General features: G+C 40.8%; 7 protein-coding genes, 5 long non-coding RNA genes and 1 pseudogene across 50 annotated transcripts in view; 8 read left to right on the plus strand and 5 right to left on the minus strand.

The window, feature by feature from the left end:
* The first annotated feature begins 35,848 nt into the window (after positions 1-35,848).
* CCDC90B (coiled-coil domain containing 90B) lies at positions 35,849-67,251 on the plus strand. Of its 13 annotated transcripts, none has more exons than XR_003109568.3 (13): positions 36,156-36,374; positions 51,307-51,426; positions 53,468-53,571; positions 56,506-56,607; positions 57,591-57,632; positions 57,726-57,797; positions 57,899-57,952; positions 60,066-60,180; positions 63,296-63,529; positions 64,553-65,898; positions 66,049-66,253; positions 66,370-66,488; positions 66,588-67,251. XR_003109568.3 is itself a non-coding variant. In XM_025286247.3 (9 exons), exons 1-9 carry the CDS (start codon positions 36,293-36,295, stop codon positions 63,349-63,351), a joined length of 747 nt encoding a protein of 248 aa, XP_025142032.1. In that variant the 5' UTR covers positions 36,156-36,292; the 3' UTR covers positions 63,352-63,780. The 13 variants fall into 13 exon arrangements, 1 of the variants encoding a protein (XP_025142032.1); XR_003109569.3 differs by having other exon boundaries at positions 64,553-65,251; positions 65,803-65,898; positions 66,370-67,251; XR_003109570.3 differs by having other exon boundaries at positions 64,553-64,658; positions 65,803-65,898; positions 66,370-67,251.
* Positions 67,252-68,673: 1,422 nt separating this feature from the next.
* ANKRD42 (ankyrin repeat domain 42) lies at positions 68,674-121,591 on the minus strand. 8 transcript variants are annotated; one of them, XM_044943426.2, is made up of 14 exons: positions 120,563-121,589; positions 117,221-117,244; positions 116,350-116,513; positions 106,044-106,151; positions 102,280-102,399; positions 101,329-101,464; positions 96,227-96,427; positions 92,538-92,663; positions 90,611-90,716; positions 87,050-87,121; positions 85,571-85,746; positions 81,378-81,504; positions 73,786-73,930; positions 68,674-69,060 (listed from the first exon to the last, which is right to left on the minus strand). In XM_044943426.2, exons 1-14 carry the CDS (start codon positions 120,618-120,620, stop codon positions 68,971-68,973), a joined length of 1,653 nt encoding a protein of 550 aa, XP_044799361.1. In that variant the 5' UTR covers positions 120,621-121,589; the 3' UTR covers positions 68,674-68,970. The 8 variants fall into 8 exon arrangements, 7 of the variants coding, with proteins under 7 accessions (XP_044799361.1, XP_044799360.1, XP_044799365.1 ...); XM_044943425.2 differs by having other exon boundaries at positions 116,350-116,516; XM_044943430.1 differs by lacking the exons at positions 117,221-117,244; positions 120,563-121,589 and adding exons at positions 113,736-113,875; positions 117,069-117,204.
* A 3,522-nt stretch (positions 121,592-125,113) lies between these two features.
* Positions 125,114-129,804, plus strand: LOC112585146. The gene is made up of 2 exons (XR_006641123.1): positions 125,114-125,414; positions 126,895-129,804. It is a non-coding gene; the product is annotated as an uncharacterized LOC112585146 (long non-coding RNA).
* On the minus strand, positions 129,114-153,481 carry PCF11 (PCF11 cleavage and polyadenylation factor subunit). Of its 2 annotated transcripts, none has more exons than XM_025286243.3 (16): positions 152,985-153,481; positions 149,159-149,284; positions 147,200-147,388; positions 146,640-146,834; positions 144,435-145,549; positions 143,855-144,035; positions 143,265-143,748; positions 141,189-142,753; positions 139,231-139,330; positions 134,624-134,743; positions 134,013-134,118; positions 132,543-132,726; positions 131,881-132,036; positions 131,416-131,508; positions 130,799-130,834; positions 129,114-129,646 (listed from the first exon to the last, which is right to left on the minus strand). In XM_025286243.3, the coding sequence occupies exons 1-16, from the start codon at positions 153,174-153,176 to the stop codon at positions 129,431-129,433; spliced, it is 5,058 nt and encodes a 1,685-aa protein (XP_025142028.3). In that variant the 5' UTR covers positions 153,177-153,481; the 3' UTR covers positions 129,114-129,430. The 2 variants fall into 2 exon arrangements, with proteins under 2 accessions (XP_025142028.3, XP_006055699.4); XM_006055637.4 differs by having other exon boundaries at positions 143,658-143,748; positions 152,985-153,480.
* Positions 153,482-153,619: 138 nt separating this feature from the next.
* Positions 153,620-180,861, plus strand: LOC123465808. Of its 3 annotated transcripts, none has more exons than XR_006641121.1 (6): positions 153,620-153,978; positions 154,391-154,477; positions 158,819-158,869; positions 159,354-159,526; positions 161,122-161,197; positions 180,626-180,861. It is a non-coding gene; the product is annotated as an uncharacterized LOC123465808 (long non-coding RNA). The 3 variants fall into 3 exon arrangements; XR_006641120.1 differs by lacking the exon at positions 180,626-180,861 and adding an exon at positions 162,019-163,390; XR_006641122.1 differs by lacking the exon at positions 180,626-180,861 and adding an exon at positions 161,429-162,012.
* A 1,991-nt stretch (positions 180,862-182,852) lies between these two features.
* Positions 182,853-224,336, plus strand: LOC112585148. 3 transcript variants are annotated; one of them, XR_006551308.1, is made up of 3 exons: positions 182,853-183,779; positions 202,754-202,861; positions 224,276-224,336. It is a non-coding gene; the product is annotated as an uncharacterized LOC112585148 (long non-coding RNA). The 3 variants fall into 3 exon arrangements; XR_006551307.1 differs by lacking the exon at positions 224,276-224,336 and adding an exon at positions 203,588-203,636; XR_003109577.2 differs by lacking the exon at positions 224,276-224,336 and adding an exon at positions 224,035-224,096 and having other exon boundaries at positions 182,854-183,779.
* LOC123333765 lies at positions 224,097-233,040 on the minus strand. Of its 5 annotated transcripts, none has more exons than XR_006551305.1 (3): positions 232,702-233,040; positions 225,406-226,011; positions 224,097-224,156 (listed from the first exon to the last, which is right to left on the minus strand). It is a non-coding gene; the product is annotated as an uncharacterized LOC123333765 (long non-coding RNA). The 5 variants fall into 5 exon arrangements; XR_006551306.1 differs by lacking the exon at positions 224,097-224,156 and adding an exon at positions 224,567-224,623; XR_006551302.2 differs by lacking the exon at positions 224,097-224,156 and having other exon boundaries at positions 225,109-225,611; positions 225,723-226,011.
* LOC123333766 lies at positions 228,111-233,530 on the plus strand. Its single transcript, XR_006551309.1, has 2 exons — positions 228,111-230,614; positions 233,039-233,530. It is a non-coding gene; the product is annotated as an uncharacterized LOC123333766 (long non-coding RNA).
* Positions 233,531-234,371: 841 nt separating this feature from the next.
* Positions 234,372-334,523, plus strand: RAB30 (RAB30, member RAS oncogene family). 2 transcript variants are annotated; one of them, XM_006055635.4, is made up of 5 exons: positions 234,372-234,585; positions 309,117-309,217; positions 313,663-313,746; positions 321,345-321,528; positions 326,479-334,523. In XM_006055635.4, the coding sequence occupies exons 2-5, from the start codon at positions 309,125-309,127 to the stop codon at positions 326,727-326,729; spliced, it is 612 nt and encodes a 203-aa protein (XP_006055697.1). In that variant the 5' UTR covers positions 234,372-234,585; positions 309,117-309,124; the 3' UTR covers positions 326,730-334,523. The 2 variants fall into 2 exon arrangements, with proteins under 2 accessions (XP_006055697.1, XP_006055698.1); XM_006055636.4 differs by lacking the exon at positions 234,372-234,585 and adding an exon at positions 308,705-308,876.
* LOC112585147 lies at positions 287,580-288,706 on the minus strand (annotated as a pseudogene).
* Positions 334,524-355,880: 21,357 nt separating the features above from the next.
* Positions 355,881-392,728, minus strand: DDIAS (DNA damage induced apoptosis suppressor). Of its 5 annotated transcripts, XR_006551301.2 has the most exons (8): positions 392,518-392,651; positions 382,927-383,027; positions 382,466-382,594; positions 374,310-374,471; positions 373,372-373,489; positions 369,645-372,271; positions 365,896-366,133; positions 355,881-356,696 (listed from the first exon to the last, which is right to left on the minus strand). XR_006551301.2 is itself a non-coding variant. In XM_044943435.2 (7 exons), coding segments are annotated over exons 2-6 (3,015 nt in total). In that variant the 5' UTR covers positions 382,929-383,027; positions 392,518-392,651; the 3' UTR covers positions 364,755-366,133; positions 369,645-369,667. The 5 variants fall into 5 exon arrangements, 4 of the variants coding, with proteins under 4 accessions (XP_044799370.1, XP_006055692.3, XP_044799369.1 ...); XM_044943435.2 differs by lacking the exon at positions 355,881-356,696 and having other exon boundaries at positions 364,755-366,133; XM_006055630.4 differs by lacking the exons at positions 355,881-356,696; positions 365,896-366,133 and having other exon boundaries at positions 369,369-372,271; positions 392,594-392,728.
* On the plus strand, positions 392,667-480,424 carry LOC102405156 (prolylcarboxypeptidase). 6 transcript variants are annotated; one of them, XM_025286250.2, is made up of 10 exons: positions 392,667-392,793; positions 394,436-394,618; positions 440,521-440,661; positions 447,075-447,176; positions 450,804-450,985; positions 451,240-451,397; positions 452,150-452,322; positions 471,164-471,328; positions 472,266-472,453; positions 479,681-480,424. In XM_025286250.2, exons 2-10 carry the CDS (start codon positions 394,451-394,453, stop codon positions 479,895-479,897), a joined length of 1,494 nt encoding a protein of 497 aa, XP_025142035.1. In that variant the 5' UTR covers positions 392,667-392,793; positions 394,436-394,450; the 3' UTR covers positions 479,898-480,424. The 6 variants fall into 6 exon arrangements, with proteins under 6 accessions (XP_025142035.1, XP_025142036.1, XP_006055696.1 ...); XM_025286251.2 differs by having other exon boundaries at positions 392,751-392,834; XM_006055634.3 differs by lacking the exon at positions 392,667-392,793 and adding an exon at positions 392,867-393,278.
* A 95,324-nt stretch (positions 480,425-575,748) lies between these two features.
* The window catches only part of FAM181B (family with sequence similarity 181 member B), a 1,897-nt gene continuing 929 nt past the window's right edge, over positions 575,749-576,716 (plus strand). Inside the window, exon 1 of the mRNA XM_006055629.4 lies at positions 575,749-576,716. This exon is cut by the window's right edge and continues 929 nt beyond it. Coding sequence (XP_006055691.4) covers positions 575,945-576,716 — 772 coding nt within the window. The 5' untranslated portion in view covers positions 575,749-575,944.

The raw sequence follows: 576,716 nt of genomic DNA on the forward strand, positions 1-576,716 counted from the left end.
AAAGCTGCTGAAAGAAGACTGGTACCTAGGGATTAAGGTGAAGCCAGAGCTGACTAGAGTTAGTTAAGTCATGGGAAGTTGTGGCTCCATCTAGAACCCAAAATCACCAAGCTCACCCTGAGCCAAGCAACTCAGCTGTACCTCTTGGACAAACAGCATCTGGAAGGTGATAAGCCTTTTATACACCACCCTTTGATCAGAGTTCTTTGCATCCTCCCAACCATATTCACAGATAAAGCCCTGGACTCCCACATCTCATTCCAACCTTGGCTCCTCACTTCTTGTCTATTCCTTCTGACTGTGTCTTCTGTTTCTAGGCCCAAGATCAAACCTCCAGGACCTAAAAACAAATGTGAGTTCCCAGTATGACCCTCTTGAACATGGTTTTACTGGGTAAGCAGTGTATCAGTATCTGAAGAGCAGGATCTTTGGACTTAACAGACCTAGATTAGAATTCCACTCACAAGCTGAGATACCTTAGGCCCCTGAGCCTATATTTCTTAATGGGTTAAAGCAGATTTAAAAATACCTACCCCATAGAGAATGTCTTAGTCCACTTGGTCTGCTACAAAATAAAACACCATATACTGAGTGGCTTACAAACAACACATGTTTATTGTTTCTCATAATCCTAGAGGCTGGAAAATCCAAGATCAAGGCCAGGCAGATTGTTTCTGATGAGGGCCCAGCCCACTTCCTGGTTCACAGACAGCACCTCCTATTTGTGTCCTCTCATGGTGGAAGGGTCAGAGAACTCTCTAAGGTCCTTGTAAGTCACCAGGCCTCCACCCTCATGACTTACGCACTTCCAAAGGTCTCACCTCCAAATACCATCACACTGGGCATTAGATTTCAAAATAGGAATTTGGAAGCCGGGGGCAAACATTCAGACCACAGCAGGGTTTTATATATTAAATGAGATAAACAAGAGTAGCTATTATCACTGTCATTCACCCCCTTTCTCTATCTGCATCTGCTGGTCCCCACCCTAGGGGCAGATTGGCATATACCCAGACCCAGCCAATTGTTCCATCCTTTCTTCCTGGCCACTGTAATTAGTTGACAAATGGGCATGTGGCCCCAGCATAAAAAACAAGTTCAATGTCAATATGGTTTGCAAATGGAGGATGAAAGATGAGATCTCACTTTTCTTTAGAATTATAAGCTTTAAGAATTACATAAGACTCTTGTTCAGTCGCTCAGTCATGTCTGACTCTTTGTGACCCCACGGACTGCAGCACACTAGGCTTCCCTGTCCTTCACCACCTCCCAGAGCTTGCTCAAACCCATGTCCATTGAGTCAGTGATGCTCTCTAACCATCCCATCCTCTGTCATCCCCTTCTCCTCCTGCCTTCAATCTTTCCCAGCATCAGAGTCTTTTCTAATGAGTCAGCTCTTCACTTCAGGTGACCAAAGTATTGGAGCTTCAGCTTCAGCATCAGTCCTTCCAATGAATATCCAGGGAGAATGATAAGCTCTAAGGATAACATAAGACTCTAATAACAAAGTATATAGCCGTCTTTACCACCACATAGAAGGACTCTGCCTGAACATATATCCAGAGAAAGCTCTAATTTGCAAAGACAGATGCACTGTTTACAAAAGCCAAGACATGGAAGAAACCTATGTTTCCATTCATCAACAGATGAATGGACAAAGACTATATGATACAGATATACAGATATACAATGGAATGTTATTCATCCATAAAAAAGAAAGAAATAATGCCATTAGAGATTATCACACTAAGTGAAGTAAGTCAGAAAGAGAAAGACAAATGCCATATGGTATCATTTACACATGAAACCTAAAATATGATACAAATGGACTTATTCACAAAACAAAAACAGACTCATGGACATAGAAAACAAATGTATGGTTACTAAAGGAGAAAGGGGTAGGGGAGGGATAAATTTGGGACTAACAGGTAGAAATACTATATATAAAATAGTGTATATAAATATAAAATAGTATATTTCCATAAGTCATAATGGAAAATATGTAAAAACTAAATTACTTTGCATATACCAGCAACTAACACAACATTGTAAATCATCTATATTTCAAAAAAAAAAGACCCTGCCTGAAAATTAAGCCAATAGAGGAACCCTAACCCAGACATGCAAAGACTATATCTTCTTAATATGTCTGAACTCCACAACACAGAAGGAATCAGTTCAGTTCAGTTCAGTCACTCAGTCATGTCCGACTCTTTGCAACCCCATGAACCGCAGCACGCCAGGCCTCCCTGTCCATCACCAACTCCCGGAGTTTACCCAAAACCATCTCCATCGAGTTGGTGATGCCATCCAGCCATCTCATCCTCTGTTGTCCCCTTCTCCTCCTGCCCTCAATCTTTCCCAGCATCAGGGCCTTTTCCAATGAGTCAGCTCTTCGCATCAGGTGCCCAAGTATTGTCAGATTCAGTGGCCAGACTCCAAAAGTAAACAGTCAAGGAAAGCGGTTGCAATCCCTCCTTATTACTGTTTTGTTTTGTTTTTCCCAGACCAGGTACCATCTGGCCTTTCTGAAAAACTATATATTCTAGCATTTACTAACTCATGTGTTATAGGTCAGAAGTGGGAGAAGGATAAGAAGTTTCACCCAGAAGTATTACACAGTGCTTCTCAGCTGTCTGATAAGAAAACCAGATTATGTCTACAGATCTGTTTTCATTTCAGTCTGTGTATCTGTCAGGAAAACAGAAACCAGTCTAAGCATTTCAACAGAGGGAACTTAATTCAAGGAACTGGTTAGACAGATGTTAGGGGGCTAAAAGAGTCAAAAAGGGAACGTGTGAGGTACCCAGAGATTGTAATAACTGCAGCTGGAAGCTGCCACCCCTAAGTGAGGGAACCAAGAGAGAGACAAAGGGAGATGCTTCCTGGAGCTACAGTCAGAACTCCAGGAGAGGCAAGCCTGGCTCCTGCTGATACCGCAAGATGAAGCCAGGGCTGGGTGTCCCAAAAGAAGCTGGAGGCTAGAAACAACCGTCCCCACTGAGGCAAAGAGCTGTGGCTGGGATGACAATGACCAGAACCACAAGCAAACAGGAAGTCACGTCTTCCCTCCTCCTGCCTTCCGGCTTCCCGCTAGCGCCCCCTCGTGGCAGAACCTAAAAAGATGCCAGCCTACAAAAGAGAAGTGTTATGCAGAGATCCAGCCCCAGACACAGGAGAACCAGGTTCAGTCCCTGGGTCAGAAAGATCCCCTGGTGGAGGACGTGGCAACCCACGCCAGTATTCTTGCCTAGAGAATCCCCCTGGAGAGAGGAACCTGGTGGTCTGCAGTCCATGGGGTCACACAGAGTCGGACCCAACCGAGGGACTAAGCACACCCATCCCCAGCATCAGGAGCAGAATACAGAAAGTGGAATTTGGAGCTGAGTGACAATAATTGAATAACCAACTCAGCCTACACTCGTAGATCATATTCCTACTTGATTTATCTCCCTCCTCAACAGGTTACCAGATAATTCTTTTATCAAGGAAATCAGCCCAGCTTCATTTGCCTTGACTGTCAAAGTCAGAGCTCAAACAACCCCTAAAAGTTTTTGTGCGCTTGTTTGTTTGTTAATCATGAACTACATCTTTGCATATCATTTCTCAAGTAGAATTCCAAACAGAGAGCCTGGGCTTTTTTAGCCTGACAGAATCTTGTAAAGATAGTTATAAGAGTCCCAGGATCTCCTCTTCAGAGAGTAACCACCGAAAACAGAGAATAGGAGAATAAAAGTCAATTCAAGGAAAACTGCCATGGCCTCTTTGCTCTGTACAGGACAAGGAAGCAGGGTGTATTATCGAATACTACTCACTCCTGAAGGCTTTACGCATCATTATAAACCTTTTCAATGATGTATGCAGATGTCATGGTCCTCATTACAGTCCATATGTCCCTTCAAGCCAGTGCACTATCGTGAGAATGAATATTTTAATATCTTCATTCTTTTCCATTTATCCCACACAACACATGACCATGGCCTGAAGACAAAGCCCCGACTACTCTGCGTAACTTGGCCAATTGCCAAGGTACAGTGATCCAGAGTACAGTGGAATAGAAAATAAATGGGCCCCAACAACTGACCTCTTACAACTGGAGCTCAGGAATTTCATGATTATATGCCTAGAGTAGGGTTTTTAATTCATTTTTCTGAGCGCTCAGTGCATTATTTATATCTGCAAACTCATCCTTCAATTCTAGAATTTTTGCTTTATCTTTTGAATAATTTCTTCTCTCTCCTCATTTCCTGTGGAAACAGCAATTAATCAGCTAGTAGAATTCTGGTTTGATCCTCTAATTTCATCTCTCTTCTCCTCTATCCTTGTCTGACAGTCTGCTTCCTGAGAGCCCAGTAGAAAGAAGATGGTTTGTGCCTCACCGTCCAACACGTAGACTTTCACCTAATTCTACTGCTTTCAGAAAAATGCCTGTCCTCTACTGCCTCTGTTTGTCCTGAGTGCAGAGACAGTCTGATTCAGTTTCTCCAAAGAATAAACTGCTTCCCCTTGCCTGCTGAGATGTGAGAGGTGGTTGTCCAATTGATTAGGGTGCAGAAGAGAACCCTCTTGTGTTTAGCCTCACCCCTCACCTCTTCCTTGTGAGGTCTCTGCTGCTGCTGCTGCTGCTGGTAAGTCGCTTCAGTCGTGTCCGACTCTGTGCGACCCCATAGACGGCAGCCCACCAGGCTCCCCTGTCCCTGGGATTCTCCAGGCAAGAATACTGGAGTGGGTTGCCATTTCCTTCTCCAATGCATGAAAGTGAAAAGTGAAAGTGAAGTTGCTCAGTTGTGTCTGACTCCTAGCAACCCCATGGACTGCAGCCTACCAGGCTCCTCCATCCACGGAATTTTCCAGGCAGGAGTACTGTAGTGGGGTGCCATTGCCTTCTCCATGTGAGGTCTCTGGTACTTCCAATTCCTGAGCCCTTCTGGAGGTATTGAAAGCTTTGCTTATTGTCATCTCCCTCTGCAGGTTTCCAAAAGTTGTCTAAATAATATAATAAAGCATTCAAGAGCATAGGACCTGTGTCCAGATTGCCAAGATTTGAATCCTAGCCCCTCCACCTACTAGCCACCTGACCGTTGTTGCTCAGTTGCTCAGTCATGTCCAACTCTTTGTGACCCCATGGACTACAGCCTGCCAGACTTCCCTGTCCTTCACTGTCTCCCAGAGTTTGTTCAGACTCTTGTCCATGGAGTCAGTGATGCCATCCAACAACCTCATCCTCTGTCTCGCCCCCTTCTCCTCCTGCCCTCAGTCTTTCCCAGCATCAGGGACTTTTCCAATGAGTCAGCTCTTCGCATCAGGTGACCAAAGTATTGAAGCTTCAGCATCAGTCCTTCTAATCAATATTCAGGGTTGATTTCCTTTAGGATGGACTGGCTTAGTATTCTCATTTATAAATGAAGAGTATATTAGCACCTACCTCTTTAGGTTGTTATAAAGATTAAACAATATCTTTAAAATATTTAGAGTTTTACATTTAAAACAATAAAACATTGCTAAACTATAAATTAAAGGCACAAATGAATGGAAAGACATCTTGTATTCATGGATTGGAAGACTTAATATTGTTAAGATGTGAATGCTATCCAAAGCAGTCTACAGATTTAATGTAATCCCTATCAAAATACCAATTGCATTTTTTTTAAGAAAGAGAAAACTCCACCATAAATTCATTTGGTATATCAAGGGACTCCAAATAGCCAAAACAATCTGGAAAAAGAACAAGGTTGGAGATCTCATACTTCCTGATATTGAAATTTATTACAAAGTTGCTGCTGCTGCTGCTAAGTCGCTTCAGTCATGTCCGACTCTGTGCGACACCATAGACGGCAGCCCACCAGGCTCCCCCATCCCTGGGATTCTCCAGGCAAGAACACTGGAGTGGGTTGCCATTTCCTTCTCCAATGCATGAGAGTGAAAAGTGAAAGTGAAGTCGCTCAGTCATGTCCGACTCTTTGAGACCTTATGGACTGCAGCCTACCAGGCTCCTCCATCCACGGGATTCTCCAGGCAAGAACACTGGAGTGGGGTGCCATTTCCTTCTCCAATGCATGAGAGTGAAAAGTGAAAGGGAAGTTGCTCAGTTGTGTCTGACTCTTAGTGACCCCATGGACTGCAGCCTACCAGGCTCCTCTGTCCATGGAATTTTCCAGGCAAGAGTACTGGAGTGGGGTGCCATTGCCTTCTCCGATTACAAAGTTACAATAATCAAAAAACTGTGGTACTGGAGAGAGGCTCAAGAGGGAGGGGACATATGTATACTTATGGCTGATTCACGTTTTGTATGGAAGAAAACAAAACAGTACTGTAAGGCAATTATCCTCCTGCTGCTGCTACTGCTGCTAAGTGGGGTGCCATTGCCTTCTCCACCAAATAAAACTAAATAAATAAAATATTTTTTTAAGAAAGAAAGTGAAGTCACTCAGTCATGTCCGAGTCTTTGCAACCCCATGGACTGTAGCCTGCCAGGCTCCTCTCTCCATGGGATTCTCCAGGCAAGAATACTGGAATGGGTTGCCATTTCCTTCTCCAGTGGATCGTCCCAACCCAGGTGTTAAACCTGGGTCTCCCACATTGGAGGCAGACTCTTAAAGAGAGAAACACAGACCAATTGAACAGAATAGAGTCCAGAAATTTTTGACAAGGGTGCCAAGACCATTCAATGAAGAAAAGAAATGACTTTTCAACAATGGTATCAGGTTGACTTTTCAACTAATGGTGTTGGGATAACTGATATTAACAACAAAATGCAAAACAATGGCATTAACTCAAAATGGATCAAAGTCTAAAACTATAAAACTCTTAGAAGAAAACAGGAAAAACCTTATGATATCAGATTTGGCAATGATTTTTAGGATATGATGCCAAAAAGTATAGGCAACAAAAGCAAAAAGAGGTAAACTGGAAAAAATTTAAAACCTCTGTGCATCAAAGGACACAATCAATAGAGTAAAAAAGGAAACCATGAAATGGGAGAAAATATTTACAAATCATATATCTGAAGAGTGGTTAATATCCAGAATATGTAAAGAACTCCTACAACTCAAAATAACCCAACTAGCACTCCCCTGGTGTCACAGGGGATAGTAATCCACCTGCCAACGCAGAGGACACGGGCTCAATCCCTGGTCCAGGAAGATTCCACACGCCATGGAGTAACTAAGCCCCTTGGTCATAGCTACGGAGCCTGAGCTCTGGAGTCCTCGAGCCGCAACCATGGAGCCTTTGTATCACAGCTACCGAAGCCTGCACGCCCAGAGCCTGTGCTCAGCAGCAAGAGAAGCCACTGCCGTGAGAAGCCCTCACATTTGACAAAGAGTAGCCCTCACTCCCCACAACTAGGGAGAAAGCCAGTTAGCAGCAACGAAGACCCAGGGCAGCCACAAAAAAATTAATTATTAAAAAAAAAAACAAAAACTAAAAAATGAGAAAACCACTTAGCCATTTCTCTAAAGAAGATAAACAAATGGCCTTCCCCATCTGGCTCCTGTCTCAGAGAATCAAGCCTACCTTCCCAGGTATCCCCCAGGTTGACAGAGATCCAGCAGCTGCTCCCTCCCTATTGTCTAAAATGATGGCCTGGGGAGTCAGACCTTCCAGCCCCCCAGGTTTGCGAGGCTCAATCATACTCCCTTAGAAAATCAGCACACTGAGAAACATTAATCATTCTCCTCTCTCACAGATGAAATAGTTTTCCTACTGATCCTGGGCAGGAAGTTCTCTCAGAAATGATGTGTGTTCTAAGGTGATTCCTTTCAATCTTTCCGTTTCAGGGAAAGATCTTTCCATCCAGGGTTCCAGCCTGCATCCCAGGCACTTCTCCTCATGATATGCCTGGTACTCAGACAACTTGGAAGTCATGTAATTCACCCTTAACACTGTGCAGAGAGAGAAACTGAGGCTCAGAGGGGAGATAAGCATGACCCAGAGGCACAAGCGGTCAAAGCCAGATTCAGGTCTAGAAGTCTGTGCAGCTGCCTGTCCCGCCAGATAAAGGGCAACCATGTCTTTTTAATACGACCAACACCGCACCTCCGAAGCCACCCGATAGTGCTACAAGACTAGGCTTTCAGGGTTTTCTTCTTCTGTGCTATGTCATCCGAGCAGGTTACCTATCTTGCTCCCTGATGAGCAACCTCTGTAATACCTTGTTGGAAATGCAGAATCTCAAGCTGCAAGCTACTGAATCAGAATCTGACTTTAACAAGATCCCCATTGGGTTTATATATACATTAAAATTTGAGGAAAAAGGATTTAAATTGTCTAAACCTTAATTTCTTTATTTGTTAAATGGGATAGTAGTACCTACCTTGTGACATTATTCCAAAAATTTATTTTTCCAAAATGTAAGGTATCTTGCAAGCAATAAGATGCCTTAGTTTGAAAGGTCAGAGATTCTCTTCAAGGAGGTTTAAAACTCAGCCATCTGGCAGCATTAAAAGAAAAGAAATCTCCATACACTACTTCAATTTAATTCAAATATTTTATAACTTACGGTCCTGATTACAGCAGAAGCTAGAATATAATTCAGATTAGGAAACAGTATGTTAGTAGTAGCAACAGTTGTTGCTCTTGGGTGAGATTGCCTGGGTTTTTTCCACTTCCTAGAAAGGCAACCTTGAGTAATGTATTTACCTTCACTAACCTCCGTTTCTGCATCTATAAAGTGAGGCTAAGAAGACATGGTGTGGTGATGAGAATTCAGTGAGGTCATCCATACAAAACACTTGGCACAGAACCTGACACATTGTGCGTTTCCAGAGAAGGCCCGCTCCCGGCATCACCACCATCTTCATCACCATTAATCACAACCATGCTCCCTGGGACGCCACTCAACGACCGTGACTTGGGAAGGTCTCAGCACCAGTGCTCCTAATGAGAGACAGAACAGGAGCCTCTCCACCCCTGATGTGATTAATCAATCAAAAACTCATTCCCCTTCTATGTGCACTCAGTCTCTCGGTCGTGTCTGATTCTTTATGGCCCCATGGACTGTAGCCCACCAGGCTCCCCTCTCCATGGAATTGTTCAAGCAAGAATTCTGGAGTAGGGTGCCATTCCCTCCTCCAGGGGATTGTCCCAACCCAGGGATTGATTGCAAATATCGTGCATCTCCTGCATTGGCAGGCAGATTCTTTGTCACTACCGCCACCTGGGAATCAGAACCATAGTCCCTCAGTCGTGTCTGACTCTGTGACCACACGGACTGTAGCCCACCAACCTCCTCTGTCCATGGGATTCTCCAGGTAAGAATACTGGAGAGGGTTGCCATTTCCTTCTCCAGGGGATCTTCCCAACCCGGGATTGAACCCATGTCTTCTGCATTGCAGGTAGATTCATTACCATATGAGCTAAAGCCCTCCCCTTCTATAAAGATATGCTTATCAGTGGCAATAGACATGCCTTCTCATATTTAAGTGTACGTCTCCTTCTCATATTTAAGCGTAAGTCTCAAACTCCTTACTAGTTCTCTTTGTCCTGAACAGTTAGGTAAAATTTTCTTTTTACCAAACACTTTGTAGGGAAAAACTCAAGGTGGTGATATGCAGCCTGCTAAAAGTCTTTTTCATCTCTTCCAACTGAGCCAAAGAGCATTTCAGCAGTTCAACAGTTACATTCTGTTCAGAATCACTAGCTAGTTTTTTGCAAAGTTTTTTTCTAACTATCTTCAAAGTGAATTCTCCATAGGGGCTTTGCAGGATACTAGGATTCTAGTTGTCTAACTTATCTCCTACCCAGCAAATTAAACAAGAAGAGCTGCCTCCGTCTTTCTTATCAGAACAAGTTTCCAAAAAGAAGATTCAGTTCAGCCCACATTTTGGCATATACAGCATATTACCTCTGCACAACACTTAGGAAGCAATGGAGGCCCCGAGACCCCTGGTAATTTAGTAAATGGTAAATTTAGTAAATTTGCCCGAAGTCACACAACATGTCAGAAGGGGAAATACCTAGGTCTTAGAAAGTTCCAAGGTTGCACAGTCTAGTGACTCCCAACCCTTAACCCAGTATATTCTTCCCAATGTTTGACCTAATCTCTCCTGCTATAGCTCAAGTGTAATGACTCTTATCCTGCCGTCTACAGAGAAATCTTCAGGGATTCCTTTTTAGGTCTCACTCATCTTGGCCTTCACACAGGTATCTCCTTGGGAGAAATTAGTTCAACCCCATTAGAGCCTCAGATCCCACCATCTTTGATTGGCAGGAGGTGAACCAAACTGTGTGTGATGTGTCCAGTCCCTCAAGAGCTGGGTACAGAGCAGGGTGGCCTGCAAATTGGGAGCCCCCTGCAGGAACAATCTCGGTCTCTGAGCAACAGAGAGCACCGGGAGCCGTTACAGGCTCTGGCTTTCGTATTGCTCTCGACAATTTTCAAAGCACATCTACCATGTCCTACTGAGCCTGCCAACCATCCCATAAGAAGAGCAGGACAGGAATTATGGAGCTTCCTACTTTCAGGTGAATAAAACGAGCCTCAGAAAAGTTAAACAATTTTTCCAAAATTACAAGACTAATGAGCAGTGAGGCTAGGATCAGTCAGAACCAAGACCAGATATATTTTTTTTAATCTAAATTTATTTATTTTAATTGGAGGCTAATTACTTTACAATTTTGTATTGGTTTTGCCAAGACCAGATATTTTTCCCAGGCTTTCTGTCTCACACCTTGGAAATCAGAATGGATCCTGCCTTAAACTATTATTAGAAATGCTCTGATCATCTGTTGACACTTTAATGAGGAGGAGCTGGCTGAGAACAGAAATGACATAAACCTACTATTATGGAAACAATGACAGATTGTACTTTCTTGGGCTCCAAAATTACTGCAGATGGTGACTGCAGTCATGAAATTAAAAGATGCTTGCTCCTTGGAAGAAAAACTATGACAGACCTAGACAGCAAATTAAAAAGCAGAGACATCACTTTGCTGACAAAGATGCATATAGTCAAAGCTATGGTTTTTCCAGTAGTCATGTATGCATGAGAGAGTTGGACCATAAAAAAGGTTGAACACCAAAGAATTGATGCTTTTGAATTGTGGTGTTGGAGAAGACTCTTGAGAGTCCCTTGGACTGCAGGGAGATCAAACCAGTCAATCCTAAAGGAAATCAACCCTGAATATTCATTGGAAGGACTGATGCTGAAGCTGAAACTCCAGTACTTTGGCCACCTGATGCAAAGAACTGACTCATGATGCTGGGAAAGATTGAAGGCAGGAGGAGAAGAGGGGGCAGAAGATGAAGATGGTTGGATGGCATCACTGACTCAGTGGACATGAGTTCGAGCAAACTTTGAGAAATAGTGAAGGACAGGGAACCCTGGTGTGCTGCAGTCCACGGGGTCCCAAAGAGTTGGCCATGACTTAGCCACTGAACTACGACACTGTCGGGGGGAAGCCTGAGGTGGGGTTGGATGAAGAAAAGGAGAGAAGAGAAGGGTTCCCAGAACAAACATCTTGAGCTCCATTGTTTTATTGGAGACGAGATCTGACCAGGCCAAACAAACCCATCCATAAGCTTTATGGCTTTGGTCCTAGACCAGGTCCCGGGGGGACAAACACTTTGTATCTCTAATGGCCCACAATCTTCTGGGCACAGAATAAATTCTCATACAGCTTCAGTGAATGAATGAATGACAGTAACTCCTGGCTTTGTCTTTCACAAGGTTATTGCCCTCCCCTTTAATTTTCTCTCCCTGCAACCTCTCCAATCTCTCTAGCCCAGGTCAGGGTCAGACTTCCTAATCAAGACAGGAATTATAGCCCAATAAAGGCCTCACCTTGGCCCATCACAGAGTGCAAGCAGCTCTGAGCCTGAGACAGCAATTTTCAGGTGAACCAAGCTAGCAGTCTTATTGCTCATTCCACTTGGACACATCAGATTTGACATTGTTCCCAGAAGAGGGATTGCTTGTTACAAAACAAAATGAAATCAATATCGTTTTATTAGCCATCCAGTGTAATAAATTTGCCCCAGATGACAGCCTCTACAGCTGATTCTTACCAAGCCAGGCTGCGTCTGAGATCTCAGAGCAACGTGTGCAAATGTTCTCCGTTCCTCCTGCTCTCTCCTCTCTGTCCTGGGGACAGTCACCCTGACCCCATCCTTAATCACTCTCAGTCTCTTAATCACACTTTCTGAATCCAGGCTCTTGCCCTCTGGCCTTTCTCCACCTGATCGGGACACTCTCTCCTTCCTGGGGCCTTCAGAGGCCTTTACAGCTTCTCTCTCTCAATTGATTTCTTCTCCCCACTGCTCCCGGTCAGCCCACAGGCCATGGAACCATTCTGCAGTCCGCACATGAGCACCCCAGCTTTGCACATGCTAGTCCCTCTGCCCAGAGTGCCCTTCCTCACTTCTTTACCAGAACTCCTACTCATACGTCAAGAACCACTTCCTCTGAGACGTCTTCCCCAAAGGCCCCCAGAGAGAGGCATTTGCTCACTTCTCCATGCCCTCTCAGTATTAACTCGCATCCTGACACCTGGCCTGTTATCTTTTAATTTTCATTTACTTGTCTCTTCTCCTATTTGTAAATTCCTCTGAGTATGAAGTATTATTCAACTTCCCATCCTTGCATCCATAGCAGGCACACAAAAAAAGCGTGTTGATGTGCAGGGAAAGAGTTACTGAGAATTGTCCAAATCTCTGGAGAACCCAGGAGCTATTGCTTGAGGAAATTCACAGGTTGCATGATGATAAGAAAGTTTCCTTGGTGGCTCAGTGGTAAAGAATCCGCCTGCCAATGCAGGAATTGCCGGTTTGATCCCTGCATCAGGAAGATCCCCTGGAGAAGGAAATGACAACCCACTCCAGTATTCTTGCCTGGGAAATCCCATGGACAGAGGAGCTGATTACAGTCTGTGATTACAGATTACAGTCTGTGGGGTCTCAAAAGAGTTGGACATGACTTAGTGACATAACAACAACAATGCTAGGAAGAGGTATTGAACATTAACACTCTCCTAAAAGTATGCAAATTTTTGAAACTAATCACAGAGTGATTAGTGAAGAGCTGACTCATTGGAAAAGACCCAGATGCTGGAAAAGATAGAAGGCAGGAGGAGAAGGCGGCAACAGAAGACAAAACAGTTGTATGGCATCACCAACACCATGGACATGAGTTTGAGCAAACTCCGGGAGTTGTTGATGGACAGGGAAGCCTGGCGTGCTGCAGTGCATGGAGTTGCAAAGAGTCAGACATGACTGAGTGACTGAACAACAAATAGCCAATCTATTTCAACATTTTAAATGTGCAAACTCTTTGGCACAGCCATTACACGTCTAGGAGTTCTTCCTACAAACATTCTCACATATGCACTAGGATATATCTACAGGAATCTTTAGTGCAGCTTTATTTAAAATAGAAAAAAAAAATACAACTTAAATGTCCATTAAAGGAACACCAGTTACAAGGAGGCTGTTTTGGGACTTCCCTGGCAGTCCAGTGGTCAAGTCTCTGAGCTTCCTCTTAACAGGACACAGGTTCGATCCCTGGTCAGGGAACTAAGATCCTGCATAGCAAGTAGTTTGGCCAAAAGAAAAAATAAATAAAAGGAGAATGTCTTACCTAAGTCATTTAATATTACTTAGTAAGAAGAATGAAATAGAGCCATATGTACTGATTTGGAAAGATGTCTCAAGTATAACTGAAAAGTATTGCATCACAATAGAAAAGAAATACACTAAATGGTTAACAGTGGTTATCTTTAGGACATGGTATTAGAGAATAATTTCATTCTGAACTCTATAGATTTCCCTACTTTTTTTTATTTCCAAACAAACTTTTATAATAAAATGAATGTGTTTTTTTTTTTTTAAAAGCAGAAGTCTCCCTTCGCCTTCTCTCTAGAGTCCCAACTGAATGCTCCAGAGAATAAGCCCAGGACTATTCACAGGCTAGAAAAACTAGAACCTTCTCTGTGGGTGCTCCATGAGGGAGACACAGCTCCCAGCCCTGCTTTCTCCCAGCTGTCAATCACAGTCCCTCTTTTTCTGCTTCTCTGGGGACGTGGGGAGGGCTGAGCAGACTGGGTGCAGGTAAGCAGGAGAACTCTGACACCAAAAGCTGCCTCTGCCTCTCTCTCATCCCTCCAAGCTGCCTTGTTGAGACCAAGAGAACAGAAATATACTGCAGCTACACCATTTAGCAGCAGAAAGAGCCCTCTACCTTGACTTCCAGTGGCATCCTAGGCCCTGGGCAGGGTCTCCCACAGCAGGGAATTCTGCAGACAGGGAGGCTGGCCTGCCCAGGGCATGGCCTGCAGAAGGTAGGTGGGGACATAGCTCTTCGGAAAGGGAAAGGACAGGATAGTTGATGAATTCCATGAGTCAGTAAATTGCCTAATCTAATCTTCCTCTTTGGGTGCGTGTCCTTTGTCTCTGTTTTAAACGATGGAAAAGGTCACGGGGTGAGACTGCTGTCAGCTTTGTTTCTACTAAATGACAGGATCCAGGTCTGGCATCACCAATATTCCAGAAGCCTAGGAAAGGACATTAAGCCAAAGCAGCCCCTCCTACTCTCCTGCTGTGTAAGCTCTAGGATCTGACCTGGGCTGAGAGGGCCTGAAAGATGCATATGTAGGAAATAAAAATAATTCTGGTTATGCTATATTATTAGTTCTAGTAATGCTATTACATAATAGCTCAATAAATATTTTTTTACATGGTGTCAAGCACTGTGCAAATGCTTTAAATGCATTTATCCCTCTTTAAAACAATCCTACAGAAAACACTATTATTATGCCAATTACACAAATAAGAACACTGATACTATATTAAATAACCTTCACAGCCTGTGATACTAGGACTGGTGTAGCCCCATCCTCAACCACTATACTCTAGTGGTTTATACAGAAGAATCTGAGCTTCCATGAGAGAAGCACAAAGATGAGCCCAAAATTTAAGAGTAAGCACACGTATTTACCTCCCCCTTAAAATTATATAAAACTGCAGGCGGTGGGGGTGGGGGGGTGAATAATAAATCAATTAACATAAGAAGCAGTTCAGTATATTGGTTAGGCACACAAGTACTGGAGTCAGACTATCTAGGCTCATATCTCAGCTCTACCATCTATCAGCTGTGTGGTCTTGGGCAAATCGCTTAACCTCTCTCTGATCCTACTTAGTATAAACCTTACCCTCTGTGTGAATGTGCAAAGTATATATTATCTCATGTAATTCACTAAATCCTGTATGAGACATCTTCCGTTATACAAGTTCCATTGATTTATGTACCTGACTTCACTTTCACTTTTCGCTTCCATGCATTGGAGAAAGAAATGGCAACCCACTCCAGTGTTCTTGCCTGGAGAATCCCAGGGAGGGCACAGCCTGGTGGGCTGCCGTCTACAGGGTCGCACAGAGTCGGACACGACTGAAGCGACTTAGCAGCAGCAGCAAGAAAGAAAAGTTCCCACCATTTTAATCCATGCATCCCAGTTTCACAGCCAATAAAATTAAAAAGAAAATGTGCCTTAGCATCAATGAAGAATGGTATTTTCATGGTAGAGATAAGAAAACGGAAGCTCACTCAGATGTAAACAACTTCTCAATTTCTTCTGCACTCTGTGTGGGTGGTTTCTCCTCTCATCTCCATCCCACGCCTAGAGCTGGTTTTGTTAGTTCATTTGCTTTTAATTAAGTTTGGGCATTAAAAAAAAAAAAAAAAAAAACCACACCACACTTTTCCTACTAGAAGCATCCAATTTATTTTATTTATTTTTTTTTAATTTTATTTTATTTTTAAACTTTACATAAATGTATTAGTTTTGCCAAATATCAAAATGAATCCGCCACAGGTATACATGTGTTCCCCATCCTGAACCCTCCTCCCTCCTCCCTCCCCATTCCATCCCTCTGGGGCGTCCCAGTGCACCAGCCCCAAGCATCCAGTATCGTGCATCGAACCTGGACCAGCAACTCGTTTCATACATGATATTTTACATGTTTCAATGCCATTCTCCCAAATCTTCCCACCCTCTCCCTCTCTCACAGAGTCCATAAGACTGTTCTATACATCAGTGTCTCTTTTGCTGTCTCGTACACAGGGTTATTGTTACCATCTTTCTAAATTCCATATATATGCGTTAGTATACTGTATTGGTGTTTTTCTTTCTGGCTTACTTCACTCTGTATAATAGGCTCCAGTTTCATCCACCTCATTAGAACTGATTCAAATGTATTCTTTTTAATGGCTGAGTAATACTCCATTGTGTATATGTACCACTGCTTTCTTATCCATTCATCTGCTGATGGACATCTAGGTTGCTTCCATGTCCTGGCTATTATAAACAGTGCTGCGATGAACATTGGGGTACATGTGTCTCTTTTCCTTCTGGTTTCCTCAGTGTGTATTCTCCATAGTGGCTGTACTAGTTTGCATTCCCACCAACAGTGTAAGAGGGTTCCCTTTTCTCCACACCCTCTCCAACATTTATTACTTGTAGACTTTTGGATCGCAGCCATTCTGACTGGTGTGAAATGGTACCTCATAGTGGTTTTGATTTGCATTTCTCTGATAATGAGTGATGTTGAGCATCTTTTCATGTGTTTGTTAGCCATCTGTATGTCTTCTTTGGAGAAACGTCTATTTAGTTCTTTGGCCCATTTTTTGATTGGGTCAAGAAGCATCCAATTTACTCGAACAGCTCCAGGAAGGCCATGACTGTTTGGAAGATTAAGTTCTCTGTCTTTAAAGGCAACTCTAACGTTTCACATGACCTTAAGACAGGACCCCTCATGCAGACTATTTCGTGTGCACAGTAGGGCTTTCCCTTGTTCCCTTTCATGGCAAAAGTCTCAGGGTCTGGAGAAAACTGAACGGGCACAGTTGAAAAGCAAAGCAGCATATCTTGGTAGGAAGCGTGTTTAATAGAAAGCCGCGTGCCTTGTTTTCTTAGGAGAGAGATCCGGAGACTTCCTTCCAGTTCTGACCTCCTCCTCGGTCCGCTAGGACTGGGGGAGCTCGTGGGGGAGCAGCTACTGCCCTCCAGCACCTTCCTTCCCCCTCAAGTTGGACCGAGTCCTAGAGGACATCTGCTCTACTTCTCAAGCTCTAATGAGGAAACTGAGGCCCTGCCGGTGGAAGGGACCCGCCGCCATCGCACAGTCCGCGGGATGATCACGGGATCTGGGCTCCGTCCCAGACCCGGGCTGGAGCCTGCCTCTGCCCCTGGTGCCACATGACCTAAGGCAGATCCTCTAAGCTCCCTGGAAAAGAGCTGTAAGAGTTTCTCCTTGAACGCAGTGAGGATTAATGGATGCCTGACACACAGTCTGGCGTGCAGAACACAATCAGTATCATGTTTTATTTGCTACCTACAACTTCCTGTCATTTACTCGGGTTATGCCGCTTCACTTGTGCGGAGGAGGTTTGATGCCTCTTTAATACCGCAGCTCTTCACATAAAGGAAGAATGCAGTCCTGTTCCCCGGGTCTTTTCCAAGTTATGCTACACAGTCTCTTCAATCCTGTTTTCTGTGACATGATTTTTTGATACCTCATGGACCCAGCAATCCTCATTGAAAAATTCCATTTGAAGCTTTAAAAAAAATAATAATACATACTTCTAAAGAGTCATGGGACTTCCTTGATGGTCCAGTGAGGAAGACTCCACCTTCCAACGCAGGGGGCAAGGGTGCAATCCCTGGGATCTCAGATCCCATATGCTTTGGGGCAGCTAAGTCCACATACCACAACTACTGAGCCCACACGCGGCGAGTAGAGAAAGCTCGTAAGCCGCAAGGAAGACCCATCACAGATAAAACTATTTTCAAAAATTAACATAGAAAAAATGACAGGTCATGAAAATATATTCACAGCATGTATTAGAGGAAGGATTACTATCTCTCTAGTAGATTAGTGAAAAATCCTATACCATATACGACATACAGAATTTTTTTTTAATTTGAGCCCAATTAATAACTGGATAAAGAGTATGAACATGAAGTTCATACAAAAGGACTTACAACTAGTAAAAAAGTATCTAGAAAAATAATCAACCTCATTAATAACCAAAGAAATAAAGACTAAAATGATTGTGAGGTGCTATTTTAAATGTAAAATTAGAAAAGAAAAAAATGGGTTTTGTCATGATAAGATCTAGTGTTTATTAGGCTACAGGGAAACTGGTACTTTCAATAGTGCAACTGCCAGAATAAATTTATACAACTTATTTATAAAACAATTTGGCAATATATCTAAGGAGCAATAATAAATGTATACACTCTGATCCAAAAATGTCAATTCTGGTAATCTGTCTTAAAAAATGTAAACATTTTATATTGTTTATAAAAGAAGGCTCAAAGTTTCTGTACCCACATGAGAAAATGGTGACCATGAAGAATTTATATTAAGCAGTTAATAAACAGATAATATTACATTTTTTTAAGTAGGCTATAATTGTATATACACTGTTGTTAATGGCAATTATGCTTTAAAGAAAAGAATTCCTAGGAAAAAATATTGCAAATAAATAATGTAGATAATTGTTTTCTTGAGATAGTGGAATTCTTTTGACTCTTTTTTTTTTTCACCTCAGCTGGGAGAACATGATAACTATACTCTGAGAGGCTGCAACTGCCGTAATATCTAACACCTCTGCAGGAAAATTCAGTTAAGTAAATCTCTGCTTTGACTAAGGAGCTTTATCAAAGGGATTTTAAAAATAACAATAATGCATTTATTTCAAAAGCAAATGCTGCCAAAAACAATTTCCCTAAAACCACTTCACTCCAGTATCTGGAGGCTGGTAAAAACATATCAGTTCAGGAAGGATGCATATATATTTGTATAAAAAGATGTCATGGCTATTTTCATTTGGGAACAGATCTTGCAGCAGTTGAAATTATAAATCTGTGCTGTTTTTACCCAAAGAAGATAAAAATATTAAAAGGACAGCCAGGGTAAGATCCTGTTAGGAATAACTTCCCAACCAGCTCCTTGAAAACATTTTGCTTTACTTATTTCATTTGCTGACTGTGGTGGAGCGTGTCTGAAAAACCAGTGGGAACTCTCATTCTAATTATGACCATAGTTAATTATAAAACTATGAGCAAGCTATTTAACTTCACTAAACCTCAGTTCTCTCATCTGTAAAATGGGGATGAGAATACTTAGTTATAGAAGTATCACAAGAAAGAAATGAAAAAGGATATGTATTTTCTTTTTTAATTCTTATTTTTTGTTTATTTTTAAGTCTTTGGTTAATCTTGTTACCATACTGCTTCTGTTTTTATGTTTTGGGGGGGTAGGGGGTTGGCCAAGAGGCATGAAAGATGCTAGCTTCCCTACCAGGGGTTGAACCCACACCCTCTGAACTGGAAGGCAAAGTCTTAACCATTGGACCACCAGGGAATCCCAGAGGGTGTGTATTTTCAACAACCTATCAAAGCAGGTGGTTGGACATAGTATCCCATCCTCCTACCAACACACAAGACTCCTGAGGGAAATAAGTGTGCGGCAAAGTCTAGCTGAAGAACATGCTTTGCTGCTGCTGCTGCTGCTGCTGCTAAGTCGCTTCAGTCGTGTCCAACTCTGTGCGACCCCATAGATGAGACTGCAAACATGAATGCAGACTGGGCCATACTTTGTCTACACAGCCTGGATCATGGGTTCAAAGTGAAAACAAGCAGGACCTTATGGAGGTTTCCCAGGGACCAAGCTTTGTAGAAAAGTTTGTTTATAGAAAACCTTTAGCCTCCTAAGCCTTCCTCAATTTCCAAAGAGCAAATTTAATCAGAGAAGTGAGAAAAAGGCAGAAATGAAGGAAAATAGTCAAGCAAGAGAAAATAGAGTTTTAGCCATAAAGCAAAGTCAAGGACCTTTAGTCCCTCCTCAAGGGCTAAAGATAATATCCTAAGCCATGCCCTTGAGTTGTTTGCAGATACTCAAACCCCCACAAGGAGGAGAAAGTGAACTACATGCTGGGACTCCCCAGGTGGCACAGTGGTAAAGAATCTGTCTGCCACTGCAGGAGACATGGGTTCCATCCTTGGTCAGGAAGTTCCCCCTGGAGAGGAAATGGCAACTCACTCCAGTATTCTTGCCTGGAAAATCCCATGGACAGAGGAGTCTGGTGGGCTACTAGTCCATGGGGTCACAAAGAGTTGGACATGACTGAGTGCACACACACACACACACACACACAACCACCAGCACACAGACCCCAAACCCATTGGAACCAGAAGGTGGATGATGTTGACATCAGAAATACTACCCAGTTACCTCACCACCAAGCAACCAGAAGAATGTCCACCAGCTGATCAGGCACCCTGAAACCCTCTCCCTCAACTTTCTTTTAAAGTCCTTCCCTGAAAACCATTGGGCAGTTGGGGTCTTCTGAGCCTGAGCTGCCTGTTCTCTTTGCTTGGACCCTTGTTGAGTCAAAGTCTTAGCCGCTTAGACAAGTGACAAGTTGGCCCTGTTATGCTCTGCTGCTCACCAGCTCTGAGACCTTCAAGGAATTCATTAACGATTCTGTTTTTGCTTCCTCTTTGTAAAATTAAAAGAACAGAGTCCCTGTCTCACCAGGATTTTGTAAGGAGTAAATGACCTAATGCACGTACAGTTCTTAGAACGAAGCCTGGTTTGTGGGACACACTCAAGATGCTGAGCTGCTGTTACTCTCATCTCCATCACTGTCTCTTGTTTGTATCCCTGTTCATGTCCTCCCCCCTGCCGAGAATACCCTGCCTGACCTTTGACACCTGCCGGCTCCTGCACATCCCTCAAGATTCAGCCCATCGTTGCCTTCCCCCGCGAGTCTTCTCTCATCCCAGGCTTTTCTGAGGTCGAGTTCCCTGTGCGTAGCTCCGTCACAGCACTCAGCCACTCTGCTTGTCTGTGCCCTGACCCTCTGTGGACTGGGACCTCCTCCAGCACTGGGACCAGGTGGAGAGATTCTGTTCTTTCTGACTCTGAACCCTGCCTGAGCCCTGCACATCCTCTCAGACTGCCCCTGGACTTCCACTTTCCAAACTTACTCCCCAAATTCCAGCTCCCACACGTATCATCACAGCTCCTGCCAGAGACAGGGAATCCAAGAAGGCTTGTGAAGGGAGGTCCTTCTGGCTGGGAAGCTCCCTTACAGGGAGCTTATCTTCCTCCCACAAATGTTCACCGAGCACCACTCAGAGCATCTTATGAAGAGTGAAATGAGAACAAGGAAACGTTTCGTGAGGTGAAGGATTTTTCAGGCTACTGTGACCCACCACACTCCACGCCACAGTCAGCTTGACTCCCACCAGGACAGCACAAACACGTCCCACCAACTCTACCCTATTTCTTCATAACAAAGACTCTTACTCATTGCTGACCGCCATGCAAGGGATACCTGGAATCTTAACCCTATGCAGCTGTGGGGGACAAGAACACTACTGTTTTAAAGATTCTGAGGACTTGCGGCCATTCCAACTTTGTCTCCTACTAATCTCTTCATTTACCCTGAGGCTCAGACGCATCTAACCCTTACTAGCTCCAAAACGTGGTCTGCCCTCTCCCCATGCACCCTCCCCATTCTGACCATCCACACTGCTTTCCGGCCACATCAAAATCAACCGAATGCAGCACCAACAACAAAAAAAACTTCAGTCGATGCGTAGAGATGGGATGGACTTCTCCACATTCGTGTTATGGACACTTTTGTCATTGACAGATTTTAATGCTCTCCATTTCAAACAGTTTCAAACTACCCTGAGGTCCAAGACAGGGTAAACTTGGAGTTTTTCTGAGGATAGAATTTGAATCACAGTTGCTGTGAGTCTGGAGTACAGGAAAGGATCATAGAATCAAGAGGCTGGTGAGAGGGTTTAGTGTGAACAAGATCCCGGAGGAGGAAGGGGACAGACCGTGGTGGTGACCCCTGTCCACTCTCGCCTTTATCTCACTCTCTTAGAGAAGGGGTGGGTAAAGGATTAGAGTCTAGTCCCTGAACCCCAGAAAAGGAGTCTGGAGGCATCAGGAGAGGTAGGCCAGGTCCTCTAAAACGGGAAAGAGGAGGGCCGAGTAGGGAGGATGGCCAAAGACCCAGGGGCAGGGCTGGTCACCGATGACTGGAGACCAGGGCTCAGGCACAGCTGTCAAGCGGGAGCTCGAGACCTCGGGAGCCAAGCATGCTCTTTGTCACGTCTACCAACTGAGCCTGATGTTTCGGTTGTATTAATATTTTTTCTGAATTCTGTGGGGGAGTATGAAGCTATAGAGGAGTTCTCAAGTTCAGAGGTCCCAAAGGCCTTGGCACTATCCTGTGAAATGAGAGAATCTTAGTGGATTCGGTGAACACCTCCATCACACTAGCCATCACCTGGGGGTGTTGGGGATTCTGCTTTTTCCTCTACTAGAGGGGCCAGGGGCTTGGTCCTGGTGGTCCTTGTAGCTATCTTTGGAACCACAGGTCAAAGTGGAGCAATGATGGCTTTTGACTTTTGGGCCAGGCCGATTTGCTCATGAGTAAAATCAAATTAAAAGATGTGTGCTCCATGGAAGGAAAGCTATGACAAACCTAGACAGCATATTAAAATGCAGGGATGTCATTTTGCTGACAAAGGTGCGTATAGTCAAAGCTATGATTTTTCCAGTAGTCATGTATGAATGTGAGAGCTGGACCATAAGGAAGGCTGAGCACTGAAGAACTGATGCTTTTGAACTGTGGTGTTGGAGAAGACTCTTGAGAATCCCTTGGACTGCAAGGAGATCAAATCAGTCAATCTTAAAGGAAATTAATCCTGAATATTCATTGTGAGCAACTTCACTTTCACTTTTCACTTTCATGCATTGGAGAAGGAAATGGCAACCCACTCCAGTATTCTAGCCTGGAGGATCCCAGGGACGGTGGAGACTGGTGGGCTGCCGTCTATGGGGTCGCACAGAGTCGGACACGACTGAAGCGACTTAGCAGCAGCAGCATTCACTGGAAGGACTGAAGCTGAAGCTCCAATACTTTGTCCACCTCATGTGCAGAGCTGACTCATTGGAAAAGACTCTGATGCTGGCAAAGATTGAGGGCAGGAGGAGAAGGAGGTGACAGGGGATGCAATGGTTGGATGGCATTACTGACTCGATGGACATGAGTTTGAGCAAACTCTGGGAGATAGTGAAGGACAGGGAAGCCTGGTGTGCTGCTGTCCCTGGGGTTGCAAAGAGTCGTCTATGACTCAGTGACCAAACAACAACAACAAAAAACAAATTCGAGCTGGCTTGTGGATCTTTTCTCATCAGCGTTTGGACTTGCAGAGAAAGTCCAGAGAAAATTCAATCAGTTTCTGGTAGCCAAAGCCAGATGCAAAACTTCAGAGCTGTCAGAGGCTGTTTTCCTCCCATTAAAAAGAAAAAAAAAAAAAAGCCAGATGGCTACTAAATAATCATAATAACAACTAATACTTTTTAAGTACCTTCTATGTACCAGGCACTATACCAAGTCCTTTATGTGCATGTAGTCCATTTAGTCCATAATCTATTTAGCCCTTACAACAACCCCAGGAGGAAACAACGTGATTATCTTTTTGTTTACAAAGAAGGAAACTGAGACAAAGCAGGGTTAAGTAACTTGCTCAATATCACATAGCTATTAAGGAACAAAGCTTAAGGTCGTTTGGCTCCAGAATCCATTATCATAGCCTCTATTCCATGGGTCCCCGCCTCCGGGCCACAAACCTGTACTGGCTCCTTAGGAACTGGGCCGCACAGCAGGAGGTGGGCGGTGGGTGAGGGAGAGAAGCTTCCTCTGTATTTACAGCTGCCCTCCATCGCTCACAGCACCACCCCCAACCATGGAGAAATTGTCCTCCACAAAATTTTGTCCCAGGTGCCAAGAAGGTTGGGGACTACTGCCCCGAGTCTGTTAGAGAAGGATGCATGACACGGCTGGTACTCAAGGGGAATTTCTACCACTAGCAACAAAAAAATGTCTAGCAAAGATAGTATAAGCCCAGCATGGAGTCTGGTGTCCACCAGCAACCTTTGTACTCTGCCTCTTCCTCTTCCTGTCTCGACAGGGCAGCCAACGTGAGATCCCACTTCCAAATGAAATCACACCCTTGTGCTCCGGTGCTCAGTCAGGTCCCACTCTTTGCAACCCCATGAACTGTACCCTCCAGGCTCCTCTGTCCATGGGATTCTCCGGGCAAGAAGACTGGAGTGGGTTGCCATGCCCTCCAGGGGATTTTCCTGACCCAGGGATCGAACCCGAGTCTCTTGAGTCTCCTGCATTGGCGGGCACATTCTTTCCTACTAGCTTTGAAGCCCTTCAGTCTCCTCCCGGAGCCCTAGGAGAAAGTCGAGACCTCTCTGTGCAACATACAGGATCCTTCGGGGTCTTGCTCCTGCTTCATTTCTCACCATTCCCTTGCCTGCTTCCCATGACAATCTACAACTAAGGGGAGAAAAATTTCTGGGCTCCCACACAGTGTCTCAATCCCACAACCATTTAATTTATTTTTTATTGAAGGATAATTGCTTTACAGAATTTTGCTGTTTTATGTCAAACATCATGAATCAGCCACAGGTATACATATATCCCCTCCCTTTTGAACCTCCCTCTCATCTCCCTCCCCATCCCTCCCCTCCAGGTTGATATAGAGCCCCTGTTTGAGTTTCCTGAGCCACATGGCAAATTCCCTGTTGGCTGTCTATTTTACATACGGTAATGTAAGTTTCCATGTTACTCTTTCCACACATCTCACCCTCTCCTCCCCTCTCCCCAGGTCCATAAGTCTATTCTCTATGTCTGTCTCTCCACTGCTGCCCTGTACATAAATTCTTCAGTACCATTTTTCTAGATTCTGTTTGTATGTGTTAGAATACTCTGTCCCACAACTATTTTAGCTAAATTCACCCAAACTGCTTGGGGCTTCCCCAGTGGCACTAATAGTAAAGAACATGTTTGCCAATCCGGGAGACATAAAAGATGCAGGTCCAATCCCTGGGTTGGGAAGATACCTTGGAGGAGGGCATGGCAACCCACTACAGTATCCTTGCCTGGAGAATCCCATGGACAGAGGAGCCTGGTGGCTGCAGTCCATGGGATCCCAAATAGTCGGACACGACTCTTAACAAGTGACTTAACAAGCACGCACCCCAACTGCTCACGAGTCATTCTCAGGATTGGTGTCCACCTTGGGTCCTGCTCTCTTGGCTGGTTTTTGCGGCTTCCCTGGTGGCTCAGAGGTTAAAAGCATCTGCCTGCAATGCAGAAGACCCGGGTTCGATCCCTGGGTCGGGAAGATCCCCTGGAGAAGGAAATGGTAACCCACTCCAGTATCCTTGCCTGGAGAATCCCATGGACGGAGAAGCCTGGTAGGCTACAGCCCACGGGGTCGCAAAGAGTCAGACACGACTGAGCAACTCACTTTCTTTTTTTCTCCAGATACAGTGAGCCTGACAACAGAGCTCACGACCTTAGCACTGCCAGATGAGGACTGCTCACCTAGAAGACTCCCAGACACTGTATCCACGTCATTTCTGCCCACTGTACCTCCCCTACCTGGGATTCCGCTGCCTAACCAAGGTGACTATGAGCCAGGGCCCTGCACAGTGCCTGGAGCACAGCAGTTGCTCAGCGTGTGATATCTTCCTTCCTTCCCCTCGTCCCCACGGGGAGCCCTATAACTGCGGTGCGCCCTCATCCTGCCCCTGTGAAAGCATCTCAGGATAGATTGTCCACTTCATCTGCCTTGCAGCTTATCTGAGAACCATCAGGCTTCCTGTCCAGGTCCTAGGATCAGACAAGAAAGGTCCAAGTCCTCATGCCTTAGGTCAGCGTGGGCGCTCCTTTGGGGGCTGGGTCTGTGGCTGCAGGGGCCGATCTAAGGGCTCAGCTATGAGGAGGAAAGAGCTTTTAGAAGCTGACACCCCAGCAGACCGGAGGGGGCCAGCCCACACAGCACCTTTCCCTGACCCGAGTTTCACTATAAAAAGAACCAGCTCAAAGCAAGCTGTGCTGGGAGCACCATTCCATCCTCAGAGCAATTCTACCGTGTCGGCGGAAGAAAGAGGGCTGGAGCATCCCACTCTAGTACAATTGAACAATTACCCCTTAAAGGTGATAATTGCTGTTTGATCATTTGTAAGCAAAGGCAAGATGGGTTTCAGGGTTTTCTCCTCCTTGTTGGAACTTTCTGTGAAGAAACTACTTATTTTCCAAAGACACAGACTTTGTGCTTCAGACCCAGATGTGAATGCCTTCAGTACCTACCCTTCCAAGAGGATATAAATTACAAGAGGACATGTTTCTCTTTTGTGCTGTGCTGCTAAATTTAGGGGTGACCATGACAACTATCTGGATAACTTAAACTGGAAGAGGACTAGACAGAGGATGAGATGGTTGGATGGCATCACCAACTCAATAGATATGAATTTGAGCAAACTGCTGAAGGTAGTGAAGGACAGGGAGGCCTGGCTTGCTGCAGTCCATGGGGTCTCAGACAGTTGGACACGACTGAGCAACCGGACAACAGCAACAAGGACTTTAGCATGTGCCCATGAGAGGGCTTCCTGTAGGGCTCAAGGGGTAAAGAATTCACATGCAATGCAGGAGCACAGGAGATGTGGGTTTGATCCCCAGGTGGGGAAGATCCCCCTGGAGGAGGAAATGGCAACCCATTCCAGTATTCTTGCCTGGAAAATCCCACAGGCAGAGGAGGCTGGTGGACTACAGTCCAAAGGGTGACAAAGAGTGGGACATGACTGAGCCAATAAGCACACACACACACTTGTACTTAAGAGGCAGCTATCTTGTCAAATGCCATACTGACATCTCAGCAACCATTTGACCAAGATGACAACATAAATAGTGTTTCTTGCAAGGCCTATATAGAAAAAAACCTATATCCAGATTGCATTTTTGTATCCATAAGCTGCGTAATTAATCTGCCCATTCTGGACATCAGAATCTTATCTTCATGATTCAAAGTTTGGAACCTTATCATGGCTGGAAAAAAGTCAAGAATAAATGAGACTAACCTATGAAATTATTATGCAAATTATTTAAGCATAAACGTACAACTCTGTGGGATGGGAAGGTAACTTCAGGAATGGTGGAACCCTTTGATGCTTAGCCAGGTATGTCCAAAGAACATTTCTGCCCTCTTTCTATCTGGAAGGTCTTCATTTGTCATCCTGATTCTTCATTATAATCCTTTTCTGAGCCCACAGGACACATGTCCCACATATATCTCTAATGGCCACCTGCTAGTCTTGAAATTTTGAGAATCTCAGCCTCTTTCTCTTTTTAAAGATGTTTTCAATTTTTTAAATTGAAGTATAGTTGATGTACAATATTATATGTTACAGGTATACAATATGGTGATTCACAATTTTTAAAGGTCATACTCCATTTATATTTATTACAAAATATTGACTATTATCCATGTGTTGTACAATATATCCTGGTAACATTTTTTTTTTTAAGAATTTCCAATGTGGACCATTTTTAAAGTCTATTGAATTTGTTACAATACTGTTTCTGTTTTATGCTTTTGTTTTTTGGCTGCAAGGCCTGTGGGATCCTAGCTCCCTGACCAGTGACTGAACCTGCACCCCCTGCCTGGGGAGGCAAGGCCTTAACCCCCGAACAGCCAGGAAGATCCCCCTTGTGGCTTGCTTTATAGATGTCTCCCTTTCCGACCTAGTTCCAAGTTCAGGCCATAAGTGCTGACAGAATCACAAAGTCATTATTTTTATGGTTCTAGTGGCCATGATTCCGAATACATCAATGCAAATATCTACAAACTGCTGCACCTTAAAGAGGTGTGTGGTTCTGCTTGCCTTTCGACAGCCCCTGAGCAGGAGGACACGTGTCATGACACGTGTCGCTCGGCCTTTCAAGGGAGGAGCTCCACCTCCGGATGCAGTGCCGTCTTCAGAGTCTCCGGCCCCGCGGAGGTCCTCTACCCCAGGCTGCCTCCCATGTCTCCTGCCCACAGCCGTCTGGAGAGGTGCCAGTTCTCCATTCCACATTCTCTCATACCCAACCTGTACATATTCTGTTAATCTGCAGAGGATGCCTTTATCCTCAGGGAAACGTCCACCCTTTTCATACACGCCACCCATCTCTTTCATTCATATATACATGCTGTGTGTGCTATGCTCAGTCACTGCAGTTGGGTCTGACTCTTTGGGACCTAAGGACTGTAGCCCGCCGGGCTCCTCTGTCCATGGGATTCTCCAGGTTGGAATACTAGAGTGGGTTACCATGCTTTCCCCTATGGGATCTTCCCGACCCAGGGATCGAACCCACGTCTCCTGCATTGCAGGTAAATTCTTTACCACTGCGCTACTAGGTAAGCCCACACACACATATATATATATAAATTTATATAAATAAATTGTGGTATATATGTATGTGTATATATATATGTGTGTGTATAAATATATATAAATATGTATATATATATTTATACACAATATATATACACAATATATATATAAATATGTATATATATATATTTATACACACACACATATATATATACACATACATGTGTATATATGTATGTGTATATATATGTGTGTGTGTATAAATATATATATACATATGTGTATATATTTATACACTATATATATATACACAATATATATATAAATATGTATATATATATTTATACACACACACATATATATATACACATACATATATACCACAATTTATTTATCCATTCATTCTTTGATAGACACATTTGGACTGTTCTTTTGGCTAATATGACTAGTTCTGCTATGAATATGTGTATACGTGTATTTGTTTGAGTATCTGCTTTAATTCTTTGACTAGACATGTAGGAATGGGATTGCAGGGTCATACAGTAATTCTGTGTTTAACCTTTTGAGGGAAGACCCACTTCTTTTTGAAGTGGATGGGGAATTCTTTGTGAAAGGGGGTGGACATTTTCCCATAGAAGACCCAGAGGTGATTGGATATCCTCTACAGAGGGCAGGACTGTGTCTTATTTCTGCATTCTCATGGCTTAGCACAGTGCCTGGCACCATAAACACAGCTTAATAAGGATTAGTTGAAGGAATCAATGAAAAATCAATGAGAGACACTATCAAATATGATGTAACATAGCAAGGGACATAACGTTTTAGCAGTTCTTTTTTTCTTTTCTTTCCATTATTCTTTCCTTAATTCGTTGTAATCAGCAAACCTGTAACGGGGTGACATTGCCAGGCCCCTAGTACAATCAGGAAAAGATTTCTCCCCAGATGTGTGGGGGACAAGGATTGGTGGTCACTTTCAAGCCATGAAAAAAGGTGATATTAACATGACACAAAGCTTTTGTGACAATGGGCTCCTCTGACTCAAGGATTACACAAAAACTGTAAAATGCGTTGCAGAAATAGGACAGAGGATTTTCTTCTATTCAGTCCACATCCGCCCTCTAGTGTCAAGAGCTCCAAGTAAGCTAAGGAAGGAAATGGAGCCCACTGGGGCCCACCAGTCTCTCAGCGCCTCATCCCCCTGCCTTAAAAATTACACTGGGGTTCCTTTACAATACCTATTCAAAGAGAGAAGCACTGACCGATGTCAGTGGCCCAGGCTGAATCCCCTCTTCTTAAATTCACAAGCGCTGCACCTCTGGCCATCTCATGCACTTAACGTCCAAGCTGGGTGCCCAGACCTCTGGGCATCAGAGGAAAGGGTACTGTAGTCAAGTGTCCAGGAAGTTCAGAATGCCTAAAGCTGGAGTTCAGAATGCCTAAATGTCCAGGGAGTTCAGAATGCCTAAATGCTCAAGCTATCGCTGGAGATGAAACGGGAACCCGCCAAAGAAACTGGCAAATACTTTTACCTTCAGCTGGAATGTATTGACGCGGGGTTAGATTGTCACTGCTTGTCTCCCATTTGCCAAACGGTAGCTACCTATGTCTGGAATTAATTGAAAATGGGAAAATAAGTAATGATTTTATACATGTGGTGGGTAAAGAGTGCAAGGTACGTTTTAAAGTGTTTAACATAATAAAAGTGGCCCTTCACAGTGAAAAAATCAGGACCCTCTTCCTTGATACCCTGTTGGCCTTGGAGATACGGATTAACTAGGTTGCTTTCAAGATGGAGCATTTTCACCGCCAGACCCCCTCATCAGACATTGGGAGCAGCAGTGATTCTTTAGCCTACACTAGTGAATGGCTCATGGTGCTTTCTAGAAAGTGCTCTAACTTTTATCCCTTTGGGCTCAGAAGCTTTTGAAATCTCCTGAGGGTCTACTGTGTAAAATCCGAATTCCTTGGTCCTTTTTTCTTTTTTTCCTCAGTTTTATCTGCCCCAGTTCCTCTCCGTCTTTCAAATGACTCCAGTGCCCTGATCTATCAAGTCTTCTCACCAAACTATGACTATATTTTGAAGGTTTATTCATTCATTAAACACTTATTTATCAAAGGCTCGTTATGGGCCAGGCATTATGGTAGGTGTTGGTGAAAATGATGACAGATGTGTCTCTGCTATCACGGAGGCTACGTAGAAGAAGTGCCGTGATGTGGGAAGGTTGGAAAGTCGCTCAGTCGTGTCCAACTCTTTGCGACCCCATGGACTGTACAGTCCATGGAATTCTCCAGGCCAGAATACTGGAGTGGGTAGCCTTTCCCTTCTCCAGGGGATCTTTCCAACCCAGGGATCGAACCCAGATCTCCCGCATTGTGGGAAGATTCTTTACCAGCTGAGCCACAAGGGAAACCCTAGAATACTGCAGTGGGTAGCTATCCCTTCTCCAGTGGATCTTCCCAACCCAGGAATCAAGCCGGGGTCTCCTGCATTGCAGGTGGATTCTTTACCAACTGAGCTATCAAGGAAGCCCGGCAGGGGGCGGTATATCGGAGTCCATAACCAATACACGAGGTCTATGTGTAGAGAGAGCAGGCAACCGCCCCCCACACACACAAATAGGTGGGATTTAAACAAAGATCTGAAGGATAGGAAGGAATGAACCAGGTAAAGAGGAGGAGAAAGGGGTCCAACTTGAGAGAACACCATGGACAGATGCTCCAAAGTGGGAAGAAGCGCGGAGATTAATTAAATGTCCTTGCTTATTCCCGCACTCTCTCCCAGACCTTGTCCCGACAATCTCTACCTACTAATACCTTTAAAAGCAGGGCTCAAATCTTCTCTTCTCTTGCTAACCATGACCAAAAAGTATCATCCTCAACTGAACTAAAGTATTCTTTTTTCTGTACCATTTAAATGGCTCTACTTCCCTTAGTGGTTCAGGCGGTAAAGAATCTGCTGCAATGCAAGAGACAGAGGTGGGTTTGATCCCTGGGTCGGGAAGATCCCCTGGAGAAGAGTATGGCAACCCACTCCAATATTCTTGCCTGGAGAATTCCATGGACAGAGGAGCCTGTCGGGTTACACACATTCCATGGGGTTGCAAAGAGTGGGACACGACTGAGGGACTAACACTTTCACTTTTTCATAATCCATGACTGCCTTGTGTGCAAGGGATTAGAATGTTGGTTATGTTCTCCTGGTTATAAGTTCTGGAAGAGCAGAAATCTTTGCATATAGTAGGAACTCAAATAGTTGTTAAACTGAGTTATGTTTCTTTACATTCCTCACAACAGCTAAACTTAAAGTGGGCAGATATTTTTGTGAGCAAAATTAAAAGAATGAAAAGTGTTTTATTGTTCAGTGAAGGGCAGGGATCATCAGGAACTATAAAGGGTCTGAGATCTTACCTATCTTTAAGATAATAAGTTAGCCTGCCACAGTTGCCTGGATGCTGGCAGAAGACCTGAGGCTAACAAACCACTTGAGCATCTGCGTATTTGCCTCAGTTCCCCTTCCCCTGAGTCTCATGGTGTGATGCAGATGGCCCTGGCATGTGCCTGAGTGTGCAGTGGATTGCATTACAGAGACGAACCTTGAGCTAGAAAAACCCAAATCTTTTATAATAGGCAGTAGACTTGAAGCCTTTCACTCCAGAGGGAGACACTGTACTTCCCAAGACTGTTCATTATACTGTCTTGCAAAGTTCTCTCGTCCTTAAAAAGAGAGCCCATCAGTGGTAACAATAACCCTGTATACGAGACAGCAAAAGAGACACTGATGTATAGAACAGTCTTTTGGACTCTGTGGGAGAGGAAGAGGGTGGGATGATTTGGGAGAATGGCATTGAAATATGTATAATATCATATATGAAACGAGTCGCCAGTCCAGGTTCGATGCACAATACTGGATGCTTGGGGCTGGTGCACTGGGACGACCCAGAGGGATGGTACGGGGAGGGAGGAGGGAGGAGGGTTCAGGATGGGGAACACATGTATACCTGTGGCAGATTCATTTTGATATATGGCAAAACCAATACAATATTGTAAAGTTAAATAAAATAAAATTAAAAAAAGAAAAAAAAAAGAGAAAGCCCATAACCAAAGGCAGACAGGCCTCTGTGCACGAGCCATGCAGAGTCTTGACAGACCTGTAGAGAGCGGCCTCCCAACGTTGAGCAAAGTCAACAGGCTTTAGTACTAAAAATAGCTGCAACTCATTGAGTATTTATATGTACCATATACTGTGCTAAGTATTTTATCTGCATTAGCTCCTTTATTCCTCTTAACACACGAGAAAATATTAACACGTTTACGGAAAAATATTTTTTATCAAATAAAACTTTCAGCAGACAAATAATAGGAGCAGTGGAGAGTTTGGGAACACAAGAGCGTTAGGCAGGTCTCACATGCATGCTCAGTCACTTCAGTTGTGTCCAGCTCTTTGCGACCCCATGCACTGTGGCCCACCAGGCTCCTCTGTCTATGGGAATCTCCAGGCAAGAACAGAGGAGTGAGTTGCCATGCCCCCCTCCAGGGGATCTTCCCAACCCAGGGATCAAACCATGGCTCTTACATCTCCTGCGTTGGCAGGTGAGTTCTTTACCATTAGCGCCACCTGGGCTGCCCGGTCTCAGTTCAGGTCAGTCGCTCAGTTGTGTCCGACTCTTTGAGACCCGACGGACTGCAGCATGCCAGAGGCCTCCCTGTCCATCACCAAATCACAGAGTTTACTCAAATTCATGTCCATCGAGTCGGTGATGCCATCCAGCCATCTCATCCTCTGTCGTCCCCTTCTCCTCCTGCCCCTAATCTTTCCCAGCATCAGGGTCTTTTCAAATGAGTCAGTTCTTCACATCAGGTGGTCAAAGTATTGGAGTTTCAGCTTCAGCATCAGTCCTTCCACTGAATATTCAGCACTGATTTCCTTTAGGATAGACTGGTTGGATCTCCTTGCTGTCCAAGGGACTCAGGAAGTGGCTAAATCTATTAGCTGAATACCACCTGGACTCATTCCATCTGCTATCCCTGCTCCTGCCTCTGTACTTCTTTGGCAAAATGAGGCTGTGTGGGCTCCCAAATTCACTTGCTGTAGTTCCAGCAAACTTCAGAAGATGATTAAGAATCCCTGAATTCAATTGCTAATTCCACAAAAAGGAATATGATTGGCCCCAACATCAACACTGTGTATGTACGTTGGGGAGAGAATTTTATAGTAATACAAATAATAATATGTATTAATATTAAAGAGGTACACTTTTTCATAACCATTATTGAATTTAAGGTAAATAAAAATTTTGTGTTCTCACTGGTCTGTATCTTCCAGTATACTGAGAGCTCCTAAAGAGCAGCTGGAGTTATTTTTATTAATAATACCTGTTGACTTTACTTATATCATTTAAGAGACTTAAAATCATATTGGGACTATATTTATATATGTACATAAATTAAACATTTTCTTGTCACTAAGTTTTTTTAACACTTAATAATTGCATAATATTCCAATTAGGATTATTTCTGCAGGTTACTGAATCATTTTGAATATTTTGATTATTTCTGTGCTGTGCTTAGTCACTCAGTCGTGTCCAACTCTTTGCCACCCCACGGATTGTAGCCCACCAAGCTCCCCTGTCCATGGGGATTCTCCAGGCAAGATTACTGGAGTGGATTGCCATGCCCTCCTCCAGGGGATCTTCCCAACCCAGGGATCAAACCCAGGTCTCCAGCATTGCAGGCAGATTCTTTACCATCTGAGCCACCAGATTATTTCTAATATGTCATTATTATAAATAACACTGCAAGAGCTAAAATTTAAAAAAAATTTTAGCGTCAAGGACTTCCCTGGTGGCCCAGGGGCTAAGACGCTGCGTTCCCAATGGAGGGCCCCCAGGTTCAATCCCTGGTCTGGGAACTAGATCCCGCATGCTGCAATTAAAATATCCCTTGTGCAGCCAAATAAATAAATAATACTAAAAACTTAAAAAAAAAATCTTAGCTACAAGGTAATTTAGAGTAAATTCTTAGAAGTGAAACTTGCTATTCAATTTTTAGAGTTTATATATTATTACATTGTTTTCCAAATACGTTGTACTAACATAAACTCCTGCCAGTAGCTTGAGCGACCGTATCTGATGGTTTATTTGGTAGAACTGATCATTATTTTTTAGAAAATCTTTAACAGGTAATAATGGTATAGCCTTCTGTTTTACTTTTTTTTTTTTTTAACTGTGAGATTAAACTCTTTTTGAGGAGGGGTTGTTCTTCGTTTTTCAATTTTTAAATAATCACTTAAATTTCCTCTCCATACACTGTTAAAGCCCTGTCAGGAGTTGTGTTCTTTTCTGTTTTCCCCCTACTTTAAACTTTTCATTTTGCATTGGGTAGATGTTTTTGAACTGTGGTGTTGGAGAAGACTCTTGAGAGTCCCTTGGACTCAAGGAGATCCAACCAGTCCATTCTAAAGGAGATCAGCCCTGGGTGTTCTTTGGAAGGAATGATGCTAAAGCTGAAACTCCAGTACTTTGGCCACCTCATGCGAAGGGTTGACTCATTGGAAAAGACTCTGATGCTGGGAGGGATGGGGGACAGGAGGAGAAGGGGACGACAGAGGATGAGATGCCTGGATGGCATCACCAACTCGATGGACGTGTTTGAGCGAACCCCGGGAGTTGGTGATGGACAGGGAGGCCTGGCGTGCTGCGATTCATGGGGTCACAAAGAGTCGGACACGGCTGAGCGCCTGAACTGAACTGAACTGATAGCCGGTTAACAATGTTGTGGTAGTTTCAGTTGTACAGCGAAGGGACTCCTGTTCTTTTAATGTGTCTCAGTGCTTAGAACTGTGCTTGTCATGCGGCTGACACAAAGCTCTGAAAACAAATCCGTGGATTGAGTGGTAACTTTACATTCTTTTAAGCATAATTAAGCCACTAAAACCTGACGATTGTTTACCACTTTGTTGTTTTGTTAGTTGCTCAGTGTGTCCAACTCTTAGCGACCCCATGGGCTGTAGCCCACCAGGCTCTTCTGTCCGTGGGATTCTCCAGGCAAGAGTACTGGAGTGGGTTGCCATGCCCTCCTCCAGGGGATCTTCCCCACCCAGGGACTGAACCCAGGTTTCCCGCATTGCGGGCAGATTCTTTACCGTTTAAGCTAAGAGAGAAGAATTTAAAAGAATACATCCCCGCATCTGAACTCCACAACTACTGTGGGCTGCTGTTTTCAACACTTTACCATGTGGGGAAAACTGGAGTAACTGAGGTCTGAGCGAGATAAAATGGTGATATATAAATCAGGTCGTCCCAAGAAACGAGAGAATTCAATAGTGTTCTTGCCTGAAGAATCCCTGGACAGAGGAGCCTGGTTGGAGGCCCTCTATAGGGTCGCACAGAGTCGGACACGACTGAAGCGACTTAGCAGCAGCCGCAGCGGCAGCAGCAGCAGCAAGACAGCAACTAAACCAAATAAATATGGTCCTCCCGTACACTAGAGGGCGAAGCGGCAAGATTTGCTGCAGCAAGAAATGAGAAACGAGAGCCTCCGGGGAACTACACTTCTCAGAAGTGCTCTGCGCAACTCCCGGCATGCTCAGCGCCCAAGCCCTGCACGTCCCAGGTTGCCGCGGGGTTGGACGTTACGCTGTCGTCCACTAACCCAAACTGCTGATGCCTCTGGCTCTCCGGCGGGAGTCGGCCGTTTAGCTGTACGCCTCACTGCCAGGGTACAGGCGCCGGGAGTTTCTCAAACAAGATTCCGCTTCTTAGGGCGGTAACGGCGTGCATGGGGTGGGGTGGGGCGGTGAGAGAAGCGGAGCCGCTGTAAACCATGCTAGTGAGCTGCGAGTCCGTCTATGGAGAGGGCCAACTTCGCGAGACCGCGAGCAGTTCGAGCCTGTGCCGGGAAGCTCCCAAGCGACGCCACGGGCCGAAAACTACATTTCCCGGCATCCTCTTGGCGCCAGAACTACGTTGCCCGAAAGGCTGAGCGCGATTCGCTCCGTTTTCTCACCCGGCTGCCTCCGGCTGGAAAACCCGTGAAATGTGGGGCCGCTGGGTTCGTCCGCTCCTGCGTTCTGAGGTTTCGAGCCCCTGTGGGCGTTTTTCTTCGGCCCTGCGAAGAGGTGAGAAAGGCACCGTGTCGGCCGAAGCCTGTGTTCGCTGTGGGGAGGTGGGGCCGGTGCCGGCTTGGGCGAGAGGAAGGCGAGGGTGCTGCCGCCTCCCTCCAGCCCGCTCCGGGTCCTGGCGACCCTGCTGCCGAGCCTCGCCCCGAGGAGTTGAGGCGGGAGGCTCGAGGGCCGAGAACGCGAGCGCGAGCGTTCGAAGGCCTGTCTTCCCGCCTGGCTCCGAAGGCCTGTCTTCCCGCCTGGCTCTTTCGCTCGAGCCCCGCCAGGTGTCTCTCTGAACCCTTCTCTGTCAAGGGTCGTCCCCGCCCCCTCGCAGGTGTGTAGTTTGTGCCCGGAGAGGGCCGTCACCTTTCGCGGTTTGTTCAAACTTAGACTGTGTTACTCGGGTGCCTACCTCGAGCCCAGGTCATTTGGTAATCTACAGCGCACGTTTCACTTCAGTTCAGTTCAGTTCAGTCGCTCAGTCGTGTCCAACTCTTGGCGACCCCATGAATCGCAGCACGCCAGGCCTCCCTGTCCATCACCAACTCCCGGAGTTCACTCAGACGCACGTCCTTCGAGTCGGTGATGCCATCCAGCCATCTCATCCTCTGTCGTCCCCTTCTCCTCCTGCCCCCAATCCCTCCCAGCATCAGGGTCTTTTCCAATGAGTCAACTCTTCGCATGAGGTGGCCAAAGTACTGGAGTTTCAGCTTTAGCATCATTCCTTCCAAAGAACACCCAGGGCTGATCTGCTTTAGAATGGACTGGTTGGATCTCCTTGCAGTCCAAGGGACTCTCAAGAGCCTTCTCCAACACCACAGTTCAAAAGCATCAATTCTTCGGCGCTCACCTTGCTTCACAGTCCAACTCTCACATCCATACATGACCACAGGAAAAACCATAGCCTTGACTAGACGGACCTTTGTTGGCAAGGTACTGTCTCTGCTTTTGAATATGCTATCTAGGTTGGTCATAACTTTCCTTCCAAGGAGTAAGCGTCTTTTAATTTCATGGCTGCAGTCACCATCTGCAGTGATTTTGGAGCCCAAAAAAATAAAGTCTGACACTGTTTCCACTGTTTCCCCATCTATTTCCCATGAAGTGATGGGACCGGATGCCATTATCTTTGTTTTCTGAATGTTGAGCTTTAAGCCAACTTTTTCACTCTCCTCTTTCACCTTCACCAAGACGCTTTTTAATTCAGGTCCACTTTATTTTCGCTGTAGTTTTCCGTACTCGGGAGCAAACTCCGAGAGAATGACAGGGAAGCCTGGCGTGCTGCAGCCCGTGGGGTCTCAACGAGACGGACTCGACTGAGCGACTGAACAACAAACGCTTTATTTACACTGTGGTTTTCAATACTTGGCAATCGCCTTTCAAGAAAAAGGAACGTGATCACGGGAAGCTACTGTGGTTGACGGGCAGGTGTGCCTGTCACCAGTGTGTGCTGGACAACCGAATTTATTGAGAGTCGTTTCCAGAATCTTTTCCCCACAATTTTTAAACCCTTTGGGGTTGTCTGCAGAGTAGGCACTTAGTACTAACCTCAGCGTTCTCTATTCACCTTAAATCTTAAGTGCTGGGGGAACCGGGATGCCAGCACCACAACTTTGTGCTGTTTTGCTCGTTTCATTTTAGTCACACAGCAAGACTGCAGTTATTGACACCACCACCCCCCACCACCCCCCATCTCTAAGACTGCTGTTTAGTGCCCAGGGTCCTTGGCACGGTATATGTTCTTACTTAGGACGAGCTGGTTGGATGCATCACAGACACAATGGACATGAGTGAGCAAGCTGCGGGGATGGTGAAGGACAGGGAAATCTGGCATGCCGCAGTCCATTGGGTTGCAAAAAGTTGGACACAACTGAGCGACTGAACAACAATAAAGGTATTTAGTTTGTGTGTGTGTTTAGTCGCTCAGTCGTGTCCAACTCTTTTGAGACCCCATGGAGTTTAGCATACATACACATTATGATGGACTGTACAAAACGGACATTTTTTGAACCCTGGGAAATTGCCCCAGTCTCAATTTTTTGTAAACGTTCAGAGCTAATATAATTTGGGTCCCTCATCACTAAACAAATATTTATTGAATGTTTACTGTGTTCAAGCAGTTTAAGCTTGCCTCAAGTCAGTAATCAAGGAATTTGAAGACCTTGACCTCTGACTCAGGGAAGGATCTTAGTTTTCATCTAGTTAAATTACCGTTTTAAAGATAAAATAAGGCACAGGAAGATGTTGTGTAAGTTTTGTGACCACTGGTGCTGGTTTCCTCAGTTCAGTTCAGTTGCTCAGTCGTGTCCGACTCTTGGCGACCCCATGAATCGCAGCACACCAGGCCTCCCTGTCCATCACCAACTCCCGGAGTTCACCCAGACTCACGTCCATTGAGTCAGTGATGCCATCCAGCCATCTCATCTTCTGTCGTCCCCTTCTCCTCTTGCCCCCAATCCCTCCCAGCATCAGAGTCTTTTCCAGTGAGTCAACTCTTCGCATGAGGTGGCCAAAGTACTGGAGTTTCAGCTTTAGCATCATTCCTTCCAAAGAAATCCCAGGGCTGATCTCCTTCAGAATGGACTGGTTGGACCTCCTTGCAGTCCAAGGGACTCTCAAGAGTCTTCTCCAACACCACGGTTCAAAAGCATCAATTCTTCGGCGCTCAGCCTTCTTCACAGTCCAACTCTCACATCCATACGTGACCACAGGAAAAACCATAGCCTTGACTAGACGGACCTTTGTTGGCAAAGTAATGTCTCTGCTTTTGAATATGCTATCTAGGTTGGTCATAACTTTCCTTCCAAGGAGTAAGCGTCTTTTAATTTCATGGCTGCAGTCACCATCTGCAGTGATTTTGGAGCCCAAAAAAATAAAGTCTGACACTGTTTCCACTGTTTCCCCATCTATTTCCCATGAAGTGATGGGACCGGATGCCATTATCTTTGTTTTCTGAATGTTGAGCTTTAAGCCAACTTTTTCACTCTCCTCTTTCACCTTCACCAAGACGCTTTTTAATTCAGGTCCACTTTATTTTCGCTGTAGTTTTCCGTACTCGGGAGCAAACTCCGAGAGAATGACAGGGAAGCCTGGCGTGCTGCAGCCCGTGGGGTCTCAACGAGACGGACTCGACTGAGCGACTGAACAACAAACGCTTTATTTACACTGTGGTTTTCAATACTTGGCAATCGCCTTTCAAGAAAAAGGAACGTGATCACGGGAAGCTACTGTGGTTGACGGGCAGGTGTGCCTGTCACCAGTGTGTGCTGGACAACCGAATTTATTGAGAGTCGTTTCCAGAATCTTTTCCCCACAATTTTTAAACCCTTTGGGGTTGTCTGCAGAGTAGGCACTTAGTACTAACCTCAGCGTTCTCTATTCACCTTAAATCTTAAGTGCTGGGGGAACCGGGATGCCAGCACCACAACTTTGTGCTGTTTTGCTCGTTTCATTTAGTCACACAGCAAGACTGCAGTTATTGACACCACCACCCCCCACCACCCCCCATCTCTAAGACTGCTGTTTAGTGCCCAGGGTCCTTGGCACGGTATATGTTCTTACTTAGGACGAGCTGGTTGGATGCATCACAGACACAATGGACATGAGTGAGCAAGCTGCGGGGATGGTGAAGGACAGGGAAATCTGGCATGCCGCAGTCCATTGGGTTGCAAAAAGTCGGACACAACTGAGCGACTGAACAACAATAAAGGTATTTAGTTTGTGTGTGTGTTTAGTCGCTCAGTCGTGTCCAACTCTTTTGAGACCCCATGGAGTTTAGCATACATACACATTATGATGGACTGTACAAAACGGACATTTTTTGAACCCTGGGAAATTGCCCCAGTCTCAATTTTTTGTAAACGTTCAGAGCTAATATAATTTGGGTCCCTCATCACTAAACAAATATTTATTGAATGTTTACTGTGTTCAAGCAGTTTAAGCTTGCCTCAAGTCAGTAATCAAGGAATTTGAAGACCTTGACCTCTGACTCAGGGAAGGATCTTAGTTTTCATCTAGTTAAATTACCGTTTTAAAGATAAAATAAGGCACAGGAAGATGTTGTGTAAGTTTTGTGACCACTGGTGCTGGTTTCCTCAGTTCAGTTCAGTTGCTCAGTCGTGTCCGACTCTTGGCGACCCCATGAATCGCAGCACACCAGGCCTCCCTGTCCATCACCAACTCCCGGAGTTCACCCAGACTCACGTCCATTGAGTCAGTGATGCCATCCAGCCATCTCATCTTCTGTCGTCCCCTTCTCCTCTTGCCCCCAATCCCTCCCAGCATCAGAGTCTTTTCCAGTGAGTCAACTCTTCACATGAGGTGGCCAAAGTACTGGAGTTTCAGCTTTAGCATCATTCCTTCCAAAGAAATCCCAGGGCTGATCTCCTTCAGAATGGACTGGTTGGACCTCCTTGCAGTCCAAGGGACTCTCAAGAGTCTTCTCCAACACCACGGTTCAAAAGCATCAATTCTTCGGTGCTCAGCCTTCTTCACAGTCCAACTCTCACATCCATACGTGACCACAGGAAAAACCATAGCCTTGACTAGACGGACCTTTGTTGGCAAAGTAATGTCTCTGGTTTTGAATATGCTATCTAGGTTGGTCATAACTTTCCTTCCAAGGAGTAAGCGTCTTTTAATTTCATGGCTGCAGTCACCATCTGCAGTGATTTTGGAGCCCAAAAAAATAAAGTCTGACACTGTTTCCACTGTTTCCCCATCTATTTCCCATGAAGTGATGGGACCGGATGCCATGATCTTCGTTTTCTGAATGTTAAGCTTTAAGCCAACTTTTTCACTCTCCACTTTCACTTTCATCAAGAGGCTTTTGAGTTCCTCTTCACTTTCTGCCAGGAGGGTGGTGTCATCTGCATATCTAAGGTGATTGACATTTCTCCCGGCAGTCTTGATTCCAGCTTGTGCTTCTTCCAGTCCAGCGTTTCTCATGATGTACTCTGCATAGAAGTTAAATAAGCGGGGTGATAATATACAGCCTTGACGTACTCCTTTTCCTATTTGGAACCAGTCTGTTGTTCCATGTCCAGTTCTAACTGTTGCTTCCTGACCTGCATACAGATTTCTCAAGAGGCAGATCAGGTGGTCTGGTATTCCCATCTCTTTCAGAATTTTCCACAGTTTATTGTGATCCACACAGTCAAAGGCTTTGGCATAGTCAGTAAAGCAGAAATAGATGTTTTTCTGGAACTCTCTTGCTTTTTCCATGATCCAGCGGTTTCCTAGTTAATTACTATTTCTCTTACTTAGCAGAACATCAAAAACACTGAGCTTCTAAAAACAGATTTTTCTGGCTGTCCCTGAGAAGTCAGTCACTGGATGTGGAGTCCATAGATCTTGTGTTAGTTTATTATTTAATACATTAATCCTGATCATCTTGATGGAACTAGCAAAGCATATGTCAACAGACCAGCATGTAAAAATATATATTAATAATCAGCTATGTCACTGAAGTGTTGCAACTCTAAAGTTAGTAATATTTTTTAATTTTTAAATTTAATTCAAGTATAGTTGATTTACAAGGTTGTGTTAGTTTCGGCAATGGTGTTATATATATACACATCTATACTATATGTTCTTTTTCAGATTCTTTTCCATTATACTTTATTTCTGTTTTGAAAATTTTTATTGAAACACAGTTGATTTGATTTTATACATAGCAATTTGTATCTGCTAATGCCAAACCCTTAATTTATCCCTTCTCACACTCATTCCCCGTAAGTTTCTTTTCTATGTCTGTGAGCCTGCTTCTGTTTTGTAAGTAAGTTTGTTTGTATCATTTATTAGATGCTACATGTAAGTGATACCATATGATAGTTATCATTCTCTGGTTTACTTCATTTAGTATGATAGTCTCTAGGTCCATCCATGTTGCTGCAGATGGCATTATTCCATACTTTTTTATAGCTGAGTAATATTCCATTTTGTATATAATCTCTTTTTTTGTTTAAAAATTCCTTTTACATTTTTATTAGAATATAGTTGATTTACAGTGTTGCGTTAGTTTCCGCTGTATAGCACAGTGAATTATTCACACGTGTGTGTGCTGTCTCTTTAGTTGTGTCTGACCCTTTGTGATCCTATGAACTGTAGCCCCACTGGGCTCCTGTGTCCATTGGATTCTCTAGGCAAGAATACTGGAGTGAGTTGCCATGCACTCTTCCAGGGGATCTTCCTAACCCAGGGGTCAAACCTGAGTCTCTCAAGTTTCCTGCATTGGCAGGTGGATTCTTTACCATTAGCACCACCTGGGGAGCCCCTATAGCTATACATATATCCACTCTTTTCTAGATTCTATAGGTCAGTGTGGAGTATTGAGTTCCCTGTGCTATACAGTAGGCTCTTATTAGTATCTGTTTTATATATAGTAGTATATATATGTCAATCCTAATCTCCCGATTTATCCTTCCCCTCTCCCCACTGGTAACCACAAGTTTGTTTTCTGCACCTTTTTCTGTTCTATAAATAAGTTCATTTGCTCCATTTTCTTAAATTCCACATATAAGCAATATCATACAATATTTGTCTTTGTGTCACTTAGTATGACATTTTCTAGGTACATGCATGTTGTTGCAAATGGCATTATTTCCCTTTTTTATGACTGAGTAGTATTCTGAAACCATTTTGAGTATTTTCTTGTGTAGGGAGTGTTCTAATTTCATTGATTTACTAGGTTTCCCAACACCACTTGCTGAAGAGACTCTCTTTTTCCCGTTGTGTATTCTTGCATCAGTTGTCAAAGATAATTCATCATAGGGCTGTGGGTTTGTTTCCGGGCTCCGTGTCCTGCTCCGGTGACCCGTGTGTCTGTTGCTGTGCCAGTGCCACACTGTTGGGATTTCTGTAGCTTCAGAGTATTGTTTGAGGTCTCAGAGGGTTATGCCTCCAGCTTTGTTGTTTTTCTTCAGGATTAATTTGGCAATTCTGAGGGGTTTGTGTGCATGTGTGTGTGTGGTTCTATATAAATTTTAAAATTTATATAGAAATTGTTCTAGTTCTGTGAAAAATGTCATGGGTAATTTGGTAGGGATCGTATTAAATCTGTATATTGCTTTGGATAGTATGGTCATTTTAATGATATTCTTTTAATCCAAGAGCATGGGATTTCTTTCCATTTCTTTGAATCACCTTCAGTTTTATTAGTGTTTTATAATTCTCAGCATATAACTCTTTCACCTCCTTGGTCAAGTTTATCCCTAAGTTTTGTTTTGTTTTTATTTTTTTGATGCGGCTTTTAAAAGGACTGTTTTCTGACTTTCCTTTTCTGATATTTCATTGTTAGTGTAAAGAAATGCACATTGATTGGTGTGTGTTGAACCATCTTTGTGTTCCTGCTGCTAAGTCACTTCAGTGTGTCCGACTCTGTGCGACCCCAGAGGGCAGCCCACCTGGCTCCGCCGTCCCCGGGACTCTCCAGGCAAGAACACTGGAGTGGGTTGCCATTTCCTTCTCCAATGCATGAAAGCGAAAAGTGAAAGTGAAGTCACTCAGTCGTGTCCGACTCCTAGCGACCCCATGGACCGCAGCCCACCAGGCTCCCCTGTCCATTGGATTTTCCAGGCAAGAGTACTGGAGTGGGGTGCCATTGCCTTCTCCGTGTGTTCCTGAGTGAAACCAATTTGATCATGATATATGATCCTTTTATGTGTTGTTGGATCCAGTTTGCTAATATTTTGTTTTGAGAATTTCTGCATCTATATTCATCAGAAATACTGGCCTGTAATTTTCCTTTTTGGTAATGTCTTTGTCTGGTTTTGGTATCAGGGTGATAGTGACTTCATAGGATGACCTTTGGAGTGTTCCCTCTTCTTCAGTCTTTTGGAAGAGTTTGAGAAGGATCAGTATAAGTTCTTCTTTGTATATTTGGTAGAATTCTCCAGTGTAACCATCCCATCCTGAACTTTTGTTTGCAGGGAGTGTTTTTAATTATACATTCTGATTCACATATAAGCAGTTGTTTTGTTCATATTATCTCTTGATTCAGTTTTGGGGGCTCCGTGTTTCTAGAAACTTGTTCACTTCTAGGTTGTCCAGTTTATTGGCATATAATTATTCAAAGTATTCTCTTACAGTTTTTTGTATTTCTGCAGTTTCAGTTGTTATTTCTCCTCTTTCATTTTTTTTTTCTGTTTATCTGGATCCTCTCCCTTTTCTTCTTGGTGAGTCTGGCCAGATTTGTTGATATTGTTTATCCTTTCAAAAAACCAACTTTTGGGGGTTTTTTTGTTTGTTTTAGATTATTCTTATCTTATTTTGTTTTGACCACACCACATGACTTGTGGGAATTCTAACCAGTGGACCACCAGAGAATTCCGCATTTTCTTTGATCTTTATTATTTACTTCCTCCTACTGACTTTAGGTTTTGTTTGCTCTTCTTTTTCTAATTCTTTTAGGTGGTGGCTTAGGTTGTTTGAAATTTCTCGTTTTCTTGTCTGTCTTCTTTTTTTTTTTTTTTTTTTTTGAGGAAGGCCTGTTTCTCTGTGAACTTCTCTCTTAGAGCTGCTTTTGCTGTATCCATAGATTTTGCTTGGTTGTGTTTTCATTATCATTTGTCTCAAGGTATTTTTATATTTCCCTTTTGATTTCATTGTTGACCTTTTTTTTTAGTAGCATATTATTTATTCTCCATGTAATCTTTTCCTTCTCTTCCCCCCCTACCCCAGGGTTGATTGCTAATTTCTTAGCATAATTGGTCAAAAAAGATGCTTGAAATAATTTCTATCCTCTTAAATTTATTGAGGTTTGTTTTGTATCCTAATACATGGTCTGTCCTAGAGAATATTCCATGTGTGCTTGAAACTCATGTGTGTGGGGGGATGTAATATCCCAAAGATATCAGTTGCTTCTAACTGTTCTGTTGTGTTCTTGAGGACCTCTGTTGCGTTACTGATTTTCTGTGTGGAAGGTCTGCCCACTGATGTCAGTGCGTGTTAAAGTCTTCTGCTGTTACTGTACTCCTGCCAGTTTCTCAATTGTGACAGTATTTGTTTTATGTATTAGGTGCTCCTATATTGGGTGTACATATGTTAGCTAGTGTAATATCATTTTATTGACCCTTTTATCATCATATATAGTGTCCTTTATCCTTCGTTACAGCCTTTGTTTTAAAGTCATTTCTGTCTGATAGTTTTGCTGCTCCTGCCTTCTTGTCATTTCCATTTGCATGAAGTGTCTTTTTCCATCCCCACCCTTTCAGTCTGTGTGTGTCTTTGCCCTAAAGTAGGTTTCTTGTAGACAACATAATGTTGGTTGTTGTTTTATTATCCATTCTGCCACTCTTAAGTCTTTTAATTGGAGCATTTAGTCCATTGCCATTTAAGGTAATTATTGATAGATATGTATGTATTGCCATTTTAAACCTTGTTTTCCAGTTGACTTTGTATTTGTTTCTTTCTTGCTTTTTGTGTTTCCTTTTGTGGCTTGATGGTTTTCTTTTGTATTATGCTTGACTACCTTTCTTCTTGGTGTTTGTGAATCTATTGTATGGTTTTGATTTGTGGTTACCTGGTTTCCAAGTTTGTTAATCCATTACGGTATCTTCTTTCTTTAGACTGGTAGTCATATAAGCTCAAACACGGTCTAAAAGATCAACATTTTCATATTCCCTTTGCCCGCATTTTGTGATTTTGATGTCCTATTTTTATGTCTTCATGGTTATCCTTTTCTGTTCATTGTAGTTATAGTTACTTTTGAAAGGTTGTTGCTGAGCAGTGAAAGACACGGGGATTCTTGGCCTATGGAGGAGAAGAATTAAACCTGGGGCCAGGGACGAGGCTTGATAGCTCAGAGCTTTTGTGTGATAAAGTTTTATTAAAGTATAAAAGAGATAGACAAAGCTTCTGACATAGACATCAGAAGGGAGCAGAAAGAGTGCCCCCCTGCTAGTCTTTAGCCAGATGTTTTACAGCTACCAGCAGACTGCTAATTAGAGAAAGGAAATGTCTCAAAACTCAGAAACTGGCACCAGGCCCCTCACCCACAGCATACATTTTGAGATAACATTGGCACAAGGTGAGTTGTCCCAGGCCATAAAATGATTGACATGAATCTTGAAGAAAGGCAGGTTTCCAAGCAAATACAGTCCCACTAACATAGCTTAAGAGAACAATTGCATGAGTAAGACGTACTGGTTTGTCATGTTGGTTCTGAGTCTTAGTTGAATAGTTTAAGACAAACATTTTGGAAGAAAAATGCATTGGTTAGCTCAAGGTTTGAGAAAAGTTTAGGTGTAACTAAATATTGTTATGGCAATATAGAATTTTAAAAGAAACCTCTTTTTAAATTTGTGTAAAGAAAGGGGGGGAAATCTAGCACTTGTTTGTTTCCTCCTGCCGCTTGAGAGAGAGAGAGAAAATGTCTGACACTTGCAGCCTGTTTCCTCTGTTTGAAGACCCCTGGCCTTCCTGCCTGTTACCGTCTCACTTTATTAAATTTTTCTTCTTAATCTGTGTACTGGTTTATTTAAGTGATTTACTTTCCTAGTGTTGAGCTTCTCTTTTCTCTAGATTCCTGCTTCTCTATTTAGGAACTTTTTTTTTTTTTTTTTTTTTTTTAGGATAGGTCTAGTGTTGCTGTATTCCTTTAGTTTTTGCTTGTCTGAGGAATTCTTTCTCTCTCCTTCTATTCTGAATGGTAATACTGCTAGGTAGAGTATCCTAGGTTGCACGGTTTTCCCTCACTTTGAATATATCTTGCCACCAGAGAAATAAGCCAGTAGCCTTAAGGGGGTTCCCTTATACCTAATTCTTTTTCTTTTGCTGCCCTTAAAGTCCTCTTTTTACCTTTTGCCATTTTAATTATAAAGTATCTTGGTGCAGGTCTCTTTATCTTGGTTGGGATCCTCTGTGCTTCCAGTATTTGGATATCTGTTTCCTTCTTTAGGTTTGGGAGGTTTTGGGCCATAATTTTTTCAATTTTTCAAATACATTTTCAGTCCCCTTTTCTCTTTCTCCTCCTCCTAGGATCCTTATAATGCACAGATTGCCATACTTTATATTATCCATAGGTCTTTAGTTGCTTTCATCTTTCTTCATTTGTCTTTTTGTCTGCTGTTTTGATTGGGTGAGTCCCAGTATTCCATCTTCCAGATCCCTTCTTTGTTCTGCATTATTTAGTTTATTCCTTTAGTTTGGTTTTCATCTCAGCAAATGAGTTTTCTAATCTAATTGCTCCTGAGCTTGCAAAGACACCAGTATCATAAGTCTGCCAGTCACGCATCTGTGGAGACGTGCTCAGATTTCAGCCCTGCCTCTGGGTGTGGGCAGCTTGCTGGCACTTGTGTGTTCCCCACGCTAGTCGAGTCAGAGCCACACCTGCTGTGAGCATGCCGAAACCGAGGCTGCCCCTCCCCTCGCTCTTGGATTTACCGTGGGGCTTCTGTGGCAGACCAGGCTTCATCCAGTGCACACTTGCAGTTGCGACCCAGACCACACTCCAGCCCCTCTGGACTGACAGGGCAGTCCTCTCCAGAATCTGTCCGCCCCCAGGCGCACCGGCAGATGCGTGTCTCAGGCTGGGGGCGAGTGAGGTGGCCAGGACCAGCTCTACCTGCCTTCTGCAGGCCTCTGCTGCTCTCTTCTCTGAGCCTCTGCAGCACCTTCTCTGTCCCAGCTGATTGCCTAGCCAGTGAAGGGGGTTCCCAGAGTGAGGGAACTTTTTTTCTTGCACCGGTTCCATCCCAGTTCTTTTCTTTCTCTCTCTCTTCCCCTTTAATCCCACCACAGTACATGATGACCTTTCTTGAAACTTTGACTGTATGAGATAATGCTAGTGTTCAGTGAGTGTTTTGTGAGAATTGTGTGTTCTGTGAGCTCTACCCTCTTCTATTTTGCATCTTGATGTCTCCCCTAAGATAAAATATTCTTCATTTGGGCCATCTAAGAAATGATTCTGTTTCTTTGCATGTGATTTACACATAACTCGCATGTCCACACAAAATATTACAAGCCAGCTGCCTCTGCAGGTTTACTACTTAGGAAAGAAAGCAGACCACTGTCAGAGTGAGGGAGGAAGAAGAGCAGCAGCTATGTTTGGGCTCCACAGTTTGCTTCAGTTTTATGTTTTTTATTCTACTTTCTTTGAAGAGCTAGAAAACGCACACAATACAAATGTTGAAGAGCATATTCATTTTGTTACTGTTTTCATAGAACTTGGACCAATAGTGGCTGCTTTGACTTAGAAATCTGACTGCATTAGTCCTGCCTGTTAAGATTTTAAAGCATTATAGGCTTGGACTATACCTCAAAACTACTACACAAGTAGCTCTAAAACTTATATTTAGGTATATTTATTTTTCAAAATCTTCATGGCCGAATCTGATACACAAATAAGGTTGAGAACCACTGGTCTATAGGAGAAACTCTAAATACCGTTGCACTGCAAGCCATGATCCTCACAGTCTGGTCAGTCTAGTTTTCTCCTCCATTCGCCCTATTCCCTGTATCTACTCTCCTACCTTTGTAGCAGCATTATAGAACCTACCATTCTCCAGATTTTTTTTTTCAATCTTCCTGGATGTTTCATATATTTATATACACATAAACACACACATATATATGTGTGTATATATGTGTGTGTATACACACACACACATATATTTGTATGTATATAAGGAGAAAAGTCAAACCAATTCTAAGTAATTTCAATGCATTCCTGAATGAAGTTCAAGAATATTCATAATACAGATATATCCACCACCAAACAAGGTAACAATCTTTTTAGCATCCAATCAGAAATCACCAAGCATGAAAAAATCATAACCCCGTATTGAAGATGAAAGATCAACCATTTGAAACCAAGCTAGAACTGACAGATGGAAGAATTAGCAGATATGAACATGTTTAAAAATTTAGCAGATAAGGAAAAGGTAAGACGGTCAAGCGCAGAAGTGGTGAATCATGGACAGGCCGCGCACGGAGTAGAATACTGGATTCTGACTGAAAGCTTGCCACCAGATGCAGCTGAATTGCCAGGTGCCATTCCCTGATACGGTTTTCATATGAGTCTGCAAGCAGTTGACTTATGGTCTCTGTGCAGTCAAGCCGCTGTTAATGGTAACTGGTATTTGCAGCCGCTCCCCAGCACTGGCATCACCACCTCACTTGTCCACCAGATCGTCCGGTGTTAGTTTCTCACAAGGAACCTAGACACCTCACACGCGCATTCACAGTAGGGTCTGCACTCCCACGAGGATAGAGCCTACTGCCACCCGATACGACAGGGGACAGAGCTCGGGTGGTAACGCGGGCAGGGGAGAGGCTGCAAACACAGATGATGCCTCGCTTGCCCACCTGCCTCCCCCTCCTGCCGTACGGCCTGGCACCCAGTCCGTGGCCTAGGGGTTGGGGCCCCTGTTCCAGATGGCACTCAAAGCCAGGGAGATTGCTGACCTCTGTGCTAATGTGTGTCTCTGTGTGTGTGCACACGTGCAAAATTGATCCACCTTTACATCTGCTTCCTTTTATATCTGGTTACCAGAACTCATCTGAGTACTTGAATGAATTAGTCTAAAGGACTGGACATTACTCTTTCATTATTTGAATTTAGAGTTTATGTTTAGATTAAAAAACAAAAAATCTGTTTCCTGCCTTCCAGTCTATAAAGTCAATGAAGACATCTGTTATGTCTGGTTTTGCTTATCATCCCCTGTGCCCAACACATGCCTAGCACTCAGATATTTTTTGACTGGCAAGATACATGGGAAGGAATCACATTTGCCATATACTATACTAGCAGAATAAGTGATACTTGAGGTTGCAGCTTTGTCTTTTAAGTGCCTAGATGTCTTAAGTGACTTAGGATAAAAAGGACAGCATGAGGAAACAGGGCGTTTCCAGTCTGAATCCCAATTCTGCCAGAGACTCTATGACCTTAGGCAAAACCTTAGGCTTTACTTTTCCTAGGCTTGATATTCTTATCTAAAAAGATGGATAATACCACCTGGCCTTGGTAGAATATAAAGTATCTAGTATAGTACCTTGTGTTTAACTGGTGTTTATGCTAATTAGCAGTTATTTTACTTAATACATAATAATAGCAATAAAGTTTTGTGTGGTCAGAGTTCACTTTTTAATAAAATCATCAGCAGTAGATAAAACAGGACCATTTTGTGTCTAGGTTAAAAATTGAGAGTTTATTGAAATAGGACATTTATTTCAAAACTAAGAAAAACTTCTTAGGTCTTTTATGTTGATACCACTAAATACTCCAGGATTTTAAATCCAGTTCACTGATTGGTTCAACAATAAAATATCATGACCCAACTAACTGCCAAGCACTGTTTTAGGTACTGTGCTCAGCTGCTAAGTCGTGTCTGACTCTTTGCAACCCCATGGACTGTCGCCCAGCAGGCTCAGGCTTTGTGCATGGGATTCTCTAGGCAGGAATACTGGAGTGGGTTGCCATTTCCTTCCCCAGTTTTAGGTGCTAGAGATACAGTAATGAAAACAGTCGAGGCCTCATGGAGCTGACATTCTGGTTCAGAGAGACGAACAGTAAATAAGGTAATTTCCAATTAGAACTAAGAACTGTGTAGGAAATAAAATGTGGATGTTTAAGAGTGGGAGGATAGAAAACTACTTTAGATGGGGGCATATGTATAAACAATTATTATAGCTCTATGAAAGACTTCTGAGGAGAGTTGGGCAGTTTTGTGGCAGTAATATCCAAAGTCCTTGATATATATTATATTATTTAAACTGACTCTTAAAATTTCAGAATACTAAAAGAAAACATATATTGATTGTTTTCTAGGTACAGAATAATGTTGGAGACTTTTTTCAGATAAAAGAACAATGGACTCAGGAGTTATCTTGCTTGAAATTACAGAATTCCTGAGCAGAAGAGCTGGAACTATATTATAGGTTTATGGGGGAAATGCTTTAGAAGCTAGAGTGTGATGCTTCTGTTACTACAGAAAAATAATTCTCTTTTCAGACTTCTTCACCACCAAAACCAAGGAAGGATATGATATGAGGCGAGTGGACATAACTCCTTTAGAACAAAGGAAATTAACTTTTGATACACATGCATTGGTTCTGGACTTGGAAGCTCATGGTGAGAAATGTGGATCCCTCTTGAAAGGAGAATGTTAACACTCATAATAGATTACCTAGTCAAGACAATATCACTGTTATCAACCATTACAAGTCATTATTTAAATATAAAACCTGTCCATAAGTACAGTATTTTAGTCATGAAAATGGTATAACTTAAAATATTTACTGAAAAGAGAAATGCTCAAGATATGTTCAGTGAAAACAGCATTGTATAAGATTACATGTACAGAATGATTCCAATTATGTACAAAAAACAACCATTGTTTCTAGGCTGATATTAAGTTCATGTGGAAGTACAAGCACAACAGAAAAAAAGAAAAACAAATTTTTATTTTCTATTAAAAATTAAAAAAATCAAAGAACAGTCACAAAAAATTATCAGATATCAAAACAGTTACTTAAAGTATGTGATACTATAGAAATAGAAGAGTTGACTTAAAGGAATAAAGTGGCACTCAGAAACGAGTGTGTGTGCATATATGAATATATATATCATTGTAAGGTGTGTGTGTGTGTGTGTGTGTGTGTATATATATATCTTAGAAAGCATTACAAATTAGGGAAAGGAAGGACTTTAATAAATGAGTTATGATAAATGACTGGCTATTGGAATGAATTTCTTTACTGAAAATAAATTCTAGATTGATTAAAAGCTAAATGTAAAAGAAAAAAGAAAACCGTAAAAAATATTATAGAAATATTTTTAGACTTTTATAGAGTAAGGAAGCAAGACATAAGACTGAAAGGCAATGAAAGTAAAGACATGTGACCACAGAAATATTTAAATCTGTGTATCAAAGGATATCTATAAGGTTAAAAATGTTAGCAACATAGGTGACAATGAGCCTGTTGCTTTAATATACAAAGAATTCATATGAATCAATAAGAAAAGTTAAGCAGTTTTATAGAAAAATGGACAGAGGCCATAAATAGCTCACAGAAAAATAAATATATGTAAAGATGTGCTGTGGTGCTTAGACGCTCAGTCGTGTTTGACTCTGCAGCCCTATGAACTGTAGCCCACCAGGCTCCTCTCTCCATGGGGATTCTCCAGGCAAGAATACTGGAGTGTTGCCATGCCTTCCTCCAGGGAATCTTCCCCACCCAGGGATCGAACCCAGGTCTCCTTCATTGCAGGCAAATTCTTTACTGTCTGAGCCTCCCAGGAAACTCAGAAGAATACTGGAGTGGGTAGCCTATCCCTTCTCCAGGGGATCTTCTGTACCCAGGGATCGAACCCAGGTCTCTTACATTACAGGTGGATTCTTCAACTACCAGGGAAGCCCATGTGTAAAGATATTTAAATGCAAGTTTTAAGTATAAAAAATAACAATGCAATGCCATTTTTATACCAATTATATACTTAAAAAAAAAAAAAAAAAAAAGACCAGTAATACCAATGTTGATGTAGATATGGGGAAATGGATCAGTGGAATTAAAATTGGAGAGTGCTTTTAGAGAGTAACTTAGTATAATCTGTTGTTTTTTAATTATAACCTTTTTGTTTTTTCAAAAGGCTTCAGTTGACCCTTGAACAACACAGAGGTTAGGGACACCGACTGCCTGCGCAGTTGAAAATCTGCCTGTAACTTTATAGTGGCCCTCTGTCCACAATTCCTCATCCATGGGTTCAACCAACCACCGATTGCATGGTATATTCATATTTACTATTGTGAAAAATCTGCATCTACATGGACCTGAGTGAGTGAGTGAAGTCGCTCAGTCGTGTCTGACTCTTTGCGACCCCATGGACTGTAGCCCACCAGGCTCCTCCATCCATGGGATTCTCCAGGCAAGAATACTGGAGTGGGGTGCTATTTCCTTCTCCAGGGAATCTTCCTGACCCAGAGATCGAACCCACGTCTCCTGTATTGCAGGCAGACGCTTTAACTCTGAGCCACCAGGGAAGTCTTAAGTGGACCTAGTCAGTTCAAATCCATGTTGTTCAGGAGTCAACTTTATGAAAATTTAAATGATGGAAGTCTTTGAGATGGATGTGCACTTTTTAAAAAATATAAATAACTATTTGCTGTTTATAGGATTTGACAAAGCACAAGCAGAAACAATTGTATCAGCATTAACCACTTTATCAAATGTCAGCCTCGATACTATCTATAAGGAGATGGTCACTCAAGCTCAGCAGGTAATATTTTCATTTTTATCACTTCTGATAGTCTCATTAAGATAATCTTTTTCATAACCCACCTTCCATACACACCTGCATCTTCCTTATTGTTCTCTCTAAAGGGACCAGAATCCTGTAGTAAAGTCAGTATCCAGAGAGATTGAGGAGTTAGAATGGTCATCACAGAATTACGGTAACACACAGAATGAAATTGTCAGATCTTTCATTGTGTAAGATAATTATTTTATTTGAGTCATGAGATGGTGGTAGACGGTTAGTGAAACAAGTTTTTCCCCATAGAAAGCCCACCACAGTACAGGAGCTGACCTCTTTACTGCAGTCATGTGTGTGTGCCGGCTAATTTTCACAAACTTGGAAAGCTACTTACAAGGCTGGGAAGTGTGAGTCACTTAGTCGTGTCCGACTCTTTGCGACCCCATGGGCTGTACCGTCCAGGCTCCTCTGTCCATGGAATTCTCCAGGCAAGACTACTGAAGTGGGTAGCCATACCACTTCTCCAGGGTATCTTCCCGGCCCAGAGATGGGACCCAGGTCTCCTGCATTGCAGGAGAAGCCCTGCATGGCTGGGAAGGACTTCATGTATCACCTGGCTAAGATGCTTTCCCACTCTGTTGTTTTCCTCTATTTCTTTGCATTTATCACTTAGGAAGTGATCTTTTTTCTCTCTCCTTACTATTCTTTATTATATTAATACAGAATAAGTATATTTATTCTGTAATAAAATGTTTATTAAAGATTAAAACAAAAATAATAATATAGTTAATGCCTTAGAAGTCCTTCATAGTCATACTTTTGGGGAACAAGACTGACAGCCCCTTGAAGCCACTTCTGTATGACTTCTGAGGTAATTCTCCTTAATATTTCTTTTTTTTTGAAGTATTTATTTATTTAGCTGTGTCAAGTCTTAGTTGCAGTGCACTGGCTCGGCAGTTGTGGCACACGGGCTCAGCTGCCCTAAGGCATGTGAGAGCTTCGTTCCCTGACCAGGGATCGAACCCACGTCCCCCCACACTGCAGGGCAGATTCTCAACCACTGGACCACCAGGGAGGTGCCCCTCATTCATATTTCAAGCATAACTGCATAAAAGATGATGGCTACGGATGCTATTACAGTCAGGGATGTCAACTGTACATAATAAAAAATACTTTTAATTTTATATAGGAATAATATTTAAAGCAAAACTTCTTGCACATTAGAACATTCATTAGAGTCACACTGTCCTGCTTCAGCCATTAGGTCCCTGTCTTATTACATTTATTGAGTGCTGCTGCTGCTAAGTCGCTTCAGTCATATCCGACTCTTTGCGACCCCATGGACTGCAGCCTACCAGGCTCCTCTGTCCATGGATTTTCCAGGCAAGAGTACTGGAGGGGGGTGCCATTGCCTTCTCCATTATTGAGTGCTAGCTGTGCTCCAAATATTACTGTGAACGTTTTATGTGCATTGTCTCATTTAATCCTGAGAACAGTGCTATAAGGTATAAGTAGTTATTTCCATTACACCAAAGAGGAGTTCAAAGTCATTAATAAATAACTTGCCCAGAGTCTCAGAGTAAATGACAGTATTTGGATTCAAACCCAGGCAATCTGACTCCAGAACTCACATTTTTAACTTCCACTCTATGTGACTGCCATCTGAGGGTTGCTTTTGGAGAAGATGTGTGCATTCCAGACCCTTGGAAGTCATTTCTTAGTTATGTGTCTGGAACTGTTATAGCCCATTTTCTAAAAGTCAAGTCAGTTTTGAAATAGCCTTTCTCCCTGAATTGGTCAGCAGAGGACTGTAACCCCAACAGTGCACCCCGGCCACAGACTATGACAGAGGGGGAGTTCCACGAGTGATCTTGTTTGGGTTTTTTTGTTTTGTTTATGAACCATGTTATAGAGATTCTTCAAGGTTATACTCTTAACTGCTTTTTGATAAAGAGGGATAAAAGATGAATCAGCAAACTACATGATTTTGAGAAGTTTAGTGGTAAAAGTTGTATTTTCTTTATAAGCCTGCTTTAAATCATTTATACAGGGACTTCCCTGGTGGTTCAATGGTTAGGACTCTCTGCTTCCACTGAAGGGGGCACAGGTTCGATCCCTGGTTGGGGAACTAAGATCTCACATGTTGCACAGCCGAAAAATAATCATTTGTACAAAAATATCCCTCGCTAGCAGGCCCACTTTTCCTTTCACAAATTCTTTGTATTGCCAAATATAGGAAAGATACTCGGGAATTTAAACAAAACTATGTTATGCTGACAAGGGCTAATTATTTAAACCATACTTCTATTTTATTACCTGACTTCTAAGTCTTATCTAGTATCCTAGAAATTTCCAATGGTAGAAAACCCTTCAGAGTTAAAGTAATGAAAGATAAAAACTTTCCCATGTAGATATTTTTTAAATAAACAAGATTATTTGTTGAAGAACTCTTAGAGGTTAAGTAAGCAATTTATTGGGATTCTTTCATGGGAAAGACCTAGACATTAGTTTCTCTTCACTGGGAAATCCTCCTCCTTGAATCTCCTGTTTTTCATTTTGATATCTCAGATATATAGGTTTCATATGCTTAAATTTTTTTTTACTTAGCCAAGCAACATTATACCTTGTAAAAAGATAATTTTGTGTGTGTTTGTGTGTGGCAGAGTTTTATTAAAGTATAAAAAGAGACAGAAAAATTCTGACACAGACATTAGAAGGGGGACAGAGAGCACCCCACTACAGTTTTTTAAGTTTCATGAAGTTCCATGTAAGGGGATGGTATTATATAGATCACTAGATGACTTTACGGAGAAGGCAGTGGCACCCTACTCCAGTACTCTTGCCTGGAAAATCCCATGGATGGAGGAGCCTGGTGGGCTGCCGTCTATGGGGTCGCACAGAGTCGAACACGACTGAAGTGACTTAGCAGCAGCAGATGACTTTAATTTTGCATTTCAGGAAGTAACAGTACAACAGCTAATGGCTCATTTGGACTCCATCAGGAAAGACATGGTCATCCTAGAGAAAAGTGAATTTGCAAATCTGCGAGCAGAGAACCAGGTGATACAAGTCTCAATTAATTAATAATAAAATACTGATTTCACAAGTATTCTGCTTGGTGAATAGGACCCAAAAACAGTTTCATGTGGTTATTAAATAAGTTTTAGGTAAAAGTCTACTACGTGTTCAACCATACCTAATCTTCCTATGTATAAGTCAGTGTTTTGCATACTTAAAGAATTGTTTAAAAAAAAAAAAAAAAGAGTTGTATTTTATATGGGTCACATAAAGGAGGAAATCTTTGAGGTACATATTTTATAAATTTCTAGTGTGGTTTAGAATAGTGTTTTCAGAGCTGAGAGTAACATGGCTTGGGGGAGAAGGGTTCTGTAATTGTTTTTGTCACTTAAAAGAAAAATGTTTGTGTAATTCAGTCAGAACTTTGTTATCCACTAGCCTAAAATATTAGAGTAACAACCTACTTTTTTTTAAAGCAGACTACAGTAGGTCCCTCTTTATCTGCATTTTTGCTTTCCACAGTTGTAGTTATGTGTAGTCACACAATCTGAAAACATTAGGTAGAAAATTCCAGAAATAAACAGTTCGTATGTTTTAAATTGCACACTGTTCCGAATAGGAGAATATCTTTTACCGTCCTGCTCCAGCCCCACAGGACATGAATCATCTCTTTGTCCAGAGTATTCACACTGTGTATGCTACCCACCAGTTAATATAAGAAAAAAACATAGTACGCACATAGCTTTCAGTACTAGTCAGGGTTTCAGGCTTCCACTGGGGGTCTTGGGACATATTCCCACATGGACTGGGGGGACTTCTATATTAAAACAAAAAACATTTTCTAATGTTCATATTATTTTCTGAGTAAGATGAACTATGTTTTTTTTCTTTATTTATAATCAAATTTCATATTAGAAATCCATAGACTGTCCAATTTTTGCTTTTGCAGGGTTTAGATTTTTTTTGATAAATCATATGGACTTTTGGTTTAACACCAATTGTGTGTGATCTTTCTTTATACTTAGAAAATGAAAATTGAATTAGAACAAGTTAAACAACAACTGATAGTAAGTGAAACTTTTTTTCCCCACTTCAGAATATGTAAATTTCAGATATTCATGACAAGATCACTTTTTAAATATTTTTATTTTCTTTTAAAGAATGAAACTAGTCGAATCAGAGCAGATAACAAACTGGATATCAACCTAGAAAGGAGCAGAGTAACAGATATGGTAATGTGCTTTTAAATGTACTTTTTTGGTCACTTATTCCTTTTAAATTCATTTTTAGTTTTTTTTTTTTTTCTAACCTCCTGATAAGTCATATCCTTTAGTTTACAGATCAAGAAAAGAAACTTATGGAAGCAACCACAGAATTTACCAGAAATGTAAGCTACTGGGTAACAGTTCCTCTGTTTTCCTACCGCTGTCATGCTGTCCTCACGCGTGTCACTCTGTAGCTGTCCTCACGCGTGTCACTCTGTAAGTCAGGACTTGAACAAGCTGGCCCTATACAGCCCGTCATTTCCTCATAGCTGCTACTATAGGTAACCAGTACTTTGGGGGAAGCTGCCGCTAGGTGGGTGGTAGTACTGGAGCTGTGACTTCTGAGTCAGAATCAAGCTTTCCAGGTAGCACTTTTTTTTTCAACTATTTTTATATGGAAGAGAACTATTTTTCAAAAAGACCAGGGAGTCATAGTATTTAAGTTAAGTACTAGATTCAAGTAGTTCTCTTACATTATTTTTTAAGTAAATATTTATTGAGTGCTTATTATATGTTAGATCCTACTTTACTTACTTTCTATTTATTTAGTTATTGTATCAGCCTCTGGTTGAGGCAGGCACTCTTACTCCCATTTTACCAGTTCAGAAAGTGAAGCCTTGGGAGGTAAAGGTCACAGAGCTAGTAAGTGGTAGAGCCAGGACGTGAACATGGATTCTAAACTCCATACTCATAAATACTGTTTATCTCCAGTAATCCTAAACTGTAATCATTACTTAATCTCTATGGCTGAATAAAACCTAGCTTTCTGACTCAGCCTAGTCCTTTCCTTTTTTAAAAGTTATAAGCCACTTGGTCTACATTCTAACATGAGAGACATCATTCTTGATTATAATTCAGTAGAAGTACAGGTACCATTTGCCTTTCCAAGTAGCCTGTTCCCTACTCTAACTTCTTGGCCAGGTAAAGGAGATGAAATCAAATTCTCTCACAGCTAATTTCTGAGCTCTAAGTATCACCTTCTCTTCCTAACGCTTTATTAGCCCCTGTGCATGAAACATTCTGTGTTAACTCAACAAGCATATCTGCCATGGTCTTTAATATTGGTGTCGGTTTATCATAAATCTGGTTGGTTTTTCCTTTCGTAAAAGATACTTAAAGTTTTAACTATGATATCTTAAGGACTTTATACCCATAAAGTGATAGTTCTGTGACTAACATTTTTGCTTCTAAGTTTATCCTTGTATATTTAGGTCTCAAATTCAGGCATACCTTAGATACACTCCAAGTCCAGTTCCAGACACAGCAATAAAGCAAATATTGTAATAAAGTGAGTCACAGCAATTTTTCAGTTTCCCAGTTCTTATAAATTTACATTTACACTATACTGTATTTATTAAGTATGCAGTAATAGCATTATGTCTCAATAAACAATAGCCATACCTTAATTAAAAAATAATAATCACTAAAAAGATGTTAACCGGTTATCTTCTGAGCCATTACCGAGTAGTAATCTTTTTGCCATAATAACATCAAAAGTCACTGATCACAAATCATAATATAGTAATAACTAAAATGTTTGAAGTATTGTGAAAATTACCAAAATGTTACACAGAGACATGAAGTGAGCAAATGCTTAGGAAAAATAGTGCTGACTCACAGTTGCCACAAACCTTCAATTTGTTTTTTTTTAAAAATGCAGAATTTGCAAAATGCAGTAAAATGAGGTATGCCTGTAACTTCCTGTGAGGTTTTTAGTGGAATGTGCCCAGAATGTGATAATCCTGCTGCTGCTAAGTCGCTTCAGTTGTGTCCGACTCTGTGCAACCCCAGAGACGGCAGCCCACCAGGCTCCGCCATCCCTGGGATTCTCCAGGCAGGAACACTGGAGTGGGTGGCCATTTCCTCCTCCAATGCATGAAAGTGAAAAGTGAAAGTGAAGTCGCTCAGTCGTGTCCGACTCTTTGCAACCCCATGGACTGCAGCCTACCAGGCTCCTCTGTCCATGAATTTTCCAGGCAAGAGTACTGGAGTGGGGTGCCATCGCCTTCTCCAATGTGATAATCCTAGTAGTCTCCAAATATCAAAGTAGAAGGAATAGTTTTTGTCAGTTTATAATGTTCATGTAGTTTTTATATCACCATGCTTTTACGCTGTTTCCCCACTTAAAACTTTTGTAACACAAAATTAGCCCCTACATGAGGGTTTCTAAAGTCAACATTTCTGTCCATGATACAGAGAGACAAAATCTAATTATCTTATTCTTAATTACTACAGGATACCAAAACCAGAGGTATTATTTCAGAGACTGGTAACAAAATTGACACTGAAATTGCTTCTTTAAAAACCCTGATGGAATCCAACAAGCTTGAGACAATTCGTTATCTTGCAGGTAAGACTGTGTTGTCAGAGAAAGGAATTACTATCATTTGATTTTCAGACCTATTAGCTCCTAACTCCCAAGGTAGCCATGTGACACAAAAGGAGGAGCTGTAACAGATTTATTGTTTGGTCCCCTGCAGTACTTGGAAAATGTAAGTTTAATAGGCAGCTCCACATCCTCTGAATAGGAAAAAGTGTACAGAAATCAAAGACACACATAAACACCCATACAAAATGATACAAAGATTAAACTAGGTATTCCACAATGAAAAAAAAAGAATATTTTTTAGGTACGAATCACCAAAATAGATACAGGCTATTAAACACCACGGATAAGGCAGTGGCACCCCACTCCAGTACTCTTGCCTGGAAAATCCCATGGATGGAAGAGCCTGGTGGGCTGCAGTCCATGGGGTCGCTAAGAGTCGGGCACGACTGAGCAACTTCACTTTCACTTTCATGCATTGGAGAAGGAAATGGCAATCCACTCCAGTGTTCGTCTCTGGAGAATCCCAGGGACGGGGCAGCCTGGTGGGCTGCCGTCTCTGGGGTCGCACAGAGTCGGACACAACTGAGGCGACTTAGCAGCAGCAGCATTAAACACCACAGCAAACAAAGGGGTACAAATTACCTCCATTCTTGAATCCAACTGAGGAAGCAGGGATACTGCCCAGAATTAGTCTGTCACATACTGAGTCTGTCACATACTGAGTCACAACCTTGTGACCTGACCAGTTTATAGAGCCCCAAGGAGTTAGGAAGAATGCCCTCGAATAGTATTTTTCTTTTTTATAAAAAAGTAATATATTTTCATCCTAAATTGGTCATAGAATTCAAAAGCAATATAGTAAAAATGAAAGCCTTCTCCTCCCCATATGTATTTACTATTAGTAGTATATATCTTTCCTAGGTTTTTCCTTCTGTATGTGAACAGTATAGATTTTAAAAATAGTAATTAGATGATACTCTACAGGCTACAACTTTTAAAAATTTAACCAAATGTCTTGAACATCTTTCCATATGAATATATATCTTTTTACTAGAAATCATAATATTGTATAATGAAAATACCATAATTTACCTAAATATCTATTTACAGACATTCTGCTCTGAAGTTTTCATTATTAAAAATAATATTGCACCAAATAGCCATATACATGTGTGAATAGATACACATACACACATTTACATCCTGTGCCTTCATGCTAGAATTTCTATATAAATTAATTGCTTATGCACATCTAAAAATTGGGATCAAAAAGATATACACATTTAAGATTTTATGTTATTGTCCAAAATAAAACAGCTGCTTTATAGCATCAGTGATTTTTCTGGGCGGACACTCATTATGTTGGAGCAACAGCAGGAGTAAAGATGAAGCCCCCAGCCCCCTATTGACGCTCACCTCCACACCCCCTTCCTCTCAACTTGAATGACTTAGTTTCTGCCTTTTTCAAATATTGGGCTTCTGCTGAAGATCCATTTGAAGAAATGGATTCTAAGGCTAAAATGAGTTTTAAAAACCGTAGCAAAAGTCTCTGGAACCAGAGATCTGTTCAGTAGTAATGCTCAGGGGAAATTCCAGATCAGCCCAGTTTGGAGTGATCATTCCCACTTTGAAAATAGATCTCAAAGCACCCCATTAGGAAGAGCTTCTGTTCCACTCGGCTTCTTCTGGTGTATCTACCTACAGATCAGTGTTGTGGTTAGTCTGAGCACGGTGATGGTCTCTAGAAAGCTTTTTATTCTGTAGTGGACATACACGAGGCAGACTAACAGACTTAGTGGCAGTGGGAAAAGAAATTAGCAAGTCTGTTTAGAAAGTTAGAAGATTTCCTATGTTACTTTCCTTTTTTCACTGAGGATTTACAAGTACTTGTTCTGAGGGCACTGCTCTTCTTTTTAAGCAACAGCGACTACTTTAGAGTCAGGTACACACAGCCTTGAGTCCTGCTTCCACGGCTTGCTCACAGTATAGCTCTGAGCTTGTTGCCTCGTCTATACGATGGGAATACTATCACCAACTTCATAGGGTTTTAATTATGGCTAAATAAGGTAATATATGGAATTCTTCAGCACACTACCTGGAACATGGTAAACAGCAGCAGGATCAAATGAGAGAATGTGTAATTGACCAGTGACAACAAGGCAAGAAATTCTTTAAGTGTTACTCTTTCTCCTCAAATGTCCAGCTTCCCACTGTGACTTAGACCTAATCCCATTTCTTAAAATTAGGGAACTCTTGTCATGGTTTAACCAAGTTTTAGTAGTGTGATCAAATGGGATAATATATAATTAATTTACACATTAAAAATAGGATAGCTTTACTAAGAATGGCTGTTTCTTATGTCTTTAATATTGAAGTTTGCTTTTCATCTCAGAGTCTCTAAAATCATGGCTGTTTAAATAAAACTAAAAAACTAGGGAGTCCAAAAGCCTCACCCAGATTCACCACCTTGAGGAAAACAGAAAGGTTTTCTCTTTAGAGTGATGTAACACAGACAACAGGTGGTATATAAACTATTTTAAAAGTCTGATGCTTTTTCTGCTTTTTCTTCTACCTCACTGAGTTGTTTTTGAAGGGTTTTCATTAAAAATTCATTTTTTATTTTTAATTATGAAATCACTTTTAATGTACTTTTAAGACAGTTAAATTTGTCTTATGGATATGTAGATGTCTGTTCTTCTATCTTAATGACAATTTTTTAATGTTGGCAAGAAAAGTTTTTCACTTAAAAATTATATCTAAAATTAATTTGTAATTATTTAAAGTAGTATTGTTAAAAAAAAAATAAAGTAGTATTGTTAATGTAATATTAATAATGACTTGAAACACTGTTTATAGCTTCTAATGGATGTACCATCCATACTTTTAAATTACTGTCATCCTTATGTAAAATATAGGAAGCTTCTAAGAATTGGTATTAATCATGCCCTAATGGATATCCTTTATCGTTAGCTTAATTTTCTAGGGGATGAAAAACCCTAAGGTAGAAAGCTGGCTGGATTTCCTGATTTTTTTTTTTTTTTTTTTGCTTTCAACTTAAATTGAAAATGACATTCTGTTTATCTCTGCAGGATAATCTCAAATGCATGACCTATAACATAGCTTCTTCTTTTCACAGCCTCAGTGTTTACTTGCCTGGCAATAGCATTGGGATTTTATCGACTCTGGAAATAACAGTGGAACTGCTGTAGCTATGCATGCTCCTACTCCTGCTGCTTTGACTCTTGAAACACTGCCTGGATGGATTTACTCTGGATGGATTTACTCTGAACATTTAAAGTTACAGTAGGAACTGAATACACGATTATTTAAAGTACATATGGACTAAAAGGAAATATTTTAGAACGGAAAGGTATATTTTGTCTTTGTTTTTCATGTATGTCTTTATTATGTTGAAAGAGGCCATTCCAAACTTGATTGCTTTGAAATAGGGCTTTTGTCTTTATGCTTTTGATAGCTCATAGAAACTGAACTAGTTTTTTTGTATGTTTACTCGAACTGTAAATCATACAGGATTTCTTTCGTATCTGTTGCAAATCTGAAAACTATTCCCAAGCCCACATGCTTATTACTGTATTCATATAAAATATATACAATAACAAAGTTGTTTGGATTTTAAAAGCAACTTATCATATGGCTAGAGTTAGGTTTTTGGTAATGAACTAAAACAGTAAATTTTAAAACAATATGTGCCCTAGTTCAAGTATATGACACTCAGTATGAAATCCATAGAGTTGTTAATTTCTAATTCACAAAAACCGGTTTATCCTTGCTTCTTGGGAACCCATCTTAAATTTACTACATAAAACAAAGCTTTTTAAAATCCAGCACATGTCTACTGGCATGTAATCCCCACTCTCAAGAAAATCATGGGGAATTTTATATTTTTGTTTTGCCATTACTGGGTCTGTTTTCTTTGATAATGGCGTCTATTAATAGGATATGTATTTCAAGAAAGTACAAAATACCATTTCACCTCAGACCGTCAGTTTTAGCCAGATCAAGAAGCCAAGGCCAAGAAGTGCTAAATATTTCAAGGTTTCATAATGCCTTGGCAAAACTTTAAAGTTTGAAGATCCATTAGTTACTCAAAATGACCTCCATCATTTGTTTAGTTATAAATAGGGAATCTAAATCATAGAGCAGTCAAAAGACCAGCCCATATATATGGTCTAGTGAGTGAGAATCAGACACTTTCCAACTAAATTTGTTTCAAAGATCTAGCAGCTGCCTTATTTGCAAAACAAAACTTTCTGTACACATTATCTTGTATTCTGATTTAAAATATCTCAGAATTCACTTGACTAAGAAAATTCTTAGCATATTATAAATTGTATGTAAATAAGTAAAGATCATATTGTAATAAATTCTACAGTACATTTACTCACTCAAATAAGAATGCCTGCTATGGACATGCTGGTCCCCACATGCAGCGCTTCCCATGGAACTGAGGATCTCAGTTGAAGATAGACAGTAAAAAGGTAAGTTATTCATTTGCACAATTTAAAAGACGCTAAAATTTTAAGAGGGACCATGTCTTCCCTCCATGTGAAGGAAGTTCCAATAGCATAACACTGGAACCACTCAGCTGCCCTGCCACAGGTGGTTCAGTGAGATTAAAGAAGCAGGCCCTGGTAGCCCAGCCACTTCTCCCCACTCCTGTCTGGGACCAGCCTTTCTACACACAGTGCTTATTCCATTCTGCTCCTGTGGGATCAAGCCCTGGTGACTAGTTCAGAGCACAGGTACTCGGCAAGCCACCAGCGTGCAAGCCACTGGAGCTGCAGCCCTGGGGCCCACGAGTGGCCCAGAGGCCCTCAGGCACACACACACATGCGGTTCTAGTTGAAAAGTCCACCAGAGCAGGAGCCTGCCAGAGTGCATCCCAGCACCGCAGCGGGACAGCCAGCCGTCAGCACAGCCTGCAGCCCCACCTGCACATGCACACAAGCAGTCGTGGCCTGGACCCTGCTCCAGACCCGCTGGGCTTTTCCTGCGCGGCCAGACTGAGTCCCCTCCTCAGGTCTCGGCTGAAGCCCAGGTTTCCGCACCCAGATGCTACGCACGCCAGCAGGTATGAGTCTTGGGCTGGAAGTGTGGGGACATGGCCAGGACCTTCCATGTTGGTCCCTCTGTGCCCTTCAGCTCCGTGGGCCAACTCCACCCTGCCCTCCAGCCCCTGAGGTGCCCTACCTGTCCCTGCCAGCCCGCCAGCCCCGCAGGAGGCTCCTGCCTCGCGGGCATTCTTCCACAGTACATGCCCAGGCGTGCAGGTCCCGTCCCAATTCCTCTTCTCCCTTTCCCTTCATCCTCCCAGTTATGTGGGGATTGGAGCTTTGGTTCTATGAGATCTGCAAGCATTTGTAGGTATTCTGTGAGAACTGTTCCACATGTTGATGCATTTTTTGATGTATTTGTGGGAGGAAGTGAGCTCCATGATCCTGTCCTTCAAGCCATTCTGAACTGGAGTCCCAGTATTTTCTCAATATAAAGGAAAAAATGAGGCAGTGGAAACGGCTATGCACAAACATTGAGATTAGTGACTGTCATTCTGTAAAACAGCCACACTGACTATACAACATGAATATGCTAAATAATATATATCAACTCACCTGTTCGTCACAGCAGTCCTCTTAGGTGGTTATCCTCAGTTTACAGCTAAAGAAACAAGCTAAGTGAAATTAAGGTCACACCGGTGAAGCTGCCAAGGTCACACACTGGGTAAGTCACACAGACTTTAACTCCAGATTTTATACTCTTAATCACAAGAATAATCTCCAAGTTGAGTTCTTTGATAACTCACTCTAGTTTTGATTTGCATTTCTCTAGTACTTAGCAGCTCTATCCAGGCTCTTATTTTCATGTGTCCAGGTTCACTCCTGGCGGTGTCCAGTGACTCACTGACGTACCGCATTGCAGAAGAAAGGGGCAAGATGTGGGCAAACCCCTTCCCTTCAGGGACATGGCCACAAGGTTATACATGGCATTTCTGCTCACGCTCTTATCGGCCACAACTGGGCATCTTAGCTGCAAAGGAAACTAAGTCAGCCCTTAGCCTGAGTTGCCACAAGCCCAGGTAAATCCTAATTTGGGAAAAGAAGAGAAATTGGGAGACAACCAGGGAACCTCTGCCACAAGGGTACGTGCCTTTGTTAAAACGCTCTCCTGGTATTTCCTGCCTCACCGGTACAGATGGAGATATGGCCCTGAGGAAACTGGAACAAGTACAACAAAGTGTGAGAAAACTGAGTGAATAGAAGAAACTGTTCCAGGGCGGGATTGCCTTACAGTTACCAGGCTTGAAGGAAAAAGTAAGGCTGTGTGAAGTCCCCGAAGGGGAGGGAAATGTTGGACTTGGGAATTCCAGTTGTGATAAAGAAGAATGCAGACTCTGAAATTTCGCTCCTCAGGTTAGAATCCTAGCTCCACGTTGCTGTGTGACTCTGGGCGAATTCCTTAACCTCCATGTATCAAGTACTACACCTCCATCATGTAAGCTGTGGTGGGAATTAAGCAGTAATGTGAAGAACTTACACAGATCACACACAAAGTGCCCAATAAATGCTGACAACCGTTTTTACTACAGATTGAAAGCCTGTTGCATGATAATGACTATAAGGGTTATAGAAAGGATAGGTAAGCCACTTTTTAACACTTGCTTATAGCCCTTGACAAGCCTAAACAAGTCTTAGCAACCAGATGCACTCATGTCAGAGCATTCAAGTCCTGGTGATACTGGGCCAAAATGGCCTTCAGCACCATGTAAAGTATCTGCCAGGGCCTAGAGGCTGGACAGTCTGGGGTGTGGTGAGAAGGCTGCTGCCAGTGAAGCAAAGGCTTTGGGCTTGATTATCATTGGATATGATTATCATCCTGTCCAATCAACCTTGTCTATTAGTCCTTTCTTATAAAGCTTGCAAGACAGAACAATGGCTGAATTCTAAAGCAGATTATTTAGATGTGTATTTTTAGCAAACACATGTATTTTTTCTTTTTACAAGAGCTGATTTTCATTTTATGTAAACTTCCCTGGAGATATTTGGTTGTTATTATAAAGTGCTTTTCTAAAACTTACTAGTCTTGTAACTTCCCTGGTGGTCCAGTGCTAAGACTCTGAGCTCCCAATGCAGGAGGCCCAGGTTCAACCCCTGGTCAGGGAACTAGATCCCAAGTGCTGCAGCTAAGACCCGGCACAGTCCAATAAGCAAACATTTAAAAAAACAAATAACACTTACTAGTCTTTTTCTCCCAAGTTCAGATGTTCTTTAACAGTCAAGTCATTTGACATACATAGGACTAAAGCAAGCACACTGAAAGATGCTCAACGTCACTAATTATTACAGAAATTAAAATCAAAACTACTATGAAGTACCACCACTCACTGGCCAGAGTGACAATCATTGAGAAAATCTATAGGACTTCCCTGGTGGTCCAGTGATTAAGAATCTGCCTGTCAATTCAGGAGACATGGGTTCAATCCCCGGCCTGGGAAGATCCTGCAAGTCGCAGGGCAGCTAAGCCCATGAGGCACAACTACTGAAGCCCGAGCGCCCTAGAGCCCATGCTCCACAACAGGAAGCCTGTGTGCCACGACGACGGGTAGCCCCTGCTCACTGCAACTAGACAAACCCCCACACACATAGAAGGCCCAGAGCAGCCAAAAGTAAATACATGTTTCTAAAATTTACAAATAAATGCTGGATAAAGTCTGGAGAAAAGGGAACTGTCCTATACTCTTGGAGGGAATGTAAATTGGTGCAGCCACTATGGAAAACAGTATGGAGGTTCCTCAAAAAACTAGTTGCCATATGATCCAGCAACCCCACTCCTGGGCATACAGGCAGACAAAACTATAATTCAAAAAGGTACATACACCTCTCTGTTCACAGCAGTACTATTCACAATAACCAAGATGTGGAAACAAGTGTCTATCAGCAAATGAACGGCTACACTACTCAACTATAAAAAAGAATGAAATAGTGCCATTTGCAGCAACATGGATGAACCTAGAAATTATACTAAATGAAGCATGTTAGAGACATATCACTTATATGTGGAATCCAAAAATATGACACAAATGAACTTAACTATGAAGCAGATACAGACTCACCAATAGAATAAACTTGTGTTGCCAAGGAAAGGACGGGTGGGAGGGGAGGGGGATGGAGTGGGAGTTTGGGACTCGCAGATGCAAACTATTCTATATATTGACAGAAGGGGTAGACGACAATGTACTACTGTGTGCCATAGGAAACTCTATTCAATAGCCTATAATAAACCATAATGGGAAAAAATATGAAAAAGAATGTGTGTATATTTATGTAACTGGACCACTTTGTTGTACAGAAGAAATTAACGTGTATCAACTGTATCTCAGTAAAATAAATTATTTTTAAAAAGTCATTTGAAAAGTTGGGGGGAAAAAAGCTATGCCTACACTGGTAAAATAGTACTCTAGAAAATAGGAGAAATATAATTTATTATGAAGCCATAACAGAACTTTTAATAATCTTTAATATCTATTATAAAGTTTATGTAAATACTTGCAAAATTAATTCACAAATACAGAGTTTTGACTTGCCTACATAAATATATAAAAAGTATATTGGGAGGGGAAATACAACTGAGTCCATGTAATTTTAATCCCTTTGACACTATGTAACATATTTCTGCCTTCAGAATTGGAATAACTGCACATCAGAGTAATTCTGAGATGAATTTATATAGATTTACATTTATATCTATTTAAAAATAGAAAAAGTCAAGCAAGTTTATTTAAAGCTATCTCACTGATTAGTACCTTTTCACAAAAACTCCCCCAGAAGACACCTTCTTCTTCACTCGCCTCTTCTCTTTGCTTAACTCACAGGAAATGTCATCTTCCTACAAAGGAAAAGATGGCCAAATTAGATGTCTTAGGATTTCTATGCTAGATACATTTTCATCTTTCTACATTATCTGTTTCAAAAAAAAAAAAACATGCTCATAATTTTCAACTCTAGTTTACATCTCTTTTAGAATTTTGTGTCAATAAGTTCTTACATCTGAAGCACCAGAGCATCATAATGCGCTGACTCATCAGCCTGGGAGGCACCTTGAGAAATCAGCCAGCCCTGCCTTCCCCTCACACCCCCAGTATAGAACACCTTGTCATTCCGCTTCTTAGACCAACATTTCACAGCATGTTACTAAAGGAAATAACACAAAGTGTTAATATGCCACCCGCTGGACTCTTAGCAAGCCCCATTCTGCTAGGAGTCACATTCCAGGGTCCTGCACATCCTCTGTTCACACAACATCCCCTAACTGCTCTCGTCCCATGTCCTGCTTTGCCCTGTCGCATACTGTTTCTGAGTATTTCTCATCCATCATGGTATTCTCGGTATCTAGCACAGAAGACTCACTTCATAAAAGCTCTGGGCAGGAGGAAGAGAAGACTAGAAACACTGGATACTCATATATGTCAGTCATCTTTGAATAATTCTTCTAGTCAAAAATGCTCTGTTCAGTTGAGCAGGACAGATCTGAATGCAGCAGGAGTTTCAGGAACATCACAAGGCGCGTGTCTATCAGGAGAGCCCGTGACTAGAGGGGGCAGTCCCCAAGGTGTTCCCACCTACACCTTTTTGCTAATGAGGTCAGTCACATGAGCGTGTGAACACAGAAGGAAACTGCTGTTATTGCAACACCACCCTGGAAAAAAAAATCACACCATCTGTCCCTTCCCTCAGCTGCAAACTTGAGCGAGGAATAGATGGAGAACCTGCTAACCATCCCTTATAGTGGCCACGCACTGGTGAGCATAGAGTAATACAACCCCTTCTCTTGAAAAAGCTTGCCAACTAACCAGTCTGAAGACCAAGATCAACAAACCTTTCAGTGGGGTTTAGCAGATGGTGCCACTGTACTTCATACTTTGCACATAAAACAAGGTGAAGCAGGTTGTATTACCAACATTTTAGAGATACAGAGACAGAAGTCCGAGACGTTAAACAACTTTCCCCAAGGTCACAACACTAAGTCAATGGCAGGATTTTAATCCAAATTTTGTCTGACACCTAAGATCATGTTATAACCATTCTTCAATTCTGTCTTCCAGCAAAAAATTTGCTCATTCAGGTCCTACAACTGTACTGTGTACTGTATATGCTATGCTATAGGTATACAAATAGGCATGAGAGCTGGTTCCCACTCAGGAGTCTGGTGGAATAGCAGATGGAAAATAGATGCTCAGTTGACCCCCAGGTTTCAGGAGGACCTCAAGATCATCAGGGAATGAATGCAGAGATGTACATGAAAGAAAAACACTGAGGTAGGGCAGGAGTTTAACCTCACCTAACTAAGAATCAGAGAAAGAAAACAATGCAGGGAAAGACAGGAAGCTACTTGTCAGAGACAACCAATTTTCTAGTGCTTAATAGCATTACCAGACTTTTGCTAACAGTTAACATTTATTTTCCTTCATTTTTCATATATGCTAACTCATAAAGGTTTTTAACAATCCCAAATACTCTAGAAAGTGATTAAATACCAAAGCCTCAACTAACATCAAATAGGTAACTTGTTCTATCAAACCAAGCCTTACCATAAGCTAGTTCAAAAGAAAATAGGTGCTTGGCACCCAACAGGCCTCCAGTAAGTGTTCACTGGAAGTTCCAAATTCCAAATGTTTTTGCATTTGGGGAACATTCTTCACCAAGATTACTCATTTCCTCATCATAAATTATAGCCAGAAACATTTTTCTCCCTAATATGTGTTTTCTCCCAAACTTGGGAAAAAAGAACTGCAATACTAAGAGATGTATAAATCATGATGCTTAGGCACCAAAAGCAATTCTAAGTGTACATTAGCCAACAACCCCTCTATGAAAATGTATTCTAAATATTAACCAGTTTCCATCTGAAAGAATATACAAGTTTGTTAAAGAGACCAACAACACTGCACATGAAACTGGTGACAAAGGTACATGGGATTCTTGTTTTTACAAAGTTCATGCAACCTAAGAAGTTCTGGGAAGCATACACAACTAAAATGAAATAAATCCCACCTTCCTGATTATGAGAAAAGTCTTAATAGAGTGTCAAAACAGTATAATCAATACAAAGACAAATCACAAACGTCCAGAACTTCCTTACAGTAATAGCTCAGCATGGATAAACTCACTTAAGCTCTCAGATTGTTCCAAGGATCATTAACAGGCTCACAGGCTAGGATGTCAGGACAGAAAAGCCCAGCAGAGAACATATCAAAGTCCAACCATGTTCCACAGCCTTGTAGGTAGAAAACGAGAGAAAATTAAACCCGGAAGTAATCATGGAACGTTACCAGTTCCACAGTGGCCATTCTAGATTAGAAAGCATGGCCCAAAGCTTTACACCAACGACCTCCCAAACGACACTGGCTTTATATGGAAGCATGAGGAGTTCAGTGCTGCCTCAATCTGTGGACAGACATCTCTACCGAAGCTATTAGAGTTCCCATTTAGTTTAAGTTTTTTAAGTAAACATTTTTATTTAAGTACAATACACATATTAAAAGTGTTAGTTGCTCAGTCATGTCCAACCGTTTGCAACCCCATGGACTGTAGCCTCCCAGGTTCCTTTGTCCAAAGAATTTTCCAGGCAACACTGGAGTGGGTTGCCATGCCCTTCTCCAGGGGATGTTCCCAACCCAGGGATCGAATCCAAGTCTCCTGCATTGCAGGCAGATTCTTTACCATCTGAGCCATCAGGGAAGCCACATATCAAAGAGCACCCCAAAGAGTGTGCAGTGTGATGAACTTTACAAATGAAAACAAAATGAACAAAGGCTTGGGGGTGGGAAAGTGTTGAGCAAGTTCAGGAAAAGGTAGGCTACATGTAAGAGAATGGAAAACAATAGCTTGTGAAGTGGGTTAATATAAGCTGAGATAGCATATGAGAAAGCACTATAGAAAGTTATCAAAACCAGTTATAAAGAAATGATTTAAGTGCATTACATCCAACTAGCCTAAGAAATTTTTTTGGCTAAAAATTATACTATTGCAGATTCTTTTATAGATTATTTTACAAAATCTTAAGATGGAGACCCAATCATGGGTCTCTTTATCAGTAGGTGGCAGGAGAAAGATTTAGTGAGAGCTTCTTGAAGCCTCTATAAAAGTAAGTACAGAATCCAAAGTTCATTTTACTTATACTTTATGTGTTTAGACTCCAAAATAAAGTAATTCCTTCTACTCTCAGATGCATAGGGCTCTACACATTTATCCACTATGTTTACACAACTCAAACGTAGAAAATGGAAAGAAAGAAAGGAAAAAAAGAGGAAAGGATATGAGGAAGGGAGAATGTAATACTATGAATACTGGAGACAGAAGATACCTCAGGATTTTCACACAGTATTTCATCTAACATCAATACCCCATGGGGTAGGTGTTATCCCCATTTTACAGATGAGGAAATTGAGACCCAGAAACTTTTGCAGAACAGAAAATAAGCAGCTTCCATGAGAGGTCAGTGACATTTGCTCATTTATAAAAACTGGTGGAACCTACAGGACCACAAAAGCCAATGGGCCCAGAGCACAGGACCACAAGTCAGTACTCCTGAGAGCTACACATTGCTGGTAGAGAGCAAGGTCTTAGGGAGCAGGTGCTCTAGAGCGTGATGTCAAACTCACCCTGGGAACACACTTTTGTGGGCGAGAAAAGAGTAATCACAAACAGCTAAAGCCCCAAAAATGTCCTATGCAGACCATCAATTTGGATTGACTCAAAAGGTGTGCAGCAAAAGATACAGGCAGCTAGTAAAGAACAGTGTACGTCCCTGCTTGGAGGAGACCGGAGCTGGTAGATTTCCCACCACAAGGCAGACAGGAGGCGGATCTGGAGTGTGGTAGTTTATAAAAGGTGTGTCCAGAAGAGAACGCCACAGGACTGCCCCAGCCAGCCTCTCATACTAAAGTGTCCCCAGGGGCTAAACATGAGATCAGATGATCATGGCAAAAGAAGAGAATAGGTTGATTATGATTATTAATTATATCCCCTGGAAAATTATGTCTGTGCTCTCACTAAGCACAGATGAGATACCAAAACCCAGAGAAAATGTTTGAATTTGCATATAGAAATACACACATGTGCTTGTAGGTGAATAGAATGTTGTCTAATACGAGACCAAACCACAGCAGCTTCTGGAGAATGGAACTCAGAATGGGAAGGAGCATCTGCCCTGCTTTTAACATTTAACAACAAGGACATATATTATTTTAGTATTTTTAAAATGGTTATTAAAGTCCTCGTGTGTGAGTTAATTTTGTTCCAGATCTATACCACCTCAAATATGATTTATAATAAAAACTTCCTGGCTTCTTTTTATTTTGTACAAATTAATAATTAATCTCTTACATATGTATACACACACACATATATACTCCTTTCATTCTTAGAACACTCTAGAAATTATAAATTATCTCCAATTTACACCTAAGGCACAGAAAGGTTAAATGACTTGTCCAAACCAAAAAATGTAGTTGGAATTCAAACCCAAATAGCACTATCCAAAGCTTGTACTCTTAGCTACTCTTATATACTATCTCTTGAGAAACATAAATGTGTTGAGAAGGATACCAACCACAGCCACAAAGTTGGGGACCTGAGTTTTTTCCAGCATCTCCTTGAGTTGATCCACCTCCACTCGATACTCATCCAGCTGACATTCTAACTTCTCTCTGCGTAATCGTTCATACTCCAGCTGGCCCTGCAGCTCTTTGATAGTCCTGTCAAAAAATTTTGTTTTCAATCAATAACCAATATCAACTAGCAATTATTTCTGGTAATAGTGAAAAGTATCCATACATTATATTTAAGGCAAATAAATCATTTATTCAACAAATATGTATTAAAAGTCTATTATGAGCTCGCACTGATCTAGATCCTGGGAATAAAGTAGTGAACAAAGTAGGCCGTTTCTGCCCTCATGGGGCTTTCTTAGGCAGAGGAGAAAGACAGTAAAGAAAATATATGTACTTAAATATAAGTATGTTGGAAGGTAATAAATGCTAGGGAGGGAAAAAATAGAGCAAGATAGTCACAGAAGATGTTGTAGAGGAAGGGGTTAATATTTCGTACAGTGACCAGGGAACGCCTTACCGAGAAGGGGGCTTGTGAGCAAAATTCCAAAGGAAAGAGATAATTAAGTGGACACCCAGGGAAAGAGCATCCCAGACAGAACAGCAAGTGCAAAGGTCCTGAGGCAGAGAAATGCCTGGGGAACTAGAAGAAAACTGGAAGCCAGTGTGACTGGAGTAGAGTCTGAGAGGTAAAAGAAGCCAGAACAAGCAGGGTTGTACAGGTCACAGGGAGGACCAGGCTTCACTCAGTGAAACGGGAAGCCATTGGAGGGTCTCAACAGAGAGAGCAGGACTATAATAACAGATTTCTTTTGCTTTGTTCAGCTTTCTTTCTAATGATGTAAAATTCACTTTGTGTGATTACACAAATATCAAGTAAACAATCCAATGGGTTTTATTTCTTTTCTTTTTTCGTGGCCAGGCCATGCAGCATGTACCCCCTCCAGTGGAAGCACAGACTCTTTAGGCACTGGACCACCAGGGAATTCCCTTCAATGAGTTTCCACTAATGTGTACACCTTTGCATCCACCATGACTACCAAGATAACAAAATACTTGTGTCATCTCAGAAAGTTCCTCACATTCTCCCCAGGCAATCCTCACTTTGCAAAAGCACCCAAAATTCTGAACACTGATCATGTTAGATTAGTTTTGTCTCTGCTCATAAATGAAGTTGTACATTATATACATTTGTGGGCCTGGCTTCTTTCAGTGAACAATAGGTGAGATTTATCTGCTTGGGTTTTAACATGATTAACAAACCACAGGGTATGAGGGTGGGAGAGGAAGGAGCAGGGACAAGGAGTTGGGAGACATATCAGGACAGTGTGAAAATAAATGAAAATAAACCCAGACGAGTGATGCTAGGATTTGAACCAGAGTTATTTTCTGCCTTATTGGGATGATGAGGGGACCAGAACTCCCAAGGCATGCTGAGTTGGATGTCAGGTCTCAAAGAGGGCAATCTAAGAATAAACAATAGTAGCTCTAGTATGGAAGTGAGTGGGGTTGAGGCTGGGGATAGGAAAGAACAACATAACCATGGAAACCTAGAATTCAGAAAACAGGAAAAGAAAATCAGCCCCATGACTGATTCGTTTCATCTAACTAATAACAAAATCAAAAGGACATCCCTCGACCAATTCTTAGCCAGGTTTTCTTTACATTTACATCTAGTATCAGGAGTTTGTATCCAAAGAATAAATGTCTTAGGATGTACTCAACACAAAGCGGGGAACAAACAAGTGGATGGATCATGGAAAAAGCAAGGGAATTCCAGAAAAACATCTACTTCTGCTTCATTGGCTAATACCTTTGACTGTGTGGATCACAACAAGCTGTGGAAAATTCTTAAAGAGATGGGAGTATCAGACCACCTTATCTGTCTCCTGAGAAACCTGTATGTGGGTCAAGAAGCAACAGTTAGAATCAGACATGGAACAACTGACTGGTTCAAAACTGGGAAAGGAGGACATCAAAGCTGTATATTGTCACCCTATTCCCTGGTGGCTCAGATGGTAAAGCATCTGCCTGCAATGCAGGAGACCAGGGTTCAATCCCTGGGTCAGGAAGATCCCCTGGAAAAGCAAATGGCAACCCACTCCAGTATTCTTGCCTAGAAAATTCCATGGATGGAGGAGCCTGGTGGGCTACAGTCCATGGGGTCACAAAGAGTCAGACACGACTGAGCGACTTCACTTACTTAATTTATATGCAGAATACATCATCTGGCCTGGATGAAGCACAAGTTGGAATCAAGATCACTAGGAGAAATATCAACAACCTTAGATATGCAGATGATACCACTCTAATGGCAGAAAGTGAAGAGGAACTAAAGAGTCTCTTGATGAGGGTGAAAGGGGAGTGTGAAAAAGCTGGTTTAAAACTCAACATTATGGAAGAAATGGACAAATTCTTAGAAAAGTATAACCTTCCAAAACTGAACCAGGAAGAAATAGAAAATCTGAACAGATCAGTCACAAGCACTGAAATCGAAACTGTAATCAAAAATCTTCCAACAAACAAATCCCAGGACCAGATGGCTTCACAGGTGAATTCTACCAAAAATTTAGAGAAGAGCTAACACCTATCCTACTCAAACTCTTCCAGGAAATTGCAGAGGAAAGCAAACTCCCAAACTCGTTTCTATGAGGCCACCATCACCCTAATACCAAAGCCAGACAAAGATGCCACAAAAAAAGAAAACTACAGGCCAATATCACTGATGAACATAGATGCAAAAATCCTCAACAAAATTCTAGAAAACAGAAACCAACAACATATTAAAAAGATCATACATCATGATCAAGTGAGCTTTTTCCCAGGGATGCAAGGATTCTTCAATATCCACAATCAATGTAATATACCACATTAACAAATTGAAAAATAAAAGCCATATGATTATCTCAATAAATGCAGAGAAAGCCTTTGACAAAACTCAACACCCATTTATGATAAAAATTCTCCAGAAAGCAGACACAGAAGGAATACACCTCAACATAAGAAAAGCCATATATGACAAACCCCAGCAAACAGTATCCTCAATGGTGAAAAACTGAAAACATTTCCTCTAAAATCAGGAACAAGACACAGTTGCCCACTGTCACCACTACTATTCAACATAGTTTTGGAAGTCCTAGCCACAGCAATCAGAGAAGAAAAAGAAATAAAAGGAATCCAGACTGGAAAAGAAGAAGTAAAACTTGCAGTGTTTGCAGATGACATGATCCTCTACATAGAAAACCCTAAAGATGCCACCAGAAAATTACTAGAGCTAATCAATGAATACAGTAAAGTTGCAGGATATAAAATTAATACACAGAAATTCCTTGCAATCCTATACACTATCAATGAAAAAATATAAAGAGAAATTAAGGAAACAATCCCATTCACCATTGCAACAAAAAGAATAAAATACTCAGGAATAAATTTACCTAAAGAAACAAAAGACCAATATATAGAAAACTATAAAACACTGGTGAAAGAAATCAAAGATGACACAAATAGATGGAGAAATATACCATGTTTGTGGATTGGAAGAATCAATATAGTGAAAATAAGTATACTACCCAAAACAATCTATAGATTCAATGTAATCCCTATCAAGCTACCAACAGTATTTTTCACAGAACTAGAACATATAATTTCACAATTTGTATGGAAACACAAAAAACCTTGAATAACCAAAGCAATCTTGAGAAAGAAAAATGGAACTAGAGGAATCAACCTTCCTGACTTCAGATGACACTACAAAGGTACAGTCATCAAGACAGTATGGTACTGGCACAAGACAGAAATAGAGATCAATGGAACAAAATAGAAAGCCCAGAGGTAAACCCAAGCACCTGTGGACACCTTATCTTTGACAAAGGATGCAAAAATATACAATGGAGAAAAGACAATCTCTTTAACAAACAGTGCTGGGAAAACTGGTCAACCACATATAAAAGAATGAAATTAGAACACTTTCTAACACCATGCACGAAAATAAACTCAAAATGGGTTAAAGATCCAAATGTAAGACCATAAACTATAAAACTCTTAAAAGAAAACAGGCAGAACACTTGATGACATAAATCACAGCAAGATCCTCTATGACCCACCTCCCAGAGTAATGGAGACAAAACAAAAATAAACAAGTGGGACCTAATTAACTTAAAAGCTTATGAGCAATGAAGGAAACTATAAGCAAGGGGAAAACACAGCCTTCAGAATGGAAGAAAATAATAGCAAATGAAGCAACTGACAAAGAATTAATCTCCAAAATATACAAGCAGCTCATCAGCTCAAAACCAGAAAAACAAACAACCCAATGAAAAAGTGGCAAAAAGACCTAAACAAACATTTCTCCAAAGAAGACATACAGATGGCTAACAAACACATGAAAAGATGGTCAACATCACTCATTACTAGAGAAATGCAAATCAAAACTACAATGAGATATCATCTCACGCCAGTCAGAATGGCTGTTATCAAAAGGTCTACAAACAATAAATGCTGGAGACGGTGTGGAGAAAAGGGAACTCTCTTATACTATCGGTGGGAATGCAAACTAGTACAGCCACTATGGAGAACAGTGTGGAGATTCCTTAAAAAACTGGGAACAGAACTGCCATACAACCCAGCAATCCCACTGCTGGGCATTCACAACAAGGAAACTGGAATTGAAAGAGACACATGTACCCCAATGTTCATTGCAGCACTGTTTACAATAGCTAGGACATGGATGTCCATCGGCAGACGAATGGATAAGGAAGTTGTGGTACATATACACGATGGAATATTACTCTGCTATAAAAAGGAACACATTTGAGTCAGTTCCAATGAGGTGGATGAAACTGGAACCTATTATACAGAGTGAAGTAAGTCAGAAAGAGAAACACCAATACTATATATTAACACATTTGTGGAATTTAGAAAGATGGTAACAACAATCCTATATGCAAGGCAGCAAAAGAGACACAGATGCAAAGAACAGACTTTTGGACTCTGTGGGAGAAGGCAAGGGTGCGGTGATTGGAGAGAATAGCCCTGAAACATGTATATTACCATATGTGAAATAGAGACCACTGCAAGTTCAATGCATGAAGTAGGGCACTCAAAGCTGGTGCTCTGGGACAAACCATAGGGATGGGGTGGGGAGGAAGGTTAGTGGGGTGGTTCAGGATGGGGGGACCGATGCACCCATGGCTGATTCATGTCAACGTATGGGAAAAACCATCACAATGTTGTAAAGTAATTATTCTCCAATTATTCTCGCACAGTCGTGTCCAACTCTATGCAACCCTATGGACTGTAGCCTTCCAGACTCCCCTGTCCATGGGATTCTTCAGGCAAGAATACTGGAGTGGGTTGCCATGCCCTCCCCCAGGGGATCTTCTGGACCCAGGGATCGAACCTGTGTCTTTTACATCTCATTCATTGACAGGCAGGTTCTTTACCCTAGCGCCACATGGACAGTCCCACTGTATGGGGAAAACCATCATGATATTGTAATTATTCTCCAATTAAACTAATTTAAAAAATCAACTTTAAAAAAAGGAAGATCATGGGATCTGGTCCCATCACTTCATGGCAAATAGAAGGGGAGAAAAGTAGAAGCAGTGACAGATTTTCTTTGGGGGGGCTTGAAAATCACTGTGGACGGTGACTGCAGCCATGAAATTAAAAGGCGCTTGCTCCTTAGAAGGAAAATTATGACAAACCTAGGCAGTGTATTAAAAAGCAGCGATCACTTTGCCAACAAAGGTCCATATCATCAAAGCTATGGTTTCTCCAGTAGTCATGTATGGATGTGAAAGTTGGACCATAAAGAAAGCTGAGCACCAAAGAATTGATGCTTTCAAATTGTGGTGCTGGAGAAGACTCTCAAGAATCCCCTGGACTGCAAGAAGATCAAACTAGTTAATCCTAAAGGAAACCAACCCTGACTATTCATTGGTAGGACTGCTGCTGAAGCTTCAATACTTTGGCCACCTGATACAAAGAGCCAACTCATTGAAAAAGACCCTGAAGCTGGGAAAGGTTGAAGGAAAAACAATAAGGAGGCAACAGAGGATGAAATGGTTAGATAGTATCACCAACTCAATGGACATAAATCTGAGCAAACTCTTGGAGTTAATGGAGGACAGAGGAATCTGGCGTGCTGCAGTCCATGGGGTCACAAAGAGTCAGGCACAACTTAGTGACTGAACAACAATAACAAGAAGACTATTAAAATTGTAATGACCTTGGCTAATACATTTGGAGTCAATAGATTCAGGCCAAATCTTGGCTCCACCCCTCGCCCTTAGTCCTCTGTTTGTGACTTCATGCAAGTCTCTTCACCGGTAAGTTAAATCTTGGTTTCCTAATCCACACAGTGAGAGAACAGCTCATGGAAATATGAAGATTGCATCAAAAAATATATATGAGAGGCTTACCTAGTGCCTAGCATACAGCAGAGCTCAGAAGTATCAACAGTACAAGTAATATAGTAATCTGTCTCAGAAGTAAAGGGAACAAAATTTAAAGCTCATTATCTAGGAAATAACTGCTCCACTGTGAAGTACTTTTCTAGACTACAAGGGATCTAAGAAATTTTAGCTAGGCTCTTAGGCAGAGGCCAATACTAAAAACATTCTACATCTCAAAGACTTTACAGAGGCAGTGGATAGCTACTTGTATGATGTGATTTATGAAATACAAAGACACTCTGATTAAAATAAAAATTTTGTTTGGTCTACCACAACTTTCAAATATCCATGGAAAGATAGCTTATCAAAGACTTAGATGTTACTCTGAATAAATTACCAGATCTCTTACTGAGACTAGATGCAGAAGAGGATGAATGAAAGGGAAACAGGAGGTTCTAACAAGGAGGGAGAGAATCCAATGAAAGGAAAGGGCAGGGAAAGCAAAGAACCCATGTGCTCCGCTCTTTAAAGACCCACGTTTGCTAAAAGCAGAAGTCTCCCTGCTGCCTGCCTGTGTTCTCTGTGCACTGTGGAAAGGAGACAGACTAGCAGAGCAGCAGTGGGAGGAATAAGCACTTGACACCCTCTGTCTCAGCAGCTGTTCATCAACTACAGAGGGGCCAGATGTGCCAAGAGTCGACCTTAGGTGCAGGAAGTGAAAGGCGAGGGGGCCCTCACTGCCTCCAGGCTTGCGAGCATTCTGGGGGGCATCACCATCCATAAACACAGGACTGGGTCACACACTTGTGAGCAGAAAGTCCAATATGACAGGGATGGCTAGAGACTGTGTTGGCTGAAAATCTCGAAGTAGCTGTCTCAAAAACAACAAGTCCTCCTTATAATGTTTTAGTTTTGCAAGATAGAAAGTTCTGGAGAACGGTTGTGTGAAAATGTCAATGTACGTAACATGACTGAATTCTACCTTAAAAACAGTTAAGATGACACATTTTATGTTACGCATATTTTACCACAATTTTTAAAAAATTTTAACACCCTCTCCATCTGAGAGTTTAAGAGGAAAACAGGTTGGAAACTCAAACCCTTTGGTGGGATGAAAAAACAAGTTCTTCAGCAACAAACCCTCACGTGCCATGTAGAAAGGTAAGTAAAAACAAATCACTAGAGTTTGAGGACATTACTTTGCAGACTCGAGCTGTTCTTTCTTCTGCTTTATATCTTCTTCTGTTATTCCTCCCAAATGTTTATAGTTGCTCTCAGCAATTTCAAGGAGGTGTCTCAATTCTACGATTTTCTTATAAGCTCTCACTGCAAGACAGAGTTGAATAGCAACCTAGTTTAGACAGGTAACAGCCCATGTGCTCACAGGAGGCCGGCCCTGAAGCATATTCTTCCTCTAGAGCCGTGTCTGTAGGTCAGAGGAAGGGGAGGGAGGGAGGGTGGCGTCCACACAGAAGGATAAACACCAGCAGCAGAGTGTTAGGGTGGACAAACAGTGAAATGCCTGACTGGGCGATGCTGCTGCCAGAGGAGGTCACTGTTACTGCTGTTATTAAAACCATGAACAGGGAGGGAGGGAGGCTGGCCAGCCGCGTTTTAGGACTACCCATCACGCATAATCTAATTATGTCAGACAGTTAGAAAAACTGAAACATGCTTGATTTCTTTAAGATAAACCAGACTAATACAATCCCCAAATTTTGTCATTAGTCACTTGTAGTACCTTCAAAAGATGATACTGAAAAGGAAGTTTGCTGATAGCTGCTTTGAGCTATTCTCCAACTATTAAAACTAACATTTTTCTATCCTTTCTGGTACTAGTTCTCAACCTGGGTTGATTTTTCTCCTAGAAGGAGTATGCGACAATATCTGGAAAACTTTTAACTTGCTGGAGGATGAAGGGAAACAGGCTCTTGGCATGTAGAGGCTCAGGATGCTACTAAAGATCTTAAAATACACACGAGAACCCCCTCAACAAAGAAGGATCTGGCCCAAAATGTCAATAGTACAGAAGCTGAGAAACTCTGCCATACAACTAGGTTAACAAATAACTTCCTCTGATTTATCTCTCTGTTGGTTAGAGTTGCAGGTTCCAAACTGTACACATCAGAATCAACTTGGGCACTTTTTAAAATGCATGTTTGAGCCCCATATCAGTCCTACAAATTCAGGTCTTCATACTCCTCAGGAGCTCCTCTGACAATGCAGATGCGCAGACAGATTTGGGATCCACCGTAACCACCAGCAAGCAAATAAGGGGATTTTTTTTTTTAATGTTACATAAGATTGAAAGAATTGTGACTGTTTATCTAATCTTTAGTATTTGAAGGCTATGTTTTGAAAAAGCTGTTCTATGGGATTGTTAAGAGCTAGGACTGATCAGGATTAGCTCCAGGAAGAGAGATCTTAACAGAGGTGAAACTTGAAATAAAAGTGCTAAGAGTTACCATGCATTTGTGGAGTGCCTATGATGGGCAGGACACTACGCTAAGTGCCTTGTACATTTTAATCCTCACAAGAACCCTGTCAGAAGGTAGAAATGGGCCCCTGGGCAGCAGTGAGTGTCTTCACTGAAAGCATCTGGATGCTGGATGACGTGAAAGGAGTGTTAAGCCAGGAGCCAAACGTCAAATGGTTCCAGGGTTCTATGATGCCATGACCCTAAACCTAACTCACTAAAGAATGCTCTGAACTGAAACTCAGTTCCAAGAATTCTGGGATGACAAGAAATCCAACCAGTTCCCTGCAGGGGGTCTTGCAAAACTTAGTGTTCCAAGAAGAGACTGGCTAGTCCTTTGGATTTTGTTGTGGCATAAAATTAAATAAGGATAAGGAAATAGCACATACAAAACCCTCACTAGCTGCCAACACCACAGCCAGGCGCCAGCAGTCTCACTGTATGACAAGGGTGTAAGAGCACGTTTACATCAAACACACCACGGCAGGAACCTGTTCTAGTTTCATTCATGGTCTTTCCCAAAGCATCTTTTAAAAATTTTGTGATTCACTGACAATGATACTTCACAAATATCTCCTGCTCAAATCATTTCAGAAGACACTGAAATTCTACAAATCCCCGGTTCATTTTCGGCAATTCTAGTAAGTCCTTGCTAATTCTCAGTACAATCAACAAAAAGAAATCTAAGCACAAACAAAATAAAAAATAGATAAAGTGGATTTCATCAAAAGGAAAAGCATGTGCACTGCAAAGGACATCATCAAGAAAAAAGACAACCCATGGAACAGGAGAACATATCTGCAAATCATGTGTGTGACACGGGACTTAAATCTGGAAGTTCTCTTACAACTCAATAATAAAAAGATAAATAACTCAGTTGAAAAATAGGCAAAGGACTTGGGTAGACATTTCTTCAAAGAAGATACACAAGTGATCAATGGGCACATGAAAAGATACTGAACATGCCACTAATCATTAGGGAAATGCCAATCAAATCTACCAAATGAAATACCACTACACACTCTAACCAACTATTAATATAATCAATTAGACAACAACAAGCTCTGGTAAGATGTGGAGAAACTGGAACGCTCACATATGGTTGGTGGGAATGTAAAATGGTGCGGCCACTTTGGAAAACAGTTTGAAGTTCTTCAAAATGCCAGACATACTTTTACCAGATGATGCAGCAATTCCAACTCCTAGATGTATCCAAGGAAGTGAAAATACATATCCACACAAAAACATGTATACGAATGTTCACAGCAGCATTATCCTTAATAACCAAAATATGGAAACAACTCAAAAGATCAACAACTGATAAATGGATATATAAAGTGTATTTAGCAGTAAAAAAGAATAAATATGAAATAATGATCCATGTTACAAAGTACATGAAGCTTGAAAACGTGCTAAGTGACAGAAGCTAGTCACAAAAGACCACAGATGGTATCATATCATTCATATGAAATGCCCAGAATAGACAAACCTACGGAGACAGAGAGTAGGTTAGCAGATGCCTAATCTGAGGGATGGTCTGGGGGTAAGGAAAAGAAGGTAGGGGTAATGGGTGTGAGGTTTCTTTTGGGGGGTGAAAGAAATACTACAAATTTTATTGTAATAATGGTTGCACAAATCTGAATACACTAAAATCTTAATTAAATTGTACACTTTAAATAAGTAGATTAAATGGTATGTAAATTACATCTGAATAAAGCTATTTAAAATAAAGCTGTCAGGAAATTCTGAAGAGATCATTGACTCTGAGCCTTGCTGTGAGGTGATCCAGGTGGGCTGCTTGTTGGGAGCCCCTGGCATCAGCATCTTCACGCTGCATTCACCAGGAAAGAGGTTTCTACCATCCCTGGAGAATAAGGTTCTATTTAACAGTGTTCTGGGAGTTCTTTAAAAAATTTTTCTTTTATTTAGACACGAATTAGAAATTTTTCTCAAAGAATACAGGTTTGGTACAACTAGTTCTTCCTGTTACAATAACTGAAAATACTTCCCAGAGATCGGGAAGAAGGGAACTGGGCTTCCCTGGTGGCTCAGTGGTGAAGAAGCAGCCTATCAATGCAGGAGACACAGGTTCAATCCCTGGTCCAGGAGGATCCCACATGTTGAGGGGAAACTAAGCCCATGCAGCACAACTACTGAGCCTGTGCTCTAGAGCCTGGGAGCCGCAATTACTGAACCCACTGCTGCTACTACTGACGCCCAGACGCTGTAGAGCCCGTGCTCCACAGCAAGAGAAGCCACCACAACGAGAAGCCCATGCACTGCAACTAGAGAAAAGCCCAAACAGCAACACAGACTCAGCGCGGCCAAATAAACAAATAAATAATCATTAAAAAATAAAAGAGGAAGGGAACTGACATTTACTAAGCTTCTTCAGTGAGCTAGGCACATCCCATTCGTTAGTGCCCTCTGTGAGGGTGATGTTAATATTCTCATTTTTACAGGTGAGGAAACCAAGGTTCAGAGTAACACAGCTAGAAAGAGGTGAAGCCCTGATGTCTGAATCCACTGCCCAAGCACTGCTCACTTTACTACACCTGCCTCTGCTTTGGTTAGCCTCCATTCAAACAGATCCTTCTTCTCTTTCTCCTCATTATGAAAGAGTGCCATTGAAACAGTTGTTCTCATCCACTCATATGAGCCATGGTTCTCTGACAGACACCATGAGAAGTGAAATTAGGGTTATGTGGCATGAAAATATCACTCTCCTCATGGAGGGACTGAGATCATGTTCAACAACCCCTAGTACAAAACTTTGTACTACTTCTCCCCAAAATACCAAAGTATTTTACTTTGTAGATAGTAATTATCTTTAGAATAATTCTCCAAATTTGTGGTAAAAACTGGCTACAGTATTTTTTTATAAAGGGAAAATCATGAAAGAGTTGGCACACTTACCTCTGGCATCTGTTTTATCCGACTCACTGAGACCTAAATCATCTTTGGCATCAGTGCTTCCCTCAACACCATGTCTTATAAAAAACCTAATATCATTTTCATTAATTTCATTCTCTTCATCTATATCATATTTCTGTAGTCCTTCTAGTAGCTTTACTGCTCCTAAATGGGCAAACCTGTAGAAAAGAATTAGTAATTAACAGGATCCATAATCTTTTTCAATTTTAAATCACAGTTTGTACTTAATTTAGAGAATTACGCTCTACATCATCTCACCAGCTCACCCACCACTAAAGAAACAAAACTATATCTGAAGGTTGGTGACAATGTGACACATATCCAGCTATGCAGGAAACTCAAATAGTTAGTGGAAACGAAGGACAAGCAGTCATATTAAAGGCTGATTCCATATTCTTGGGAGAGGCCAATTTACATGGCATGTGGAATCTTACTTCCCCAACCAGGGATTGAACCCAGGCCCTGAGCAGTGAGAGTACAGAGTCCTAACCACTGGGCTGCTAGGGAATTCCCAGATTCCGTAATTTTTAGTGGCAAAAATCCAAATGAAAGAGGTGATCTACTATCAAAAGAATATTTGGTGTGGCCCCAGACAGAGCTGCTCAACTGAGCAGAAAGCCCAGAACCACCCTACTTGATCTACCTGTGTTCACTACGTTTTCCTGATGGCCTAATTTGGACTGTAGAATTAGTTCTGGTTCCAGTTTTAGGGAAAACTACAGCTCTAGCCCCCTTAATCTTCATCCTTCCTCAACCCTCAAACACGCAGCATGGCTTTGAAATTTAATGGAAAAATAATGACTTTTCTGTCCACATTTCCTATTTTCTTTGATCTCTTCACACCTCTATGAAGCTAGTAATATACTCTTGGTTTTCAAGTTGTTGCTGTGACTGTATGTAATCTGCATTTTTTTCCCCAAAGTTTTGCTAATTAAAATGTTTAATTGCTTTCTTAGGAGATGAAGAATTACTCACTAAACACAAAAACCTAAAATCCCTATTTTTTACCCCACACACATAACCACATGCACACATATCCTCACCTTTCACCAGGTATTGCAAATCATTAATGATATAGTAATTAACACAGGAAGTTGTAAGGTTAAAAAAATTCATTATATCTATTATTAGACTGTAACTTAACAGCTAGCACTTACTGAGTACTTGTGTTACAACACATTCAAGGGTACATCTGTAACACCACACTCACACTTAGCATTTTAGTGGATGAATGACAAAAACATGTGGGCCAGACATTACAATCCCTCGTGATACTGACATAGACAAACAGATCCGTGGATAAAATACAGGGTACAGAAATAAGCCCATGTATACATGGACACCTAACTTGGACAAAGACACAAAGGCAATTCAGGAAAAAAGACAGCTTTTTCAACAAATGGTGCTAGAACAATTAGATACCCATATGCAAAAAAAAAAAAAAAAAACTTAGATGCATACCTCATACCATATACAAAAATTAACTCAACATGGATCACAGACATCAGTGTAAAACCTAAAACTGCACAATGTCTAAAAGAAAACAAAAGAAGAAATTTCTGTGACTTGGTGTTAAATCAAAGATTTCTTAGATATGATACCAAAAGCATAACCCATAAAAGAGCAAATTGATAAAAAAAAAAAAAAATGTTTGTTCTTGGGACTTCTGTGGTGGTCAGTGGCTAAGACTCCACACTCCCAATGCAGGGGCCCAGGTTCCATCCCTGGTCAGAGAACTAGATCCCACATGTCGCAACCAAGAGTCCACATGCCATAACTAAAGATTCTGCGTGCCTGCAACTAAAAGATCCCATATGCTGCAACTACTTTTTTAAAAAAATCCTACATGCTACAACAAAGGCTGAAGATCCTGCAAGCCGCAACTAAGACCCAGCACAGTCATATAAATTAGTAAATATTTTTTTTTATTATTTTTGCTCTTCATTATTAAGAGGATGAAAAAACAAACCACAACTGAGAGAAAATCTTCACAAAACAAAAATCTGAGAAAGAATTAGTATCCAGAATATAGAAAGAGCTCTTAAAACTCAACAATAAAAAAAATACACTACCCAAGTTTTGAGAGTCCCTTGGACTGCAAGGAGATCCAACCAGTCCATTCTGAAGGAGATCAGCCCTGGGATTTCTTTGGAAGGAATGATGGTAAAGCTGAAACTCCAGTACTTTGGCCACCTCATGCGAAGAGTTGACTCATTGGAAAAGACTCTGATGCTGGGAGGGATTGGGGGCAAGAGGAGAAGGGGACGACAGAGGATGAGATGGCTGGATGGCATCACTGACTTGATGGACGTGAGTCTGAGTGAACTCCGGGAGTTAGTGATGGACAGGGAGGCCTGGTGTGCTGCGATTCACGGGGTCGCAAAGAGTCGGACATGACTGAGCGACTGATCTGATCTGATCTGATCTGACCCAAGTTTTAACACTAGACAAAAGATCTGAACAGTCACTTTGCCAAAGGAAAACAAATGACAAATATGAATATGAAAAGATACAACAAATCATTTTTCATTAGGAAAAAGCAAATTAAAAGCCACAATAAGATACCAGTACACACCTACTATAATTGCAAAAATCAAAACATCTGGCCATATTAAATGCTGGCAAGACAAGGGGTAACAGAAACTGCTTGTGAAATGCAAATTGGTGTGGTCACTTTGGAAGGCACTGTGACAGTTCCTTAAAAAGATAAACACACCCTTAGCATCTGACTTCCCTGGTGGCTCAGGCAGTAAAGTGTCTTGCTGACAATGCGGGAGACCCTGGGTCAAGAAGATACTCTGGAGAAGGCAACGGCAACCTACTCCAGTACTCTTGCCTGGAAAATCCCATGGACGGAAGAGCCTGGTAGGCTACCGTCCATGGGGTCGCAAAGAGTCAGACACGACTGAGCGACTTCACTTTCACTTTAGCATCTGACTCAGCAGTCCTACTCCTAAGTATTACCCAAGTGAATCGAATACTTGTGTTCACACAAAAATCTGTATGTAAATACATATAGCAGCTGTATTCATAATCACCAAAAAGTAGATACAAATAAGACATCCTTCAACAGGTTAGGGGATAATCAAACTCTGGACTACTATGGAATTCCACAGCCAATGGAATACTACACTGCAACAAGAAAGAGATGAACCACTACACATGAACGAACTTCAAAATAATTATGCTCAGTGAAAAAAGCCACATACATAAGAGTATGAGTATATACTGTATGTTTCCATTTATATAAAATTCTAGCAAATGCAAACTATCACTAGTGACAGAAAGCAAATTCACGTTTGCTTGGGGATGCAGCAGTGGAAAGCAGTGGAAGGGAGAGAGAGATTACAAAGGTGCACAAGATTTTGTGGGGGGTGAAGGATAAGTTCACTATCTTGATTGTGATTATGACTTCACAGGTATATACATGTATCAGAATTCATCAGTTTGTACTGTACAAATAGGTGTGCTTTACTGATAAATCTATTTTTAAAAATAAAGACAAAAGTTAGCCTGAGTTGATAATGATGCTGCTACTGCTGCTGCTAAGTCGCTTCAGTCATGTCCGACTCTGTGTGACCCCATAGACGGCAGCCCACCAGGCTCCCCCGTCCCTGGGATTCTCCAGGCAAGAACACTGGAGTGGGGTGCCATTTCCTTCTTCAATGCGTGAAAGTAAAAAAATAAAGTGAAGTCGCTCAGTCGTGTCCAACTCCTAGCGACCCCATGGACTGCAGCCCAGCAGGCCCCTCCATCCATGGGATTTTCCAGGCAAGAGTACTGGAGTGGGGTGCCATTACCGTCTCCGGATAATGATGCTAGTATGTAGTAAAACAAAACCACATTCCAAGGCTTCAAAAAGATCCTACAGCGACAAAAATTTTATGGAACACAACCTCACAAACAAAAACTGCATGGCAACTTAATGAATAATTAGGCGCTTGCATCCTGTCAAGCCTCATGTGCAGCTTTAGCCCACACTCCTGTTTTAGACTCAAGTTGTTCTGAGCCACATGCGTTCCTCGAACACACAAGGCATTATCTTTCAACTCTTTCTCCTTCAAGTGTCAGCATACATGTTGCTTTCAGCAAGAAAAAAAATTTCCCAGACTTCTATTTAAATTCTGACACCCTGCAGTTTCCTTCATAACTCTTACCACCATCTGTATTAACATTTTTCCCCCACAACTTTCAAACAGAAATACTTGGGCACTTTTTCTTCTATGTCCTTTACTGCACTTTATATAGGACTCCTCTGGTGGCTCGGACGGATCTGCCTACAACGCAGGAGACCCAGGTTTGATCCCTGGGTCGGGAAGATCCTATATATAACATGTACTGATAATGTAACTATAATCAATAAAAGTTACATTTGCACATTTCTCTCTCCACAAGACCATAAGGTTGTTGAGAGCAAAGACTAAGTTTTTTCATCTTAGTAATTCTAATGCTAACCACAGCACTTGGAACATGGTTAAGCTGAATGAAAAACAATCAAATGAACAAATGGATGAACTAAATATTCCTTGAGGACCTGATCTGAAATGAGCTCCACGTGAGCAATAATGGGTGTAACATTTAATTCAAATACAAATATTAAAATGTTTCAAAATCCATGCAGTTCCTTTTGATTCTTCCTATCACACAGCATTTCTCAACAGGTACCAGCATTTGGGTGGGACAATTCTTCGTTGTATACCACTGTTCTAAGCACTGAAGAATGTCTGGCATTCTGGACTGACCTCATGAAACATCAGTGATGGTCTCCATCATTGTGACAACACCCCTCCGCACACATTTCCAAATTCACCACCCCAAATTCACTATCTCCCAGCTGAAAATTACTGCTTTAGAGAGAAGAGCTGATATGTTGTCAAACATCAGTTCAGCTTGAAAATTATCATGCCTCAGCATTTGACTGAGTCCTATAATTTCAGAAATCTTCAGAGATAGAATTCTGAGTATAGGAGAATAAATGCAAAATTTTGAAAACAAAGACAGAAGCAAAACAGATAGAGATACCTCTTAGCCACGTCACTGGGTTTCTCCCTCGCTTTGTTGGTAATGTTATTGTCTGCTCCCATTTTAATCAGCCATTGCAAACACTCTATATGGCCTTGCCCAGCAGCTGTAAAAAACAAACAAAACAAAATGCACACACACACAGAAAAGTTATTGTTATCAGTAAACAATTTTCTAAAATTTTGGACAGTACCACTAGAGAATACTTTTGTAAATACTAATCCTTACAATAATCAACAAAAGTAGGTGGCCAGATGTTATCTTCTCTATTTCACTTATTCATTCCTTTGACACATATTTAATCAAATGTTTGCTATGCTCAGCCCTTATGTAGGAACTTTACATACAGATACAAAAAAGCTCACATTCACAGAGGATATTTATTTAACATCACACAGCCAATAAGTAATGGATTTGAAACTATAATCTATGCTTTGTGCTAACCCTTATCCAGTGCTCATGGACTGTACTCACAGCTCCTGACCAATCCTGTATCAGGCCAAATGTGAGTATAATCTGTGTGAATGTGAAAGACTGAAAAATCTTTTGTCATCTTGTATAAACAGTTTATGCCTCTGACCTTCACAACTCAGAATTTACAGGCTCCTTGATGATTACCTAAACTGTTCATTACCTTTCCTTAAAACACATGCACTCAATATTAATTTTCACCTCACAACTCAGCTTGTATGTTTTCGCACCTGGTGCCCATCACCCAATTATATGCTCATCTAACTTCTCCCCTCCTCGTCAGTCCATCTCAAGACTCAGGCAAACTGTGGGGTGGGGGCGGAGGGGGGAGAGTTCAATAATCTAAAAAGATTTGAGTCCAGATTCACTAAACAACAGACTGGAGGACAGGACAGAACTTAGAAAGTGGCTGGCATACAGAAATAACAGACGTCTACAGAGTTGATGAATAAATGATGAAGAAAATGAATGAAATCTCAGCTCTGCTCTTACTAGTTGTGCAACCTCAGTCAAGAAACCTGAGGGGGGTGGTATAAATTGGAAATTTGGAATTATCAAACAGACTACTATATATAAAACAAATAAATAATAAGGACCTACTGTATGGCATAGGGAACTATATCTTGTAATAATCTACAAAGGAAAAGAATCTGAAAAAATATATATACATATATGTAAATATAATCACTTTGTTATATATCTGAAACATTGTAAATCAACTAAACTTTAATTTTTTTAATGAACATTAAAAAAAAAAAATCTGATCCCTCTGGACCTCAATTTCCTTGATGTCATATTTATAAAAATAATACACTACTGCTTCATAAAACTACAATAAGGATTAAATATGATGACAGTTTTACACCTTGCTTAGTGTTTGCTGCTGCTGCTAAGTCACATCAGTCGTGTCCGACTCTGTGCGACCCCATGGACTGCAGCCCACCAGGCTCCGCCGTCCCTGGGATTCTCCAGGCAAGAACACTGGAGTGGGTTGCCATTTCCTTCCCCAATACATGAAGGTGAAAAGTGAAAGTGAAGTCGCTCAGTCATGTCCGACTCTTAGCGACCCCATGGACTGCAGCCTACCAGGCTCCTCTGTCCATGGGACTCTCCAGGCAAGAGTACTGGCTGCTACTGCTGCTGCTAAGTCGCTTCAGTCGTGTCCGACTCTGTGCGACCCCACAGACGGCAGCCCACCAGGCTCCCCCTCCCTGGGATTCTCCAGGCAAGAACACTGGAGTGGGTTGCCATTTCCTTCTCCAGTGCATGAAAGCGCAAAGTGAAAGTGAAGTCGCTCAGTCGTGTCTAACTCTTAGTGGCCCCATGGACTGCAGCCCACCAGGCTCCTCTGTCCATGGGACTCTCCAGGCAAGAGTACTGGAGTGGGGTACCATTGCCTTCTCTGAAGTAACTCAACAGAAATTGTGTCAAAACTGAAGCAGGAATCATAACTTACCTTTATGCATAAGAGTTGATCCATTATTATCACGTTCATTAATATTAATTACTCCATCTTCTATTAATTTCTTAATCATTTCCAAATCACCCTTAAAGGCAGCCACATGACCTGGAAATGCTAAAGCTATGAATAAAAAAATTTAGTATTTCAGTAAACACAGGAATTCATTCTTTTTCCCTGCCTTAATCAGTCACACATTTCAGGTTTCAATATTATGAGAATGTTATATTAGAATTAGTTTAGTTGATGCAATGAAAAGTAATAAGATTATTATTATGTGCCTTTCCACCCCTTGGGATATCAAAAGGACTAAACTGTACCAGAACTATTCCTGTCGTCTTCCCTGTTTCTCTCAGGCCACCACAAAATACAAGGAGATGGTCATCTTCAACCCTTTGCATAAAGATATACTTGGTCTCAAGTTCTACATTTGCACAGACCACTCCCTCTGTTTATAAGGAAGTGATGAAAACAAAAGAAACTGGAAGCAGATAAAGTATACATGTGTGTGTATACATCTACAGGTGTGCATGCACCTGACCTGGTGCCTAGCACACAGCAAATACTTAATAAAATGTTTTTAATGATAACTATTGCACACACTCTGGACCCTTACTGAATGTCAAGCTTGGCAGTAAGCACTTATAAGGACTGCCTCATTTTGCCCTGTTAACAACTTGCAACAGCTATTCTCAATTTTATATATGGAAAGAAAACAACCTAGAATACTCAAAGACTATTTTTAAAAGTACAAAGTTGCAAATATAGTAGCTGATTACCAGTCTTACTATAAAGCTATAGTAATCAAAACTTTGTAGTATTGGCAAATAAACAGAATATCAATAAGACAGAATGCACAAACAAAATATGGGCCATCCACACAATGGAATACTACTAAGCAATAAAAAGTAATGAGCTACTAATATACATAATACAAATGAATCTCAAAAGAGTTCCATTAGAAAACCCAAACTAATCTATAGTGACAGAAAACAAATCAGTGGTTGTGCAGGCCAGGGTGAAAGAAGGGATGAGGGTATGAAAAAATATTTGAGGTAATGAAAGTGCTTTGCATCTTGATTGTGATAGTGGTTTCATGATATATAGTAAAACTCAAACTGCATACTTTAAATATAGTTTATTGTACATAAATCATATTTTAATAAAGTTGTTTTTAAAAAAAGGACATCATTTGTGAAAAAACAAGTCACAGTGTGAGAAAAAATATATCAGATAAAATTAATAAAAGATAGGTATCAGAACTATATAAAAGAACTCAAGTAATTTAGAAAAGGACAAACAACAATTCTACAGGCAATTCATAGAAAAGTAAACTAGAATAGCCAGTAACTTTATGAAACAATGTTCAACCTTATTAGTAATCAAAAAATGCAAATTAAAACACAAGTTAAACCTCTTCATACCCAACTAAGTTGCAAAAATTTTTAAGTCTGACAATACTGAATATTGTTCGCCTAAATTCTCACACAAACATTGCTGATAAGAGTGTAAATTACTACAACCACTTTGATGAAGAATGCAGCATTTATACCTATTTATACTGAAGATGGGTGTATCCCACCAAAAAGCCTAAAGTAGAATTTCCCAAGTGTTTACCAAGGCAGAGCTCTCAACTCTCAGTCTTCAGAGTAGACAGGCGGTACACCTCAAGAAGTCTCACCCACTGGCACCAGTGTGCCACACAAGTATCATTTTTAGTGTAGGCTGTGTGTGCAAAAGGTAGGGAGGCACTTCCGTAAAGAATATCTTGCACATGCACACAAGGACACTTTTAAGAATATTCATCACCACATGGATTGTAACACTGAAAACTGTAAACAATCTAAATATCAAACTGGAGAATGGAATAATTATGTTTTTATTAAATGCCATACTACACAAAAACTTAAAAGAATAAACTAGAATACATCTATCTGTCTAATAAGCCTCAAAAAATCATTAGATCAGATCAGATCAGTCGCTCAGTCGTGTCCCACTCTTTGCGATCCCATGAATCACAGCACACCAGGCCTCCCTGTCCATCACCAACTCCCAGAGTTCACTCAGACTCACGTCCATCGAGTCAGTGATGCCATCCAGCCATCTCATCCTCTGTCGTCTCCTTCTCCTCTTGCCCCCAATCCCTCCCAGCATCAGGGTCTTTTCCAATGAGTCAACTCTTCGCATGAGGTGGCCAAAGTACTGGAGTCTCAGCTTTAGCATCATTCCTTCCAAAGAAATCCCTTCAGAATGGACTGGTTGGATCTCCTTGCAGTCCAAGGACTGCAAGAGTCCCTCAAGGGACTCTCAAGAGTCTTCTCCATCCAACACCACAGTTCAAAAGCATCAATTCTTCGGTGCTCAGCTTTCTTCACAGTCCAACTCTCACATCCATACATGACCACTGGAAAAACCATAGCCTTGACTAGACGAACCTTTGTTGGCAAAGTAATGTCTCTGCTTTTGAATATGCTATCTAGGTTGGTCATAACCTTCCTTCCAAAAATCATAACATTTGTCAAAAAAAAGTCAGAGAAGAATACATACTGTTTTATGCCATTTTTATAAAGTTTTAAAAGAAGTTTCAGGGACTTCCCTAGTGGTGGTTAAGAATCCACCTGCCAATCCCGGGGACATGGGTTCATCCCTGGTCCAGGAAGATCGCACATGCTGTGGAGCAAGCCCGTGCATCACAACTGCTGAGGCTGTGCTCTAGAGCCTTTGCACCGCAACTACCGAGCCTGCATGCTGCAACTACACAGGCCCGTGCACCCAGAGCCCAGTGCCCTGCAACAAAAGAAGCCCTTGCACTGCAGTGAAGAGTGGCCCCAGCTCGTCACAATTAGAAAAGCCTGCGCACAGCAACAAAGATCCAGAGTGGCCAAAATCAATCAATCAATCTTAAAAAAAAAAGTTTCAAAGACTACTAGTTGTCCACTAAAACCTCCTTCCTTTCATAGCAACAAGAGTTGTAGCAGAGCTGAGGGTTCTCAGCTGGTTACTGAATTCTCAAGGCTTCCCCACAGCTGAGTGTGGCCATGTGACTGACTAACCTCTTGCCAACGGGATGTTAAAAAAAAGTGATGACTGCAAATTAGACTTTGAAAATCCTAGCTTATACTTTGTTCTTTCCCCACCTCCTGCTGGATTAGCAACACCTAGAGAGAGAGCTGGTTAGGATGACAACAGGTCTCTGACTGACTACACAGAACAAGATTCACTCTCCAACTGAAGCTATCCCCTAGAAGAAATAAACTTCTATATCATTTAAGCTGTTGAATTTTAGGATTTCTCATTAGTTACAACAGTTTAGTTCCCTACTCTAAAAATTCACAAAATGATACTGCATATTTTTGTGAGTACATATATACTAAATATAAAACCATAGAATGGAATTATAAATCTAAAATAATGGTTACCTCTGAGGATGGAAAGAGAAACAGGAAACTTCAAGTATATCTAACCTAATATTTTATTCTTAAATCTAGTGGTATAAAGGATGTTCATTATGTTACATTAATCTCTATATATATCTGCTTAAAATATTCCATACAAAGAGAATCTGGATGAATTGTGTGAACAATAATATGCAACACATTTTAATATAACATTTGCCTTATAACTCCTTTCCTTTTCTTCTCTATTCTGCTTTTTAAATGCTAAAACACTTCAGATTTATTACTTACTTTCTTGATCTGTTGGATCATTTCCTTCATACTCAGACCCTCGAATAAACTGTAAAATGTTCTGCTTGAAGAACCTCTGGGCCAGGTCCAATACATTTTCTCCATTATCATTGAAGGCTTTCAAACCTTGGGAGGCACTGCTCATTCTACTGAGTAGGAATTTAAAACAGTGAAGGTGGCCTTCCATGGCTGCTAAGTGAACTAGAGGTGAGAGGGAAAATAACAATTTAATTTTAGATTGGCAATAAAATAACTTGAAAAAAGAAATAACACATTAATTCTAGTTCTCCTAGGGAGATGACTATCCTTACTCTAAATAATGGGGCTTCCCAGGTGGCACATTGATAAAGTATCCACCTACCACCTTCCCTGGGTTGGGAAGATCCCCCAAAGAAGGGCATGGCAACCCATTCCAGTATTCTTGCCTCAAAAATTTCATGGACAGAGGAGCCTGGTGGGCTACAGTCCATGGGGTTGCAAAGAGTCAGACACCTGAGCACGCACACGCACACACTCTTATATAACAGAGATGTACTCTGGATGCAAGGATCACAGACCGTTTTTTCAGCATACATAGCTTTAGCTAGCCTCCAAGTCAGGCCACAGCAGTAGGCCAAATGGTTGAATAGCTATACTTACTGTGAACTAGCTAAATGAAGGTCACCAAAGTGCAGATCTCAAAAAATTTTCATGGAAAGTGAAATCCAAATTGTGCAGCTTATATGAAAAAAAAAAAAACAAAACGCTTTCTATATACTATCAGTCGTGTCCAACTCTTTGCGACCCCATGGACTGCAGCACACCAGGCCTCCTTGTCCATCAACAGCTCCCGGAGTTTACTCAAACTCACGTCCATTTGAGTCAGTGATGCTATCCAACTATCTCATCCTCTGTCATCCCCTTCTCCCGCCACCAGGGAAGCCCTCTATGTAATATAGGTGATAGGTGAGTTATCTCAATATTTTGGGAAAAAGTGGAAGAAATAAACCAAAATAGTCATTATGCAAATAGGGGTAATGTTATTTTTATCACTATGCATTTTGTCACTTTCCTACAAATATTATTTTTATTATAAATAAGAAAACTGGATCAAAACTGCAGTCTATTCACACAAACTATCTCACCCATTCCTTCTCTTAAATTCTTGAAAATAATAGGAAAGATATTTCTTAAAGCCGTAATGACAAGAAAAACAGACAAGAATACTGTGAACAGACAAGAAATGTTAAGGGGGCAGGGGGTGCTTCCCTGGTGGTCCAGTGGTTAAGAACCTGCCTTGCAATGCAGGGGACACAAGTTTTGATCCCTGGTCTAGAAAGATCCCACATGTCTCCAGGCAACGAAACCCATCCACCCTACAGCCCCTGCTCTACAACAGTAAGAAGCCCACGCACTGCAATGAAGACTCAGCACCACGAAAATAAACTGAAACTAAATAAATTTTTAAAAATGTTTTTAACGTTAAGGAATCCCTGAAAGAAAATACAATGAATTAGACTGGAGAGCCATACCCCAAAATCTGCAAAAAATAAGGAGTGGTTCTGGAGTACTACAAGCTTAGAGGTAATAATTACAAAGAACAGGAGAGGCTTTACACCTCTTGAGAAGTAACCATTGGGAAAGAGTCCAATTCATGTATAAAGCTTGGCTCTGGACAAATAGAGCAGTGCCCAAGTGACCAGCAAAAGTCAGGACAATCAATTAAGTAACAATATCCGAAAGACACTTTGTTGGCACATGCCACTGTACACTTTCTCAGCTGAACCTTCCATTAGAAAACTCCCCCTGAAAGTTTAGATTCCTCTAACTACTTACTCACTGTATACACTGAAATGTATTATAGGAATTTCTAACTTTACAGGTCAAAAACTGAACTCCTTACCCATTTTTACATACATACACAACTCTCCCCATCTCAGTTACTAGAAATGTTGTCCTTTCTGTGAAGATCAGGCCAAAACCCTGAGTCCTATTTCTGTTGTTCCCCACATCTAATCAATCAGCAAATCTTACCGGCTCTATCTTTAAAAGATACACAAACCCCAATCACTTCTCACTATCTTTGCTGCCTCTACTATCTTTGCTGCCTCTACTCTGGCTAAGAAATTGTAGCCTAAATTATAGCATCAAGCTCCTAAATGCTCATCCCCAGACCCTCATTACAATCTAGTATTATGAACATAATAGCCAAAAATGATGCTCTTAAACAAATCATCTTTATGTAAAAATCCTTCAATGGCTCCTGTTACCTCTCAACCTCGTCATCTATTACTAACCTCCTCACTTCTGTTTGAACTACATTGACTTGGTGTTACTACTCACTGTTACACAAATACACCCAGGCACAACGCTGCCTCAAGAGCTTTACACTTGCTGAAGTTCTTCCTGAACTGTTTCTCCTCCAGGATATCAAGACCTGTTCTCTCAACTCCAAGTCTTCACTCAACTGTCAACTCTTCATGAAGGCTTCTCTCAACACCCTATTTTAACTTCATCCCCTGTAACACTGTACTTCCCTTCGCAATTTAACCTAAACACATATCCTTATTTAATATATGTTTTGTTCATTCAGTTCAGTTCAGTCACTCAATCATGTCCGACTCTTTGAGATCCCATGAATCGCAGCATGCCAGGCCTCCCTGTCCATCACCAACTCCCGGAGATCACCCAAACCCATGTCCATTGAGTCGGTGATGCCATCCAACCATCTTATCCTCTGTCGTCCCCTTCTCCTCCTGCCCTCAATCTTGCCCAGCATCAGGGTCTTTTCAAATGAGTCAGCTCTTTCCATCAGGAGTTTCAGCTTTAGCATCAGTCCTTCCAATGAACACCCAGGACTGATCTCCTTTAGAATGGACTGGTTGGATCTCCTTGCAGTCCAAGGGACTCGCAAGAGTCTTCTCCAACACCACAGTTCAAAAGCATCAATTCTTCGGCGCTTAGCCTTCTTCACAGTCCAACTCTCACAGTCAACATCCATACATGACCACTGGAAAAACCATAGCCTTGACTAGATGGACCTTTGTTGGCAAAGTAATGTCTCTGTTTTTTAATAAGCTGCCTAGGTTGGTCATAACTTTACTTCAAAGGAGTAAGTGTCTTTTAATTTCAGGGCTGCAATCACCATCTGCAGTGATTTTGGAGCCCAGAAAAATAAAATCAGCCACTGTTTCCACTGTTTCCCCATCTATTTGTCATGAAGTGATGGGACCGGAGGCCATGATCTTCGTTTTCTGAATGTTGAGCCTTAAGCCAACTCTTTCACTCTCCTCTTTCACTTTCATCAAGAGGCTCTTTAGTTCTTCTTCACTTTCTGCCATAAGGGTGGTGTCATCTGCATATCTGAGGTTATTGATATTTCTCCCAGCAATCTTGATTCCAGCTTGTGCTTCATCCAGCCCAGCATTTCTCATGGTGTACTCTGCATAGAAGTTAAATAAGCAGGGTGGCAATATACAGCCTTGATGTACTCCTTTTCCTATTTGGAACCAGTCTGTTGTTCCATGTCCAGTTCTAACTGTTGCTTCCTGATCTGCATATAGGTTTCTCAGGAGGCAGGTCAGGTGGTCTGGTATTCCCATCTCTTTCAGAATTTTCCACAGTTGTGATCCATACAGTCAAAGGCTTTGGCATAGTCAATAAAGCAGAAATAGATGTTTTTCTGGAACTCTCTTGCTTTTTCCATGATCCAGCAGATGTTCCCAATTTGATCTCTGGTTCCTCTGCCTTTTCTAAAACCAGCTTGAACATCTGAAGTTCACAGTTCACATATTGCTGAAGCCTGGCTTGGAGAATTTTAAGCATCACTTTACTAGCATGTGAGATGAGTGCAATTGTGCAGTAGTCTGAATATTCTTTGGCATTGCCTTTCTTTATTCATTTTTATTATTATTATTAGGGTCTGTCTCCCCCCTTACCACCACACAAAGGCAGACACTTTTGTCTGTTTTATTTGCAGTGATATCCCCAGCACCTAGGGACTGACAGACAGATGCTTTAAAAATAAATTTTGAATTAATAATTTTTAAGAGAGAGATCTGAACATAAGCAGTATAGTCCTGAGGCCACATTCTTAACCTCTACATTATACTATTAAAAATATACTATAAATGGTTATAAAATAATTATACATTTTTTAGAATGTACAGTTTTAAAGAAATAAAAGCTGAATGTTTTTTCAACGAGCAGTGAACAATAGACTAACGAAGTGATCAGGCAAATTCAATAAAGTACTAAATAAAAATGAAACCGCCCCTTACCTTGCATTACAGAAAGGTCGGTGATAGGTGGGCTGGAGATTTAAATGTAAAATGAAATAATAAAATTCCTAGAAGATAATATAAGAGTATCCTTGGGAATTCCCTGATGACCCAGAGGTTAGGACTCCACGTTTTCACTGCCAAGTCCAGATTTAATCCCTGGTCAGGGAACTGAGATACCTCAAGCCGCACGGTGTTGCCAAGGGAGGAAAATTTATATACACACACACACACACGCACACACATGCACACACACACATAAAAGAGTGTCCTCACATAGTAGGAAAATACTTTTTAATAAGATTCAGAAAACGCTAACCATAAAGGAAGAGCTTATTAAACATTAAAGTTAAAACTTTTAATCATCGAAAGATACCTTAAAAGAATGAAAAGGCAAGACATAGAAAAGATAGTTAAATGGGAAAGATAGTTGCAACGCCTGTGACAAAGAGCTTGTATCTAGCATATATAAAGACCCCTATAATTCAATTAGAAAAAAGACAGTTTAATAAAAAAAAAAAATGCAGAAGTTTCACACTGGTATTTCACAGAAGAAAATAACTAAACAGTCATTAAACATATGAAAAGATGTTCTACATCCCTAGTCATCAGGGAAAATACAAATCAAAACCACAAAGATATATTACTATATACTCAAAAGAATGACTAAAACCAAATAAATAAATACATTTTTTTAAAAAAATGTTCATGTCAAATATATTTTACTACTTCAGTTTTGTTAGGAACTATTAGAATGATGACAGCTTAAACTTCTTAAACATGATTCAAACATTTGAAAAGTTTATATTAATGAAAAGTCAAAATGTTTGCTTTTGCAAATACCTGGAAGGTTTCCATTGTAGTCCACGTCCTCTACACTACATCCCCATTTCACGAGAAGCTGCAAACAGCCAAGACGCCCATGAAAAGCTGCATAGTGCACAGGTTTCCACTCTCTCTTATCAGTCACGCTGGGATCCTAGAGATAACATTCACAAGAACTCAGATTCTTCCCATTTTGCAGCAAAAACACTAAGTCTAGCAGCTTAATTCTACAAATGAGAACCAGAAGCTGTTATTAAAACAGTAAGGCAAACACTAAATATAACAGAAATGTTTACTGCAACCACTGATTTGAACATATGAGCTAAAATAAAATACTAATATTTTAAAATCTTTTTAAAAAGATTATAACTTGCCACGTAGAAACTGTTTCTAAAAAGGTACTTAACTAGTCATTTTACAGGTCACAAGTTCCTGACCAACAAAATGAAAGATGGATTCAAATGATCAAATCATATCTTGGGAACGTAATCCAAGAGTTAATGAAAAATATTTAATTCTTATAAGAAGTTATTTTTTATAACCACTGCAATTTTAAAAATAAATATTACAATAAATGAAATTTTTGGAGATATAAATCACTTCGTAAATTAGTTCACGAACTAAGAGTTACAAAAGAAACACGGGTAAACACATATCAATTCAAAAAGGTTACAATTGCTGGTTAAGATGTGTTTGAGAGCCTCAAAATCTTCCCTGGTAAACTTTGAACTCATATGAAGGACGTATGGCCTCTGAAATATTTTGTACCACTAAGCTGTTTTTTTTGTTGCTGAAGATTTAATTAAATTATTGCTCCCATGTTTAAGGATGGGAAAGTTAAAGAGAGAGATCAAATTATGTCCAGAGTCTTATGAAGGATATAAAAAGTCAGGAAGAGATAACCAGACTACAGAATGTTAGTCCATCTATATGATTATACAGTCTCACATATTAACAGGAACACCTCACCACTCCACTTCGGAGCATTATTTGTAAAGTGAAAGAATGTCCATGTGTTGCAGCAAGGTGTAAAGGAGTGCATCCACGATCATCCTGAGCTGCCAGGTTGGCTCCATTGATTATAAGAGCCTGAAGGCAGAGAAATAAGAAGGAATGTATGTGAACACAGATGCTAAATCATGCAGATGCAGATTATTTAAAGGCAAGCAATTTATTAATATATAGCTAAGCTATTATATAACTTTTTTTCATGTGTGCTACACGCAAAGTCTAAGAAATTCTTAGCCAGTCCTAAGAAGAAGCTTGAAATCCTTTTTATGATTACCTAGGAGACACTCATAACCGATTTCACATTTTGATTTGAGTATGTACATATACTCATATACGGAGAAGGCAATGGCACCCCACTCTAGGACTCTTGCCTGGAAAACCCCATGGATGGAGGAGCCTGGAAGGCTGCAGTCCATGGGGTCGCTGAGGGTCAGACATGACTGAGCGACTTCACTTTCACTTTTCACTTTCATGCACTGGAGAAGGAAATGGCAACCCACTCCAGTGTTCTTGCCTGGAGAATCCCAGGGACGGGGCATCCTGGTGGGCTGCCGTTTCTGGGGTCGCACAGAGTCGGACACGACTGAAGTGACTCAGCAGCAGGTACATATAATTCATAAAACAAACCTTTCATAAGCACAGATTAAAATTAACTTAAATAATTTAATGCTAAGCTAATAAAACTGAAATTTAAACTTCCTCTATTCCAAAAGCAGGATCTTTTATTAACTGGGTTTTTAATATAATAAAAGGACTTCACTATTAAAGTGACCAGTTCTAAGCTCCAAATCAAACTTCTAACTGCATCTGAGGAGATTTCATATGAATTTACACTTGGCTCAGTTTCTATATATGGGTTATGGAATATACACAACATGTCCCTCTATATAATATACAGAGTAATTAGTTTAAAAAATTATTAGCTAACATTTTTCAATTTTATCTCCCTCAGACCTTTTTCTTTTCTAACCAGCCTATATTTACCAGTATCTCAGCTAAAGTTTACTTAGTCATAATTCCTACCAAGAGTTTTAGGAAGAACAGTTTCCATGATTTTGGCTGACTCTCATTAACAGACCAGTCAATAATCATCACAAACCACATACCGAGGGCTTACTACATCACTACAAAGAATATGAAGATGTACTAACTTAGGGAATTAGGATATATGTAGAGACAAAGATAATCAACTATACAAAGCAGTCCTTGGTAAGTAAATGCACAGCACAGTACCCAAAAGCATCACAAAAGCTCTAAGAATAAAGAGATCACTTTGAGGAAGAAAAGGACAATCAAGGCAGAGAGAATGGCTTAAACTAGTGCTTAGGGGAAGGCAAGCATCAAGTAAAACTTCATTTGACCCTGATACCCCCTTAAGTTACTACTGTATTTGTACCTTCCTTCCATTGCCTACTTTTCAAATTAACACCTCAATGCCTGACTGTAAAGTCCACCTACAAACTGGATGCTATCTCTATCATTCCAGAAATATAGCCAACCTCCCACTATAGAGTTCTCACATTCAGTGGCATTTCCTTAAGTGTTGTACCTTTTAGTTTTATTCTGTAACTGATACACTACCTGACTTCTTCAGCTTCTTCCTTCATTTGCAGTCAATGCATCCTGGCTCTCTATCTCTCTTTCTCCTCTGAATTCTTTACTCATTTCACTACTTGCTTCCACCCCACTAGTAACATGCTTCAAAACTCAATTCTCCAGACACTCTTCTCTAAGCTTTATTTCTCCTGAAATCTTGCTCCCCAGTGCCCTTTTCAACCACCTAGACCATCTGTACCTGAATGACCAACTGGCACCTTAAACTCAACATGGGCCAAATTGAACTCAACATCCTTCCTCCCGAATCTCCTCTGCCTCTCAGATGTCCCTATCTATAGTGCCATAATTATCCGTCATTCTGACTCAAAACCTGACAGTCTCACTATACTTTGTCAGTGCTTGCTTTGTAAGATGTTTTAAATAATTTTATTTGTTTTTCATTGCAACCAACTAATCTTATCCTCTACGGTTAGTGATTATACCAAAGTCTCCTGATTTTCTTGCTTCCAAACTCTATTCATTCTAGATAATCCTGGATGCATCTTGCTAAAATAACTTCCTAAAATACTCTTTTCATTACCACATTTCCCTGTTAACATCCATGTGCATGTGTGTATATGTGCATATATATATATATGCACACATATATACACACATATAAAAGTCTCTTTCCTATACAAATGAATCTTTATTCTATTACTAAGACATTTTACAAATCTGGCTTATCTAAACTTAGTTCAGAACAGTTCACATAACAAACCATCTACACTCAGTCAAACTCATACAACAGTATATTCCTTGAACACACCACACTTTTCCAATTCAAAGATTTCACACAGAATTATAGCACAGATGTTAATAGGACAAAGTCTGAATTCAAACTTCGGCTTTTTCACTAACATAGGCAACATACTTAGCTCTGAATCTGTTTCCTAATTTACATGAAAGGAAACTCAAAACACCACTGTATTAAATTAAGTGATGCACGGGAGACTGTGATTGACAAAAAGTGTTTGATAAATTTAATCACTATTTTTCTTTTCACATTCCCTACCTATAATGCTTCCTCACAAATTATCTTCTTAAAATCAACTCATCCTTTTAGGATTAGCTGAAGTTTCATTTGGAAGTTTCATTCCCTCCATTTATGACTCCTCTATCTCAAGTTCTACAGTTCTTCTCATCTATACTTTCATGAGAATCTTACTCAAAGACTATGATGTGTACTGTTTTGTAACTCACTGAGTAAAGGTCCTGTCATTGCAAATAGAATCTCAGGCTTCTTACAGTTAGGGACTGTTTGCTTATACGATTTTGTATTCCTCCAAATTTCAATCCTTTCACTACATTTTTTCAACCTACTTACTCCAATAAACTAGATCCTGACACATATTAATGTGTAACTCTAGCTAAGGAAATACATTAAATGAGAAATTTTAGGCATGGTAATCTGGACATGACTGTAACAGCCCTTAAAACAACCCAAACAGATAGCCAACTACTTTAGAGAGAAAATAATTTCGGATCTTACACAATCTGTTTGAGTGATTTGTTTTGTTGTTGTTTAATCGCTCAGTTCTGTCAGACTCTTTGAGACCCCATGAACTATAGTCCGCCAGGCTCCTCTGTCCATGGAATTTCCCAGGTAAGAACACTGGTGTGGGCTGCGATTTCCTTCTCCAGAGGACCGTCTTAACCCAGGGACTGAACCTGCATATCCTGCATTAGCTGGTGGATTCTTTACCACTGAGCCACTAGGGAAGGAATTTCTAAAGCAATTAAATGTATTGACTTTTTAAAAAAGTAATCAAAGGTTTCCCTGGTGGCTCAGTGGTAAAGAATCTGCCTGCCAATGCAGGAGACATGGGTTCGAGCCCTGATCCAGGAAGATCCCACGTGTCATGGAGCAACTAAGCCCATGAGCCACAACTGCTAAGCCTGTGCTCTAGAGCCCGGGAGCCCCAACTGTCGAAGCCTGGGCACCCTAGAGCCTGTGCTCCCCAACAAGAGAGGCCACATCAATGAGAAGTCTGCATGCCGCAACCAGAGAGTAGTCCCCACTCGCCATGAGAGAAAAGCACATACAGCAATGAAGACCCAGGACAGCCATAAATAAATAAATAAAATTATAAGAAAAACAGAAAAAGTAACCAAGTTATTATTACCTGCATGCAAGCATCCTGTCCCCTGATAGCAGATATGTGAGCTGCCGTCCAGCCTCTTGCGGTTACTTGGGAGATATCAGCTCCATGCCAGAGGAGCCAATGAAGACACTACATTAAGAAAACAACCATGTTAACCATGTTAGCAGGATGTAACATTTTTATATCTTTCAAGTTAGTCTATCATCATAAAATACTACAGCCTGAGAAGCATCACAAGTGAATGAGGGTGCAGGTATAAGAAAAACAAAAGCACAATCACAGTGATATGGTAGCCCACATCTGGCCTTATTGTTGGGTAAACAATACGGAGTGGTAGGAGATGAGGAAAACTGGAGACCACCTTCCTTGTCCATAAGGTGAAATGCTACTCTATCCCAGTCGGTTTTTGCACTGAATGAAACGCTGGTCCAAATCTTATGTTTGACCAATGCTTTACAAGCCAAACAAAACATATCTGTGGTTAAATTCATTCAACAGCCGCCAATTTACAACCTCTGCCATAGGTTTTGAAATGGGTCCAGAAAATTCTGTATCAGAGCAAACACTGTTATTCTGAGAAGGCAATGGCAAAAAACCATCCAAAAGAAAGAGAAATGCAAGAAGGCAAAGTGACTGTCTACAAAGGGTTTACAAAGAGCTGAAAAAAGCAGAGTAAGTGACAGGCAAGGGAGAAAGGGAAAGATATACCCAACTGAATGCAGAGTTGCAGAGAATAGTAAGGAGAGATAAGAAGGCCTTCTTATATGAACAATGCAAAGAAAGAGAGGAAAACAATAAAATAGAGAAGATTAGAGATCTCTTCAAGAAAATTGGAACCATCAAGGAAACATTTCATGCAAGGATAGGCACAATAAAGGACAGAAATGATAAGGACCTAACAGAAGTAGAAAATATTAAGAAGAGGTGGCAAGAATACACAGAACTACAAAAAAGGCCTTAAACCCAGAAAACCACAATAGTGTAGTCACTCACCTAGACCCAGATATCCTGGAATGCGAAGTCAAGTGGGTCTTAGGAAGCAATATTACAAACAAAGCTAGTGGAAGTGATGGAATTTCAGCTGAGCTATTCCACATTCTAAAAGATGATGCTGTTGAGGTGCTGCACTCAATACATCAGCATATTTAGAAAACTCAGCAGTGGCCATAGGACTGGAAAAGGTTCGTTGTCATTCCAATCCCAAAGAAGGACAATGCCAAAGAATGTTCAAACTACTGTACAAAAATTCAGCTCCTTCCATGTGCTAGTAGCTTAAAATCCTTCACGATAGGCTTCAGCAGTAGGGAACTGAAAACTCCAGATGTACAAGCTAGATTTAGAAAAGGCAGAAGAACCAGAGATCAAATTGCCAACATCCATTGGATCATCAAAAAAGCAAGAAAGTTCCAGAAGAACATCTACTTCTACTTTATTAACTATGCCAAAGCCTTTGACTGTGTGGATCACAACAAACTGGAAAATTCTGAAAGAGATGCAAATACCAGACCACCTGACCTGCCTTCTGAGAAATCTGTATGCAGGTCAGAAAGCAACAGTTAGAAATGGACATGGAACAATAGACTGGTTCCAAATCGGGAAAGGACTACATCAAGGCTGTATATTGTCACCCTGCTTATTTAACTTATATACAGAGTACATCTTGAGAAATGCTGGGCTGGAGGAAGCACAAGCTGGAATCAAGATTGCTGGGAGAAATATCAATAACCTCAGATATGCAGATGACACCTTATGGCAGAAGAAGAACTAAAGAGCCTCTTGATGAAAGTGAAAGAGGAGAGTGAAAGAGTTGGCTTAAGGCTCAACATTCAGAAAACGAAGATCATGGCATCTGGTTCCATCACTTCATGGCAAACAGATGGGGAAACAGTGGCTGACTTTATTTTCTTGGGCTCCAAAATCACTGTGAATGAGGACTGCAGACACAAAATTAAAAGACGCTTGTTCCTTGGAAGAAAAGTTATGACCAACCTAGGCAGCTTATTAAAAAGCAGAGATATTACTTTGCCAACAAAGGCCCGTCTAGTCAAAGCTATGGTTTTTCCATTAGTCATATATGGATGTTAGAGTTGGACTATAAAGCTGAGTGCCAAAGAACTGATGCTTTCAAACTGTGGAGTTGGAGAAGACTCCTCAGAGTCCCTTGGGCTGTAAGGAGATCTAATCAGTCCATCCTAAAGGAAATCAGTCCTGAATATTCATTGGAAGGACTGATGCTGAAGCTGAAACTCCAATACTTTGGACACGTGATGTGGAGAACTATCTCATTTGAAAACACCCTGATGCTGGGAAAGATTGAAGGCAGGAGAAGGGGACAACAGAGGATGAGATGGTTAGACAGCATCACCAATTCAATGGACATGAATGTGAGCAAACTCTAGGAGACAGTGAAGGACAGGGAAGCCTGGCTTGCTGCAGTCGATGAGATCAGAAAGAGTTAAACATGAGTTAGTGACTGAATAACAAAAGAAAATAAGTAGCATATTTAAAAAAGGGAGGGAGCCAAATAAACTTAAGATCTTTTAAAATTAACTTAAGTCTCAACAAATACAGTACTAGAGGTCTGTGCCACATATGGTGTCACTGTCTTTATATTTTCAACTTTGTCGTCTACCTTCAAGAAGTTTCTTTCTTGTGTCATTCAGATACACTGTCACATCAGTCATTATGATAAATCATTTTTTGGAAAGGGTAGTAACTTAGGTATCATCTGTCTATCACAGAGATTAATGACTGATAAAATATAAGGGGGGTGGTGCTCAACCTCACTAATAATCACAGTAAGTCATTTGTTTTTACTCAACAAATACTTATGGAGTGTATACTAACACTGCATAGGTAGTGCGGAATAAAACCACTGTAAACATTCATGTACAAGGCTTCTATCCTGGGTAAATATGTACAAGTGAGATTGCTAGGACACAGATAAGTATAAGTTTCACTTTACAAGAAACTGCCAAACTGTTCTCCAAAGTGGCTGTATCAGTTTACACTTCTACCAGCAGTGTATGAGACTTGTCGTTGCTCCATATCCTTGTCCATATTTGCTATTATTATTTTTCTGGGTTATGTTTTTCTTTTTGTTTTGCCATTCTAATAGGTGTGTAGTGGCATCTAATTGTGGTTTTAATTAGCATTTAATGATGTTGAACACTTTTTTCATGTGCTCATTACCAGTCATATATACTCTTTGAGAAAGTGTCTACTGAAACTATTTGCCCATTTTTAATTGGGTTTTTTATTTTACTACTGAATTGTGAGAGTCATACATTCTGGCTACAAGTTCTTAGTCATATTTATGATTTGCAAAAATTCCGTATGTTTTCATCTAGAAGTTTTATTAAGGTTAAGTTTCACATGTGTTTATGATCCGTTTTCAGTACATTTTCACATACAGTACCAAGTATGAATTAAGGTTCACTTTCTTACACACGACTGTCCAGTTGTGCCAACACCATTTAATAAAATAGTGTTCTCCATTGGACTATATTTGCATCTCTGTCAATAATCAACTGACCAATCAGCAGGACTTCAGAAATGACTAAGTGAGGAGCTTAGTAAATCCTCCCCAAGAAGCAAATGACAAAGCTCGACAAAACTGTCAAAAACAACCATTTGGCCGTCCAGTGGTTAGGACTCTGCACTTCCACTGCAGTAGACATGGGTTTGATCCCTGGTAGGGGAACTAAGATTCTGCATGCCAAGCAGCCATGGCCAAAAAAAAAAAAAAAATTTAAAGACTCTGCAAGGCATATAACAAAATGAGAAGCATGTATCAAGAAATATCTGCTGATTCTAAGAACAGGAGAAGCCTGTGGCATATTAGCCTGAGACTACAAGCATCCTTAGCCCCAGCTTCATGACACAGAAGTTCTACCCAGGTGGACAGCTCCACTGCCCTGCTGAATAGACTGAGAAGTCCCTGCCCAGGCACATTTTAAAAACAAATCTACTTCTCAGTGGCAACAATCTAGGAAAGCCAACTTCAGAACCAGTCATGATACTGGTTGGGGCAAACACAAAACTAAAATCCTCCTAGAAAATTAACAGAAAAATTCAAGAAATGAGAGAACCTAAGTTGCTAAGATTTTGAATATTGACGAAAGTGAAAGCCTCTTGATGAAAGTGAAAGAGGAGACTGAAAAAGCTGGCTTAAAACTCAACATTCAAAGGCCTTGCTAAGATTCCACTTATCCTTTCTGGTCTAAAAAGTTGGGTACGTGTACAACGTCGTTCACAGCCAGGAAAGAATGAAGAATTCCCAAGCTGGCTGGACATTCCTGGCTAAGGCCTGAAAACACACGGAAAAAAAAAAGGTAAGCTGACTTGTAAAGTGCTTGGACTTTGAAGACATTCCCCAAGCCATACACAGAATCATTAGCAAGGTGGTTGCCTTAGTGGCTCAAGGTATTTAAGCGCAGCCTCTGATTAATCACTGCCTGACCACTAAGCTATGCTGTCCCAGGGGTGACCCCTGTGAAGCCAGACTTAAAACTAAAAATAAGAGGGAAATTCCTGGTTAGGATTCAGCTCTTTCACTGAAGGGGGCACAATTCAATCTCCAGTTGGAAAACTACTTATTAAGATCTCTCAAGCCACGCATCCAAACTAAATAAAAAAATATTTAAAAATAAAATAATTAAAGAAAAAAAAAAGAACAGTGGACACACACTATGAGGGAAACAGATTCCATAAAATTAGTCCAAACAAACCAACATACAAACACAGAACAAGCACCCCAGGGAAGAGGGGTAGAGGAAGTAGAATCTGAACCCAGAGGTGTTACGATATACAATGTTAAACATCTACCAGAATGTGCAATGAGGAAAAGGCAATCTCTTCAACAAGTGATGTTGAAAGTTTGACAGCCTCATTAAATCAACGAAGTTAGAACACGCTCTCACACCATATACAAAAATAAACTCAAAATGGCTTAAAGACTTAAAAAAATAAGATCAGATCAGATCAGTCGCTCAGTCGTGTCCTACTCTGCGACACCATGAATCACAGCACGCCAGGCCTGCCTGTCCAGCACCAACTCCCAGAGTTCACTCAGACTCACGTCCATCGAGTCAGTGACACCATCCAGCCATCTCATCCTCTGTCGTCCCCTTTTCCTCCTGCCCCTAATCCCTCCCAGCATCAGAGTCTTTTCCAATGAGTCAACTCTTCGCATGAGGTGGCCAAAGTACTGGAGTTTCAGCTTTAGCATCATTCCTTCCAAAGAAATCCCAGGGCTGATTTCCTTCAGAATGGACTGGTTGGATCTCCTTGCAGTCAGGGACTCTCAGGAGTCTTCTCCAACACCACAGTTCAAAAGCATCAATTCTTCAGCGCTCAGCCTTCTTCACAGTCCAACTCTCACATCCATACATGACCACAGGAAAAACCATAGCCTTGACTAGACAGACCTTTGTTGGCAAAGTAATGTCTCTGCTTTTGAATATGCTATCACATAGGCAAAACAATCTATGACATCAATCGTACCAACATTTTATCTTAGGTCAGTCTCCCAAGGGAATAGAAATAAAAGCAAAAATAAACAAATGGGACCTAATTAAAAAACAAGAATGTGTAATATATACACAGGAAAATGAAGTAAATAGAAACTTTCTCTGAGAGGATACAGATGCTCAAATTAGTCTTCAAAGCTGTAATAAATAGCTTCAGTGAATGAAAAGAAATTATTTTTTAAAGAATTTATGTTTAATGAATTAAAGTATGATGACAACAATGATTCATCAAATAGAAAAAAAGAGAACTTTTTTTTAAAAAGAAAATTCTGAAGGTGCAAAATATATCTGAACTAAAAGTTTACTTTATGGCAGAAAGTGAAAAGGAAGTAAAGAGCCTCTTGATGAAAGTGAAAGAAGAGAGTGAAAAAGCTGGCTTAAAACTCAACATTCAAAAAACTAAGATCATGGCATCCAGTCCCCTCACTTCATGGCAAATAGATGGGGAAACAGTGGAACCAGTGATAGGCTTTATTTTCTTGGGCTCCAAAATCACTGCAGATGGTGATTGCAGCCATGAAATTAAAAGATGCCTGCTCTTTGGAAGAAAAGCTATGACCAACCTAGACAGCATATTAAAAAGCAAAGACATTACTTTGCCTACAAAGGTCCATCTAGTCAAGGCCATGGTTTTTCCAGTAGTCATGTACAGATGTGAAAGTTGGACCTTTTAAAGAAAGGTGAGTGCTAAAGAATTGGTGCTTTTGAACCGTGGTGTTGGAGAAGACTCTTGAGAGTCCCTTGGACTGCAAGGAGATCCAACCAGTCCATCCTAAAGGAAATCAGTCCTGAATATTCATTGGAAGGACTGATGCTGCAGCTGAAACTCCAATACTTTTGGCCACCTGATGCAAAGAGCTGACTCATTTGAAAAGACCCTGATGCTAGGAAAGACTGAAGGCAGGAGAAGGGGACGACAGAGGATGAGATGGTTGGATGGCAACTCGATGGACGTGAGTTTGAGCAAGCTCCGAGAGTTGGTGATGCACAGGGAAGCCTGGTGGGCTACAGTACATGGGGTCACAAAGAGTCGGACACAACTGAGTGGCTGAACTGAACTACAGGGGCTCAAAAGCTGATTTCATCTGATAGAAGGAAAAAAATGAAGTCCAATAAAGCACAGTTTTCAGCAGTTATTAATTTAGTTGTCATTTTATACTACCAACATAAGTCCTACAAGTCTTAAGAAATCTCCAAAAAGGATAACAGAATGTAAAGGTATTAGTGCAACACCGAAGTAGAGAAGTAGGAGATGATCCTTAAATGGCAACAAAGAAATGCACCAAAACTTTTTTATTTAGATTTAATTTTGTTAAAATTCAACAAACATTTCTTGAACAGTTTCTATACACTGTGCTAGACACTAAAAATATAAATTTAATTCAACAAACTCAGCAATACGACAAACATTTATTGGGAATCCACAATGTGACTCCAATATTCCAGACACTATACTAGATATTGAGGAAAAAAAGATAAAACTCAAATGAAATGGTACCTTCAAAGAGCTCAAAATCTAACAGAGGATACAATTTCATGTGATAAATAGAATTTTTCAAATGTGTATAAAATTGAGGGAAAAGTTGCTAGTTGGATGATACTGAGGGGGGAAACACAGAAGGCTCTGCTACTTGAGTAAGTGCTACTTGAGCTGGATTTCAACTGGGAATAGGTGAGATCAGGCAAATGATATGGCTCATACGCAGTCTACAATAATATGAAACGGTAGACTTGCTTGGGAAATGACAGTCACCGGCACTGGAGCATAAAACAAGTCTGACAGGAGTGAAGGTTGAAGAGGCAGTCTACCATATTAAACAGCTCAAACTTTATCCTACAGAGTAGAGAGTCACTACAGGGACTTAAGGAAGGTTTTCTGGAGAAGGAAATGGCAACCCACTTCAGTATTCTTGTCTGGAGAATTCCATGGACAGAAGAGCCTGGTGGGCTACAGTCCACGGGGTCACAAAGAGTCGGACACAACTGAGTGACTAACATTTTCACACTTTCACTTTTTTTCAGGAAGGTTTACTGCTTCTGTTTTAGAGCAGTAATCTTGTGTGTCAGTTATAACTAGAGGTAGACGATCCAATAAAGAAGGAAATCAAGTAGCTCTAAAGCAGTGGCTATGAACGTGGACAGGATAATTCTGAGAGTCAAAGATGGAAGAGAATCAACAAACCTCGTCATCAGTTCTCACCACATCCATATGCACCGTGAGCACTTCGTCCAGACAAATGCTTATACTGAGTTTTGCTTCTGTAAAACCTTGAGACAACTCAATAATGATTCAAAGGACATTTGAATCATTAGCCTGGAAAGCTAAGAAAGGAGTGAAAAGAATAATGGTTTAGTTTCAGACCAACTGAATGAGATGCCAGTCAGGTATGCATGAGCTGCTGATAAGCACTGTATGCAGAAACCACAATTCAGATTCTGGAGAGAAAACAATTCTGTGAATTATTATACAGAAGAGATCAGACAAGGAAGTCTAAAAATGGCCTGGAGGTAACATAGAAGAGAGAAGTCCACTGGCAGGGCATAAAGAAAACCACTAATTTGGCAGACTAAAATCAGTATTTCCTCTTCTCTTCAAAATCATTTTTAACAAAAAGGCAAGAAAATCCCATCGTTGATGAAGCTAAGAGACATCTGAAACCATAAAATAGATGGGAAAGCTGCCAAAGTGTAGATCCATCAGGGATGTGGGAGCAAACAGCAGAGAAAATCCCCACTCAGGGCTGCAGGCACAGACAGACCCATCAGGCACATTCCTCCCAGGTGAGAGGGAGCCACTAAAAGGGCAAAGGAGAAATCTCCACAGCTCAAGTGGGGCACACAAACTGGTGGAGAGAGATTCTTTGGACCAGATTTGGTTCCAAGAAGCAGAAAAGCCCAAACAAACAGGAAGTCACACAGAGACTCCATATTCATAGAAAGCAGACTGTGTGGCTGGGGAAAAAAGAGAGATGCATAGTACAGCCTACAGGCAACAGGGAAATGTAATAGCTAAAATAAGCTCCCCACACATAATAGTGTGAATCATGAGGAAAAATTCCAGTTGGCTTTGTACACAGTCCAAGAATAAAAAGTTGTGCATACAAATAAACTTATCTACGAAATAGAATTCGCCTGCAATGCAGGAGACCTGGGTTCCATCCCTGGGCTGGGGAGATTCCCTGGAGGAGGGCATGGCAACCCACTCCAGTATTCTTGCCTGGAGAACCCCCTGGACAGAGGAGCCTAGTGGGCTACAGTCCATGGGGCTGCAAAGAGTCGAATACGACTGAGCGACTAAGCACACAGCACATGAAACAGAAATAGACTCACAGACACAGAGAACAGACTTACCATTGCCAAGAGCGGGCGGGGCGGAGGGAAGGATTGGGAGTTAGGGACTAACAGACGCAAACTATCACACTTAGAATGGATAAACAACGAGGTCCTACTGTATAGCACAGGGAACTATATTCAATATCCGGTGATAAACCATAATGGAAAAGAAATGAAAAAGAATGTATATACAAGCATAACTAAATCACTGCTATACAGCAGAAATGAATACATTGCAAATCACCTATACTTCGATAAGATATATCAATAAAAAAAAGAATTTATGCATTATTCACTAAGCACTGTTTATACTAGTGAAAGACTAAAGCCAATGAAATATCCATCAATCAAAAAATGAATATATTCTGATATTTACCTAAGAATAGACTACTACAACATGGCTGAAAGAAATGAACTAGAGTACATATAGGGAGAAGGACATGGCAATCCACTCCAGTGTTCTTGCCTGGAGAATCCCAGAGACAGGGGAGCCTGGTGGGCTGCGTCTATGGGGTTGCACAGAGTCGGACACGACTGAAGCGTCTTAGCAGCAGCAGCAGAGTACATATATGTAACCACCTCGTTAAGTCAAAAATACATTGTTGAACAAAAAAAAGCAAGCTGCAGAATGATCCAAATTATATGACATTCATATAAAACATGTCATTTAAAACCATGATCTAATCATATGTAATAACAGCATAAAACATAGATGGTAATAATAAACACCAACTTCAGAGCAACAGTTACCTCTGGAGTTGGAAGAAGAGAAATGACACCTGGGAGGGGCGCTCAGGAGCTTAAAATGCATCTGTGAGATTCCATCTCTGTCCAAAATCTGAAGCAACTACAGCAAGAATATCAGGATCTGATAGAGCTACGCATGCATTGTTATCCTCTACAAGCCACCCTCTCTGGTGCTTCTGGAATCCAGCCACCACACTGAGAGGAATCACACACTAGCCCACATGTGGGAGCCTCACAGAGAGGCCTGCGTGGAGAGGAATCAAGATGGCCAGGGCCTACAGCCAGCCTCTACTACCAGATGTCTGTGTGATCAAGCCTTTGGAAGATTCCAGCCCTAGCTTTTAAATCCTCTCGCTGGAGCCCCAACATCATAGAGCAGAGCAAAGGTGTCTCTGACATCCAAATTCCTGCTTCACTCCTAAGCATAAATAGTTATTTTATGCCACCAAGTTTTAGGATACAATTTATTACAAAGCTAACCAGAACACCCAAATGTTACAGTGAATTGAAAAGAAAAATATTTGTGTATATATGTGTAACTGAATCACTCTGCTAAGCAGCAGAAATTAACATTGTAAATCAACTATGCTTCAATAAAATTTAAAAAAAGAAAAACATTTGCGGTGCTCAGCATAAGGCCTCAGTCCTGTTTGCTAAATTTACAAAGCTGCCAACAGCTCCAAACTTACCCAGTTTAATAATTTATAGTTTCTTACCTCCAAACTGCCAGAATGTGCTGCCCAGTGTAAAGGGGTAAATTTATGGAGAATATCAACTTCGTTAATGCTGGCACCACGCTGCACGATTTCTGAAAGCTGCTTTACGTCTCCAGCACGTACTGCATCATGTATGCTACCAAAATGCACTTTCTTCCTGGCACCTACTGAAAAACCAAATTGCTTAAAATATACTGCAAAACTAAAAAAAGCCTAAGCATTGACATATATAATCTATAACGTGTAAAGTAGGTAACTAGTGGAAAGCTGCTCTATAACACAGGGAACCCAGCTCGCGTTTTGTGCCGACCTGGAGCCGGGAGGGAGGTTTAAGAGGTAGCGGTATATACATAAATAGAAGTATGACTCATTCACATTGTTGTACAGCAGAAACCAGCGCAACATTGTAAAGCAATTACCCTCCAATTAAAAAATAAATTTAAGATAAAAAAAGACTAAAACAACAATTGAACCGAAAGTACAAAGTCACTTTGGCTTTCCAAATAATTTACTAACAAAGATACTCATGAATAACATCTTAATCAGACTTCATTTTCAGCTCTAATATGTAAAGAGCACAGAAGTCATCACGTACATTCATATAGGAAAAAAGCTGAACAAACTGAAAATCAACAACTTTCCTTAGACTCATCAGAATTCAGGTCTCAGGGCAAATTTGGAGAGACAGGTCAAGAGAAACATGGTCAAGTTCAGCTCACCTGGAGCAGAAGCCACTGGAACCACAAACTTCCAGAAGCACTCAAGTGGTAATTTTGACAAACTGTTGGGGGCTGGGTATGTACTAGCCTAAGAGTGAGAAACTCCTCAGGGCAATAGTCTTATGAGGCCTCCTCATTTTCATAGATTTTACCTTCAAAACTCCACCAGGTTATCACTGTGAAAAACCAAAAAAAAAAAAAAAAAATTGCTTCATGTCTTTGGTAGAGGGAGGAGAGAGGTGACCATTTGGAAACCTGCCCAGCTATTCTCTGTAACAAAGGCCTACTCTCCAATGGAAAAGACTTAACCAGAACCTTATCTCACAGGGGCAGATACATCTCATCAATGTTTTTCATATCTTTCTCATATATCCTACACTAAGAAAGGGATGGCAAGTCACAACTTTTACTTCATACATGAAGTGTCATATTTTATAATTTCATGTTCCAAACATCAAGACTGCACCATCAGCCTTACTGTCCCGTGAAATATCTTAACGTGCATTGTAAACCAGAAGCACCGAAAGTATCTAAGCATGAACAGACAGTAATTGGGGAAGAAGTAAATAGTTCAAATCAGTGGACAGCTGAAATAATTTCTTATACCAACTGTTAGCAAAATGCTATGCATTTTACTCAAAAATCCTTTCTGAGCATCTACCATATGCCAGGCACTATGATAATACAATGAAAAGACATGGATTTTAGACATTTTCTTTCCACAGATGCTTTTAAAACTATTGGGATAAATTCGACACAATAAAAAGCCTCACAGCAACATCCTAAGAGTACAGGCAAAATAAAGGAGGAAGAGGAGGAAACAGTGGAGCAAGTCTCTGAAGAACAACTGAGATATATGTATCCGGGCAAGGGAATAAGGAAGCACCCCACAAAAAACCAAACTACCTGGTAAATGTTTAATGATGTTAATCCCCCTAGGTCAGATCTTCATTATTCTCCTTTATTTCTTTTAAACTTTGGCATAAGGGTTTGTATTTGGTTCTCCAGATGAGCAGTGGGGCCTTAGTTCCCGGACCAGGGACTGAATTCATGCCCCCTGCAGTGAGAGTGCAGAGCCTTAACCACTGGATCACCCCGAAATCTCCATTATTCTCCTTTAAACAAGTACTGCAAGATCTACAAATGACATTCTACCCATTTTCATCCATTTTATACAGGAACACTCTAATCCACCGTATGCAAGGACACTATCCTGATCACTTCATGCCTCCACACTCCAAACCGCTTCGGGTTATCCAGTGCTCATCTAGAGGCTCTCAGTATGACGGTCTATGCCTTCCCATAACTTGCTGCATGCTAAGTCGCTTCAGTCGTGTCTGACTTTGTGGCTCTATGGCTGTAGCCCTCCAGGCTCCTCTGTCCATGGGATTATCCAGGCAAGAATACTGCAGCAGGTTTTCATGCCCTCCTGCAGGGGATCTTCCTGTGTCTCAGGGATCCAACCCGCATCTCATTATGTCTCCTGCATTGGCAGGTAGGTTCTTTACCACTAGCACCACCTGCGAAGCCCTCCCATAACTTGCCTCCATCTAATTTCACAATCTTTTTTCTCACCACATGCCATTCCAGTTTATTCATTCATCCACTCATCCACCCACTCCACATTAACCTGGCATCTATAATAAGTATAGAAAGATTAAAAAGACATGGTCTCTATCCTCAAGGAACTCACAGAGATATACAAATACAAATTACAAAACAATGTAATAAGAGCAACGACAGAAACATTCCTAAGAACTTACGGAAGCAGAAGACTTCTAACTCAGCTAGGATAGGAGGGAAGGAGAGCAGAAAAGGGTTTCTAGGAAAGGTAACACCTGAGATGATTCTTCAAGGGTTAGCAGGATTTTGCCAGGTGAAATGCATGCAGGGAAAGGCATCCTGGACAGTTCAAGAAACTATAAAAATACCCACCCTACTGTGGAAGCATAAGGTTGAAAGGAAAAGAAGCCAGAATTAGACAAGAGGCAGGATGTGCTGGAACTTGTGAGAGTTGAACAGATAGCGGGGAGTCATTAAATGATTTTAAGTAGAGAACTAAGAATGATCAGATGTGTAACGCTGGCTGCAGTGAGGGGAATTAATGGACGGGGAGCAAAACAGCAAGAGAAGGGACTCAAGGAGACCATGTAGGAAGATATCTACAGGAGTCTCCACCAGAGAGGTTGAGACCCTCAACTAAGAGAACAGCAGTAGGAACAGAAAAGGAAACAGATTCAACATATATTAGGCAAACAGGATGAAATGAACTCGGAGGGATTTGGTGTGTGAAATAAGGGAAGAATAACAGGACAACTCCAAGGTGTGTGACTAAGTCACACAAGTGGTATAGTGCCACTGAAACAACCAACACTAAAGGACAGAGAGGACATAATGATACAAAATCATATTTTGAATGTGATGATCTTGAGGTGCCCAAGGAAGAGTTCCACAAGGGAGCTGTACATGCAAGTCTGCAGCTCCAAGGAGAGGTCTGGAGCCAAGCTCTCACGGTTACCTGTGTCTCAGTAGTAGGCAGCTTTCTCTGATCCCCAACCTCACCCCACACTGGAGCCAGGGGCCCTCTGCTCTTCCTTATAATATTCATCACACTAGTAATTACTTGCTCAGTATTTATCTTCCCCACTAGGAGGAAGGAATGTGTGTGTCTTCTTTGCTCACATATCCTTAAGAAAAAGCACACAGTAGACACTCAATATTGACTGGATGACTGAATGAATAATAGGGTTATTATTATTATTCAGTAGGGCTGAAGTCGTAGTACATAACAAGGAAAAAAGCATCAGTGATGGCACTATCCGAGGGAAAAAAAAAAGCAACATTATGGAAAGGATAGAAGAAATTCAGGATGGATGGATGGATGGGTGGATAGCTAGCTAGCTAGACAGACAGGGAGAGTCGGGAAAGTGGAAGGAAGAAAATTAGGTGAGTCTAATATTTCCAGGGCTTCCATGGTGGCTCAGAGATAAAGAACCAATGCAGGAGACGGGAGTTCAATAACCTGCTTCGGGAAGATCCCCTGGAGAAGGAAATGGCTACCAACTCCAGAGTTCTTAGCTGGGAAATCCCATGGGCAGAGGAGCCTGGCAGGCTACAGTCCATGGCGTCGCGAAGAGTCGGACACGACTTAGCGACTAAACAACAAACAAATACTATTTACACAGAATCAAATGCCGCAGAGACGCCAAGAACTTAAAAGGGTCCATAAACTTTAACAAGAGTTGCTATCACCTAGGAACGAAGTCTCAGGAATGGGCGCAGATGGGCGCCAAAAAAAAAAAAAAAGGTACGGAGAGCTGAAACGAGGAAGGATGGGGGCCAGATGACCAGATGAACTTTGGGACCCACTGTAAACAGGTCAATTAAGGGGAAAGAAATGAGTGACAGGTGAGAAAGGGAAATGCCAAGAAGAGGCTCGACTGAGAAAAGTGGAGTGTGGCAGAGACAAGGGCCAGCGAAGCGGTCCGACTCACACGGGGTCGCAGTCTCCGTGGAGGAAGTGGACGGTCCCGAATCGGACACCCCGGGCATGGTGCGGCGACTCGGACTCCGAGGGGGCGTCGAGTCCAGGCCCCCGCTGCTGCGGCGGTCTTCGCTCGCTGTCACCCACGAGCCACTGCAGCAGCGGCTGTCTCCCTCGTCGTCGCTAGGCCCGGGGCCGCCGTCCTCCGTCGTCCTCCCCCAGGAGGCCCGGCAGCGGGAACCTTCGTCCTCACTTTCCCTCTCCCAGAAGCGGCGGCGGCTGGCGTCTTCGCTGACGCTCACCGCGGAGGAGTCGCTGGCCAAGTAGCCGCGGTCTTCACTCACCCCCTCCCAGGAACTGCTGAGGCTGCGGCCGCCATCCACACTCGCGCCCTCCCAAGAGCCACTGAGGCGGCTGTGGCGGTCGTCGCTGGCTCGGGGGCCCCGGACCTCCCGGACTTCCTCCCAAGTCCCGCAGAGGCGGAGGCCGCGGTAGTCTCTGACGGATCCCGAGGAGTCACTAGTTGGGTGACTTCCGACTTCACTGAAGCTCGCGTCGCTGCTGAGGCCTCCCCTCAGTCTCTCCCAAGAGTTGCCGGGAAGGTGGCCGCCGTCTCCCCTGACTCTCCCCTCAGAGACGCTGCGGCCGTGGTCCAGGTCTTCGCTGACCCTTCTCGAGTCATCGCGGGAGAAGCCGACGTCTTCACTTCCTTTTCCCGTCGGTACCCGGCAGCGGCGGTCGCTCTCCTCGCGGATTCTTTCTCTGTCTTCGCTAAGACGAGAGCCTTGGCCCTCGCTCACTCTTTCCCTGGACGGATCACCGCGACGGCCGTGCTGGCCGTTTATCCTCCACACGCGCTGGCTGGTGCGGCGGCCGCCGTCTTCGGTTGCTACTCCGCGCGACGCGCTGTGGCGGCGGCCGCCGTCGGCGAGCACCCGCTCCACCGAGTCGCTTTCCAGCGTCCCGACACCAGCTACCTGGTTGGAGCGTGGGGGGGCGGGGGTCGCGGGACGCTGAGCCGGCGCCCTGGAAACGGGTAAACTTCCGGCGTGTTGCGGTCATTTCCGGTTCCTCGCCGCTGTGCGTCACTTCCGGCTTCCTTGCCCTTTCTTTTTTTTTTTTTTAAGTACTCTTTATTTTTTTCGAGGCGTCCCCTCTAGACATGGTGGTGTGGAACGGGTTTCGGTGAAATGGCGCTCGGCCTCACGTCCAGCCTGTCTCGGCCCCGTCTCTATAACGGCTTGGTATCGGTTGCGCCCTCCAGGGCTCGGCTACGCAGGTGGAGAGGCTCCGGGACTGCAGTCGGCGTCCGTGACCCGAGTGTGTGCCGCGAACCGGGCGGGGCCTTGCATCCTCGGGAAACCTGGTGTACTTTTTCGGTGCCGGTTGGACCGTTGGAGAAAATATATTCTTACCCTGTCATAAATACGGACAAAAGACCTAATGGAGAAGTTAAGCGGCTGCAGCGCTGTGCTATTATTGAGTGTGCCCACCGCCAGCCTCTTTGATAATCGCTTGGTACAATTTCTCACACTAATTTTGTAAGGTAGGTGTTATCCCCGTTTTACAGATGAGGAGATTCGAGGTATAAGTAATTTGTTAAGGCCATACAGCAGGTAAGTTGCAAAGCCAGTGTGAAAAGAGAGGTCTTTAGTCAAAAGACTGCTCCAGATCTCCTGACTCCCAAGATTTCGTTTCACTGTAAAATGGTTTCTTTGAACAGTTTGGCCCAGATCTTTCTCTGCAGCCCAGTTGCTTGACGTGTGTTCTTCCATTCGTGTTTATAGCAAACACGGTCAGGTGTTGTGCTAGCATCTGAAAATACAGAAATTAGAATTCTCTGCCCTCCAAGGGCAAGGGCATCACACACTTTGATTCTCCTCTTAACCTGTTTCCCACCCCCCACCCCTCACCATCCTTAACTGCCTTGCCACAGGTTTTGTTTTGTGAACACAATTGGGAAATTCCCCTCACCCTGCTTTTCCTCTCTTGAAATATAGTAAATGCCTTTCTTTACCTTTCATCGCCTCTTGTAATAATAATAACAACCTCCATTCATTGAGTCCAAATGATGTGTTGTTTAATATAACCTACCAGGTTGGTATTACTGTTCCTTTCTACAGATAGAGAAGTTTAACGCCAAAGTTAATTTTTGAGGGTACATTTGGAGAAGGCAACGGCATCCCACTCCAGTACTCTTGCCTGGAAAATCCCATGGATGGAGGAGCCTGGAAGGCTACAGTCCATGGGGTCGCTGAGGGTCGGACACAACTGAGCGACTTCACTTTCACTTTTCACTTTCATGCATTGGAGAAGGAAATGGCAACCCATTCCAGTGTTCTTGCCTGGAGAATCCCAGGGATGGGGAGCCTGGTGGGCTGCCGTCTGTGGGGTCGCACAGAGTCGGACACCACTGAAGTGACTTAGCAGCAGGCTCTGACGGTAAAGAATCCGCCTGCAGTGCGGGAGACCTGGGTTTGATCCCTTGGTTGAGAAGATCCCTTGGAGGAGGGCATGGCAACCCACTCCTGTATGCTTGCCTGGAGAATCCCATGCACAGAGGAGCCTGGTGGGCTACAGTCCATGGGGTCGCAAAGAGTCGGACCCAACTGAGCGACTAAGCACAGCACAGCACACACAGCTAATAAGTAGTGAGTCCCTGCATGAGGTATCCAACCTAAGTCTTGATTTTGCCGTGCATACTCCTCAAAGTCTCTGAATTCCCACAGTCTTTATTAGACCAAGTATCACCTTGTATTGTTGTTGTTGCTAAGTCACTTCAGTCGTGTCCGACTCTGTGTGACCCCATAGACGGCAGCCCACCAGGTTCCCCCGTCCCTGGGATTCTCCAGGCAAGAACACTGGAGTGGGTTGCCATTTTCTTCTCCAATGCGTGAAAGTGAAAAGTGAAAGGGAAGTTGCTCAGTCGTGTCCGACTCTTAGCGACCCCATGGACTGCAGCCTACCAGGCTCCTCCGTCCATGGGATTTTCCAGGCAAGAGTACTGGAGTGGGGTGCCATCACTTTCTCCTATCACCTTGTATTAGTTACCTTTTAACAGTTGGTGCCCACTCCTACCCCCTAGGGACTCTGACCTGGAAGGTAGGAACTATATGGTTAGTCCATCGTGGCATTCCTAACATCTAGAATACCTAGTTCAAGGGAAGTGCTTTCTAACTGTTTGGGTGAATGAGTGGGTTGATGTTTGGTTGATTGTCCGGTAAATGAACTAGTAGATTGAACATAAATTTTTTCAGGGACTTCCCTAACAGTATTCTGCGCTTCCCCTGCAGAGGGTACCGGTCTGAACCCTGCTTGGGAGACTAAGATCCTACTTGCTGCTCAGCAAAGCCAAAAAAAAAGCAAAATTTTTCAGTTGGTAGAGAATTTGAGATTAGTCAGCCTAGTCCTCTCATTTTTGTAAATGGGGTAACTGAGGCCTTTTGTCTTATCAGACATCTATTGAGTTAATTAATATGGGCCAGTTCTTATGCTAAATGATTTGTAAATAGTCTTAAACTTAATCTGTATTATTATTTCTATTTTTACAGGTGAAGAAACCAAGATTTGGCCAAGATCACATAGCTAGGTGATAGGGAGTTAGAACCCACTATAACTGACTCCAAATTAATCCAGTGTTTGTAGCCACATTATAATAATGGTAAAGACTTTCCCTTTTGCTCTGTTGTATGGATAAACACACTGAAGGAATAAGGCAGTGCACTTTTGATATACATTTGGTGGAAAGAATCAGGAAAGAAAACAGAGAAGCAGAAAAAGGAAAATCTCCCAAAATAAACTTGAATTAAAGATAAAAGCAGAAATTAATGAAACAAATAAAATTGATCATAATAGTAGCTGGTGTTTGAAAAGAACAAATAGCAAATCTGAGGAAGAAAAAGAAAGAAAACGGGAACAAGGGGAACATATTACAGATATGAGGGCCTTTGAAAACAGAAGTGAATTATTTGTGTGTGCTCAGTCACTCAGTGTTGTCCAACTCTTTAGGACCCAGTGGACTATAGCCTGCCAGGCCCCTCTGCCCATGGAATTTTCCAGGCAAGAATACTGGAGTAGGGAACCATTTCCTTCTCCATGCGATCTTCCTGACCCAGATATTGAGTAATCATTGTAGTACTTTGTAAATTAGAAACTTGAATATACATTAGGGAAAGAATGGCTGGATAAATTATGTTATATTCATATAATGAAATATTACATGAGGAGAAATGCAGCTCTCCATGCATTAATCAAAATGAAAATAGTTGTAAGACAGTAAATGAAAAAGGAGGCAAAATAATACATATGTGATCTCATCTAATTTCTAAAAATTACTTTGTAGAATTTCCCAAAGTTTGGTGAAGATCTAAATTGTTAACTCAGTGGCTACTTTACAGAATAAGATATGAAAAGAAACTATTTTTGTCTGGTATCAATTTTTTATTTTTTAGATATTCCTAAGTAAAATTAGGGCTTCCCTGGTGGCTCAGAGGTTAAAGTGTCTGCCTGGAATGCAGGAGACCCGAGTTCGATCCCTGGGTTGGGAAGATCCCCTGGAGAAGGAAATGGCAACCCACTCCAGTACTCTTGCCTGGAGAATCCCATGGAGGGAGGAGCCTGGTAGGCTACAGTCCATGGGGTCGCAGAGTCCAACAGGACTGAGTGACTTCACTTTCACTTTCAAGTAAAATTAGGAAGCACAGGAAAACATGCACTCTTACATAAAGCAAACTTTTAAGTATATGAGCCAAGAATGATTAAGAGGCTAAGAGGACGCTGTTTTTAGCAAGGAGTCATTGATAATACTCAGGAGAGCAATTTTAATGAAATAGGCCAGCTGTATAAAACCACAGGATTTCAAGGTAAGTGAGGGACTAACTGAAGGAAGTTTCTCAAGTGAAACATTTCAGAACACTGAAGTGGGTATCGGCATTCCAGAGAATCAGAACCCTTTGTAAGTAGGAAATTTGTGGTTACAAGTAAAATTGGCTATCTCATTTTTTGCAAAGTGAGGTGATAAGGCAGGTTGTTCCTCTAATCCTCTGTAAACGAACTCTTTCCATCTAGTTCTACAGGAGGGAGTAGGGCCAACCCCAGGACAAGAATTAAGTGGGTTTTGGAAACCATCTCTGCTTTCTGCCTTTACACCCTCTTGGCTTCCCTTTGGTGCTCCCCTCTAAACCCTCACTGGGCTGCCCCATGGGTGCTTTTTTGCTCTTATTCTGTAACTTGTCCTTCCCCACCTGCCCAGCAGTGCCCATTATTTCAGAGAGCTGACCCCATATAGGATTGAGGAAAATTCCTACTCCAACAGTAGAAGTTCAGGCTGTTCTTGACAGTTACCTGATTTTCCATCTCCACCTCCAGACTGCCTCCTCTTGAGTCAGCTAGATCTTTCCATTTGCAGACAATGCCTAGAGACCTTATTCTATCTTTCTGAATATTCTGAATAAACCCATCAAAGCATTCAATGAGTGCTAACTAGGCATAAAGAAAGCCATCCAGGAAAATACAATGAAAATCTAAAATTGTCTATTTTAGGTTGAACTATTCTGAGAACCTTTAGTTGTTTTTTTTTTAATTGAGGTATATTTGACATTTGGTGTTAGATGTATAACAGTGATGTACAGTTTTTGTGGTAAGGGTTATATTTCATTTATAGTTACTGTCAATGTTGGTTGGCCATATTCCTTGTGCTGTGCAGTATTTGCTTGTAGTTGACTGTATACATAGGTTTTGTACCTCTGAATCCCTTACTCTTACCTTGCTTCTTCCCCTTCCCACTTCCCCACTGGTAACTACTAGTCCTATATTTGTAAATTGTTTTTGTTGTTTACTAGTTTTATCTTTTAGATTCAACACACTTGATATCATTATTTTGTTATGTTTTTAATATATAATGAGGTCCTTATTTTTCTCCCCAAAGCTTATTGTTAGCTGAATAACAAATTACTTTGTAGTATTTTACAGAACATGAAAGTTGGAAGTTAAAAGTAGGTAAATTATGTTAAAATCAGAGGATATTGTAAAGAGGGTATAAACAATGAAGTATTCCTTTTATTTCTTCAAACAAACTTCCAACTCTATTTCAAGACAGTACTCCAGGAACTTCCCTGGCAGTCCAGTGGTTAAGACTCTGTACTTCCACTGCAAGGGGCACAAGTTCGATCCCTGATCTGGAAACTAACATCCTGCATGCTGTGAGGCAGGACCAAAAAAAAAAAAAGATAACATTCCATCTTCCCTGGGGCCTCCTTTAGCTTTCCTTGCTATACTCTGTTGTGTAGAGTAATGGTTCTAGTTCCTAATGGTATGTGTAACTCTTTTCCATTTTCTTAACAGGCAAAAAAGTAGGCGCTGCTGATTGCTAGATCAGTTGTCAGATCTGGCTGTTTACTAGAATTAACTATACAGCTTTTTAATGGGGATGTAATCGACATAGAACATTGGTTTTGGTGTAACTGGAGCTGTTTACGTATTAGAGGTGTCTCTGAGAATCTACTAAGTAAGACTGGAGGTAAGCAGTCTCTTCTTAGCATTCACCATGATTCTAATGCACAGCCAAGTTGAAGGGCCATCCTTCTAAGTCACTACCTGACATCTGCATCAAAAACTAGGAACTGAATTTTCAACTTCACTTGCAGATACCTGTGAGTATCTAGGAGAAATACTGTCCTTCCTCCATTCTAAGTCCTCTTGTGCTATTCTGCCACATCTCTTTCCAGCTGAGACTGGTCTCTCCATCATTTCCGTCTTCAGTCTCTCTCTCCAGTGAGTTCCGTTAGTAAACTAAGTGCTAACATCTGTTTATATAACTACAGTCAAATCTCTAGTTAAATTTCATAGAATAGCAACTTTTTGTCACCTCTCACCCATACTCAACTGTTATTCAGTCAGTAGGGGATACCTCTTAATTTTTCTGTATTTGACCTTTTGGACTACCTATCTGAAAAAAAAATTTCCCAGTTGCTGGTTTTTATTTCTTCAGTTGTGGTTATTTCTCACCTTCCCACCTATGAGTCTTTAATGTTCCCTGAATATTCTTGATACATATGTAGGTTTGAATGTCCCCTTCCTCGACTGTGACATACTTATAAGCATTTGATAAAAGCTATGGATGGTCGTCCCCCAAAAAGGCACATGAAGTCTTGGCCTACATTTTTAGATTCAGACTGCAGCATTTCTTCCATGACATTGTTCATACAACATATTAATATGTTTTATCTCTCGCAAATCATAAATGTTTGTCTCAAATGTAGTGGAGACGAGTTTTCTCACTGGACCCCCCCCCACTGCATTTACTACAAATCTCTTTCAATTTTTATTCACTTTATTCTTTAAAAATGAAGACCAGCCTAGGATGTAGATAGGATATCGCCTCTGCTTAAAATTTCTAGTGGCTCCTGTGGTCATCAGTGTAATACAAACATGAAGCGTTTTCAAGCCTTCACATCTGCTGCTCATTCTTCATAGATACCCTTGCCTCCTACCCACTGTGGACTGTAGTTTGCCCTCAGATTCTACCACCTCAGCATACAAAGTCTTCCTTAACCAACCTTCAGATAGTTTGGTGTGCCTGTTGTCTTAGGGTATTTTTGTAAATTGCAGAAATAGTATGAAATGAAGTGAAACAAAGCTAGGTTTACTCTACAACTTCATAAATGAAGGATTTAATTTCATCTGTAAAGTGAAAATACCATCTACCATTTAGAATTATTTGTAACCATCAGAGTATATGTAATATACCTACCATATAAGTGCCTACCATATAATAAGTGCTAAACACGGACCTTTGTTGTTTTATAATAGTCTGTCTCCTCCAGTAGATGGCAGAAAAGATTAATCTTGCATCTCAGAGTGCCCAGCTCATAGCAAGTGCCTTCTTCATGTTTTAAAGAACAGAGTGATGAAAGACAAAGGAAAAGGAAATCACTTTCTGAAGGCACTCAAGAAATAAAGAGATACAAACTGGAGTTTCTTCATCATTCTATTTATTACATGTATGAATATTAACATGTCATGGCATCCATCTAATTCAGTCAAAACCAACAAAGGAAAAAAGGTTAACCATGTTTCAAATTAACATTCTTACAGATTCCCCTGTAACTTAAAATAGAAATACGTTCATCTGCATTAAATTGACAAATCTGAAAAATGTCATTTAAAAAAAAAATCACCTTTAGTACTTAAATATATTTGTTAATCTTTTGAGGGCATCAGTGTCCAAGAATAAAAGTTGCTTCATTAGGTACTTTTCAAAAATGGACATCTGGATGGTTCTCTCTAGCTGGAGATACATACATAGATAGATATGCAAATATGTCCTATTTCGTTTAAAAATTTTTTTTCAAATCTGCCTTTTCAATTTGAGAAAAGTCCTGCAGTGCTCGCGTCACAACCCCCTTTTGAAGAATAAAAGTTATTCAGACTTTGCTTTAATCATGGGAAGCTGCTGGAAAAACATCTTATGTTGAGGTTGCTGTTTAATTCCATTTTCGCCCAATAAAAAGTACAGAAACACTGTCTTTATTTGATGGTGTGCATAAATATTACACTCCATGGATAGCAAAAATATTTTTTTATTTATAATTTACAGTTTCACAAGTGAAAATCGTACATTTTTACACATACAATTTCATTTTGTTAAATTTGCACACATCTACAGAACTTTCACACAACAAGCACCTGAAACTGTGCAGGCAGTAGGAAATGCAAATACTAAAATGTATTTATTAACCAAATGATAGCTGAAGGCCCTGCCCCAGCTAGACAATTTATATAGATATGTCTATATATACATAAAAATTTCTTCACCTTCTAGATTTCAACAGCAGCTTTTTTTTTTTTAAAAAAGAAAAACATACCTTTCTCATTTTATTTAAACTGACTCGACTGTATCATTTTCTGTTTTAATTTCAGTGGCTGTTGCTATGCTTTCCTCTGTGCAAGCTGGTGGAGTATCAGTTCGTTCTTCCTTAACTTTGGGACTTTCACAGGGTTCCTGCAATTCGTTTTTGACAATGTTCAACATAATATTCAAGGGATTTTCAACTGGTGTCTTGCTGGGAGATGGTGTACAATCAAATGAAGATGTCTACAAAATGAAAAACCCTTTAAGTACCGATAAATATCACATTAAATGACATTTAGTTTTATAAGACCCTTTTATGGGCAATGAAACATACATATACCAAATGTAATTTGAAAACCCTGCTGTCCTGCAAAACATGCCATAAAGGCAGCCAATTAGAATGTATACTGAGCACTTGATATCTACTCAAGTAATGAGATAAGGTAAGAAAAGCAGTCATGAGGCCAAAAGAAGTTGATTAAATGATTAGACATGTTTCTATATTTTAACCCTCGATGGCACCCCACTCCAGAACTTTTGCCTGGAAAATCCCATGGACGGAGGAGCCCGGTGGGCTGCAGTCCATGGGGTTGCTAAGAGTCAGACGACTGAACTTCACTTTCACTTTTCACTTCCATGCATTGGAAAAGGAAATGGCAACCCACTCCAGTGTTCTTGCCTGGAGAATCCCAGGGACGGGGGAGCCTGGTGGGCTGCCGTCTCTGGGGTCGCACAGAGTCGGACACGACTGAAGCGACTTAGCAGCAGCAGCATAACCCCCTACATATATCCTGCAATTTGTGACTCCTAGTTTCAAATACTCTGAGGATTTTTAAAAAATCCTCCCAAACCATCAAAACATCCTGTGAAGTTTAATCTTTTGGTGACCTAAGTATATCTTCCAAACTGCCCCTTGAACCTGTGAAACATATTCACTGAGAATATGTTTCACTGTTTAGTTTTTTTAAAAAAATGGTCACTCTACAAATATGAAAATTTGAACTTCTAAAGTCAATATACTGATGTCTTTTCATAATTCATATATGATAATTTAAAAATTATTCCTACATTACGTGGCTGAGTAGGGTATATAAAAGAAGTAAATGTGACCTATAACTTGTTCAATATTATTACCATCATGAACCTCATTTTTAGTCTTCCTCACATTTCTCTAGGCCTAATGCTGTAGTAAGATCAAGATTCAAACGAAAAGAATGCAAGGAAAATGACACACAATCTCAACAGACCATATCAATCTATCACCAATATTTAGTGAACAACCTAAATGCTCCATCAAATCTAACAGCTCAACATATCAAAATTAACAATGTTGAGATGCAAAAAATAAAATTTGTCAGTGTAAATGAGAACAAAGAGTAACCAAAAAGAACTTACATTTTGATAATCTTCATAACATGATGGATGATAAATCTGAAGCAAAAACAAAAAGTTATTAATTCTATTGTTAACAAAAAGAATTAAGTATTCACATGCATGCATACTCATTTCTAATGGACTATTCTGACAAAATTTTCTTTTTAAATTTAAACCAGAAGGTAAACTATCTTTGGAAAGGCAAAGAAAATCATTTGGTCAGAAAAACAGATAAAATTTTCATTCTGATTTTTCTTAAAGCTTCCTTTGTATATTTAGTTAACATGGTATAGTAAACTAGTTAATATATGAGTTTTGATGATGAAATATAATTTCATATCAAAATAGTGTGATTAAGCAGAAGACTAGCTAGACTCAGAAGACCTAGTGCTGGATTTATCATTAACTAGTTAGGCAACCTCTTTTATAAAATGAGTACAAGACCAGACGATTGGTAAAATGCCTTCCATCTCAAATACTGTGACTCCCTAAAGTCTAATACTTAAGAAATACTGCTTTTATTAAAAACCATAAAACAAAAACAATTTTCTTTCAGAGTAGAACTATCCCTACAAAATTAAAAATTTTTAAATCTTAACACTTCCTTATAAAGTACATCATAAAGAGCTGAAAATTACCTTTCCATCTACTCTAATAGCATTTTTTAAATGCCATTCCTCCTCCTCTTCATCCCAGTACTGTTCAAATTGCTCTTGACAGATTTCACAACTCTAAAAATAGAATCATATAAAAATGAAGTTTATATAACAACACATTTAATCCCATTAAGTAAAAATAAGCAAACATTTTGTTACGTGGAGAAAATGAGTTTTCTGCAAATTTAAACAACGTTCAAATATATAATACAAAATAAGACCTAAGAATTTTGCATTCTTCCATGAAAAATAGTTAACATTTCACTGCTCTCACTTTTGTATAAAATACAAAACCAAACTCAAGAAAAACACAGAAGAGTAAAGCTTACAAGAAATCTTAAATTCATTAAAAGAAGGATGTAAATAAAGTTATATGTTTATGGTTATTTACTTAAAGGAAGTGAAAGGCAATGACCAGAGATAGAAAATTTAATGTTTCCCTTTTACCTCGACTGCTCCTGCTGGTCCAGCCGGTACACTTTGGAACTCCTTTTCTTTAGCAGCCTCCTGAGTTTTGAGTACAACTTCTTCGTGTACCTTTTCAAAAAACTGGCTCTTTGCACGTTCTTCCAGATCAGCTATTTCCTCAAATTCTATCCAGTCCTTAAAAAGAATTAAAGAGTATATTCATCTGTTTCTAAATTCTTAACACCTTCAATATAATGCCGTTTCAATATAAAAAGTTCATTCTTCTACAATATACTTTAATATTGGTTATTTAAAATTTTGTCATCTCTATGAGCCCCATAACTAATAGACAACATAAAGCAACTAATGAACAATTACTATCTTAGTATCAACATTCCACTACCTCTACAGTTACAACTATTTATGCAAGTAAAATAAATTTCATTTACAATGTACCAAAAAAAAAAAAAAAAAAAATCAGTCATGGAACCTTGAAATTTTAGAGCTGGAACAAACCTGTGTTCTACTCTAATACAAGCAAATACATACTCTTCAAAAAAATTTTTTTTAATTAAAAAGATTTTATATTCTAGGGGTCAAATTTTATTCAAAAAATTCACTAGTACTCATCAATTACTTAATTTACTTTTAGAATGATAGAATTTAAAGGCTAGAAGTTCAGAGGCACATGAATTACTTACTGTTAAACTGTAGTACCAACGTCTGTGAGTGACTTTTCTGCTTACATCTTTTTCAGTTCTATTTTGTCGATAATGCCAGTCCAAGTGATCTGCGTATACATCTGTCTGTGATGTTGTAAACCTCATTCCACAGGAATAACACTGAATACCAGTGTACAGTCGATTTATAACACTATCATAACGTCTATTTTGAAAAATACAGAAATAATTTTTAGTTTTTATAACATGGCTTAATGGCCTTTAAAAAAAAAAGGCAGTTATAAGTACTTCAATTTTCCACATTTTAATAATGGTGAAGCCATTATTATGTGACAAAATAACGTTTCAGCCAAGAGCTGGTTGAGACTTACTATCCAAAGATCAATAATATTCTCTAGTATTGTATCACTGACTGTCTTTACCTTACTGGTGGTTAAATTTTGGAACATGGAGTCTACCCTCTTAATAGACCTGGCTCAGTTACTTATTTCCCTCTAGCAAATAATGGAATGATCACTGGCCCACTAATAAGGCAAGACTTGGCCTATTCTTCAATTAATGTCAGTATCAAGGTGGATATAGCAGAACAATTCAGGTTCACCTTTCTAGAACTTCACAGTTTTGAATAACTCAACTGTCCCACCCTGGTCTAAAGAATAGGGAAGGAGAAACTGAGGTCAGCAATAATCAGTTTTTGTTAAATTCTGGGCTCCCTATTTGGAAAGAAATAGGAATGCAGAACAAGTGAACAAACAGGCCATTAAAAACTCCAAAAACGTTTTAAAATAATAGAATAAAGCAAAGCATAGTACACTAGTATTCTATATACCAGAAAACAAAATATTTAGAGGCATAATATTACTACTGAATAAAAATGTAATGAGAAATGGTTTAATAACTATATAGGGGAGAGCTGGTAGGACAGCAGAAGACCTAACTAAGTCTTCACTTTCAGGAAGTCAAGAAATTGTCTAAATGGGATAAATCAAGAAATGTACTAAATCAGTTCTATTTTTTTTTTAAGAAGTTGCTCTTAATCTAATAAAGCTGTAATCTAAATCTAATCTAATAAATCTAAATCTAATAAATCTGTAAATGATTTTATGTAAGTAATATAGGCAGTAAAAAAATGAAAATATATGCACCAAATGTTAACACTGGTTATCAGTAAAGTGGGAATTGTAGGTAACTTTATTTTCTTGATTTTATTTCTGTAAAATGAAAAGTTTTAATTTTTTAAATATCAGCCTATAAAAATCTCATTTTCTTAACTTCAAAAGCAAGAATAGCAGTAAAGAAAAAAAGTTATGATTAGGAGAAAATAAAGGTAAAGGAAGACATGAGTGACTTACTAATACCTAATACTCAATCTCCTTATACTTGCTATAAAACAGTAAGAGGGGTAAGATGAATGGCACTAATGACAATAACCACTGTTGCAAAGTCACCGTCCCTTTTACCTGAGAAAAATCAGAAAACTAAATTACATACTGTTTTAATTCTTCAATTGTAAAATTGGTAAGATCTGGAACATCTTGATCTTCATTTTGATCTTCCTCCTCCTCAGCAGGGGGCTGAGCAGCAACTTCATTTACTTCTTCAATTGAAAAAAAAAAAACAAATTTCTAAATACCAGTTTCCATGTATTCTTTATAGGGGAACATTAGGGTGTTAAAAGCATATGGAGAACCCCATCCTGTCTACTCAGGGCTTCTGATCTTAGGTTTACTGGCCAAGGAACCTAATACAATTATTTATTTTGATAAGTGATATTATGTTTGATCTGTTGAAAGTCAATCTTTATGAAACTCATTAATAGTCTATTTTTATAGGCTAAAATAATATAGAACAACTAGAAAAAAGTCTGCACATGGTATTTGCAGGAATATTTGTTAACTGATACAATGTCCACTATAAAGGTAACAGTTCCATGTTAGAAAATTTTTAAGTTTCATTATAAACCAGTTATATTTAATTTTCAAAAAACAAAGTATACCTAAGAATTCAATTATTGTAAGAACTCTATCATAGAACATATCATTTTATATCATATGTCTTTGTAACTTAAGCTTTGTGTAGATGAATTACAGATCCATACTTACGTGTTGTAGCTGAATCAGGCTGGGACAATTTGAGAATTCCTGTTTTTAGCAGTTTTGAAAATAATTCATTTACATCCACCTGACTGAGATGATTATCAGGATAAGCCTTAGGCAGGGCTCCTTTAAAAAAATAACACTCTTAAAAGTAGAACAGAGGCAAACTATACTAAACATTTTTAAAGTTTTTTTTAAGATATCCTATCAATATTAACTTTGAAAAAATGTTAAGATCAGTGTAATTATCAAAACTCCTAAAAATGTACTTTGCAATTTACGTCAGCAAATCATCACCTCTTAAAAATCTATTTAGGACAAATACTGAAACCACAAATATTTAAAAGGACATTCCCTGGTGGCTCAGACAGAACCTGCCTACAGTGCAGGAGACCAGGTTCAGTTCCTAAGTCAGGAAGATCCCCTGGAGGACGGCATGGCAACCCACTCCAGTATTCTTGCCTAGAGAATCCCAAGGACAGAGGAGCCTGGCAGGCTACAGTCCATGGGGCTGCAAAGAGTCAGGCACAACTGACCGACTAACACTTTCACTTTCGTGTATTAAACCAGTATTACCCACTGTTGCCCAATTAATCCATGCCAAAGAAAGACCGAGTACAGAAAGCTTAATGCTTTCTTCTATGCAATGTAGCACCACACCTCTAGATCCAACTTTTCACCCTTTCAATTCTCTGTTCTTCACCTAACTATATTGGGAAAGGTCATCTTATACAGATGAAGTAGGCTACCATCTCTTAGTAGAGATTTCCAAGAGGAAAAAAAAATAACCAGAGCCTAAACAGAAGTACTCCTGCCCAGCTCCCCAACTCCCCCGCCTCCCCATAACTACCCAGGGGAACTAATGCAGGGAGATGAGCCATAGGGCTCAGAATATACCTACCCCTCTGACCTGTACTTAATCACTGCCCTGGGAAAGCAGTTCAAACTACTGCTGAAGAGGTAAATTACTGAAGCTCCAATAATTTGAATAAATGAAACAAGAATAATAATATTCTCCTTAAGCTCACTGGCAAGCAATGAATCAAATTCCATATTTGGCTAAGTTCTAATTTCCTTAACTCAATTATAAAAGACAGTATTTTAATATGTTTGTATACCATTACTATCCATCTTATTTACCACACCTTTACACAACAGTTCTGAACCACTAAAAATTCCTCTTAATGGGAGAAATTCAATTTGCATCCACAATACAATAAATGTGAGCAAACTCGGGGAGACCGTGAAGGACGAAGCCTGGCATGTTGCAGTCCACGGGTCACAGAGTCGGACACGACTTAGCAACTGAACCACCACCACAATACCATACATCATCTCTGCCCTTAACCGCTGCGTACTCTTTACCAGGTGGTGCTAGTGGTAAACAGCCTGGCTGCCAACGCAGGATATCTAAGAGATGTGGGTTCGATCCCAGGAAGATCCCCTGGAGAAGGAAATGGCAACCCGCTCCAGTATTTTTGCCTGGGAAATCCCATGGACAGAGGAGCTTGGCAGGCTATAATCCATAGGGTCACACAGAATTGGACACGACTGAAGCAACTTACCATGCACACACTCTTTACATGTAGCACAGTGCCGTGTGTACAGTAGGCTAATTAATGTCTGTTGAAACGTCTGACTGCATGAACAAGTCAATTACAACAGCCATTTCACACACTAGTTTAACATTTACATTTCATTAGAATTAGTTATTTATGTCTAGGAATCCTAACTAGCTGATCACATGTCTGCCAGCAGCCAAGTTTAGTGATCAAGAACATGAACTGTAGGAAAAAGAGCCAGGAATCAGACTCCTGGGATTCTACCTAGAAATTCCACTTTCTGGTTGTGTTACATGCTAAGTTGCTTATCTGTGCCTCAGTTTACTTTACTTATAAAAGTGTAATGATAATTGTTCCTACCGGAGGTTGTTATAAGGATTAAATGAATTAATATTATTAAGGCACTGAGGTATTTGGCAGTATATATAATATTTGTTTAAAGAAAAACAGTCCAAATGAAATAAGTCAGTGAAAGACAAATACTGTATCACTTACATGTGGAATCTAAAAAATACAACTAGTGAATATAACAAAAAAAGAAGAGAACACAAGAGAACAAATTAGTGGTGACTAGTTGGGAGAGGGAAGAAGGAAAGGGCAATATAAATATAGAGGGTAAAGGGTTAGGAAGTACAAACTATCAGGTATAAAATAAACTCAGCAATATATTTGTACAATGCAGGGAATATAGTAAATATTTTACAATAACTATAAATGGAGCAAAACTTTTTAAAATTATGAATCACTCTATTGTACACCTCTAAAATATAATTTTTTAAAAAAACACAGAAAACAAAAAGAAGCTTTGACAGTCTCAGATTTACTTTTCTGTGCATTTAGAAACAGGAATAAGAGGTGATTCTCAGAACAGACCTGGAATTTCAAACTTGGGTACCCAATGATGATGTCCAGTTTATCAACCGATAGATGTAACTGAACGACTATTTAAATAAAAAAAACAATCTACAGATCCTGCTACACTATAAAGCTCTTAGAAGGATAAACCTTATTAAAATTATCCTAGCACAACGCCTGCTGCTGCTACTGCTGCTAAGTCGCTTCAGTCATGTCCAACTCCGTGCGACCCCATAGACGGCAGCCCACCAGGCTCCCCCGTCCCTGGGATTCTCCAGGCAAGAACACTGGAGTGGGTTGCCATTTCCTTCTCCAATGCATGAAAGTGATAAGTCAAAGTGAAGTCGCTCAGTCAGGTCCGACTCTTAGCGACCCCATGGACTGCAGCCCACCAGGCTCCTCCGTCCATGGGATTTTCCAGGCAAGAGTAGAGTGGGGTGCCATTGCCTACTCCCAGCACAATGCCTAGCATACAGCAAATGATCAATATTTGTTTGAATGACTAAATGAACATGAGTATGTTTACTACAAGGAAAAAAAGGTTTTAAATCTTGAGAAAAAGACCTTGAGAGAAGCCAAACACTGAATACTTTTCCTATCTCTTTAAGTAAAATGAAGAAGGCAGGCATATCTAACATATTCAATAACCTCCAACCCAGGATATAAGATGTGATTTCCTCTGTGACATTGCCATGCCCTGTATATATCAGCACCCTAAGGCTGTTAAAGCAAAAGAACACTGACAGGTTCTGTATATTATCTCCTACAAAAAAGAGCAAAATTTACAGTTGTTGCACACTATCTCATGCTACCAACTCCAATATAACAAACCCTCCACTCAACAAGAAAAACTGAGTTCTCAAGGAAAATACACTAATATAGCACTTTACAAGTCACAAAGTACTTTTGCATATGCTATCTCATTTGATTCTCTGAAAAAAATAAGATTCCCAGGCAAATCCTGATGTTTATCACATCCTATCTACAGAGGAAAAATCTGAATGAAGCCCAGAGAGGCTATTTGCTTATATGAACTCTGCCTACATACATGTATAGCAGCAGAGTAGAGAGGTTCTATCCCTGCTCTTTTGACTCTAGAATCCTAATTTTTTCCTTCCCTTTTCATTATGTGAAAATAAGAAAATACTAATCCTGTCAGTCTAGCAATTAAAAGCAAAATGTTTTCAAATTAATTTAGTTTCTTGTGATGATACAGTTTAATAATTAATCCATAAACTAGAGCTTGGCTAGGACTTTACTCATTACTTCAGAACTTTTTGAAAACTCTAAATTTGTACCCTTAATAGAAGCACGCTAGACCATGTTTCTGAAAATGGCTGTTTTAATGATTCAGAAATAAAGCAAGTACCACTACAATTTGGTTAAGTTAGCTCTCAGTACATTGACTTCACGGCAATTCTTATTTACATATTTCCATTTTCACCTATTAAAACTAAAACTTTTTCTTTTTTCTTTGCCTGCATCATGTGGCTTGCAGGATCTTGGTTTCCTTACGAGGAATTGAACCCAAGGCCTTCAGCAGTGCAAGTGCACAGTCCTAACCACCGGACCACCAGGGAATTCCCTAAAATTAATTTTTAAAGCCTCAGTATCTACTATTGTTATTGTATTCATAACACTGTTATGCTTCACCCCATAGATGCTTATCATGGACATCTAGGAAATCACAGAAGTGTTTTTCTACTTCTCTTTCAGCATGTTGTGTACAGTTATTACTTGAGCATTCATAAAGACATATAAATGAATCAACTTATAACGTGATGTCCCCAGTATTCACTTAATGTTTACTGGATCATCACATACACACAAAACAAAAATTCAAAGTATCAAATAACTAAGACTTCTGAGATTTGTCACTGATTTCATTTTATCTCAACACAACTGTCACATTCCTATCCCAACCTCTAGCTGCCACCTAACAGAACTCCTTCCCTCTTTTTTGTGGTCTATCAATCCTGGCTAACCATCTATAGTTGTAAAGGGGATTAATGTGAAAACACATCAACAATGCAAACAAGCAAAGAAAGGAAGCAAAACATTCCAGTCACATTAAATTTCTCTAAATTGCACATGCCCTCTCAAAATTGTCATCTTCTAAAACTGACAAGGTAGCTATTCAATCAAACAATAATTATTTGTCTTTTGAGAAACACAAAGCTCAGAAAGTTAACATACCTGAAGGATTCTGAACAAATGCTCCAGGATTTTGTGGATGAACTGGCAAAAATTGCTGTCCTTGGCCAAATGCTACTGGCTGAGAAACACCAGTCAGAACCTTTAAGAAAAATCTTGGTTTTAAGAATGTTTTTTCTCTATTTTAACTAAAATCTTAACATTCAAATTACCAATACATTAAAATAGTCACAGATATCATAAGGCCAGGTTTTTATGATAATGAAGATGTGAAAGTATGACCTGACTAGTTCATTCACTTCTAAGGCTTTCTATAAAAAGCAGTAATACCTTCCCTTAGATTTTTCATAGAATTGTAAGAAACTGAGAATGGATGTGAAAGTTCTTTGAAGTTTAAGATACCCTGCAAACTTAAGGTGGCCAGCAACCAGCGAACTGTGTGACCTTACAATCAGTTTACCTTGCCAGCGCATTCTCTTATTTTACAAACAGAAAAGCTGACATGCAGATATGTGACCTATATAGAATCATAATGGCCAGTAAATATCAGAGCTGAGGCCAGAACTCCTGACCTGACTTCCTTACAGATTTCAGGAGCCTGCTTTAATTAGCAATCTGAACTGCTTTATGATCACGTTGTTAGCCATCAAACTTTGAGTTACAAAGTAGTCTGTAAAAATTTTAGGGGACTGTTAAAAAATAAAACAGCCATGAAACAAGAACTGTATATGCATACAAATACTGTATTGTACTCAAGAGTGAGGTAGGACATCTGCATACTGCTACTATATAAACAAATATTCATTTATAAGCCTTGTTCAGGATTCCTCTGAACCCTTAGTGGTATGTATTTTTTCTTATGTATGAAACCCCCATCAATTCTGTATAATGTAGGAACAAGACTAAGTCAAGTCCCATTCTAGAGTATCTTATTGATTACAGTATCATTTAAGAACAGGTAATAGCGTAAATCTAAGGAGGCCAATTGTTTTCTCAAGCCACTGGATATGGACAGAAGGCTGCTTTCTAACAATGATGCTTATAACATGCTTTAAAAGCTTTCTTGTTTTAGACTTTCTTCCATGCAATGTTACTAGTATAAATAAATTCATCCTAGTAAGAAAGTGTCAGTACCTGGAAAAAAGTAATTCTAGCCCTGGAGAATTTGAACAGGCAAACAATAATAGTCATTAACATCAACCTAATTAACCACAAATTATAAGCATATGCTTTAACATTATTTCAATGTGCATTTTAAAATATATGCAGAACAAGTTAACATCAAACAACTCTATTTGACTGGAATGACAGAAAGGTGGTAAAAAGTAAAAATAGAGGAAGAAAAAGAACTACAGACCATAAAAACATGGACAATTGGATTTTCTTATTTATCTAACTCAGGCTAAGGAAGTTCTCAAAGAACAGTCTATAAGATCAGCTTTATGGTTATTTAAAAGCTTATGAAGGCTTAACAGTTGTATAATGTAGCAGAGGTCTATGAAACACACACAACTGTATCATACTTTAATCATACCTTTGAAGCCAAAAAAATAAAAATCAACCCATAAAATGAAAAGCCATAACAGGGAGGCTATGCATATGTAAGGGCAAGGGGTATATGGGAAATTCCTATACTTCATAGCTCAATTTTGCTGTGAGCCTAAAACGACTCTTAAAAAAACAAGTCTTTTTTAAAAAAAAAAAAAACACAAGATTTTGTGGGGTAAGGGGAGGGAGATTGGGAGGGTTCTCTAGATCCTGAAAGAACTAAGATCAATTTTGGATTTAAATCACAAATTTCAGTTCCTAAAGACTGTCATCCCATTCTCCTAGCAGTTGGGGTTTTGAAGTACACTAAAAACTTCCTCCAAAAACAAAAATTTACTAAAAAAAATTAAATCTTTAAAAGCCCTTTAACCCATAAACTATATCCTAAAAACCTTTCTCAAACACTAGACACATTAAAAATGGTTCGTGTAACTTTAGAATAACAGACTTACCTGTTGAGATGCCTGAATATTTCCTACTGTTATTGGAGCAGGTAAATTGCCAAAGTTTCCAAATTGAGAACTCTGAAGATTCTTCTCATCAAAATAGTGTCCAGAAGCTCTGTTAAGGGGATTGGAAAAACTCTGGTTTCCAGGGCCATGTGGTCCATTGAAATTTGGTCCTTGAGGTGAGTCAAACATTTGTTCATGTCTTTGGAACTGTAGTCCTTGGGATGGGGCATTAAAAGCATTGCCAGGTGGATCATTATATGGGCCAGTCTGATTGAAAGATACTGATTCAAGCCTCTGTGAAGGATGATTGTCAAATCGTGTGCCTTGAAGACCAAGAGGAATATCAAACCTTGATGCTTGCTGGTGTTGTGGTCCTTCAAATCTCTGAGGCACACCATCGAATCTTGGTTGAACCTGCTGTCCAGGAGGTCCATCAAACCTCTGTGGGCCTGGCTGACCAGTTCTTTCAAATCTAGGACCTGGCTGACCGTGTAATCCATCAAATCTAGGCAGGAGTGATGACTGACCTGGCTGCCCTTCAAACCTTAAAGGATGACAACCTTCAAACCTCGGACCACCTTGACCCAGAGGTCCTTCGATTCTCAGGCCACCTCCTGGGACCGAAGGACCCTCAAACCTCATTCCACCTCCTTGTTGGACTAAAGGTCCTTCAAACCTGATCCCAACCCCTGGCTGACCATGTGGACCCTCAAACCTAAGGTTCCCACCAAGCTGATTATGTTGTCCTTCAAACCTCATACCAGCTACTGACTGACCATGGGGGCCCTCAAACCTCATCCCAACTCCCTGCTGTAACAATGGGCCCTCAAATCTGATCCCACCTGATGGCTGACCATGAGGTCCATCAAACCTCATTGCAGCCCCTGATGGACCATGACCTCCCTCAAATCTAAGTCCACCTACTGGCTGACCTCGAGGATTCTCAAATCGAAGTCCACCCACAGGCTGACCATGAGGTCCCTCAAACCTCAGACCACCCACAGGTTGACCCCGATGTCCTTCAAACCTGAGACCGCCCACAGGCTGGCCCCCTGGTCCTTCAAATCGCAAACCACCTGCAGATCCCTCAAACCTTAGACCAGGGGAACCTTCAAATCGGAAGCCACCTCCTCCTGCTTGACCAATCGGCCCCTCAAATCGCAGAGGTGTCCCGACTGGTCCTGGAGGACCTTCAAATCTCAAAGGACACCCACCTCCTAACTGGCCTTGTGGTCCTTCAAATCTCAAAGGGCCACCTCCCCCCATCTGTCCTGGTGACCCATCAAACCGAAGAGAACCCGGTGTAGGAGGTCCATCAATTCTAGGGCTTAATTTATTAGGTCCTTCAAAAATCATCTTGGCTGGGCCATCTCTCGCTACTGATGGCCTGCTAGGTCCATCGTATAATGGTCTATCTTCTGCTAAAGCCGTAAGTCGCTGATTTGTATCAAGGCCGGCGAATCTTGATGCAGGGCTATCTACAAATGGTTTATCTGAATCTTCATATCTAGGCCGTTTAAGTGGAAAACGATCATTGAATGGTGATCTCTGCTCTTCTCGTACACCTTTTAAAAGGAAAAAAAAATTATTTCCCCGAATCTGATAATGTATATCAAATTATCTTAAAATCTTCTTCCTATATTCTTGTAAATGTTTATTCAAAAACACCCATAACTATCTCACTATCAGAGGGGAGGGAAAAGACAGCAACAAGCAGCGGCTAAGAGAATGCCCTCTAGAACCAAACACACCGGGGTAAAAAAAATCCCCAGACAATTTACTAATTATTTGACTTTGAGAGCAAGTTATTTAACCTCTCTGGTCTTGTTTCCTATCTGTAAAATGGGGATAATACATACTGCATTGGGTCACCGTGAGGAATGCATCAGATTACTAGATTAAGTACCTAACACACAGTTGACCCTTTTAGTATTAGCTCCCTCCCCTTTGAGGGAAAAAACCGCAACAAAACAACAAAGCAGTAGTCTGAACAAAAATCCATCCCCACTTAGCTTGTTCATTTTCCCTTCACTGCTGTGTGATTCAATAGGTATAATCTGATTTAACTTTTTCTACCTTTAGAAGAGACTTGCTCGTCATGTCTTCTCCGGCCCTCATGGGGTGAAAGATTCTCAGCATAAGTACGACTCCCAGATATAGGAGAAAGACGTCTTGCTCTTTCACTAAATTGTTCTTTTCTGTCAAACTGTGCTCCACTATTCCTACTTGCATGTTTACTTTTGGTTGGCTCACATTCTATTCCAGACAACAAGGCATCAGTCAAAGGGTAGTCAAAAATATCAGGATCTAAGAGATCAAGTCTTGGAAATGAATGCTGAACCTGTGTCCTTTTCAGTTTTGCTTTATGTTCATAGTAGGTTAATTCAGCATCAGATAAGAGAGGTTTCTTTTTTAATCCACCTTTATTTTCTTCTGTAGGACTATCCCGTACACTGCATCTATGTTTACCTTCTTGATACTGAAATAGCTGTCGTATTTGATGCACAACAACAAGGAACTCATCCTGTGTAATTTCACCAGATGCTAAACGTTCACTCGTCTGCATAGGGATGATAAAAGGAAATCAAATATTTTAAATATAAAAAGTACTTACAAAAGCTACAGACAAAAGGAGAATCATGACTACATGGGAGTGTGGTAGCTACCTTTTGAAGTAATTCTCTTTTGCTTGCAACAGTTAACTCTTTAGGAATCTGAAGATTGGCATCTACACTTAATCGATGCTGCGGCTTTGGGGCTCGAGGTGACAAGATTCCTTTAGTGCTTGACCAGCTCTCCCTATGCCTTAGATGAGGAGCTTTACTATGTTCATCACCCTGTTGTAAACTGAAACCATAAAAGGAATATGTTACTTTATAAAAAATACTTAAATACTCAGGACCATATTCAAAGATCCTTTATAGGATCTGGTTAAAATGAACACATCATACAAGTTAATTCAATGATTAAGAGCACAAGATCTGAAGTCAGGAAAATCAGATATAAATACTGATTCTTGTGTATCCTGGATGTGCCACCTTAGGTAGATTAGTTAACCTTCCTAAACTTCAGTTTATCTGTAAGGTAGCAATAATAATGGTACTTAACTTGACAAGGTTTTAAGAATTAAAGGGGAGGGGGGAGTACTAATTATACCACCCAGTAAACATTATCCAGTTTTTAAAGTAACACTATGTTTTTAAAGGTACACATTATTCTACTTGATTAAAAATGTTAACATCCTACCTTTTATTTTCTTCCCAACCGGATTTCCATCTTTTGGTAGACTTGGAAGTTGGCCAATTTTCTACATTCTCCTTTGGTTCAGTGCTTGACTTGGTAGAATGTTGACCTGCAGCCTCTTGTGGTCGTTCCTCTTCAGTCTTTTTTATCCGCCTTGGATCTCGAACATCCTGTTTAGTACTTCTCTTTGCACTTCTTTCTTCCCTGGAAGGTGTAAACTCTTCCATGTGTGACTGTTTAACTCCTGACTGGCGAATCTTCCCAGCTTTGGGGGTTGAGGTTGGAGACATACTCCTTTGCCTTCGTTTGGGTGACCGCCTGTCTCTTCTCTTGGGAGAATGTATAATCGGTGACCGAGACTTGGGTGATCGTGATCTTGATCGCTTTCTAGTACTCGATCTCCCTGGTTTTGTCCCCAGTTTTTCCGATTCTTCCGTCATTGTATCCTGTTTTTGTACAATGCCATTTATGATTTTATTTCTACTTCCCACCAGTCTGTGTTCAGATGATTTCATGTGCTCATCTTTATCCTTTTTTTCTGCAGTTTTTCTCTTGTCCTTTATATCATCATCTTTGCTATCAGTCTTATCCTGAAGATGTTTTTTTAATCTTGGATCTCTCTTGCTCATATCAGACACCCTTGTATTTTCAGCTTCTTGATTTTTCAAGTCTTTTGTGTGGGATAATTTATTTTTCAAAGGTGACGGTGATTTAGATTTAGATTTGGATTTAGAATCCAATTGGTCAAGTTCTTTCTTGGTTATTTTTTCACCTGATTTACTTTTTTCTTGCTTGGATGAATTTAGTTTTTCAGAGGGTACAGTTTTACTTGTCTTAATATCAGATTGGTTCAGTGTGTTCATTAGGAATTCTTTCCTGTGACTTTGATCTTTTCCATGAGAAGAATGTTGACTCATCCTATTAAGACGGGGATCCCGGTTAGTTCCTTTCATATCTGGAATTTGTAAGGATGGACCTGGACGACTTTTCTCAGGCTGCACAGGAACCTGATGGGGAGCTTTAACTGCCATAGGGGGAATCTGTGAAACATGTAATTTGGATGGTGCAGATCCAGGACCTAAGTTGGATGTCTCCTGCTGAACACTAAGGGAAACTGCCTGAAATACAAAATAAATGTTCATGTTAGAGCTGTGAAAACATTCCAACATAATTTTCAGTGCATCCTTTTGGTATTTTAAGTGGAGATAAAAATAAGAGGAGAAAGATCATATTTATTTATGTGGCCTGTTATTTCTTCCTGGTTCTCTACTTTGAGGTTTTATAACTTTTAGGTAGAATAGGGGAAAAAAAATCTTCTAATTATTCAGAATTCTGGGCCAGACTGATATTGAGAAACTACTAAATAAATCACTACACTCTAGTTGCACAGGCATCAAAGTCATTCCAGCTAAATTTCAAGTCATAAAATTTAGTTCCTCTGACAGTGGCATTGATAATGAACTCTTAAAATTTTGCAGTGCTGTACTCCCTCACTCTGAAATAAGGCCAAGCACTAAGTAAAATAATATAAGGTTATTCATGAACAGAAATACACAATCTTCCTGGCCTCCTTAATTTTGTGATGGCTTTTTTTTTTTTTTGGTAGCCTTCTAAGGAACTTGCTAAAGATTTCTGCTCATGAAACCTAAGTTCACAATAGAGACTAGGCAAAAACATTTGCCACAATACACCATATGGGGAGTGATATTAAGAAATTCACATTTTTAACAAAACTAAGATGCTATCTCATAAGACAGCAATCTAATAAAAAAGTTTTTGAAAGAAAATAGTGCAGTGTATATTCAAGTGAGTTTTACAATAAAGTGAAAGTCGCTCAGTCGTGTCCAACTCTTGCAGCCCCATGGACTGTAGCCTGCCAGGCTCCTCTGTTCATGGAATTCTCCAGGTCAGAATACTGGAGTGGGTCGCCATTCCCTTCTCCTGGGGATCTTCCCCACCCAGAGATGGAACCCAGGTCTCCTGCATTGCAGGCAGATTCTTTACCAGCTGAGCTAACAGGGATTCCTGCGTTTTACAATAAGGATTTTATAAAAATTTGGCCTAATAAATATACCTTAATTTGCAAAATAAAGGCAAAACAAATACACTGTTAACAAACGTAACATGTTAATACAAATACTAAATAATTCCACCTCCATCAGAAGGCAAATTTAAAAATACTCAGAATACCAAATCTCCTTTACTTACCAGTTGTGCCTTAGCTTGCTCAAGTTCAAGCTCCAGCTTTTTCTGCTGAAGTTCTAACAGCTGCTTTTGTTTTGCCAGTAATTGCTGCCTGATTAGTTGCTCTTGAGTAAGATTCTTCTGTATATCCGGGACAATAGGAGGAGTGGAGATGCTAGGGGAACTGACCACTGTGCCAGGTGTTGAAGACTCTTCAGGCTACAAGAAAAAATAATTTGTTAAAAAAAAAAAAAAAAAAATCACAGCTAAAAAGAAGTAGCTAAGGGGGAACTAAAAGCTATCCGTTTCTCTTTTAATAAACACTATCCATAATTTTAAATGGCTAATCATGTTTAAAAGCATAGAAAATTTTCAGGAATTTAAAAACCAAAATAAATATATTATGCACTAAACAAGGACAATACTTATCTTAAAGGCACTGTGAACCTGAGGGGGGGGATCTTTTTAATTAAACTGATCCAGCACAGCATATTCTTGATACTTTTTTCTGGCAAGAAATTTTAGAGAAGTCAAAACTTGACAGTTGAAAATATTAGTTATGTATCATTTATGTTAAAACTTACCGATTTATTTAAAAACTTAGGATTCACATGGATGCTAGATGTATTCACATTGGGGGGCAGAGGTTTAATAGGCCAAGCAGGATCTAACGAATTGACTCTGACATCCAGGGCATAAAGTTTCTTCAAAGGAAATATTTCATCCCATGTGGAACGTAATTTAAATAAACTTTTTCTAGTATTTTCATCCACCTAGAACAACAGAACAATTCTATGGCTTGTTAAGTTACTATAGGATATTTTATATATCAAGTATAATGCTACATCAATCTCAGTTCTACTTCACATATAGCACACATACTTCTCATTCATAATTATATATAACAGTAATAATCAAGTTGTATTTGCACAAAGTTAATTAAAAAAACTTTTTGTCAAAAAAAAGACAAAGTATTCCTAATGTAACTTTTACTCCAAAAATATAAAACTAGAAAATAGTTTATCTGATGACTTAAATTTTAAGTTATTTACATTTAGTACAAAGTAAGACAAAACTATTTAACTGATTTCACGCAATACAATATGGTTAGTACCTATGAATAAGCTATTTGTAGTGTGGTAGACACCTGAATAATTTAAATTCACAAAATTTTACTCACTGGTAAGCTTTAGTTTTATATAACATATCTGCTCATGCTTTAGTTTTATATAACTTAACTGCTCATGCTTGTGATGAGCACAATAATACTTTTTAAATTACCATCAGAGAAATCTAGCACTTTGGAAAACTGAATTAATTTTTAACTATATTTGAATCTTCAGATATTTACTACAAAGTCATTTTCATCATCTTCAGTGTTAAGGCCTAGTTAAGAGTCAGTAAAAGTATTCTACCAAACACCCAAATGAATTTGAACATCTCGAAACTGAAACCAAGAAACTGGTTTAGCATCCCTATTTCTACAATGCAAAGTTGGTTTCTCCTTAGACTAAAGTCCCAGGCAAGCAGTATTTAGTAAAGGTCTACAGTACTATTAACAAGTTCTATTAATACAATTTGAAATATGGCTTTCCAAATTTCTTCTGCATATACTTACTTAGCATTTATTTTCTCTAGGAACTTAAAGGGAAAAGTTCCTCAAGTAGCAACTACACATTTTCTAACAAACAAGTAAAATCTGATAACCAGTAGTTCTAAATAATCCCAATTCTCCAAACCTGACAACTATAAGATTTCTCAAGATATCTACTAAAATGTAAGAACCACCCATTTTTTGGTGAGAAACAGTATTTAAACCCAAGTATCTTATAAATGTCCTTTTGCTCAGTGTGAAAGATGAAGCCTGACAGGAAAAAGAATTACTTCAGCAAATCCTTTGTCTTCCTCAACATAATAACTAAATTAACCAAACTATCAGATACACTGTTATAGAAGGAATTTACAATTTCTAGGTAAGAGAAACTAACAATCCTTTCTTCTAAACACTAAGAAGATTCAGAATTGGTGGTGCGCAGGAGGGGGGTGGGTGTGAGTGTACTTCCAAAATAACCTAAAGCATTTCACTGATCCACCATTCACATCTCATAAAATATACTTGAACAAAGTAACAAGAGTTAACACTTCCAAAAGAAAAAAAAAAAAAAAAATCAACAGTTTCAGGAATCACAGGTTGACACACACTAGCATTATGCTTTTTAAGAAATAGTTAACATCCTAACACCAGAAACCTAAACAATGACATTTGAAGTACTCTTGACAGCTTCAGATCTTTTTGCCTACATGCTAGTGATGAAACAGATCTTCTAATAAACAAACACACATAAAAAATTCTAAAAGCAAACTCATCTGTTTTTGAATGGATAATATTAAAAAACCTAGCACCCACTTTAGGTATATAACACTAACTTTAGCCCAAAAAGAATAAACATTTAACCACCCAAGAAAACCCAACACAAAGGCAAGAATTTATTTAATCAGGAACATTTTTTTTAAAATTCAAATGTTTCTAAATGTATATATACCTTTTCAAACACACAAATAAATGTTGCAACTAGATTTTTAGTAAAGGCAGTGAGATACTCTCTTCCAACATTTTTCACGATAGAATCCATAAGGTACATAACAGGAAGCTTCTCTGAGGAGGGAGCCTGAGTAATAAAAAGAAACTGAGAAGTTTAGTATAATGAATTGCAACCAAAGAATTACTTTTAAAAATGAGTTTTTAAGCTACAATACAGACCTCTATTTTGTTGGTATTAAATACTTTTGAATCAATATTAACCTTTATGAAATTTAAGTGTTCAAGTTCTCACCTCTTACAATGGTCTTTAGTTGAGCATACAAATTTCAGAATTAATCGGAAAGAAAAGTCTCTAGTACACTCATTTAACAATCAATGGAATTTCAAGTTTGTATAGTAAAAAAAATAAATGTGTTTAAAAGTGACCAAAAAAAGGGGTGGATATTTTCTGCAATCCAAGTGTAAGCTTTGTGACCCACATTAACTTTGATGTACCCAGACTCAATGAAACAGTTTTCAGACCTCTGACCCTAGTCTTTTATATGTTAAAGTCTATGAACCCTTGTTACCTGTAAAATCATTAGGATTATTTCTCTATAATCCAATGAACAAAAGAAATTAAGTACACTTCACATATGAAGTTAATGACAAAAAAAAATTTTTTTTAAACTTGCACATTAACATGCATAAAAGTGCAAGTTGTTACTGATACAAGAAAAACTGGATGGATCAGCCGCTGAGTCATGAAAGTCAGGTTGAACTTGACTCTGGAAACCAGGATTTGTCCTGAAGATTTTCTTCACCGCATGGATTCTCCGTCGAAATAGTTTTCCTCTGACCAGCACAAACCAAGGTTCTAAATTTGTGCAGGGCCTGTATGATGACGCCGATACAGGTGGCCTTTTCCAAAGCAAAGAAACGTTGCCCCCGCTCAACTGTAAAGCCTACCCATCACTGGCTTTTAGAAGGCACAGCAAGTTTCCAGAAAGCATCAGCAGGTTCACAGACTTGTTGAGGAGCATTAAAACACACCACATAAACCAAGTGTTAACTCCCACTCCACAGGAGCACCCACGATTTAAAAACAAAATTAACCCCATTTTACCCTTCCCATGTGTATAGGAATTAACCCTGAACACTTACCCACAGCTACCTGTAGCTAGGGTAAGCTCACAGTTCTGCAGTACACAACGCCACCATTATTTCACAAAACCAATTGCCCATACAAGTGTGTGGAAGTGCTCCTGCTTCTGATAACAACCAAAGTTGACTAAGGAAACCTTTGAATAACTCTGTATGAAAGAAGTTTTTTACAGTACTAATACAAGGGTTTCACAAGGCCATTGCATGTGGGTAAACTATTACCAACATGTCAACTGCTTTACTGCTGTGTCTTTATCTTACCATGTCATGTTTTATACCATTTTAGTCATTGTTGTACTTATGAAGAAACAGGCTCTTTAAAACCAGAATCTGTTCAGTAGGCTAACTTTTTATTGTACAAGTAAATGAATCCTTGTATGTAATATTTTTTCGCTACTACTGCCTCATGGGAGGAGTCAAAGAAGTGTGAATCCTTAAGTTTAGTAATGCTGAGACACTAGAGGATAAGGACACAAACATTCACCTCCAGAAGCACAAAACCAAGCCAGTTTGCTACCAAATGACAGAAAATCCCTCCCCTCACCCTTGCCCCCATCCCTCATTAAGATATTTCCCCAAAGTGACTGTTACATCTTTCCCTCCATCTGGCTTTACAAAAATAACCAGGAAATGTGTGCCAAAAAAAAAGATTCAGCTGTCTTTCATCAGCAAATAGTCCATCTATTTTCACCACTCTGTGTAGCCATACACAAATACAAATTTTAATGTGGTCACTATATTCAGCATTTAGCTTTCACTTCTCGGAGGTCTTCTGGATCCTTTTAAAAACCAGCAAGGAAACGGTTGAGTGACAACCTAAGCTGCTAAATATTAGGCTCTGTGGAATATTAGTAACCCCAAAAATACGAGGTAGGATTTTAAAAACCAATGATATTTTCTTAAAAAACCCAAGTGCACTTTTGTTTTTTTTAGAAAAGGCATTTAATGTTAAGCCTTCAACAAGGCAAAAACTTAAGTTTTCATGTCCAACATGTTTGTGGTATCAATAAAAAGGATGTTGAATATGAGGAATGCTTCCTTTTAAAATCTCATACTTTCAAAAAAGAACAAAAGCTGTTTCACAGACATTCACAGGAAAAGGTGAATAAGGACTCATATTTTAGCTGTCAGACTGAGCATGACAAACTTGTTGGGGCTTAAAAAAAAAACCCTTATTTTTGTCCTCTTTAAAGTATGAAAGGACCGCCTGAAACCGTGTATCTTGTGAACACATTTACCCAAAAGAGTGGACAGAACCTATGAGAATGAACCCAAGTCACTTAAAGACTTTTGTTTAAAACACACAACCACGTAGATAAAAATAAGTCTTGGAAACAAATTCTACACCTTACAAAGGTAAATAAAAAAGACAAATACATATTTCATATGTTTTATTCACAAATTTTATAATACCAGTCACACATTTCAAAACCATTTATTAAAGTCAGACCACTCAGTTTTACACTAGACAGAAACCGCCTCTAAACAATATATTGGTGGTTGTTGTAAAAGTGGCCTTTTAAAAGGGGTTCACTCTGCTAAAAGGAGGCTGATCCTGATCATTTCAATCACTAACTAGAAAAAAAACTAAACCGTAAGTACAAGCTTCAAAAATAACTTAAAACGTATTACTGGGAAGCTTTTAAAACTCATTACGATAACTAAGTTTAACAGTAAGTTGACTTAAATGACACATCGCTCCCCCATGAACCCACAGAAGAGGAGAACTATAGGGAAATATAGGGTGACAGAGGACCACTACTGTCAAGGGGTGAAGCAAAGAACGTCTTCACTCTCAGGGAAGGAAGGGAGGGGGGAAAGGAGAAAAGGAAGAGGAGGGACTGAACTTTTCAAAAAACAAGAAAGAACTACAAGTACTTGTTACCCACTGGGCCAGTTCTCCACCTACAGGTTGGATAAGATCTCCTCCCCACCCTCTCCAACCCCACCCTCGACCCCAATTTTCCCGGATTTGGGGACAAATGAGACCCTCCGACAGGAGAATGTACACAAGTTCTATCTAGCCGCCCCCACCCCAAAATGGGGATGACGGGTGTGAGCAGCTGCCTGGCTGGCAGAGAATGGATTCTCCTCTCTTCCCTTTCGCATCATGTGCTTTCCAGGCGCCATGTTGGGCTCCTAACAGGCGGCTGCTCCACTCGGGGCCAAGGCCCTATTCCCACCCCCCAACAGCTCGCTCCCAGGTCCCCCTTCACCTCCTTCCAACCCACAGAGCACAATTACCCAAAAGGGCTCGGGGAGGGGGGGGCGGGAACGGGGAAAGAATCACTCCCCACCTTCCCAGGGCGGGGGGCGCGGGGGGGGGGGGGACGGGGACTTCAAAGGGCTTTAACTCTTACTTCCCCACACCACGAAGTGCCTTCCAGTCTCCCCCTCCCCAAAGGAGCGCGTGTGTCGGGATACACGAGGCAGTGGCCTAAATAGGGAGCTGGGGAGCGGAAGTGGGACTCCACCCTTGATCCTCCCCACTCCCTCCCCCCGAGAGAGGCCCATGCTCGAAGCCTGGGCCAAAGACCGAGAGCCTGAGTTGGGGGGGGGGGGGGGGGGGAGGGTTGGAGAGGAGGAACACCGTCCCCCTTCGGATGGAAGCGAGACCTGGGATGAGGCTGACACTAAAATCAGGGAGTATTAGAAGAATAGGAGGCTGCGGGGTGTATAAAAACCTTGGCGGTTTGGGCCTCGATGAGAGAGACGATCTCCTTGGCGAAGGGCAGGTTCTCCTCGGCTAGAATGGTCAGCATATTGATGTGCGGTTTGCTATTGAAGGTCAGGTCTTCGAGTGATGACTGATAATCCCGACAGGCGTCCTCCCGGGCCCCCGCAGTACCGGCCTCGGCCGGCGTCTGCTCTGACATTGCGCCGCGGCCCCCCTCCGAGGTCCGCCGCAGCTGAAGCTGAAGCCGCTCTGGATACCCCGCCTCCCTTCCGACTCCTCTCTTCCTCTCCCCGGGTCTCTCGCGGCTCCGGCTTCACCACATGCTGACCGCGGAGGGGGGTTGGGGGACGACACAGGGGGAACCTCGCGTATGAAACGCGGCCGTCTCACGGGTGATCTCCGTCCACTTCCAGCCGCCACAGAATCTTCTTTCTCCACAGACACAAAATGGCGGCGGCAGTGGCGGCTCCAGCTCCGAAAATGTCTGTGTTCCCAACCGCTGCGTCGTGCGAAATGAGCTAGGGGAGGGGAAATGTGCGGTAAAGGGGCGGGGCCGTTGATAACACAAGACGCGATTGGCTCGCCCTGCAACGTCATAAGCCCCGCCCCCGGCCCTTCCGCTGAACGTCCTGGCACCACCTTCTTCTCGGGATCCTACCCGGGCTTTCGCAACACCTATTTCTCAGAAGTGGGGTGGAAAAGACGGCCTCTCTCATTGGCCGATTCGTAAGGGACTGTTCGGTCATTTGTTGCCATAACAACCCATTCAGGGAGGCCAGTGGGCCCGGGGGAGGCTATTCCCGAGGCCCAACCCAACCGATTTAAGGCTAGCTCTCAGCGGCCGGCTCTTCTACCCTCCCTCCGCATCGCTCCGGCTGCTGAGGCGCTCTGTCAATCACCAGCCCTTCCGGCAGCCAGGCGGCCGCGGCGGAAAGCCAGGGCTGAACCGAGAGGGGGCGCTTGGTGCGCCCCGCCTACCCCCGGCGAGTCCTGCGACTCAGGTACTCCCGAGAGCCTGGGCGGGCCCCGCTGTCGCGGCCCACCGTCCCCTCCCAGAGCCGAGGGCCGGAGGGAAGCGCCGGCTTCACCCGGAAGCTCGGGAAGAGCCCCTAGACTCGGCCCCGGCGCGCTGCTTTCCACTGCCACAGACAAAAAACACCTCGGTTGGCTGTCTAGAGTTGAAGCCCTTGATTTAGAAGGTGTATGTGTGAGAGACAGAGAGGAAAAGAGGAAGGCTTTTCTATGAGGCATGTGGAGGAGATATTTGGGAACCCAGTCCTGAGTTCTAGGAAAGCTTTCTCACTACAGCCTCACCCAGCCCCGAGCCGATAGCCCCTTCGAAACACCCCTAGGGTTCGCAGTTTGGGTCACCTAAGAAATACTACATAAATACTTGAAAGGATCTTTTCCCAGGTTTCTAAAGTCCTATTTGGAGGCTGGAAATGACGCAAAACACAGAGCATTCAAGTGCGGAGGAGCTGCCACAGAACACAATAAATGGTGGGTTTTGTTTTCGTTGAGTCGAGATAGTAATCTAAATGTAGGCTGGAAAAAAAAATAGGTATTAATTACATAAAATGTGCATTGCCCTCAGGCTACTAGGCTCTGCAGAGGTACTTGTTCCCCAGAAGAAAACTGCTCTTAAAATGAAGTAATTCCTTTATTTGTCCTATGTAAAGTTAACATTTTCGTTTCTTTTTGTTTCTTTTTGGGGTTTTTCAGCAGCGTGATTGAGGCTTATTGATTCATAATAGCACATATTTAAAGTGTACAAGATTGTTTTGACATGTGTTTTTCATACCGCAAATGAATGAAAGCCTAGGGAGGAGAACTTATTTTTTGTTATTTGAAGCTACTAAATATTGTTGAATAAGTATTTATGAATCTCAATACCATTGTTAGTGATGATTCTTAGTTATAATAGAGTTAAAATTGAGAAACTGTCAAAGTTCCTCTTTTCTCAAGGCACATGTCCGCAGTAAAACAGCCCTTCTAATAGTTTTCCTTGTAATTTTAAAGCTGAACTTAGTTACTAAACTTTTAGTTACAGAAAATACCTTGTCTTTCCTTATTTTTTAAATCATCTTAACAACCAAGTGAACGTTTAAAAAATAAGTTTTCATAGCTCTGATTTGGCTTCTATTGTGTCCCTCCGAAGCTACACAGAGAGTAAACAGTATATGCTTAGCATATAAATCAGCAAATCTATGTACCCACAAAAGACGAGGAAAACTCAAGCGTGTTGTACAATCGTATTTAAATTACCTCCTTTACAAGAATACACTTTTACTTTATGTACTCCACGAACGAGATCATCAGTATTTCTAAATACACAAATGAATGCATGAAACTTCTCCCGTGACAGGTTCAACGCCAGTTCTTTTAATGCGCTCTGCACCTACATTAAGCCCATCTCTATGCTAGGTTCATCGGTGACCATGATAGGCGCTGGGCCTGGCCCTTATCATACTTACAGCCCAATTATAATCTCATGGAATAAAATGGAAAAAGTACTACACCTGACCAGGAAACAGTGGGTTTCCCAGAGCTATTGTAAAAAATCAAACCAACTGGTTATTGTTTCTTTCCTTTTCTTTCTTTCTTTTTTTTTTTTTTGAGGAAAATAAACTCCTCCCTTGGTTCACAGTGTTTACAAGAGGACTTAACTCTTCCCCAAAAAAACCTCTGTCTTAGGAAATCAGGTACCTTTTTGATGTAAATGATGTCATCAGACTAAAATGCATATACTGAACATAGAACGGAGAAGGCAATGGCACCCCACTCCAGTACTCTAGCCTGGAAAATCCCATGGACGGAGGAGCCTGCTAGGTTGCAGTCCATGGGGTTGCTAAGAGTCGGACACGGCTGAGCGACTTCCCTTTCGCTTTTCACTTTCATGCATTGGAGAAGGAAATGGCAACCCACTCCAGTGTTCTTGGCTGGAGAATCCCAGGGATGGAGGAGCCTGGTGGGCTGCCGTCTATGGGGTTGCACAGAGTTGGACACGACTGAAGCGACTTAGCAGTGGCAGTAAACATAAAAAGTCAAAAGGAAATACGGGAATAAGAATTAAAAAGCAACCCCTTTATAAACAGATAATTAGCACTTCCAGCAGGTGAAATATTATCTTTAACATGTGAATCCAGTTTGTATAAATAATATGCAGGGATAATATTTACAGTATATATATATATATATATACATGAGTATATGTATGTGTGTGTGTGTGTGTGTGTATGTTAGTTGCTCAGTCATGTCCAACTCTTTGCAACCCCGTGGACTGCAGTCTACCAGGCTCCTCTGTCCATAGGATTCTACAGACAAGAATACTGGAGTAGGTAGCCATTCCCTTCTCTAGGGAATCTTCCCAACCCAGGGATCGAACCCAGGTCTCCTACATTGCAGGCAGATTTCTTTACTGTCTGAGCACCGGGGAAAGCCCCATGTGTATGTATATATGTAAAATATTTGCATATTTTAAATATATATATGTATATGATTGCTCAAGGGCTTCCCCATTGGCTCAGTAGTAAAGAATCCACCTGCAGTGCAGGAGATACAGGAGATGCGGGTTTGATCCTTGGATCAGAAGATCCCCTGGAAAAGGGCATGGCAACTTACTCCAGTATTCTTGCTTGGAGAATCCCATGGACAGAGGAGCCTGGGCAGGCTATAGTCCATAGGGTCGCAAAACGTCAGAGGTGACTGAAGCAACTTATCACATGACTGCTCAAAACATGAAGAAAATTTGTATCCACTTAAACATTCTTTGTTATTTAGACATTTTACAATCACAAAAGTAATGCATGCTTATTCTTAAGAATTCAAGTACAAATATATAAATAAAAAATGAGGGACTTCCTTGGTAGTCTAATGGCTAAGACTCCACACTCCCAAGGCAGGAAGCTGGGGTGCGATCCCTGGTCAGAAAACTAGATTCCCACATGCCACAGCTAAGACTCTGAATGCTACAACGAAAGATCTTGAATGATGCAACTAAGATGGAAGATCCTGAGTGGTGCAACTGAGACCCAGTGTGGCCAAATAATTAAATATTAAAAAATGAAAGAAAGTTCCACTTTCTGCCCTTGGCCACAAGATAATTACTGTTCAGTATATAATGTATTTTCCATGCCTTTTTCAATGAACGTATGCATAAATATGATATGTACAGCATATTATATTTGATCTTGACAAAAATGGGTCCATTACTTTTCAAACTCAAAATATAATGGACATCCTTTCATGAGCAGACCTAAAACTATGTAACTCAAAGTATTTGTTTTTAAAGTTTATGGCTTAGAAATATAGCTCTCAAGAATAAAGCAATTCTGGTATTTCTAAACGAGGTTCTAAAACTGGCGTATAGTAAATATTCAAAGAACACTTGTTGACAGACCCAAACTTTCTGAATTCAGTTTCGCCTTGTTTGTCCACTGTTGTATTCCACTAGCTGAAATAGGCAAATACAAGGTCAGCTGAGAACCTAGGCTGAGGCTGGACTTGATGTTATGGAGTTGAGAGATAATCAGGGGGAAGAGGCTGACAATTCAAATGATGTGATCACCATGTTCCAAAAATCAGTTCATAGTTTGGGGCCTTAGAAATTTTGCCAACACCCCTACTTTTAGCAATCTTTTCACTTGTTTGCAGAAAAATATGATGATATAATTTCTCAATTTAAGTTTTACTCCCATATATTTATTTTTAACCATTCAGCATTTCTTTCCAATTGTGCTTGAAAAAAGCAAAAGAATATGCAGCAAATATATACTAACAGAAAACCTCCAAAATGTTATTTCATAACAGATTATAGGTAGCTAGATTTTCTTGCTAAAAAGTTGATTTTTTTCATTAGTCCATTCAACATGGCCCCTGCTTTCATGGAGATAGTTACATTGTATATGTGCTCAAATGCTCAGTTGCGCCCACTGGTTGGAACCATATGGACTGTAGCCCACCAGGCTCCTCTGTCCATGGGATTCTCCAGGCAAGAGTACTGGAGTGGAGTGCCATTTCCCTCCAGAGGATCTTCCTCACCCAGGGATGGAAGCCTCATCTCTTATGTCTCCTGCATTGGCAGGCAGATTCTTTACCACTAGCGCCACCTGGGAAGCCACATTGTGTATATGTAGTCTATATTTTTTATATATAGAGAGAGGAAACAGAGAAAGAGTCATAGTCTGCTGAGTGAGATAAGCAATTAAACCAGCGTGACAAGAGTCTTACCATACAGTGTGACAAGATAGCAACATAAACTGTGAGTGTGAAAGAAGCATGTAAATCAGACTGGAGTGGTCAGGTAAGCCCTCCCTGATTTGTTAACAGTTGACAGTTTTCAAAGGCATGGCATTTGGAAAAAGGCATTCCTAGCAAAAAGACAGGTAGATCCAGGTTTCGTGGGTCCCAAAACATACACAGTTTGGAGACCTTCTCAGAGAAAAAGAGTGCAATATTACACATATAAAGTTTTATGGCCTATGTTAAGTGAGGTTTTGCTGGTTTCACTGTATGTACAACCTATTTGAAGTAACCTGTTCAAACAAGGAAATAAATCTCTGAGATCTGCAACTATTTTAAAACAGATCAAAAATATATGTGTAGGAGAATTTATGAGCTAAGAGCAGTTGCAAATGGCCTTTAATGCGCTTTGAAGTATAAGAAATGGGAGTCCACTGAAGGATTTTTATTGGGGAGTGGCCAGATTTTTTGTATCAAAAGATAATTCTGTGAGTGCCAGGTCTGATTAAAAAAAAATTATTATATTTCTTTTAAATGTATTTATTTGTATTTTCAAATATATTTATAAATAATCGAAATTATTTCTTTCAAAACTCTTAGGGTTGCCTTTTTTGTGTATTTAAGAAAAAAAGTGATGCTGCTTAAACAAAGGTAACTACAGTGTAAGTTTCATGGGGTGGAAAGTAGATATACATAATGTAATTTTGACATATAGTTTTGGTTATAAAGTTTACTCTGAGAATTATGTGAATTAGGACTTCCTTGGTTGTCCAGTGGTTAAGAATCTGCCCGCCCATTCAGGAGACATGGATTCAGTCCTATCTCAGAAGACCCCACATGCCAAGGAGCAACTAAGCCCATGGGCCACAAGTACTGAACCTGCAATTTAGAGCCCTCGAGCTGCAATTTCAGTATCCCACACACCTAGAGCCCTTGCTTCCCAGCAAGAGAAGCTACTGCAAAGAGAAGCCCGCACACTGCAACTAGAGAGTAGCCCCTGCTCTGCCCGTAACTAGAGAAAGCCTTCGCACATCAATGAAGACCCAGCACAGCCAAAAATAAATAAATATAGATTTTAAAAAGGAATTACGTGCTTTAGTTTTAACTGCATCACATTCTAAAATTCATTTCCCAGATTACCTGGTGGCGGAAATTCTTGTGAGTCAAAATAAAAAGCCCTGTTCTTCTTAGCACTTAAATCATTTTCTGGTGGTGATTTCTGCTCTGAGAAGCCAGTTCATCTAATTTCAGGACTGTTCTGTGCCAAGAAATAACTTGGGTTAAGGCAAGAACAGAGCCCGTTATCAGGTAAGTGAATTAAACTGAAGGAGTGTGTACTGCATAGAGAAACCATAACTCAGAATAGTGGTTCAAAGCATGGAGGCTGATAAAATAGTTTTACTCCTTTCCCTGTAGCAGATTCTTAACCCAATGACTCTAAAAAAAATTATCTAACATCTTTGAACTTCTGATTTCTCATATGTAAGAGGGAATTATTGACAAGTCTTACCTTATAAGGTAATTACAAGGATGGAATGAGATGATAGATATTATTGTGGACTTTGTCCTGGTACATTGACCTAGCAATCTCACTTCTAATTCCACACAAAACCAATTTACTCACATTTGGGAAATAAAGTGTGTAGAAGACTATTCGAGCTTCCCAGGTGGTTCAGTGGGTAAAGAATCCGCTTGCAATGCAAGAGAGGCAGGAGACTCAGATTCGATACCTATGTGGGGAAGATGCCCTGAAAGAGGGCATGGCAACCCCTTCTAGTATTCTTGCCTGGAGAATCCCGTGGACAGAAGAGGCTGGTGGCTGCAAAGAGTCGGACACGACTGAAGCAACTGAGCACACGTGCAGCAGGAGGTTATTCATTCCAGCATGGCTTGAAGTAGCAACATACTGAAAACAATTGAAATGTCCATTGTCGTGGGACAGACTAAAATATGGTGAAGTGACAGTTGCTCTGCTGCTGCTGCTGCTAAGTTGCTTCAGTCGTGTCCGACTCTGTGCGACCCCATGGAATATACAGTCCATGGAATTCTCCAGGCCAGAATACTGGCGTGGGTAGACTTTCCCTTCTCCAGGGGATCTTCTCAACCCAGGGATCAAATCCTGGTCTCCCACATTGCAGGCAGATTCTTTACCAGCTGAGCCACAAAGAAAGCCCATACATCTGTGCAATAGAAGGGCAGTTCTCAAACTTTTCAATCTCAAGACCATATTACACTCTTGAAATTTTTTGAGGACCCCCAAATATCTTTAGTTTATATGGATTACATATAGTAACATTTATCATTTTAGAAATTAGAACTTAGACATAAAAAATATTTATTCATTTAATATACAATAATAAACCCTTTACATATTAATCTAAAAATATATTTTTTAAAAATTTAAATTCTTTTTGGCCATACTACAAGCACAGCTTGTGGGATTTCAGTTTCCCAACCAGGGATGGAACCTGGGTCCCTCCTCAGTGGAGGCATGGAGTTTCAACCTCTAGACCACCAGGAAATTCCCTAAACACATTTTTTTTCTTTTCTTAAAAATTTATTATTGAAGTATATTTGATTTATAATGATGTGTTAGTTTCAGGTGTACAGCAAAGTGATTCAGCTATATATGTATGAATATATATTCTTTCTCAGATTATTTTCCATTATAGATTAATATAATATTATTCTTTTTATTTTATATTGGAGTATAATTGATAAACAATGTGATAGTCTCCAGTTTACAACATAGTGATTCAATTATACATATATCCACTTCTTTTCAAATTCTTTTCCCATTTAGGTTGTCACATTATATTAACCAATGTTAATACTACATTGGTTTTTAAAAATCAGGGAAACACAATATACACACATAATGATGTACATGTTTATATGTGCAGATAATATCACTGGAAGAATATACCAGAGAAACGGGTGACAGTAATTGCCCTTGGACAGGGCAACATGGGAAACAGGGTAAGAAGAAATCTTTTCACTTCATTCTCTTTTTTGCCTTTGGAACTTTCCACCTTATGAAAGTATTAATGAAAAAAATTAAATTTCTTTTTAAAGAAAACGATGATATGTATACATACTTTCCACAAGTCCTGAAAGATGCTTAATGAATTACATATAATGTCTTTTTATTCTGAGATAAAGCCATTATTCTAAAAGTTTTTTTTTCTTCTATGTTTTTTTTGATGGGAGGGCTACATCATGTGGGATATTAATTCCTCCACCAAGGACTGAACCCACACCCTCTCCAGTGCAAGTATGGAGTCTTAACTGCCGGACCACCATCAGTTCAGTTCAGTCGCTCAGTCATGTCCAACTCTTTGCGACCTGGAAGCCCCTAAAAACTCTTTGTTTTTTTAACAATAGGAAAAACATAAAACAATTAAAAATCTTTTATTCAAATACACAGTTTTATTAAGCTGCTTCAGAATTAAATACATGAAATCTAAACATCCTGATAACTGCAGTTACTTTACGTCTGTTATCAGCATCAGTTACTTTGCATCTGTTATTAGAATGATCATAACAATCATGGACATAGACAAAGATCTGAAAATAATGTCAATTCAATCACACAGCAAATAAATGAGCTACCTGATCACTCAAACGAAGAAACCTAAGACAAATCAGAAAATTTCACAGAGCCAAATCATCATAAACTTTAAAAAAATTGTTTAACACTAATCATTGGCTTGAAAATGTTTTTGCTGCATATCAGTCAACATTAAACTTTTAGAGGCTTTTAACTGCAAATATTTATTTCCTCTCTCACTGATCTGTAGGTTGGATGTGGCTCTGCCAGGCTTGACAGGAATCAGTTAGGCTTGATTCCAGGCTGCTGGTTGGATTCAAGCCTATGCCACATATTTCCTCATTCTCCTTGGACCAGGGGCTACCTGGGACATGTTCTTCTCATGAAGGGTCACCGGAGTCCAGGAGAGTAAACTGAAACATAAGATGCCTCTTGAGATCTCGGCCTGCAACTGGCATACTTGTCATTTTGGCCCACATCTCATTGACCAAACCAAGTTACAAGGCAAATACATCATAGGTTGGGGTGAGGGGAGATGTCCTCTGCCTCCTCTAGTAGGAGACACTGAAAAATTATATAAGTATGTGGATGTAGAACTGTAATACAGGAAGTTCATGAAGCATGGGGAGCAGTGATTCGATCTATCATATCATTTTCAAAGAGTTCAATGTGCTCCTTAATGGCTTAAGAATAATGACTCTGGGTAGATGCAGTCCAAGATACAACACAAAATCTCTGGTCCATAAACAATCTCATCCTGCTGAACTGGTAGCCCCAGTTTCCTTGGGTTGGTAAACATAGATACAATGAAGTAAATTAAACCCATATTGGAATAATCTGTATACTTGTTGTTTTTCAGTTACTAAGTCATGTCCAACTCTTTGCAACTCCATGGACTGTAGCACACCAGGCTCCTCTGTTTTCCACTATCTCCCAGAGTTTGCTCAAATTAATGTCCACTGAGTCAGTGATGCTCACTGGCAATACTATCTGTACATATCTGGTATTTATTTGAGAGAGAAGGGAGCAAGATAGTGCAGTAGTATGAGTTTGCAGCCAATACAAGCCACCACCTTCCTCTGGCCCCAGGTTGCCTTCCTCAGCTTTCACCCTTACTGGGTATAGCAGCTCAAAGGTGCCTTTGCCAATACACACTGAATCATGAAAGACAAGAAGACCCAGCAGCAGGATTTTTGCTGAGTGTGTGGCAAGGCATGAAACCTAAGGCTGGACTAGATGACAAAGACAAGATCTTGTGGTACATAGGTCAAAACATACTACTTGAATCTTCTAATTTGCATACAATTCATCTTTCCCTCAAGACGTTTGAAACAAGAAATGAAACAAAACTAATTAAAGATGTAAACTATCCTGGACCGCCTCAACTATTGTTTGGACCAAAGTGATCAGGTCCTTGTCCTTCATGCCTAACAGAAGAAAGGGCGTGTCTTCTAGGGGAGAGGAGGTAATATTTACTCCAGTATCTATGGTCTTTTAAAACATTGTCTGGATAACGTCAATTAAAATTAAAAGACTTGAGAAGAAACAGGGCTGCTGCTGCTGCTAAGTCGCTTCAGTCGTGTCCGACTCTGTGCAACCCCATAGACGGCAGCCCACCAAGCTCCCCCATCCCTGGGATTCTCCAGGCAAGAACACTGGAGTGGGTTGCCATTTCCTTCTCCAATGCATGGAAGTGAAAAGTGAAAGTGAAGTCGCTCAGTCATCTCCGACTCTTAGTGACCCCATGGACCGCAGCCTACCAGGCTCCTCCATCCATGGGATTTTCCAGGCAAGAGTACTGGAGTGGGGTGCCATCGCCTTCTAAAATCAAGAGGAAAAAAAATCAATAGAAAATAGAAGCAGATCTATAGACAACCCAGATGTTGAATTAAGATGGAAGAACTTTAATATAACTACTGTAAATACATTAAAATTATTTGATGAACAGAATGAATGAAAGATAAATATTTTAAAGAAATGAATCTCTAAAAAGAACAAACAAAATGGAACTACAGACATAAAAGAAAACATGAATATTTAAATATAGCTCAGTAAATTTATAGCCATTATTTCCCAATCACCTTGATTCAATATGTGAAACATTTTGGTATAGCTGATAAGAAACACCTTGATCTGGTTAGCAACATAACACTCTAGCTCTAAAGTGTATCATTTTCTCAGCAGATTTGTTTCATTTTCTTTCTGTTGAAAAATGTTTAACCTTTTGCAAAAATTCTGTGAATGCACTCTATTTTGGACTCCTGATCGCCTATATACTGTCACCATCTAGAAAATTTCAGAGAAAGTTCTATTATAAACACAAGTAACTGTTCATTTTTAAAATTGTTTTGACATTTACAGATTAATACAGAAAAATCAACTGCCCTATGATCTTGGAGGAGCCAGGGTTTTCATATGCTTCTGTTTACTCCTTTCCTTTTAAATCAAAGGAAAATTCTGATTGTAAAACATTTTACATGGTCTTACTTTCACCATCCTTGATATATCTTTACTCTCCCTGCTACAATTCTAAGGCCTTAACAATTTCAACCTTCTCTAAGAATATCTGCCTCTGAACCAGAATTGTAACACAATGCCTCAGATAATTCATTCTATACCTTTTATGATATGCTTAAATAATTCTCATTGTTTTAAAATGAGTGGTTTTATTTAAATAAATTGAATATTATATCAATTTAAGTAATTCATTTTTAAAAACTACTGTTTGCAATTTTAGAAAATTTAGCATTCTACAGAATCTGAGACATAACCATACCGTTTTCAAACAAAAATTTGTGGTTGATTTTTAACTTATAAAATAATCTTACTATTCATAAATGCTATGCTAAGTCACTTCAGTCGTGTCCGACTCTGTGCAACCCCATAGACGGCAGCCCACCAGGCTCCCCCGTCCCTGGGATTCTCCAGGCAAGAACACTGGAGTGGGTTGCCATTTCCTTCTCCAATGCATGAAAGTGAAAAGTGAAAGTGAAGTCACTCAGTCGTGTCCGACTCTTATCGACCCCATGGACTGCAGCCTACCAGGCTCCTCCATCCATGGGATTTTCCAGGCAAGAGTACTGGAGTGGGGTGCCATTGCCTTCTCTGACTATTCATAAATATTGTTGCAATATTTAAGAGAACTGAGAGCGTGGAAAAGTTTTGCTTATAAGGTCAAACATTTAAAGTGTTTAAAATGGAATGTATTAAATTTACAAATGCAGTTTAAAGGTTTAAAGAAATGCAATTAAGTAACTGTTTGATGAAGATTTGTTTACTCAAGTGAAGTTGATTGCATATTCATTAGGCAATTTTTGACATTTTCTTGATATATAAATAAAATAATAGAAATTATTATGAGTTCAAAGACAATTTTTGAAAATTAAGTTTTTTCAGTTGTCATCTTAATATATTGAATATTAGTTTTTAAAAACTCCCATACTGATGAAGTCTTTTCTGTGTGCAAAGCTCTTGGTTAAAAATTTACATTAACAAAGTCCTTTTTAGGTAATAAAAATGGAAAGTATCTCTGATAATCTGAAATGAATATGTCATTTTCTTGTTTAAATACAATAATCAGCCTGTCACAGACCTTGGAATATACCCTTGACAGCCTCACTCACATTCTTCATTTAGCAAAGAACTCAGAAGCTGAGCAGCATAGTGTGGGTTCCCACTCTCTGTTCTTGCAGGTGGAGCCATCTTGCCAAACATCTACTGCAGAAACTTAAACCCTTCCCTGGCTGCCCATTGACCCAGCATCAAGTCCTTGATCCTGAGGTCCCACCATCTCTGGCCTTTGCCTCCCACTGAGCTTCAGGAAGCCAGTTGACCCTGGCTCTCTAATCCGCTCCCATGTAAATAGAGCTCCAAGCATTTTCTTTCCTCAGGGCTTTGGCAATGCCATTTCCTCAGCTTGAATTGCTTCCCAGAGCATTTCCTCCCTACAACACACAAGTAGCTACTGTCACTTAACTAAGGAGGCCTTCTCTGACCCTCCAGACCAGGTTAAGGACTCCTGGTTTTATGTCTCAGAAAAAGCATGACAGAAATTATATAATATAAGGTTATTCAGAAAATATCCTGAGCCAATCCCCTCTAAAGTATATTTAGGTTGTTTATAGTGTTTGTGGCTTCTCAGGGAACACGAGTGGTAAAGAATCCACCTGATAATTCGGGAGATATAGGTTCGATTCCTGGGTCAGAAAGATTCCCTGGAGGAGGAAATGGCACCCTACTCCAGTCTTTTTGCCTGGAGAATCTGACTGATAGAGGAGCCTGGCAGGCTACAATCCGTAGGAGCACACACAGGTTTAGCCATTATGCACAATGACCTGAATAAAACTCTGTAGACTATTAATATACTACAACAGAGCTGTTGGTGGCCCACAGATATTCCCTTGGCCTTCAATGTTTTTTACACTAAAGGATCTCTTTCTACTTCAGGCACCTGTGACTTGGCCTTAGACTTCCTAGCGGGAGGAGAGAGTCTGGATCATGCCTGGGTAGGGCATCAACACCCAGTGCTCACCATCCGATGACGGATGGGGATTTGTGGATCAGTTCAGTTCAGTTGCTTAGGTTTGTCCAACTCTTTGCCACCCCATGGACTGCAGCACGCCAGGCTTCCCTGTCCATCACCAACTTCCAGAGTTTGCTCAAACTCATGTCCGTTGAGTTGGTGATGCCATCCAACCATCTCATCCTCTGTCGTTCCCTTCTCCTCCCGCCTTCAGTCTTTCCCGGCATCAGGGTCTTTTCCAATGTGAAGAGTCAGCTCTTCACATCGGGTGGCCAAATATTGGAGTTTCAGTTTTAGCATCTGTCTTTCCAATCAACACTAAGGACTGATTTCCTTGAGGATGGACAGGTTGGATCTCCTTGCAGTCCAAGGGACTCTCAAGAGTCTTCTCCAACACCACAGTTCAAAAGCATCAGTTCTTTGGTATTCAGCTTTCTTTATGGATCAACTCTCATATCCATACATGACTACTGGAAAAACCATAGCTATGACTAGACAGACCTTTGTTGGCAAAGTACTGTCTCTGCTTTTTAACAGGCTGTCTAGCTTGGTTATAGCTTTTCTTCCAAGGAGCAAGAGTCTTTTAATTTCATGGCTGCAGTCACCATCTGCAGTGATTTTTGAGCCCAAGAAAAATAAAGTCTCTCACTGTTTCCATTGTTTTCCCATCTATTTGCCATGAAGTGGCACTGGATGCCATGAAGTGGAACTGGATGCCATGATCTTAGTTTTTTGAATGTTGAGTTTTAAGCCAACTTTTTCACTCTCCTCTTTCATTTTCATCAAGAGGCTCTTTAGTTCCTCTTCGCTTTCTTCCATAAGGATGGTGTCATCTGCATATCTGAGAATATTGATATTTCTCCCGGCACTCTTGATTCCAGCTTGTGCTTCATCCAGACTGGCATTTCACATGATGTATTCTGCATAGAAGTTAAATAAGCAGGGTGACAATATACAGCCTTGACATCCTCCTTTCCCAATTTGGAACCAGTCCATTGTTCCATGTCCGGTTCTAACTGTTGCTGCTTGACCTGCATACAGATTTCCCAGGAGGCAGGTAAGGTGGTGTGGTATTCCCATCTATTGGAGAATTTTCCACAGTTTATTGTGATCCACACAGTCAAAAGCTTTGGCGTAGTCAATAAAGCAGAAGTAGATGTTTTTCCGGAACTCTCTTGCTTTTTCTATGATCCAGTGGATGTTGGCAATTTGATCTCTGGTTCCTCTGCCTTTTCTAAATCCAGCTTGAACATCTGGAAGTTCATGGTTCATGTACTGTTGAAGCCTGGCTTGGAGAATTTTGAGCATTACTTTGCTAGCATGTGAGATGAGTGCAATTGTGAGGTAGTTTGAGCATTCTTTGGCATTGCCTTTCTTTGGGATTGGAATGAAAACTGACCTTTTCCAGTCCTGTGGCCACTGCTGAGTTTTCCAACTTTGCTGGCATATTGAGTGCAGCACTTTCACAGCATCATCTTTCAGGATTTGAAATAGCTCAACTGGAATTCCATCACCTCCACTAGCTTTGTTCGTAGCGATGCTTCCTAAGGCCCACTTGACTTTGCATTCCAGGAAGTCTGGCTCTAGGTGAGTGATCACACCATCATGGTTATTTGGATCATGAAGATTTTTTTTTGTACAGTTCTGTGTATTCTTGCCACCTCTTCTTAATATTGTCTGCTTCTGTTAGGTCCACACCATTTCTGTCCTTTTTGTGCCCATTTTGCATGAAATGTTCCCTTGGAATCTCTAATTTTTTTGAAGAGATCTCTAGTCTTTGCCATTGTATTGTTTTCCTCTATTTCTTTGCATTGATCACTGAGGAAGGCTTTCTTGTCTCTCCATGCTATTCTTTGGAACTCTGCATTCAAATGGGTATATCTTTCCTTTTTCTCTTGCCTTTAGCTTCTCTTCTTTTCTCAGCTATTTGTAAGACCTCCTCAGACAACCATTTTGCCTTTTTGCATTTCTTTTTCTTGGGGATGATCTTGATCCCTGCATCCTGTACAATGTCATGAACCCCCGTCTGTAGTTCTTCAGGCACTCTGTCTATCAGATCTAATCCGTTGAATCTATTTGCCACTTTCACTGTATAATTGTAAGGGATTTGATTTAGGTCATACCTGAATGGTCTAGTGGTTTTCCCTACTTTCCTCAATTTAAGTCTGAATTTTGCAGTAAGGAGTTCATGATCTGAGCCACAGTCAGCTCCTGGTCTTGTTTTTGCTGACTATATAGAGCTTCTCCATCTTTGGCTGCAAAGAATTTGTGGATAACTACCTCAGCTTTCTTGGGTGAGACACCTCTGAGGCAAATTCTGCATAGTTCCCCTGAGCAGGACTGAGCCCCAGTTACCCATGGTAGTGATCTGTTAATTAATCTTGCACCTATCCTTCCCTTTGGTCCCTCACAAGTGATTCTGGGTTCACTATCCAAATAAACTGCTTACACTCAAATCCTTGTCCCAAAAACTGTTTCAGGAGGAACTTAGCCTAAAATGTTATCATATATTTGCTTACTTGGATTCAGTCAATAATTAAAGTAGAATTATTAAAGTAGAATTATTCCTGGTGCAAGGATTAAGCATTTCAAGCTTTGATCAATAGTCTCCAAAAAAGTTGGTGTAAGGAATGCCTATTTAACTAGGACCACTTATTATAACATTTAGCAATTTTAAATTAATATATCTTGGGACTTCCCTGGTGATCCAGTGATTAAGAATCCACTTTCCAATGCAGGGGATGAGAGTTGGATCACTGGCCAGGGAACTAAGATCTCACATGCTGCAGAGCAACTAAGCCTGCCTGCCCCAACTAGAGAAGCCTGCTACTGCAACAAAGAACCAGTGCAGCCAAAATAAAATATGTAAATAAAATAATTAATGTATCCTTTATTATTTCACATTGGAATTGAGACACTTTGAGGAGTGAGAAACTATCAGCCAAATTATTTACTAGGAATTTTTTGTAACTTGTTAAGAGAACAGAGCCTTTGGAATCAAGTAAACCCAGGTTAGAATCCCATATCTACTTATTAATTTACTTGTTAATCTTACTTGTTAATTATGTGAACTTGACAAGTTATTAATATCTCAGCATCATTTTCTTTACATCTAAAATAAGCAAATAATAATGCCAATTTCATAGGTTAAGGATTAAAATGATGATATATTTCAAAAAAATAACAAGATAGTGTCTGACAAGTAGAAAAAGCCCAATAAATGGTAATTATTATTATTACTGGAAAGAAAAGACAGTAACTTAGCCAAATGTAATGCCCTAAGGTACTAAGCATAGTACTTGGAACCTAGAAAACACTCAAATATTTACTGAACTACTTAATCCACAAAGTTGTTATAGAGATCAAATGACAAGATGTGTATAAAACTGTTTTGAAAACTAGAACATATCATAGACACACGGTACTGTGCCCCTTAACCAGTCAAAAGCTTTACCTTTTCTCAGACAAAAGTTGGCTAGATAGTGTTATTCTTCCTATTCTCAAAATTGATATTTTGGGGCATGTTTTAGATCTCACTGTGTAGTAAACGGCCCTTTCTCTCACTGTGTAGTAAACGGCCCTTTCTGGGCTTATTCTGCCTTCAGCTATAGAGCTGTCAGGAACAACTTCTTCACTCTGGAGTCCTACTGCCAACTGTCCTGAATCAAACTCCATTAGACCCATGGGTTTGTGCCACAGGCAGTCATATTGAGGTCAGAAGTATAAAGATTGGATCTAGGTTTTTGAGACAATCCAAATTTAAAATATCCAAATATTGTAAACTGATTTTTTGGGAAACTTCCCTGGTGGTCTAGTGGGTAAGACTCCACCTTTCTACTGCAAGGGGAATGTGTTTGATCCCTGATAGGGAAACTAAAATCCCACATGCCACATGGCACAGTCAATAAGTAAATAAATTCAAACTGATTCTTGTGAGCTGTTTTATTTTTATATAAATGTGTTATTATCAATTTATTCATTCCTTCCTTTTATTTTTATTGAACACCTAGTGTGAGAAGGCGGAGAAGGCCATGGCACCCCACTCCAGTACTCTTGCCTGGAAAATCCCATGGATGCAGGAGCCTGGTAGGCTGCCGTCCATGGGATCGCTAAGAGTCGGACACAACTGAGTGACTTCACTTTCACTTTGCACTTTCATGCATTGGAGAAGGAAATGGCAACCCACTCCAGTGTTCTTGCCTGGAGAATCCCAGGGATGGGGGAGCCTGGTGGGCTGCCGTCTATAGGGTCGCACAGAGTCAGACATGACTGAAAGCGACTTAGCAGCAGCAGCAGCAGCAGTGTGAGAAGGACTTTCCAGATGGCGCTAGTGGTAAAGAACCAGCCTGCCAGTGCAGAAGCCGCAGGAGACGTGGGTTTGATCCTTGGGTAAGGAAGATACCCTGGAGGAGGGCATGACAATCCACTCCAGTATCCTTGCCTGGAAAATCCCATGGGCAGTGGAGGCTGGTGGGTTAAAGTCCATGGGGTCGCAAAGAGCTGGACACGACTGCACCTACTTAGCATGCACGCACACAGTGTGAGATAAAGAAGTGACAGTATTGAACAAAATAAACATGATCCTTGCCCTTGTGAAGCTTACGATCTTATATGAGTCGCTAGATGTGGTTTAATTTCTATGCTTTGCAAGATTTAAAGCCCGTGTCCGTATTTTTTCATTTTAAAAAATAATGTCACATTGTCTGTGAAAAGGTGCAAAGGACTATCCCCTTTCCAATAGTCCTACCAGAAAAAAGAGGAAGAATAAAGAGAATTCTACTTTAAAACCAAACACTTCACTTATCAAATAAAAATCATAACAACTTGAGAGGAAGATGTTCTTGTCTCCATTTTAAGAAGAAGAAGTGAGACTCAGAGAGGCTAAATGTCTTGCCAAAGTCTACCACTAACAAATGCCGCTGCTAAAATTAGAACCTAGCACTGCCGGATTGCCCAGTCCAAGCTCTCTCTTCAACTCCATTCTTCTGCACATCAAGCAACCAGCTATTAAGGCAAATGAGTATCGTTGAGTGTTATGTGCCACGTTGTTTGTTTGTTGTTTAGTCGCTAAGTCATGTCCAACTGTTTTGCGGCTCCATGGACTATAGCCCAAAGGTATCCTTCCTCTGTCTGTGGGATTTCTCAGGCAAGAACACTGGAGTAGGTTGCCATTTTCTTTTCCATATGTGCCATGGGTGGGATACAAAAAAATATATATGGTTCTTAAACTCAAGGGCCTTAAATCCAATTGTGACATACCAAAAAAAAAAAAAAAAAAAAAAAAAAACTGATGCTTACTATAATGAGTTTTAAGAAAATATACATAAATGTGCATTTGAATACTTCAAAATAGTTTCATGGATGATATATGAGTTGCCCTAAACCCTTTCAGGCATATGTGTTTCCTATGGGGCTAAAAGTAATGTCTCTGATCACATTGTATTCAAGGAGTTTTCCTGCCTTCCTTCCCTCCAAGAACGTGAGTTCCCTGAGGTCAGAAACCACCATAACCTTTGTGCTCCCATAGTCTAACACAGAACTTACTACCCAATAGATAGTAGTTTGAATAAGGTTGAATTGAATTGAGATGGCTTTTGAGAACTGGGTATCATTGGTTAATGTTTTTTTTTTTTTTTCTTTTGGCCAGGCGGCAAGCAGGGATCTTAATTCCCCCTTCCAGGGATCAAACTCAGGCCCAAACGAAATGAGAGTGCGAAGTTTTAACCACTGGACTGCCAAGTCCCTAGAATGATTTAAGACTAATAAGAGATTAACCCCCACAAGCATTCTGGGTGGGGGGTGATAGTGAGGGCGAAGGTGAGGAAGTATATGGGAGACTGAGTATGGCAAATGTGGTAGAAATCCTCTGAATGGAGCAGGTTTGAAAACCTGAACCTCACAGCTGTTCCTGTGTTTGTCCAGGCACATATGGCCTGGAAAGGAAATCTTTAAAGTCCAAAAAACTAATCTGAGATTAGAAGCACCATAAAAGAAAAAGGTCCGTTTTTGTTCATTTGTTTTGTTTCCCCCATAAAGAGGGAAAGGTAGTTAAAACTATCACGAAAACAGAAGCGGTAGGAACACTGGAGAAATTCACAAAATGCTCACCACTTCTAACAACACAAACCCTTTGTGAGCAGCCAGCCCAGAGGAATGGAGAGGTCTAGTCTCTAGCAGCCAGTCTAGCAGCATCTTATCAGTGCTGCTAGACTGCATTCCAGGGCTGAGTTAATGATCCCATCTTTCCATTTGATCCTAACTATAGCCCTAGGTGAGGCCCATGGAAACACCTCTAAAGGTAACCAATTAGAAGGCACTTCTTTCATCTGTCATCTCCTCATGCCCCCCTCTTCCTTTCCCAAAAGTCTTTAAATCATAACAATTCCCTCTTATTAACTGAGTGGCTGGATTCTTTAGCCTGCTAAAGCAAATCAAGGTGAGACCAAAAGAACCAGAGAAACACAAAAATGAGTGTTACGTTTCTTAGGATACTCAGAGGCCCAGTTTTCAGAGGCTGAGGGGAGGGGTCTTCCAGGTGCTGGAACTCCTGTTTGGCCCAGGTTTCAAGCACACGAGACCTCAGCTTTTGGCTACTTCTTAGTGTTGAATCTTCAGGGAGCAAGGAAAGGCTTTCTTATAAATGTTCATTCTAGATGAAATTTAAATATCCCTGTGCTGTGCTATGCTAAGTCGCTTCAGTCGTGTCCGACTCTGTGCGACCCCATAGACGGCAGCCCACCAGGGCCCCCCGTCCCTGGGATTCTCCAGGCAAGAACACTGGAGTGGGTTGCCATTTCCTTCTCCAATGCATGAAAGTGAAAAGTGAAAGTGAAGTCGCTCAGTTGTATCCGACTCTTAGTGATCCCATGGATTGCAGCCTAACAGGCTCCTCCGTCCATGGGATTTTCCAAGCAAGAGTACTGGAGTGGGGTGCCATTGCCTTCTCCGTAAGTATCCCTAATACTAGCTATATCTGAGGGAGAAGACTGATTCAAGATGAGGGGCCTCAAAATTTGAAAGTTGCTTCAGCTTGTGGAGGCTCTAGAAATAAGGAGAAGAGACCTAAGATAGTTATCTATCATAGCATAGTATAGTATAGTTATCTTTGTACCCAGAGGACAGGGAGGAGAGTTTTCTGGGGATTATTGTTACTTTAAAAAGGACAAACTCTGAACTTGAGCACTTTAAAAAAAAAATTTTTTTTTTTTGGCCAAGCCCAATAGCATGTGGGATTTTAGTTCCCCAGCAGAACAGACCCTGCACCCACTACATTGGAAGGATGGAGTCTTAATCACTGGACCTCCAAGGAAGTCCCATGAACTTGAGCAGTTTTAAATTTGTTCTTGCATGAAGCTTACTAGTTCATTTACAAAAAGCTTTTACCCACAGTTGCTGGCTTGATCCTCATTATAGCCCTGTGAGATCATCACATCCCGATTTATCAACGAAGGTGTAGATGTTCAAAGAGGTGAAACACACTCAAAGAGGTCATTAGGTAGGAAGTTCTGGGGTTGGGACTAGAATCCAGACTGTCCTTCAGCTGATCCAATACAGTTAATTTTTCCCCCATAAATCAAGTAATACAAAAGTATTTTTAAGGTTTTATTGCAATTAGCAGAAGCAAATCACAGCCTCAGACCTGTCATCTTGCTAACAACTCAGCAAACATGTACTGCACCCAAGCATGAACCAGGAATTAGACTAAGCACTGGGAAAAACAGACATAAATAAGTCATAGACTTTACCCTCAAGGTCCAGAGTCTAGTTGGGGAGGCAGAGATGTAAAAAATTAATTGTAGTGTGGGGTGATAAGTGCTATAATTCAATTGAGAATTGGAAATACAGTTGAATAAAGGAAGATCAACTCTTCTTGTGGTGATTGAAGGATAGTGTCCCAGAGGCAGTGGTGATTAAGTTAAAACTTGAGATATAAGTAGGAGCATGACTGGTGGACAAGGGAAAAGACATTCTTATCAGAACGAGCAGCTGGAGCAAAGGCAAGGAAGTGTGAAACAGTATGACTAAATTGTTATCATTCAATGGTGGCTCAGACAGTAAAGAATCTGCCTGCAATGTGGGAGACTTGGGTTTGATCCCTGGGTTGGGAAGATCCCCTGGAGAAGGGAATGGCAATCTACTCCAGTATTCTTGTCTGGAGAATTCATGGACAGAGGAACCTGGTGAGCTACAGTCCATGAAGTCGCAAAGAGTCCGACAGGACTGAACAATTAACGCTTTCACTTTCTTTCACGTAAGTTAATGAATACAAGCATTATACTTCCTGCTGTCACTCCTTCAACCAGCAGTTCCCACATCTGCAGTTTGCACCAGACACCATTTAACAAATATTTATTGAGCCCCTATATGGTGAACTCTGCTTTAGGGGCTGGGATACAACAAAATAAGCCGAGTCCCTGCCTTTAAAGGCTTTCCTAATGGTTCAAGTGGTAAACAATCTGCCTGCCAATACAGGAGATGCAGGTTCCATCCCTGGGTCAGGAATATCCCCTAGAGGACGAAATGGCAACCTATTCCTTTAGTTTTGCTTGGAGAATCCCACGGACAGAGGAGCCTGGCTGGCTATAGTCCACAGGATCGCAAAGAGTTGGACACAACTGAGCACACACACACACACACACACACACACACACACACACATGCCCTGCCCTTAAGAAGCCTACGTTGTAGTGGAAGGAAACAGGCAATAAAAAAAAAATACATTAGTGAGTGATAAGGGTTATGTAAACAGGTAGCTGCTGCTGCTGCAGCTAAGTTGCTTCAGTCGTGTCCGACTCTGTGTGACCCCATAGACAGAAGCCCACCAGGCTCCCCTCTCCCTTGGATTCTCCAGGCAAGAACACTGGACTGGGCTGCCATTTCCTTCTCCAATGCATGAAAGTGAAAAGTGAAAGTGACGTCACTCAGTCGAGTCCGACTCTTAGTGACTCCATGGACTGCAGCCTACCAGGCTCCTCCATCCATTGGATTTTCCAGGCAAGAGTATTGGACTGGGTTGCCATTGCCTTCTCTGAAACAGGTAGCTACCACAATATAAAATTTTAGTTCCAGAAATACATTATTTAGAATTTGTTCGGCTGTACGTAACAGAAAAACTTCATACAACAGAGTTTATTTCTCATGTGAAAGAGGCAGTTCAAGGCTGTTATGGCCAGTTATCAACTTATCAGAGACCCTGGTCAGTTCTAACATTCTATTCTTCCAAGTCTAGTGTGTGACTCTAACCCTCATGTTCCAAAATATATGCTAGAGCTCCAGGAATCATATTATCATTTAGAGAGCAGGGTGGAAGACTAGAGAAGGATGAGCCTTTTAGAAAGATACTGGCGTGCTGCGATTCATGGGGTCGCAAAGAATCGGACACGACTAAGAGACTGAACTGAACTGAAGAATAATTTATAGCTTTTTATGTGCTATTTAATAGTAGTTCTTTTGCACATTTAGTTTTTTAGCATTGGGAGGTCAAGAAGTTTGGTTTTTGAATCTGTTATAAACTAAATTCTGTAAATGGAGATCTCAAGCCTCAAAAATAATATACATACCAGGAAAAAAATGTAAGAAGTATCTATACCATTTCTACTTGTTGTGACTCTGCCTAGCTACAAGGGAAACTTGAAATATAGTTTTTCAGCTGTGTAACAATAAAAATGAAGTTGCTCAGTCATGTCCGACTCTTTGCGACCCCATGGACTGTAGCCTGCCAGGCTTCTCTGTGTAACAATGAACTCAGGTAAAAATGAGCATTCTGCTTCCAAAGAAGGGGAAAACGAACATTAAGAAGCATAATAGTGAAGATCCCAACAGGAAACAGTTGGTGCTTTCAAAATTAGAGAAGGTGTATTTACAAACAGATTGTGTGTATGTGCCTGCTAAGTCGCTTCAGTCGTGAACAACTCTGTGACCCTATGGACCCTGCCAGGCTCTTTGTCCATGGGATTCTCCAGACAAGAATATTGGAGTGGATTACCATTCCCTTCTCCAGGGGATCTTCCTGACCTAGGGATCAAACCTGTGTCTCCTGCAGCTACCTGTACTGCAAGCAGATTCTTTGCCACTGCAGAAGCCACTCGCTTTTAGATTTCTCCCAGTGAATTCATAGGTTTGACGTTATTTTCTGGATGTTGCAAGCTGGTATCAAGACTCAGACCCCCAAGAGGTCATTCACCATTAACTGAAAAGCATTAAATGAGAAAGCAGCTCTGAACTGGAAGAAATAGAGGGAAAGTTAGTGGTGATAAGGACCTTATTAAATTAAACATATAAGAATAATACAGAAAGACAAATATCATATGATATCACTTATATGTGGAATCTAAAAAATGATACAAATGAAATTATTTACAAAACAGATATGGCAAACTTATGGTTACCAAAGGGGAAAAGGAGGAATAAATTAGGGGTTTGGGATTAACAGATACATACTGCTATATATAAAATAAATAACCAACAAGGACCTACCATATAACACAGGGAACCTTACTCAATATCCTGTAAAAACCTTTATGGGAAAAGAATCTGAAATGGAATATATATATGTATGTGTAATTGAATCATTTTGCTATACACCTGAAACTAATACAGCACTGTAAATTAACTACATTCCAATATAAAATAAAAAAATTTTTAAAGAACAATGAATAAATGTGTATAGATTAGTATTCTTTAAAATACTTGCTTAGAAATCATGATCTAATTTTTAAACTACAAAACTTGTATGTAGTTACAATTAAAAGTTAATGCATTCTCATTAAATACATTAATGAGTATTTACATTAAATCTGAAAAATACAGAAAAGAAGAAAATGATTAATTGCCTACAGACTATAAACCCAAAAGAAACACTGTTATATTTCAGTTATTCCCATTCAGTTTTTTGAGTTGGATTTCCCTGGCGGTCCACTGGCTAAGACTTCCAAGTTTCCAATGCAGGGGGCTGGAGTTTGATCCCTGGTCAGGGAACTGGATCCCACCTTGCAACTAGGAGTTCGCATGTGGCAGCTAAAGCGCCCTCATGCAACAACTAAGACTTGGTGCAGCCAGATAAATTAATAATAAATTAAAAGATAAATATTTTTAAAAATAATTATAAAACCCAAACCCATCGCTTAAAAAATTGGGGGGTAGACAGCATCTTAACTGAACATCAAGAGACTTTGCCATTGTTATTTAGTAGGTAAGTTGTGTTGGACTCTTTTGTGATTCCATGGACTGCAGCCTGCCAGGCTCCTCCATCCATGGAATTTTCCAGGCAAGAATACTGGAGTGGGTTGCCATGATTTCCTCCAGGAGATCTTCCCGACCGAGATTTCAAACGATCAAACCCGCATCACTTTACGTCTCCAGCATTGGCAGGTGAGTTCTTTGCCACGAGAGCCACCTTGGAATCCCCTACTGTATAGTACAGTATATTCAATATCCTATGATTTAAAAAAAAAAAATCCTATGATTAACTCTAATGGAAAAGAATATTAAAAAACAATGTGTGTGTGTACAATGGCATCAGTTTGTTGTACAGTAGAATTTAACACAACACTGTAAATCAACTGTACTTCAACACAGTAAATGACATTGTTTTGGAATTTCTTTTTGAACAGACTTGAGGTTCTGTTTAAAAACATAAATTTGTGGGGATTTCCCTGGTAGTCAGGGGTTAAGAATCAGCCTTCCAATGCAGGGTATGAGTTTGATCCCTGGCTGGGGAACTAAGATCCCACATGCCAAGGGGCAACTAAGCCTGCCCCACGTGCCACAACTAGAGAAGCCTATACCAGAAAGAAGAGACCGTGCACCACAAGCAAGAACCAGCGCAGCCAAAAAACAAAATGTAAATTTGTGGAACTTCTAATGGTTACATTGTTTACTTCAAGGAAAGGCAGTGTCAACAGATGAATGGATTACAAAAATGTGATAGATACATACATGGACATGAACTGGGGCAAACTCCAGGAGATAGTGAGGAACAGGGAGGCCTGGTGTGCTGCAGTCCATGGGGTTGCAAAGAGTCAGACATAACTTGGCAACCGAACAACAACAACAACAACAGATATATACAATGAAATACTATTCAGTCGTAAAAAAAGATGGCAACCCACTCCAGTACTCTTGCTTGGAAAATCCCATGGACAGAGGAGCCTGGAAGGCTGCAGTCCATGGGGTCACTGAGGGTCGGACACGACTGAGTGACTTCACTTTCACTTTGCACTTTCATGCATTGGAGAAGGAAATGGCAACCCACTCCAGTGTTCTTGCCTGGAGAATCCCAGGGATGGGGGAGCCTGGTGGGCTGCCGTCTATGGGGTCGCAGAGAGTCGGACACAACTGAAGTGACTTAGCATAGCATAAAAAAAAAAGAATGAAATAATGCCATTTGCAGCAACATGGATGGACTTGGAGGTAATTATGCTAAGTGAAATAAGTCAGACCGAGGAAGACAAATACTGTATGATAGCACTTATATGTGAAATCTAAAAAATAAAACTAGTGAATATAACAAAAAAGAAACACACTCACAGATATAAAGAACAGACTAGTGTTTACCAGCAGGGAGAGGAAAGCAGGGAGGGGCAAATTAAGGGTAGGGTTTTAGGAGGTACAGACTACTATGCAGAAAACAAATGAGCTATGAGGACATACTGTAAAACACAGGCAATATAGCCAATATTTTATAATAACTATAGATGGAGCATGCCTTAAAAATCATGAATCACTAGGTCATACACCTGAAACATATAATATTATACATCAACCATACCTCAATAAAAAAATTTTTAAGTCACTGTCTCTAATGATTTCAATAAGAAATATCAACACTATGGTTATAAAGTATATTCCTAGCCACATCCTCAAATGTCTAAAAGAGTCACTCACAACAAAAGTTTCCCCAGCAAGATGAGCTGTTAATATTATTGAATCAGGGTTAAATACAACTGAAGCCCAGGGCTTCTACAGTTAGTCTTTCTTTAGCTGTCTGAACCTTTGAAGTATTTTGGTATCGTTAAGTTGATGGATAGAGTCACAGACTGGGTAGAACAAAATATTTTCTGTCCCTTATCATGACTAAACCAGAGCTGCTGCTACCTTGGTGTCCTGGAGATTTAAAATGATCTGAATTAAGAGGAAATGTTATTGCCAGAGTTACTCCTTCATTGATTGGGAACAGAGAGTGCTTTTAAATGAGCACACCTGGATTCACACAAGTACTCAGAACTCTTGAATCCACAGGTGCTAAGGGCAGTCGTATAGATATTTCCAAGAGGAGAACAATGGAAGCATCAGTGGCTTCAGACAATTCAAAGTTCAAATCCTAAATACTTCCTGGCTAGGGTGACCTTGGGAATTGAACATTTATGAGCTCCAATTTCTCCGTCAGTATAAATTAGGTCTATAAAAGATACTTTGTAAGGTAATTGTGAGAATTAAATAAGAAAGCAAATATAAAAGGGTCTTACCAAATGATACCTCTCTGAGAGAATCTGTGGAGTCTAAAGGGACCTTCAAAAAAAGGCAACCTCTTCACATTCTAAGATATTTATTATTATAGAGTCACTGGAACTAGCCTCTTGACAGTAAAAAAAATAAAAAATACACTAGTTTTGTTCCTTTGCACCAGGCTGGGTTGGACTTTTAGCCTGTCTGCAAAGGAGTCAATTGTTTTGATCAAAGAATAGGTAAAAGGTGCTTTTCTGGGAATGTGTGATCACTACTCTCTGATTTGGTCAGAAAAGTTAGGGTAGACTTGAAGATATTTCTTTGGTTCCTACCATGTGCAAGGCATAAGTAAGAAAATTACGACACGGTGATTATAAGCATGGACACTGGTACCAGACAGCTCGGGCTTCGCCTCTTCCTAACTGTGGGGATAGCGGGATGTTAGTTTCCTCATCTTAAAACAGTTACAAAAGTACCTGTGAAAGTTAAAGGTACTTTCACACTATTGTGAAAATTAAATTAGGTAATGTTCGTAAGGGCTTCCCTGGTGGCTCAACTGGTAAAGAATCTACTTGCAATGTGGGAGACCTGGGTTTGATCCCTGGGTTTGTAAACTGCTTTTAATAGAGCGCTTGGCTCATGGTATGTGCTGTGTGTTTGATAAATTCATTTTGACTATGTTTAGTGTCTACTTCATCTATTGAGGTCTTGGCTTTTTCTACTGGATTATAAATCCCCATGGAAAGAACAAATTTAGAAAGGAAATTCACATTTCCCTTTGTGTCAGAGAATGTCCCTACACCTACCCTATGTTAGAGTGTCTGTTACATGCTTTACATACATTTAATTCCCACCTTTTGAGATAAACATTATCATTTTCTTTTTATAGATGAGGAAGCCAAAGCTGAGAGGATGGTGAATTGCCTGTGGTTGTACAGTATTGAAGACAGAATTCCAATCTAGTCTAAAGACACACCCCATAATTGCACACACACTTTAATAATTATGAGGCTATGGGGGTGGGAGGGAATCCAGAGCTTATTGCGGGATTACATCCCACTGTGATCAGTTGCTCTCTAAAGTGTTTAGTATGTTTCTGAAATAATACAAGGATGTATTGTCACTATTGGGCTTCCTTGGTGGCTCGGCAGTAAAGAATCCACCTGCAGTGCAGGAGATGTGGGTTTGATCCCTGAGTCAGGAAGATCCCCTGGAGGAGGGCATGGCAACCCACTCCAGTATTCTTGCCTGGAGAATCCCATGGACAGAGGAGCCTGGTGGGCTACAGTTCAGGGGCCACAGAGTTGGACACGACTCGAAGCGACTGAACACGCAGGTACGCACACTGTCAATATTGTGCCTATGGGTCATAGGCACAAAAACATTCATCCTACTCTCCCAAAGAAAACACAAATTTCTGTCAGAGCAAAACAAACAATAATTAATGGTTATATTTTCAGAAGGGGAGGGTGAAGGAGTGGAAGGGATGAAAGGGGGAAGACAGGCAAGGGGATCGTTTGCTGACTAACAAATGCTATAAACAATTTTACGAGAATGATGAACACGAACATGCAGGAAGCATCATAAGAAACAGAATTAGCTTCAGCCTTGAGGAAAGAAAAGGCTAGCAGACAAACTTGTCACAAACCACCGGGAAGCACCATGTGAACAGACCGAGGCACAATCAAGCACAGGGGGCATCCTGAGTCCAGGTGTTTGCGGCCAGGCATTTACTAAACAAGGAGCAAGAGTGAAGAGGAGACTGGGAACCACTGTCACTGCTGCTGACCTTCAGGTAAGGCTGCCAAGGCAGTGGCTTTTGGAGTTGGATTTTGAAAAATGTTGTTCAGAGCACTTGAGAAAGATTGTTGCATAAGACGTGGAGTGTAATGAGAAGGAGAAAGGAGATGGAAAGACAAATGTGAAAGAGGCAGGAGGAAAGGAAAAGAGGAAAGAGAGTCCAGGGTCAGTAGAAAAAAATATTAAAAGTCCAGATAAAATCACACGATCAGTCAGATATTTTAACTTAGCACCTACTATGTGCAGAACACTGAAACTCTATGCTGAGGATACAACAGAATAACAGCAGATGCTACCATTCTTTGAATATTTTTAGAAGGCGAGGTACTGTGGCAACAGGTAACATACTATTTTTTGTTTCCATCTTAACAACAGCTCTCTGAGGCGAGGATTCTAGACTTGAGAGGTTAGTCACCGCTGGTTAGTGACCACCAGGGATTCCCAAACCAGGTCTAGCAGAGTTATGCCAGTGTCCTTTCCTTTTTCTCTCTCCTCTGCTAAGTCACTTCAGTCGTGTCCGACTCTGTGCGACCCCATGGACGGCAGCCCACCGTCCCTGGGATTCTCCAGGCAAGAACACTGGAGTGGGTTGCCATTTCCTCCTCCAGTGCATGAAAGTGAAAAGTGAAAGTGAAGTCGCTCAGTCGTGTCCGACTCTTCGAGACCCCATGGACTGCAGCCCACCAGGCTCCTCTGTCCATGGGACTCTCCAGGCAAGAGTTCTGGAGAGGGGTGCCATTGCCTTCTCCGTCTCTCTCCTCACCTTCCCTTTAATTTTCATATGATTTTAAGCAATGTATTTGTGTATAATGTTAACTATAAAAGATACATATTTATTGTAGGAAAACTGGAAAGCACTCTTAATAAGACAAAAAAGAAATGTAGTTTTTTTTTTAATCTATGCAATTTTAAAGTAGTACAAGAAAGAACATCCTGAAATTGATTGCTAAAGTGTGTATGGAAGTTTCTGTTCTTGCAATTGTATCAACGCTGAGTGGCATTCTTTTAAAAGATGCCCATTAGATAAAGGGAAAGAGAAGCTCATTGTTATTTTAATCTGCATTTCTCCATTACTACTGAAGCTTTATGGTTTTTCATGTTTTTGGCCTTGGTCTCTTTTTACTTTGAGTGTCATACACTAGTTTTTTTTCTTCATTTTCTTTGGGAAAAGAAAGTGAAAGTGAAAGTGAAGTCGCTCAGTCGTGTCCGACTCTTTGTGACCCCGTGGACTGTAGCCCATCAGGATCCTCCATCCATGGGATTCTCCAGGCAAGAATACTGGAGTGGGTTGCCATTTCCTTCACAAGGGGATCTTCCCGACCCAGGGATCGAACCCAGGTCTCCTGCATCGCAGGCAGACGCTTTAACCTCTGAGCCACCAGGGAAGCCCTTTCTTTGGGAAAGTCTGCTCTAATTGATTTGTAATATTATATCAAGAATATTAACTTTGTTGTACTTGGCAAACATTTTCCCTAGTTTTTCTTGTTTTGATTATGTTTCGACATAAAGATTTTTTCATTCTTGTGTAATCAAACATTGCACAATTCCTTTATTTTTTTTTATGTTCTTTTGCTTTCTTTCCTTTTAAGCTCTTTATATGTTTCCTTTTATGTTCTTTTGCTTTCTTTTGTTTGGAAAGACCTTCCTTATCTTAAGATTGGCTTTTTTATCTTCTAGTGGGCTGGGTTTTGAAGGAGGCAAGGGATGTGGATTGACCCAGAGGAAGACAAGGAAGGGATTTAGGGACTCAAAGCAAATGCAGTGATGGAGTTGGTGCTGCCAGAAGCAGGCACTGGCAAATAGAAATTGGATTGCATCAGTCTAAAGACAAGCAGACATGGAGGAAAAAACTATAAGTTTGGGACCTTGAAGCCTGGGCTATGAAGCTTGATATTGATTTGTTAAACAGGAAAGAGACTCACGCCAACTTGTCTCAAAAGGGAATCCCACATGGGAAAAGGGCACTATCTAATGTAAATTTACTAGAAGTTGCACAGATGCAGGGACCCAGAAGAGCTAGGGTGCTGTTGCTGAAATCCCGGCCCTAGGTGATGACACAGTAAATGGGCACGACTGGCTCAGCAGGCGGGATAGAGGAGGCAGGTCCAGGAAATGCATCCACGGGGGAAATAAAACGAAAACAGCGACAAGAAGAAACCCGGGAGTTTGCAACTTAATAAGTACAAGAGGAGGAGACATGCAAAAGACAGAGTTTAAACCGTCTCCTGTGTCTGGAGAAAGAGGTAAGGTTTCTGTTTCAATAACAGTAGCAGGGAGATTTGGAAGGATAAACTGATTTTGGGAGCAGCACAAAAGGAAAAACCTAAGCTTAGTGTTGGCATGCTCTAATTTTTGGGTGCTGATGGAATATTTCTACGATCCCATGAATCAGAAGAAAGAGCGAGAGCAGCTCACTGGCCAAAGGAAGGAAGTTTGAGATTAGAAAGAGAACCGAAAGACTTGATTCTGTCTTCCCCAACATACAACTCGGAGCAGGGCTTGGGCTCGAAGGAAAATAAACCAGCTTGCTCTCTCCTTAGGCATATTTGGGGACTGACTAATTAATGATCAGCCTAAATGGTGTAATTTTGAGAAATGACAGCTTTTATGTTGGTGTTGATGGTTGGGGTGAGACCCTCTAAGTAGGGTTGCCAGATGAAATAATAGATCTCAGCTACATTTGAATTTAAGATGAACAGTTAAAAAAAAAAAAAAGGGTAAATATGACTCAAATGTTGTATGGGATCCCTTGACACTAAAAAAATTATTCACTGTTTATCTGAAATTCATTTTTAACTTAGTGTCATGTATTTTTTTTTGCTGGTGGCTCAGTCAGTAAAGAATCTGCCTGCAATGCAGGAGACCGCCTGCATATACACACTACTTTATATAAAATATATAAGCAATAAGGACCTATTTATAGCACAGGGAACTACTGATTAGTTATTCAATATCTTATAATAACCTATAAAGGAAAAGAATCTGAAAAAGTATATATATATTCCTTTTCAGGTGTATTTAGGCTTCCCAGATGGCTCAGTGGTAAAGAATCCTCCTGCCAAGCAGGAGACTCTAGTTGAAATGCAGTTTCAATTCCTGGGTTGGGAAGATCCCCTGAAGGAAATGGCAACCCACTCCAGTGTTCTTACCTGGAAAATCCTATGGACAGAGGAGCCTGGCGGGCTACAGTTCATGAGGTCAATAAAGAGTCGGACATGACTTAGCAACTAAACAACAGCTACATGTATTTTTCTTTGTTTAACCTGGAAACCCTACCTATAGTGGGAGATTTTCCAAGAAGATGGCAGTTCGTACTAACAGTTGGTGACAGTTGAGAAACAGTAAATATAGCAGGAAATTTCATCTTCCTAAAGTTGAAAAGATGCAAATGAAGCAGGAGGAAGAGATAATAAATGCAGAGTGAATGAATTAATCAATTTGTGTTTCCTGAGCAACTACTCTGCACCGTGCTGGGTACTTTCTGGGCTTCACTCAAGGAGATTATAATGAGTGTTAAGTTGATTCCATTCAGTTTAGTTCAGTTCCGTCATTCAGTCATGTTTGACTCTTTGCAAACCCATGAACTGCAGCACGCCAGGCCTCCCTGTCCATCAACATCTCCCGGAGTTCACCCAAACTCTTGTCCATCGAGTCGGTGATGCCATCCAGCCATCTCATCCTCTGGCGTCCCCTTCTCCTCCTGCCCCCAATCCCTCTCAGCATCAGAGTCTTTTCCAATGAGTCAACTCTAAGCATGAGGTGGCCAAAGTATTGGAGTTTCAGCTTTAGCATCATTCCTTCCAAAGAACACCCAGGACTGATCTCCTTTAGGATGGACTGGTTGGATCTCCTTGCAGTCCAAGGGACTCTCAAGAGTCTTCTCCAACACCACAGTTCAAAAGCATCAATTCTTCGGTGCTCAGCTTTCTTCACAGTCCAACTTTCACATCCATATGTGACCAATGGAAAAACCATAGCCTTGACTAGATGGACCTTTGTTGGCAAAGTAATGTCTCTGCTTTTGAAAATGCTATCTAGGTTGGTCATAACTTTCCTTCCAAGGAGTAAGCGTCTTTTAATTTCATGGCTGCAGTCACCATCTGCAGTGATTTTGGAGCCCAAAAAAATAAAGTCTGACACTGTTTCCACTGTTTCCCCATCTATTTCCCATGAAATGATAGGACCAGATGCCATGATCTTCGTTTTCTGAATGTTGAGCTTTAAGCCAAATTTTTCACTCTCCTCTTTCACTTTCATCAAGAGGCTTTTGAGTTCCTCTTCACTTTCTGCCATAAGGGTGGTGTCATCTGCATATCTGAGGTTGTTGATATTTTTCCCAGCAATCTTGATTCCAGCTTGTGCTTCTTCCAGCCCAGCGTTTCTCATGATGTACTCTGCATATAAGTTAAATAAGCAGGGTGACAATATACAGCCTTGATGTACTCCTTTTCCTATTTGCAACCAGTCTGTTGTTCCATGTCTAGTTCTAACTGTTGCTTCCTGACCTGCATATAGGTTTCTCAAGAGGCAGGTCAGGTGGTCTGGTATTCCCATCTCTTTCAGAATTTTCCACAGTTTATTGTGATCCACACAGTCAAAGGCTTTGGCATAGTCAATAAAGCAGAAGTAGATGTTTTTCTGGAACTCTCTTGCTTTTTCCATGATCCAGCGGATGTTGGCAATTTGATCTCTGGTTCCTCTGCCTTTTCTTTTTTTTTTTTTTCCTCTGCCTTTTCTAAAACCAGCTTGAACATCAGGAAGTTCACGGTTCACGTATTGCTGAAGCCTGGCTTGGAGAATTTTGAGCATTACTTTACTAGCGTGTGAGATGAGTGCAATTGTGCGGTAGTTTGAGCATTCTTTGGCATTGCCTTTCTTTGGGATTGGAATGAAAACCTACCTTTTCCAGTCCTGTGGTCACTGCTGAGTTTTCCAAATTTGCTGGCATATTGAGTGCAGCACTTTCATATAGTCGGTCATTTAAGAAGCATGTACTGAGAACCTATTGTGTGCTGGGTTCAGGCCTTGGCACTAAGTTCTCAGATGAAGAAGATCTTGTTGGAGGTTACAACCGTAGGGGAGACTAGAATAACTCAAGAAATATCCTTTGGAGACCGGTTCGAGAGGAAATCTAATTGGGAACTAAAACTGTGGCTAATGAGAGCAAAAATGTGAGCTAAGAAGTGATATTTCTTCTATCTTCATAGCTTTGCTTAGTTTCGAGAAGCAGCCATAGTTCAAAGGAATCAGTGACCTGCTGAAGCTGGTATTAATGAAAGGATAGGGCCCTGAAGCCAAGCCTTGAGTCACTCTACAGCTCTGTGTGTGACACCTCACCATAAGAAAGAGCTCATGAAACATGCCAACTGTTTCTCACATTCTAACATGAAGATGAAAAAAGTCTCAAGGTGAAAAGTCACCGTAGGAATATTCTGAAGACAAAATGCTGAGCAATAATATTCTTTCTCCAAGTTTCTGGATCCTTTGTAAGAGGTATTTCTTCTGTGACAAAGTTGAGAGTGCAGATGAGTTTTTCTGATGCGGGTGAACTATGGTGAAGAGTTCTTTGCTAAACAGATCTGGGGAGGCTGACCTGGAACCTCCTATGTCCCGGCTCCTCTTCGTGTCCCCTTCTACCCTGTCCATGGCTCAGCATCCAATCCAGGAGTGGCTGTGAAGTCATGAGACCTCTGCAGCCCTTGTGATGGGCACCTTACACACAGTGCCATGTTCCCCTTTTTAGGGCACCTCTGGTACAGGGCCACAGACAAAAGCACTTGTTAGTGTTTTTAAGAGTACTTCACAGTTTATAAAGGGCTATAATCCACATATTTCTCTCATTACTCAGAAAAATCCTGGGAATTACTTTCAGATGGGGAACCTAAATCTCAGAGATGACAGGTTATTAGTCCAAGTTCACCCTGCCTAAAAAGGTTGGTGTTGGGATTTGGGATCTAAATTCTTCTAACCCTAAATCTCACAATTAATCACATTGCGGTTGCCTGTCTTCTAGGCAATTCTTTGTAAACGTAACGAGTAAAATCCTGTTTCTGAGGACCATCTTCTGAGTACTTGAGCTTTTGGATATGAGAACTCATTATTAAGGGATTTGGCCTCAACTCTTGCCCTTCTTTCTCTGATAACAGAAACTACCATTTACTGAGCACATTCTGTGATCTATGCATCAGTGAAGCAAGTAAGTTCTTTAAAATTTAACAATTGATTACTCAGGCTTTAACCATGCTCCTTTCCAAAACATCATGAGTCCTGTTCATCCCCCAAAATGTTACAATTTTTCAAGTACCTACTTCTAAAAAATATTTATTTATTTGGCTGAGCCAGCTCTTAGTTGCAGCACATGGGATCTTTGTTTGTGGCATGTGAACTCTTAGTTGCAGCAGGCTAATGTAGGATCAAATTCTCTGACCAGGGATCAAACCCAGGCTCCCTGAATTGGGAGTGTGTGGTCTTAGCCACTGGGCCACCAGGTAAGTCCCATCAAGTGAAGTGAAAGTCGCTCAGTTGTGTCCGACTCTTTGAGACCCCCATGGACTATACAGTCTGTGGAATTCTCCAGGCCAGAATACTGGAGTGGGTAGCCTTTCCCTTCTCCAAGGGATCTTCCCAACCCAGGGATCGAACCCAGGTCTCCTACATTGCAGGCAGATTCTTTACCAACTGAGCTATGAGGGAAGCCCAGTCCCATCAAGAGTCTACTTTTAATAAAGACTCTCCTGTTTCCATATGTTCAGTCATACAGTCCTGTCTAACTCTTTGTGACCCCATGGACTGTAGCCCCCCTGGTTCCTCTGTCCATGGAATCGTCCAGGCAAGAGTACTGGAGTGAGCTGCCCTTTCCTATTGCAGGGGGTTTTCCCGAGCCAGGGATCGAACCCACGTCTCTTGCGTCTTTTGCATTGGAAGGTGGATTCTTGACCATCATACCACTTGAGAAGCCCTTAAAGGCTCTACTACAGTTTCTCAATGAGATGTAGTTGGCCCAGTTCTTGGACTTTGTGTGACATTTGGAGGATTGACATCTCCAGGAATGCTCAAGTGTTTTATTGAAGGCATGCATCCCCTTATCTTTCAGTGAGGAGGGTCCTGTGTTGATTTTCCTGAAGCTTTAATATGAGGAAGTCACAATGAAGAGAGGGGGTGGGTGGATCAGGAATGGGAGCTGCATGCCAGCCCCTGATGGGAAAAATTCAGAACAGGGCCTCTGTGTGCTCACTGCTTCACTTAGTTGATCCGCAAATATTTGCTAAGCACAGACAACACCCACATGCTAGCTGTTTGGGGATCTGGCCATATCCTCCTAGCACATGAGTAGACAGACAAGTTAATAGGTCATTTTGGTTTCCACACAAAATGCCTGCAGAGTATAAAAGATCAGGGCTTGACTTTAAGTTCTAATCACAGATCTTGATCTACAGGTTGGGGTACATGGCTTTTATTTTTTTAAGCTTTTATTATTTGCCTGGTGATATGCTATATATTTTGATATTTACCATCCAAGATTCTGTTTCCTTGACTGTAAAATAGATAGAGTAATGGTCAAGCTGACTTGTAGGGCTATATTAAGTGAGATGATGAAAATAATAGCTACAATGTGTTGAGACTGAGCCTTATGCCAGGCACCACTGTAAGCAGAGTGGTGCTTACAGAGGAGCCAGGGCGGCTACAGTCCATGGGGTCACAAAGAGTCAGACAGGACTGTGTGACTGAGGACAGGAAACAGGAGAGTCTGTATTAAAAGTGGACTCTTGATGAGACTGGGCTTCCCTCATAGCTCAGTTGGTAAAGAATCCACCTGCAATGCAGGAGATTCTGTTTTGATTCCTGGGTCGGGAAGATCCACTGGAAAAGGGATAGGCTACCCACTATTACAAATAATTACAATAATTATTTAACTCGATCCTTACAAACCTCAAGAGGTGGATACCTTTTTTGAAAAACTGAAGTATAGTTGATTTATGTTGTGTTAGTTTCAGGTGTACAACGAAATGATTCAGATATATACACAAATATATATATTGCTAAGTTCCCTAGCAACTTCAGTTTAGTTGCTAAGTCATGTCCGACTCTCTGTGACACCATGAACTATAGCCTGCCAAGCTCCTCTGTCCATGGAATTCTCCAGGCAAGAATATTGGAGTGGATTGCCATTTCCTTCTTCAGGGAATCTTTCTGTCCCAGGGATCGAACCTGCATCTCCTGTAGTGACAGGCAAATTCCTTACCACTGAGCCACCAGGGAAGCCCATATATATATATATATATGAGAACTATAGGTTATTATAAGATATTGAATACCTTAGATCCCTATGCTATAAATAGGTCCTTGTTGTTTATATATATTTATATAAAGTAGTATGTATATGTTAATCACAAACTCCTAATTTATTCTTATTCCCTCCCACCTCCAACCCATCTATCCCGTTTGATTACCATAAGTTTGTTTTCTATGTTTGTGAGTCTATTTGTTTTGTAAATAAGTTCATTTTTTTTTAGATTGCATATATAAGTGATATCATACAATATCTGTCTTTCTCTGTCTGACTTACTTGACTTAGTATGACAATCTCTAGGTCCATTCATGTTGCTGCAAATGGCATTATTTCATTCTTTTTTGGGGCTGAGTGATATTCCATTGTACGTATATACCATATCTTCTTTACCCACTCATCTGTCAACGGACATTTAGGTTGCTTCTATGTCTTGGGAATTGAAAATAGTGTTGCTATGAGGTGGATGCTCTTATTAACCACATTTCACAGATAAGCACATTAGGGCTCAGACTGATGAAGTAAGTTGCCCAAGCTCACAAGGAAAATAAATGACAGTGTTTGGACTCTAACCTATGTTGGTCAGGGATTAAATATATGTGCTCAGCTAGTGATCCACGGTGCCTTCATAATAAAAGTGTAAGAAGATTCTAATTCATGGTTTGGCAATGGCTGTTCTCTGTTGATTGTTTCTAATCCGTTTTGCAACACTAGAAACAGTTTTAAAACCAAAATTAAAAATTTCCTCTGCTCAACAGCATTGGGCCAGTTTAGTCTTGATCAAACAAACAGAAAACAAGACCATACCTTTGGAGCTTGGAAGATAAAGTGAATACGTTTCCTTTTTGCCTTAATTAATTCTTTTATCTTGTTAAAAATAGTCTTTGGTGACCTTTGGGAGCAACCTTGAAGGAGAAAAATTCACCAAAGGGCAACATACAGCCTGAACTGAAAGTGAGAAAGGTGGAGAGTAGGGAGGGAATTGTTTTTTATTAAACTCCTCCATATGCCAGTCATCTTAAGTATGTTATTCAACTCATTTTGCTCTATAAGCCTGGAAAGTTTCGAAGTGTTAGTCTCTCAGTCATGTCTGTCTCTTTGCGACCCCATGGACAGTAGCCCACCAGGCTCCTCTGTTTGTGGAATTTTCCAGGAAATGCTGGAGTGGGCTGCCATTCCCTTCTCCAGAGTATCTTCCTGACCCAAGGATCAAACCCATGTCTCTTGCTCCTCCTGCATTGCAAGAGGATTCTTTGCCATCTGAGACACCAGGGAAACCCAGTAAGACTCACTGAGCATTTAAAGTACACCTGGAAGTGTGCTGATGATGATTTATCAAATTCTTGCCACAACATTGCAAAATGAGGACACAGAACCTCAAAGAACTTAAGCAATTTGCCCAAGGTCACATGTCTGGTTGTTGACAGAAACTAGTTTCAAACTCTGGTTTGCCTGCTTTCAGTCTGCTTTTTTAATACGTTTCTGCTTTGCCCAGATGATGCTGGAAAAGGAATTCTCTGAGATTCTAAGTTGATAAGCCTAAGTTTTAAGTTCTAATTGATAAACCCAAACCACATCCCACCCTCTGAATCTTGTTCACCACTGGTGACCACACTTTCAGACAAGATGGGAAATGAGGAGAGACCAATAAAAAATTTCTATAAAATTTTTTTTATAGATTCAATAAACTAAGCATTGCTTTAAGCACTATTTTGGAAAATGTCTAGTAACTTTCAGTTTGGCTTTAAACAAATGCCTTTTAGGAGTTGCTGATTGCTCTGGAAAGACTAAATATCAGTTTCCAGAGTCTGGGAGCTTTGCAGTGAGTGTAGTGCTGGTACATCTGAGAGGCAGGTCACTTGAGCTGTAGGGTCAGAAATCCTCTGACATGGGACAGAACTCTTGGGGCACAAATAGGCTTGGGGCCAACTACTTCTGCTCTGAGTGGTCCAAATGGAGCTAGGAACGAGAGGCATCCAGTGAAATGTTTCACAGGACAATCCAACAGGCTGGTCTCACACTGCCCTCGGTCAGCCATGTGGAGAGGCACATGTTTTTAGAATGTTTTGAACTATTCTCTTATGCACTAGAAAACCAAACAGCAAAGAAAACAGCTTGCTGCTGAGTTATGTGGCTACAGTGTTTACCATCACAATTCCATTTTTCTTCCTTTTTAAATTGCTTTGTACAATGAAGACAGAAATTAAAATAGACGACCTTGGGAGTTTTCTGGTGGTTCAGTGGTTAGGACTTGGTATTTTCATTGCTGTGGCCCAGGTTCAATCCCTGGTCAGGAACCAAGATCCTGCAGACTATGTGGTGATCCCATAAGCTGTGCGGTGCAGCCCCAATAAATTAAAAAATAAAATAGTCTACTTTTTAGAAAAGACAGCAGTTTCTAGCATTTACATCTCATAAACATCTAACTATTGATGTCACCAAATTTTATTGAGCACTCACCACATATCGGCCATTGTGACAGAAGCTGATGATAAACTGATGAACGGCTCCTGCCTTTCAGGAAGCTTTCTATCCAGTGGAAAAACAGCACAGGCATGTGGAGTCACACTCAGAATAAAATGAGGTATTTTTCACAATTGAGTTACTTCCAAGGCAGGCTGCAGTGACCGTGCCAGGGAGGGCCTGGTTCATATCCCTTCTGCTTCTTAATGACACAGACACCTTGTCCAGACATTCCATCTCATCCATCACTAGTTTAACCCTCTGTTAGAGATCAAGAGTGCCATCTCATAGGACTGTTTTGAAATGCAGCACAGTACTAGACTCGCATATCATCAAGGAGATCTGCCAGATCTGCTCTGTTTTGTTTTTTCTTTAAAGATTTATTTATTTAGTGTTTTGACTGTGGTGGGTCTTTGTTGCTACATATGGGCTTTCTCTAGTTGCAGTGAGCCGGGGTTACTCTTTATTGTGGTGCGTGAACTTTTCATGGTGGTGGCTTCTCTTGTTGCAAAGCACAGGCCCTAGGAGCAGGGGCTTCAGTTGTTGAAGCACTTAGGCTCAGTAGTTGTGGCTCCTGGGCTCTAGAGCCCGGGCTCAGTAGTTGTGGTGCTCTGGCTCAGTTGCTGTGCAGCATATGGGATCCTCCTGAACCAGGGATCAAACTGTTGTCCCTTGCATTGCAAGGCAAATTCTTAACTACTGGACCACTAGAGAAGACCTGTTTGTGTTTTGTTTTTGAAAGATAATATATGCGCCTGGTGAAAAAATCAAACAGTACTGAGGAGTATAAAGTGTAACTCTCTCCTAGTTCATTTCCTTGGAGGCTACTACTCTTTTCAATCCTTTTAATGTTACTCCAGAGATGTTTTAATACTTAATATACATGTATATCTTTAAATTTTTATACAAATGATAGCATCCTATGTATACTGCTCTGAATTTTGTTTTTTTAACGTATTTTAGGGATTTAAAAATATCATTGCACAGAGATTGCATCTTTTTGGCTCTAAAGAATTACATTTTGTGGATATGCTGCAATTTACATAATCATCACCCTGTTGATAGACATTTTGGTTATTCTCCATCTTTTGCTGTTCCGATGCTGCAATGAATATTCTTTATATATATCCTTGTATGTACATTTCTGTAGGGTAAATGGGATGCTAGGTCAAAGTTATGGTCATTTTTGACAGACATTGTCAAATTATTCTCCAAAAAAATTGCACCAACTTACACACTCATCAACAATGTATGAAAGGGACCTCCCTGGTCCAAGACTCCATGCCCCCAAAGCAGGGGGCCAAGGTTCCATCCCTGTTCAGAGAACTAGATCCCACATGCTGCATCAAAGATGAAAAGGTCTCACATGCCACAACGAAGACCCGGTGCAGCCAAATAAATAAATAAGCATTAAAAAAAAAAGTTAAAAGGAGATTCCAGGTGGCATTAAAAAAAATGTATGAGGACTTCCCTGGCGGTCCAGTGGTTAAGAACCCACCTGCCAACGCAGGGGACATGAGTTCGATCCTTGGTCTGAGAAGCTCCCACATGTCGCAGGGCAACTAAGCCTGTGTGCCACAACTATTGAGCCGCACGCTCTAGAGCCCACACTCTGCAACAAGAGAAGGCTTCACGGTGAAAAGCCCTCGCCCTGCAACTAGAGAGTATCCCCAACCTCCACAACTAGAGACAGCCTGTGCATGGCTACGAAGAACCGGCTCAGTCAAAAGTAAATAAATAAATAAGAAACATTTTAAACGTATGAGAATAGTTCTCCATACCCTAGCCAAAATCATGTATTATCAAGCTTTTAAATGTTTGCCAAGCTGATGAAAAAATCTTACTTAGTTTTTTCAATGTCTCGTTTTAAGTGAAACTGAACATCTATATATATATGTGCAAAAGCCACTTTTTGTTCAGAAAGTTTGCCATAACCTAATGCAAAAACAGGAAGTTGAAGAAGCTAATGGAAGAGAGTGGATAACAGAGAACACCCTGTTTGATTATCGAAGATGAAAGATCTTGCACAGACAAGATCTGTGCAAGAAGCAGAAGCAGAATAAAAAAAAAAAAAAACCTAGGTGACCCAGTAAGTGTCAGATATGAAAGAAGAGAGAAGTAATTTAGGCAAATGAATAGATTGCAGAGAAAGGGAACACATGGTGGGAAATTTGGCCTCTAACATTACTAAATTGCTACCAAATTAGGGTTTTTGTTAGTTGGTTATATATATATACACACACACACACACACACACACACATATATATGAACATCGAACAATGACAGTAATACACACATTGCATTGATTTAATTTTATAGTGATATTATTAGGGAAATACTATAATCCATCTAAATATTTGAAAAGCAAATTAGAAAAGTAACATGTGCAAAATAAAAAATTATTGAATTGTCCTGATTCATATCGGAATTCAAAGTCTGACATATCTGACTGCAAAACCAATGCTCTTTACACCATTCCGAGTTACATGAGCTTAAAGAAAAGATTTATGAAGAAAAAAATTATCTTACATCATTCAGGGAAGCAAACTGCCTACAATATTTGCAAAGCACGAGGAATTATTCCCTGAGCTGCCACATCATCAGTTTAGTTTAAACATGACAATTCTCTGAGGAACCCATTATAATTCACAGCTGTCTCCATTCTGAACTGAGCAAGGTCATCCTCTTTATAGAAAAACACCCTCTTCCCTTCCCTCTTGTCACTTCTCTGCAACTCATTTGGGAAAACATGTTGAATTGCATTAAGACTTTAGATACTATATGCTGCTGCTGTTACTGCTGCTGCTAAGTCGCTTCAGTCGTGTCTGACTCTGTGCGACCCATGGACAGCAGCCCACCAGGCTCCTCTGTCCAGGGGGTTCTCCAGACAAGAACACTGGAGTGGGTTGCCATTTCCTTCTCCAAAGATATTGTATGAAATTGAAAGTGAAGTCGCTCAGTTGTGTCCAACTCTTTGTGGCCCCATGGACTGTAGCCTACCAGGCTCCTCTGTCCATGGGATTTTCCAGGCAATAGTACTGGAGTGGATTGCCATTTCCTTCTCTAGGGGATCTTCCTGACCCAGGGATCGAACCCAGGTCTCCCACATTGTAGACAGATGCTTTACTGCCTGAGCCACCAGGGAAGCACTGTATCAGCAGTACTTGCATTTAAATCTTTGATACATACTTGTAAAAATTTGCACTCTCTCTAGGATTTATCAGAGACCCCCAATTTCCTGGTACCCTTGCCAGCCAGTGTCCTTCCCAAACTCTTCTTTCTGGCCCATTTGGGAGGTGACACATGTCCCTCCTAATTTTACCTTGTACATTATTTATAATCAATAAAGTTAAACATGTTTATTCTCTTGGTATATTTTTGCCCATTTAAAAATGTGTTGGTTGTTTTTTCTTCATTGATTTATAAGGGCTCATTATAACTTAAAGAATTAATCTCTAAGACTTTATTATAGACTGCGAATGTTCTTCCTCTTTACTGTATAGTCATATTCAAATGTTACACAAAAATGCCTGGCCAAGAAGATAACATCTTCATTAAATATATTGACTGTTAAATTGGATGGGGATTGTGAACACATAATTAACATAACTACTTTGGAACAGTAATGGGCTATTGGAGAAAGAAATTCTTATTATTTTGGACTGGATGGTATATATAGTATCCATAAAAGTAGATTCTATATCATTGCTTATCTTGAAGAAATCATGTATTTATATTTCACTTAACACTAATCAACTTGCTAGCTTCCTTACATATGCATTATTATTTTATTTTGTCTTTTCATTGGGTAAATGCTTTCATCACTCAGTGTTTGCTGAGCCTGGCAAGGTAATTGACCACATGGCTCTTTAGTCTGTTGTTCCCAAAGCTAACTGTACACTTCATATACTAAGTCCTTAATAAAGACAGTCAAAACAAAAGTAAACATTAAGTCAAAACAAAAATATATAAATATATAGTGAACATTAACTCCCCAGCTATTGAATTATGGAGTAAAGGTAAAGAAATGACATAATAACTTCAGAAAAATAACACAAAAGTACAAGTCCCAAGTTTCTCAAATTTGGACCAGGATAAAGAGAGAACTTGGAGTCAGATTAGGTTAAAAAAAAAAAAAGAAAAGAAAAAGAATCAAAGAAAGAGGGGATAAGAAACCCCAAGAGGTTATAATTAGCTTACAAACATCTGAGGAGTGAGCAGCATAGGAAAAAAGACCAGCCTTGTTCTAGAAAAGAATTTAGACAGGAAAGTGAAAGTGAAAGTGAAGTAGCTCAGTCGTGTCCGACTCTTTGCGACCGCCATGGACTGTAGCCTATCAGGCTCATCAGTCCATGGAATTTTCCAGGCAAGAGTACTGGAGTGGGTTGCCATTTCCTTCTCCAGGGATCTTCCCGATAGGAAACTAGATGGCAAAGTCTGCCGGGAAAGAGACTGTCTAAAAAGAGTGTTGTTCCTTTCTCTGAGAGACAGCTCTCCAGAGAGGAGATGAATTTTGATTATTCAGGTTTCTAAGGACCCTACCCAGTACCTGACAAAGAGGAGGGTTGTTGAGTAAATCAACTAAATGGAATGGGCTCCATGGGAGGCAGTGAGTTCTCTATCTCTGGAAGTGGCTAGGAAGTTGGAGTGAATCCAAGAAAAGATAGGATTAGAGTACACTCTTGATTATATTTGTGGTCCTTTCTACCCAACTATGATTCTTATATTCTAAGATTGCCAAGATGTTTGCAAATCTTTAACATAATACAGTCAGCTTGTTCTCTGTCACATACTTGCCACATAGCTTCAAAATATATTTCCAGTCTATTGACTTCCATCCATCTCTGCTGCCTCTCTTTTAGCCAAACCACAATCTTTTCGTGTCTGAACTACTGCATTGGACTCTGAAAAGGTTTCCTTGGTTCTACATTTGCAGACAATGTACTCTTTAATACTATAATCAGAGGGACTTCCCTGGTGGTCCAGTGGTTAAGAATCCACCTTCTAAGACTGAGGACTTAGGCTCAATCCCTGGTCAGGGAACTAAGATCCCACATGCCTCAGGGCAACTAAGCCCTTGAGCTCTAGAGCCTGTGCTCCACAACTAGAGAAGCCCGGGCATGCTGCAACTAGGGAAAGCCTGTGTTCCACAACGAAGACCCAGTGCAGCCAATAAATAAATAAGTAAAATATATCATTAAAAATTGTAATTAGATAAGACAGCCCTGCTGCTTGTAATCCCTTAGTGGAAAAATATAAGAAACAGTAGAAAGAAAAAAATAAATTGTATGTTGTTTAGAGGTGATATAATTGCTTCAGATCAGTTCAGTGAAGTTGCTCAGTTCTGTCTGACTCTTTTCAACCCCATGAATTGCAGCACGCCAGGCCTCCCTGTCCATCACCAACTCCCGGAGTTCACCCAAACTCTTGTCCATCAAGTCTGTGATGCCATCCAGCCATCTCGTCCTGTGACGTCCCCTTATCCTCCCGCCCCCAATCCCTCCCAGCATCAGAGTCTTTTCCAATGAGTCAACTCTAAGCATGAGGTGGCCAAAGTATTGAAGTTTCAGCTTTAGCATCAGTCCTTCCAAAGAACACCCAGGGCTGATCTCCTTTAGAATGGACTGGTTGGATCTCCTTGCAGTCCAAGGGACTCTCAAGAGTCTTCTCCACCACAACAGTTCAAAAGCATCAATTCTTCGGCACTCAGCCTTCTTCACAGTCCAACTCTCACATCCATACATGACCACAGGAAAACCATAGCCTTGACTAGACGGACCTTTGTTGACAAAGTAATGTCTGTGCTTTTGAATATGCTATCTAGGTTGGTCATAACTTTCCTTCCAAGGAGTAAGCGTCTTTTAATTTCATGGCTGCAGTCACCATCTGCAGTCATTTTGGAGCCCAAAAAAATAAAGTCTGACACTGTTTCCCCATCTAATTCCCATGAAGTGATAGGACCAGATGCTATGATCTTTGTTTTTTGAATGTTGAGCTTTAAGCCAACTTTTTCACTCTCCACTTTCACTTTCATCAAGAGGCTTTTTAGTTCCTCTTTACTTTCTGCCATAAGGGTGGTGTCATCTGCATATCTGAGGTTCTTGATACTTCTCCAGGCAATCTTGATTCCAGCTTGTGCTTCTTCCAGCCCAGCGTTTCTCATGATGTACTCTGCATATAAGTTAAATAAGCAGGGTGACAATATACAGCCTTGATGTACTCCTTTTCCTATTTGGAACCAGTCTGTTGTTCCATGTCCAGTTCTAACTGTTGCTCCCTGACCTGCATACAGATTTCTCAAGAGGCAGGTCAGGTGGTCTGGTATTCCCATCTCTTTCAGAATTTTCCACAGTTTATTGTGATCCACACAGTCAAAGGCTTTGGCATAGTCAATAAAGCAGAAATAGATGTTTTTCTGGAACTCTCTTGCTTTTTCCATGATCCAGTGGATGTTGGCAATTTGATCTCTGGTTCCTCTGCCTTTTCTAAAACCAGCTTGAACATCTGGAAGTTCACAGTTTACGTATTGCTGAAGCCTGGATTGGAGAATTTTGAGCATTACTTTACTAGCGTGTGAGATGACAGCAATTGTGTGGTAGTTCGAGCATTCTTTGGCATTGCCTTTCTTTGGGATTGGAATGAAAACTGACCTTTTCCAGTCCTGTGACCACTGCTGAGTTTTCCAGATTTGCTGGCCTGGGGAAAAACAAGAGCATCTTGAAGATGTATAAAATATAAGGAAAATCTCTTCCTTATAGACAGGAAGAGAATTTAGTTCAGAGAAAAACCAATATGCAAACTTCAAGCAAACAATGACCAGTTGAAAATATAATGTAGTAATATCTTCATTAGTAATATAAAAAAAGACAAATGTCTAGGAATAAATTATGAGAAATGCACAAGCTCTGTATTATAATACTAAGGAACACAAAAGATTTGAACAATTAGAAAGGCAGGTCCTGTCTGTAGCCTGCCAGACTCCTTCTGTCCATGGTATTTCCCAGACAAGAATACTGGAGTGGGTTGCCATTTCCTTCTCCAGGGGATCTTCCTGACCCAGGAACTGAACTTTTTGTCTCCTGCATTGGCAGGTGGACTCTACTACTGAGACACCAGGGAAGCCCATTCATGAGCGTGAAGATTCAATAATAGGAAGAGAATCTATCATTAAAACTCTCCTAATAAAAATCCCAATGGATTCTATTTTTTGGAAATAGATAAGCTGATTCTCAAATTCATATAATTAAAAAAAACAGTAATAAATACTCTAAAAATAAAAGTCCCACCAGATATTAAAGCATTTTAAAGTCACAATAACTAAGACAGAAAGAGATCAGTGAACAGAGAAAAAAACATTAAAAAATACAATCAAGTACACATAGAAATTTAATATATCTATCATACAAGTCTCATTTCAAATTATTAGGGAAAAATTGTTTACTCAATAACTGCTAAATAAAAATCAGGATATCCATCTGGGGAAAGAATTAGCTTGGCGCCATATCTCTTACCATATACCAAAAATAAATTCCAGATAAGTCAAAGATTTAATTATTATTTTAAAATTACAAATAGAAGTATTGAGGTATTTTGTAAGTTTCAGAGTAAATTTCAGAGTAAAGAAAAGGAATAAACTGTCATTATTCACACACCACATGGTTATATACATAGAAAATTCAAAAGAACTCACAGATAAATTACTAGAATTAAAAAGCAACTTTAAGAAGGTTGCTGGAAAAAGAAGGTTGCTGAATATACAAATCAGCTGTACTTTTCTGTATTGGCAACGAACAGGAATTAAAATTTCTAAAGTTTCAAGTACTTAGAAATAAATTCATACCAAAAAATGAGCAAGATCTTTATGTAGAAAAATGTAAACTTTACTGAGAAAAATTAAAGGAGAACTAAAAAAAAAAAAAAAAAGAGGGATATACTATATTCATCGGTTGGAAGATTCAGTTATATAGATGTGAATTCTGTTATCTATAGATGCAATGCAATTCCAACCCAGGTCCCAAGATGACTTTTATTTTGTTTTGTTTATGAAACTCCATGAGCTAATCTAAAATTTATAGGGACATGGAATATCCAATCATAGCCAAGACACTTTCGAAAAAGAACAACGTAGGAGTAATTGCTTCATAAGATATCAAGATTTATTACAAAGCTATAGTAATTAAGTCAGTGTGGTAATGGTGCAAGAGAAGAAAATGGATGAATGGAATTGACCGTGAAGCACAGGAATGATGAACTAGCTCACTAACACCTGATTTATTGTAGAGGTGGAACTTCAAAACACTGAGGAAAGCGTGCATGCATGCTAAGTTGCTTCAGTTGTGTCTGACTCTGCAACCCCATAGACTGCGGCCCCGCCAGGCTCCTCTGTCCATCAAATTATTTAGGCAAGAATACTGGAGTGGGTTGACATTTTCTCCTCCAGGGGATCTTCCCGACAGTTAGGAAAGGATGGTCTTTTAATAAATAGTACTGGGTCATTAGATATCCATATACTAAAAAAAGGAAAGACAATACACAAAACTCAACACCAGGTAAAGCATCACCCTAAATGTGGAAAGTGGAACAATACAACTTCTAGGATATTTCTCTGGGGCATAGCTACCTTAAGATAGATAAAAAGTACCTAAACAGAATCTTAAAAAGTATAATAACAGAAAGATCAGTTTACTACATTAAATGAAGAACTTCTATTCAGCTAGAGACAGCATTAAGAAAATGAAAAGGCAAAGCACAGACTGAGAGAAGATGTATAAAACATATAATCTACAAGGACTTACATCTAGCATACAGGAAAAACACCTACAAATCAATAGAAGTCAAACAATTCAAATGTATAGATGGGCAAAAGTCTTCAAAGACTTGTCACAAAAGACAATATCCAAATGGCCAAAGAACATCAGTACTCAAGGAAATGTTAATTACACAATGATAGACCACAACATACCCACTAAGATGGCAAGCGTTGAAAAAGAAGGAAAAGGATGTGGAGCAACACCTTTTCATGCATTGCAGATGAGAATGTAAATTGGTTCAACCAACGGGGAAACTCTTTGGTATTAGCTATGGAAGTTGTATATATATATATACCTATGACCCCACAAGTCTACTCCTGGGAATATACACAACAGAAATACATTTATGTGTGCACTGAGAGACATATACAAGCACATTCCTAGCAGCACACAGCATTCATTATTTGTAAGAGTTAAAAACTGTAAACAACATAATCATAAACAATATAATGAATAATAAATGGTATAATGAACAATAAACGGTGGCATGCTTTTTTAACAGAATACTATCCAATGAAGAAATAAAACCCACAACATATGAGTTAAAGATGTTAGAATTAAAAAATATTGCTATATGTATTATCCCATTCTTAAAGCTCAAAAACAAGAAAAAATGAAACTATGGTGTTTAGGAATTCACTATTAAGCAGTAAAGGGTTTCCCTGGTGGCTCAGTGGTAAAGAATCCACCTGCCAATGCAAGAGAGTGCTGGTTCGATCCTTGGGAAAAGAAAGATCCCCTGGAGAAGAAAATGGCAACTCCAGTATTCTTGCCTGGGAAAACCCATGAACAGAGGAGCACAGCAGGTCCATGGAGTTGCAAAAGAATCAGACTTGATTTAGCAACTAAACAACAACATTATGCAGTAAAACTATAAAGAAAAGCAAGAAGTTATTAGTATGAAAATTCAGGAAGGTGGTTACCTTTTGATGGGAGGGAGGGAGCCCAAGGGGGCTGTGGGGATTCAGGCAGTGCGCCAGTTCTTGATGGTGGTGGTGGTTACATAACTGTTGGCTTTGTGATCATTCACTGAAGTTACGTGTTTTGTGGACTTTTCTATAGTGCATTGTATTTCACAGTTTGAAAAAATAGGTTTAAAGAAACCCCTGTCTCTAGAGAGAAAGCAAATATGTCAAAATGTCAACAATTGTTACAACTGGGTGAAGAATATTGTTTAATTCTTTCAACTTTTGTGTAAATGAACACTTTTTAAAAGTTGGAGGAAAAATTCTCTTTTGACCTAACTTCTCCTGCGGCTCCTACCTAATTTCATCCCTTTCCTTAAGGCAAAACTCCTTGAAAGTGTTGTCTGTTTTAAGGGCCTCCAGTTTCCTTCTTCTAATGCTCTCTGAGTATACTCCTATCAGTGGTTTACTTCCAGTTTCCTTCTTCTAATGCTCTCTGAGCATACTCCTGTCAGTGGTTTGCCTCCAGTTTCCTTCTTCTAACGCTCTCTGAACATACTCCTATCAGTGGTTTGCTTCCACTATAGCAGTGAAACGGTTCTTTCAAGGTCACCAATGAGCTCCAGTGTTTGTGTCTCAGTTCTTATCTTTATTTACTATCGGAAGTATTTTACATTGTTGATCTCTCTCCATCCTGAAATACTTTCCAGCTTCCAAGACAATTGCCTGATTTTTCTCTTACCATTCCAGATGCTTCTTGATATTCTCCTTTCCTGACGTTCTTCATCTTCCCTGACTTCTAAATACTGGGCTTTGTCCCTGGACAAGCACATGGACATTTCAAGTCTTTACTTAAATGTAAGTTTTTAAATGTGACCTTATCTGTTCACTGTTATCTAAAATTGCACCCCTATACATAACTCCTTTTCTTAGTTTCTTAAAATATTCTCCTTAGCACTATCTAAAAATGCTATCTATTTTACTTATTTATTTTGTTTACTCCTTGTCTCCACCACTAAAATGTAACTTTCAGGAGTTACTTTCAATGTTGCACATCCAGAACCTAAAAGAGTGCGTGGCACATGTTCAGTTCAGTTCAGATCAGTCGCTCAGTCGTGTCCGACTCTTTTCGACCCCATGAATTGCAGCACGCCAGGCCTCCCTGTCCATCAACATCTCCCGGAGTTCACTGAGACGTCCATTGAGTCGGTGATGCCATCCAGCCATCTCATCCTCTGTCGTCCCCTTCTCCTCCTGCCCCCAATCCCTCCCAGCATCAGAGTCTTTTCCAATGAGTCAGCTCTTCGCATGAGGTGGCCAAAGTACTGGAGTTTCAGCTTTAGCATCAGTCCTTCCAAAGAACACCCAGGACTGATCTCCTTTAGGATGGACTGGTTGGATCTCCTTGCAGTCCAAGGGACTCTCAAGAGTCTTCTCCAACACCACAGTTCAAAAGCATCAATTCTTTGGTGCTCAGCTTGCTTCACAGTCCAACTCTTTAGGCACTATTTAATCTAACAATATATTAAAAAGAAGAAACATTACTGACAAAGGTCTGTACAGTCAAAGATATGTTTTTTCCAGTGGTCACGTACGGATGTGAGAGTTGGAACATAAAACTGAGCACTGAAGAATTGATGTTTTTGAACTGCGGTGTTGGAGAAGACACTTGAGAGTCCCCTGGACAGCAAGGAGATCAAACCAGTCAATCCTCAAGGAAATCAATCCTGAATATTTATTGGAAGGACTGATGCTGAAGCTCCAATACTATGGCCACCTGATGTGAAGCGCCGATTCATTGGAAAAGACCTTGATGCTGGGAAAGATTGAAGGCAGGAGGACAAGGGGACAACAGAGGGCGAGCTGGATGGATGGCATCACTCAATGGACATGAGTTTGAGCAAGCTCCTGGAGATGGTGGTGGACAGGGAAGCCCGGTATGCTGCAGTCCAGGGGGTCACAAAGAGTCAGACACAACTGAGCGGCTGAACAACACATTAGGCACTCAGCGATTGTTGACTAGTTACTGAAGTACACTTAAAGTAAAATCCATAGTTCTAGCTTATAAAGCCCAGGTTAATTTGTATTCATTTCATACCCCTTTAACTTCTCTAAATATATCAAGCCCTTCCCCCTCTCTGAGACCTTTACACTTACTGTTCCCTCTGCTAAGAAAACTTCTTCCTAGATTTTCTCATATTGGCAGCTCGGGGCTCAGTGAAATATTTCCTCCACAGAAAAGCCCAGGCTTCCCAGGTGGCACTAGTGGTAAAGAACCTGCCTGCTACTGCAGGAGACGTAAGAGATGTGGGTTCTATCCCTGGGTTGGGAAGATCCCCTGGAGAAGGGCACGTCAACCCACTCCAGTATTCTTGCCTGGAGAATCCCATGGACGGAAGAGCCTGGTGGGCTACAGTCCATAGGGTTGCAAAGAGTTGGACACGACTGAAGCAACTCAGCATGCATGCGGAAAAGCCCACTTTCACTGCTCTGTTTGCCCCTTCTACTTATTTACACTTTTATATATTCCTTGTTTAGTTCTTTTGCAGTGCTTATTTACCAGAGTTTTCTTATTAATTTATTTGATGACATGATTTTTTTTTTTTTTTGGTCTGTCTACCCTGGTAGAATATAAGCTTCATGAGGGTCAGGGTCTAGTTTGTCCACCTTTCTCATTGATATAACCCCAAGATCTAGCATAGGCCTGGTGCAGAGTTGGTGGTCAATAATGTCTAGTGAGTGAATGAATGAATAAACAATGAAGTAAATAAGCAAAAACAACTTATTCAGTGTTTAGAGCAGGGTTTAAATAGAGGCCATCCCATCACTATCCAGGAGAGGACAAAAGATATTTGTTTGGATGCAGCAAGAGCCCAAGATGACATCCTTAGCATTCCTTTAGAGTCAACAACTTTTCAAGATCCTTTCCTCTCTGAATAGTCTGACCAGTTACTGAGGGATAAGGAGCAAATGTGGAAATAGTCCACCTGCACCAAATGGGCTCCTTTTAATGTATTAATCAGAAATAGCCTGAAATGCTTGGTTATGGACGATTAAGGATGGCTAGCCTTTGAGACCCAGAAGTTCGTGCTTCAAACAACCATGCTTGTGTGGGAAGACAAGTGGGGAGTGTGGCTTTCTGGTCGGGGGCAAAGTACACTGTGTGTCCTACCCACTTCTCCATTTATTTTATTATTATAATATGTTGCAGAGCAGTTTCACACCACATTAAAGTCAAGGGGAAAAGAAATCACAACAGAGAAAATTACAATTTGGAGTGAAGTTGGTGGGGCAGAGGGGGATCAATTTCAAGAGGAGGAGGAGCCATGAAAGGCTGAGCATGTCATTTACATGACACCATTGAATCTTCATAATAACTTTTCTTTTTTTAATATATTTATTTTTAATTGGAGGATAATTGCTTTACAATATTGTGTTGGTTTCTGCCATACATCAACTATAATAACCTTTCATGGTTATGTATACAGTTCCCATTTAACAGATGAAGAAACAGGGGGTTTAGAGATATGATGAATTTGTTCCAGTTCACATGGAAAGTAAACAGCATATTGATTGAAACCTTGATCCCTCTGATGTCAAACTCATACATTTGCCACCTAACTGGCAGTGTGCCACGTCTTCCTCCAATGAACAGTCTGGGACCCCCAGAGATTTGTATTTGAGATAGTCGGCCTAGAATTCCCTCTACGATGCTATTTCATGATCTATTTCTCTCCATTCTCACTGACTAGCATAGTGCCTAGTTCATGGCTGGCTGTTCAATAAACATACATTGAGTAAAAAATGAATGAACAAATGGACAAAGGAGATGTCTTAAACAATATAGCTTCCCTTTGAATCACATGTTGAGGATCCTCCTCCCCTGTGCAGCTCTTTAGGGAAAGGATGTCTCTTTAAGAACAGCACAAAGGACCTGACAAAAAGAGGCTGCAGTTAATCTGGTGTTGTGCTTCCTCTGCCTTGATCTGGGCAATATTCTAGTTGTAAAGCCTGTAGGATTACCTTCTGGTGGTGGGGGGTAGGGTGCATGTGCGCCTCCCACTCAGTCACATCCAACTCCTTGTGACTTCATGGACTGTAGCCCTCCAGGCTCCTCTGTCCTTGGAGTTTTCCAGGCAAGAATACTGGAGTGGGTTGGCATTTCCTATTCCAGAAGATCTTCTGAACCCAGGGATCTCTTGCATCTCCTGCATTGGCAGGTGGATCCTTTACCACCTGCTACCTGGGAAGTAGTTGCCAATAACAATAAATACCAACAACATTTATGGAGCATATACTATGTGCTAGGCACTGTGCTAAGCCCTTTCCATGTTTTGCCTTATTTAATCCTAATAAGTCTGAGAAAGAGAGGTAAGTATATTATCTCATGTTACAGGTAAGAGAAAGAAGATTCTGGCTTGATTATGAAAGTAAACTACCAGAGGGGAAGGGATAAATTAGGAGGTTGGGTTTAACATATACACTACTGCTACTGCTGCTAAGTCTCTTCAGTCGTGTCCGACTCTGTGCGACCCCATAGACAGCAGCCCGCCAGTCTCCCCCGTCCCTGGGATTCTCCAGGCAAGAACACTGGAGTCGGTTGTCATTTCCTTCTCCAGTGCATGAACGTGAAGCACTCAGTTGTGTCCGACTCTCAGTGACCCCATGGACTGTAGCCCACCAGGCTCCTCCATCCATGGGATTTTCCAGGCAAGAGTTCTGGAGTGGGGTGCCATCGCCTTCTCTGAACATATACACAGTACTATACATAAAATAGACAAGCAGCAAGGACCTATTGTATAGTACAAGGAACTAATTCAATATTTTGTAATAACCTATAACAGAAAAGAATCCAAAAACAGGAGATATATACATATACATACACACACACACACACACACACACACACACACACACACACACATGAATCACTATGCTGCACAAAGTTGTAAAAATCAACTACATTTAAATTGAAAAAAACAATCAATGGCCAATTTGTGAAACAAGACTTATAAAGTCCCTACTTTTTTGTGTTCTTCTTTCTTTCCCTTTCCTTCTAAGATATAAAAATATAATGCCTTCAGAAACTCAACTGTTTGAGAATAGAAGGATCAGGAAAAGATTTGCCCAATCAAAAAACTCAACAATCTGTAAGACATTGTATTTGCCTTGACCAAAATGGTAGGACAGGTTTGCTCTCAAAAGATATACTGTTTTTATAGAAAATGTATTAAATTTGATGTCAAAAGCCCTGGATTTGAGTCCCAGCTTTATGGTTGACTGTGGGTTTTTGGTTGTCATTAATCTCGAGGATCCTCAGCTTTCTCACATGTGAAATAGGGATCATAAAAAACTCTCCGCAATGGCTTATACTAAGGATCAAAAGAAAGAATGTGATTTGGGTAAGGTGAACCCACCTATAAAATGCTGACTGTTCAGAGATGTGCTGGGCTTCCCCAGAACTCGCAAAGGTCAGAGTGTGGCATGTAGTCCTGGTAGAGTGTCTCTTGTCATCAGAGCTGGTGACAGTAAGTTTGTGTCTTGGATTGGACATATAGTGCTAAGACTATTAAGACTATTAGGAGATATTTCTGTGTAGAGTTTTAGTTATTCCTTCTTATACAGACATTTGTTACAGCAGCAAGGAACTGGAGGCAGGACGGTTTCTGATGCACCAGGACTTGGGTTTCAGAGAGGATATTACATTCAAATCATTAAGACATAGGGTGAAAGATGGTCTGAATACAGTATATTTTCTTCATTTATTTGTGCCTTCTTTAAGGTCTCTGAATAAAGTTTTGGTCTTCTCTCTAAAGACAGACATATCTTTTGTTAGATTATACCTAGATACTTGACATTTTTAATGGTATTGTAAGTTGTCTATTTCAGACACTTAAAAACTATTTGTGGCTGGTATATAAAAATACAATTGACTTTTGTAATTAGTCTTGTATAAAAATAACTGTCCAAGCTCTTATTAAGTCTAATAATTTAAATATAGTTGAATTTTCTTTCTTCCTTTCCAATCATTAATACCTCTATTTATATATTTTTCTTGCTTTACAGAGCTGGATAGGCCCTACAGGACAAGGATAAAATAAGTCTTTTTTTTTTTTTCTTTCTTTTTTTGCTTAAGTCTTTTATTATAGACCTCAAAGAGAAATTTTTCATCTTTTAACCAATAATTATTATATACTTTAAAAAGTTATCCTTTATCAATTTCACAGCTTCTGCTTCCTTAAGCATAACTTTTTAAAAACTAGATACCCTTTATCAATTTAAGAGGTTCTCTTTCTAGTCCCAGTTTGGCAAGAGTTTTGTTTTTATGAATGGACACTGAATTTCATTGAAATTTTTCTGCATCTATTAAAATGACAAATATGTTTATCCTAGCAATCAGTTAAAGTATCAATTACATTTTGATTTTTTAAAGTATTAATCCAAACTTGGGCTTTCCAGGTGGTGCTAGTGGTAAAGAACCTGCCTGCCAATGCAGGAGACGTAAGAGGTGCAGGTACCATCCCTGGGTCAGGAGATCCTCTGGAGGAGGGCATGGCAACCCTCTTCCAGTATTCTTGCCTGGAGAATCCCATGGACAGAGGAGCCTGGTGGGCTACAGTCCAAGGGGTTGCAAAAGAGTTTACTGTATAAGTCTCGATAACAGCGCTTTAAATACAGATACTTATTCATGTGTCTGCCTGCCTGAAGAATAACATCCTCTGCGGGGCACAAAGCCTATCTTATTCACAAGCTTGGAGTTAGTGCTAACTATAAAACATCTTAGCTATGCCTCTTGACTTAGAGTCTCTAAAGTGGGAAAATATCTCATAAGGCTGCTGTGACCATTAAGTGAGACAGCACATTTTAAAAATATATTTGACTCATCTTAGGTGTTCAAAGACAGTTATTATTTTCTCTAACCTTCCCATTGAACACAATAATAAATGCCTTTTGGATGTATGTTAAATGAAAGAAAGTGAGATTAATTTTTTAAGTCTTGAGATTCTCTTATATGACTTTTCTTTAAATGACTAATGGATCAAGACTGCTTACGTCTTAGGCACTATGATATATGCTTTATAGTCATTTAATCTTCACAATAATTATTTAACATAGGTACTACCTTAATTCCCATTTCACAAATGAGAATATTGAGGCTTAGTAATTTATCCACAGTTGAGTAGGGGAGTCAAGACTGGAATCCAAGTCGATCTAACTCTAGGGCCCATGTTCTTAACTGCTTATTTACGGCAGAGGAATACTTCAGGTTTAATATCCAATTTTCAACCATGCTTAGGGCTGGCCCTGTGGTTTTTATTGCCAAACCCAGAATAAGCTCTATATATTAATATTTGGACTTAGAGCAAATACTGCCTAGTCCTTTTGCAAACACTTCATGGAGATTAGCCTGTTCTCTTCCCCACAAGGCTGTGTTCTCTGAAAAGCAATGGGCATCTCAGTGCCAGGAATTAGATCCTTTGAAGTATACAGCCTGTGATATAAACATGCCTGGGTTTTGTTCAGCCCCTCAGCTCTGAGTCAGCTGACAGGCAAAGGGCCAGAGGCTCAGATGTAATCAGTTCCTGGATAGGCTCAACCATGCCACCTCCACCCTGCTCAACCTTTCTTATCCTCCCAACTTTATTTCACCACAAGAAACTTGTATGAAATGCTCCACTTCTTTCAGAAATTGCCCAATGGACACACACTTAGTCTTTTTCTGACTCCCTGCCATGGACAGTTATACTTACTTGGTAAATGACAAGAGCGATTAGTGGTAATTAACACTGGAAGCTTTGGTAGTGGATTGGAATGGAGTACAGTTTGGTGTCAATCAGCCAGGGTTCAAAGTCTCAACTATGAAATATTGCTGAGCAAATTGTCTAACCTCTTTAAACATCAGTTTTCTTATGGCTAATTTAATGACAATACCCAGCAGTATTTTACTGAGTTGTTATAAAGACTGAGAAATGTGAAAGGAATGAATGTAATGCCCCTGGAGCAGTGCCTTTGTTTACAGTAAGCATTCAAATGTTAGCTATCCACTGCACCACTAGGGAAGTGCCCCAGGGAAGTGCCTTGATTACTCTTCATTCAGAAAGTTCTTATGGAATTTAAAAAGCCCCGGGCACATAGTAAGTGCTCAAAATATTAATCCATTTGATCAACAAACTTCCTGTTTTCCAGTTTTCAGTTCAGTTTAGTTGTTTAGTCGTGTCTGACTCTGCGACTCCATGGACTGCAGCACGCCAGGCCTCCTTGTCCATCACCAACTCCTGGAGTTTACTCAAACTTATGTCCATTGAGTTGGTGATGCCATCCAACCATCTCATCTTCTATTGTCCCCTTCTCCTCTTGCCTTCAACCTTTTCCAGCATCAGGGTCTTTTCAAATGAGTCAGCTCTTGGCATCAGGTGGCCAAAGTATTGGAGTTTCAGCTTCAACATCAATCCTTTCAATGTATATTTAGGACTGATTTCCTTTAGGATGGACTGGTTGGATCTCCTTGCGGTCCAAGGGACCCTTAAGAGTCTTCAACACCACAGTTCAAAAGCATCAATTATTCGGCTCTCAGCTTTCTTTATAGTCCAAGTCTCACATCCAAACATGACTACAGGAAAATCCATAGCCTTGACTAAATAGACCTTTGTTGGCAAAGTAATGTCTCTGCTTTTTAATATGCTTTCTAGGTTGGTCATAACTTTTCTTCCAAGGAGTAAGCGCCTTTTTATTTCATGGCTGCAGTCACCATCTGCAGTGATTTTGGAGCCCCCCCAAAAAGTCTGTCACTGTTTCCACTCTTTCCCCATCTATTAGCCATAAAGTGATGGGACCAATTGCCATGATCTTCGTTTTCTCAATGTTGAGTTTTAAGCCAACTTTTTCACTCTCCTCTTTCACTTTCATCCAGAGGCTCTTCAGTTCTTCTTCACTTTCTGCCATAAGGGTGGTGTCATCTGTATATCTGAGGTTATTGATATTTCTCCTGGCAATCTTGATTCCAGCTTGTGCTTCCTCCAGCCCAGCATCTCTCATGATGTACTCTGCTGCTGCTGCTGCTAAGTTACTTCAGTCGTGTCCGACTCTGTGTGACCCCATAGATGGCAGCCCACCAGGCTCCCCCGTCCCTGGGATTCTCCAGGCAGGAACACTGGAGTGGGGTGTCATTGCCTACTCCACATGATGTACTCTATACATAAATTAAATAAGCAGGGTGGCAATATATAACTTTGACGTACTCCTTTTCCTATTTGGAACCAGTCTGTTGTTCCATGTCCAGTTCTAACTGTTGCTTCCTGATCTGCATACAGATTTCTCAAGAGGCAGGTCAGGTGGTCTGGTATTTCCATCTCTTTCACAATTTTCCACAGTTTACTGTGATCCACACAGTCAAAGGCTTTGGCATAGTCAATAAAGCAGAAATAGATGTTTTTCTGGAACTCTCTTGCTTTTTCCATGATCCAGTTGATGTTGGCAGTTTGATCTCTGGTTCCTCTGCCTTTTCTAAAACCAGCTTGAACATCTGGAAGTTCACGGTTCACGTATTGCTGAAGCCTGGCTTGGAGAATTTTGAGCATTACTTTACTAGCGTGTGAGATGAGTGCAATTGTGCGGTAGTTTGAGCATTCTTTGGCATTGCTTTTCTTTGGGACTGGAATGAAAACTGACCTTTTCCAGTCCTGTGGCCACTGCTGAGTTTTCCAAATTTGCTGGCATATTGAGTGCAGCACTTTCACAGCATCATTTTATAGGATTTGAAATAGCTCAAATGGAATTCCTTCACCTATACTAGCTTTGTTCATAGCGATGCTTCCTAAGGCTCACTTGACTTCACACTCCAGGATGTCTGGCTCTATGTGAGTGATCACACCATCGTGATTATCTAGGTGGTGAAGATCTTTTTTGTACAGTTCTTCTGTGTATTCTTGCCAACTCTTCTTAATATCTTCTGCTTCTGTTAGGTCCATACCATTTCTGTCCTTTATTGTGCCCTTCTTTGCCAGCAAATTTGGAAAACTCAGCAGTGGCCACAGGACTGGAAAAGATTAGTTTTCATTCCAATCCCAAAGAAAGGCAATGCCAAAGAATGCTCAAACTACTGCACAATTGCACTCATCTCACACGCTAGTAAAGTAATGCTCAAAATTCTCCAAGCCAGGCTTCAGCAATATGTGAACCGTGAACTTCCTGATGTTCAAGCTGGCTTTAGAAAAGGCAGAGGAACCAGAGATCAAATTGCCAACATCTGCTGGATCATGGAAAAAGCAAGAGAGTTCCAGAAAAACGTCTATTTCTGCTTTATTGACTATGCCAAAGCCTTTGACTGTGTGGATCACAATAAACTGTGGAAAACTCTGAAAGAGATGGGAATACCAGACCACCTGATCTGCCTCTTGAGAAATTTGTATGCAGGTCAGGAAGCAACAGTTAGAACTGGACATGGAACAACAGACTGGTTCCAAATAGGAAAAGGAGTTCGTCAAGGCTGTATATGGTCACCCTGTTTATTTAACTTATATGCAGAGTACATCATGAGAAACGCTGGACTGGAAGAAGCACAAGCTGGAATCAAGATTGCTGGGAGAAATATCAATAACCTCAGATATGCAGATGACACCACCCTTATGGCAGAAAGTGAAGAGGAACTGAAAAGCCTCTTGATGAAAGTGAAAGTGGAGAGTGAAAAAGTTGGCTTATAGCTCAACATTCAGAAAACGAAGATCATGGCATCCGGTCCCACCACTTCGTGGGAAATAGATGGGGAAACAGTGGAAACTGTCAGACTTTATTTTTCTGGGGTCCAAAATCACTACAGATGGTGATTGCAGCCATGAAATTAAAAGATGCTTACTCCTTGGAAGGAAAGTTATGACCAACCTAGATAGCATATTCAAAAGCAGAGACATTACTTTGCCAATAAAGATTCATCTAGTCAAGGCTATGGTTTTTCCTGTGGTCATGTATGGATGTGAGAGTTGGACTGTGAAGAAGGCTGAGCGCCAAAGAATTGATGCTTTTGAACTGTGGTGTTGGAGAAGACTCTTGAGAGTCCCTTGGACTGCAAGGAGATCCAACCAGTCCATTCTGAAGGAGATCAGCCCTGGGATTTCTTTGGAAGGAATGATGCTAAAGCTGAAACTCCAGTACTTTGGTCACCTTATGCGAAGAGTTGACTCGTTGGAAAAGACTCTGATGCTGGGAGGGATTGAGGGCAGGAGGAGAAGGGGACGCCAGAGGATGAGATGGCTGGATGGCATCACTGACTCGATGGACGTGAGTCTGGGTGGACTCCGGGAGTTGGTGATGCACAGGGAGGCCTGGCGTGCTGCGATTCATGGTGTCGCAAAGAGTCGGACTGATCTGATCTGATCTGATCTTGCATGAAATGTTCCCTTGGTATCTCTAATTTTCTTGAAGAGATCTCTAGTCTTTCCCATTCTATTGTTTTCCTCTATTTCTTTGCACTGATCACCGAGGAAGGCTTTCTCTCTCCTTGCTATTCTTTGGAACTCTGGATTCAAATGGGTATATCTTTCCTTTTCTCCTTTGCTTTTGGCTTCTCTTCTTTTCACAGATATTTGTAAGTCCTCCTTAGATAGTCATTTTGCTTTTTAGCATATCTTTTTTCTTGGGGATGGTCTTGATCTCTGTTTCCTGTACAGTGTCAGGAACCTCCATCCATAGTTCATCAGGCACTCTGTCTATCAGATCTAGCCCCTTAAATCCATTTCTCACTTCCACTGTATAATTGTTAGGGATTTGATTTAGGTCATACCTGAATGGTCTAATGGTTTTCCCTACTTTCTTCAATTTAAGTCTGAATTTGGCAATAAGGAGTTTATGATCTGAGCCACAGTCAGCTCCCAGTCTTGTTTTTGCTGACTGTATAGAGCTTCTCCATCTTTGGTGGCAAATAATATAATCAATCTGATTTTGGTATTGACCATCTGGTGATGTCCATGTGTAGAGTCTTCTCTTGTGTTGTTGGAAGAGCATGTTTGCTATGACCAGTGCATTCTCCTGGCAGAACTCTATTAGCCTTTGCCCTGATTCATTTTTTACTCCAAGGCCAAATTTGCCTGTTGCTGCTGCTGCTGCTGCTAAGTCGCTTCAGTCATGTTCAACTCTGTGTGACCCCATAGATGGCAGCCCACCAGGCTCCACTGTCCCTGGGATTCTCCAGGCAAGAACACTGGAGTGGGTTGCCATTTCCTTCTCCAAAGATACTGTATGAAATTGAAAGTGAAGTCGCTCAGTCGTATCCGACTCTTAGCGACCCCATGGACTGCAGCCTACCAGACTCCTCCATCCATGGGATTGTCCAGGCAAGCATACTGGAGTGGGTTGCCATTGTCTTCTCTGAAATTTGCCTGTTACTCTAGGTGTTTCTTGACTTTCTACTTTTGCATTCCAGTCCCCTATAATGAAAAGGGCATCTTCTTGGGGTGTTAATTCTAGAAGGTCTTGTAGGTCTTCATAGAATTGTTCAACTTCAGCTTCTTCAGCATTCCTGGTTGGGGCATAGACTTGGATTACCGTGATATTGAATGGTTTGCCTTGGAAACAAACAGAGATCATACTGTCATTTTTGAGACTTCATCCAAGTACTGCATTTTGGACTCTTTTGTTGATTATGATGGCTACTCCATTTCTTTTAAGGGATTCCTGCCCACAGTAGTAGATATAATGGTCATCTGAGTTAAATCCACCCATTCCAGTCCATTTTAATTAGCTGGTTCCTAGAATGTTGATGTTCCCTCTTGCCATCTCCTGTTTGACCACTTCCAATTTGCCCTGATTCATGGACCTAACACTCCAGGTTCCTATGCAGTATTGCTCTTTACAGCATCGGAGTTTGCTTCCATCACCAGTCACATTCACAACTGGGTGTTGCTTTTGCTTTGGCTCCATCTGTTCATTCTTTCTGGAATTATTTCTCCACTGATCTCCAGTAGCATACTGGGCACCTACCGACCTGGGGAGTTCATCTTTCAGTGTCCTATCTTTTTGCCTTTTCATACTGTTCATGGGGATCTCAAGGCAGGAATACTAAAGTGGTTTGCCATTCCCTTCTCTAGTGGACAACATTTTGTCAGAACTCTCCACAATAACCTGTGAGTTTTGGGGGGCCCTACATGGCATGGCTCATAGTTTTGTTAGACAAGGCTGTGGTCCATGTGATTAAATTGGTTAGTTTTCTGTGATGGTGGTTTTCAGTCTGTCTGCCTTCTGATAGAGAAGGATAAGAGGCTTATAAAAGTCTAACCTGATGGGATAGACTGACTGAGGGGGATACTGGGTCTTGTTCTGATGGGCGGGGCCATGCTCAGTAAATCTTTAATCCAATTTTCTGTTGATGGGTGGAAGTGTGTTCCCTCCCTGCTGTTTACATTATCTTCATTACCTCCACCACAGTTTGGCCCCAGGTTTCCAGTTTTACTAGTAAACAATTCAAGTTTCTTCTTTGACAAGCCTGGGTGCAGTCCTACTCTCATTTGTAAAAGGGAGGACACTATTGGAGATTAGGTAAGCATCCAAATAGTTTCTCTAGTTAGACTGTGAGAGGCCCTGAGGACTTTATATAAAGGTAGGGGCAAATGTGTTTAGAAAACTTTATAGTTTACAAGGCATCCCATTTTCCTTTAACCAATTTGATCCTCACAACTTTATGAGGGTAGTTATCATTCCATATGTGGAATTTTTACACATCATTCTTCTCCACTATGAGACAAGGAAATTTTTTTCATCATCTTTCTCTATCCAGATGAAAACACTGGCCTAAGTGTTTTAAGTGGGTTTCTGAACGGGTATGTGTGTGTGGCATGCACGCTCTCTCATGTCCGAGTCTTTGAGACCCCATGGACTGAGGCCTCCAAACTCTTCTATCCATGAAATTCTCCAGACAAGAATACTAGAGTGCATTACTATTTCCTCCTCCAGGTGATCTTCCTGACCCAGGACTCAAACCCGTGTCTCTTGCATTGGCAGGTGAATTCTTTACCACTGAGCCACCTGGGAAACTCTGATCTAAAGATAGACATGTACAAAATGCCTAACACATCAGTTCAGTTCAGTCGCTCAGTCATGTCTGACTCTTTGCGATCCCATGGACTGCAGCATGCCGGTCCACCCTGTCCATCACCAACTCCCGAAGCTTGCTCAAACTCATGTCCATTGAGTCGGTGATGTCATCCAACCATCTCATTCTCTGTTGTCCCCTTCTCCTCCTGCCTTCAAGTTTTCCCAGCATCAGGGTCTTTTGTAATGAGTCAGTTTTTCACATCAGGTGGCCAAAATATCAGAGCTTCAGCTTCAGCATGTCCTTCCAGTGAATATTCAGGATTAATTTCCTTGAGGATTGACTGGTTTGATCTCCTTGCAGTGCAAGGAACTCTCAAGAGTTTTTTCCAACACCACAGTTCAAAAGCATCAATTCTTCAGCGCTCAGCTTTCTTTATGGCTCAAGTCTCATATCCATACATGATTACTGGAAAAACCATAGCTTTGACTAGAGAGACCTTTGTTTGCAAAGTAATGTCTCTGCTTTTTAATATGTTGTCTAGGTTTGTCATAGCTTTTAAGGAGCAAATGTCTTTTAATTTCATGGCTGCAGTCACCATCTGTGGTGATTTTGGAGCCCAAGAAAAGAGTCTGTCACTGTTTCTATTGTTTCCCCATCTATTTGCCATGAAACGATGGGACTAGATGCCATGATCTTAGTTTTCTGAATGCTGAGTTTTGAGCCAGCTTTTTCACTCCCCTCTTTCACTTTTATCAAGAGGCTTTTTAGTTCTTCGCTTTCTGCCATAAGGGTGGTGTCATCTGCATATCTGAGGTTATTGATATTTCTCTCAGCAATCTTGATTCCAGATTGTGCTTCATCCAGCCTGGCATTTCGCATGATGTAGTCTACATATAAGTTAAATAAGTAGGGTGACAATATACCACTTTGACGTACACAACTGTTGGCCCTCAACTGTTAGTTCCTTTCTCTTCATATATCATGTTAAAGCAATATACATCTTCCCCACCCTTTCCCCCTGTCTAGCACTACTTCTAATATTCATTGAAATGAGATCTTGCATATCTCGGAATATGTTATCCGTGATGAGAGGGGGAGGCATGGTGTGATTTTCCCATACCTGTAAAGGTATAAAGGTCAGCAGCACTATAAAAATCCTTGAAGAGAGTAGGAAAATACCCTACATTAAAATCATGGCACATAGAAGGTACTGAGTGAACAGTGGCTCACTAAAATTACAAAAATCATTGTCAGAACAGGTGCAAACCCAGAGGCAGTGAGAACAAAAGTAACACTGGTAAGTTTTAAGATTTCATGGTCATAAAATGTGAGAACTACAGGAAACCTTAGTATATACAGTCATTCTATAAATGAGAAGACTGAGGCTCAGAGCTGTGTCAATAAAGCCCAATTCAGATCAACCTTAATTTTGCTCTGCAGCCTATGACACCAAACTGCATGAAACTTTAGAGGACTCTAAGGCTGGCTAGTTTGGTTATTGTTATCTACAGATGTGTTCTTCAGTTGTAATTGGAGGACAGAAAATTGGAACACACACACAAACATGAGAGTTTGTTTCTAGTTGAAGAAAACTGAAATGGACTTTTGAATATATTTATTTTTTATAAATGATGAAACTGAGGCCCAGAAAGGGGATGTGACTTTTTGGGAATCAATTCTAGAATCAGTTCTAGAATCCCACTTCTGTAGCTCCAGATAGACACTCAATCCTCACATGAAGGGCTCCTCTTCAGGGCTCCTCTCTTTACTTGGTGTTTCCTATTTTTGATAACCCAGGGCCCTTATACTAACATGAACACAGTACCCGTATCTACCCTTTCATGTACACTGTTTTATTCAGGCCCTAATCTCCAATTCTACCCGCTGACCCCTATCCTCTTTCTAGCCTAAGACACACTCTACATACACCATACACCCTTTACCTTTTCTTAGTTCTAAATCCTTTCAACAGCTCCAACACAGTGATGACTAACAATGGTGTAATGATTCAGCCCCTCCCTGGATATCTATATTTCTAAACTTGCTTAAGATAAAAGGAACTGTCTGAAAAGGCACACTTTGTTGGAATAGAAATAAGTATACGTAGAAAATGCAAGCATTAATTTTTGAAGGATAAAATTATTTTTTATCACAAACTATAAAAAGGGCAGTGTATTAAAAAGCAGAGACATTACTTTGCCCACAAAGGTTCATCTAGTCCAAGCTATGGTTTTTCCAGTAGTCATGTATGAGTGTGAGAGCTGGACTATAAAGAAAGCTGAACACTGAAGAATTGATGCTTTTGAACTGTGGTGTTGAAGACTCTTAAGAGTCCCTTGGACGGCAAAGAGATGAAACCAGTCAATCCTAAAGGAAATCAATCCTGAATATACATTAGAAGGATTAATGCTGAAGCTGAAGCTCCAATACTTTGGCCTGATGTGAAAAGCTGACTCATTAGAAAAGACTCTGATGCTGGGAAAGACTGAAGGCAGAAGGAGAAGGGGACGACAGAGGACAAGATGGTTGGATGGCATCACTAACTCAATGGACATGAGTTTGAGCAAAGTCCTGGAGATGGCGAAGGACAGGGAAGCCTGGCATGCTGCAGTTCACTGGGGTAGCAAAAGAGTCGGACATGGCTGAGCGGCTGAACAACAACAAATAAAAAGGGCAGCACAAGAGAATTTTGGGGGTGATGGAACTGTTTTGTATCTTGATTGTGATTACATGACTATGCATTTGCCAAAATCTGTAGAATTTTACATCAAAAGGAGTGAATCGTACCACGTAAAATTTTTTTAAAAAATTTAAAAAGAGGAATGGAAAAATGATTTCATATCCATCAACATTCTTTAATCTTTCTGCCCAGAGGCAACCACAGTGCAGTGCTGGTCTTATGACATTCCAGTGGTGGAAATTTAGAGTCAGACTTGTTGAGATATTTTGGGGAATGATTTTTTTTTTAGAATTTTTAAACTAGGAAATCATCTATTCCACTGTATTATATTGCAGTTTTTTTGACTTACAGATCTCTTTTTCCACCTCTCCTACACAAAACTGTTAGAACTCCGGATGAAATGTCCCTGTTCAGTTACCCTGGTGTCTCCAGAATCTACCTAGTATATCTGACACCTAGTGGTTACTCAGTGAATATCTGCTGAAAAAAACAGAAGTCTTGTTTTAAGTACAAAGGAAATGTGAAAATAAATATGGTATAGTTCCTGCTCTGAAAGAACTTTAAAACCCAATGGTCATGTACCCTCAATATAGTTAGCAATACAAAGACATAAGTGGGAAATAAAAGACGATAGAAGGCGGGGAAAGATTTTCATACAGACTGATAATGGAAACTCATTCTAATGTTCTATAATGAGCATTAGTGTATAGTGTGTAACAGGCGACACTTCAATGTATTTTCATGGAGCTGTGGTTGGTGAAAAACCTGGGTGACAGAAAGAGACCAGATGGAGATAGTCTATCTAAAAATGTTTTACCTAATTGCAGTTTTTTAAAGTGAAACTGAGGATGCAGCATCCTTTGACAAAATCGCATCACCATGGAATCTATTAAAAATCAGGTCCTGAAGGAAAACAATAATGTCAATAAAAAGTAAGTCATTCTGGATATCTCACAGGCTTCCTCTAGAAGATAAACGTAAGTGTTACAGTAATGGCTGTATGATCATGACATTAAACACATGATATAAAGTTCAGCTATTAATATTTTATTCTTAAATGTCAAGGCCCTCTTTGCTCTGGGAATTAAGGATTCCAATTCAGTCTCCTGTCCAGGTCATCTAGGGTTTCGTAAACAATGTTCTGTTTCCTTCACTGTAACAGTTTACTTCAGGAGCCAAAATCTATTCATAAGCTAGAATCAGGTTACAAGAAGTGATTTGTCAATTATTATGTAAAAGATTAAGCAATCCATCAGTGTTATAGTTTAAGAACTTATTTATCTATTAAATAACTGCTGCATGCCTATCTGGGTATGTGCCAGGCAGAAGAAAAGAGCATATTACCTACAGGTAACAATAACATCTGGCTGCCAAAGACAGTTTACTGGTTTATGACCCAGTTAAGTTGCAACCGGAGAAGGCAATGGCACCCCACTCCAGTACTCTTGCCTGGAAAATCCCATGGATGGAGGAGCCTGGTAGGCTGCAGTCCATGGGGTCTCGAAGAGTCAGACACGACTGAGCGACTTCACTTTCACTTTCATGAATTGGAGAAGGAAATGGCAGTTCACTCCAGTGTTCTTGCCTGGAGAACCCCAGGTACAGGGGAGCCTGGTGGGCTGCCGTCTATGGGGTCACACAGAGTCGGACACGACTGAAGTGACAGCAGCAGCAAGTTGCAACTTTGTACCAAAAAATGGAGTTAGAAGGTAGAATATTGTCACTATATTTATGCTATGTGTGTTAGTCGCTCAGTTGTGTCCAACTCTTTGCGACTCCATGGACTGTAGCCCACTCGGCTCCTCTGTCCATGGAACTCTCTAGGCAAGGTAGTGGACTGCCACTCCCTTATCCAGGGGTTCTTCCCAACTCAGGGATTAGAACTCAGGTCTCCTGCATTGCAGGGGGATTCTTTACCATCTGAGCCACTGGGGAAGACCTCGTATTTATGCTTCTAAGTATCAAATCATCTTGATGACTGTTCTGCAAAGAAAATAACTACAGGTCAACAATTCCTTCTTATAAACCCTTGGGACCAGGTGTGATTCAGAAATCCTTAGTTTACAATGGCAGTAAGGTCCACATACCACGTTATGTATGGAATGTCTCCAGGAGGGTCTTGGACAGCACACTGTGATCAAACCACATTTCTACAGTGAAGTGAATGTATGCTTACACTAAATAGCATGGGTAAAACCTATAATGGTCTCATATCAGTACAAGCCAAGCCAAGTTTTACTTACCAGGTACCCAATTTCTTCATATGTAAAACAAAGTTCTATTTAACTTCTCCAAGTTATGGATTGACTAAAATGAGTATTGAATCAAAACTGAAATATTTGTATCATGTATTAATTTAAGCATTGATTTAGTGCTCCCCACATGGATCAAAAGGGCTTGAATATCACTTCATTTTTATAAACATTTTCTTAGTGTAAACAATTTTTTTTCTCTAAGCTGCTTTACTGCCTTCAAAACAAGCTGTATGAAAATATACCCACTGATATTAATGGGTATGGGTAGGAGAACGGGCATTAAAAAAAATCCTCTTAGTTGTAAATTACGAACACAAATCCCAGCAACCTTGAAATGTTTTTCTTGGAGGGGAGAAAAGATGAAATGATATCAAGTACATAGTGAAAACAAAGTCAAGTTTACTACAGCATAAACCATAGATTACCTATAAAGTTTTAAAAATGCTTTCAATGAGTTTTTAAAAATGTGATTTAAAGAGTTATGGAACTTCTGTTTTGTCATCAAAAGGGCTTGGTGTCACATGGTTGTTCTACCTCTTCGGGAAATGTAGGTAAACAATGCATTTGTAGTCTTGGCCAAATGGGAGATACTGAGGTCTGCAACATTTACTGTTTCACCTAAAAGCAAGATATTAATAGCAGTTCTCGTATGTATTTCAAATGCCAAACAAACCTGGGTTTTATTTTCAATTTCTACTTATTAATGGGTAACCCTGGACAGATTTATCTCTTAATTATAAGATGAGGTGATTTCTACCCTAAGTACTATTGAATAAAAATGGTGTTAGTTGTTCAGTCGTGTCTCTTTGCGACTCCACGGACTGTAGCCCACCAGGCTCCTCTGTGCATGGAATTCTCTAGGCAAGATTACTGGAGTGGGTTGCCATTCCCTTCTCCAGGGGTTCTTCCTGACCCAGGAATTGAACCCAGGTCTCCTGCATTGCAGGTGGATTCTTTACTGTCTGCACCACCAGGGAAGGGAAAAATGGGAGCTAAAGGTATAATTTATGACAGTACTAGCTCACTGTTGGGAAGGGAAAAAAAAATCCCTCGATTCACCTATTGAATATATAAGGAAAGGGGGTATTAATTTCCTTAGTTGGAGGTAGGTTAATATTGAAATGTTTGATTAGTGTCTAGACTTATACAAAGTAAGATGTCATAAGTTTTCCAGAGCTCGGGTCTCTAAAAAGATCTTAATCAGCTCTTGAATACAACAGTGAAAAAGAGTAAGTTCCTATCTAAAAAGTTTAGCCACGGTTCTTAATCACAGGTTAATAGAATTCAGGGTTCCATAAACTTGGATGGGAAAATATTACATTCCTATTTTCAATAACTTCTAATAAAACTTGAATGCAGGTAACAGATTACAGTAGTATTAGGAGTAAATATGACTGTCATAGCTGAAGTCTGATTATTTTCCTATTACAATTGTTACAGACAACTTGCTTGAGCTTTAAAAAAGATATTTGGCTGTGCCAGGTCTTAGTTGCGGCATGTGGGATCTAGCTTCCAGACCATGGGTTGAACCTGAGCCCCCTGCATTGGGAGCTTAAATTTTTAGCCACTGGATCAGCAGGAAAGTCCCTAGAGCTTGTTAGTTTATATATATTTATATATGTTGCTATGTCCAAAATTTAAAAAATTTGTGTTCACTTCAGTATTATTGTATCCTTTTATTTTGCTATACCTTGCATATACTTTTTAAAAACTTTTTGGAAAAGTGATCCATAGATTTCACTAGATTGACTAAGGGGTTCAGTTCAGTCTCTCAGTCACGTCAGACTCATTGAGACACCATGGATTGCAGCACACCAGGCTGCCATGACCAAGGGGTACATGACAGTAAAAAGTTGAGTCTGGTGGCTTAGATGGTGAAGAGTCTGCCTGCAATGCAGGAGACCTGGGTTCTAGGAGTCCCTAGATCGTGAAGATCCTCTGGAGAAGGGAATGGAAACCCAGTCCAGTATTCTTGCCTGGAGAATTTCATGGGCAGAGGAGTCTAGCAGAGTCTATGGGATCCCAAAGATTTGGAACCAACAGTGACTAACACTTTCACTTCAATGGTCTCCAAGTTTCAGTTATTTTTGTACCTCCACAGTCTTTTTTACTTAGTAACTAATCAATATATATAGAACAAAATAAATTGATTTAAATTGTCTGAAATAATACCCCCATTCCCCAATACTGATATTCTAGATGTCTAGAATACCCTACTATAAGGTTTCTTCTTTAAGAATTTTCCAGTTTGTTGTGATTCACACAGTCAAAAGCTTTGGCATAGTCAATGAAGCAGATGTTTCTCTGTTACTCTTCTTGCTTTTTCTATGATCCAACGGATGTTGGCAATTTGATCTCTGGTTCCTCTGCCTTTAAATCCAGCTTGAACATCTGGAAGTTCACGTACTATTGAAGCCTGGCTTGGAGAATTTTGAGCATTACTTTACTAGCATGTGAGATGAGTGCAATTGTGCAGTAGTTTGAACATTCTTTGGCATTGACTTTCTTTGGGATTGGAATGAAAACTGACCTTTTCCAGTCCTGTGGCCACTGCTGAGTTTTCCAAATTTGCTGGCATATTGAGTGCAGCACTTTCACAGCATCATCTTTTAGGATTTGAAATAGCTCAACTGGAATTCCATCACTTCTAGCTTTGTTCGTAGTGATGCTTTCTAAGGTCTACTTGACTTCGCATTCCAGGAAGTCTGGCTCTAGGTGAGTGATCACACCATCGTGGTTACCTGGGTTGCGATCTTTTTGTACAGTTCTTCTGTGTATTCTTGCCATCTCTTCTTTAATTTTTTTTCCCTTCTCTTAATATCTTCTGCTTCTGTTAGGTCCATACCATTTCTGTCCTTTATTGTGCCCATCTTTGCATGAAATGTTCACTTGGTATCTCTAATTTCCTTGAAAATATCTCTAGTCTTTTTCATTCTATTGCTTTCCTCTATTTCTTTGCACTGATCACTGAGGAAGGCTTTCTTATCTCTCCATGCTATTCTTTGTAACTTTGCATTCAAATGGGTATATCTTTCCTTTTCTCCTTTGCCTTTAGCCTCTCTTCTTTTCACAGGTATTTGTAAGGCCTCATCAGACAACCATTTTGCCTTTTTCTTGGGGATGATTGTCGCCTCCTGTACAATGTCACGAAACTCCGTCCATAGTTCTTCAGGCACAGATCTCCTCCTGAGAAATCTATATGCAGGTCAAGAAGCAAGTTAGAACTCGACACGGAACAATGGACTTGACCCAAAGTGGGAAAGCAGTAGGTCAAGGCTGTATTTTGTCACCCTTGTTATTTAATTTCTATGCAGAGTACCTCATGTGAAATGCCAGGATGGATGAAGTGCAAGCTGGAATCAAGACTGCTGGGAGAAATTTCAATAACCTCAGATATGCAGATGACACCACCCTTATGGCAGAAAGCAAAGAGGAAGTAAAGAACCTCTTGATGAAAGTGAGACAGTGAAAAAGTTGGCTTAGAACTCAACATTCAAAAAATGAAGATCATGGCATCTGGTCTCATCACTTCAAGGCAAACAGATAGGGAAACAACGGAAACAGTGAGACTTTATTTTCTTGGGCTCCACATCACTGCAGATGGTGACTGCGGCCATCAAATTAAAAGATGCTTGCTCCTTGCAAGAAAAAGTATGACCAACCTAGACAACATATTAAAAAGCAGAGACATTACTTTGTCAACAAAGGTCTGTCTAGTCAAAGCTATGGTTTTTCCAGTAGTCATGTATGGATGTGAGAGTTGGAGTATAATGAAAGCTGAGTGCTTAAGAATTGATGCTTTTAAACTGTGGTGTTGGAGAAGACTCTTGGGAGTCCCTTGGACTGCAAGGAGGCCAAACCAGGCAATCCTCAAGGAAATCAGTCCTGAATATTCATTGCAAGGACTGATAGTAAGCTGAAACTCCAATACTTTGGCCACCTGATGCAAAGAACTGACTCATTTGAACAGATCCTGATGCTGGGAAAGACTGAAGACAGGAAGAGAAGGGGACAACAGAGGATGACATAGTTGGATGGCATCACCGACTCAAGGGACATGAGTTTGAGCAAACTCTGGAGTTGGTGATCGACAGGGAAGCCTGGTGTGCTGCAGCCTGTGGGCTTGCAGAGTCAGACACGACTGAGCTACTGAACTACTTTTTATTCAAAATCTTTTAATCAAATGCTTTAGATACGAGCATGGATCATATAATTCATGCCTTTCCCTAAAATAAACTATTATACACCCGATTTAAGCAATACGTGCCGTGGTTGAATTATAGTCTTTATTGAATACAACTACAAAGAGAAGATTTTGAAAGTTTTTGCTCTGTGTCTTGGAACTGCAGCAAGAAGTATTGAGCACAATGGAAAGAAGAGTTAGTACACAAAATTGAGGAAGGCGGAGAATGTATTGAGGTGTGATTTTGGCAAGCTGTTTTACCTTTGTGCTTTCAAGTAGAACTAGGTGAAGAGGTGAGTTCATTAAAAATCAGATTCCTAGGGACTTCCCTGGTGGTCTAGCGGTTAAGACTCCGTGCTTCCACTGCAGGGGTGTGGGTTTGATCCCTGGTTGGGGGACAAAAAGGGCTTCCCTGGTGGCTCAGTGGTTATCCTAGGAGAGTCTGTTGCTGAAGCCTCTAGATTACACTGCAGAATACATACAACAGAAAACAATTTGGTTTTCCAGGTTAGCCTATTTTTAAAGATAAGGCAACAGATTTAACAGTTAATTTGCCTAAGCTGAGATACCTTACTCACTAGTCTATTAGTTTGGGAATCCAGAAGCCACTCCTGACGTGAAGGCAATTCTTTCAAGCGATGTGTTTGGAACTTGTTGCTGCTGCTGCTGCTAAGTCGCTTCAGTCGTGTCCGACTCTGCAACCCCATAGACAGCAGCCCACCAGGCTCCCCGTTCCCTGGGATTCTCCGGGCAAGAGTACTGGAGTGGGTTGCCATTGCCTTCTCTGTTGGAACTTCTTACAGACCTAATATTCTTAAAAGTGGACCATAAAGCTTGAACTCACTTCAGGTATTTGCAGACCAAACCCTGAAAATTTAAATTTATTTTAGACAATACTTTTCTTACTTGATCTTTAAACTGTCAGTGGCAGAGTCCCTAAGTTAATTGTAAATTATGGTATAAATATCACATTTATGTTATACATATTTACATAAAGCTTCAGTTACTAAACTAGGTATTTGGTAAAGTTAAAACTGATGGGACATTAACTTATAACATCTAAAGCAGAGAATCATACTCATGCTTAAAAATGGTTTAATTTTTGAAGGACAGTACTTTCAGTGAATCCTTAGTGAGATTTGCAAAAAACCATGTTTTTGTGTTACAGCTGATAGTGATCTCCATATACATTCAATTCTCATAGCAGCCAAATGAGAGAAGTACTATACCCACTGTACAGATGAATCTGAGGCATAGGGTTAAACAACTTGCTCAGTCAAACCAATGGGAAGAAGTGTGACTTCAAACCAGGCTGACTGGCTCTGAGACTATGCTCCAAGCCACCACACTACACTGCCTTTTGAGTGCTTATAATGTAAAATAGTATAAACAAATAGTGTGACAGACCTCAACCAGCAGAAAAATATTTTAACAGCATATCCTGCTTATCAGAGGAACTGCTTTCTAGTTATCTGAACTGTTAAATGCACTTTAAGTAAACTTTGCAGACTGAGCAAATATTAAAAAGTAATAACTAATCGCCTTAAATAATTAACTCAGCAGTAAAGAGGGGTGCAAGTAACTTTTCTGAATCTGACTATAACTCTGGGCCCACAACCAACAATTATTCTGTTTCTGTTAACACTGTTTATCTTTCCCTCTCTCCAGATGGTTGAAGAGGTGGGTGAGAGTCTTAAATTTGCTAAAAATAGGTTATTAGCTCAAACAGTCAAGTTTTAGCCTAAAACGGGGCATCTTGCTGGGTGTACAGAGGCTAGTAACTCACAGCAGACAGCAATTCACGGGTAGCCACAGGCTTGTCTTTTCATGGAAACAGCTCAGGTCATTTCTTCTGGTGCATCTCATGAAAAGCAGTGAGATAACATTTGGACATACTGTGTTCCTGTGCCAAAATCTAGAAGTAACCAACTTCCTATATTTTCTGATTATGCAAAATCTCATCTGGCTTAGTTGTTTTCCTCTTTCAGTGACATCTTTCCATTTATTCTGCCAGTTAAACTCCCAGAGGCAAACAGTAGCTCATTTACATTATTGGGTAACTGAATGAGAGTTCAGGTTATTGAAAATTTAGTTCCTATCAGTTAGAATTGGGTTTACCACCTCTTGTGTAGGGACTGGTTGCCCTCAAGTATTAGTTGCTTTTCCCTCCATATATGTTTTCCTGGATTTTTACAATCATACCCTCCTCACTTAATGACACTAAAGAATGTAACTATCTCAGATTTCTCCTCCTCTAGGTAATGTATAATGAAAAATCATAGCTGGGCAAGAAACAGACACGTCCTGTTCAAGTCTAACCTCCTGGTTCAAGTGAGCACCATTTTTTTCTAAAAGAGGTTGTGAGGATCCCAGGCAGTAGGGATAGGAAGAATTAATGATACAGGAATAAAGGGCAGGCTTCCCAGGTGGCTCAATGGTAAAAAACCCACCTGCAATGCCAGAGACACAGATTTAATCCCTGGGTTGGGGAGATTCCCTGGAGAAGGAAATGGCAACCCACTCCAGTATTGCCTGGAAAATCTCATGGACAGAGAAGCCTAGTGGGCTACAGTCCACTAGGAGTAGCAAAGAGTTAGACACAATGGAGCATGCATGTGAATATAAAGGGCAGATATCACCTATAAGAACATGTCATTTTTCAAAAGAAGCTGAGGCTCACGGTCATTGCTATGCTTTTTCTGGAACTGTCATATAAATCGCTATCCTGGAGTATATGGGTGCGAGCTCAGTCACTTCAGTTGTGTCTAACTCTACAACCCTATGGACTGTAGCCCACTAGGCTCCTCTGTCTGTGAGGATTCTCCAGGCAAGAATACTGGAGTGGGTTGCCATGCCCTTCTCCAGTCCTGGAGTACAAGTTTGGTTAAATGAAACAACTGAAAACTGGGAATGAAAAATAATTAAATCAAATGAAAAGCATCAAGTAACACGTAGGAAAAAAAAATAAAAAATCAAAAAAGTACTTCAGAGCTCTTCCCCCTTTCCTCCTGGCCTGATTTCAATGCAAGGCAGAATTTTAAGTCTTGATTCCTTTGGGAAATAATCAGACTGCTATGAAATATAGAAAGTGATTCTGATCTCTAAGTAGGACGATTTAAATACAAACCCTCTTTTAATCCCACATTCCCTCTGTAAACAACTATTTCTTACCTCTTTTGGAGCCAAACTTCTTAAAGAAGCTGTCTACATATGGTACCTACTTCTTTCCCCCTTCCCTTCACTTAACCTTCAAACTCCTGAAATCTGGCTTCCTCTCAGTACTCCATAAACCTTAGAATTTCCATACAAGAACCCAAAACAGCAACAAATTCAAAACAGGTTCCAAGAATTAGGAAGATAAGTGAGCAGAGTTTATCTGGAAAACAAGAAAATCCAGGACACATCTTTGGCAAATACATTGCCAGATGAGATGCAACAAAAACTGTTCATCTCAGAACTATCAAGAAACAAACAATTTTAGAAAGACACAAACATGAATACTGAAAACAGAACAGCCATGGGACTGAAATTCAAAAGGCATAATGCCTAATATTAAAGATACAAACAGTAAGCAAGACAAGAGTTGAAATGGAATTCTTCCATTGAGACTGTCAAATGTAAAATAAATAAATGTAAAGTTCATCACCAAAAACAGCACTTAATTTTCAATACATTATCAATTTTTGCATCCCATTACTAGGAAAGTATTCCATTGAAATAGCACAGGACTGATGGGGGTCTTTTACATCACACTTATGTAAGATGCTGCTTAGTTGCAGTTAAGCAATTACAATAAAGTGCTCTATTATATTATATTAGTTACTTGCAATATACTTTTATACATTACCACTTAGGCAACTGCTTTATTTCAGCATGTTTAACATTTAAATGAACGTTTTCTGTAATTTTTCTGTCTTAATATAAAAGACTATGAAACATTCACTAGGAAATGCCTCTACATATGCTAACATTGAGTCAATAGCATAAATGCTCTCCAGTTCAATGTGGACAACTGCCAAGAAACTATGAAAGATTCTGCTTAATACTATATTAATGACTAAAAGTCTGATGGTACAGAATAAGGAAGGAGGAAAGCTGAGTTTTATTTTGGCTCAAAGGTAGAAAAAAAAGATCATTTAGATTATGTCAAGGGTTATGGTTACTGAACTTTACCTTATGGAGGTGGAGTAACTCAAACAAATCCCCAGGCTATTCCATTTATAAGCACCTATGTGCCAAATTCACCAAGTCATGGCTTAGGAGTAAATAGATGATTTTGATGAACATTTTCTAAAACATTTTCTAAAATGTCTTAAGACAGAACTCACTGAGGATTAACCTTTACAGCAAGTTCAAAAACAGTACTATAAAGTCCATAATCGAATTACGAATTATACGGACCTACTTACATAATTGCTTAAAACTGTACATCTCTGCAGTTTCCTTAAGTGGCTATATTCATGAACATATTTATATTGGATTAAGTTCAGCTTTATATACTTATTCTTGCAAAGAAATGTTCTAGTGCCACTTTAATTATCCAAACCTACTAAAAACTGAGAAATAAAAATCATGAAAGGCTCATTTTTCTGGTTAATTAAACACAGCAGCTACAATTATACCAACCTGTTACAAAAACAACAGTGGGTCAACTAAACAAGACTAGAAAACATATGCTTAAGTTTTCTGAATGCTGTTAAAGTAAAATGTGTAAATATGAAATATTTGTTTCCAGAATAAGTTAAAAATCTGAGTTTCCTGAGAAACTCCAAATGCTGAACCCTGTATAACATGCTCATCTGTGTCCACTTTAAAAATAAATGGTGTAGAAAACATTTAACTCAATATAAGGCTATCCAATATGATAATTTTGGTAAAATGCTTTTCATTTTCCCCCTTAAGTTTCCATGTCTTAATTCTGTGACCAACTTAAAATAACTCTTACTGTAACTGCTGGGGTTTACATCACCTTTGGATTGCTGGCATTTCATTTCTGAGAATGGTTAAGAAAATTGATTTTATTTTGGAAGCGATAAAGAAAGGCAGACAATATAACTGATAGTTGCTCTCTCAAATTTCATAGCTTGAAATATAAAAGCATTATTTTAGATCTCTGCAGGCATGAAACAATTCTAACATTTTTTATAATTTGGGACATCACCTTTTAGAGAATTAACTAACTACACTGATTCTCAATGAAGACAGGGCCTAATTTTCATAACCAATTGAGGGTTTTTCAAACTATACAAGTACACAAGCAAAATTTTATTGTAATTTTTTTCAATTTCAGCTACCCCAGGCACTACCATGAAAACAGTAACAGGAATTTTACATTCCTTACGTGGTACGGGCTGAAAAAAAATGTCTTATATCATAATTCTATCAAAGGAGAAACTGGAACTATACTTTGTTAAGAATTTGGTCATACAAGTTTGACTTACCAACAAACTGTGAGAAGAGTTCATCTAAGGTAATCCCTGTCCTTGGGTCCTAAGTACTTTGAGACTACTTTTTAAAAACTTAAAAAAAAACCACAACAAATTTACATGTTCAAAGTCCTCTACTAAATGCTTTACATAACTTTGTTTAATCTTCCCCATCATCCCTGAGACTTAGGTTACAAATTTCCTATAAAAAATTAGCAAGCCATTCAAAACAGATCTGACACTGAAGCAGCAGGAACCCAGATAGGCCATTAATACTATCCAAAACACTAAAGTCAGTCTTCACATACCATCTCTAAGAGGATCTCCTTTTATAAAAGTACTCACGGAGAGTTTGACTCTTGGCGTTGCTTTAAAATTTTCATATATTTATTCTGTCTTTATTCTTTAGTAGATATGGATAAAAATGTTACATGATTTTGAATGTAAAGATCACAAATTTAGTAATGTCAAAGAATTTGCAGCTAAAAAAGATATTCTCTTTATATATGTCATGTACTCAAATACCAAGAATACTACAGATCATCAATAATTTTTAAAAGTTAGGATTGAGAGCAAGGAGTTAAAGAAAAATTATTTTCAGAAATTCAAATATCTTGTTGATTCCATCTAGATACTTCAGTTTAACTATCTGAATAACTTTACCGTAAGTTTGTCATAGCTCTGAGCTTATTGCTAAGTGTCTTTTGCGATCAGAGTTTCTTAGATTAAATTTCACTCAAAGAAATATTCAAGAAGTCAGGATATTATGGTATTCTTAAGGTAAAATTGATGCCCCTCCTCTACATAAATTAATCTTTAGGTCATCTACACGTCTTGAAAATTCATTTATGAATATATTAATGAACCTAAAATCTTGGCCAAAACTTTATTACTCATGTCACACACCACAAAAAGCTACAAATCTGGGATGTAGAAGGCTGCTCTACCCTACCGCTGTAAACTCACCTATAGTGTTTTAAAGATATACAACAGCTGGTGACAACCCTGAACAAAAATTATTCAGCTGGGTGAATGGGTAGGAAATAGCTTCACGTATCTAGAGTTCCACAGGTGATCCAGACACTTGACCCTATTGAGAAAACCCTTGACCTAACAACTCAATACTCTTTAATGAGCTATGTACAATACAAATCAATGTCCTAATTCTGTTTTGAGATAAAAAGAAAGGAGGTTTACCTACGTAAGGCATTCCTAACTGCACTTCGCAGTTTCCTTCACTTCGGCCACACCCCACAGCATGTGGGATCTTAGTTCCCTGCTGCTGCTGCTCAGCTGTATCTGACTCTTTAAGACCCCATGGATTAGAGCCCCCCAGGCTCCGCTGTCCGTGGGATTTTCCAGGCAAGAATACTGGAATGGGCTGCCATTTCCTTCTCCAGGGATCTTGCAGACACAGGGATCAAACCCACATCTCCTGTATTGGCAGGTGGCCCCCTTACCACCGAGCCACCTGGTCCACCTGCACCTGCCGCACTGGCAGGTGGAGTCCTAACTACAGCATCACCAGGGACGCCCCCTACAGTGTTCATTCTGGAACACTGAGGTTATTCTTTCACAAGTTGGCATCATCAACTCCTGTAATACTAATTTTTTAAACAAAATATCCACATAGAGTACATAATTTTTTTCCTAAAACTTAAGGGTCAGGGAGTTGTTTTTTGAGACAGTAACTAGATTTCATTTCTTTATGGCTTGATGCCCATTAGATAAAAGGCTGAAAAGAATTTCTAACTACCCAAACACACGACAAATTACAGAAATCACTATATTATACAGGTCTCATTTCTCTCATACAATGTTTCTGAGAAATCTGCTGGGTTCCTCCGCCCCCAACAAATTTTTTTTTTTTATAGTAACTCAAATTGAGGAGGTTATTGCTTATATAAAGGAGTCTCTTACAAAATGAACAAGATAAGTTCATATGAGACACAACAACACCCATGAATCACCAACCCCTAAAAATAATTTGTATGAGTTTGAAAGGAAGCCTAAATGTAAATCTGTTCAGTCTATTTTGTCTCTCTTAAGGTTAAAACATGTCTATAGTTATACAAAGAAACATAGATCACAAAGAAAACAGTACACATTTTGTTCCTTTTCCTATACTTACCAACATTACTTGTAAAGAAGGTATTTCTGAATAACAAATAATTCCATAAGCTCCATGCATAACTGAGACCAACACATACTACCTCTGTTTAAAAATGAAAGCCATTCATCTGTCTTGTTCCTAGAAACATGACAATATGTAAGATCATTCTTTATAAAACTGTTTCTGTAATTATCATCTGCATACATCTGAGAAATGTTTTGACCATGTTTTTGTCATTTATAATCACTCTGACTAGTCTTTCCTTGATACAGTAATCCACTTATCAGCTATAATTTTAACTCCTAAGAAGTGAAGTGCATACCCCTACTGACCCAAAGTGATGTTATGTTTTCAGGATAATATGCAAAAGGAAAGGAGAAAAACAGCACTAATATATCAGCCTTTTAAGACCTTCCGACACCCTCAAGAAGAAAGAAAATTTCTCATCTTTTCATAGTGAAGACAGATTCTGAAAAAGAACACACAGCATTGTTTAATAACACAACTGGAGAAAAAACACAGTTCATTCGAGATACTGGGCAAAACAACTTGAAAGACCAATGACTTTAGTCTCAGCTACTTAGTTTGAAAGAAAATTAGTTGCTAACGTAGTGGTATATATGGAGTTCTACAAATTAAACACTAATTGTATTTTTAAAGTAAGTTGGTGGTCCATGGTCCTGAAGATCCCGTCTGGGCAGTAATTTTAGTATCCACTCTATGTTTATTCAAGAACCCTCTTACTCAGTAACCAATCTCCAGCCGTCCACAGGTCGATCATCAGTATTCCCTTTTAACGTCTCCCTGCCTTCGCTGGCAAGTATGAAGATGTCATTTTAAACAGGGACTTTGTGTTTTTCTTTACTGCGGGGCCAAAGCGCCGTTCCCTTCCAGTTTAGCTACCTTTCAACATCGATGTCTTTCGAACCTTTTGCAAACCCTTTCTGCATGAAAGACCAATGAGGGTCCGACACCTTGGGAAAGGAGTAAGGAAGGTTGGAGAATGACAAAACAATTAAAAAAAAAAAAAAATCTGGGAGGGACAGCCCAGTTCCGTAGGTAGAAGGTTCTGCGACTAAAGGTTAGAGGGTCGCCACCCGGGATCCCCGCAGCGCACCCCACTCCCCGAGGAAAAACACAACCGCCCCTTACTAGCTTGTCAGCGGATCAATTTGATGCTCTGAATCCAAAAGTAAACTGACTCCCTCAATCCCTTTGTCACAACATGGGGCAAGAGGCGTAGGCGACCTCCGCAACTCCTGCAGGACCGTTAAGGCCGAGGCCCACTCGGCCTCTCATGCCACCACCAGCCGGACACGTCCTACTCGGCCCCAGACGCCGCCTCCATCCCCCGATGCCCAGGTTAGGAACCCAGGCTCACCAACCGACTTATCCTCCTCCTCACTGTCCCCTCTGCACCACCACTCGGCTCCCGAGTTCCCTAAAACCTCAGCCGGCTCCGCGGAATCTTTCCAGCACCCCTAACATGGCGGCCTTGTCCACTTCGCTCTCTTCGCCCGCTCCGGGCGCGTCCGACCATGGCGCATTTTGGGCATTGTAGTTCCGGGGGATAGGCCGGCTGTTCTGCCGGGCCTTGAGGAAACTACAATTCCCAGAACGCACCGCTCCTGAGCATGGCTATTGGGGCCTTTTGGACAGTGGGATGATGTCATTGCAAAAACCCCACTGCATTCATTGTGCTACGATCTATCCACCCCCCTGCTGCTGCTAGGCTTGCGATTGCCGCTCGCTCCAGCTGAGCTAAGCGTAGCAGCAGCACCAGGGCAAGGACTGACTTCAGCCCTTGGACTTAGGACATCGCAACACCCTCCATTGCTTGCGTGACTCATTCGCACATCCTTTCTGTTTATGCCTGGGGTGGGGAGAAAAATCCCAAACCAGGTGAGTTGAAGTGATTTATTCAAATGATTCTACCAAGTTATTCCTCCCGCTTAGTTCTCAAGGCTTTCTTTTGGGAAGATGGGGGCGGGAGGATTGGGAAGGTTGCTCGCAAGCGCTGCTAAGCGAAAAGCTCTCTGCAATTTGGGTCACTGCAAAGAACAACTCCAGCAGCCTTCCCCCGCCGGAGGACGGATGCTTGCCAATTCCCTAGTCGCAACTCCCCTCAACCTTTTTGAAGGCTGGGAGAGGGAGCTGGGTTGGGGAGGATGTTGGGAAGTGCTCTTGGAAAATAATCAGAGGAAGGCAGTGGTGGGAGACTGCAGTCCTGTCACATACGGCCCGAGTGCTGAGATTTGAGTGGGAAGGGGTGATGCGTGGGGAGAAATGGAGACAGTGATTTCATGTGGTCGCACTACTTTGGAACATTTAGTGTCACTTGGGCGAGCACACACTATTCATTTTTAAGATGAGCGTGCTTCTGAGTAGGTTAAGTTTTGTGGGTCTTTATTCTGTGTGTGTGTGTGTACGTCGTTTGTCTCGCCTTTTCTGCCGATTTGAGGTGACAGTGTCCTTTAATGGTGCACTCCGTGCCAGTCAGAAACATTTCACGTGTCTGGGCAAGGTTCTCTGAGGCTGCTGGAAGCAACATTTTCGTTGAGTGTTTTTCCTCTCCCAACTGCAAGGTTTCAGGATTGTTTGGAAGTGGAGCCGACAGATTTGTACTTGTGCGAAGGTTTTAAATTACATTCCAATAGGCTTCTTGCCACTGACAGTGGTACCGTAATGAGCTGTCCTTTCCTGAGGCAGTCACCAGTCACAAATAACGGTTTGGAGAATGGATCATTAGGGTTCATTTTTAACGCATTAGGGAAAGGAAAAGTTAGAAGCGCTGTTAACCTTCATTTGCCATTACTGAAAGGTACGGCATGGAAGAGTGATCATGGACTTGGAAACCGAAAAGCACGTAGAGCTTTTTTGGATTTTTGGTTTTGTTTTTTTAAGCAAACTGACACGTCTAACAGGACAGAGAGCATTTTGACTCATGTGCTATTGGCTCTGTTCTTGTAAGAGTTACTAGGATGATTAGTAAAATAAATATGTCATTTTGGAATAAACAGCTGGCTGACTCCAGAACAGATGGGGCCAATCTTAGCTGAGAGATCTACAACCTTGGAAATGAATGGACCTGGGGTCAACCACACCCCCTCTTGGAATGTCAAAAGGAGAAATGCCAGAGTGTTTTATGCTTAACTCCAAAATGCCAAACCTTTTCGGAGCCAAGTCAGCCACTGGGGGAAAGTCATTACTGGTTATCTTCTGCTGCTGAACCTATTTTTTGTTCATTTTTAATTCAGACCCTTAGGTCTCCAAAGTTGCAGCTGGGCGATGCTTCGTTACATGCCGCTTGTTACTGAATGCAAAGGGCAGTCCATTGTATGGGCTTTGTAGTAGAGTGATTTATTGGAATGCAATGAGCAGCTTTGGGATTTGGGGAAAGATGGTCTGCCTGGCTTTGCCTCTCTCTGTGTCCCTCTGTTGCTTATTGTCTGCTTTCCCGAGCACCCCTTCCACGCTGTCTTCCTTTCCACACCCCTCTGTGTCTCTTGAAGTTCTTCCAGTTTCTCTCCCTGTCTCTCAATTTGCAATTCTCATTTTTCCCTCTGTGTTTCAAAATCTCCCTATCACCAGTATATCACATCTCTCTCTCTAAGAGTCCTTCCCGGCTCTGGATACCCTTCCATCCCTTCTCTGCCTCACCCAGAACATCCAGGGTAGGGTAGTTGAGACTTCAAATATTTATTCTACTGAGTCCTCATTGAAGAGGCTTTGCCTTTTCTTCTTGCAGTTGGTGCTTGGTAGGATGAATGGCAATGAACCTAACCCCTTGGCCTGGTTTGTGGCTTCTGTCATGGATATAATTTGACCCCCGCAGCCCGAGGACAGTGAACTGTTACAGTTGAGCTCATGATACTTTTCCTTTCATGGGTACGTGTTTTAAGAGCTGCCGGTGCATTAGCAAGTTTTTTTTTTTTTTTAATATAATTTTATTTCTTTCTTTATTTTTGGCTGTGCTGGGTCTTCGTTGCTGCGAAGGCTTTTACCTAGTTGTAGCCAGCGTGGGCTACTCTTGGTGGCGGTGCCCGGGCCTCTCGTTGCAGCGGCTTCGCATGTTGCAGAGCGCGGGCTTCAGTAGGTGTGGCTCTCGGGCTCTAGAGCACAGGCGCAGTATGCGGGACACGGGCTTAGTTGTTCCACGGCACGTGGTATCTTTCCGGACTGGGGATTGAACCCGTGTCTCCTGCATTGGCAGGAGGATTATTTACCCCTGAGCTACCAGTGAAGCCCCTGGCAAGGTTTTTAAATGCTCTACACAAAATGTTCTCCTAATTCTCAAAGAATCAGTAGACTTTGAGTGGCTTCTAATTTATTCCTCCCTTGCCCTTCCCTGCTGCAGTTAAGTCTTTTCTACTCCCTTCCTGTTGATTGCTGAGGAGCTGGTCCAGGTGACCACACTGCCCGTTTGGGTTTTTTTTTTTGAAGATGCTTGGAGCAATAACAGCTTTTCTTCCTGTCATTTCTTCTCTTCTTTGGATGAAAGAAGTTTGTTGTTTTATACCCACTGCCCCGTTAAGGAGGTGGTAGTGGTTATGTTTGTTTGTGTAGTAAGATGCTCCTCTAGGCAGGAAAAGTCTAACTGCTGCCCATCCAGAAGCAGCTAGTGTGACAGGCAGATTCAGAAGCTCTCACCACCTGAGACCTCTCACTCACCATCTTTTCATTCCTAATTTTCTTCTTCTGAGTTGCTCCCTCTTCTACCCAGGCTTTTTAGTGTTTTAGGGAGGAGAAATGAGCTGAATGGGAGGTTCGTTTTGGCCCTATTTCGGCTATCTCTGTGACCTTGAATAACTCTGCATTTCTTTCTCCCTTTGTTTAAATCCTTTGCAAAGGGAGAAGGATCCTTGCCCCTTTGTTTAAGGATCCTTGCCCCTTGGCCTGGTGATATGGCCCCAGCCTGTCCTTCTGACAACAGATATTGAGAGCAGCTAGATCTTCCCTGTAGCTCAGTCGGTAAAGAATCTGCCTTCAATGCAGGAGGCCTGGGTTTGATTCTTGGGTCGGGAAGATCCCCTGTAGAAGGAAATGGCAACCCACTCCAATATTCTTGCCTGGGGAATCCCATAGGCAGAGGAGCCTGGCAGGCTATAGTCTACGGGGGTCGCAAGAGTTGCACACGACTTAGTGACTAAACCACCACCACCACCACTGTGGTCTAAGGACTGGGTGTGTGTGTGTGTGTGTGTGTGCACGTGCGTGCACATGTGCGTGCTCAGTCGCCCAGCCCTGTCTGCCTCTTTGCAGCCCCACTGACTGCAGCCCGCCAGGCTCCTTAAAAAGAGATGCTTCCACCACCATTAGATAATTTATGTTCTGATAGGGGAGATAATCATTGGAGAAGCAATTGCAACTGTGATGAATTCTCCTGCCAAAGTGGGATGTACAACAAGGTAGGAGAGGAGTGGTTAACTTGGTGTGCTTCCCTTGCCTGGAGGAATCAGGGAGGGCTTCCTGTAGGAAGTGACATTTCAAGAGACTTGGAGAGTGAGAGGAAGTAATTTAGGATGGCAATAGGAGGTGCTGAGATGAGGACAAGGGGTTTCTAACACGGGAACTACATGTTCAAAGTACAAAGGAAATAGATGATTATACGGATTTAAAAGTTAGTTAGTTATGGGGGTTAGACAGTTTATGGGCACGAAGCAAGGAGAAAGAGACCAGAATGAGGAAGAATGAAGCTGGATAGGTGGACAGAGTCTAGAGAGTGGGCAGTTTTCTGAGTCACTGGTGAATTTGGTCTTTATCCTAAGTGAAGGATTTTAATTAGCTAGATGAATTCCATATGCAGGTAGGATGATATTAAAAACATCACCTTGGCTGTTAAGTTGGGGAAGAGACTGGAGAGAATTAGCTAAAGTGAACACAAGATGAGGTGGAAAGTCATTTTTGTAGTCTACCTATGGGATGGTGGTGGCCTTGGATCTAGGGTGGTGGCTGGGGGCTTGGAGAGAAGGGAAGTGATTGGGAAACACTAAATTTGAAGACTATACTTGATACGGTTGTTGCTAGATTGGGTGTGGAGATAGAGAAAAGATGGAGTTAAGATGACTTCGGTTTTCCTTAAGCTACTGGATATATCACTTAAAAGAGAAAGAGGACATTGGATGGGGACCAGATTTTTATTTGTTTTTTCAAGGAGGAGGGACTTTTGGACATACTGAGTTTGAGGTTCCATGAAGACATCTAAGATCTCTAGCTCACTTTGTCTGTGTGTAGAATGCATCATGGTGGAACAGAAGAGACCTCTGGTGAGGCTTTTTACGACTAGCGACTTCTTTTTTATGATTTTAGACACATCATATTCTTTTTGCGAGCTTTATTTTCCTCATATGTAAAATATATTTATTCCACTAATTTATACTGATCCCTGGCAGCTGTATGTGCACTGTGTTAGGAATACAGCATTGAATAAGACAGTGTTTGCTTTGGAAAAATTCATGTAGGTGAGGGAGAGGAATATAAACAAATAACCACACACAAGGAGGTTTGATGGCAGTGCTGGGAGAGGACAGTCCCAAGGGAAGTTTTCATACGCCTTTGAAAGCTGAGTCGTGGGGAGAAGGGGGTGACCTGTGGTAGGTTACCTGTGACCTGAGACTTGGAGGCAAGAAACAACTCTCCAGAGTGAGTTCCTATGCATCTAATAGACTGCCTTGCACAAACTGGGGACTCACTGAATGTTTGTCGATTGAGTATATTAACCTAAGTCATAAGCACGCATTCAAAGGCAGGAAATATCAACACATCGGAAGAGGGCAATTAGTAATGCAAATATAAAATGTAAAATGCTTTTAACAAATGCGTTGACATGAGGAGACCTGAGGCTGAGGAGACCTTTGAGATGTTTTGTGGATGATTTTCAGGGAAAATTCAGAATGATTTCAGACCTGGTTTCTTTTTTTTTTTTTGATTTAATTTTTTTTTAATTTTATTTTTAAACTTTACATAATTGTATTAGTTTTGCCAAATATCAAAATGAATCCGCCACAGGTATACATGTGTTCCCCATCCTGAACCCTCCTCCCTCCTCCCTCCCCATTCCATCACCACTTGTAGAAGCATGAAACTAGAACACTTTCTAACACCATACACAAAAATAAACTCAAAATGGATTAAAGATCTAAACGTAAGACCAGAAACTATAAAACTCCTAGAGGAGAACATAGGCAAAACACTCTCTGACATACATCACAGCAGGATCCTCTATGACCCACCTCCCAGAATATTGGAAATAAAAGCAGACCTGGTTTCTTTGGGGGCTGAATTTCCTTTATTCCAGTTAGTTTCTCTGAAATAATGTTGATTGTATAGAATGCCATAAATAATGGGTTTCAGACTTTTATAGGTAAGTGAAAATACAAAAAATTAAGATAAAATTGGGTGAGATTTTTCCAGCAGTTATTCTTCTATAGGTAAAGTTGTTTTAAAAAACATGTCCTCCTTTACTTTATCTCATGAGATAAAGCGTATTTAATACCAAAGCTTGTGGAAAGACCATCATTTTAAAATTAGAAATATATTTAGAAATTATATTTTATATAGAAATCTAATTAAAATTAGAAATATATTGTGAAAAATTCTCTACATTGTCTTTATTTTTTTTTCAGTTTGTTGCAGAATAGCAAAAAAACAAGCCAAATACCAGAATGTTATAATAATTTATGGAGCCATTGCCCTATTTTCTTGGCTATGGTGGAAAGGTGGCCCATCTCCAAATAAGAAGATTTCCAAGTGTGGAAGAATTTTATGTGGACCACAGATAATTTATTTTCAATTTCTTCTCCATAGGAATTCAACTCTTGAAAGCTAGCTAGGCCTCCTCAAGATTAGTCTAAGGTAGGGCTTCTTAACTTGTCCCTGGAAGATCCTCAGGGAGACCATGAACCCCAGAGATCATATGTTGACGTGTGTGGGGGGGTTTGTGTGTGAGAATGAGTCCGCATGTGAAAGTGTACATTTTTTTTAATCACTATATATGTGTCACTGGACAAGCGACTTAACCTCTTTGAACTGCTGCTTCTTTACAAGATTGTTGTGAGGTTTAAATGAGATAATATATTTTTTTTAAATGTCTGGTACTATGCCTGGAATAGCTGGTGTTCGTTGAGGCTGTTTTTGGTATTATTTACTATTTTGAACATCTTATTTATTGACTGATGGCTTTCCTGGTACCCCCAGTGACATAATGAAGAGGAAGATATCTCAGTGTAACTAGACAACCGAATGCAATGGCAAGCACACACCCATTGCCAAGGTAGAATTCTTGCCAGGAATATTTAACCTCAATCTAATCATGAGGAAATAATCAGGCAAATTCAGATTGTGGGACGTACTGTAGAACAGCTGGACTGTGATCTTCAAAAGTGTCAATGTCGTGACAGAGAAAGCAAAAGAATACAAAATGTCAGGGGACTAATCTAGATTAAAAAAGACTAAAGAGCCACGGCAGGCTTCCCTGGTGGCTTAGAGATAAAGAATCTGCCTACTAGTGTAGGAGACATGGGTTCGATCCCTGGTTCGGGAAGATCCCGTGGACAAGGAAATGGCAGCCCACTCCAGTATTCTTGCCTGGAAAATCCCATGGACAGAGGAACCTGGTGGGCTACAAGGCCATGGGGTCACAAAGAGTTGGACACAACTTAGCGACTGAGCAAGCATGAGCAAAGAGCTATGACAACCAAATGCTGCATGCAACCCTTGGTTGAATACTGGACTTAAAAAAGCAAAAGCTATAAAGGACACTGAGAGGACAGTTGGGGAAATTTGAATGGGAGCTGCATGGGAAATAATCAGAAACAAGGTTAGTTTTCTTGGATATGGTAATGATTCTGTCTGCTTAGCCTGTCATGTGGTGAATATTATTGTTCAAGTCAGTTGCCCATTCCTGAATGTCATCTTTAGGAATATCACAGCAAATCTAGATGACATCAAGGCCTGCTTCAGAAGATAGTGATTGTTTTGGTCACTGCCTGTATTTAATCAGCCTATGGGCTGGAATACTGTTTGTTGGCAGATATTGTAGGTGATCTTTTCTGTCCTTTCTGACCACGATTCTGTCATTCCCTAAAGAGTGCAGACCTCTGCAGCTGGCGCTGTTTATTTCTAGAGGTAATGATGCAGGTGGCTGTTTCCTGAGTAAAAAAGAGAGATAAGCGGGGGAATAACTCAGGAGTAGAGCATTTGACTGCAAAGAGGAAAGGACATGAAAGAGGACATAAACATATATTTTAAATTAGTTTTTTGATTTTAGACATAAGAGAAATCAAAATCCATTACAGAAATGTCCGATGAACTACAAAGGGAAAATTCCCTTAATTCCGCCTCACGTAGTCAACTGTTGCGATTTTGGTGTATATTGCTGTCATTTTTCTGGCCTCCCTGGTAGCTCTGATGGTAAAGAATCCATCTGCAATGAAAGAGACTCAGGTTTGACCCCTGGGTCGGGAAGATCCTGCGGAGAAGGGAAGGCAACCCACTCCAGTATTCTTGCCTGGAGAATCCCATGGAGAGAGGAGCCTGGTGGGCTGCAGTCCATGGGGTCGCAAAGAGTTGGACACAGCTGAGCGACTAAGCACACACACACGCTGTCATTTTCCCTCACGTGTATGCTAAAGATGTTATTTTAATACGTATTCTGCTTGCTCTCTGGCACGTAATATATTTTGGGCATCTGCCCCAAGTATTTGCATGTTCCTCTAACATACCCTTTTCAGTGGCTGTCAGACACTGCTGCAGTGAGCATTTGAGCATGCATCCGTTTGTAATAAACTTGTGGGAGTATTTCTGTAGGATTCATTTCTAAGGTAGAAATGCTGGGGCAAAGGGCATAGATATTTTTCATTTAAACCGCCCCCCAATTTAAATTCCTATCACGATCTTTGAAGTGTTATTTTTATATACTTTTGCCAAGTCCATTTAGCCACCTAGACTACCCTCTTTTACTAAGGGAAGGGAGTTGTAGTGGTTTTTGTGATCGCTGTAGTAAAGGTTGGTACATCCATAACATGGAAACCTCTGGAAGAGAGAAATAAAATATATTATCCCAGACTGCAACACGGCATGATGTTTAAAAAGTGAATAGGAACAGTAACGCAGTCACGAGTCTTCCCCCAGAACATTTTGCAGGGAAATTTTATTTTTGAGTTAAGGTTAACTTCACTAAAATGCAGACACCGTTAACCTTGAATTGAAAATCATCTCTTCTGCTCACTTCCTCTCCATCTCCGTTACGCAGCCACACAAGAAAGGGGAATTTAAGCTCTGCTGTTTTAATATCTGAAGCTGGTGGCTAAAAGGCCTGATTTTTCATCTTTCTGGATAGCCAGAGAAGCAATCCCAAGGCAGATTTTTGGCATTTTTTTTGTAGAAAAGGCCTGACTTTAGGAGTGGCCATCAGTGACTCACTGTTCTATAGAGACCATGGGATCACTGAGCTGTGAGGTATTTCCATTCTTTTAACCAGTTATTTTCATTCTTCTGTGGCTGGGTTGGGCAAACAGAAATTTGAGTTGTGTGCTCAGTGGGTAATTTATTTTTTGAAACCTCAGTTTATTCATCTCTAAAATATGGATTACTTTGAGGCTCAGATGAGATAATCTGTATAGTAGGACTTTTGCTAATTTTGTTGTTCAGTCACTGAGTCGTGTCAGACTCTTTACAAACCTATGGACTGCAGTATGCCAGGCTTCCCTGTCCTTCACTATCCCCCAGAGTTTGCTCAAACTCATGTCACATAAATTTGCCAATTTATGTGCACATAAATATGTGCTTTTGTTAAGGTGCTGCAGTCTCTGGCTGGGCCAGCTCATATATTAATCGTTCCTCTAATTCCAGTGGCATTTGTAGCCACAAAGACTTTCTTTAGGTATTCTATCTCGTAATGTCTTACTATTACTTCTTCATCCAATGTTTGGAGCATAAGCTAAATGCAAATTCCTGTGCTGGGTGTTCTGATAGGGAAACAAAGGTGGAACCCTCCTGGAGCTTTCCTTCTCTGCTTTTAGTCTAGGAGATTAATCTTTTGCTAAGCCTTCAATAACATATGCTTTACAGAGGTGTACTATGTACGCTATCTTATTCTCTCAACTTAGCTTGTAGATTCCAGCTCCATTTTTCCATGTAAATGAGGAAATAATTCTTAGTGAGGTTAAGTAGTGGTTCTGTTCTGTTTTTTAAAAGGTTACCAATCTTTAAAAAATTCACAGATGTAGGCCCCAGGTAGTTTTTCTGGAACCAAAACCTTTCTGAATCTCTAGGTGTTTCCTGTTTTTGTCTTGTCATCTGATCAGAGGTGTAAGCTTTCCGAAGGCAGCACTGTCTGCTGCCCTCTAACCATGCTATGTGCTGGGCTAAGTCACTTCAGTCGTGTCTGACTCGTTGTGACGTTATGGACTGTAGCCCAACAGGCTCCTCTGACCATGGGATTCTCTTGGCAAGAATACTGGAGTGGGTTGCCGTGTTCTCCTCCAGCAGATTTTCCTGACCCAGGGATTGAACCCAAGTCTCAATGGGTTCAATCCCTTGGTCGGGAAAATCTGCTGGAGTTCAATCCCTGGGTTCAATTCCTGGGTCAGAAAAATCTGCTTGGGTTCAATCCCTGGGTCGGGAAAATCTGCTGGAGGAGAACACGGCAACCCACTCCAGTATTCTTGCCAAGAGAATCCCATGGTCAGAGGAGCCTGTTGGCTCAGAGGAGTCCAATCCTCAGAGGAGTCCATAGAGTCACAGAGTCAGACACGACTGAAGTGACTTAGCCCCAGCACATAGCATGGTTAGAGGGCAGGAGCTTTCTGTAGATCTGTTGAGTTGGTTGAAGCCATGATGGGAACTCTTATAGGACCTAATGGATGTCAGTTGATTTACATGATTTGTTTGATTCCCACCCCCCGCCCCCACCGCAACTTATTTTGAACAATTTCAAACATAGAAAAACTGCAAAAATATTACAGCAAAAACTCCTATACCCTTCATCTAGATTTATTTGCCTTCCCATCCTGATTGTGTGCATGCACACACACACACACACACTGACACACACATTGATTTTTATTTTTCAAAATCATTTGAAAGTAAGTTGCAGACACCACAACACTTTATCTCTAAGCACTGAAGTGTGTATGTCTAAAGAACAAGGACATTCTCCCCTGTAACCACAATACCATTACACTGGAACAATAATATTTTTCAGATTCCCCCAGTTGTTCTAATGATATTTATAACCTTTTAGGGGAAGAGGGATGCAGAATTTAATCAAAGATTGCTTATACAGTGTAGTTGTGTCTCTTGAGTTTAGTTTAATGTGGCTAAGTTCCCTGCCTTTTTTTTTTTTTGTCTTTCATAACATTGACAGTTTGAAGATTCTAAGCTGCTTTGTAGACGGTAGGTTGGATTTGTCTGCTGGTTTTGTTATTCTTATACTCAGGGTGAACATTCGCGATAAGAATAACCCACAGGCGATGCTGTGTCCTTCCCCTCGCATCACATCAGGGTGACACACGTTGGTTTGTCCCCACACTGGTGATGAGAAGTTTGTATTTTGAATGTGGTGGCCTTGCCAGATCTCTACATTGTAAAGGAATCCTCTTCTCTTTCTAATTAATAACGTTGCCTTTGGGGTGATACTTTGAGATTGTTTCAAACTCCTGTTCCTCAGCAACTTTTATCTCTCTGGTTTAAACATCTATTGATAATCCTGGCCTAGATCAATTAATATCTATAAAAGGATGATTTTCTATTTCTTTTTTTAAACTTTTTATTATGTATTGGAGTATAGCTGATTAACAATGTGATAGTTTCAGGTGAATGGCGAAGGGACTCAGCCACACATATACGTGTATCCATTCTCCCCCAAACTCCCCTCCCATCTAGACTGCCACATAAGACTGAGCAGAGTTCCCTGTGCTATGCAATAAGTAAAAGGATGATTTTCTAATTTTCTCTTTTGTTCTATATTTGTTTTCCAGCATTTTTCTGATAGATTAGCTTTCAACTCCCCTACTGTTTATTTATTTTTAGTATCACCTGGATTCCTGGATTCTTCCCTATGTTATAATCCATTTCCAACCTTCTGCCTCCCCTGCTCCTATATTTATGCTTTTTTGATACAAAAATTGTCCAAATTTGGCCAGTGGGAGCCTATTGAGCCCTAGAAGCAACCTGATAAAGTAGGTGGGATTTTTGCCTACTTTATGAAGTGAGGAAATTAAAGCTCAGAAGATAAAAGAAACCTTCCCAGTCATGGAGCTAATAGCTAGTCAGCAGAAGAGACTGTGCCTTCTCTAGTAGCTCAGATGGTAAAGCATCCGCCTGCAACGCAGGAGACCTGGCTTCAGTCCCTGGGTGGGGAAGATCCCCTGGAGAAGGAAATGGCAACCCACTCCAGTGTTCTTGCCTGGGAAATCCTATGGAGAGAGGAGCCTGGTGGGCTACAGTCCATGGGGTCACAAAGAGTCGGACAAGACTGAATGACTAACATGCACATGGACAGAAGAGGCTGTATGCAGATCCAGTTCCAACTAACTGTGAAGAGGTTCCTGCTGTTGAGGCTGTCTCCCTTCAGTCCAGAAGCAGAATGTTACCTGATGAAACCAAGTTAAGAAGAAAGCACAAGCATTGCATCACCATTGCTAATAGCAAATGATTGGAGACCACCTAAGTGTGCATCAGTGGGAAGCTGGTTAAATAAATGGGTATGTTCACAAAAGGGAAAGCTATTAAACTACCAACAAGAATTTGGTTTCTCTAAGTGTTGATATGCAAAGATCTCCAAGGATATTTTAAGTGAAAGAAAGATGGTTCCTCCACATCCCTCAAAAAGAAGGCTGATGCAGAAGAGTGCATGTTTTGTAAAAGAAGTAGGGGGTTAAGCAAATACATTTGAATTTGCAGAAAGGAATCTGGGAAGGATATAAAATAACAAAATGGTTACTGATACCAGCGCAGTAGGAGGGTATGTGTGCATGTGTGTACGTAGTGAGATTTCTTAAAATATACTCTTTTATATGATGCTGGCTTTTAAATGACTTTGTTGAGATAAAATTCACATGAACTGTATGTATTCAGTCATTTGATTTAGGATGTTCACAGAGTCATGCAGTCATCACCCAAAATTAATACTTAGAGCATAGTGGAGGCTCTGTTTCAAATCTCAGTCTGGTGCCCTTCACCCGGTAGGCCTCGAAGTCATTTGGGTGTCCTGGTTGAGGAAGGCATTCAGTAGCCCTTAGCTGTTATTTGGGGGGCAAATTAAAATTGACCTGTGGCATATGGGGGGCTTCCCAGGTGGCACTAGTGGTAAAGAATGTGCCTTCTAATGTAGGAAACACGAGACTCGGATTCGATCCCTGGGTTGGGAAGATCCCCTGGAGGAGGGCATGGCAACCCACTCCAGTATTTTTGCCTGGAGAATCCTACAGAAGGAGGAGCCTGGTGGGCTACAGTCCAGAGAGACGCAAAGAGTCCGACACAACTGAGCGACTGACACTAGCATTTGAACAACTTTCTCTTACCTTCTCTTTTTCTTCCCTTCCCTTCCCTCCACCACACAACCAAGTTTCTGATTTTTGTCTCAGAGAGTCATTTAAATTAGCCATGAGGAATGTTAATTGTTTCAGCAGACAAAAAGAAACTCCAATAAGTTTTCCTTCTAAGACTTAAGAACTCTACTTTCTAAGAGCTAACTTTGGAAGGAATGTTTCTGGTCTGGAAAATTTGGAGAGCAACCGCAAAAGGAATTCATGTCCAGGAGGAACTAGGAGTAGGGCGGGGAGCTCAGTTTCCTTTGAGACAGATTGAAATAAATATGTCTGTCTGAAATAGTCATAAAGATCTATTTCTTTCTTTCATCATTTTGCTAAAAAGTTCAAACTTGAGTGATCAAATTCAAGACAGACTCAGCCCAGGCACCAAAAAAAAAAAAAAAACCCTCAAGTCATCCTGATTAAAAAATGTGAGATCTTTGACAGGCTGCTTTGCTCAGGGAGGTGCTCCTCAGTACGTTTAAGTCTGTCCCTTTGAAGTGGCAAAATTTCCAACATCCAGACCTGTAGCAGAATAGCTCAAGATTTCAGTAGAGTGATACCAATCCGAGTTCATTGTTAGTGCTATGTAGTGTCTTTCTGTTTTGACTGTTACCTGTAATGAATTGTTTGCTCTCAGAATTCTGCGTACTCTGCCTTTAAAATTATCATGGCCAGAAAACCAAATGGCCTGTTTGTATGTGCAGTAAGTTACTTTTATTATATAACTTTATAATCATAATACTGGCATACATTTTTTTAAGTTTATGGTGTGCCAAGTGCTGTGCCAACTGCTTTACATAAGTTATAATATTTAATTGTGGCAAAAACCACATAAGGAACTGAAACTCTGAGAGCTTAAGCAACACGCCTAAGATCATATGAGTAGGAAGAGGCAGATCCAGGACCAGAAATCAAGACTGTCTTATTGCAAAGCCTGTGTTTTTCTGCTGTGTGATACTGCCATTTGCAAATTCTTGCCTGGGAAATCCCACGGAAAGAGGAGCCTGCAGGGCTACGGTGCATGGGGTCGCAGAGTTGGACACGACTTAGCCACTAAACAACAACTGTCTTATTTACTTGATAGGTATTTATTAAGTGCCATCACGTGTCAGGCACCTTGAGAACTATAGAGATGACTGAGACTCATCCATTGTCTTTGGGAAGTTCACATTTAAGTAGAGGAGATGAGACAGATAAACCCTGTACACTGATGTTCACATCAGCATTATTCACGATAGCTAGGAAGTGGAAGCAGCTCAAGCGCCCATCAACAGATGAATGGATAAGCAAAATGTAGTATGTGCATGCAATGGAACATTGAATAATTATTCCGTGTATTCAGCCTTGAATGTATTTCAAAGCTGAATAGCCTTTGAAGGAAATTCTGAACACATGCTACAACATGGATGAACCTCGAGGACACTTTGCTAAGCGATATAAATCAGACAGAAATGGACAAATATTGTATAATTCCATTTAAATGAGGTACCTAGAGTAATCAGACTCAGAGAGACAGAAAGTAGAATGCTCGCCAGGGGCTGGAGGAGGAAGCAATTGGGGGAGTTGTTGTTTAATGAGTGTAGAATTTTGGTTTCACAAGATAAAGAAGTTCTGGCAATTGGCCGCACAACAATGTGAATGTACTCAACAGTGCTGAGTTGTACACTTAAAAATGGTTAAGGTGGGGGCTTCCTTGGCGGTTCAGCTGTTAAGACTCTCAGCTTCCACCGCGAGGGGCACAGGTTCGATCCCTTGTTGCAGAGCTAATATCCCACATGCTGTGTGGCACAGCCGAAAAAAAAATGGGTAAGGTGGTAAATTTCACATTGTGTATATTTTGCCACAATTTAAAAAGCCAAACGGATACACCCTTCTGCTCTGTTAATTAGTGAGAGAGGAAGGACTAAGGACATCGTAGGAATCAGAGACAGCTTTTTAGACAAGGTGTAACTAGCTGGGTGATAGAAGATGGGTAATTTGTGGGGCAGATTTGTGAAGCAAGGGCAACCAAGGTGAAAGGAACGGTGAACAGCGTTATAGAGGCTACTTGGCTTTAAGGTCTAATTCCAGCAAGAAACAAATTCCAAGTACATAGCTGTGTAATTATGGGTGATCCAGCCACCTTCCATGCAGGCAGAGATTTAAATACAAAGTCTAAACCAGGTTCTTGTGGTATGCTGGACAGGGACTCATTCATAATTCATTCAGTAAACATTTGTTCTATGCATGGCACTTCATGTGTGTTGGCAGGCTTTATACCCCCAATAACTCTGGAGTTATTCGTAGCCCCAGTTAACAGATGTAGCCATTGTGACTCAGAGAGATAAAGTAATTTATCCAAAATCACATGACAGGTAGGTAGCCGAAGACTTCACCTGGGAAGCCACCAGGCTACATGGCCTCCCCTTGGGAGCGAGTGTGAAGTGATGTCTGTCTTTGAACTCACAGTCAAAATGGCATGTGACTGCAGCCACTTGTCATCTTCTTGCTGATTCTGAGGCCGCCTGGGCTGAATCTTCTTACAGCTCTGAGCCTCAGGATCCTTGTCTGTAAGATGAAGGCCTTGTATTAGACCAGATGATTTCTAAAGTTTCTCCCAGATCTTTGTTGTTGTTGCTTAGTCACTCGGTCGTGTCCGACTATTTGCAACTATTGGACTGCAGCACTCCAGGCTTCCCTGTCCTTCACCATCTCCCAGAGTTTGCTCAAACTCATGTCCATTGAGTTGGTGATGCCATTCAACCATCTAGAAACCCTATTTATTTATTTATCCATCTTATACACCTCCAGTATTAATTCAATGTCTATTACACACCAGGTACTGTGTTGGTAGGTACTGGTAATTGAGATATGGCAGAACACTGTTCTTGCCTGAAAGGAGATTGTAGGGTAGTGAAGAGAGCATAAAAATAGACAGTTATTGTGTAGTATAGTCAAAGCACTGGTAGTGATGTATATGAAAGACTGGAGTATAGAGGATGGGTGTGACCCTGACTTGGATAATAGCATGTCAAGAGGAAATGATCCCAGAGACCCGGAAGATAATGAAGAACTCCACAAGAAACTCCTCCTTGCTGTTGTTCCTATGTTCATAGGCACACTACATATTGATTGAACTCTGTAAAGCTTTGGTGAACTCAGAACTCTTCATTTTAAGCCTTGTGGAACGTTAGTTGAACTTGACTATTGTTAAGTTGTTAGGTGCAGCTATGTGCCAAATATCCATAAGGTTTGGATTCTCTTTCAAGTTGGAGAAAGACGATAAGGTTGCAGGGTTTTTTGTTTGTTTGTTAAGGGAATTTAGGAAGCATTAAGTAGACTAGTAAGAGACCCAAGGGTCTAGACTTATTTGAGATGTTCACAGCCAAAATCACAGATGGTTATATTTCAAAGAGACTAGTGAAACAGCCAAGATATACATGATTCTCTCAAGACTACTGACTAGTGAATTCCTAAGAATTAAAATGACCAAGTATTAAAATTGCAATAATAAGGAATTGAAGTGAGGATTGCAAGGGCTCACAAAGAGCTCACATTTGTTGAGTAGCTCCTGTGTATCAGATGGTGTGCTATGCCCTTTACATTTCTAATTTTTCTTCATCCCCCTCCAAATCCTGAAAGGTCAGTGTTGTATCCTCTACAGATATTGAAACTGAGGCTCAAAGAGGTTGTGAGTTGTTTAAGGTCACAGCTAACAAGACACTGAGCCGTGGTTCAAGCCCAAGTTTGTTCAGATCAAGGCCATTGCCCCTTCCCTATTCCATATTCATCAGGATCTTGGATTTTCTATCTCTTGGGAAGTGCACCAGGATGAAGGCCCTTCCTCTCATCTGTGTTGCCTGGGAAGTAGTGATATTCAGGAGAGGCCCACTCTTCAAGTTTTCCAACACCCCAAAGGGCATGTCCTCCAATTTCCCATGTCTTCTTTCCAAGGTGGTGGACTGCCAACTGCCAGGGATAAATGGCTCTTGTGTGTGTGCTCAGTCGCTAAGTCATGTCCACCTCTTTGCAAGCCTATGGACTGTAGCCCGCTAGGTGCCTCTTTCCATGGGATTCTCTGGGCAAGAATACTGGAGTGGGTTGCCATTCCCTTCTCCAGGGTATCTTCCTGAGCCAGGAATTGAACCTGCATCTCTTGTATCTCCTGCATTGGTAGGCAGATTCTTTACCACTAGGCCACCTGATTTTTTTTTTTTTTTTTTTCTCTTTTCATCTTTCCCAGGTAATATGTGAGTGTTTGATCTTGGCAATTTGCCTCTCAGAGGTAGCTCATGAACTGTCTAAGGCCAGCTGAGTTTATATATTTGATCTTCTCTCCCATCCCAGCAAAGGGTAAATTCAGTTCCTTTGCCCCAGATTCTATCTTTAGTATCCTGAGAGAGCTTGTGGCCTGGTTCTCAGAGGCTTCCGACTCTGAGGTTCTGCCAGGATCACACGAAGGCCTTAGCTCTCTTGACCCCGTGCCTCAGGCTCCTTCCTCTCTCAGGGCCTGCTTGTGGGCACAAGCTACGGTGTCTTATCAGAGAGTATTTTCCCAGCTGAGTTTGGAGGCAGACCAGGCATTTATCCCAGGCCCTTTAACCCCACTCTCCCCACCCCCCAAAAGTTCCCACATATGGCTGCATGAAGCAAAGAAAACCACCCTCCAAGTGGGTTGATGGATCTTATGGCATTGGGAAAAGTCTCCTCCAGCTGGGCCCTCTCTGCCCCGGCTTTCCATCGTTTGGGGGACAACGAAATGGACAGCAGATATGGGGTCAGGAAATGGGAGCTCAAGTCTTGGCTCAAACCGCAAATCCTGGGGCTCTGAGCACTTGACCTGTCTGAGCCTGTGTTCTTAGCTGTAAATAAAGAACTGATGACAATCCCAGCTTCCTACTGTCCTTGTGAGAGTCAGATTACTCTATGTGTAGTGCAAAAGTGCTCTGCAACTAGCCCCTAGAATGCATTATAGACGTCAGTGCTTGTTATAAATCTTGGCTCATTGAGAGACATTTCTCAAAACTGAGCAGGATGCATGCTCTGTCATCGCTGGCTCCCAGTTCAGGCAGACCTTTTCCCTGCTGATGTAGGCATTCATGGCATCACTCTTCTGTTTATTTCTGTAATCTTTTCATTTATAGTCTTATAAATGCTCCCTCAAGCTTTGTTGAGTCTTGAATATTTGTTTTTAAAAACCCTGGTCAGCCTTGTACTCTCATACCCAGAGCTCTGAGGTGCAGGGTAGTTATCTGACTTCTCAGGGTTGCTTGTGGACCCATTTCCCAATAAATCTGGGGACTGCAGGGCTGACTCTGTGTGATAAGTGACGTTTATCTTGCTTGCTAGGATTCTAGGTGGGTGTGAACTCATGAGTGTGTATACCCTAAAGCATGGCTATTACAACTTGATACATGCTTCTGGTAGTAGAAGGAGATTGGAGAGAGGATCTCACTCTAAGTGGCTTATGAGTTTACAGCTGGAAGCTCTTGGACACTGGAAAGAGTCTTGTGATTTGCCATTAGTTTGTTGGACTTATTACTCTGTTCTGAGAAATTTTCTAGTGTTCCCTAGACACTTAGGGACTGTTGCTTCCCAGTCTATCTTCTTGCCATTTCAAATGATTGTAGTTCATTTCCCAGAACTCTTCAAGTTGTAAAGGAAAGACATCCAGCTCCAACTAGTTTGGGTGAAGAGGGAATTTATGGGAAGAATAGTGGGGTGTTTCGTGTACCCAGGGGAGGGATGGGTATACCTGGAACCAAGGAAGACTGAAGCAGGTAATTGCCCTAATAATCCCCCCGAATATTGGTGCTTAACACAAATGAAGTTTATTTCTTGTTTATTCACCAGTGCAGCATAGTTTGTCCTAGTTAGGCCACTTTCTATAACCCGCCAGGCACCTGCCATCTTGTAGTCCCCTTCTCCTCTAGGGATCTCAGAGTGCTCTCCTTTCAATCTGCAGATGGAGAAGAAGCTTGGAGCATCTCATGTGGCAGGTTTTCAGGAGCCAGGTCTCAAAGTAGTTTATATGACTTCTGGCCTCATTCTATCAGTTATTACTCAATACATGACCCCACCTAATGGTAAAGGAGGCTGAGAAATAAGGCCTAAGAAGAAAAAGAAATGGGTTTGGTGAGCATGTGGCTAATATGAGCCACACAGGGACTCAAATGATGTCAAGGCTCCGTCTCTTGCCTTTGATTCTCTCCTCCATGGCAGGGAGCATGGCCAGGGATTGCTCCTGAACTCTAACTCTGTGGCTAACACCAGAGACAAACTGACCTGCACTCTCATTGGGTGCCTGCGTGTATGCTCAGTTGCTAAGTTGTGTCCAATTCTTTGTGACACAGTGGACTATAGCCCACCAGGCTTCTCTGTGCATGGGATTTCCCAGGCAAGAATACCAGAGTGGGTTGCCATTTCCTCCTCCCCCAGGGGATCTTCCCAACTCAGGGATTGAACCCGGGTCTCCTGAATTGGCAGGCAGATTCTTTACCACTGAGCCACCAGGGAAGCCTCTACACTCTCATTGGCTCCAAGTAAAAAAATCTTAGAGTAATGATTGACTCACTTTGGATCATGTGACCACCCCTGGACCAATCGGTGGTGGGCAGAAGGACATTTATTTAGCATAAACTGGCCTGTGGGCTACTTTTAGAGAAGGGGCAACCACTGTGAGAGAAATAGCCACTCCACTTGTACTGTGCTGTTGCTCAGTCGTGTCTGACTCTTTGCTACCCCATGGACTATAGCCCACCAAGCTCCTCTGTCCATGGGGATTCTCCAGGCAAGAATACTGGAGTGGATTGCCATGCCCTCCTCCAGAGGATCTTCCCAACTAAGGGATCAAACCCAGGTCTCCCACATTGCAGGTGGATTCTTTACTGTCTGAGCCACCAGGGAAGCCCAAGAATACTGGAGTTGGTAGCCTATCCCTTCTCCAGTGGATCATCCAGACCCAGGAATCGAACCGGGGTCTCCTGCATTGCAGGTGAATTCTTTACCAGCTGAGCTACCAGGGAAGTCCCTAAAAAGCCCAGCCTCTCTTATTGTTTCTACTCTTGTGGAAAATTCAGTACAATTTTACAGTTGTCTTTCCAACTCTGTTACTACAGCCATATCAAATGGTTATATTTCACTAAATCTATGACACCATTATTTTTAAAAAATATTTTTTGGTTTTTTAAATTTTGGCTGTGCTGGGTCTTTGTTGCCATGCATGGGCCTTTCCTAGTTGCAGCACATGGGCTTCTCTAGCTCTGGTGCACAGATTTCGTTGCCCTGCAGCCTGTGGGATCCTAGTTCCCCTATCCGGGATCAAACCCAAGTCCTCTGCATTGCAAAGCAGATTCTCAACCATTGGATCTCCAGGGATGTCCCAATGCCATTATTTTTAGCATGTAAGACTTTTCTGTGTACCACTGAGGAAGGAAGGAAGAGCAAGTTCCAAATAAACTCTAACACAATGCCAAGTTGCCATCCATTGCAAAATGCATCCTGATTTACAAGCTGCCAGAAGGTAAGAAAACATGTTTTAGAACTGAAGAAAGATGATACTTATTATGCCACAACCAAACTCTGTATTTTCATGCTCTAGTACCACTGTTCTTTTATTTCTTTCATCCATTCATTCGAAAAATATTTATAGGCCAGGCAACAATGAATAAGACAGATTCAGCTTCTGCTCTCTTAATACCTGCTGCGTCTCTTGCTTTTCCATTCGGGTGTTATGAGACACCTGCTAGATGCTAGGCAGTCTCTTGGGTACTGAGGACTCAAGAAGGAATATGATGGGGTCCTTGTCTTCAAGGGACTTATGGTCTAGGGTAGTGAAGTGTGAGGAGAGTAAACATATGAGTAAATGAGAGGTCATAGGTCCTGTTATTAACATCCTTATGGGGTCCAGTGGGTCCACAAAGTAGAGGAAATAATTATTTCTGCTTTAAGGAGTAAGAATGGTTGTACCATGTTTATAAGATGATTTGTTGTTGTTGTTCAGTCATTAAGTCATGTCCGACTCTTAGCGACGCCATGAACTGTAGCACACCAGCTTTTCCTGTCCTTTACTTTCTCCCTGAATTTCCTCAAACTCATGTCTATTGAGTCAGTGATGCCATCCAACCATCTCATTCTCTGTCGACCCCTTCTCCTCTTGCCCTCAATCTTTCCCAACATTAGGTTCTTTTCTAATGAGTTGGCTCTTTGCATCAGGTGGCCAAAGTATTGGAGCTTCAGCTTTAGCATCAGTCCTTCCAGTGAATGTCAGGGTTGATTTCCTATAGAATTGACTGGTTTGATCTCCTTGCAGTCCAATGGACTCTCAAGAGTCTTCTCCAAAACCACAGTTCAAAAGCATCAATTCTTCAGTGCTCAGCTTTCTTTATGGTCCAAGTTTCATGTCCGTACGTGACTACTAGAAAGACCATAGCTTTGACTATACAGACCTTTGTTGGCAAAGTGATGTCTCTACTTTTTAATATGCTGTCTAGGTTTGTCATGGCTTTTCTTCTAAGGAATAAACATCTTTTCATTTTGTGGTTGCAGTCACCATCCACAGTGATATTGGAGCCCAAGGAAATAGTCTGTCACTGTTTCCATTGTTAACCCATCTATTTGCCATGAAGTGATGGGACCGGATGCCATGATCTTCATTTTCTGAATGTTGAGTTTTAAGACAGCATTATCACTGTCCTCTTGCATCTTCATCAAAAGGCTCTTTAGTTCTCCTTTCTGCCATTAGAGTGGTATCATCTGCATATCTGAGGTTGCTGATATTTCTCCCAGCAATCTTGATTCCAGTTGTGATTCATCCAGCCTGGATGATGTAAGATGATTGTGCACTGTTAAAAGAATAGGCCATAGTGTATTTTGAGCATTAATATGCATTTTTCCATATACACTTTTTTCCATATATACTTGATAATAATATCTGAGTAGTCCATTGTGTTTTCTAACACCTACTTGAATCACCTTAAACCTTCCTATGAAATGTCACATTCACAAGGCACAGGTAGGGGACTTCCCTGGTGGTCTAGTGGTGAAGACTCTATGCTTCCAATACAGGGGCCCAGGTTCAAGAACTAAGATCCTTCATGCTGCAGTTAAGACCTGGCACAGTCAAATAGACAAGTATGTTTTTAAAAAGGCACATGTGGGTCTCTTTTCTTTATGCAAATATTAATGAATAGCCTGCAAAATCTTTTATAGAGACAAAATCAGTAGATATTAGATTTATCTTATGTTGGAGGGAGTCTGCATTTCTGTACATTAATTATCTAGGTGCTTTCCAGGGATTTTTTTTTTTTTTTTTAACCAAGTGATGATTTTCTTCTGGTGCTACGGATGGTCTGGATCTAGTCTGGATCCCATACTCAACAGGGAGAAGAGCCAGAAATAGGTACTCAGGTCTGCTCTGGGTCCCCCAGCAGGGGTTACAGGGATGGCATTTGCAGAAAATATAGGTGTGGCTGTTTGCTCCTGGAATCAGAGAACAGTTGTTGCAGGGTTCTTCCCTAGGGGCGGGGAGAACTCAGAGCTCCAATAATATAATCCTAGGTGTTGGATTCTTAACCTTTCAAGCAAAGATGCCAGCTGAGATTAAACCCATTTTTAATGGTTGAGAAACCCATGAGAATAACAAGACTCTGAGAAGGAATGGGATTTTTTTTTTTTTGAAGTTCATGCAGAGGTTGGCAGTGGGTCAGTGTCTGTCCATCTGTCTTGGCTATTGGAAAAAGCTTACCTAATAAGTCAGGAAAAGAATCCAAATTTAAACTGTTCTTCTGTTCTTTGGTTTCTGGAAGTAAGCTTTGAGATATACAGGTTTTTGTTATTGTTGTTTTTAGGCTTCCAGCTCAGTATATTGGGAGCATGGTGCCGGGGGCTGGGGGTGGGAGTGAGATGTATGAGTCCACCGCGTCATTGGGTGTGGGGGACCTTTAGACTTCTCGGCCAGCTGGGAGAAGGGAGAGCTCCAACCGGCTTCTTTAGAGGAGAATGGAGAGGGCAGAAACCCCATATTAATTTGGTGATTCCTAAGGTTCAGTCTGATGAAGGAGGTGGTGGTTGGCGTGTGCTGCACGTGTACTGAGGATGCTTAACTGAGGGATCATAGAAAAGCACCCCAGGCCCATTCAGGAAGGTCCTCTATAAGCATCCAGAAACAGGAAGAGTGAAGGCAAGGTAGGAAAAAAAGAAAAACCAGAAGCCTGTACTTTGAAATCAGCAAGAGGTATATGCCCAGGAGTGATTTATGGATGTTCAGAGAAGGAACATTAAAAGAATAATTGCTGGCTGTTTATTTTGGAAATGTACGTGTAGTGAGAGCGGGGGCAGGCTTTATTGTCTCTGTTAGCTTGCTTCAACTTCCATTAGTGTTAATAGGATCATATATTCTAGGCTTTCCTTGGCTTGCTGCCCTGACATAAATGTTTGAATTCCTTGTTTTGGTATTCTGTATCCTTAACAACAGAGGGCAAGAGAAACAGAATGTGGTGAGCTAAATTCTTCTATGTGCCTTATTTTGGGTGGGATTTCCTCTCTTGGGTCCATGGCTATTAAGATAATCTGTTGAGATGATCTGTGTTTTGAGAGCTGCTTCTCGATAGCTTTATAATTTATCCAAGGGGTTTGCGCAGGGGATGGCTAAATGTATTTTTTATTTGGTGAAGCAAGGTGAGTCTTAATCCTGGTTATCTGAGCTCTGGGTCAGTTTTGGTGTCATCGTCATCCAAAGAGCCAGCGGAGCTGCTGCTCCGTCCCCTTGTTGTGGCAAGCGGATGCTGGGGACATCTCTTAGGGCTTCATTTGATGCACATTGACCCAATTTACCCTCTTGGTGGGGGATTTAGTTCTTAGGGTTACTGATGCAGAATCCATTTATTCAGTTAGACAAATGACAATTGAGCTCCCGCTGTGTGTACTGGTTGAGACTTGGGAATGCTTGGTGCACGGAGCCAGAATGGGGCTGATCATGCAGAATGAGAATGCAAAAATGTCCAGGTTTAAAGGGACCGCGCGTGTGTGTGTGTGTGTGAGTCACATCTAATCCAGAGTCCGCAAGCTTTTTTCTGTAAAGGGCCAGAATGTAAACATATTAGGTATAGAGAACCACATAGGCTTAGGGGTTCTCTGATGCATGTTATTCTTTATTTGCTTTTATAACCTTTAAAAAATGTAAAAATAGCCCTAAACTGGAGGGGACCATAAGCTGAGCTGGGTTTGGCCCAGGAGCCATAGTTTGCCAACCTGTGATCTAATCCTCATTTTATCAGAGAGGAAACTGATGAACTTCCATGGTGGTCCAATGGTTAAGAATTCACCTTGCAATGCAGAGGATTTGAGTTTGGTCCCTGGTTGGGGAACTAAGATCCCAAGTGCCTCGGGGCAGTTAAAGCCCTTGTGCCACAACTAGAGAGCCTGAGACGAAAACCCTGTATGTCGCAATTAACACCCAATGCAAAGAAATAATAATAATAAATATTTTTTTAAAAAGAGGAAACTGAAATGATCCTCCCCCCGCCACCCCCACCCCAGGTCCCACAGTTATTTCTTGACACTACTGGATCAGTGACCCTCTGTGAAGGATCCTGAGAGGTTTAGGCCCGCACCTCAAAATGCCTAGTCACTTTGCAAATGTATGGTTTCGTTTCTGAGGGCAGTATGAATTTTAGTTAATTATTAAGTCATTAGGCCTCTGCCACATTGCAGGCACTGGGTTGGGATTGAGGATGCAAAGTTAGCATGACAAAGTCTCAGCACGCAGTCAGCTTAGTTGCTGATGCAGGCAGATAAGATGGCAGGGTGGGGAGTGGCATACGGGACAAATCGAGCTGCCCTGGGAGCACAGGAAGGCCATCTTCCTTCAGTATTGTGCGAACGAATGAATGAATCTGCTCATTCATTGCAGCTCTGCCAATTGTATTTTGAAAGCCAAATCTGCCTGCAATGCAGGAGACTGAGTTACCATCCCTCCCTCAGGAAGATTCCCCTGGAGGAGGGCATGGTAACCCATTCCAGTATTCTTGCCTGGAGAATCCCATGGACAGAGGAGCCTGGCAGGCTACAGTTCATGAGGTCGCAAAAGAGTCTGACATGACTGAGAGACTAACACTTTCCCTTTCACCCAGCCTAAAGGAAGAGGGCAGCGACCTGGCTTTCCCTGGACCTGTCTGTTTTTCCTCTCTGGAGACTCATTCCTGTACACATTCCATATGTGCATAGGTAGGCTAAGAGATTAAAGGAACAGAAGGGAAAAAAGATTCAGTCACCAGAGAAAGGTGGTTTATGACCGTTGTTTTGTTGTGCCAGTTTATCTAAGTGGTGATACTGAGGCACATACGAAATCATATAAGATCAATCATAGAGTCTTTAAAATTTTTTAATATACCTTAAAATTTATTTGTTATTTATTTGGCTGGGTCAGGTCATAGTGGCGGCACGCAGAATCTTTGTTGTGCTATGCAGCACACGGGGTCTCTAATTGTCGCTCTTGGGCTTAGTTGCTCCAAGGCGTGTGGAATGTTAGTTCCCTGACTAGGAATCAAACCTGCATCCCCTGTATTGAAAGGCTGATTCTTAACCACTGAAGAAGTAGTGGTTAAGACTTCAGGGAAGTCCCATAGAGCCATTTAATATTTTAGAGCTGGAAGGAATTTTAGAGATCCCTTAGCTATACCCTTTCATTTAACAGATAAAGACCCAGAGATGTTAAATTTCTTACTCCAGGTCAAAGCTAATTATAATCTCAAGGTCATAAAGGACCCAAAAAGATGTGTAATGCAACTACCCAGATAATAATAAAGAATAGTAATCATAGCCAACATTTATCAAAAGTTTATTGGCATGTGTAGTAATTTATTATATATTGGGTTTCCCTGTGGCTCAGACAGTAAAAAATCTGCCTGCAATACAGGAGACCCAGGTTCAGTCCCCGGATCGGGAAGATCCCCTGGAGAAGGAAATGGCAACCCACTCTAGTATTCTTGCCTAGAGAATTCCATGGACAGAGGAGCATGGTGGGCTACGGTCCATGGGGTTGCAAAGAGTTGGACACAACTGAGCGACTAACACACGTTGTAGTATGTATTATCCCATTTGATTCTGACAATAACTCAATGTAAGAGGTGTGGTTACCATTCCTACTTTATAGCTAAGGAAACTAAGCTTGGAGAGATTAAATAAAATTTGCCCAAAGTCACCCAGCCAAGTGGAAGAGCCTGGATTCATGTACAGACTCAAGTGATTAACCTATTCAGAGCTCTCTGCTCCTGCCTAAGTGTTTGCACTGTGCATCTCTGTTAGTTTATGAGCTTCTTGTGGGAAGGGACTAGGCACCATATCCCCTTCATCTGTGTTTCCCCATTCTAGGTTTGGCATGCAAAATTTCCTCAATAGATGTTTTCTCAATGAATGAATCAATGACCGTATCAATCAGTCTATGCTTTAAGCAGTTAACACTTTCAGTAACCAGTGAGTGGGGACTCAGGGGCTGAACCAGACCCGCACCCAGGTCGGCTGCTGCCTAGTCCTTCTACCAGACAGATATGCTTACATGCAGATGTGGGCCAGGAAAGCCTGCCATTCAGCAGCTGTCTTCACAGTGTCAATGAACAATTTTGAGAATTAATGTGCGCAGAATTCTCTTTGAACATAAACGTTCCCTTGAAAACATGACAGCCTGGTGTTTTTCTCTGGATCAAGTTTGTGGAACCATTGGAAGATTCTCCCTGTATGTGATCCCTTCTTCCTTTTGCACAACCATTTGAACCTAAAGTGCTAGGTTCAAACTGTAGTCTGAGACATCCTGGGGTTTGTGGGCTAGAGAACTCAGGGATTGTATAAGAAAAAGTGGGCATGGATTTGGCTTTGAGTCAAATGCTGCCTTAACAAATATTTCTGCTGCATTGAACATTTGGTTTTGATGGATGAGAACACCCAGCTCATTAAAGGTATAGTACCTTGAGACATTTTCTTTCCTCTCTTATATAAGTTGAATGTTTTTCTCACCTGACAATAGAAGTCCTGGGAATACTTGATTGGAGCTTTTTGAAGTCAAATAAATTTTAATAGATTTGTAGAGATTGTTCTAAAAAATTAATCACTCCACCTAGATTACTTTTTTTATATGAGGAACAGTGCAGGCTTTGTTTGCTGTTCATTGTTAAGCAGACTTAAGGCACAGGAAAGCCAAGGTCCTTGAATTTCAGCTCAGAAAACCATATTCTTTGAACCTAGGCCCTTGGGTTGGTTCATATAAGTCAATACACAGCGTTAATAATTGCTGCATATCACTTGGAGGAAAATTCAAATTAAATAATGGAGGCTTTCATCCAATTGTGAAAAAATGGATTTCCGCTCTATTGGTAAGAATCTTGAGGGATTTTCAGGGAGAAGAGATGTAATACAAGATACTCTTCTCATTTGTAGGCGTTGGAGAAATCCCTTAAAATAGAGAAACACATGAATATTTGTTTTCTAACACAAAATAATTCAAAGACCTGCCCGTGTTTCTTGCCAAAGCTTTTTCTCTTTTCATGCTCTAGCCAGCTTGCCACAGTTTTTTTTTTTTTTTTTTCTGATTATATCAGGGAGAAAACCTCAGTGATTGCTTGCTACTTTTAAACATTTCTTATCTATGAATGAGTCTTTCTTTTAACTCTACCAGAGTATACCTCTGGTTTACTGTATTTTCTGTTCTGCCTCCCTTTTCAGCAACAATTGTGCTTAGTCGCTTGGTCATGTCTGACTCTTTTTGACTCTATGGACTGCAGCCCACCAGGGCTACAGTCCACTGGGTGGCAAAGAGTCAGACACAACTGAAGCGACTTAGCATGCCTGCAGACACGCACGCATGGACTGCAGCCCGCCACGCTCCTCTGTCCTTGGGATTTTTCAGGCAAGAATACTGGAGTGGTTGCCATTTCCTTCTCCAGGGGATCTTCCTCACTCAGGGACTGAACCCGTATCTCCTGTGTCTCCTGCGTTGCAGGCAGATTCTTTACCTGTTGTCATTGGGGAAGCCTCAGAAACAGTAGTCATTATCAGTACAAAGGGGTGGGTGGGGGGAGGATGGAAAAAGAGGCTTGAGAAGGATCTGTTCACTGCTAGGCAGTGTGCTGGGCTCCCAGATAAATACTCAGCATCACCATGTTCTGGAGATAGGTGGGTTATTTTTCTTTCTAACTGTATATTTTGAAAAATCTCAAATGGACAGATTAGTGCAAAGAACATTAAAGAAAACTCTTAGGTTTACTATTAACATTTTGCCACATTTGCTTTCTCTGTATACACAAATTTATGTTTGGGGGGGCAGACATCATCATACTTGGTTTCTAAATATGTCAGTATTTATCACCTACGTGTAAGGACAACCTTCTGTGTAACCACAATACCAGTGTCATGCCCTGGAAACTTACATTGATTGCATATTGTCTAATATACAGTCTATATGTAAATCTTACTTTTGATCAGTTAGCTTTCACTGCATAATTAATCCTACCAAAACTTTGTGGCTTCACACAACCCCTATTTATTAATGCTCATAATTCTGCAGGTCAGCTGTGTGCTTCTTCTAATGTGGATCAAGCTCAGCTGACCTTGATGGCCTCCTCAACACTTGCAGTCCATGCTGGATCCACTAGGTGCTGGCTGGGTCTCTAATCCAGAGGGTCTCTCAGCTTCCAGGAGTACAGCCCAGACTTACCCACTGCACACAGGCAGAGGCTGAGAGAGAGTGGAAGTGTGCAAAGCCTTCTGAGGCTTACTCTTGGAGCTGGCACAGCACAACTTCTGTTGCAGTCTTTTTGCCAAAGCAAGTCACAAGCTCCTTTTGAAGGGAGATGCTGCAAAGTCATTTTGCTCAAGGGCATGAGCAAGTGCAGGCATTTTTGCAAACAATCTAGCATACCCCTATTGGCCAGATAACATGAATAATGTTAGTTTTATAATGTTCATGACAGTCATTATTTTTAATTCAAGGAGCTAATCAAGGACTGTACATTAAATTTAAGTATGTGTCTTTAGTCTTTCTCTCTCTCTAAGTCTCTTTTAATCTACAAGTCTCTTTCTCTTTTATTGTGTTTTATGACATTGATATTTTTAAGATAACAGGCCTGTTTTCTTAAGACTATCTCACAAGTTGAGTTTATCTAATTATTTCTCTATGATTATATTTAAGTTAGCCATTTTGGGCAAGAATTCTAAATAGCTGATGTTGTGTACTTCCCATTGCTTCACAAGAGGACACAAGTAATGTTAGATTATCCCATTACTGGTGATGTTTAGTGTAATCATTTGGCTCAGGTAGGATCTGCAAGATTTTACAATCCTAAAGGTGCATTTCCTGTAGGTAGATTTGTATTAAGTCTGAACATCTGGACTAAAGTTCTTCCAGTGACATCAACATATATTTATTAGATACCATATGGCAGATCTAAAAGAATGGTAAGGAATGTTACCTGTCAGAAGGAATGTATAGTTTGAGGCTGAGTTACTCTTTTAAAAACTGAACAAAAAGTACAGGAGTGGTAATTCTAAGTTAATGATTGGTTTATAAAAACTTTTTATTGATGTATAATATACATACAGAAAAAGTGAAAGTTGCTCAGTTGTGTCCAACTCTTTGCAACCCCATGAACTGTAGCCTGCCAGGCTCCTCTGTGTGTGGGATTTTATAAGCAAGAATACTGGCATGGGTTGCTATTCCCTTCTCCAGGGGATCTTCCTGACCCAGGGATTGAACCTGTGTCTCCTGCATTGCAGGCAGATTCTTTACCATCTGAGCCACCAGGGAAGCCCACATACAGAAAAGGGCATGTATAAGCATATAGCTTGATGAAGTTTTCAAAGTGAACACATCAGAGTAACAGTACCCAGATTAAGAAACTGAATATAATCACGTCTCAATAAGCCTGGTTTTTAACCATATAGAACTGGTATCTAAATGATGTTTGTCTTTTTCAATACCAATTTTTGAGTGGCTCAGGAAAATCGGTATCATTTTGCTATTGATTTCAAAATGGTGTTAGAGAACTTGATCACTCTGTATTTGTCCAGCTTGATGAGAGTCTCTTTCATAATGTCCATACAGCAGGCTCTCCTCCTTGACTCCTGTCCCAGAGCAGAAGGTGACTTCTCCTTTCCCAAGGGTGGCCTTTCTCTGTGCATTCTGTCCCTCCTCTTTGTCTTCCTTGGGTCTAGTCCTCTTGCCGTTTCTTACTTCCATCTCCTCCATCTACCTTTTGTCTTCAGTTTCTCCTTTCCTTTGGCTCCTGCTCCTTAACCTTCTATACTTATCAGTGGTCCTTCTGATTCTCCTCATCAGGCTGCTATTCTCTCCCTTTCCTTTTTTTTCTCCCCCAATATTTGTTTGTTTATTTGGCTGCTGTGGGACTTAATTGTGGCACATGGGGGGATCTTTGATCTTAGTTGCAGTATGTGGAATCTAGTTCTCTGACCAGTGATCGAAGCTGGACCCCCCTGCATTGGGAGTGGGGAGTCTTAGTCACTGGACCACCAGGGAAGTCACTTTCTCTCTCTTTTTAATCCCCAAACTTATTAAAAGATTGGGCTTCTCTGGTGTCTCAGATGGTAAAGAATCCACCTGCAATGCAGGAGACCCCAGTTTGATTCCTGGGTCAGGAAGATCCTCTGGAGAAGGGATAGGCTACCCACTCCAGTATTCTTGGGCTTCCCTGCTGGCTCAGACAACAAAGAATCCGCCTGCAAAGTGGGAGACCTGGGTTTGATCACTGGGTTGGGAAGATCCTCTGGAGGAGGGCATGGCAACCCACTCCAGTATTCTTGCCTAGAGAATCCCCATGGACAGAGAAGCCTGGTGGGCTGCAGTCCATGGGGTTGCAAAGAGTCGGACATGACTGAGCGCGTAAGCACAGAAGCACATTAAAAGATTGCCTCCCCTTCCTCTTTAACCCATTCTTCCAAATGCCTTATGCAATTTGGTTTCTCTCCCCACAGTTCTGGTGAAGTTCATGAACACCCCAAGTTCCTAAGTCAACCTCTGTTCTCTTAGATTTCTGCTTCCTTTGGTGGTGTTACTCTTCTTTTGCTTGAGACTCCCTCTTTACTTGGCTTCCATGTATTATGTGCTTCTGCCTACTGCTCTGTCTCTTTAACAGTTTTGACTTCCCAAAGAACAACAGTAATCCTAGCTTCCTTTGGTCTGTATGAGGATATTTTTTAGAACTTTTTTTCATGGAATATGGGTCATTATGTTGGCAGTTTATCTGAAGTTTGAAGATTGTGGTTTTAATAGCAAACTCTCAAGTGAAGTGAAGTGAGGTTGCTCAGTTGTGTCTGACTCTTTGCGACCCCATGGACTGTAGCCTACCAGGCTCCTCTGTCTATGGGATTTTCCAGGCAAGAGTACTGGAGTGGGTTGCCATTTCCTTCTCCATTAAATTAATGTAAGTTCTCTGTAACCTTAGTTTCTTGATGCTTTGCCTGTTGTTGTTCAGTCGCTCAGGCATGTCCACCTCTTTGAGACCCCATAGACTGCAGCACACCAGGTCCTCTGTCCTTCACTCTGTCCTGGAGTTTGGTCAGATTCATGTTCATTGAGTCTATGAGGCTGTCTAACCATCTCTTTCTCTGCCACCCCCTTCTCTGTCTGCTGTGCCTGGTAGGAACTCAATAAATGTTTGTTGGAATCACTTATTCATTCAATTATGCACTTACAATTTCAACAAATATTTACTAAATTAATTGAATTATTTGTGAAATGTAACAGTAGCTTGCATGTGCTCAGTGGCTCAGTCGTGGCTGACTCTTTCTGACTCTATGGACTATAGCCCACCAGACTTCTCTGTCCATGGGGTTTCCCAGGCAAGAATCCTGGAGTGGGTTGCCATCTCCTTCTCCAGGGGATCTTCTCGAACCAAGGATCAAACCCACACTCCTGCATTGCAGATGGATTCTTTACTACTGAGCCATTGGGGAAGTCTGCAACAGTACGTTACATTTTTTCAAATGATGGAAATATGATTTTCTTTGTCTTTTTCTTTCAACCTTTGTTGAAGTCTTTATTTAGTTGGTTCAGCCCCCCACCCCTCAATTTGAGTATTACTAGCTGTATGACTCTTGGATAGGTTGTACTCAGTTGCTTCAGTTGTGTCCAACTCTTTGCGGCCCCATGGACTGCAGCCCACCAGGCTCCCCTGTCCGTGGGATTCTCCAGGCAAGAGTACTGGAGTGGGTTGCCATTACCTTCTCCAGAGCTGGATAAGTTATGTAACCTCTTATGTCTGTTTTCTAATGTTTAATACAGGGATAATAAGTGCCTACGTTCTGGGTTGTTATAAGGATTAGATGGAAAAAATGTACTTAGAACACATAGCACATGCTAGTGTATAGTAATGGTTCAATAAATGTTAGTTATTGTTATTAATCTTACTATCACCTGTGAGATGCTGGACTTGGGTCTGCACAACAAACATCCTAAATCAGGCATAGTTTTTCCTATTTTTCAAAGAGAAAAACCAAGACTTACAGGATTTAAATACATTACCTGATGTCACAGAGCTAATAAATTACAAATCTAGGATATCTGATTCTGTAGCTTCTGCCTTTTGCTTATACAGAAAGCCTTTCATCATCTTGTATGACACTTAAAAGTAAACTGGGACTCACTTTATAGTGAATGACATAAGCCAATATTGTTTTTATTTATCTTCTAGAAGGTAGAACATACCAGAGAAGCTCTGCCCTATTGGGCAAACTCCAAGTCTGAAGATCAGATTAATAAATATTTTATCTTAAAACCACAGAATTCTGAAAAGATTTTAGATTTAGAAGGATTTGCCTACCCAGTTATTGAATTCACTAACCATCTAACCAGGGGGTCATTTATTCTTTAACCCCTTCCAGTGAGAGGGAAGTCATTATATCTCTGGGCACCTCATTCCACTTTCCACACTTCTGACCACAAGACAGCCCTTCCTTACCTATAACTGAATTCTGTTCCTGAGTCTCCCATCCATTGACCCTGGTGTGGCAGTGATGAATGGCCCAGAAAGTAAGTGGAACCCCTGTTTCCTAAGTCAGCCTTTCAGAAATTCTAGCTATTTATTTTCCACTTTCACACCCAACACCTTCTCTTTACCAGGTTAAGTAGCTTCAAGCCTTTAATTCACAGCTTTCCCTGAACAAACACAATTGGGTCTACTTGTCTACTTTTTTTTTTTCCTTCTTAATGTGATAAGAATAAAAAGCATGGCTATCTCATGAGCATTTTGCTTTTTCCTCTTATCTTTCTCATAATACATGGTACCATCATCTACCCAGTTGTTGAAGCTAGAAACCCAGGAGTTTGTTTCCTTCCGCATTCACTACAGTCCATCAGCGAGTCTGTTAAGTCCTATCTCCAAATATAAAATCCATCTCTACTACCATCATCTTGGTCCAAGCTACGATTCCTAACTCTTGCCCCCTCCCTGTTCTCTGTCCTCCACGCAGTAGCCAGAATCATCTCTTTAAAGCACAGATCAGATCACGGCACTCATTTAATTAAAACTCTTCTTTAATTTCCCAGGGACCTCCTGACAAAATCCAAACTCCCTTCTGTGCTTAACAAGGCCCTGCCTTATCTCAAACGTTTGATCACGCAGCCTTGGTCCTCGGCGTGCTTTGTTTTACAGACACGCCAAGCCTCTACCTACAAATGGTGCTGGCCCTTTTAGTTCCTTCTGCCTGCGCTCTTGTCCGAGTTTTGCAAATGCCCAGCTCCTCCTCATCTTTCAGGTCTCCGCTAAAATGCCACTTCTTCAGGGCAGCCCGCCCTGATTGCTCATCTGAGGTCCTGATCTTATCGTCTGCACCTCTCTTTCGGATCACCTCGTCTTGTCTCCTCATGGGATGTAAGTTCTTTGGTGACTGGACCTACGTGACACGTTAAGAGTCGGATCTTCTACAGGTGGCACAATAGCTGTCCAGAGAAGGGGCTCAGTACGTGTCTGAGGAATAAATGCTTGGCCTCACGACTGAACGTTGAGAGTCTTATTGAAAATGCATTCGAATCTGAGCTTTGCCACTTTCTGTGTGGCTTGGGACACAGCACGGCACCTCTCTGAGCTTCAGGTGCCTTATCTGTGTGATAGCCATCTTATCTACCTCATCTACCTATTAATCTGCGAAGATTAATGAAGACAGTGACTGCGACGGTACCTGCCCCAGCGCTTGGCAGTATCAGCCGTTCAGTCCTCCTCCCAGCCCGGTGCTTAGCTGTGACCATGTGAGAAAGAGCCGTATCAAGCTTCAGCCCGATTGATGGAACTGCCTGTGAGTGTGTGCCCCGTCGTCTGGGTATAAGACCCCTGTGACTGCCCTCAGGTAACACTTGCCAGGCTGGGAAGACAGTTCCAACCCTGCCCGTTGGCTGTGGTACAGAGTGATGCTTGGTCTGATAACCCAGAGACGTCAAGCCCAGGGCCTTCCCTGGGCTGCTGAACACAGACTCCCCCCAAAAACTAAATGAGCAAAGCTGACATCGTGTGGCCCTTCTCTCGTCAAGATGGATTGGGATGCTTTGTCTAGACAGTAGTCTCCCTTGGGAAATCACAGTTGCTCTAAGAGAAGGCACATGGTCTCCTGTTAGGAATATAAAACAGGCCTGTGAGCTGTTGATGGGGGAAGGAGGGGGGCTGCCGTGAGGTACGTGGGCCTGTGGAACAGAGCCTGAAGAAGGGAGCTGTCGGCTTCTACAGGCACCCGTGTCACAGGTACACCGTCGTGGTGGTGGCCTTCTCCTTCATACGCAGTGTCAACACAGCCCACAGTCCGTGGGAAGCAACCCTGTTAGCCTTCTCAGAGTCACGATTCTGAGGAGCGCTTGGGAGAACTGAAAGGTAATCCTTGAATGTAAATTACCTGTTAAGAAGTGGGCAGTGGTCTCTTTGCAGCTCGTTGCTTAGTGTGATGGTGTCTGTGGTTCCCCTCTGTAGGCTTTGTGTGTGTGTGTGTGTGTGTGTATGTGTATTAGTCATTCAGTCATGTCCAACTCTTTGGGACCCCATGGACTGTAGCACTCCAGGTTCCTCTGTCCATGGAATTCTCCAGGCAAGACTACTGAAGTGGGTTGCCATTTCCTCCTCTAGGGGATCTTCCCAACCCAGGGATTGAACCCTGCATCGCAGGCAGATTCTTTACCATCTGAGCCACCAGGGAAGCCTGCAGACTGTTAAGGTGAGTGTTTTATTAATACATGGAAGAGTGAGGTGGCTCCAGAAATAGACAGATTTGGGTTCAAATCCTGGTAGTGTCATGACTTTGGCCAAGTTACTTAGCATCTAGTGTTAGTTTCCTCATCAAAAATGGAGATAATAAAGACTTTTATCTGGTTGCTGTGAGGATTCGATGTTATTGTGTGTATAAAAATCTTAGCTTACTTCCAGGCACAAAGCTGATGTTCAGTAAATGATCCTTCTTTTTATCAAACAGGACAAATCAGGATGCTGAGTTTATTTCTGATGAACCTCACCCATATTGATCTTTGAGTCTTAGTTCCCCCACTTGCCAGCTGTGTGCCTTGGACAAGCTATCTAACCTCTCCCAGTCAGTATTTTTATGTGTTAAATGCAGTTTATAATTCCCACCTTTTAGTCAAGGTGGAATCATAGTCAAATAGAATTCATAGTTAAATTCATAGTCAAATGAAATCAGAGCACCTGACATGTAGTAAGTGATCAAAATCCCTTTCTTCCCCTTTGGTTCTCCAGTATCTGAAATACGGTCCCTTTAAGCTTGTTAAGATTCCTCGCTAGCCTTGTATGCAGCTGTGTTCAGACAGCTTTGGCAGAAGGAAAGAGGCTTTTATTTATTTATTTTTTTCAAATGACTGTTTCATAATCTCTTGGCTCAGACTGGCTGCTGCCACACCCTGTGCTTCTCAGGGTCCCTTGGTCCTGCTGCAATTAGCCTGTGCCTTGCCTCTCACCTAAATGACCCTGGAAAGTGGCTGCCATGGAAGGCATTGCTGAATACGAAATGAATCTTCTTCCCTGCTCTTGGGGATGAAGCTTGCTCAGGGATTCTCAGCCGCAGGGGGAGGGGCTGGCAGGCCTGGACTGTAGTTGGACTCAGCGGCCAGGAGTTTTCTGGTTTTCATTAAAATTCTCTGGCTGTCTTTCGGGACTGCTCCGTTGGCTATGACTCCACACTAGGGCTGGTTGTGCTGTTCTCTCAGCTACACACACCCATCAAATCTCAGCGGCCCCAAGGATGAGAGAAAATTGCAGGTGGGGAATAGGCTGGCTAAGGGGTCTTGCTCGGCAGTCTTTGTGATAAGGGATCCCCATCTACAATGTCAGAACTTGACCTTTGCAAAGTCTTTAAGTCCTGATGGGGAGGTAGACAAAGGTAAGCTGGGAATGAGTGGCCGAGAGAATCCTCTTGGAGCTTACTCCTGAAGACAAACTTGCCCTTGAGAGCAGATAAATGTTTCTTGGCAGCTGTCAGAGGATCCCCAAGTGCTTAATGAATGAAATCAACCTGGTCAAATCCTTTTTCTAAGGTGCCGATACCCTCATATGCCCCAGGGATTGGGGTTGAATGGCACTTCTCTGAGGGTAAGAGATGGCGTGAGAGTAAAGAAGATTCTGGTTTTGAATGTTAATTTCTGGCAGTTGAAGAAATCTTATTTGAGGTTGAAACTTAAATCTGAAAACCTAGGTTCAGCCTAGCAAACTAGGTTGCTAATTGAGTTGCTTTGTGACCTTGAATAAGTGACTTCCCTGGGTCTCAGCTTCCCAGTGAGGTTGTGAGGATTAAATGAGATAAACTCTGTTAAGCTCCTGGCATATCGTATGTTCTCAGTAGATGGTAGATGCTGAGATAAATTTGGCTAGTTTTGACCTGTCACTCGGCTCACCAAGATATATCCCAGGTCTGTCATCTAAAATCTTTGTTCTGCATCTGTCTCAGCTCTGTGTCTTTTAAGAATTTGAGGTAAATGTGTTTCCTAGGGCAAGCTGGATTTCCTTTCGTTGGAAAAATACTTCAAAACCATATTATATGTCTCTCTGTGAGAAGCTTACAATGTTGGATATTTCATCTTCAGGTAACTTAGTAGGGAAAAAAAAAATTTTTTTCCTGTCCTTCTTCATGGATAGATTGCAAGAAAGCCATTTTAATGGACCTTGGGTATAAATATCCTTGATGATCCTCCCAAGAGAGCATCACTGAGACTCCCATTGGCCTTCAGAGTTAGTTCCATTTCCAGTCTTTTCTCCTTTCACTGGAATCATTTTTTTTAAAATTTTATATTGGAGTATAGCTTATTAGGAGAAGGCAATGGCACCCCACTCCAGTACTCTTGCCTAGAAAATCCCATGGATGGAAGAGCCTGGTAGGCTGCAGACCATGGGTTCGCTAGGAGTCGGACGCGACTGAGCGAATTCACTTTCACTTTTCACTTTCATACATTGGAGAAGGAAATGGCAACCCACTCCAGTGTTCTTGCCTGGAGAATCCAAGGGACGGGGGAGCCTGGTGGGCTGCCGTCTGTGGGGTCGCACAGAGTCGGACACGACTGACTCGACTTAGCAGCAGCAGCAGCAGCATAGCTGATTAACTGGAGAAGGAAATGGCAACCCACTCCAGTATGTTTGCCTGGGGAGTCATGTGGACAGAAGAACTTCATGGGCTACAGTCAATGTCCATGGGGTCACAAAGAGTCGGGCACAACTGAGCAACTGATAGTACTCCTGCTGTAGCCGATTAACAATGTTGTCATGGTTTCAGGTGCTCGGTGAAGGGACTCAGCCATCCATAGACATGTATCCATTCTCTCCCAAACTCCCCTCCCATCCAGGCTGCCATATAACGTTGAGCAGAGTTCCCTGTGCTATATAGTAGGACCTTGTTGGTTATCCATTTTAAATATAGAAGCATGTACATGTTGATCCCAAATTCCATAACTATTCCTTCTCCCTGTCTTCCCCCCTGGTAACCATAAGTTCGTTCTCAAAACCTGCCTTTCACTGTACTCTTCAAACTCACTATTCTAGCCACGGTGGACTACTCACAAAAAAGAATTCATACAAAACTCTGTCATAAATACCAAAGAATGCTTTAAATATATATTAACAGGTAAAGAACAATCAAGTGAAAATTGTGTATCCACCATCCAGTTTATCGAATTGAACATTAATGATCCCTGAGAAGCTACTTGTGTACCCTCTGTCCCAAAATCATGTCTGTATTTCTAAAACTATACACTGTTTAGTTTTTTAAAATAAAGGAGCAAGCACAGATCTAGCAAACTTTGTTTAAAAAGGGCAACACCACTGTTAGATCTAAAAATAAACTGAATGAACTCAGGTTCATAGTCTGGCATTAGCTTCCCTGAGGGTTATACAAGGTCTTGATGGGAAAGTCAGTGGGCAGGGTTGTGAGTGACTCCTAGGAGATATAAGGCTGACCACTACTGGGGCATCTAATGGGGCATCTCGTGGGTCAGACATCACACATTTGGTAAGATATGGTCACAGAGAATGGTCTGCCGTGTCTTTTCTACTTCTGATTTCTCTGTGGCCTACCTCCGTTCTCAGCAAGTAGATCAAAGCAAAACTGTTCTGTGGGAAGCAGTGAATGCCCTCAGCTAACTCAGATGGACAGAGTGGAAGGGATGAGCAGGTACTTCACTAGCTCATGGTGAAGGCCAGTATTGCCAGAAAAAGTCAGGATCAAGTTTACCGAATCATTCTTTGTCAGGTTAAAGAGAGGATGCAGTACCACCTATGGAATAGTCTTACCTTAAAGTTGACCTCTAAATCAATCAGGCCTCTAGAGCTAACTTTTCAAATTTACTAATGTACTTTAAAATAATAATAACAAATTGAATCATTTCTTAACATGAGTAAAAATGATATTTTCCCAAACAAAAAGGAATTAGCAAGAATACTTTGTTTACATTTTTGCAAATTTCCTTTTTTCTTCCAGTATTATTAAGATATAACTGACATCCAACCCTGTATAGGTTCAATGGATACGGTGTAATGATTTGATTTACATTCACCATGAAGTGGTTATCATCATAAGTTTCATGAATATCCATCATCACATATAAATATAACATTAAAGAAATAGAAAAAGAATTTTTCTCTTGTGATGAGAACTCTTAAGATTTACTCTCTTCTAGCTAACTTTGGTTTATTAGAAAGAGAGGGGAAAGGATGACAAATTATACTCTAAGGAAGCAAACATGAATTCAGAGTGTTGGACGACTGACTTGGCTTCTGTAACAAGTCAAGAGCATGAAAAAATAATATGAGTGAAGAATCAGAACCAAATGTAATGTATGAACCCTATTTTGATTCAGAGAGTCTGTGGATTAGTTGGCTACGACTGTCATAACAAAATATCATAGACTGGCTAGCTTAAACAACAGAAATTTATTTTCTCACAGTTCTGGCAGTTGGAGGCCCAAGATCAAGGTACCAGTGGTTAATTTCCTCTGCAACCTCTCTCCGTGGCTGGCCATGCCTACCCTGTTCCTGCGTCTTCACATGGTGGTCCCTCGGCATGCACGTGGCTCTGGTTTCTCTCCATATGTTCTAATCTCCTTTCCTCTTCTTCTTCTCCTTATCTTCCTCCTCCTTCTTCTAATTTATTTTATTGATACATGGTGGTTTTACAGTGCAGTGTTAATTTCTGCCATACAGCAAAGTGATTCAGTTATACATATACATGTTCTTTTCCATATCCTTTTCCATCAATCTCCTTTCTTCTTTTAAGGACTTCAGTCAGGTTGAAATAGGGCCCACCCTAAAGGCCTTATTTTAACTTAGTTACCTCTTTAAAACCCCTATCCCCAATTACCGTCACATTCTGAGGTATACCAGAGCATAAGGATTCAACATATACAATTTTTTTTTGAGGGGAATACAATTGAGCTTGTAACAGCCTAATTTAAAAAAGGCATTTTTGAGATGCGGGGGATGTTTTGTTGTGGACCAATATCAAGGGAGTATCGTTATTTTTTCTAGGTGCCTTAATAGTAATGTGGTGTTAAAAAATGGGTAGTGTAGAGATGGATTCTGAAGTATACAGAGGTGGAATGATATGATGTGGAATCGGTTTTAGAATACTTCAAGAAAAAACAGAAAGCAAGGAGATCAATTGACTAATAGGCCAAAGTGTTGGTAATTATTGAATCTGGGTGATTGGGTGTCAGGAGCTTATTTTTGTGTATGTTTGAAAATTGTATAATCAGAATTTTAAGTATTTGGGTCAACAGAAGCAAAGAGAGTTTAATGGCCGTGGGGCTGTTGGTTACGACTGTCTTCAACGTGTCTACCGCTTGGGTTGTACTTCGCTAGTCTGGTTGGCTTCTTCATGTGGTCTCTTGGGGTGCTCTGTTGCCTGTCTCTACTAGATCCTCTGTTTCTTGAATACAGCTTGGTGAAGGACATCCTACAGGAGCTTCTTAAGAAAAGATTCATTGGAATGTGGATTTCTGAGATCTTAAATACCTGAAAAGTCTTTGTTCTGTTCTCATACTTGATCAATAGTTTGGGTTCTTAGATTTCATTCTAAGTTGGAAATAATTTGCCTTCAGAATTTTTAAGTCATTGTTCCATCTTGTTTTTATTGATGCTGTTGAGAATTACTGTACTGATTTCATTGTTCTGTCTTTTTTTCTGTTTTTCTCTTTCTTGGAAATTTCTCTTGTTCAGACTTTGAACCCCTGTATTGATTCTCTGGAATATTGGTTCTCTGGAATATTGTTACAAATATTTTCCTTCCTTTTTTCCATATTTTTGTCTTTCGATTTTGCTCTCAAGGAGATCTCCTTAATTTTATCTTTCAGTCCTTTTGTTGAATTTTTAAAATTTCTGCTATTAAATTGTCAATTTCTGAGAGCTTTTTTTGGTTGTTGTTCTCTTAGGGTTTCTTTTTTTAATAGTATCCTATTTTTGTTTCATAGGCACAGTTTTATTTCATTTTTTGTGAAAATACTAATGGTATTCTCCACCCCACCTCCCCGTCCCCCTCCAAATAGTAGCTGTTTCCTTCAGCTTGTTTTTGTGTGTTTGCTGTGGTCTGTATCTTCATTAGAGGCTTTCCCAATATGTCACTGTGAATGTGATCTTTGGCTGTGTTGCTTCTGATTGAGGGCAGGGCAGGGGAATTAAAAAAGAGCTCTCAAGACCTTGACATTGTGGTAAATGAAAGAAGCCACCCACAAAGTACCACATGGTGTATGATTTCATTTTAACGAAATGTCCAGAATAAGCAAATTCACAGAGACAGAAAACAGATCAGTAGTTGCCTGGGGCTGGAGAATGGGGTGACTGTTAATGGGCATAGCGTTTTCTTTGGGGTGATGAAAATATTATGAAATTGATTGTGGTGACGGTTGTACAACTCTGTGTATATACTAAACACCGCCGAATTGTACACTTTAAAAAACTGAATTGATCAGGATGGGGGGACACGTGTGCACCCGTGGCTGATTCATGTCGATGTATGGCAAAGACCACTGCATTATTATAAAGTAATTAGCTTCCAATTAAAATAAATAAATTAATTTTAAAAATGGAATTGAGTTATATCTTAATAAAGCTTAATATTATAGCTTAATAAACCACCCCAGTGATGATGGTTATACTACTAAACACCATTTAATTGTACACTTTTTAAAAGGGTGAACTGAGTTGTGAGTTATATCTTAATAACTTAAAAAAAAAAAAAAGCTGTCAGGAAACCAAATATGGGATGGAGATCATTAACTCTGAGCCTCCCTGTAGCTTGATCTGGGAGGGCTGTCTCCTGGGAGCCTCTGGAGCAGCGTCTTCTGGTTTTCCTTCTGCTCTCTTCACCTGGAGGAGTCTTTCATCCTCTTGCAGAGTGTGGGCCACCTGACAACATTATGGCAGTCAACAGGAGAGAGCGTATGAGAGCCGCTCCTCTGACATTTCGCCTTCAGTAGACACAGTGCCCTGACTTTTTCTGTTCGCCTTCAGTCGTGCTGGGTACTCTTGCGCCAGAGACACTCTTGCTTTTTCCTATGGAGAATTTCAAAGATTGACAAAAGTGGAGAGAATAGTGCAATAAACCTCCATGTTCCCACTATCCAGGTTCACAAATGATCCCTTCATGAACATTTTCCTTTCATCTATATCTCCCACCCCGTTCCTTAGACTATTTTACAGCAAATACTAGACATTTCTCTTTCATGCTGTCTAGACACTCTGCTGTGCTGTGCCTAGTTGCTCAGTTGTATCCAACTCTTTGCAGCCCCATGGACGGTAGCCTGCCAGGCTCTTCTGTCCATGGGGATTCTCCTGTCAAGAATACTGGAGTGGGTGACTGGGCCCTGCTCCTGGGATCTTCTCAACCCAGGGATCAAATGCAGGTCTGCTGCATTGCAGGTGGATTCTTTACCATCTGAGCCATCAGGGAAGCCCTCTGTTCAGTTCAGTTCAGTCGCTCAGTTGTGTCCGACTCTTTGTGACTCCATAGACTGCAGCCTGCCAGGCTTCCCTGTCCATCACCTCCCTGGAGCTTGCTCAAACTCATGTCCATCTGTCAGTGATGCTATCCAACCATCTCATCCTCTGTCATCCCATTCTTCTCCCACCATCAATCTTTCCCAGCATTAGGGTCTTTTCCAGTGGGCCAGCTCTTCGTATCAGGTGGCCAAAGTATTGGAGTTTCAGCTTCAGCATCAGTCCTTTCAATTAATATTCAGGACTGATTTCCTTTAGGATGGACTGGTTGGTTCTCCTTGCAGTTCAAGGGACTCTCAAGAGTCTTCTCCAACATCACAGTTCAAAAGCATCAATTCTTTGGCACTCAGCCTTCTTTATGGTCCAACTCTCACATCCATACATGACTACTGGGAAAACCCATCATTTTGACTAGATGGACCTTTGTTGGCAAAGTAATGTCTCTGCTTTTTAATATGCTGTCTAGGTTGGTCATAGCTTTTCGTCCAAGGAGCAAGCGTCTTTTAATTTCACAGCTGCAGTCACCATCTGCAGTGATTTTGGAGCTCCAAAAAATAGTCTCTCACTGTTTTCACTGTTTTCCCATCTATTTGCCATGAAGTGATGGGACCGGATGCCATGATCTTAGTTTTCTGAATGTTGAGTTTTAAGCCAACTTTTTCACTCTCCTCTTTCACTTTCATCAAGAGGCTCTTTAGTTCTTCTTTGCTTTCTGCCGTAAGAGTGGTATCATCTGCATATCTGAGGTTATTGATATTTCTCCCAGCAATCTTGATTCCAGCTTGTGCTTCATCCAGCCCGGCATTTCTCATGATATGCTGTGCATATAAGTTAAATAAGCAGAGTGACGATATGCAGCCTTGACATACTCCTTTCCCAATTTGGAACCAGTCTGTTGTTCCATGTCCAGTTCTAACTGTTGCTTCTTGACCTGCATACAGGTTTCACAGGAGGCAGGTCAGATGGTCTGGTATTCCCATCTCTTTAAGAATTTTCCACAGTTTGTTGTGATCCACACAGTCAAAGGCTTTGGCATAGTCAATAAAGCAGAAATAGATGTGTTTCTGGAATTCTCTTGCTTTTTCTATGATCCAGTGGATGTTGGCAATTTGAATTCTGGTTCCTCTGCCTTTTCTAAAACCAGCTTGAGCATCTGGAAGTTCATGGTTCATGTACTGTTGAAGTCTGGCTTGGAGAATTTTGAGCATTACTTTACTAGTGTGTGAGATGAGTGCAATTGTGCGGTAGTTTGAGCATTCTTTGGCATTGCGTTTCTTTGGGATTGGAATGAAACCTGACCTTTTCCAGTCCTGTGGCCACTGCTGAGTTTTCCAAATTTGCTGGCATATTGAGTGGAACACTTTCACAGCATCATCTTTTAGGATTTGAAATAGCTCAACTGGAATTCCATCACCTCCACTAGCTTTGTTCGTAGTGATACTTCCTAAGGCCCTCTTGACTTTGCATTCCAGGATGTCTGACTCTAGGTGAGTGATCACACCATTGTGGTTATCTGGGTCATGAAGATCTTTTTTGTATAGTTCTGTGTATTCTTGCCACCTCTTCTTAATATCTTCTGCTTCTGTTAGGTCCATACCATTTCTGTCCTTTATTGTGCCCATCTTTGCATGAAATGTTCCCTTGGTATCTCTAATTTTCTTGAAGAGAGCTCTAGTCTTTCTCATTCTATTGTTTTCCTCTGTTTCTTTGCATTGATCAATGAGGAAGGCCTTCTTATCTCTTCTTGCTATTCTTTGGAAGTCTGCATTCAAATGGGTATATCTTTCCTTTTCTCCTTTGTCTTTCCCTTCTCTTCTTTTCTCAGCAATTTGTAAGGCCTCGTTAGACAGCCATTTTGCCTTTTGCAGTTCTTTTTCTTGGAGAGAAAGAGGATACAAAGCATCCTGAATTCTGTCAGTAAGGGGGTTGTCAAGGGCTCCAACCTCTTTTCAAACTGCTTTCACTGTGGTCCTTACTTTAGCATCCTGTTCCCCTGCTCTAGGTCCCCTGGAGAAGGGCATGGCAACCCACTCCAGTATTCTTGCCTGGAAAATTCCATGGACAGAGGAGCCTGACAGGCGTTAGTCCATGGGGTCGCAGGGTCAGACACGACTGAGCGACTAAATACTTTCTTTTCCGGAGCACCCAGTATGGCTAGTCTTGGGCCCGGTAAGGATTCTGTGGTTTAAATTAGTCGAATTCTCAGCTTTCCTTGCATCTGATTTAAGATTCCGATTTCTTGAGTCTGCTAAGTCTGTTACTACTTACTCATTGTATCCCAAGCTTCCCAGATTTGATGTCAGCATCGTCTCTCCACATGCCCTGTCCTGAACTCTGTTTGGCTGTGGTAGGTCTCATCGCTGTGGCACGCTTCCTCTAGTTGTGGCATGGGGGCTTCTCTAGTTGTAGCTTAGTTGCCACACAGCGTATGGGATCTTCATTCCCCAACCAGGTATCAAACCACATCCCCTGCAATGGAAGGTGGATTCTTAACCACTGGGCCACCAGACAAGTCTCCTGAATGGTTTTGTTATTAAGAAAAAAGCAGGAGTGGGTGAAAGTAGAGGCATCTGTTCACTATGCCAGCCTGTCAGAAAGATCAACTGCTTTTTCATTTTTTTCCCCTTTATTATTCATTTATTTATTTTTGCTCTGTCCAACCGTCTTCTACTCAAACTGGAACCCTTTTATTTATTTATAGATGATTGATCTATTTGCCTGGAAAACCCCTTTCCAATCTTCAAGACCTAAGAGGAATGTCCTTGTTTTAACACGCCTCTGTTCCAACCTTGAAGTGAAGTGAAGTGAAGTCGCTCAGAGGTGTCTGACTCTTTGCGACCCCATGGACTGTAGCCTCCCAGGCTCCATCCATGAGATTTTCCAGGCAAGAATACTGGAGTGGGTTGCCATTTCTTCTCCACAGGATCTTCCCGACCCAGGATCGAACCTGGCTGTCCCGCATTGCGGGCAGATGCGTTACCGTCTGAGCCACCAGGAAGCCCTAAGCCCAGGCAAAGTTACGGAGCCCCTGCATTATGCCTTGCAGGCATTTTTGTCCTCGCCTCTTTTTCTGGCGTTGTTTGCCTGAGCTCCGAGTGCTGCACTGCTATTTGTTTTCATCTTCCTTGCTGGCCGGGGAAGTAGGACCTGAGACTAGGAACTAGATCTTGTTTTTCTCTGTACCATGAGCAGTGTCTGGTTCCCAGTAAACACGTGTTAACCCCCAGACTGGCTCATGGAGCACCGTGCTTCTAGGGTGGGGGCAGGAAGTGGACAATGACCCTTTCCTTCTTGCCTCTTACAGGCGTGACTGTTTGCTAAATATTAAGGAGCAGAACATGTTGTCGGCTTGTTGTTATGCAACGTTGCTCCCTTTGCTTTCAAGTCTGGTGTTTTTTTAGCCAGTCAGTGGGTCAGAGAGGGTGGGAGGGCCGCTGTAAGGTCATAAACATCCTACCAAAGAAGGAAGGGACTCACTCACAGATGCTGAGTTTCCCTCCCTTGAGAGAAAGGCTTGTAGTCTCCACCCCCGCAATGCCCTGCTCCAACTAGGGAAGGGAGGCAGTTCATCCTGTCTTGACAGCTATTCTCTCAGCTCTCCAGGGTCTTCCATTGTGTTTTCCTTTGGACGTGATGCCAGGAGGATTTTTTAAATTGATGATTATGTTATTAAAAAAAAATCTGATGTTAAGATATCATTTGAGAGGTCCTGTTAAAAATGCAAATATATAACTTTGAAAGGATTTAACGTGTTGTTTTGTTATATATGTATATATATATACATTTGGCTGTGCCAGGCCTTAGTTGCTGCACATGGGATCTTCCGTCTTCATTGCAACATCCAGGGTCTTTAGTTATGGCATGTAAACCCTTAGTTGCAGCTTGAGGGATCTAGTTCCCTGACCAGGGATAGAACCTATGCCCCCTGCCTTGGGAGCTCAGAGTCTTAGCTACTGCACCACCAGGGAAATCCCTGATTTCGTGTTTCTTGAAGTGGGATCCTCAAGAAGCTATAAATATCCTCACGGGGCGGGGGAAGGAAATCAAGAACTAGTGGCCAAACAAATGTGGGATGCTAGATTAAACAAAGTTAAATAGGGTCCCTTCAAGACCTGTCAGCACCTCGCTGCTGTGCCTTGTGACTCCGAGAGGGATGTGTAGTAGCAACGTTTCCTGAGTTTATTTTACGTTTCATCTGAGAAGCAAGAGGACTTCAGTAATGTGTTTTGTGAAACACGAGTAATTCTGGAAACAGCCCCTCAGCTTAAGTTCATCCTTTGAGGTCCCCCGGACGTGCCACTTCATCTAAGCTGCCCCTGGAGATATGTAAACTTTTCTTTCGTGAATTGCCTGACTTTCCTTTGTCTCGTTGTCTCTCTACCTCTTCCCTACCCAATGTGGTGGTGGTCGTTTAGTCGCCAAGTCGTGTCTGACTCTTAAGTCGTGTTGCGACCCCATGGACTGTAGCCCTCCAGGCTCCTCTGTCCATGAGGTTCTCCAGGCAAGAATACTGGAATGTGTTGCCATTCCCTTCTCCAGGGGAGCTTCCTGACCTAGGAATAGAATCCGGGACTCCTGCATTGAAGGCAGATTCTTTACCGACTGAGCTACAAGTGAAGCCCTGTCTACCCACTACCTCCTTGTCCATATTGTATCAGTCTCACTGCATCCGGGACATCCTTGTCTTACACAGAGGTACTCAGGAGATACTTGCAGTACTCTATTGGTGCCTTAGCTGAGTCAGCCTTAGACTTCAAAAGGCACTGGCCGGAGTGGGAGCCCAAGAGAGGTCCCGGGCTTGGGACCCTCACTGCTCAGGGATAGGGATCAGGGAGAGGACTCAGGGAAGACACGGGACCAGTGTAAGAGCCTGGACACAGAGGACAGAAAAAGAGAGCAAAATCTGGACATGCTGAGAATATAAATCAAATGTACCGAAGGCCAGCTCTATGTCTGACACCCTGTGGTAGACTCTGGTTTTTGTTGTTGTTTGTTTCTGTTTTGTTTTTTTTTTTTAAACATTTCTTTCTTTATATGGCTGCATCAGGTCTTAGTTGTAGCACGCGGGCTGTTGCGTTATGCGTGATCTTTCACACATGCAGACTCTTCAGCTATGGTGTGGCTTAGTTTCTCCTAGGCAGGAGGGATCTTAGTTCCCTGACCAGGAATCGAACCCATGTCCTCTGCCTTGGAAGGTGGATTCTTAAACCCTGGATCACCAGGGAAGTCCCCTAACCATTGAATATTTAAACTTAATCCTGACCTTTCAAATAGGTGATATTCTTCCCATTTGCTCGATGAAGAAATGGCATCAGCAAGGTGAAGCAGACATCAGTGTTTGTGCTGAGGATACAGAGATGAATAAAGCCCAGGCCTTTCCCCCAACGAACCCTTGTTTTATGGAATAGGTGGTCCTGTAAATAAATAATTATAAGCAGTGGGGTGACTACAGTGATCAGGCTGCAGTCAGGGTCACAAGCGAGAACCCAGTGTGTGTATGTGGGGAAGGGGTGGGAGCTGACAAATCCAGAAAGGCTTCCAGGAGTGAGGCTGGAGCCAGGGGGGCTGAGAGTGTGAGGACAGCAGGGACCGAAAAAGCAAAAGCTTGGGGGTGAGGAATATCCCAAGAAATTCATTGCCACTGGAGTATGGCATGTCAGGTAGGTTTCGAGAAGTGAGGCTGAGGAAGTTGTACACAGGTTGAAGAGTTTTGGATTTGATTTTTTAAAACCATAGGAAGCCGCTGCAGGGTTTTTAGCAGAAGGGCAAGCCTGTTGTGGATACATGGTGGTAGGTAGTGTTATTCCCATTGTCTGTGAGGGAAGCCAGGCTCAGAAAGAGACTTGCCCAAGCTCACTCAGCTTATCAGAGGTGAAGCAGAGCTACAATTTCAACTCAAATCCATCTGGATCTTTCCATGACTAAGCAGCCTCTCAAAGTAACAATGGACAGTCATCACACTGAATTTTCTACTGAAAAGTACTCTCACTCTGATATTGGAATCAGACAATAGTTTTAAGACTTAATATGATAAAAAAAAGGTTGTTCTTTTTTTTTTCTCCCTATGTATTTATTTTCAGAGTAAAGAAACACTGGACAAAGTTAGGAGATAAAATATGCTTTATAATAAAACCCATTTGCTTCCAATAAAAGTTCTTATTTTCCAGAAGTTTTAGCTTCTAATACATTTAAAGTTTTAGCTTTAATACATTTAAAGATAGTCTAATGATGGATGAAGATAGTGAAAATTTATCAATGTAAAGTGGCATTCTTTATTCATTTTTCCTATTTATTTTTTATTTGTTATTTTATTTTTTTATTTAAACTTTTTATTTTATATTGGAGTATAGTGGATTAATAATGTTGTGATAATTGCAGGTGCACAGCAGAGTGACCCAGTCAGTTCAGTTCAGTTCAGTTGCTCAGTCATGTCTGACTTTTTGTGACCCCATGGACTGCAGCATGCCAGGCCTCCCTGTCCATCATCAACTCCCGGAGCTTGCTCAAACTCATGTACATTGAGCCAGTGATGCCATCCAACCATCTCATCCTCTGTCGTCCCCTTCTCCTCCTGCCTTCAATCTTTCCCAGCATCAGGGTCTTTTCCAATGAGTCAGTTCTTGGCATCAGGTGGCCAAAGTATTGGAGTTTCAACTACAGCATCAGTCCTTCAAATGAATATTCAGGACTGATTTCCTTTAGGGTGGACTGCTTGGATCTCCTTGCTGTCCTAGGGACTCTCAAGAGTCTTCTCCAACAACATAGTTCAAAAGCATCAGTTCTTCAGTGTTCAGCTTTCTTTATAGTCCAACTCTCACATCCATATATGACTACTGGAAAAACCATAGCTTTGACTAGATGGACCTTTGTTGGCAAAGTAATGTCTCATACATATATATGTATGACTTTTTTTTTGAGCATAAGCCCATCTGTTCTCCTTGGTTGGCCCTTGTAATAAACCTTTTTTCTGATCAAAAAAAAAAAAAAAAAGCTTAATGTGATCAAGAGCTAAAGTTACATGGTACTAGTACTTAGTGCTGTAAAGGTTCAGAGAAGGAGGAATCAGGGAGGACATCATGGGAGAGATGGCATCTGTGTTGCCCTGAAGGAAGAAGTAAACTAGAACAGATAATGCGAAACCAGGTGAGAGAACGATGGGGCTGAGGGGGTGGGGTTGTGCATCCACATGGTAGAGCAGGAGTGGGCGTGGGAAACAGATGACAAGAGGCCACTCACTTCCTGGCACAGCCATAGCCACTCCCTTCCAAAGATCACTGTGAAAGAGGAGAGAAAAAACGATCATATAACTTGATTTCCATCTTCACTTTTGCTAAATATAAATACACAACTGACATTCTTAAAATATTTTTAACTGCCTGATTGCAGTTACTAGAGAGTTTATTTCCTGCCCTGTTCCCCCTTACTCTGCACAGTGATGTATCTCAATGTCCCCATCCCCTCCTCAAAGCCACTCTGTACATAAAAGGACAACAATAAAGATTCTACAGCTGGTAGGGCCATAGCCACATGTACACACATAAATGACATTTGAGTGAAAATGCAATCATAGGATTCTGTATGATGAACAGGGCTTGCTTACGTAGAAGGGGGTGTGTGTTTGTGTTAATTCTCCCAAGTTAAGATTCCTTCTAACTGTTCTTATGATATTCAAAGCCTGGAGTTGGAATCTTTTGCAAATGCTACTCTATTATATTACTGTCGATGGTGTGGGAAAAAAAGGATGTATATATGAATCAAACAGACCCAGGAAAGTATTCCAGCTCCCTTCCTACCAATTCTTTTACCTTGAGCGCATTATGAACTGTCTTAAGACCAAGTCTTATGGATCTCTGATCTTATAATTATGCCACTTCTTTCTGCCATTGTGAAATTTACACATCACTGGATAATTTTCAGTAGCAAATAAATATGCTCTAAGGGGACAACAGAGGATGAGATGGCTGGATGGCATCACTGACTCAATGGACATGAGTTTGAGTAAACTCCGGGAGTTGGTGATGGACAGGGAGGCCTAGCATGCTGCAGTCCATGGTGTCCCAAAGAGTTGGACACGACTGAGCAACTGAACTGAAATGAATATTTATTACCTGAAAACAGCCCCCCCCAAAATTAAAAATGTTTTCTAATTTTGTTTCTCAAATGTTACAAGGTAAATTCATTAATTTAAAACTCTGTTGATCGTATTCACCTCTTGAGCTGTCATCTAGTTTCTGCATTCCCTTTCTCAGTAAAACTTAAAAATTGTCTCTTGTTTTGGCTTTGACTACTTCCCCTCACTCTGATCTCTTCTCATCATTCCACAGGGACTATTCTTGTCTGTGTCATCCAGTGACCTTCATGTTGCCAAGCTGAAGGCCACTGCTTTGTTTTGGTCTTACTTATTCTCTCAGCAGCATGTGATGAGGCTGATCTCTCTTTGACACTCTGCTTTCCTGGGTCTCTTCATACCTCCCTTGACTCTCTTCAAGTCTCCTTCTCTCGGGACTTCCCTGTGGTCCAGGGGCTAGGACTCTGCTCCCAGTGCAGGGGCTCTGGGTTCGATCCCTGGTCAGGGAACTAGATCCCACGTGCTGCAATTAAGAGTTCCCATGCCTCTACGGAGATCTAAGATCCCATGTGCCACAACTGAGACCCAGTGCAGCCAAATAAGTAAATATTTTTAAAAACCAAACTCTTGAAAAGAAAATCTCTGTCTGTCTTCAACCTCTAAATGATAATGTGCCTCATGTTCTGAAATGGCCTCTTCTCTATTTATTCACCCTCTGTAGATGTCCTGTTTTAATCTGATGGCTTGCCATAACATCCATTGGTTAATGACCCTCAAATCTGTAGCTTCATCCTCAGACTTTCTCTGGAACTCTAGATTCCTATCTAGAGAGATGTCTAGGCAATGTTGCAAATTTAATGTGACTGAAAGAGAACTCTGGGTGTAGTCTAAACCTGTTCTTTCAGTCTTCCCCACCTCAGTAAGTGCTGCTAGTATTCCTTCTAAGTACTCACGCCAAAATATCTAGGCCTTACTTTTTTTTAATTGAGAAAATAATTTATTTAATTGTAAATCAGGAATTTTAGTTTTTAACATTATTAATAAGATTTTTGAGTTTGTCCATTTGGATTTTGAATTTAAGTGAACTTAAAGATACCTTCAAAAGGAAACATCATTCCTTTTCTCTGATTCTTGAAGGTATGTCATTTCTTTGCTTTCAGACTTAAATTATGAACTTTCCCTACTCCAGTATGGATCCCAAAAAACTTGAATTATAGAGAGACAAGAGTCCTAACCGACCTTTGATTGCCTTTTTTTTTTTTTTAACAAGCCCACTGCTTCATGATTTTTGTTGGTTTTCTTTTGTTCTACTGGGTTGTGAAAAATTTTGGCAAGAACCGAAGAGTAGGAGGTACAGTGAAACAGCAGAGAAAATGGAGGTTTCATTTTATCAACGAAGCTGACAGTGCTGAGCATCAAGCCAATGCAGTGGCTCTTCAAGTCAACTGCTTGAAAATGGAAAGCAGTATCGCAAACTGGAACACAAGCAAAATATAAACGTGCCTGCATATGTAAATGTTGCCTCCTAACCTCCTTTACATCGACTCGCTTGGCTTTAAAGAATATATAAGATTTCATAGCTTCTTTTAGAGAAAGGAACTGAATGATAAGATGTTTAGTTACAAGGGCTGGATCTCCCATTGCCATCCCCTCTACTTTTGATATAAAATCAATTACCCATTTTATTAAACACGTCTGGTTGTTATATGTCAGTAGTGCAAGGGAAAATGAGAGGTTCCTTGATGTTAGCCCTCCAACTTGGGGCTTGATGGGCTGCAGGTTGGAGCCGTGGTAGCAGAACTCACTGATGACTGACTGTTACGAAGTCCAGGTCCAGGAAATGTAACCCCTTGCAAGCCTCCTCAGTCCCCTGCAGGTTTTGGTCTCCTGTGACACCATCCACTTCTTCTGGCCTAGGATCTGAAGACTTAAGTTCCAGAGTCTGGCATACTGAATATGACTTGGCCAAAACAAGAAGCCTCTTCTAAGACAACACTGCTCTGGCTGTCATAATGGATGAGGAGACTGGAGACCACCCACACTGCCTCCCATTCAGCGCCTGGATCCATGCCATATTTATATGCCAACCGCATGCCCTGTGCCCCTCAGAGGAGGCACTGACAGTGATCAGCTCCCTGTCTTTCTACCCTCTCTTTGCTTATTTCATGCCAACTTACAACAACTCATCACCAACTTACTTTGAGGCTTTGTTCTCACTTCATACGGAGCACCCACTGGCTCATTCAGATTGCCTGTGACTCCCAACATCTCCACCACATCCACTGGGAATCCTGACTAGTCTTGGCACAGAAGCCAAACAATGTCCTGATAAGGAAAGGGCGTTGACTAAACCATTTGAGGATCACCAAGGTAGACTGGGGCCTACTAAGAGTTCTGCTGCAAAAGCAACTCTGTTGCTTCAGACCCAGCAGAGATAGGAAGACACTGAAATCAAGAGGACAGCCCGTCACAATCGTATCTTGTTGCCAAACACTTCCCTTCACATACTTCTCTCCAGTACGTCAGCTGGCACTCATAGAGTGTTTCTGGTTTTTTCTTTGTCTATGGCAATTTTTTTTTTTTTTTTTTTGGTTCAACTGATAGTGTATCCTCTCCCTGCATTGAGTGTATCCTCTTCCCTGCCTCCCCAACCGAGAATAGATAAGAAATAACTGGGAATTTACATCTGATTACCACAGGTTCATTCTCTCATATTATAAGGCTCAGAGTTACAAGGAGAAATAATATGTACTTGCTGTGTTGGTCTTTTGTTAATATTTTTTTTTAAGTTAAAATTAAGTGTTACTTTTCTGAGGAAGTAGCCAGAATAATACTCTCTCAAATTCAGAAATGTCCTGGCACAAAGTCAAAGTTATTTCTAACCACATGATAGTCTTTTGTCTGCCAAGATAGCTTGACAAGCTTAATATGGGAAGGCAGGCCTATATGATAATCCCAGCAGTATGCCGGAGATAAGATTTTAGTGAGTTTGTTGAGAAGGAAATACTTGTTTAGATGGCTTTCATCATGCCTTTGGGTTTCTACGTCATTTTTCTTGTCCTTGTGGACTCCCCTGAAGCACTCCTGGGTGATGTTCAGGACCTGAGTGGGTGCTCCCCCCGAAATGGCCTCGTGGTAATAAAAATCCCCTCTGCGGAAGCGAATGTATGCTGCAGACTCCTTCCACCTCTCGTAGGTGAACTTACGGGGATCTGCCTTGTACCACCAGGCCTGAAGCTTTGCTCACCAACTCACCCAGGGTCTCCACTCCAAACTTGTCGTGGAAGACCTGGTCCACGTCCATAGAGAAGAGGAAGTCAGCCTCATGCCAGATGTGGGCTACAACGTGCTCCGCAATGGTCTTCACGCGCATCGTGAGGATGCCCAGCCAACTCCTCTCAGGCTTGATCTCAGACACTTTGATGGAGCGCGGAGGACCCAGGTCTATCAAAAGCATCCTGGAGACATCATCCACCATGATGTAAAATATGCCTCTGTGGCCAACCATGAAGTGCTTATTAGCAGACGTTAAGAACTCCTCCAAGTAACGCTCAATGTAACTTCCGACAGCAAAAACTGTCAGGCTGATGGTAATTTTCTATTTGGCATTAATAATCATCCCAGATGGCTCTGTTGTAAGTGCCTTCCCACACTACAGGCGCCTTCCATTCCGTCATGGTCACAACCTCGGGTCGTCTAAGTGGGTTCAGTCAGTCCGAGAGATGAAGCTTTCTTTTGTCTTCCTTTCTCTGTTCCTTTTCTTCTGTGTCTTCGTCTTCTTCGTGGTAACCATTGTTAAGCCATCTCGGAAACCACCAACCCTTCTGAATGCTGCTGCCACCAACTTCGGGGTTTTTTGACGGGTTTATCCAGAACAGAGAGCCTTCTGGGCTGTGGCTGTATTCCCCACACACAACATTGACAGCTGAGACAACCAGCATTGACAGAATCACTTTTCCTTTGACATTCATTCTTTACTCTGCATCATCTGCTCCTCTCCTCCCAGAGTAAAAGGCAAAACCCACCAAGCTCTATTGAGCTCTGCTCTGCAGAAGGAGGCAGGGCTGGGAGGCAGGGAAGGTCCGGCGCTCCGACTCTGGATGCGCAGAAGCTGGGCGCGCTGGGGGCTGGCGGGCGCCTCCGAGGCTGCCTTGCCCGGGCCCCGCGGGGCGTGCCGGCAGTGCCGGGGCGGGGCCGCCGGGCGCTCCTCCCTCCCGGGCTGCAGGCAGCGGGCACTGGGCAGCTGGTAGCATGCTCCCCACTCTGCCCGGCCCGCGGCCCTAGGTCTTACTTTTGATTTCTTTCTTCTTCTACCATCATCATCCAATCCTTAAGCAATTTCAGTCTTCTAGTTCTATCTTCAACTACATTGCCTGGAAACGTACTCTTGCCTGGAAAATCCCATGGATGGAGGAGCATGGTAGGCTGCAGTCCATGGGGTCGCTAAGAGTCGGACACGACTGAGTGACTTCACTTTGACTTCTCACTTTCATGCATTGGAGAAGGAAATGGCAACCCACTCCAGTGTTCTTGCCTTGAGAATCCCTGGGACGGGGGAGCCTGGTGGGCTGCCGTCTATGGGGTCGCACAGAGTTGGACAAGACTGAAGCGACTTAGCAGCAGCAGCAGCAGCTCTATCTTCAAAAACATTCCCAAATCTTATCACCTTCCTGCCATCTTCATTCAGTTTCAGTTCAGTTCAGTCGCTCAGTCGTGTCCGACTCTGCGACCCCATAAATTGCAGCACGCCAGGCCTCCCGGTCCATCACCAACTCCCGGAGTTTACTCAAAGCCCTGTTCATCGAGTTGGTGATGCCATCCAGCCATCTCATCCTCTGTCGTCCCCTTTTCCTCCTGCCCCCAATCCCTCCCAGCATCAGAGTCTTTTCCAATGAGTCAACTCTTCGAATGAGGTGGCCAAAGTATTGGAGTTTCCATCTTCATTACTAACACCCTAGACTGAAGCGACTTAGCAGCAGCAGCAGCAGCAGCAGTCCAAGCCACATCATCTCTTACCTAGGCTTCCTGCAGTAATCTAACTAGTAGCCCTGCTTCAACCTGTATCTCTGCCACAAGACCCTACAGTACAAGGACCAGAGAAATCTTTGGAAAAGGTTAAGTGGTTTATGTTACATTCCCAACCATCCCTCCCCCTCCAGGTGGCCTCCTGTTGCACTCAGAATGAAATCCTGCTCCTGGCGGTGACTGACTGAGCTGTGTGTGACCTGCCCTGTGGTCTGTTTCTTAGCCTTTACTCCTTGACCATGCACCCAGCCTCATTGTTCTATTTTTGGCTCCTTGAACATGCCAAGTCCATTCTTGCTTTTTAGGCCTCTTTGTACTACTTATTCCTTCAGCCCAAAACGCTCTTCCAGTTTTGTTTTTGTTTTTTTTTTTGGCTGAACTGGGTCTTCATTAGGGCATGTGGGCTTAGTTGCCTCATGACATGTAGGATCCTAGGACCCCAACCAGGGACTGAACATGTGTACCCTGCATTGGAAGGCAAATTCTTAACCACTGGACCACCAGGGAAGTCCCTGTTCTTCCTATCTTCATGTGCTTGGTTTTTTCTTATTCTAATCTTATTTTAAATAGAGCCAGCCCAGAGAGGCCTTCTCTGACAACTCACTCTAAAATTGCTGTCTGGGGATTTCCTTTGTGGTCCAGTGGTTAAGATTCTGCGATTTCAATGCAGGGGGGCACAATTTCAGTATCTGGTCAGTGAATGAAGATCCCATATGTCACATGCTGCAGCCAAATAAAATAAAATTGCTGTCTGTATACACTCTGTCCTTTCCTTTTATTTTTGTTCTCTACTGGCAGTTGCCACTATTTGATATTTTTCTTGTTTATCTGTGTATATGTTCCTTTCCCCATTCATTCCTTGCTCTCTTTTCTGTTCAGCTAGGATGCGAAGGGTGTGGAGAACTTTGTCTGCCTGTTCATTACTGTAGCCTGGGCTCCTGGGTCAGTGACTTACACAGAGAATATGCTCACTAAAAATGTATGGAATGATGAATATGTTTTTCTCATCTCTAGAATACAGAGGGGAATACTTAGTTCTCAGAGTTGTTGAGGACTTGCATTATCAAATCTGATGATGCATCTGAAGTGAATGGTTCTGTGTCTAGCACCTTCTGCTTAGTAAATAGAAATGATGTTATTTTTAAAGTAGCTGGCTCACTATAGACATTCAGCAAAAATTACATCTCTGTTCTTGCATTCTGGGTCCTGTGTAGTATTTTATATTGAAATAACCTGTACTCTGAACAAGGTAAAAAAATACTTCGCAATCAGCTTTTTTTTTTCCCCTAAAGAAAACATTTAAAACCTGCTGTTCAGTGATTAGTCAACATCAGTTAGTTTAGAACCATTATTAATGTCACTTCTCCTCCCCCTCCTCCAACACACACAGAGACACTGCATTATAATAAGGTTTGGCTTTCCCCTGGGAAATTATCATTTTCTTTCTTCTCTTTGGTAATATGATCTTTGCCAATTAACTCTCTTCAGGATCAAAGTGTTTTGGGGTTTGGTTTCCTCATCCTGGTGTTGTGGTTCTCTGAAAACGATTCCTAGCTTTTGCATGTTCTGATCAATATTTCTTTTGCATTTATTTAACAACTATTTACTCAGGATCTCCTGAGTGCCAGGCAGTGGGGGTACAGACAGAAATTCATAGGCGCCTCTGTCCTTAAGGTCTAGTAGGGGAAGCAGGATCCCTGAACCAGTGAGGATAATGAAGTCTCGATGAAGGGAGTCTCATGGCACACAGTGGAAGTGTAAAGGAGAGACGGGCTAATTCCCACAGGGGCGGGTGGAGGGGTCCAGAGCTGTGTGATTGCTCACAGCAACAAGGAGAGAATGGCCTCTCCTTGTGAGTAGAGCCGTGGAGAGATGAACCTACCTCAGGGGCCGCTTTCTGGGAGCTTGGCATGGCTGTGTGATCATCGTGGTGGTGGTGGTAACTCAAAGGTCATGAGAAACGAAGCCAAAGAGATGAGCGGGGACTGGGTTATGGGTGGTTCTGTGTGCCCTGCTAGGGAATTTGAACTTTCCAACAATGACTTAATAAGATTTATAAGTACTTAAAAAAAATTTTTTTTTAACTTTTTATTTTGTATTGGGGTAGAGCCAATTAACAATGTTGTGACAGTTTCGGGCTGACAATGAAGGGACTCAGACATACACATACACGTATCCATTCCCCCCCAAATTCCCCTCCCTTTGAGGCTGCCACATAGCATTACACAGAGTTCCATGTATAAGCACCTGAGATTTACCGGGTGCCAGGCTCTCTTCTTCGTGCTTTGTTGTATTAAATCTTTTCATCTGTAAAATAACCCCATGAAGTAGGTGCTGTTATTATCCCTATTTACAAATAAAGAAATGTGGGCACCGAGAGGAAAGGGAACTTGCCCACAGTCGCCCAACTCTTCCGGGCAGAGACAGACTCCGACTCGGGCAGTTTGGCTCCTAGGTTTACCTCCTTCACCAGGCCCTGTTCTTCCTCTCACAGTGAGCTTGTGTGGGCAGCCAGGATCTCCGGGGAGTTTGAAGTCTAGGAATGGCATGGTCAGATTAGTTCTTTGGAAATTAATATTGTAGTGGAGTCGTCACATTGCATCTTGTCCACGAGTTCGTTTCCAAAAACTTCTAAGGCAACGAATGCAATGTGACTTTTTGCCTTGATGTAGGCAGTATCTGAATGAGGTTGGCCGTGTTCACAGTGGCATCTTATATCTTCATCAGCCCAGCCCAGCCGCTTTCCCCCAGCCTTGTGACAGAGGACAGAGGCTTTGCTAGACACACATGGAGAAGATGAATAGTCAGTTTGTCTCAAGGGGCCCTATTGTTTGAAAAGCCCCAAAATGTCACACTCCTGCAGAAACTGAGCCCGTCCATGAGGAAAGCAGACTTAGTCTCGCCTCCCTGTCTGCAGGGCCCACATTCAATGGGCAGCGGAGCCCAGGCCTTGCTTGCATAGTGATCCCTGTTTCTCTTTCTGGAGGGATCCTTGCTGGTGAGGTTGTCAGTTCGGTGTTAAGGAGGTTAAATATGCTGGATCAAGCAATCAGTTGGATTGGATCCCTTCAAGCTTTTCCTGATTTGAAAACTTAATCCATTGTTATATCTATTATCTTTTCTTTTTTTAATTTAAAACATTTTTATTTAGGCTGTGCTGGGTCTTTGTTGTGGCTCATGGGAGCTTCTGTAGGTAGTTGCAGTGTGAGGGGCTTCTCTCTAATAGCAGAGCACGGGCTCTCGAGTGCATGGGCTCAGTAGTTGTTGTTCACGGGCTTCGTTGTTCAGTAGCGTATGGGATCTTAGTTCCCCGACCAGGGATCGAACCCATGTCCCTTCACTGGAAACCGGATTCTTAACCACTGGGCCACCAGGGAAGCCCCCCATTATCTTTTCCAAACCTGAGAAAATTCCTTCTAATTTACAACAATGTCAGCTTTAGTAGCACAGCACTCTCCACGCTCCTGGCTTATGGCTATTGATACAGGCCTAAGAAGACTGAGCGCTGAAGAATTGATGCTTTTGAACCATGGTGCTGGAGAAGACTCTTCAGAGCCCCTTGGACAGCCAGGAGATCCAACCAGTCCATCCTAAAGGAAATCAGTCCTGGGTGTTCATTGGAAGGACTGATGTGGAAGCTCCAATACTTTGGCCATCTGATTCGAAGAGATGACATACTGGAAAAAACCGTGATGCTGTGAAAGACTGAGGGCTGGAGGGAAAGGGGGAGACAGAGGATGAGATGGTTGGGTGGTATCACTGACTTGATGGATGTGAGTTTGAGTAAACTCCGGAAGACAGTGAAGGACAGGGAAGCCTGGCGTGCTGCAGTCCCATGGGTTTGCAGAGTCAGACACAATTTAGTGAATGAACAACAACAACACAGGCCTAAGAGTCTTCCGCAGGTGTTAGGGACTTTGATCATTCCAGCTGTTCTGCCACCAAGGTGTGAAATTGCTGTTTTCTTTACAGTCAGACATTGTATGAGGTCAGTTCTCTTGACAGCACTTGAAAAAACCATTGGTATATGTTCCTATAGGTCTTTGTTATGTTCTCTGGTTTTAAAAGTTGAAGTGATTTTTTAAACTACTTTGAAGGAAATCTTGCCATGATTACAGTGATCAAAACCAAACTAAAGCATGTAGCGCTTAGGAAAAAGAGACAGGGCGGAACACATCAACATGCTGTTTGTGTTGCTTTTGGTAATTCCTTTTTCTATGTCTTCTGTGTTTTTAAAAAATGTGTCTATGGTACATGCAAAATGTTAAAACTTGTTTAAAAGGTGGGGAGGATGAAACTTAAAAAACAAAAAGCTCCCTGTGATCTCATAAACTAAACGCAATATATGTTCTTGCTTTGGAAATGCCCTTGTTCAAATCCATGCTTATTTTTTTATAGCTACAGTCCTGATAAATGCAGCTTTGTGTATTCTTTTAGTTTTGTAGCCTATGTTCAACATTATTGCATATTTCTACATAGTTTTCATAACTGGCATTTCTAATGGCTGCCCTGCATTCCATGGTGTTGATGTTCCATACAACACTGCCCGAGTGGGACAACTGGATTGTTTCCAGTTCTTTTAGGTAAGACGTAATGAGCATTTCTGTTTATATTGCATTTTGAGTTTGTTCCTTAGAGTGAATTTCCAGAAGTGAGTTCCCAGCATGGAAAGTGTGAATGCAGTTATGGCTTTTGATTTGTACCTGTAGAAGATTCTGCTTTCAGAAGAGCTAATTAAATGTGGATGGTCACTAGCTGATTATGTGTCTACCTGTTCCATGTTTCCCTTAACCAGTATTGAGTCCCTATATTTTAATAAAGCATATTATTTCTCAATAAGTCATGTTTATTGAAGACAGTTTAGAAAATATATAAATAGATCAAGAAGAAAATAATCTATAACCCCACCGCTTAGAGGAAGCATTTTTAAAATGTATTTTCTTCCACGTATATGTTTCATAATGTTACATCATGTGGTTCCATGTAACCATTTCTCCACTGTTGGATAGAGGCTTTACCCTCTCTGTTTTCGGGGACTATATTAAATAATACTGGAATGAACTTCCGTTGTGCTCTACTGTGAATAAATCTGTGTGTATGTCTTGGAATCATTCCTTAGGGAAAACTCCCAGAAGCAAAATTGCTAGATCAAAGAGCGTGGATGTTGTTAAGGCTCTTGATAAATATTGAAGGCCTGCTAGTGAGGACAGTCGTTGCTTGTTAGGCTTAACCTGGTTAGACATCGCTGGCTGGGTGAGAGGTGACAAGGGCTGGAGCCAGGCTGGTGCAGTAGAGACAAAGGTGCGGTGGAGGGGGGTAGTCAGGCTGCATTTCTTTCTTCTCTTTCTTTTTCAATTTTATTTATTCATTTTTGGCTGCACTGCATTGCTTTTGTGGCGAGCAGGAGGCCACTCTCTTGCTATGGTGTTCGGGCTTCTCATGGCGTGGCGTCTGTCATGGAGCACAGGCTCTGGGCGCACGGACTTCAGTTGCAGCATGAGAGCTCAGTAGTTGTGGCACAGGCCTGACTTGCTCTGAGGCATGTGGGATCTTCCCAGCTTGGGAACCCATGTCCCCTGCATTGGCAGATAGATTCTTACCTACTGCACCACCAGGGAAGCCCCAGGCTACATTTCTGACAGCACATCAGCAGGCCTTGGCGACAAATGGCTTGTGGCCTTCTGTGTGTGTGTGTGTGTGTGTGCGTGTGGTGTTCGAGGTAGACTGGAGAATTTTTACCCCATATTCCATGTAGGAATTTGCGAGGATACAGATAAGGGTCTTCCCTGGTGGCGCAGATGATAAAGAATCTGCCTGCATTGCAGAAAACCTACGTTCCATCCCTGGGTCGGGAAGATCCCCTGGAGAAGGGAATGGCAACCCACTGCAGTTTTCTTGCCTGGAGAATTCCATGACAGGGCCTGGCAGGCTACAGCCTATGGGATCACAAAGAGTCAGACACAACTGAGCAACTGACACACATACAGATAAGATAATTTTTAGGACAGCAAACCTGAGGCCTTCTATAGATGTAAAAGGTTATTGATAGTAATAGTCACCAAGAAATCTCACCCCTAGGCTGATGTGTATAAAGCATCTACGCTCTAGATGAATAGGCATTCTTCTGTGTTGACAGCGGACCTGGCAAGGTCTTGGGAGATAAAACTTGGGAGAATTGCTACATTTTATCCTCCTCCATTTGAGTCACAGAGCATGTGGACACCTGCTTCCCTTTTTCCTTTTCTCCTGCTTCCAGTGAGGAGGGAATCTGTTTAACAGTTGAGGGTAGGGTCCAGCCTGGAGAGACAGGGAAGGAGATACCCCCATCCTTGGTCTGCCTTGGAGGGAAGTGCTTGGGGCTGAAGCTCTGACCTTTGGCTGCCTGGCCCCTCGCTGCCCTGAATCTCGGCCCGGGGGAGGAGCCTAAGGATGCTGATAACGAGGTCCTTCCGGTCCAGCCAAACAGGCACAGGAAAGCTTCTGCGGCGGAAAGATTAGACACACTGCCTGATTTACACAACGTGGAGAACGGACCTTCCCCGCCTCTCCAGAGCTCTTGGCGGGTGGTATTGTTTATTGTTGGAGGAGGACAACAGAGGGAGCCTGGCAGGCTTGTGCAGAAGCCGGAAACAGCGAGTTGGGTCTGGGAAGGCGTTTTCTTCGATCAGTGCAACAAACATGTTTTGCAGACAGAAGCTCCCCATCTTGGAAAGGGATTAATGAGTGGAAGAGTATCTTCCGTCTCCCCGGTAGACAAGGGGCCTGGACCACCCAGTGTACCCTGTGCCCAGGTGCTGTGGTGCAAAACAAATTGGCCCTGCCTGCTGGGGGAGTGCGCGGAACGGGGCCCAAGTGGGTGGGGGGCAGCCCGCCCCCTCGTCTCCCTTCTCTGTGGGAAGACACATCTGGGCCCAGGGCAGTGATGCCTTCTCCCACCGAAAGTGAAAGAGCGTTGTTTACTTAAGTAGGATCGTTCCGATATGGCCTTTGGTGAACTGTTCTCTTGAAATGCCATTCCTTGGATTACTTTTCACTCTCCTTATTCCTCTGGATTCCCAAATCCATTTTGTATTTAGAGCAAAGAGGCAAATATGGAAGATAATGTGTACGAAGAATAAGATAAAATATCTTACTGTCTTGCCTTTGAAAATAATACTGTGGAGATCTCAGGCCTACTTTGTTCTTTATCTTTATTTTTTTCATGTGTCTCAAAAAATATTCTTGGGACTTCCTTGGCGGTACAGTGACGGGAGACTCTGCTTCCAAAGCAGGTGGCCCAGATTCGATCCCTGGTCAAGGAACTAAATTACGCATGTTGCAAGGAAGACCTGGAGCAGGCCCATCCCCCACCTCCAAAAAAAAATCTCAGAGGCTGCTTTTTTTTTTCTTCCCATTTATTGGATTCATAATACACCTCCCAAGTTGGAAATGCAGGCAAACCCAGGGCTGCTTTTGACCTCCCTCCCATCCATGGGTCCCTGCCAACCTCCCTGGTGGTTAGGCCCCAGCCTTGCCCAGTGGGGATTTATATTTGCAGACTTTATTTGTCCTGGCAGCAGCTCTGATTTAGAGTCTGGGAACGCAGGTGTCTCTTCTGACTCTGTGGGTTGCATGCTGTGCAGCTGGAGGCAAGTCACTCTTTGTCCTTTCAAAGGCCATTTCTGTAAAATGGGGAGAAGGAGACAGGTTCCTCCTGCCTTCTCAGGAGGGTTCTGTGTCAGAGCCCAGTGAGAGCAGTTTCTGAGCGGCAGTACATGATCCTCATGGGCGAGAGTTTTGTTTTTATTAGGGACACAAATAGCCTATCATTCTACCCGTTGGATTTTGCTGTCATACACACGATGGATACTTGGTTTTAAGGGAATATGGCGTGAAAGAATGAGCCTACCATGTAGAGAGACATGGTTTAATATACACCACGAACTGGAAAAGGCAACTCCAGAACCTGGGTGGGACATTCCTTAAAGGGTCTCTTGTCACAGTAAGGGGTGTAGCAGGGCAAAGAGAAAACAGAGACAGACAGAGCACCTCAAATAGATATTTTTAAAAGGGCCCCTTTCACTGTATCAGGATAGCTACCTTGCCTTTTAAGCACTATTGTAAGACTGAATGAAAGGGCAGAGTATAATTTTCTTTTTTGTTTTAAATGTTTATTTGTCTGCACTGGGTCTTAGTTACGGCATGTGGGATCGAGTTCCCTGACCGGGAATCACACCTGGGCCCCCTGCCTTGGGAGTGTGGAGTCTTAGCTACTGGACCATCAGGGAAGTCCCTATAATTTATTAAGAGTTGGAGGTTATCTTCTTTCCCGAAAAGAGCTAGATACTACAGTCTCTCCAAAAGCAAACACTGTACTAGTTTTCTTTTGTAGTTTTTCTGGAGATATTTTATGCAGATGTGCTGGGCTATGCTAAGTTGCTTCAGTCATGTCCGACTCTTTGCGACCCTGTGGACTGTAGCCTGCCAGGCTCCCCTGTACCTGGGATTCTCCAGGCAAGAATACTGGAGTGGGTTGCTATGCCCTCTTGCAGTGGGTCTTCAGGGATTGAACCCACAGTCTCTTATGTCTCCTACATTACAGGTGGATTCTTTTCCACTAGTGCCACCTGGGAACCCCATGCAGGAGCAGTTAATTAATTATATGCCCTCTTTTCATACTATGGACTTCCCCAGTGGCTCAGTGGTAAAGAATCTGCCTGCAATGCAGGAGACTCTGCAGGAAGATCCCCTGGAGGAGGATATGGAGACTCACTCCAGTATTCTTGCTGGGAAAATCCCATGGACAGAGGAGCCTGGCGGGCTACAGTTCATGGGGTCGCAAAGAATCAGACACAACTGAGCAACTGAGCACAGCAGCAGCTTTTCATACTATGCACACTGTTCTCCACCTTGCTTTTTTCACTTAATGTATTCTGCAGATGTCCATACTGGGCTGCATGGAATATTGATGTATAGTTTTCACAGTCTGTACAACCATTTTCCTGCTGATGGAGTTAGGCTGATTTCATATTTGCTATTATAAACATGGTTGAATATATCCCACTCCATGTGTCTTTGCACATATGTGTCAGTATCAGTGCAGGATAAATTCCTCGAAGTAGAATTGTTGAGTCAGAGGAATTATAATAGTCTTTTTAGTTTTCAGTTGATATAGCTTTGCATAGAAATTGCATTGGTTTGCCTCCCACCAGCAGTATACAGGTGCCCTATTTCTCTATACTCTGTCCAATACAGAGTGAATGTTAACAATGTGATGTGAAAAATGGCCTCTGATAACAAATTCATTGTAGTTTTCATCATAAATTATAATTTATAAATTCATTACCATTTGAATTTACTCGTGAGCGAGGCTGATTTTTTTTAATGTAAGTACCATTTTAATTTCATCTGATAAACTGTCTGCTCATGTCTTTTACCCTTTTTTTTTTCTATTGGGTTATTCACCTTTTCTTATTGATTTATAGGAAATTAGCCCGTAGTTCGGAGAAGGCAATGGCACCCCACTCCAGTACTCTTGCCTGGAAAATCCCATGGATGGAGGAGGCTGGTAGGCTGCAGTCCATGGGGTCGCTAAGAGTCAGACACGACTGAGTGACTTCACTTTCACTTTTCACTTTCATGCATTGGAAAAAGAAATGGCAACCCACTCCAGTGTTCTTGCCTGGAGAATCCCAGGGACAGGAGAGCCTGGTGGGCTGCCGTCTATGGGGTCGCACAGAGTTGGACACGACTGACGTGACTTAGCAGCAGCAGTAGCAGCAGCCCTCAGTTACAGAGAAGGCAATGGCACCCCACTCCAATACTCTTGCCTGGAAAAATCCCATGGACGGAGGAGCCTGGTAGGCTGCAGACCATGGGTTCGCTAGGAGTCGGACATGACTGAGCAACTTCACTTTCACTTTTCACTTTCATGCATTGGAGAAGGAAATGGCAACCTGCTCCAGTGTTCTTGCCTGGAGAATCCCAGGGACGGGAGAGCCTGGTGGGCTGCCGTCTATGGGGTCGCACAGAGTCGGATATGACTGACGTGACTTAGCAGCAGCAGCCCTTAGTTATATGGATTTCAGATATTTTAGTTCATCTTTGTTTTATGATGCAGAATTTTAAAAAATTAGTCAAATGGGTCAATATCTTTATTTAATGGCTTTGATTTTGTGCAGTTCTTAGAAAGCCTTCCTCACTTTAAGATTCTGTATTTATGTATATCATGCTTTCTTCTAGCACTTGCATATTTTCATTTTTAAAAATCCAAATCTCTAATCCATCTGGAATTTATTTCAGTAAGAGGAGTGAGACAGGATTCCAGCTTAATTTTTTTTCACAGAAAAACATGGGTTTTGAATCCTGGCACTTTAGCTCATTAGCTGTGTAATTTTAAACAAATAAGTTAACCCCTCTGAACCTCAATTTCTTTATCTGTGGAATAGGAATAATAATGCCTACCTAGTGAGGCTGTTGAAAAGGTTAAATAAGATTATATATGGAAACAGAATAGTTCCTGCATATAGTTAAGTGTTCAAATCATGGTCCAAATACCCAGGAACCTGGGAAAACAGGGCGTTTCCACAAGGGGAGAAGTTTGAGGTACGTGGGATACAGAGGTTACCTTGCAACTCGCCAGCGTGTGACTTCGGGTGAATCACTTAAACCCTTGGTTTCCTCACCTGCGTAATGAATGATAAGAACCAGTACTTGTGGAGAGGTCTGGATTAGATCATGTCTGTGAAAGCATTTGGTCAACTGTAAAGGGCCATAACAGAAAAGCTGGAGATTACAGCCTGATGAATGAGAAGCAGCCACGACACAGGTGGGTGTTTGCCATCCCTGGCCGGGGAGAATAATTAACTTGCAATAACCTGAAATTAGCAGCTGATGTAAAGCAAGTGAGCTTGCAGTACTTGATTATAGTAATGTTTAGTAATTGCCTTCTAGTAATTAAGCAATAATGAGCTTCCTGAGACAGAACCTTGTTAGAGCAAAAGACAGATCAAGCCCTTCCAGTTCAACGTAGGCTTCTTAAACACAGCCAGGGGAGTATGCAGACACGAGTACCTTGGGGAAGTGTGGTCCTTGTCTTTAAGAACAGACGGGAGGAGCCATAGACGTGTAGCACACAGCCCCCTGCAGCAGACAGAGCACATGTGGAGATAAACTGGGAGGAAGGGCCACAGCGCCCTGTGATTGTCCGGGAGGGAGAGAACCACTTGCTCAGCCCTGTGTGTCCGTCTGCACCCGGTCCCTGCAGCCCGGCCCAGACTGAAGAGCCCCGGCTCAGTAATGCTTTCTTCAGATGTTACTTGTCGCCCTTTTCTGTTCCTCATTTGGTTGTTTTGGATTCATCAGTCTCATATCTTGTTTCTCGGGCCCTACCCATCTTTCTCCACAGCTGGGAGGAACATACTCATGTTTCATGGAGTCCAAGTAGCAAGGGGTAGTAAAAGGTATTAATCTTAGAAAAGATTTTTCAGCTAAAATCATGTTTGGTAAATCCTAGATTAAACAGTTAACCAGTTTTCTTCATTGTGGAAAAACTTCCAGAACTTTTAAAGTCTCCAACCCTGGATTATAGTATTTAGTGTTTCTTGAAGTTATATCACTGTCCTCCCCCTCCCACTTCCTGCGTTTTTAGGGTCTTAGGAGCAAATGTTGAATGAATGCTGATGGGCCTTCTGGGTGTCTGTCCTATTTGCAGACCATGAGTTCTGATTTGGGGTTTTGGAAAAATAGCCCTCAGTGTGTAGTCACTCAGTCGTGTCCGACTCTTTGCAATCCTATGGAGTGTACGTAGCCCGCCAGGCTCCTCCATCCATGGGATTTTGCAGGCAAGAATATTGGAGTGGGTTGCCATTTCCTTCTCTAAGCCCTCTGTAGAAAATAAAAAAAGAGTTTGTACAATATTATGATTCTGTTTTTGTTTTAAAAATCTGTAAATTAAAAAAAAACACATTGATGTGAGAATATATATATTAAAAAAGCTAGAAGATTGTAGAACAAATTATTAACTGTACTGTCCCCGGGGCGGGTGTGGGTAGGGAAAGAGATTTTCCCTAGCGGACTTGCTTTCCTTCTTGTTTGACTATATGCTCTGCAATCAGTATATATGACTCTTGACTGAGGGTTAGGGATTTAAATTGATTATTATACTTTTGAAAACATTTGATTATTGTATATTTATTTACACACTGCTTTTCTGTTTATTTCCTGATTTGCAACTCAGTGACATAGGTTCTAATGTTGTTGTTATTTAATCACTAAGTTGTGTTCGATTCTTTGCGACCCCATGGACTGTAGCCCTCCAGGCTCCTCTGTCCATGGAGTTCTTCAGGCAGAAATACTGGAGTGGGTTGCCATTTCCTTCTCCAGAGAAATCTTCTGGACCCAGGGATTGAACCCACATCTCCTGCTTGGCAGGCAGATTCTTTACCACTGAGCCGCCAGGGAAGCCTCATAAATCCCCGCTTTATGGATGAGGAAACTGCTCTTTGGCTGACCCAGGTCTCTCGCTTTCCTGAAACACTCATGCTGCCTTTTTGGGTTAGCGAAGGGGCGGCACGTGCAGTGTTGGGGAGGGACCATGGCTTCTGTTCACTGACTCTCTCAGTTTGTAGAGCAAGGTTGAGACCTTGAACAGGAGAAGGACCTGCATGAGACATACAGCCTTTGAACAAGGACAAACCCCCAAATATCATTTTCTTTGGCAGGGGCTGGGGGACAGAAGGTAGGGCAGGGATCTGGCCCTGTGTTCACCAGAAGCCTTGACTTTAATAGGTTGTGCTGAGCCCAAAAGAGCAAGGGGAGAATGTTCTGATGTACAGCAGTGAATACAGTTTGTTTCGTTTTTTGAAAAGGTCACTTTGATAAGTGCTTCTATATTGCCAAAATCACATTGCTTAGAATGGTTTTTTTTTCCTTTTAAGCTTTTCACAGTACATCTTGTTTCCTTATCTTTTTAAAAATATATATTTAAACATGATCTATTTATTTATTTTTGATTGTGCTGGCTCTTAATTGCTGCGTGGGCTTTTTCTAGTTGCGGAGAGTGGGGGCTACTCTCCGGTTGCAGCACGCGGGCTTCTCATTGCGGTGGCTTCTCTTGTTGTGGAGCACGGGCTCTAGGGCATGCCAGCTTCAGAAGTTGCGGCAGACGGGCTCAGTAGTTGTGGCTCCCAGGCTCTTGAGCACAGGCTCAATAGTTGTGGTGCAAAGGTTTACTTGCTCTAAGGCATGGGAGATCTTCCCCAACCAGGGATCGAACTCATGTCTCCTGCACTGGCAGGGGAATTCTTTCCCATGGAGCCATCAGGGAAGCCCCTCTTTATCTTTTTTAAACTCATTTTTTTCTTTTCCTCTGTTTTTCCTTTTTTGAATTGTATGTACATATCCACTTACTTAGAGCTATTGCGGTATTTACGGTATTTGAGGCTTGGCTTGTTTATCTGAGCAGTGTTCCTGTTTATATCCCTTGTGCCGATACTTGGTTACAGGACAAACTGAACGGTGGATGTGGTTTGCTGGGGAAAGTCTGGATCCAGCTCTGAAAAGAGACCTGGGCACAGAGGGTGGAGCTGTGCTTGTATGACTGGCATCAGTGTGCGGCCCTTTCAGTGTGGTGTGCTGCTCCCAGAGCAGGGAGGTTCCAGAACACTGCAGTTCAGAGAGGCCTGGGGGTCCGTTCAGCTTAGCCTCCAGTCCTCCTGACAGTTGCAGCAGTGCGCTCTACCACCAGGCAGAGGGCAGCAGCATTCTACTTCAGAAGGAGCTGGAATTAGGAGTTAGATGCATCTGGCTTCAAATCCTGGTCTTAAGACTAACTAGCTGCGTGACTTTAGAATAAGCCCTCTGTGCCTCAGTTAGAAAAGGCAGAGGAACCAGAGATCAAATTGCTAACATCTGTTGACTCATAGAAAAAGCAAGAGAGTTCCAGAAAAACATCTGCTTCATTGACTCTGCTAAAGCCTTTGACTGTGTGTTTCACAGCAAACGGTGGAAAATTCTTAAAGAGACGGGAATACCAGACCACCTTACTTGCCTCCTGTGAAACTTGTATGCAGGTCAAGAAGCAACAGTTAGAACTGCACATGAAGTAACAGACTGGTTCCAAATTGGGAAAGGAGTACGACAAGGCTGTATATTGTCACCCTGCTTGTTTAACTAATATACAGAGTGCATAATGAGAAATGCTGGACTGGATGAAGCACAAGCTGGAATCAAGATGGCTAGGAGAAATATCAATAACCTCAGACACACAGATGACACCACCCTTATGGCAGAAAGCAAAGAAGAACTAAAGAGCCTCTTGATGAAGGTGAAAGAGAAGGGTGAAAAAGCTGTCTTAAAACTCAACATTCAAAAAATGAAGATCATGGCATCTGGTCCTATATCACTTCATGGCAAATAGATGGGGAAACAATAAAAACAGTGACAGACTTTATTTTCTTGGGCTGCAAACTTACTGCAGATGGTGACTGCAGCCATGAAATTAAAAGACACTTGCTCCTCGCAAGAAAAACTTTGACCAACCTAGACAACATATTAAAAAGAAGAGATACTACTTTGCCCGACAAAGGTCCGTCTAGTCAAAGCTATGGTTTTTCTAGTAGTCATGTATGGATGTGAGAATTGGACCATCAAGAAGGCTGAGCACTGAAGAATTGATGCTTTTGAACTGTGGTGTTGGAGAAGACTCTTGAGAGTCTCTTGGACTGCAAGGAGATCCAACCAGTCAATCCTAAAGGAAATAAACCCTTCACATTCACTAGAAGGACTGATGCTGAAGCTGAAGCTCCTATACTTTGGCCATGTGATTTGAAGAGCTGACTTACTGAAAAAGACCCTGATGCTGGGAAAGACTGAAGGTGGGAGGAGAAGGGGACAACAGAGGATAAGATGGTTGAATGGCATCACTGACTCAATGGACATGAATTTGAGCAAACTCCAGGGGACAGTGAAGGACAGGGAAGCCTGGTGTGCTGCAGTCCATGGGGTTACAAAGAGTCGGACATGACTGAGTGACTGAACAACAACAGCAAGTTAGGAATGGTCATAATAGTACCTACCTCATACGTTGTGGGACTTCCCAGCTAGTAGTAAAGAATCTGCCTGCAATGCAGGAGAACCAGGTTTGATCCCTGGTTTGGGATCCGCAGGAGGAGGGCATGGCAACCCACTCCAGTATTCTTGCCTGGAGAATCCCATGGACAGAGGAGCCTGGAGAGCTACAGTCCATGGGGGTCACACAGAGTGAAGCGACTTAGTATGCACATACGTTGTGAGGAGTAAATGAGCAAATACATGTAGATGAATATCTTGCATGTAAGAAACATTGAAGAGAAGAACATGGCACCCCACTCCAGTATTCTCGCCTGGGAAATCACATGGACAGAGAAGCCTGGCGGGCTACAGTCCACGGGGTCACCAAGAGTCGAACACGACTGAGCGACTGGTCAGCAGTTGCCAGAAACGCTGAATTACAAGAGAAGCCACTGCAATGAGCAACCTGCGCACTGCAGCTGGAGAGGAGCCCCCGCTCGCCGCAGCTGGAGAGGAGCCCCCGCTCGCCGCAGCTGGAGAGGAGCCCCCGCTCGCCGCAGCTGGAGAGGAGCCCCCGCTCGCCGCAGCTGGAGAGGAGCCCCCGCTCGCCGCAGCTGGAGAGGAGCCCCCGCTCGCCGCAGCTGGAGAGGAGCCCCTGCTCGCCGCAACTGGAGAAAGCCTGCCTGCAGCAACAAAGACCCAGCCCCGCCAAAAACAGATTTTAAAAAATTTTAATGAGAAACATGGAATAAGTGTCAGCTATTATTAACAATAATAGAACATACAGTTCCTAGAATTGTGCTTGGCCAGTAGCATATCTTGCGACGTGTTTGCTCCAGAGAAGGTGTGACTTTTGTTGTCAGTTTTGGGAGAGGGTGTAACTGACAGCTCCTGAGTGGATCCCCCCTCCCGGAATGCTGTGTCAGGGCGGTTGGTGATGCCTGGGCTCTTCCGTTACTTCCCAAACAGAAAGACTTCCTCAGAGCGCAGTTTCCAGACAGTCTTGTGAGCTTTTCACCCAGCAGTGTGTCTTCTATTAAAAACGAAACTGTAACCACGGCCAATCCCCAGGAGTTTACAGTGTAGCATTCACCACGGGCAGTCTGCGTTTTTAAAGGGACCAAACACTTTCCCTCTCAGAGGTTTATTAAAAAAAAAAAAAAAAGAGAACCACTCAATGGAGCACTGAAGTAATTTCTTACAGAAAGGGGCGGGACCTTTGCTCTTAGTCTGTGGCTCGCTCCAGGTGGTCACTGCCTGCAGCTTGAGCGTGACTCTGGGCAGGTGACTTCATCTTCTTTCCCCGAGGGCGCATAATTTGGGCTCTGCTGACCTTCTCTTAGGAGCCCTGTATCTCAGCCCTTTATTTTTGGACGTTCTCCTCTCGATCCTCCGCTTTGTTTCTTTGACCTCTGCCCAAGATGGAGACATCCATGTGTCGCAAATGATCTGAGCACAGAAAAAGCACATGACACAGGGCTGCGTTCTCTTTCGTTGACTTAGGAAGTGTGAGTTGTGGTCTGTGTGTGAGTCACACGGCCGCACATCTTCCCGCTCTCCTTGCACCTAACCATGAGATTTCTTTTCTTTTTGCTTTTAACAACTTTACTGAGTTTTAACCTTTGCGTTTTTAGCTGAACCCTGATCTTGATTCTTATCTAAACTGCTCCAGTGTGGTAGAAAGAATTTTGGATTTGGACCCAGAGGGGAAAAGAAAAGGGAAATCATGTTTACTGAGTCTTGCCCTCGTCGTTCGATTTGTCGGGTTTTTCTGAAGTTGCTAGTATGAGCCGGGCTTTGTGAAAGGCACTCTAGGGTGGTGCTTCGGGCCATGTGGGTGGTGGACCCAGGCTATCTGGGTTTGAATTTCAGCTCCATCAGCTTTTTAAGTGGGACCTTAATGACTTCTTAGCCCGTGCGTCAGTGTCCCCATCTGTCAAGTTAGGATGCTAATAGTGTCTACCTTATAGGAGTGTTGTGAGGATTAAATGAGTTAATAATATAGAATGAGGTGATGATGGTGGTGGTGGTAGTGGCGAAGACGATATTGACAGCAATGACGATGATACGGAGGGACTAGGATCAGGGCTCAACCAGAGAGCCCTTCACTGCTTTCCTGCTGCTCACAGAGCGTATGCACGTGCACGTGTGTGCTGAGGGACGCACTTGGAACGTGAGGCAGATATAAATAAATACAGTAAAACTTGGTGAGGGGAGGGGATAGGGGAGGCTCCTTTTGATGGCATGTATATCTTCTGGACTTGAAGTCTGGCAGTTGTCTTTATATTTGGACTACCCTCAGTTTACCCACCTGTAAACTGGGTCACATGAAACATCCGCCTCATAGACTTATAAAAAGAAATGGAAATAGACATAAAGTGCCAAGTATGGTGCCTGACATATGGTGAGTTGAGTGACCATTTATGGACCCAGATTCTTGACAGAGAGATACTTTTCCTCCGCTGTCCCAGGGAACAGAGACCTGCATGTTGGCTTGGCTGTCAGTCGTCTTTCCGAGGATCGTTGGAATCCACATAGAAATCACCCTTGTTCACATGGAACTGCCCTGGCTCCTTCGCAGGTCGCTTTGCAGTGGCCTCTCCCACCATCCCTGCGCCCTGCAGCCCTCAGCCCTTGGAGCTCTGGCGGCAGGTGGGCATCACCCTGGATGGCCCCCCCACCCAAGGCTCCCTCGCCCCCATGTGCTCACTGACCCCCCTTTACCTCCTTTACATTGACCCTCCTTTACTCCAGAGTCCACCAGGCTTGTTCCGCCTTCACCTTATGAAATGAGCTGTGCTCCTGGTGTTTTGAATTGTGACTAACTTCATCATTGTTCTTTAGCTTTTCTTATGTTGATCTCAAGGGCAGAGACTGTTTCATCTCTCTGTTTCCTGGGATGACTGTTTTTATTGTTTAGTCGCTAAGTCTTGTCTGACTCTTTTGCAGCCCCATGGACTGGAGCCTGCCAGGCTCCTCTGTCCATGGGATTTCCCAGGCATTCCCTTCTCTATGGGAGTGGGCTGCCATTCCCTTCTCCAGGGGATCTTCCCAAACCAGGGATCAAACTCACGTCTTCTTCTTGGCAGGCAGATTCCCTACCTCTGAGTCACCAGGGAAGTCCAAGAGACTAGCACAGTGCTATAGTAGGTACTGAATTGTTTTTACCAGGATGGGGTTTATGGGTACCAAGGCTCTTTTACACGGTCTTCTTTTTTCCTTTAAGTCTTCATAACAGTTCTCTGAAGGAGACAAAGCAGGTAGTCTTCTTTTTAGCACAGTCGAGAAACTAAGGCCTTTACTTCAGCTGTAGGCTCATTTGTTAATTATTTAATTCTGCAGAGTAGATGTTGACTAAGTGTAACTGTGTCCCATGGGCTAGGAAAATAGAGCTGAAAGACATCATCCTTTCCCTCAAAGATGAGGCAGACATTAGAACAAAGAATTGTATGACGTTTTAGGACAGAGGAATGGTGAACATGTTTATTTGGGGAAGATGAGCAGAAAACTCAGAGAGAAAGAGGTGCTTCCATCAGTCCCTAAAGGACTAACTTCCAAACATAGAAAGGTTAAGGATTGTTTTTTTATATACATTTGATTCCCTACAGTTACAAGTACTCAATAAACATTTGTAATAAACACACACACACACAGAAAGTGATCGAGAGGGTTTCCTGAGCAGAGGAAATACTGGAACATAGCCCAGGGGGATGAGAAGAAGGGTACTTTGAGAGGTGCTGCAGCATCCACACGGCTGGCAGGAGGTGAACAGCAACAGGGAGGTGGTTGAGGGGAAGATGGCAGCATCTCCCCCCGGTAGGACCCCAGGTCCCCCAGGACTTGCAAGAGACTGAAAGCTTCCTCCCTTCATTCACACTCCCAGTCTCGAGCCCTTCCTCCCAGAGGCACTCACAGCATCTACGTAAACCACCTGTCAGCTTTGCATGGGCTCCGCTTCGCTCCGCTTCCTTGCACCCCCAGCTTGTTTGCTCAGAGATTCATAATCTCCTTTTTGTGGCTAAAAGAAAACAGCTGACCACAGGAGCGACCTGCGACCTGACTGCTTGGAAGAGTAAAGGTTACCAGGTGAAAGGCCATCTGTGTCATTTGCTCTCCATAGCGTGAGGGGACCGGGAAGGGATAAAGGCCATCTGTGACCACACACCTGTGTTCCTCTCTCGCTGGCAGGATCACGGGAGGGGAGCGTTACATTGCTCCTCCTATGAGTCAGCCCCGTGGTTCCCGGGGAGACGGGCTGGCGCAGCTTGAGCTCTGTGGGCAAGTCTGACCAGGCCCATCTCACTCGTGCCTGTGTTTGCCTTGCAGCTGTGTAAATGAGTATGGAAGATTATGATTTCCTGTTTAAAATTGTTTTAATCGGCAATGCTGGTGTGGGGAAGACGTGCCTAGTCCGACGGTTCACTCAGGTAAGAACTCTGGAGTCTGGGGTGGGTTTCTCTGTGTGGCCTGTGGAGATGCTGGTGGTTTACTTCCTGAGTCGTGTCTTGACTCTTGCAACTGCATGGGCTGTAGCCCGCCAGGCTCCTCTGTCCGTGGGATTCTCCAGGCAAGAAAACTGGAGTGAGTTGCCATTCCCTTCTCCAGGGGATCTTCCTGACCCAGGGATCGAACTCGAGTCTCCTGCTTGGCAGGCGGATTCTTTGCTGCTGAGCCACCAGGGCCTTTAAGCCCTTTACAGGGTTAGGGGATCTTAATAGGATGGGTGAGTGGTACCCGCCCCAGCCTCTTGGCTGCCAGTCCTTTCCAAGCCCTTTCCAAGTGTACCAGCTCTGTAGCCTAAACTAGAAGGTTGGTTTTTAACATTTAAAATTTTCCATCTTATTTGAAATCTCAGCAGTGGTGAACACGACCACTCCTTCCTCTGTGAGATAACCTTTGCTCTTTTCTTTCCTTTTGTTTTGATTTTTTTAAATTGAAGTATAGTTGGTGAGCAGTATTATATGTTACAGGTGTGATTCACCATTTTTAAAAGGTTATATTCCATTGAGAGTTTAAAATATTGGCTGTATTCCCTGTGTTGTGTAAAAGATCCACACAGCTTATTTATTTTATACATAATAGTATGTATAGACTAGAGATTTTAAACCATCCCCAGGGAGCACGGCTCAGTGAGTTACCACCAACCCTCCCAAGCCTCCCGTGGCTTCCTCTAGTGAAAGGGGTGAGTGGTTTTGCTTTCAGTCTTCAGGATCAAAAATACCTTTGTTGTTGTTTAATCATTAAGTCGTGTCCAACTCTTTGTGACCCCATGGACTGTAGCCCTCCACGCTCTGTCCATGGGATTTTCCAGGCAAGAATATTGGAGTTGGTTGCCATCTACTTCTCCAGGGAGTCTTCACAATCCAGGAATCGAACCCGTGTCTCCTGCTTGGCAGGCGAATTCTTTTACCACTGAGCCACCTGGGAAACCCATCAAAAATACCTTATTGGATTAAAAAAAAACCCCGCAGATTACTCATTAATAATAATACAAATGAAAACCAATAATAATTAAGTGGAAACGAATTTGTACATCAAGTTAAACAAACATGTTCACTTTTTAAAAACTCAGATTCAAATTAAACCCCTCAAGCTCCCTGCTGATGCCCTCTCAGTTCCTCCCAGAAAACTGACTGAATCATTTTGGTTTAGAATCAGATATGCTGATTTTTCTAACCTACTCCATGAGAATGAAATGAGAACAATGAAGGACCATTTGAACCAAATTAGATGTTCCCTCTGAGTTGAGTCCTTTGTTCTAAGTATAAGTTCCCTTTGAGGGGCTGCCCTTTTGAGAATTACTGCCAGAGATTATATACCTGATTTTACCCAGAAATGGGTGGGAAATCGTTCTGAGATTGATCTTCTTTTGTGTTTTCCCGGAAGATGATGAATGGCATCCTTTTCAGGATTTATCATGCACGCATCTTGCATTTTCATCAAGTGCTAGTGAGGAAGTTGAGAAGAGCTCTTCTGTCTAAGGCAGAGGGCAGTTTGATGCTGGGGAAAGTGCACTGGCTTGAGAAGACCTGGACCTTCATCCCAACTCTGCCCAGGCTCGCCTGGGAGCCTTGCCCAGCCTCCCTGCTTTCCTTTGATCTCCAAGGCCCCTTCCAGCTCTGAGAGTCTGTGGTTCTATGGAAAACCAGAGAGGCCGATTGAATAACACAAACAGCTGGGGGGCACAGAGCAGTCTATGGAAATGTCAAGGATTTTCCCAGGATAATGAACACAGAATAGAACTTGTTACTGAGCTGGTGTGCATGTGTGCTTAAGTTGCTTCAGTTGTGTCCGACTCTTTGCAGCCCTGTGGACTGTAGGCCACCAGGCTCCTCTGTTTATGGGATTCTCCACCAAGAATACTGGACTGGGTTGCCATTCCCTTCTCCAGAGGATCTTCCCCACCCAGGGATCAAACCCACATTTCCTGCTTCTCCTGTGTTGCAGGCAGATTCTTTACCACAGAGCCACTGGGAAAGTCTACTTAACCATGGTCTGGTGAAAGAAAAAATGACAAGCTTACTGGCTTCTGGGTTCAGTCAGCCACCATGGCATAATATTTGAAACTCCAGCTGGTTTTACTTCCATCTAACGTTAGTAATCTTTTCTGCTTTTGGCAAGCGGATGAGATGAGACTGCAGAGATGTAAAGAAGTTTGCAGCCCCTTTATTGAAAATTCCCTTGACCTTGTCTTATTACTGAAAGTTCCCTTAGAAATTTTTCAGCTCACTCTTCTCATTTAATAGGTTAAAAACCCCCTGAGGTCTAGAGGAATGAAATGACTTATTAGCAATCTGGTACCATGTTAGTGGCAAGGCTGGGATGAGAAGCTAGATCTTCTAGCTCACAGCTTGATCATTTTTATCTTCTTCATGTTCTTTCCTTGGAGATCATAGGAATCTGGCCTTTCTTATTTAAAAGCCTAATTCTTATCATTAGGGGTAAAAATGCCTCCCCACCCCTTTTTTGGTCACACCACTAGGCATGTGGGATCTTTGTTCCCTTACCAGGGATCGAACCCGTGCCCCTGCAGTGGAAGCTTGGAGTCTAAACTACTGGACCACCAGGGAAGTCCAGAAATGTTTCCATTTTTAAACAGTTATATTTAGCAGACTCTTTGTGACCCTATGGACTATACAGTCTGTGGAATTCTTCAGGCCAGAATACTGGAATGGATAGCCTTTCCCTTCTTCCGGGGATCTTTTCCAACCCAGGGATCGAACCCAGGTCTCCTGCACTGCAGGTGGATTCTTTACCAGCTGAGCCACAAGGGAAGCCCAAGAATACTGGAGTGGGCAGCCTATCCCTTCTCTAGCAGATCTTTCCCAACCCAAGAATCGAACCAGGGTCTTCTTCATTGCAGGCAGATTCTTTACCAACTGAGCTATGAGGGAAGCCCAACCAATAAGCACACCACCCCTTAGTTTTTCTTTTCTGTTTACTTTATATCCGTCTTGACTCCTCAACTCCACCCCCCTTAGAGTTCATATTTCATAGACAGGAGTATGTTTGGTTTTGTTATTTAGTTGACAGTTAAAAATGGATTGGATTCAGCTGTTTTTGAGGCACGAGGAATTGGGGACTGAAATGATGAGCGAGACATTGGGAAGGGTTTGTTTTATTTTTTGGCATTTGTTCCACTGCAAAACAGCTGGAGCTATAAACTTGAAGCTTGGCAGCCTTGTGTTTGAGCCAAACCAAAATAGAAGAGAATTGATTCAATATTTGTAAGTAAAGTTATGAATGTTTATATTTACATGGTTTGCAGACGTGCAGTGAAACATTTGCTGTCAGTTTGATGCTCAGTCTTTCAAGTTCAAACTTTAATTAAAGACCTCTCTTATTAGGGAATAGACTTAATTAATGATGCCCCCAATCTTAGCTCCCAGAGCTAATAAAGTCCATTTTATTTTAATTTCTGGAAATTCTGGAGTGTGAATGTGAAGAGGGAAGAGAAGCTAGGTGGAGGGTTTTTTCTTGATAGAGTTCTTTCCCTCCAACTTCCTCTCTAAGCTTATGGGAAGTATTATGTAACAGTAAATTACAGTATATATATGATTTTACTAAAATCATACCTTTTTAGTTCAGCTTCCAATTTGATGTAAAGCTTTGTTTTGAAGTACTTACGTTAGACCAGAGAGGGACTGGTTTTTCTGAGGTCACCCGGAGCTCCTTAGGCTGCTTACTGCCTCTTGGGTTGGTGCTATTCTACTATTCTGTCCCCCGGATGAATTTATCTTTTTCAGTTATTGTCCCAGGGTCGTTGGCCCTGATCTCATGTAGTTGTATCTGTATAGAGGAAATAGTTATCACTGTCAGGGGAGAGGGAAATTCAGAGCATCACTGTCTCCTTCATGTTTCTTGTGTTGATTTCTTGTTTGTTTCTTCAGCCTGGTGGTTCACACCCATGGCTCTTCATGCCCTAGACTAATAGCCAGTTGTAATCTTCCTTGACCTTATCTTTTAGAGCACCTATCCACTTTGCCCGCACCCTAACCATCCCAGTTTCATCCCTACGGCTCCATGTTCCTGAGTCTTATCCTTGTGTCTGAGTTTTGTTTCATTCTTTGGAGTTAATTCCCCCGTCCTTTCCCAGTTCTCTTCCTTTTACCCTCTCTGTCTGCTTCCTTCTTTCTTTGTCCCTCTTTCCCCTTCCTTCTTCTTTCAACATTTCTTTCTCCCCCATTCATTCCCCTTTCTCCTCTCTCAAACACACAAAGCTAAATTAAATAGGGTTCCCATGACACTAACCAGAGTTCTCTCTTCTGTCAGTTAACTCAGCCAAAGCAAGGGGCTGGCAATGGGGGTAGGGGAGGATTTCATTTAATTGAAAGGTTTGCTTATTGTTATTTTTCTATTATTTCTGCTTTAGGGTCTTTTCCCCCCAGGACAAGGAGCCACAATTGGAGTTGATTTTATGATTAAGACAGTGGAGATTAATGGTGAAAAAGTAAAGGTAAGATGCTAAATGTCCAATAAGGCTTTCATTGTGCTATGTGAGAAGAAGCAGTTGTTTTCATAACATTTATTAAATCACCGAGTGGAAACCCACATTGAAAATGACGTACTCAGCCGTGACAGCTTATTTCCAGACAGAGTGCCTCTGTTCCCTTCACAGGGGCAGGAGGGGGTTGAGGATAATGTGTTTACAGATCAGAAGACACTGAGAGAAGAGCTAAGGCCAGTTTGTCTTGCTCTGGTCATGTTGGATGAGATGTAAAAACAAGGAAGAAATTTCCTCTGGAAATGTCTTGAGTTGGGCTCTTAAGACCTAGGTACTTCTTTTTTTTCTTTCTTTCTTTTTCTCTGTCTCTCCCTCCTTCCCTCCTTTCTTTCCACACTGCACACTTTGCAGGCTCTTAGTTCCCCAACCACGGATCGAATCTGGGCCCTCGGCAGTGAAAGCACCCAGTCCTAACCACTGGCCTACCAGGGAATTCCCTACCTCTTTCTTAATCACAGCCTCGTTAGAGAGCCTGCTGATTTCTACATTCCTCATTCTGTCATGTGAATCATTTATTCAAATTATTCCGTCTCCCACCCTACCCCAACCCCTGATAAGTGAGAAATACTAAATTAAGGGTCCAGGAAGGGTCCATGATCTGCCCCCCACCCCTGCTTTGTGGCCTCTGGGTACTTTGATACCTGAAAGAGCTACATTGGGTTCAGTAACAAGAAAAGGGAGGGAGTGGTTTTCAAGTGCCTAATATGTGTCAATCCCTCCGCTGCCTTCTTTTACATTTAACTCAATCCTTATTGTAAACCCTGTGAGGTAAATGCTAAATTATCTTCATTTTGTATTTTTTAGAGAGGTCGAGTTATTTATTTATCCATGATTACACAGTTAGCAAGGGAGGTAGGTGGGATATGAATTGGTTTTATATGAGCCAGTGAACCCCATCGCCTCCCTGGGGTCTCCCCTGCTATGGAGCAGGGGAGAAGGCAGGCATAATGAGCCATTACCTTGGAGCAAGGAAAGAGGGAGATGATGGAAAGAAATGTGCGGTAAGACTAAGTTACTTGGAAGGCGGGTAGAGATACTGATCTTTGGCACTATGCCCGTCAGACTGAGTGAGATTCCACAGTCAGACCTTTCAGAGCTGAGGGCTATGGAAAGAAGGGGTGATCCTTGGATCAACATGTGGCATCAGCGTTCTAGCCATACCCCAACTTCAGCACTTCAACCTCAGTATCCCATCCTCGGCACCTCAACCTCAGCACCCCAACCTCATACCCCACCTCAGCATCCCAACCTCATACCCCAACCTCAGCACCCCAACCTCATACCCCAGCCTCAGCATCCCAACCTCAGCACCCCAACCTCAGCATCCCAACCTCATACCCCAGCCTCAGCATCCCAACCTCATACCCCAGCCTCAGCATCCCAACCTAAGCACCCCAACCTCAGCACCCCAACCTCAGTACCCCAACCTCATACCCCAACCTCAGCATCCTAAGTGTGAGTCCATGCCACTTGCATCCTTCTCCCACAGGTACCTGCAGTCCTGCCTTCGGATGCCTCAGAAAGGACAGAGAAGCTCCAGGGTGCTCTTACAGCATGCCACAGGCACACAAAACTGTGTTTAGGATGAGGCTCCTGAGTGGGGGACAGAAACTTTCCCAGTGTCGCTTCCAGCCCTGACTCCTCAGAGGGGTTCGTTACTGCAGACATCTACACCAGATACAATAGTGATGGAGAGCTGGGCCTTCTGGAAAACAGCATGTGGACTCCATGTGAGCGTCCACTGGAAAGGTCAGAAAACCAGTGCGCTGAGGTGGAGAGAAGGCGCTGGGCTGTGGGGAGAGGAGGAAGCCAGGAGTGTGCACTCACGAGGCAGTGGCAGGAAGAGCCATGAGTAGTTCTCTCTTGTTCCAGCAGAGGGAGCTGGTTGCCATCCCAAGGAGCTGGGTTAAGATCACCAGGCATTTTATTTCCAGAGATTTGGTTTTCTCATTTATATCCATATATATGTACGAGTTCATTCCTTTGACCGAAAGGTTCGCGCCTGCCGTGTGCCAGGTTCTGGGAATAGAAAGCAGCGAATAAAGAAATGGTCCCCATTGTTAAAGAACAGGCTTATTTTTCTTTCCTCAATTCCCAAGTTTAGTTATTACATTTATTCCACTTTCTGTGAACCATAACCTCATTTTTAAGTACTTATTATACTCAGCTAAAAATCCATCTTTTTATAGCATCTGAATCTACCTCAGACTCCCTGAGAAGGTTTGTGTCTTACTCATCTTTGGATCACAGCACAGTTCCCGTTTCTATCGTCATTTCAGGCCTCTGTGAGAAGTGAGAGCTGGCTCATCTCCCAAATCCAGCTTTAATGACTCTTTGCCTGTGAATCTTTCTAGCCATATTTGTAGAATCAAGACAGAAGATGACCCTCTTCAACCACAGTAATCCAAGGGTCTCATGAACACGGACACAGGAGGAGAGCAGCCGCGTCTCACTGAGGAAACAGTTATTTTCTCACTATTGTCAGTGTTCATTAACAGGAACCGAGTACCTCTTCTTAATGAGAGTTTAGTGAGCTTTTGCTGGGAGTCTGCAGGCTTTCCCAGTGCCCTGGAGAGCCCGTGGAAAGAGAATTCACTGCTGGTTTGCGCATAATCACCCACCTGGTGAGAGGCAGGGCAAGACCTGAATGCTAATTTTTCTCCCGACTGCTCACCATCCTCTCTCAGCTTTCCCTACAAGTCCCTTTCTTTCTAGGATGGCTCCCAGGATCACAGGCAGCTAATCAACGGTATTAGAAGGATTCCCATAGCAATTAAGTGAAGAAAGTGGAAGTGTTAGTCACTCATTTGTGTCCAACTCTTTCCGAGCTACCCCATGGACTGTAGCTCACCAGGCTCCTCTCTGTCCTTGGAATTATCCAGGCAAGAATACTGGAGTGGGTTGCCGTTCCTTTCTCTAGGGGATCTTCCCAACTCTGGAATTGAACCCAGATCTCCTGCATTGCAGGCAGATTCTTTACTGTCTGAGCCACCAGGGAAGCCCATAGCTATTGAGGTTTAGAGTCAAATCAGTGGAGGCAAAGTTAAAGAAGGGGCCCTTCTCTTAAAGTGGTCTGCATTATGAAGGTGACCTTGGGTAGAAAATATAATTAAAACCTATATAGAATTTTCTCTTATCCATTGATTTCTCTTAGCCTGTCATAAATTAATGTGTATTAAGTAAAACTTGAAGCTCAGTCTATGACATTTTAACCTTAGGAGATTCGTTATAATAGAAATAGAAGATTTGCTGGATTTTTCTCTCATCAGGTATGCATTGTGTAGATAGGAAAGTCTTGAGAGTATGCACACGTGTTTGCTTTTACAACCATCTGTCCATCCTTTTGTTCATCCAGCCATCCTGTGTCAGAGTGAATGCTTTGTACCAAGCACTGTGGTATGCTAAAGCGTCTTTCTTCCCTAGTAACTTCCTGTCATCTTTCACAAACATTTCATCTGTGAAACCTTCTTTACTCCCTATTCATCACTTAAGCAGGATGAGCCCATCCTTCCTTTGTGATTCCACCATCCTCAGGTCATTCAGTTAGCCATCACTTCAGTGTGTCCAGCATGAACCACGGACTGTTTTAGGCGGGGCCCTGGGGTATATGGTTAAATAAGAGACAGCCTTTGCCCTCAGAGAACTCAGTCTTACAAGGGGACACAGTAGATTGCAATACTTTTTTTTTTTTGGCTGTGCCACATGGCATGTGGGATCTTAGTTCCCTGACCAGGGTTCGAACCTGCACTCCCTGCACTGGAAGTGCAGAATCTTAACCTTTGGACCACTTGGGAAGTCCCTGTAGTACATTTTTGTAGCAGTGAGGCAGTAGAGGTGTGAGTGGTAGTGCAAAGAAGAGAGTGGACGATAGCATAGCCTCATGCTGGAAGTGAGAGTGGTTAGAAAGCCCCAGGCAGGGTTATTGAGAACATATCAATGGGCAGAAGACCCATACCAGGAGACACTCTCCTGCTGGCCCCTCTTTAATAGAACATCTCATATCTTACCACGGGCTTCCCAAGTGATGCTAGTGGTGAAGACGCTGCCTGCCAGTGCAGGAGATGTACGAGACATGGGTTCAGTCCCTGGGTGGGGAAGATTCCCTGGAGGAGGGCATGGCAACCCACGCCAGGATTCTGGCCTGGAGAATTCCATGAACAGAGGAGCCTGGTGGGCTACAGTTCCTAGGGCTGCAAAGAGGCAGACATGACCGGACGACTTCGCATGCACACCTATCTTATCATAGTTAGTCAACTGTGTATTCATCCTCCTTTACTATGAGCATTTTGATATCAGGGATTGTATTTTATTTATCTTTGAATCTTCCGTCAGCACAGTGCTCTGCATCTATTTATGATCTGTAAATGCTGAAAAAGAGCAAGCAAATTGCAGAGAGAACAGTGAAACCAAGTTGAGTAATAAAGGCAGTGGAATATGGATCTCCTCAGAAATTAACCATAAGGCTAGAAAGAGGAAGCTCCCTTTGGGAAAGCAGCCTGCATCTCCGCCAAGACATTTAATTGCTTTTCTGGAAAATATTTTGGTGGTTTTAATTCTCAGAGCTGTTCTCAAGATATGCCTGTCACGAGAACATACTGATGTCTAAGGATCAGCAGTATTAAATCCAATCACAAGTGTTTTTCAAGGTTCACTGTGGCATTAAGATAATAGTCTTTTGTTCTAAGACACAGCCTGGAGAGGGGAACCATGTCCCTAGGTTTGAGACAGAGAAGAGAAGTAGCTTTTGTCCTGGCAAAAGCTGTAACATCTGTATGGCTGCCCTCAGCACACACAGGCTTTCATGTACATCATCAAAGGGCAGCTGTGACTTCAAATCAAAGGAGAGCCTGTGTGCCTCTCTTTGGTGGCAGGGACCACTGGTCAGTCTCAGTCTTCTCGGCTAAGCTGATCTGAGCAGAGGGTGACACCGACTGCCTCGTCCTCTCTGGATGCAGTTGGATGTCTAAATCAGCCTCTGGCAGCAGAGCAGCACGGTGTATGGACTGAGTCCTCTCTTGGGGGGTCAGAGTCTGGAGTCTGAGTCCCAGCCTTGTGAGTTACCTGCTAATGAAAGGGAGGCGTAAACTCGCCTACCTCACTGGGATTTGTAAGGATGAGATGAGACCATGAATAACTATTTGAACATTTACTATTTTCCAGACACTGTAGGGGATAACTGAGAGGAAAATGGACCCCAAACTCCCCCCGTCATGAAACTTTCCATCTAATGAGAAAGATGGTTATGGAACACGTTATTACAAATACATAAGTGATTCAAGTGTTTCAGGTGGGACTTCCCTGCTGGTCCAGTGGTGAAGAATCTGCCTGCCGATGCAGGGGACACGGGTTTGATCCCTGGTCTGGGAAGATCCCACATGCTGTGGGGCCAGCTAAGCCCGTGTGCCCAGCTACTGAGCCTGTACTCAGGAGCTCATGGGCCACAGGGAGAGAAACCACTGCACTGAGCAGCTCATGCAGTGCAGCTAGAGAGTAGTCCCTGCTCATTGCAACTCGAGGAAGCCTGCAAGTAGCAACCAAGGCCCCGTGCAGCCCCAGAGAAAAAGTGTGTTTGGTGCTGTGATAGGAAATTATAGGCTTGGTTAGAGTTGAGATGATTTGGGGGTAGAGATGGGGAACCTGGCCTAATCTGAAGGTTCCAGAAGTCTTCCCTGAGGAAATGATGTCCGTTAATGGGGTGGATGCACCCTGTGACACATGACATCAATGCAGTGAGAAGGGAAGATTACTCTCAGTGTGATTTCTCAAGGCCTCGGCTTTGTTCCGCTCTCAGCAGTCTCTCTGGGGAACAGTTTCTCTCGCAGAAGTCTGCTCTGTGCAGGGAAATTCAGGTTGAAGTGAGAGGTGTTTCGCCTTCTTTGTTTTTAGAACCATCAGTTATGAGGTCTTCAAACTAGTAAATGACTTCAGCAGGTTTGCATGTTATTAACCTCTTTTAATAAAGAAGCCGCCAAAGCCAAAGGAGATTAAGTGACTTGCCGAAGGTCAGAGGGCTTACAGATGGTGGAGGGAAATTATTTTCCTTGTCTGCCATGGCATTGCTCCTGTTTTCATGATCAAAGATCATACCTTAATATATTCATGTGAATGGATTTTTTTCCCCCTCTCCAGTTGTTGGCTGAAATGCCAACAGTCACAGAGTGATACCTTGCCCTGGATCCCGACTTTTGTACTAGGGCATTGTGATGAAGGGCAGAGACTCTGGGACTTCCTGGTGGTCCAGGGGTTGAGACTCTATGCTTCCAGTGCAGAAGGTGTGAGTTTAGTTCCTGGTCAGGGAACTAGGATCCCACAGGCCACTTGGCATGGCCAATTCAAAAAAAAGAGCAAGGACTCGGACCACAATGCATGGTTGAATCAGCTTTAGGACATATTGGCTGTGAGACACTGGGCAAGTTAATTAATCTCTCTGTGCCTCAGTTTCCTCACATGAGAAATGATACAGGAATAGTATTTACCTACCTCATAGAGTTCTTGTGAGGAGTAAATGAGTTATTATGTGTAGAGTACTTAGAATAGAGCTTGGCACATAAATGCTTGACAGTTTGATTGTCTAGTTTTTTTTTTTTTAATAAAGAATAGAGGGAATTTTCAAAATAAAAAGGAGAGCATTTAAAATATGTTCTAAGAGTGTAAATCTTTAACAAGACCTAGGAATATACTTTCTGATTTAGAAAACCAACAAAAAGAAAAATTAAAGATATGAACAATGAAGAATCTATGGATAAAAATAGCAGTTCTTATATGGTAGAAACCAACACAGTATTGTAATTATCCTTCAATTAAAAATAAATAAATTTAAAAAATAGCACTTCTTAGGGGAAACAGGCTTATAATAAAAGTTAAGTAATTGTAAATACCCTAATTTTACGTTTTAAATGAAATTGTATGAAAATAATCTGAATGCCTTTTAAAAAAAGAATAACGGGGAAACTAAAAAAAATTTAGCAAAGAAAACGCAAAGCAAGTCCCTCTCTTTCACCAGAAGGAATTTTTAAAAAATTAGAGGTGCCTTTCTTTTACAGCAAAAAACAGCCATGAACTTATTTGGGTGAAGGTGTTTCTATTTCTACACACTGGAAGCGTACTGGAGTGGGTTGCCATTTCCTTCTTCAGTGAACCACGTTTTGTCAGAACTCCATCTTGGGCGGGCCTGCACAGCATGACTTATAGCTGAGTTACACAAGCCCCTTCACCATGACAAGGCTGTGATCCATGAAGGGGGTTCATTGGAAGGACTGATGCTGAAGCTGAAACTCCAGTACTTTGGCCACCTGATGCAAAGAGCTGACTAATTGGGAAAGACCCTGATGAGGGAGAGGTGGTGGCAGATGATGAGATAGTTAGATGGCATCAGTGACTCAATGGACATGAGTTTGAGCAAACTCCAGGAGACACTGAAGGACAGGTGTGCTGCAGTCCATGTGGTTGCAAAGAGTCGGACATGACTGAGTGACCAACCAACAACAAGAAGGCAAGGCTTTCTTTCTTCTTTGCTTCGCCAACCTGATCCTTCTTTTATGCCTTTACAGCTTCAGATCTGGGACACAGCAGGTCAAGAGAGATTTCGGTCCATCACCCAGAGTTATTACCGAAGCGCCAATGCCTTGATCCTTACCTATGACATAACCTGTGAGGAATCCTTCCGTTGCCTTCCTGAGTGGCTGCGGGAGATAGAACAATATGCTAGCAACAAGGTCATCACTGTGCTAGTGGGTAAGTAAGGACTGATGAGGAGGGAAATTGATTTGTGAGCATCAGAGAATTTATAATCACATAAGGCTTGTGCCTTGGCACCTTGCAAGAATAGTCTTCACCAGGGGTCCCCAACCTCTGGGCCATGGACCAGTGCCTCATGTGAGATCAGCAGCAGCATTAGAGGAGAACTGAAGTGCGCAATGAATGTGATGAGCTTGAATCGTCCTGAAACCATGCCCCTACTCTGCCCATGGGAAAATTGTCTTCCACAAAACTGGTCCCTGGTGCCAAAAAGGTTGGGGACCACTGGTCTACAGCTCTGTAATTCATGCAGTCAGCGTTCAGTTCTTCTGATTGCAGTTGAAGAGAAAATGAAATAGAGTCTAACCCACGGTGATGATTTAGAAAAGTAGAGAACACTGCTGATTGATTTTCCTATCAGCATAGTCTCTAGAAGAAGGTGGATTGCCATGAAAGTTATATGGGCTGCTGAGCATTAAAAAAGGAACTTCCCTGCAGCTCATATGGTAAGGAATCTGCCTGCAATGCAGGAGACCCAGGTTTGATTTCTGGGTTGGGGAGATGCTCTGGAGAAGGGTATGGCAACCCACTCCAGTATTCTTGCCTGGAGAATCCCATGGACAAAGGAGCCTGGCAGGGTACAGTCCATGGAGTTGCAAAAAGTCAGGCATGACTGAGCAACTAACAGCACTAATACTAAGCATTTAAAAAAAAAATCTAGGCCATGGAAACTGCTGATCTAGAAGATATATCTAAGTTGATAAGGAATTCACTATTGAAGCAATTGTGTTTTGCTTAAAAAATGGATCTTGGTTAACTTTTTTCCCCTTCTTATGTTTATACTGATCTGAGAAATTCTAATTTTCAGAAAGAATCCCTTAAGGGAAATTCTGCAGTGTATTTCATCTTATAGGAGGGTAGAACCTCTAGTATGAGGGGAAAACAGAAAACAACCCATGGTTTTTTTGTGGTAATAAATGCACCCGTTATAAATGGAATTGCAGTGAAATGGACCAGATTATTAAAAATCCTCTACTGGTGATGGAAAAATGTTAATAATATATGGTTGTTAAAAAGTTTCCTTCCTGGGAATTCCATGGTGGTCCAGTTGGGACACCACACGCTTCCACTGCAGGGGGCACAGGTTTGATCTCTCGTTTATGTCTTGTCGGGAAACTAAGACCCTGCACACCGTGTGATGTGGCCAGAAGAAGATTTTTTTCTTCCTAAGAAGTAACATTGTTGTATGTTCTAGAAAGACACAAATTTTGGAAATCTGATAGAGATTCTCAGAAACATTAAGTTAAAAATCATGGTTAACAGTAAGTTAAACAAACACATTAGAATAAAGCATTATAGCTGGTGTGTGTGTGCGAGGAATCATATTAAGGACATTGTGTGTCACGATCTCAAATTTACAGATGAGGAAAGCAAGGCTCAGAGAAGTCAAGTTCTTTGTTCAAGGTCACACAGCATGTTAGATCGACTCCAGAGGCTGTGTTTATCCAGCTGTGATGTGCTGCCTTGTAACAAATTGCTGGACTTTTCCTTCAGGCTGCTGGGTTAAGTATTTGCCTCTCTATGAGTACCAGTGCCCCCTACTCAGATCTGAAAACCCACCTGCACATTGGAGAATCTTTGCTGGGAAGAGCTTGAAAGCCCTCTGCTCTGGACAGAAAGCCCTGAGAACTTGAGTCAAAGCATTACTACTTGGGATTCTGTTTAAGGAAGTTAAATGCACAGATGAGGGAACATAATTAGTCAGCTCGATATGAAAGAGGCACTGGCTTTTTTTAAAAAACTTTTATTATGGGAAATTTTAAACATAAGCAAAATAGAGCAAACCGTATAATGAACACCCATCTGCACGTCTCTCAGAGTTGACAGTGAACAGCTCACAGCCGGTCTTGTTTTATCTGTTCCCCACCTCTTCTGTCTGCCCTCCCCTTCAGGTTATTTTGAAGCCAATCCAAGATGTCGTATTAATTCAGTTTGTATTATGTCAGTGTGCATCTCTATAAAAGATATGTCTTTTAATTCTCCTTTTAGCTGGAGGTTATCCTTCCATATTTGCTTCCTGGGGATTTGCTTGTTAAAGCATTTGTTTGTGCGGTGGCGTTTTCAAGTCTGCATTTTACTATTTCAGCTTGGCGGTGTCATTTGATGCATTCTTCTGTCACTTAAATCTCTGGCAGATTTGCAGGGGAATCTAGAGCCTGCTCAGATTCATGGTTTTTGTTTTTTGTTGTAGCAAATATATTGTGTAGTTGGTGTTCTGAGGTGCTGTTCTCAGGGCAGTCGAGAAAAATGCTTGATTCTTTGTTTTTATTTTTTAAGCTTAGTCACAGAAGTTTTGTAAAAAGTCTTTTTATTGTGTTAGTTAGTTTGGGCCGTTCTGGGCCTTCACTGTCGCGTGCAGGCTTTCTCTAGTTGCAGAGATCAGGGACTACTCTTCACTGTGGTGCGGGCTTCTCCTTGTGGTGGCTTCTCTTGTTTCGGAACACAGGCTCCAGGTGCGTGGGCTTCAGTAGCTGTGGTGCAAGGGCTTAGTTGCCCCGTGGCACGTTGGGATCTTCCCAGACCAGGGATTGAACCGGTGTCCCCTGCATTGCAAGGTGGACTCTTAACCACCGGATCACCAGGAAAGCACTCTTTTTCATTTATTACTTTTCAAAATAATGAGTTGGTTCCCAAGTCTTCCAAAAGTAACTATTAAAGTTTGTTTTTGTTTTAAATATTGTTATAGATTTAAATATATTTGATGTATTCTAGTCCTTTGCAGTTATTATTATTGATGCTTCTATTGTTCCAACTTTGACAGGGGGAGCCTCTTCACTCTTGAGTCCTTTTGACATGACCTGGGAATCCTTGATGATTTTCTTGCTTTCTGGGATGACATGTTCCAGGTGCATCTAATGCATTTCCTATCCCTGACCTGGAATTAGCAATTTCTTTAAGAAATTCTATTGATTTTCAATGGGAAGTTGTATTTAGAAGCTAAGCCAAGGTGATAGGAATCATCTTTACCGTAGAGTTGGGGCGGGGGGTGTGACGGCTTTTAGGCTTTCCAGTGGACAGAGCTCGTGTACGTGTGTTTGTGTGGTGGATTCTGTAGCTTCTACAGGGGAGTGTCTCATTAGGCTCTGCGGAACACTTTGACCCACAAGACTACCATCGGCCACATGGCATCACAGACATTTAGGGGGATACAGGACAGCAAACACAGCTTAACAGCAGGTCAGTGCCAAGCGTTCCCCTTCAGTGGAAGCAGCCCTCATAGAGTGAGTCCACAGAGCTGCCCAGGACCTCCCGGGACAGTTCAGGCGTGAGGCAGCAAGGCTCACTCAGGCAAGTGCAGGGTCCGCTCTGGCTGCAGCCTCAGTGCCCCCATAGGAGCCAGTCTCTCTTGTAGTAGCCCAACAGCCCTAACTTCCAGGGTCTTTCCAAATGAAGAATTGCCACACTTAGGGAAGCCCAAAGTTAAGGCTTTCCATTAGGTATTTATAATTCATACACAGAATTCCCAGGCCGGATGGAGTGTATCAATCAAGGGTCACTTTTACCATGAGCAATGTTGCCAGCCACCACAGTCGATGTATCACCTTTGTCAGATTTCCAAAACAGAAGTACAACAGTTTTTAAAGATAAAGTAACACCATGAATTATTCACACCGATACTTCCATTTGTAATTCAGGACTACAGGAATTTTCCTTTACCTCATTAAGCTTATATCCGTGTTTCCATTCTCCCATGTCCCAAATCCCTGACTCCATGTCACCAGCTTAATTACTTATTCGCTTTATCCCCTAAAACCTGTACAGCAGCCACAGAGTAATGCTGCTAACATGACCACTAACAAGATGATTTCTGCAGCACTTTAAGATTTTTTCCTTCAGTTCTGTTTGTCCTTATACGCCGCTGGGCATGCGTAGTTCCATTACTGGTTAAATTCCCTTCAACTTACCTGAAATAGTTCCTTTTTGTGTGGTCATGCCACTTTGTGATAACCAGCTTCATTTGTTTAATTTTGTTTTCAATGTTAGGAATTGCTTTTTAAATTCAATTTCATATTGTATAGTCATATAAAACATTGATAAGGTTCTGAAGTCAAATCTATGACACAAAGTATATTTAGAGAGGTCTGATTTTCACCCCTCACCCTTGTTCCTTTCACAGGTAATAATTATCTTTAAAATTAAAATTTTGTTTCAGTCTCTCATTAATAAAATAAGACACTGTATGTATGTATTTTTTCATCCCCTTTCCTTAGATCGAGAGCTGGGTCTTATATATACTTTTTTCCTGCTTTATTTGCTTAATGACCAGTCCTAATGTCTCATTCCATGATAGCCTGTAGAGATAGTCCTCATTGCTTTTTTAAAGTAATATTGTTTACTTTTATTCATTTATTCATATTTGGCTGCACTGTGTCTTCGTTGCTGAGCGCAAGCTTTCTCTAGTTGTGGTGTGCAGGCTTCTCTTGTTGTGGAGCACGGTCTCTAGGGTGTGTGGGTTCTGTTAAGTGTGATGTGAGGGCTCAGTAATTGTGGTACATGAGCTTAGATGCCCCACAGCTGTGGGATCTTCCAGACCAGGGACCAAACTCATGTCCCCTGTGTTGGCAGGCAGATTCTTAACCACCAGACCACCAGGGAAGTCCTTCCTTATTGCTTTTTCCTGTGGCACATAACTCCAGATAGCTATGGTTATAACACTTTATTCAGCCAGTACCCAGCTGGTGGGCTTTTGGGTTAGTTCCAGTTCTTTGCCATTACAAATGGAACTGATATTTTAAAATAAACAACCCAGGAATCATAGTCCCATTTGTTTTGCTTTACTTTCCATCTGTCTGGTTTGACTTCAGATACGGAGCTGAATTGGATGTTTCTGAATCTGCAAAAAAGTCAAATGACGACCCTCTCTCTCTAATTTTACTGCTGTTTTAGGCAACAAGATTGATCTGGCTGAAAGGAGAGAGGTCTCCCAGCAGAGAGCCGAAGAATTCTCAGAAGCTCAGGACATGTATTATCTGGAGACCTCAGCCAAGGAATCCGATAACGTGGAGAAACTCTTCCTTGACTTGGCTTGCCGCCTCATCAGTGAAGCCAGGCAGAACACCCTGGTGAACAATGTATCCTCACCCTTACCTGGAGAAGGGAAAAGTATCAGCTATTTGACTTGTTGTAATTTCAACTAAAGGCTGAGGCAAGGCGAGGCGAGAGGAATCCGCAGCTGCCCTGATGGGCCACCAGTTGCTGGGGAGACCTGGCGATGACTGTGGCTCCCGCTCTGGGACCTTCTGACTCCTGCGGGCTCCCGAGCTTACAAAGCACGGCGGGCCAGGGCCTCGTCCGCAGGCCAGCATTCGCGGAACATATAATGGTTTCACCCTTTTGCAGTCTGGAGTCGGGTCAAGGAGAAGATTGCACTAGGCGCTCCATGATCTGCAGAGCATGTTGCTTTTGTTTTTTTAAACAAGCAAGTAAAACACATTCCTGAACATGGTCCAGGGGGAAACGTACTGTAGGGACCCCTCCTGCACGTCAGTGGCTGCATGTGGGGGCTGCTCTTTAGGGCTTCTGGGGGCCCTGGTTTTCTTGTCTACCAGATAAACCAAAACCAGGAAGGCCAAGTCCTGTCTCTATGGTGCGTTTGGATGACTCCATGGAGATTTTGACAAGTGTTATTTCTCTTTTTTCCACGGGCACTTTCAAGAACTTTGGGATGTAATAGTGAGATGAAACCTTTACCCATGACAACAGTAACAATCATTGTTTTAATACTGTACACAACAAGCTCCATGACTCCTTCTGGTGCTAATGATTCTGCTCTTTCACAGACCAAACATTTTAGTACATCGATGTCCTTACATACCTTACATAGAAATAAAACAAAAATTAAGGGAAGTCCATGAATCAGCTCTCTTTCTCGAAGTTTCATTACGACCTGTCCTAGGATAGATTTATTGGAAAAGAGAATACTTTTCCTTTCCTCTTCCCCTCTAAGTCTCTACCATTTTCTTCTTCCATTCTCCCATCTTTCCTGCCCCTCAAGTAAATGAAAAAGTTTGAAAAAGGAAAAAAAAAAAAGAGAGAGAATGGTTGACACCCCCATATAAGAGATTAGCTCTAAGACATTATGAGTAGTATGAAAAACCAGACCTGATCTGACCAAAATACTGTGGATTAATGGACTGCAGTGCGGAGTTCCAAGCAGAGCACAGTCCTTGATAGCAAGTCTTGTCTTTTGCTTCCTGGTACTATCCATCTTGGACAGACCAACACTTAGGATTTTGTAGATGTTTTTAGTATGGTAAGTGAGAGTTGCAGTGGATGAAAAGTCTCACGAACCATTTTTGTATCTGCAGTGATAACCTTAGAAAAAAATCTGCTTGTGGAAGCAGATGGAGTAGTCATTTGTCATCTCCTTGTAGTAATGTTACTCTCAGACTCATGACCAGTCATCCTTTCCGATATCTTTTTCTTTTCCTCGCTTTCTTTCCCGATTTTCCCCTTTTTACCTTATCCCTCTCCTCCCCACCCTCCCTTGTATGCATATGTTCCTGCAAATCTCCAATTCAGATGGAGGTGTGCATGCCTTTACTTAGCCAATTTAAAAAACAGAACTCAAATGGGAGCCGTGATGCTGAATGTGTGTTCCTGTTTCTTCAGTGCCATGCTTCCAATTTGTTCACGGATATAAATGCAAATTGGGAAAATGATTAAAGCTGTTTGCTGCTGATGCTGTCAGATGTTTCAGTAGCTTGCTACTTAGCATAACTGAGGGATGAGTCATGGGATTAGGATATGATAGGTAATTCCACTGTTGTTGTAGATGGTGGCAGTCTTGGTCCTGATATACTGATGTGTGAAAGCTATTGAATTTTAAAGCAACGAGTCATGTACAGACACAATATTGGTGAAGCCTTTCTAGCATTTCTAGGGCAGGTTTCAGAGTGACCTGTCACTTGCACATGGGAACTGTACATATTGTTTAAGGGACTGATGCTATGGTTGGCTTCACCATGGTTGTCCTGATACTGTGGGTAAGAGAAAGGGATCCTAGAAGTTGGAGTTGCTTTTATTTCAGAATCTGTCTCTATAGGAAAGAAAATCATTTTCATAAACACCAACCAAAATAACTTATCATGGTTGCCTTTCCCTCCCCATCTTCCTCATCAAGCCAGCAAATAAAAGGTATTCAGAAAAGTTGATCAAGGTGAGCAGAAGAGCTCTTTTTACATGGTGAGGAAATGCCCTTAAGTTTAGGTCTCATTTAGAGCAAAATCCAAAGTCCCCAATACATCATGACCCAACTTTGTTTCATAGCAGCAAGTATGTTGAAAATAAAGTTGCTTTATGAAATAGAGGCTAGAATACTGTTAGATTGGACACAATAGTTGTAAAATAGCAGGCTGTAGGGCCACTCTTGCATTCTGAGATTATTTCCTAGGGAACAGTCTCCTTTATCTACTCTTGGCTGAACTTTAAGGGGATTAGAAGGCTCTGCTCTTGGCCCCTTTCCTCCTTTATTCCTTGCAGCCTTTCTGTACTTAACAGTCACCCATCTACACCACATCAGCAGGGACATATGAGAATGTAGGGCTTTGTTTCTTTTTTTTCTCTCTTAGCTGTATGAATTCTAGATTAGGCCTTATGGACACTTGTTCCCTAATGTATCTAAGTTTGAGAACAAGCCCTGACAATATTGTAGGTGCTCAGTAAATATTAGTTGAATAAACAACTTAGTGCCAAGAGGAGCTTTTCTGGTTAAACAGAAATTTCTCAAATAGAACTTGAGAAAGGACACCATTTAAATATGGTCATCTTAACCCAGGCCAGGACCCAAACGTGTTGATTTGTCTATTAGTTGCTATTGCCTTGGTCATATTTGCTAAGATGAGCCTTCTTAAATGAAAACAAATTCTCATTTAATGATGGATGAAAAAGAGGGTTGTGTTCTCATAGTTGAGTTTGGCCTGATCTGATTCGTGAGACCACCAGAGTCCATGTCTGCCTCCGTTTTGGTGTGATTTTTTTTTTTAATTTAAATAAAGTTACTAAATATACGGCAAACTTTTTTCTGTTTACAATGCATCATAATCATGTCATAGAGCCAGATCTGGAGAATCTGTGAAATCATATAGTTTACTCATGTTAATGATATTATGGCTTTGTATAGGCTGTATCCTCAAAGGATTTTATGCTTTGTCCTTTACCTATGCAAGGCTTTTTAGTCCTCCATGTGTTTTGTTAGAGCTATTGAATTATAGTCACATTTAAGTTTGATTATATATAGCCAGTTATCCTTCTGTGGATTACTTAGAGTAGGCCATTAGCTTTCCCTGGCCTTTTCTTCTTCTTCTTCTTCTTTTTTTTTTTGTTTCATATTAGCACCTCTGAGTAAAGAGGCAAGAAAATAACTAAAAGTGAAAATGAAATGGATTGACAGTGTGTTAGTTTCTGAGTTACAGTTTGGTAAGAGAGGCAAAAGCCATTGGCCAAAATAAGATACTTGGATTAGGGCTATTTAAGCAATTTAGACTTGTTGGAGAGAAGAGGCAGTATTTAACCAAGGACTGGATTCTTCTTTCCTCTTCTGTTGATGAATATATGTCTTTGGAGGACACTGGTGACTTCCAGTGTTAGATAATGATTTGCCTCATTTACCATAATTCTTCCAGATCCATTATCAAGGTTCAGTCAACGAATCTTTCTGAGTAAATACCAGTTGCAAATGATTTTGAATTGGTACTCTGACTAAAATGAAAACTTCTTCTTCCTTTTTAAATAATCTACATGAATGGGATCATATTATAGTCAGAAAAAAAGCTAGTTTTTTCCATGTATCAAACCAACAGCTTTAAAGATAGACATTTTCTGTTTCTCAATCCTGCAAAACCCTGTGTATTTCATAATCATAAGTACTTTAAGGATCACTGCCCTGTTAGCTTCTGAAAGAGCTCTTCTAGAGTTTACCCTTTGTTTTTTTCTAGAAGTTTTTAGTTTTGTTTTTTTTTTTCAACTTCAACTGGTTACTTATTCTCTTCAACCATGGCCCTGATAGATGTGTTTTAGTGCAACTAATACTCTTGAGACTTAACTAGAAAATGAAAAACAGGGAAAAAACATGTTACCCTTCTGACAAAATGTACTCTACATAAGCAGTATGGTTAAACACTAATTTGGGGCTAAGAAAGGGATGTGCTTTGTGGTTTTTTTTTTTTTTTAATCTTCTTCTTCCTGGGTTTCATATCTGTGACCTGAGCCTATTTGCGTTTGGAGGGAAAAATGATTTTCCTTAGATTCTTCAGACTGGGGAGAGAGCATACTGAACTGAGAAATTATCATCACTTCCAATAGCTCATTAATTATAGTAATGTTAGAGCAGGGGAGATAACACTTCATCTCCTTTCCTAAGCCCATGGGAACTTTGCAGTCATTTTGGGGAGCCATTGTTTAAAAACAAATTGGGATCAGCTATAGCCCAATACAAAATGTTTTTGGTGATTAAAAAAAGAAACCAAATTGAGGCAAAGCAAAGGTGGTGAAGGAGTTTTAGATTTAAAATGTTTGAACAATATTTGAAGGATTTGGGGACGTTTAGCTTGGGAAAGAGGAATACAGTGGGTATATTAGAATAAGACTCTGGTTTGAAGGGGTGGAATAAGACCCACTGAATAGAGGTCACAGGGCCATGGATTTGAACTTCACATTAGAAAGAACAAGTTGGTTCCCCATGGAAGGGGCGGCCTCTGTCAAGCAAAGGCTCAATGAGAACTTGGCAAAGATGGTGTGGAGAGGATCCCAGCACTTCTTGGGGTGGACAAGATGACCTATTAAAATTCTGTTTCTAGCACTTTGCTCCTCATAACATGTTCAATTAAATATCTGTTGACCCACAGCCAATAATTTTTTAAAGGTTTTTCTCTTCTGCCCAAAGTGCATGCCCCTCACCAGGAAGGAGGTTGCTTACATGTCATTAGGTCAAGACTGGCTATTATACCCTTAGGCTGGAATTGCTTTTTTTGGTCCATTCATTGATGTCTTGTTGAAATCACAAACTGGGTCTTGAGTTAAAGATTAAAAACGTATTGTTTTAGTAGAAGTTGCATGAACCGTTCCCTTCTCTAGGGGATTTTCCCAACCCAGGGATCAAACCCAGATCTCCCAAATTGCGGACGGACTCTTTACCATCTGAACCCCCAGGGAAGCCCACGTGAAATCATGGAAATTATGTATCTGTCTCTTGCCAAACATAGGCCATGCTCAGTTTTAGTGAATAGTTGCTATCTCTTCAGGATAAACCTTTTTAGCAGAGCAGAATCTTCAGTAAAACATCCCATAAATACACAAACATGAAGTTTTACAGCTCCCATCACAGATGGGCTGGTGGTCACTGGCATAGAACAGTCCCCAAGATCGATCTTGGAAAAATCTCAAATGAAGTTTGGTTAGTTTGTTTGATCCTTTGAAAAAACATGATCTGAAAATGGTTTTAAAAGAATGGAGACCAAGTTGCTTCATGTAGAAAGTAACAACATATAGATCTTTGATTTGAAAATCAGAGGTAATTATAAGCAACATTTACTAATTAAGCCCACTCTAATGATTCCACCTGCAAAATAACTTGCATCCTTGCAAGGCTGGTAGATGGCTCTTTATTGGTCTTCTTAAACAAAAGTCATTGGTCTTGCATCACTATGGTGAGAAACATTGAGTCTGGGTGAGACTTTCTTTGATTCCTTTGGATGAGAAATCAGAGCACAAAAGCTAGCCTCCTCTTTAATTGACTGCATGATGTGCATGAGTAAAAATTTTACTTTTCCACTGATTTAAAGCAAAATTTTTAGAGGTGTTGTGTTCTAGTTCCTGATGGAATCCTTGGTGGGTTGTGACTTTGACACATCAGGGAGTGATGTAGGGAGGTGATTAGAATATGGAACATTAGGGTAGAGGTGAGGAGTCCTAGAATTCCCTTGAATTAGCTGTAACATTATGCAAAGCACAATCTCTTGAGCATCCATTTCCTCATCTACCAGATAGACTAATAGTACTATACCTGTCAGGATTATTGTGAAGATTAGATAAATTGAAAGTACTGAACTTGGTAAACAGTAAGCACCCAAATATTTGTTCTTTTCTCCTTGATGAAGAGCAGACTTTGGATGGTTTGATACAAGTATAGATCCTTTGAACAAAACAAGGAGCCCTCCTGACTTCAGAAAAACAAAAACGAAAACTCTGTTTCTGAAAGAGCCTTAAAAGAAAGTCATGTATTTAATCCACTTTTCTGCCTTAGTGCATAACTGTTACCCAAGAGACTCCACTTCTTTACCTACTTCAAGAAAGGTATTCTTTCTCTTCCAATGGGCAATTCCAGGGTTGTAAACGCATTATCAGGAAACTTAACCTTATTACTGAAATACCTCACAGTGCAATTTGAACCTCTTTCTTCTTGATCCCATCCTCCATGAGAAGAAAAATTGGTTGATCCTGTCTTCTTTTTAAAGGGCCATGTTTGCCATTTATTATTACCCTTTTGCCTCATTTTAAAAAAGCTGATAGAAAAAGTTCATTAAGGTGATAATTATTATCCCCTTGGGGAATGTCAGGATTCTTATTGATAGTGATCAGATTTAGATCACAAACACTGTTGTAACTCTTCAGTTAGTCAGTATTTTCTTCTTTAGTTAACATATTATTGATAACCAAGTGTGCTTCTGAAGACTTATTCTGGTTGTGTGGCTCTCGTTTTCTCCTCTTGGTAAAAGTGGAGTCACGAATCCCAGCTTTGTCAACTACTTTTAGAATGTAATTTCATATATGACATAATTTGATGGACATAATTACCAACACCTAATATTAGCAGGGTTTCTTGCCTTTTCTACATTCTGAAATAAAAATCAGAATACCAAATGCCTAATAAAGCAAAAATTCTTTGCACAGAATAGCAAAAGGTAAGAATCTGGTCTGCTAGAATAATTTGTCACTAGTTGGTTGAATGGTGCAGAGCTTTTGTTTAAAGTTACACAGTTATGCCTGGATTAAATAACAATAGCAAAACTTGAGAAGCCCTCTGAAAAACAGCTGCTAAACATACTGCTTTCTGGAAAGTAATCATTAAGAATAAATATTCTCTTGTTCTATACAATTGCCGAATGTTAGTGGAAATTTCTTGTAGGCTACTTGAATGTCAACTGATTTATTAAAAAAAAAATTGTGTGTGAATCCTTTTATTCCTTTAAGGCATTTTGGGGCTTTCATGTTCCTGTTGTAGAAAATTTCAAATGACTGGAATGCTGGCTTCTAATTTCTGCTCACTGAAGTGGCCTCTAGACATACCAGATGGTTGGGGCCTCTTTGATGATCTGAAAGGAGCTACTTAAATACACTTACATAAAGTGTGTGAATAAAATTGCTGTTTTCAGCAAAAAAAAAAAAAAAAAAAAACACAACAAAAAAAAAACCCAACCACTTTTGATCAAACTTTCAGATAATAAAGGGTTAAGAAGAGATTTTTTTTCATAACCTAAAGGGAAAAAGTATGCCCCATATATATTGTTGCATACATTTTAATGCATGACTTTTAGTATAGGGATGAAATAAAATACAAAATATATAATTCTGGAGGTCTTCTCAGCAGCTAGTTAAAATATTTAGATAAGCTGTTTTATGAAGACTTAGAAAATCCCTAGTTTCCCTTTACATATCTCTTTCCATCGAAGTGGATCTTTAACAAACATAGGTGTAACCAACAAACATAAACAAACTTGTTCATCATGGAATCTTATGAACTCAGCTCTTTATTGGTTTTAAGCATAGGCTCTCAATAATATCTAAATACATCAATATATAAAATCTAACTATTAGCTTCAACACAAGCAAAATACTTGATTTTAAATGTTAATATGCAGATATTAACGGTATGCTGTATCATGTCTTCTGTGTTCATGTATTCCTTTTTAATAAAATGCCTGTTAGAAATATAAGCCGATGATGATGTGAGTGCAATTATCTGAAAACATTTTGTAGAAAGGTGATTGTCTGAACACTTTAATCCACATTAAAAAGTGGTAGAGGGAGCAGGAATCTGACAAGATATTTTAAAATGAAGTTGCATTTCTCTTTTCAAAATGCAGACATAATTCGAACATCATGTAATTTACCCCTGTAAAGTGTACAATTCAATGTTTTTTGGTGTTTTCACAAAGTTGTGCAACCATCACCATTCTTTGACTCCAGAACATTTTCATCATCTCCCAAAAAAATTCTGTACCCATTAGCAATCACTCTTCCTGATTCCCATCAACCTCTCACAACCACTAATCTATTTTGTTGCTACAGATTTGCCTATCCTGGGCATTCCATATAAATAGAATCATACAATATGTCCTCTTTTGTGTCTGGCTTCTTTCACTTAGCATAATGTTTTTAAGTTTCATGTTGTACCAAGTGTCATGTTGTAGCATGAATTAATACATTTTTTATGGCTAAATAATATTCCATTGTATGTATACACATACCACATTTTACTTGTCCAGCAGTTGATGGACATTTGGGTTGTTTTCACTTTTTGGCTATTATAAATAATGCTGCTATATATATGTGTGTGTATATATATATATATATATTTGTGTACAAGTTTTCTGTGTGGGGATATGTTTACATGTCTCTTAAAATTTAAGCAAGTAGTCTAGCAAATCAAGTCACTTGTGTTCATTTAAGCAGAACTTCTTAAAATCCTTAGAGAATGCAACTTATAATCTTAGATCAGTTGGTCAATTAGGAGACTCTTGAACAATGGCTGACACACTACTGTGTCTGTAAGAATTTTTCTGTGAGGCCATCATTTAGATATGATAGCCAATGTCATGAAGACTGCTTCAGTCTTGTGCAGATTGGGTTTTCATCACATGGAGAATTTCGTGGGAAAGGACGGCTACAAATCATACTGGAGAGCAGCACTCAATCTTCAAGGATGCAATGAAAGAGCACTTTTAATATACAATTCCTTTATGAATATCGACTGTCTTTCAAAGTGTGGATTTTCCATCTTGAAAAAACATTGTCAAATTGCCAAGCCACTTGACTGTCCATTGTAGCTTTGGTTTTTATTATTAAGAAATAATTCATACTGAGAGTAAAAAGAATGTATTTTGTGTGCAAAGGATGAATGTATTAATAACTTTTTATTTGTAACAGAATTTTTTAAAAAAGATGAATGGAAATTGCTTTCCCATGTACTTGTAAATAAATAAACATTTCTTGTTGCCCACATTTGGACGATCATATGCCATCAAACAATGGAAAAGCAAACCAGTTTTAAGTACACTAATGTCTTCCAGCATGACACAGAATGTGCTATGGATCCGGGATCTGAAGACTTGAGTTTGAATGTCAATTTTCTAATGAGTTCACTTTAGACAAATTTTTTGCACTATGGATTTCTTCCCTGTAAAATAAGAGGCTGTAGTGAATAATCTTTAAGGCCTTCTCCAAATATAATATTAAATAAGTTTCCTATGCTGTATTAAGGATGGGAAAATTATAAGCTAATTATAGCTAATGATAGAGAAGGCAATGACAACCCACTCCAGTACTCTTGCCTGGAAAATCCCATGGACGGAGGAGCATGGTGGGCTGCAGTCCATGGGGTCGCGAAGAGTCAGACACAACTGAACGACTTCACTTTCACTTTTCACTTTCATGCATTGGAGAAGGAAATGGCAACCCACTCCAGTGTTCTTGCCTGGAGAATCCCAGGGATGGGGGAGCCTGGCAGGCTGTGGTCTTTGGGGTTGCACAGAGTCAGACATGACTGAAGCAACTCAGCAGCAGCAGCAACATTGCTAATAATGAGAAAGATGCTTTCAGTTGAGTTCATTTCAGTTGCTCAGTCGTGTCCAACTCTTTGCGACCCCATGGACTGCAGCACGCCAGGCTTCCCTGTCCATCACCAACTCCCACAACTTACTCAAACTCATGTCCATCGAGTCGGTGATGTCATCCAACCATCTCATCCTCTGTCGTCCCCTTCTCCCACCTTCAGTCTTTCCCAGCATTAGAACTGCCAGTGAGTTAGTTCTTGGCATCAGGTGGCCAAAGTATTGGTTTCAGCTTCAGCATTAGTCCTTCCAATGAGTATTCAGGATTGATTTCCTTTAGCATGTACTGGTTGGATCTCCTTGCTGTCCAAGGGACTCTTCAACAGTTTTTTCCAACACCACAGTTCAAAAGCATCAATTCTTTGGTGCTCAGCTTTTTTTCATAGTCCAGCTCACATCCATACATGACTACTAGAAAAACCATAGCTTTGACTAGATGGATCCTTGTTGGCAAAGTAATGTCTCTGCTTTTTAATATGCTGTCTAGGTTGATCATAGCTTTTCTTCCAAGGTGCAAGCATCTTTTAATTTCATGGCTGCAATCACCATCTGCACTGATTTTGGAGCCCAGGAAAATAAAGTCTCTCACTGTTTCCATTGTTTCCCTATCTGTTTGCCATAAAGTGATGTGACTGGATGCCATGATCTTAGTTTTCTGAATGTTGAATTTTAAGCCAACTTTTTCAATCTCCTCTTTCTCTTTCATTAAGAGGATCTTCAGTTCTTCACTTTCTGCCATAAGGGTGGTGTCATATCTGAGGTCGTATCTGAGGTTATTGGTATTTCTCCCCGCAATCTTGATTCCAGCTTGTGCCTCTTCCAGTCCAGTGTTTCTCATGATGTACTCTGCACATAAGTTAAATAAGAAGGGTGACAAAATACAGCCTTGATGTATTCCTTTCCCAGTTTGGAACCAGTCTGTTGTTCCATGTCCAGTTCTAACTGTTGCTTCTTGACCTGCATACAGATTTCTCAGGAGGCAGGTCAGGTGGTCTGGGATTCCCATCTCTTTCAGAATTTTCCACAGTTTGTTGTGATCCACACAGTCAAAGGCTTTGGCATAGTCAATAAAGCAGAAGTAGATGTTTTTCTGGAACTCTCTTGCTTTTTCCATGATCCAGCGGATGTTGGCAATTTGATCTCTGGTTCCTCTGCCTTTTCTAAATCCAGTTTGAACATCTGAAAGTTCATGGTTCACATACTGTTGAAGCCTGGATTGGAGAATTTTGAGCATTACTTTACTAGCGTGTGAGATGAGTGCAATTGTGTGGTAGTTTGAGCATTCTTTGGCATTGCCTTTCTTTTGGATTGGAATGAAAACTGACCTTTTCCAGTCCTGTGGCCATTGCTGAGTTTTCCAAATTTGCTGGCATATTGAGTGCAGCACTTTCACAGCATCATCTTTTAGGATTTGAAATAGCTCAACTGGAATTCCATCACCTCCACTAGCTTTGTTCATAGTGTTGCTTCCTAAGGCCCACTTAACTTCACATTCCAGGATGTCTGGCTCTAGATGAGTGATCACATCATCGTGATTATCTGGGTCATGAAGATCTTTTTTGTATAGTTCTTCTGTGTATTCTTGCCACTTCTTAATATCTTCTTCTGTTAGGTCCATACCATTTCTGTCCTTTATTGTGCCCATCTTTGCATGAAATGTTCCCTTGGTATCTCTAGTTTTCTTAAAGAGATCTCTAGTCTTTCCCATTCTATTCTATTCCTCTATTTCTTTGCATTGATCACTGAGGAAGGCTTTCTTATTTCTCCTTGCTATTCTTTGGAACTCAGTATTCAAATGGGTATATCCTTCCTTTTCTCCTTTGCCTTTCACTTCTCTTCTTTTCACAGCTATTTGTAAGGCCTCCTCAGACCACCATTTTCCCTTTTTGCATTTCTTTTTCTTGGGGATGGTCTTGATCCCTGCATCCTGTACAATGTCATGAACCTCCATCCATAGTTCTTCAGGCACTCTGTCTATCAGATCTAATACCTCGAATCTATTTGTCACTTCCACTGTATAATCGTAAGGGATTTCATTTAGGTCATACCCGAATGGTCTAGTGGTTTTCCCTACTTTCTTCAATTTAAGTCTGAATTTGGCAATAAGGAGTTCATGATCTGAGCCACAGTCAGCTCCCAGTCTTGTTTTTGCTGACTGTATAGAGCTTCTCCATCTTTGGCTGCAAAGGATATAATCAATCTGATTTCGGTGTTGACCATCTGGTGATGTCCACGTGTAGAGTCTTCTCTTGTGTTGTTGGAAGAGGGTGATTGTTATGACCAGTGCGTTCTCTTGGCAAAACTCTATTAGCCTTTGCCCTGCTTCATTCCGTAGTCCAAGGCCAAATTTGCCTGTTACTCCAGGTGCTCTTGACTTCCTACTTTTGCATTCCAGTCCCCTATAATGAAAAGGACATCTTTTGTGGGTGTTAGTTCTAAAAGGTCTTGTAGGTCTTCATAGAACCCGTTCAACTTCAGCTTCTTCAGCATTACTGGTTGGGGCAGAGACTTGGATTACCATGATGTTGAATGGTTTGCCTTGGAAACGAACAGACATCATTCTGTCGTTTTTGAGATCGCATCCAAGTACTGGATTTCAGACTCTTTTGTTGACTATAATGGCTACTTCATTTCTTCCAAGGAATTCTTGCCCACAGTAGTAGATATAATGGTCATCTGAGTTAAATCGCCCATTCCAGTCCATTTTAGTTCACTGATTCCTAGAATGTCGATGTTTACTTGCCATCTCCTGTTTGACCACTTCCAATTTGCCTTGATTCATTGGCCTAACATTCCAGGTTCCTATGCAATATTGCTCTTTACAGCATTGGACTTTACTTCCCATCACCAGTCACATACACACCTGGGTGTTGTTTTTGCCTTGGCTCTGTCTCTTCATTTTTACTGGAGTTATTTCTCCACTGATCTCCATAGCATATTTGGCACCTATGGACCTGGGGAGGTCATCTTTCAGTGTCCCATCTTTTTACATTTTCATACTGTTCATGGGGTTCTCAAGGCAAGAAAACTGAAGTGGTTTGCCATTCTCTTCTCCAGTGGACCACATTTTGTCAGAACTTTCCATCATGACCTGTCCATCTTGGGTGGCCCTACTTGGCATGGCTCACAGTTTCATTGAGTTAGGCAAGGCTATGGTCCATGTGATCAAATTGGTTAGTTTTCTGTGATTGTGGTTTTCATTCTCTCTATCCTCTGATGGAGAAGGATACGAGGCTTTGGAAGCTTCCTGATGGGAGAGACTGACTGAGGGGGAAACTGGGTCTTGTTCTGATAGGTGGGGCCATGCTCAGTAAATCTTTAATCTAATTTTCTGTTGATGGGCAGGGCTGTGTTTCCTCCCTGTTATTTGACCTGAGGCCAAACTATGGTGGAGGTAATGAAGATAATGGTGATCTCCTTCAAAAGGTCCCATGCACACACTGCTGCATGCAGTGCTTCCAACCCTGCAGCAGGCCACCGCCAACCCACACCTCTGCCAGAGACTTCTGGACATTTACAGGCAAGTCTGGGTCAGTCTCTTGTGGGGTCACTGGTGCACACAACATTTTGTTTGTGCTCTCCAAGAGTCTGTTTCCCCAGTCCAGTGTAAATTCTGGAGGCCCTATGGTGGGGCTAATGGAAACCTCCTCCAAGAGGGCTTATGCCATATCCAGGTCTGCTGCACCCAGAGCCCCTGCCCCTGAAGCAGTCCACTGCTGACCTGTACCTCCACAGGAGACACTCATACACAGTTCTGGCTCAGTCTCTGTGGGGTATCTGGGTCCTGGTGCACACAGGGTTTGTTTCAGCCCTCTGAGCATCTCTGGCAGGTCCATACCTAAATGTGATTTCACCCCTCCTACCATCTTGCTGATGCTTCTCTGCCCTTGGACCTGGGGTATCTCCTCAAAGATGCTTTATCCTATCATATATTGGAAAGAGTATTACACTGAGAATTAGGAGTCAAATTCTAGTCCCAGCTGTTACTGAGAAACCATATGGCTTTCAAGTCTTAATTTTCCCAACTACAAAATATGGACATGACATTAGATATTTTTAAGATCCCTTCCAGCTAAAACACATCATATGGTTCTATTTTTTAGATAGAATTTAAAATACTATCCTTCATAATTAGGAATGAGACTACTTACACATTACTAATGAGGCACTCATTCATTCACCCATTCATTCATTCAGCATTTATTGAGCAGGAAATCAACCCTAAATATTCACTGGAAGCACTGATGCTGAAGCTGAAGCTCCAATACTTTGGCCTCCTGATGCGAAGAGCCAAATCATTGCAAAAGACCCTGATGCTGGGAAAGATTGAGGTCAGGAGGAGAAGGGGGTGATAGAGGATGAGATGGTTGGGTGGCATCATTGACTCAATGGACATGAGTCTGAGCAAACTCCAGGAGATAGTGAAGAACAGGGAAGCCTGGCGTGCTAGAGTTCATGGAGTCGCAAAGAGTTGGACACGACTTAGCGACTGAACACCACCACCAACATAGGGCAGATGCAAGAATCTGCTTTTAGATGTCTCCCTCCCACCTCCACTGTAGGAGCCATCTACAGAATGAATTTGCACCTTTTCTTAAAACTCATCCTCACTTCAACACTTGCCTCTCACTGTCTGCCTTCGGATATGCATCTGCGGGATAAATGTCCTGGATTAAGACTGAGTACAGTAGGTCATAGAGCATGGTCAAGTTAACAGGATAACAAAGGAGTAACACTATGACTTTGGGCTGTCTGGCATTCTAGTTGCAGCAAGTCAGGATTACTTTCTAGTTGTAGTGCATGCACTTCTCACTGCAGTGGCTTCCCTTGTTGTGAAGCATGGGCTTCAGTAGTTGTGGGACTTGGGCTCAGTAGCTTTAGCTTGTGAGCTCTTAGAGAAGGGGCTCAGTAGTTGTGGTACATGGGCTTAGTTGCTCTGTGACAGGTGGAATCTTCTCAGGCCAGGGATTGAACCCATGTGCCCTGCATTGGCAGGCAGAGTCTTAACCACTGGACCACCAGGGAAGTCCTAAGTGTTCTATTATTATTTTGGTAGTTTCACATGATTCTAATGTAACCTATTCAGTTGTAAAAAGCAGAGACTGGGAGGCAAATACCACTAGCTGGAGGAGAAACTGACTCTTTTAAGTTTTTTGACTCTTTCTGCTTTTGGCCACTAAGGGAATTTTGACAAGTTTATTTCAACTTGCACATTGTTTTTTTCCATTAGTTAAATGGAACAAATTGCAAACTTGAATAGAATTTTTTAAATTGTCTGGCTTTTATTATTTTTAAAATTTATTTTTTATTGAACGATAATTGCTTTATGGAATTTTGTTGTTTTCTGTCAAACCCCAACATGCATCAGCCATAGGTATACATATATCGCCTCCCCTTTGAACCTCCCTCCCATCTCCTGCCCATCCCACCCCTCTAGAATTGATACAGAGACCCTGTTTGAGTTACCTGAGCCAAACAGCAAATTCTCGTTGGCTATCTATTTTACATGTAGTAATGTAAATTTCCACATTACTCTTTCCATACATCTCACCCTCTCCTCCTCTCTCGCCATTTCCATAAGTCTATTTTCTATGTTTGTTTCTCCATTGCTGTTCTATAAATAAATTCTTCAGTACCATTTTTCTACATTCCATGTATATGTGTTCAGTTCAACCAGTTCAGTCTCTCAATTGTGTCCAACTCTTTGTGACTCCATGGACTGCACCATGCCAGGCTTCCCTGTCCATCACCAACTCCCGGGGTTTACTCAAACTCAAGTCCATTGAGTCGGTGATGCCATCCAACCATCTCATCCTTTGTTGTCCCCTCTCCTCCCCTCTTCAATCTTTCCCAGCATCAGGATCTTTTCAAATGAGTCAGTTCTTGGCATCAGGTGGCCGAAGTATTGGAGTTTCATCTTCAGCATCAGTCCTTCCAATGAATATTCAGGATTGATTTCCTTTAGGATGGAATGGTTGGAATTGATGCTTTGGAACTGTGGTGTCAAAGTATATGTGTTAGAATATGATATTTATCTTTCTTTTTCTGACTTACTTCACTCTAATAGGTTCTAGGTTCATCCACCTCATCAGAACTGACTCAAATGTGTTCCTTTTTATGGCCTAGTAATATTCCATTGTGTATATGTACCACAACTTCTTTATCCATTCCTCTGTCAATGAACATCTAGGTTGCTTCCATGTTCTAGCTATCATAAATTGTGCTGCAATGAAAAATGGGATACATGAGTCATTTTCAATTTTGGTTTCCTTGGAGTGTATGCCTAGGAGTGGGATTGCTGGGTCATATGGTGGCTTTACTCCTAGTTTTTTAAGGAATCTCCATATCATCTTCCAAAATGGCTGTATCAATTTACAGTCCCACCAACAGTGTAAAAGTGTTCCTGTTTCTCCACATCCTCTCCAGCACCTGTTGTTTCCTGACTTTTTAATGATTGCCATTCTAACTGGTGTGAGATGGTATCTCATTGTAGTTTTCATTTGCATTTCTCTAATAATGAGTGATGTTGAGCATCTTTTGATGTGTTTGTTAGCAATCTGTATGTCTTCTTTGGAGATATGTCTGTTTAAGTCTTTTTCCCACTTTTTGATTGGGTTGTTTGTTTTTCTGGCATTGAGTTGTATGAGCTGCTTGTGTATTTTGGAAATTGATCCTTTGTCAGTTGTTTCGTTTGCTATTATTTTCTCCCTTTCTGAGAGCTGTCTTTTCACCTTGCTAATAGTTTCCTTTGCTGTGCAAAAGCTTTTAAGTTTAATCAGGTCCCATTTGTTTACTTTTGTTTTTATTTCTGTTACTCCAGGAGGTGGGTCATAGAGAATCTTTCTTTGATTTATGTTGTAAGTGTTCTGCCTATGTTTTCCTCTAAGAGTTTTATAGCTTCTGGTCTTACATTAAGGTCTTTAATCCATTTTGAGTTTATCTTTGTGTATGGTGTTAGGAAGTGTTCTAGTTTCATTCTTTTACATGTAGCTGTCCAGTTTTCCCAGCACCATTTATTGAAGAGGCTGTCTTTGCCCCATTGTATATTCTTGCCTCCTTTGTAAAAAATAAGGTACCCATAGGCACATGGATTTATTTCTGGACTTTCTATTTTGTTCCATTGGTCTATATCTCTGCTTTTGGGCCAGTACCATACTGTTTTGATGACTGTAGTTTTGTAGTATAATCTGAAGTCAGGAAGGTTGATTCCTCCAGCTCCATTCTTCTTTCTCAGGATTGCTTTGGCTATTTGGGGTCTTTTGTGTTTCCATATGAATTCTTAATTTTTCTGTTCTAGGTCTGTGAAAAATACCGTTGGTAATTTGATAGGGATCACACTGCATCTGTAGATTGCATTTGGTAGTATAGTCATTTTCACAATACTGATTCTTCCTACCCAGAAACATGGAATATCTCTCCTCTGTTTATGTTGTCTTTGATTTCTTTCATTCAGTTCAGTTCAGTTCAGTCGCTCAGTTGTGTCCGACTCTTTGTGACCCCATGAACCGCAGCACACTACGCTTCCCTATCCATCACCAACTGCCAGAGTCTACCCAAACCCATGTCCATTGACTTGATGAAGCCATCCAACCATCTCATCCCCTGTCATCCCCTTATCCTCCTGACTTCAATCTTTCCCAGCATCAGGTTCTTTTCAAATGAGTCAGCTTTTCACATCAGGTGGCCAAAGTACTGGAGCTTCAGCTTCAACATCAGTCCTTCCAATGAACACCCAGGACTGATCTCCTTTAGGATGGACTGGTTAGATCTCCTTGCAGTCCAAGGGACTCTCAAGTCTTCTATAACAGCACAGTTCAAAAGCATCAATTCTTCTGCACTCAGCTTTCTTTACAGTCCAATTCTCACATCCATACATGACCACAGGAAAAACCATAGCCTTGACTAGACGGACCTTTGTTGGCAAAGTAATGTCTCTGCTTTTGAATATGCTATCTAGGTTGGTCATAACTTTCCGTCCAAGGAGTAAGCGTCTTTTAATTTCATGGCTGCAATCACCATCTGCAGTGCTTTTGGAGCCCAGAAAAATAAAGTCAGCCACTGTTTCCCCATCTATTTGCCATGAGGTGATGGGACCAGATGCGATGATCTTCGTTTTCTGAATGTTGAGCTTTAAGTCAACTTTTTCACTCTCCTCTTTCACTTTCATGAAGAGGTTCTTTAATTCTTTGCTTTCTGCCATATGGGTGGTGTCATCTGCGTATCTGAGGTTTTTGATATTTCTCCCAGCTATCTTGATTCCAGCTTGTGCTTCATCCAGTCCAGCGTTTCTCATGATGTATTCTGCATATAAGTTAAATAAGCAGGGTGACAATATACAGCCTTGATGTACTCCTTTTCTTATTTGGAACCAGTCTGTTGTTCCATGTCTAGTTCTAACTGTTGGTTCCTGACCATTAGTGCCTTGTAATTTTCTGTGTACAGTTCTTTGGTCTCCTTAGGTAAGCCTATTCCTAGATATTTAATTCTTTTTGTTGAAATGGTGAGTGGGATTGATTCCTTAATTTCTCTTTCTGATTTTTCATTGTTAGTATATAGAAACGCAAGTGATTTCTGTGTATCAATTTTGTATCCTGCAACTTTGCTAAATTCACTGATTAGCTCTAGTAATTTTCTGATACTATCTTTGGGGTTTTCTATGTGCAGTATCATGTCATCTGCAAACAGTGAGAGTTTTACTTCTTCTTTTCTGATTTGGATTCCTTTTATTTCTTTTTCTTCTCTGATTCCTGTAGCTAGGACTTCCAGAATTATGTTGAATAATAGTGGTGAATGTGGACACCCTTGTCTTGTTCCTGATCTTAGGGGGAATGCTTTCAGTTTTTCACCATTGAGAATAATGTTTGCTGTAGGCTTATCACATATGGCCTTTACTATGTTGAGGTGGATTCCTTCTATGCCCATTTTTTGAAGAGTTTTAATCATAAATGGGTGCTGAATTTTGTCGAAGGCTTTTTTGGCATCTATTGAGATGATCATATGGTTTTTATCTTTCAGTTTGTTAATATAGTGTATCACATTGATTGATTTGTGTATGTCGAAGTATCCTTGCATTCCTGGAATAAACCCAACTTAATCATGGTGTATGAGATTTTTGATGTGTTGCTGAATACTGTTTGCAGAATTCTGTTTGCGAAATTCTGAAATTTTGTTGAGGATTTTTGCATCTATGTTCGTCAGTGATATTGTCCTGTAGTTTTCTTTTTTTGTGTTGTCTTTGGTTTTGGTATCAGGGTGATGGTGGCCTCATAGAATGAGTTTGGAAGTGTTCCTTCCTCTGAAATTTTTTGAGAGTTTTAGAAGGATAGGCATTGCCTCTTCTCTAAATGTTTGATAGAATTCTCCTGTGAAGCCATTTGGTCCTGGGCTTTTGTTTTTGAGGAGATTTTTTATCACAATGTCAATTTCAGTGCGTGTAATTGGGTTGTTCATAATTTCTATTTCTTCCTGGTTCAGTCTTGGAAGATTGAAATTTTCTAAAAATCTGTCCATTTCTTCCAGGTTATCCATTTTATTGCTGTATAGTTGTTCATAATAGTTTCTAATAATCCTTTGTATTTCTACATTGTCTGCTGTAACTTCTCCTTTTTCATTTCTAATTTTGTTGATTTGATTCTTCTCTCTATTTTTCTTGATGAGTCTGGCTAAAGGCATGTCAATTTTGTTTATCTTCTCAAAGAACCAGCTTTTAGTTTTATTAATCTTTATTGTTTCCTTCACTTCTTTTTCATTTATTTCTGCTCAGATATTTATGATTTCTTTCCTTCTACTAAGTTTAGTTTTTTTTTTTGTTGTTCTTCTTTTTCCAGTTGTTTTAGGTGTAAAGTTAGGTTGTCTATTTGATGTTTTTCTTGTTTCTTGAGGTAGGATTGTATTGCTATAAACTTCCCTCTTAGAACTGCTTTTGCTGCATCCCATAGGTTTTGAGTTGTCATGTTTTCATTGATATTTTTTTCTAAAAATTTTTTAATTTCCTTTTTGATTTCTTCAATAACCTGTTGGTTATTTATAAATGTGTTGTTTAATCTCCATGTATTTGTTTTTTACAATTTTTTAAAAAAATAATTGATATCTAGTCTCATAGCATTGTGATTGGAGAAGATGCTTGATAGAATTTCAACTTTCTTAAATTTACTGAGGTTCGATTTGTGACCCAAGATTGGTCTATCCTGGAGAATGTTCCATGTACACTTGAGAAGAAGATGTATTCTGCATTTGGATGGAATGTCCTGAAGATATCAATGAGATCCATCTCATCTAATGTATCATTTAAGACTTGTGTTTCATTATTAATTTTCAGTTTTGATGATCTGTCCATCACATGATCTGTGTGAGTTGGGTGTTAAAGTCTCCTACTATTATTGTGTTATTGTCAGTTTCTCCTTTTATGTCTGTTAGTGTTTGTCTTATGTTTTGAGGTGCTCCCATGTTGGGCGCATAGATATTTACAATTGTGATATCTTCCTCTTGGATTGATCCCTTGATCATTATGCTGTGTCCTTCTTATCTCTTGTAATCTTCTTTAAGGTCTATTTTGTCTGATATGAGGGTTGCTACTCCAGCTTTATTTTGCTTCCCATTTGCATGGAATATATTTTTCCATTCTCTCATTTTTAGTTTAAATGTGTCTTTAAGTATAAAGTGAGTTTCTTGTAGACAGCATATACATGAGTCTTGTTTTTGTATCCATTCAGTCAGTCTGTGTCTTTTGGCTGGGGCATTTAATCCGTTTACATTTAAAGTAATTATTGATATATATGTTCCTATTGCCATTTTCTTAATTGTTTGGGGTTGATTTTGTAGACTTTTTTCTTCTTTTGTATTTCTTGATTATGTAAGTCCCTTTACCATTTGTTGTAAAGGTAGTTTGGTGGTACTTAATTCTCTTAACTTTTGCTTGTCTGAAAAGCTTTTGATTTCTCCATCAATTTTGAATGAGATCCTTGCTGGGTACAGTAATCTTGGTTGTAGATTTTCCCCTTTCAATACTTTAAATATATCCTGCAATTCCCTTCTGGCCTGCAGAGTTTCTGCTGAGACATCAGCTGCTAAGCGCACAGGGTTTCCCTTGTATGTTACTTGTTGCTTCTCCCTTGCTGCTTTTAATATTCTTTCTTTGTGTTTAGCCTTTGATTAGTATGTGTCTTGGTGTGTTTCTCCTTGGGTTTATCCTGTATGGGACTCTTTTAGCCTCTTGAACTTGATTGACTATTTCCTTTTCCATGTTGGGGAAATTTTCAACTATACTCTCTTCAAAAATTTTCTCATACCCTTTCTTTTTTCTCTTCTTCTTCTGGGACCCTTATAATTTGAAAGTTGGTGCATTTGATGTTGTCCCAGAAGTCTCTGAGACTATCCTCAGTTCTTTTCATTCTTTTTACTTTTTTCTGCTCTTCCGAAGTTATTTCCATGACTTTATCTTCCAGCTTACTGATTTGTTCTTCTGCTTCAGATGTTCTGCTATTGATTTCTTCTAGAAAATTTTTAATTTCAGTAATTGTGTTGCTTGTCTCTGTATGTTTATTCTTTAGTTCTTCTAGGTCTTTGTTAATTGATTCTTGCATTTTCTCCATTTTAAGGTTTTTGATCATCTTTACTATCATTATTCTGATTTTTTTTTCCAGATAGCTTGCCTATTTCCTCTTCGTTTATTTGGATTTCTGTGTTTCTAGTATGTTCCTTAATTTGTATAGTATTTCTCTGCCTTTTCATTATTTTTTTTTAACTTATTGTGTTTGAGATCTCATTTGCCCAGGCTTCAATGTTGAATTCTTTCTTCCTTTTGGTTTCTGCTCTCCTAAGGTTGGTCCAGTGGTTTGTGTAAGCTTTGTAGAGGGTGAGATTTGTACGGAGTTTTTGTTTTTCCTCTGATGGGCAAGGCTGAGTGAGGTAGTAATCTTATCTGTTGATTACTGGGTTTGAATTTTTGTTTTGTTTGTTGTTTAGATGAGGCATCCTGCACAGGGTGCTACTGGTGGTTGGGTGATGCTGGGTCATATATTCAAGTGGTTTCCTTTGTGTGAGTTCTCACTATTTGGTACTCCCTAGGGTCAGCTCTCTGGTAGTCTAGGGTCTTGGAGTCACTGTTCCCACTCCAAAGACTCAGGGCTTGATCTGAAGATTATTTATGGGGGTTCTGGTATTCCATGTTCTCATAATGCTGGACGTGGACCATAATGTTGAGATCTCCCCGTGTGGTCAGTGTTGCAGTCACCCTGTGCCCTCATGACATCTTCAAGGGCCCTCTCCAGCTTTCCAAGTACATGGGAGAGAGTGGAACAACACTTGTGGAATGAAGGGAGGGCAGGAGGGTGAATAGAATTTTTGAATGCTTATCTGTGTACAAATTAGCACAGATCACTAGAAGGAAATTATAAATGTGGTTTATTCCCCAAATATCTAAATGTTTAGATCATTGTGCTTCTCATTTGGGCAATGTAATGCTTTAGACACACAATTCTTTAGCAAATTGTAAATCAATGTTTTGAAAAAACTTGATGATCACTATCATTAATTTACTCAATTATTTCACAATAGTTAGTCTGATTGGCAGACTATACCTGCTGTATGGTATCTATATACTTGCAAATACATCTGCAGCTGAGAGATGAAACCTGGAGCTGTTTTTAAACTACAATCATGTGACTGTCATTTTTAGCCAGGTGCTCGCCTCTGAATATTTCAAGAACGAAAATACCTCATTTCCATTTCTTGCAGGAAACCACACATTAGTAACATAAGACAGCCTATCCAAATTTTAACACTTGGAATTTATTCGGGGTTCCCAGAGAATAGTTGTATTTTCATATCTAGATAAAAATAAGCTTGAAGAAATGGGCTACTCTTTCTTTGATCTTAAAAATAAAACTACAAGAACTGTAACTTGTATATGGCCTAAAATTCTATGAAGTTAATTGATGTTCATATTTACATTTAATCCTCATTGTAACCTTGTGAAATACTTTCAGCATTTTGGAATAGAAAGTGCACAGGTATAGAAGACAAAGATTAAGACCCTGCTTTGAACATAGAAACATTGTAGGTGAAAGGAATGAAGAGTACAAAGGCTTTAGGCCAAAAGTATATGTATTATTTTGGGCAAGTTACTAAACCTCTTTTTAACCTAAATTTCCTCATTATAAAGAGGAGTGAGGCTCTCAATACTAGTATTTATTTATTTATCAAGCACTTACTATGTCCCAAGCCCTAAGTAGTGTTCTAGTCACTGCAACTATAGCAGTGACTAGCAAAAAGTGTAAGGAAGAAACCAAACCAGAGCAAAAACAACTTACTTTCATGGAAATGATTTAGCATGGGAGGGGTAGAAAATAAAGAAATACATAATAATGTCAGGTGGCTGATAAATAGTGTGGAGAAAATAAGCCAGGACAAGGGAGAGAAATAGTGAAGGAGAGAAATAGGGATGGTAGAGTGTTGTTATATTACAGATGGTGGTTAAGGGAAGGCTTCATTGACAACATGTCATTTAATAGTAGACTTGAAAGAATGAATGGTGTATGTATCTTGGTGAAAAGTGTTCCAGGCAGAAAGAATGGAATATACAAAGGCCTCAAGGCAAAGGGATGCCAACATGGCAAAAACAAGATGAAAAAGTGAGGGGCAAAGATTTGAGGGGAGTGGTGGTATACATCATTGCACCTTGGAGTCCATCACAAAGACTTTGGTTTTTACTTAGTGTGATTTGGCAGCCCTTGGAGGGTTTTGAATAGAAGTGTGACTTGCCTTATATTTTAACAGGGTCACCCTGATGCCCTGTTGAGGGCATAAATGGACAAAGGTAGAACAAGAAAGACTATTTAAGGAGATTACTGCTATAATCCAGGTAAAAGAAGGTGACTTGGGACATGAGAGTGGGTCTGGATTTGTGGGAAGTGTTTGTATTCTGACTGTATTTTAACTGTAAAAGCAATTTTGAGATATAATTGACATATAACATTGTACTAATTTCAGGTGTATAACATAATGATCTGATATATATATATATATATATATATATATATTGCAGTGATTGCCACCATAATGCTAGTTAACATCCACTGCCACACATAAAAATTATTTTTTTGATGTGTGATGACAGCTAATTAACTTTTTGTTAAAGACAATATCAAATATAGGTAAAACATAGCAGACTAGTATAACAAATCTCTATCTATAACATTGTTCACCATCAACTCACAATCAACCTTATTTCTTCTATATTTCAATTTTCTCCATTAAAATTATCTTACAGCAAGGCCCACATATCATGTAACTTCATCTAAAAGTACTTTTGAATGTATCACTAACAGTTTTTAAAACAACCACAATATTATAATCCTATCTAAAAAGTTCTGAGTAATTTTTAATACTCTCAAACATGCATTCTGTATATATTTTAAAGATAAAGCCTAGAAGTCTTGCTCATGGTTTATTTATTTATTATTTTAAATTTATTTATTATTTATTATATTTAAAACAAGTAGCCACTCCATTCATCTACTTGTGGGATCCTAGCTCCTTGACCAGGGATTGAACCTGGGCCCTTGGCAGTGAAAGAACTGAGTCCTAACCACCAGACCGCCAGGGAATCCTTTTGTTCACGGTTCAGATGTAGAGAAAGAAGAGTCAAGAAAGACAATGAAGTTTTTGCTGTAAGCAGCTGGTAGTGTTGTATTGACATTTATAAGGAAAATACTGTTGGAGTAGTTTTGGCAGGCAGGGTGAGCTAGGAGTTGGTTTAGGACCTGTCCAGTTTGAAATGTCTATTTGTATCCAAATAGGAATATTGAGTTGGCGGTTATATATATACATATTTCTGAAATTTTGGAAGAGATTAGGCTGGAGGGAGAAACTAGATGCTGATACCACAGTGATAGTATTGAAAATCATAAAGCTGTTTGACATCACCAAAGAAGTGAATTTAAGTGGAAAAGAGGCCTGAGGACTGAACCCCTGGGGCCCTCCAGCATTTAGCCAGGGATAAGAAAGAACACCTGGAGAAGGAAATGGAAATCCACTCCAGTATTCTTGCCTGGAGAATTCCATGGACAGAGGAGCCTGGCCGGCTACAGTCCATGAGGTTGCAAAGAGTCGGACATGACTGAATGACTAACACACAAGAAAGAACCAGCAAGGGACAGAGCACATGACCAGTGACACAGGAAGAAAACAGAGTGGTATTCTGAAAGCCTAGGGAAGAAAGTATTTCAAGGAAGATGTGATCAACTGTGTCAAATGCTGCAAATATATCAAGAAAGACAAGGACTAAGAGATGACCATTGTATTAGCAACATGAACGTCATGGGTGATTCCAAAAGGGTTATTTTATCAGAGTGATGGGGATGGGAGGATGTCTTGCTTGGGTTCAGGAGAATCAGAAGAGAGGGGATGAACAGCAGCTATAATATAAAACTTTTAAATAGTTTTTGCTGATAAGGTGTGTTGAGAGGAATATGAAGCCAAAAGAGAGTTTTGTTTCTAAAAGATAGGATGTATTAGGATAGGATATATCCTATATTAGATAGGATATATATAAAAGCAGGATATATTAGAGATGATGGGAATGATCATGGAATGAGATAGAATGTGAAATAATCTGAGATAATATATATTGGTAACTAAACCATATAAGGCATACAAATGTTAGTTCTCTTCCCTTTGGACCTCTTTAATAAAAAGTTAAACAACCTGGAGCCACAGACAATGTTTTACTAATTAGTGGGTCATTGAGAGCAAAATTATTTGGCTTTAGGTAATGGTGCAGGCAAAATGTGGGTGGAATACTGATATACGTGGTATATTTTAGTTAGGATAATTTGGTTACATATAATAATAAACCCTAGTCTTCCTTGGTGGCTCAGATGGTAAAGAATCTGCCTGCAATGCAGGAAACCCAGGTTCGATCCCTGGGTTGGGAAGATCCCCTGGAGAAGGGAATGGCAACCCATTCCAGTATTCTTGCCTGGACAATTCCATGGACAGAGGATCCTGGTGGGCTACAGTCCATGGAGTCGCAGAGTCAGACATGCCTGAGTGACTAACACACACAATAATAAACCCAAGAAAACAAGGCAGAGATTTCTTTTTCTCATGTGGCAGGAGTTTCTTTTTCTCGTGTGAAAGAAGTCTAGAGGTTAGCAGCTTGAAAAGGCTAGTCCTGTGGTTTCATGGTGTTGTCAGTGACCTGGGCTCTCTCTCAGACAGGCCTCTATTTTCAAGGTCACCTTCCTGTACAAGATGGCTGCTAGAGGCATAGCCATCACACCCCAGTCTCAGCCGCAGGAAAGAAGAGAAAAGGAAGGAGGAAGAACGGCCTGATCCCTTCATCCTAAGGAGACTTTTTGGAAGTTCCACACAACATTTCCATTTATATTAATATCTTTCTGGCCAGAACTTGACCTGCAAGGGAAGTTGAGAAATATAATCTTTCAATAGAGCATATTTCTTTCCTGAATGAAATAGGAGATGTATTTCAAAAGAAGAAGCAGAAAATGGACATTAGGGTAGGCTATTATAAATTTTTGCCTTAAGTGTTGTGGAAAGAGCATAGTTTTATGACAAAAGACTTATGCTTGAACCCTAGCTCTACCATATACTGGCTGTGACCTTTAACAAGTTATTTTATCCATGTTTCAATTTTCTCTCCTTTAAAATTGAGCTAGGGACTTCTCTGGTGGTCCAGTGGCTACAATTCTTCACTCCCAATGCCGGGGTGGGGGGTGGGGGGGTGGGGGTGGGGCTTGGGTTTAATCCCTGGCTGGGGAACTAGATCCTACATACTTCAACTAAAGATACCACATGATGCAACAAAGATCAAAGATACCAAATGCCACAACTAAGACCCAGCCAGCCAGATAAATAAATATATAAATAAATAAAAATTTAAAAAAATTGAGCTAGTGTTCAAAATACTAGTTCTACTCTGAGGATTAAATGAGGTAATACAAGCAAAGTGCCATTGTGTCTGGCATATAATAGGCACATAATAAATAAAACTATATATATATATATATATATATACATATACATATATATATATGAAATGAAAATTAGTTATCTAGTAAGCCATTGAGAGATGGTGTCAGTCTTTTCAGGCTGCTATACCAAAATTCTGTAGACTGTATGGCTTATAAATACCAGAAATTTATTTCTCACAGTTTTTGAGGCTAGGAAATCCAAGATCAAAGTCTTGTACATCTGATATCTGGTGAGGGTGTGTTTTCTGGTTCATAGATGGCCATCTTTTCACTGTGTTCTCACATGGAAGAAGGGGTGAGGGAGCTCTCTGTGATCTCTTTAATAAGGGCTCTGCCCTCAGATATTTAGTTCTGTTCAGTCGCTCAGTCATGTCTGACTCTTTGTGACCTCGTGGACTGCAGCATGCCAGGCTTCCTTGTCCATCACCAATTCCCAGAGCTTACTCTAATGCATGTCCACTGAGTCGGTGATGCCATCCAACCATCTCATCCTCTGTCATCCCCTTCTCCTCCTGCCTTCAATCTTTCCCAGCATCAGGGTCTTTTCAAATTAGTCAGTTCTTCCCAACAGGTGGCCAAAGAATTGGGAGTTTCAGCTTCAGCATCAGTCCTTCCAATGAATATTCAGGCCTCATTCCCTTTAGGATTGACTGGTTGGCTCTCTTTACAAAAGTCTTCTCCAACACCACAGTTCAAAAGCATCAATTCTTCAGTGCTCAGCTTTCTTTATAGTCCAACTCTCACATCCATACATGACTACTGGAAAAACCATAGCTTTGACTAGACAGACCTTTGTCAGTGAAGTAATGTCTCTGCTTTTTAATATGCTGTCTAGGGTTGTCATAGCTTTTCTTTCAAGGAGCAAGCATTTTAATTTCATGGCTACAGTCACCATCTGCAGTGATTTTAGAGCCCAAGAAAAGAAAGTCTGTCACTGTTTCCATTGTTTCCCCATCTATTGCCATAAAGTGATAGGACCAGTTGCCATGATTTTAATTTTCTGAATGTTGAGTTTTAAGCCAACTCTCCTCTTTCACTTTCATCAAGAGGTTCTTTAATACTGTTTGCTTTCTGCCATAAGGGTGGTGTCATCTGCATATCTAAGGTTATTGGTATTTCTCCTGGCAATCTTGATTCCAGCTTGCGCTTCATCCAGCCCGGCATTTCACATGATGTATTCTGTATATAAGTTAAATAAGCAGGGTGACAATATTCAGCCTTGATGTACTCCTTTCCCAATTTGGAATCAGAGCTTACTCTGATAGCCGCTCAGTTGTGTCTGACTCTTTGAGACCCCATGAACTGTAGCCTGACAGGCTCCTCCCTCCATGGGGATTCTCCAGGCAAGAATACTGGACTGGGTTGCCATGCCCTCCTCCAGGGGATCTTCACAACCCAGGGGTTGGACCCAGGTCTCCCTCATTGCAGGTAGATTCTTTACTGTCTGAGCCACCAGGGAAGCCCCAAAACCCTACCTCCAAATAGTATCGCTTTGGGGATTAGGTTTCAATATATGAATTTTGCTGCTGCTAAGTCACTTCAGTCGTGTCTGACTCTGTGTGACCCCATAGACGGCAGCCCACCAGGCTCCCCCGTCCCTAGGATTCTCCAGGCAAGAACACTGGAGTGGGTTGCCATTTCCTTCTCCAGGGCATGAAAGTGAGAAGTGAAAGTGAAGTCACTCAGTTGTGTCTATTTAGTCTATAGCACATAGTATTATAGATGGGGAAACAGTGTAAACAGTGACGGACTTTATTTTTTTGGGCTCCAAAATCACTGCAGATGGTGACTGCAGCCATGAAATTAAAAGATGTTTGCTCCTTTGAAGAAAAGTTATGACCAACCTAGATAGCATATTAAAAAGCAGAGCTGTTACTTTGCCTACAAAGGTCCATCTAGTCAAAGCTATGATTTTTCCGGTAGTCATGTTTGGATGTGAAATTTGGAGTATAAAGAAAGCTGAGCACCAAAGAATTGGTGCTTTTGAACTGTGGTGTTGGAGAAGACTCTTGAGATTCCCTTGCACTGCAAGGAGATCAAACCAGTCAATCCTAAAGGAAATCAGGCCTGATTATTCACTGGAAGGACTGATGCTAAAGCTGAAGCTCCAATTCTTTGGCCACCTGATGGGAAGAACTGACTCATTTGAAAAGACCCTGATGCTGGGAAAGATTGAAGGCGGGAGGAGAAGGGGACAGCAGAGGATGAGATGATTGGATGGCATCACCGACTCAATGGACGTGAGTCTGAGTAAACTGCAGGAGTTGGTGATGGACAGGGAGGACTGGTGTGCTGCAGTCCATTGGGTCGCAAAGAGTTGGACATGACTGAGCAACTGAACTGAACTGACATATTGTTAATTGGGCTGATAGGCTACTTTAGTTACAGGTTCAATATGAGAGTTACCATCTTCACTTCCCCTTTGTTACTTAAGAAATACCACAAGAGCTAGGAGAGTTACAACATATTGTCAGCAGCATTTATTGGCTCTGGTTAACTTGATTACGTCCATTAAACTTGTTCAAATTATTTGTACAAATGCTTTCAATGAATCCCTTCATCTGATACCAACCAAACTACAAATCCTGAGAAAAGTAATCTGGTTAAGGCCTGATAAAAAATGCCTATTTTAATGAGCACATATATCTTAAGTTTAGATCTTCAGAGTGTGGGAAAACTACTTCTCTGGCTCCTGCTGATTTTTAGGTCTGTTTTAGCCATCTTGGATAAAATCTGTTTTCAAGATGCTTTTGGTTGGTTGACTTTATAATTATTGGAGTCATAATCAATGTGCTGTGGTGTGCTCAGTCGTGTCTTTGAGATCCTATGGACCGTAGCCCACCAGGCTTCTCTGACCATAGAATTCTCCAGGCAAGAATACTGGAGCAGATTGTCATGTCCTACTCTAAGGGATCTTCCCCACCCAGGGATTGAACCCATGTCTCTTGTGTTTCCTGCATTGACAGGCGGATTCTTTACCATTGTGCCACCAATTGCTGGTATATGTGGCTCTTTTAGGTCCTACTGTGTCTACCAACCCACACTCCAAGCCCTCATGGTTTCTGTACACAAGATGAAAACACCACTGGTTAGCTCGGGGTTCTGTAATGCCATGAGTTATCATTTCCTACTCAAGGCAGGCAAGAGGTGGACAAACACTTGTTTATGGCAGAGCTGGTACCTCTAGTTAGTCAGCAGAAAATTCTTCAGCCAATGAAGGATATGTGACAAAGGGATATATAGGCCAAGTGGTCATCCACTTCAGCTTGGCACCTAAAGGGAACTGCAGGAAACACATTGAATCCTATTAGGGAAAAGGCAAGATTTTTATAGACGGGTTAATTTCTTTCCTATGGAGACAATTTTCTCTTATCATATCACAAACTACTTTAGGCTGAAAGTGCAAGTTATAGACCAGGTAAAAATACTGCAGAATACTTCATCTACCTTCAACCCTAAATTATTCAAGTGGCTGCAGCCATTGGTCAACAGGAAGGCAGAAAGTGTCTTAGAGAGAAACGCCTGGCCTAAGAGATGAGGACTCATGCAGCGTTCCCTCTAAGCCCCCACAGGCAGCACAGTGCACTGGAAAAGTCAGAGCTTTGGCTCTGCCACTAGTAATGTGGCCTTGGCCTTGAGTGAATTATTTGACTTCTGTAAATGACACAATATGTAAAATGCCCAAGAGGACAGGCCCAGAGAGAAGCTCTACGTTGTCAGTGCCTTTTGTTTCCCTCATTACAATGCACCTATTTACAATTTTTTTCAGTTAGTTTAAAAACGTTTAAAAATATAAACTAAAACATGAATGAAGGAATATACATGCATCATTTAATAAACTGTTAAAGGTAAACACCTTTGTATTTGAGCCAAGAATAGAACTTTGCCAACCATTCCAGAGTCTCCTCTCCTCCTCAGAGAAGCTGCTATCTTGATTTTCCTAGTAATCAAGTGATGCAGGTAAGTGTGCATCTCAAGGCCCTGGAGTTTGGTCTTGCCCATTAAAGAAAAAATTTTCATGAGCTTTTAAAATGATTTACAGGCTCCTCCTCTATCTCCAGTTCCTTAAAATCATCTGTTGAAGAACATGCATTATTTGCTGTGCAGTTTCCTAGTCTGGATTTTGCTGATTTCATTTTTACTGATGTAGGTCCACACAGTCTTTTGTCAATTGTATATTTCACAAACTGATTGGTAGATACAGAAGCAAGATTCGACTCAGGTTCAATCCCTCTGGCAAGATGAAAGGAAATCATATATTCTTTCATTAGGAAGCATATACTATCTTGTCTTTTTTTTGGAAGACCTAATTGGCTTTATGGAATGAGTCATGAATCAAGCAACAACTCATCTAGTAAACAGACAGGTACTCCTGTTTCTTTTTGGAATATTAGCAGTCACTGCAGAGAAGGCAATGGCACCCCACTCCAGTGTTCTTGCCTGGAGAATCCCAGGGACGGGGGAGCCTGGTGGGCTGCCGTCTGTGGGGTTGCACAGAGTCAGACACGACTGAAGTGATTTAGCAGCAGCAGCAGTCATTGATGCTCAATGAGTACATCCATTATTCATCAGTGGTTGCAAAATGGTGACATTCCACTTCTATCATTTATGAAATGTAATAGTTGGAGTCTTTATAAGGAGAACTTCCCCACATCTCTTTGGTTCTCCAACGCTAGAGCTCATATAAGAAAATTAAGATAAATGTCTAATTCTTTCTCTTTGTTTTTATCAGTTTTAAAGATAATGAATTGGTTCTCTATCATTATTTGAAGGCATCTGAGGTTTAAAGTATTACTATACTCATGAAATACACACACACAAATATAGATATATATACATATATCTACATGTGTATACATGTGTGTATATAGACATATAATACCATATTCTGATCTTTAAAACTTTTAAAAATTACTTATTTTTTTACATATATATGCATTTTGGTATTTAAAAATATATATTTAAATATTTTAGTTTTGGCTACATTGGGTCTTAGTTGTGACATGCAGGATTTTCTGATGCAGCCTGTGGGCTCCAGATCACATGGGCTCTGTGAGGTGCAGATTGAGGGCTTAGCTGCCCTGAGGCAGGTGGGGTCTTAGCTCCCTAAGCTGGGATGGAACCCTGTCCTGTGCAGTGAAGGCTGATTCTTAACCACTGGACCACCATGGAAGTCCCTAAAACTGTTTTTCTTCAGTTTTTTTTGTATCCTTCCAGTAATATTCTACACATACAAAACCACTTATAAATGTTGATAGTTATTTGTTTCACTATTTTACTATTAAAAACAATGTTATATGGAATATCTTTAATAGTTCCTTATATATGAATATATTTGTGAGATAACTTTCTAGAAGTGGAAATGCTGCCTCTAAAATTTTCATAGATAATGCCAAATCATCTTCCACAGAATTCATACCAATTACATTGCCATCAGCAATGTATCCGTGATAAGGCATCTTTTCAAAAAATACTTTGGGTTGCAAGGCCAAAGCAAGGGTCAGAAAAGGATTGGATTTTAACAGAGAGAGAAAGATGGGAAAAAGCCACGGTGGAGGTGAGAAATTGAAGTTGGGTAAAGGAATTATAGCCACAGAAGAGCAGATACTAATTCGAAATGGTATCCAAAGAATAAAGGGGTCAGTTCAGTTCAGTCACTCAGTCGTGTCTGACTCTTTGCGACCCCATGAATTGCAGCACGCCAGGCCTCCCTGTCCATCACCAACTTCCAGAGTTCACTTAGACTCACGTCCATTGAGTCAGTGATGCCATCCAGCCATCTCATCGTCTGTCGTCCCCTTCTCCTCTTGCCCCCAATCTCTCCCAGCATCAGAGTCTTTTCAATGAGTCAACTCTTCACATAAGTTGGCCAAAGTACTGGAGTTTCAGTTTTAGCATCATTCCTTCCAAAGAAATCCCAGGGCTGATCTCTTTCAAAATAGACTGGTTGTATCTCCTTGCAGTCCAAGGGACTCGCAAGAGTCTTCTCCAACACCACAGTTCAAAAGCATCAATTCTTGGGCGCTCAGCCTTCTTCACAGTCCAACTCTCACATCCACACATGATCACAGGAAAAACCATAGCCTTGACTAGACGGACCTTTGTTGGCAAAGTAATGTCTCTGCTTTTGAATATGCTATCTACGTTGGTCATAACTTTCCTTCCAAGGAGTAAGTGTCTTTTAATTTCATGGCTGCAGTCACCATCTGCAGTGATTTTGGAGCCACCCAAAATAAAGTTTGACACTGTTTCCACTGTTTCCCTATCTATTTCCCATGAAGTGATGGGACTGGATGCCATGATCTTTGTTTTCTGAATGTTGAACTTTAAGCCAACTTTTTCACTCTCCACTTTCATCAAGAGGCTTTTTAGTTTCTCTTCACTTTCTGCCATAAGGGTGGTGTCATCTGCATATCTGAGGTTATTGATAGTTCTCCCGGCAATCTTGATTCCAGCTTGTGTTTCTTCCAGTCCAACGTTTCTCATGATGTACTCTGCATATAAGTTAAATAAGCAGGGTGACAATATACAGCCTTGACGTACTCCTTTTCCTATTTGGAACCAGTCTGTTGTTTCATGTCCAGTTCTAACTATTGCTTCCTGACCTGCATATAGATTTCTCAAGAGGCAGGTCAGGTGGTTTGGTATTCCCATCCCCACCTCTTTCAGAATTTTCCACAGTTTATCGTGATCCACACAGTCAAAGGCTTAGGCACAGTCAATAAAGCAGAAATACATGTTTTTCTGGAACTCTCTTGCTTTTTCCATGATCCAGCGGATGTTGGCAATTTGATCTCTGGTTCCTCTGCCTTTTCGAAAACCAGCATGAACATCAGGAAGTTCACGGTTCACATATTGCTGAAGCCTGGCTTGGAGAATTTTGAGCATGACTTTACTAGCGTGTGAGATAAGTGCAGTTGTGTGGTAGTTTGAGCATTCTTTGGCATTGCCTTTCTTTGGGATTGGAATGAAAACTGACCTTTTCCAGTCCTGTGGCCACTGCTGAGTTTTCCAAATTTGCTGGCATATTGAGTGCAGCACTTTCACAGCATCATCTTTCAGGATTTGAAATAGCTCCACTGGAATTCCATCACCTCCACTAGCTTTGTTCGTAGTGATGCTTTCTAAGGCCCACTTGACTTCACATTCCAGGATGTCTGGCTCTAGGTCAGTGATCACACCATCGTGATTATCTGAGTCATGAAGATCTTTTTTGTACAGTTCTTCTGTGTATTCTTGCCATCTCTTCTTAATATCTTCTGCTTCTGTTAGGTCCATACCATTTCTGTCCTTTATCGAGCCCATCTTTGCATGAAATGTTCCCTTGGTATCTCTAATTTTCTTGAAGAGATCTCTAGTCTTTACCATTCTGTTGTTTTCTTCTATTTCTTTGCATTGATCGCTGAAGAAGGCTTTCTTATCTCTTCTTGCTATTCTTTGGAACTCTGCATTCAGATGCTTATATCTTTCCTGTTCGCTTCTCTTCTTTTCACAGCTATTTGTAAGGCCTCCCCAGACAGCCATTTTGCTTTTTTGCATTTCTTTTCCATGGGGATGGTCTTGATCCCTGTCTCCTGTACAATGTCACGAACCTCATTCCATAGTTCATCAGGCACTCTATCTATCAGAACTAGGCCCTTAAATCTATTTCTCACTTCCACTGTATAATTATAAGGGATTTGATTTAGGTCATACCTGAATGGTCTAGTGGTTTCCCCCACTTTCTTCAATTTAAATATGAATTTGGCAATAAGGAGTTCATGATCTGAGCCATAGTCAGCGCCTTGTCTTGTTTTTGTTGACTGTATGGAGCTTCTCCATCTTTGGCTACAAAGAATATAATCAATCTGATTTCAGTGTTGACCATCTGGTGATGTCCATGTATAGAGTCTTCTCTTGTGTAGTTGGAAGAGGGTGTTTGTTATGACCAGTGCATTTTCTTGGCAAAACTCTATTAGTCTTTGCCCTGCTTCATTCTGTATTCCAAGGCCAAATTTGCCTGTTACTCCAGGTGTTTCTTGACTTCCTACTTTCGAGGCAAACAGAAAAGTCTAGTACTGGCAGGTGTGGTGGTGTGGAAAGAACACTGAATTTGAAGGCAGGAACTATGTTCCACAGTTATTATCACAGTAGCTTTAAGAGGTATTATTTCAGTTTTACAAATAAGAAAGAAAAGGCTATGCAGATAACAATACCTATTTCACAGGGTTGAAAGAAGGTTAAATGGTGTAATGTATGTGACATCATCTATTAGAGTGTGAGCTTCTGGATGGCAGTTTTCTCAAACCCAGTGCAGTGCTAGGTACCTTTTAGAACTCAACACACAATTTGCTGAATACTTTTAATGAATGATAGTGAAAGCAAAAGTCACTCAGTTGTGTCCGACTCTTCGCGATCCCATGGACTGTATAGTCCACGATTCCATGAGTATCTTCCCAACCCAGGGATTGAACCCAGGTCTCCTGCATTGTGGGTGGATTCTTTACCAGCGGAGCCACAAGGGAAAACCAAGAATACTGGAGTGGATAGCCTATCCCTTCTCCAGTGGATCTTTTGACCCAGGAATCAAACCAGGGTCTTTCTGCATTGCAGGTGGATTCTTTATCAACTGAGCTTCCTTAATGAATGATAGGACCTAACAAATAAGTTATGATTATCAAGAAATGGATATTGACTCTTTAAAGATCAGCAGCCAAAAGAAAAGTCTGGTTGGCTACAACACCACATTAGATTCTGGTACCTGTGCATAAGGGCTTGCCTGATGGCTCAGTGGTAAAGAATCCACCTACCAAGCAGAAGTGGGTTTGATCCCTGGCCCAGGATGATTCCCTGGAGAAGGAACTGGCAACCTGTGACTTTCGTATTTGATAATTATCAAAAAAGTTGAGAAAATGAATAATCCTGATTGAAAAAACCACATATCTAAATTTCTCCTTTAGATAAATTTAGGGGCCTATATTTTATGTTTTACTTGGTAAAACACTTTAGGGGGGAAAAAACAGCACTTTACACATATTTTATTCATTAAATGGTAGCAATCTCAATGAGTTGAAATTGAAATAGGTTTTTAAATTTGTATAAAAATTTACCTTACTTCCTTTCAAACTAATATAAGGCATTTTTATAATAAACAACACTATGCTGTAAAGTTATTAAAAATAGAAATAAAATTCAGATTACTTAAAAGGAGGGAGAAAAGGCCATAAGGCACTGCACATAAGGCCCAGTGCAGTGCCTAAAACTGAGCGTCATGTTTGGTTTGGGATTCCTTACAAGAAAAAGCAAAAACAGTCAATGATATAGTTCTCATTATTAGAAAATAATTAAGTATATCAGTTTTAATAGGAGACAGTCTCTCCCCCACCCTCATATGAAATTATAAACAAAAAATTTTGTTGCACCTTGGGTAGAGGATCCAGAATAGGCAGTGAGTTTAAAGGACTAATGCTAACTAGATAATCCTTAAAGTTTTCCATCAGCTTTCTCTCCAACCTTAAGTTTCCAGAGTGTTTTTCTATTGAATCATTCTATCATCAGTGGAGAGTAAACAGAAAACAATTAATGTTTGGTGTATGAATTCTTGAATTAAAAGAAATGTTATTGCCAGTCTTTATTTAACATTCAATAATAAAGGAGGCATAATGGGGTAATAGAGTCTGGGAGTTAAGAGTTAGGGTCCCTCACATACTAACCTCAACTTTTTGTAAATGTGCATTTGGGGCAGACTTTTAGCATCTTTGGATCTGAGGCTTAGATCAGTGCTTTTTAACCTTGGCTTCACATTAGAATCACCTAGAGAGTTTGAGAAAACTACTGATATGTGAGATTTACCCTCACCAATTCTGATAAATCTGGTCTGGGATGGGATCTAGGCATCGGTATAATTTTAAAAGGTCCCAAGTGATTTTGTTTTTTCTTTTTTGGTCCCAAGTAATTTAAAGGGGCAGCCCGTGGATGAGAACCACTAATTCAGGTTTTCTGTGGTCCCTTCCAGGTCGAAAATACTAAGAACTGATGAAACCCACTATTTAGAAATGAAATAACTGTCTTAACAGACTAATAAAGGTAGTTGCAACTATAAGTGTGGTTTTTAAAAAATCATCTAAAAAAGAGTAAAAATCCTGGGACTTTTATTACTAAATGATAACTCATGGAAGGTCACATGTTGTAATATGTTCACAAATAATTTATCCATAAAACAATATGCTTAGGGGATGATCTTAACTCAATTTTGTTATGTGGGACATGGGTGACAGAAGATAACTTGCATATGGTAAGGAATATAATAGGATTAGGAATTGTCCATTAAAGCAGGACCTCAGAAGGTCTTCATGTGAGGGGAATTAGATATAAACTCTCAGCAGTGGAGGAAGGAAACACGTCTCAAAGAAGGTATAATCATAATCTGACTCCTGTATGATTTAGTAACCCAAATTCAGCTCATTTGGTGGATCTAAAATACGCTCACAGTAGAAATTAACACAACATTATAAGTCAACTATACTTTAACACAACAAATTAAAAAAATAAAGACCCTTCAACTATGAACTTAAAGTTGTTTTACTGTTGTTGTTATTCAATTGCTAAGTTGTGTCTGACTCTTTGAGACCCCACGGACTGCAGCATGTCAGACTTCCCTGTCCTTCACTATCTCCCAGAGTTTGCTCAAACTCATGTCCTTTGAGTAAGTGATGTTATCTAACCGTCTCATCCTCTGCTGCCCTCTTCTCCTCTTGCCATTAGTCTTTCCTAGCATCAGGTGGTCCAAGCATCGGAGCTTTAGCTTCAGTACCAGTCCTTACGATGAATATTCAGGGTTGATTTCCTTTCGGATTGATTGATTTGATCTCCTTGCTGTCCAAGTTGTTTTATACTGGTAATGATTCCAGGCATTGTCAGAATCAAATGGAAAACCTTTCCCAGAAAATACTTTTTTAGGCCTCAAAAGTCACATAAATAATTTCCCAAAGAAAACAGGTAACTCCAGCTAAACTAGGCCTCAAGGAAACATGGCATTATGAGTGAGAACCAGCAGAAAACAAGTTTGACAGTGGGGATCTGCTGCTGTTGCTGTTGCATACTTCAGTCGTGTCCGACTCTGTGCGACCCCACAGACGGCAGCCCACCAGGCTCCCCCATCCCTGGGATTCTCCAGGCAAGAACACTGGAGTGAGTTGCCATTTCCTTCTCCAATGCATGAAAGTGAAGTCGCTCAGTAGTGTTCAACTCTTCGTGACCACATGGACTGCAGCCCACCAGGCTCCTCCATCCATGGGATTTTCCAGACAAGAGTACTGGAGTGGGTTGCCATTGCCTTCTCCAAGTGGGTATCTATCAAGACTTTATTCAGACTGTCAAAACCAGAATATAAATCAACTATGCTTACTGTGTTTAAAGCAGTAGCAGGCAAAGTTAAAAATGTCTAGAGAAAAAGTAAGATGTGATACAGTAAATTTGAAAATCCAGCTTTTATAAAATACATAATTTTTGAAAGAAAAACTCAACAGATAGGTAGAAAAGTAGATTAGACACAGATAAAGAAGTCAGTTGGAAATAAACACTATTTGTAAAAAAACAAAAAAACAAAACAAAAAAAAACAAACACCCCATGGGGTCAATGAACTCATGGAAATCATAAAACATTTTGAATTGAATGATAAAAAAACTAACATACAAGTTTGGCCTCAGGAGAAAGTCTAGATAAAAGGTAAGACTTTGAATTCAACAGCTTGTGAGTGGTAACTGTACATGAGTGGAAAGAGTCAACCAAAGAGTAGAAGGGCCAATAATAGAATACTAAGAGCCATCATCTCTTAAAAGGTAGGCAGATACGGAAGGAGTCAAGCATGATATAAGGGGATGATCAGACAGTACCTCTAAGACCTGAGTAAGAAGGGACCCTACCCTAGTCCCTTGGGTCTGGAGTGGAACATTTCTACTGGCTGAAGCAGTATTTCTTTCACACAATAGTATGAGACTGAGCTGCCAGAATAGTGCTTTTAGGTGACTCTCATATTGGACACAGGATGAATTCAGGGCTTTGGGCTACCAAACCATTGAAAAAGAAAGGAAATATTCCAGGTAGAGGACAAAGATTGTCAAACTGGACAATAAAAGAAAACCCAACTCATTTCTAAAACATAAAGATACAGAAAGATTTAAAACAAAACAAAAAAACCACCTCTCACAAATATGAACAAAGACAAAGTTAATGTAGTACCTTAATAATTAGATTTCAGGGAAAAAAGCTTTAATAGCAATGAAACAGGACTTTAACCTTGAAATTGAGTTATGTGGCCTGTGCTTTGGCTCCCATTGGTCTGTGTTTTCCAACTCCTGTACTGTCTCTGGTCTACAGACCCCAGATTTGTGAGGTTGGGGACATTGTTCTTAACTCTGTCCACCTCCCATCACTAGCACCAAGGAGATCACTCTACCCTCTCTGCAGGTTCTGCGCTGTGTGTCAGGACAGGCCATCTTACCTGAAGCCTTTCAAGACTGTCGCTCTGCTATGCCAACTGGCTCTTCCAGTCTGTGTCCTCTCATTTCTAACTGACAGTGACATTTTGCTCTCTAGGCTTGGGCTTAAGCCTTGCTGGTGGAGAAATGGACATTCCTTGCACAAATGAAACTACTCTTCTTGCTTCACCCATGTACCTCTGGATTATTCTTCCTGGGTGTGGCTAAGAGATCACAGTTTAGGAATGCAGTAACTGTAGCCTAAAAAGTTCAAGAGAAGACATGGTTAGAATACATATTCTATGTTTATGTTAGAAAAATCCAACGGCTAAATATAACTAGGAAATGACTTATTATTCACATTTTCCTGTATTCTCTGGGTAAGACTTGCATTTTTGCTAATTATCGATGAAACAGAGTAATAATCTTTGTTACTGGAAGCTAGTACTCATAATCGGAGAAGGCAATGGCATCCCACTCCAGTACTCTTGCCTGGAAAATCCATGGACAGAGGAGCCTGGTAGGCTGCAGTCCATGGGGTCCCTAAGAGTCGGGAACGACTGAGCGACTTCACTTTCACTTTTCACTTTCATGCATTGGAGAAGGAAATGGCAACCCACTCCAGTGTTCTTGCCTGGAGAATCCCAGGGACGGGGGAGCCTGGTGGGCTGCCGTCTCTGGGGTCGCACAGAGTCGGACACGACTGAAGCGACTTAGCAGCAGCAGCAGTACTCATAATGGCACAATGGATGCACCATCATGAGTAAAGATGTAACCAGCATTAAATAAATGATATTAGGGAACTGTAGAGTTAAGATCTACATAGTTCAGTACAATAGTAACTGCATTACTATTCTAATCACAGTGGGAGATATGAAATTAGCCAGGAACGGCACATTTGATAATAAAGAACATAAAGAGACTATATCCTTGGCCTATATACTAGGAAGACCCTTCACATCACTGATTGGGCAATAAACATACTCCTTTTCCTTATCCATTATTCTAAATATTCACTGACAAACCACTCTACCTTATATGGGACCATGGATTTTATAGTACATTTAAAAATCAAATTGTTTATAAAAGCCCTGTAAAAACAAAACAAAAATCCCTGCAGGCATGCCTGATTAGTCTAGGAGAAACCAGAAACCACAAAAATATTATCTTGGAAATAGAGTGCAAAGAGATCAAATAGAATATGGAATGACAAATCCACTGGATTTGAGGGTTATAAAACTACCAACACCATAGCCACTGGAGGTGGGGAGAGAGAACAAATTTCAGTAGGTTGAACAGTAAGTGACGTGAAATATGACAGTGACTATTTTTTTTGGTCAAGACTAGCTGTAAACAATAGTAGACAGAAATGTGGGAGCAACTATTACATGGAGCATCAAAAATAATAATGAGTGAAATTGACTGCATTTGAGAAAATAAAAATTCTTGAGTAAATACTGGAGAGTGGGAAAAACAGATTCACTTAACACCACTAGTAGACAACTGTAACTTTTTTTGGCCATGCTGCATGACTTGTGGGATCTTAGTTCCCCAACCAGGGACTGAACAGCAGGTCCTCAAAGTGAAAGTGCAGAATCCTAACCAATGGACTTCCAGGGAATTCTCTAATACTGACTCTATTCTTTTTCTTTTGGCTGTGCTGAGTCTTCACAGCGTGCCTGGGCTTAGTTGCCCCATGGCATGTGGGAGTTTAGTTCCCTGACCAGGGGTCAAACTTGCGCTCCCTCCACTGGAAGGCAGATTCTTAACCACTGGACCACCAAGGAAGTCCCCTCTTTACTCTTAAAAAAGAAGTACCTGAATAATAGAGATCTGGTAGGCAACATCGTAAGCAAGCAATCTTATTATCTGACATCACTAACAGTGGGGCCACTTGACATTGTGTCTCCTAATGTAATACAATATGAAAGGCACAACATAAACCTATGAGATATCTCTGTTAAAACCCTAAATCTAATTATGTTCTAGAAAATGAGACGAGACATAACCGAAAACCATGGAGTCACTTTAATGAAATCCTGCTTAAACGTCAACAATTACAAGACGATGTAGGGACAAGTTAAAAATCTTAAATATGGGCTAAACATTAGATCGGAGAAGGCAATGGCCCCCCACTCCAGTACTCTTGCCTGGAAAATCCCATGGATGGAGCCTGGTAGGCTGCAGTCCATGGGGTCGCTAAGAGTCGGACATGACTGAGCGACTTCTTTCACTTTTCACTTTCACACATTGGAGAAGGAAATGGCAACCCACTCCAGTGTTCTTGCCTGGAGAATCCCAGGGACAGGGGAGCCTGGCTGCCGTCTATGGGGTCGCACAGAGTCGGACATGGCTGAAGGACTTAGCAGCAGCAAATATTAGATAATATTGAAGATGGGTATAATGGCAACAGCCCAAACAGAAAGACAGGAGGTGGTGTTCATTATTTTCAGAGATTACAGAAGTTGTGGGTGACGAGATACAGACAAGTTGCAAAGCATGGGTGTGAGAAGGCAAGGCAATACCAGGTGATCTCCATGAAGTATGAGGCAAGGAGAGTAGGTTGGTTGGTGCCATGAAGAGTGAAGATTTGGAGTAGCTACTGTGGGGAATGGCAAAGGCAGCTGACTGGAGACACATAAAATTTTTTTTATGGGGTGCATGGACTTCCCTGGTGATACAGGGGATAAGAATTTGCCTGCCAGTGCAGAGGACGAAGTTTTGATCCCTGGTCTGGGAAGACTTCAAATACCACGGAGCAACTAAGCTCACGTGCCACAACTACTGAACGTGAGTGCTGCAACTACTGTGGCCTGTGCTCTGCAATGAGAAGCCTGTGCAACGCAATGAGGAGCAGCCCCTGCTCAGCCACTAGGGAAAACTTGTGCACAGCAGCAGATCTTTACGGGGCACAGGTGACGTGATGCTAAGGACCTGAATGTAAATTTCCCCATTTTTGCTCATTATTAGCCCTTTGGGATTATCTTCCTATCATAGAACTCATTGATACTAATTGCTTGTTTATTTGTCTAGAACATGAGTTTCTTGAGGTAAAGGGCCTTGACTTTGATTTTTGAGTTCCCAGCACCTAGCACAGTGCCTAGCATGTAGTAAAGTGAAGTTGCTCAGTTGTGTAATCCCATGGGCAGTATAGCCTAGCAGGCTCCTCCAAAGGATTAAAAAAATACAGACTAAACAAAATAGTGACAGTTTCACATTTAATTCAGTCTTTATTGACCCTTCTTCTGAGTCAAAGCCCACAGATGCTGCTGGGTTAACTGATTATCTACCATGCTCCCAGAGCAACATAAATATAATATCCATTAAAAGTTCCATCATTGTGTTAATTGTATTGTATTGAAATTGTCTATTATATTTGTCTTACCTAGTAGACTAAAATCTTTTGAGATCAGTGATCTTGTAGCTTTGTATCATAAACCCAACAGTAGTTGGCAGGCATTTTCTGATCTAAGTTGAACAACTAAGAAAGACTAAGTTTTGGTCTGCAAAAGCTTTATTTCTGCATGTATGTGTGATTTAACAAATACTTTTAACAAGCAAAATTAACAATATTACTTAAGTACAATCAACAATACAAGATAAAGTGCCAAATTATCTGAAATCAGAGCATTCTGGATAAAACACTGGGAAAAACAATGGCTTTCCCTTGTTTATAGGCATTAATAGCACCTCTTTTCTATTTGCTTCAAGTCTTCAAAATGGTAAGTCTGCTTTCCATGACACTGGAGGCAGAGTTTCCAAAGAGACGTACCTGTAAAAGCTCAGAAATTGGGTTTAGATGACATTTTGTGAGAACAGTTCAGGAGACCATGCACTTTTAGTTTCAGGTGCTGAAGGTGACCAATTTTCTGAAAATGGAAGGCAACATATGACTTCCGCACAAGAACCACGTCCCAAAACTGACTCTTTAGAAATCCAGCCTGACCTTATATTGTTACAGTCAGGAGTTTTCTGTTTTATAACTGCTGCTGTAAGCATAGTCTTTAAATTTAACTCCTTCTTAATTAAGCATTTACCAGTTCTTTGCTTGCCATATTTCAGTTTTTTTCTTGGTAACTCATTTTGATCAGGAGAATTATAAGCAGCATGGCATTTCTTTAGACCCGTGGCCCGGAATCCAAGCATATCTGAAGGAAACACTTTTTGTGTGGTAGGAGGGACCCACTCGTCAGCGTCAGTTTCAAGGCACTCAGTGACAGGATGGTTGTTGGAGACCTCTGGTGGTGTAATACCAGATATAGTAGGGCTTCTGGATTTCTGGCCAGGTGTCTTTATATTTTTTGGACAGACAGGGGTGGCCTGCTGTGCGTCCTTTGCAGAGGAAATCCTTGTTTTTTTATAGTTGGCATCAAGGTCCAAATAAAAGGCAGGTAATTTTTGGAAAGCTCCTTTCAGCCCATGAATCCTACTTTGATGGAATCTAGTAACTGGAGTTGACTGTGAACATGGAACAAAGTCTTGGCTATATTCAAAATCATATTCTGAATCTGAGTGAAAATGAGGTGGAGAGGGACAGGTTCTTGGATAGAGAGAGGCAGATGTGTTTTGCAAGGATAATTTTTGTGATGACTGGCTGGAGTTTTCAGAAAGTGATCTCCGTGAAAAATCAGATTCTGTATGATGACTTTCTGCCAAAGACTTTCCCCACTGTAAGAAAATATCCTGTGACCTTTGGGTCATTTCTGTTACAATGTCCATCTCTTTAGGACTATCATCAAAGAGATCCACAGAAGCATTGTAACTGCCTTCATGACCAGTAGAACAGTTCTGTGTTAGGTTATTACCAGTGTGTTCATAAAGCATTTCTCTCAATATATTCATACTTCTATTTGGAGTACTGTGAAAAGCTTCTAAAGGATATGTGAGTTTCCTGCAAATTGTCAAACTGTTGCCCTGATTCTTTGGCTGCCTACAGTATTGTTTATTTTCTAAGCTGGGAAAGTTGGAAACAACATTATACCTCCTAGAATGCAAAGTTGTCAACTTTTCACTCATTTCTGAAAGTGATTTTTCTCCACATCCATTATTATATTTGCTGCTGAGACAAGAATGGTCAGCCTCTGAAGTATTGTGCTTACATGAAATTTCAGTCTCACATGGTAGAATTCTCGTAGACTTAAGAGCAACTGTTGTGCCTGAGCCTTTTGAAGATGGAAACAGAGCTGACAGATGAACATTTGGTAGAGAATGTTCAGAAATATCTCTTTTATTACCACTAAAAGAGAGAGCCTCTGCTCTGTTCTCTGGCTGTGATTCCTTATGAATGCTAGGACTTGGATTTGCTTCATGGTTGGAAAGGAAGTTCTCTCTGCTGGAGTTTGCTCTGACTGTTCCTGGTGGTGACCGTAAGGCTATACGTGGTGTATGCAAGGCTCCAGGGGTTCTTTGTGGAGTCAATGATAAGCTGCTGTGGTCCACATGCAGTTTACTGATGTCATTATCTAGACGACATTTCCTGCGGCTGGCATCTGTCTGGTTTACAGCGATTTCACTTTCGATAGCTGCCAGAAATTTGTTTAGGCTTTCAGAGAGTGGCAGGTCATCCCAGATCTCAAGGTCACAGTCCTGGGAACCACTGGCTATTTCCTCAAGCCTGAGTGATGAAGATGGATAACACATACATCTCTGCTGAAAGCTAGGGAGGGTATCTACCTCCTGATTCTGGTGACATGTTATCTCATGCTGAGAATATGTAACTTCCACTGCACTGTGGAAGGATTTTGTATTCCTTGGTTCAAATCGCTCCTGTACTTTCATAGGGAATAAATTAGAGTCAGGAACTCCAATTTCATGATGATTGCTATGAATTGCACTTGGCTGATTAGCCTGTAGGCCAGGTTCTTCATCTAACTTTAGTGCTGAACTCTTTTTGTCCATATGTGAAACACGGCTCCATGAACCCTGAATGGTATCAAGGCAGCTATTGGAACCAGTGGCCTCTGCAGAGATGCACTTTCTGTTCTGGTGAAGAGTACCAATGGCCTTGCTTTGTTCCGAAGCTGAAAAACCATCATCTGTTAGTTGTGAAACAACAGAAGTGAGTTCTAGTGATAGCTGCCAGAATCCTGGAAAATAATCTTTGTCATGGGGCTCAAAACAAGAACTGCTGTCAGGGCCACATAAGCTGCTGAGATCGCTATTCGAACTTTCTAAAGCAAGTAAGTGGCTATTAGGTGTCTGGGAGCCACAGCGAAGTTTCCTGGCAGCAGAAAGCTTCAAAAGCCGACGGAAATAGTCAATGACAGTGAAGCCTACAACACTTGGGTCTGGTGGAATGATCTGGCAAGCTACAAGTGCTTTAACTACTCTCTTGTGGTCTGAGCACTGCTCTGAGAAGTTACTGGAACCTGAACCTTTTCCATGCTGGTTTTCAAAATTCTGTGAAAGAAGTAAATGAATTTAAATGAGAATAAATTTTTCTTCCTTTGACTTCAACATGAAACAGGGATTTAAAAGGTTAAAACAGATGTAGCTATAACTCCCACCCCCATAATTCAATTCCTCTAGCATGATAGGGTTATATGGAATTGTAATTATGGTGAAATAAACGTTGGAGTAAAGAGATTTGTCTTCAAATTCTGTTCCAAACATTTCCTAATGTGGGGACTTTGGATAAGTTATTAGGAGCCTCAGTTTTTTCATTTATAAAGTAAGGATACAAAGGCAGGATTATTATATTAGCAATAACATACAAAAAATTGTGGTGCTTAGCAACTAGTTGTTGTTCAATAAATGGTAGTTACTATTACATTTCTCACTAGCTTCCATAAACTTTGAATGTTTAAAGGAATGTTCTTATATTGTTAAAAACAAAAAAGGAGAAAAAGAGGCATCTAAGATTTTAACACAGAAAACCTCTGTAGCTCCTAGTTTCAACTTCCCTTTAGGTTTTCTCACTGTTCAGTTGTGAAGTGCTGTGTTCCCTTTTTAAAGCCCTGATCGCAATACAGGCAAAATATTCATTTGTTCCAGTTAGCATACAAGAGACAGAAAAGGATTATTCCTTAAGAGTCAGCACGTTCTTAAGACTTCTTCTACAGTCACTTTTATATAAGACCATCCTTCCTAACCTATTCTAAGAGTTATCAGTATTCAGTTACTTTGCTTTCAATGTTACTTCCCTCCTCCTTTTTGTAGATACGAGTTGATCAAAGTTTTACTATAGAATCTAAACCGAATTTAGAGAGCACAGTAAGTACCAAATATCAAAACAAAATACCTAATGCTTATGAATTTATAATAAATTTAGATTTCTAAAACTCTGAAAGCCTTTCAACAGGGCTCTTCTAGCTTTTGAAAGAGGAACTTGTCATATACATGATGTTTTAAAGGATCACCTATAGCCTATTTTTATGTAGTTTAAAGGGTTTCTACAGGCCCTCACATTTATGACTCCTAAAAACTACTTAGAAAATTAAAACAGTTTCACTACAATGGAAATATTAGCTTAATACTAAGAACAAACTAGTCTCAATTACCGTCACTCCAAAAACAAAGTTTTGTCCGACAAAGCAAGTTTCCACTGCTTTAGTTAATAGGTTTTGAGTTGTATCACTGCCCAGAGTTTCTGGTATTTCACTGGGATCCTGAATGTACCTTAATTGAAAAGAAAATAAAAAATGGGAGAGCATGAAACTTTTAAGTTACATATAGAAAAAAGAAATGTGACTTTAACAGCTAGGTGTTTTGTTCCCTCTGAATTCCTATAGCCTAGAAAGACAAAAGCAGTTGATCAAGTGTGAATAAAGTAGATGCCTGTCTAGTAACCAGGCCTAGCAATTATTCTAAAAGTGGCAGTGGGAGAAGTGGTGGGATCTTTAGCCCTTCTCCTCAGTGTAGAGGGAAGTCTTTCCCCATCGCTGGCAATCCTGGCTGTGGTCCTTGGCTTTTCCTTTCTTCAAATCAGTTTGCTCAAAGCTACAAGGAGATGGACAGAGATTTTCTCTCTCTATAAATATATACTTACATTGTCAGGACAACATCTTAACAGGTCCAACTATGCAGATGAAGTTGCAATGCAAATGAAATAAATGACAAAATTTCAACTTCTGATATGTAAATATTCCTTCAAATAGCTTCTTCTACCTCAAGAGACCTTAGCCACTTGATTTGAATAATCCTTCAGTTTGAAATGATTTTACTTTCTTCATCTATATTTCTCTAACTTGGATTAAAGTTTTTTAATTTAATACTCTATTTACAGTTTAGTTGGTCTGAATAAAAGGAGCATGGTTTAACATTATCACAATATGTATTCATAAAATAAACATCTTTCTCTTTCTTTCTTATCTTTTTAAATGAACTGATGATTTGAGGTCAAGGGATCATCTTTTTACTAAATGCGTATTATTTTAAAAACACATATCTTCAAACTTGATGTACGTGTCTAGGAAAAGAATGCTTTAAATATTCTTACCTGTGCAAACCAGTGGCTGTGAGACCAAAAAATGCATCTAAGCAGCTTCCAAATACAGTAACGCCAAATAATTTGTTTGATTCTGCAACTTTTAAGGAAAGCTTGTATCTGTAAATGGCATTTTCAGCTTCACCAGTAGAGCCACATTTTGGACAATAAGACCTGGAAAAGGGCAGGGAAAAAAGAGATGTTCACTAACTTTTTTTGTGATGTAAAATAAATCTGGCAAAGTGAAGGTTAAAAATATTTTCTGTACAAAATGTACAACTTACATTGTAAAATGATTTCAGATCAACCTCTTTTAAATTTTCTCTATTTATAAGTTACTTTTACTGGTGGGGACAAACTAAATATAGCGAAGTAAATGCCACACCAAGAAAAGACCTAAAATTTAATGTCTATCTTCTGTTCAAAGAACAATGAGTAATCTTTAAATATTTGTAAAGTTTCTAGTCATATTTTTCTCACTATGATAAAGATAACTTAACTTTTAAAAAATTCATTGAAATATGTTGAGAATTTATTAGATTACAGAAACTAGGTACAAAACATCTTGTTTAACTTGTGTTGCAATTATGGTCAAAGTCTTTCTTATTAAAAAATACTATGTGTCAAGTATAACACTACTGTAATGCACTAGCTCTCTGGTCTTGGAATATATATTAAGATCTTTAAACTTAAACTTACTCATCTGTGAAATCCAGGATTGAAGAAGGATAAAATGAGGCAAAGTATAAGAAATAAAGTTAAAGAGTCTAGTATAGATCTTGTCAAATTAATCTGTTTAGTCTGTTGCTCTCTTATGATTAAATATTGGTTTACTGACACTTCTGCTTATGTTTCCCTCTTTTCTAGTTGTTTGTACTATTTTGGAATTCTGCTACCTATCTTTAACATTTTTAGTTTAGCAAACTGACCCCTTAAAACATCTATGGTAATGGTTAATTCTAGAATGTTTTTTCTTCATGTCGCTAATGATTTGGCTTAAAAAAAGTGGAAAAGTGCAAACAGAAAATAATGTTAAAACGTAGCAGTATAAATTTGATTGCTTCCAGATAGCCACTACTGCTGCTGCTGCTGCTAAGTCACTTCAGTCGAGTCCGACTCTGTGCGACCCCATAGACGGCAGCCCACCAGACTTCCCCGCCCTTGGGATTCTCCAGGCAAGAACACTGGAGTGGTTGCCATTTCCTTCTCCAATGCATGAAAGTGAAAAGTTAAAGTGAAGTTGCTCAGTCGTGCCCGACTCTTAGCGACCCCATGGACTGCAGCCTACCAGGCTCCTCTGTCCATGGATTTTCCAGGCAAGAGTACTGGAGTGGGGTTCCATTGCCTTCTCCGAGATAGCCACTAGGGGGAGCCTAAATTCCATGACTCACAAGGTGACTATTTTGAACAAAGGTTAATCCTTCATATAAATTACTGATTCGCCCACGTTACATTTGTGCTAATTATTTTTTTATCCACAATGATAATGGAACTGTGACAATCCATTCATATAATCTTAACCAAACTGGCTGGAGTTTGTGTTGTATTCTGGGCATAGAATAAGTGAAGGTAATCCACTTACCAGGGTGATAAAACCTCACTAGTACCAAGCTCTAGTGAAATGAATTAGTGTTTTAAATGTTTTAAACATATATTAGAACTTGTTCAAAAATTATGTATTAATAATGCATTCAAGTCTAATGCAAAATTCTTAGCAAATCTTAGAATTAATATGCATCAGTGTTTTACAATTTATAAACGTTTTCACAACCAAGGTAAGAGAAACCCAAGTAAGACAGTAGGCGCTGAAAGAGGGCATCAGAGGGCAGACAGACTGAAACCACAATCACAGACAACTAGCCAGTCTGATCAAACGGACCACAGCCTTGTCTATCTATGAAACTAAGCCATGCCGGGTGGGGCCACCCAAGATGGACGGGTCATGGTGGACAGGTCTGACAGCATGTGGTCCACTGGAGAAGAGAATGGCAAACCACTTCAGTATTCTTGCCTTGAGAACCCCATGAAGAGTATGAAAAGGCAAAAGATAGGATACTGAAAGATGAACTCCCCAGATCGGTAGGTGCCCAATATGCTACTGGAGATCAGTGGAGAAATAACTCCAGAAAGAATGAAGGGATGGAGCCAAAGCAAAAACAACACCCAGTTGTGCATGGGACTGGTGATAGAAGCAAGGTCCGATGCTGTAAAGAGCAATATTGCATAGGAACCTGGAATGTTAGGTCCATGAATCAAGGCAAATTGGAAGTGGTCAGACAGGAGATGGCAAGAGTGAACATCGACATTCTAGGAATCAGTGAACTAAGGTGGACTGGAATAGGTGAATTTAATTTAGATGACAATTATATCTACTACTGTGGGCAGGAATCCCTTAGAAGAAATGGAGTAGCCATTATAGTTAACAAAAGTCCAAAATACAGTACTTGGATGCAATCTCAAAAATGACAGAATGATCTCTGTTCATTTCCAAGGCAAACCATTCAACATCACGGTAATCCAAGTCTATGCCCCAATCAGTAATGCTGAAGAAGCTGAAGTTGAACGGTTCTATGAAGACCTACAAGACCTTTTAGAACTAACACCCAAAAGAGATGTCCTTTTCGTCATAGGGGACTGGAATGCAAAAGTAGGAAGTCAAGAAACACCTGGAGTAACAGGCAAATTTGGCCTTGGAATACAGAATGAAGCAGGGCAAAGGCTAATAGAGTTCTGCCAAGAGAACTCACTGGTCATAGCAAACACCCTTTTCAGACAACACAAGAGAAGACTCTACACATAGACATCACCAGATGGCCAACCAACAATGAAATCAGACTGATTATATTCTTTGCAGGCAAAGATGGAGAAGCTCTATACAGTCAGCAAAAACAAGACTGGGAGCTGACTGTGGCTCAGATCATGACTCCTTATTGCCAAATTCAGATTTAAATTGAAGGGAGTGGAGAAAACCACTAGACCATTCAGGTATGACCTAAATCAAGTTCCTTACGATTACACAGTGGAAGTGAGAAATAGATTTAAGGGATTAGATCTGATAGACAGAGTGCCTGATGAACTATGGAAGGAGGCTCATGACACTGTACAGGAGACAGAGATCAAGGCCATTCCCATGGAAAAGAAATGCAAAAAAGCAAAATGGCTGTCTGGGGAGGCCTTATAAATAGCTGTGAAAAGAAGAGAAGCGAAAAGTAAAAGAGAAAAGAAAAGATATAAGCATCTGAATGCAGAGTTCCAAAGAATAGCAAGAAGAGATAAGAAAGCCTTCCTCAGCGATCAATGCAAAGAAATAGAGGAAAGCAATAGAATGGGAAAGACTAGAGATCTCTTCAAGAAAATTAGAGATACCAAGGGAACATTTCACACAAAGATGAGCTCAATAAAACAAAGAAATGGTATGGACCTAACAGAAGCAGAAGATATTAAGAAGAGATGGCAAGAATACACAGAAGACCTATACAAAAAAGATCTTCACGACCCAGATAATCACGATGGTGTGATCACTGACCTAGAGTCAGACATCCTGGAATGTGAAGTTAAGTGGGCCTTAGAAAGCATCACTACGAACAAAGCTAGTGGAGGTGATGGAATTCCAGTGGAGCTATTTCAAATCCTGAAGATGATGCTGTGAAAGTGCTGCACTCAATATGCCAGCAAATTTGGAAAACTCAGCAGTGGCCACAGGACTGGAAAAGGTCAGTTTTCATTCCAATCCCAAAGAAAGGCAATGCCAAAGAATGCTCAAACTACCGCACAATTGCACGCATCTCACACGCTAGTAAAGTAATGCTCAAAATTCTCCAAGCCAGGCTTCAACAATACATGTACCATGAACTTCCAGATATTCAAGCTGGTTTTAGAAAAGGCAGAGGAACCAGAGATCAAATTGCCAACATCCTCTGGATCATCGAAAAAGCAAGAGAGTTCCAGAAAAGCATCTATTTCTGCTTTATTGACTATGCCAAAGCCTTTGACTGTGTGGATCACAATAAACTGTGGAGAATTCTGAAAGAGATGGGAATACGAGACCACCTGATCTGCCTCTTGAGAAATTTGTATTCAGGTCAGGAAGCAACAGTTAGAACTGGACATGGAACAACAGACTGGTTCTAAATAGGAAAAGGAGTACGTCAAGGCTGTATGTTGTTACTCTGCTTATTTAACTTATATGCAGAGTACATCGTGAGAAACGCTGGCCTGGAGGAAGCACAAGCTGGAATCAAGATTGCCGGAAGAAATATCAATAACCTCAGATATGCAGATGATACCACTCTTATGGCAGAAAGAGAAGAATTAAAGGGCTTCTTGATGAGGGTGCAAGAGGAGAGTGAAAAAGTTGACTTAAAGCTCAACCTACAGAAAAGTAAGGTCATAGCATCTGGTCCCATCACTTCAAGGGAAATAGATGGGGAAACAGTGGCTGACTTTATTTTTGGGGGCTCCAAAATCACTGCAGATGGTGATGGCAGCCATGAAATTAAAAGACGCTTACTCCTTCGAAGGAAAGTTATGACCAACCTAGAAAGCATATTGAAAAGCAGAGACATTACTTTGTCAACAAAGGTCCGTCTAGTCAAGGTTATGGTTTTTCCAGTGGTCATGTATGGCTGTGAGAGTTGGACTGTGAAGAAAGCTGAGTGCCGAAGAATTGATGTTTTTAAACTGTGGTGTTGGAGAAGACTCTTGAGAGTCCTTTGGACTGCAAGGAGATCCAACCAGTCCATCCCAAAGGAGATCAGTCCTGGGTGTTTATTGAAAGGACTGATGCTAAAGCTGAAACTCCAAAACTTTGGCCACCTGATGTGAAGAGTTGACTCATTTGAAAAGACCCTGATGCTGAGAAAGATTGAGGGCAGGAGAAGCGGACAACAGAGGATGAGATGGTTGGATGGCCTCACCAACTCAATGGACATGGCTTTGGGTAAACTCCGGGAGTTGGTGATGCACAGGGAGGCCTGGTGTGCTGCAGTTCATGGGGTTGCAGAGTTGGACACGACTGAGTGACTGAACTGAACTCATATTTTATTTGTTTTGATAGGTAAACAAGGCATTTACCCCATTCACAAAACTGGGAAATTGGGGTGAATTGTTGCCCAAGGTGACAAAGTTAGTGATTTTTTATGACCAAATCCAAGGCTTTGGATTCTTTGCCGGGAGTTCCATCTTGGATGATAACTATAGGAATGGTATGGTTAAGAATGAACTATCTTATAAATAGAGAATATCAATGATAGCCTAAGAAAGACTAGAATTAGCATATTACTAAGTTATGACCAACCTAGATAGCATATTGAAAAGCAGAGACATTACTTTGCCAACAAAGGTCCATCTAGTCAAGGCTATGGTTTTTCCAGTGGTCATGTATGGATGTGAGAGTTGGACTGTGAAGAAAGCTGAGTGCCGAAGAATTGATGCTTTTGAACTGTGGTGTTGGAGAAGACTCTTGAGAGTCCCTTGGACTGCAAGGAGATCCAACCAGTCCATTCTGAAGGAGATCAGCCCTTGGATTTCTTTGGAAGGAATGATGCTAAAGCTGAAACTCCAGTACTTTGGCTACCTCATGCAAAGAGTTGACTCACTGGAAAAGACTGATGCTGGCAGGGATTGGGGGCAGGAGGAAAAGGGGATGACAGAGGATGAGATGGCTGGATGGCATCACCGACTCGATGAATGTGAGTTTGAGTGAACTCTGGGAGTTGGTGATGGACAGGGAGGCCTGGCGTGCTGCGATTCATGGGGTTGCAGAGTCGGACACAACTGAGCAACTAAACTGAACTGAACTGAGAGTTAATGCATTATTAGCAATTATGAATATATATACTAAATTATATATTTTTATATTATATGTAAAATGAAGGTATTTATTTATGCAGTTTCCTTTAATCCTTTTGGGAATAAGCTAAGCCTTAACTGAAATAAATGTTAGTGTGGAGTAGATCAGAGCTTTACAAACTTCAATATGCAAATCAATCACCTAGGGATCTTGTTAAAAACGAAGATCCTGATTCACTATGTCTGGGACAAGGCCCAAGTTTCTGCATTTCTAACAAGCTCTCAGGTGATGCTGATGCAGCTGTTCCTCAGACCACATTTTGAGAAGCAAGGGTAGAGACAACACATTCAAGTCACAGTCTCTGATTTAATTTCTAAAGGCACTCCTATATCCAAAATGTCACTTTTTATGGAATAGCAGTGCACTGAATATGGCAGCAAATTTGGAAAACTCAGCAATGGCCACCAGACTGGAAAAGGTCAGTTTTCATTCCAATCCCAAAGAAGAGCAATGCCAAGGAATGCTCAAATTACTGTACAACTGCACTCATTTCACATTACCAAGATTATGCTCAAAATCCTTCAAGTTAGGCTTCACCGGTACATGAACTGAGAACCTCCAGATGTGCAAGCTGGATTTAGAAAAGGTAGAGAAACCAGAGATGAAATTGCCTACATCTGTTGGATCATAGAAAAGGCAAGACAATTCCAAAAACACATCTACTTTAGTTTCAATGATTATGCTAAAGCCTTTGACTATGTGGATCACCACAAACTAGAAAATTCTCAAAGAGATGGGAATACCAGATCACCTTACCCGTCTCCTGAGAAACTTGTATGCAGGTCAAGCAGCAACAGTTAGAACTGGACTTTGAACAACTGACTGGTTCAAAGTTGGGAAAGGAGTACATCAATGCTATGTATTGTCACCCTGCTTATTTAACTTATATGCAGAGTACATGATGCGAAATGCCAGGCTGGATGACTCACAAGCTGGAATCAAGACTGCCAGGAAAAATGTCAACCTCAGATATGCAGATGATGGTACTTTAATGACAGAAATCGAAGAGGAACTAAAGGGCTTCTTGATGAGGGTGAAAGAGGAGAGTGAAAAGGCTGGTTTAAAACTCAACATGCAAAAAACTAAGATCATGGCACCCGATCCCATCACTTCATGGCAAATAGATGGGGAAACAATGGAAACAGTTGCAGATTTTATTTTCTTGGGCTCCAAAATTGTGGACGGTGACTGCAGCCATCAAATTAAAAGACACTTGCTCCTTGGAAGGAAAGCTATGATAAACCTAGACAGCATATGAAAAAGCAAAGACCTCACTTTGCGACAAAGGTCTATATAGTAAAAGCTATGGTCTTTTCAGTAGTCATGTACAGATGTTGAGAGCTGGACCATAATGAAGGCTGAGAGCTGAAGAACTGATGCTTTCAAACTGTGGTGCTGGAGAAGATTCTTTAGAGTCCCTAGGACTGCAAGAAGATCAAACCAGTCAATCCTAAGGGAAATCAATCCTGAATATTCATTGGAAGGACTGATGCTGAAGCTGAAGCTCCAAAACTTTGGCCCCCTAATGCAAAGAGATGACTTGTTGGAAAAGATTTTGATGATGAGAAAGATTGAAGGCAAAGGGAAAAAAAGGCGGCAGAGGGTGAGGTAATTAGATAGAGTGTCACCAACTCAATGGACATGAATTTGAGTAAACTTCAGGAGATAGTGAGGGACGGGGAAGCCTGGTGTGATGTAATCCAGGGTTGCCAAGAATCAGACATGACTTGGCAAGTAAACAACAATTACTAGTTTGAGCTGGGTGGATGGTTTATATGGACAAATGAGTTGCCTTCTGTGCTCGTAATTTATGTATATGTAAGTTTGTTCCTTCATATGAAATTATCATATTCACATACACGCCCACACATATATGCATATGATAATCTTCTCAAATGAAGACCAAACTTGAAAAAAATTCTGAGGGTTCGTTTAAGTATTGATTTATTTGGCTGTGTTAGTTCTTAGCTGCAGCAAGCAGGCTTCTTTGTAGTAGTGGTGTGCGGCCTCTAGGGCACGCAGGCTCAGTAGTCATCGTGTACAGGCTTAGTTGCCCCACTGCATGTGGGATCTTACTTCCCTGACCAGGGATCAAATCTGCATCCCTTGCATTGGAGGGCAGATTCTAAACCACTGGACCATCAGGGAAGTTCCCCCCAAACTAACTTTATACAGCTGACCCTTGAACAACACAGGTTTGAACTGCAGGGGTATACTTATCCATGGATTCCACCCCTACCCCCCAACAGTACTGTATATTCTGTGGTTGGTTGAATTCTTATATTTTCCTTCTCACACTTTCAGGGTTTATTTTTACCTTTTGGAGACCAGGATTATCCGAGAGAGGCACTTTTGACATGAAGGATATATAAAACTAGAATTCTGAAGAGCAAGAACTGAGGCAAGAAGAAATTTTCTTCTTCTATTCATGTGTTCCCAATGTGGCCTGCAAAACAAAGTAACTGTGGGATGAATGGCAAATCTTTAACTGCATGTGAATAACTCATTTCTTAGGAAAATCACCTAACCTTCACTACAAAGTCAATAGATGTTTTTTGTAGTAAGTGTCAGTATATTGGAAAACTAATTGTCTTTTTCTACATAGTTAAGAAAGTAAGACTTAAAACAGAGTAGCTCAAGCAAATATTGGGTTTTTGAATAAATGTTCTACCCTGGTAATTCAAGAAAGGTATCATTTAACTTCTTTCAACATCTTTAAAGAAGAGCTATACAGAACTTGTTTCTACCATTAACAGGAAAGAACGTAAATGAACTTACATGAATGTTTAAACCCGAACTGGTGGGAAACAGTTCTTTTTAGCGGGAAAATATCACTTCATTAGATTTCAGTATTTGGGCTCGGTACATTTTTATACAACCTGAAGAGGGAAAAAAAAGACATTTTAGAGTGTACAAATAGAAAAATAAAAATCAAAGGAGAGTTCAAAGTGCTTTATGAGCCTTGTATAAAACACATCAGAGAAGTAAAACAATAAAATAGCAATTCACCTCTTTTATATTTTCTTTTTAAATAACCTAACCCTACACCTAAAGCAACTAGAAAAGGAAGAAATGAAGAACCCTAGGGTTAGTAGAAGGAAAGAAATCTTAAAAATTAGAGCAGAAATAAATGCAAAAGAAACAAAAGAGACCATAGCAAAAATCAACAAAGCCAAAAGCTGGTTCTTTGAAAGGATAAATAAAATTGACAAACCATTAGCCAGACTCATCAAGAAACAAAGGGAGAAAAATCAAATCAATAAAATTAGAAATGAAAATGGAGAGATCACAACAGACAACACAGAAATACAAAGGTTCATAAGAGACTACTATCAACAATTATATGCCAATAAAATGGACAACGTGGAAGAAATGGACAAATTCTTAGAAAAGTACAACTTTCCAAAACTCGACCAGGAAGAAATAGAAAATCTTAACAGACCCATCACAAGCACGGAAATTGAAACTGTAATCAAAAATCTTCCAGCAAACAAAAGCCCAGGTCCAGACGGCTTCACAGCTGAATTCTACCAAAAATTTAGAGAAGAGCTAACACCTATCCTGCTCAAACTCTTCCAGAAAATTGCAGAGGAAGGTAAACTTCCAAACTCATTCTATGAGGCCACCATCACCCTAATACCAAAACCTGACAAAGATCCCACAAAAAAAAGAAAACTACAGGCCAATATCACTGATGAACACAGATGCAAAAATCCTTAACAAAATTCTAGCAATCAGAATCCAACAACATATTAAAAAGATCATACACCATGACCAAGTGGGCTTTATCCCAGGGATGCAAGGATTCTTCAATACCAGCAAATCAATCAATGTAATACACCACATTAACAAATTGAAAAATAAAAACCATATGATTATCTCAATAGATGCAGAGAAAGCCTTTGACAAAATTTAACACCCATTTATGATAAAAACTCTCCAGAAAGCAGGAATAGAAGGAACATACCTCAACATCATAAAAGCTATATATGACAAACCCACAGCAAACATTATCCTCAATGGTGAAAAATTGAAAGCATTTTCTCTAAAGTCAGGAACAAGACAAGGGTGCCCACTTTCACCATTACTATTCAACATAGTTTTGGAAGTTTTGGCCACAGCAATCAGAGCAGAAAAAGAAATAAAAGGAATTCAAATTGGAAAAGAAGAAGTAAAACTCTCACTATTTGCAGATGACATGATCCTCTACATAGAAAACCCTAAAGACTCCACCAGAAAATTACTAGAACTAATCAATGATTATAGTAAAGTTGCAGGATATAAAATCAACATACAGAAATCCCTTGCATTCCTATACACTAATAATGAGAAAACAGAAAGAGAAATTAAGGAAACAATTCCATTCACCATTGCTACGAAAAGAATAAAATACTTAGGAATATATCTACCTAAAGAAATTAAAGACCTATATATAGAAAACTATAAAACACAGGTGAAAGAAATCAAAGAGGACACTAACAGATGGAGAAATATACCATGTTCATGGATTGGAAGAATCAATATAGTGAAAATGAGTATACTACCCAAAGCAATTTATAGATTCAATGCAATCCCTATTAAGCTACCAACGGTATTCTTCACAGAGCTAGAACAAATAATTTCACAATTTGTATGGAAATACAAAAAACCTCGAATAGCCAAAGCGATCTTGAGAAAGAAGAATGGAACTGGAGGAATCAACCTACCTGACTTCAGGCTCTATTACAAAGCCACAGTTATCAAGACAGTATGGTACTGGCACAAAGACAGAAATATTGATCAATGGAACAAAATAGAAAGCCCAGAGATAAATCCACACACATATGGACACCTTATCTTTGACAAAGGAGGTAAGAATATACAATGGATTAAAGACAATCTCTTTAACAAGTGGTGCTGGGAAAACTGGTCAACCACTTGTAAAAGAATGAAACTAGAACACTTTCTAACACCGTACACAAAAATAAACTCAAAATGGATTAAAGATCTCAACGTAAGACCAGAAACTATAAAACTCCTAGAGGAGAACAGGCAAAACACTCTCCTACATACAGCACAGCAGGATCCTCTATGACCCACCTCCCAGAATATTGGAAATAAAAGCAAAAATAAACAAATGGGACCTAATTAAACTTAAAAGCTTCTGCACAACAAAGGAAACTATTAGCAAGGTGAAAAGGCAGCCTTCAGAATGGGAGAAAATAATAGCAAATGAAGCAACTGACAAACAACAAATCTCAAAAATATACAAGCAACTCCTACAGCTCAATTCCAGAAAAATAAATGACCCAATCAAAAAATGGGCCAAAGAACTAAATAGACATTTCTCCAAAGAAGACATACAGATGGCTAACAAACACATGAAAAGATGCTCAACATCACTCATTATCAGAGAAATGCAAATCAAAACCATTATGAGGTACCATTTCACGCCAGTCAGAATGGCTGCGATCCAAAAGTCTACAAGCAATAAATGCTGGAGAGGGTGTGGAGAAAAGGGAACCCTCTTACACTGTTGGTGGGAATGCAAACTAGTACAGCCACTATGGAGAACAGTGTGGAGATTCCTTAAAAAATCGGAAATAGAACTGCCATATGATTCAGCAATCCCACTGCTGGGCATACACACTGAGGAAACCAGAAGGGAAAGAGACACATGTACCCCAATGTTCATCGCAGCACTGTTTATAATAGCCAGGACATGGAAGCAACCTAGATGCCCATCAGCAGATGAATGGATAAGAAAGCAGTGGTACATATACACAATGGAGTATTACTCAGCCATTAAAAAGAATACATTTGAATCAGTTCTAATGAGGTGGATGAAACTGGAGCCTATTATACAGAGTGAAGTAAGCCAGAAAGAAAAACACCAATACAGTATACTAACGCATATATATGGAATTTAGAAAGATGGTAACAATAACCCTGTGTACGAGACAGCAAGAGAGACACTGATGTATAGATCAGTCTTATGGACTCTGCGGGAGAGGGAGAGGGTGGGGAGATTTGGGAGAATGGCATTGAGACATATATAATATCATGTATGAAACGAGTCTCCAGTCCAGGTTCGATGCACGATACTGGATGCTTGGGGCTGGTGCACTGGGACGACCCAGGGGGAGGGTGTGGGGTGGGGGAAGGGAGGGGGGTTCAGGATGGGGGGCACGGGTGTACCTGTGGCGGATTCATTTCGATGTTTGGCGGAGCTAATACAATATTGTAAAGTTTAAAAATAAAATAAAATTAAAAAAAAATTCAAATGTTGGTTTATCAAAAATTTTAGTTTGTATATAGCATAATGTAAATGCTCTGAAATAAACATCTCCTTGGATGTTCAAGATAAAGCTATATCAATAAATTTTCAGTTGTAAACACATGGCAAAAACTTTCAATTTCTGAAAATCGGTGAAACGTTCTGAGACTGGCATCAGTAAATTTTGATAAAGTGGAAGTCATTAGTTTTAAAATCATAATAAAATCTTTTACATATAGCTCATCCTGAGGATGATCACAATTTTTTAAGTGTGATTTTGGAATGGATATCTTAAAAGTGACACTAATCCTGTCTATCAAGCAGAATATTTCTGTGAAAACAAAATCTTGCCACCGAAGGCAGTAAGACGGAAACTTACAAAGATTATAGATAAATGGATTTACATAAATCACTGATTTATGTTATTAAAGGGGGCATAAGAAACAAAAAAAAAAGAAAAAGCAAAGACATTTCACCCTGCTTAATTCTTGTTGAAGTCCTTGCTTTTGTACCCTTAGGTATACATGACTAATAAGTTTCTACCAAAAGCAGATACGTATTCCTAGATTTGGCTGTCACCTTAGGTCACATGGCAATCTCTAAGGATAAGGTAGAGGAGGTGACATAGTAGAAAGGCAGGCCAGAGAACACTGCTATTATTAGTGCTACTGACTTCAAGTTCCTTCTTGCCAAGTGGCAAATGATGGAATGTATGTCAGTAAAGGCATCTTTTCCAAACATCTCTAAAACCCAGTCTGGGTACAGTGTTAATATGGTGGTACAGCTACCTATGTGCTTAAAAGTGAAGTGTTAATTGTTCAGTCATATCTGACTCTTTGCAACCCCATGGACTGTACACCGCCAGGCTCCTCTGTCCATGGGATTCTTCAGTCAAGAACACTGGAGTGGGTTGCCATTTTCTCCTCCAGGGAATCTTCCTGACCCAAGGATTGAACCTGTCTCCTGCACTGCAAGCAGATTCTTTACCATGAGCCACAAAAGAAGCCCATATATGAGCTAGGGGAGATAAAACAGGGCAAAACTCCCTCCTGAAAATGTAGTCTTTTATCTGCTTAAAACCTTCTAGTTTGAAATGAAGCTTCAATTCCCCACAATGCCTGTAAGGCCTTAGCTCATCTAGCACCACCTCTTTGACCTCACCTTGTCCCACTTGCCCTCTTTAATCACTACACTTCAAGCCATGCCAGCCTTCTTTCTGCTCCTTAAATGCACAAAATAACTTCTCTTTTCAGGCTTCTGTTCTTACTTTTCTCTTTGTCTATAAAGCTTTTCCCTTAGTTCTTCAAATAGTTGGCTCTCATTCTCGTCATTAAATCTTTAATATTACCCTGTAGAGAGCCCCTTTTCATTTCAATAAATACTGTCTTCTACTTGGTTTCCATGATATCATCTATTTTATTCCTTTATGGTCCTAACCACACTTTTGATATATGCCATCATGAAAATGTATGTATCAGATGATACATGCTCCCTCGTTTCTGTTAGTTCTACCCTCATTAGTCTGAAAGTTTCATGAAGATGGGGGCCTGGTCTATCAAGTCACCAGTAAATGAAAAACATATATAAGCAGACATATTTGAGAATTAATTTCTAAATTAATTGTGCAAGCACTAATTGCTATATTTTTAAAGGCAAGAAATTGGTTAAATTGTTATTATTTAAGGGTTTATTGCCCTCTAGTGGAGAAATAAGTATGTTCAGAAAACTATAATAATGGTTGGTAACTTGGAGAACTGAAATGAAAAAGGTCATTAAGGTATTTTTATTATTTTTGTTTCACTTGGTAAACTAGGCAAATGGCAAAAAGCCTTTCCATCCATTGGCAGTGGACAAATATGAAATCAGATCCTTTAAGGCAGTCACTATTAGTCATTCCAAATACTGCATTTTAGACTCTTTTGTTGACCATGATGGCTACTCCATTTCTTCTGAGGGATTCCTGCCCGCAGTAGTAGATATAATGGTAATCTGAGTTAAATTCACCCATTCCAGTCCATTTTAGTTCGCTGATTCATAGAATGTCAATGTTCACTCTTGCCATCTCCTGTTTGACCACTTTCAATTTGCCTTGATTCATGGACCTAACATTCCAGGTTCCTATGCAATATTGCTCTTTACAGCATCAGACCTTGCTTCTATCACCAGTCCCATCCACAAGTGGGTATTGTTTTTGCTTTGGCTCCATCCCTTCATTCTTTCTGGAGTTATTTCTCCACTGATCTCCAGTAGCATATTGGGCACCTACTGACCTGGGGAGTTCCTCTTTCAGTATCCTATCATTTTGCCTTTTCATACTGTTCATGGGGTTCTCAAGGCAAGAATACTGAAGTGGTTTGCCATTCCCTTCTCCAGTGGACCACATTCTGTGCCCCAACCAGTAACTCTGAAGAAGCTGAAGTTGAATGGTTCTATGAAGACCTACAAGACCTTTTAGAACTAACACCCACAAAAGATGTCCTTTTCATTATAGGGGACTGGAATGCAAAAGTAGGAAGTCAAGAAACACCTGGAGTAACAGGCAAATTTGGCCTTGGAGTGCAAAATGAAGCAGGGCAAAGGCTAATAGAGTTTTGCCAAGAGAACGCACTGGTCAATCCTTTTCCAAAAACACAAAAGACTCTACACATGGACATCACCAGATGGTCAACACCAAAATCAGATTGATTATATTCTTTGCAGCCAAAGATGGAGAAGCTCTATACAGTCAACAAAAACAAGACCAGGAGCTGACTGTGGCTCAGATCATGAACTCCTTATTGCCAAATTCAGACTTAAATTGAAGAAAGTAGGGAAAACCACTAGACCATTCAGGTATGACCTAAATCAAGTCCCTTATGATTATACAGTGGAAGTAAGAAATAGATTTAAGGGACTAGATCTGATAGATACAGTGCCTGATGAACTATGGACTGAGGTTCGTGATATTGTACAGGAGACAGGGATCAAGACCATCCCCATGGAAAAGAAATGCAAAAAAGCAAAATGGCTGTCTGAGGAGGCCTTACAAATAGCTGTGAAAAGAAGAGAAGTGAAAAGCAAAGGAGAAAAGGAAAGATATACCCATCTGACTCAGAGTTCCAAAGAATAGCAAGGAGAGATAAGAAAGCCTTCCTCAGCAATCAATGCAGAGAAATAAAGGAAAACAACAGAATGGGAAAGACTAGAGATCTCTTCAAGAAAATTATAGAGATACCAAGGGAACATTTCATGCAAAGATGGGCTCGATAAAGGATACAAATGGTATAGACCTAACAGAAGCAGAAGATATTAAGAAAAGGTGGCAAGAATACACAGAAGAACTGTATAAAAAAGATCTTCACGACCTAGATAATCACGATGTTATGATTACTCACCTAGAGCCAGACATCCTGGAATGTGAAGTCAAATGGGCCTTAGAAAGCATCACTATGAACAAAGCTAGTGGAGGTGATGGAATTGCAGTGGAGCTATTTCAAATCCTGAAAGATGATGCTGTGAAAGTGCTGCACTCAATATGCCAGCAAATTTGGAAAACTCAGCAGTGGCCACAGGACTGGAAAAGGTCAGTTTTCATTTCAATCCCAAAGAAGAATTGATGCTTTTGAACTGTGGTGTTGGAGAAGACTCTTGAGAGTCCCTTGGACTGCAAGGAGATCTAACCGTCCATTCTAAAGGATATCAGCCCTGGGTGTTCTTTGGAAGGAATGATGCTAAAGCTGAAACTCCAGTACTTTGGCCACCTCACGCAAAGAGCTGACTCATTGGAAAAGACTCTGATTATGGGAGGGATTGGGGGCAAGAGGAAAAGGGGATGACAGAGATTGAGATGGCTGGATGGCGTCACCAACTCGATGGACATGAGTTTGAGTGAACTCCGGGAGATTGTGGCCCCATGGACGTAGCCCACCACGCCCTTCTGTCCATGTTTTCCAGGCAAGAATACCATAGCAGGTTGTCATTTCCTATTCCAAGAGATCTTCCAGACCCAGGGATTGAACCCACGACTCTTGTGTTTCCTACATTGGCAGGCAGAATCTTTACTACTAGTATCACCTGGGAAGTCCAAGTTCAATATACTTATTTATCAATTATTTATTATGCAGCTGATAAATACCAGGTGATGGGAATAATATGGGATGAACAAAATAGACAAGGTCCCTACCTGGTCACTAGATCTATAGCCTAGTAAGAGATAGGTGGAAAATTCTATACAAGAAAAGTACATTATACCATGAGAAAATATAACAGGGGGACTCATTTAGTCTAAGACTGTGGCCAAAGGACGAAATCACTCCTTTAAAAAACTGGTCCACACTTCTAATGGCATACAGAAAAGGAGATGTGACTAACTCCTCTCCCTTTCTTTATTCCTCCTGAAACTGCTCTTGCTTTGCAAGAAAATCTTTATCATTCTGTTGCTCTCAGATTTCCCATTTCATATATCATAGGACAGACTCCTCAGCTATGGAAAGGGTAGTTACTTTGAGTTGCTTTATTAAAGCTGTCTAATGGTCTTCCTCCAAGGGTGCATACTTTGTCTAATCTTTCTAAAGGCAGTCATAACAAGTCCCTGAGAAATGATCTTCTGACATTAAAATGAAAATTCTGGAAAAGGGAGAGGGAGGCAGGAGATTAAAAAAAAAATCAAATAAGCAAAAAACAGACAAAACCTCGTTTGTTTGGAGAAATACCGATGAAAAGTATTTTAAAAACATTACTCAGGAAACTCTTAGTGAGTATCAAGCACAGTTTGTTCATTGCACATATGACAGGTAAAGTTCCAGAGATAGGGAAGAGGACAGGGTTACAGATAGAAAAAAAAAATCACCTCATGCAGCTGTCCTTTCTGAATACAATCCAGCAACACTGGCCTTTTCTTAGTTTCTTGAACATTAAGATGCTAAGTTCTTTCCTGCTTTAAGGCCTTTACATAACCTGTTCACTCTGGAATTTTCTTCCTTTCTTCTATTGCATGGCTAGATCATTCTCATCTTCTAGGCCTCAATTTAAGTGTCAACTCCTCAGTGGCCTTTCCAAACAAACCTAACTCAAATAGATTCCACTTCATTCTTTTTAAGCCCACACATAAAAAGTTTAAGTTTCATTAGGAAGGACTCTCACATCTTGTTCACCATTGTGATCCTAGTACTTAGAAGTTCTTGGCACAGATGGAGACACTTAAAAACTATCTGTAGAATGAGTAAGTAACTACTGGGTGCTTTGTGACCCAATTTTGCAGGATGATGAAAGGCTTCCTGATAGAAAGCTTCATAAATTGAGACCTAAAGAATGATTAAGAACTAGGTGGGATGGGATTCAGATGGGGTCTGAAGGGGGAGAATGGTGCATTTGAGGGACTCAAAAGGACATTCCATGTGGTTGAAGCATAGGGCTGGAGAGGTGGGAAAAAAAAGCTGGAGTACTAGGCAAAGGCTAGACAAGAAGGGCCCCGTTAAGCACGTTAAGGAGTTTAGACTTAAACCTGAGGGCAAACAGGAGCGACCAAAGGAAAGGTTTTTAATGGGGAGTGCCTGATCAGATTTGTACTTTTTGTATTTGTACTTTGCTAGGCTGTAATCAGCCTAGCAACGTGGAGACTGGATTGGAATGTAAGGAAATTGAAAGAATCAGCTGGGAGGCTACAGTCATAATTATGAAGCAGTTGTGCTGAACCAAAGTAAAACTGTCCAGAAGTGTATGGATTGAGATATTCAAGAGGTTGGTATGGCTTGATGTGAGAGACAAGGAAGGTACCTAGAAAACTTGTTTCTGGTTTGAACACTCTGCTCAGTGAGCACTTGTCCCTCTGAGTCATCAAAGCAGTTTGGCAAAGATCCCTTTTCAGTAGATACTACTGGGCATAGCAGCCAGCTGTGTACGAGCCTCCGAGCACCTCAAAAATTGCAGTAGCACCTTTTTCCTCCCTGTATTTCGGGTTCCAGACACTTATCCGTTTCCAGGTCGATGGCACACACAAACGCTCTCTGACTGACTGCAACAGCACCGTCTAAAATGAAAAGAACTGACCTTCTCACTCTTCTACTTTCATAACCGCCCTTTTATAGACGAGACTGACTCCTGAAAAAACAACATAGAATGCTCTGAATGCTCACTCAGAACGACGTTCAAGGGTCTTCTTAGGAGTCTCCGGCCCTTGCTCCCAGAGAATCTCCTCCCGCACCTCCTCACCTGAGGCAGAGGACCAGGAACCTGCCCGGGCGAAGCTCCTTGACGCAGACACCCAGGACCCAGGACTCAAGCGGCTAGAGAAAGTCTTCCAATCGAATCTCCCGCTCCTCCTTCCGCCGGAAGTGACGCCATCACCGTCTGGCCTCAGAGCCAATCAGAAGACGCCGCCGCCGAGGTTGGGAGATGTAGCGCGACAACCTGTGAGGTTTTGGGAACGACCATTTTCGTAGGAGAGGGTTAGGCAAGTGTCCTTTCCCAACTGATTGAGCAGTAGTACAGTCGGTTTTGAGGCAGCGTTGAGCCAGCTAGGCGTAGGGACCCCGGGAAGGGTGGTAGTGGGTGGGAGCGCCCCTCAGACCGAGGTTCACCTGGCTGACTGGAAGGAGAAGCGGAAGTTGGTGGTGCGAGAGTCGAGAAGACCGAAGGGGACTCCGCCCGCTGGGGCTTGGACTGCCCTCAAGGAGAGGGGAAGGCGGGGTCCGAAGCTGGGTGCCGGAAGACGGAAGGGGACGTAGCTTTGAAGCAGGGACCGGGACCTAGTGGGATTCCGGGGCGACCTCCGTTGAGAAGTGGACTGTGTGGGCTTCACGCATGTGTAGGGATGACCAACCGACAGAGTGTCCTAGGAGGTGATTAGGCTGACATGGAGGTGGCGGTGCAAAGGAGCCAGACCTAGTGGGGATAGGTTAGTAGTATACCTGGTTTTAGTGAAAAGGGCAAGATATGCATACATTAACACGGATTGGCAGATGCCGCTGCCAGTCAGGAGGAGCTGTACCCTGAACTCCTCCTTTCAGGGTGTTTTGACTGTCAGGGCTGTGTGACTAGTGAATGATTTAGTCCTTGTAGAGCTGGTGGCGAGTACCGGTTTTTAGTTGGCAGTAGCCCTTCCCGGGGCTTCCCTGGTGGCTCAGACGCTAAAGAATCCGCCTGCAATGCGGGGAACTTGGGTTAGATCCTTGGGTTGGGAAGATTCCCCTGGAGGAGGGCATGGCAACTCACTCTAGTATTCTTGCCTGGAAAATCCCATGGACAGAGGAGCCTGGCAGGCTACCGTCTGCTAAGTGCTAAGTTGCTTCAGTCGTGTCCGACTCTGTGCGACCCCATAGACGGCAGCCCACCAGGCTCCCCGTCCCTGGGATTCTCCAGGCAAGAACACTGGAGTGGATTGCCATTTCCTTCTCCAATGCATGAAAGTGAAAAGTGAAAGGGAAGTCGCTCAGTCGTATCCGACTCGTCGCAACCCCATGGACTGTAGCCTACCAGGCTCCTCCGTCCATGGAACTTTCCAGGCAAGAGTACTGGAGTGGGGTGCCATTGCCTTCTCAGGGGTACCGTCTATAGGGTCGCAAAGAGTTGGACACGACCCAAGCGGCCTGGCACGTTTGCACGCATGCACACACTATTATTATGTAGGGTTTGTGGAGGACAAGGATGTGGCGATGAAATAGAGGTGGACAGGGCAGAGTTTGGCAGTGACGATAAAGGGGAGGGTATAGGGTGGGGAGAAAGTGTTTGTGGGGGGTGATATAGTTAAGAATGGGGTTCAGAGGTCAGATAGGAGGGTCCCTGGGATTATAAAGGCAGGCTTTGAATCGGAAGGTAATAAAGGTGAACTCTAATAAAGAGGGGACGGTACAAGAGGGAAATGAAACCTGGCGGCGCCCCGTGGGACTGGGACGGGGGTCGGAATGGCTTGGGCAATTCGAATTTGAGAGGCTTTACTCAGGGGCGGGGTGGTATTGGGTTTCCCCCGGGAAGGAGGGGCCTGTCTCGGGGGCGGAGCTGCGGGCTGGGCGGGGCTGCGTGCATCTGCCTGTCTCCCTCCTACCCGCTCTGCAGCCACGGTCCTGAGCCATGGGGCGCTGCTCCCTCCTGCTCCTGCTCCTAGCTTTCCTGACTCCTGGGGCCGCCAGCCCCGTATCGCCGTCACTGAGGGCCCCTAGCAGCCTACCCTGGTCAACCAGCTTCAGATCCCGCCCCGCTATTACCCTGAAGTATTCGATTCGCTACATCCAACAGAAGGTAAGGCCAAAAGGGTTGGAGTGTCCGAGTGGGTGGCGAGGACTGGGGTTTTGTGGTTTTCAGGCACCGGAGCTCATCCGAAATTGTAGAACCCTAATGCTGAGGACTTGTCCGGTGGCCCCAAGTCCCAGTCTGTTTAAACTCACCTTCCGTCACCAATAATTTATTGTCATTTCTGGCTCTACACTCCCTTCTGTGATTGACCATCACAGTCACTTCAACTCCTGCTTGCAGTGGATGCCCTAAAATTCCTTTGACCTCCCGCCAAATTCAAGTTATTTAATGCCATCTCTGGAGCCTACTTCGTGGTGACAGTCATCTTTTGTCCCAAAGCAGCCCCTAAGTTCACATTTCTAATATCTTACCAGATAATATATAATATTTTTTCAATCTAAAATGCCAGTCTGTTGTCTTATGCTCAGCTCAGAGTTGTTGCTTTTGTAGCCCTTTCATTAAGAGTTTTCAACTTTCCCTGGAAGTTGTAGGAGTCTGTCAAAATTTGGAGGGGGGAGTGAAGGTGAGCATCTATAGTTCTGAATTTTGAGTTCAGAGGTTTAAGGTAGGCATGATGCCTTTGTGCTTGGCTGAAGCATGAGGTATTTCCTGAGAAGCCTGGATGAGGAAGTACATCTTTTGTGAAATGACAATATCACTTAAAGTTCTGGGAGCCTGTGAAAAGATAGATGACCTTCCCAGGTAGCACAGTGGTAAAGAATCTGCCTGCCAAGGCAGGAGATAAAGAGACGGGGGTTTGATTCTTGGGTGGGGGAAAATCCCCTGGAGTAGGAAATGGCAACCCACCCCAAAATTCTTGCTTGAGAAATCCCATGGACACAGGAGCCTGGTGGGCTACATTCAATGGGGTCTCAAAAAGTTGAACATGACTGAGTGACTGAGCACGTGTGTGTGCATGCATGTGAAAATATAGGCAAAGATTTGGGAAACATTGGGATTAGAAGTGCAAGAGTCTGAGGTTTGGCTTTAGGAGTTAGATAGATCAGAATTCCAATCTATTAATACTAGCTCTGTGACCTTGGGAAGTTTCACATATCTCTCTGAGCCCAATTTCTTGACCTCCGGGGGATTTGGTGGTGGTTAAATAAGAATAGATGACATATCCCTAACAAAGTATTTGGTCTCGAGTAGACACTTAGTAAATTGATGGTTACTAACCTATGTGAATTTTGAGTAGGAATTTGATATAGAGGGATGACGTGAACTTTTAGTATAAGAAATCATTTTTAACCCAGAAATGTAGAGATTATGAAGAGAAAGCATTCTAGTTTTAGCAGGAGTACTAGGAAACATCTTTTTTTTAGGCAATTCTCTAGGCCTCAATTTCCTCATTTGTAAATTGAGAGGTTTGGACAAGGACCAATGTGTTTCACATTTTACTGAAAAATTAAGGCTTTGGGGGAGCTGTCTCAGAGGGATGGTGAAGGCCCATGTGGAAACCAGTTAGGGTACCCCAGAACCCCTGGTCTCTGACTTCTTTCAGCCTGAGATTTATATTTTTATTTGTTTTATATGCTGGGATTTTGCAGAGTTCCATAACTAAAGTTAAGTTGAAGGGAAACTACTGGAATGGATATCTATAATCCTTTTAGGAATGGTGAGAGAACAATCAGCAGAAAAGAGGGGGAATGAAAAGGTAGAAGAGACTGAATGATCTTTTAGGTCCTAATTTATATTCCTTCATTGTAAATTTCTTTCTTGACCACTTCACTCTTTAGATATAAAAGGCCAGTTCTTTTTCCATTTGTGGTGATTTACAAGATCTGTTTGGCCTTATTCAGCCATGTTTTGCCCTCTGGCTTATATTTAGTTCACATTTTAGGACTCAGATTCCACAAATAGATTTATTACCATAATAATAATTTTATTTACATCAACTCCAATTGAGTTTTATTTCACTGTTTAGAGAAAGACTTTCACATATATACAAATGTGTTGTATAATAATTGTTGCACAATAATGGTTTTATAGTAATTGCCAGTTTTTCTGGACCATAAATTTTTAATTGGGATTGAAAAGTATGTGTAAACTCAACTTTAATTTTTTTAGTTAGAGCAGATGAAGTCCTTTCATGCCTTTTAATGATAAACATTATTATTGTACCTAAGACTTAGTCTTTATTCAAGGTTTAATTTTCATTCAACTTTATAATGATTTCTTTATCTGTTGTTATATCTGTCTAAGCTATTCCCAGTTGTCCTTAAATTCATGCAAACTCCATGAATGGTCTCAGTAAAAAGGCTTAGCCCTCCTTCATAACTCTGATTACTTGCAGAATAAAGGTCAAAGTCCTTCATATTGTTTCTCATCGCATGCTGGTCTTTCAGCTTCATATCCTGCCATAGGTCCCCACCTCCTTCCACCTTCTTCACACATACACTTTAAGCAACATAGAACATAGACTCAATTGAAGTTTACTGTCAGAAATTCTGTCCGGAATACCCGCCTCTTTTCCGCTAGTTAAATGCATACCTCTGTCCCAGCTGAAATATCACCTTTTCTGTGAAACTTTCTTGATTTTAGTTGGACTTTTTTCACATTTACTATTTTGTGTCAGCTAGATAGCATTATCTATTACCCAGAAAATCTCATAAAAATATAAAGTACAAAATAAATATTTGTTGAGGGAGTGAATGGATGACTACCCAAAGAAAGCCCAAGCAAGGTCTACCATCATTTAATTAATGACACAAATCATCTATTTATTTTCCTTTTTAATCTTTTCCTTCTATTTTTTTTTTTTTACCATTTATATTGCCTTTTCTTTCACAGTCTTCAAATGTTGATTTAGTAGGAATGTTTGATTTTTTTTTTAATCAAAAATAACTGAGTCATGAGACCAGAGAAAGGATAACACATCACTTGGGCACATCAAGGGCTCTGCATGTATGTGTGATAGGGCTTCCCTGATAGCTCAGCTGGTAAAGAATCAACCTGCAATGCAGGAGACCCCAGTTCATTTCCTGGGTCAGGATGATCCTCTGGAGAAGGGATAGGCTACCCACTCCAGAATTCTTGGACTTTCCTGGTAGCTCAGCTGGTAAAAAGTCCACATCTGGGTTCGATCCCTGGGTTGGGAAGATCCCCTGGAGAAGGGAAAGGCTACTCACTCCAGTATTCTGGCCTGAAGAATTCCATGGACTGTATAGTTCATAGGGTCGCAAAGAGTTGGACCTGATGAGTGACTTTCACTCACTCATTCACGTGTGATGCGAATGTTGTAAAGGGCTCCTTGGGATGTGTGACTTGTGTTTATTCGATTTCCATGGTTCTTATTACCCTCTTACTCCCACCCTAGTCCCTCAGATCTGAATGTGAATCCTGAAGGCATTTTACTGTGTGATTAATGAGGAAAGAGAATGGGTCCTTTCAGGCTGTTACTTTCCTCACTGGTGAAAATAGAAATCAGTATCTACTGTATTAGTCAGGGATTTCTAGAGAAACAGTTAGTAGGGGGTGTGTGTGTGTATGTGTGTGTGTATATGTATATCTCTTTCTTCACAGAGAGGGATTGATTTATTTTAAGAAATTGACTCATGTTGTTGAGGAGCCTTGTAATCTGCAGGGTAGGCTGGTGGACTGGAGACCCAGGGAAGAGCTGCAGTTTGAGTCCCAAGGCAGTCAACTTGCATAATTCCTTGCTCAAGAGTAGTCAGTCTTTTGTGCTTTTCAGGCCTCACCTAATTGGATGAGACCCACCCACATTATGGAGGGTAAAGCTGCTATACTCTAAGTCTACTGTTTTAAATGTTAATCCCATCTAAAAAAATCACCTTCACAGAAACATCTAGAATGTTTGAACATTCTGGGCACCATGGCTCAGCTGAGTTGACATGTAAAATTAACTGTTACATCTCCCTAAGGCAGTTGTGAGTGTTAAATATAGTAACTCAGGAAAGCACATGCACAGTGCCTGGAACATTAGGAAATTGAGGATCTTAATGAAGTAAATGGTGGTTCCTCCCCTACTCTGTCTTTAAACCACACTTTCTGTAGTGTCATGCATTTCAGGTTGATCTACATGCTGACGCTTGTGATAATGCCTCTTCTAGAAACCTAGTGGTCAGTCATCTATACTCTACTGTTCTTATTTAACTACTGACCAATGTTTATGTGAGAACTGTTCATCCTGGCCCAGCACTGAGCTCGTGGCTGCTGACTCCTGCAGGGCCTTCCTACAGCTCCTTCCTCATCTGCGGTGAGACCATCATGGTAGATGAAGCAATTTTGATTTATAGCTTACAGTTCTACTTTCTACTCTTACAGTTTTACTTTCAATTCCTATTCTGGGTTTCCCTTTCTTGTCATGGTGGCCCTAGTGAATGTCTAGTAAAATGAAGCTGTGTCAGGTGCCTTGGAAGGGCCTATCGCTTTTTCTCCTCCTGTTCTTCTTTTTGTTTTTCCTTTCTCCTCTTCTTACTGGTTCATCTATTGATGACCTTCCCCTTATGCCTGGAGCATACTGCCACAAATATTATATGAATTCTGAACTGATTTCTGTTTTTACTCACAGAATCATTGTCAGAAGGGGTCATGTAGTTCACCCCTAAGCTGTGATGAATTGATCTTGATCAAAACTGTTGAGGATTAGGAACTTTATATAGAGCTTGACAACCATACAGGTTTGAGAATGCATTCTGTTTCCAACACTACCTGAGTAATTTCAGACAAGTTACTGTGAGCTTCTATTTTTATAATCAGCAAAATAGGGCTAATTATACTATTCATCTCACAGATTTGTTGTGAAATAAGCTGATATGTGTAAAGTGTTTATTTAGCACAGTTTAGTGGAGAAGGAAATGGCACCCCACTCCAGTGCTCTTGCCTGGAGAATCCCATGGATGGGGGAGCCTGGTGGGCTGCGGTCCATGGGGTCGCAAAGAGTCAGACACGAATGAGCGACTTCATTTTCACTTTCATGCACTGGAGAAGGAAATGGCAACCCACTCCAGTATTCTTGCCTGGAGAATCCCAGGGACAGAGGAGCCTGGTGGGCTGCCGTCTATGGGGTTGCACAGAGTTGGATACGATTGAAGTGACTTAGCAGCAGCAGCAGCAGCAGCAGCACAGTTTAGATCCCTTGGTAAACACTTAGTAAATGGTAAATGTTATTTTTATTTTATCTTGCAGTTTCTTCATATGGCTTTAACTTCTTCTCTGGGGGCTGCCCAGGTGGCTCAGTGGTAAAGAATCTGCCTGCCAATGCAGGAGCTGCAGAAGATGGGGGTTCGATCCCTCGGTGGGGAAGATCCTCTGGAGGAGAAAATAGCAACCCACTCTAGTATTCTTGCCGGGATCATCCCATGGACAGAGGAGCTGGGTGGGTTACAGTCCAGGGGATCACAAAGAGTCGGACACGACCGAGCAACTGAGCATGTACCTCCTCTTCACTCAGAATAAAATATTTAAGTCATTCCGTATCATATCTAAAATAGTTATTCTGGTAAATATGAAAGTCTTTGTGAATTCTTTTCTGTTACTTAACTATTGCAAATGTTTCTTTTTTTTTCAGTGGGATGTAGTATAGTACACTTGTAAATAAGACATAGAAATTAACTTTTTTCCTCACTTGAAATTATTTTCTTTCACATAAGACTGATACATAAAAAAAGGTGTATGAAGCTAATTCTATTTTTTTCCCATATTATTTTTAGTTTTGGTAAATTGTGGAGAGAAAAGTGTATAATAATAATTGTATCCTTTCAGGTTTTTTCAAATACCTCCTTGATAATACTAAATCTAACACTGTCTGTCTAATAGCTGAGTTTTGAATATTTTACCAATTAATGCTAAAATGTAGTTTCAGCAAAAGTTACTTTTAAAGATTATACCGTCAGGTGGTACAATGGTGAAGAATCTGCCTGCAATGCAGGAGACACAAGAGACTCAGGTTTGATCCCTTGGTCAGGAAGATCACTTGGAGTAGGAAATGGCAACCCGCTCAAGTATTCTTGCCTGGGAAATTCTATGGAGAAAAGAGCCTGGTGGGCTACAGTCCATGGGGTCACAAAGCATCGGACACAACCGAGTGACTAAGCATGCATGTTTATATCCATCTGCATATTACAGGGATTTTATGCTTTAGTACATAAAACACAACATTTTCAAAATTTGGTTGCTAGTATCAGCCCTGCAAAGTGCAGCCATTGCTCCTTACCTTGGACAAGGGGTATCTCCTCACTGCCGCCCTTCCTGACCTTCAATGTGGGATAGCTCCTCTAGGCCCCTTCAGCGATCAATGCAAAGAAATAGAGGAAAACAACAGAATGGGAAAGACTAGGGATCTCTTCAAGGATCAGAGATACCAAGGGAACATTTCATACAAAGATGAGCTTGATAAAGGACAGAAATGGTATGGACCTAACAGAAGCAGAAGATATTAAGAAGAGATGGCAAGAATACACAGAAGAACTGTACAAAAAAGATGTTCACGACCCAGATAATCACAATGGTGTGATCACTGACCTAGAGCCAGACATCCTGGAATGTGAAGTCAAATGGGCCTTAGAAAGCATCACTACGAACAAAGCTAGTGGAGGTGATGGAATTCCAGTTGAGCTATTCCAAATCCTGAAAGATGATGCTGTGAAAGTGCTGCACTCAATATGCCAGCAAATTTGGAAAACTCAGCAGTGGCCACAAGACTGGAAAAGGTCAGTTTTCATTCCAATCCCAACAAAGGCAATGCCAAAGAATGCTCAAACTACTGCACAATTGCACTCATCTCACACGCTAGTAAAGTAATGCTCAAAATTCTTCAAGCCAGGCTTCAGCAATATGTGAACTGTGAACTTCCTGATGTTCAAGCTAGTTTTAGAAAAGGCAGGGGAACCAGAGATCAAATTGCCAACATCTGTTGGATCATGGAAAAAGCAAGAGAGTTCCAGAAAAACATCTATTTCTGCTTTATTGACTATGCCAAAGCCTTTGACTGTGTGGATCACAATAAACTGTGGAAAATTCTGAAAGAGATGGAAATACTAGACCACCTGACCTGCCTCTTGAGAAATTTGTATGCAGGTCAGGAAGCAACAGTTAGAACTGGACATGGAACAACAGACTGGTTCCAAATAGGAAAAGGAGTTCGTCAAGGCTGTATATTGTCACCCTGTTTATTTAACTTCTATGCAGAGTATATCATGAGAAACACTGGACTGGAAGAAACACAAACTGGAATCAAGATTGCCGGGAGAAATATCAATAACCTCAGATATGCAGATGATACCACCCTTATGGCAGAAAGTGAAGAGGAACTCAAAATCCTCTTGATGAAAGTGAAAGTGGAGAGTGAAAAAGTTGGCTTAAAGCTCAACATTCAGAAAACGAAGATCATGGCATCTGGTCCCATCACTTCATGGGAAATAGATGGGGAAACAGTGGAAACAGTGTCAGACTTTATTTTTCTGGGCTCCAAAATCACTGCAGATGGTGACTGCAGCCATGAAATTAAAAAACGCTTACTCCTTGGAAGGAAAGTTATGACCGACCTAGATAGCATATTCGAGAGCAGAGACATTACTTTGCCAACAAAGGTTCGTCTAGTCAAGGCTATGGTTTTTCCTGTGGTCATGTATGGATGTGAGAGTTGGACTGTGAAGAAGGCTGAGCGCCGAAGAATTGATGTTTTTGAACTGTGGTGTTGGAGAAGACTCTTGAGAGTCCCTTGGACTGCAAGGAGATCCAACCAGTCCATTCTGAAGGAGATCAGCCCTGGGATTTCTTTGGAAGGAATGATGCTGAAGCTGAAAGTCCAGGACTTTGGCCACCTGATGCAAAGAGTTGACTCATTGGAAAAGACTCAGATGCTGGGAGGGATTGGGGGCAGGAGGAGAAGGGGACAACAGAGGATGAGATGGCTGGATGGCATCGCTGACTCGATGGACCTGAGTCTCAGTGAACTCCTGGAGTTGGTGATGGACAGGGAGGCCTGGCGTGCTGCGATTCATGGGGTCGCAAAGAGTCAGACACGACTGAGCGACTGATCTGATCTGATTTGATCAGCCCTGCTACTAACTTGTATTACTATGTTGGGCAAGTTGCTTCACTCTAGATCTCAGTGTACTAATATGTAAGATGAGAAGATTAGATCTGCTGATCTCTGATATACCTGTAATTCTGTTCATGAGTGCCTCCTATCTATAGGGAATTATATCAAGAGTGGATATATATTAATATATCAGGTAGGGATGTGGGCACAAGTTCTGTTTTTTGCCCTACCATTAATTGCCTTTGGTAAATGCTGCTGCTGCTGCTAAGTCACTTTAGTCGTGTCCGACTCTGTGTGACCCCATGGACAGCAGCCCACCAGGCTCCTCTGTCCTCTCCAGGCAAGAACATTGGGGTGGGTTGCCATTTCCTTCTCCAGTGCATGCATACATGCTAAGTCGCTTCAGTTGTGTCTGATTCTGTGCGACCCTATGGACAGATGAGACCTAAATGATTTTTCCATCTCAACTTTGAGTAAGATACAGACTGAGATCATGTAAAGTATTTTTTAAATTAAAAATTAGCTCTCCCACTGATACAATATTTATAACATAGAGCATTGTATTTATGTTTATGTAAACACTTCACACATATTAGCTCATTAATTCTCCCATTGACCTCATGTGGTTTTGATACTGCTATTCCCAATTTATAGATGGAGAAACTGAGGTGCCAAGTGTATTATAATCACTACCTCACTCTGCCGCCTAATATTTCTACTTGAATCTGTAGTTCTTTTTTTTTTTTTTTGGATTTTTTTGGTCACTTAATTTTTTTAATTGAAGGATAATTGCTTTACAGAATTTTGTGGTTTCTGTCATATATCAACAAGAATCAGCCATAAGTACACCCATGTTCCTTCCCTCCTGAACCTCCCTCCCATCTCCTTCCCCATCTCACTCTTCTGAATTGTCACAGAGCCCCTGTTTGAGTTCTCTGAGTCATATAGCAAATTCCTATTGGCTATCTAGCTTACATATGGTATTGTAAGTTTCCATGTTACCATCTCCATACATCTCACCCTCTCTCTCCTTCTCTCCCCCCATGTCCATAGGTCTGTTCTCTATGTCTGTTTCTCCATTGCTGCCCTGAAAATTAATTCATCAGTCCCATCTTTCTAGATTCCATTTATATGCATCTGTATATGATATTTATATTCCTTTTTCTGACTTTCTTAACTCTGTATAATAGGCTCTAGGTTCATCCATCTCATTAGAACTGACTCAGACACATTCCTTTTTATGGCTGAGTAGTATTCCATCGTATATATGTACCACAGCTTCTTTATCCATTCATCTGTCGATGGACATCTAGGTTGCTTCATTGTCCCAGCTATTATAAATAGTGCTGCAGTGAACATTGGGGTACATGTGTCTTTTTCAGTTTTGGCACTCATGCCTAGGAGTAGGATTGCTGGATCACATGATGGTTTTATTCCTAGCTTATTAAGGAATCTCCATACTTCTTCCAAAGAGGCTGTATCAACTTACATTCCCACCAGCAGTGTAGGAGAATTCCCTTTTCTCCTGGATCTATAGTTCTGACTCAGAACCAGACTCATTTGGTTAAATGACGACTTTCTCCTTGTGGCACTGTTACCATTTTTTTAAAAAAATTACTGAGAGTCTATATATATGGCAGGCATGGTTCTTGAGACAATAGTTGGACTACTTATGTGGAACTTATTTTCTGGTTAGGAAGTAGATAATAAGCAAATAAACATAAGATAATTATAGACTGTAATGATTGCCTTGAAGGAAATAAGCAAGGTGATGTGTGCTCAGTTTGGTCCGACTCTTTGTGACCCCATGAACTATAGCCCGCCAGGCTCATTTGTTCATGGAATTTTCCAGGCAAGAATATTTGAGTGGGTTGCCATTTCTTACTCCAGAGCATCTTCCCGACCCAGAGATTGAATCTTTGTCTCCTGCGGCTCCTGATTGGCAGGAGGATTCTTTACCACTATGACACCTGGGAAGCAAGGTGATCAGTTCAGTTGCCCTGTTGTGTCCTGACTCTTTGCGACCCCATGGACTGCAGCACGCCAGGCTTCCCTGTCCATCACAAACTCCTGGAGCTTGTTCAAACTCCTGTCCATCAAGTCAGTGATGCCATCCAACCATCTTATCCTCTTTTGTCCCTTTCTCCTCCCGCCTTCAATCTTTCCCAGCATCAGAGCCTTTTCCAATGAGTCACTTCTTCCCATCAGGTGGCCAAAGTATTGGAACTTCAGCTTCAGCATCAGTCATTCCAATGAATATTCAGGAAAAGAAAAAGAAAGTGAAGTCGCTCAGTCATGTCCGACTCTGCAGCCGCATAGACTGTAGCCCACCAGGCTCCTCCATCCATGGAATTTTCCAGGCAAGAGTACTGGAGTGGGTTGCAATTTCCTTCTCCAGGATAATAATCCTGAATATTCAGGATTGATTCCTTTAGGATGGACTGGTTTGATCCATCCCAAACTGGTTGCAGTCCACGGGACTCTCAAGAGTCTTCTCCAACACCACAGTTCAGAAGCAAAGTTCAAATTCTTTGGCACTCAGCCTTCTTTATGGTCCAACTCTCACATCCATACATGACTACTGGAAAAACCATAGTTTTGACTAGATGGACTTTTGTTGGCAAAGTAATGTCTCTGTTTTTTAATATGCTGTGTAGGTTGGTCATAGCTTTTCTTCCAAGGAGCAAGCGTCTTTTAATTTCATGGCTGCAGTCACCATCTGCAGTGATTTTGGAACCAAAAAAAATAGTCTCTCACTGTTTCCATTGTTTCCCCATCTATTTGCCATGAAGTGATGGGACAGGATGCCATGATCTTCCTTGAGTTTTAAGCTGACTTTTTCAGTCTCTTCCTTCACTTTCATCAAGAGGCTCTTCAGTTCCTCTTCACTTTCTGTCATAAGAGTGGTGTCATCTGCATATTTGAGGTTATTGATATTTCTTCTGGCAATCTTGATCCCAGCTTGTACTTTGTCCAGCCTGGCATTTCGCATGATGTACTCTGCATATAGGTTAAATAAGTAAGGTGATATGTATGTATATATATGGGTGTACAGTGGAATGGAAAGGCTTATCTCAGGAAGGTTTCCCTGAGTCTTTTTTTTTTTTTTAACTATTTGTTTAATATTTGTATCAGGTCTTAGTTGTGACATGCAGGTTTAATTGTTCTGTGGTATGTGGGATCCTAGTTCCCCAACCAGGGATCAAACCCATGTCCTCTGTACTGCAAGGTGAATTCTTATCCACTAGACCACCAAGGAAGTCCCTGGAAGAGTCTTAACTGGTCCTCCTTGCAACCTGTAGTTCCTCCTCCGCTGCAGTCTCCATGGGCCACATTAATCACCTCCCCTTCAGTCAAACCACTCTTCTTCTCAGGACCTGCAATGTTTCCTGATTTTTTGCTTTCTCAAGAAAAAAATCCTGTAGTGTTTGAGGCCTTCCACCGTTTGGCTCCAACCCACCTTTCCAGTTTGCTAATCTGTTCTCCACATATGCCCATTTCTTTCCTGTTTCTGTGTTTTAACCCACATTGTTCCCTTTGCTTGGAATGCCTCTCCCGTGCCTCTTTCCTCCTTTATCAACCCCTTCCATTTTTTAAGCCCCATCTCAGACATTCCTCCTCCAGGGGCCAGAAAGTGTGTGATTGGTCAGATCTTTCTTTGTACTTCTCTCATGGCATTTGTCTTAACTCTAGCCTTGTGTTAAAACCTTTTGTTCCCCTTTCAAAGCAGGAAGCCTGTCTTGTAAGTATCCGTACCCCTTCACAGCCCTTTGCACATTGTTTTCCTTAGAATATCGTCTGCACAAATGTTTTTTGAATCAGTATCTCTCCCCTTCCCTTTTCCTGCTTCCCTGCACATTGAGTTAAGGAAGGGGTGTGTATGCATAGGGAAGGGAAGAGTATGGAAACTTGATTCCCAACTGTTTAAGATGCTTTGAGGGAACAAGGTAGGAAGCCAGGCAAATAAGAACAGGCCTACTTGTTTTCATCCTCTTATTTTGATGATCTGGAGGTGAACTGTATTGACCTTTTTCTCAGCATATCTACAGAGAAGGGTCATGGGAGGGAGTGCAGCAGTCCCTGTATGTGTATGGATGTGGGCTGAGGGAAGGGTGAAGAATGAACATTTCAGGAACAATATCTCCTTAAAAGCTACTTCTGTGGTGATTGTGAAGTGCCTTTGTTTATTAGGGAGCTAAAGTAAAGGCAGTATTTTTATGGGTTTTTTTTTTTGTTTTTTTTTTTTTTTTGCTTTTCATTTGCAAACAGAGGCTAATTAACCATGTGTGTTTGTAAATCCTTGCTATCTGTTGTATATGAGTCAGTTAGTTCCAAGTTGCCTGTGGTGCTGTGAATGGAGAGAAACAGCTGCTGTGTCTCTGTCAGGCTCATGATGTTCTCTTTCTTGCTATTTATATTGTGAGAACTGTCCACACGGTGTAACGAAAAGACAGTTTTATTAAAGTCAGATTTCTTTAGGAACTTTCCCACAGCATGCCTGCAGTTTGGTTGTGTGATAGAATTTACATGTATGAAAGTATAACTATTATAGAAGTTATGATATCTAACATTTATAGAGGAAAGCAACACAGTTATATATTCACTTGACACATATTTATTGAACTCTTCCTATGTGCCATATACTGTCAGTTGCTAGAGATAAGGGGAAAGCAAAGACATACCTCATGAAACTTATATTTTAATGGGAAAGAAGATAGTGATAAGTAATTACAACTACGATGTGTGTTTTAAGGAAATAATATGTTGTGGGAGCCACAGTAGGGTCCTAAGCCTTGGATATCAGGAAGTCCTCCGGTCAGCAATGGTGTTGAAGCAGAGGCAGGAAGCTGAGGAGGAATCATTGGCCGGGAGAAGGGAGGTGATTGAGATTTCTGTCCAAGTAGAGGATATACTGTGTACAAGATACTAATTTAGAAACAAGTAGGAGGAATTGAAAGGAGGTCAGTAAGACTGAGACAGGGCAGAGGTGATGAGGCAAGAGGTGGGCAGTCAACACTGTGAAGTCAGTGTTACTATTTCCACTTACACACTCTGGGTGTGGATACTCCTTAAGTTTTCATTGACTTTAAGAACATGACTTGGTGTTGAGTTGCTGTGAGACATAGCACTCCTCTGTTCACCAGGATATGACACATTCACCTTGTGACAGGTACTGCTCTTCATATGCTTATCTTTAACCCTGCACAGAGCTACTGCATCTATTTTACAGAGGAATAAAGGGCTCAGAGATGAAGTAATTTATCCATGATCACACAGCTGATAAATGATAGCATCAGGATTTAAACTGAGCTTTGGTGTCATCAAAGCCTGTATTCCACTTTGCCTCTTTACTAGCTGTATTTCTGGAATAGATAGAAGATTTTGTAATTTATGATTTAGAGATAGTTGTAGAAGTCACATTTGTAAGGAAATCCAGATTCAGTTCAGTTCAGTCGCTCAGTCGTGTCTGACTCTTTGCGACCCCATGAATCGCAGCATGCCAGGCCTCCCTGTCCATCACCAACTCCCAGAGTTCACTCAGACTCACGTCCATCGAGTCAGTGATGCCATCCAGCCATCTCATCCTCTGTCGTCCCCTTCTCCTCCTGCCCCCAATCCCTCCCAGCATCAGAGTCTTTGCCAATGAGTCAACTCTTCGCATGAGGTGGCCAAAGTTCTGGACTTTCAGCTTCAGCATCATTCCCTCCAAAGAAATCCCAGGGCTGATCTCCTTCAGAATGGACTGGTTGGATCTCCTTGCAGTCCAAGGGACTCTCAAGAGTCTTCTCCAACACCACAGTTCAAAAGCATCAATTCTTTGGTGTTCAACCTTCTTCACAGTCCAACTCTCACATCCATACATGACCACAGGAAAAACCATAGCCTTGACTAGACAAACCTTTGTTGGCAAAGTAATGTCTCTGCTTTTGAATATGCTATCTAGGTTGGTCATAACTTTCCTTCCAAGGAGTAAGCGTCTTTTAATTTCATGGCTGCAGTCACCATCTGCAGTGATTTTGGAGCCCAGAAAAATAAAGTCTGACACTGTTTCCACTGTTTCCCCATCTATTTCCCATGAAGTGATGGGACCAGATGCCATGATCTTCATTTTCTGAATGTTGAGCTTTAAGCCAACTTTTTCACTTTCCTCTTTCACTTTCATCAAGAAGTTTTTTAGTTCCTCTTCACTTTCTGCCATAAGGGTGGTTTATCTGAGGTTATTGATATTTCTCCCGGCAATCTTGATTCCAGTTTGTGTTTCTTCCAGCCCAGCGTTTCTCATGATGTACTCTGCATAGAAGTTAAATAAACAGGATGACAATATACAGCCTAATTAAGGAATAAGGCGTTTCAATTATCTTTTTTAATAGCAAGTTGGGTAATTTTGGAGAGTAAAAAAAAATCATAACAGAGGTTTTAACAATATAGACCTTTCTTCTGGCCTTGGTTTTGTGTTATGGAAAGAAGAATTTAAATGAATGAGTTTGAAGGACCATATGTTATATTTTAAATGGAATTACCATATGATCCTACAATCCCATGCCTTGGCATATACCTGAAGAAAACCATAGTTCAAAAATATACATGTACTCCAAGTCACCTAAATGTCCATCAACAAAGGAATAGATAAAGATATATACACACACACACACACACACACACATATATATATACAGACACACACACAGTGGAATATCATTCAGCCATAAAAAACTATGAAATAATATCATTTGTAGCAACATAAATAGACCTAGAGATTGTCATACTGAGTGATGTTAAGTCAGAGAAAAACAGATATCATATGATATCATTTATATGTGGAATCTAAAAAAATATTGTAAATGAACCTATTTACAAAACAGAAATAGTCACAGATGTAGAAAACAAACGTATGGTTACCAGGGGAGAAAGTGAGGTAGGGGTAAATTGGGAGATAAGGGATTGACATATACGCACTACTATATATAAAGTGGATAACTAATAAGGACCTTCTGTATAACACAGGGAATTCTCAGTATTCTATAATGACCTACATGGGAAAAGAACTGTAAAAAAGAGTGGATATATGTATATGTATAAATGATTCACTCTGCTGTACAACCGAAACTAACACAACATTGTAAATCAACTATACTCCAATAAAAATTAATTTAAAAAATGAATGAGGACTATTTTAGTAGCAGAAGGGGACTATGCTACCTAGGGTAAAACATACTAGGAGATATATTTGGGTGACTGTATACATTCTAGGCTGTATATTGTCACCCTATTTATTTAACTTTATGCAGAGTACATCATGAGAAATGCTGGACTGGAACAAACACAAACTGGAATCAAGATTGCCAGGAGAAATATCAATAACCTCAGATATGCAGATGACACCACCCTTATGGCAGAAAGTGAAGAGGAACTCAAAAGCCTCTTGATGAAAGTGAAAGTGGAGAGTGAAAAAGTTGGCTTAAAGCTCAACATTCAGAAAACGAAGATCATGGCATCCGGTCCCATCACTTCATGGGAAATAGATGGGGAAACAGTGGAAACAGCGTGAGACTTTATTTTTCTGGGTTCCAAAATCACTGCAGATGGTGACTGCAGCCATGAAATTAAAACACTTACTCCTTGGAAGGAAAGTTATGACCAACCTAGATAGCATATTCAAAAGCAGAGACATTACTTTGCCAAGAAAGGTCCGTCTAGTCAAGGCTATGATTTTTCCTGTGGTCATGTATGGATGTGAGAGTTGGACTGTGAAGAAGGCTGAGCGCTGAAGAATTGATGCTTTTGAACTGTGGTGTTGGAGAAGACTCTTGAGAGTCCCTTGGACTGCAAGGAGATCCAACCAGTCCATTCTGAAGGAGATCAGCCCTGGGATTTCTTTGGAAGGAATGATGCTAAAGCTGAAACTCCAGGACTTTGGCCACCTCACGCGAAGAGTTGACTCACTGGAAAAGACTCTGATGCTGGGAGGGATTGGGGGCAGGAGGAGAAGGGGACAACAGAGGATGAGATGGCTGGATGGCATCACTGACTCGATGGACGTAAGTCTGAGTGAACTCCGGGAGTTGGTGATGGACAGGGAGGCCTGGCGTGCTGCGATTCATGGGGTCGCAAAGAGTCGGACACAACTGAGCAACTGATCTGATCTGATCTGATACATTCTAGAGCAAAATATGTTAAGAGACCTCCATTGATGATCACTAAAAGGCACTCTGTGGGAATAAGAGGACATCCCTGGTGTCTCAGATAGTAGAGAGTCTGCCTGCAGTTCAGGAGACTGGGTTCGATACCAGGGTTGGGAAGAGTCCATGGAGAAGGAAATGGCAACCCACTCCAGTATTCTTGCCTGGAAAATCCCATGGATGGAGGAGCCTGGCAGGCTAAAGTTCATGGGGTCGAAAAGAGTTGGACACAACTGAGCGACTCACTCTCTCTCCATGGGAATAAAGGAATAAGGTTACTACTGTAGAATTTTGTCCCCTTAAACTTGGCACTTAATGTAGCTTACCATAAATCTATTAGCAGATCCTCCATTTTAAGCTTTTTAAGCAGTCCATGTACAAAATTTGGCTTGAAATAAGTTAATTAGAGTTCTGATAAAGGTCCCTACTCTATGATACATGGACTAGTCCCTGGCATATCTTTTCCACTCCACTTGCAGAGGTCCTTGAATGTCCCCCCTCCTACCTAATAACTCCAAAGGATACAGGTCACTGTTTGGCACTCTGCTTTTGAAAGTCTCCCAGTCCATGGATTAGGGGGTCAAGTCCAGTTAATTCCACCTAAGTATTTTGTTTTCTTTAAAAGTCTGGATATTGGTCTCATCTTTAAACATAGTGTTTACAATAGTAGTACTATTCTCCCATTTATTTAATAAAGTGTTATTGTTTTAAAGGATATTAGACTGAAAATTTAAGCTAATCTCTTTAATCACTTTTATGAGAAGTTCAGCTGTTTGAGCCATTGTTTTCCCACCTGGGAGGAAGTAAGTAGTTCCTTGAGATATGGATTTATAATGTTTAGCATATGAAGTGATGAAGGGGATATCACAGATTATTTACTTTCTTTATAAATCAGTTCAAAAATCTAAAATTGCCATGTTTCATTGCTGCAGTATGTACCTTTCCTCAGAGCTGCATCATTTGTACAGCAATGAACGTGTACTCCTGGGTTCGACCCCTTGGTTGGGAAGATCTCCTGGAGAAGGGAATGGCTACCCACTCCAGTATCCTGGCCTGGAGAATTCCATGGACAGTCCATGGGGTCTCAAAGAGTTGGACACGACTGAGTGACTTTCACTTTGAATGCGTACTAAAATGTATTGTGCTGTAGCACTGGTTACTGGTGATTGGACAGAAAGTCAAAAGCAAAAGCATATCCCATACTAGACCACAACATATTTGGTGTTTAAGAGGCTCTTAATGTTACCAAGTCACTACCCAAGAGAGCTGAAAAGGTTTTTTTTGTTGTTAAATTTTACTTTGTTAGGTCATTGAAAAAAAAATTTTTTTTAATTAGTTTTAGCTGTGCTGGGATCTTTGTTACTTTGCATGTGGGCTTTCTCTAGTTGCTGAAAGCCTGGACTACTCTTCATTGTGATATGTGGGCTTCTCATTGCAGTGACTTGGCTTGTGGTAGAGCTCTGGGTGCTTGGGCGCTTGGATTTAAGTAGTTAAACATGGGCTCAGTAGTTGTGGTGCACAGGCTTAGTTGCCCCATGGCATGGGGGATCTTCCCAGAGCAGGGATCAAAACTCGTGCCCCCTGAATTAGCAGGTGAGTTCTTATCCACTGTACCACCAGGGCAGTCCAAGGTCATGGTTTTTTAAATGAACACTAAGAATAAATTGCTAAGGTTTCATACTACTAATTTCTTCCTCCTAAGTGGCAATATTAAACACATGACACAAATCATTGTGTATGTTTGTGTGTGTGTTTGAAAGTGGTTTCAGACTTGGGAGGTGAATGCTAATAATATACTACAAAATACATAAATCTACCAAGTTCTCACTTCCTGTAGGCCCTTGGTAGGCACTTGCATGAATTTATTATCCAAGTTAATCATCACAAGACACATCTGGGTCAGGAACAAGACAAGGGTGCCCAATCTCACCACTACTATTCAACATAATTTTGGAAGTTTTAGCCACAGCAATCAGAGAAGAAAAAGAACTAAAAGGAATCCAGATTGGAAAAGAAAAAGTAAAACTCTCACTGTTTGCAAATGACATAATCCTCTACATAGAAAACCCTAAAGATACCACCAGAAAATTAGTAGAGCTAATCAATGAATATATTGCAGGATATAAAATTAACACACAGAAATCCCTTGCATTCCTACACACTAACTATGAGATAACAGAAAGAGAAATTAAGGAAACAATTCCATTCACCATTACAACAAAAAGAATAAAATACTTAGGAATAAATCTGTCAAAAGAAACAAAAGACCTATATATAGAAAACTATAAAACACTGATGAAAGAAATCAAAGATGACACAAATAGATGGAGAAATATACCATGTTCATGGATCTGAAGAATCAATATAGTGAAGATAAGTATACTACCCAAAGCAATCTATAGATTCAATACAATCCCTATCAAGGTACCAACGGTATTTTTCACAGAGCTAGAACAAATAATTTCATATTTGTGTGGAAATACAAAAAAAACCTTGAATAGCCAAAGCAATCTTGAGAAAGAAGAATGGAATTGGAGGAATCAACCTACCTGACTTCAGACTATACTACAAAGCTACAGTCATCAAGATAGTATGGTTCTGGCACAAAGACAGAAATATAAATCAATAGAACAAAATAGAAAGCCCAGAGATAAATCCATGCACACCTATGAACACCTTATCTTTGACAAAGGAGGCAAAAATAAACAATGGCGAAAAGACAATCTCTTTAACAAGTGGTGCTGGGAAAACTGGTCAACCACCTGTAAAAGGATGAAATTAGAAACTTTCTAACACCATATACAAAAATAAACTCAAAATGGGTTAAAGATCTAAATGTAAGACCAGAAACTATAAAACTCGTAGAGGAAAACATAGGCAAAACACTCTCTGACATAAATCACAGCAAGATCCTCTCTGACCCACCTCCCAGAGTAATGGAAATAAAAGCAAAAATAAACAAATGGGACCTAATTAAACTTAAAAGCTTTTGCACAATGAAGGAAACTATAAGCAAGGTGAAAAGGCAGCCTTCAGAATGGGAAAAAATAATAGCAAACAAAGCAACTGACAAATAATTAATCTCAAAAATATACAAACAGCTCATACAGCTCAATATCAGAAAAATAAACAATCCAATCAAAAAATGGGTCAAAGAACTAAACAGACATTTCTCCAAAGATGACATACAGATGGCTGACAAATACATGAAAAAATGCTCAACATCACTCATTATCAGAGAAATGCAAATGTCAGAATGGCTGCTGTCAAAAAGTCTACAAACAATAAATGTTGGAGAGGGTGCAGAGAAAAGGGAACCCTCACAGTGTTGGTGGGCATGCAAACTAGTACAGCCGCTATGGAGAACAGTGTGGAGATTCCTTAAAACACTGGAAATAAAACTGCCATACAACCCAGCAATCCCACTGCTGGACATACACACTGAGGAAACCAGAATTGAAAGAGACATGTGTACCCCAATGTTCATTGCAGCACTGTTTATAATAGCCAGGACATGGAAGCAACCTAGATGTCCATTGGCAGACAAATGGATAAGAAAGCTGTGGTACATATACACAATGGAATATTACTCAACTATTAAAAATTATGCATTTCTTTTTAATACTTTAATGCATTTTTAAAAATAATGCATTTCATCAGTTCTAATGAGGTGGATGAAACTGGAACCTATTATACAGAGTGAAGTAAGTTAGAAAAACACCAATTCAGTATATTAATGCATATATATGGAATTTAGGAAGATGGTAATGATGACCCTATATGTGAGACAGCAAAAGAGACATATAAAGAACAGACTTTTGGACTCTGTGGTATAAGGCGAGGGTGGGATGATTTGAGAGAATAGCATTGAAACATGTATATTACCATATGTGAAATAGATGACCAATCCGGGTTCAATGCATGAAACAGGACACACAAAGACGGTGCACTGGGACAACCCAGAGGGATGAGACGGGGAGGAAGTGGGAGGGGGGTTCAGGATGGGGGACTCATGTACACACATGGCTGATTCAGGTCAATGTATGGCAAAAACCACCACAATATTTGTAAAGTAATTAGCCTCCAATTAAAATAAATTAATTAAAAAAAAAGGATTGAGAGGGAGGGGATATATGTATACTTATAGCTAATTCATGTTGTTGTACAGCAGGAACTAACAAAATATCATAAAGCAGTTATACTCTAATTTAAAAATAAATTTAAAAATTAAAAAAAAAGAACATCTGGGATAGTCATTATTATTTTAAATTTTACATGTAAGAAAACAAGCCCAAAGATATGAAGTACCTTGTTGAAGTTCAGGTACTCCAATCGATGGCAGAACTGGCATTCAACTCAAATCTCTTCAAATTCCCTTCCCTTTCCACTTCATCACAGAACATTTGTGGTTTTTAGGAGGTAAAAAAAAACAAAAAAACAAAACAACCCAGATTTTTGAAAGATGTCCTTGGTACTGGCTAGATTTTATTAGTGCAAAAGCACTTGTGTGTGTGTTTAGGCCTTGACACACTTTGGCATTTTTAATAAGTTTTCCTGTTGTTATATGACTAGCATGTTTGGTCAGCATCATTGTGATATAATAACCTAATTTAAACAAGGAGCTGCAACCCAAACAATGGCTGTGATTCAGCAGATAGGAAAGTGAGGAAGTACTTGTTATCATTTGTCAGTTAATTTTTATTTTTATGCAGTTTGAACCAAGGGTCACACTGCAGACACCGTGCTTTAAAACTGTCGGAAACCTCTGTCACTTCCTGAGCACTGATGGCCTCTTTGAGGGCGCCGCTCATACAACAACTTTGGAAAGCAGTGGTGATGACTCCCTTCTCCTTGGCATTGGATGCTTCCTTTCTCTCAACAATGACCGGCACAGCCAGTGAAGACCAAAGCAGGATTTTTTTCCCTTCTTATATAGTCCAGATTATCTAAATATCCAGAAAATGACCACACTTTAAAAGAGAAGGGAATTCATATTTACCGAGCATCTCTCCATGATCTCCTCAAAGGCAACAACCTTGAATTTCGCTAATCTGTGGATCTGGGAGGCCACAGCACCAAGCTCTGTACATGTGAGACTGAGCTGACGCAATAAAACTGCATGTTATGTCCTGTTTTATTGCAAACATTAAATGCAAATATCTGACCTTAGGCAAGGTGTGGAAGGGACTATTGCTGTTACTTATATACCCCCATTGCTTTGGTCTATCTCTGGAGAATGAGTGTTAACTATAGTGAAATACATGTTGGCTGAGATTCCAGGGGAATTACTTTCCAAAAAATATGGATCATGGTCTTTAAAGATTTCCAGAAAGGCTTTTTGCAGTCAAATGCTGTAACATTACTAAACCCTTTTAGTAATTTGCATCGTTAGTCATTTATCTGTAGTCTCTCTTCTTCATGTGACCTTTCTCCACTCCATATCCAAGACATACTTACTCTTTCCTCCTGGTCTTCTTGCAAAGCTTTATTCTAGAAATACTTCTTCAATTTTGAATGTATCTGGTCGGTTTAACATTCACTTGTTCCCTTCTGTTAAAAACATGTTCCCCTTTCAGGAAATGAATGGAAAAGTAGTAATGTCTTCTGTTGTTAATTTGCTCCTAATGCATACAAAAAAAAAACCCCAGATAATGACCAGATTCATGACCTAGATAATCACTGACCTAGAGCCAGACATCCTGGAATGTGAAGTCAAGTGGGCCTTAGAAAGCATCACTATGAACAAAACTAGTGGAGGTGATGGAATTCCAGTTGAGCTATTTCAAATCCTGAAAGATGATGCTGTGAAAGTGCTGCACTCAATATGCCAGCAAATTTGGAAAACTCAGCAGTGGCCACAGGACTGGAAAAAGTCAGTTTTCATTCCAATCCCAAAGAAAGGCAATGCCAAAGAATGCTCAAACTACCGCACAATTGCACTCATCTCACACGCTAGTAAAGTAATGCTCAAAATTCTCCAAGCCAGGCTTCGGCAATACGTGAACCGTGAACTTCCAGATGTTCAAGCTGGTTTTAGAAAAGGCAGAGGAACCAGAGATCAAATTGCCAACATCCTCTGGATCATCGAAAAAGCAAGAGAGTTCCAGAAAAGCATTTATTTCTGCTTTATTGACTATGCCAAAGCCTTTGACTGTGTGGATCACAATAAACTGTGGAGAATTCTGAAAGAGATGGGAATACCAGACCACCTGATCTGCCTCTTGAGAAATTTGTATTTAGGTCAGGAAGCAAGAGTTAGAACTGGACATGGAACAACAGACTGGTTCCAAATAGGAAAAGGAGTACGTCAAGGCTGTATATCGTCACCCTGCTTATTTAACTTATATGCAGAGTACATCATGAGAAACGCTGGGCTGGAAGAAACACAAGCTGGAATCAAGATTGCCAGGAGAAATATCAATCACCTCAGATATGCAGATGACACCACCCTTATGGCAGAAAGTGAAGAGGAACTCAAAAGCCTCTTTTTTTTAATTTTTTTTTTGATTTAATTTTTTTTACTTGATGAAAGTGAAAGAGGAGAGTGAAAAAGTTGGCTTAAAGCTCAACATTCAGAAAACGAAGATCATGGCATCCGGTCCCATCACTTCATGGGAAATAGATGGGGAAACAGTGGAAACAGCGTGAGACTTTATTTTTCTGGGCTCCAAAATCACTGCAGACGGTGACTGCAGCCATGAAATTAAAACACTTACTCCTTGGAAGGAAAGTTATGACCAACCTAGATAGCATATTCAAAAGCAGAGACATTACTTTGCCAAGAAAGGTCCGTCTAGTCAAGGCTATGATTTTTCCTGTGGTCATGTATGGATGTGAGAGTTGGACTGTGAAGAAGGCTGAGCGCTGAAGAATTGATGCTTTTGAACTGTGGTGTTGGAGAAGACTCTTGAGAGTCCCTTGGACTGCAAGGAGATCCAACCAGTCCATTCTGAAGGAGATCAGCCCTGGGATTTCTTTGGAAGGAATGATGCTAAAGCTGAAACTCCAGGACTTTGGCCACGTCATGCGAAGAGTTGACTCATTGGAAAAGACTCAGATGCTGGGAGGGATTGGGGGCAGGAGGAGAAGGGGACAACAGAGGATGAGATGGCTGGATGGCATCACTGACTCGATGGACGTGAGTCTGAGTGAACTCCGGGAGTTGGTGATGGACAGGGAGGCCTGGCGTGCTGCGATTCATGGGGTTGCAGAGTTGGACACGACTGAGCAACTGAACTGAACTGAATGCATACTCCAGTTCATTTACTGTCCTACTCTTATCTTTGATTACACATATCTAACAAGTGCAGGTAACTCTAGTTGATGTGCAGATTCCATGTTACTTCATTTTAAAATAATAAACTGACTGACCCCATGCCTCTCAGAATATCTTGACTGTCTTATTCCTTGCTTAGCTCGTGTAGGGTTAGAAAATGAAAATGTTTTTAGGATCAACCTTTAAAAACATATCAGTTCAGTTCAGTTCAGTCACTCAGTCATGTCCGACTCTTTGTGACCCCATGGACTGCAGCACGCCAGGCTTCCCTGTCCATCACCAAATCCCAGAGCTTGTTCAAACTCATATCCATTGAGTCGGTAATGCCATCCAATCATCTCATCCTCTGTTATCCCCTTCTCCTCCTGCCTTCTATCTTTCCCAGCATCAGGGTCTTTTCCAGTGAGTCAGTTCTTCACATCAGATAGCCAAAGTATTGGAACTTCACCTTCAGCATCAGTCCTTCCAATGAATATTCAGGACTGGCACTTGTTATTATATTTTACCTAGTGCTACCAACATGGCATAGATACTGCCCAGTCAAAGCAGAAATGTGTCATAGAACTGGGACCTCTTGCAGTGCTGAAGGTTAATTCTTTAGGTCTGCAGATGTGGAGAAGAAACTGGCAGCTGGGACAGAAGGCATAGAGAGGGGCCGGCATCACTCGAGGTGCTACGGTAATTATTTTGCCAACAGGTATGGTGTTTCAGTATCTTAAGAACTGGCTGAGAGTCAAGCCTTGGTTCTTCCAGATAGTGAATGCCTAAGAATAGGATGCTGCTTATATTGCTTAGTATCCCTCATATGGCTATGGAGGTACAACTCAGGGGTATAAACATTCAGAACAAGATAAACTTTTATAACAAACATTAATGTTTTATTACAGATTGCATGACTCCCTTTTAAAATTTCTTTGACTTTTTTTTTTTTTTTCACGTTACTGTTAATGGCATCACTCTCTTCCTGATCACGCAGGATAGAAAACTTCTGAGTTATTTGATTGCCTCACTTTTGCCTTCATGCCCCAAATCCAGTCAATCACCAAGACTGTCCATGATTCCTTTCTAGTTTTTACCCCTTCCTTTACACCCCCAGGGTTCTTACCTTGTATGGGTCCAAAGTAAACTACTATATTAAGCCTCTTGAGTTTGTCTGTTCTTTCCGCTTCAGTCCAGGCTAGCTGGCATTGTTTTGTGTGTGTGTGTGTGTGTTTTATTTTTTCCCCTCTTCTCTTTTCTAATCCAGGTCTTACTGGGAGCTCTTTAAGCCTCACTTCCTCAGGAAAACCTTCCCTAATTGACTCAGCTTAGCATGAGCTATCCTTCTCTGGGCTTCCCTGGTACTTAATGTCTGTAGCATTCATTTGGTTGTTAGCTATGCTCTACGTTGTGAAATCGCTCTTGTTGCCTGAATTACAGTTATATCATGGAATATGATTTAATAGGTAATTCTCCCTCAAGTAGAAAGTTCGAGAATTAATACACCCACAAGAGCATAATGATTCAGGCTATGGATTTTCAAAAATTTGTTAATAGACATAAATTCTGTAGCTGGCTTTCTGAATAATGTGCAATTTTGTTAAAGAGAAATGCTGACTGTGACCCATTAAATTGAGTTTATAATCCAGTGTTGGATCACAACCTCCATTTTATAAAACACTAAACTATATGGACCTTAAAAAGATGAATCTTTCTCCTGTAATGGAGAGGTTAAGTCCTGGAAGCAAAAATCTTTACTACTGGGTGAGTTTAAAGTATTGCAGGAATGGTAGGTAGCAGGGGAGTTCAGAGGAGAGAGAACTTCAGGGTAAAAGCTGCTTCCTACTGTAGGAAGATGAGTCTCTTTGGGTTGGGTATAAGGGACTTTGGTATCCCTTATATAGATTTTTCCTTTGGTAGTTAAATAGTCCCTTTTAGGGTTTTTTTTTTTTTTTCTTTTCACAAGGGCATGCGAGAATAATACATATTCATTTACTCTTTACTTACTCATTGTCTTATTTTCCTCTTCAGCATTTATGTGCTTGTATAATAACAGGGCTTGTAGTTTAAGTTTCCTGATGTGAATTGTATTTCTTTTTTTTTTTTTTGACTTCTCATATTGTTTATTGTTTTTATCACAAGATGCAGGATATTTTGCATTCACATCAATTGCAAAACTGTCAGAGGATATTGATGTTTCACATTTTTTTAATATAAATTTATTTATTTTAATTGGAGGCTAATTACCCCACAATATTGTATTGGTTTTGCCATACATTGACATGAATCCGCCATGGGTGTACATGTGTTCCCCATTCTGAACCCCCCTCCCACCTCCCTCCCCGTACCATCCCTCTGGGTCATCCCAGTGCACCAGTAAGCAAAAACAGAATACTGTAAGGGGGAAGATTTATTTCTTATTTTATACTCATCCATTTTGTGGATGAACAAAAAAAAACTTTTTAAAAGGGGAAACTCTTAAGAGGTACTAGGCTCTGAGATGAAAACACCATCACTTGCAAAGAGTGTTAATTACCTTTTCACTGTAAGCTTCTTGAACTGTACTTTTAAAGGGAGGGAATGTTGTATAGTAAGTAATATTGACTTGAATTCCTACTCCTGAGTAATTTCCTTCGGAAGATGTTGTTTATTTTCCATTGATTTTTTACTTTTCTTTTTTTTAAAATTAATTAATTTATTTTTGGCTTTGCTGGGTGTTCATTGCTGCCAGCTTTAGTAGTTGCAGCTCGGAGGCTCAGTAGTTGTGGCTCCCAGGCTCTAGAGCCCAGGCTCAATAGTTGGGACACACTGCCATATTACCCCTTGGCATGTGGGATCTTCCAGAATCAAGGATCGACCCATGTCCCCTATATTGGCAGGCGTATTCTTTATCACTGAGCCACTAGGGAAGCCCTCCCTTTTTGTTCATTCTTCTTTTTTTAAATCAAGTGAAGCTTTTCTTGGTTATATACTTTGTGGCAGACTAGACTGTGGCCTCTTTGAGAGCAAAGATTGTACCTTTTATTCTTCTATCCAGTGTAGCCATGTACTTGCTGCTCTTCTACCCTTTCAAGGTTGAGCAGGATTTTAACTTGATAATTTTAGGATCTGTTCACAGTTCCTGAGGTTATGTGTTATGTGTGTTAGTTGCTCAGTCGTGTCCAACTCTTTGTGACCCCATGGACTGTTGCCTGCCAGACTCTTCTGTACATGGAATTCTCCAGGCATGCATACTGGAGTGGGTTGCCATTTCCCACTCCAGGGGATTTTCCCAATCCAGGGCTTGAACCTGGGTCTCCCACATTGCAGGCAGGTTCTTTACCATCTGAGCCATCAGGGTAGATCCTCTTAAGGCTAACAACAGAAAGCTAACAGAGCCTTACTGGTGGCTCCAGGGCCCAGAGCAGTGTTAACTGGTGTGGCCCACACCCAGCCTGGGTTACTTGGTCTTTTGATGTTACATCATACTTCTCCCTTTTTCTCCTCAATTCAACTCAACAGTCATTGATGAAGCAAGTCCTGTGCCCATTGTACTTTTTGCTGTGGGGTTCAGGCATGAACAAGGAAGGGGAGGCAGTATGGCATGGTGGGAAAAATGCAGCCTCTTCACTTCCACTGATGAGCAAATGAAAGAATGTACATTTAGCCCTTAGTGCAGTCCTTGCCAGAGAAGGCAATGGCACCCCACTCCAATACTGTTGCCTGGAAAATCCCATGGATGGAGGAGCCTGGTAGGCTGCAGTCCATGGGGTCGCTAGAGTCGAACACGACTGAGCAACTTCCCTTTCACTTTCCACTTTCATGCCTTGGAGAAGGAAATGGCAACTCCAGTGTTCTTGCCTGGAGAATCCCATGGACGGAGAAGCCTGGTAGGCTGCAGTCCATGGGGTCGCACAGAGTCAGACACGACTGAAGCGACTTAGCAGCAGTAGCAGCAGCAGCAGTCCTTACCCTATTCACAGGGCAGGTGGGAATAACACACATGGTTTTAATCAATAGATTCTAGCATCTTATTGGATTGCTTTAGAGTTTTTAATAGTATAACAGGTGTACAACATGTGTAAATAAGTAACTACAGAGCAAAAGCTACACTTGAAAAGCACTATAATAGAGCTAAAAGTACCATGGACACACAAAGCAGGAAGGCAAAGGAATGCTTCATGTAGGAAGCGGCATTGAATAGAATCCCCTTTTTACACAGTTGACATACCTGACTGAAAGGCTGTGGAGATTAAAGGCTTCATTGACTATTGCCTGCTCTGAGACCTCTTTTCTGACCACCCTATTAAAATTAAGCTCTCTGTTATATTCTCTGCAAAACTACAGTTTCTAAGTATTTCTTTATTGTATATTTGCTCCTTTATTACTTGCCTCTTTGATTAGATTATAAACTGTGTGAAGGCAGTAATCATATCTAGCTTGTTCACTGTTTTATCTCTAGCACTAACCACTGGTAGGCACTAGAGAAATACTTATTAAATGAATGACTGTCTTTAACCACTGACTGTCCTTTATCTGTATGTCCTATTAGCTCCAGGGCAGTTGCTATACAGGATGGTGGCGCAGTGACAAAAGCACCTGAAAGTAATCAAAGGAGCTACTTGGTTGTGTTTGAACTTGCTGTCATTGTTCTGAGCTTTTTGGTTTCAGCTGAGGATATCCTTTTCCTTTTCTTTATCTTTCTTACAGTGCCCTTATCATTCAGACCGGATGAATGCTGAAAACAATGAGTAGTCTATAGAGTATATTTTTAAGGTGATGATTAAGAGTCTCTAGAGCCCATTTTATAGTGACACCGGGACTGAAAATTGGATGTTGGAGTTCCCCGGAGGAAAACTGCTGCTCTTTTCTTCAGTTGCTTGCTTTTGTGGAGGATCTTCATGTGGACATATTGTAAAGTTTAATTTGGAATGCTAAAAGCCTTTAAAGCCATGTATTAGTCAATATAAGAAAAACTTATTTAAGCAATCTCTGAAGAGAGAATGCTGTTAAGTTGTCTGTTTCAGCAGTTCTTACAGTGTTATTCACAGAAGATCCTTTGTGGGGCAGGAGGAGTTGTATTTTAGCATTGTGTAGTAGTATCTTCTTTGTATGTATTACTTAAACAGTAGTTTATTGTTTTGACAGAGGTAACTAGGTAGAGATTGTGGTCCCTGATGTCTTTTGTCTCACCAGAGAGAAACAGAGACTGTCAAGTTTGAGAACAATTAGATTCTCACTTTGTATAATTTCTTGAAATAGGTTTTGAATAAAAAGGGTAGAAGTAAAATCTGCTTTGTTAATTTCCATTAAGTGCTACTGGGAGCCTGATGGCCTTGGAACTCTTTCGCCATTTACTGGAGTTCTTATATTTATAATGGACAGAGTCAGTGCAGAATCAGTTATTAAAGGATGATAGTGGTGGTTACAGCTGTTCAGAAGACTTCCTTTTGTTTATTGCTGTTTTGCAAATACGGCTGATGTCATACACTGGGTCCTTTTCTAAATTGTGATCTTTCCTGGGTGTTTTATGATTTTAGAAAGTGGTGTATTATGTTAAATGTGTTATATATGTAGTGACTAAAGAAACCTGGCTTATTAGCCTTGCCATAATCTCTCACCTGGAACTTTCAGTAGCCTTCTGTTTACTCTTCTCCCCGCCTTCTTTTTTGTCATCTCATTCTACAGGCCAGTCTCTACAGTATAGCCAGAACAATCTCTTTAAAATACAAATGAGAAAAAGTCTTATAACTCTTTACGACTTTCTCATTGCTCTTCAAGTTAAATTTAAGCTCCATACTGTGGCCTACCTGGCCCTGAGCCTCATCCCATTCCACAGTGCTTCCCCTTGTTCACCATGTTAGAGAGACTCTAGTCTCCTTTCTGTTTTTACAACATGCCAAGTCTCTGAGCCTTTCAATTTTCTGTTACTTCTTTCCAGAGTTCTTCCACTGGCTGGCTCCTTCAGGCTTTACTCTCAATGCCACCTCCATGGAGGACCATCTCTGTTAGTATTTTAGGGCTGTTGTAACAAAGTACAACAAACTGGGAGGTTTAAAAAACGCACATTTATTTTCTAACAGTTTTGGAGGCCAGAAGTTCAAAATCAGGGTGTTGATGTGGTTGGTTCCTCCTAGGAAGAATCTGTTCCATCTCTTTCCTAGCTTCTGGTGATTGCTGGCAATCCTTAGTGGTTTGCAGCTGCATAATTCCAGCGCTTTCTGTCATCACGTTGTCGTCTTTCTTTTGTAGTCCTTCTCTGTCTTCACATAGCCTTCTCTCTGTGTCTGTCTCTGTTTCTTCTCTTTTTAAGAAGATAACCAATTATATTCGATTAAGGGCCAACCCTACTCCAGCATGACCTCATCTTAATTAATTATATTTGTAATGACCCAATTTCCAATAAAGTCACATTCTGAGGTTCCAGGAAGGCCATGAATTCTGGGGGATTGTTCAACCCAAAACACCTTCCATGACTCTCAATTTAAAGTAGGCTGTGTTGGTGGAGCTATATCTATAAACATACTCACAAAGTTACTGATTTCTAGCCATGGGTGACCATAGCACTTCTTTAGACCACATTTCACGCATAACTCTCAATTCTGGGCACACCATCCGTGAGAGGGAAGATAAGTGTACTAGGATATGAATGGAGTTGTGAGGATTTTAGAAATCATGCTATATGGGTAAGAACTGGGGTTTTGCTCAGTTGGAGAGGTGTAGATCTGGGAAGTCCTCATGGCCCTCTGCAGGAGGACCTTCCTTTAGAGGAGGGGATACAGAACACTGGATTATAGATTACTTGTATCACAGGTCTTTATCCTGAACTTTAGAAGCATGGTTTCACCTTTTTAGGGGTGGGAATCTTTATCCGTTACATTTGACTAGATACCAGCCTCATCTCTTCCATCATGAAGGAAGAAAAATAGTAGTAATACACCATACCATATTTGACAAAGTAAGAGAATATAAACCTGTGAAGATTTGTTTGATAATATTATATCATTTTTAAAACATTATTAATGAAATGTTTACATATTGTTCCTCTCCATCTGCAGTTTTTCTTTCCACAGTTTGTTACTTGCAGTCAACCTTGGTCCAAGAATATTAAATGGAAAATTCCAGAAATAAACAATAAGTTTTAAATTGTATGCTGTTCTGAGTGAGGAGTGTGATAAAATCTCACACCTTCTGCTCTGTCCTGCCAGGACCTGAATCATCCCTATGTCCAGCATATTCATGCTATATATGCTGTCCATTTGTTAGCATAGGAAAAAAACATAGAATATGTTCCCTTGGGATCCACAGAGGATTGATTCCAGGACCCCTCTAAGGATACCAAAATTCATGGATGCTTTGGGCCTTATATATCATACTGTACAATGGCATAGTACAACTGGCTCTATGTATCTGTAGATTCTGTACCCATGGATATGAAGGGCTGACCATATAGGGTTTGCTGACTCTATTGGGTTCAGCATTATTTGCAGTTTCTGACATCCATTGGGGATCTTAGAACATACCCACCATGAGTGATGGGGTATTACTGTATTGAGTTCCAGCAAGATTTTTCACTTTTTTAAAATGGAATAAATATAACATAATTTATATTCCCTTACACTTCAACAAGGACATTTTGGCAGCATTTGCCTATGAAGGAGAGGACCTCATGGCTTTGGGTATTCATGGTTGCATGGACATCAGGGATGACCCCAACTCTCTTGCCTCTTGTGTACTATGTCACAGTGCTTTAGGAAGTTCCCATACTGGTTTTATCCAGCCACTAAAATTCTTTACTATCCTGGGTGGTGGATGTTTGCTGAAGCAATCCCACAACTAAGAAGTTTGCCTGCAAATTTAGCCTCTAAACTCAGGGATCCAATTGAGGCCTGAGCATCAGTTCCTTCTTCCATGCTATACTTTTACTTTTATCTTCAAATCATTGCTACACTATGCCCTTCTATTCTCCTTTAATAGATAGCCTTGCTCCCTACTTCACTGATTAAACAACTTTGTTGTGTGAGAGGTGTTTTAGCTATAACCCCTTCAGTTTCTTCCTTTTCCACCTAGAGATATAATTCCTTCTGTGCCCATTTGTTTCCCAACAGAGGAGGGGTTCCTCCTATCCAAATCAAATCCCTCTGTCTGTGTCTTTGGCACCATTTTCTTGTGTCTCCTCAGAATCTCCAGGCATTACTAATCCCCCTCCCACCTAGAGTCTTAACTATTCCCTCTAATTACTTTTTGCCTTTGGACCTTATACCTCTCCCATGTTTCTTCTTCTTTGTAAACTCTGCTGGAAAAACGTATCTTACACATTGACCAAATCGACATTTGGCAGCACATTTGATTTACTGAACACTAGTATGCTGCTCACCCCACTCCAGTACTCTTGCCTGGAAAATCCCATGGATGAAGGAGCCTGGTAGGCTGCAGTCCATGGGGTCGCGAAGAGTCGGACATGACTGAGCGTCTTCACTTTATCTTTTCACTTTCATGCATTGGAGAAGGAAATGGCAACCCACTCTAGTGTTCTTGCCTGGAGAATCCCAGGGACGGGGGAGTGTAGTGGGCTGCCGTCTATGGGGTTGCACAAAGTCAGACAGGACTGAAGTGACTTAGCAGCAGCAGCAGCAGCAGTATGCTGCTGAATGAGCCGGTATGATAGACATTTTATAGGAAGCTATCATTCAGGTTAAATAGCTGTGCAGTGGCCAAGAACCACAGCTTTAAGTGCTTTACAGCCCTAGAAAATGTGACTATAACCCTGTCACATCTACTGCACAATTGCACTCATTTCCCAAGATGGCAAAGTAATGCTCAAAATTCTCCAAGCTAGGCTTCAACAGTATATAAACTGAGAACTTCCAGATGTTCAAGCTGGATTTAGAAAAAGGCAGAGGAACCAGAAAACAAATTGCCAACATCTATCTGTTGGATCATAGTAAAAGCAAGAAAATTCCAGAAAAACATCTACTTCTGCTTCATTGACTATACTAAAGCCTTTGACTGTGTGGATCACAACACATTGTGGAAAACTCTTAAGAGATGGGAATACCAGACCACCTTACCTGCCTCCTGAGAAATCTGTATGCAGGTCTGGAAGCAGCAGTTAGAACCAGACATGGAACAACGGACTGGTTCCAACCTGGGAAAGGAGTATGTCAAGTCTGTGTCTTGTCACTGTACTAATTTAACTTATATGCAGAGTACCTCATGCAAAATGCTGGATGAAGTACAAGCTGGAATCAAGTTGCCAGGAAAAACATCAATAACCTCAGATATGCAGATGACACCATCCTTATGGCAAAAAGTGAAGAGGAACTAAAGAGCCTCTTGATGAATGTGAAAGAGGAAAGTGAAAAAGTTGGCTTAAAACTCAACATTAAAAAAATGAAGATCATGGCATCCAGTTCCATCCATATCTCTTCAAGTAGATGGGGAAAGAGTGGAAACATTGAGAGACTTTATTTTCTTGGCCTCCAAAATCACTGCAGATGGTGACTGCAGCCCTGAAATTAAAAGACACTTGCTCCTTGGAAGAAGTGAACGTGAAAGTCTTTCAGTCGTGTCTGACTCTTTACAACTCCATGGACTATACAGTCCATGGAATTCTCCAGGCCAGAATACTGAGGTATGGGTAGCCTTTCCCTTCAGGGGATCTTCCCAACCCAGGGATCAAACCCAGGTCTCCCGCATTGCAGGTGGATTCCTTACCAGCTGAGCCACAAGGGAAGCCCAAGAATACACGACAAACCTAGACAGCTCATTAAAAAGCAGAGACATTACTTTGCCAGCAAAGGTCCATATAGTTAAAGCTATGGTTTTTCCAGTAGTCATGTATGGATGTGAGAGTTGGACCATAAAGAAGGCTGAGCACCGAAGAATTGATGCTTTTGAACTGTGGTGTTGGAGAAGACTCTTGAGAGAGTCCTTTGGACTGCAAGGAGATCAAACCAGTCAATCCTAAAGGAAATCAACCCTGAACATTCACTGGAAGCTGAAGCTCCAATGCTTTGGTCACCTGATGCGAAGAGCCAACTCATTGGAAAAGACCCTGATGCTGGGAAAGATTGAAGGTAGGAGGAGAAGGGGACAACAGAGGATGAGATTGTTGGATGGCATCACTGACTCAATGGACATGAGTTTGAGCAAGCTCCAGGAGACAGTGAAGGACAGGGAAGCCTGGCGTGCTGCAGTCCATGGGGTCGCAAAGAGTCGGACACCATGAGCGACTGAACAACAAAAACCCTGTCTCAAAGTCATCCCTGACCTTTTAGCTTATATACTTCAGCAAGATGCTGATTAGTCCTTCCCCTGCCCATCTAATCAGATTTGCCTGAGTTAATTTGGACTTATTTATCTTCCTGTTTCTCCTCTCAGCAGAGGGCATACTGTTCTGGTTCCTCAGCTGCCTGGGTAAAGCTAAACTATTATGAGTCAGGTTTAGATTTTATGTTTGGGTTCTCCCTCAGACATGTGATTTGTCTGGGCAAAAGGTACATATGACTACAGCATTCTGTAACTCTTCCAAAGGCAGTAACAGACCCTTGCAATCAATCAACCTGCACAGACTTGACCCTGGAAACTTTGATTTCCATTCTCATTGCTTTGAGTCATGCTTTTCTCTGAAGCTGTGTTGGATTTGTTTTAATACCAATTGCAGAGCTAGGATGTATACATTTATTCTATGTATATTCATTGATCCCCCCCCTCCCCTCGCCTTGGTGGCATCGTGTGGCAAGCAGGATCTTAGTTCCCTGACAATGGATTGAACTCAGGACTCCTGCAGTGGTAGCGCAGATTCTTAACCCCTGAATCACCAGGGGAATCCCTATTCATTGATCTTCTACCATGTGCCAGACCTTATTCTACTCACTGGGGACTTAGCAGTGAACAAAACAGACAAAAATCTCTGCCTCATTAAGGCTCTATTGCTCGTGCACCTATTTCACTTACTGTTGGTTTAGAGAGGCAATCTCAGATTTCAGGTTTCTCTTTATAGGGAGATTTTAGGTGTTAGCCTGGTGAATCTAATATCATCATCTCTTAAATTATGTATCTTCTGCTACAAACAACAGCAGTTCCTGAATATGCTTGTTCTGCAGAGTTCATCATGCTCTTTGCTTGACATGCTTTTCTGTACTTGAAAAAATTCTTGTTACTCTTCAGAGTTCAACTCAGGTATCACTTCCTCAGTGAAACCTTCCATGATTCCCTTGAGTCAGACTGTAACCTCTCAGCTCCCACAATACTTTGTATGTAGAACTTCTCATCTTGTGACTGTTTGTTAGTTATGCTCATCACTTTTTTAGATTAAAAACTTGAGAAATGGAATTGTATCTTAGTTCTCTTTCCTAATGCCTGTTACTTAATGAGTACTCAATACACATTTTTAAGTGAAAGAGAAATTAAATATAGATGGGATTTAGTATAATTTACATATGACTATAGTGAAATCGGAGAAGGCAATGGCACCCCACTCCAGTACTCTTGCCTGGAAACTCCCATGGACAGAGGAGCCTGGTAGGCTGCGGTCCATGGGGTTGCTAAGAGTTGGACACGACTGAGCAACTTCACTTTCACTTTTCACTTTATGCATTAGAGAAGGAAATGGCAACCCACTCCAGTGTTCTTGCCTGGAGAATCCCAGGGACGGGTGAGCCTGCTGGGCTGCCGTCTATGGGGTCGCACAGAGTCGGACACGACTGAAGCGACTTAGCAGCAACAGCAGCAGAACATAATTGAATACCAATTTGATATTAAGGAAATATTTAAAAAAATTTTAGATGTGTAATATTGGAGAAGGAAATGGCAACCCACTCCAGTGTTCTTGCCTGAAGAATCCCAGGGATGGGGGAGCCTGGTGGGCTGCCATCTATGGGGTCGCACAGAGTCGGACACGACTGAAGTGACTTAGCAGCATAGTGAAATAGGAGCTTCCCTGGTGTCTCAGACAGTAAAGAATCTGCCTGCAATGCAAGAGACCTGGGCTTAATCCCTGGATTGGGAAGATGCCCTGGAGAAGGAATGGCAACGCATTCTTGCCAGGGAAATCCCATGGACAGAGGAGCCTGGTGGGCTACAGTACATGTGGGTTGCAAAAGAGTGGAACACGACTTAGCGACTAAAGAACAACATAGTGAAGTAGAAATACAGGCATGTACATTATAAAATAAAAAATGTATCTTAAATGTAGTCTCAAGTGTTTACAAATCTATTTGCTAATTATCTTGCTAAGTCATTTCAGTCATGTCCAACTCTTTGTAACCCCATGGACTGTAGCCTGCCAGGCTCCTCGGTCCATGGGATTCTCTAGGCAAGAATACTGGAGTGGCTTGCCATGCCCTCCTCCAGGGTATCTTCCTGACCCAGGAATCAAACCCACGTCTCTTTTGTCTCCTGCATTGTCAGGTGGGTTCTATACCACTGAGCTACCAGGGAAGGCCTAATTATCTTACAAGTATAGAAAAAAATGCACCAGTTTAACTCTAGAATCCTCTAATTCTCTTTTAGAGTCACCTTCCCCCTGCAAGAGTAATCACTATTCTGACTTCTAACAACATGCATTTTGAACCCTGATATTAAACTATGTGAATATATCTTTGTTTGAAAAGAAAGATTTAAAATAATTGACATCTCTATAACTCAGGTTTTTTTCATTTCAGGCTTAGGACTTGAGATTTAAGTTCCCTTCCTGTCCTAAAATTTTATGACTCTAATATTTAAAACTTAACAGTTCTCCCACTTTATTGCTTATACAATACTGCCCTCTGACGATGTAATATTTCCTAAAATTTAAATAGATAATTTCAAACTTGAGAGCTTAGGCTGTGGTCAGGTAATTCTAGTGGTACATAGCTCCCTGAAGCCACACTAAGTTACTGACTGTGTGGTGCTGTCATAGAGTTGTTTAGCCAATAGATGATACCGGAATGTTCCTCTGCTGGAGCACCTGACTATTCTTTGACAAAACATGTATTGATTTACTGGAATGTTTTGGGCCTTCTAAAGGGCAGGACATAAAGACAGCATATTAAAAGCACAGACATTACTTTGCCAACAAAGGTCTGTCTAGTCAAGGCTATGGTTTTTCCAGTAGTCATGTATGGATGTGAGAGTTGGACCATAAAGAAAGCTGAGTGCAGAAGAATTGATGCTTTTGAACTGTGGTGTTGGAGAAGACTCTTGAGAGTCCCTTGGACTGCAAGGAGATCCAACCAGTCAATCCTAAAGGAGATTAGTCCTGGGTGTTCATTGGAGGGACTGATGTTGAAGCTGAAACTCCAATACTTTGGCCACCTAATGCAGAGAGCTGACTTATTTGAAAAGGCCTTGATGCTGGGAAAGATTGAGGGCAGGAGGAGAAGGGGACAACAGATGATGAGATGGTTGGATGGCATCACCGACACAATGGACATGGGTTTGGGTGACTCTGGGAGTTGGTGATGGACAGGGAGGCCTGGTGTGCTGTGGTTCATGGAGTCACAAAGAGTCGGACATGACTGAGCGACTGAACTGACTGAACTGAAAGGGCAGGATATCTTCACCTTTGTTTTAATATTAGAGTACAGAATATTATGATGTCATAGGATTTTGGTAATTTAGAATATGATTTTCCTTTTGGGGTCCAAAGTCCTTGGTTAGGGGAAAGGAAGCTTCCTGAGCACTTTAAAATTTTGCCGTACCCATTTTCTGACCAAGTATGTACTGTTAAAAATATAGTTAGATGCCATTGTGATATTTATTTATACCATTATTGAGTTTGTAATAGCTTCTCTTATATTTTCTCAAGGACTAGCTTGATATATAAAATGTCTGTGCGAATTTAACATTAACAAGAGGTCCTTATACACAGAAATGTGGGAAACCACATTTAGAAGATTTGAACTGCATTCATTTAATAATTATAAAGTATTTGTCTTGTAGAGGGGCACTATGGTAGCTATTGTGTTCTTGCCTTTCTAACAATCTATAGGTGTAGGTAGTTGGATAGCCAAACTTTTTTCCACAGTGGACTCTCTTATACCCTTTTATTCCCTTCCCAGTTTGTTATTTTACCTTTAAGTAAATAATTTATGTCTAAGAGTTTCTTTTTTGAGACTAAGAGCAGGTTACAAATGATATGTAGAAGGAAAGAATACACTTCTCTTGTGTATATTAATATGCACAGAAAGACGTTTGAAAATATGCCACATCTTGTTACATGGAAGGATGATTTGATTTGAAGGGAATCTCTGAGCAAACATCCACCTTCCTTGTTAAAATAAACTAGACCTTCTATGATTGGCAATGAAGGGAGCATCCCTGTGGGGAGGGAAGGACATTCCTGTTTCTTAGACTCACCGTCCTCTTGGAGGGACTTGTGATCCTTTTCCTTGTCACCATCTCCACTCTGTCATCAAGGGACAGTTTCCTTTTTAATTCTTTAAGTCAAATTTACCCTCCAGTCTTTCCTGGTATCTTCAGAATAAGCAACAGTTAGAACCAGACATGGAACAACAGACTGGTTCCAGATTGGGAAAGGAGTATGTCAAGGCTATCTTGTCACCTTGCTTATTTAACTTACGTGCAGAGTACATCATAAGAAGTGCCAGGCTGGATGAAACACAAGCTGGAATCAAGATTGCTGGGAGAAATATCAATAACCTCAGATACACAGATGACACCACCTTTATAGCAGAAAGCAAAGAGAAACTAAAGAGCCTCTTAATGAAGGTGAAAGTGGAGAGTGAAAAAGCTGGCTTAAAACTTAACATTCAGAAAACTAAGATCATGATATCCAGTCCCATCTCTTCGTGGCAAATAGATGGGGAAACAGTGAGAGACTTTATTTTCTTGGGCTCCAAAATCACTGCAGATGGTGACTACATCCATGAAATTGAAAGATGCTTGCTCCTTGGAAGAAAAGCTATGACCTACCTAGACAGCATATTGAGAAGCAGAGATAATACTTTGCCGACAAAGGTCCATCTAGTCAAAGCTATGGTTTTTCCAGTAATTATGTATAAGAGTTGGATCATAAAGAAGGCTGAGCACCAAAGAATTGATGCTTTTGAACTGTGGTGTTGGAGAAGACTCTTGAGAGTCCCTTGGACTGCAAGGAGATCAAGCCAGTCCATCCTAATAGAAATCAGTCCTAAATATTCATTGGAAGGACTGATGTTGAAGCTGAAGCTCCAATACTTTGGCCACCTGATGCGAAGAGCTGACTCATTAGAAAAGACCCTGATGCTGGGAAAGATTGAAGGCAGGAGGAGAAGGGGATGACAGAGGATGAGATTGTTGGATGGCATCACCGACTCACTCGACATGAGTTTGGGTAAACTCCGGGAGTTGGTAATGGACAGGGAAACCTGGCGTGCTGCAGTCCATGGGGTCTCAAAGAGGTGGACACAACTGAGCAACTGAACGGCAAGAACTTTCCTGGTATCTTCAGAATACAGATGAATAAAGGTAGTGTTGCCAAAATCTTGACTCTCTGTGCACCAATGCTGAAGAGAAATACAGAGACAGAGTTTTGGAAGGGTAAGAAAAATGGCTTTATCTTTGCCCAGCAAAGGGGAATACATAGCAGGCTATCACCTCAAGAACTGTGCCCCTTTTCCCTCGGGAATAGGGGGTTTTATATCATTCTGAAGGTCTTGTTTTTTTTTTTTTTTCCTTTCTGCAAATTTTCAAAATGGCCACAGCTGGCTTTAGGTAACTCAGCAACCAGGACTGGTGTCACTGAAGTTATCTAGCACATGGCCTTTTTGAAAATGCAGAATGCTACAAGACAGTGTAGGGGAAGAAGAATGTCAGGTGCCAAGTACAATACATATGGAATCAGAGAGTGATTAGTTTTGTTTAGCTTTGTAAAGGGCAAGTCTAGCTATAAAAGTGTTTGTTAGTAGAAACAGCTAAAGAATAACTAAGATTGTTTAAATCTTGCAGGCCAGTTTGACTGGTATGTACCAAAGGCTGTTCACTCATTTCTGTTTTTGCAGCAACAGTAGAACGTTAAAGGATTCTTGAAATGTTCTGACATAATCAAGTGAAAATAAGCCGAGAGTCACCCATGATCTGATTCATAAGATATAGCTTGCTTTCCCGTCTAGTCCCAGCTCAGGGGTTCCTCCTGCATGAGGGACAGCTTAGGCAGGCTCCACTTTTCTCCACCCAGAGACCTGGAACCTGGCAAAACCCCACCATCCTTTCAGATTTTGGTTCCTTCTGGAAGTTGTGTCCTTCTACCATGAAGGTGTCTACCCCTTCAGGGGAGATCCAGCTTGCCCAGAAACAATGTTAGTCTCCATGTAGGAACTCTAACAGAATGTCATACCATAAATCTAAAATTAATATAGGGCGCACACATCAAATGGAGGAAAGGAAGTCTTATCTCATTTCAGTGTCTCTGGTCTAGAACTGGACACCAGAGAGCCCTCTTTCAAGGTACCTTAATTTGAAGTGTGAGTCTGTGTTTTGCCCTGTGTATTTTAGTAAAATTCTGTTGTTGTTGTATATCTGGATATGTAAATGAAACCCAACTCTAAACCAATTTTCCTAAAATTAAAGCCTACTGAGTAAGAGTCAACATTGTTTTCTTTTTATAAGAGTCGGATACGACTGAGCGACTTCAGTTTCACTTTTGACTTTCATGCATTGGAGAAGGAAATGGCAACCCACTCCAGTGTTCTTGCCTGGAGAATCCCAGGGACGGGGGAGCCTGGTGGGCTGCCATCTATGGGGTCGCACAGAGTTGGACACGACTGAAGTGACTTAGCAGCAGCAGCAACAGCAGCAGCAGCAGCCGCCTAATTAAATGAGTTAAAAACAATATAGTAACAATTACTGAGTTAAGTCAGTGAAAAGACCATGTTCTTCAGTAAAACTGTTAGTATATGGGTGGGAATGTGTACTTCATTTTGCAAATCTAGCAGAAAGATACCCTAGTGCCCCCTGCTGAAGGTTGAAGTTTGTAGCCAGCCCTATCTGCAATAGTGTGTTACAATGAAAAAAGCAGACTGAATTTTGTGAGGTAGGGTTGGGTAGTGAAAAATGCACATGGAGAAGAATTGTATTTTACTTTTATTTATTAGTTATATTACCTTAGGCAAGTTATCTGACCTCTCTGAGCTTTCGTATCCTTATTTATAGGATTGGTGTAATGAACATGCTCCCAGAGGCTGATGGGGAGGATGGTAAGGCGATCTGTGTAAAGCACCAGCACAGTACCACACCCGGAATAGGTGTTCTGTGTTACCCCCCACCCCCTTTCTCCAAGTTGCCACCAAAACTGCTTCTAATAGGTGTGATGTTCTTACAGGCTTTTCTGGATGTAAATTTTATTTTTGAGCAGTTTTAAAGTCCATGTAGTTATTGTTGCCACAATAAACTATTTAAAGGATGTTCCCTTTGTTTCTTCCTGTCTACCCATTCTCATGGATCTCTTCTATCCTCTACAAGGTGAAGGAGGAAAATATCTCTTGAAATAGGACCATATTGTAGAGAGAACTGCTGTGTGTGACTAGAGGTGTTTTCCCTTTTTGAAATCATGTTTGCATGGCTTTTATGGTGCTATTATTTTAGTTATCTCAATATACCAAATTGAAAAGATAATTAAAAATTCCAGGTTTGCCTCTGACTTATAACCTTGGCCAGGCCACTTGACCTCTTTGAGTCTGGTTTTTTTCAGTTGAACAGTGCAGATCAACTGGCTTCTAAGTCCCTTGTCTCTGTTTCTGTTGTGGTTTATAAAATTTCTATTCAGGATCCCATAGCTGAAAGTGGTATGCAGCCCTCAGCTCTCCACAGCAGAGGGCACACTGCACCTAGTGTGCTGGCCATTAGGTATTGGGAACTGTCTACAGTCGTATAGTCTGAAGTGGGTATCCCTGATGATTAGGAAGAGTCAAGAAAATTCTGTAAATGAATGTTTTACAAAGGATATTTCACTACTTGTTTCTAGCTCTTTACTATTTAGCTGAAGCACCCAAGAAATAGGAGATTTTGACATTCTAGTGGGATGTCCTATAATTCTGTGAAGAGCTTCGTCACTCTCCACCTCACTTACCTCATCTTGGTATCCCATTCTTGGGACTGGTGTGCAGATGGGGTGGAGTGGAGAGCTAACATTCCTTGAGCATGCATTATACATTAGGGACTCTTCCTGCTACTTTAGTTATGTTTTATCTTCATAGTAATCCTTTGAGTTGTGTGGTATTATCTTTATTTTATATAGGATGAAAATGGGGCTCATACAGGTTAAGTGGCTTGCCTGAGGCCTCACAGTAACAATTCAAGTTCACATCTGTTAACTCCTGAATCTGCTTTTTTTTCTATCATACCAGAGTTCCACCCCCTTTCTCTCAAATTAAACAATTAGGGATTGCTAGAAGAAGGAGTGCCCTGAGAGTGGCCGTATAAGGAAGTTTGGCTTTCTCTAAAGTTCTTGTGGCTCTTGTAATTCTAGATATAAGCCTTTTCTCAAAGCTTGGCTCTAAAGTCAGTGGGTAAATTGAAAATCACTGTGGCAGAATTATCTTTGAGAATACTAGGGGGAAGTCATCTTGTTAGAGAGCCATGTACTTCCTTTCTTTAACTCCAGCACAGGTAGTCTTTCTTCCTTTGTTGAAACAGATCATGGTTTTTCCTGTTGAGCTTCAAATGATGCAGTTGGTGTGTATTTAGGGGTCGTGGTGGGTGGTAATTCACATCTTTGAGCATCAGAGTCTCATTCAGCATTGTGTGTATGTGTGTTTATGTGTTAGTCACTCAGTCGTGTCTAACTTTTTGTAACCCCATGGACTATAGCCTGCCAGGCTCCTCTGTCCATGGCGATTCTCCAGGCAAGAATACTGGAGTGGGCTGCCATTCCCTTCTCCAAGGGATTTCCCCACCCAGGGATTGAACCCAGGTCTCAGCATAGTGAGAGGCTTACATATTAGAAGTATTCTGAAACTTCGATCAAGAGAAGGAAGAGCAGATTCATGTCTTATTTAAGGGCTTAACTCATTTGTTCTCAGAACATTAGCTGTACTAATGAATGCACAGCATTGCTTGGTGTGCATGTGTGCTAAGTTGCTTCAGTCATGTCTGACTCTGTGTGACCCTAAGGACTGCAACCTGCCAGGCTCCTGTCCAGGGGATTCTCCAAGCAAGAATACTGGAGTGGGTTGCCCTGCCCTCCTACATGGGATCTTCCTGACCCAGGGATCGAACCTGTGTCTCTTAAGTCTACCTGCATTGGCAGGCGGGTTCTTTACCACTAGTGCCACCTGGGAAGCCCCAGAATTACTTGGAGGCCTTGTTAAAACACAAGTTACTGGGTTCTACTCCCCACAGTTTCTAATTCAGTAGGCCTGGGAATTTGCATTTTTAACAAGTAGGCCAGAGAATTTGTATTTTTAACAAGTTCCTAGATGAAGCTGGTGCTGGTATCTAGGGATCTTACATGGAGAAACACTATATTAATTTGAACGGAAGCAAGTGGAATCACTTGTCTATCTTTCCTTCACTGTTTGTCTGTTTCTCTTGCTCTTTTTTACTTTGAGGCTTAGTGAGTGTAGTTGAATTAGTTTGAGTTAAATTAAGGAGCTGTGGCTCAGTCACTTCTTTATCCAGTTGCTCAGTTTACTTCTTGGCCTAGAACAAGTACTTGGCCCATTCAGTTGATGCTTGTTGAAGAAATGATTGAGTGAGTTAATATATGTCACGTGTGCTTGCTAAGTCTCTTCAGTCATGTCTGAATCTTTGCGAACCTATAGAGCCCATCAGGCTCCTCTGTCCAGGGGATTCTCCAGGCAAGAATACTGGAGTGGGTTGCTGTGCTCTCTTCAAGATATGTCATAGGAGGGTTTTTTTTTTTTTTTAGCACATGGATATCATTATTATATACCTGCCCCATACAAACTGCTTATTTTACTGAATGGTAAATAGTCTTTATATTAGAATAGCCTGTATTTTAAGACCATATATGGTAAAGATTATGGACATTGAGAAGTGTGCATAAGGTGTAGATTTGAGAAACTTGCATTTTGGAACCTGTGGTATGAATGTGAAGCTTGTGTGTGTGTGTGTGTGTGTGTGTGTAGATGGAGTGATTACAGGAAGTTCCATTTCTTTTGGAATGGTCTAGAGTTTTGCAAGGTCTGGGTTAGGTCAGAACCAACTCCTGCCCCAGGGATGTTGGAGCAACACTGGATGAGCCTATGTGTGCCCCAGACCAGACCGTGCATTCTCACTCCTGTCCCTCTGGAGCACTGAGGAATTCAGACCCTGGGATCCTAAAGGCTTAGAAGTCTCTGTCTGTTGTAACTCTTTAAATTCAGATAGTTGTATATGAACTTTACCATATTATAGCATTTAACAATTGTATTTTTTAAGTGGTGAGTTCATTTAGTAAAGTTCGATTTAAGCTCAAAATTGTGTCATTTTGACATGATTTGTATTGTATCTGGCAAAGTCTCAATATCCAGTGTCTTTTGTCTCTTTTAGTATAGATTAAATTTTTTTTCCTTTAAATTCACTTTACTTTAACCAAAAAAAAAATTATTTTAATACTTTTTGTTTGCATCTTACAGCATGCAGAATCTTAGTTCCCCAACCAGGGATTGAACCTGTGCTCCCTGCAGTGGAAGTGCGAGTCTTAACTGCTGGCTCAGTCTAGGAAGTTCCCATTTTACCTTTTCACTTTTTTTATGCTGAAGTATTTTTTTCTTCTTTTCTTAAATAATTTTATTCATTTATTTGGCTGTGCTGGGTGTTCGTTGGTGCACGGGCATTTCTGTTGTGGTGGCGAGTGGGGGCCACTCTAGTTGCGGTGTGTGGGCTTCTCATTGGTGAGCATAAGTTTCAGTAGTTGGCGGCATGTGGGCTCAGTATTTGTCCTGAGGCATGTGGGATCTTCCTCAACCAGGGATCAAACCCGTGTCCCCTGCATTGGCAGGTGGATTCTTCACCACTGAGCCTCCAGAGAAGTCCTAAGCTGAAGTATTTTCAAGTAAATTACAAACAGCATGATATTTTCTCTTTAAATCCTTTATATACAACTGTAAAATAGAAAAACTTTTTCTTATGTAGCCAAAACAATATGATCACTCCTAACAAAATTAATGTTAATAAATCCTAGTTTGAATAAACAAGATATAAATCACAATTTAGGGACAACTAAGTAATATTTAAATTAGCCTAGTTGTCCCTAAATTGTGATTTATATTTCGTTTGTTCAAACTAGGATACAATCTGGAATCATGCATTGCATCTGATTATTATGTTCCTTAAAATTTATTGTAATCTAAAACAAACAGTCCTTTAATCAGATATTGCCTTGCCTTTTTGTTATAAAATACCTTATCTTTGGACTTGTCTGATCGCTGCTTTGGAGTATGTTCAGCTTGTTTTTCTACCTTTGTATTTCCCAGAAACTGGAAATTAGATACAGAGACTGGACTGAGATACAAACTGAACATTTTTGGCAAGAATTTATCATGGATGATATGTGTTTTGTGTTGTGCAATGTGAGGAAATTCCTGTTCACACCACTGTTAGTGATGCTAACTTTGATCACTAGGTTAATAGGATGATCTTGTGACAGGTAGTAATATGAATATTCATTTTCTTATCATCCATTCTCCTAATACTTTTAACACTATTTAGTAATTCTTGCCTGAATCAGTTCTCTAAGTAACTTCACTAGGGTTTGTCAAATACCATTTTTCTAATTCTGTCATTGGTTCTGCATTAGCTGACATTTGATAAAACAGCTGTTTTTCATCAGTTGGGACTATTTAGTACCCTGAAATACAATTCTCTTGGAAAGGCAAGTTAAATGTTGAGTTCTTTGCTTTTTTATTTACAATTTCTAAATGAGGAGTTGGCTTAATAAATAAATGGTGAGGAATAAATATTTTTCTTGCTTTCTCTTTTTTGATATCCTTATAGAGTAATGGATTTTCATGAATCAATTAAAACATGGAATCAAATGTTTTAATTAGCTACAATCATTATTCTTTTTATGTTCCATTTGTTTTATGTTCAATTAATTAAAACTTCAGCCAATGATAGTCCTTTGTATAGTATGAGATACCAAGATCCTGGCCCTTGGAATGTCAGTTGTTATTGGGATGATAGACCTTTTCATTGGTCTTTCTAGTCCTTGAATTTCAATATTGAAAGTTTCAATAATGAAAATTCAAGTAGTAAGGAATGTCTGTATTTTAAAAATTACTAAGTTCATATTACTATTTCCAATTCAATTTTAACATTATTGTTCTTTTAAGCAGCTACTTGATTTTATAATTGTATATTTTACACTGAAGAAAATATGAAGAAAATGATTTCAAAATAATACCAATATTACTACTACTAATGAAACCAAGTGAAGTTTGAATTTTTTTTATTTTTGTAGCATAGCTTGATTTGAATGGAAGAATAATATATGTACTTTTTAGTTTTTTATTACTTTCCTTTGAAATATGTCTTGTCTGTTTCTTTTTTGTCATAGGTTGATCACTTTGGATTTAATATCGATAGAACTTTTAAACAGCGGTACCTAATAGCTGATAACTACTGGAAGGAAGATGGTGGATCAATACTTTTCTACACTGGTAATGAAGGGGACATTATTTGGTTTTGCAATAACACGGTATGTGCAGATTTGTGAAACTCTTGTGCTCAATTTCTTTTTTATTATGATCAACTAGAAAAAAATCTTTTGTAGTATATATGACCAAATAATTCTGCAGGTTTTTTTTTTAAAAAAAGAGATAAACTCACAAATAATAGAAAAACAGCAAAAGTAAGTGAGTAGGCAGTTTACAAAAGAATAAATACAGACATCCAATAAGCCTGTTCAGCCTTAAAGAATTACATGTGAAAAGAATGAATTATGATACTATTTTTGGACAATTGAATTTTAAAAGATGAAAAAATATCCCAGCTTATTTCACAATTGAACAAGGATATGGCAGAAATGGGAGTAGGGATGTCATAACTATGTAATAAATATAGTTATTGTTATTATTCAGTCTAGAATGAGAACACAAGGGCAGGAATTTTTGTTTGCTTGTTCAGTGGTGTATCCTAGATCCAGGACTGTGTTAGGCATATAGCAGGTACTGAATAAATATTTGTTAAATGAATTAATTAATAAAATCTAAACAAAGCCAGTGCAAATAAGAAAAAAAAAATGCAAGTTTGATTTCAAATAGGAATGGTCGAAGGTAGATATATTTTAGCTTTCCTGTTGTACTATTTTTCTTATATTTGTGAGGATAAAAAATACTATAGCTGTTAGCTTGCTTCTCTTGACTATTTATTCTATCTTCTTTTATAATAATGCTTAAATCTGTTAACAAAACTTAATTAAGACACATGAAAGGAAGAAATTTTCCTTTTTAATCAGCCAGAGCTAAGACTGCTACTGCTGCTAAGTCGCTTCAGTTGTGTCCGACTCTGTGCGACCCCATAGACGGCCTCCCACCAGGCTTCCCCTTCCCTGGGATTCTCCAGGCAAGAACACTGGAGTGGGTTGCCATTTCCTTCTCCAATGCATGAAAGTGAAAAGCGAAAGGGAAGTCGCTCAGTCATGTCCGACTCCTAGCGACCCCATGGACTGCAGCCTACCAGGCTCCTCTGTCCATGGGATTTGCCAGGCAAGAGTACTGGAGTGGGTTGCCATTGCCTTCTCCGACAGCTAAGACTAGAAAATGTCAACTTTATACCAGAAAGCTAGTCTGTGAACTACCTTAGGGTGGGGACTGAATCATATTTTCTCCACAGCCAATGTCTGACATGGTGCTTGGTATTCAGAAGGTCTTAGTAAATGTTGAACTGAACTACATTAAAAGCAAAGATACGAACCCAATTATGTTGTGTTATTGTATTCCATATTTCTAATTATTTCCTTAGGAAATAACGTTCCTTAGGATGTTATTAGTCTAAATATGTTAGTTGAAAATAAAATAATTCCATAGAAACTGAGATCCTAGATATCTATTTCTCTTAGATGAGTGACAGATAAAATCAGAATTTATTTTCCATCAGATTCCTGCTCTGTAATTCTGTGAAACAACTGAGGCTGCGTTGTCTCCCTTCACTTCCTAGTGCAATTGCTCTTTTATGCCAAGGCAACGGGTCTTCTCCAACACCACAATTCAAAAGCATCACTTCTTCAGCACTCAGCTTTCTTTATGGTCCAACTCTCACATCCATACATGACTACTGGAAAAACCATAGCCTTGACTAGACAGACTTTTGTTGGCAAAGTAATGTCTCTGCTTTTTAATATGCTGTCTAGGTTGGTCATAACTTTCCTTCCAAGGAGTAAGCGTCTTTTAATTTCATGGCTGCAATCACCATCTGCAGTGAGTTTGGAGCCCCCCAAAATAAAGTCTGACACTGTTTCCACTGTTTCCCCATCTATTTCCCATGAAGTGATGGGACGAGATGCCATGATCTTAGTTTTCTGAGTGTTGAGCCTTTAGCCAACTTTTTCACTCTCCTCTTTCACCTTCATCAAGAGGCTCTTTAGTTCCTCTTCACTTTCTGCCATAAGGGTGGTGTCATCTGCATATCTGAGGTTATTGATATTTCTCCCAGCAATCTTGATTCCAGCTTGTGCTTCTTCCAGCCCAGCATTTCTCATGATGTACTCTGCATATAAGTTAAATAAGCAGGGTGACAATATACAGCCTTGACATACTCCTTTTCCTATTGGGAACCAGTCTGTTCCATGTCCAGTTCTAATTGTTGCTTCCTTACCTGCATATAGGTTTCTCAAGAGGCAGGTCAGGTGGTCTGGTATGCCCATCTCTTGAAGAATTTTCCACAGTTTGTTGTGATCTCCATAGTCAAAGGCTTTGGCATAGTCAATAAAGCAGAAATAGGTGTTTTTCTGGAACTCGCTTGCTTTTTCTATGATCCAGCGGATGTTGGCAATTTGATCTCTGGTTCCTCTGCCTTTTCTAAAACCAGCTTGAATATCTGGAAGTTCATGGTTCACGTATTGCTGAAGCCTGGTTTGGAGAATTTTGAGCGTTACTTTACTAGTGTGTGAGATGAGTGCAATTGTGTGGTAGTTTGAACATTCTTTGGCATTGCCTTTCTTTGGGATTGGAATGAAAACTGACCTTTTCCAGTCCTGTGGCCACTGCTGAGTTTTCCAAATTTGCTGGCATATTGAGTGCAGCACTTTCACAGCATCATCTTTCAGGATTTGAAATAGCTCCACTGGAATTTCATCACCTCCACTAGCTTTGTTCGTAGTGATGCTTTCTAAGGCCCACTTGACTTCACATTCCAGATGTCTGGCTCGAGGTGAGTGATCACACCATCGTGATTATCTGGGTCATGAAGATCTTTTTTGTACAGTTCTTCTGTGTATTTTTGCCACCTCTTCTTAATATCTTCTGCTTCTGTTAGGTCTATACCATTTCTGTCCTTTATCGAGCCCATCTTTGCATGAAATGTTCCCTTGGTATCTCTAATTTTCTTGAAGAGATCTCTAGTCTTTCCCATTCTGTTGTTTTCCTCTATTTCTTGGCATTGATCGCTGAGGAAGGCTTTCTTATCTCTTCTTGCTATTCTTTGGAACTCTGCATTCAGATGCTTATATCTTTCCTTTTCTCCTTTGCTTTTCGCTTCTCCTTTTCACAGCTATTTGTAAGGCCTCCCCAGACAGCCATTTTGCTTTTTTGCATTTCTTTTCCATGAGGATGGTCTTGATCCCTGTCTCCTGTACAATGTCATGAACCTCAGTCCATAGTTCATCAGGCACTCCGTCTATCAGATCTAGTCCCTTAAATCTATTTCTCACTTCCACTGTATAATCATAAGGGATTTGATTTAGGTCATACCTGAATGGCCTAGTGGTTTTCCCCACTTTCTTCAATCTAAGTCTGAATTTGGCAATAAGGAGTTCATGATCTGAGCCACAGTCAGCTCCCGGCCTTGTTTTTGCTGACTGTATAGAGCTTCTCCATCTTTGGCTGCAAAGAATATAATCAGTCTGATTTCAGTGTTGGCCATCTGGTGATGTCCATGTGTAGAGTCTTGAGTTTTTGGAAGAGGGTGTTTGCTATGACCAGTGCATTCTCTTGGCAAAACTCTATTAGCCTTTGCCCTGCTTCATTTTGCACTCCAAAGCCAAATTTGCCTGTTACTCCAGGTGTTTCTTTACTTCCTACTTTGCATTCCAGTCCCCTATAATAAAAAGGACATCTTTTTTGGGTGTTAGTTCTAAAAGGTCTTGTAGGTCTTCATAGAACCGTTCAACTTCAGCTTCTTCAGCATTACTGGTTGGGGCATAGCCTTGGATTACCATGATATTTAATGGTTTGCCTTGGAAATGAACAGAGATCATTCTGTCGTTTTTGAGACTGCTTCCAAGTACTGCATTTCAGACTCTTTTGTTGATCCTGATGGCCTCTCCATTTCTTCTAAGGGATTCCTGCTCACAATAGTAGATATAATGGTCATCTGAGTTAAATTCATCGATTCCAGTCCATTTTAGTTCGCTGATTCCTAGAATGTCGACATTCACTCTTGCCATCTCCTGTTTGACCACTTCCAATTTGCCTTGATTCATGGACCTAACATTCCAGGTTTCTATGCAATATTGCTCTTTGCAACATCGGATCTTGCTTCTATCACCAGTCACATCCACAACTGGGTGTTGTTTTTGCTTTGTCTCCTTCTCTTCATTCTTTCTGGGGTTATTTCTCCACTGATCTCCAGTAGCATATTGAGCACCTACTGACCTGGGGAGTTCATCTTTTAGTGTCCTATCTTTTTGCCTTTTCATACTATTCATGGGGTTCTCAAGGCAAGAATACTGAAGTGGTTTGCCATTCCCTTCTCCAGTGAACCACATTCTGTCAGACCTCTCCACCATGACCCGTCCATCTTGGGTGGTCCCACATGGCATTGCTTAGTTTCATTGAGTTAGACAAGTCTGGTGCCCATGTGATCAGATTGGCTAGCTGTCTGTGATTGTGGTTTCAGTCTGTCTGCCCTCTGATGCCCTCTCTCAGCACCTACCATCTTACTTGGGTTTCTCTTACCTTGGATGTGGGGTATTTCTTCACAGCTGCTCCAACAAAGTGCAGCTGCTGCTCCTTACCTTGGACATGGGGTATCTCCTCATGGCCCCTGCTCCTGACCTTGGATGTGGGGTAGCTCCTCATGGCTGCCGCTCTGACCTTGGATGCGGGGTGGCTCGAGTCCAAAGTAATACATTTCCTTCCTCTCAAAACCTGAGGTCAATTCTTCTGATTACTTTGATGGATGATCCTTACTGTTAAGAAACTCATACTCTGGTAGGGTCAGACACAGATAAGCAAATGTTGCAACAAAGTAATAGAGATCCATACCTGTTGAGAGTGGTATTGATAGGAGGGTGTGATCAGCAAGTCATCAAGAGGGCAGGCAGAGGAGGGCATCTTGAGCTGGGGTACAGTGTCTGTAGATACATGGCAGGGGTAGGGAATGAGCAAGGTGTTAAGAGAGAAAATGGTGTTATTGAAACCATCACAAATAACAGGTTAAAGTCTCTGTCCTCACATGCATACAGCTCTTTTCATTGTTCATTTATTGGTCAAGATAAGAAAAAAATTGTCTTAGTCTTTGTTAGGATCTTCACAGGTGGCTCAGTGGTGGAGAATCTGTCTGCAATGCAGAAGGCCCAGGTTTAATCCCTTGGTTGGGTACATTGCCTGGAGAAGGGAATGGCAACCCACTCCAGGATTCGTACCTGAAGAATTCCATGAACAGAGGAGCCTGGTGGGCTACAGTCCATGGGATCATAAAGAGTTGGACCCAACTGGGTGACTTAACACTTTCACTCAGTCTTTGTAAAGGAATAAGAGCTCATTAGAAAGGAATAATGTGCACTAGGAATGACAAGCAGTTGTAATCTATGCTAAATCTAAATCTGGGACTTCCCTGATGGCTCAGTAGTGAAAAATCTGCCTGCCAATGCAGGAAATGCGGGTTCAATCCCTCGGTCTAGAAGATCTCCTGGAGAAGGAAATGGCAGTCCCCGCCAGTATTCTTGCCTGGGAAATCCCACGGGTAGAGGAGCTTGGTGGGCTACAGTCCATGGGGTCGGAAAAGACTTAAATAACAACAGCAAATCTAAATCTAGTTAATTGATGTTGGCCACCTAGAATGCTTTGTTAAGAAGGATTCTGAGGTCACAACTTAAGGAAAGTGAAAAAATTGCAGCCGTTGATTAGTGACCAGCATTATGTGTCGAAATAAGAAGAACTTGATTGTATTCTGGAGCTAGGTAGTGTGTGCTTGAATGTTGGCTCTGCCACTTTCTCGCTCTGTGACTGTCACAGGTTGTTTAAACTGTGTCCTTGCCTATAAAGTAGAGATAATCAAAGTGCCTATCTTTTAGATTGTTGTGATAACTAAGTGAATTAATATATGTAAAGTGTTTAGAATGGTTTTTAATGAGTTGTAAGCGCTCAGTTAATACTAGCTGTTGCTAGCTACTATTTATTTTCATGTAAATAAGATTAATAATCAAAGTACCTATCTCTTAGATTGTTATAATTAAGTGAATTGATACATATAAAGTATTTAGAATGGTATTTAATGAATTGTAAGCACTCAGTTAATATTAAACCCAGGGGAATCCAGTATGTTTATTTGTACTGTTGTCTTTTATGTTATAAATAAAAGTCATTTGTGAGTAGGCAGATAGCTTAGTTATCCTGCTCTTTCCTAGATTCTTTGGGACACAGTGCAATTTGAAGGCTATTTTAGACATAATGTTGATTCCGAGACTAGAGTGTCAGAATAAGGAGAGTTGGAATGATTGGTAGTTGTGCAATGTGGTCTTATTTTGAATTGTTTCATTCTGATACAGTGTAGATGGATGTGCAACAATGAAACAGTTATATCATTTATCTGTAGCACAAATATGAATTGTCCGGATTCTCAGAGAACTCTTTTTGGTATAGTTTAACATCCATTTCATATGAGTTGCAAAAAAAATTAAGACTTTTTTCACATCCTGATTTTACCCTGTGAATTGTAAATTCCTTCTAGGGGTTCATGTGGGACATAGCTGAGGAAATGAAAGCCATGTTGGTGTTTGCTGAACATCGGTACTATGGAGAGTCCTTACCCTTTGGTGCTGACTCCTTCTCGGTAAGTGTGTCTTTTAAGTTTAAAACATTTTCTAATTACATGTTCCACTGTAAGAAAAATGATAGCTTTAACTTGAACTGCCTGAAATTTCAGTAACTTGTATTTAACCTTTTCATATATAATTTGAAACCTTTTCATATATAATTTCATATATAGTTTTAAAGCCTCAATTTAAAAAATCATATTGTTTTTAAATAATCATATTATTTTAAAAATTGTATTATTACCATTTTTATAATATTGATCAGTCTTTAACTCAATGTGATGAGGCTAGCCTTTGCCAGGTAAATCTTAATCTAAGAATGTGGAGATTGGAGGGAATTTTTCATTGTTTAAAAATATCAGTAAATAATCCTCTTTATAAATTATATATGTAAATTATTGGGTCTATCACTGGAAAAAAATGTCAGGAGTGTACAAATACTTATTTAGTAAGGTGTTTTTCAATAAAATAAGTTCAGATCATGATTCAGAGAGGTCATCTAGTCACTAGATTCCCTCCTGGCCTTTCTTTTCTCTCAAGGAACTTTGGCCTTGGCCACAGATCTACACTTTAATAAGCCAAGACACCCTTTCCTCAGCTGAGTCACTTACGTACTACCCTTGTGTTTCTGACTATATGGATTTGCCATCTGTATTATTCACTATTTTTCTTTTAGTAACTCACTTTTCAAACTTAGCACTTTCTTAATAAAGGCTTTATGTACTATTTTTTCTAAGTTATATTGAAATAAAACAGTATTAAATTAAAAATGTTTGTGCACTACCTAGGATCATGATGTATACCACCTTTATACACATACCAGGCATTTTTTTAAAAAAGATTTCTTTCTTTCTTTTTTTTTTAATGTGGATCACTTTTTTTTTTAAGTCTTCAATTGAATTTCTTACAACACTACTTCTGTTTTATGTTTTGATATTTTTGGCCCTAATTCATGTGGGATATTAGTTCCTTGACCAGGGATTGAACCTGTACACCCTACTTTGGAAGGTGAAATTCCCATACCATGATTTTGGAGAAATCTGAGTTAGAGGAACTTGGGTCAGTCATTTTCTAGGCTTCCTGTTTTGAAAGAACTTTTTATTTTCAGAAATTTTATTATCTTATAAATAAATAAATAAAAAGTTCTTGTGTTATAAATGAAAACCAGAGTGATTTGCTGATATTTGTTAGGTTGCATGGGAAACTCTATTCTTTAGTTTATTATTTTGCATAATTATCTGATTAGGGAAGTTGACAGGTTTTGAAACCATTGGAAAGTAGTTTGTTGCAGATAAAAACACAACCTTCTTTCCTAGTTCCCTGTGGTCCATACTCTGCTAGGAAAAAGTGGGTGAGGGCTCTCTATGCTATGCTTCCTTTCCTTCATGTGCTTGCAGAATTTGTCAGTAGCATGGGGGAATATTGCAAATGCATAGGATTGGGAAAAAACCACACTCAACTATACGTCATACCATGAAAACTGAAAGTAAAGAATAGTGACAGACCATGAGAGAGAAGTTAAGAAGTCAGAGAACATACATCTTAGATAAGAGGAAAGGTTAAAGGAGTAAGTGACATGCACAGGAGAGAGAAAAGATGGGCCTCTGTGGTGGTTCCAAAATATACCAGGTGATGGAAGTAGTCAGAGTGGTGAGACCAAAATATGAAGGTTAAATAGGATAGTCTGATATGGATATGTGGGTGTGTTAGTTATCTGTTGGTACATGACAATTTACCTCAAACTTTAGTGGCTTAAAACAACAGTAAACATTTATTATTTTCCAGTTCCTGTGGGTAAGGAATTTGGAGTGACTCAACTAGCTGGTCTGTTTCAGGGGATCTCATGAGGTTAAGACATCATTTAGTGCTTCAGTCACCTGAAGGCTTGACTGAGGCTGGAGGACCCTCTCTACTTATGTGGAGGATCCACATGAGTGACAAATTGGTGCTGGGTGTTAGCAAGATGCTTTAGTTTGTCCTCTCTTGGGTTTTTCCAAAGGCCTACTTGAGTGGCTTCATGACGTGACAGCTAGCTTCCCTCAAAGTTGGCCATCCAAGAGAGCAAGGTGGAAACTGCAGTGCTTTTTTTTTTTTTAAGTCTTTATTGAATTTATTATAATATTGCTTCTGTATTATGTTTTGGTGTTTTGGCTGCAAGTCATGTGGGCTACAGTTCACAGGGTCACAGAGTCAGACACAGCTGAAGCGACTTAGCATGCATGCACACGTGGGCTCTTAGCTCCCCAAGCAGAGATCAAACCCACACCTCCTGCTTTGGAAGGTGAAGTCTTACCCAGTGGACCACCAGGGTAGTCCACCTGCAATGCTTTTTATGACCAGACTTTGGAAGTCATATATCATTTCTGCCACATTCTATTTGTGTTAGAACCAAGTCACTAAGTCCAGACCAAGTTCAAAGGGGGAAGAATTAGACCTCACCTTTTAAAAGGAGACTCTTCTTTAATCTTCTCAGCTTAGCAGGATTCCATTTGAGTTCCACCTTCCTACACTGCAGTGAGGAAATTCTCCCTAGGCAGATAACTAGATGATCATGGAACTTACTTACTGAGTAAGTAAGTCACGGCTATGATATTTCCAGTAGTCATGTACAGATGTGAGAGCTAGACTTTAAAAAAGCCAGACAATTGATGCTTTTGAACTGTGTGCTGGAGAAGACTCTTGAGAGTCCCTTGTAAAGGAAGGAGATCAAACCAGTCAATCTTAAAGAAAATGAACCCTGAATACTCTTTGGAAAGACTGATGTTGAAGCTGAAACTCCAGTCCTTTGGCTGCCTGATGCAAACAGCTGACTCACTGGGCAAGACCCTGATGCTGGGAAAGATTGAAGGCAGAAGGAAAAGAGGGTGACAGAGGATCAGATAGTTGGATGACATCACTGATTTAATGGACATGAACTTGGGCAAACTCGGGGAGATGGTGAGGGACAGGGAGGCCTTGCGTGCTGCAGTGCATGGGGTTGTGAAGAGTCGGACACAACTTGGCGAGTGAACAACAACATTCTTCTCTCAGGAATCAAAGTCTTGTGTTGCTTTTCCAGTGTCTGAAAAAGGTTGTTCCATATGTTGGTTTTTTTTCCTTAACTCCAATTTTATAGTTGTACAACAGACAGGCTGACTTGTTCCAGTTGTTGGTATATCAGACATGATAATCTTTCTGATGAGGAAGGATGTTTTATTTTTACTGATGATTCTTACTTCCATTTTTCACAGGATTTAGTTTACCTTTGCTTTATATGGTAGCCTTTATAAATGTTTCAAGACTTGAAATCAAAATTATAATAGTTGTCTGTTAAAATTAGTATTGTATGCTATCACATCTGTTGTTAAATGTTACTTATGGTTTGTCTCTGTTGTTTCTACTACCTCAGCAAAGTCTTTGGTAAATAGCATTTAATAGAAATTACATTTGAATGCAAAAATACATTATTTTCTTCCCACAAACTTAAAATCACTTTTCCCTGAGTTTAAATTAGCAGTGCTAATGCTTTAACTGGGTGTTTTAACTCAGTTGCCTAGAAATTCTATTTGGAGAAAAGCTTATCTGGCTTTTTTCTGGATCTATGTTATGCCTAAGCTGCTATTATGTGTACATTCATACCCATGTTCTTTGTTATTTTTCTTTAGGATTCCAGACACTTGAATTTTCTGACAACAGAACAAGCTCTGGCTGATTTTGCAAAGTTAATCAAATACTTGAAAAGAACAATCCCAGGAACTAGAAATCAACCTGTCATTGCCCTTGGGGGCTCTTATGGTGGCATGCTTGCAGCCTGGTTCAGGATGAAGTATCCTCATTTGGTGGTTGGGTAAATGCATTTATGTTGGATGTGAGCACTTTCTTAATGGTTGGCAAAGCGAACATAGAGTGTTTTTTGTGGGGGAGGGGGGCGGTGGTGCGGGGGGAAAGGTAAAACATATTCTATTGTACTGAGATTTCTAATTTCTATTTCACTAAGAGTTGTAGATTTTTCTTGTTCAGTATCAGTTTCAATTTTAAAACTTGAATTCTGTGAGTTACATTTTTTTCTTTTCTCTTTCTTTTGGTCTTCTTACCATTTAGAGCTCTTGCATCCTCTGCCCCCATCTGGCAGTTTAATGATCTGGTGCCTTGTGACATATTTATGAAGATTGTAACTACAGATTTTAGCCAAAGTGGCCCAAATTGTTCAGAGAGTATCCGCAGGTCCTGGGATGCCATTAATCGACTTGCAAAAAAGGGTAAGCTTTAATTAAGAGAATGGAATCATGTTTTGTTTTTTTTTGTACCTTTTAAATGCTAAATCTAACACTTTCCACTTTTTCAGTAAACTTTTTATTTAAATATAACATACATGACTGAACGACTAATACTTTCTTTTATTTCACTTTACATATTTAAGTATAACATATAGAAAAGTACACAAATCAAAATATACAGCTTGGTGAATTTTTGCAAAGTGAATACATAGTGTATTCAGCATGCAGATCAGGAAATCCCTCTCCACCTCCACCCCCAAATCCCCTTTGGCCCTTAGCAGATACTACCTCTGTGCTTAACAAACCAGTTGCTATCCTGAATTCTAGAACCGTAAATTAACTTTGCTTACTCTTGAATTTTTTAATAATCAGAATTGCATAGTATGTATTTTTTGTCTCTGCTGTCTTTTACTCAACACTGTGAGATAAATCCATTTGTTTTATTTAGGTGTAGTTTATGCATTCTCCTTGCTCTATAGTGTTTCATTTGTTTATTTATAAATGACAGTGATTGAGAATACTAACTCTGGTAAGCCCCACGAAGATAGGCAACTTATCTATCATGAGATTAACCAGTTGCTCTAAAGATTTTTTGTTGCATGTTGAAAAAGCCTTTTTGGAGAAACTGCATAGGAGACTGAGTTTTCTAAAACGCAGGTGAAGGATAAATGATCTGTAAAACCCTTCTGTTGAGCAGTGCTTTTTAGATTCCAACAATGTGACTCTATTCTCAGGCCCTGGCTTGCGTTGGCTTTCTGAAGCCCTTCACTTATGCACTCCCTTAACAAAATCACAGGATGTTCAGCGTTTGAAAGACTGGATCTCTGAAACCTGGGTGAATCTGGCAATGGTGGACTACCCTTACGAGTCCAACTTTTTACAGCCTTTGCCTGCTTGGCCTGTCAAGGTAACAGGAAGATATCCTTTCATCACTTTTAATAACATACTTCTCTCTCTTCACTGGGCCTAACCCTCCCCCCACCACCGGCACCCCCCCCCCCCCCATCCCCCGCCCCACACCCTGCCTCTCTCTCTCTTTTTTTTTTTTGGTGCATTCTCTGACTTTCAGCATCAGAGGAAGTCCCAGTGACAAGGGGACTCTGGAATTAGTCGAATCTCACACCTAGGTAGGAATCCTGGCTTTACTCAAACTTGGATGTGTTACCTAGCTCTTCTGAACTTGTTTCCTCATTTAAATAATGGAGGTAAAATGCATAGATTACAGAGTTGTATGAATTACAACTCTTAGAACTAAAAACTAACTCTTAGAAATAAGACCAATAGTTGCTGTTAATGGAATAGTTACTATGTGCCCAATTCTGTGCTGTATACTTTATACATACAATTTGTATATGTGAGTCACATAGAGCTATATGTAATACATGGTCAGTGCTTGATGAATGGCAGCTGCTCTCGTGGTGCTGTGATTCAGTCAACCGCTAAATGTATTCTAAGTACTAGAGACATCATAAAGACTGCATACATATGGCAAGGTGGAGTATAAAGAGTGCTGACTCTGGATCCTTATCCAGAGCTACCCTCTACCAGCTGTGTGGTCTTTGGCAAGTCTCTCCTCTTCTTAGGCCTCCCTGTCTTCCTCTGCAGAATAGGATAATGATACTTACATTCTCAGTAGGGTTGTGCTGAGGATCAAATAAAATACTGGATGTGAAAACGCTCTGGAAAATTTAAAGAAACATGACACAATAAAATTTAAAGTTCTTTTCATGCCAGAATTCTTTATTGTATGTATTCTTGTTAAGCATTCCTTTGTAAAGAGCATTCCTCATAGTTTTAGAAACAAAGGCTGGCCAACTTGATGGTTATTAAATTCAGAGAATATAACAGATTCTACAGCTAGAACAAGTGCTGTAAATGTATAGAGAATTGGTAATGTAAGAACCAGATTTCAAAAGCAATTTTAATTTAGCTGTTCTTTTGAATTATTAAATGCACACCTTGCTTAAAACTTTGTAACCCAAATGAACCAAGATCATTTGCTACTAGAGATATTTTTCTTCATCTAAAAAGTAGAATGGCCAGTGGGTATCTTGCACACAGTGAGCCAGAGGTAAATGTGTGTTTGAATTAAATTGAATTTTGACACTACAAAATTATTTTAAAGAGTAGCTCTCTCTCACATGGTAAGAAAACCTAAATAAAAATAATGAGAAAAAACTAAATCTGAAACCATTAGTCTCCATAAATGTATAGGTGCTAATAATGTCTTATCTTTCTATATTATTTTATATTTATAAAGCACTTTCATATATACTATCTCATTTAATCCCCACAGTCAAGAGTTATAATTCCAGTTTTATGGAGAGGAAATTTAAGCTCTACGAAGAGGCAGTGGAAGTGGTTTTGAGTGCGAGTCTACCATTGTTCAGATCCCAGATCTTCTCACGTATTGCATTGAACTATTAATGAAAGACTTGAGGGAAGAGTTGGGTAGATTGCTGCCCGCAGTGTGACACCTATCAGACTTAACTTTATACTCTGTGTACAGAGTGAGAATTACACTTGGATCTTTATGCCCATTTGGAGAATGAGTTGTCAGATGATAAAAACCATATGGGGACTTCCTTTGTTATTTAGAATAGGGGTTGGCAAACTTTATCTGTAAAGGACTAGATGGTAAATATTTTAGGCTTTGTGAGCTGTATAGTTTCTGTGACAGCTACTCAGCTTTGTAGCTTTGGCAAGAAAGTGACTACAGACAATATTTAAATGAATGAGGAAGGCTATGTTCCAACAGTATTTATAAAACAGGCAGTGGCTGGCTTTGGCCTGGGGCCTGTAGTTTGCTGACCCAGCTTAGGAAAAGTGCCAGAGGAATACATCTTTTTAATGTTCATTTATGATTTGGAACAGTAAACAGCCTAACTGGTTTTGTCTGTGCATCTTTAATATTCCTTTTGAGATATTTTGCTGTTGAATCTTAACTGTAAATATATAGTCTTGTCTTTTGTGTCTCCTAAATAATCACTCAAAAGTGGTAGAGTATATCTCAAATATTTTGTCATGTGTTTTTGATTTAGCACAGTCTTTTTTATCTTTTGTGTACATATATATATTTTAGAAGTTTATTTTTAAGGCAAAGTAACTTTGTGCCTTTGTCTCATAATCACCTTTTACTTCGTTTGTCTAGGACTTGTTCTTGTCATTTCCTTCAGTTTTTTTGTTTTTGTTTTTGTTTTGTTACCAACTTTATCCTTTCTTTTGACTTATTAAGGAACTCTTGATTGTTTATGATATGTTTATAAATCTGTTTCCTGCCTGCATCCCTCCAAAAGTAACCTCTCTTTGCCTCTTGCTTGAGAAACTTCCTTTGCCTCCATCTATCTCGAATTTTATCCTATCTGATTTCAGAATTTTTCCACTACATGTCTCCCTCCCAAGCTTTTAGTTTCAGATCACTTTCTTTCACTGTTCATTCTGTTTCTCCTTTCTTGACCCCCTCTCTGTTCTCCCAACCCCCTAATCCCTGGAACACTACCCAGTTGGAGACTGTTCTTTCACTTGGATAGTTCCATTTAGCCAGGACTCCTCCTCCCTCTGATACACTTCCTCCTTTTTAAAGGACTAACAAACAGCGGTCCTTTTCTGAGTCTGTAACTCAAGCTTAGGATGGTGAGATGATATGTAATAGTTATGAAAAAATGTAGGTGATTTCCAGTGCTACCTGGACTTGCACGGTTCTGAAGTATCCATATGGAGTGTCTGTATGCCATTTTCCACGTCAACTCAAGTATCATTGTTTCTAATTTATCTTTGAGCCATGCACACTCAGACTCCATTTGCTTTTGTTTACTGTTAACAGAGGCTGCAACATTCATGCAGAAATAATCACGGCCTTGGCCGATAGAACACAAGGAAGAGGAGAAAAGGGGAATAGAAAACCCCTCTGTCATTTGACTGCTCTGTCAGCATAAAAACTGCTAGCTCTCAGTTCTCAGTTTCAAGAGCAGTGGTGAAGGATATTATAGTTTGTTTATTTTGGAATCATTTTTCAGCTGATAACTCACCAAATCTTTTGGCTTAGCCTCCTGAGCATGCAGATAGATACAGTGAAATAATAAGACATAAGATGGAAAATCTCTTCTGTTTGTCTTGGTGTTTGATAATGTATTCGACCTCTCTGGGTGGTTTAAGCGGTTTAGGTGCATTCTATGAAAAGGGAGCTTTTAATGACAAAACTAATGTGATTATCTGAGTGAGTGTGAGAGGGGTATTGAAGCCTTAGAGAAAGAAAATCTGTTAGAAAAGCTGAATGTATCTGCTTAATCCTTTCTCTAATGTGGATGGGCCGTACTCTCTGAGAAGAGATAGTTTTGTGGTTTTTTTTGACCTATCTTCTGTAAAAGCATTTCTTTGCCTTCTTTTTCTTTCTGTTATTCAAATGCTTATCTTCATAGGTAGAGGGACACTTAAATCTTTTAAACAACTCATTATCTTTACTTTCTCTGGTGTACGTGGCATTATATTTGGGTTAAGAGCTGATCAGTTTGGAACTGACATTACATGATTTCTTACACTATTTAAAACAGAATTATTAAAATGGACCTCTTATGCTCTTGTCATGTTTTTTTCCTGAATGTTCACATTTGTTCTAGGAAATAGAAAGTGAATTAAATCTGTCCATTTCTTTAACCTCGTTTTACTCTACTGCTTTACAGTTTTCTTTTTACTATTTCTTAATAAAAAGTTTTTTGTAATTTTATATTGCCACAGAATCCCTTCTCTAAGTTATTACCTAAAACAAATGAACTTAGAAAACTGTAACGTAAGAATTAAAAAAATATTAAAAAAAAAAAAAAAAGCATAAGGCTGCAGGTATGTTTAGATACCGTTTTTGTTGTTACTTGACTCTTAAACTGTGACTTCAGAGTCGAGTGTGTATAGTGTAGTAGTTACACATGTTATCTTCAGAGTGTTCTGCATTTGAATCCCAGTTCTGTTACTTTCTGGTTGTATGACTTCGCAGAAGTTTCTTAACCACTCTCTGCTTTGGTTTCCTCATCAGCAAAACGGGGATAAAGAACTATAATGTTTATTAGAGTCGGTATGAGGATTTAATAGGACCTGCTGTATGGTACGGAGAAGGCAATGGCACCCCACTCCAGTACTCTTGCCTGGAAAATCCCATAGATGGAGGAGCCTGGTAGGCTGCAGTCCATGGGGTCGCTAGGAGTCAGACATGACTGAGCGACTTCACTTTCACTTTTCACTTTCATGCATTGGAGAAGGAAATGGCAACCCACTCCAGTGTTCTTGCCTGGAAATCCCAGGGACAGTGGAGCCTGATGGACTGCCGTCTATGGGGTCGCACAGAGTTGGACATGACTGAAGCGACTTAGCAGCAGCAGCAGCAGTTGTATGGTAAGCACTACATTGATGCTAGTTATATGCATATGATTGTTACTATATAATATATATATACATATCAAGAAGACATTGTTGTACCAAGAGTTTGTAGCCAGATTCTGGGTTCAGAACCCGTATTCACTGTTTTAAATTTGTGTATCTGTAGTCAGACCTCTCTGAGCTTATTTCCTTTTCTGTGAAATGGGGATGGTTATTATGTTTCTCCCTGGGTCACTGTAGGGAAAACACCTGAACTCAAGGAATAGTCAATAGTTTTACTAGCAGATTCAGCCCCAGCTTTTCCCATTTCAGTGGATTTATGGTCTAAGTAAGAATGCTATGCCATATGTAGAAATTGTTTAGAAAGCATTGTTTGTTAGTGTCTACAAAATAAATAGAGAGTATAATTAATTAATTCAGTCGCTCAGTCATGTCCAACTCTTTGCGGCCCCATGAACCACAGCATGCCAGGCCTCCCTGTCCATCACCAACTCCTGGAGTCCTTCCAAACCCATGTCCATTGAATCGGTGATGGCATCCAACCATCTCATCCTCTGTCGTTCCCTTCTCCTCCTGCCCTCAATCTTTCCAAGCATCAGGGTCTTTTCAAATGAGTCAGCTCTTCTCATCAGGTGGCCAAAGTACTGGAGTTTCAGCTTCAACATCAGTTCTTCCAATGAACCCTCGGGACTGATCTCCTTTAGGATGGACTGGTTGGATCTCCTTGCAGTCCAAGGGACTCTCTCAAGAGTCTTCTCCAACACCAGAGTTCAAAACCATCAATTCTTCTGCTTCATAATGCAGGGGCTATCTCAATGCTGAGTATTTTGAATAGAAGTGGTTGGCAGAGAATTTTTCTTTGATTAGGTCACAGTCCCTAAGTAAATAATTAATAGACCAAGTCATATGGATAATAATTGCAAATTTCAGGCTTAAGCTGAAATATTATATGAGATTGAACCAAATATGCCAATATTTGTGTTTGACTTATAAGCATGACAATTTCATATGATTCAGCTTAACATTTACATAGGTATTTTATGCATCTTATAGTAGTTTAACAAAAGTTTATGAATACTTCTTTTGAATTACTAGTTTTTGAATAAACATGGGAATGGTGCTGAGGTTTTGCTAATGTACGTGTTTTGGGGAAAACTTTATTCACTTGGCTACCCCAAAATTCTTAATGGAATACAGTCTTCCCTTAGTATTCATGGTATCTTCAGGGGATTGGTACCAGGAGCCCATGTTTCTACAAAAATCCATGGATGCTCAAGTCCCTTATATAAAATGGCATAGTACAGTCAGTGGGCTTCCCTGGTAAAGAATCCACCTGCTGATGCAGGAGCCATGGGTTCAATCCCTGGGTTAGGAAGATCCTCTGGAGAAGGAAATCCACCCCAGTATTCTTGCTTGGGAAATCCCACGGACAGAGGATCCTGGTGATCTACAGTCCATGGGGTCGCAGAAGAGTCGAACACAACTTGGCAACTAAACAACAGGAAGTAGGGTTAGTGGGCCTCTTTATCCATGGGTTTCCCATCAGTGGATTCGGCTAGCCTCAGATGGAAATTTCCATCCATGGATACCAAACTTGTGGATATGGAGGGCTGACTGTATATTTATTGAGAAAAATCTTTATAAATGGATTTAAACTGTGTTAAAAAATCCACTGTGTTAAATCCAGTCAGTTTAAACCTGTGCTTTTCAAGGGTCAGCTGTACATAGAGATTGTGTTAGGAAGTGTGTCTTTTAAGCTAGAGGATGATGCTTAGACTCACAGAATCTTTGTGTTAGAAAGGAAATTTAGAAACACCTAAAATAATCAAATTATGTTATTTCAATTATTTTTTGTTTGGCCACACTGTGTGGCTTATGGGATTTTAGTTCCCTGATCCGGGATGGAACTCAGGGCCCCAGTAGTGAGAGTGCTGAGTCCTAACCCCTGGACCACCAGGGAATTTGCGGCAAACATATTTTAAGTGATATTTTTCAGGCCTTCTATCTAGCCTTGCTAAGTGCTAAGTTACTTCAGTCATGACCTGTTCTTTGTGACCCTGTGGACATAGCCCACCAAGATCCTCTGTCCATGGGATTTTCCAGGCAAGAATACTGGAGTGGGTTGCCATTGCCTTATCCAGGGTATCTTCCCTAACCAGGGATCAAACCCGTGTCAATTATGTCTTCTGCTTTGGCAGACAGATTCATTACCACTAGCGCCATCGATCTATAGCAAACAAATTTTAAGTGATATTTTCCAGGCCTTCTATCTAGCATACTGGTAGCATTATAAATTGATACTTCCTTTCTATAGGGTACTTTGACATGTAGCAAAAGACTAAAAATGTTTATTTCTTTCAAGCCAGTAATTCCTCTAAGAATTTATCTCAAGAAAACAAGGGTAGATAGATAGATAGATGGATTTAGCCCCAAGAATATTTATTATAGCCTTACTTGTAATAATAAAAGATTGGGATGATACAAATTACCAATTTGTCCTCAACTCCCCATGCTGATTTCTGCCTTCTGAATTTTCTCATGTTGGTCATTGTCCTTATTAGAGTGTGGTGCTCAGAACTGGACACAGTACTCCAAGGGTGCTCTGACCTCACTGAGGACAGTGGGCCCAGGATTGCCCTTAATCTGGACATGGAATTTCTATCAGCAGAGGCCAAGTTTCTGATCATGATGTTCTCTCTGTGTAAGTGGGGCTGCCAAAACCCAAGTATTGTCAGCTGGTGCCGGTCTCCAGCCATGCTTGTGTCTTTTAGGGAGTGACAGTAACTGCTGTTTGCAGAGATGGCTATTCATGGAGACGCCTTTTCTTTGCCTGACAGAGGCCCAGTGTTCTTGCTCTGAGAGGGGATCTGATGCCAGCATGTGAGTCACACTCACTTGTTACTGTTCTCTTCAAGAGTTTTAGGCCACTTGTTGCTACACATCAGCACCCCCTTCTCCTTCTGCCCAGCTTGCATTGTCATCCTGCCTCATCTGCCATGCCGTGCTTGAACATAATGCTCTTCTCTGCATTCCATGGGTCTGCTCTGTAGTCTTGTGCTACATTTTGAAAGAGCTAAGTCCACTGGGGGAATCCACATGCAGGAAAGAATGATGATCTTTGCTATGCATGATCTATAGCATGGCAGTAGATAGTTTAATAATTCCATGATTATTTCTTAATTTTCATATATTTTTGAGAATTTCTGATTGGCTTATGTCTCAGGAACATTGTCTGAGAAAAGGGCTATACAATTAGGTATTTTTGACTTACCTTGAATGATTGAGAGTTGTCAGAATAGTAAAACACTCTTTTGCTTGTTTTTTTCAGCTTTCATTTCCTTATTGCTTTAGGCTAGATAAGTTTGTGAATCTTAATTTCTGACTTTCTCACATTCAGCATTTCCAAAAACTTATTGAGAATAATCACATTCTATCTCGCTTTTGGAAAGTCATGTTGCAGTTGAGCACATTAAAGGCTCTGAGAAATCCTGTAGTTAAGAATACTGTTCACATTTGCTGCTACAACATTTCCTAAAATTATTTGACTATAAAATCTTTTTTCACAAAGTATCATTTAACATTCCATAGACATATTGTTGTGCCAAATAAATTTGGGGAGAGTATTAAAATTTCCCTGTAATTCATTTTTTCTGTCTTTTCAAGTTTCCCTTTTTCTCAGGAAGGCATTGCTGGAAGCTGGTCCTAGGCAGAACTGTGATGAGAGACCAGCTTTGCTTGTGACTCTCATCTCCTTTTCCAGTGATCACCTTTCCTGTCTGTGGGAGCATGTCCCTAGACGAGGCCTTTTTGCTCCTGCTGCCCAGAATTTCTCTCTGAAGTGGGGTAACTGGGTTCTTTTTTGCCTGGCTCCATCTTCTCTGGACCAGTCTCTTTTTTGTCAGAACTTGCCTTTTTGTATGTATCTTTTCTATATGAAATGAGAGGGGATCAGATCACTGAATACACGTCAAGATGTTAATAGAGGATGCAAGCTTAATGTATTTTTTTTGCCATTGGGGTATTTGCAGTTTTACAAAGGGATGCCTCCTAAGCTGCATAATAGATAAGATGTATGTTTTACAACCAGAGAGACCTGGGGTTGAAGGAATCTAAGTTCTACCATTTACTAACTAGATGACCTTGAATAAAGTGATTTAACCTAAGGATCAGTTTGTTCATGTGAACTAGTAGACAAATATATATCTAGTCAGATTGTTGGAGGATTAAATGATGTAATATTTGTAAACCCAGCAATCAATAATTAGTAGCTATTGCTGTTGTTGCTATTGTCTCTATTTCAGCTGATTCTGTTGCCTATGATTTTTCCCCAACATTTTATTGTGAAAATGTAACTAACATTTTGTCCATTTTGTAATGGACATGAACTTGAGCAAACTTCAGGAGATGGTGAGGGACAGGGAGGCCTGGCGTGCTGCAGACCATGGGGTCGCGAAGAGTTGGACATGACTGGGCTACTGTACAACAACAACAACAATATTGTTTTTGCTATATTGTATTTGCTTATAATATATATATTCACTTATCCACCCCTCTATCTATCCTTCCTTCTATCTTATTTTTTAAATTCATTCAGAGTATGTTGCAGACATTAGTACACTTCTTCCTAAATACTGTGATGTGATTTTATTTTTTTTAATTTAATTTATTAAAACTAAACAAACAAACAAAAAACCAGTTCATTAATTTCTCTCTGCTGCTGCCCTCCTCCTGTCTCTGGCAGCCATTAATCTGTTCTCTTTATTTATTAGCATAGATTTTTAAATTAAAAGCATTTCTTTTTAGATTCTACAAATGAGAGAGCTTACAATATTTGTCTTTGTTTGACTGATTTCACTTCACGTAATGCCCTTAAAATTTATCCATGTTGTCACAAATGACAAGATTTCATTCTTTTTTAATGGCATAATAATGTTCCATTGTATATATGTACCATATCTCTATTTATTCATGCACTGATGAACTCTTAGATTGTTTCCATATCTTGGAAAATCATTGCCAAGACCTATGTCATTGTAAATAATGCTACAATGAACATGGAGATGCATATATCTTTTTAAATTAGTGTTTTTCTTTTCTTTGGGTAAATACCTGGAAGTGGGATTGCTGGATTATATGGCAATTCTAAATTTTTGAGGAACCTCCATACTGTTTTCCATAGTGATGTATCTTTACATTCCTGCCAACAGTGCCCAAGGATTCCCTTTTCTCCACATCCTTGCCAACACTGGTTACTATTTTTCCTTTTGATAATAGCCATTCTTAAAGATGTGAGGTGATATCTCATTGTACTCTTGATTTGCATTTTCCTTTCAATTAAAGATGTGGAGCATCTTTTTATATACTTGTTGGCCATCTGTATGTCTTCTTTGGAAAAGTGTCTGTTCAGATCTTCTGCCCATTTTTTAATTGGATTTTTTTGTTTTTTGGCTGTTGAGCTGAGTTCTTACATATTTTGGATGTTAGCCCCTTATCAGATATATGATTTGCAGATATTTTCTCCCATTCAGTAGGTTGACTTTTCATTTGTTGATGGTTCCCTTTGCTATGCAGGAGCCTTTCAGTTTGATGTAATCCCACTTGTTTAGTTTTGCTTTTGCTGCTATTGCTTTTGGTGTCAGATTTAAAAAATCATTGTTAAGATTTATGTCAAGGAGCTTACTACCTGTGGTTTTTTCCTGTGAATTTTATGGTTTCAGGTCTTACATTCAAGTCATTCAACTTGAGTTAATTTTTGTGTCTGGTGTAAAATAGACATGCAGTTTCATTGTTTTGCATGTGGCTGTGCAGTGTTCCCAATACCATTTATTAAGAGACTGTTTTTCCCCCATTGTATATCTTGACTTCTTTGTCATAAGTTAATTGATCATATATGCATTGGTTTATTTCTGGTTTCTCTATGCTGTGTCTTTGTTTTTATGCCAATACCATATTGTTTTAATTAAAATAGCTTTGTAATATAGTTTGAAATCAGTGTGATGCCTCTGACATTTCTCTTTCTCAAGATTGCTTTATCCACTTGGGGTCTTTTATGGTTCCACACAAATTTTTAAATTTTATTTCTGTGAAAAAGCCATTGGAATTTTGGTAGGGATAGCATTGAATCTGTATATTGCTTTGTGTATGGATATTTTAACAATATTAATTCTTCTAGTCCATGAGCATGAAATATATTTTCATTTATCTTCATTTTTTTCATTAATGTCTCGTATATAAAAAAAATTTGGTTGCACTCTGTGGCATGTGAGACCTTAGTTCTCTGACCGGGGATCAAACCTTTGTCCCTGCATTGGAAGGTGGAGTCTTAATCACTGGACTACCAGGGAAGTCCCTTGTATTTTTTTAATATACAGGTCTTCCATATCTAAAATGCTTCCTCTCAGGTATTTTATTCTTATTAATGTAATTGTAAATGGGACTGTTTTATTAATTTCTCTTTCTAATAGTTCATTATTAGGATATAGAAATGCAACAGATTTTTGTATGTTGATTTTGTATCTTGAAACTTGATTTTGTATCTTGAAAATTCATAGATTTTTCTTAATGGATTCATTGATTTTTCTAACAGCTTTTCTTTTTTTGCCACACCACAGAGCTTGCATTATCTTAGTTCCTTGACCAGAGATTGAACCAGTGCCTGCTGCAGTGAAAGTAGAGAGTAGTAACCTCTGAACCATATAATTTCATGTCACCTATAAATAGAGACAGTTTTACTTATTCCTTTCAGATTTAGATGCCTTTTATTTCTTTTTCTTACTTACATTCTCTGGCTAGGACTTCCAGTGCTATGTTGAATAAAAGTGACGAGTGTGGACATCCTTGTCTTTTTCCTGATCTTAGAGGAAAAGCTTTCAGCCTTTCACTGTTGGGTATGGTATTTGCCCTGGGCTTGCCATGTATAACCTTTATATGTTGAAATATGTTTCCTCTATGCCTACCTTGTTGAGATTTTTTATTATAAATGGCTGTTGATTTTTGTCAAATACTTCTTTGGCATCTATTAAGATGATCATATGATTTTTATTCTTTATTTTGTTAATATGGTGGTTCACATTGACTTATTTGCGGATGTTGAACCATCCTTGAATCCCTGGATACATCCTACTCAATCATGGTGTATGATCCTTTTAATGTATCATTGAATTCAGCTTGCTAATATTTTGTTGAGGATTTTTGCATCTGTGGTCATCAGAGATATTGGCCTGTAATTTTCTTTTCTTGTGGCAGGCTTACTAGTTTTGGTATCAGGGTAATGCTGGCCTTGTAAAATGAACTTGGAAGTGTTCCCTCCTCTTCTATTTTTTGGGAAGAATTTAGAAAGGATGATATTAATTCTTTCTTGAATGTTTGGTAGAATACACCAGGGAAACCATCTGGTCCTAGACTTTTGTTTTTTTAGAAAGTTCTTGGTTACCGATTCAGTCTCTTTAGTAGTATTCAACCTGTTCAGATTTTCTGTTTCATCATGATTCAGTCTTGATAGGTTGCATGTTTCTAGGAATTTATCCATTTCTTCTAAGTTGTTGAATTTGATGACATAATTATCAAGTTATATCAATATAAAATAACATCAATAACAAACTATAATAATTGTTTGTTATGTTCCTTTGTATTCTTGTGGTATCAATTGTAGTATCTTCTCTTTCATTTCTTATTTTATTTATTTGAGTTCTCTCTTTTTTTCTTGGTCACTCGGGCTAAAGACTTGTTAATTTTCTTTGTCTTTTCAAGGATCCAATTTTTTTTTTTTTTTTCCTATTGCCATGTTCCAGACTGCAAGTGTTTCCTGGAAGGGAGCTTTACATATGTCTGGTGTCCTGATTTTTATATATGATGTTCCAGTTTTTATGGCTGCCACCCTTGGGACACCCCTTGATCACCTGGCCCTGGTGGATGGGGATGGATTAGGGCTTGCATTCTTGGATCCCGTGAGACTGTGTAATTGGAGGTATGATTCTTGACAGGTTGCCACCCTCAGGGCACTGCACAGATAGCAGGTTGGGGCACATTGCCCAGTATTTTTGTGAAGGAGATGTCTTTGCTAGTTTGGAGCTTCTGCCTGCAGGGCAGGCTTCAGGTTTGACACATATTTAGTGGCCTTCAAGGCTGCTCTTAAAGAATGTAGGTTGTGGATGTCGTCTTGGTGCTTTCATTCTGCCTTGCTGTTATCACCTAGAAAAGAGCTTATACACTTACCTGGAGCCCATTTTTTGTGACTACCCAGTGGACACTTCCAGATCATCCACCTCTGGTGGCCAACAGGGCTCATGCTTGCAGTCCCACAGGATTGTATATATTTGCATATTTTTAAAAAGTGATGCTTGAGAGTCTGGCTTCTAGTCAGCCTGAATCAAAGAGCTAAGGTTCTCCCTTTTGGGATGTTGACAGGTTGTGGCATGTCTTCAACTACTTGGAGTTATTAAGACTATAGTAGGCTGCTTGGATAAGCACAGAGATTTGAAAGACAACCAAGAGTTAAGGCAGAGTTGAACATCAAGGTTTGTCTCCTATATGAGGCCACTCCTTCAAGACTGGGAGAGGTGGTTGTTTCATCTACTGTATAGAAATTGAAACAGAGAATCAAACAGAATGAAGAAACAGGAAGAATATATTCCAAGAAAGAAGAATATAAAACTCAGAAAAATCTTAATGAGAGAAATATTAATTTACCTGATAAAGAGTTAAAAGTAATGATTATGAAGATGCTCACTGAACTGGGGAGAAGAATGAATGAACACAGAACTTCAAAAAAGACATAGAAAATATTAAAAATGTACCAAATAAGATGTTACAAAGCTCAAGAATATAATAACAGATAAAATTACACTGGAGAGGTTCAACAGCAGATTAGATGAAATAGAAGACAAGATCAGTCAACTCAAAGACAGGGCAGTAGAACTTACTGAATCAGAGCAGAAATGAAGGAAAGAATGAAGAAAAGTGAAAATAGCTTAAGGGACTTATAGACTAACATTTACATCAAATCGTCTAACATTCACATCATAGGGTCCCCAGAAGAAAAAGAGAAAGAGGGGCAGAAATCTTATTTGAAGACAAAACAGCTGAAAGCTTCCCTAATCTTCCAGACCTAGGAATCTCAGCGAGTTCCAAATAAGAGGTATCCAGACTAATACCAAGACAAATAACAATTAAAATGTCAAAAGTCTTGACTTCTCTGGTGGTACAGTGGATAAGAATCTGGCTGCCAACGCAGGGGGCATGGGTTTGATTCTTGGTCCAGGAAGATTCCACATGCCATGGGGTACCTAAGCACATGCGCCACAACTACTGAAGGCCATGCACCTAGAGCCTCTGCTGTGCAACAAGAGAAGCCACCACCATGAGAAGCCTGTGCACGGCGACTAAGGGTAGCCCCCCATTACTGCAACTAGGGAAAGCATACAAGCAACAAAGACCTAGTGCAACCAGAAGAAAAAAAATGTCAGACATTAAAGACAAGAAGGAAATTTATACATATTTTTACACAGATTATATTATTATTTTTAATTGGAGTATAAAAAAACTGACAATGGAGTATAAAAACAATTTGCACTGCTTTGTCAGTTTCTGCTGTACAGCAAAATGAATCAGCAGCCATAGGTATACATCTGTCCCTTCTTTTTTGGATTTCCTTCCCATTTAGGTCACCACAGAGCACCGAGTAGAGTTCCCCATGCTATACAGTAGGTTCTCATTAGTTATCTGTTTTATACATAGTAGTATATATATGTCAATCCCAGTCTCCCGATTCATCTCACTACCACCCCTTTCTCCCCCTTGGTGTCCATACATTTGTTCTCTACATCTGTGTCTCTATTTCTGCTTTGCAAGTAAGATCATCTATACAATATTTCTAGATTCCACATATATGTGTTAATATATGATATTTAGTTTTCTCTAAGTTACTTCACTCTGTATGACAGTCTCTCGGTCTATCCATGTCTCTGCAAATGGCACAACTTCATTCTTTTTTAGAGCTGAGTAATATTCCATTGTATATATGTACCACAGCTTCTTTATCCATTCCTCTGCTGATGGACAGTTAGGTTGTTTCCATGACCTAGCTATTGTAAATAGTGCTGCAGTGAACGCTGGGGCGCATGTATCTTTTTAAAATATGATCTATGGTGTGTGCCCATCAGTGGGATTTCCTGGTCATATGGTAGTTCTATTAAAGAGAAAATACTAAAAACAACAAGAGAAAGTAATTTCTTACATGCGAAGAAACTCCCATAAGACTATGAGCAGATTTTTTAGCAGAAAGTTTCAGGCCAAAAGGGAATGGCACAATATATTCAAAGTGTTAAAAGGAAAAAATCCTTTAAACCAAGAACACTCTATAGAACATACAGAGTTTACCAGATAAGCAAAACCTAAAGGTGTTCATTACCACTAAACCAGCCTTAGAATAAATGTTAAAAGGGACTTCTTTAAGCTGAAATGAAATGGCACTAATTAGTAATGAGAATTCATATGAAAAATAAACCTCACTGGAAAGAAAAATACATACAGGAAGTCCCCTACATTCAAACAAGTTCCATTCTAAGAGCACAGTTGTAAGTTCAATTTGTTTGCAAATCCAACAAAGTTAGCCTAGGTATACAACAAGCACAATTAGCTCCATAGTACTATACTGTAATAGGTTTATAATACATTTACATCTTTGAGTTCACAATCTGAAGGTTCATATGTAGGGGACTTACTGTGTAGTAAAGGTAGGGGATTAATTACGTACAAAGCTAGTATGAAGGCTAAAAAAGACAAAGGTAATAAAAATAACCATGATTACAATAATTTGTTAGGTATGCACAAGATAAAAAGATGTAGAATGTGACTTCAATATCATAAAATGAGGGGGGTAATAATGTTGCACTTTCAGTGGGATCAAGCTTAAGTGTTATCAACTTTGACTGTTGTAGATATAAACTGTTATATATAAGCCTAATGGTAACCACGAAACAAAAACTTACAGTAAATATACGAAAGATAGAGAGAGGAATATAAGCCTATCGCTAAAGAAAATCTTCACGCCACAGAGAAAGAGAGCAAGAGAAAAAGAAAGGAGTTAGAGAAACTACATAAACAGCCAGAAAACAATGAACAAAATGTCAATAAGCACATACATATCAATAATTACTTTAATGTAAATGGAATAATTCTGAAAGAGATGGGAATACCAGACCACCTGACCTGCCTCTTGAAAAACCTATATGCAGGTCAGGAAGCAACAGTTAGAACTGGACATGAACAGCAGACTGGTTCCAAATAGGAAAAGGAGTACGTCAAGGCTGTATATTGTCACCCTGCTTATTTAACTTACATGCAGAGTACATCATGAGAAACACTGGGCTGGAAGAAGCACAAGCTGGAATTAAGATTGCCAGGAGAAATATCAATAACCTCAGATATGCAGATGACACCACCCTTATGGCAGAAAGTGAAGAAGAAGCATTTTGATGAAAGTGAAAGTGGAGAGTGAAAAAGTTGGCTTAAAGCTCAACATTCAGAAAACGAAAATCATGGCATCTGGTCCCATCACTTCATGGGAAATAGATGGGGAAACAGTGTCAGACTTTATCTTTTTGGGCTCCAAAATCACTGCAGATGGTGACTGCAGCCATGAAATTAAAAGATGCTTACTCCTTGGAAGGAAAGTTATGACCAACCTAGATAGCATATTCAAAAGCAGAGACGTTATTTTGCCAACAAAGGTTTGTCTAGTCAAGGCTATGGTTTTTCCTGTGGTCATGTATGGATGTGAGAGTTGGACTGTGAAGCAAGCTGTGCGCCGAAGAATTGATGCTTTTGAACTGCGGTGTTGGAGAAGACTCTTGAGAGTCCCTTGGACTACAAGGAGATCCAACCAGTCCATTCTAAAGGAGATCAGTCCTGGGTGTTCTCTGGAAGGAATGATGCTAAAGCTGAAAGTCCAGTACTTTGGCCACCTCATGCGAAGAGTTGACTCATTGGCAAAGACTCTGATGCTGGGAGGGATTGGGGGCAGGAGGAGAAGGGGACGACAGAGGATGAGATGGCTGGATGGCATCACTGACTCGATGGATGTGAGTTTGAGTGAACTCCAGGAGTTAGTGATAGACAGGGAGGCCTGGTGTTCTGTGATTCATGGAATCGCAAAGAATTGGACACGACTGAGCGACTGAACTGAAATGGACTAAATTCTTTAATCAAATACATAGAGTTGCTGATTGAATTAAAAAACAAGACCCATCAGTATTATTGCCTAGAAGAGTGTCATTTTAAATGTAAGGACACACACAGACTGAAAGTAAAGGGATGGAAAAAGATACTCCATGCAAATGGAAACCAAAATAAAGCTGGAGTAGCTATTCTTATATTGAACAAAATAGTCTTTAAAATAAAGACTTTAATAATACACAAAGAAGTGTGTTGCATAATAATAAAGGAGTCAGTTCAACAAGAAGATATAACATTTGTAAATATTTAAAATATTTATGTGCCCAACATAGGAGCACCTATATAAGTAAAGCAGATATTAACAGACCTAAAGGTGGAAATAGACAATAGTACATGACCAGAAGGGGACTTTAATATTCTACTTATATTGATAGATAGTTCATCCAGGCATAAAATCAATAAGGAAATATTGGCCTTAACACATTAGACTAGATGAACTTAATAGATATTTATAGAACATTCTCTCTGAAAGAGCAGAATATACATTCTACTCAAGTGCACATGGAACATTTTCTAAGACAGATCAAATGTTTGGCCACAAAACAAATCTTAATAAATTTAAGATTGAAATTATATGAAGCATCATTTCCAACCACAGTGGTGTGAAACTAGAAATAAATTACACAAAGAAAATGGAAAAATTCACAAATATTTGGAGATTAAACAACATACTATTGAACACTCAGTGGGTCAAAGAAGAAATTAAAAGAGAAATTTTAAAAATACATAGAGATAAATGGAAGTGTAACATACCAAAATTTATGGGATGTAGTAAAAACACTTCTGGGAGGGAAGTTCATAGTGATAAATGCCTATCTCAAGAGATAAGAAAAGTCTCAAACAACCTAAATTTACACCTCAAGGAACTAGAAAAATAACAAGTGAAGCTCAGTCAGTAGAAGAAAAGAAAGAGCAGAAATAAATGAAATATAGACTATATACTTCAGCTTTAACAACATTATCTAGAGTTCAATATTTGTTTATGATTTTTTGAAGTAAAATTTATGTGCAAATCATAAATGAGCTACTTGTTGTGTACTAGGCCCCTACAGGTAAGAAATATTTTCATATCCGTGAAAGTTCCCTATGTCCCTGACTAGTCAGTCCTGTCTTCACTTCCAACCCCAGGTATTACCTGTGATTTTTAGCACTGACTATAGTCAAGTGTTAGGAGTATTTGGAACTGGGGAGCTGCCTGAGATGCTTCTTATAATGCTACAGATATAGGAGCTTGGTGGAGTTTTTCCAAAAGAAATTTAAGAAATTTTCCATTTTCATAAAAAGATAGTCATTTAATCAGCAAGCACTTAGTTGCCAGATGCTTTGCTAAGTGCTGAGGGAGACATTCTGGAATCAAATGAGTATGGTATCAGCGTTACAGGGGCTCTGATAGAAATAGGCACAGGATGCAGTGGAGGCACAAGGAAGAGAGTGATTTAGTTCTTCTGCCTTGAAGGCATAGGCAAGTGGCCTCAAGGAGGAGGTGATACTTCAGCTTCATTGAGGAAGACGAGCTGGTGTTTGCCAGGCACCACTGCATTGGGAGAGTGGGAGCAGGGCATTTCAGTGTGAGTGATGGCAATGAGGAGGGAAAGAAGTTGGTGTGGTAGAAATGGTTTTGCTAGACTAGCACAAAAGCTACAGAAGATGAAACTAGAGTGGTAGGTGGGGAGGACTTTGCATACCATGCAGATAATTTTGGTTTATTTCTATAATTTGGGGGCTAATTTTTTTTTTTTTTGGCTGTGCTGCGTTTTAGTTGTGGCACGTGGGATCTTCAGTCTTTGTTGTGGCATGTGGGTTCTTTTAATTGGGTTATGCGGAATCTTTAGTTGCAGCATACAAACACTTTAGTTGCGGCTTGTGGGATTTAGTTTCCTGAACAGGGATTGAACATGGGCTCCCTGCATTGGGAGTGTGGAGTCTTAGCCACTAGACCACCAGGGAAGTCCCATGGAGACTAATTTTAAAGGTTTATTCATTTATGAAAGTGGTTATACTCAATAAATAGAAATTGTCAAGCAGTGAAGTTAGATGCTAAAGATTGTTTATGATCAAATCAGAATCATGTTTCTTCTTTGTTTTAATAAACTGTGATTTTGTATTTATATTTGATTCTTCTCCCTTTTATCTCTCTAAAATGACAGGTAGTGTGCCAGTATTTCAAATATTCCAATGTACCTGATACCGTGATGGTGCAGAATATTTTCCAAGCTCTGAATGTGTATTACAATTATTCAGGCCAGGCGAAATGTCTGAATGTCTCAGAGACAGCAACTAGCAGTCTGGGAGTCCTGGGTTGGAGCTATCAGGTAAGTGTGTATAATTTCCCCAATTGGAGCTTGATTTTCACTGTTTTGGTTGTACTATAACAGAATCCTCAAGATCTTGTCACCTAACTTGGATCCAAATCTGGGTTCTGTTACCTTATACTTCAAGACCGTGGATGAGTTTCCTCATTCATTCATTAAATACCAATTCAATTTTTAAAAAATTTTATTGAAGTATAGTTGATTTACAATGTTGTGTTAATTTCTAATAAACAGCAAAGTGACTCAGTTATACATATGCATATTCTTTTCCATTATGGGTTATTGCTGCATATTGAATATAGTTTCTTCTTCTATATAGTAGGACCTTGTTGTTTATCTATCCTATATATACTACTTCAGTTTGGTATTTAATCATCACTAAATATATTCTGAGTACTTACTGCATGTCAGGCACTATTCCAGGCTACAACTATACAAATTGGATATAATTTTATTTTATTGTAAATAAAATATGATCTAATCATCAAATGTAGTTTGGTGGAAAATATAGGTAGCTAAACTAATATTGTAATAGATCTTAGTAAGTCCTATAAAGGTAGCATTTTATGGACACAGGAAAGAAGAGGGAGTCTAACTTGGTTCTGTCTGAGCCTCCATTTTTTTCATCTGTACAGTGAGAATAGTAATAAAAATAGCAATATTTTCCTCCAGAGTTGTTTTGAGAATTCAATATGATAATAGATATGAAATGGAATAGTTTGCGTAGAAGGAATATATAGCCCCAACTTCTGTGACTTCTCAGCTGAGCCTTAGGAATAAAGAGAGGTGGTATGGAGTAGAGAACAGGGGCTCTGAAGCCAGACTGCTGAGTTCAAACCCTCACTTTTTTGCTTCTGAGCTGTATGATGTTGGACAATTTATTTCATTCTTTGTGCTTCATTTTCTCACTAGAATCTTTCCTGGTTTGCTTTTTCAGGCCTGTACAGAAATGGTCATGCCTACCTGTTCTGATGGTGTTGATGACATGTTCGAACCTCACTCATGGAACATGAAGGAATATTCTGATGATTGTTTTAAACAGTGGGGTGTGAGACCGAGGCCCTCTTGGATCCCTACTATGTATGGAGGCAAGAATATCAGTTCACACACAAACATCATTTTCAGGTGAATTTTTGTTGATTCAAAGAAAATTCTGGTTGATAGAGACATTTGTAGAATGGATGAGAAAAGAAAACCAGGAAAATGTTGCACAGTTAAAACAATGTAGAATATAGCAGTGGTATCTATCATTTTTCTACTCCTTGAAAGATAAGGGATTCTGAGAGGTGATATGATTTTTTGTTCTATTGCACTATGTTTAAAGGCTTAAAAACAATAGCAGCAAAGTTAAAATATTTCAAAAAGTGTGCTCAAAAGAAAAGGAAGCATCATCTGTTGTTCTCAATTTGTCTCATGATTGTTTCTATTGTTATCAATGATAATAAAAAATCTTCAGTATATACCTAACAAACACTTTTGAGGTGCCCACTCTGTTCTGTCCCAGGCACTGTATGAGGCACTTTAAATAAATCACTTAATTCCCACAAAAACCCTGAAAGAAGTTTTTACAGTCCCTATTTTACTGAGGAGGAAAGTGAAAGTCAGTGTGTACAGTCACTTGCCAAAACTCATCCAGGTTTTAGTTACCAAGTGATAAAGCCAGTTTTCAACCTTGGCCTATCTGACTACAAAAACTGTTTATTCTGTAACACTGTTTCTCTAGAAGAGTCATATTTGGTATTGGTTCATATCGGAGTTAATCAAGTAGACTCTAAATGTGCCTGATTGTGACTTCAAAATTTCTGTGTTTTGGCTTGAACATTAGGTTGTTAGTTATTAAAATAACAACTATTTAATAAGAAAATTCCCCAAGTTTATGTGGAAATAGTAGAGAGATATCCATACATATCTCTTAACCAGTTGTTTAAATTGTAAACGTTATTCTTTTACAAATTCTCCTAAACAAGAGTCACATTTGACTTTAGAGACATGACCGAAAGCTCTTAGGAAGGAGCAATGCTGTTTTAACTGAAAGATCACTCTCTGGGTTTAGGCCAGTAACACTGCCCATTTTGCAAAAGAACCTTTTTCTTGTTGGATTCATGCTAGTTTCACTCAGTAGGATACCCTCCCCCGCCTCAAATGTGAGACACTAAATGCAAAACTTAAAGATTCTTTTTGTTTTATTCCCTAGAATTATTTACCTTGTCCTCAGTAGAATTCTTCAAAACTATACTTTTCAGCTCAGCCTTTTGAGGTGATAGTTGAGCAAATAAGTATATTTAGGGTAGGAAACTGTACCAAATTAGGATGTTCGAAATCAGGAAAACATGAAAGGACTGAGAGGACCGAAAAGGCTTAAATGTAAGCCTTGGGTATCAAAGCTCAGGAAATTTCATTTGTCATTTTCTTGTTTTTAGAAACTTACCTCCAGGTAGTACTTATATGGATTTTTGCTTTGACCTCGGAGCCTGGTGGGCTGCAGTCCATGGGGTCGCGAAAAGTCGGACATGACTCAGCGACTTCACTTTCACTTTTCACTTTCATGCATTGGAGAAGGAAGTGGCAACCTACTCCAGTGTTCTTGCCTGGAGAATCCCAGGGACGGGGGAGCCTGGTGGGCTGCCGTCTATGGGGTCGCACAAAGTCGGACACTACTGAAGCGACTTAGCAGCAGCAGCATAAAGCTGAAGTTCAAGTTGACTTGTAAAGTAGAGTCTTTGAATCTTATCTATAAAGGTTTTTATATTTGACTTTTGGTTAGATACTTTGTGCTTTTTTGTTGGATTCAACCATTACATGAGTATTTTAGTTGTCCATTTATCCTTTTATACTTACTTTCCTCTGGGTATCAAAATAAGTTATTGTCATCATCATCATTGGGGAAAGGATAGATTTTGTTGAAAAAAGTTGGGAGTAGGACTGAAAGAGTAGATAGAAAATATGGCTCAACATTAGAAAAAAAAACACAAACTTTTGGCTAGTGTAAGAAAGGGCTTCCTAACAGAGCTATGCATAGTTAGAGTGAACTGTCTTAAATTATTTAAGCTCTTTGATCCTCAGTTTTCTCTTCTGTAAAATGAGAATAATAATGCCAATCACCCTATAGAGTTGCTTAAAAGAGTTATGCTCTTTTATAGTGATGCTTAAAAGAGTTAACCCAGTGAAATATTTAGCCCAGACCTGGCAAATTATATGCTCAAAAAATTTCCATTGAATGAATAAGTGGAAGTATATTCACAGCCCTGTACTTTAGCTTCGAGCCAGCAGGGAACTACTTGTCCCTGAATGTCCTTTTCCTTCCTTTATTTTTTCCTTTTCTTAAGATTCAGGCATCTTCCAGGAAGCCTTCCCTGACATCTCCAAGGAGGTTACATTTCCCCTACACACTTAGCTCCTCTAAAGCCTGTGACTATCCCTTTAGCACTCTGTGTGGAATTTACCTGTTTGTGTTTCTCTCTGCCCCTGACTCATTTCTCAGAGAACAGAGAAATCTCATTTCTCTGTTCAAATGAGATTATGAACTTCTCAGTGACAGAGAATTTTTCTTAATCATCTCTGTGCCTTTAGCACCTGCCACAGTGACTGGCACATAGTAGATGCCCAGTTAATGTGTGTGTTGATAAGGATGATGAATGACATAAAGCTCAGGAAAACTTCAGAGGCATGTGAAAGTATAAAGGCAGAACTATATAAAAGTGCTGGTTTATCTTCCTGTGGTGGCAAATATACTTTTAAAAATAAATTTTTTTTCTGTGTACTGCTAGGTGTGAAGAATTCAATGTAAAACTTACCTTATTTAAAAATTCAGAATTCTATTGCTTTTCTAAAGAAAGCACATTCCAAAAATGAAAAAAGCAGCATTAGGTGTTTCTGTTCTGTCTACTGAGTGGCTATCAGTTACAAAATATTTATGGTTGACGATAAGAAAATGTCCAAGGAACCATGTGGAAAGCATATTTTATACTCATACCTCTCTCCTTGAGGCATCTCACACAAATCCAACTGTGACTATTTTTTTGGTTAGAAAATTCAGTCTGTTTTTAATTGTTGAATTAGAGATCTGCAAGTTAAGAGCTTGGGCTTTGAAGTTGGAGAGACCTAGGTGACATTCTGCTTTTGTTAACCATGTGCCTTTGGCAAATTGCCAATTTATATTAGTTAGAAATAATAACTACCTGCCAGAGCTACTTCAAGGAGTAGATAATCATAGAAGTGAGCACTATGAGGGCAGAGAATTTTGTCTGTTCATAGTTGAGTTAACTGTACCCAGTCAGTACCTGATACATAGTAAGCAGTCAGTAAACATGTTGAGCAAATAAGAATTTAATAGTAGCTATTAATAGTTCCATTTCAGCAATTTTCTTATTCTCTAATGTTTTTGTTGAAAGGATTTATTTTTTCCATAAAACCCAGTTGTTGAGAAATTATCTTACCAATGGTCATTTTTAGTTATTTAAATGTAAATTCAAAAAGGAGTCCCTGAGAAGCTGGTTAAATTTAACATAATTTTTCAGGCAAATTAATTGTTGCCAGCAATTAAGTGAGGCTCACTGTTGGGAATTTTATGCAGGCATCTAGGTTCTCTCATGAAAGCCAGTATTTTTTTCTCCTGTAAATTTCCCAGTGACTGATTTAGCTTTCTCATGTCTAGGACCAAGAAATTCAAGTCCATGTGCATTTTAGGTCTCTCAGCAACTCCAAACACTGTTGCTAAGCCACTGGGTGGATTCAGATGACCTTTTAAATCAAATGCAGTTTGCTTATTATGTAGCTGTTGGGATAGCTTTTTTGTTTTGCAAATAATGGAGAGTTTCCTATCTTGGTTGGTCCTGTCAAATTGGAATAATGATAAAGGCCACTTGTTCACTTAAGAGAATCCAACCCCTTGTGTAGTTTACTTTAAAAATTTATCTCATAGTTGAAAACTAACATCCTATTTTGCATGTGAGTTTTTCCTCTTGTTTTTAATAAAACCAAAAAAGGTAAATTTTCAGAGTAATTTCTCCCCCCAAGAATGATGTTAAGTTGCAATTGAATTAATTTCTTAAAAAACCAAAATGTGGTTAAAAGTGTGGTCAGGCTAAAACAGGGATTTTAGACTTGTATTTCAAGCACACATATATTTAATGTACCTAAATGCTTATTCCCTTTTTAACTTGAACATTTACCTAGAAAATTGATTGCATGCATTTTTCTGACCAAATTTCTGTGAGAAATTTGTGGTATCCCTTTTCATGCTTCATTTACCTCTCAGAAGTATTAACACTTCTCATGCTTATAGAATATGGTAATAATTATAATAATACTGCACATTCATGTGGTATTTTATAGTTTATACCTTATTTCCAAATGTATTATTCAAGTTGAACCTCACAGTGTCTCTGTGATTGAAGGGCATTATCTTTAAAAGTTTTTTTTTGGTCATACACATGAGAATTAGATTCAGAGGGGTCAGGTGACTTACCCAAAGTCATGTGGCTTACTGGGGTATAAAACTTAGACCTGCTGACTTAGTTCATTGTTTCTTGCCAGTATTATACCTAGCTGAATGTTACTGTCTGTATATTTACATTAATCACTTATGTGAACTCTACTTTTCCATGTAAAAAGTACTGTAGTGATTTACATGTTCCTGAACTCAACAAGCATATATGTATAGACCTCTTTTGTGTCGGGCATCTGATATAAGGTTACAAATAACTAGATTATTCTTTTTTATTCATTCAATAAATATTTGTATAGCTCCTAGTGTATGCCAGGCACTGAAGATACAGTAATAAAACAGACAAAAAACCCTGCTGTTGGAAAGTTTTAGTTTGAGAGATGGGTAAAAACAAGATAGCACTTATAAGCATGCTAGAAGGAGATAGGTGCTAAGGGGGGAAAAATAAACCAGGGAAGAAGGTTATGAAATGTTAATGGGGGTTGGGGGGGAGTTTGAATTTTTGATGAGGTGGCTAAGGAAGACCTCTATTACTAGATATCTACTATATATCTATACTGTGGGCAAAAATCCCTTAGAAGAAATGGAGTAACCCTCATAGTCAACGAAGAAGTCTGAAATTCAGTACTTGGGTGCAATCTCAAAAATGACAAATAACCTTGGTTCGTTTCCAAGGCAAACCACTCAGCATCACAGTAATCCAAGTCTATGCCCCAACCACTAATGCAGAAGAAGCTGAAGTTGAATAGTTCCATGAAGACCTACGAGACCTCCTAGAACTAACACCAAAAAGATGTCCTTTTCATCATAGGGGATTGGAATGCAAAAGTAGGAAATCAAGAGATACATGGAGTAACAGGCAAGTTTGGCCTTGGAGTACAAAATGAATCAGGGTAAAGGCTACACAGAGTTTTTTCAAGAGAACACACTGGTCATAGCAAACACCCTCTTCCAACAGCACAAGAGACAACTCTACACATGAGCATCATCGGATGGTCAGTACTGAAGTCAGATTGATTATATTCTTTGCTGCCAAAGATGGAGAAGCTCTATCAGTTCTGTTCAGTTTAATCGCTCAATTGTGTCCAACTCTTTGTGACCCCATGGACTGCAGCACGCCAGGTCTCCCTGTCCATCACCAACTCCTGGAGTTTACTCAAACTCATGTCCGTTGAGTTGGTGATGCCATGCAACCATCTCATCTTCTGTTATCCCCTTCTCCTCCCACCTTCAATCTTTCCCAGCATCAGCGTCTTTTCCAGTGAGTCAGTTCTTTGCATCAGGTGGCCAGAGTATTGGAGTTTTAGCTTCAGCATCAGTCCTGCCAATGAATATTCAGGACTGGCACTTGTCTTATTATATTTTGCCTTACCTGCCTCCTGAGAAATCTGTATGCAGGTCAAGAAGTAACAATTAGAACCAGACATGGAACAACAGACTGGTTCCAAATTGGGAAAGGATTATGTCAAGGCTGTATATTGTCACCTTGCTTATTTAACTTATATGCAGAGTACATCAGGCAAAGTGCCAGACTGGATGAAGCACAAGCTGGAATCAAGATTGTCAGGAGAAATATCAATAACCTCAGATACACAGATGACACCACCCTTATGGAAGAAAGTGAAGAGGACTAAAGAGCCTCTTGTTGAAAGTGAAAGAAGAGAGTGAAAAAGCTGGCCTAAAACTCAGCATTCAAAAATCTAAGATCATGTCCATCACTTCATGGTAAATAGATGGAGAAATAGTGAAAACAGTGACAGTTAATTTTGGGGGGCTCCAAAATCACTGCAGATGGTGACTGCAGCCATGAAGTTAAAAGACTCTTGCTCCTTGGAAGAAAAGCTATGATGAACCTAGAGAGCATATTAAGAAGCAGAGACAATACTTTGCTGACAGAGGTCTGTCTAATCAAAGCTATGGTTTTTCCAGTAGTCATGTATGGATGTGAGAGTTGAACTATAAAGAAGGCTGAGCCCTGAAGCATTGCTGCTTTTAAACTGTGTTGTTGGAGAAGACTTTTAATAGCCCCTTGGACAACAAAGAGATCCAACCAGTCAATCCTAAAAGAAATGAGTCCTGAATATTCATTGGAATATTCAGGAAGCTGAATATACTGAAGCTAAAGCTTCAGTACTCTGGCCACCTGATGTGAAGAACTCCTTAGAAAAGACCTTGATGCTGGGAAGGATTGAAGGTAGAGGAGAAGAGGATAACAGAGGATGAGATGGTTGGATGGCATCACTGACTCGATGGACAAGAGTTTGAGTAAACTCTGGGAGTTGGTGATGGACAGGGAAGCCTGGCATGCTGCAGTCCATGGGGTTGCAAAGAGTCAGACACAACTGTGTGACTGAATTGACTGAAGAGATAATTAGCATTTTAAAATATAGGTTTTTTTTTCTTTATCACTAATATTTGGGTTCTAGGAAGGAAGGAAACAGGTTTTAATTGAGGGACTCCCACGTGCCTAACATTTATTCAGTATATATACATGTACCATCTGATTTAACCCTTAAGGCAACCTCCTGAGGTAGGCCTTGTTAACTCTGCTTTACATATGAGGAAAGTGAGACAGCTAACTTATGTAAGGTCAGACAACTTTTGAGTAATGAAGCCAGGATTGGAATTGAATCTTCTAAATTCGAAGTTCCAGTATAATCTAGATTGATTCATGGGGCACCACCTTCAGTATTCTCTGGTCCTATTTCTTGTACCTGGTTACAGAAGTATTGTCAGTCTCCAGGATGAAGCACCTTTCTATATGACAGATTAAATCCTCAGATCATATTCCCTAGCTTATAAGCTTATAATTTTAGGTGTTATGCATATAATAGGTTTCTCCTATCTTATCTTTTATGTAGATATGAAAAACTAGCAATCTGATTTTTTTTCTTTCCCTCACTTAGCAATGGTGAACTAGACCCCTGGTCAGGAGGTGGAGTAACCAAGGATATTACAGACACCTTACTTGCGATCGTCATCCCAAATGGAGCCCACCATCTAGATCTCCGAGCCAGCAATGCCTTGGATCCTGTCAGTGTGCAATTAACTCGCTCCTTGGAAGTTAAATACATGAAGCAGTGGATCAGTGATTTCTATGTCCGTCTGAGAAAAATGAACTGAGTAACTTTTGATCATTTTCAGTTTCTTCTTTTAAGTTCATTCCACCTACATTTCCATTCACTTTGGCTTTCTGTGCATAATTACTTTCCCTTGTTCATTAAATTTGGTGTGGTGAAGACTGAGAGCAAACGCGATGGTGGGGATAGCAGCCATCCCACGACCCGAGCCCTTGCCACCCTTGTGCCACCTCCAGGAAGAATCTCTTCACCACAGCTTTCCCACACACTTACGGCCTTCATAACTGGAGAAGAGTATTGATTGCCTTTCACAAGAGGGAGAATCACTTCTTTTGTTTCTCTGAAAGCAAGGATTTCTCTTGGTTTTGAAGTTGAAGTCTCTTTGGTCCATGTGTCACTTGCCCCTTTTCTACCCTCCCAAAAGGAAAAGAAGAAGATGGATAAAAATGATGTAATTGCAGCTGGTAGGAAGGATATCCAATGCCAAACCAGGAAATGGGAGGCGTTTCTTTTGTGCTTGATTCAATGACTTTGAACTGTGCTGTAAATAAAGAGTAGGGCTGGACCTTATACCTGTGTGTTGCGTCTGAAGCTTGCTCCAGCTGTTAGGAATGCTGTGTGCACTGGGCTTGGCTGTTTTTAAAGGAAAGTCCTTTAATTTTCTCTCTTCTATTTGGCAGCTTTTCTTATTCTGGGATATTTGCCACTGTGGTACTGCCAGTAAGAAATCTGGCCTTTTCTGCCCCATTTATCTTTGTTTCTAAGGTAAGTTTTGTGGTAATTTGGTTACATTTTGCCAGTTTAGGAAAATGACTCTGTTTTCCTTTTCTTATTACATCTAAGCAAGTTTTATATTCTCCAGTTGCTGATGATACTTCAGTAAGAAGCCTTTAAAAATTGATCAATCAGCTATTCGGAAGGTAAAATGTAGTAGTGTTCAGTGCTTTGTTTTTTAAATTTCATTTTCTGGTGGTTGTTATGTTGTCATTAAAGCCAGAAGTGTCAGGACACTAAGAGGCAGGTGCAGAAGAACTTTTCTGTATAGCTTCCAAAAGACAAGCTGACTAATTCATGCAGGCAGCATATTTGACATTAATAAATGGCTGAGCCGTTCCTATTTCCAAGGGGTTGGCTTCTTTTAAGCAGTTCTTACACTGAGACCTTTCTTCAGAAGAGCTTTTCTAGGATAACAAATAGGGTTGGATCAAAACCTTTCAGGGACAGAGACTAACAGTTTCTACTCTGTTAAAAGATTTCTTTCCCCTTGTTTCTTTTTATTTTCTCTCAATTTTTTTTCTTCATTCTGCCTTGGTAACATTTTCTGCTTTTTAAAAACTGTATCTTGAGCTTGATTATTTCTAAAGTGCTTTTTTTTTTTTTTTTTTTTAATAAAATGTAGATATAGTGTTCGTTCTTGGATGGGAGACCAAAATATTTCTGTTACTTCCCCTGGCATCTGGGAGATACAGAAAAATCTTTGTCTGGTTTCAGAAGCCTTCAGTTCTCATTGTAATGAGTTGTCCATCAAAGCATTTGGTCACTATTTTCATTTCAGCATCAGAGAAGTCTACTGGGCAGAGAATTTAAGGGTCCAAAAAAGTACTACTTTTTATTCTTTGTCAACTAATAAGTTTTATAATGCAGCATTTATGGGCTTAATGGAAGATATTCTTACTATTTATTTTAGGATATATTAATTTTAGGATATTTTCATTGAAACCTTTTTTACTTAAAATCTTTAAAAAATACATTGCTACTTCACTTAATATTGTTTGTTTGCATGAGCTGCATTTTTGTGAAGAGACTAGTTGCTTCCAAATGACTATTTTTCTGCAAGTATAAGTTGGTTGTGTGTACATGTTTTTTCTATGTACATTTCATGACAGATAGCAACCTTAACTAAAGTTGGCCTAATTATAATATACTAAAATTTTAAAATTTAAATTGAAAAACAACTGAAGCATCAAATAAGTCTTATTTAAAGCATCCCTCTAATTAATGATTGATGCTTTTGAAAGACCAGGAAAGAGAGAGACAGAGAGTTGGGGTGTTTTTTTATTTTCTGTATTTGTTACTCTCACTACCCAGAGTAACAGGTGGGAAGAACTAAAGAAACGAGGTCTTTCTTAGGGGATCTGTAGAATTAAGAGATTATCCAGAGGAGCCAGTGTCTAGCTGAGCATATTAGAGGGTTCTGAAGACATCTCAGGTGTCATTCAGGCCAATCACATCATTCATAGGCGATGCCATCATGACCCAGAGAAAAGGGCCTTGTCTAAGGCCTCACAGCTCATTTTTTAGCAGAACCAAGCCTTGCATCCTGGTTTCTTTGTTGTCGCTGTTGTTTTGTTGTTTTCATTTTACTGGTGTAGCTTAAATCTTTGTTTGAATTAAAGCAACAAACCCTCATTAAACCAGCTTAAACAAAAGAAAAAGTTTACTGAAGCGATGCAAGAATAGCTCCAGGACTTGGGTAACTACGAATTGTGAAAGAATGGAATTAGGATCTGGAAAGTCATTACAAGTCAAGATTGCTACTTTCTATTTCTCTTGCTCACAGCAGAGGTCATCAGTTGTCAAATTGTGAGTAAGATTTGTTTCTCTTATTTATAATTTGGCCAGCAATCTAAAATGTACATGTGCATCAGAATTACCTGAAGGGCTTGTTAAAACATTGATTGTTGAACCCGAATCCAGAGTTTATATAATACATCTTGAGGTGGATCCTGAGAAGTTGCATTTCTAACAAATTTCCACATGATGCTGGGGGATCACACTTCGAGAACCAGTAGTTAAGAGAATACTGAATTTGAATTTCCTCAAACAGGGAAGAAGAATTCTCCTCACTCCTGTTGAACTACATGATCCCATTTGAGTATGGGAACCCTGCCAAATTCTTCCTTCCCCATGGCTGCTTCATCTCTGCAGACCAGCTTCCTCTTTTCTGCTCACAGAAGACCTGCAATGACTTCCCAGAATGGTGTCCTCAGGCCCCTTGGGCTGCACCACCTCACGAGCTCACAACTCTCAGGTGGTTAGGGAGGGATGCAATCATAAAGGCATGACTTAAGAGAGACACACTGTTTAGGATAAGGATGGAAGAAGAGCAGCTCAAGCAATTCAGTGTGTCTGCCAAACAGTGTTTCTTGGAACACAGGTGTCCCCCCCACCGCCCCCCCAAAAATACATCATTTATGTAATAGATTCATAGTTAAGCCAAGTTTGGAAAGTGATGGGTTAAACAAAGTTAAATAGTTTTTTTTTTTAAACTGTAAATAGGCATTGTGACTTTCCAAAATGGTAATCAAGAATACAACTTCTCCCTCTCTTACTTATGGAGCACGTAGAAGGCATAAGATGTTGCTGTGAAACCTAGAGGATACAGTGATGAAAAAGCAAACACAGTATCTGTCCTAAGAAGGTTTATATTCCAGTGGGAGAAAGACATGAAATGTCAAATTATACAAAAAGTGGGTACAATTGTAAATGCCACGAAGAGTGGGGATTATTAGGAAATTTAGCAAGGAATAATCTGAGCTGGTCTGTGGGAATAAGAGAATGCTCTTTTGAAATGTGACATTTTAGTGTCATCTAAATGATAAATGGGGCTATACTAGAAGAGGAGTGGAGAAAACGGCATGTGTAAAAAAGCTGAATATAGTATATTCAGGAAACTGAAAGAAGCCCTCTGTATGGGACAGAAGATAACCATGTAACCACAGAGAAAATGACATAAGATAAATCTGGAGACTTGGGTAGGGAGGAAGCTCATTCAAGCAGACCATGATGACGAGTCATTATAAAGAATGAAAAATCACTGACTGTCCTTATCCAGGGGAGTGACATGAACAGATTTTCATTTAAAAAGACCACTCTGGCTATAGATTGGGGTCATCCCTGGTGGCTCAGATGGTAAAGAATCTGCCTGCAAGGCAGGAGACGCAGGTTCGATCCCTGGGTTGGGAAGATCCCCTGGAGAAGGGAATGGTAACCCACTCCAGTATTCTGGCCTGGAAAATTCCATGGACAGAGGAGCCTGGTGGGCTACAGTCCATGGAGTTGCAAAGAGGTGGAAACAACTGAGTGACTAACATACACACACACACACACACACACACACACGTAGATTGGAGTGTGCATTGGAATGGGCAAGCATGTTATATAGAAGACCACTGTTGTAGTTGTCTAAGTAACAGAAAGCTTTGACTAGGGTGGTAGAGGTGGAAATGAGAAGTAGATGAATTTGAGAGAGATTTGGTAAGAAATGTTAGTGGGATTTGGTGATGGATAACATTTGAGATGTGAGTTGGGCAGGTGTCGAGGTTGATGATTTCTAACTTGTGCACTTGGATAGATGATGGTGCCATACACTGGAAAGAGAGCTCCACAGGGTGACCAGGTATGGCAGGAAGATTATGAGTTCAATTTGTCATGCTGACTTTTATATACTTTTGAAATAACCAAGTCGAGTTAGCTTTCAAGTTGGACTATTGAATATAAAGATCTGGAAACCAGTCTGGGCTGGGGAGCCATGGTGAATAGAAGGTAATCACAACATGAGCTGTGAGCTCAAGGAGCTACTGTTCAGGAAATATGCTTCAGGAGCTGCTGCTGTACTGTACCTACCATGACACATTCTTAAGAAGACTCTAAACACTCCAATTCTACAACTGTAGTACATTTGACTCCACTGAGCCAATCCATCACTTGATCACTGATACAACCTTTGCTAAAATTGGGATCTGTCTCTGTACTCATTTCCCATTCTTACTGCTGTCTTTCGCTTTCATAATACCCTGCACTTCAGCCACACCAAATTTTCTGTTACTCTAAAACTCTTCTCTTCTCATCACTACCCTGCAATATGTTTTCACTGGCAAACTTCTTTTCATCCTTCAAAGATCAACTTGATTATCTCTCCTGTAAAGTCTTTCTCAGCTTGCCCAAAGGAGTAGTTCTTTTAAATCTATGCTGTCACAGAACAAGTTTCACACCTAGGTTGTCAGCTAGAATGTAAACTTCATCATGGTAGAGATTGTCTGTCTTGTTCATTTCTGCATCTTCAGTAGCTTTCAACAGTGCCTGACCGCCTCTAATTTAGTACACATACCCCAAATTGTGATATATTGCAAAATGTTCTCACTCTCTTTTTAGTTTGACCAAGCCATCTGAGAGCAGGGACTAGGCCTCATTTCTTCTAGTAATCAGCTTCTAGTATGAGAAAGCAATGGCAACCCACTCCAGTACTCTTGCCTGGAAAATCCCGTGGACGGAGGAGCCTGGTGGGCTGCAGTCCATGGGCTCACAAAGAGTCGGATGTGACTGAGCAATTTCACTTTCACTTTTCACTTTCATGCATTGGAGAAGGAAATGGCAACCCACTCCAGTGTTCTTGCCTGGAGAATCCCAGGGATGGGGAGCCTGGTAGGCTGCCATCTACGGGGTTGCACAGAGTCGGACACAGCTGAAATGACTTAGCAGCAGCAGCAGCAGCAGTAATGGCAGGGGGCCAGGCAGCTGGTCTCAGTAGGCCCTCAGTAAATTTATATGAAAGCATACTTTCCAGGTGGAAAGGCCAAACTTTCTGTCTGTCTCTTTAGCCAAGCATCTTTCACAGCTCTGATGTTCTCATGTGACTTCCTCCTCTAGGCTTCCATAGATTTTTGGAAAGGGGATCTCCAAGTACGCAACACATCTACAACTTGTACGCACTGATTTTCCCTCACTTCAGCTACTTGTGCCCGAGGCTCCTTTTCCCACTACGTGAGCCTGGTACTTTTTGTCAAGGGAGCTGAATATAACTCTGATGTTAGGTTGGAGTAAAACACTGACTAGAAACAGTTTGCTGTAGTCCATGCAGTCACAAAGAGTCAGACATGACTTAGCAACTGAACAAGAAATAGCCATGCAAATGGCTAGATTTCTCTGGGTCCACATTTTAATGCAAGGGGGTGAAGGAACGGTCTGTTTTTAATAGATTTTGCTGCTTAATAGTGGAGATAGATACAATATTGGAACTGGAATAGATAAATACAATATTGAAAGACAAGATACAAGACTGGAAAGCAGTATTGGGATCATTTAGTTCTATATGAGTGTTTAACATAGCTTACTTCTTTAAAAAGAAACCCAGGCCTGGAATGTGAAAGTTATTCCCCAAGGTTTATAGCTAACATGTTTATTTATTACTTATTTTCTTAAAAAAATTTTTTTTGGGGTATAATTTACATTGTGGTGTTACAACAAAGTGTATCTGTTATACATATAACCACTCTTTTTGGGCTTCTTTTCCCATATGAGTTCAGTTCAGTCAGTCATGTCCAACTCTTTGTGACTCCATGGATTGCAGCACACCAAGGCCTCCCTGTTCATCACCAACTCCTGGAGTTTACTCAAACTCATGTCCATCGAGTTGGTGATGCCATCCAACCATCTCATCCTCTGTCATCCCCTTCTCCTCCTGCCTTCAGTCTTTCCCAGCATCAGGGTCTTTTCAAATGAGTCAGCTCTTCCCATCTGGTGGCCAAAGTATTGGAGTTTCAGCTTCAACATCAGTCCTTCCAGTGAATACCTAGGACTAATCTCCTTTAGGATGGACTGGTTGGATCTCCTTGCAGTCCAAGGGACTCTCAAGAGTCTTCTCCAACACCACAGTTCAAAAGCATCAATTCTTCGGCACTCAGCTTTCTTTATAGTCCAACTCGCACATCCATACATGACTACTGGAAAAACCATAGCCTTGACTAGACGGACCTTTGTTGACAGAGTAATGTCTCTGCTTTTTAATGTGCTGTCTAGGTTGGTCATAACTCTCCTTCCAAGGAGTAAGTATCTTTTAAATTTCATGGCTGTAGTCACCATCTGCAGTGATTTTGGAGCCCAGAAAAATAAAGTCAGCCACTGTTTCCACTGTTTCCCCATCTTATTTGCCGTGAAGTGATGTGACCAGATGCCATGATCTTAGTTTTCTGAATGTCGAGCTTTAAGCCAACTTTTTCACTCTCCTCTTTCACTTTCATCAAGAGGCTCTTTAGTTCTTCTTCACTTTTTGCCATAAGGGTGGTGTCATCTGCATATCTGGGGTTATTGATATTTCTCCCAGCAATCTTGATTCCAGCTTGTGCTTCATCCAGCCCAGCGTTTTCCCATATAGGCCATTGCAAAGTATTGAGTAGACTTCCCTGTGCTCTTTAGTAGGTTCTTATTAGTTATCAATTTTTTTTTTTTTATGAAACTTAAACTCATTTATAAGTGGAAAATGGTAGTCCTTGTTATCAATTTTATCTATACTGGTGTGTATGTGTCAATCCCAATCTTCCAATTTATCCTCCCACATTACCTCCTGGTAACAATAAGCTTATTTTTTACATCTCTAATTCTGTTTCTGTTTTGTAGGTATGCTTGCTTGTAGTCTTCTTTTATATTCCACATATAAGTGATATATATTTGTCTTTCTCTGACTTACTTCCCTCAATATGGGAATCTCTAGTTCCATCCGTGTTGCTGCAAATGGCATTGTTCTGTTCTTTTTTATGACTGAGTAATATTTCACTGTATATATGTCTCCTATCATATTTATTCATTCTTCTGTTGATGGACATTTAGATTGTTTCCATGTCCTGGCTATTGTAAATAGTGCTGCAATGAACATTGGGGCACATGTATCTTTTTGAATTATGGATTTCTCCAAATATATGCCCAGTAGTGGGACTGTTGGATCATATGGTAGCTCTATTTTCAGTTTTTTAAGGAATCTCCATACTGTTCTCCATAGTACCATTTTATGTTTCTAGCAATAGTTAGAAGGATTCCCTTTTCTCTACACCCTCTCCAGAATTTATTGTTTGTAGATTTTTTGATGATGGCCGTTCTGACTGGTATGAGATGATACCTCATTGTAGTTTTCATTTACACTTCTCTAATAATTAGTGATGTGGAGCATCTTTTCATATTCTTTATAACCATCTATATGTCTTATTTGGAGAAATGTCTTCCACCTATTTTTTGGATTGGGTTGTTTGGTTTTTTGATATTGAGCTTCATGAACTATTTGTGTATTTTGGAGATTAATCCCTTGTTGGTTCCTTCATTTACAAATATTTTCTCCCATTCTGAGGGTTGTCTTTTTGTCTTATTTATGGTTTCCTTTGCTGTGCAAAAGCTTTTAAGTTTAATTAGGTCCCACTTGTTCATTTTTGTTTTTATTTTCATTACTCTAGGAGGTAGATAGAAAAAGATCTTTCTGCAATTTGTGTCAGAGAGTGTTCTGTTTAAGTTTTTTGTCTAATATCTGGCCTTACATTTAGGACTTTAATCCATTTTGAGTTTATTTTTGTGTATGGTATTAGGGTGTGTTCTAATTTCATTCTTTTACATGTAGCTGTCCAGTTTTCCCCATATCACTTTTTTTTCCCCCCATATCACTTGTTGAAGAGACTGTCTTTTCTGTATATTTTTGCCTCTTTTGTCATAATTAAGTGACCATAAGTGTGTTGGTTTATCCCTGGACTTTCTATCCTGTTTTACTGATCTCTGTTTCTGATTTTATGACAGTACCATACTGCTTTGATGACTGTAGCTTGGTAGTACAGTCTTCGGTCAGGGAGCCTGATTCCTGCAGCTCTGTTTTTCTTTCTCAATTGCTTTGGCTGTTCACAGTCTTTTGTGTTTCTATACAAATTGTAAATTTTTTTTGTTTCAATTCTGTAAAGAAATGCCATTGGTAATTTGATAGGGATTGCATTGAATCTTTAGATTGCTTTGGGTAGTATAGTCATCTTCACAATATTGATTCTTCCAGTCCAAGAACAAAGTATATCTCTCCATCTGTTTGTGTCATCCTTTATTTCTTTCATCAGTATCTTATAATTTTCTCTATACAGGTCTTTTGCCTCCTTCAGTTCAGTTCAGTTGCTCAGTCATGTCCGACTCTTTGCAACCCCATGAATTGCAGCACGCCAGGCCTCCCTGTCCATCACCAACTCCTGGAGTTCACTCAGACTCACGTCCATCGAGTCAGTGATGCCATCCAGCCATCTCATCCTCTGTTGTCCCCTTCTCCTCCTTCCCCCAATCCCTCCCAGCATCAGAGTCTTTTCCAATGAGTCAACTCTTTGCATGAGGTGGCTGGTTTATTCCTAGGCATTTTATTCTTTTTGATACAATGTTGTATTGCATTTTTTCCTTAATCTCTCTTTCTGATCTTTCATTGTTAGTGTGTAGAAATGCAAGAGATTTCTGCATATTAATTTTGTATCCTGCAGCTTTACCAAATTTATTGATGAGTTCTATAGTTTTCTGGTAGCATCTTTAGGGTTTTTTATATATAGTGTCATGTCATCTGCAAACAGTGACAGTTATACTTTTTCTTTCCTCATTTGTATTTCTTTTATTTCTTTTTCTTCTCTGATTGTGGTGGCTAGGACTTCCAAAACTATGTTGAATGAAAGTGATGAGAGTAGATATCCTTATCTTCTTCCTGATCTTAGAAAAAAAATGCTTTCAGCTTTTCACCATTGAATATGATGTTTTTGTCATATATAGCCTTTATTATGTTGAGGTAGTTCCCTCTAACCCTACTTTCTGGAGAGTTTTTATCATAAATGTATGTTGAACTTTGTCAAAAACTTTTTCTGCATATATTGAGATGATCATCTCTTTTATTCTTCAGTTTGTTAGTGTGATGTATTACATTGATTGATTTGCATATACTGAAAAATCCTTGTATCCCTGGGATAAATTCCACTTGATCATGGTGTATAATCCTTTTAATGTGTTGTTGAATTCGTATTGCTAGTTTTTTATTGAGGATTTTTGCATCTATGTTCATCAGTGATACTGGCCTGCAATTTTGTTTTTTTGTGTGTGATATCTTTGTCTGGTTTTAGTGTCAGAGTGATGGTGGCCTTGTAGAATGAGTTTGAGAGTGTTCCTTTCTCTGCAATTTTTTGGAAATATTTTCAGAAGGATAGGTGTTAACTTTTCTCTAAATATTTGGTAGAATTTGCCTGTGAAGCTATCTGATTCTGAACTTTTGTTTGTTGGAAGATTTTTAATCACAGTTTCAATTTCAGTACTTGTGACTGATCTGTTCATATTTTCTGTTTCTTCCTAGTTCAGTCTTTGAAGGTTGTATCTTCCTAAAAGTTTGTCCATTTGTTCTGGGTTGTCCATTTTATTGAAATATAGCTGTTTGTAATAATCTCTTATCCTTTGTATTTCTGTGGTATCCACTGTAACTTCTCCATTTTCATTTCTAATTTTATTGATTTGAATCCTTTCCCTTTTTTTCCTTGATGAATTTGGCTGAAGGTTTATCAATTTTGTTTATCTTCTCAAAGAACCAGCTTTTATTTAACTTTACAATATTGTATTGGTTTTGCCATACATTGACTTGAATCCATCATGGGTGTACATGTGTTCCCCATCCTGAACCCCCCTCCCACCTCCCTCCCCATCCCATCCCTCTGGGTCATTATCAGAGAAATGCAAATCAAAACCACAATGAGGTACCATTTCATGCCAGTCAGAATGGCTGCTATCCAAGTCTATAAGCAATAAATGCTGGAGAGGGTGTGGAGAAAAGGGAACCCTCTTACACTGTTGGTGGGAATGCAAACTAGTCCAGCCACTATGGAGAACAGCGTGGAGATCCCTTAAAAAACTGGAAATAGAACTGCCATGTGACCCAGCAATCCCACTGCTGGGCATACACACTGAGGAAACCAGAAGGGAAAGAGACACATGTACCCCAATGTTCATCGCAGCACTGTTTATAATAGCCAGGACATGGAAGCAACCTAGATGTCCATCAGCAGATGAATGGATAAGGAAGCATTGGTACATATACACAATGGAGTATTACTCAGCCATTAAAAAGAATACATTTGAATCAGTTCTAATGAGGTGGATGAAACTGGAGCCTATTATACAGAGTGAAGTAAGCCAGAAAGAAAAACACCAATACAGTATACTAGTGCATATATATGGAATTTAGAAAGATGGTAACGATAACCCTGTATGCGAGACAGCAAAAGAGACACAGATGTATAGAACAGTCTTATGGACTCTGTGGGAGAGGGCGAGGGAGGGATGATATATTTATTATTTATCTGGCTGCTCCATGTCTTAGTGGCAGCACGGGGTCTTCAGTCTTTGTTGTGGCGTAGCATACAGGATCTGTAGTGGCTACTTGCAGGATCTTAGTTGCAGCATGCGAACTCTTAGTTGCAGCATGTGGGATCTAGTTCCCTGATCAGGGATGACAACCTGGGCCCCCTGCATTGGGAGCTCAGAGTCTTAGCCCCTGGACCACCATGGAAGTCCCAGAACCAGCTTTTAGTTTCATTGATCTTTGTTTTTGCTTTCTTTGTCTCTATTTCATTTATTTCTGCTCTGATCTTTATAATTTCTTTCCTCCTACTAACTTTGGATTTTGTTTGTTCTTCTTTCTCTAGTTGCTTTAGGTGTAAGTATACATTGTTTATTTGAGATTTTGCTTGCTTCTTGAAGTAGCATTTTATTGCTATAAACTTCTCTCTTAGAACTGTGTTTATTGCATCCCGTAAGTTTTGGGTTGTCCTTTTATTTTTTCATTTCCTCAGTGATCCATTGATTATTTAATAACATTTTTTAGCCTCAATATATTTGTGTTTTTTAGTTTTTTTTCCTGTAATTGATTTCCAATCTCATAGCATTGTGGTCAGAAAAAAATGTTTTATATGACTTTAATTTTCTTAAATTTACTGATTTGTGACCCAAGATGTGGTCTATCCTGGAGAATTTGTGACCCAAGATGTGGTCTTGATTTGTGACCCAAGATGTGGTCTATCCTGGAGAATGTTCCATGTACACTTGAGAAGAAATTGTATTCTGCTTCTTTTGGATGCAGTGTCCTATAACTATCAGTTAAATCTATCTGGTCTAATGTGGCATTTGTCTTGTGTTTCCTTATTAATTTTTTGTCTTGATGCTTTATCTATTAGTGTAAGTGGAGTGTTAAAGTCTCCCACTATTACTGTGTTACTGTCGATTTTCCCTTTTATGGCTGTTAGCCTTTGGCTTTGCATTGAGATGCTCCTATATTGGATGCATAAATATTTACAGTTTTTATGTCTTCTTGGCTGGATCCCTTGACCGTTATGTTGTATCCTGCCTTGTGTCTTGTAATGGTCTTTAATGTCTATTTTGTTTGATATGAGCATTGCCACTCCAGAGTTTTTTTATTTCCATTTGCATGCAATATCTTTTTCCATCCCCTCACTTTTAGTATGTATGTGTCATAGGTCTGAAGTGGGTCTCTTGTAGACAGCATATACATGGGTCTTGTTTTTTTATCCATTCAGCCAGTCTATCTTTTGGTTGCAGCCTTTAATCCATTTACATTTAAGACAATTATTGATATGTATGTTCCTGTTGCCTTTTTTCTTCACTGTTTTCATTTGTTTTTGTAGTTCTTTTTCTTGTTTTGTTTCCTGCCTAGAGAAGTTCTATTAACATTTGTTGTAAAGCTGGTTTGGTGGTATTGAATTCTGTTAGCTTTTTCTTGTCTGTAAAGGTATTTATTTCTCTGTTGAATCTGAATGAGAACCTTACTGGGTAGAATATTCTTGGTTATAGGTTTTCCCTTTCATCACTTTAAATATATCCTGCCACTCCCTCTGGCCTGTAGAGTTTCTGCTGAAAAATCGACTGATAACCTTATGGGGATTCCACTGTATACTATTTGTTGCTTTTCCCTTGCTGCTTTTAATATTTTTTCTTGATGTTTAATTTTTGTTAGTTTGATTAATATGTTTCTCTTGTGTGGGACTCTGTACTTCGGTTACTATTTCCTTTCCCATGTTCGGGAAGTTTTTGACCATAATCTCTTCAAATATTTTCTCAGACCCTTTGTCTTACTCTTCTTCTGGGACCCCTATAATTCAAATGTTGGTATGTTTAATATTGTCTCAGAGGTCTCTGAGACAGTCCTCATTTCTTTTCATTCCTTTTTCTTTATTTTGCTCCCTGGCAGTTATTTCCACCATTCTGTCTTCCAGCTCACTTGTTTGTTCTTCTTTCTCAGTTATTATGTTATTGATTCCTTCTAGTATATTTTTTATTGCATTTATTGTATTGTTCATCATTGGTTGGTTGTTCTTTAGTTCTTGTTGCTGTTGTTTGGTCACCAAGTTGTGTCTGATTCTTTGTAATCCCATGGACTGTAGCCTGCCAGGTTCTTCTGTCCATGAGATTTCCCAGGCAAGAATACTGGAGTGGGTTGCCGTTTCCTTCTCCAGGGGATCCTCCTGACCCAGGGATCGAACCCATGTCTCCTGTATCACAGGTGAATTCTTTATCACTGAGCCACCTGGGCTGCTAAGGTGGTAAGTCACCTCAGTCATGTCCAACTCTTTGTGACCCTATGGACTGTAGCCTGCAGGCTCCTCTGTCCATGGGACAGATGTCCATTGGATTCTCCAGGAAGGAATACTGGAGTGGACTGCCATGCCCTCCTCCAGGAGATCTTTCTGACCCAGGGATAGAGCCTGTGTCTGTTACATCTCCTGCATCGGCAAGTGGGTTGTTTACCACTAGCGCCACCTTCGGTCCTTGTTAAACATATCTTGCATCTTGATCCGTATTTCCGTTCTGTTTCCCAGATCTTGGACTGTGTTTACTATCACTCTGAATTCTTTTTCAGGGACACTGCCTGTTTCCTCTTCATTTATTTGGTCTTGTAGGTTTTTACCTTGCTTACCAACATATTTCTCTTTTTCATCTCATTTTGTCTAACTTACTGTGTTTGTGATCTCTTTTCCTCAAGGTGCATACTCCCAAAGCAGCTGCTAAAGCTAGATGTGTCTCAGTTGTGGAAGTGCTGTCCATTTAGATGTGCTGTAGACGCTTGATTTACTGAAGTTATCGTGGGGGTTCAATCCATGGCTTGTGCAGCTGCACGAGAGATTTCAGTCTCTCTGCCTTGGTTGCACAGCCCCTGGGCCTTCTGCTTTGGTTTTGACCCTACCTCTGCATGTGGGCCACCCTCAGGCATCTGTTATCTGCCCAGGCAAGAGGCAGTAGAGGCAGCAACTGACTGGGGCAGGCTTGCTCACTTATGTGGGAAAGGCAGGAGATGGTGACTGACTGGGGTGTGTGTGCTCAGCTCCAATGGCATTCCCTGTCTAGTGCCCATGGAGGCAGGGGCTGGTGTAGGGGGAGAGAGTCTACAATGACAGCCCTGCCCCTTGTGCAGCACTCAGCAATGGCCCCTTGCTTCCAAGGCAGCCTGCGCTTCCTCCAGGAGCATTCCTGGCCACAGAGCTCCTCACACCTGTCCTCTCAGGTTGTCTTCATGCAGTTGAGCTCCTCTCTCCCATCACCTTAGTCTGTCTTCATATAGCCAACAGCAGTCCTCTCCGTGGGTCCACTCTCCTAACTCCATGCTTCCGTACCCAGCCCCCATCAGCAGGGGTGGATGTACGTCTCAGGCTGGGGCATGCAGGGCTGTAGCACAGACCATTGGTGCAAGTCTCACTCTGTCCTGCCCTACACAGACCAGCTGCTGCAGTTTCTTCTAGTAGCCCCTGAAGCTCCCTACTCTATTTTGGCATACCTCACTGGTGGTGAGGAGGCCTCCCTGGTGTGGTAACCTCTCCTCTCCTTCAGCTCTCCACCCATCAGGGATGCGACCCATCTCGTTTCCTTCTTTTCTTTTTCTCCCCTTTCTCTCTTTTGTTCTACCCAGTTATGTGAGGATCTTTTCCTTTTGAGGTCCTCTGCAAACGTTCAGCAAGTACTCTGTGTGAATTGTTCCACCTGTAGATGTATTCTTGACATACTTATGGGGAAAGGTGAACCCCAGCTTCTCCTCTTCTGCCATTTTGACCTCCTATTTATTTTTAAATTTTTCCACATCTTGTTCTGAAAGGATTTCAGGTGATCTAAATATATATAGTAAGCACAGCACAAATGGGACAGAGAGACTTAAAAGGGATCATGATTGATGTAAAATGGATCCAGGAATGCAAACCATAAAACAGCATTTATCAAACAGTTTCCACAGAATGATAGTAAGGCCAGATGTAAGTTGGTGTTAAATAAAAAAGAGGTACATGATCAAACTGAACATGGCTAAAATAAATTTAAACAACTTATCTTTACTACAGAATCTCTCAGAACTATGTGCCACGTGCGTTGTGAACCAACAAGAATGTGACATTTCCCATACTCATTTGATCTAGAGCCCCTTTTCCAACAACATTTGAGGAACTAATGCTCTGCCAAACACTCTCCGGGAAATGCTGCCATGGAATTCTTGACATTTTCTGTTGAATGAAGCCAAGAAATTGACTCTATGCCTTTTATCAACCATTTGCAAGGAGGAAAATAAAGTCAGTTAAATAGTTCACACTGTGCTTAAGATAAAACCAGATCAATCAACCTGGAGAATTCCACACAGGAACTTACTGAAAGAATAAAAATGTAATGAATAAGATCTTCAGTTTCTCTATCAGTTCAGTTGCTCAGTTGTGTCCAACTCTTTGCAACTCTGTGAACTGCAGCATGCCAGGCTTCCCTTTCCATCACCAACTCCTGGAGCTTGCTCAAACTCATGTCCATCAAGTTGGTGGACTCTATACATACTGCTAAATTGTACTGAATTCATTCTATTTTTAAAACATCTTTTAAAAAATTATCTGTTTTTATTTTTTGGCAGTGCAATGTGGCATGTAGGATCTTAGTTCCCAGACCAGGGATCAAACCTACACCACCTGCATTGGAAGCTCAGAGTTTTAATCACTGGACACCAGGGAATTCCCTGTATTCATTCTTATATGATCTTTCAGTATAAAGGAAAGTCATAATACCAAAGGATAATGATTATACTATAATGAAGTAATAAAATATACTACTGGTATGTATATATATCGGGTGTGTGTGTGTGTGTGTGTGTGGTGTGTTTCCTGATCTGCCTTAATCTAGAAATAGATTTACTGTGTCTGGAGGAACACTCTCAGTCAGAAAGTTTTCTGAATAGTTGTTTGTTGGCCAGTTAAGTTGCTGATTTGTGTCTGACTCTCTTTTGATGCCATGGACTGTAGTGTGCTGGGTTCCTCTGTGCATGGAATTTCCCAGGCAAGAATACTGGAGTGGATTACCATTTCCTTCTCCAGGGAATTTTTCTGACACAGGGATCAAACCCATGTCTCCTGCACTGGCAGGCAAATTCTTTACAACTGAGCCACCCGGGAAGCCTTGTTATTCAGTTTAAATGTCATTATATATAGTTGAATAATGTCATGATGAATAGTTGAATATATTTTGTAACATAGGTGAAGTAGTTTGAAAAACTGCTGCTGACTCTACTCAGACATTTGCATCTACTACCACCTTACTTGGCTTCCTTGGTGGCTAAGACGGTAAAGTGTCTGCCTGCAATGCAGGAGACCTGGGTTCAGTCCCTGGGTTGGGAAAATCCCCTGGAGAAAGAAATGGCAATCCACTCCAGTACCCTTGCCTGGAAAACTCCATGGACGGAGGAGCCTGGTAGGCTACAGTCCGTGGGGTCGCAAAGAGTTGGACACGACTGAACAATGACTTCAGTTTCACTTTTACTTTCCACCTTACTTGGCTCACAGATGAACTATGGGATCACTGGTAGCTCACCAGCCATGTGGTAGCAAAGCAGAGAGATAGGGAATCAGGTGTGTCTATGCAGAGATATTTGCATCTGTTCTGTTACCAGATTTCCTCTTTAGCTTTGGGAGAATGGCTTTAGCCATTTTTTTTTTGTTTTGTAGCTCCTGAAATCTATATGTAAATAGCCAAAGAAGGGCATGCAGAAAACTATCAATAACCCCAAGATTAAACTCCAAGTGATTTGTTTTGCTCAAGTGATATGTAAGATGCTTTGACACTGTGGATGTATATTAAATGCCCTTGAGTAAGTGCAATAGAGTGGAAAAAGCCAGGTGATTTGATAAATGGCCTCTTTTTTCATCAACAAAGGCTATTGGATTATTCTTGTTTTAGAAATCTCATGGTCGACAGGAGGCGCTTCATGTGTTATCACGATATCAGTTTATTTAACTGATCTGCCTACCTTCAGAATAGAAGGTACAATGTAAACCAGTAAAGGAAACCATCTGCTTTATCTCTAAGAAACTCATGGTCAGAGCCACACCATCTCTTTTGTCTCCTTTTCTGATGCCACAAAACCCTTGCCTGCAGGAATTTATGCTTTAGGTCTATGTCAGTGGTTTTCAACTAGTGTCAATTTTGCCACCCAGGGGCATTTGACAATGTCTGGAGATGTTATTAGGACTTCCCTCGTGGCTCAGACGATAAAGCGTCTGTCTAAAATGCGGGAGATGTTATTGGTCATAGCAAGTAGGGGTGTGTGTTTGAGATGGGAGGGTGGGTTGTACTGACATCTAATTTAGTGGGCATCCTACAATGCAAAGGACAACCTCTTGCAACAAAGAATTATCTGACCCCAAATGGAAATAATGTTGGTGTTGAGAAACTCTAGTCTAACCTAAATCTTCTCCATTATAATTTAAGGCCCTTTTCTCAAGTTTTACTCATCAAAGGAAATGAAAAGCCAATAGTTGATTCAGTTCACCCAATATTCTTACACTCTAAACAATACAATAGCAAAGTGTATGGTACAGACTTGAAATCTAATTCTTAAGTTACCCCCTTGAATTTCTCTTCCCAGTGCCAAATAACTGCAATTCTTGAGATTGTTTGTTCATTTATCATTGATTCATTCAGCCATGTATTGAATGGCTACTCTGTGCTGTACAGTGTTAGATAGTAAGAATTCAAAGGCAAAACCTTATTGTTTTCAGGAATCTCACTCTTAATAGGGATAAATGGTCACAATGTCAGATGATTAAATGCTTTGGGCTAAGAATTTGTGTTGCATTCAGGATTTTGTGGGAGCATGAAAGCTGAAGTGATGAATTTATTGTGAACGTTTCTGGAAGGCTTTAAAGGAGAAGTAACATTTGAGCTGAGACTTGAAGGATGGAAGTTTGCAGGGTGGATACAGCTTAGTGAGAAAGGCAGTAAAAGCACTATTTAAAAAAATATTAAGCTCTACTCATCATATACTAAGGGTTAGACACCCATCATGTCTGAAAAGAATAGGTATAGTTACTATCATCATGGGGGTTATTAAAGGAAAGCCAAAAGAAACCTACCCTGTAATGCTGGTATCACAGTTTATATGAACTCTGCCACCTTCCTTTTCTCATTTGAGCCCCTTAACATCCCTGTGTGGAAAGTAAGGCAGATATTACCTACTTCCATTTTATAAAGAAGGACTGTGAGGCCAAGAAAAACGAAGTGACTCTTCCACCCCCAACCACTAGCCATAGATCTAGTAAATGGCAGTGGTCTGACCCCCAGTTCTGTGCATTTCTACTCCCCCTTGGTTCCAAATGCAATTTCCTGTGTCAGAGAGGCAAGCACACTTCTTCCTACCCCCATCTTTGCCCTGCTATCTTCATCTCTGTCTTAACTTCTGTTTTTTGCTGGCCCTGTAGTTGGAAGTTTTTTAGTTTTCCCAGTTCTGATTGCCAAGGGACTGCCCAGGGAAGGAAGGAGTGAGAATCGCTCTCCTGCCGCTGTCCACTTGCAAAATTATTTCTACCTCAATTTCCCAGATTTTTTGAGGAATAAGAAAAACTGAGATGTGGAATAGAAAATCCCTTTTGTTTGTCCTGGTGTTTGATAATGTATGCAACCTCTCTGGGTGGTTTAAGCGGTTTAGGTACTTTCTATAAAAGGGATCTTTTAATGACAAAACTAATGTGATTATCCGAGTGAGTGTGAGAGGCGTATTCAAAGCTTAAAGAAAATCTGTTAGAATAGCTGAATGTATCTGCTTAATCCTTTCTCTAATGTGGCTGAACAATGCTCTGGGAAGCCAGTGGTCCGTCCTTTCTTCTAGTAAATGCCTGTCTCCAGAGGTAGGGACTGTTTGCAGCTTTTGATACCCTTACGCTTCACCTTCTCAGCTTCACAAAAGCACAGGAAAAGCCTGGAGGAGCCCAAAGCACTGGGAGAAACCAAGTGTCTCCTGAGTGCTGAGGGCAGGACATACAGCACACACATGCTTTCTCCACCAGCCTGTGGAGAAGTGGCGGCTGCAGTAACCAGTGGGAATGGCATTTTGGAGAAGGGCCCCATTCCTGGTGCCTGCTTTCCTTGGATGCTGGGTGAGGGATCACTTGGGGAAGCTTAGTATCTTATACCTGACTTTTAAGAGTGGTTGAATTACTCCTTCTATGGGGAGGGTGTGGAGTGGGGGTGGGCAAGGGAAGCATAAGAGGGGAGAAAGTGATAACAGTTTTGGGTTCTGCTAATTGCTCTGTGAATTTGGAGCAAAATCAAAGATCTTTCTCTCATTTGTGAGCTCAGAATAGTGATATCTGCCACATGAATTCACTGTGAGAACCAAAGTGAAAATGTGAACATGAAAGAGAAAATGTCACAGCCACTCTAGAGTATGATCAGATCAGATAACATGTTGTACACTTAAAAAAAAAAACCTCACTTATTTAAAATACCAAACCAGTCAATCCTCAAGGAAGTCAACCCTGAATATTCATTGGAAGGACTAATGCTGAAGCTGAAGCTCCAATACTTTGACCACCTGATGCAAAGAGCTGACTCATTGAAAAAGACCCTGATGATAGGAAAGACTGAAAACAGGAGGAGAAGGGGATGACAGAGGATGAGATGGTTGGATGGCATCACTGACTCGATGGACATGAGTTTAAGCAAACTCTGAGAGATAGTGATGGACAGAGAACACTTGTGCTGCAGTCCATGGGGTCATAAAGAGTTGGACGTGACTTAGCGACTAAACAACAACAATTTAAAGTATTATTTTAAATTCTTGTACTTCTAAGAATACCTTTCTTTTCTAAATGTATAATTCGATTTGACAGCAAAACATTTATTTGTAGCTTACTATGTCCTGGGCACAGTCTGGGAATACAGGTATGAATATAAGTTCCTGAACTTTAAGGAGATCACAATCTTGTAGGGGAGACAGGCATGTAAAATTCAGCTTGATAAATGCATCAAAAGTGATTAATTTTAACCTGACATCAATAATGATAGCTAAATCTTATACAGCACTCAGCTGGGAGATGAGTCATATGTTTTACTAAGGTTACACATCATTCAATCTTTGTAGCTCTATGAGGTAGAAACTAGTATGTTCATTTCACAGCTGAGGAGGCTGAGGCTTGGTCAGAGTCGTCGGTGGTGAACCAAATCAGAGTCCCAAATATGTCTAACTATAAACAGTTTAAACCCTTACTAGTGCTGGGTAAGAGTTTCAATTTACCAATGAATTGAAAAGAAGATTGGATGAAGTAGATAATTCCAGGGAATGGGGATACAATCCTTAGCCAAAGCTGTAGGTTCCCTGCTGGGGAACTTCATGACAGCTCTCTTTGGAGAGTGGTGTTGAATATGAAAGTGAATTTCTTTGCTGAGCTGAAGCTGAAAAATGAGTTTGCCTGGAACATAGACATAGAGGATATCTTCCTACATCTACTTACTAAATCTTTTTGGCTACTTTAAATGGGAGCTGAGTACAGATGTGAACTGGGTTTTGTCCTCATTGAGCTCACAGTCTGGAAAGATGGGACAGACAAGAAAACAGGTAATCACAACCAACTTGAACTGCTCATAAAAATAAGGTATAGGATTCTATGGCAGTCTAGAAGGGGCATGAGTAACTATGTTCTGGATTGGTGAGGAAAAACTTCCTTATAATGGTGGTGGGGGTGGAGGGCGGGCAGGTAGCATCTAAAGTAGGACCTGAAAGATGAACAAGAGTGTAGTAGAGGAGAGGGCAAAGAGTGCTCTAGATAAAGGGAACAGTTTATGCAAATATCCCAAGTATTAATAATTTGGAAAAAGTAGTTTGGCTGTACCATTCCTATTTGGTATAGCTGAAATGTAGTGTGTGAGGTGGGGGTGATGTGAATTTTTTTCTCTGACCTCCCCTTCTCCAATATTCAAGGTTACATACACAGGCAGTTTACTAGAGAGTGTCACAATTCTTGACAAAAACAAATGTGTGTGGGAGTAACACAGAGAGCAGGTGTTGATGTGCTGGGAGCCCATGAAACAATTGCACTAAACAAAAACTGCAATGTACCCCCTCCCCATTTCACTACAGTCATCCCACTAACCTGAGAACCAGTCTTTCCAAAGGAACTAATTCTCATCTCTAAGTCAGAAAACAAAAGGCATGAAATCAATGCTCTGAATGTAAACTAGACAAATAAATGTCAGTGCAGCAGGAGGGGAAGGCAATAAAGTGAGCAGGACTGAGTGATGGTGGTAACCTGCTGAATTCTCAGGTCACAGAGTAATTTACTGACTGGTCCTAGGCCACTAGATAATTATCCAGACAGACCTGATTCTGGTACGAAACCTCCTGCTGCTTAGGTTATTAATACCAGCAACAGTCAGCGGGCATTGGTGGGAGCAGAGAAGAGCAAACCAAGTCCCCAGGCTGCTGAATGAAGGCATAGGCACCTGCCAGGGCCCTTTGAGCTGAACCTCACCAGGAAAATTGATTGACTCCAGCATTCAGCTCTTAGCCCTACAGCTGTGTGATCCCCAGGGAGAGGCTCCCCATAGGTGCCTGAGGGCTTGGGCAAAGGAATAGTATACCCAAGTTCTGTAGTTTGACCAGCGTGCGCAAAGAACCTCTCCCTGTTCCCCCTTGAAGCTGACTGGAAAGTGATTTTGAGGCCTCCCCAGAATACCAAATTAATATCCATGCAGCAATGTCAAACACTCCTCTTTGACATGGCGTGGGAATTAGACTCCACCGCACTCATATGGGGCCAGGGAAAGTGATGGTGTCTGTTCTAGGGTTTAATCATTTGGGAGCTTGACCTCAGGTCAAGGGATTTCAGGGGGCAGTCAGTATGGGAGTAGGGCTCTCTTATTCCATATCCCTCTTTAGAATATGATAACATATGTAAAGTGCCCAGCACATAGTAGACATTTTAAATCAATGTGACTGTATTTCTCTCTTTCTCCTATGACATTACCTGGTGACTGGCCTCTGACTGATCCTTCATCTTCTTTTCCCTTTTTTACAGTGCTTCTCATCAAGGGACAATTTTGGTTCCTAGAGAACATTGCCAATGTCTGAAGAGACATTTTTTGCTTTTATGATTGGGGATGAGAGCTAATAATAATGAGTAGGTAGAGGCCAGGAATGTAGGATGCTAAACATCCTACAATGCAAGGACAGACAACAAAGAATCAACCAGTTCAAATATCAATAGTGCTGAGGTTAAGAAAACCTCCAGAGATTCTGCAAATTGGAGCCAGAATAATCCTATTAAATACAAATCTTAAGTCGCTTTCTTGCTTAAGTTCCAAATGGTTTAATCATCATGAGTGTATAACTAATTATTGACTCAATATATACATATATGGTCCATGAATCAAGGTAAATTGGAAATGGTCAAACAGGAGAGGGCAAGAGTGAACACTGACATTTTAGGAATCAGTGAACTAAAGTGGACTGGAACGGGCAAATTTAACGCAGATGACGATTGTATCTACTACTGTAGAATCCCTTAGAAGAAATGGAGTAGCCCTCATAGTCAACAAGAGTCTGCAATGCAATCTCAAAAATGATAGAATGATCTCTGTTCATTTCCAAGGCAAACCATTCAATATCATAGTAATCCAAGTCTATGCCCCAACCAGTAATGCTGAAGAAGCTGAAGTTGAACAGTTCTATGAAGACCTACAAGACCTTCTAGAACTAGCACCAAAAAAAGATGTCCTTTTCATCATAGGGGACTGGAATGCAAAAGTAGGAAGTCAAGAAATACCTGGAGTAACAGGCAAATTTGGCCTTGGAGTACAGAATGAAGCAGGGCAAAGGCTAACAGAGTTTTGCCAAGAGAATGCACTGGTCATAGCAAACACCCTCTTCCAAGAACACAAGAGACGACTCTACACATGGGCATCACCATATGGTCAACACCGAAATCAGATTGATTATGTTTGCCGCCAAAGATGGAGAAGCTCTATATGGTCAGCAAAAACAAGACTGGGAGCTGACTGTGGTTCAGATCATGAACTCTTTACTGCAAAATTCAGACTTAAATTGGAGAAAGTAGGGAAAACCACTTAACCATTCAGGTATGATTTAAATCAAATCCCTTACAATTATACAGTAAAGTTGAGAATAGTCAATTCCTAGGCAGGTTGATGAGAAGTCTGGGGTCTCTGAGAAGGAGAAAGGGGTCTGGGGCTCTTAAGAAGGAAATTAGATCATATCAGATCAGATCAGTCGCTCAGTCATGTCCAACTCTTTGCGACCCCATGAATCGCAGCACGCCAGGCCTCCCTGTCCATCACCAACTCCCGGAGTTCACTCAGACTCACGTCCATCGAATCAGTGATGCCATCCAGCCATCTCATCCTCTGTCGTCCCCTTCTCCTCTTGCCCCCAATCCCTCCCAGCATCAGAGTCTTTGCCAGTGAGTCAACTCTTCGCATCAGGTGGCCAAAGTTCTGGACTTTCAGCTTCAGCATCATTCCTTCCAAAGAAATCCCAGGGCTGATCTCCTTCAGAATGGACTGGTTGGATCTCCTTGCAGTCCAAGGGACTCTCAAGAGTCTTCTCCAACACCACAGTTCAAAAGCATCAATTCTTCAGTGCTCAGCCTTCTTCACAGTCCAACTCTCACATCCATACATGACCACAGGAAAAACCATAGCCTTGACTAGACGGACCTTTGTTGGCAAAATAATGTCTCTGCTTTTGAATATGCTATCTAGGTTGGTCATAACTTTCCTTCCAAGGAGTAAGCGTCTTTTAATTTCATGGCTGCAGTCACCATCTGCAGTGATTTTGGAGCCCAGAAAAATAAAGTCTGACACTGTTTCCACTGTTTCCCCATCTATTTCCCATGAAGTGATGGGACCGGATGCTATGATCTTCGTTTTCTGAATGTTGAGCTTTAAGCCACCTTTTTCACTCTCCACTTTCACCTTCATCAAAAGGCTTTTGAGTTCCTCTTCACTTTCTGCCATAAGGGTGGTGTCATCTGCATATCTGAGGTTATTGATATTTCTCCTGGCAATCTTGATTCCAGGTTGTGTTTCTTCCAGTCCAGCGTTTCTCATGATGTACTCTGCATATAAGTTAAATAAGCAGGGTGACAATATACAGCCTTGCGAAAAGCAAAGGAGAAAAGGAAAGATATAAACATCTGAATGCAGAGTTCCAAAGAATAGCAAGAAGAGATAAGAAAGCCTTCTTCAGCGATCAATGCAAAGAAATAGAGGAAAACAACAGAATGGGAAAGACTAGAGATCTCTTCAAGAAAATCAGAGATACCAAAGGAACATTTCATGCAAAGATGGGCTCAATAAAGGACAGAAATGGTATGGACCTAACAGAAGCAGAAGATATTAAGAAGAGATGGCAAGAATACACAGAAGAACTGTACAAAAAAGATCTTCATGACCCAGATAATCACGATGGTGTGATCACTGACCTAGAGCCAGACATCCTGGAATGTGAAGTCAAGTGGGCCTTAGAAAGCATCACTACAAACAAAGCTAGTGGAGGTGATAGAATTCCAGTTGAGCTATTCCAAATCCTGAAAGATGATGCTGTGAAAGTGCTGCACTCAATATGCCAGCGAATTTGGAAAACTCAGCAGTGCCCACAGGACTGGAAAAGGTCAGTTTTCATTCCAATCCCAAAGAAAGGCAATGCCAAAGAATGCTCAAACTACCGCACAATTGCACTCATCTCACACACTAGTAAAGTAATGCTCAAAATTCTCCAAGTCAGGCTTCAGTAATATGTGAACCGTGAACTTCCTGATTTTCAAGCTGGTTTTAGAAAAGGCAGAGGAACCAGAGATCAAATTGCCAACATCCGCTGGATCATGGAAAAAGCAAGAGAGTTCCAGAAAAACATCTGTTTCTGTTTTATTGACTATGGCACCCCACTCCAGTACTTTTGCCTAGAAAATCCCATGGACGGAGGAGCCTGGTAGGCTGCAGTCCCTGGGGTCTCTAGGAGTCGGACACGACTGAGCGACTTCACTTTCACTTTTCACTTTCATGCAGTGGAGAAGGAAATGGCAACCCACTCCAGTGTTCTTGCCTGGAGAATTCCAGGGACAGAGGAGCCTAGTGGGCTGCTGTCTATGGGGTCGCACAGAGTCGGACACGACTAAAGTGACGCAGCAGCAGCAGCAAGCCTTTGACTGTGTGGATCACAATAAACTGTGGAAAATTCTGAAAGAGATGGGAATACCAGACCACCTGATCTGCCTCTTAAGAAACCTATATGCAGGTCAGGAAACAACAGTTAGAACTGGACATGGAACAACAGACTGGTTCCAAAAAGGAAAAGGAGTACATCAATAAGGAAATAGAGGTCTGGAATTCTCAAGGAGAAGGAAAGGATAAAGGACTATTTTTCTCTCTACATTCCTTAGTCTTAGTCACATAAAACATTTTTTTTTGTTTAAGCCTGAAACTGATGATTACACAACAACTCAGTTTAAACTCTGTAATAAGAATTATATAACAACAATGTATCCTGCCTGAGGACAGTTTCTCCTTCTCGAAAACCTTCTGACTAATCCTTTTATCTTAAAAAGGATATTATGGGAGTGAGTCTGGTAAGATCTTTCTATTGTTAATTCTAATCTTGTCATCTTAAAATGTAAATTATAGGAGTGGGTCTAGTAAGATCTTTAAAACCTTGAGACATTCTTTTGATTTATTATAATGACCAATTAAAAAGTATATAACTCCATTGCTAACACTAGCAGGGGAGCGCTCTCTGTCCCCCTTCTGATGTCTATGTCAGAAGTTTTCTCTGTACCTTTTCATACTTTAATAAAACTCTGCTACACAAAAGCTCTTGAGTGATCAAGCCTGGTCCCTGGTCCCGAAGCTAAATCTTCTTCTTAGATTACTAATCACCATAAAGTGAAGTTGCTCAGTCCTGTCCAACTCTTTGGGACCGCATGGGCTGTAGCCTACCAGGGTCCTCCATCCATGGGATTTTCCAGTCAAGAATACTGGAGTGGGTTGCCATTTCCTTCTCCAGGAGATCTTCCCAATCCAGGGATTGAACCTGGTCTCCTGCATTGTAGGCAGACAATTTACCATGTGAGCCACCAGGTAGGTCTAGTCACCACAAGCTATCATCTAAGTGACAAATAGATTCAAGGGATTAGATCTGATAGAACACCTGAGGAAATATGGACAGATGTTTGTGAAATTGTACAGGAGGTAGTGATCAAGACCAGCCCAAGAAAAAGAAATGAAAAAAGGCAAAATGGTTGTCTGAGGAGGCCTTACAAATAACTGAGAAAAGGAGAGAAGTGAAAGGCAAAGGATAAAAGGAAAGATAAATCCATTTGAATGCAGAGTTCCAAAGAATATCATGGAGAGATAAGAAAGCCTTCCCTCAGAGATCAATGCAAAGAAATAGAGGAAAACAACAGAATGGGAAAGACTAGAGATCTCTTCAAGAAAATTAGTGATACCAAGGGAAAATTTCACACAAAGATGGGCACAATAAAGGACAGAAATGGTATGGACCTAACAGAAGCAGAAGATATTAAGAAGAAGTGGCAAAAATACACAGAAGAACTATACAAAAAAGATCTTCATGACCAAGATAATCACTATGGTGTGATCACCAACCTAGAGCCAGGCATCCTGGAATGAAAAGTCAAGTGGGCCTTAGGAAGCATCACTACAAACAAAGCTTCAGTTGGGCTATTCCAAATCCTAAAAGATGATGCTGTGAAAGTGCTGTACTCAATATGCCAGCAAATTTGGAAAACTCAGCAGTGGCCACAGGACTGGAAAATGTCAGTTTTCATTCCAATCTCAAAGAAAGGCAATGCCAAAGAATGCTCAAACTGCCACACAATTGCACTCATCTCACACGCTAGTAAAGTAATGCTCAAAATTCTCCAAGCCAGGCTTCAACAGTATGTGAACTATGAACTTCCACATGTTCAAGCTGGATTTAGAAAAGACAGAGAAACCAGAGATCAAATTTCCAGCATCTGTTGGATCATCAAAAAAGCAAGAGAGTTCCAGAAAAACATCTGCTTTATTGACTATGCCAAAGCCTTTGTGTGGATCACAACAAACTGTGGAAAATTCTGAAAGAGATGGGAATACCAGACCACCTGACCTGTCTTCTGAGAAATCTGTATGCAGGTCAAGAAGCAACAGTTATAACTGGACATGGAACAACAGACGGTTCCAAATCGGGAAAGGAATACGTCAAGGTTGTGTATTGTCACCCTGCTTATTTAACTTATATGCAGAGTATATCATGCAAAATGCTGAGCTGGATGAAGCACAAGCTGGAATCAAGATTTCTGGGAGAAATATCAATAACCTCAGATAAGCATATGACACCACCCTTATGGTAGAAAGTGAAGAAGAACTAAAAAAAGAACCTCTTGTTGAAAGTCAAAGAGGAGAGTGAAAAAGTTGGCTTAAAACTCAACATTCAGAAGACTAAGATCATGGCATTTGGTCCCATCACTTCATGGCAAATAGACGGGGAAACAGTGGAAGCCAAGACAGACTTTATTTTTTTGGGCTCCAAAATCATTGCAGATGGTGACTGCAGCCATGAAATGAAAAGACACTTGCTCCTTGGAAGAAACACTATGACCAACCTAGACAGCTTATTAAAAAGCAGAGATACTACTTTGCCAACAAATGTCCATCTAGTCAAAGCTATGGTTTTTTCCAGTAGTCATGTATGGATATGAGAATTGGACTATAAAGAAAGCTGAGCGCTGAAGAATTGATGCTGGTGTTGGAGAAGACTCTTGAGTCCCTTGGATTGCAAGGAGATCAAACTGGTCAATCCTAAAGGAAATTAGTCCTGAATATTCATTGGAAGGACTGATGCTGAAGCTGAAATTTCAATACTTTGGCCCCTGATGCAAAGAACTGACTCATTGGAAAAGACCCTGATTCTGGGAAAGATTGAAAGCGGGAGAAGGGGACAACAGAGGTTGAGATGGTTGGATGGCATCACCACCTCGACGGACATGAGTTTGAGCAAGTTTTAAGAGTTGTTGATGGACAGGGAAGCCTGGTGTGCTGCAGTCCATGGGGTCGCAAAGAGTTGGACATGACTGAGTGACTGAACTGAATATACAGAGAGCACCTGCCCTGTGGTAGGCACTGTGAGATTGCGCAGAAACATCTGCATAGACCCTGCCCTTGAAATGGTGATTACAAAACACCGACTTTTGTCATCACCAGGTCAAAGTCCAACCGACTGAGGTTAGAAAGAGGTTATAGGGAAATGGAAAATGAGAACTTGGTTTTGGGACATGAAGAGTGATTCTTCCTGTGGAACGTCCAGGCAGGTTGGGCTGAAAGGGCAAGAAATATCATTCTAGATGCAGCAGAACTTTCTGCAAAGCCAGAGGACTGTGTTTCTTGTTTCAGTGAATAGAACTCTCAGCCTCTCAGGTGCCAAGCCTGAAGCTTGGTTTTCCTTCTTGACCATTCTCTCTTCCTCAGATTCTTACTTTAAGTCTTTTAAAAAATGTATTTAATGAGGGAATTATGCCCCAATACTTAAAGCATCCATTATGTGTAATAAATTAACATTTCTCCATTGTAGTTAGAAATGGCCCTAGATATGCACCATCCTTAAGATAATTTAAAAGAAGGTCATTCAAAATTTTTTTATGTAAGATTTAATTTTATCAGGGGGCTCCTGTTGAGAAAGATTACCATGCATCCTGTCTCCTGTCTCTAATGGCTTGTGTTCTAATTGAACTCTTATTATTGTGATCTTTACATATTATTTCCACTGGAGAAATGTCTATCCAGGCCTTTTGGCCCCCTTTAAAATCAGGTTATCTGTATTTTTGCTAATGATTTGTAGAAGTTTCTTGTATATTTTGGATTTTAACCTATTATAAGATGTATGGTTTGCAAATATTTTCTCCCTAATCCAGGGCTTCCCTTTACATTTTTTTGATTGTTTCTTTTGCGACTCGTGGCACATACAAATTAAAAATAAGGGACTTAATTCTCCCTGTTGAGATAAGAAGAGAGACTTCTCCCCCTCCTTCTCCTTCGAGCATTTTCTTTAGAAAAATTATAAGTTGTTTCTCTACCCCTTTGAGATGTATATAAATCTTTTTAAAAAGCATTTCCAGGCATGTCTTTCAAGGACTTGGAAAAAATCTCTCTTTTTAAAGTGGTGAAATATATATAACAATATAATATGTTGAAATTTTTAAAGAGAATAGTTTTAAAGGGAGTAGTTGAGCGGCATTAAGTATATTCTTATTGCTATGTACTGGCACCACCACTCATCCTGGCAGCCTTCTCTTTAACAGGTAACCATCAAGGGAGACAGCCTCTCTCCATCCCAGTTTCTGGGAGAAGGTAAGAGCCTAACCTCAGTGGGTGCCCTGCTCCAAGTTGTAAAACTACCTTCTTTCATGAAGATTTGAGAAATTTATTTTTCCTTAGGATAAAGCCAGTTAGTAAATGTTTATAGATGGCCACCTCAATTACCAGGTGAATCTAAGATAAACTATGTGTGACAAGTCCTCTGAGGTGAGGACTAGCTTTTGTTTCACCTGAGAACATGTTTGAAACGGATTGCACCTGCTTGGCTCTCGGTTTGTTAGGGCTGCCATAACAAAATACCATGGATGGGATGGCATGCTGCTGCTGCTGCTGCTAAGTCGCTTCAGTTGTGTCCAACTCTGTGCAACCCCATGGACTGCAGCCCACCAGGCTCCTCCATCCATGGGATTTTCCAGGCAAGAGTACTGGAGTGGGTTGCCATTGCCTTCTCCAACGGGATGGCATAAATGACAGAAATCGATTCCTCTGGGTTCTGTGGGCTGCGAGTCCGAGCTCGAGGCACTGGCCAGCGTGGCTTCTTCCGAGGCCTCTGGCTGATGACAGCGCCTTCTCGCTATGTCCCCACGTGGTTTTCTGTTGTGTACACACGCACACCCTTGGGGCTTTTTGTGTGTTCAAATTTCCTTTTCTGTGGGACAAATTGAGGGAGTAGCATTGCAATATAAAAATTCACTTCAGTTCAGTCGCTCAGTCGAATCCGACTCTTTGAGACCCCATGGACTGCAGCACGCCAGGCCTCCCTGTCCATCACCAACTCCCAGAGCTTGCTCAAACTCATGTCCATGGAGTCAGTGATGCCATCCAACCATCTCGTCCTCTGCTGCCCCCTTCTCCTGCCTTCAATCTTTTCCAGCATCAGGGTCTTTTCCAGTGAGTCAGCTCTTCTCATCAGGTGGCCAAAGTATTGGAGCTTCAGCTTCAGCATCAGTCCTTCCAGTCAATATTTAGGACTGATTTCCTTTAGGATGGACTGGTTGGATCTTACCAGATATTAAATAGGTAGCCAGTAAGAAGTTGCTGTATAACATAGAAAGCTTCAGCCTGGTGCTCTGGGACAACCTAGAGAGGTGATATGAGGGTGAGGTGGGAGGGAGGCTCAAGAGGGAGGCAATATATATGTACTTATGGCTGATTCACGTTGTATAGCAGAAACCAATACAACATTGTGAAGCAATTTTTAAAACAAATTTCCTCTTATAAGGACATTGGTCAGATTAGATAAGGGCCCTCCTTTTTTTTTTTTTTTTGGTTCTAGAAAATTTTAATATAAAAAGTCAATGTCATTTTCACAGAGATTGATGTACAGGAAAAAATTAGAATGTTGTCAAACATTTATAACCACTGGTATCACTTCACATTGCCTGCGTAGTTCAGGATTCTTTTTTTTTTTTAATTTTATTTTATTTTTAAACTTTACATAATTGTATTCATTTTGCCAAATATCAAAATGAATCCGCCACAGGTATACATGTGTTCCCCATCCTGCACCCTCCTCCCTCCTCCCTCCCCATACCATCCCTCTGGGTCATCCCAGTGCACCAGCCCCAAGCATCCAGTATCGTGCATCGAACCTGGACTGGCAACTCATTTCATACATGATATTTTACATGTTTCAATGCCATTCTCCCAAATCTTTCCACCCTCTCCCTCTCCAACAGAGTCCATAAGACTGTTCTATACATCAGTGTCTCTTTTGCTGTCTCGTACACAGGGTTATTGTTACCATCTTTCTAAATTCCATATATATGCACTAGTATACTGTATTGGTGTTTTTCTTTCTGGCTTACTTCACTCTGTATAATAGGCTCCAGTTTCATCCACCTCATTAGAACTGATTCAAATGTATTCTTTTTAATGGCTGAGTAATACTCCATTGTGTATATGTACCACTGCTTTCTTATCCATTCATCTGCTGATGGACATCTAGGTTGCTTCCATGTCCTGGCTATTATAAACAGTGCTGCGATGAACATTGGGGTACACGTGTCTCTTTCCCTTCTGGTTTCCTCAGTGTGTATGCCCAGCAGTGGGATTGCTGGATCATAAGGCAGTTCTATTTCCAGTTTTTTAAGGGATCTCCACACTGTTCTCCATAGTGGCTGGACTAGTTTGCATTCCCACCAACAGTGTAAGAGGGTTCCCTTTTCTCCACATCCTCTCCAGCATTTATTACTTGTAGACTTTTGGATCACAGCCATTCTGACTGGTGTGAAATGGTACCTCATAGTGGTTTTGATTTGCATTTCTCTGATAATGAGTGATGTTGAGCATCTTTTCATGTGTTTGTTAGCCATCTGTATGTCTTCTTTGGAGAAATGTCTATTTAGTTCTTTGGCCCATTTTTTGATTGGGTCATTTATTTTTCTGGAGTTGAGCTGTAGGAGTTGCTTGTATATTTTTGAGATTAGTTGTTTGTCAGTTGCTTCATTTGCTATTATCTTCTCCCATTCTGAAGGCTGTCTTTTCACCTTGCTAATAGTTTCCTTTGATGTGCAGAAGCTTTTAAGGTTAATTAGGTCCCATTTGTTTATTTTTGCTTTTATTTCCAATATTCTGGGAGGTGGGTCATAGAGGATCCTGCTGTGATGTATGTCAGAGAGTGTTTTGCCTATGTTCTCCTCTAGGAGTTTTATAGTTTCTAGTCTTACATTGAGATCTTTAATCCATTTTGAGTTTATTTTTGTGTATGGTGTTAGTAAGTGTTCTAGTTTCATTCTTTTACAAGTGGTTGACCAGATTTCCCAGCACCACTTGTTAAAGAGATTGTCTTTAATCCATTGTCTATTCTTGCCTCCTTTGTCAAAGATCAGGTGTCCATATGTGCGTGGATTTATCTCTGGGCTTTCTATTTTGTTCCATTGATCTATATTTCTATCTTTGTGCCAGTACCATACTGTCTTGATAACTGTGGCTTTGTAATAGAGCCTGAAGTCAGGTAGGTTGATTCCTCCAGTTCCATTCTTCTTTCTCAAGATCGCTTTGGCTATTCGAGGTTTTTTGTATTTCCATACAAATTGTGAAATTATTTGTTCTAGCTCTGTGAAGAATACTGTTGGTAGCTTGATAGGGATTGCATTGAATCTATAAATTGCTTTGGGTAGTATACTCATTTTCACTATATTGATTCTTCCAATCCATGAACATGGTATATTTCTCCATCTGTTAGTGTCCTCTTTGATTTCTTTCACCAGTGTTTTATAGTTTTCTATATATAGGTCTTTAGTTTCTTTAGGTAGATATATTCCTAAGTATTTTATTCTTTCTGTTGCAATGGTGAATGGAGTTGTTTCCAAATTTCTCTTTCTGTTTTCTCATTATTAGTGTATAGGAATGCAAGGGATTTCTGTGTGTTGATTTTATAAGGGCCCTCCTTTTAATCATCTTTTACAAGGCCCTGTCTCCAAATATAGTTACATTCTGAAGTTCTAGGGGTTAGGACTGCAACATATAAATTTTGAAGAGAAAAAGATACAGCTCCTAACAACTGTATAAATGGGTGAGATTTCTTCCTATCTTAGTAAACTCATTAATATATTGTCTGTGCTTACATCATATTCTGGTTTAGTACTTATTCAGTAATAAAATTGCTTTCTTTCTCTTTGGCCCTTATGAAGTTTTCTGGGCAGGGGAAGATATTTTGGTTTTAGTTATATTTCCCCAACAGTATAAAAAGTACAGAGAGGAGAACCAAGGTCAAATGTTTGACGTCTGCGTACTATGGAAAAAAGCTGTATGAGTCACTTACTGTATGGAGCCTTGATTTCCCAATCTTGATGGGCAAGTGAAAGGTTGTTCTTGATTCGGATTCAAGTGATTTTTTCAAATTCTATATCCTTTGGAAATTAAATCACTCAGTTATTTTTCTTATGAAATATATTGGTGGTAGTGGGTCAGGGAAAGAGCAGGAGAGAGAAAGGACAGAGCAAGAACAGCCAACAAGGGTACATTCTCTAAAAGAAAATTATCTGGATAAATGAAACTCCTTTTATCAGCATTCCCCAAGGGACCCCAAAACACATGGGAATTACCCTGGGCCTAAGGACTCACTGGCTTGAGATGACAGCAGGTTGATTTCTTCTAAACCAATTTCTCAGTTTCACTCCTTTTAAAAAAATTGAAGTATAGTTGACTTACAATATTATAGGAGCCCCAGGCATAGAGCGAGTGTATATATGTGTGTGTGTGTGTGTGCATGTGAATTGTTCAGTCCTGTCCGACTCTTTTGAGATCCTGTGGACTGTAGCCCACCAGGCTCCTCTGTCCGTGGGATTCTCCAGGTAAGAATACTGGTGTGGGTTGCCATTTCCTCCTCTAAAGGATCTTCCTGACCCAGGGGTTGAACCCATGTCTCCTGCATTGCAGGTGGATTCTTTCCCATATGAGCCACCAGGTGTTAGTTGTCAGTCAGTCATGTCCGACTCTTTGTGACCCCATGGACTGTAACCCACCAGTAGTCTCCAGCATATACAGTATTTTTACAGGCTATATGCCATAAAAGCTGTTACAAGATAATGCCTGTATTTTCCTGAGCTATACAATATATTCTTATTGCTTATCTATTTTATACATAGTAGTTTGTATCTTAGTAGTTTGTATCTTTTAATATCACACCTCTATCTTGTCTCTTCCTTTTCCCTCTCCCCACTAGTAACTACTACTTTGTTTTTCAAATCTGTGAATCTATTTTTCTATATTCATTCATTTTATTTTTTAGATTTTCACATATGAGTAATACAGTATTTGTTTTTCTCTGACATTTCACTAAGCATAATATTCTCTAGGTTCATCCATGTTGCTGCAATTGTCATTATTTCATTGGTTTTATGGCTGACTTAATATTCTATTGTATATATGTACCACGTCTTCTTCATCCATTCATCTGTTAACGGATGCTTGGGTTGCTTCCTTATCTTGACTATTGTAAATAGTGTTGCTGTGAATATTGAGATGCCTTTTTTGGGATGTTTTTGTTTTTTCTGGGTATATACCCAGGAGTGGAATTGCTGGATCATGTAGTAGTTATATTTTCCTTTTTTTTAAGGAAACATCATACTATTTTCTGTGGTGGCTGCACTAATCTACATTTCCACTAACAGTATACAAGATGTCTCTTTTCTCAACATCCTCACTAACATTTGTTATTTGTAGACTTTTTGATGATAGCCATTCTGATGGGGATGAGGTGGTGTCTTATTCTTGTTTTGATCTGCATTTCTCTAATAATGAGTGATGTTGAGCATCTTTTTAAGTGCTTTTTAGCCTTCTGTATGTCTTCTTTGGAAAGATGGCTGCTTAGGTCTTCTGCCCATTTTTTAAACTGAGTTGTTTGGATTTTTGATATTGAGTTGCATGTACTGTTTGTGTTTTTTGAATATTAACCCTTTATCAGTCATATCATTTGCAAATATTTCCCCCCCTTCTATAGGTTATCTTTTTGTTTTGTTGATGGTTTCCTTTGCTGTGCCAAAGCTTTTAAGCTTAATTAGGTCATATTTGTTTACTTTTAGTTCTTTTGCATTTAGAGACAGATCTAAAAAATATTGCTACAACTTATGTCAAAGAGTGTTCTGCCTATGTGCTCTTCTCTTTTCATCGTTTTAGGTCTTACATTTAGGTATTTAATCAATTTTGAGTTTATTTTTTATATGGTATAAGAAAATGTTCTAATCTTCTTATTTTACCTGTAGCTGTTCACAGCACCACTTACTGAAGAGACTGTCTTTTCTCATTGTATATTCTTGTCTCCTTTGTCATAGCTTAATTTACCATAAGTGTATGGGTTTATTTCTGGGCTCTTTATCCTGCTCAGTTGATCTATGTATCCATTTTTATGTCAATACCATGTTCTTTTGATTACTATAGCTTTGCAGTAGTCTGAGGTCTGGGAGGGTGATATCTCCAGCTCTGTTCTACTTTCTCAAGATTTGGCAATTCAGGGTCTTTTACGGTTCCACATGAATTTTATGTTTATTTGTTCTAGTTCTGTGAAGAGTGTCATCATTATTTTGATAGGGATTGCATTAAATCTATAGGTTGCTTTAGGCAATATGGCCATTTTAACAATATTAATTCTTCCAATCCAAGAGAACAGGATATCTTTCCATTTCTTTATAACATCTTTAATTTCCTCCATTAATGTTTTATAGTTTTTAGAGTATAGGTCTTTCACCTCCTTTGTTAAGTTTATTCTTAGCTATTTTATTCTTTTTGATGTGATTTTAAACAGGATTTTTAAAAATTTCTGATAGTTTATTATTAGTGTAGATAAAAGAAACATTTATTTATATTAATCTTATATACTGCAATTTTACTGAACTCATTTATTAGTTTTAAAAGGTTTTTTGTGTGTGCAGACTTTAGGGTTTTCTGTATAAAGTATCATGTCATCTGCAAAAATAAGTTTTCCTCTTCCCTTCATTTGTATGATTGTTATTCTTTTTCTGTCTGATTGCAATGACTAGGACTTCCAATGCTTTGGTAAACAGAAGTGGTGTGAGTGGGCATCCTAGTCATGTTTCTGAGTTTATAGGAAAGGCATTCAGCTTTTCATCATTGAGTATGATGTTAGTTGTGGGTTTGTCATAAATGGTCTTTATTATGTTGAGATATGTTCTCTCTATGCCCACTCTGATACGTTTTTTCCCTCCATGAATGGCAGTTGAATTTTGTCAAATGCTTTTTCTGTGTCTATTGAGATGATCATGAAGTTTTTGTCTTCCCTTTTGTTAATATGGTGTGCCACATTGATTGATGTGCAAATATTGAACCATCCTTGTGACCCTAGATAAATCCAATTTGATCATGGTATATGATCCTTTTTATATAGTGTTGAAGCTGGTTTACTAGTATTTTGTAGAGGATTTTTGCAACTGTATTCATCAAAGATATTTGTAAGTTCCCTTTTTTTTGTAGGACTTTTGTCAGTTTTTGGTAACAGAGTAATGGTGGCCTCACAGAATGAATTTGGGAGAGTTCCATCCTCTTCAGTTTTTTGGAATAGTTTGGGAAGGAAAGGTATTAGCTCTTCTTTATGTTTGGTATAGTATAACATCATTGTAAATAAAAGGAATTATACAAACAACATTTTATTAGTGTAGAACATATTTTTCCAAGATAACATATTCATTTTTAGAGATAAACAAGAAACCGGTAGTGACTTGAGGGGATAAACGAGAGTGGCTTGGGAACAGGCAGATTTCCTTTCTATTGCAATCTTTCATACCTTTAGAATTATTTTCCTATGTACATGTATTTTATAGTAAATAAAAAAGTACAAATGGCAAAGAACTACCTGTAAAATTTAATTTTGTATAGTAACTTTACATAAACTTGATTTGTTATTGGAAAACAACTTACTAGTTTTAGGTGTTTTTGAAAAATTCAGCAAACTGAATTGCTGTATTTTAACTCAAACACAATCAGTTAAGTCAGTTAACTTAGTTAACAGACCTATAATTTTTTAGTAAAATGTTGCTCATTATTTCAGCTTTCTCATCTTTAAAATGACAGCAGATGTGTCCACCTGCTTGAAAGGGTTGCCAGAGGTATATCTGATGAGAGTTCTAACAGTAATTCATAAGGGTGATAGAATTGCAGAATTGGGTCTGTTACCATTTGAGGCTGCTAAAAGTCAAAGTTAGCTATGTGTCCTCCCTCCAGTTCATCACTTCTTGAAGCATAAGAGAAGCTAATTACCCCACTGGTTTGGATTTTGGATCCCCTCAATATGCTTTTTCATTTTTCTCCTGAATGAGCAACTCTGCCTTGTTCCTTGTGAGATTAATCTGGAGTAGCACCAGCTTCCTGCCGCTAAGCCCAGTCTCATCTTACTCATCAAGAAGCCCATCTTTCACTTCTTCCTCTGCTCTCAGTCCCATGTCCAACCCATTGCCAGATCGGTTGCTTCTGTCACCCCAGTGCCTCTCATCTGTTCATCTCCACTCATAAAGCTCATAGTAGCAGCTTGGTCTAGTTTCACTGGGCTTGCTCCTCAGATTGTCCTCCCAGCTTCCTTTATTTGGTAAAGTGTTACCATATTTTTAACATTTTGATTAAATTTGGCATCTTCAATCTTTGCTGAAACTTTCAGTTGAGAGTTTCTGTACTGTGCATATCGCTTCAGTCATGTCCGACTCTTTGCAACCCTGTGGACTGTAGCTTGCCAGGCTCCTCTGTCCATGGGATTCTCTAGGCAAGAATACTGGAGTAGGTTGCCATGCCCTTCTCCAGGGGTTCTTCCTGACCCAGTGATTGCATTTCCTGCAGCTCCTGCATTGCAGGCAGATTCTTTACACCAAGCCACCGGGGAAGCCCTACTATATTATACAGTATGCTTTATACTTATTTATTTTTATTGAAGTGTAGTTGATTCACAGTGTTATATTAATTTCTGTTATACAGCAAAGTAATTCAGTTATAAATATACATATATTCTTTTAAAAAGATATTCTTTTCCATTATGCTTTATTACAGGATATTCAATATAGTTCCCCATGTTATACAGTTGGACTCTGTTGTTTATCCATTCAATATATAAAAGCTTACATCTACTAACCCCAGCCTCCCAGTCCATCCCTTCCTTAATCCTCTCCCCTTTGGCAACCATAAGTCTGTTCTCTATATCTGTGAGTCTGTTTCTGTTTCATAGATAATTTATGTCATATTTTAGATTCCACATTTAAGTCAAATCATGTGGTATTTGTCTTTCTCTTTCTGACTTACTTCACTTAGTATGATGATCTCTAGTTCCATCCATATTGGTGTAAATGGCATTATTTTGTTCATTTTATGATTATATAGTGTTCCATTGTCTATATCTACCACATCTTCTTTATACATTCATCTGTCAATGAACATTTAGGTTGTTTTCATGTCCTGGCTATTGTGAATAGTACTACTATGAACATAGGGGTGCATATGTCTTTTTAGTTTAGTGTTTTGCCTGGATATATGCTCAGGAATGGTATTACTGCATCATATAGCAACTCTATTTTTAATTTTTGAGAACCTCCATACTGTTTTCCGTAGTAACTGTACCAACTTGCATTTCCAACAACAGTGTAGGAGAATTTCTTTCTCTGCACATCCTCTCCAGCATTTGTTATTTGTAAACTTTTTAATGATGGCCATTCTGACTAGTATGAGGTGATATCTCATTGTAATTTTGATTTGCACTTCTTTAATAATTAGAGATGTTGAACATCTTTTTGCCTCTTGGCCATCTGTATATGTACTCATATTTTGTATATACCTCTTGTAGGCTTCAAAATATTACATTGTGCAGTGGGCTGAACATTTGTGTCCCTCACCAAATTTATATGTTGAAACCCTCAACCTCAATGGGATAGGAGATAAGGCCTTTGGGAGGTAATTAAGTCATGACTGTGGAACCCTCATGAATGAAAGCATAGTGAGAAGGTAGCAGTCTACAATATATTAATAAAAAAGGGCTCTCACAGAACCTGACCGTGATGGCACCCTGACCTTAGACTTCCAGCCCCCAGAACTGTGAGAAATAAATTTTTGTTGTTTGTGGACACCCAGTCAATGGTAATTTGTTAGCTAGAACTGACTAAGATACAATGTAATTACTTATTTTCCATGTTTGTTGTCTCATTTGACTGGGAAATCCTTCAAACAGGGACTAACTTCCCTCCCCTTTTCTAAATGATCATTTATTGATGAATTTCTATGTGCTAAGTACTATATAAGAATTGTGCATATGTTATCTCATTTTATTGCTTCCTCAGCACCCCCTGGAAATAGATATTATGAGTCCAAGTTAGAGTTGAGGATTCTAAGAACAGAGAATTTAAGTGACTGGGTGAGCTGTGATTTGAAAATTTCCTCTTTGTATTCTCTTGTACCATCCAACTCCACAACCAGGCATATAGCAGATGTCCAACGTTGATGGGCAAGCTGAAATTCCTGAATGCAAACCTCGGTTTTGTTGTTGTTGTTTGGTCACTCAGTCATGTCTGACTCTTTGTGACCCCATGGACTGTAGACCTCTAGGCTCCTCTGTCCATGGGATTTCCCAGGCAAGAATATTGGAATGAGTGGCCATTTTCTTTTCCAGGGGATCTTCCCGACCCAGGATTGAACCCACATCTTCTACATTGGCAGGCGGATTCTTTACTGCTGAGCCACCAGGGAGGCCCAAACTTCAGTTTCAATACCACCTGTTCTAGGTACCCTTCTGTACCCTAATGTTGCCTCTTTGTTGCACGTAAATCCTGATCCAGTCTCTGTTACCGCACTTATCACTCTGACTTGTGGTCTTCCTCTAGGCTAGTTGGCTTTCCAAGTCTGTTGGGTAGAGTAGTTGGAGCACACTTCTCTCCTGGCCTGGGCAGGCAGGAGTGGGAGGCTGGCCTGCTGAGCCAGCTCAGGAAGAAATGCTCCCAGAGCACCCAGGGCCGAGGCAGTTAATTTGCCCCAGTGGTGAGGAGGAAATTTCTTGTAAAAGCTAGTTCGCCTCAGAACAATGTGGCCTTTTATTTTTTAGCTTTGGAATGGAGCCTAGCTGTCCGTGGAAACAAAGAGAGGAGAGAATCACTGAACCAGTCTCGCACATAAAAAACTGACCATGTCTGTCTTTGAAGTCTCCTTTATGTCATTTTGAAAACTTTGGATTATAGGGGTGTTTTTTCCTCCTTTTCTTCCTCAGTTACTCACCCCACCCCATTTTTTTTTTTTTTCCAGAGAAAAGAGAGAACTGGGTGTAAGGGAACCTTTCTTTGAAACAGGGCAGAAGTCATTAATTAAGGCTCCCATTCATTCCTGCTGACACTTGCTCATCAATCAGATTTCCTCTTAGCATTCTGATGACCCTGCTGACCTGGAGTCCTCCATACTGTCTGCCAGACAGAATTGAAACTCAGACCACACACCAGAAAAGAGGGAGTGGGCCCTGGCTCCTGGCTTCCTGAAATGGGAGAGAAAGCGTCCGGGGACAAAACAGGCTAGTCGGGAGCTCTTCGGAGTGAGGTGAAGGTGAATAAAGAAGGTATTTTCTCTGCGGAAGCAAGTGTTGCTCCCTTCACTGAAACAGTGATCTATAGTTGCCCTTCCCTTTCTTCCCCAACCCAGGGCCAGCGATGTAGCTCGGAGCCCGGCCAGCTGAGCTGTGGCAACCAGGCTAGCAGCTTCACTCTGCCAACTCGGCACTGCTGAAAGAAGCTAACAGCTCGAACCCTTCTCTCAGAAAATTACAGGGAGCTGTTCCAGAGAAGACATTGGGGGTAGGGGTGGGGGTAGTGAGCCTGAGCTGTGGGACCTTTACTGCGTAACTTATTCATTCATTGACTCTAGCCATTCACCTGGCACCCACTGTATAGTAAGCATCATACGAGGTACTGCGGACAGAACTGTGAAAGAGGTAGATGCAATCTCTCTCCTTGTGGAGCTCATAGTCTCTCCGGGCATGTACTTGGGCCTTTTCTTCAAGAAAAATTGGGTATTTAGGAGGACCCACTGCGGTCAATGCAATTAGAATTCATTGACTATGTATTGGTCCCCTTCTATGTACTCAACATACTGAATACTGAAATGAGAAAGGAAAAAAATGTCCACAGTCCATGTCCTCAAGAAATGAACAGAGTAGGCAATGGCAGACTAGTTAACAAGCTCATCCATATTCAATGTGAAAAGTGTTATTACAGGTACATTCAGTATTCAGAAGTGGAGACTAGTTTATTCCATGTGGAACTCCTTGGCCCTGACTCTGAGTGAGATGGGAACCACTGAAAGGTTTTGAGCAGAGGAGTGACATAATCTCACACATTTTAAAAAGCTTGGAGAATGGATTTAAGGGGCAAGGCAAGGGAGGAAACAGGGACGCTGGTTAGTAGGTTTAATGCAACAAACCAGGTTTGTTGTCTTGGACCAAAGAACTAATAATGTAGGTGTGGAGAAGTGGTCAGATTGTAGATATTTGGGAAAAAGCCAGTAGAATTTGGTGATGGATTCAATGTCTGGTATTCAAGAAAGGAGTCAATGCAAACACCAAAGTTTTGGACCTGAGAAGCCAGAAGTTTGGAGTTTTCATTAAGATGGATAAAATTGTGGATATAGAGGTTTTAAGGGAAGATCAGGAGTTTGGCTTTAGACATGTTAATTTCAGTTGTCCATTAGACTTCTAAATAGAGTTACTTGACTAAGCAGTTGGATATTTAAGTGTGAAAGTCAGGTGAGAAGCCTGGAATGGATTTATAAGTTTAAGAATTGTCAGCCTGGCAGATGTACTTAAAATCAGGAGACTGGATGAAATCACAAGGATGTGAATACATGAAGGAAAGAGAGCAGATCTAAGGGCTAAGCCCAGGGGTATTCCACTGTTTAGAGGTCAGGAAGATGAGGAACCAAGAAGGGAAGTCAGGGAGAGGGAGAGGATTGCAGTCTCCTGGATTTTAAGTAAATGCGATGTCTAAAAGCAAGAGAGTTCCAGAAAAACATCTATCTCTGCTTTATTGACTATGCCAAAGCCTTTGACTGTGTGGATCACAATAAACTGTGGGAAATTCTGAAAGAGATGGGAATACCAGACCACCTGACCTGCCTCTTGAGAAACCTATATGCAGATCAGGAAACAACAGTTAGAACTGGACATGGAACAGCAGACTGGTTCCAAATAGGAAAAGGAGTATGTCAAGGCTGTATATTGTCACCCTGCTTATTTAACTTCTATGCAGAGTACATCATGAGAAATGCTGTACTGGAAGAAGCACAAGCTGGAATCAAGATTGCCGGGAGAAATATCAATAACATCAGATATGCAGATGATACCACCCTTGTGGCAGAAAGTGAAGAGGAACTAACAAGCCTCTTGATGAAAGTGAAAGAGGAGAGTGAAAAAGTTGGCTTAAAGCTCAACATTCAGAAAATGAAGATCATGGCATCTGGTTCCATCACTTCATGGGCAATAGATGGGGAAACAGTGGAAACAGTGTCAGACTTTATTTTTCTGGCTCCAAAATCACTGCAGATGGTGACTGCAGCCATGAAATTAAAAGACGCTTACTCCTTGAAAGGAAAGTTATGACCAACCTAGATAACATATTCAAAAGCAGAGACATTACTTTGCCAACAAAGGTCCATCTAGTCAAGGCTATGGTTTTTCCTGTGGTCATGTATGGATGTGAGAGTTGGACTGTGAAGAAAGCTGAGCACCAAAGAATTGATGCTTTTGAACTGTGGTGTTGGAGAAGACTCTTGAGAGTCCCTTGAACTGCAAGGAGATCCAACCAGTCCATTCTAAAGGAGATCAGTCCTGGGTGTTCTTTGGAAGAAATGATGCTAAAGCTGAAAGTCCAGTACTTTGGCCACCTCATGTGAAGAGTTGACTCATTGGCAAAGACTCTGATGCTGGGAGGGATTGGGGGCAGGAGGAGAAGGGGATGACAGAGGATGAGATGGCTGGATGGCATCACTGACTCGATGGACGTGAGTCTGAGTGAACTCCGGGAGTTGGTGATGGACAGGGAGGCCTGGCGTGCTGCAATTCATGGGGTCGCAAAGAGTCAGACACGACTGAGAGACTGAACTGAACTGAACTGAACTGAACTGAAAGGAAGGAGGGAGGAGCCAGGCATACCAGATGTTCCTAATAGGTGAAGCGGATTATGGTTGAGAATTAGTCACTGGATTTGGTAGTGTTGATTTCTAAAGACCTTGATAACAGTAGTAGCTATGAAATGTGTGCATGCTTAGTTGTTCAGTCGTGTTCCATTCTTTGTGACCCTTTGGACTGTAGCCCACCAGAATCCTCTGTCCATGGGAGTTTTCAGGCAAGAATGTTGGAGTAGGTTGCCATTTCCTTCTCCAGGGGATCTTCCCTGGAAATACAGGGGGATACAGTGGAAGGGTTTCCTCAGCTATTTCCTGAAGTCATCAGAAAAATGGTTATAGAGAGCCACATGGGGATTGAGAGCCCAGAGATGGGGATGTCCTGACCAAAAGGTGTCTGACTTAAACAGGTGTAAAGTTCTTACGAGATTAAGCCTGAAGGTCTCAAGGCAGATAGTGGTGTGAGGCTGTGAGTGTTGGGCAGGGGGAGGTGGGGGAGGTCAGGGGCCCATCAGAAGCATGGAATTCTGAGAGACGTGACCTTGTTTTGTTCAACCCAGACTCCAAAACAAGATCACGTCTCTTAGAATTCCATGCTTCTTCTCGTTGATAAAGCACAAGGTGCTCTGAGGCTTTCTTTTGATTCTGTTGGTGGATTTTTCTGGTGAAACTGGGCTGCCATCAAATCTTAAAACCATCTGTGTTGACATTATATATTCCAGACCTGCTTTAGCTCTCCTTATAAATTAGGGCTTTGGGAAGTTCTCTGGTCAGCCTGTCCCTGAATATGACTCTGCTGCTGCACTGCTAAGTCGCTTCAGTCGTGTCCGACTCTGTTCGACCCCATAGATGGCAGCCCACCAGGCTCCCCCATCCCTGGGATTCTCCAGGCAAGAATACTGGAGTGGGTTGCCATTTCCTTCTCCAGGAATATGACTCTAGGAATAATGAATAACTCTAACTGGCTGAAGAGAATCACAGGATTAAAATAGATCATTTGTGATAGGATTTAATTGAGTCAGAATATCTTTAATTATGAGATGTTTGGCAAAACACTAAGGAATAACTTAGTGTATTTCTTGGGCAAGATCTATCTGCTAGTGGTGTGCACACTTTTCTAAAAGTATACTTCGGAGACTTTTATGAAGATGAATTTGAATATAAATATTTTTGCCTCGTATCTCCTTGCTCAGTGATTCAATGACTCTTTCATGGGGGAGGGAAGGGAAGCAAGATGGCAGAGTATAAGGACTTGAGCTCACCTACTCTCATGAGCACACCAAAATCACAGCTAACTGATGGACAGTCACCAATAAGAAAGACTGGAACGTACCAAAAAAAGATATTCTACATCCAAGACATATAGAGGAAACCACAACAAGACGGCAGGAGGGGGCAATCTCATGATATAGTGTTAGTCACTCAGTTGTGTCCAACTCTTTGCCACCCACATGAACTGTAGCCCGCCAGGCTCCTGTGTCTGTGGAATTTTCCAAGCAAGAATACTGGAGTGGTAGACATTCCCTTCTCCAGGGGAACTTCTCACCCTAGGGATTGAACCTGGGTCTCCTGCATTGCAGGTGGATTCTTTATACCATCTGAGCCACCAGGGAAGCCCCTTGTGATATAATAAAATCTCATACCACCCAGATGGGCAACCCACAAACTGGAGATTTATTATATTGCAGAAGTTCTCCTACAGGAGTGAGAGCTCCAAGCCTCATGTCAGTCTCCCCAGCCTGGAGGTCTGGCATTGGGAGGAGGAGCCCTTAGAGCATTTGGTTTTGAAGGCCAGCAGGGCTTGACTGCAGGAGCCCCACAGGACTGGGGAAAACAGAGACTCCACTCGGGGAGTGCACACAAGGTCTCATACACACCAGAACCCAGGGCAAAAGTATGAGGAGGGCAAGCATCACCTAGAGCAAATTGTCCATTATTCAGCTTTCTGTTTCAAGCCTGAATTCTTTGATGAATCCTTAGGAGACATTTGTTTTGAGAATCAGTCATTTTTTAAAAACCTTTTTATTTTATATTGGAGTATAACCAACTAAGAGTGCTGTGATAGTTTCAGGTGGACAGCGAAGGGACTCACATATACACGTGTCCATTCTCCCCCAAACCCCCTGCCCATCCAGGCGCCACATAACATTCAGCACAGAAGAATCAGGTATTTTTGAAAGACAAGATTCATTTTCAAAGGTCATTAAGTTACCTTTATATATCAAAAGCAAAGCTTAGATTTTTCTAACATTTAATTTTAGCCAGTGGTTTTCAGACTTTTTGACCACAAACCATGGTAAGAAATACATATTTTAAATCATCACCCAACACACACATGTGCCTGTATTCATGTAAAATTGAAACAAAAATTTCAGGAAATAGAAACAAAGAGTTCAACAGAAGATCTGAATAGTCATTTTCCCAAAGAAGACATACAGATGTCCAATAGGCACATGAAAAGATGCTCCACATCATTAATCATTAGGTAAGTGCAAATCAAAACCACAATGAGATATTATCTCATACCGGTCAGAATGGCGATTATCAACAAGAAATAGCAAGTATTAGCAAGGGTGTGGAGGAAAGGGCACCCTTGTGCATTGTTGGTGGGAACGTGAATTGGTACAAATCAGACAGGAAGGTGATACATTTCCTGTATCACCTGTATTTCCTGAAGAGATACGGGGGCCCTCTTCCCCAAGTGCTCCAGACCTGTGTAAACCCCAACTCACAGGTCCAAATGCCCTTCCTGGATTAGAAAAAGGAGGAAAGTCACAAGCCTGAGCATTTATTCCAAAGACATGAAGCTACATGAAAGAGATTGGTTCTATAGTTGGCTTTTTGTGTCTGGCTGTGCCGATCAGGACTAATGGTGGCGGAATTTTTGACAGGTGATAAATGGCAACTATTTCTTTCCCTTTCTGCAGTCTGAGGGGAGGCAACCACTGCAGCTGGGAAGCAGCTGCCCAGAACTGGGGTGTGGTGGGAGGGGGGCCCTCTGAAGATGCTTGGCCACAGGCAGATGCAGTTACACAGGGTTCCGCTTCCCAGGCCCTTTCAGGAAGCTCCTGCCTGTGCACAGACCTTTCTGACCAGCTGGTTGGCGCCTTTTCCTCTCTGGTGTCGAAGAGTCAGAGAGGATGAGGAATAAGGGAAAATGCTTTCTTGCTGACTAGAGACCTAGCTTGGAAGTCTGAATAAATTTGCTTCCACATTAAAAAAAGAAAAAGATAAAGCTCTAAATGAATTGTGAACAGAAGAACTGATGTGTCTCTTATCGGTCTGCTGCCTGTTGACTTTGGCTGGGAGATAATCACCATGGTTAACAAGGCTCCTGGCAGCCAGTTATTATTCATTCTGGCCATTCTCATTCACCATTGTTTTGGCATATAAAACCCTGAAAGAAGATGAAATCCCCAGTGCTCTGCAGCATGAATTTCTCTTTAGGAACCAGAGCCTCCTCATCCTTTCCCCAGCTCTCTCTCCCTTCCTGCTTCCTTTTCCCACCCCTACCAAGTGCATGGGACCAGGAGGGGGCTGAGCAGGTGGCTTTCCATGCCTCATGTCCTCCCTTGACCCACAGGACCTCTGCTACCATCTGCTTTATGATTGACCTCCTGGGCACCATTTACTTGGAAGGGTTCCCCTATGAAACCATTGAAAACCACATGCTCTCAGATCTTCACTATCTATCTCCAGCTATGAGCCCTGACAGAGGTGAGGTAGGCTTCCTGTCCTCCACCCCTTGCGTTCAGTGCAAATCATTGTCAGTCCTTGTTATTTGTCCTCTCCCATCTGTGACACCAGAAAGGAGGTAACGGCACCCTGGCTCTTCCTGTTTGTACAGGTGTCTGGCAGCTGATTGAATTCATTTTTAAAATCGAACCCCAAGTATCTGGAGGTAGAGTGTATTTTCCTGTCAGGAAAAGGGTGGTCACTCTTAAGGTTTCTCAGTCTTTGATCCCAATTTTGTTTGGTTGGTGGGGTAGGTTTGAGGTGCCCCAGGTTAACAGTGGCCATGTACTTCTATTTCTTTAACCTGGGCCATTTATTTACTCAATTTGTGCTAGGAGGAGCAACAGAATTGGCTTCTGTCTCCAGCCCTAATTTGGGCCTCGTCATGAACTTTCTTCAACTCAGGTCCTTGCTCCCTGGTGCTCAGTTGGTCTCTCAGTGATCCCTTGGCTCTCTTTAGCTGAGATACTATTTTGGACTAATTTTTCATCACAATGTCATCATTTTTTAATATATATAAATATACAAATGGCTCAGATGGTAAAGAATCTGCCTGCAATGTGGGAGACCTGGGTTCAATCCCTGAGTCAGGAAGACCCCCTGGAGAAGGGAATGGTCCCCCTACTCCAGTATTCTTGCCTGAAGAATCCCATGGACAGAGGAGCTACAGTCCAAGGGGTCATAAGAGTCGGACATGACTGAGTGACTAACATTTCATTAAAAATTTTTTATAATATATATAATATACATATTATATATACATATATATAATTTAACTATACTTTTTGAACCCATACATTGCAACTGGACATAAAAGTGTTTTCCTACCAGACTCTTCAACTCCCACCATATCTTGAGGGATACATTCTAGGGTAGCCTCCTGTCTGAATTTTTGTCAGGGAAGAGAAACATGAATGTGCACAATGAGGGCAAGGCCAGAGAAGACAGAAAAATCTCCATCAGGATTGGGAAACAGGGCTAGTGAAGGTTAGTAGGGCCTTGCTGCTGCTGCCGCTAAGTTGCTTCAGTTGTGTTCGACTCTGTGCGACCCCATAGACGGCAGCCCACCAGGCTCCCCTGTCCCTGGGATTCTCCAGGCAAGAACACTGGAGTGGGTTGCCATTTCCTTCTCCAATGCATGAAAGTGAAAAATGAAAGTGAAGTCGCTCAGTCGTGCCCGACTCTTAGCGACCCCATGGACTGCAGCCCACCAGGCTCCTCCATCCATGGGATTTTCCAGGCAAGAGTACTGGAGTGGGGTGCCATTGCCTTAACCCAGGTAAAGTGGGCTGGATTCAGGAAACTAAAGTGCAAACCAGGGAACCACTTGCTACCTTGCAATGACGGTTGCTTTTCAGGATATACTTCTCATTTCCTCTTTCTGTCAATGTCTTAACAACACAGCTTCACCGTGGTACAGTAATGAGGATCTTAGACATGGGACTCCTTCTTTGTATCTACTAGCTCTGAACATTTTGTCAAGTAGCCTCATCTCTTTGGATTTCACTTTCCTCATTTCAAACATGGGGATTTTTAACATTGGCTTCACTTTGTGATTAATACGATGATACGAGAACTAGTTTGTGAAGCATCACACTGTTTGGATGCTGGGGCTCTGTATCCACTGAAGTCTTCTTCTAATGTGTTACATTTTCTATAAAACCAGGACTTGAAACTGTGTGTGTGGATAATAGGCCTGGAAAGCAGAAGTTGGTGGAATGGTGCATATCAATGATTGTAAGGCAATGGGGCATCAATTAAAAAATGGACTGCAACCTTCTTTGGGGGAGGCTGTGGGACTTAATGCAAAGTAACAAGAAATGCTCATAAAACAGCTCTTTATGCAGAGAGGAGCTGGGTTTTGCCTTGTTGCTAAGGTCCTGATTGTTTCCTGGCTATGTTTTGTGCGTCTGTGTCAGGCCTTTCTGTGTGTTCCTTTCAGAAACTTGATGATATTGGCCTGCAGCTAATTAGATCAGTGTCATCACTTTCACTGTCCCCTTTTTTATTCTGCTGGGACCATTTCCATCAGAATAGAAGTGGGTGATAGTCCTTTCCCATTAACAAGGCTTAATTTCTTACTAGGACACAACTTGGAGTGACCACACATAGGGGCTTTGGAAAAAAGTCTCAAGCCAATACACAAGTGAGCTTGCTTTATTTATTTTATTTTTTGGACTGTGCTATATATATCCTGTGGGATCTTAATTCCCCAACAAGGGACCAAACCTGCACCTCCTGCATTGGAAGTGCAGAGTCTTATCCACCGGATTGCCAGGGAAGTCCCTGAGTGAGTTTTGAAGAGGTTTACAAGACCCAAATGTTCAGATAAGTTATCCACTTACCAAAATGACCCTTCAAATCTTCCCCTCATTCTATAGAAGAGCTTCACCTGCGGTAGTTAGGATGTAGTTTATTCAAGAGAAACTTTTAGGAGGCCTACATTCTGTAGTGAAATTGTTTTGGATATTCATAAGCACAGATATATGTGATTTTGTAGTTTTTTCCTCAGCTTAAAAAAAGTGAAAGCGTTAGTCGCTCAGTCATATCTGACTCTTTGCAACCTGTGGACTGTAGCCTGCCAGGCTCCTCTGTCCAGGAGAGTTCCTCAGGGCATATTGAAGAAATGGACATAATAACCACCTCAGTTTGCCACAATGACATTTGAGAGAAAGACTCATGTAGTTGTCATTAATTTGCAATAAAGCAATGGAGATATAGTGGAAAGAGGATAGACTAAGGTGTCAATCAGAATCAAGGTGTCAGTTAGAATCAGATTTAAATATTAGTTCCACTGTGTACTAGTGGTATGATCTCAATGACCCATACCCATGGCTTCATGGGGAATTCTCTGTTACCATTTGACAAAGAAAATTCTAGCCTGGTATACATATGGTTTCACATGTGTTATTAGCTCCTGCCAGAAATGTACTTTAGGAACACAAGAGTCAATTTTGTGGAAGTCTGTCTGTCTTTTTTTCCCAGCCACTCTGATGCTTGCTCAAAGTTGAACACAGGTTTAACAACATGGGCTTCTCCCTTTCCAAGGTTGACCTGCCCTATCGCTACAGCTGAAAGCCCAATTTGCCAACAGCAAAGATGAATGCTGAGCCCCTGACCTCACACTATACCCCGGGGGAGGGGCACCAACCAGCCTCCTAGTAGCAGGTTGATTAAACTGTCCCTTCCATCACTGAGGGAATACCTTTTCTTTTCTTTTTAAACAAATTTTTTCACTAGGACAGTCATTCTGGGCCAGCTCCATCGTCTGAGGATTTATAGAATGCCTTATTCACCATAACAGCATCTCACATTTCATTATTTTGCCCAAGGAAATTATTATTTACACACAGGAGTGAGGTTAAAGGTTCTAATTCATGGGATTCATTGTTTCTATTTTGCAACCACGTATCTCAATTATCCAGAGGAAGCTGGTTTTATAGGGCAGTAGAATGTCACCTGGGAAAGAACATTTTTGGAGATTGGATTGAATGATAGAAGTGAGATATTGAAAGTGAAAGTTGCTCAGTCATGTCCAACTCTTTGTGACCCCATGAACTATACAGTCCATGCAATTCTCCAGGCCAGAATATGAAGTGGGTAGCCTTTCCCTTCTCCAGGGGATCTTCCTAACCCAGGGATCGAACCCAGGTTTCCTGCATTGCAGGTGGATTCTTTACCAGTTGAGCCAGAGATCGGATGCTATCCTACAATTTGCAGTATGTGCTAATCTAGTGGCCAATAGATGATGCTGTTCATCTCGTAGTCAGAATACACGGGGCTGGAGACCAAGGGGTTAAAGTGGGAGTTTGCTCATTTCCCTACCCCCCAAAATTTGCAGAATTTCCTCCCCATATTTATGTATTTGATCTCTGCTGATTTTAAAGGATTTAATTGTCAAAGAAAGAATGCTTTTGTCAGGGAAACATGCAATGGTTCCATTGAATTGGAAGTTGACACTGTCACTGGGCTATTTTGGGCTGCTAATGTCATTGATCTAACATAGAAAGAAAGAAGTAACTGCAGGGGCTAAGGTGATTGATTCTAATATCCAAGGAAAAATTGGGCTGAGGCTACACGGTGGGAAAAAGAGAACATGTCTGGAAACTAGGGGATAAAGGTGGGACTGCTAAAGCTTCAGACCCTTTGAGAATAAAGATTTGGGCCATTCTGCACATTATGAACCTTGATCAACTGAGGTAACAGCTGAAGAAAAGAGGAATATGGAAAGTTAGTGGGATAAAGAAAATATAAAAATCAACTATAGCATTGTTATCATTTATCGAAATGAGAACTATAACAGATATTATTTTATTCTTTGCATTTATGTGTATCTTGCTGTGCCATGCTGTGCCAAGTCGCTTCAATTGTGTCTGACTCTCTGTGACTCCAGGGGCTGTAGCTCACCAGGCTCCTCCGTCCATGGAATTCTCCAGGCAAGAATACTGGAGCTGTTTCCTTCTCCAGGGGATCTTCCAGACCCAGGCATAGAACCTGAGTTTCCTGCAGGCAGATTCTTTACCATCTGAGCCACCAGGGAAGCTCCATGTTTATTTTAGCATATATTAACTATTTTACCTCACTCCTTTTCTCTTATTTTTTTTTTAATGGATTGTTTGTTGGGATTAACTTTCAATTCAGTTCAGTTGCTCAGTCGTGTCTGACTCTGCTACCCCATGGACTGCATCATGTCAGACCTCTCTGTCCATCACCAACCCCCAGAGTTTACTCAAACTCATGTCCATTGAGTCAGTGATGCCATCCAACCATCTCATCCTCTGTCGTCCCCTTCTCCTCCTGCCTTCAATCTTTCCCAGCATCAGAATCTTTTCCAATGAGTTAGTTCTTCACATCAGGTGGCCGAAATATTGGAGTTTCAGCTTCAGCATCAGTCCTTTCAATGAATATTCAGGACTGATTTCCTTTAGGATGGATTAACTTTACAATTTAATATTTAGGTTAAAAATATCCAGATACAATGTTTAAATTTTTATTTTTATTTATTTATTGGGTGTGTTAGGTCTTCATTGCTGTGCGTGGGCTTTCTCTAGTTGTAACGACCAGGGGCTATTTTTCCTTGCGGTACATGGGCTTCTCATTGCGATGGCTTGTTTTGTGGAGCACAGGCTTTAAGCACATAGGTTTCAGTAGTTGTGGTGCATGGGCTCAGTTGTTCTGCTGCATGTGGGATCCTCCCAGACTAGGGATCGAACCCTCCTCCCCTGCATTGGCAGGCATATTCTTAACCACTGGGCCACCTGGGCAGTCCTCAGGTGCAGTTTTGACTGAACTAAAGCAGAAGTTAACTTCATCCAGAGATGGATATGGTGGCTGTTTGTACCATGTCTCCCCTTTTTGAGTGAGAATATCATCCTTTGTATAAATGTTAGTTGCATCTTGTTAGAAGGCAGCATGGAGTTGTTACTGTTGTATGAAAATTTAAATATGGGTAGAAAGCTTTGATTGGATACTGAGTAAAGGGGTCTATTGTGCATTCTTTTGACTTATCTGTTGTCTCCTAGATCTAAGCCCACTATTCTATGTTCTGTATTGTGATGCTGGGGTTGGGATTCGATAAATGACTTCTCCTAGATTTCCTTGCTAGGTGGTTTCCTTTAGTTAGGTTATGCCACTGGGAGGCACTCGTGGGAAATTGGAAAGAGAGAAGAGATGAGAAGGGACTGCTTCCCTGTGTTCAGCTCCCTTTAGTGTCAGCTGAAATTTTGATAATGATGGTGTGGTTGGTATTTCTGTCTTAACAATATTAAGTCTTCTGATCTATGAATGTAGGATATTTTCCATTTATTTAGACCTTCTTATTTTTCTTTCAACAAGGTTTTGTAGTTTTCAGAGAATAGATTTTGCTCTTTTGTTGAATTTATTACTAAGCATTCTATTCTTTGTGATGCTATCATGAATGAAATTGTTCTTTTAATTTTACTTTTTGAATTGTTCATTTCTTGTGTGTAGATATACAACTGATATTTTATGCTGATCTTCTATCATGTAATCTTGCTGAACAAGTTTATTAGTTCTAATAGCTTTTATGTGGATTCCTTATGATTTTCTATATATATAGGATCACATTGTTAACAAATAGATATATTTCTGGCTTTCCAGCACGAATTTTTTTTATCTTGTTTTCTTGCCTAATTACTCTAGCTGGACTCTAGTACAATATTGAATAGAGGAGGTGAAAATGGATATTGTTCCCTTTTGCTGATCTTACAAGGAAAACATTCGGCCCTTTACTGCTAAGTATGATATTAGCTGTAACTTTTTGCAGTTATAGATATTATTTTTGAACTTCATATATAATTTTTAGTGAAATTAATTTTCAGTCTTTTTTATCACTATGAAAATATTGTTCATAGGCTGACCCATGGAGTAGGTAGCAAAAGATCTATGGAGACTTGTTTCTGTATATAGTATCTCACACACTGGAAATTTCCAGAAATAACTTTAAGAAAAGCCAGCTTTCTCAAATTAGACCAATAGGACTCTTGAAGCAAATTGTTTTTTTTTTTTTCTAGAAATTCATAGGGCTCTACCTCCATTTCACTCTCAAATTATGGCTAATTAGTAAGTTCAAACCTCCATTTACATATTATCTTACTCAGCTTACTTGTTCAGCCAATACATTTAAGCAAATAAATTCATTTTTTTCAATGGACAAATAGCAGTGTAACAGAGTATAACAAAAATTGAGAGTTTTGACAAAACAGTAGCTGAGGGAATCAATCCATGGAGTTTAGATGGAGCTGAGGTTGGTAGCCTGGGATAGCATGGAAGAATCGAAGGACAGAGATCTCTATTAGGTGATAGGGGGAGCTTATATCAAAAAAGAGACACAGAGTATACAATTTGGGAAAACTGAAAGTTGTCATCAAAAAGTGAGATATTAGGGTGTAATTTTTCAGAACTGAAAAATTTTCACATTTGGATCAAGCCCAGGGTCTGACAAGGGCAGTGGATAGTTGCAATTAAGTGGTTTTCTGTACTTTTCCTGTTCCCTGGAACAAGGTGACCTTTCCCTTTGCCATTCTTACTGACCAACTTTTGCTCGGTCTTCATGTATCAGGTACAAAATTATCTCACAGATGCCTTTGTTGAGAAAAAGCGTCTAGAACATGGACATAAGACAAAAAGATAATTCCATGTCTTTTCATTGCATACTAAAAAACATCTGATAAATTTGTCGAAGGATCATCTGACTTAGGGAGATAAAATTTGTTATGATTTTATTGCCCTGTAGAACATCGACTTAGCAGTCTTATTTTAGGATTCCATTTTTCCCCACTGACTTTGTTAACCTACTCTTTCCCTAAGAGTAGGTTGTTGTTGTTCAGTCACTAAGTCATGTCTGACTCTGTGACCCCACGGACTGCAGCATGCCAGGTTCCTCTGTCCTCTACTATCTCCTGGAGTTTGCTCAAATTCATGTCCACTGAGTCAGTGATGCTATCTAACCATCTGATCTTCTGCTGCACTCTTCTTTTGCCTTCAATCTTTCTCAGCATCAGGATCTTTTCCAATGAGTTGCCTCTTTGCATCAGGTGGCCAAAGTATTTTTTCACTGATTTTGAACTGGTTTTGTTAACCTACTCTTTCCCTTACTTGTGAGTTAATTAAAATTATGGCACCCAATTTCTAGGTATTTTTTATGAGAATTATATTTTTAGCATTTTGAGAATTATACTTTGAGTCTTTCTCCCCCTTCTTCTATTATCTATCTCTCCTTTCTGTTCTCATAGCATCCTATGCTTACTCCATACATTATTATCTGTCAGTTTTATTCATTTGAAGAATATGTATTAGATTCCTCTTAGGATAAGGGCAGTGATGTGGTGAACAAGGCAGATGTGGTCTAGTTCTCATGGACTTTTTCTATTGCACAACCTTCTCCACCTATCAGAGTGAAAGTACCATAAATGTAAAGACTATATCTCAGCCCATTATGGCATTCTCAGTGTTTAGCATTGTGCTGGCCTGCAAATGTTGCCCAATAAATATTTGTTGGGTAAGTGCATAGATAAATGTTTAACAGTGGAAACGTGGCGTTCATATGCTATTTTGTTAGATGTCTCCTTGAACATTAAACTAGGGCAACAGCAGGTATTAGAGCAGAGAAGCAGAGTACAACTCAGTCTTCAGTAAGTGGAGAGAATAGACTGACTTGTGACCATAACCTTAAAAGACAGGAGTTATTTACATGATTGGAAGAGGAGAAAGGGCTGAAACAGGCCCTGGAACTGAATGCAATGTAAGGCAAAGTAGGATCCTTGGGGTAAATTTAGGCTTTAATTAAGGCAAGATGGTAGATGGAATTTGAAAGGAGAGTTAAAAGATGTCACGGGAGTTATTTTCAATGAAATAGATTTCTAGAGGGCTCTGAGGATAAGTTTGGGTTAGAGGAATTGGGAACAGTGACAGGTTGATTCAAATCAGAGGATGAATAGATATTACTTACATTTTGGTCACAACTTAAAATTGACCCTATCAAAACTCTCTTTCGAGTTCTGTTTTATGGCACTTTATCTCCTGCTCCCTGGCCTTGTGGTCATTCTCCTCATTGACTGATGGTGCCAGGCCCTAGCTTCCATGCCACTCTCCAGGCCAGGGTCTATCATTATCCTTAGTGACTTTTATATCTACATGGACAAGCCAGCCACACCTCTGTCTTTCTCTTTATTGAGCTCTTTATCACAAATGTTTATTGAATGTTTTATTTCATTTACTATAATACATGGTAGGTTGAGAATGATTTTTAAAAAATGCCTCCCATTATCAAGAAACTTTATACTGCATGACATTGACAATCAATATAAATATACAAGGAAATATATAATTGCATTATTTTGGTGCAAATGTTATGAAAGCAACAAGGTACTCTGATAGAGAATAATGCTGGAATCACATTTAGCTGGAGGGCCAGTAAAAGAAAGTCTAAGGAAATAATATTTCAACCAAGCATAGAAGAACAAGCAAGAGTTATCCAGAAAAAGAATGGAGAACATATATATTGTGGTTAAAATAGCTCTGGCCTAGGAGACAGAGAACTTGAGTTTGGTGAGAGTTTGATGTTCAATTACAGCTGGCTTGGATTGAGAAATTGTTTTGAGATTGAGACATTGTCTAAGACAAGTCTTATTCCCCTTTTACATTAAGTTTCTCTGACTTTCTTTTTGGAATGTCTGAGGATATTCTAATGGCAGATACACATTATTTTCACACTACTTTTATTTTCACCTCCTTGTAAGCAGTATGGTTGCTGGTTGGAAGGCCTTTAGTTCAGCCAAGGCCTTGATGGATTTAGATAGGCAAATCTGGAGTTAGAGGTTAGAGAAAACTGAACTATCTTTTATACTAGAAGGAAAAGAATTCAGTGTTGGCTGGGGGTGGGGGGCACACAGTTCAGGAAGGAAAGGATGAAGCAGTGATGAGGGAGTATGGGAGGAGAAGAGGGAGACTGGAGTCAGGGGCATAGCAGGGTTTGGGTATGATCTGTCCATATCACCCTCTCAGATTGTAACAAATTCTACTAAGAAGAAAGCCAGAATAGAGTGGCCAGAGGAGGCAGTAAGTGCAAAGGCCTGATTAAGGGAAAGGTTGGTGTATCTAAGGAACTGGTCAAAGCCAGTTGGATCTTTCTCTGCAAAGAGAGCCATCTCACTACTTTATTCCAGTTCATTTTCTTCTCTCTCACATAGTTCTGAGCACACTGGCTTTGACCAGTGGTGAAAGTGGACACCCTTGTCTTGTTCCTCATCTTAGGGGGAATGCTTTCAGTTTTTCAGTATTGAGAATAATGTTTGCTATAGGCTTATCATATATGGCCTTTACTACGTTGAGGTAGGTTCCTTCTATGCCCATTTTTTGAAGGGTTTTAATCATAAATGCAGAGAAGGCAATGGCACCCCACTCCAGTACTCTTGCCTGGAAAATCCCATGGACAGAGGAGCCTGGTGGCCTGCAGTCCATAGGGTCGCTAGGAGTTGGACATGACTGAGCGACTTCACTTTCACTTTTCGCTTTCATGCATTGGAGAGGGAAATGGCAACCCACTCCAGTTGAGAGTCCAGGAGAGTCCCGGGGATGGCGGAGCCGGGTGGGCTGCTGAATTTTGTCAAAGGCTTTTTTGGCAACTATTGAGATGATCATATTGTTTTTATATTTCAATTTGTTCATATGGTGTATACATTGATTGACTTGTGTATATTGAAGACTCCTTGCATTCCTGGAATAAACCCAACTTGATCATCGTGTATGAGTTTTTTGATGTGTTGTTTAATTCTGTTTGCTGAGGATTTTTGCATCTATGTTCATCAGTGATATTGTCCTATAGTTTTCTTTTTTGTGTTGTCTTTGTCTGGTTTTAATATCAGGGTGACAGTGGCTTCGTAGAATGAGTTTGGAAGTGTTTCTTCCTCTTCAATTTTTTGAAAGAGTTTTAGAAGGAGAGGCATTAACTCTTCTCTAAATGTTTGATAGAATTCTCCTGTGAAGCCAGCTGGTCCTGGACTTTTGTTTTTGGGAGATTTTTGATCACAGCTTCAATTTCAGTGCTTGTAATTGGGTTGTTCATAATTTCTATTTCTTCCTGTTCAGTCTTGGAAGACTGAACTTTTCTAAGAATCTTTCCATGTCTTCCAGGTTATCCATTTTATTGCCATATAGTTGTTCATAATAGTCTCTTATGATCCTTTGTATTTCTGCATTGTCTATTGTAACCTCTCCTTTTTCATTTCTAATTTTGTTGATTTGATTTTTCTTTGTTTCTTGATGAATCTGGCTAAAGGTTTATCAATTTTGTTTATTTTCTCAAAGAACCAGCTTTTAGTTTTATTAATCTTTACTATTGTTTCTTTCATTTCTTTTTCATTTATTTCTGTTTGGATCTTTATGATTTCTTTCCTTCTACTAATTTTGGGATTTTTTTTTGTACTTCTTTTCCAGTTGTTTTAGGTGTAAATTTAGGTTGTCTATTCGATGTTTTTCTTGTTTTTTTTGCGGTAAGATTATGTTACTATAAACTTCCCTCTTAGGACTGCTTTTGCTGCATCCCATAGGTTTTGAGTTGTCACGTTTTCATTGTCATTTGTTTCTAGAAATTTTTAAATTTCCCTTTTGATTTCCCCAGTAACCTGTTGGTTATTTAGAAATGTGTTGTTAAATCTCCATGTATTTGTGTTTCTTACAGTTTTTTCCTGTAATTGATGTCCAGTCTCATAGTGCTGTGGTTGCAGAAGATGATTGATATGATTTCAATTTTCTTAAATTTACTGAGATTTTATTTGTTACCCACACACCCTGGAGAATGTTCCATGTGCACTTGAGAAGAAGGTTTATTCTTCCCCATTTGGATGGAATGTCCTGAAGATATCAATGAGATCCATCTCATCTAATGTATCATTTAAGACTTGTGTTTCCTTATAAATTTTCTGTTTTAATGATCTGTCCATTGGTGTGAGTTGGGTGTGAAAGTCTCCTACTATTATTGTATTACTTGTCAATTTCTCCTTTTATGTCTGTTAGTGTTTGTCCTATGTATTGAGGTGCTCCTGTGTTGGGTGCATAGATATTTGCAACTGTTATGTCTTCCTCCTGGATTGAACCCTGATCATTATGTTGTGTCCTTCCTTATCTCTTGTAATCGTCTTTATTTTAAGGTCTATTTTGTCTGATATGAGGATTGCTACTCCAGCTTTCTTTTGCTTCCCATTTGCATGGAATGTATTTTTCCATCCTCTCACTTTCAGTCTATATGTGTCTTGAGGTCTAAAGTGGGTTTCTTGTAGAAAGCAGGTATATCGGTCTTGTTTTTGTATCCATTCAGCCAGTCTGTGTCTTTTGGTTGTAGCATTTAATCCATTTACATTTAAAGTAATTATTGATATATATGTTCCTATTGCCATTTTCTTAATTGTTTGGGGTTGCTTTTGTAGGTCTTTTTTCTTCTCTTGTATTTCTTGACTGTATAAGTCCCTTTAACATTTGTTATAAACCTGGTTTGGTGGTACTGAATTCTCTTAACTTTTGCTTGTCTAAAAAGCTTTTGATTTCTCCATCAATTTTGAATGAGATCCTTGCCAGGTACAGTAATCTTGGTTGTAGATTTTCTCCTTTCAGTACTTTAAATATATCCTGCCATTCCCTTCTGGCCTGTAGAGTTTCTGCTGAAAGATCAGCTGTTAAGCGTATGGGGTTTCTCTTGTTTGTTACTTGTTGCTTCTCACTTACTGCTTTTAATATTCTTTCTTTGTGTTTAGTCTTTGTTAGTTTTAGTATGTTTCTTGGCATGTTTCTCCTTGGGTTTGTCCTGCATGGGACTGTTTGTGCCTTTTGGACTTGATTGACTGTTTCCTTTTCCATGTTGGGTAAAGTTTTCAACTATAATCTCTTCAAAAATTTTCTCATACCCTTTCTTTTTCTATTCTTTTTCTGGGACCCCTATAATTTGAATGTTGGTGCATTTGATATTGTCCCAGAGGTCTTTGAAACTATCCTCAGTTCTTTTGATTCCTTTTACTTTATTCTGGTCTTCAGAAGTTATTTCCACCATTTTATCTTCCAGCACACTGATTCGTTCTTCTGCTTCAGATATTCTGCTATTGATTCCTTCTAGAGTATTTTTAATTTCAGTAATTGTGTTGTTTGTCTCTGCATGTTTATTTTTAATTCTTCTAGGTCTTTGCTGATTGATTCTTGCATTTTCTCCATTTTGCTTTCAAGGTTTTTGATCGTCTTTGCTATTATTATTCTGAATTCTTTTTCAGGTAGTTTGCCTATTTCCTTTTCATGTATTTGGACTTCTGTGTTTCTAGTATGCTCCTTCATTTGTATAGTATTTCTCTGCCTTTTCATTATAATTTTTTTAACTTATTGTGTCTGGGGTCTCCTTTTCCCAGGGCTCAAGGTTGAATTTTTTCTTCCTTTTGGTTTCTTCCCTCTAAGGCTGTTCCAGTGGTTTGTGTAAGCTTCTTATAGGGTGAGATTTGTATCTGCTGGATCATTGAAAAAGCAAGAGAGTTCCAGAAAAACATCTATTTCTGCTTTATTGACTATGCCAAAGCCTTTGACTGTGTGGATCACAATAAACTGTGGAAAATTCTGAAAGAGATGGGAATACCAGACCACCTGACCTGCCTCTTGAGAAATCTGTATTCAGGTCAGGAAGCAACATTTAGAACTGGACATGAAACAACAGACTGGTTCCAAATAGGAAAAGGAGTACGTCAAGGCTGTATATTGTCACCCTGTTTATTTAACTTCTATGCAGGGTACATCATGAGAAACGCTGGGCTGGAAGAAGCACAAGCTGGAATCAAGATTGCTGGGAGAAATATCAATAACCTCAGATATGCAGATGACACCACCCTTATGGCATAAAGTGAAGTGGAACTAAAAAGCCTCTTGATGAGGGTGAAAGTGGAAAGTGAAAAAGTTGGCTTGAAGCTCAACATTCAGAAAATGAAGTTCATGGCATCTGGTCCCATCATTTCATGGAAAATAGATGGGGAAACAGTGTCAGACTTTATTTTTGGGGGCTCCAAAATCACTGGAGATGGTGACTGCAGCCATGAAATTAAAAGACGCTTACTCCTTGGAAGGAAAGTTATGACCAACCTAGAGAGCATATTGAAAAGCAAAAACATTACTTTGCCAACAAAGGTCCATCTAGTCAAGGCTATGATTTTTCCAGTGGTCATGTGTGGATGTGAGAGTTGGACTGTGAAGAAAGCTGAGCACCAAAGAATTGATGCTTTTGACCTGTGGTATATGGAGAAGACTCTTGAGAGTCCCTTGGACTGCAAGTAGGTCTAACCAGTCCATTCTGAAGGAGATCAGCCCTGTGATTCTTTGGAGGGAATGATGCTGAAGCTGAAACTCCAGTACTTTGGCCACCTCATGTGAAGAGTTGACTCATTGGCAAAGACTCTGATGCTGGGAGGGATTGGGGGCAGGAGGAGAAGGGGATGACAGAGAATGAGATGGCTGGATGGCATCACCAACTCGCTGGACATGAGTTTGGGTGAAGTCTGGGAGTTGGTAATGGATAGGGAGGCCTGATGTGCTGTGATTCATGGGATTGCAAAGAGTTGTACATGACTGAGCAACTGAACTGAACTGAACTGAACTTTGTTTGGACAAGGCTGAGTGAGGTGATAATCCTGTCTGCTGATGATTGGGTTTGTATTTTTGTTTTGCTTGTTGTTTAGATGAGGTTTCCTGCACAGGGTGCTATTGGTGGTTGGGTGATGCCAGGTCTTGTATTACAGTGGTTTCATTTGTGGGAGTTCTTACTATGATACCCCTAGGGTTCGTTCTCTGGTAGTCTAGGGTCTTGCAGTCAGTGCTCTTGCTCCAAAGGCTCAGGCTTGATCTTGAGTTTTGCGTGGGTCTATATATTCTTTTCTGCTGGTCAGTACTCCTGTCAGCTCTTAGCTGGTTTTCTGCATGCACTTCTATGTCTGAAGGTTTATTCCTGATGTATCCATGGAGAGAGATGTATTCCATGTCCTCCTACTCCTCTGCCATCTTGTTCCTCTAGCACTCTGTTCTTAAATGACACATTTATTCATACATGTTGTGATTTTCAGCCAGCTGTCTATTATATTTTTCTGGCACCTTTTGCCATGCTGAAGTTTATTTAAATCTTTGTATGGGCTGGCTTACTCTCTTCATGTCTTGCTGGGCTCCATGTTATACTCTGTAAAGCCTTCCTCTTTTCTGTCTTTGCCTCTAACATATTATTTCATAATTAGAGCTGCTAAATACAGTTGTCTCATATTTCTTTGTAAGGTCTAGGTATGCTTTCTTTCTTTTTTTTGAGAGTGGATAATTGATTGTTAAAACATTTCCCCAGTGATGAAAAACTAATCTTATTATATGTTGTTGTTTAGTCACTAAATAGTGGCCAACTCTTTGTAACCCTATGGACTGTAGCAGCCAGGCTCCTCTGTCCATGGGATTCTCCAGGCAAGAATTCTGGGGTGGGCTGCCATTTACTTCTCCACATTTACTTTTAATCTACATATGTTTTATATTTCAAGAGGGCCTTTTTTTGTGGGCTGCATGTAATTGGGTCTAGTTTCTTAACCTATTCCAACAATCTGTCTTTAAGTTGATGCATTTAGACCATTAATGTTCAAAGTAGTTATTGATATAGTTGGATTAATAGCTATTATATTTGTCACTATTTATTATTTGTTGCCCTTGGTCTCGGGTCTTTTTTTTTGTTGTTGTTATTGTTGTCTTCCACTGTTTTCTGCCTTTTGTTTTTTTAACTGAGCATTTTGTATGATTCCACTTTCTTTCCTTTCTTAGCACAGCAGCAGTTATACATTTTTTTCCTTTTTTAGTGCTTGCCCTAGAATTTGCAATACACATTAATGACTAATCCAAGTCTGCCTTCAAATAACACTATATGCTTCATGGGTAGGGCAAGTGCCTCAAAATGACAAAATAATTCTAACTCCTCCTACCTCGTGTGTCACTGCTGTCATTCATTTCACTTACACATAACCCTACATGAGCGTATTGATAAACACATATTATGTATGTGTACATAAGTATCTATAATCAAATACATTATTATTGTTTTGAACAAACTTATCTGTAAAATCAATTAAGAATAAGAAAAATAAGGACTTCCCTGGTGGGTCAGTGGTAAAGAATCTGCCTGCCAATGCAGGAGACACGGGTTTGATCCCTGATCCAGGAAGATCCCATGTGCTGCGGAGCAACTGAGTCTGTGTGCCGCAACTATTGCGCCTGTGTTCTAGAGCCCAGGAACGGCACCTATGAATTCCGTGTACACAGCTACTGAAGCCCATGTGCCCTAGAGCCCATGCTCTGTGACAAGAGAAGCCACCGCGATGAGAAGCCTGTGCACCGCAACTAAGAGCAGCCCCCATTCACCACAACTAAAGTAAGTTCATGCAGCGATGAAGACCCAGCACAGCAGGAAAAAAAAAAAAAAAAAAAAGAAAGTTTATTTTAGCTTCACTATTCCTTCTTCAACAGTCTTTCTTTATTTTTGTAGATCTGAGTTTCTGGCTTAAATTATTTTCTTTCTCTCTAAATAGTTTCTTTTAACCTTTCCTTTAAGGCAGGTGTACTAGTAACAAATTCTTTCAATGTTTGTTTGTATGAGGGTGTATTTATTTCTCCTGCACTTCTGGAGGATAATTTTATGGGGCACAGAATTTTAGGCTGACATTTTTTTCCTCTCAACACTTTAAGTATTTCCTTTTACTCTCTTCTTGCTTGCATGGTTTCTAAGGAAAAGTTGGGTATAATTTTTATCTTTGTTTCTCTACAGTTGTTTTTTCTCTCTGGCATCTTTGAGGATTTTTCTTGTCTTTGATTTTTTGTAGTTTGAAAATTATATCGCTAAGTGTAGCCTTTTTGTTTGTTTCTGGTTTTCTTTTTTTGGCATTTATCCTGTCCGGTGTCCTCTGATCTTTCTGAATCTATGATTTGGTGAAATCTATGATTTCTCCCAAACATTAATTTGGGAGAAATTCTCAGACATCATTGTTTCAAATATTTCTTCTGTTCCTTTCTTTCTTCTCCTTCTGGTATTTCTATTACCCATGCCATTTGTAATTCTTCTACAGTTTTTGGATATTCTGTTCTGTGTTTTCCTCAAGTTTTTTTCCTTTGTTTCTTATTTTGGGTTGTTTCTCACTTTGAGTTATTTCTCCTCAGATATTCTCAAGCTTATAAATTCTTTCTTGGCCATTTCCAGTTTACTGATAAGCCCATCAAAGGCATTCCTCATTTCTGTTACTGTGTTTTGGATCTCTTGCATTTCTTTTTGTTTTTTCCTTAGAGAGCCCATCACTCAACTTACATTATCCATCTGTTCTTGCATGCTGTCAACTTTATCTATTAGATCAATAAATGTTTTAAATTCCTGGCCTGATAGCTCCAGTATCCCTGCCATATATGAGTCTGGTTCTAAGGCTTGCTTTATCTCTTCAGACTGTATCTTTTTGCCATTAAATATGCCTCATAATTTTTCTTGAATGAAGTTCCAGGTAAAAGGAACTGCTGTAAATAGCACTATAGTAATGTGGTAGCGAGGGGTAGGGGAGAGGAAGCATTTGTACCTATGATTTGGAATCATTCTTTTAGTGAGCCTATGCCTCTGGACTGTAAACTTCACAAGTTCATCTCAGGTTCTTTTCCCCCTCCTCTAAGTGAAACAGGATGGCTAGAGTAGGCTGGAACTGGGTATTTTCCTTTTTCCAAGTAGGTTAGGCTCTGGTTAAACAGTTTCTTCTGAGGACTGACTTTGTTTAGAATGAGAATGTTTAGAATGAGGTGGCTGTGCGGGTGCAGGACGGCCAAGAGGAGTTGCTCCACGTTCAAGGTCAGGAGGGGCAACCTCGTCCAAGGTAAGGAGCAGCGGCTGCACCTTGCTGGATCAGCCGTGAAGAGATACCCCACGTCCAAGGTAAGAGAAACCCAAGTAAGATGGTAAGTGTTGTGAGAGAGGGCATCAGAGGGCAGACACACTGAAACCACAATCACAGACAACTAGCCAATCTGATCACATGGGCCACAGACTTGTCTAACTCAATGAAACTAAGCCATGTCATGTGGGGCCACCCAAGATGGATGGGTCATTGTGGAGAGGTCTGACAGAATGTGGTCCACTGGAGAAGGGAATAGCAACCCCCTTCAGTATTCTTGCCTTGAGAACACCATGAACAGTATGAAAAGGAAAAATGATAGGATACTGAAAGAGGAACTACCCAGGTTGGTAGGTGCCTAATATGCTACAGGAGATCAGTGGAGAAATAACTTCAAAAGAATGAAGGGATGGAGCCAAAGCAAAAACAATACCCACTTGTGGATGTGACTGGTGATAGAAGCAATGTCCTATGCTGTAAAGAGCAATATTGGATAGGAACCTGGAATATTAGGTCCATGAATCAAGAAAATTGGAAGTGGTCAAACAGGAGATGGCAAGAGTGAACATTGACATTCTAGGAATCAGCAAACTGAAATGGACTGGAATGGGTGAATTTAACTCAGATGACCATTATATCTACTACTGTGGGCAGGAATCCCTTAGAAGAAATGGAGTAGCCATCATGGTCAACAAAAGAGTCTGAAATGCAGTACTTGGATGCAATCTCAAAAACGACAGAAAGACCTCTGTTCATTTCCAAGGCAAACCATTAAATATCACTGTGATCCAAGCCTATGCCCCAACCAGTAATGCTGAAGAAGCTGAAGTTGAATGGTTCTATGAAGACCTACAAGACCTTTTAGAACTAATACCCAAAAAAGATGTCCTTTTCATTATAGGGGACTGGAATGCAAAAGTAGGAAGTCAAGAAACACCTGGAGTAACAGGCAAATTTGGCCTTGGACTACAGAATGAAGCAGGGCAAAGGCTAATAGAGTTTTTCCAAGAGAATGCACTGGTCATAGCAAACACCCTCTTCCAACAGCACAAGAGCAGAATCTACACATGGACGTCACCAGATGGTCAACACCAAAATCAGATTGATTATATTCTCTCCCGCCAAAGATGGAAAACCTCCATACAGTCAGCAAAAACAAGACTGGGAGCTGACTGTGGCTCAGATCATGAATTGCTTATTGCTAAATTCAGACTTAAATTGAAGAAAGTAGGGAAAACCACTAGACCATTCATTTATGACCTAAATCAAATCCCTTATGATTATACAGTGGAAGTGAGAAATAGATTTAAGGGACTAGATCTGATAGATAGAGTGCCTGATGAACTATGGATGGAGGTTCATGACATTGCACAGGAGACAGGGATCAAGACCATCCCCATGGAAAAGAATGCAAAAAAGCAAAATGGCTGTCTGAGGAGGCCTTACAAATAGCTGTGAAAAGAAGAAAAGCGAAAAGCAAAGGAGAAAAGGAAAGATTATCCCATTTGAATGCAGAGTTCCAAAGAATAGCAAGGAGAGTTAAGAAAGCCTTCCTCAGTGATCAATGCAAAGAAATAGAGGAAAACAACAGAATGGAAAAGACTAGAGATCTCTTCAAGAAAATTAGAGATACCAAGGGAATGTTTCATGCAAAGATGGGTTCAATAAAGGACAGAAATTGTGTGGACCTAACAGAAGCAGAAGATATTAAGAAGAGGTGGCAAGAAAACACAGAAGAACTGTACAAAAAAGAGCTTCATGACCCAGATAATCATGATGGTGTGATCACTCACCTAGAGCCAGACATCCTGGAATGTGAAGTCAAGTGGGCCTTAGAAAGCATCACTACGAACAAAGCTAGTGGAGGTAATGGAATTCCAGTTGAGCTATTTCAAATCCTGAAAGATGATGCTGTGAAAGTGCTGCATTTATTATGCCAGCAAATTTGGAAAACTCAGCAGTGCCCACAGGACTGGAAAAGGTCAGTTTTCATTCCAATCCCAAAGAAAGGCAATGCCAAAGAATGCTCAAACTACTGCACAATTGCACTCATCTCACACGCTAGTAAAGTAATGCTCAAAATTCTGCAAGCCCGGCTTTAGCAATACATGAACCGTGAACTTCCAGATGTTCAAGCTGGTTTTATTTTTTTTTTTTTTTTTCAAGCTGGTTTTAGAAAAGGCAGAGGAGCCAGAGATCAAATAGCCAACGTCCGCTGGATCATCGAAAAAACAAGAGAGTTCCAGAAAAGCATCTATTTCTGCTTTATTGACTATGCCAAAGCCTTTGACTGGATCACAATAAACTGTGGGAAATTCTTCAAGAGATGGGCATACCAGACCACCTGACCTGCCTCTTCAGAAATCTGTATGCAGGTCAGGAAGCAACAGTTAGAACTGGGTATGGAACAACAGACTGGTTCCAAATAGGAAAAGGAGTACGTCAAGGCTGTATATTGTCATCCTGCTTATTTAACTTATATGCAGAGTACATCATGAGAAACGCTGGGCTGGAAGAAGCACAAGCTGGAATCAAGATTGCTGGGAGAAATATCAATAACCTCAGATATGCAGATGACACCACCCTTATGGCAGAAAGTGAAGAGGAACTAAAAAGCCTCTTGAGGAACGAGAAAGAGGAGAGTGAAAAAGTTGGCTTGAAGCTCAACATTCAGAAAACGAAGATCATGGCATCCACTCCCATCACTTCATGGGAAATAGACAGGGAAACAGTGGAAACAGTGTCAGACTTTATTTTTGGGGGCTCCAAAATCACTGCAGATGGTGACTGCAGCCATGAAATTAAAAGACGCTTACTCCTTGGAAGGAAAGTTGTGACCAACCTAGATAGCATATTGAAAAGCAGAGACATTACTTTGCCGACAAAGGTCCATCTAGTCAGGGCTATGATTTTTCCAGTGGTCATGTATGGATGTGAGAATTGGACTGTGAAGAAAGCTGAGCACTGAAGAATTGATGCTTTTGAAATGTGGTGTTGGAGAAGACTCTTGAGAGTCCCTTGGACTGCAAGGAGATCCAACCAGTCCATCCTAAAGGAGATCAGTCCTGGGAGTTCATTGGAAGGACTGATATTGAGGCTGAAACTCCAGTACTTTGGCCACCTCATGTGAAGAGTTGACTGATTGGAAAAGACCCTGATGCTAGGAGAGATTGAGGGCAGGAGGGGAAGGGGACAACAGAGGATGAGATGGCTAGATGGCATCACTGACTCAATGCACATGAGTTTGGGTGAACTCCAGGAGTTGGTGATGGACAGGGAGGCCTGGCGTGCTGTGATCCATGGGGTCTCAAAGAGTCGGATATGACTGAGTGGCTGAACTGAACTGAACTGAGCATATTTCAAGATGGTTCCTTTTCCCTTACCCCTGCTGGAAGCATAAGAGGATTTTTGTCCGATATTCATTGTGAGAATGAGTAGAACTTCAGGAAGAAAAACTTACAGAATTGTAGGGATTCCACAATGACAGTGGCCCCTTGAGCTTTTAGCTCTCAAACTTTTGCACACTGAGCCTCCAGTACTGGTTCCCAAAAATGTTTCTGTTCTAGTAATTCGCCTGTCTGTTTCTCTAATCTCAGAAGCATGGCGTTTTGTCCTGTGCCCTCATTTCTCTTATGGAGCTAGAGTTGTTGATTTCCCCCCCGCCCAGCTTATTACTTGTTTGCATGAGGTAGCAACGTCTAAGCTCCTTACATCCAGGGACCAGACATCTTTTAGATTTTTAATCATAACTCCTAATTAAATTATTTGGTTTCTAAAAGAATAAATTTGAATCTCTTTTCTAAGTGATATACTTTCAATATGTGAAGAAAGCTATTGTGTCATTTCTAAGTTTCCCTGAGCTAACATTTTCCTTTCATTGTCTCACATCTCCTTTTTTCTCTTCCCTTTTCTTTCTTCTCAATTTTTTTTAACTCCCTTGTCAAATATTTCTTAAACCTCTACCTTTTATATTTTCCATGAAGCACCAAGGATATCCTTTGTACTTTCCTCAGAAAGATCACACACTGATAGGAAAAAAGGCCCATAAAATTTTATTTCTTGAAATAAATAGAAGAATTCAAGGATTTATGAATACTATTGAAGCATACTTTCTCCTGTGCTTTGATTTTGATCAGCATCACCTTCCTGGTCATTTTCCTTTAGCTAAATTGTAACACACTAACATTCTCCCTTACCTCTCTGTCTGGCTGTGGTCAGATCCAGAAAATTCTCTTCTTTTTTTTTTTTTTTGAGTTCTTTGAATGTTGAGGTTTTTTTTTTTTTAATTTTATTTTATTTTTAAACTTTACAATATTGTATTAGCTCCACCAAACATTGAAATGAATCCGCCACAGGTACACCCGTGCCCCCCATCATGAACCCCCCTCCCTCCCCGCTCCCCACACCCTCCCCCTGGGTCGTCCCAGTGCACCAGCCCCAAGCATCCAGTATCCTGCATCGAACCTGGACTGGCGACTCGTTTCATACATGATATTATACATGTTTCAATGCCATTCTCCCAAATCTCCCCACCCTCTCCCTCTCCCACAGAGTCCATAAGACCAATCTATCTCTCATCTTTAAGGCTAAATGTCTTCTCAGTGGGTTGAAGGTTATTTATGTTAGATAAGTCATGACCAGAAAAGTCACATTTGAATGGCTCATGCCATGTGTAAAAGCTAGACCAGTCTAATATGTATTTTCTAATAAATATTTACTGTACTGCTAAATGTCAAAATGTAGTGAGGCTCACACAGGGTGGCATAGCTGTTTTGAACTCCGGCGATCTTTGATGGAAGGTGAATGAAACTTTGTTTGCTCTGATGCAGGTGTAGACCCTAGTAACCATCCGGGCTCATGCTGAGCAAAGTCCCCCAGAAGCTGTCACAGGCAGTCGTGTTTTATGAGCCCAGAATCTCATGGTGTGGAGAGCCCGTGATTTACTTTGGTCAACCGTGACTCATTGGTGGTAGATGGACGAAGAATAAAACAATACTGCTTAGTGGGTCACCATAGTTACTATTAAAAATGAACACATTTAGAGATTATTTTTTCAAATTCAGGATACTTTCAAGGTGGCTTTGAATTGCTTGATGAAGAATCCTAAAAAAATTAAATTGATGGCTTAGAATTCAAAATGAAAAGTAAAGTTGGTTCTAGAAAGAGAGCATAAAACTTCTTAGAAAGGAAGTTTTGCCTTTTCTATACAGATTTGCAACTGAAAATCTGTTTGGATTCCAGTGACCCTGAACAATGAGGGTGGAAGTAGGCCTTTATTTATTTCACATTGCCTTTCAGATTTCTCTTTAAATTCCCTGTGATGAGTGACTTTTGTCATTTCTGATGGTAAAACGATGCTTAAAGATGAAAACCAGGCCTTGACTAAGAAAGCCTGTGACATACCCAGGAGCCGATTCGGTACAAAGATTTGAAAACACGAAGGACTGGGGAGCTTGTAAAGAAGAATTCCCAGCTCATGGGAGCTTAGCAGAAAAAAGCAAGACCACCATAAGGTTATGCCGAAGCATAGTGGCTTTTACTTCTTGCACGTGAGAGTTATTGGAAACCATAACATTCCAGCATATATTAGTAGAAGTTCAGTCTCACCATGCTAAGAAGAGATGTAACTCAGAGGTTGAAGAGGAAGTTCTTTGCTCCCTTACACATACTGCTGACAATTTCAAATCTAAGAGGGAGCTTGCCGAGTTAGAGTGCACAGTACTCAAATCAGATATAACTCTGAGCTGTAGTGTGAGGATAAACAACTAGATCTCCTCCTGGAGAGATTCCTTATTCCCAAAAGAGAGCAGAAAAACCGAAAAGAATGGTTCTTGGTCCTTCAAATGTCCCAAGAATGAAAGAGAAATCCTGGTCTTAAATAAAATAACTTTAAAGATGAAAAAAAATAAAAAAATCATGTCTTGTGGCATATTGCAGAGTCCCTTCATATTTCCTTCCCCAGATTAGATCAATCCTTTGTCTCCTCTGAGAGCCCAAGACTCACTTTGGGGTGATGCTAGGGAATATAAAGCATCACTATCTTAAGCCCGTGTTCTCCACTTTTATGTCTCATTACCTGTCACAAGGAAGCTTCCTGGACATTTTACACTTTTTAAAAAAACTTCAATTCAATAAAAATGAAGATTTTCCTTTTAGGTCACCATTTCTTCTGGCAGACTGAGTCTAAAGTGCACTTTATTTCCCTTTAATTTAACAGCTCCAGCAGCTTTTCCAGTTAAATCGACTGTTCATTATTGAGCCCCATTTATGAAGGGGCTGTGCAGTGCAGTTTAATGAATCCTTGGCACAAAGCTCCCTTTCAGAACTGGGAAAGAATAGGGGCTGTTCAGACCCTGTAGGGCTGTATGTCAAAGCCAGCCCATAATGCCTGTCAGCCAAGGGCAGAAATTCCCACTGATATAAGAATGTGCAAGAAATCAACGTTCACCACCGACGAGCAGATTAAGACACGATCAGGAAATGAGACTGTAGGTTGAGAACAGTGACACCTGTTTGAACAGAGCATTTTCCCATCCCTTGATCACTGTGTGGCTGCAGTGGGGGCTGGTAGAAGCAGCAGCACAGCCAAGTCCTCGTAGCTTTCCAGGGTCTCCTGAGAGAGGAAGGAAAGACCAGAAGCCCATGGGGGTGGGGCCACCTTTGCTAGGTCCTGTGCTAAGTGCATTCATGCTCCTGTTTCTACTTTAATCATCATAACAAGCCTATGAGGTTTATTTGCATGTGACAGGGGAGGAAACTGAGACACATGATTTCATTTCTGGCTCAAGGTTACACTGTTAAGCGGTCATGAAATGGCCACGATGGGGTAGACCATAGGCCTGTCTGGCTCCCAGGTGTTTGTCTCCCAGGGCTCTGAAGTGAGGTTTATCAATATATTTGGTCCCTTGGAAATAGCCAATCTCTAGCCATTGCTGCTGCTGTTGCTGCTAAGTCACTTCAGTTGTGTCTGACTCTGTGTAACCCCATAGATGGCAGCCCACCAGGCTCCTCTGTCCCTGGGATTCTCCAGGCAAGAATACTGGAGTGGGTTGCCATTTCCTTCTCCAATGCATGCATGCATGCTAAATCACTTCAGTCGTGTCTGACTCTGTGCGACGCTATGGACAGCAGCCCACCAGGTTCCTCTGTCCATAGATTCTCTAGGCAAGGATACTGAAGTGGGTTGCCATTTCCTTCTCCCTCTAGCCACTAGGATACTTAAAATTTTAAAAACTGCATGGGGTATATATTGAGTACCTCCTGTGTAGTGGACATATCTGACATACATGAGACACATCATGAAGGTATGAGTAGGATAGTTACAGGCATGTTTTTAGTGCTAGACAGGCCTGGGTTTGAGTCCTAGCTCTGACCGTATATTGTGTTGGCCAAAAATTTTGTTTGGTTTTTTTCCACATAACATCTTACAGGGAATCCCGAATGAACTTTCTGGCCAACCCAATAACTTTCACAACTTTCAGACCTTGGAAAACCCTGGGGAAGTCATTAAGTCTTGGCCGTGCTGCTCTTTTCCCAGCTTCCCACCCCAGTCACACAGTGATCAAGAGACGATGGGTCTGGACGCTCTGGTATTGCTGCCTGCTCTCTGAAGGGTAACGTGGACCAGAGGATTTCTGCAGAAAGGAGGCCTCAATGATATGTGTTACATTAACATCATATGAGCCCTACGTTCTCAAAATGGGTAAGTGGATTGGTTTGCGTCCAATATCATGGCTCGGATCAAGCCTGCTGAAGTATAATTTTTAAAAAGATAAAATCACTACATATATAGAATGAACCACAGGTAAGAAATTCTAGTTAACTCATGAATTAGTGAGGGAACCATTAAGATGTTATGATTGGTTCAAAGAACATTAAGAATGTCAGGTATATATTATATAATGTTAAGGCAAATTTATTGGGTTACATAAAAAAACTGGATTGTAAATCTTTGTGGTTATCTGTTCCATGGACAGAAATTATTTGCGTATCTATGAGACAAAACCCTATCAGGTAATAAGCAATGTCACTAAATCAGAGACCTTCAATCAATAGCACATTGTGGGAGAAATTAGATTCATATCTCTAGATAATCTCTGGGCGGTCTTTGTTCCTGTATAACACTGAAAGAATGTGGGACCTACCTTTCTGCCTTATTTCTAAGTTTCAGACAAATTTTCTGAAAAGCCCTGTATTTTATAGACAAATAAATTTGGACCCACCTAGCTTCCCCTATGGGAAGAATTTGCCTGCAATTCAGGAGACTTGGGTTTGATTTCTGGTTCAGGAATCTCCTCTGGAGAACAGAATGGCAACTCACTGCAGTATTCTTGCCTGGGAAATCCCATGGACAGAGGAGCCTGGCAGGCTACAGTCCATGGGATCACAAAAGAGTTGAACACGACTTAGTGACTAAACAACAGCAAGAGAAAGGAAATTATTTGCTCACATGATAGTGCGTCCGTGGCAAAGTCAGAACTAAAACCCTGGTCTCCTATCTTCCTAAAAGTGTTTGCTTCATTTTACTGCTGTGGAACCACATAGCAATCCTGCTTTCTCCACTAGAGACTAGAGACAGGGGAGAACTTGCACTCATCTGATTGCAAAAAATGAAGAGGCATTGTGTTTTCTGGGACAGTTTTTAAATTAAGATCCGTTAGATGTGAGAACAAGAAATATATGCTAATTGACATATGTTACTGAGGTAAATATTAGGAAGTTAACCTTGAGTACTTCTTACTAATGGCACAGAGGCAGCTTGGTTCCTTGGATAGGGATCCCTGCAAACAGATCCTGAAGTGGAGAATTGTGGGTGGAAGGCTGATTGAGGAGAACTCCTGGGACATAATATCTGTAGAAATGTGAAGAGTCAAGATTGAGCCAGAGGAGAAGCCATCACTCTCAGCTGATCTTACAGAAAGCTCTGGAGCTGGGATGGCCTTCCAGACTTGACTCAGATTGAAGCAAGGCAGATTCTGGCTTTTGTATCCTTCCGTCAAGCAGCCCTTGGTCTCCAGTGCACTTGAGAGGACATGACCTTGGGCAAGGCAGTGACCTTCAGCTGTGGGCAATGCTTGGTGAGGGGTCCATCTGTCAGCCATCAGCAGACAGATTCAGCAGCTGAGGGATGGGTTCATGAGTCCCCGGAGGAGAACTAGGCAGAGCACTGTAGTATCCACTGTGTCAGTCTTCTGCTACAAGATTAACTGTAATAAAGAAATTTCAATTCAAGGGCCAACAGTGACAGATTAGCAGTGCCAGAAGCACTTGTTCAGAAGGGTTCTAGGCTCTCCTGGGCTCAGTGGAAAGTGTTAGGATTGGTTAGTGATGTCTGTAGGACAGTGGGTGTGTGATGCTACGATTCTGTTTGGATTTAATGGTGGTGTAGGGTGACCACAACACACAGTTTGCTGGGACCATCCTGGTTTATGCTTGCAGGGTGATTTTTTTTTTTTTTTCTGGCCACCCCAATGCGGCTTGTGGGATCTTAGTTACCCAACCAGGGATCAAACCCAGGCCCCACAGCAGTGAAAGCACTGAATCTTACCAACCACTAGACTGCCAGGGAATTCCTATTCCAGGGTAATTATTAATAAATGTTACCATCTCAAAAACACCCTCTTTTGCAAGATGGATTTTGTGGGTTATCGTAAGAAAGAGATTCTTCTCAATCTTTCTTTTCTTGCCCCTCTCTTCTGCAAAGTATTGCTTTCTCTCTGGACTCTATTTGGGACAAATAGCCTTATATCTTCAGTGCACTGAGGGTTTCAAAGAAGATTGGCAGAAAGAGTGTTCTTTAGCAACTTCTGTTTCTAGCTTAGCAACACAAATCTCTCTTGAAGCATAGGTGCAAACATCCCTGGAAACCTTCCTAGAATTGGGCAAGGAGGAGGTGGAGATGTGAGACAGAAATTATTCTGACAAAGTTAAAGCAGAATTTTGTAGATATAGCCACTGTCGGGCCTAGCTGAAGGCACATTGACCTTATGTTTAAAATCAGGAGATTTTAAGTCTGGAGAGGAATGTAGAAATCATCTCTCTGTTTTAAAGAAGGGCCACAAGCAAAGGCTACATTCCAGGTACTTGTAGAGCAAAGGTCAGGACTCCAGTTCCTTACGCCTCCCAAGCTAGTACTCCTCCCACTGGACCCAATTCTATTCTCCAGGGAGAAAATAGCAGAGTCTGTGGCAGTGACAGCAACATGGAGGCAGCAAGTCGGCCTTGGATAAAAGAGAAAGACTGCTCTCAGACCTGAGGTGACTTGGCAAAGGGGTTGACGAGAAAATTGCTATACGCAAGAGCATAGGCATTATTTTTTCCTGTGTAAACAGAGCATGACATCATGTTGGGGGCCAGAGTTTTCTCTGGTGCCAGGAAAGTGACAAATGCTAAAAACTGCTACCAGGAGCAAGGCAGTGTGCCGCACGCTGTGGAACACAAAGATAAGGAAGCTCCTCTGCTCAGAAATTTCCAATGGTTCTCTGCATTTTCCTTAGATCACCTCTCAGCTCCTTTATCGTCGCTTTTGAGGCACCTTTTCCAATTTCATCTCCCTCTACTCCCTACCTCACACCCCACATTTCAGCCACATAGTGCTGTTTAAATTACCCTGACGCTACCCTGAGGTTTTATACCTCCATGTCCTGGCTCATGAAGACTTCTCCGTAGGATGCCTTACCTCTTTTTGAAAAAAATCCGTCAAAATTCTCCTTAAACTTTAAGGTCCAACTCATCTTCTCTATGAAGCCTTCTCCAAACTCGCCATACACAGCAAATCATCCCTCCAGTGATGTTCTGCTTGGGCCTCTGTTCAAATACTGTCCCCAGGACAGGAGCATGACTGTGCCCAGAATATAGTCCCTAGGATACAGCAGGTGCTCCCCACATGTCTGCCTATTGAATAAATAAATGACATGACCTTCAGACTCAAATAGATCCTTGGGGGAATTCCCTGGTGGTCCAGTGGCTAAAACTCTGAGCTCCCAATACACGGGGCTTGAGTTTGATCCTTGGTCAGGGAACTAGCTCTCACATGTTCGCATGCCATAACTAAAGATTCCGCATGTTGCAACTCGGCGCAGGCAAATAAATAAATATTAAAAACAAAAAACTAAGAGATTCTTGGGAATATATCTGTCTTCTTAGGACCAGGACTTCAGTGTGTATCCCTTGTGTTTAGGATGGTGCCTGGCACAGAGGAGACCCCATTAGATATTTATCAGTGACAGAGACAGAAAGTACACAAATTGCTGCTACAAGGCAGGCTGAGTTTGGGGATAGGAAATTTAGATTTGCAGCTAAATATTGTCAGCACCAGCTGTTAGACCTTTGGAAACCTGCCTAAGTTCTGTGAGTTTAGGTGTCTTCAGTGAAAAGGGGATGATATTAACTACCTGAAAGTGTTACTATTAGGATTAAACGAATAATATGTGAAGGTGCCTAGAACTGCTTCCAGTGTAGTGGGAGCTCAATAAATGCTTGTTGAGAGGATGGACCGATGAGTACAGATGTGCCACATAAGAGATAAAGTAACAGGGAAGCACTGGGGAGGGAGCTATGACATCCTTGAGTTGGTAACAGACACCTGGGAGGGCTTTTTGAGACAGGTTGACATGGACAGAGGAACGGACAGAGGAGCCTGGCAGGCTACAGTCCATGGGGTCACAGAGTCAGACACGGCTTAGCGACTAAACAACAACGAAAATCACTGAATGTAGATTCTGAAAGCAAACTAGCATCTTCAGAAAGTGCAATGGAGTTCGTGATACCCTAGTTCTACCTAATAGAAACCTATTCAGATTGATTTTCTGCTGCCCTAAGTGCTATGGCCAACAAAAGTCACTTTAATAGCAATGAGAGACAGAGCAAGTATAAAATAGCAAAACTTTAGCCCTAGGGGAGTCTAAATTTAGATTCTCTTTCCATAAAAGTGATATTGACGGGTTGGGGGAGGGGGATTGAAAGAGAAGTGTGGCGTCCTAAGACTCCAAAGCTCCCCCGTAACTCATTTCCTCCTCGATGCAGTCAGGAAGTGCTTTCCGGAAAGAACAGGCAGGTTTAATGCAATTATGCGGTGTTGGCCCTCCCCAGCGCGGCCATGTGCTCGGCAACTCCAGCTGGCCTCACACAAGAGAAAGCAAACTTCAGCTGCCCCCGGGGCCATTGTTTTAGCATTGCGCGGAGAAGTGTTCCAGCGGCTGATCGGAGCTGCTTAAGCTGTCTAATTGAATGAATTCAACCTCATATAATAGGATCTAGGTCTTTAAGCATTTCTGTCTGGCACACCGGATATTGCACAGGGGGCTGCTCAAGTTACCCGGCTTCGCTGAAGCCCTAGTCTCCCTGGTGTCCGCACTTGTCACATTTTGGTGTAAACCTCCCTGGACGCAGCGGCGCAGCCTTCTGCTGTGTTCTAATAGAATTGCTCTGTATTGATTCAACTGAAGTCCACTGTCTCCAAGAGGAGTAAGATAATCAGGTATTTGCAGGGAATCTGAACAAAAGCAGATTCCACATGGAGGGCCTGGTATAATTTTCCTCATTTCCAGGGAAAGGAAAAGGCACAATTGCTCTTTGGAAATCCAGCCCTCCAGTTCTGTCCTGGACTCCTCTGTGTGGACCAGCGGCAGACTGGCCACGTGACTGAGCAGACCCTGAATGAACTGTAATGAAAGAGGAGGCAGGCTCATCTTCAGCCTTGCTCTCTGCTGATCTGTCCTTATTACTCACACCTGAGTGAGATTTCTTTTTTTTTTTTAAGTATATTTTACAAACACAGACATGACAGATCTTAAGTGTACAGTTCCATGAGTTTTGACAAACACGCACATCCATGCAAACAACATCTCAATGAAGAGATACGTTTCCTTCACCACAGAAAGAGCCCTTGTGCTTCCCCGCAGGCAGCCCTTTCCCCACAGGCAACCACTGTTCCGATTTCCAGCACCATAGTTTCCCTGTTCTAGAACTGCATATAAATGGAATCATACTGTATGCACTCTTTTATAGCTGGCTTATTGGACCCAGTAATAATGTTTGTGAGATTCATCCATCTTGCACTGCTTTGTACTCAGTTGCTCAGTCATGTCTGACTCTTTGTGACTCCATGGACTGTAGCCATGGGATTCCTCCCTGTCCATGGGATTTTCCAGACTGGAGTAGGTTGCCACTTCCTCCTCCAGGGGATATTCCTGACCCAGGGATCCAACCTGTGACTTGCATCTTCTGCGTTGGCAGGCAGATTCTTCACAACTATTGCCACCTGGGTATTCTTTTATCTATTTTATTGCATCAGTACTTCATAATTTTTTAAATTAAAAATTTTATTTATTCATAGAAGCACTATTTACAATAGCCAAGACATGGAAACAACCTAAATGGACAGATGAATGGACAAAGAAGATGTAGGATATATACAATGAAATATTACTCAGTCATTAAAAGGAGAGAAATAATACCATTTACAGCAACATGAATGGACCTAGAGACTGTCATATAAAGTGAGGTAAGTCAGACAGAGGAAGACTAATGTCATATGATATCACTTATATGTGGAATATTAAAAAAATGATATGAAATGTAAAAAAATGAAATGAACTTATTTACAAAACAGTAATAGACTCAGACTTATAAAATAAACTTATGGTTACCAAAGGAGATGGCAATGTGTGGGGGGAGATAAATTAGGAGTTTGGGATTAACAGATGTACACTGCTATATGTAAAATAGGTAAACAACAAAGATGTACTGTACAGCAAGGAAACTGTTACTCAATAGCTTATAAAAGCCTATAATGGAAAAGAATCTGAAAAAGAATATATGTGTATAACTGAATCACTTTGCTGTACATTTGAAACTAATACAACATTGTAAATTAACCATACTTCAGTAGAACAAGAAACAAGACAGTTAAAATTTTTTCTTCATTTTATTAAAGTATAGTTACTGTACAATATTATATACCTTACAGGGTATATACAATATAGTGTATATACAATACAGTGATTCCCAATTTTTAAAGGTTATATTCCATTTATTGTTATAAAATATTGGTTATATACCCTATGTTGTGAAATATATATATTTTTTATTACTAAATAGTATTCCATTGCATATATATATATACATATATATATTCCATATGTAATAGACAACTGTCCCTATATATAATTAGAATATATACACTATATATAAATATATATAAAATATATATACTATGCTAGATATGTATAAAATACTTTCTCTTAAATAAAGAACTGACCATTCTGATGCATAGAGTCCTCCATCCATCCCCCCCAGCTTATAGAATGATGCCAAAACTTTTAGGATGGCATTCAGTTCTCTGTCCTCTGACCTCAGCCTCATCTCCTGCTGCTCCCACCCATGCAAACCATATTCTGTGTACACATTTCACTGTTGTGCTAATACATTCTGTCTCCTACCTCTGTGTATTCTGACCTGGCTGTGTCCTCACCTGAAGTGTTCTTTGCTCCCTTTCACCTATGGCAGTTTCCATTCCAGACTTCAAGCCTGTGTGAAGCTCCCCTCACCTCCTAGCCAGTTATTCCTCTGACCTCTGTGTGACCATGACCCCTTATACATCCCACAATTACAGACCGGACGTTGGGGTCCTCGAGAGTGGGACAGTGCACAATTTTCTTCGCAGTCCTGGGGCACAACAGTTCTGTACTCTGTGAAGAGAGGATTTTGGAATAGCAAATGGATACTTTCATTGTCTGGATAAGGAATCAGATTGTTCGGCATAAAGCAGGACAACCTGAACAGCCTGTGTGAGTCAGGGTCTTTTCACAGTCTATGAAATTGGCTGGAAAAGCAGGCAATGAAGGTGAACCACCTCACTGCCAACTCCATCACTTCAGAGAGCTAGTGCCCATCTCTCGATCGCCTTGTGGGCTCCTTCTCAAACTTTTGACATTGGAGAACTTCTCAATAGGAACTCAGCACACAGGCATGTCACTACTTTTTTTGTGTTTGAGATATAATTCATATGCAATAAAAATTCACTCTTGTAAAATATTTATTAATGTATGTATTTATTTGGCTATGTTGGATCTGAGTTGTGGCACACGAGATCACTGTTGCATCTTGCAGATCTTTCGTTGCAGTGCATGGACTCTAGAAGTGGTGCTTGGGCTCCAGAGTGCACGGGCTCAGTAGTTGCCACATAGTTGCCACATATGAGCTTAGTTGCTCTGAAGCATGTGGGATCCTAGTTCCCCGACCAGGGATCAAACCCATGTCCCCACCATTGTAAGGCAGATTCTTAACCACTGGACCACCAGGGAAGTTCCAAAGTTCACCCTTTTAAAATGTGCAGATCAGTGATTTTCAGTATATCCACAAAGTTGTGTAACTATCACCACTATCTAATTCCAGAGCATTTTTTATCACCTTAAAAAGAAACCTCACCCCCACTAATACAGATCACCAATTTTAGGCAAATGAAATTTAAATGTTGAAAAATTAATCATGGGTTATAACAAGAGAATACAGTTTTTAAAAAGTAATAAAATGCTTCATATCAGTCAGAGGAGTGAAATCATATGCAGTTTTTAGCAAGATGACTATCCAGATCAGTAACATATTGCTTCAACTTCTACTCCTAGGCAATTTTTCTTATTCTTTACTTATAGTAAGTTAGAAGTTTTTACTCCTGTTGCCAAAACTTGGCCTCTGTTTACTGGTGCTGAATAGAAATGCAGAGACAGAGTTTTGGATGCAGTAGAAACGGGAAGCTTTTATTGCTTTGCCAGACTAAAGCGGGCACAGAGGACTAATGCCCTTCAAGACTGTGTGACCCACCCTGAAGTGGGTAGTGAGGAGTCTCCTAGTGATCAAGGAGCAGCTCGTGGACATTCTTCTGACTGGTTGGTGGTGAGATAAGTGACAGTCAGCATCATCAACCTTCTGGTTCCAACTAGCCTGGGGCCTACATACTTGTGGGCAGCGTCAGTTAACTTCTTCCAGCTGGTGGGGGTGTCTGTATGTACAAAACATCTCAAAGGATATAACTCAGAATATTACCTGTAGTCTCTCAGTTCAGTTCAGTTCAGTTCAGTTCAGTCGCTCAGTCGTGTCTGACTCTTTGCGACCCCATGAATCGCAGCACACCAGGCCTCCCTGTCCATCACCAACTCCCGGAGTTCACTCAGACTCACGTCCATCGAGTCAGTGATGCCATCCAGCCATCTCATCCTCTGTCGTCCCCTTCTCCTCCTGCCCCCAATCCCTCCCAGCATCAGAGTCTTTTCCAATGAGTCAACTCTTCGCATGAGGTGGGCAAAGTACTGGAGTTTCAGCTTTAGGGAAGAACTAAAGGTCTTTGACATTGTTTAATGGCTAAAATATTATTTTATCTTGCCTGACTGTTTTCCTTTCTTCCTGCATTTTCTTGCTTCTCTGATTAAATTTATTCTTTGACTAAAATTTTTCTACAGACAAAAGGCAGGAGGAAGACAAGGGTGGGAGTATATTTTGGGAAGGCCTCAGAGGGTCCAGCCTGGTTACAACTCCCAGTTGTAGGTTGTTGGGAATGACAGGAAATGTTTGGTGGTTTTCTTAGGTAATTCTGGATATTTGGATCAAATGAGGCATCGTGTCCTTTTTATAACCAAAGCCACCCTCTGCCCCCTTTTTCTTCTAGCAGAACGCTGATCTGTTTAGGTGTTGAGCAAAGAGCCCTCCATCTCAGTAAGTGTAGATGTCTATGTGATCCAGGGGTGAGTTATGATTGTCCTAAAGAAATTATTGTAATATCTTTCCCCGTGGTTACTGAGTCATGTAAGGGTAAGCATGTAATCTAGTTTTGAGTAATGAGATGTTTTTCTGGAGAGGGAAACTCGTTGTTATTCAGTCACTCAGTCATGTCCGACTCTTTGCGACCCCATAGACTGCAGCTTCCCTGTACCAGGCTTCCCTGTTCTTTACTATCTCCCTGAGTTTGCTCAAATTCATGTCCATTGAGTCAATGATCCCATCCAACCACCTCATCCTCTGTCGTCCCCTTCTCTTACTCTCAATCTTACCAGCATCAGGATCTTTTCCAATGAATCGGCTCTTCACATCAGGTGGCCAAAGTATTGGATCCTCAGCTTCGGCATCAGTCCTTCCAATGAATATTCAATTCATTAGGAATCCTAATTCCTTTAGGATTGACTGGTTTGATCTCCTTGCAGTCAAAGGGACTTGCAAGAGTCTTCTCCAGCACCACAATTCGAAAGCATCAATTCTTCGGTGCTCAGCTTTCTTTATGGTCCAACTCTCACATCCCTACATGGCTACTGGAAAAACCATAGCTTTGACTAGACAGACCATTCTTTCTGTATAAAATCATAAATCTCCTGAGGAAAAGCCCCTTTTTCTTTTTGAAATAGAGATTTGATGTCTGGAAGTGGATAAGTCATCTTACAACTATGAGGTACCCACTTAAGAATGAAAACTAACACACTAAGGAAGATGGAGCAGGAAAAAAAAAGAGTTTGGGCTCATGATGGTAGCAGTGTGCAGCTGTACGAATGCCAGGATTTGCTCACATTAGGATCTCTTTCTTTATCTATCTAGTTTTCTGTGACCGCCAGTCCACCTATGTGTGAGTGTATGCATGCATGCCCGCTCAAGTCATGTAGACCCCATAGACTGTAGCCTGCTAGGCTCCTCTGTCCGTGGGATTTTCCAGGCAAGAAGACTGAAGTAGGTTGCCATTTCCTTCTTCAAGGGATCCTCTGGACCAAGGGATCGAACCTTGTCTCTTGCATCTCCCGCACTGGCAGGCAGGTTTGTTTGTTTGTTTGTTTTCAATCAGCTGAGCTACCAAGTCCCAGTCCAACTATAAAGACCAAGAAATTATAAAGATATTTCTAATACAACATCCCATGAGATGTTACTTTTTAAAAGCATATTATGCTTGAATATTTTAATTTGAGAGGTAGGGATGAATGGATTTCTAATTCCAGTTTTGGCTGCATGTGGATCTAGAAAGTACTTTTTTAATGCTCCATTGCAATATGTTGATATAGTTTTGAAATACTTCTTAATAATGTGTCTTTAACTACTTTCTTGGATAAGTGAAGAAAACCATCACCTAAAAAGAAAAGAAAATCAGTTTTTAGGTAATCAAGTTGCTTTCTCCACTGTTTTCCTCCTAAAAATCCTATTACCTTATCCTCAGCATAAAGCAGTCAATATTTCAGCTCTAACATGATTAGTCCTGGCTATTCAGGGTACTGAATAAGTTGCTAAGATAAGGTACTTGAGAAATACTCTTGACATTGCTACAAATACCCTTATTAGTATTATAGTATAATTATTTCTGCTTGGAATAGAGTAATTGTGGAAAAACTCCTATAGAATGACTTTTTAAATTGAAATCTTTAACTTACTAATTAAATACGTGCATGGTTTAGAAGGAAACGTATTAGAATTCTCTTCCCTATTATCCCTATTTCTGACTTGAAACGTTTTTAAAATTATTTTTTCTTTCTACTTTTGCCTACATACTTCAAAATAAACTCATGCAGCAGGCATGGAGGTGAACTACTGAGATCCCTCTTCAGAAAGGATTCATTGCCTAGCTGCTGTGAGTACAGTGATTGGACAGACTTTAGGTGTTAACTTGCTCAGGCTTCCCGCTCTTCTAAGCTGAGGTCACATTCTTCTAGAGGTGACTCCGTCCAATGAATGGGCAAAGGGGTAATGCACAGGCTAAACCTTTTCCACCTGTGGGTATGCCACCTCTCTCCTTTCCTAGTCCTCTCAGTGTAGTTATAATACAGTTTGGTTAAATTATTATTTAATGATTATTCTATCATTACATAAATATTGTTCACAGTTTCTCTACATTTTATTGAAATGTCTTGTACAGCTTTTTGCCTTGCCTGAAGTTAATAATTGCCTTATTTTGAGGGAGTGCTTAGTTTTCTATATATATATATTTCATTTTATTCTTCCCTAAACACATTAACAGAAGTAGAACACCTTCTTAAAGAATTTGGAATGCTTTTGATTGCAAAATAGCACCATATCCAACTAAAAGTAGCCTAAACAAAATAGGGTTATTATCTTACTCTTAAAGAAGTCCGGAGCTAGGGAGTTCTGTGGTTAGTTAACTCAATGACATTACAATGTCATTGAGGATTCAAGTGCTTTTCATATTTCAGCTCTGCCAGCCTCAGCATGTTGATTTTTGTTTTTTAGGTTTGAGTCCTCATGGTTTTAAGATGGCAGCTGCAGCTCCAAGTATCACATATATATCAAAGGCAGGAAGGGGAGCATTTCTCTCTCTCTCCTTTTTCTCCTTTTATCTCTTTCTAAAATATATAAGGGAGGGGAGACTTGTCTAAAATCCAAGAGTAGATTGCTCTTAATGCCTCATTGGCTGAGACCGGCTCTCATGCTCCTGCTGTGGTTAAACGGGAATGTAACCCTCTGTGATTTTCAGCCTCTACAGGGGGAAGTGCACTGTCAGGTAAGAACAAGGGTAGGATCCTCAAAGCAGCAAGAGTATCTGCCATCTTCTATCCTCACTGTCAAGTACATAAGAAAATTGATCACTCTCACTTATTTTTCTTGGCAACATCCTCTCTTTCTCCGGGAATTTTCCGTTTTTCTGTTCTAGTTTAGACTGATCATCACTACTCAGCTTGCTATATGGCTGTGGCGATTCTTCTGTCTGCCACTGTCCAGGGAATTCTCTTTGACTCTACCCATAATGGATCGCTTGTTTTCTGGATACTATTTTCTTCTATGTTTTTCATGAAGCACATTCCTCAGTGGTTCCTTGAGAAAAGGAAATTTCATAAGATATTATATATATGAAAATGTTATTTTGTCCTTATGTTTGAGGAATCATTGAGCTTGGTATAGACTTCTAAGCAGGAAATCATTCCTTCTCAGATTTTTAAGGGTATCACTCCAAGTTTTTCAAGCTCCAGTGTTGTTAATGAGAGGTCTGATGTTATTTTGATTTTATTTTTTGTACATAATGTTTATCTCTCCTGAGAGATCTTTTTTCTTTGATATTCTGAAACTTTATAATAATGTGCTTTGTTATGGGTCTTTAAGTTTACTAGGCATCTAGTGGATTCTTTTATTAATCTGGGAGTGCATATCCTTCAGTCCTATAACATTTCCTTGTTTTATTTCTTTAATAGTATTTTCTCCTTCATTTTATCCCAAATCCCTATAGTCTTAATGTTGAACATTTCTTTCAGTTTTTGTTCATCTTAGGAAATTTCCTTAACTTCACCTTCCAATCTCTCTATTGATTTTTAAGAATATATTATCATAGAGTTCTAAGAGAACTTTCTTACTTTTGATTTACTCCCCTCCTTGATTTGTAGCATCTAATTTTTGTTTCATGGTTGAGATATTTTTTATTTCTTTAATCTTTAACCTTATTTTATCTCTTTGAAATATAATTTATATGAAAGTTTTCTTTTGTTCTTTGCATTATTCATTTCCTCTGGGATCCTCTTCTCCTAATATATTTCTTTTTTTGGTCTCTGTTATCTGTATTGGAGACATTGCCAAAGTGTTTGGTGAACGTTGGATGACAATTTATATTTAAGAGTGGATAGCAGAAAAGCTTATTGGAAACCCACCCAGTCCTTTCTCTTGTGCTATTAACCCTTCAGAGAAGACTATTCCAATTGGGGAGTATGTGACTTTCTGCAAATATTCTAGAAACTGACAGAAAAAATGAGGTTGAGGGTCATTGCTCTTTATTCATAAGGTAAAATCTCATTTAATCCCTTTGTTTTTAGTAGTGTGTCATTGCTCACTCTACATTGTATCAACACATAGAATCCCCTACACTAGAACCATTGAGGTTCAATTCCATAGGAAAGAAAAGTCTTGTTTTTCAGTTGGGTGACAGTATGGGGTTGGGGAGGGGATCTTGAAATCTAATTGCTTCCTTTTAAAAAAATTTAAATTGAAGGGTTTTTTTTACAATTTTTTTTTTTTTTTTTACAATTGGAGTATTGTATTTTACAATTGTTTTTTACAATTGGAGTATGTTTTTTTACAATTGGAGTATTGATTTACAATGTTCTGTTAGTTTCTGCTGTATAGCAAAGTCAGTTATACATATATACATACAAATCTACTCTTCTTTATATTCTTTTTCCATACATGTCATTATAGAGTATTGAGTAGAGTTCCCAGTGCTACACACTAGGTTATTATTAGTTATCTACTTTCTATGTAGTAGTGTATATATGTCAATGCTGATCTTCCAGTTTACCCCATCCCTCCCTTTTTCTCCCTCAGTAACTGTAAGTTTATTTTCTACATCTGTGACTCAATTTCTGCTTTGTAAATAGGATCACTTGTACCATTTTTAAAGATTCCACATATAAGCATTGTCATATGGCATTTGTCTTTCTCCTGTCTGATTTACCTTTAATTGCTTCTTATATAGACTTTTAACCAATTCTCCTATTTTTCCTTTTCCTCACTCCTACTTTCTCAAGTACTGAGGCTTTCCTGGGTTCTGTGCCTCAAATCAGCTAGTTTCCAAATTCCTTCTTCCTTTTTTTTTGCAGTTCTTATACAAATTATTATACTTACATATGTGTTTATGCCAGCATGTATATTTTATATTTTAATTTGTCTTATTTATCATATGTATTTATAATGTTTTAAATATTTTTCTCACTAATTTAGTACTATAAAAACTGCTTTGAAGTCACTGATATGCTTTAATATATTTAAGATATAGATATAATATGTAACATTGAAGAAAATGAAAATGTAACCAACAAAACTATGATGTGAAAATTACATAAACGAGGTGGAAACTGCATCTTTTAACTGATCACGTAATTTAGCCGAAACAAATACATGTAGTCTTTGAAACACGTGTAACCACTAGGATGTGATTATAAAGAAAAAGCTAATTTCTATGATAGCCATAACTTTTCATTTAAAATTTATGAAACATATGTACACAAAATTGTGTCAGCTCTTTTTCTTTTGAAAACACCAAGCCATCTGGGGATCAGCTGAGTGATCACTGGTGAAAAATAGGGAGTAGAGGACACAGTTTAGAAAACATTGACTTAGTGGTTACCCAGAGTAAGGAGAATCCAGTGTTACTGTTGTTTAAAAAAAAAAAATTAGAATTTATTTATTTGCCTTTATTTTTGGTTGTGCCGGGTCTTTGGTGCCTCATGGGCTTTCTCCAGTTGTGGTGAGCAGGAGCTACTCTTCACTGCGGTGCACGGGCTTCTCACTGCCTGGAGCACAGGCTCTGGGCTTGCAGGCTTCGGGGGTTGAGGCACGTGGGCTCAGTAGTTGTGCCATGCAGGCTTAGTTGCTCTGTGGCATGTAGAATCTTCCTGGACCAGGGATCAAACCCATGTCCCCTGCATTGGCAGGCAGATTCTTATCCACTGGACCACCAGGGAAGTCCCATATAGTGTTTTTTTTTTTTTTTTTTAATGCATGTCCTGCTTGCTGCCCTGCTTTAGCAATATTCTGGAAAGCCCATAGCAGTTTTTTAAAAATTGGACAAATAACTATTGGTAGTATTCTTTCTGGTTAGCAACGTGCTTTCACATCCATTATCTCAGTTGAAGTGTGCAGTGCAAGGATTACCTTGCTCAAGAGAGATTTTCAAGGTGTTCAGTTGGAATGACGACTTTCTGTTCAGTTGCTTTGGATAGATGTACTGGAGTTTGGTGCTATCCTTCTGTAGTGAGGGCTGTTTTTTTTTAAAACAGCTCATTAAACTTTTGCATAACAAACCATCCCCAAACTTATTGGCCTGAAATCAAAATGCATGATTTTACATGACTGTATTGGTTAGCAAACTGAGTGGTTGTCTTGCAGGTCTTTCCTGGAATCTCTCATGTGGCTTTAGTTATATGATGGTTTGACTGGGTTTGGAGGGTGCAAAAGGGTCTCACTGGCATGTCTGGCCCTGGTGCTGGCTCTCACCTGGGGAAACTTGTTTCTCCTGGGATTGTTCATAGCCTGGGGTCTTAGTTTTGCAACAGTGTGGAAGTGGAAGCTGCTATGCCTCTTATACTGCAGGGCTGCAAAGGTTTGCAATTTGTGCACTGTCTTCCACACAGATTCAAAGGTGTGGAGAAACAGACCAGCTCATAATGGAAGAGGGGTAATGTCATACAGCAAAGGAGCTTGGACCCAGGGATCAGTGATTCCTTTAGGGCTGTTATCACAAAGACCAGACACAGCTGTGTGTATGATGATTGTTCATTCTATTTTACATTTTCCTCTTCATCAGGACCCTTGAGAAAAATACTTGGCTGGCTCTAGTACTAAGGATCCTTCTATTTGGTTGGCCAAAAAGGCTCAGGTTTGTTCTGGTTTTTCCATACCATCTTACAGAAAAACCTGAATGAACTTTTGGCTAACCCAGTATTTATCCTAAGCAATTGGTTTCCTTTTATCTTTTGGGTAGTGTTAATTATGGTAACTGACTAGATTTCACTTTTCTCATTGATTCTTAGGAAGACTAGAGCCAAGTTTGTGATGATTTCACAAGGATATAACATTTGTTTGCAAGGTTTAATGTCATTCTGGGTCCCACTTAATACTTTACATTTTTATTTCTTCACGAAACCCTCCTACCTTTTTCTTTTTTAAAATAAGCCTTTTATTTAATAATAGTTTTAGATTCACAGAAAAATTGCAAAAATAGCATAGAGAAGTTTCTGTATGTTCTATATCCTGTTTCCTTACCTATTGTTAGCATCTTACATTACTAGGGCACATTTTCTGCAACTTATGAACCAAGTTCATGTGGTTAATCAAGTTAATGATGTGGATATATCATTATTAGCCAAAGTCTATAGTTTAGATATCCTTAGTTTACCTAATATCTTTTTGTCTGCTTTGGGATCCCATCTAGGAGACTGCATTATAGTTCTGTCTTAGAGTCTTCTGTGACAGTTTCACAGACTTCCCTTGTTTTTGGTGTCCTTGGCAGTGTGGAGGGGTACTGGTCAAGTATTTTGTAGAATTCCCCTCAGTTGAGATTTGTCTGATTTGCTTTTCTCATGATTAAATGGCAGCAACAGCTTTTTGGGTAAACCACAGAAGTAAAGTGCCATTCTCGTCACATCCTATCAAGGGTATATACTAACAATATGACATTATTGTTAACTTTGATCACCTGGCTAAAGTGCTGTTTGTTTTCTTTACTCTGAAATCATTCTTTCCCCCTTTTTTTCCATGCTGCTTTCTTTGGAAGAAGGTAGCTACGATAACGGAGAAGGCAATGGCACCCCACTCCAGTACTCTTGCCTGGAAAATCCCATGGATGGAGGAGCCTGGTAGGCTGCAGTCCACGGGTCGCTAAGAGTTGGACATGATTGAGTGACTTCACTTTCACTTTTCACTTTCATGCATTGGAGAAGGAAATGGCAACCCACTCCAGTGTTCTTACCTGGAGAATCCCAGGGATGGGAGAGCCTGGTGGGCTGCTGTCTATGGGGTCGCACAGAGTTGGACACGACTGAAGTGACTTAGCAGCAGCAGCAGCAGCTATGATAAAGTCACACTTAAAGCATGAGAAGTTACACTGTGCCTCCTTGAGAGCAGAGTATTTATATAAATTATTTGGAACTCTTCTTCATGGGAGATTTATCTATTATTCTCCACTTATTTATTTATTCAATCATTCACATTAGTATGGACTAATGAATATTTGTTTTATTCTTTGGCTTGTAATCCAATATTACATTATCTTGTTGCTTAAATTGTTCCAGCTTTGGTTATTGGGAGCTCTTTTAGTCGGCTCCTGTGTCTCTTTTAACATGTTTTGAGCACTTCTTTACTTTCTGATACTATCAAAGTTCCAGAGTCATCTTGTATATTCCCTACCTTCAGCCCTAGAATTTGCCATTTCTCAAAGAGGTCTGGTTCCTTTTATTGGGGAATGGTATTAGGAACCAAAATTTGGGCACTGATTTCCAGTTTAAGTTGTGTTATTTCATTGCATTTTACATAACCTTATAATTGGTCTAAATTTCTTTCTGAAATGAAGTAGAATAGAATAGTAATGTATTCTATAAACAAAATGGATTTAAACACTAGATCCAAACCTTAAATCTAGGTCTTTTCTCTCCAGGTCTTATTTTCCTTTGGCATAAACCTAGCCTAACAATATCTCAAGAGATATGGAAAGAAAGAGGCACACTACAGAGTTCACATTGTCTCTTGGCTTGGCATTTAGTATCTTGATAATCCCAGCCCATTTAGTGTTGTCTCCTACTGTTTTCCTATGCATGTCCAGGAATATAGAAATACTCATGACTCATTGAAAATGCCATCCACATTCAGTTGAAGAATTAATATTTTAACTAAATATATGTATATAAATAAATAATACATTAATACATTCTCTTTGTAAAAATGAAAAGATCCTAGCTAAGGAAAACATTAGAACTATTTCTGTGCAGTCTGTATCGCGTGTCTGTGTTTATGTACTTTGGGAAATTCTGCTCTTCCCACTGTATTCAAATGTCACACAATCCATGTGTCCTTCCCAATTTCCTTTATCCTAGTGGATTTTTCTATTGAACCCTCAGTGTTTTGCTTGCACTTTATTTTATATGGTTTTGTTATCTGTTGAATATGTATCTGCATTGTCTACAAAATCATGGATTCTTTGAAGGTAGGACTTTGATTTATGAATCTTTATATTCCTCCAAATTCATAATGCTTTCTAATACATAGTCTGAGTTCAATAAATGTTAAATAAATGAAAAAAGGGATGAAATGTAAATTAGTATATGCCTTGTTTTTATAACCATACCAATATTATGAAAGGAGCACCAGACCGGTAGTTGGGAGACCTTGGTTTTACATTGGAGCTATTTGTTGCAGTACAATTTATAATATAAAAGGTCTAGAAAAACCCAAGTGAGTTAATCATAACAGAACTGATTTAATAAATGACAGTAGAGCCACCCAGTGGAATACTACACAACTATAAAAACTGAAAGGAGATGCATTATTGTTAAGTAAAAAAAAAGGAAGAGGAATATGTATAATAAATATATTAACTAACAAGAATAAGCCTGAACTCAAACAAATCAAAACAACAAGAATTACCTATAGGAAGAGGGGAGAAAATAGGGTGGAGGGTCCACAATAGAAGCTGGCTCTCTTTGAACATATCTTGTGGTATAGTTTTGACTTTGAAACCATCTAAATTTTATAAAAAACTATAAAGCAAAATAAAGATTTATAAATGTAAATTAGATTTATAAATAAAATAAAGATTTATAAATGTACATTTATAAATTTATAAATGTACATTTATAAATGTAAATTATATAAAGAAAAGTAAACCTAAATAAATAAACAAATAAACCTAACCTAATTCAATTATGTAGTGAATTGATGGCATAACCACACAGAGAGGATTTTAAAAAGTGAATTTGAAACATAGTAATTGGACTGTTTATCACTAGTGGGATATGTTTTGAGGACAAAATAATGGAAAAAAAGGAAAAATTTGTAGTAATCATTAGTAAGAATATTGGCATTGTTATTCTGAAACATATACATTATAGCATATATTTTATAGTACATGTATGTGTGTGTGTGTGTGAGCACGCAGCATAAAAAAGAAAATGAATTTGACCAAGCCCCTACATCTACTTCTCATTTTCAGGAAATATAGGGGCCAGAGAAACATTAAATAATGCCAAGGAGATGGCTGCAACCAACCAAATCCAGAATGTGGGAGAAGATGACAAGGCAATGACCAGCTTCTTCAATAAACCATTTGATGAGAAAAGAAAAAAGGAGGGTGATGTAGATGAAAAGAGATTTAAGACACAAACCAAACAAATTCTTTGATGTTTCTTCCATTGAGAGCTAGATTCTAATTTCCCTCCTTGGGAACAGGCCTTAGTGATTTGTTTGACCAATAGAATGTGGTGAAAATGATGTTCTGGGAATTCTGGAGCCAGGTCACAGAATGCCTGACAGATACCTCTTGCAACACTGTCTCTGGGGGTCCCAGGCTTCCATGTAAGGAGTCTGAGTACTGTTACACCAACAGACTGCACGTGTAGGCAGAGGCGCAGTCGTGTCATCCAGTGACGCCACCTTGGATCATCCAGGCCAGCCATTGTCAACGTCAGATGGACTGGAAGGATGGAGGAAAGGATGAGAAAGAAAACAAGAGATACGTTTTGGGGAGTGCATAATTTGTAAAGTAACATTATTCCGTGATGAAACTGATCCTTTATAAATTGCATGGTGAAATTGAGGAATTGATTTGTTTTATCTGAGCTTTCAAAAATAGTGAGTGACAAGCAATTGGCATGGGAAGAGAAAAAGAGAGAGAAAAAGATGCATAATTATTTCTTCCTTTATGAATGTACATTCCTGACATCTCTGAGCACTAAGATTGTCCTGCAGGGAATATGATTAAAGTTACAAAGAGGAAAACAAAATAAGTAAGTCAGCTTTTGATCCTGCTGCTATATTTACTCACAAGAAAGGAGGCAGCTCTCAGGTGGGCCTTTGTCTCAGTAATGTCCTGAAATCCAAGTGTAAAAGAACAATATGAAATCTCAATTCTCCCAAACGGTTTGGGGCGAGTTCAGCCCTTGAGTCCCTGGGGGGCTTGGTTCCCAAGGAGACTAATCCCACTCGCTCAGCATTAGGTATCAGTGGGGCAAAAGAGCTCAGTTTGGAGCTCTGCAGAGAGGCCCTCATGCAGGCTGGAGCCAGGTCCCTCCGCCCCAGAGGAAGTGGAATGGATTGATGTCAAACCAGTCAAGTGAGCCTGGTCACTCAGGGTGTAGGAGGAGGGGCTGATGGGCTGGCAGGGGCAGGCCACCGACTTTGCTGAAACTCCTTCCATCCGGAATAGAGCTCTTCCGCAAAGGAAATGAAGAAAACAACTGAGACCACAAGGTGGGGTCCACGTGAGCAATTTAGCTGCACTTTGGAAGCTCTGAGGATTTATTTGGTCTCAGATATAGAGTTATTTCAAGCAGAAGTTGTTCATTGTCTTTTTATTTATAGTTTTCCATAAACACCAATGCTTTTGTATGACCATCCCTCTGCCTGGCTGTTCCAGAGATGTCACTTGTTTGCTTGGTGTACACAAATGTATTATTCAAGTCTTATTGTACCTGTTTATGCAGGCTTCCTCCTCTGGGCAACTTGAAGGTCTTTTATCTCATCAACTATTGTACCTTTAATTTACTTCTATTGAGAAGTATCACATTATATTACAATGGCTTGTTTGCATGTCTGTCTTTCCACCAGAAAGGGTAGGAATCATGGCTTCTTATCTCTGTATCCACAGTACTGGCACAGTGCTGAGCATATTCTTGGTGTCATTATCTTTTGGTTGAATGAGTAAGTGATTGAATGGATATTTTACACGTAAGGATCAATTTTGTGAATTAGTCTATGGAACTTCTAAGCTATGAGTATCTTATATTTGTATATACAACTTTATGGTTGACAGAACTTCCATTTCCATTATCTCACTGATTTTCACAATAGTCTTATTAATCTTTTTATTTATTTATTGTTTTCTTTGCTGTGCAAAAGCTTTTAAGTTTAATTAGGTCCCCTTTGCTTATTTTTGTTTTTATTGTCATTAGTCTAGGAGGTGGGTCAAAGAGGATCCTGCTGTGATTTATGTCAAAGAGAGTACTGATTATGTTTTCCTCTAAGATCTTTATAGTTTCTGGCCTTACATTTAAGCCTTTAATCCATTTGAGTTTATTTTTGTGTATGGTGTTAGGAAGTGTCCTAGTTTCAATCTTTTACATGCAGTTGTCCAGTTTTCCCAGCACCACTTATTGAAAAGGCTGTCTTTTCTCCATTGTATAGTCTTACCTCCTTTGCCCACAATAGCCTTATTAAATTTACATAATTATTCCCATTTTATAGATGGGAATATTGAGGTATAGGGTTTTAAGTAAATTTTTATAGCCAGATGTATAATGAAAAGGTATACTGGGCCCAGTCTCAATCTCTGGTTCTAATTTCAGCACTCTTCTCTATTACACTGTCTGTTTCTAAGTTTCTACAACCTGAAAGTATAACTGCTTTCTTGCATTGGAAAATAGTCACTCACTTTCTTGGGGGAAAGAACAAATGATGTTGATTTTATAGGGAGATATATTGGTAAGAAGTGAGCGGAGGAATCAAAAACATGGGCATTTGTTGAGCTGCTATTTTGTGCCAGGAGCTTTCATATATACCATCTCCCTACAACCCTGAGGAGTTGAGATGATCTCCACTGCACAGATAAACCAAGCAAGACTCAGAGATACTACCTGCCTCTGCGTTTACCTAATTCTCACAAAGACTCTGAGGATAGTTAGAACCACTCCCAATTTTCAGATGAAGAAACAGCTTTAGAAAGGCAGACTGACTTGCCCAAGGGCACTCACCTCGCAGGTGAAGGGCCAGAATTTGAGCCTATCCTCATCTAATGCCAAATCAATTTTGATGCTCAGAACTCCAATGGTCTGGAAACAGACTTTTATATATGAATTTTCATATTCCATTTATCTTGAATATGATTATGTGAGGGCTTAGCTAAGTCTGGGAATTAAGAGAGTTTTTTTTTTTCAGACTAAAGATGTCAATTAAATATACTGCCCTATACAATCTCTGTCTGGGGATTTGTAAGAGCTGCTCAGTTGAAAGAAGTTTAAAAAAAAGAGTTAGTGCTCTTGGCTGCCAGACCCAGAGGTCGATGGAAGGGTCCTGCTGACAGGGAAAGGGAAGTGTTGACATCCACATCCGAGGGGGGTGAAATGGAGCTCAGTGACAAGTCCACAGAATTTTCTGAGTGCAAGGTCACCAACAATAAAACAGTCCAATCGTGGAGGACAAAATCTTGTGTGTAACTCAAAGGAAAGGTACATTATAATTCAGCCAACTTGAGTTTTTCAAAAAAGTTTGCTTCGGCATGTCAGCTTGGGAAAAGTACTACATCTTCCAAATGAAAAGTGTTTATCTGGCCCTTTCTCCTTTGGTAAGGCTGTGCCTTCAGGGTCCTCAAAAATGGTTTTGCTACATCCTGAAAAATGAGGCTTACAGTAAGGAGTTTTGAAAGAGATGGTTTATATCTGCCCTGGGTAGACTCTGCACCTAAACTATAACTTATTTAGGGACCCTTTATCACACACACAGCATCTTCATATGTAACCTCACTAAACCCTCAGAATACCTTGTGATTGAAGTGTTCTATTGCATATTTGATGTCCATATAAGGAAACATAGTCACCTTTTTGTGTTTTAAAGAAATAAGGGCAAATACTCATCATAGGCTATAGAACAGTTAACAGATAAGGGTTTTTCCACAAGATGTTTCCTTTAAAGATCACAAGTGCCCTGTGAGGTGGGCAACCTAACCTGCATTTAACATGTGTGAGCTAAGGCAGAGAAAGGTCAGCTGGTTTGCTGAAAGTTATGTACTCATCAGAGGTAGGATTTCAACCCAACACAGAGGGACTGAGTGGTGAGGCTGAGATCAGAACCCAAGTCTTTCTGAATCATCTGTCATGCTCTGCCATAGTACTCGTTTTTTCACTCCCAAGAAGCTTGCCCAGGTGAGAGTGGGTCTAAATGAACTTCAAGGTGATTCTTGAAATGCAACAGAAGTTCCAAATGGACAAACTAAATGGTTTGACACGTAGGGGAGAGGTTCTGGTCCATATTTTGTCTTAAGATACTGAGAGTTTCATACACACACAGGGCTCTTTCTCTAAAGCACCAGCTGGCTTAGTGGGAGTGACTTTCTCCCTTGCCTCCTCTATCAACTACTAATAAAAGATGAGTTGAGCGCTGGCCTCAAGTTGCTGTAAACTGTTGCCTGTAACAATTAAGGGGTAGAAGAATGAGCATCAGAGTTGAGAATGAAAATCTGAATATCGAGTTAGAATCTTAGGACCAGGGCTAGACCTTGAAGAGACACTAGCTTTCTTCTCCCATCTGATAGGGGAGGAAGCCTGAGGCCAAGAAAGAACCTAGGTTTTGTTAAGGTCTTAGGAATAGCTTTGGAGTCAGCCTGAACTGGATATAGCTTTGGCCAACTCCCTGAAACTCTCTGAGGCTCAGTCTCCTCATTTGTTAGATAGTGATAATAGGTACTTCAAAGGAGTATTGTTCAAAGATTAAATGAGGTAATGCAGCGACAGTGCCTGGCATAAGCAAGTTCCTGGTGCGTGTTAAGTTGTCTCAGTCGTGTCCAGCTCTTTGCTACCCTATGGACCATAGCCCCGCCAGGCTCCTCTGTCCATGGGAGTCTCCAGGCAAGAATGCTGGAGTGGGTTGCCTTGCTCTCCTCCGTTGAATCGTCCCAACCCAGGGGATTGCACCTGCATCTCTTACATCTCCTGCATTGCTAGACAGGTTTTGTACCACTAGCGCCATCTGGGAAGCTCCCAAGCTCCGTAGCCTGTGGTTACTATTATTACTAGAGCTGGGGTTGAAACCCTCGTGTCTTCTTGCCTTCTCAGCTTCAGGGAGTATGCCCCACGCCCGGGTGTGGTTATATAGGAGCTGGAGTTTGAGCACGCACCACCCCATCTTCACATCTTGCGACTGGCGGGGCGAAGGGAAACTAAGGGGTTAAGAAGATGAGCTTGAGAAAGCCTAGAAAACTAGAAAAGCGACCCCTTCGCCCCGACTCCTCGGCTAAGCCCCTCTAAGTAAGCCCCTCCCCTTCGCCACCGGGGCGGTCGCCGCGCGCTCCCTCCCTCCGCCCCTCGCTTACAAGACCTAATGAGCTCCCCCGGGAGACTGAGCAGCGAGCCGGCCCCGAACGAGGAAGCTACCCCGCGCGCACCACGCCAGGGCGGCAGCCGGGCCTGGGCGGCGGGCGGGAAGCGGCCGGCGGCGCACCGGCCGCCCCGGAGCGGAGGCGATGGCAGTCCAGGCGGCGCTCCTCAGCACGCACCCCTTCGTCCCCTTCGGCTTCGGGGGCTCCCCGGACGGGCTGGGAGGCGCCTTCGGAGCCCTGGACAAGGGCTGCTGTTTCGAGGATGAGGAGACCGGGACGCCGGCGGGCGCGCTGCTGGCGGGCGCCGAGAGCGGGGACGCGCGCGAGGCCACCCGCGACCTGCTCAGCTTCATCGACTCCGCGTCTAGCAACATTAAGCTGGCCCTGGACAAGCCCGGCAAGTCGAAGCGGAAGGTGAACCACCGCAAGTACCTGCAGAAGCAGATCAAGCGCTGCAGCGGCCTCATGGGCGCCGCGCCCCCGGGCCCGCCCTCCCCGGGCGCCGCCGACACGCCCGCCAAGCGGCCCCTCGCCGGCGCCCAGACGGTCCCGGTCCCGGCCCACGGCAAGGCGGCTCCCCGGCGGGAGGCGTCGCAGGCCGCGGCGGCCGCCAGCCTACAGAGCCGGAGCCTGGCCGCGCTCTTCGACTCGCTGCGCCACGTCCCCGGGGGCGCCGATCCGGCCGGGGCTGCGGAGGCGGCGCCCGCGGCCGGGCTCGTGGGAGGGGACGCGGCCGGCTCCGCAGGCGGCCCGGCGGTCCCCGGCGCCAGGAAGGTCCCGCTGCGGGCCCGCAACCTGCCGCCGTCCTTCTTCACCGAGCCGTCCCGGGCGGGCGGCGGCGTGTGCGGCCCGTCGGGGCCCGGCGTGAGCCTGGGCGACTTGGAGAAGGGCTCAGAGGCCGCCGAGTTCTTCGAGC

Source organism: Bubalus bubalis, chromosome 5 (genome assembly GCF_019923935.1).
Source record: "Bubalus bubalis isolate 160015118507 breed Murrah chromosome 5, NDDB_SH_1, whole genome shotgun sequence".
Lineage (NCBI taxonomy): Eukaryota > Metazoa > Chordata > Mammalia > Artiodactyla > Bovidae > Bubalus > Bubalus bubalis.

Excerpts from the sequence above, each read along its gene's own strand:
- CCDC90B (XM_025286247.3), top strand. The coding sequence starts at position 36,293 with ATGTGGGGCCGCTGGGTTCGTCCGCTCCTGCGTTCTGAGGTTTCGAGC. Across the intron at positions 36,375-51,306 it reads TTCTTCGGCCCTGCGAAGAG|ACTTCTTCACCACCAAAACC; the intron begins GTGAGAAAGGCA and ends TTCTCTTTTCAG. Across the intron at positions 60,181-63,295 it reads GACAATTCGTTATCTTGCAG|CCTCAGTGTTTACTTGCCTG; the intron begins GTAAGACTGTGT and ends TTCTTTTCACAG.
- ANKRD42 (XM_044943425.2), bottom strand. The coding sequence starts at position 120,620 with ATGCCCGGGGTGTCCGATTCGGGACCGTCCACTTCCTCCACGGAGACT. Across the intron at positions 102,400-106,043 it reads GACAGGATGCTTGCATGCAG|GCTCTTATAATCAATGGAGC; the intron begins GTAATAATAACT and ends CTCTGCCTTCAG. Across the intron at positions 92,664-96,226 it reads TGATCCAACAGATCAAGAAA|CTTTAGCATTTCCAGGTCAT; the intron begins GTAAGTAATAAA and ends TTTTATTCATAG.
- PCF11 (XM_025286243.3), bottom strand. The coding sequence starts at position 153,176 with ATGTCAGAGCAGACGCCGGCCGAGGCCGGTACTGCGGGGGCCCGGGAG. Across the intron at positions 144,036-144,434 it reads GGTTGGGAAGAAAATAAAAG|TTTACAACAGGGTGATGAAC; the intron begins GTAGGATGTTAA and ends TTATGGTTTCAG. Across the intron at positions 130,835-131,415 it reads CTATTAGAGTAGATGGAAAG|ATTTATCATCCATCATGTTA; the intron begins GTAATTTTCAGC and ends TTTTTGCTTCAG.
- RAB30 (XM_006055635.4), top strand. The coding sequence starts at position 309,125 with ATGAGTATGGAAGATTATGATTTCCTGTTTAAAATTGTTTTAATCGGC. Across the intron at positions 309,218-313,662 it reads TAGTCCGACGGTTCACTCAG|GGTCTTTTCCCCCCAGGACA; the intron begins GTAAGAACTCTG and ends TTTCTGCTTTAG. Across the intron at positions 313,747-321,344 it reads TTAATGGTGAAAAAGTAAAG|CTTCAGATCTGGGACACAGC; the intron begins GTAAGATGCTAA and ends ATGCCTTTACAG.
- DDIAS (XM_044943435.2), bottom strand. Across the intron at positions 373,490-374,309 it reads ACAGCCACTGGTTTGCACAG|GTACATTCAGGATCCCAGTG; the intron begins GTAAGAATATTT and ends TTTTCAATTAAG. Across the intron at positions 372,272-373,371 it reads ACTTTGTTTTTGGAGTGACG|AATTTTGAAAACCAGCATGG; the intron begins GTAATTGAGACT and ends CTTCTTTCACAG.
- LOC102405156 (XM_025286250.2), top strand. The coding sequence starts at position 394,451 with ATGGGGCGCTGCTCCCTCCTGCTCCTGCTCCTAGCTTTCCTGACTCCT. Across the intron at positions 447,177-450,803 it reads TTGGTGCTGACTCCTTCTCG|GATTCCAGACACTTGAATTT; the intron begins GTAAGTGTGTCT and ends ATTTTTCTTTAG. Across the intron at positions 472,454-479,680 it reads CACACAAACATCATTTTCAG|CAATGGTGAACTAGACCCCT; the intron begins GTGAATTTTTGT and ends TCCCTCACTTAG.